The sequence below is a fragment of the Camelus dromedarius genome, chromosome 27 (genome assembly GCF_036321535.1).
Source record: "Camelus dromedarius isolate mCamDro1 chromosome 27, mCamDro1.pat, whole genome shotgun sequence".
Lineage (NCBI taxonomy): Eukaryota > Metazoa > Chordata > Mammalia > Artiodactyla > Camelidae > Camelus > Camelus dromedarius.
Window position 1 is genome coordinate 9318011 of NC_087462.1, and position 556581 is coordinate 9874591.

A 556581-nucleotide genomic window follows, 5' to 3' on the forward strand; every position below is an offset into this window, starting at 1 on the left:
TAACACAACATTGTAAATCAACTAAACTTCAATAAAAAATAAATTATTGATAGGTATGTAAAAATATATAAAATATTGCTGTTGTTTGTAAGGAGTTGCTTAGAAATCAGTATAGAATTCTAATGACCAAATAAATAGCCCATAATTTATTTACCCAATCTCCTATTGATGGACGTCCACATTGTTTCTCATTTTCTATATTATGATGCATGTTGGGCTGTGGAACCAGATGACCTGGGTTCAAATCCCATCTCTGCTGCTTCCTAGTTTGTTGTATTAGTTACTCATTGCTGTGTAACAAATGTCTCCCCCCCAAAACATAACAGTTTAAAACAACAAATGTTATCTTACAGTTTGGAGAGCAGAAATTGGAGAGCCTGGATGGGTGGTTTAGGCTTGGGGTATCTGATGAGGTTGCAGTTGGATGACAGCCGTGACTGCAGTCGTGGAATTAGCTGGGACTGGAGACTCCATCTCCAAACTGGCTCCCTCACATGGCTGTTTGCTGGAGGCCTCAGTTCCTCACCATGTGAGCTTTTCTATAGGTTGATTTTTTTTTTTAAACCATCACACTCAATCTGGGTAAGTTATTTTGCCTTCCTTGTCTCCATCTCTCCAGCTGAAAATGGAGATAAAACCTAGCACCTGAGTATTGAATAAGTTAGTAAGAGTGACAGCTCTAGGTTATCTGTCATCAGGCAAGCAATCAGGTAGTGACAGCTGTTATATGTGCCTGATAAGTGTCTTTTTTGCCTGTGGGTGTGTGTCTCTTTAGTAGCAATTATGCTGGTGGCTTAAGAATGGTTGAGTCTCAGAGTATTTGTTTGATTTTGAGCTTTTTAAAAATTGAAGTATAGTTGATTTACAGTGTTGTGTTAGTTTCAGGTGTACAGCAAAGTGATTCAGTTATACATATACATATATACATTCTTTTTCAGATTGTTTCCCGTTATAGGTTATTATAAGATACTGAATATAGTTCCCTGTGGTATACATTAGGACTGTGTTGTTTATCTATTTTATATATAGTAGTGTGTATATATTAATCGCAAACTCCTAATTTATCCCTCACCCCCTCTGTCCCCTTTGGTAACCATACATTTGTTTTCTATGTCTGACTTTGAGCTTAACCTGATCTTCATTGGTCCCTCTTGAATTGAATCCCTGAGACTGTAGCCAAAATTGTGTGCCCCTGTCATTTTTTAGAACAGGTACCAAAGCTTTTATTGAGGTGTGGTCTGTGACTCCCCAAAGCTTACAAATCACTGAGGAAAAAAAATAAGGCCGCCTGCTGATTTCCATTGGGCAGTCATTCTGGACTCTGCTAGGCTGGGTCCAGGGCTAAGTGCTAGACTTCCAGGCTGGGGCGCAGACCAGCTCCGGACACAGGCAGCTAAATGTAACTATCAGGAAGGGTTGGTGGCTTACAGACCACATAAAATGATTAATTAAAAATACAGATGATAGTGGACCTCAAATACAACCATCCCTCGATATCCGCAGGGGATGGGTTCCAGGACCACCACTGATATAAACAGCCACAGATGCTCAAGTCCCTTCTGTAAAATGGCGACGAATTTTGAATTCTTTGCCATTTCATTGTTGGTTGAATCTGCAGATGTGCAGCCACGAATGAAGAGGGCTGACTTGCTACTCCCACTGATACTAGCTGTGTGACCTCAACTTCCCAGTCTGTAAACTGGAAATGATCATGGTGGCCACACCCAGAGGGAGAGGGGAGCAGGGCCAGGGCTGGGGAGAGACATTCACCTCCAGGCAACACTTGGAGGGTTCAGAATGTGTCCCCAAAACAAAACAAAACAAAACAAAAGCTAGTGATCAAGATAAATATTTTTTCCTATTTAAATCTATTTTTTAAAATGGAGGTAAAATTCATATAACATAAAATCAATCATCTTAAAGTGTACAATTCAGTGCCATTTAGTACATTCACAATGTTGTACAACCAGCACCTCTGTTTAGTTGCAGAACATTTCCATCTCCCTTGAAGGGAAACCCGTCTCCATGAGCAGTCACTCCCCATCCCCTCATCCCAGCCCCTGGCAACACCAGTGTGCTTTCTGTCTGTATGGATTTGTCTGTTCTGGACATTTTATATAAACTGAATTGTACTGTATATGACCTTTTTAAAAAAATTTTGGGGGACATTTTCTTTTTTATATATATTTTAAAATATTTTTATTTATTATTGTATTACTTAGTTTATTTTGGCTCAGGGAGGTAATTAGACTTATTTATTTTTGGAGGAGATACTGGGGATTGAACCCAGGACCTCGTGCATGTTAAGTACGTGCTCTACCATTTGAGCTATACCCGCCCCCCCATATGTGATGTTTTAATATTGGGCTTCTTTCACTCAGCATAATGCTCCTGAGGTTCATCAACTTCGTATCATATCAGTGCTTCATTCCTTTCTATGGCTGAATAATCTAGCATATGGATTTGCCATCTTTTTTTTATGGATTCAGCTGTTGATGGACATTTGGGTTGTTTTCACCTTTTGGCTATTTTGACTAGTGCTGCTCTGAATAAGCATGTACAAGGACTTGTCTGAACACCTGTTGCAATCTCTTGGGTCTATACCTAGGAGTGGAATTGCCCCATCATATGGTCATTCTGTGTTTAAATTTTTAATGAACTGCCAAACTGTTCTCCACGTGTTCTCGACTACAGCATTTAACACTCCCACCAAGCAATTTCCCCACACCCTCCAATTTTCCCACAAGTTCACTAAAGCTTGTTCTTTTCTACCTTTTTGATGATAGCTGTCTCAGTGGGTGTGAGGTGGTATCTCATTGTGGTTTTGATTTGCAAATAAATAATCTTTTAAAGTAATATTTAAAAAATCAACATCAATGCCAGAAATGCATGATGAACAAAGTATCAAAATTTTTAATAAAAACAGGATTCAACCCTGTATTTGCATAGTCACCTCACTGTATTTAAAATTGTGATACTTAATTTGCTGCGGATTTTTCTGCATTGTTTTTGATTTTTTGAAAGATTTCATTAAAGCGTTATTTATCGTCTTATGACAATTAAAAGTGTAAAATTAGTTTTTATCTTTACCGCTGGATTGTTTTGGGGCGCCCCCCTCCAACGTTGCGCCCCAGGTCAGCCAGCACCTCTGCTGCCTCGCCCTCCCACCGCGTCCCTGGTTCAAGCCCCTTCTGCTCACTCACGCGGCAGACCCAGCCATGGCCTCCAGAGGGCGCTGCTTCCCTACTCATGGTACCCCCAGGCTCCTCCTTCCAGGCTAAGAATTGAATTGGGTTAATCCACATCTCTTCGGTAAGGTGAGCATGATAACGTTAGGCTTCGGAGAAGGCAGAGGAGGTTTGGAAATCCCTTGGCTTAGAACTTCGCTCCTTCTCAACACATAATGATAATTACGACTATTCCCTAAGAACACAGATGGAAGAATATTTTACAGTTTTACTACAGAGAATTTTAAACACTCACAAAAGTAGGCAGAGTGGTATAAGGAGCCTCCAGCCTCAGCCCTGACCACCATCACCCACCCCACCCCACCCCGCCAACCCCACTCCATCCATCTCACCATCTGGGATTATTATTTTGAAACAAATCCCAGTCATTTTATAAATCTTATCATTCTGTAAATATTTTATTCTGAGTCACTAAAAGTTAAAGACTTGGGGGGAAAAAAACTAACCACAATACCATTATCACGCTTTAAAAATTTTGCCAGGAATTCTTAAATACCCACAGATTCCAATGTGGCCAACAAATGGGGTTTGCCTCTTAGATCTGTCACTCCCTTGCCTAGAGAACTTGGACAAATTGTTGAATTTCCCTGAAGTTTATTTTCTTCATCAGGAAACCAAGGTGGCAAACTGAAGTCCCCAGGTGGCTGAGAATACAGGAGACAGTATGTATGTTAGCACCTGAAACTTCAGAGTACCTCGAAATATAAAAACATGATTATGGTAACGTGAATATGGTAACACGACAGAGCAGTGGTTCTCAACCAGGGGGAGGAGGTGGAAATTCTACTCCCCCCGACAGGGGACACTTGGCCACGTCAGAGACATTTTTGTTGTTGGTTGTCACGACTGGCATCTGATGTGTAGAGATCAGGGATGCTGCTGGACATACAAAGGTGCACAGGATGGCCCCCAGCAAAGAGTGATCTGTCCCCGAGTATCAGCAGAACCAAGGCTGAGAAAACTTGCTCTAGGGACTTAGATTTCATTCATTCATTCATTCATTCATTCATTCATTCATTCAATGTTTCACTTGCTGAAACAATGACATTGGAAGCTTTGATTCCTGACTCTGCCACTGGTTGAGTGAACCTGAAAAACAGTAACTAACTACAGCCAACATTTCATGGGTTCTTTTCACTCTCTTTGTAAATGCATTTCCTCCTCTCACCCACCCAGGAGGTGGTTAAGAAAACTTAAGCCCAGGGAGGCCAAGTGGCCCAGGTGGGGGTTTATCTTTCTGGACCTCATTTCCTTCCCTGGTGGGAGAGGATCGTGATGTCCGCCTCTCAAGGTTGTTGTGAGGACTGCCCTCCCCAAAGGGCATCTGGCTGGGATGAGCCTATTAACCAGGCACACAATGGTTAACCACCAAGTCTGGCTAAGTGCCCAGCTAAGTCGGGGGCCCAAGGGCCAAACAATTTCTTTCATTATCCCAGTTGCTGGGAGAATTGGCAGGGAGAGTCCTGTGAAGTACCAAGACAAAAGTTACTAGGATTATTGCCGGGAGCTTGCCTTCCGGGCAGCACCGGCCCAGAAAACTTCCTTCTCCAAACTACTTGCCCAGAATGTTCTATATTGTCCCATCCACCACCAGCAGGAGCCAGAGGGAGGCTGGAGCCCCCAGGGGAAACCCCTGTCCTTCCTGGGGAATCCAGTCTTGCTTAGTTGTCTGCGGTGACAAACAGGAGTCAAGAAAGATGGACGACTGTGGACGAGCTTGCTGATGTGATAATGATTTACTCAGCACCTGCTATGTGCCAAGCACACTGACCTTGGCGGACAAGGTCTTTGCCCTCATGGAAGTCACATTCTCGCAGGAGAGACAAGCAGTAAACAAGCAAAGAAGAAACATCAGCCGATGGTGAGTACAGTGCAGAGCATTAAAATAGGGTGGATGGTATTGGGAGTGATTTGGGAGGTCATTGAGTAACAGGGTGGTCAGGGAGAGCCTCTCAGGAGGTGGCATTTCAGCTGAAATGTGAATGACATGAAAGGACGCAGAATTGATAAAGAAAGAAAGAAAAGGAAAAAAAAAAAAACCAGAATGGAGAGTTCAGGTATAGCATGTGCAAAGGCTCTGAGACTGAAATAAATTGGCTGTGTTAGACCAAGGGTACTCAACCAGGCAAGATGCTGCCCCAACATGGGGACACTGACAATGTCTGGAGAGATTTTTTCACAACTTGGTGGGGGAGGGGCTGCTCCTGGCATCCAATGGGTCAAGGCCAGAATGCTCCTCAATAATAATAATGCACGGTATGGCCCCCACTGCAAAGAATGATCTGGTCCCAAATTTTAGCACTGCTGAGACTGGCAAACTCTGGGCTAGAGAATAGAAAGCAAGCCCAGTGTGAGCATCAAGATCAAAACCTTGGTAACCAAGGGAATGTGGGCATGCACTGGAGTCCCAGGGAAATGAGAGAAGAAAGGGAGATTTAGGGGGTGCAAATTCAAGGTCAGGAGACTGGTAAAGAGGTGCTAAGAGAAGGCCAGGGCCAAAGCTGTCTTCCAGAGCTGGGGCCTGGGTGAGATCAGCAGGGTGTGTCTGAACCAGCAGGTTCAGTGGATTGTGGGAAGATGGCTGGATCGCCAGGCTGGCTTTGGGGGCCCTTGGAAGACAGGGGACCAGACCAGCACTCACTTACAGACTCTGCCTTTCCAGGTTAGTGAGAAATTTCTCACTCTAAGCCTCAGTCTCTTCATCCATAAAATGGTGACAGTCAACTTGTTACGGAAATGACAGGCCAGCAAGAAACAAGCACCACTTGGAGAGTTGGAGTGCTCAGATTTATTACGCCGGCAGGCTCAGAGGGGCTTCTGCTCCGAAGCTCTGAGCACCTCCAAGACGTGCGCGTGAGGTTTTATAGGGTCAATTACAAGCTTGGGGTATTCGGCCAATAGGCATGGAACAGCTTTAGCAGCATCATTATCACAAAAGTAGAGGCAGGGAGGCAGCAAACCAACATTTCAAGGCCAGATATGTCTCTTTGAAAATCCAGCTGGCTAGCAAAAAAAACATGAACAGGGAATCAGCAAACCAACACTAATTAACTTAGATTTACGAGTTAGCCCAGCAGAACTCAGATCAGTAATCCGACACTTGTTACATTTAGATTTGTGAGTTAGCTTGTTAGCCCAGCCCGGCTTTTCCTTCTCAAACTCAGTGTCACAATATTTATCAGGTCTGTGCAGGAAAGGACTAACTCAACAGGCCTGAGTTGTCCACACTCTGAACATGAAAGTTTAGGCCCTTGCTCCTGAGAGGTGACCTCTAAGCCCTTGGAATGCCCTCCCTGATAAAAGTGTCTTGGTTTACCTGGGGCCCTTGGGATATGCCAGATAGTCTATGCTAACAATGTGCCTTACAGTTGGGGTCCTGGACCGTGTGGTATCAGATGGAACTCTGGAGGGACTGGAGACTGAGGTCAGCCACGTCTCTGTGACCAACGCCCAGTGAAAACCCTGGGCACCAAGGTTCAGGTGAGTTTCCCTTGTTGGCAGTACACCATGCATGTTGTTGCACATTGCTGCTGTAGAATTAAAGGCTGTCCATGTGACTCCGCTGGGAGGGGACAATCGGAAGCTCACGCAGGTTTCTCCTGGATACTGCCCCATGCACCGACTCTTCCCTTGGCTGTTCTAATCTGTATCTTTTAATTTTTTTTTTTTTTGGTGGCTTTCTCAAAAAGGCCCTCATAACTACCCAATCTCAAGTAGAACCTGCTTGTTAATCTTTTTCACGGAACGAATATTCTTACATTCACAGTCTCCTTTCAGCTCACTGTTTTAACAATAAAACATTTACAAAAGGGAGGGAGCATCAAAGATACCTTGAGTATAGCTGATTTCCTCTTACTTAGAAGAGACATTTTGGAGCTCTGAAAGAGCTCCAACCAGGACGTCCTACCGGGACAGCATCATTTCTGTTATTTACTGGCATTTAGTATGGAAAATGCAACATTTAAAATGGTCAATCTTAAGTTGTATAAAAACTTACATAATGAGTAAGTCCGTTTCCCTTCCAATCAAGGCCTCTAAACTCTTTGCCCAAAGGCAACCACTGTTAACCTGTGTCCTTTCACTGTAATGAACCACAACTGTGGGTAGGACAGCTTTTGTGAATTCTGCCAGGCCTTCTAGTGCATCCTTCAAATCTAGGGTGCTCATGGGGACCCCTGAACAGCAAAGTCTTTGCTGGGTGGGTAAGGCAGGGAAGGGAAGTTGAGGCAGAGAAGAAAAAGGGATGAAAAAGTTCAGACTGTTAGATGGAACTGTTCGTCGAGTGCACGTATATAAAGTGGGGACTTTACATAGCTTTCTCCCAAATGCTTTGTTCACATTTTGTTCATCATGGACATGTTGGCATTTTTTTTTTTTGGTTGTTAATTTGTTATGAAATTTTTTTTTAAATTATTTATTTATTTTTGCATTCTTTTTTATTGAAGTATAGTCAGTTTACAATGTGTCAATTTCTGGTGTGCAGCATGTTGCAGGCATACACGTACATACATATATTTGTTTTTATATTCTTGTTCATTATAGGTTACTACAAGATATTGAATATAGTTCCCTGTACTATACAGTATAAACCTGTTGTTTATTTTATATATAGTAGTTAGTATCTGCAAATCCTGAAATCTCAATTTATCCCTTATCACCCCATCTACCCCCAATAACCATAAGTTTGTTCTCTATGTCTGTGAACCTGTTTCTGTTTTGTAAATAAGTTCATTCATGTCTTTTTTTTGATTCCACATATAGGCGATATCATATGGTATTTTTCTTTCTCTTTCTGGCTTACTTCACCTAGAATGATGATCTCCAGGTCCATCCATGTTGCTGCAAATGGCATTATTTTATTCCTTTTGAGGCTGAGTAGTATTCCATTGTGTATATATACCACATCTTCTTTATCCAATCACCTGTCAAGGGATATTTAAATTGTTTCCACGTCTTGGCTATTGTAAATAGTGCTGCTGTGAACATTGGGGGACATGTGTCTTTTCAAAGTATAGTTTTCTCTGGATAGATGGCATTCGTTTTGATTTTCAGGCACACCATGCTTCCTTATGTGTTAATCCGGAGGTGAGTGCCTCTCTCTCCTCGCCCTAGCCCACCCCTGGTGATACTCACTCCCATTTCACAGATGATGCAGCTGACGTCCCAGGAGAAAGGCCTCTAGCTTAAGTCCTCCAGGAAGGCGGTGGAGGAGCTGGCATTCCAACCAGGCCCATGGACACCAAGGTATACACTCCTCCTCTCTGTGGTTTGTTAACATTGAGAGACGGGTGGGCAGGACTCAGATTGCCAAAGCATTTTCAATAAGGTAGAATTGTGAGAAAGTCTTTCCCTGGTCATATTTTTGATTATTTTCTCCCCAGCTTTATTGAGATATAGCTGACATATAACATTGTGTAAGTTTAAGTTATGTAACGTGTCCGTTTGATCCACTAATATATTGCAGAATGGTTCTCACCATAGCATTAGCTACCATGGCTCCATCATGTCACATAATTACCATTTCTTTTTTTGTGGTGAGAACATTTAACTCTCTTAGCAACTTTCAAGTATATAATACAGTTTTGTTAATATCTTCATGCTGTACGTTATATCCTCGGACTTACCTTATAACTGGAAGTTTGTACCCTTTGGCCAACATCTCCCCATTTCCCCCTCCCTCCGGTCCCTGGCAACCACCATTCTACTCTTGGTTTCCATGAGTTAAGCTTTTTTAGATTTTCTGTATAAATGAGATAATGCAGTATTTGTCTTCCATTGACTTATTTCACTTAGTATAATGCCATCAAGGTCCATCCACGTTGTTGCAAGTGGTACTTTTTGACTATGTCAAAGAGCACATCTCAGGATAGGATAGGTCTTTAACTGCTTGGTCCTTGATTGGATAGGTCCTTAACTGCTCCTCAGAAGACTGGCTAATCTCCATTCTTATCAGAGGCTCCACACCTCTGCAGGCGAGGAGATTCGACTAGGGTTAATTTAAAGTTGGTTTCTCAGCACTGCTGACACTTGGAGACAGATCATTCTCTGTGGTGGCACCATCCTGTGCATCGTGGGGTGTTAAGCAGCATCCCTGAGCTCCACCCAGTAGATGCCAGTAGCTCCCCCTCCCCCAGTCGTGACAACCAAAAATGTCTCCAGACATTGCAATGTCCCCTGGGGGGTAGGGGAGAAGAATGGCCCCCAGCTGAGAATTGCTGGCTTAACTAGTACACCTGGTGGCCAGAAGGTCATTGGAGGGGACAGTGAGCTCAAGATGGGGTAGGGGCTCCCATTAAGTGCTCATCCTTCAGGCCCAGAGCTGGGCATGGCTCCCAGCATCCCACTGCCTCCCTCTGCACACCTGGGCCCAGGCTCAACTTTCATGGAGCCCCTGGGGACGCAGGTGTTCGGGAGGCTGGCTGGTCCCCAATGCCGAGCGCCAGGAAACCACAGTTGCTGTGGTGAGCGCTGAGCTCCCGGAGCGAGGAGCTGTTGTTTGAGGGGTAAAAGGCTTTAGTGCCTGGAGGAGCCAACATCCAAGGGCCTTGGGTGGGTGGCCACTATCCAACATCCCCCTGCTGATGCTGGCAGACCAAGCAGATCAGCGGACAGCTGCTGGTTCAGCTCCCCAGGGGCACTGGAGGTGACAGGGGGCCTCAGAGGGTGAGACAGGTGCCCCACTCCAGATGGCCCTGCCCGACTGGCCTCTCAGGAAGGCCATCTGGCCGCTGGTGTGAGGTCTCTGAGGTCCAGGCCCGTTCCTGGGAAGGATTGTCCAGGTGGGCGGGCAGCATGATCATCAGCCCCCTCAGCCCGGGCACCCGCCGGCGGCTTCTCCAGGGTCAGGCAGGCCCCTTGCCGGCGCCTCCATCCAGCAGCGTGGCCATCTTCATCAGCTCTACGGTCTCAGGTAAGGGGCAGGGCCGGGCTGGGAGCTCAGGGAGTGCCAGGGTAACGGGAAGGGCTCGCAGGGTCTTCTAAGAGACCTGGATGTGAATGCAGCCTGATCAGTGACCCATGCTAGGGACTGGTGGAGAGCCTCCCTGACCCTCTGTTCCTCCTCGATAAGGCAGGTTCAGAGCCTGACTTGATAGAGTTGTTGGGAGTGGCAAACAATATTTCAACTATTATTAATGATGAGCATTCTATATGCTAGGCATAAAAATCCCAGAGTCTTCCTACAGCTGCAAAACTGCATGACTGGACCCTCCTCACTCCCCAACTTCACCTGGTGTGATTCTCACCTTGACCACGTGTTGTCATCATACTGGGCTCCAGCAGGTCCTGGAACTCATGAAGCCCCAGGCCCCATCAGCTGTAGTTATTCAGTTTAAGTGTTTATTTAATGCCTGAGTCCTCCAATCAGGCTGTAAGTTCCATGAAGAGAAAGAAGACATGATGTGTGCTGATAAATTTTTAATAATCTGTCCTCCAAAATTAAACAGAAAAAACCACCAAAACACCTGACTCATACTGTCTGCCAATTTCCGTGGTGTAAATTCTCCCACCATGGTCAATTTCCAGCTGCCAGTGTGGCTTTATAAACACAGAATCAGGGCAGAGATGTGTGGTAGCTCACCATTCTCTGAGATTTTCCAAACACGAAGTCCCTAGTTGTAAACAAACTCATGGTCAAACGTAGTAAAATAATGTAGAAGTGATGAGTTCTGAGTATTTGTGATTTCCACTTTTACTGTAATGTGTTCCATCCTAAGTTCAGGTGGTTTCATTTTTCTTAGTGGCGGTTTGAACAAAATTCCTGATGATTTAGCAATCAGCTCTCCCAGGCCAGCAGGGGCCCGGCTCTGATATACTGTGCTGTCCACGTAGGTCTTGTTTGCCATTGTGCCCTTGATACTGGGCAGTGTCTGGGCATAAAGTAACTTCCAAGTTGATATTTTATGGTCAAGTGTAACTTATCTGTGGAATTTATAAGACAGCCATGGGAAGAGGGTAGGAGACAGATCCAAAGATTGGCATCCAGATCAGGTCCTGTGCTGGGGACTGGGAAATTTCTTTGTACCAGTGGCTTTGGGAGCCCTTGCATGGACACTAAAGTGACTTTTCCCTGGCTACATGGAGAAAACAAATGCCTCTTGAGTACCTATGTTGCAGTAAATGCTTTTACTTGTAAGCCTCAGTGGTTCCACCAACATTTAGTGAGCACCTGTGTTGAGTGTGGAGAAATTAGCAATGACCTAGATGAGCAGAGGTTCTTGACTTTGGAGAGCTTGCAGACCTGCAAGGGCAGCACCCCATTTTACAGAGAAGGGAAACTGAGGCTAGCCTGACACTTGGCACAGTGAAGTCAGGGATGGGAAAAAGTCTTAAGAGTCCAGGTTTACCCTAAATAGGGACGCCAGATTTAGCAAAAATAAAAAAAAACATCACCATGCTATACACCAGAGGCTAACACAACACTGTAACTCGACTATACTTCAAAGAAAAAAAAATGAAAAAAAATCCAAACCCAAACAGCAACAACAAAACCAAGACACACAGTTCAATCTGCATTTGAGACATACAACGAGTAATCGTTTAGTATAAGTATATTCCAAACAAGGTGGGAGGGTATAGCTCAGTGGTAGAGCACGTGCTTAGCATGCATGAGGTCCTGGGTTCAAGCCCTAGTGCCTCCATTAAAAATAGATAAATAAAACTAATCACTGCCACCAAAAAAATTTTTTAAACTTTAAAAAAGCATATCCCAAACAGTGCGCAGAAAGGGACATACTTATGCTAACAAATGATTTGTTGTTTATCTCAAATGCAAAATGAACAGGGCTTATCAGAAATGCAAATTCTGGAATCCACGGAATGGGCTATACTTATGCTATCAGATCTTTCACTGTTTATCTGAAATGCAAATCAACTGGGAGTCCAGTATGTTATCTGGTAGCCCTAACCTAAAATGACCAACCGTCCTGGTTAGCTGGGTTTAAGGGGTTTCCTGGAATGTCGGTTTTAGCACTAACACCAGCAAAGTCCCTGGCGTGGTTGACCTCGTGCTTTTTGTATCTTTTGATTTGCCAGTGGAGGGGCGCAGCCTTGGTGGAAGCAAATGAAGCTAAAAATAGAGCTGTGGGCCAGGGAAGAGTTCTGGGTTCTTCCAATTCATCCTCCATGCTGTTCCTTGCAGACATGGATGCAGAGAGGGAAGCCCTACAGAGCTCTGCCTACCCCGAAGTGCAGACCTTCTGCCAGAAGCACGGCCTGATGTTCGAGGTAATTGCCTGCTGGCCCCTCACTGCCTCACTGTCAGGGAACAAGGGTGTCATACGGGAGGACCCTTTGCTCAGAGGGGCTCCGAGCTGGTGATGCACCACGGAGATGAAAGTCTCTGTAAAAGACAGGAGGAGGGATTGCCACATGGGCATCGTGGTCAGCAGGGGCGGTGTGACACAGTGCTAGGAGTGGATGCCTTGAGACCCTGCTCCGTGGACATGTCACTTTTGTTGTTTTATCCTGCACCCCCACTCTCCCTGCACTGGGGCATCTTCAGGGGGGCGTGTAAGAGGGCCCTGGGATGTTCTTGGGGTGGGGGGAAGAGGGACGTGGAGGTGAGACGCACCTTTTTTCTGGGACGCAAATGGTGTACCAGCTGAGCAGTCACCACTGGCCCCAGAGTCTCCTATGACTCGTGCACTGGTCCCAGGGTGGGAATGCCACTGCCTCCACGGCTCAAAGCCGAAACTGACAAACCATCTTTGGCATCTCGGCTTCAGCTGACGCTGCCTCTTTGCCATTTATGATGGTGATTCATCGCATCAACAGCTCCCACCATCATTTTTATGTTACTAAGAAAGCAGCAGGGCTGCGATGGGAATTCCACTCTGCCTGCCTCTGATCATGAGACATAGTTCAACGCAGAGGGACTAAAAAGGAAAACATAGGCGCTGAGAACAGATGAAATGCCCCATGCTCATTCCGTTAATATCCACCTGGTGCTGTGTGGCAAACACAGTAAACATCCTCAAGACAGTGGTGGGGAGAGACTAAGGTTCTTGGCTGAGGATGGTGGCTGACTTTTTCCCCTTCTCCCTTTCCTCCTCCAGCCACCTGCAGAATTGTAGTCCTTTTACCCCACGCTGTAGTTTATTAAGAATTTTATGTCTTTCCCTCTGGACCAAAGAATTTAAGGAGGCAGGGACCATTCTGAATCCCATCCCCCTCTCTTCAGCCCAGCTTTCCACGGGGTCAGCTTCACTACTTGAATTGGACCATTTTGCCTGGGTCCCCTCCAGCCAGCAGGCAAAATTGGACTGCAAGTGTGCGGTTGCCAAGGAGACTTTGCCACGTCTGATTTTAGCCAAACAAAAACACTCCTTTGCAAAGAAAGCTTTGCAAACAAGTGTGGACATGTCCTTGTTTAAAAAGGAACAGCTTGAAAATGCCCAAGTTTTTTTAAAAAATTTTTTTAATGTTTTTAAGAAAACTGGATTTTGGAGTTTAGTTTTGCAGAAAAGTTGCTTACATATGCCCCACTTTTCCCCCTATTGTGAACATCTTCCATTATCAGGGTATATTTGTCATAACTAAGAATGGACATCAGTGCATTACCAATAACCAACCTCCAGGTGATACTTGGCTATCACCAGGTCTAACATTCATGTCCTCGCTGGTTGAGGCCCCTGGCCAGGGAACCCTGTTGCATTTAGTTGTCAAGGCTTCCCAGTCTACACTGGTCTGAGACTGCTTCTCAGTTTTTTTCCTTTGCACTCCTGACCATCACAGTTTTGGAAAGGTCTCCTCAGGTGTCCTGTGGGATGTCCCCAGTCTGGATCTGTCTGATATTTTTCTCATGATTACATTGAGATTATGGGTGTCATTCAAGTTCTTTTAATCCAGACATCCTTCTTTGGGGAGAGGCTGTCAAAAATTATTAAAAGAAACATTGCCTTTGTCAAAGGGAATTGAAACAAACAAACCAACCCACCCATCCTGTCACCTTCCTGACAAACCCATGCTTGCAATTTCCAGGTGGTTGATCTGAGGTGGGGAATTAGGAACAGCGAGGCCACTGACCACATGACCACGGAACTCTGCTTGGAGGAGCTTGACCGGTGTCGGAAAACGTCCATAGGGCCAGCTTTTGTTGTGAGTCTCCTGGGAGGGATGGATTAGCTCTTCTTGTTCTAACACCAGGATATGGCCCCTACTTCTCAGCCAGACCTGTCAGTGGAGGGAAGTGGGTGGCATTTCTGCTATCATACCCGGTCTCCATAGCCTGCCTGTGGCAGGCATTGCTAATGGATCACAGAACTCATTTTTCTGCAGAGCTAGCTGGGATCCAAACATTAGCAGTCAAGTGGAAGCAGCAGGTAAGTTGGAGAGCAGAATGTTGAAGCCCAAAGGCATCTTAGAATTGCTCTGAACCTTTCCTCAGCTTTCCCACCTCCTCTACTTTGTCTGGGTAACTTTGACATCATAGAAAACTGTAGAGAAGGTGGAAATCTACAGGATATGGGCCCTATGGTTTTGGGAGCAGGCTCTGTGGCCCTATCTGGAGCCTACCTTGAGGGAAAACTTCCTCTGACCCCAGGCAAGGCCAATTTTTCCACGTTATGGGGTCTTCTCTCCTCCTCAGCTACCCTCCCTCTGACACCAGAACAATCCCCAGCTCACAGTGAACAGTCTGAGTTATGATCAGCAAATGATATTCCAGAGTTTTGATTTATTACACCGTCAAGTTCCAGATACACCAGGAACTATGGCATTTTGGCTCATAAATCCTAGAGCAAGGGTCAGCACACCATAGCCCATGGGGGCAAATCCAGCCCCCTACCTATTTTTGTAAATAAAGCTTCATTGGCACACAACCACACATGACATGAATATGTAAATATACATGAACATGTAAATATTTCATGAATATGTAGATACCACACAAATATATAAATAGTAAATATTCATTTACATATCACCCAAGGCTGCTTTCCAGCTACAATGGCAGAGCTGAGTAGTTGCTACAGAAACCTTCCAGCTTGCAAAGCTGAAAATACTGAGTTTGGCCCTTGATGGAAAAAGTTTGTCCACCCTTGTCCTAGAAAGTAAAGAGGGAAAAAGTCAAAGTATTCTCTGCTCAAACACACTTGCTTAGTCACCAAGAAGCTTTTAGCAAGTTCCCAATAAAAAGAAAAATCCTCTTGAACCTCTCCTGGAGATAAGAATGTGGGAAGTAGGCGAGAGTGGTCCCCATTATGAGAGCTGTTTTCTAGGGAATTAAAGACAAATAGGCGAAATCTGTTTGGCCTGAAAAATTGCACTGTCCCATGCGGTAGCCACGAACCACATGTGGTGATTTAAATTTAAATTAATGCAAATCAAGTAGAATTAAAATGTTCAATTCCTTGGTTGCACTGGCCACACTGCAGGGGGTCAGTAGCCGCACGTGTCAAGTGGCCACCGCACTGGACAGCACGGGTAAGATCGCTTCCGGCGTTGCCGAAGGTTTTAGCGCTGCCTTAGAGATTAGGTCTCCTTAAAAAATACTAAAACCTGGGCAGCAGACTTTCTTTCTTCACTCCGTATCAAGTTTCATCTGTACAATCGGGCTTGTGTTTTCATTCTTTCCTTCTACACTTTTCTTTCTTTATTGGTGTCACCTTTTCTTCTTTTTCCGATTTTATTGAGATATGATTGACATCCAGCACTGCCTGAGTTTAAAGTGTACAGCATGGTGACTTATGTACATTGTGAAATGATTATTAAGTATGTTTAGTTATCACCCATCAGCTCATATAGATTCAAAAGAAAAAAAAAGGGAAAAAAGGCTTTTGTCCCTTGTGATGACAACATTAGGGGTCTACTCTCTTAGCAGTTTTCAAATATACCCTACATATGACTCAGCTATAAAAAAGAAAGAAATAATGCCATTTGCAGGAACATGGATGGACCTAGAGGTTGTCATACTAAATGAAGTAAGCCAGACAGACAAAGACAAATATCACATGATATTACTTACATGTGGGATCTTAAAAAAATGACACATATGAACTTATTTACAAAACAGAAGCAAACTCACAGACATAGAAAACAAACTTATGGTTACCAAAGGGGAAGGAGGGAAAGGGATAAATTAGGAGTTTGAGATTCACAGACACTACTATATCTAAAAGAGATAAACAACAAGGTTTTAACTGTATAGCACAGGGAACTATATTCAATATCTTATAATAACCTATAAAGAAAAAGAATATGAAAAAGTATATATATATATATATATAACTGAATCACTATGCTGTACACCAGAAGCTAACACAGCATTGTAGATCAATTATACTTCAAATAAAAACCACCCAACCAAACAAAAACACCCAAATATACCCTACAGCAGTGTTAACTACAGTCATCATGTTGTGCATTACATCCCAGGACTGATTAATCTTGTAACTGGAAGTTTGCATCACTTTTTAAAAATTATTATTGCTTTAAAATACATCCTAATGTTTGAAAGGCTCTACCCTCTGGCTTGTGCATCAACTTCACAAAATTTTGTTTCCAGCCTGCTAATTTCATTTTTCAAATGAACCTGAGGATTGATCATTTCGTTGAATGTCAAAGGGAAAAAGAAAAGGAAAAAAAAAAACTGTAAAGAAAAAGAGGAGATGGGGAGAAAAAGAACTCCAGGAGGAATTTGATTTTGCAACCCAAATTGCAGGCGGCCAAAAGCACAACGCAGCTTCCTGGTGGCATGAGGGACAGGAGGGAGGATGATCTCTGAGCATCCGCCAGGCCCCACCGGCCCAGGGACTTTGCACATCCTTCCAGAAGGGTTCCTTGGGCTGCAGGCTGACCTCTACCCACTTCCTACTTTCCTCCTGAAGCAGACATCTCCCCTCTATCTCCCAAGAGTTATGGCATCATTCTCCTTTAGTGGCTCTGATTTGGGGTGCTTTCCACAAAAAATCAGAGATGTGGTGGAGCCCCTTGGAGAGGTATCTCTCCAGTAAATAAGTCATTAGGCAATGCAACAGGGGACAGCTCCCCATGGCACTTCCTTCTAGAGGCTCTGGGTCTCTCGGGCCACCTGCAACTCCAGCATCTCCAGAGAATTGCTCCTGGTGGCTCTGTTACCAAACTCAGGCTTCATTGCTCATTATTTAAGAATCCAATACTGAGAAACAAGTGGTGTGTAAAGGGAAAGATAGCTTCATTGAGGAAGTCTGGGGAGAAGGCAGACTCATGTCCCAAAGAACCAACACTCCCTGTTGCTCAGGGAGCAAGAGTTTTTAAAGGGGAGTTTCAGGGGCGCACAAGCCTGGGGGCTGGGGGAGGCTACTTGCAGAACAGCACAGTTAGCTCTGACAGTCATCTTGAAACTGGTCATGCAGTGGTCTGATCAGCGTCATCTTGACTGTTTTAAGTCTGGTTAATCTTCAACTCCAGGTCAATTTGTTCCCATTCCCTTGAGGCCACGTTTCTGAACTGTGCGAGGAGCAGCTTATGTCACCACTAGTCTGGTCATCACATAGATAACTTCTTCCACCTGGTGGGGGTTTCACTATCTGCAGAACAGCCCTTAAGATGTGGCTTAGAATATTATCCATAGCCCTTGAGGAGAAGCTAAATTCCTTGACTTTGCTTAAGGGCTGAACTGTTATTATTTTGTCTTGTTTGGCTATTTTCCTTTGCTTCTGCACTTTCTCATTTCTCTGATTAAATTTATTCTTTGGCTAAAGTACTTCTACAGACAAGAGGCAGGCAGAGGATGTCAGAGGTGGCGGGGGGGGGGGGGGGGCTCTGTCCCAGGAAAGCCCTGTAGGGTCCTGCTCAGTTACAGCTTCTTGATTTTCTCTCAAGTTCCTCCCATTCCCCTTGCTCTTGTCCCACATACAGGAGCACCTTGTACCATCTGTCTCCCCGAGATCTCTGGTTTGTGGCTGGCTGGCTAACTAAGCCTTTTTCAACTCCTTTTGCTCCTCTAAGGCTCTTCTTGCAGGAAAGGGCCCCTGGAGAGTAGCATCCTCTTCAACATCCCATCATCATAGATTCTATTTATCCAAGTTTCCTGGGTGCACACACCTTGAATATTCTGAAACAACCTAATGAAGAGGGGAGGGGTGATTGCTTCTGAGACAGGAGGGAAGGGGGCAGGACATAACCATTAAAAGAATGACACAGTCATTGAGGATAGACATAAATTGATTAGAACCAGTTAAGTCCAAGATGGTGGAAGATTTGACTTCCAGTAGACTTTGAGCCTTATTATATGCTCATTATAATACATTAGCATGCTAAATGACACACCCACAGGTGCCATGACAGTTCCAAGGCTGACCGTAAAAGGCCAAAAAGTGGGTGGTAGCCCAATTCCAGAAAATCCCCTCCACTTCCCCAGAATAATCCTCCCACTTGTTAGCAGGTGAAATTACCCAGCCCATAGACACTGACCACCCCGCACCCTGGGGCCCCTCTCCTTTTGAGATGGCTCACATTCTGCCTATGGAATGTGTATCTCCTAAGCTGCTCTCAACTTCCAAGACAACTCCATCTCCCGGGGCCTCTCTTGCTTTCTGAGACAGCCCACATTCTGTCTGTGGAGTGTGTATCTCCCCAAATAAACTTGCTTTCAACTTTATTATGGCTCGCTCTTGAATTCTTTCCTGCACGAAGCCAAGGACCCTCACTTGGTGAGGTGCATCCCGGGGACTCGCCTGAGACCTGGGACATGATTATCCTCTTGAGCCCCATTTTCCCGCAACACTTCCATTTTACATAATGAGGAAACTCAAGACTTTGAGCCCGAGGTCCTTGGCCTCCTCCAGCCTAATTCTCTGGTGTTCCAGTTTGCACCTTCTCCAAGCATGCTGGGGCAGAAAGAGAGCCTCCTAGTGTTCTCAGCAGTAAGATCAAAATCTTAAGTTCTCACCAAGCCCTACAAAATCTTCCCCGCAGATGGCCTTATCTCTCTTTACTGCCACCTCCTTGTCAGTGCTTAAGCTACCCCACTGGTCCTTTGCCACACTTCCTGCCCCAGGGTCTTTGTACGTGCTGTTCCCCTGCTTGCCAACTGCTCTGCCCAGGGCACTCCTTCTCATGTCTTATTCTGCAGCTTGATCCTCATGCCCTCAGGGGAATTTCTCTGACTCCACAGCCCACTTGTAACCCACCTTACCATCTCTTCCTAGTGCTCTGACAGCTGCAGTTTTGACACTGGTGCAACTCTTAGATTGATGCCAGCTTTTCCTGTTAAAGACTCCTTGGTCTAGGACCAAGACTGTCTTGGTCACTGATGTTCTGATGTCTGTTGAGCAGCTGTCATGGGCTTGGCTCAGTGTAGATCTGGGGGATGATTGTGCTGAGAACTCAGAGGTTCTATCCTCGGATCTAACCATCTCCCTTTCCTGGTTGACTCTTAAACCCACGACCTCGAACCACTTCCATTCTGCCATTATTCAGCCCCACAAAACCACAGGAGTTTTTCCAGCAAAATGTTCTGTGATACTTGGTGCTCCATCAGATTCAAAATTTACCTGTCCCATGTCCCATGCTCTCAGGTGCCTCTGTATGCAGGTCCTCTAAGGCTCTGCCTGCACTTCTTAATGTTATCTGAAACCTGGGCTCGCCTCTTGGTGGTGGTGACCCAAGGGGCACAACCAAGCCGAAGATCAGGAGAAGGATTTATTATTACTTGCAGCAAGTAAGGAGATCACTGGGGACCTTTCCCAAAGCACTGTCTCCCTGAACAGCAACATTGGGGAATTTTTAAGTGAAGGGGGTATGCATATTCATGAAGGGGCTTGAGTAGAATAGAATTCAGCATAGAATTGGGGCAAAGGTCGACAGAGTCCAAGCTTTAGTTGATTGAAGTCTGGGGGATCAACAGCATCATTCCATCCCCTACGTGGGTGTGGGGTCTTAATTCCTGCAGAACTCAAAGACAGATTATTATGTATATCACTTGAGGAGGAATTAGGATTGTGTTTTATTGCTGAACTATTGTTTCTTGACTGCTTTTCCTTTGTTCCTGCACTGCCTCACTTCCCTTAAGATCACTGATTACTGAGACCCGTTGAAGGGCCAGCACTGTGGCTGGGCTGAGATCACAAAATGGTTTAGGCCAAAATGGTTTCGCTTACATCAAGAAAGCCATTTCTGGTTCTCCTTCTCTGGGGACCTCCTAACCTATCTGCTTACATTACTATAATTATCTCCATGGCATGACTGGCAGGCCTGTTTTAGGGGCTCGGTGTGCCTCGCCCAGGGTCACAGAGCTGAGTGCCCAAGCCGAGATTTGAACTCATGCCCCTCCCCTCTCTGCCAGGCCCTCATAGGTGATCAGTACGGCCCCTGTCCCATCCCCGCCCTGATTGATGAGAAGGAGTGGGAGGCACTGAGGGCTCAGCTGACTGCCAGGCCACGTGACCTGGAGCTGGTGGCACGACACTTCCGGAAGGACGAGAATGCTGTGCCCCCTACCTACCTGCTGCAGTCCCTGGGCATCAGGGAGGCCCGTGGGCCCGAGGAGGCCACCCTGAACTCTGCACTGCGTTCCGGAGCCCAGGAGGCCTGGAGGCTGGGCCTCATCACCCAGGAGCAGTGGCGCCGCTACCACCGGTCAGGTGAGGCTGCCAGGACTCCCCCTGGGGTCCTCCCTAGCTCTTGTGGGTTCCTACCTAGGAGCAGAATTGCTAGGTCCTATGGTAACGCCATGTTAACTTTTTGAGTTTGGTGGCACTGTTTTATGACGGAGCTGCTGCTCACGCATGATCTCTATGTTGCCTACACCAGTTTCATTGATTAATCACAGCTAAATCAGTGCTATGCCAGTGTGGCTTCTGGAACGGCAGCCTCAGCATTGCCTGGGAATGTGCTGGAAATGCAAACCCAGGGGTCCCCATCCGGACGTGCGGGATTGGAACTTCTGGAGGCGGTGCCCAGTCATGTGGGTTTTGGTGAGCCCCCAGGAGACTCTGGCAAACTGCGGTCTTCAGGCCAAACCCGGCCCACGGCTTGTTTTTGTACATAAAGTTTTATTGGAACGCACTCGAGCGCATTCGTTTGCATGTTGTCTACGGTTATGCCAGGTAACTCTGGCACACGTTAAGCTTGAGAACCAATGTTCCCATCCCAGGAATGTGTCTCCTAAGTGTCCTTGTTCAAGCCAGCTGATGACGTAAAGCTGACCACACTCTCTTCCCATCTCTTCCACCTTTGCAGTCATTGAGTGGGAAATTGAACGGGGACTGCTGAGCTCGACAGACAGGGACCAGGGGGTGACCGTCTTCCTGAGAGAGATCCAAGACCTCAACAAACACATCCTGGAAGACTGTGCCCTCAAGATGGTGGACCGGCTCGCAGACGGTTGCCTGGACATGGACGCCCAGAACCTTCTCTGCAGCCTTAAGGGGCGCATCACCGACATGCAGCCTGGAGTTCTCAAGGCCCACCACCTGGCATGGAGTCGAGACCTGGTGAACCCCAAAAACAAGGCTCATGCCCGGTACCTGAAGGAGCTTGGGGAGCAGTTTGTGGCCAGAGCTAACCATCAGGTCCTCGAGTGCCTCCGGGAGCTAGAGGCGGGCAGGCAGGAGTTGGCGTGGCTCTACCAGGAGATCCGCCACCACCTGGGGCTGAGTGCCGAGGCCACCCGGACCTTCTGTGGGCGCCAGGAGCTCCTGGCCCAGCTGGGGCAGTGGCTCCGGGAGAGCAACAGCCATCCTCACCCGCCTCTGGTGATTTTTGGACCCCCAGGCATCGGAAAGACGGCTCTGATGTGCAAGTTGGCTGAGCAAATGCCGGTGCTGCTCGGGCGCAAGACGGTGACCATGCTGCGGCTTCTGGGGACGTCACAGATGAGCTCCAATGCCCGCGGCCTGCTTCAGAGCATCTGCTTCCAGGTGTGCCTGGCCTATGGGCTGCCCCTGCCCCCTGCCCAGGTCCTGGAGGCCCACACCAGGGTGGTCCAATTTTTCCACACCCTCCTCCACACCGTCTCCTGCCGAAACTTCGAGTCCCTTGTGATCCTGCTGGACTCAGTGGATGAGGTGGACTCTGTCCACCGTGCTCGGAGGGTCCCCTGGCTGCCTCCCAAGTGCCCCCCGAGGGTCCACCTCATCCTCTCAGCCTGCTCAGGACAGCGGGGGGTTTTAGACACGATGCGGCAGGTGCTTACGGACCCAGGGGCCTACTGGGAGGTGAGACCCCTCTCCGGAAACCAAGGGCAAGAGATGATCCAGCTCCTGCTGGCAGCCTCGAGGAGGACACTGAGCCCCATGCAGAGGGACCTGCTCTGGGCCAGCCTCCCAGAGTGTGGGCACCCGGGGCGGCTGAGGCTGGCCTTCGAGGAGGCCCGAAAATGGGCCTCCTTCACCGTGCCCGCCCCACTAGCCTCCACCGCTAAGGAAGCAATGCACCAACTGTGTGCCCGCCTGGAGCAGACACACGGGCAGCTCCTGGTGGCCCGTGTGCTGGGCTACATCATGTCTTCCCGGTGAGTCTCTGTTATTTTCACCTTTTGGTCATTGAGATAGAATGCATGCACTCTTCTCGAAGGGCTGTCATAACAAGCCACAAGCTGGGTGGTTTAGAACAATGGAAATTTATTCTCTTACAGTTCTGGAGGCCAAAGTCTGAAATCAAGTTGTCTGCAGAGCTATGCTCCTTCTGACAGCTCTAGAGGAGAATCCATTCTAGAATTTTCTCGTAGCTTCTGGTGTTGCCGGCCACCCTCCACATCCCTTGGCTTGTAGACACATCTCTCCAATTTCTGCCTCTATCATCTTGTGACCTTCTCTCTATCTGAATTTTCCTCTTCTTGGAAGGACATCACTCGTGGGATTAGGGCTCTGTTCCATCCAGTATGACCTCATCTTCACTTGACTACTTCCCCAAAGACTGCTTTCAAATAAGATCATATTCTCAGGTTTCCCATGGGCATGAATTTGGGGGAACACTATGCAACCCAGTACAATTCATATCATCAAGTTCTCTCTTTTAAAGTGGACAGTTCAGCATTTAGAACATCCACAGTGTGGCGCTACCACGAGCCATCTCCAGAACAATTCCTCACCCCACCAGGACACCCTTTCCCCTAACCATCACTCCCCCTCCCCCAGCCCTTGGCAATCACTAATCTGCTTTCTGTCTCTATGCATTTGTCTAGGATATTTGTTTGGCAAGCGTTTTACTTAGAAATGCTTTCAAGTGATAGACTAGAAGAACTCCCAGAGTGCAAAAATAACATGAAGAGCGCTTATATATCAGTTTCTTAGCCTTGGTGCTATTGACATTTGGGGCCAGGTCAGTTTTTGCAGTGGGCGGGGCCGTCTTGTGCACTGTAGGACGTTGATCAGAATCCCAGGCTTCTACCCACCAGATGCTCGTAGTAGCCCCGAGCTGGGACAACAAAAGTATCTCAGGATATTGCCAAGTGTCCCCTGCAGGCAGAATAGGTCCCAGTTGGGAAATACTGCCATACACCCTCCCCCTGAAATCACCAATTTGCCATATTAGCTTTCTCTTTTCCTCTCTCTCCATCTCTTTTCTCTCTCTCTCTTTCTTTTTTCCCATCTATCTATCATGTCTCTATGTACACACATGCACACACATGTAATTCTTCCCTGAACCATTTGAGAGTTGATCATAGGCACCACTCCACTTTACCCTTAAGTACTTCACATATATCCCAAGAACAAGGACAATCAGAACACCGCATCACCACAGGACAATGATACAACTCAGGAAATGTATCATAGATGCAATAATATTATTTAATACACAGTTTATAGTCAAAATTTGCCAATGGTCTCAAAAGTGTCCTTTATAACTGTCCCCCCTCCTTGGCCCCAATCAGGATCACATGTTGCATTGAGTTGTCAAGTCTCTTTGGCATCCTTTAATCTGGAACATTCTACCATCTGCCTTTGTCCCTTTGAAGAGTCCAAGCCAGCTGTTTTGGAGCTGAGCACTCCTTAACCCTCCATGGGTATGCACATCTCAGGTCTTGGTTTTGAATCAAGACTTTGATTCAGCAGGTCTGGGGTTGAAGCCTCAGGTCTTGTATTTCTCCCAAGCTCCCTGGCGGTGCTGATGCTTCTGGTCCAGGGACCACACTTGGGGTGGAGGGGAATTGGTACATTGTTGTTCCATCTGGGTTGGTCTGTCTCCTCGTGTTGACGTTCAGGTTAAACCTAGGTGATGTTTGGACATTCCTGGGCACGGATTTTTTTTCCTACTGTAAATTTGCAACGTTCCCCTTTGTAATTAATAAGCAAAGTGTGGGGAGATGTCAGAAAAATCGTTTTAAAGCAAATTTCTCTAAGGGGGAGGATATATCTCAGTGGTAGAATGCGTACTTAGCATGTATGAGGTCCTCGGTTCAATCCCCAGTACTTCCATTAAAAATAAATAAACCTAATTACCCCCCTGCAAAAAAATAAAAAGAAGTAAAGCAAATTTCTCTGAAGAATTGACCGCAAGCACGGGCCTACATTCAGTTCCAGGCTTTGTAGCATGAGATTCAGCAAAAAGTAAAGAGGAAAAATCCGATTCCAATGTGTTTATATAATTTAAAGGAATGAATATCTATTATTTTTATTTTTTCTTTGCTTTTTTATTGAAGTCTAGTCAGTTTACAATGTTGTGTCAATTTCTGGTGTACAGCATAATGTTTTAGTCATACATATACATACATACATTTGTTTTCATATTCTTTTTCATATAGCTTACACAAGATACTGAATATAGTTCCCTGCCTACAGAAGAAACTTGCTTGTTGATCTATTTTATATATAGTAGTTAGTATCTACAAACCTCAAACTCCCAATTTATCCCTTCCCACCCCCTTTCCCCTCTGGTAACCATAATTTTGTTTTCTCTGTGAGTGTGTTTCTGTTTTGTAAATAAATTCATTTGTGTAAAGGAATGAATATTTAAATGCAGTTGCTCCTCATAACTGAATCACCTTGCTGTACACCCGACATTAACATTGTACATCAACTACATTTCAATAAAAAACAAAATTAAAAAAAATAATAAATGTGGTTTCTCCAGCTCAGGGAAAGTCTCAGGGCTTCAAACTCCAATAAACCTGGGTCATGATGGTCAGAGATGCCAGGTGTGGAAGGTGAGTCAGAAATAATGAGCAGGAGAGAGGAGTGTGTTCATCAGACACACCCAGCATCCCCCAGGAGGGTGGGATGGAGCCAACTAGCAGGCACACCAAGCAACGAAGCTTTGCCTTAATGCAAATGGCTGTCAGAAGATACTCAAGCCCATCCTCAGAAATGCCAGACAATGCAGTTTTGCTTCTTCTTAGTTTAGGGGGCGGTTTTCTCTTTAAGACCTTTGTCTTTTGCCACAAAACAGTCAAAGAGGCAGCGATCAGCCCAGTGAGGGGGTCTTTTTGTTTGTCAAGAAAAGAAACCCACTTATGCTATCTTGTAAGGAATAAGGGTTTATGCCAAAACCATGGGGGAAGCCCAAGGAATGCAGGATGGGAGGACGAACACCTTAGCCAGCTCCAGAGGACATACCTCAGATGTCATGTTGCACCCCAGATTTTGTGACTGATGCCCCCAGAGTGGGGGACTGGCCTGGACTCTACAGGGAGCTCAAAGACAGACCGGGGAATGCTCCAGAATAAGAGAGTGGGCCATCAGGCCAAACTGATGAAGTCTACATGGAAAGTGGGGTTGCCATGGGAACTGGAAAGCTGCAGAATCAGGGGAGGTTTCTCATCCCCTGTCCTTCTGGGTCCTCTCTACACGTCATCTTCTGTTCCAGACTCTTCCTTTCTCCTCTGTAAGTGTAGCCTGCCTGCCATGAGCTTCTGCTGGCATCATGAGTTCCCATTTCGGAGATCTGGTACCATCGTGCTGGCTCCTTCTTGAGTCCTGGTTGCAAAATCTAGGGATATAGACATCAGTTGGCCTTCTTGGCTGCATGTCTGGTTCAGTTAGTAAAGCCAGGAGTCCCCTGGGGTGGAGAACCACTTGTCCTCCAGGGCTGGCAAGGGAGGTGATTTATGAAGGGTGAGTGATTTCGGTGCCTCTTCTTCCATGAAAATATGTTATGTTTACACATGGAGTTAGCCTAGAGTGATGCTTGAGCACCTGGCTCTCGGGGCAGATCTGAGTTCTTCTAGACCAGTGTTCTTACCCAGGGACATTCTGTGCCCCCCCAGGTGAACACTGAACAATGGAGACATTTTGATTGTCATGACTAGGGGATGGGGGGCTGCTGGGATCTAGTGGGTGGAGACCAGGGACCCTGCTCAACACCCTGCAGTGCACAAGATGCCCTCCCAGCCCCCGCCAGAGGATGATGCAGCCCCAAATGTCAGTGGCACTGAGGATGAGAAACCCTGCCGTAGCGTGACAGAGACCCCGTCTGGCTGTCTCTCTCTCTGTCTCCCTGTCTCTCTGTCATCTATCATAATATCTATTTATCCATCCATTCAGCTATTTATCTATCTACATTTACCTATAATCTGTCATATCTATCTATAATCTATTATATCTGTCTGTCCATCCACCCATCCACCTATCTACACCTATCTTTTTCCTGGGAGGGGGGCAGAGGACGAATTAAGTTTGTTTGTTTGTTTGTTTGTTTATTTATTTACTTATTTATTTATTTATTTATTTATTTATTTTAATGGAGGTGCTGAGGGTTGAACCCAGGACCTCATTCATGCTAAGCACATGCTCTACCACTGAGCTACACCCCCTACATCTGTCTATATACCATCATTTATCATATCTGTCTATCTGTCGTGTCCCTATCATGTTACTGACACCTAGTGAGTGGAGACCAGGGATGCTGCTATACATTCTACAAAGTACAGGACAGTCCTCATGACAAAGAGCCATCCCACCCTTATTGTCAACAGCGGGAGGCTGAGAAATGCTGTGCCAGGGACGCATTGTGGCCTCGCCAGTCCCCCTCTTTACAGAGGGAATGACTGGAAGAGCATCCGTTCTCTACGGCTGCTGGAAGCAGTAATGAGATCATGCTTGTGAAGGTACCTCACTGGCCATGATCCCTCAGCCAGGATCAAATGCAGGTCTGCAATACAGGCAAGGTGGGTCTTATGTGGTGAGCAGGTGAGGTGCCTCCTTTGGGTCCACATTGTTAAGGAGATGTCTTTGGGGGCAGAGAAAGGCTCTCAACTTAGTGGTTTGGCTGTGACTGTGGATACATCTTCCAGTCTCTCCAAAAGAGAGAATCTTCCAGTTCCATCCAATAGAACATTGACAGTGAGGACGATGCTCTGTGTTCGCTGTCCAACACAGTAACCATGAGTCACATGTGGCAATTGAACCCTTGAAAGGAGCTTATGCAACCCAGAAACTAGATTTTAAATTTTATTCATTTTAATGAGTTTAAGTGCCCATGTGTGGCTGGTGTCCACTGTATTGGACATCATAGATCTAGACTTGATGAGACACAAAATCTTCAAGAGCAGGGACGAAGTTGAATTCCTCTTCTCTTGGCCGTTCAGGGACATGAATATAGACACCCCAGTTTCCCCATCTGACAAATGGAGGAATGCTCTCTGCCCTGCCTCCCTCCAGCTGGGTTGGAGATTCAGCTGCAAACTTAGATGAGAAGGTGCAAAGAGGGGCAGGTTCTAAGATTGCAGTGAGCAGCTTTGGGGAGGACAGGAAAATGGCGCCACCCTTCCCCCAGGATTGTTCACAGGTCTTCACCTGCTCTTATGTCCCTTTTGGGTCTCCTGCCCCCTATTGTAGACTCCTGCTATTGAAGCCTGGACAGACTGGGTTGAGGCACGTGCCCAGGCAGGGTTGTCAGTGTTGAGCGCAGATGGTATGACATGATCCCACTTATGTGAAATGTCCAGAATTGGTAAACCCAAGGAGACAAAAAAGCAGGTTTGTAGTTGCCAGCACCTGAGAGGGCGCATTTCTCCCAAGCATGATGGTAGCATGTGTCTAGCAAAGGTTCTTGACCCCCAAACCTACTCCCATCCATGGTTTCCCGTTTAGTAATGTAATCACCTTCTGCATAACCAGGAATCATTCTCGTTTCCTCTCCTTCCACATCCCACCTCCCTCCATAGTCAGCAAGTCCTCTTGGCTCTGCCTCTAAAACACCCAGAACTAACCATTCTTTCCATTTCCACCTACCTCACCTTGTTCCAGGTCATCCCCCTCTCCACCTTAACAAGTGCCCCAGCCCCTGATGTGTCTCCATGCCTCTGTGTTCATCCCTCATCAAATTCCTTCTCCCAGGAGGCAAGAATGAGAATTTTTTTTAAATAAACCTTTATTTAGGAATAATTTTGGATTTACAGAGGCGATGCAAAGATCATACAGAGTTCTTCTAGATCCTTCCCCCAATTTTTCCCTCGGGTTAACATCCAACATAACCATAGCATTGCTGTCAAAACCAGGACTTTAACGTTGGTACGTGACTATGAACTTGACTCCAGACTTGACTTGGATTTCACCAATTTTTCCACCAATGTCATTTTTCTGGTCCTGGAGCCAATTCAGGATTCCTCATTGCATTTAGCAGAGTGAGATGATTTAACTGAGGTAAAATTAAAATGTTAACATGCTACAATCCAGTGGCATTAGTACATTCACAATGTGGTACCATGATCACCTCTATCTAGTTCCAGAACATTTCCATCGTTCCTGAAAGGAGACCCCATCCCCATTAGTAGTCACTCCCCATACCTCCTCCCCCCGCCCCTGGCAACCATGAATCTACTTTCTGTCTCTATGGATCCTGCTCTGGACAGTCATGTAAATGTGATCATACAATGTGGTCTTTTGTGCCTGGTTTCTTTCACCCAGCATGATGTTTTCAAGGTTTATCCACGTTGAAGTGGGTACCAGTACTTTGTTCCTTTTTATGGTCAAATAATATTCACTGTATGGCTACACCTCTGTCTAGTCCATGTGGGCTGCTATAACAAAAATGCCCTAAGACTGGTTGGATTTCTGAACAATCTACTCACAGTTCTGGAGGCTGGGAAGTCTAAGATTAAGGCACCAGCGTATTTGGTGCATGGTGAGAGCCTGCTTCCTGGTTCAAAGACAGTCATTTTCCACTGAAACCTCACATGGCAGAATGGACAAGGGAGCTCTCTCAGTCCAGCACCAAAACTTCAGTTGCTCATTCTATTTAAAGCTATTTCCTTTCTCAGGTAAGAAAACATGGGGTGGGCACTGTTGGTTTCTGTATTATTTCCCTAAGTTACCTCCCCTCTCCCTTCCTGTGCTGCCTGACTCATCCGAGATGCAGGAGGGGATGGTTCAGGGTTCTGTAGGTGTGTGTGAGAAGGAAAGACCAGGAAACATCTTACTTGATGGGTACGGTGGTAACCGGGTGTTGGTACCAGCTGGGCGTGGGCATTGTCCATATACCGATCCCCACTGTGAACCCTTTGGTGACCGATGTACAAGATGCCACAGAGCCTGCCATGTCTGTCCCTCCTTCAGCTTCTGCATCCTCCAAATCCAGGAGACACAGGTGTGTTCCAATGCCCATCCCTCCTCCCCTCAGGCACGGGCTCTCGGAGGCGGAGCTGAAGGATGTGCTGTCCTTGGATGATGAGGTCCTGCAGACTGTGTATCAGGACTGGACCCCGCCCAGCAAAGAGCTGCTGCGGTTCCCACCCCTGCTGTGGGTGAGGCTGCGTCGGGATCTGGGTAACTGCTTGGCCAGACGGCCGGTGGATGGCTTCACACTCCTGGCCATCGCCTACAGGTGGGTGGAGCAGGTTGATGATCCTGGGTGAGATGCAAGAGCAAGGACTCACTGCCTGGCCTTCTCTTTGCTCCAGATCCTTCTTTGCTCCCCATTCCCAGGGAATCAAGTCCAGCATTCAAGCGTCTCTACACCTCCCGCTCTAACACAGTTAACTTGTTTTCTTAAATTAAGGAGAAATTGACATAATATAAAATTCATCATTTGAAAGTGAACAATCACTGGCATTTAGCACATACACAGTGTTGTACAACCATCACCTCTATTTCCGGAGCGTTTCCATCACCCTAAGAGGAAACCCCAGCCCTGTTAGCTGTCACTCCCCATCCTCCCTCTCCCAGCCCCTGGCAACCACCAATCTGCTTTCTTTATGGATTTACCTGTTCCAGACATTTCAATATAAATGGAATCACGCACGATGTGATCTTTTGTGTCTGGCTTATTTCACTCAGCATAACGTTCTTGTGGTTCATCCACATTATGGGATGTATTAGTGCTTCACTCCTTTCTATGGGTGAATACTATTCTGCTGTAGGGATGGACCACATTTTATTCATCCGTGCATCCGCTGATGGACCCGTGGGTTGTTTCTACCTTTTGGTGGTTATGACGAGTGCTGCTGTGAATGTGCGAAGACAAGTTTTTGTTTGAACACCTATTTTTCAGTTATTCGGGGGTATGTGCCCAGGAGTGAAATTGCTGGCTCATACAGTAACTTATTTTATGTTTAAATTATTGAGGAACTCAAATATTTCTTAAAAACTTTTTTTAATTGAAGTATCATCAGTTTACAATGTGTTGATTTCTGGCATACAGCATGGTGATTCAGTTATACATATATATATATTCCTTTTCATATTCTTTTTCATTATAGGCTATTCCAAGGTATTGAATATAGTTCCCTGTGCTATACAGTAGGGCCTTGGTGTTTATCTATTTTATAAATAGTAGTTAGTGTCTTCAAATTCCAAACTCCCAATTTATCCTTCCCTACCCTCTTTCCCCCCTGGTAACTGTAAGTTTGTTCTCTATGTCTGTGAGTCTGTTTCTGTTTTGTAAATAAGTTCCAAGTGTCCCTTTTTAAAGTACATTTATTTAAGAAAAAAAAGAAAGATGGGCCAATTTAGGGAGAAATGGTAGGTAAAAAAATCGTACCTGTGGTCAGCTGAGCCAGCGAGCATCTGGAAGGTGATTTAGGATGGACTTGCATTTGGGAACCACCTCCTGGAAGGCCAGTGACCACCTCTGAGCTCATCTGGCGCCCCAGATCCATCAGCCAATGTCCCCTGTCTGCAGACAGCTGGCTGAGGTGGTCAGAGAGCGCTACCTGTCCGGGCCCGAGAAAGCCAAGTGTCATGGAGTTTTAGCCGACTTCTTCTCAGGGGCCTGGAGCCAGGGCACCAAGAAACTCATCACCCTGCCGCTCATGGAAAAGCCCCTGAACCTGGACCGCAAGGTGAGGTGTTCAAGACCCCTGGTCCCCACTCGCAGCCTCCACGCTGCTGGGCCCACAAGGCAGGGACGGCCTGGCTAGGACCACACGTCTCCTTCCTTCCCTCATTTCCACCCTAGACACCCTTCCGACCTTCTCTTCTCTTCCCATGGAGGGTGAGATGTCCCCTCAGCCCCTGAGAATTATTTGGGGTGTGGGGAGCTGCAGATGAGGGATATACAACTCCATCCCCTCCTCAACTTTCCAGAGAAAACAAAATCATGACATTCAGAAGCATATTCCCAAGGTCCCAGAGATTTTTTTAAAAATATTTTATTTATTGTTTGTTTGCTTTTATTTTGCGGGGGAGGTAATTTGGTTTATTTATTTATTCATTTTAATGGAGGTGCTGGGGATTGAACCCAGGACCGTGTACATGCTAAGCACGTGCTCTACCATCAAGCTATAACCTCGCACTTCCCATCAGAGTTTTAATTCATGCTCCCATTCCTCCTGACACACCAGTGTCCTCCCTCCGGGCCTTTGCACGTGGTGTTCTCTTGCTCTGAAATGCCATTGTTTCTGACACGTTTCACCAGACCAGGTCCTACTTATCCTGCGAGACCCAGCTTCAATGCCCCTTGGATTCCCTTGGCCCCAAGCTCCACCTTTCCAGCCTAGCCTGTTGGGGGGAGGCATCTCTATCTAGAATTGTATCCCTGTCCCCTCCAGCATCACCTGGTGCCTGGCCCATGTTAGTGGAGCAAATGAATAAGCTTGTGTCCTAGTGGCCTGGCTGCCAGCCCCCTCCTCCTCTGCAGGTGGCCCCTCAGCCCCTGTGGTTCTCAGACACGGTTGCAAACCTGCGGAAGCTGAAGGAGTTACCCTATCACCTGCTCCACTCGGGCCGCATAGAGGAGCTGAAGCAGGAGGTGCTGGGTAAGGGCCATCCCAGTCTTGGAGTGGGTTGAGCGGGTCCCTGACCCTCTGCCGTGCTCCCACCTTCCGGAGCCTGACAACGGGGAAGGTCGAAGGTCAAAATCCTCAGCTCTTTTTAAGGCACTGGTTCTCACCGAGGGCGGTTCTGCGCCACCATCACCCACCCCCACTCTGGGGGACACTTGGTGATATCTGGAGATATTTCGGTTGTCATGATTGGGGGAGAGGTGCTGCTGGACCGAGTGCTAGCAGATAGTACAGAGGGTGAGAAACTCTACCGTAGAATGAGAGAGACCCAGTGTCTGCCTATCTGTCAATCTATCATCTACCATCTCTCTCTGTTTACCTACTGTGTCTGTCTGTCTGTCTGTCTATCTCCCTATCTATCCACATCTATCTATGATCTATCATCTCTCTCTATATGTGTATATAAATATAAAAATCTCACCTATCATATTTATCACTTCTATTTACCATCTATCTTTCTTTCATTTTATATCTATCCATCCATCCATCCATTTGTCTATCAGTCTATAATCTCTCTCTGTTTATCTACCATTTCTATCTATCTATCTGTCTATCTATCTATCTATCTATCTATCTATCTATCTATCTACCTACCTATCTATCTCTCCATCCATCCATCCATCCATCTATTCCTGTGATTCTCAACCAGGGGTGATTCTGCTTCCCAAGGGACACTTGGCAATGTTTGTGTTTTTGATTATCCTGGCTGGGGGATGCCACTGGCATTGAGTGAGTGGAGGCCAGGGACACTGATCAACACCCTATAGTGCACAGATGCTCCCTCTCACCCCCCTCAGAGTATGATCCGGCCCCAAAAGTTAGCAGTGCCAAGAGTGAGAACCCCAGGGAGGAATGGGAGATGCGTGTTCCCCACAGCGCCCCCTTCTCCCCACAGGCAGCATGAACTGGATTTCCTGCCGAGGCATCTCCGGGGGCATTGAGGGCCTGTTGGATGACTTTGACCTGTGTGCCCCTCACATGGACTGTCCTGAGGTTGGCCTGGTCCGGGAAGCCCTCCAGCTGTGCCGCCCGGCCGTGGAGCTCCGAGGCATGGGTGAGTCCAACCGGCCTGGCAGGGGTGGTGGGGAGTGGTCCACTCTGCACCTTCTAGGAGGCCACTCTCCTCACTGAGGCGCCACCTGGATTTGCATTAACTCACACATCTTTCCTGTCTACACCTGAGGGATTTCCTCCAGCTCCAGATTCTAGAATTCTGAATTGAAGCTGGGAGCGCTTAGGAGTGAAAACTACCAAGGCAGTGCCCACCCTCGCCCCAGCTCAACATCTTATTCTAGAAGGGGTAGATGGCAGGTATTTCAGACAAAATCAAGGAAATTATGTCGCCACTTAATATAACCAGGAAGAAAACATGTTCCCACAGATCTCTTTTTTATTGATGAAATTCAAAATAGACTGCTAATAACTGAGCACAACTCTTTTGTAAGTTGGGTCGACTCATGAGAAAGAAGAAGGGAATTCTTGTTCTGGGGGATAACATTTTGCTCAGCTGGGGTTCAAAGTTATTTCCGGTCATCGCACCAATGACAAACATTGATTCAACCATTCTTAGTTCTCAGGGCAAGTCGTTGAGCTGGGTTTGACCCACCCTCTGCCCTAGAGCTAGAAGAGTCTCTGAGTCTTCCGTTAATACTCTGTCCAGGATGGTATTTGGTTTGCTTGTTTTTGTTTTTAAAAACTGGCAAAACACACGTAATATAAAATCAACTGTTTGAATTGCACAGTTCAAGGGCATTTAGTACATTCATGTTGTTGTGCGACCATCACCACATCCATCTCCAGATCTTTTTCGTCTTGTCAAACTGAAACTCTGTCCTCATTAAATTCTAATTCCTTATTCCCCCTCCCCCAGCCCCTGGCACCCACCATCTTTCTGTCTCTATGAATTTGTCTGCTCTAGGGACCTCATTGTAAGTGGAATCGTGCAGTATTTGTCCTTTTGTGGCTGGCTTATTTCACTCAGCATAATGTCCTCAACGTTCATCCATGTTGTCACCTGGGTCAGAGTCTCCTTCCTTTCTAAGACTGAATAGTATTCCATTGTGTGGATGAATCACATTTGGCTCATCCATTCACCAGTCAATAGACACTTGGGTTGTCTCTCCCTTTTGCTAATAAGGAATGATGCTGCTGTGAACGTGGGTATACACTGATTTTTTTGAGACCCTGCTTTCAGTTCTTTTGGATATATACCCAGATGTGGAATTGCTAAATCATTCGGTCATTCAGTGTTTAATTTGTGAAGAACTGCCAGACCATTTCCCATAATGGCTGCACCATTTTACATTCCCACTAACAGAGCACAAGGGTTCCAGTTTCTCTATATCCTTGCCAACACTTCTTATTTCCTGAATAAAAAAAGAATAATGGCCATCCTAATGAGTGTGAAGTGGTCAGGATGGTTTTTATCATGCATTTCCCAGCTGGTTATGATTTGAGGGTTTTTATGAAGGTGCTTAATTCCGAGATACCTTCCGCAGCTCTGTCAGAGCTGCCAAATGCTACTTTGTCAGAGAAGCCTATCTGGCCACCACTGAAGCTGGACAGCCCCGGCCGCCACCAGCCCCTGCACATCCCATCACTGCACGCTGCTTCCATCTAGCTTAACTCTTCATTATTATTTCTGCTGGCTTTCTTCTGCATCATTTGTCTGTTCCACTGAACTCTGAACTCCAGAAGGGGAGGGATGTCATCTACCTGCTCCTGGCCAAATGTTCACCCCTACCACATAAACCAGTCCATGAGCATGGACTTTAAGCCTCATCATGTTGGTTCAAACCTGGGCTCTGCCGTTTACCAGCAGTGTGACTTCTCAAGTCCCTTACCATCCCCACCCCTTCCCCACCCCCATCGCCACCTTACAGCCCTCAGTTCTCCCATCTGCAAAACAGGGCTGCTAGCTGACCCTCCTACCCAGGGCTGCTGGGAAAGATTTGCAAGTCAGTTCATGCACAGCCTGTCGCCATCCAAGGAACCTGTTACTGTCACGTGACAGCGCTGATGTTGTTGACAAGAACGGTGTTGGATGAGCCATTTCTGCACTGAGCCTTTGCTTCCCTCATCTGGAAATGTGGGACAGAGTTAAAGTGTGTCTAGGATCCCGCCCCAGTGAAAGATGGGGGTGCCTATGATCAGTTACACCTTCCTCGTGCATTCACGCTCCCCAGGAGTTTTAAAGCTCGAAGGGAGTGATTTCCCAGGAAAACAGTGTTGGGCACAACTGCCCAGTTTAAGGGAAGATGTAAACGTGCAAATCACAGTAGGTTCTTTGCTTTATCCCTTGATTGACAACCTAGGGCTGCCCAGCTCAAGGAGGAGGTGTAGGAATGAATGTTGCCGCCAGATGGCGGAGCGGAGCGGAGCAACCACGCACTCTCGCCTCATTCCAGCACTTTCAGCCAGCTCCTGAGAGCAGATCTGCATTCCTGATTTCTCCTGTTGCCTCAGGCTCCAGGATGCCTGGGCATGGTGCCATTTCAGACCTTGTTTTTGTTTAAAAGACTGACATTTTGTTCAAAATGGACTTGAGGGGCGTTCATTTTGATTTAAAAAAAATTACATTGTAAGATAGTATTTATCTTGACAGTTGAGTTTGTTGGCACCACCTTAAATTTTGCACCCGTGGTCAGTGGAGCACTTGCCCCTGGTCCTGGCCCTGCCCCATTCCACCCACCCACAAACCAAGGCACAGGGTGTTGTCACCGCTGCCCCAGGCACCACATTAGGACACTCCAACAACAGGGACAAAATGAACTGTCTCCCTCCAGTGTCCTTGCTCTTCACTGGCGATTGGAATCAAACTTTTGGGGTCAGATTCCTGCCTCTTAACTGGCTGTGTGACCTTGTGTAAGTTGCTTAACCTCTCCATGCCTCAATTTTCCCCTTTATACACTTGGGGTAATAATGAGAACACCTCTATGTGGGAGGCAGAAAAATTTGGCCCTCCCCCCCAAGATGTAGTCACCTCTTAATCCCTGGAACCTGTGACTGTTACCTCATAGGGGGAAAAAAAGTGATTAACTGGACCCAAAGTGTAATCACAAGTGCCCTTATAAGAGGGAAACAGAGGGAGACATGAACCAGAAAAGGAGCAAACGCAGAGAGGAGAAGGCCACGTGAAGACAGAGGCAGAGATTGGGGCCATGCCTGCTCGCACTGCTGGTGGGGATGTAAATTGATGCAGCCACTGTGGAAAGCAGTGCGGAGGTTTCCCAAAGAATTAAAGATAGAACGGCCATATGACCCAGTGACTCCATTCTTGGGTATTTACTCGAAAAAACAACAACACTCAGTTGAAAAGATACATGCACCCCAATGTTTATAGACGCACTGTTTACAATAGCCAAGATGTGGGAGCAACCTAACTGCCCATCAACCAATGACTGGATAAAGATGATGTGATAGATACACAATGGAATACTACTCAGTCATAAAAAGAATGAAATTTTGCCGCTTGCAGCAACATGGATGGACTTGGAGGGCATTATGCTAAGTGAACTAAGTCAGACAGAGGGAGACAAGTGCCGTGTGATATCACTTATATGTGGAATCTAAAAAATACAACAAACTAGTGAATATAACAAGAAAAGAAGCAGACTCTGGATATAGAGAATAAGCTCGTGGTTACCAGTGGGGAGAGGGAAGGAGGGAGAGGCAATATGGGGGGAGTGCAAGGTACAAACTATTGGGTGTAAAATAGGTTACAAGGATGTACCGTACAACACGGGGAATGTAGCCAGTATTTTGTAATAACTGTAAAGGGAGGTTTCATACCTTTTACAGTTGTATAAAAATTAAAAGTTAAAAAAAGAGAGGTCGGGGGGATGTGGCCACAAGCCAAGGATGCCTGGAGACCCCAGAAGCTGGAAGACGCGAGGAAGCATCCTTCCCTACAGCCTCTGGAGGGAGCACAGCCCTGCCTCCTGCCAGCACTTTGATTTCGGACATCTGGCCTCCAGAACTGCGCAAGAAAGTTCTGTTGTTTGAAGCCCCTCAGATTGTCTTGTTACAGCAGCCACAGGATGCTAACCCACTCCGTAACTATGACGGGCTGGGGAAATGATTGTTATTTCTCTAACAGACACTTGTAGGGTGTCAGGCACTCAGAACACAGCAATGAACAAGACCGGCATCACCCCTGTTTTCGGGAGACCCAAGGTCTAGCGCTTAGTGTGGAGGGGTTGGGGCAGGGAGAGGCTGAGCCATCAAATAAACCCATAAAGAAATGTCAAATTGTAACTGATCTGGGGGAGAGGAGGGAGGGGATCGGAGGGTTGGGCTGAAGGATGCTTTTTATGGAAGTCATCTTTGAGTTAAGATGAGGATGACGAGGTGATAGGCATGAGAAAAGGGGGAACAGCACGGGCAAAGGCCTAGAGGCTGGAAACCTGCACTTGAAGTAGGAGCCAGTGTGTCTGGAGAACAGAAAAAGGGGCAGGAGTGGACGACAGGACGGGGGCTTGATCCTGGGGAAGCAGTGCCCCTCCCCTTAACCGGCATCCCCTCTGTTGCAGAGAGAAGTGTCCTGTATACAGAACTCCTGGCCAGACTCCATTACTTCGCCACCTCACACCCAGCACTGGTGGGACAGCTATGCCAACAGGCGCAGAGCTGGTTCCGGGTGTGCCCACACCCCGTGCTGGTGCCCCTCGGAGGATTCCTCCAGCCCCCGGGAGGACCCCTCCGGGCCACCCTCACTGGCTGTCACAAAGGTGGGTCTCCCCAGCTTAGCAAAAATCCTGCCAGTCCTTGCCTGCCGAGGGCAAGTGGCTCGCAGGTGTTTCAGGCTGCTCTCTGGGGCTCCCCTCTGCCAGCCGGGAAGCCCCAGGGGTGCCATCAGGGCCTGCCCCTGCTGTCTTATGCTGACTCAGCTCCCTCTGCCCCCTAGGGACTTCAGATTACTTGTGTAAATACTGCTAATGAGCCCAGAGCGAGGGGATGCCTCTGGGGTCTTGGCTCCAAGAGCACCATGCCCATCTGACCGAGGGCTTCTGCAGTTTATAGGCTCCAGCTAGGAAGTCTGGAAGCCAGGGATTGGTGCCCCACTGGCCCCTCGGAAGCTGGTGGAACTTGTTGGTCCTCCCTGGGACACCAGATGTCAGAGGGACCAGAGGGTTTAGTTCTCTCCATCCACTTGTCACCCATCCATTCATCCATCCCTTCTTCCTCCCTTTCCTTCCTTCCTTCCTTCCTTCCATCTCTCTGTCCTTTCATCCACCTCCTTCCTTCCCTTCCATCCATCCGTCCACCCCTCAGTCATCCATACTTCCTTAGTCATCCTTCCTTCCACCCCTCTCTCCACACCACTTATCCTTACATTTCTCCCATCTTGCCATCTTCTATCCACTCACTTACCCGCCACCCATCCACACAACTCAGCCATTCATCAACTCGTCCACTCACCTATCAGATGATTTATCCACCTACCCATCTAATACCCATCCATCCACTCACGCACTCATCCAACCAGCCCTCTCTCTGTCCACTTATCCACCAGTCCACCTACATTTATCCATCCCTTTGTCTGCCCACCCACAATCTCTCACATTAATCCTGAGGCCATTGAATACAATCAGCTTGTGATTCAAATGCTAGTTCTTATGACTTAGGCCATTTCTGTGCCACGTGGCCTTGTAGGGAAAGCTACACTTCCAAGGCACAGTGCTGCCAAAATAGAAATTCTAAGGGCCGCTAAATACAATGCATGGAAGAGTTGATTTAGAGTCAGCTACTGGAATGCTGTGGTGAGGAGGATTCTGAGACTGTACCTGGTTTAATAGGAAAGAATGTGTATGGGTTATGAGACATGTTGTGATGCTGTAACAAAGGCCAAAGTAGCACTGGCTCAAATAAAACAGGAGTTCATTTCTCTCACACATAACTGTCCAGGCATAAGTAAAGGCCGTACGGTGTCTTTAGGGTGTCAGGGACCCAGGCTCTTTCAGTCTTGTGGCTCTGCTATTTTCAATGTGAGGCTTCCATTTAATGGCCCAAAATGGCTGCTCTAGCTCTGACCACCACAGTGGCATTCCATCCAGTGGGAAGTGGGAAGAAGTAGGTGGAAGACCTCTTCCCTTCAAGGGCATGGCCTAGAAGCAGAACTTGCTACTTCTGCTCATGTCTCCCTAGTGGGAACTTGGCCATTTTTGACTGTAAGGGAGCCTGGGAAATATGGCCTTTGTGTGAGTAACCACATACTCAGCTCAAATCTATGGGCTGTGCGTTTTACTGCTAGAGGAAGCATGATGGACTAGCTATGGCAGTGGAGGTAGGGGAAAGAGGGGCATGGACAAATCACAGATAGTATGGTGATTGATTAGTGATGTCTGCCGTAGTAGAGGCAAAGGCAGTTATATCTCAGAATGGAGTTTTTGGGTTTTGGTATCTCTGGGGCAGGGAGATGTTTTGTGTTTCAGACCCACTGTGCCACTTGTTTGAGCTCTAGTCATGCTGAAGTTGAGAAAGTTCTCACCCACTCTGGGCTTCAATTTCATTTTCAAAGTGAGAAGTTTGAGTTCACATTTCCAAGGTCACACAGTGAGTGAGTCACAAAAAAATGAAGGGGAAAAGATGGAAAGAAAAGAGAAGAAAAACGAAACTATCTCCTCATGCCCTGTCCCAATGAAGTGGAAACAAAATCCTGGATTCTCTGGACTGGCTCTGATTTCAACATCTCTCCCACCATTTCACATGTGGGGAAACTCAGCAGGAAAGGGACTGACTCGAGGGCATTGGGAAAGTCTGGTCTCCTGATATCTGGGCTGATGTTTTCTTCCGTGTAACTCGGTCCCTCTCTCTCCTCAGCAAGGGACTAATCAACAGAGAACCTTGGGCTGTGTTTGCTCAAACTATTGGCAAATATTTTCTCTTTGGGGCACCAGCTCTTATTTTTCCAGACCGACTGAACTCAAAGAGAAGTCAAAAGCAGGGTCCTCATTCTCAGCCAATATAATCCCCTTCCTGAGTCTTCTCCAAAGGTACCTGCAGCCATGCATGACTGACAATGGGGGCTGGACCATTCTGTCTGGTGGGGGCTGCCCTGGGCGCTGTAAGATGTTGAACAACATCCCTGGTCTCCACCCATCAGATGCCGTAGCACCTTGGTCCCCAGTTGTAACAACCAATAAAAAGTCTCCAAACACTTCCCAGGGTGCCCTGGGGAGCAGAATTGCCCCCGAGAAGGAACTGGTGAGCTAGCCACACTTATGACTGAGCAGTGGTTCAGTCCATTTTCCTACCACAGAGCAATGTAAACATTAGAGCCCAGCATCTGAATCTGGCCTCTGACAGCGCTGGCCTTGAAATCCTGGTCCTGCCCCTTCTAGATGTATGGCTTTAGACAAGGAACCCTCTCTATCTATGCTTCAATCTCTTTATCTGTGAAGTGGGGGCCCATGAGAGTACTTGTGGTTCAATACTCAGACCCAGGAGCTCTTGTCTCTGTGTGACTGCAGGTATCACTGCCATGGCGTGGAGCCTGGAAGAGAAACTGCTGGTGGTGGGCACGCAGGAGGGCATCGTGGCTGTGTGGGACATGGAAGAGCAGCAGGTGATCCACATGCTAACTGGACACACAGGTGAAGCTCGGGAAGCGAGGTTCATGACCAGCTTCCTCCTCGTGTCTCACAGTCATCAGTCAGTCCCCAGAGTCCCTTCAACACCAATTCACTTCTCTGTATCAAAACCCTGGTCTTTGTTCCTGCATCAGCTAGCTATAGCTGTGTAACAAAACACCCCAAACACAGTAGCTTCGAACAATAACTGTTTAAAAAACAAAACAAAACAAAAAGCAAAAAAAGTGCTGTGTCAAACCATACTCTACCTAGAGACAAAAGGGAAACTCAGTTATTTGGCACTTCCTTAAACTTTGCACCCAAGGCAGGTACCTCACTTGTCTTATACTAATCTTAGCCCCAAGTCAGGCCCATGTGTTTGGGAAGATAAGCCAGACAAAAATGTAGTCACAAATTGTGATAACTTAATGAGGAAGACAGGCTGTTGTTGCCAAAAAACCAGCCTCTGAATCCCAGTAGCCAAACTGAGACTCAGAGGCAGGGTTTTGGGAGAATTAGAAAAGGACAGCTTTATTGCTTTGCCAGGCAAAGGGGAGTTGCAGAGGCTAATGCCTCAAAGACTGTGAATCCATCTTGGGGTTGGTGTCCTGAGGTTTTATAGAAAAACTGGTTGGAACAGAAAGGCGACAACAATCGGGGTGTTTTCCAGGGGGCCATATACCTCTTAATCTTGATGAATCCACTTGGCATCATGGAGAAACTCCAGAGTCTGTTCATTCTTCTGAGGCTATCAGCCCATGAGCACTTTTCTGGAATACAGCTTCTGGGTTAAAGGATAAGCTATTCTGGGTAAAGAATGTATAGGGAGTGGAGAGTGTAATAGGAAGGTTGAGGACTGTTTAGCACAAATGCAGTTGAACAAGTGAAGCAGAGATGAGGTTTCGTCAGAGAAAAGAGGAAAACAGATTGCAAGAATTTTAAGTCACAGTGAATCAGCAAACAGCTTTAGCATTGGGGAAGCCATTCTGTTAGTTTCCTACTCTTTCAGTGTCGTGAGCTACAATAACCAAAGGGACCGACATAGGGCAGTTAGGGAAGGGATTTCCCTAAGCAGGGACATTCAGCCAAGATACAAAGGGTATGAAGGAATAAGCTTGCAAAGGGCAGGAGAGTGGGAAGAACATCCCAAGCATGGAAAACAGCCAGTGCAAAGGCCCTGAGGCAGGAAAAAGGCATATTTACCGAATAGCAAGGAAGCTGTGAGGCTGGGGCTTGGGACATGCTATCAAATGAAGCCAGTCACAAAAGACCACATGTATGGTTCATTTACATGAAAGATCCAGAACAGGTTAATCCGTAGAGACAGAAAGCAGATTAGTGGTTGCCAGAGGCCGGGGGCGGGGGTTGGGGTGGGCAGTAGGAGGAAGGGTGACTGCTGATAAGGGTGGGGCTTCCTTTTTAGATGATGAAAATGTTCTGGAATCAGACAGAGGTGATGTTTGCACAACATCATGGATGTACTAGATATTACTGATTATACACTTTAAGATGGTTTAAATGATAAGGAGAGGAAGGGGAGGGATTGACAGCTTTTTGAGGTTTTGAAAATATTCTAAACCTAGCCCGTGGTGATGGTTGCATAACTCTGGGAACATTAAAAGAAGAAAAAACAGTGTACATGAATAGGTGAATTTCATGCTTGTGAATTATATCTCAATAAAGATGTTAAAATATTTTCTCATGGCAATCTAAGCATGTACACTATTTCATTATTTGTTTCTCAACGTTGTGCCATAAACATTCATCTGTTTTCACTGAATCTTTTTTAACACAACTTTATGGAGGTATAATTTACATACCATACAAGTTATGTATGAAACGTACGATTCAGTAAATTTTTAGTAAATTTACCAAGTTGTACCACCATCACCATAATCCCGCTGTGGAACTTTCCATCAACACAGGGAGATTCCCTCCTGCTGCCTCTGCAGTCCATCCCCGCTTCCACCCCTAGCTCCATGGCAACCACTGATGTGGTTTTTGAGTCTACAAATTTTGCCTCTTTGGATATTTCATACGAAAGGAATTGTACACTAGGTGACCTTCTGCATCTGGTTTCGTTCACTCCACGTAATACATTGGCATTGTTACATTTGTTGAGAGTTTGTTCCTTTGCATTGCTGAGTTGTATTCCATTGTGTGGAAGGAAGAGAGCTTTTCATCCATTCATCCCTTGAAGGACAATTACAATTGGGGGCTGTTATGGATAATGCTGCTATGATCCATCGAATCTTCATCTTTGTAATATTTAAATGCAGCAAAAATATTTCATTTTCCTTGATAGATCATGTTCCAGAATTTATTAAGCTATTAGAAAAACATTTGGCTATTTAGGCTAATTCTAATTATCTGCTACTTGGATGACACTGGGATGAATCTGTTTTTACTCTGGCAGTATTTTTTTCATCTTGTTGACTATTTTCAGTGAGTGGCACCCTTGAATTGGAAGGTGCGATGATTCCTATGGGTTTCGTGAAGCATCATGTCATTGTTTTCAAACAGACTGTAGCAGATTAAAACACTCCCCAACCCCAAAGCTCCCAGCATTAGGTGTTTTCATTTGACTCTTTTTGTCTGAGGGGTCGGAGTGGGGTGAGTCCTGATAGACTATCTGTCAAATAAGATTCCCCACATTTCCCCACAGTGAATGTGATGTACTTTTAAGTCATGCAGTCTCTCAGAGGGAAAAAAACTCATGGCAACATTCAACTGAGAATAATTGGAATATGATGGCGTGGTCTTATAATAACAACACCTTAGTCTAAGCTGAGGACATTAACATCAGATTCAGAACGTTAAGAAAGGTATACTGCCCCTTCCAATGATAAATCGCTTAGAGAAATTTTTAGTTTATAAAAGTTTAGTGCTTGAGAACAGGATATAAATTCCCCTCTTGAGCTCTTTTTTTTTTTAAATTAATAGTATGCCTGAATAAAGTTCCTTTGGGAAAATAAACTTTACTTGTAATTTTAAAAAAAGATTCACTTTGTTTTATCATTATCCGGATGGCTGTTTTCCCAGAGGTCTAGTCAATCTCTATATCTGGGTGTGAGCCTTCTGTTCAATGCCTGAGCCCACCTACCGACGGTGACCTTGACTCATTTTTCAAAGTCCTGAAACTCTTATTATTTGTAATCAGAAAAACTCAGTACTCAACTTACTGAAAACACTGAACGTGCTATAAACCTATATAATATGAAAGGTTTCCAATCACGTGGTAGCGTGTTGGCGGTGGTTAGCACTGAGGTTTCAGAGCCAATTGGGAAATTTTCAGGAATTTGGTGAGGTGGTTGTCGATAGCCACAATGTCACACAGCTGTTATTCAGCCTTAAATTGTAGAAACATACAACTAAATCAATTCCATTTAAAAAAGTAATAAATACTCAAAGCTCATCACTTTCTAATTATTTTACCACACTCTACTCTTTTCTTCTTCCTTCTTTCCCTGAGTTTTAATTAATTAATGTAATCTTTATTGTGGTATGATTCCTATACAGTAAACTACACATATTTCAGATGTAAAATTTGATGAATTTTGATAGATGTATATACCCATGAAACCACTACCACAATCAAGATAGCTAACATTGCCACCACTCCCCAAGAGGTGTAAATTTCGAATTCCCAATTTATCCCTTCCGACCCCCTTTGCCCCCTGGTAACCGTAAGTTTGTTCTCTATGCCTGTGAGTCTGTTTCTGTTTTGTAGATGAGTTCATTTGTACCACATTCTTCTCTTTCTTCTTGGCTATTGTATCCGTGTGATGGAAGTGGTGTTCTCTGACCATCTCTTCCTAACTCCGTGTACATATATGGTTATATATAGTCATGTAAGCGTGTGTGACCTGTTTTTTTTTTTTTAGTTAACATCACATTTTGCCTCCTTGCATATCATATGTACGTATATATCTAATTCATTTTAACAATGATAGAGCATCCTGTGTATGGGGGTATATTACAAAGCATTACCATTTATAGAAATTTTGGTTAAAAAAATACCCAAATCGCAAGAAATAAAGATCACCCCCAATACTGCTGGTGTATGAATTCTAAAAAAGTAAAATTCCCTTCCTTTACTCTCCCCTAACCCTTCAGTCTTTCCCCTGGAAGTGATCAGTGCTCACAGTCTGTTATATGCTACTGGCGGCTTTCCCCTAGGCTTATGCAGACACAGCTCTGCACTTCGAGATTTTGCCAAAAATCACATCATGCTATTTCCTATACCGGGCTGCAACTTGCTTTTGTTACAATAGATTGTAACAAGGTGATGTAGTGGTTGAGAGCCTGGGCTCTAGGCTGAGATCCTGGCTCTATTACTTATTAACCATGTGGCTTTGGATAGTTACTATAGTCAGCTGTGCCTCAGTTTCTGCATCTATACAATGGGAGAATAGTAGTACCTCATAGAGTTGTTATGAGATTAAAGGAGGCTAATGCATGTCAACCACTTGCAACTATGCTTGGCACACAGAAAGCACTCAGTAAGTATTTGCTATTGTATTAATTATTATTATGATGATCAGGTCAATGTATATGTATGTACAACTGTCTTATTATTTTTAATGCCTGCATAATATTCTTTACATGGATGTAGCACATTTAACCAACTCCCTTTTCATAGACAGTAAGTTGTTTTCAGTTTTCATTTTATGCAGTGTTGCAGTTAAAGGCATTCTAGGGGGAAAGTATAGCTCAGTGGTAGAGTGCACACCTAGCATTCACGAGGTCCTGGATTCAGTCCCCAGGACCTCCATTAAAATAAATAAATAAATACCAAATTACCTCCCCCCTCAAAAAAATTAAGTCATTCTACATCTTCACACACTTACAGTATAATTTCTGTAAAACACATTCCTAGAAATGGGATTTCTGAGTCAAATTGTATACACATTTTTCATTTTCCCTCTTTTTCTTAGCTTTTTATTCTAAAGTAATTGTAGACTCAGAAGTTGCTAAAACCATGCAGAGAGTTCCCGTGTATCCTTCATCCACCTTTCCAGGATAACAATGTCTTGCCTAACTATAGCATATTGTCAAAACCCAGAGAGTACACATTTTAACTTTCAATAAATGTCACCAAATCACCCTTTTACAAATTTATATCAACTTCTATCCCATCAGCCGGATATGAAAGTAACTGATTTCTTGTATCTTTGCCAGTACTCCAGTAGTCAATCCATAAAGATTTTGTCAATATGATGGGTGATATGGTATTGGTGTTCCATGTTGGATTTTTGTGATTACTACTGAGATTGAGCATCTTTTTCAAATGCCTATTGTCCACTTGTACTATTGCTGTAAATTTCTTGTTTATATTCTTTGTCCAATTTGTGGGTAGGTTATTTAGATTTTTCTTGCCTGTTTGTAAGAACTCTTTGCTTAATAAGGAGGGACTCCATTCATCTGTTATACACTGCAAATATTTTCTCCCAATGTGTATCTTTCAAATACATTTTTATCCTCCTGACAATTTTCACTTTTATGTAATCCAATTGGTCGATCTTTCCCCTTTATGGCTTCTAAATTTCAAGTTTTGCTTAGAAAAAATATCTCTCCAAGATTATGACGTCTTCTCCTCTAACTTTACCTTGTTTTTTTGTTTGTTAACTTTAAATACTCCTTGGATGATGTTGAACTTTTGTACCTCTGAGTGATCTCTATTTATTACAATTCAACATTTGGTCAATTGATTTAATCCCAACCAATTGTTGCATTCAGTTTAGCTTTGCCACATTCCGTGAATTGTAATCTAGATATGTTCGAATCTATCCATCTTTTCTTTGGTAAACCAGGGAATTTCCAAGCCAATAGATGTTTTGGTAGTTGGAAGGTCAAAATGTTCCCAGCTAATATATTCTCCCTCACCCTGGCCTGCTGCAGGAGAGGTGAGATGTGTGAAAGTGTTTGCAAAAGGGATGCTCGCCATCTCTGCCTCGAAGGACCATACCCTGCGCTTGTGGAACTTACTCTCTGGCCAGGAGAAATTCACCATTTGGGATGGAGGCTCAAAAGATCCCACTGAACCACAGGTCTGGAGCCTTCATGTGGATGAAGCAAAGAAGGTTGTGTATTTGGCATCTAGCTCAAAGGTAACAAGCATTTGCCCTGTTTGCAAAGAAAAGCTGAGACCAGAGCATTCAAAGATGGCATAGAATGTTATAAAAGGGAGGCGCTCCCTCCTGCAGGGCAAGGGGCTGTAAAAAGAGGTACACAACCACTTGAGAGGGTGCTATAAGGAGCTTCAAACCTCATAGTTGGGTTAGATGATCTTGATAGTTCTTTCTGACCCTAAGATATGAGACCTTTCATCTTTTTTCGTACAGTCACTTTAGTGCTATAGATTTCTCTTGGAGTACTGCTTTACCTGCATCCCATAAACTTTGATATATTGTGTTATTTACATTTGGTTCAAAATACTTTCAGCACTTCCCTTTTGATTTCTTCTTTGATCCATGGGCTATTTAGAGGTGTGATGTTCATTTCCAAATGTTTGAGATGTTCCCAAATAACATTCTATTTTTTCCCCCTAATTTAATTCCATTTATAGGATGCGAATCCTTTCAAATGTGTTGAGACTTATTTTATGGTCTCTCTTGGTAAATGTTCTACATGCATCTGAAAACAATATGTGTTCTGCTGGGTTATTCCATTATGTCAATCATAACTTTGTAATTTGATCACTTTACAAATAGAGGCATGCAATAGAATAGTAGGTTAAAGCATAGTAACTAAGGCACAGGGAAAAATTTGTTTCTAACTCCCAGATGACATATTTGCAAACTGAGTGATCTTGATCATATCACTTCATGTCTCTGCCTCAATTCTTCATCGACCTCATGAGTAATGACTATAAAACACTTGGCATAGTGTTTGGTACATAGTAAACACCAAATAATCAATAGCTATTAATTATTCTGTTTTATTAATTATTGGTGTTTGTTAACATAACTAATATTGGTAGCTTATAAACTATGCTGTCCAGTATGGGGGACCACCAGCTGGATGTGGCTACTAAGCATTTAAATATGACTATTCTGAATTAAGATTTGCTGTAAGTACAAAACACACACTGGATTTCAAAGACTCAATATCATAAAAATAATATAAAATATTTCAGTAACAATTGCATATTGATTACATGTAGAAATGATAGCATTTGGATATATTGGGTTAAATACATTATATTATTGAAATTGATATCATTTGTTTCTTTTTACCTTTTTTAAGGTGGCTAATAAAAATTTAAGTCACATGTGGCTTGCATTATATATTTATTGGATAGCACGGGCTTAAATATTACAGAGGTGTTGGTTAATTTCAAAACTGATTACAAAAATCAGTTTTGTTATCAGCAAAAGTGTGGAGTACACAGTAAAGAAATAATATATAATATATAATTGCAAAGGTAACCATTATTAACATTTATATGATTTTGCTTTATGTGGTGTGTTTGTGCATGTGTGCATGAAACAAAATGAGGATAAAACTATATATAAGACCATAAATGCAGTTTTATAAACTATTTTCATTTGCCCACAACCTTAAACATTCTTCAAAAACAGCGTGTTTAGTGATTTTATAAAATTCCATTGCATGGCTCTGCTGTAGTTTATTTAACTAATCCCTCATTACTGGTCCAATAGGTTGTTTCCAGTTCTTTGCACTTGCAAATAGCTGAGGTAACTTTTCTTATGCATATATCTTTGTATCTCTCCTTATTTCTTTAGTGTAAATTCCACAAATAGAATTAATGGGAAATGTTTACCATTTAGATGGTTACTGCTGATAAAAAGATACGTTTGGAGGGATTAGATTAAAGATGAAACTTACTTTAATTATTAATCAGTAATTATTTGGAATGAACATATAAATGAATGCACATGGCATGGCTTTTTTTTTCTATTTTTTTAAACTTTTTACAAGGACCTACTGTATAGCACAGGGAACTCTACTCAATATCTTGTAATCATCTATAATGGTAAAGAATCTGAAAAAGAACATATATATATATATATGAATCACTTTGTTGTGCACCTCAAATTAACACAACATTGTAAATCAACTATACTTCAATAAAAACCTTTTTTACCTTTTTATTTTAGAGTAATTGCGGATTTATGGAAAAGTTACAAAGATACTAGAGAGATTTCTGGTATGCCCTTGATCCAGACTTCTCTAATGTCACCATCTCACATAACCAGAGTATATTTGTCAAACCCAAGATATTAATATTGATTATTACTATCAACTAAACTCCAGGCTTTATTTGGATTTTATCAATTTTTCCATGAATGTCCTTCTGCCATTCCAGGAGTCAATCCAGGATACCTTCCCCATCTTTTTTTGGACTGGCAATAAAATTCATGAAATATAAAAAGAACAGATCTTAATATAGCCTATACTTTGTAATAACTTTAAATGGAAAGCAACCTTTAAAAATTGCATACATTTTTTAAAAATTTGCAATGACAGAAAAATAAAAAAATAACAGGTCTTGCATTCGACTCTGGAAAACTTGCAGCCTAGGTCTACACTGACATGTCTCTTCCTTTTCGGCATTTCACTAGGTCAGTGCTTGGAATCTGGAAACTGCAGCGCTGATTTTCCGTATCCTGGGAGATGCCTCTGACCCCTGGATGTTCACAGCAGCGCTGACTTCCCAGGCCATGCTGCTGACCGTGTCCAGGGGTGACGTGGTCAGTCTGTGGAGCTCAGCCACAGGAAAACTGCAGAAGAATCAACATTTGTCCAGCGTCAAAGAAGAAACACTTACCTGTGGGGTCTCGGTTCAGAAACAAGGAAAGATGGTGATTGGGTTCAGCAAGGGCTCCATCTCTTTGGTAAGCAACTTGACTGAATGTGATGTCAACTTTAGCTCAGCCCCAAAGTGCTCAGATGTCCTAGAAGTTGGGAGAAACCATCTCATCTTTGATCTTTTAAATAAATGACACTTTGCTTCATAATTGTAGGGATTTGCAGTTCAGTGCCACCCAGGAAACATCTATTGGTGTTTCCTGGGGGCTGGCCAATGTGGATAATTGTTGATGCTCAGTCCTGCTGGGGATGCTCTGGGCAAAAGTGCAGACCATGCATCAGAGCTGTCCCCTATGAAGAGTCATGAGCTGGGGTTCTACCCACCACCTCCATTAGAGGATGGGTGAGGGCTGCTCCCAGGAGCATTAACACAGGGACCAAGTGTGCTGGAGGGATGGGGTCAGAAAAAACAACCCAATGCAGAGTTGCAGGGGTGCAGTAAGCAGCTTCAGGAACAGAGGATACATTGAAGAGATATGGATGGGGCACCAAGAGTGAGTTATACGGGAGTCTTAGATGAAGGAACACTGGCACCACGCCAGGCACTCAAGGCGCTGCAGAAGTACTAGTTCAACCACACCCTCAAGGAACTCAATCTAAGGAGGGAGCCAGGCTCCCCAATGAACTACAGCCACACTAAGAGGATCAGAGTGTTTTCAGTAAAAGTAGAAGTAGTGTGTTCTCGGTTGGGGGAAGAACAAACATTTCTGAAAGAGTCAACCTGGGAAGCCTCCCCTCAGGGAGGCAGCCTCAGAAGAAGGATTTCCAAGATGAATAAGGGAAGACCGAGGGAATGAGGGATATTGTGGTAGGGAGGTAGGAACTTGCCTGGAGTTATTGGGAACAGAGAGGTAGCATGGAAATCTCGTATGATCTGTTGAGTAGGTGAGAGTTGGCGGAAGGGAGGAATATGGCCACGAAAGAATCTTCCCAAAGCTCTACATTTCTGGACCTCATGCCTCGTAGCCTCCCTGAGCTGTCAAGGCACCAAAGACAATCATGAAAGACAACCCAAGTCTTTTCATCAGACCTCTCCGTTGCTTCCCTTTACTCCTTCATCCACTGATTGTCTTCAGTAATAGACTTCAGCCTCGTGAGGAACTTGGACTTCAGGGTCAGACGCACTTGAGTTTGAAAATACCAGTCCTGCCTTCACCTAATTGTATTCTTGGGCTACTCAGCCCTTCTTTGAGCCTCAGTTTCTCCATCTGTAAAGTGGAGGGAGTATGGCACCTCCATCTGGGACCACAAGAAAGGATGGACAGATGGCCACCTGTTCAGGCTTCCAAGCAGCAGGGGCAGGGTGGGGGTGTTAAGATAACACTGGAGTGAATTGGAAATATGGTGCTGGCTAAGCCCAGATTTCTCCTTATGTAACTTACCTTTGCTGACCCATCCCTAGCCCCTCAATCCTGAAGGCCAGTCTGTTGGTCCCAAGCCTACTGAATGCCTGTTGGTTAGGAATGCCTGTGGTGCTCACCTGGGCACACATCACTTGTAGGGGGCTCCACAGGCTTTTCTCCCACTGGAGCCCCTATTTATGGCTTGGGCATATCTTGTGGTTCTTTTTATGGTCAGAGGATGCTCTTCAGCAAGAAAGCAACAGGAACTTTGAGGAACAAGATTTATTACTTACAGGTCCTGGAGGGTAAACAGCATGCAGAGACTGAAAGAGGGAGTGAGTGAACATAGACTGGGGGCTGGGCCTTTGTTGGGATCTAGGGTGGGGTGCCTAGCACTTTGCAGATTTACTTTTAACTAGAAAATTTAAAACATATGAGGAGGAATTAGGGTGCAGGGAGGGGAAGGCAGGATCCCTCAAGTGGTTAGTTATCTAGGTTACCTAGGGTTTTCTGAAAGAGGGACCTTCGTGGGTGGGGCAGCCTGGTTCCTTATCTAGTTGTTTTGCTAGCAGCGGCCAGCATGTTTATTCAAGCTGGACGTCTTTTGAAATGGATGCCTCACTGTAAAAAGCTTGATGTCAGGCACTTGCATTACAGCTGCACACCTGTGACTCTCCACCTGGTTGGGTTTTTTTTTTTCCCTGACTCCCCTTCCCCTACCAATACACTTCGCCTTTGGGTCAGTGGTCCTGAGAGCAGCCTACACCCAACCTCTAATGGAGGTGGTGGATAAAAGCCCAGCTCCTGGGCCCTCCATGGGGGAGGCTCTGATGCACGCTGTGTACTCTCCCCCAGAGCATCCCCAGCAGGGCTGAGCTCCGTTTGCCCACATTGGTAACTGGCTTGACTAGCCATGTTATTGGCTGCCTTCCCTTCCCTGTCTCAATTCTCCATTCTCTGCCAGTGTTTCCTGGGATCAACTCCCAAATAAACTAGTTGTCCTCAAATACTATTCTCAGTGTCTGTTTCTGACAGAACTCAAACCAGATTCCTGGCAAGAATGTAAATTGGAGCAGAAAGCTACAGGCAGGACTGAACGATAATCCACAGTACCCCAAGAAACTGGTGCTCAGGCTGCAGAGACTGCAGTCCTGTTATTTGGAAACTGGTGGCTGGGCTGTAAGAAATAGGGGTCTCTAGAATCTCACCAGTGCTCAGATCCCAGCCCTACTGGGCGGAAAGACTTGATACCACCTTCAAAATATTTGAAGACAGTGGTAAAATCAGTTCAACTAAAGATGCGATCAAACCCAGGCCCACCTGAAGTACAAACTGAATTGACTCAGACTCCTCCACATTAGAGGCACAACAGAAGGAGCATCTCCTTTTCTAAGGGGAAATATTATTTAGGCTTTACTCTCCTTTTATATACAATATACATCATGTTACAAAAATTATGACATAGACAAAGAAGCAAAAACAGGACCACAATCAAGAACAAAAGCAACCAATAGAAGCAGATACACAAATGACTCAGATGTTTAAATAATCAGGCAAGAACTTTAAATTATTTAGGATAAATAATAGAAAAGGTGAATAACAAGTGTAAACAGATGGGAAATTTCAAAATTTCAAAATCAAAACTAGAAAAAAAGGAAAAATGGAAATGCTAGAAACAAAAAAATAGAATTTCAGAAATAAAGAATTCATCTGATGGACTTCAGAGAAGACTAGTCGCAGCAGAGAAAGATAGCGAATTAAAGATAAATGAATGGAAATTAGATATACAGAAAAAAAGCAATGATGGGGGAAAGAACAAAACACCTGAGAATTACGGAGCAATGCTAAATGATCTAACAAACAACTAGATGAATTTTTACAGATAATATGGTGATCAGTTATGCCAACAATTGGAGATATATGTCTGCAATACTAACCTCTGACATCTGACTTAAATAGTCTAAGGAATTCTGCGTGCTGAGAGAAATAAACATTGGTGTGCAGTTATTCTTAGGGTAACCCTCAAAACAACACTAAAATGTAGCTGCTGCCATTATTTGTATGTTACAGGTGAGTGAACTGAGGCACAGAGAGGTGAAGTCATTTGCCTAAGGTCACACAGCTGGGAAGTGTCACAGACAGGGTTCGAACTCAAGCAGTCTGGCTCTTGGATCTATGCTTCTAAGTGCTTGACATCCAGGGCCAAGTCCTTCTTTGCTGTGACGACTGTCCTGTGCATTGTAGGGTGTTTGGCAGCATCCCTGGCCTCCACCCACTAGATGCAGAGCATCTGCCATCATAACAAGCAACAGTGTCTCTAAGACATTGCCCAGTGTTCTCGGTGGCGAGGGGTGGGTGGTGGTGGAGGTGGAATCACCCCTGCCCCATTTGAGAACCACTGCCCCAGACACATTAAGTGAAAAAGCAAGAAACTTGCAGAACAATACCTATGATGGATGGTGGAGAAAAGGAGGCTTGTGTAAATGTTCATCTACACAAGTGGATTCTCAGCAAACAGACAACAGTTCCTTCCAGGGAGAAGGAGGAATGGCGAGGAAGGTGGGGAGATGCTCATGGCACACTCTGGATGTTTATTTTTTTAATTGTATACCGTATTACTGTTTAATACTTTAAAGCTTTAAAAGAATCACAATTTTTTAAAAAATTAGCAATAACAGCCATGTAGAAATTCATTTCCTCCTTCCCCTGCTTAAAACAAAAACAATAGCAAAAACAAAAAAATCCCTAAAAACCTTCCTCTTAGGTCTGAACAAAATCAGTTCCTTTCTGCAACTCAGGAATGGGGAGAACGGTATTGTCCTCCCCCAGCTCCAACCTATCTCTGGATCTTCTTTGAAATTCCAGCACCCCTGTAGGGGCAGAAAACTAGAACGCTGGGATGTTCTCTGGGCCCCTGAGTTGGTTAGGACAACAACAACAACAGTAATAATAGTAGCTGCCACTTTGGGAGGGCTGACCATGTGCTGGAGGGAATCATCCTATGCACTTTTTAGCCCACGATACCCTGGGAAGCAGTTCTGATATTATCACCCATCTAACAGATGAAGAAACTGAGGCAGCCAGGGGCTAAGGAATTTGCTTAGGATCACAGAGCTGCTGAGTGGCAGAGCCCTGCGTCAAATTCAAGCTCTTGACCCTGAACCCTTAACCCTGTGGAATGCTTGATGGGCATCCTTGATTCTGCACAGGTTTCCTCTGAAGGAGACAGCCTGCTGGAAAAGCTTCCAGAAGCTGTGGAGTTCCTGGTGGTCTCTGAAGATGAGTCCCTTCTCGCTGCAGGTAGAGTTTGGATCTCACTGGGAGTCATGAGGCGGCAACTCCGGATTAGGTTGGAAGTGGAGAGGGGCTTGGGGAAAGGGAGAAGTGGGTCAGTAAACTTTTTCTGCCAAAAGCCTCATGGTAAGCATCATTGCCAGTCTCTGTTGCAACTACCCAACCCTGCATTTGTGATGAGAAAGCCGTCATGGAGAGTATTTAAAGTGAGTATGGCTATGTGCCAATAAAACTTTCTTTGTGGATGCCGAATTTTAAATTTCATATCACTTTTATGGGTTATGAAGTAGTAATCTTATTTTGAGTTCTTCCAAGCATTTGAAAATGTAAAAACTATTCTTAGCTCACCTATAAAGATTGGTGATCAGCCAACTTTTGCCCCTGGGGCTGTAGCTTGCCAACCCCTGTTCTGCGTAAATCTCTTAACCTTTTGGGGCTTCTGATCCGTTTTCTTTGAAATGAGAGTAGTTATCCCTGCTGGATAGTCATAGGGATAGAGTGGGGCTCGGGGAGAGGATGGAGTACACTCAGCCCACACAAACCCTGCTTTTAGGAGCTTCCAGGCTAGCAAGAAAGATGGGCAAATAGGTAGCCCCAAGAAAGAGTGGTTGGTACTATGACAAGATAAGAATCAGGGGCTATAGGAGTATGTGACAGGGTTCCCTTCCTTAGTTTGAAGCAATCAGGGAAGGCTACCTGGTGGAGGTGACCCACAGATGCTTCAAATCCTGATTTTAAAAAAAATTTAGAGGAGTTTTAGATTCACAGCCAAACTGAACAGATGGTACAGAGAGTTCGATGTACCCCCTTGCTCCCACTCACACACAGCCACTCCCAGTATCAACATCCCCTACCAGAGTGGGGCATTTGTTGTAACTGATGTATCTGCATTGGACACAGCATCCTCACTCAAAGTCCATAGTTTACGTTATGGTTCACTCCTGATGTTGTACATTCTGTGGGTTTGGACAAATGTCTGATGATACGTATCCATCATTATAGCATCATACAGATTACTTTCACTGCCCTTAATCAGTCTGATTTTTACAAAGCCATTTCCAGGGGCCAAAGACACTCCAGACTAGAACTGTCCAGTAATGCAAACTACAAACGTGAGCCATGTTTATTAGTGTGAATGTTCTCATGACCCTATTTTAAAAGGTAATAAGAAATGGTGGCATTTGTTTAATAATATATCTTTTTTTTTATCCTAACACCACTGTGGCTTTTATATATACAGATAATTTGTCTATTTAATATCTATTTTCTTGTTTGAAATTTAAGCTCTTGCAACAGGAGTTTTGTTTATCCTTCTCACTGCCAAATTCCTAGCATCTAGAATAGTGTCTGATGTATAGGAGGACTAAGTAAAAAAAAAAAATGTGTTTTAATGGAGGTACTGGGCATTGAACCCAGGACCTCATGCATGCTAAGTGTGCACTCTACCACTGAGCTATGCACACCCCCCAACAATATATCTTCTTTAATCCAATAGGTCCCCAAAGCCAACATGAAATCAGTATGAAAAATTTAATTATATATTTCACATTATTTTTTTTTAATATTCTTGTGTGAAGTTTTTGATATCTGGCATGTATTTTATACTTACAGTTCATCTCAGTTTGGACCAGCCACGTTAATAGCCGCATATGGCTCACGGTGACCACACGGGAGAGTGCAGGTCCAGTAGAGTGCTTATGTTCCAAGATTGACTGATGGATGATTGAGTAATTTATACCCTCCATCCTGTTTCTGAAAGAATTTCAGGTGGCTTAAGTACGTGTAAAATAGAGCAGCACAGAAAACAGGAAGAAAAGACAAATGACAACGAGGATAGAAGCACAAAATAGAATCAGGACTGAGACGAAAGACATTGAGGATCTCAATGACCTAGAAACCTGTTACAGCTGATTTTAAAGGGTGGCTCTTTCCAGCAGCCAGTGAGAAAAAGGAGCCTCAGCAGTTTCCCCAACCAGTTTTGGGAACCAGCCTTTGCTTGGGAGCTGTACCTCGATCTTAACTTAGCTAAGATCAGGCAAGGATTTCACTGAAGTTTCATAAATAGAATTGCAGTTCGGGGGTCCCCAAGATCACTTTCAGGCTTGATGGTTTGTTAGGACTCACATAACTCAGGAAAGCCGTCCCATTCACAGTTAACAAAATCAAGGTGATGGTAGGACTGGTTCCCTCCAATGTCTCCAGAGAGGTTTTTTGGGGTTTTTTGCCTATTCCAGCTCCTGCCAGGATTCCTTGGCTTGTGGCCACATCTTTCCAGTCTCTGCCTCCGTCTTCACATTGCCTTCTCTGCTCTTTGTGTCTCTGTGGCCATTTTTTTAATGGCATCCAGTCCCTGACTTCATTGCCTTTATTACAATTGTAAATCACTTTCTTTTCCTCCCTCCCTCCCTCCCTTCTTTCCATCTTCAAAATACATTGACTCTGTGTCCAGCTTTACGCTAGGTTCTGGGGGACCATGAGCAACCCAGAGAGGCAGAAGCAGCCCTCTGGAAACTCACAGTCTTGTGATAATAAATAACTTGACTGTTTTCTGGGAGATCATTGATCACTGTTGCACCGCCCTCCCTGCCAACTGGAGGCTCTTTGAGGATGGGAGCCTTGTCTGTCTTATTCACCATTGTTTTCTTTCCACCTGCATATAGTAGGTGCTCAGAAAAAATCTTTGTTGATGGGATTGCATTATTCTCAAGGAATAAAAGGTATAATCCAAGTCCCTGCCATTTTAGGTTTTGGGAGATCCGTGCGGATATTCTTGGCAGACTCACAGGGGTTTCATCGATTCATGGCCACAGACCTTGAACATGAAGACACAGTGGAGACGGCTGTTTTTGGTCCTGAAAATAATCTGATTGTCACTGGGTCCCGGGATGCACTCATTCAGGTCAGGAGGAGATTCCCAGCCCATCAGCCTCACCTCCACCTCTGGAACAAAAAGTAGGAATCTTTAGGGATCTTCTGGCTTCAAAACACAGAATCCCTCAACAACTAGTGTAGGCAGAACAGGGCAGGTCATTGGGAGGATATTGGGGGAGGGATCCCCTGGGACCCAGAGACAGACCTGGGGGGAATTACCAACATAGTCAACAAAGGAGAATTCCCACTGAACCTCAAAAACTGGGAGGATTTTGGCCTTTAGTGTGGAGCAGGGTTTGGGAGAGGGAAGGAAAATTTCTGTTAAGCTCAAAGTTCCTGAGGCTGGGGAGAAAAGCACGTGAAAAAGTAGCAGTTTTCCAACCTTCTAGTCTTAGGACCTCTCTAGATTCTTAAAGATTATTGAAGACCCCAAGGAGCCTCTATTTATGGGGGTTATATCAATATGATTTGTATATTTTTAACAAATGATCTATTTTGGAATTGTTTTAGGATTTACAAGGGCTTTGCAAGGAGAGCCCCGAGTTCCCATGCATATATCCAGTCTTCACCCAGCTGCCCACCCCATTAACCTCTCACATCACCTCGATTCCATTATCAAAACCAAGAAATTACCATGGGGACAATATTAGTGACTCATCTACTGACTCAGATCCGATTTCACCAGTTTTCCCACAAATGTCCTTTTCCAGGATCCTGTATTGCATTTAGTCTCTGCTGATAATTGCCATATAAAAAGTTTTAAATGACAAGACCTCAAAATACTTCTCCATTAATTCGTTAATATAACATGTCAACAGAATAACACACTTTTATGAAAACAGCTACATTGTCTGAAACCAACAAACAGAAATAGTGATAAGAGTGTCATCGTTGCACATTTTGGCAAATCTTTTTCTTGTCTGGCTTAAAAGAAGACAATTGGATTCTCATATTCAATTCTGCACTATCCTATCTGTTGTGATAACGTGTTCCATAGCTTCTGGAAAACGCCACTGCTCACTTGTGAGAGTAGAAAAGGCAAATGACCTCTTAAATTATTACAAAAGTTATTTGCTTTTGTGGAACTCCCTGAAAACCCCCTTTTGCAGAACCACCTGGTGGGTACCCTCCAGGGATTCCCCAGAACACACTTTGAGAACTGCCATGGTAGCTGGATGGTGAGATGTGGGGAAGCTTGAGGGGGTAAGAGATGTGAAGGCCCTGGAACTGCAGCCTAAAAGATTACCTTAGGTGGACAGATGAGCTTAAGCCTATTTCCAGAAGAAGACAGCTCTGCCCCTCTGCTTCCATCCTCAGGTGTGGAGTCTGTCAGAGCAGGGGACTCTGCTAGACATCTTGGAAGGCGTTGGGGCCCCTGTGAGCCTGCTGGCCCAGGGTGGGGCCTTGGTGGCATCTGCTTCCCATCAGTCCTCATCTTTTAAAGTCTGGGATCTCACCTATACTCAGAAGCCGAGGGCCTCTACCCCATTTCTGGACCGCACAGGCCTCACTGCAGTGTCACACAATGGAAGCTACATTTACTTCCCTAAAATTGGGGACAAAAACAAAGTCATCATTTGGGACCTGGCAGAAGGTTTGTAAGATCTAAGCACAGTCATTTGTATGGGTAGGAATTGAAGCCCCTCTCTTGGTCTGTTTGGGCTGTTATAACAAGACACCATAGACAGGAGGTGGTGGGGAGATTAAACAAATGCATGTTTCTCATGGTTCTGGAGGCTGGAAAGTCTGAGATCAAGGTATTGGCAGATCGATGTCTGTGGAGAGCCCACTTTCTGGTTTGCAGTTGGCCACTTTCTCATTGTATCCACAAGTGTCAGAGGGCAGAGAAGGAAGCAAGCTCTCCTGTCTTTACTTACAAGGGCACTAATCCCATTCGTGGGGGCTCCACCCTCATGACCTAATCCCCTCCCAAAGGCCCCGCCTCCTAATACCATCACATTAAGAAGCAGGATTTCAACATGCCTTTTGGGGTAAGACACATTCAGTCTCTAACACCCCAACTCCGGTCATGTTGAAAGTGGCCAATAGAAAATAAGACCATCTGATTTTATTAATTTCCCGCAGATGGTAACTGACTGTCTGGTTGTCAATCCCTGTTTAGTTGAGGCTCCCCTGGAGGCAGGGTGTGTGATGAAGATACATGTACAAGTGGTGTGTAGACGGAGCCCCCAGGAGAAACCCAAGAGGGAGTAAGAGAAGCAGGCTGAGCAGGGGCAGGACTGTGCAAGGATGGAGGCTCAGCCTGGTCCCATGAGGAACCCTGGAGCGTGAATTGTACCTCAGGATTGTCCCATCTTGAAGCGAGGGGGTCAGCCTTTTTAACTCCCATATCAGGCAGTCACTGGCCTGGTGCCATCCTGGGTGGTGGGCACGCCCCCATCTCCCAGGCATTTCCAAATGAGGTGCTTCCTTCACTCAGTGGCTGTGGGAAGCCTTAGATCTGGTAAAGCTGGGTGGATGAAGGTGTAAAATTTCCTCATTAATGATAAAATAATATGAGAAAGAAATGCACGCCCAAGTTCATGCATCCAGGGATTTGGCAGACATTTGTTCAGTGCTAGCACCGGGCGGAGCTCTGGGAGTTGGCCGTGAGCAAGACAGAAGTGCCTGACTGCTAGTCCTGGGGCAAAGCAGGATCCTACGAAATAGAGCAATGTGGAGGCAATGAAGTAGGAGTCGCAAGCCAGGGCCAGTGAGCCACATCTGGACACACCCATTCATTTACATATTACTTGTGGCTGCTTGGGGGCTACAACAGCAGGGTCAAGTGGTTGTGGCAGAGAGCAGACAGCCTGCAAGACACAAATAATCGCCCTTCTGCCCTTTATAGAAGTCTGTATAGGAAGCGATTTGGAGGAGAGGTCACGTGAGGCCATGAAGCCCACTGAAAGGCACATACATCTGTTCTGGGGGCAGTGAGAAGTCTTCCCAGGGTGTTAGGCCTGGCAGCGAGATGCTGCAGTTTTCATTTTTTAAAGCTTGGATAATTGGAGGGCAGGAGGGGAAGCAGGGAAACTAACAGTCACCGAGTTGAAGAGTATGGGTGATGAAAGCATTTTTAAAAATCCTTAAAAACAGGAACCAGCCTTCCCATGATCTGTTCTTTTTGGGGGGGGGAGGGGATAAGGAGATAATTCGATTTACTTATTTATTTATTTGTTTGTTTGTTTGTATTTTTTTAATGCAGTTACTGGGGATTGAACCCAGGACCCTGTGCACGCTAAGCATGTGCTCTGCCTCTGAGTTACACCCTCCCCACCCTCCATGATCTGTTCTTGATGTGGTTTTCTCCCCATGACAGGTGAGGAGCAAGATGTCCTGGACACCTCCAATGAGGTCAGGTGCCTGGAGGTCGCGGAACAGGCCAATCTCCTTTTCACGGGCCTCGTTTCTGGGATCGTCCTGGTGTTCCCCCTGAATTCCAGACAGGATGTGATGTGCATCCCCCCTCCGGAGGCCCGGAAAGCCATCAACTGCATGGCTCTTAGTAAGGACGAAGGGCACCTGGCCATCGCCTATGACAGCATGGTCCTGGTGCTGGACATCAGCCCTGGGGACCCCTGTCCGGTCATTGACGGGCCAACATACACCTTCTATACCCAGCTGCCCGACACCATCGCCAGCGTGGCCGTTCTGGCTGACTACCGCGTGATCTACGGCATGACCAATGGGGACCTCTTCCTTTACGAGTGTGTGAATTCCAAGGTGTTCCCACTGGAGGCCCACGGGAGCCAAGTCACCTGCGTGGAGGTCAGCCACAAGGAGCAGCTAGCAGTCAGTGGGTCCGAAGAAGCCCTTCTGTGTCTCTGGGACCTGCAGGCGTGCAAGTGGAAATTCGAGATGAGCTACACGGTGCGTGGCCTGCCACACCACGTGCATGCTAGGCCCTGGCGTTAAGACACTGATGACAGGCATCATTTATTAAGTGCCCACCATGTCCCACTGACCAGGGTCAGGACTAGGGTGAGTCAAATGAGAGGTCCTCCCCTCCAGAGCAGAGTTTTAGGGGGTGCCAAAATACTCGTCAATCCAGAGAAATGATATTTTAGCGTGATGTTTTAAAAAATCAAAATAAATCCAAAAAACCTATGAAGAACAAAACATCAACCTTTAAAATAAAGGCAAGGTCCAAATCCTTCCGTGGCACAGCCTTGCCTCACTCTCCTCACCCTAATCCTGACTGGCCATTCTTTCACCCAAAGGTTTGGATGGTCCAACTTATGCCAGGCTTCTTTCTAGTGCTGAGGAAGCAGCTGTAAACAGGGTATCTCGCATCTCGGAGCCACGTTCTAGTGGAGGAGACACTGAGCTCCGTGAAGGCAGGATTTTTGTGGGTTTGTTCACTGAGATGGCCCCAGTCCCTAGGAGAGCCCCTGCCTGATAAATGTTTTGTGAAATAAAAACAAAGCAACAAATATATGATGAGTTGGGGTGCAACAAGTGTTTGAAGAAAAATAGGGTAAGACAGAGGGGGTAGAGAGTGGCAAGGGCTGCTATTTAAGAAGGCCAAGGAAGTCTGGTGGAACAGCATTGTAGGTAGAAGGAACAGCAGCTGTGAAGGTTCTGAAAAGGGAAACCGGTGACTCCTTTGCATACTAAGAGTTTGCACTATTCATCTCTTAAGGCGTTATTATAATTCTTGTATCATTGTGATTAAGAGCTATGTTATATATTTACATACTCACACTATATATTATGAAAAATAAACATATTAAAATATCATTCTATAATTTAATCCTCACAACAGTCTTGTAAAATTGATGCTATTATTCCAGTTTCTCAGAATCAAAACAAAGATCAGCATTTTAGGTTGCAAGACATAAAAATTGTTAATAAACTAAGGGAGACAATCTTGTAACTAAGTGAACAGAATATGTGTAGTTTGAGCTTAAAAAGCCTTCATCCCACCTGACTTACTCTTTTTTATGAAGCCACTATAAAGCTGAGAGGTAAGTAATCGTTTGCCTTTTTGAGATGAGAACTGTCACCACAGAAGTTAAACACATAGCTTAAAAAAAAAAAACTTAATTTTGGAACAATATTAGATTTACAGAAAAATTGCAAAGATAGTACAGAGGTTTCCACCTACTCGCCACTCACCAGGTCCCCCTGATGTTAACATCTTAGACTAGATATACTAACTGGAGTACGTCTGCTAAAACTAAGAACGTAACATGGGAACAGTATTGTTCACTATCAATTTTATTGGGATTGTACGCTTTTCAATGAAGTAACTTCTTCTGTCTAGGATCTAATCTAGGATCCCAAATTGCATTTAGCATCTAGCTTTTCATTAAACACAATTGGAGCTAATACTTGTATAACCGAGCTCATTGGTGAAATTAAATCCCGTAATTCCCACTCTCCAATGCAAAATGTCACTAACTCGCTCAATCCAATCTCTCTGACGATATGTTTTGGTCCTGGGAATATCAGTGCTACCCATCTCTCCAGATTTTAACTTCATCCATCTCCCCAAGGGGTGCTTACAAGTTTGGCTTCCTACACACACGCCTTGGGGCTGGACTCCTGGGAGTCTTTCCGTCTGAAATCAAGCTCACGTTGCCTTTTTCAACAGAATTCTTACTGCAGAGGAGTCCAATGTGCTTCCTTCTCCAAGGATGACAAGTATGTCTATGCAGGCTTGAAGGATCGCTCCATAATCGTCTGGAGTGTGCTGGATGGTGAGTCTTTTTGCTTTGAGGGTAGGACTGAACTTAGATCTGACAATGAAGGGCCCTGTTCTGGGTCCTGGCTGTTAGAGGGCCCTGCTCTGTCCTCCCCTAGCTGGGTCCCTCCTCTTAGGGAGGTATCTGCAGTCCCAGGAACAGGCCCAATTGGAGCTATACCTCCTCTTCTAGACCCATGCTCTGGGTACCCAGAACTCCAGAACACCCTCCCCATCTGGCTCAGAGCCCTCTTTCAGGTGTGTGTAGGCCTCTTCCCCAGATCTATCCTTCTGAAAGTGGGCTGTGTCCACAGTGTGCACACCCCCAAGCTCAGAGGGTGGGCAAAGAGTAGTGTGCGTGGAGTCTGGATGTGTGAGCTGGGTGGGGGTTCACACGTATGTATCTGAAGCCCCTAGGGGTGTACGATGGAGCTGGATGTGAAAGAGAAGGGGGCAAGCTACAAACAGCTAGGGGCTGGCTATCCCTCACCATTACATTCTGGTATGGAACCGAGGAGCCCAAGAATCCTCAACCCAAACTTGGTAACAAAGGTGCTGGCTAAAAGTCACAGATGGCTAAGAAGGTGAGGTCTGTGAACTGTGGCCGTGAAGCCCATCCTGGGCAGGTTCACAACCTCTCTTCCTGCTCCTCCTCCAATAACAATAATATTTACTCAGTTCACTCTAGGCTGAAACTGATACTTAGCACCTGACATGCATGATATCTTCAGATCTTCAGAATTCCCCTCAGCAGGGAGGTTAAATTATCGTTCCCATGTTGCAGATGGAGCAAGAGGGACTCTGAGAGGCTAGATATCATGCCTAAGCTAGTAAGGGGCGTAGCAGGGATTTGGCCCCAAGCAGCTAACTCTTGAATATGCGAGATTAGATATCTGTGGCCCCCTTTTTATCCTTTGTGCCTTCCCCTCCTCCCCCTCCCCCCACAGGCGCACTGCTGGCGGTCCAGTTTGTCCATGCCGTGGTGAACAGAATCATCCCAACCTCCAATGGCCTCATTGCCCCCAGCAGACATGGCTATCTCATCCGTGAACGTTTCCAGTGCCCTTCATCAAGAATCTCACAACAGGACCCTCTCAAGAACTTCAAGAAGGCAGTGTGGATGGTCAAATCTAGGCAGAGAGAAGAGCTGGCAGCTGCTGCAGGAGCACTCCAGGACTCGAGATCAGGGAGTGCCCAGGGAAACGAATCCAAATCAAACAAACGCTCACAAGTCTGCCTGCTAGTGTAGAAACCCCTCATGGGCTCCAGTGAGGTTCGCCCCATTCGATCTGGCTGAAGAAAAGGGAATGAATGTGTTGCTGTATATCTGGACCCAAAGCCTCCAATTATGTGACCCAGACCTTGCTTCCCACCATCATTCTACTCTTCTCTCCTCCTTGTCAGCTCCATTCACAGACCTTCCATCCCCAGGTTAACAACATGACAGCCAAGTTCAGTAGAAAAGAGAGTTTCCCTTACCCAACAGTTTGAACCAAAGTCCTGGCTGAGTCTGTTAGCTCCAGCTGGCTTACACACACATCCTGGAACACAAAGCTATCTCTGGGGAGAATGCAATACTCTGATTGGCGGGCCTGATCCAATTCCTGTTAGGGCTGAGGATGGAGTCAACACCGCCCAACTCTGTGGACTGAGAATGGGAGAGGCTATTCCCAGAGGGGAAACTGGAGTGCTGGTATCTGGAGGCCAAAGGGGGAAAGATGGATGTGAAACCAACCAAACCACAAACATGGACCACAGAGTTTTTCAGTTTATAAAGCGCCAGGTGCTATGGCCTGATCCTTCTCACAGCCCACACTTCAGGGAGGGCAGGAGTTTCTGTGTCCATTTTATAGACAAGGGAACTGAACGTTGCAGAGGTAGCTGTGATTTGCTCAAAGTCACGAGCCTGAGGTGCAAGAGCTCTGAGAAATAAGAGCCCAGAGCCTCCCTGTCCCGATCCTTGTTGGACCACCTCGCTCCGATTTTAGACTCAGAAGCATGACCATCTATTCCACGGGTACCACACTCAGATGCTCCTAGGGGCCAGTGAGTAATCTAGATGATTGCTGTGCACCTGGGTGGGCAGCAGAGAGTGATGGTGACAATAGGAACAGGGCACTGCTCTGTCTTGGGTGGACATGGGTATCCTGACTCTTCCTCAGATCTGCCACAGGGAAAGCATCCCAGTGCCAGAGCTTCCTGTTGTCGTAAGTAAAGCCAGAAATCCAGCCTTTTATGAGAAATGTTCCCCCACCACTTTTTTTTTTAAAGCTGGTGATTGGCTCAGATTTACATCTATAGGCACATTTGGCCTGTGTGTCTCTAGTTCATGAGCTGACTCATGACCCAGGCTGGCATTAAAACAGGAAACCTGTTATCATTCTTCCATCTCTACTCCCTGGCTCCCAAACTTGGAGGATCAAGATGCTTTTTATCTTAAAAACTGGAGGCTCTTGGAAGCAGATGGGAAGAGTTGCCGACATCTCTCTGCCATGCTTTTGGACCATCTCCACCTTGTGCAAATTCAACAGTCCAGCTGTTTCCGTTCTGCTTAAATGGCTCTTTCTTCTTTGCGTGCTGCCTTCTACAAGCACCGCTTGCTTCTGGGGCTTTTGCCCCAGAGAGTCCAAACCTTCAAGATGCTATTCCTTTTCCTCTTCATTGGAATTCCAGATAGAGTTTCAGAAAAAGCAACTTTAGAAATAGAGGCTTTTGAGCTGGATGTGACCCTACTGACGGTCTCATTCAGTCATTTTTCAAACTAGGGTTCCAAGGAGGGCTTTGGTAGTTCTGCAAATTTTAGCATCAAATTCCATTTTTAAAAATATTTTAAACTTTAAATTTAAAGTGCACATTGGGGGAGGGTGCCTAGATCAAGTGGCAGAGCGCAGGCTTAGCATGTACGAGGTCCTGGGTTCAATCCCCAGTACCTCCATTACACATAAAAATAATAAATAAATAAATAAACCTAATTACTTCCCCCTGACAAAAACAAAAGTAAATAAATAAATAAAAACAACAATTAAAAAAAAAATAAAGTGCACGCTGGGCAGCAGGTTTTAAGGTGTTGGAGATAACTAACGTAGGGTTCTCCTGCCATCTGCATTTAACTTAGATTGTGAGGGGAGCCCTTGACAAAAACAGCCACTCTGCCACCATGTCTCTGTGAATCAGGGAGTTACCCAACGCAGAAATAAAGTGGATGTGACTGAGTATGATTTCAGTTACAACTTCTGGCTTAAAATGTGTGTACAATTGCTTTGTACGTAAATACGAATTTGAACATAGGAGAGACATTTTTACTAATAAAAGTCTACTCTATACTGTTGCTTACGTTGGGTGGGGTTTTTGTAGTGAGTTTTCATTTGAGAAGGAGTTTGGTAGCTATGACTGTTTGACAAGCACCGTGCTTTGCTGTGGAGTGACTTGCCTGAGATCTCCCAGCCCTGACGGAGACAGGGTGAGAGCATGGTTATTGTGCTAACAGGACTGTACTGACATATACTGTCCAAACTGGGACATTTTTGAGAGTGAAAGGGAGAGCTCTTAACAATTATTCCGAGACAACTTCAATCAACTGGACTGTCCCAAGACAAGTGGAATATAGAGCCCCTCTAGCTACAGCAGGAATTCACTTATGTTAAATTCTTGAGACTCTTTAAATTGAGATATAAATGACGTATAACATATCAGTTTCAGGCATACAATATAATGATACAATATTTGTATGTATTGTGTAATGATCACAATAAGTCTGGTTGACATCCATCACTACACATGGTTACCATTTTTTTTCTTGTGATAAGAACTTTTAAGACCTATTCTCTTAGCAACTTTCAAATATACAGTACATATTATTAACTATGGTCACCATGTTGTACATTACATCTCCAGGACTTATTTATCTTACAACTTTTTTTGGGGGGGCGGGGGGAGAAATCAGCTTCTTTATTAGGTGAATACTTAAATAATAATAATACACATTCATGGTAAGCAAATCAAATAGAACAGAAGAATAAGGGCATAAAGGAAAAATCAGAAGTAGGGTGATCACAGTGACCCTGTGTACCAAGGACTAACCCAGTTAAAAGTGAGAATCCTATGTCCTGATAGTCCTTCTGTCACTGGCAAATCAGGACAGCTGGTCACCCAAACAGCTCTTACATTCCCCAGTCCCTCCCCCTAGGAATGTACCTTTTGACCAACTTCACCCATTTCACACACACACACACATACACACCCACATCCTGCCTCTGGCAATCACCATACTGTTTTCTGTATCTATGAGTTTGGGTTTTTTTTAACTTTAACTTTATTTTTAAATTCTAGAGATTTTTAAATTTGTTGACTTAAAAGCTTAAAAATATTCAAACCCACAGCAAAGTTACAATATTGAGGACAAAAAACACACAGTTACTCATTCTCGAGATTCCCCAATTGCCCTGTCACAGCCAATCTCCTGCTAAATCAGTTCAAGATCAGGGCTGGGACAAGGGTGAGAAGAGTGGGTCACTCAACTCAGACACAAAGTTTAAGAGGCGCCAAAAAAAAAACAAAAAAACAAACCCTCGACCTTCAAGATAAACATTGTATTACCATACTTTTTAAATCAAAATGAATAAAAATGCATGATGAACAAAATATCAACATTTTAAATAAAAGCGTGATCTGACCTTGCATTTGCACACTTTCCTCACTCACCCCTCCCTTATTGCAGTCCTGGAGATTTTAAGACCCTTCACCCCCTAAATAACTTCAGGAGGCATCTCTAAGGATTAAGGTCATTCTCCTATATAACCCCACACACTTACCAAAACTAACAGTCATTATTTAAAGCTTTCCATAGGCATCCCCAACTTTCCTAATTAGTGCTAAAACATTCCCAACTAGCTGTTTCTTTCAAACTAGGACCCAATCACGATTGGTTCACGCGTTGCACTACATTTGGTTGTTTTGTCTCTTCAGTCTTATATATTCTAGAGTAAGAGTCAGCAAACCACAGTCCATGCATCTGTTTTTATAGATAAAGTTTTATTGGAACCCGGCCATGCCTGTTCATTCACATATTGCCTATGGCTGTTTTCATGCTACAGTGACAGAGCATGTATGGCTCCAAAGCCAAAAATATTTACAATCTGGCCCTTTATATTTATTTATATTATATATACTTACATTTACACTATACATATTAATATTGCATATATTATATATTATATAGCAAACATGATGTATCTTTATATTACATATAACATTTATAATATTATTCTTATCTTTTATTATATCGTTATTTATTTGTTTAAAATATAAAATATTTACAATCTGCCAACCCTCATCTTAAAAGGCTTGATTAGATCTAGGGTAGTGGTTTTTTTTTCTTTTCTTTTTTTAGGGTAAATTTTTTAAAAATAGACTATTTTCAGGAGTGATTTTAGGTTCACAGTAAAATTGAGTGAAAGGTACAGAGATTTCTCTTATATCCCCTGCCCCTACACATGTGTCATTTCCTCCATTATCTGTTTATTCATTTTTTTTTTTTTAATGGAGGTACTGGGGATTGAACCCAGGACCCCATGCATGCTAAGCAGGCGCTCTACCACTGAGCTGTACCCTTGCCCCACCTGCATTGTCAACATACCCCACCAGAGTGGTACATTGGTTCCACTTGAAGAACCAGCATTGGCACCTCATCATCACAGGGTAAACGGCTGTAATAAGACTACTTCCTGGTAGTTAGTTATCAGTTTCTGCCCCACAAATTACCACAAATTTAGCAGCTGAGACTAACAGTCATTCATTCTCTCACTGTAGCTGTGGGTCAGGAGTCTGGGCACAGTGTGGCTGGGTTCTCTGTTCAGGGTCCCACAAGGTGTCAGCCAGGCTGAGATCTCACTGAGAGGCTCAGAGCCCTGGTCCATAAGCAGTTACAACGTGGCTGGTTCTTCCTTCAAGGCCAGCATCATCACACCTCTCTACTGCTTCAAGGCTCTGACCTCCAGGTTATCTTTTTTTTTTTAATTAATTAATTTGGGGAGGGGGAGGCAACTAGGTTTGTTTGTTTGTTAGTTTTAATGGAGGTATTGGAGATAGAACGCAGGACCCATGCATGCTAAGCGTGCGCTCTACCACTGAGCTATACCTTCCCCCCACAGATTATCTTTTAAAGGGTGCCACTGATTAGGTCAGGCCCATTAGGAATAATCTGCCTTCTGATTAATTCAAAATCAACTCACTTGGGACCTTAAATACACCTGCAAATTCCCTTCACCTTGGCCATGTAGCATCACCTAAATGTAGGCATGACATCCACTATGTTCCCAGGCCCACCCACACTCCAGGATGGGAGATAAGTCAAGTTGCTCATACCAGGGTGTGAGAATCTCTGGCAGCCTTAGAATTCTGCCACAACACTAGAGATTTTAGTCCTGAAGTTTGCCACCTGAGAAGACTTAGATTTATTCAAAATAGGATCATTTGATCTTGTCTTCTTAACCTTGCCAAAACACTACCTAACCCAAGACCTATCTAAGAATCTTATCTTAATGCCACTAAATTAGACAAATGGTAAGGAAATTTGTGTTCCAATTTTATCTGAACTGTCTATCTAAACAGTCAACATTAAGGTTTTCATTTTCTTCTTAAAAAAATGTTTAAGGATTTTTTAATTTTTATACAAACCATTTAAAATTTTTTATTGAAGTATAGTTAATTTACGATGTTGTATTAGTTTCTGGCCTACAGCAAAGTGAATTCATTTGTGTGTGTGTGTGTGTGTGTGTGTGTGTGTTTATTCTTTTTCAGATTCTTTTCCATTATAGGTTATTACAAGATGTTGAATATAGTTCCCTGTGCTATACAGTAGGTCCTTGTTGTTTATCTGTGAGGATTTCAATTTAATCTGTGTAGACGAGAATGGTAAAGAAAAAATCAGCTTAGCAACTTTTTATGCTTTATAAAAATAAAAATGAAAAGATGTACGTATACAATTGGCCACATGTTGAACACATGCACTCACACACACACATGCACTCACACACACGCATACCTGAATCCATGCATCCTTCAGAACTCATACATACCCGAGGTGGGATTGGATTGTGGTTGCCTGTTCGCCAAATGAGTGAGGATTTCCTCTGACTCTATGAGACCTATTAAAAGAATGGAATAGTGAAAGTGATGCTTGTGGGAGAGGAGCATTGTGTGAGGACTCCATGGCATATCAGAAGCCCACACATGCCGATTGTTGCCAGGAGGTGTTGTTGTGAAAAAGACTGCCCAGATTCTGGTGGCCTCAGAGTCTGGTTCAGACAGGAATACACTGAGACTGAACAGAATTCCCTTGTGGGCTGGGAGCCATGCATCCTTGATGCTTCTTTCCCCCTCATCCCTATATCCACCTGGCGCCACGCCCTCTTTACTGTACGTTCTGAATATCACTTCCTTCCACCCCTTTCTCTCCACCTCAACTGCTCCCATCCTGACCTAAGTCACCATCATCCTTGCCTGCCGAAACACTGAAACAGCCTCCCTGCATCTTCCCTGGCTCCCCTCCAATCACTTCTCTGCAGAGTAGTAGTCAGAACATTTGCTTCCAATTTCAAAGCTGCTCAAACAGCTCCTTGCATAGAACCCATACGCAGTTTCTACCAGTACTAAACGTCAAGACTGGAAGCCTTAAGTCATTCCTCATCCCATAAGAATAAGTGGTCTGTCCCTTCTGTCCTCTCCACTCTAATTCTGCACCTTCTCTCTCCCTCCAATTCCTCTGCAGTCCAAGAACACCGGTCTTTTTTTCTTTTTTTTAAGTTCTTCAAATGTGCCACACTCTTTCTCACCACGGGGCCTTTGCACAGCCAGTCCCTCTGACTTTCATAGTGAACGCCTACATGTACTTCAAAACTCAACTAGAATGCCACCTCCTCTTGGAAGACTTTCTCATCCCCTGCCAGACTGGGTTAAGTCCCTTGGGTGACAGAAGATATTGTCCAAAAATGGTCATAGCATTATTTCCTATCCCCCATGTTATTGCAGAATCTGGCTACTTCCCAGGTTCTGGGGGCTGTTTGTCTTTTCCTTGAATTTGGGAGGGACTTTTGAGTCTGTGTGACTTGCAAGGGTGGATCAGAAAAAGGCTACAAGGCTTCCACCTGGCTAACTTGCTCCTCTCAGGATGACTGGTCTTGGGACTCAGCTGCCATATTGTAAGGAATCTCAGGCTGCATAAGGAGGTCACATGTAGGTATTCTTGGCAACAGCCCTAGCACCAGCCTCAACCTACAGCCAGAAGCAACTGATGGACATGTGAGTAAATCTTCAGAGGATTCGAGCCTCGGCCTTCCAGCCACTCAGCTGACACTGAAGGGCCAGGGATGAGCTATCCTTGCCAAGCCTGCCCAAGTTACAGATTGGAGAGCAAAACAAATGTTCTTGTCATTGTAAACCTTAAAATCTTGAGATGGCTTCTTATACAGCCATAGTAACTGGAACAGAATAACTATTACACTTGTGCCTTCTATTTGAAGTATCTGTTACAGCTGAAACTTTATATTTCAATATGTGATTATTTACTTATTTTTAATGGAGATTACTGGGGATTGAACCCAGGACCTCCTGCATGCTAAGCATGCGCGCTACCACTGAGCTATACCCTCCCTCTGCGTGTGTGATTATTTGATTGGTATCCTTCTTGAAGGACTGATGGCTCTGGGAGAGAAAAGCCTTGTAGATTTTGTTCACCATTCTACTCCTGACCACTGGCAAATGATGCATTCATTGCCAATGTATTCTCAGCTTTCCTGCACCTCTTCACATATAAAAAGAGATACCAAACGAAGATGGTGTACAAGGGACTGTGAGATGGCAGAGAAGGGGTCTGCCTCTGGCAGAGGAGCGTAGCTTCTTGAAAGAAAGGACATCTGGGTTGTAGTTTGAAGGATGTGTAGGGTGTTTTCTGTGTAATGAAGAGATAGAGCAGGGCTTCTGGCAAAGGAAATGGTATGTGCCAATGCACGGGGCCAGTAAGCAGCCAGGCTAGGCAGGCACTGTCAGGAGGCGCTGTACAGATAGAGGACAGCTTGCCTGGGTGGAAAATTCTGCCTAGAAAAGGTTTGTAAGGGCCAAGTTCTTACTGCCTTCAATGCTGCAGGTAGGTGCTTGGATTCTACTTACCAAAAAAAGGAAGGCCTTGGGTTTGAAAACAGCTGTGGAATGATCTCAGTTCTTGATAGCCCTGGGACTGGAAAAACTGGTTAAGAGGCTCCTGAACTGATCCAGTGGGGGAACTGATGGGGTCAGGACTAGAGAAGTGAAGATAGGAGGAGCAGAACTAATCAAGAGCAATTTAGCAGAAGTTCACCGCAGGGCCCTACATTAGGGTGCTGTGTGGCCATACACAGTTGTCACATCAACCCTTTAAAGCTGGGGTCCACAACATTTTTCAGTAAATACATCAGACTGTGTAGATCTTAGCATCTGTCGCAGCTATTCACCGGCTGTGTAGTGCAAAAATAGCCATAGATGATAGATAAACAAGTAGGCGTGACTGCGTTCCAGTAAGACTTTATTTTACAAACACTGAAATTTGAATTTCATACATTTTTCACGTGTCGCGGAATAGTCTTGTTTCCTGGATTTTCCCCAACTTTTAAAATTGTAAAAATCACTCTGAGCTTGCTTGTGAGGTGGGACAAAAGCAGGTGGCAGGTCTTGGTTGGTTTATCCGTGGTATATAAAGCATTATTCACGTTTCAATTTTAGGAGTAAGAACCTAGAGTGAGTCCCTCAAGGAACCCCGCCTTCCCTGGAGCCGCCAGACCCCGCCCCCTAGGCGGAGCCCGCGCATGCGCGGCCAGCCCTCGGGCGGGGGCGGGGCGGGCCGCGGCTCCGACTTCCAACATGGCGCACGCTGGCGGCGGCAGCGGCGGCCCCGCGGGCAGGGGGCTGAGCGGCGCCCGCTGGGGTCGCTCGGGCTCTGCCGGCCACGAGAAACTGCCAGTGCACGTGAGTCGTGCCCCAGCCCTCCCTCGGGGACTCGGTTGTCCAGCCCCCACAGGCCGACGCCCCCAACCCGGGCCCCGCCCGGCCCCGGCCCCGCCTCGGCCTCCCCTATGCGCGGCCCGGGACCCCCGACTCCTCACCTACGCCCTTCGGGGGCCCGGCCCGTCCCTCTCCCGCCAGGGACCCCTGCCCCTTTCCCTCCTCGGTCGACCGTAGCCCACCGGGACCCTCCCCCTCCCCGCAGGTGGAGGACGCCCTCACCTACCTGGACCAGGTGAAGATCCGATTCGGTAGCGACCCAGCCACTTACAACGGCTTCCTGGAGATCATGAAGGAGTTCAAAAGCCAGAGGTACCTGTGGGGCCTCTACCCACCCCGGGGGGCCGCCGTGGGCCGCAGTCTGCCTGAAAAGAGTGGGAGTCCCCAGCCCCGGCTGCCCCTCAACAGGGTGACCTTGCGCAGGTCGTGGAACTTCTTAGAACCTCAGAAAATGGGACCCCTTGGTGAAGCTGTTGAGGGGCTTCTGGAACGACGGCAGGGATGGGGTGAGGTGAGGGAGGCAGTCTAGCAAGCACAGGGTCCCATCCTACCTTTACTCAAAATGTTGATTTTTAAATGAATTTCGTTCATTGAGGGTTTTTAAAAATTAATTTTGATTTTTTTCAAGCCCTGCACGAAAATGTTACTTATCTTGATTATTGAATGTTTTGACACTCTCTCCCCTTTAAATTCTTGTTCCCAAGGTGAGTGCCTTCCTGACCTCAACCGAGTCCCAGGCCTGCTTGGAAATAATGTGCATAAAATGTGCTTAGTAAGGAACCTAGCACTTAGAAGGCGTTTAAAACACATTAGCAGTTTGCATCCGCACAGAATCAAGAGAGTTAAGGTAGATCTGGGAACCCCACTATCATACACTGTTTGACAGTAGGCCCACTGAGGCTTAGAGTGGGCCAGGGGTTTGCCCAGACCCATAGTAGGAGCAGAGGTGGGACCAGAACTCCATACCTCTGACTTAGATTCTTGCATGTCACATCCCTACGGGGCTGCTTCCCCATCTGAGGAAACATGGCAGGGCCTGCCTGGTTTCCTTCCATAAGCAGGATGTTAAGGCTTTGGCCCTGAGTGCAGCCCTCAGGGGGACCCCCTCTCCCCCCTTGAATTCTTAATGCCACTTCTTTACTTGCAGGGCCTTTGGTTTTTAGGCATTACAGTCAGTTGCAGGGAACAACTCATTTGTCATAGTCAATCCTTAATTCATCCAGAATGAGGAATTTATCTCATGTTTAGAGGACTTTGACCTCCTCTCACTTCTTGGAACCCAGGACTCGCAGTTGGCCGTCTTGACATTTTCGGAACCGAGCGCACCTGCTTGCAGTGTTTCGGGAGCTGTGCTGTGCAGTGCACATATTCTCTGGTTTTTGCCAGGAAGGCACAGGGAACCCAGATGTGGCTGCCTCTGAAGTGGATCACCGTCATCAGCAGAATCATACCAGTCACGTTTTAGGGTGCTTTGTTGTCCATTGAGAAGCCCGTGATGCGGTGTGGTTAGGGGAGTCAGGAGTGGCTTTTGTTTGAATTTGCTCTGCAAGACACTCCTGCCCACTCTTCTTCTTCTTTGTTCCAGCATCGATACCCCTGGAGTCATCCGACGGGTGTCACAGCTCTTCCACGAACACCCTGACCTCATTGTTGGATTCAACGCTTTCCTTCCTCTCGGGTACAGAATAGACATTCCCAAGAATGGCAAGTTGAACATACAGTCGCCCCTGTCAAACCAGGTACGCCGCTGCAGTGGTTTGAGTGACCTGACCTTAGCGCAGCCCGCCCTGGTGCTCAGGTACTCAGGCTGGGCAGCGCGCCTTGTGGGTTTCATTGCTGGAAAGTTGGTGAAGATCCCATCTTTTTCTTCAAGTGCTTGTAGTCAAATCAAAGTAGATGGAAACACCTACACAGGCAGCCTCTGATCCCAAATTGATCCCTTTGGTGGATTTAAATCAAGAGTGGATGTGTTTGTGTATACGTGTGTGTGTGTGTGCGTGTATGCGTGCCAAGGAGGCATTCTCCTAACACAGTTTTATGTCCAGTCAAAATAATCACATCCGCAGTCACTGAGGTCTTGGCTTGAGGCTTTCCCACTGAGCACACTAAGCAGGCCACACTTGTACCTGGGCATGTGGTCCCTCTGATCACCCTCGGTGCCGCCCACACAGTAAAGCGGTGGAGATGCATGTGTGACTTGCTATTTTTATCGTTGCTGTGCCTCATTTACCTGCCGACGGGATCACTGACTCAGCTCAGGCTTGTGGCTTTGGTCTCTTCTTTCTCGTGGGACAGGTTTGTGCCTCTTCTGTCTCTGCAGTCTCTTCTTGTTTGAGCTCAGCAAAATCCCTGAGAAAAAGCCTGTTTGAGCTTTACTCTTATAAAGTAACCACTGTCTTTTTCTCTTCTCGGCCCTGTTGCCATTGAAGGCTTAACACTTAGTTACGGGGGGGCTCTCCAGGGCACTGTGGGGCGTTCAGCAGTGTCCCTGGCCTTCACCCACTGGGCCCTCACCCTGTCGAGCCAGCCAAAAATGTCTCCAGACAAAGCCCAGTGTCTCCTGGGGGCAAAAATCACAGCATTGAGAAGCTCTGGTGTGAGTGAACCAGCTCTTTGAACCTTCTCCATCTCTGCCCCAGGGGTTTTTGCAGGGAAGGTTACCAATAAAATCTACTCCAGAAGCATTTGGTAGGTTTCTCCTCTGAGGAAGGAGATTGCAGAGTGTCCTATCCATTAGGGCGTCAGGATTTGAAAAGAGAACAGTAAGAGGCAGTGTGGTGGTGGCTGGACCCTCTCCGAGGGGAGCTGGCACATACATTCTGCTCTCTCTCTACGCAAGGCAGACTGCACCATCAGCACAAAACTCAGCGCGCCTCAGTTTTAAAAAGGAACTTGGAAGCCCAGAGCTTCCATTTCATGTTTGCAAATGGAGCGCCAGGATGCAGAGGTAGCGCTCCTGCCTCCTGATGATAAAAGCCTTAGCAGGGATTAAAAAAGCAGAGTGCTCACGGCTGGGAGGAAAGCAGTCTCATTTGCAGCAGTGTGCGCGGAAGCGGTCTGCTGAATCCGGAGCGCTGCGTAATTGCTGGTGTCCTTGCCATCACTCATGAGGAGGGACTCCGAGACCTAAGCTGCACCTCATGTGTGGAATTCGCCTTTCTCAGCCCCTGTTGGAGTAACTGCTCTCGGGGCTGGATCTCCACATGAACCTCACCTTCCTTTAAATAGCCACGGGGCCGCTGCCGTCCCACACACAGCTTCCAGGACTGTTGGAGAGATAAGGAGACCTGACCAGTCTTGTCTGCTCCTGCCCTGGGCGGTTTGGTGACCGCAGGTCTATTAACTTGAAGAAAGGCTGGATGCGAACTTTCCCTTGAAACCTTGAGAGCTGCTTACCGGGGCCTCCCAGTCTTGCTGTGCCTGGAAGCAGCCACACGGAGGGCCCTTCCTCAGCTGGAGAGGTCCCCGTCCTTCATTCCCTTGGGGCACACGCCACCCACCTGCTTTCAGTCACATCCATGGACCTGCCAGTTTCCAGCCCTGCGTTACACCAGGTGTGAACAAGGTGTCCTCTCAGCTGCCAAGAGTCCTTTTCAAGTGCCCTGGGGCTTTATTTTTTTAAATTGGTTTTTCTGGTTTCACTGTTTTGAAGTACAGCTTTGTGTTTATGTGATTTTTCTTTTTTTTTCCTTTCATTTTTTTCACTTCATCATGAGTCCTGTCAACAGGGAGGGAGGAGTTCTTAGGTGCTGAGGAAGAGAAGTGAGTCTTAGCCTCGGGGGAGCCTTTTGTGCAGTGTATCTCAGCCTCAGCACTGTTGTCACTGGGGCCAGATCATTCCTTCTGGTGGGGTCCGTCCCGGGTAGTGTGGTGAACAGCATCCCTGGCCTCCATCCAGCTGATGTCAGTAGCACCCCCCCAACCCCAAGTATGACAACCCAGAATGTCTCTGGACATTGTGAAGTGTCCCCAGGGGGCAAAATCGCCTCAGCAGAGAACACTAGTCTAAGGGGAAGATAGACAAATATGTGCCGTGACGTGGGTGGAGGAGCCAGAGAGGGGCGGGGACCATGGCGGGAAGAATGTCCTTTTGCCGCAGCTGCGGCCTCCTGAGTCAGCATCATTTCAGATCTGGTTGGCCCCAGTTGTAACGTCAGCTCCTCAGAGAGCCCCCAACTCCCACCCAAGTCATTTTCATAGCACCCTGTTTTATGTATTTCAAGGTAGCATAGCTAAGCTAAGGAATTAAAAAATACACTGTTTCTTGTTGGTTTGCCTTTCCTGGCAGAATGAGTCCTCCAGATCAGGCAAGACCGCGTCTGTCTTGTTCACAACTGTGCCCCTGTTCTGGGACATTGGAGGAACAAGATACTGGATGTTGGTGGGAAAGTAACGCATCTTGGCTCCTGGGTTGCGTTCAGGACGGACCCTGCCTCTCAGGGGGCTGGCCCTTTTGTGCTTGGCTGGGACGACAGCTGCTTGGACAGAGGGAAAGAGATGAACCACCAGCTGCAGCTTGTAATACAGTGACCCCTGCACGTTCAGGGAGGGGTCTGCCATCCTCCCTCGGGGAGGGTCATTTGGAAGATCAGTCAGTTCCTGGCAGGTCACCTCCCGTGTTTGTGTCTTCATCCTCCACGGGGCAGGTGTAGACCCCCTCTTCTGTGCCAGGCCCTGGGGTTCGTTCAGAGTCCCAGCTCTCAGGGTGCTTGCATGGTCACGTATGGGCAGCTAGAAGTACAGGAGGGAGTTGAGTGCTGCGCGTGGAAGACAGCAGGGGCCGGGCTTGGGGGTGCTGTGGGCAGATGCTGAATGAGGGAGGCAGGGCCGGCCTGTGTCTTCGGGGGAGTCTTCCCAGTGGGGGCGTCAAGGCCTGAGGTAGGGATGAGTGACTGTGCCTGAGAAACAGCCAGGAAACTCGTGGAGTTGGGACCTGAGGCAGAAAGTGTGGGAGAGAGAGAGCCAGGAGCGTGGGAAGCCAGTGGAGAGTTCTGAAAAGGCTGCTCTGGCTGCTGTACTAGAAATGGACTGAGAGGGCAGGAGAGGATCTGGGAGACCAGGAGCGGGCTCCGTGTGATCCATTTGGAGTAGAGAGTGATGTGGACCAGGGTGGGGTGTCAGAGTGAGAAGTCCAGGATGATTCCAGGATGCCCGAGCCTTTGGGTGAAGGTGGCACCTGGCAAGATGAGCCAGGCTGGGGATTGGAGGGGTGGGGAGTTGGGAGTGGGGGCTGTTGTGTGACTGGAATGTCTGTTTGAAAGGTGTTAAGTAGGTGGGGCTGTGTGTGGACACCCAGGCAGCCATGTTGGCCACATAAGGCGGCTCGTCAGTGTCTAGAAGTCGTTTCTGACTGCCTGGTCCAGGACACCCAGTGCAGACAGAGAAGACAAAAGCCTGAATTGTTCTAGAAAGTTTAGACCTAGGGCTGGCAGACTATGGCCCATGGAACAAAGTCAGCTTATTTTTGTTTGGCCAGTGGTTTTTACATTTTTCAGATTACGTTAAAAAAATTTAATTGTGGTATTATTTACATAACATAGAATTCATCATTGTAACCATTTTAAAGTGTCCAATTCAGTGGCTTTTAGTATATTCACAACCCCGTGCAGCTGCTACTACAATTCCAGAACGTTTCTATTACCCCTAAAAGAAACTGTACCTCCCAGTTCTCCCCTGCCACCAGCCTCTGGCAGCCACGAATCCCCTTTCTGTCTGTAGATTTTCCTGTTCTGCATACTTCATGTAAATGGAATCATATACCATTATATCCTTCTTTGTCTGGTCTTCCTTCTCTCAACATGATGTTTTCCAGGTTCATCCACGTTGTACTAGAGCTTCATTCCTTTTTAAGGCTGAGTAATACTCCACTGTGTGGATGGAACACATGTTGTTCATCCATTCATCAGTTGATGGACATGTGGGTGGTTTCCACCTTTCGGCTGTTGCAAACACGGCTGCTGTGAACCTGCATGTCTGAGGGGTTGTTTGAAAGCCTGTGTTTGGTTCTTTGGGCGGATATCCAGGAGTAGAATTGCTCAGTCACGTGGTGGCCGTGTTTAACTTCCTGAAGAATCGCCAGCGTGTTTGCCACCGCGGTTGCACCATTATTGTCTGGCAGTTTTTGCCGAGCCCTGGTCCCCAGGGGTGGTTCTCCATCTCATCCCAGTGACTCACTCCAGGGAATTGGAAGAAGCATTCGGTGCTTGCAAATGCCTTCTCATAGTGGTGGGGAGCTCCCAGTGAGCACACAGCCTCCTCTGAAGCAAATCTTGGCTCCAAGGCTGCTCCCTCCCCGCCACCACCCCTGCCCAGCTCCTTCCACCACCAAGCCTATGTTCCCTGAAGGAACACAAGTGCAGACCTCTGAGCTTAAGCCGAGGCAGTCAGCAGGAACATCCCCAGTGTCCTAGGACAAATTCCAGTGCCAGGGAGAAATGGTCTTTAGAGTTGTGACTACTCTGGATCTTTTGTGTGTCTGTTTTCCTTGGCTCAGACTTTCTAGAGCTGCCTCTACACTCATTGTTAATGGGCTGAATTGTGGCCTGCCCCCCCAGTTCATATCTGGAAGTCCTAATCAGTATCTCAGAATGTGACTGTATTTGGAGATAGGGTCTTTACAGAGGTAATTTAGGTGAAATGAGGCCATTAGAATGGGCTTCAATCCAGTCTGACTGGTGTCCTTAAGGAGGAGGAAATTTGGTCACATGGAGAGACCCCAGGGATACGTGTGAAACAAAGGGACGACCATGCGAGGACACAGCAGGAAGACACCTGTTTGCTGGCCAGGAGGCCTCAGGAGATGCCAGCCCTGCTGACACCTTGATCATGAACTCCAGCCTCCAGAACTGGGAGATCAGTCTGTCATTGAAGCCGCCCAGTCTGTGGTACTTGTCATGGCAGCCCCAGCACAGTAGGAGACCTACTCATGACAGCAGGTGTGCCTGGCAGAGGTGTCTGTGGTGATGACAGCTCTGCAGCGGTGGGCGGCAGCGTGCCTGGGTTCCCTGGAGTCCCAGGGTCGGCTGTCGGTGCCAGATGCGGTGCCAGGTTCCACAGGATGGAGACAGTAGGCTCGATTTTTTCCTTCATCCGTCCTTCTGATCATCCCAATGTGGATGAAGCACAGTCTGTTCCAAGTACTGTTCCAGGCACCAGGGATACAGCAGTGACCAAAGTAGAATCCCTGCCCTCCTGGAGTTTGCCTTTTGATCAGGGTTGGACAGACGGGAAAATAAGTAAAATGTGTTATGTGTAGAAAGGTGATATGTGCCACGGAGAAAAATAGAGCAAGAAAGGGGCTCAGAGGACTGGGAGACGGGATCATTTTACTTTGGTGCAGGATGGTTCTGGAAGACTCACTGAGAAGGTGTTGAGTAAACAAAGACCTCAAGCTGAACTTGAGGGATCCCGACCTGCCGAGACCTGGGCGGGGACCTGCAAGATGCCAGGGTCTCTCCTGACAGCACAGCCGTGGGCAGTGGCAGAGGGAGGCCATCCTCACAACACACAAACAAAAATACCAGTTTAGGAGCATAAATATCACCTCCTTTGGGATGTGTCTCATTGTGAATTAGGGTGCCGACTTCCCGGGAGAGAGACTGTGTCTGTTTTCTGTTTATGTTGACAGAAAACCACATAAACGGAGGGAAAGCTCGATGCCTGCTCAGGGCACCTCTTTTTGTCACACGACTTGCTTGGCACCAAAAGTCCCGCAGCCCTGGACAGTGGGCCCTCCTCACTACGGGGTCCCCATTCCATACCTGCTGTGACAGCAGGTTAAAGTCTTGCTGAAATGGGCTGGCTGGCAAGAGGTGTGGGAAGACTTCTCTTATAAACAGCCCAAAGCTCTGCTCCAAAAAGAGTTAAACCACTCACTTTCTGTAAATTCCTCCCAAGTGCTCATTTTTGGAAGTGTAGAGTGTGTGTGTCAGTCACAGTTTCACGTTCTTTGAATCTACTAGAAGGATCAGGCAGAGGTGAGTTCATGAGACCCTCCCAGGAACGCACGGGAGCTCAGCATGCCGAGCAGGGGCTGTCTCCGTGTTCTGGGTGCCCCCACCCCGCTTCCCTCTCTCCAGGCCTCAAGAAGTCAGCTTTTTCTGCATCCAGTTGAAAAACTTGGCTCTGTGCTAAGTTTTGCCTGTCCCCATGCACAGTGGCTCAGTCTGGTGCTTCTCACTGTCTGTTCCCGGTGTTGGACCCGCCAGTAACTCACTGTGATGTTGTTGTCAGGAGAATTCACACAACCACAGCGACTGTGCCGAGAACTTCAAGCAGCAGATGCTGTATAAGGAGGACAAGCCGCAGGTGCCCTTGGAGTCAGATTCCGTGGAATTCAACAATGCCATCAGCTACGTGAACAAGATTAAGACCCGCTTTCTAGACCACCCAGAAATCTACAGGTCATTCCTGGAGATCCTGCACACTTACCAGGTAAGAAGTCTTAGGTCACACTTCCTTGTGGGTGTTTGTAGCATCATCCAATATTAGGTGTGTCAGAAACATTCAGATTTTCTCATCTGAATTCACGAAATCCTGTAAAATTCTGATTAGCTCTTTTTTTGCATTAAATTTTTTTCTGCTGTGGTAAAGTATATATAATATAAAATGTAACCATTTTAACCATTTTTAAGTGTACAGTTCAGGGGCACTTAGTACATTCACATTGTTGTGCAACCATCACCACCATCCACCTCCAGAACTTCTTTTACCTTGAGCCAAAACTGTCCCCATTGAACACTAACTCCTCGCCCCCTTCCCCAGGCCCTGGCAAGCTCCTTTCTACTGTCTGTCTATGAATCTGACTATTGTAGGGACTTCATATGAGTGGGATTGTACAGGATTTGTCCTTTGGTGACTGGCTTATTTCATTTGGCATAACGCCCTCAAGGTCTATACATGTTATAACAGGTGTCAGAATGTCCTTTTTTTTTTTAAGGCTGAATAATGTTCCACCATACAGATATGTCTCCTTCTGTTTATCCATTCAACCGTCACCAGACACTTGGGTTGCTTCCACATTCTGGCTGTTGTGAATAACGCTGCTGTGAACATGGGTGTACAGATGCCTGTTGGAGTTCTGTTTTGATTTTAATTTGCTCTTTGAGGCACCTCTGCACCCTCACTAGGGGAAACACATTAAAGGATTAAGAAAGAACTCAGGAAGTTTTCTTTTTGTAAGATGGCTTTGTTATTGTTTAGACAATAGAATTACCCTCCATCTATGCTGATTACAACTGGGCTTGGTGCCAGGCGCTGGGTGGACAGAGATGAATGGTTGCTGTTGCTCTTTAGTTCAGTTTAGGGGTGGAAGGAACTTAGAAATGATTAGGGAGGAAAAGAAGGGGCGTGTGTAGGAGAGGTGTGTCAGAGTTAATGGTTGCCAGCCTCATCAGACTCCAGGGGTCAGAGCCATCAGGTGAAAGGTGGACTCTTGGTGCCGGGATGGCCTGGGCAAAGGCCCAGGGGCTGGAGCAAGAAGCTGGCTTCAGGGAACTTGACAGGGAGTACAGGCAGGCCGGCAGCAAGGGTGTCTGTGCAGAGAGCTTGGACATCATCCTCACCCAGACGTACAGTGTCCGTGCCTTTTATGTTTCTAAGCAACGGAACCCACTTTTAAAAATGAAATCTTCTGTACAATCTGAATTTCTGTGTGAATTATCCTGATTTTAGATCATTGGCTCAGATTTTTAAAAGACTCTGAATAAACCTGGCTACAAATTACTGATGTTTTAAATCTCTGCCCCGCTCCCTTCTGAGCCCTTTTCCTCACCTTCCTGAACCTTGCGGTTCTAATCCATAGAATGGCTGTAATGCTAGTGGTGCCGACCCCAATTAAACGTGGTTAACTGAGGTCATTGATCTAAGCACAGTGCTTGCCTTGGGTCAGCCGTGGGCAGCCTTTCCCTTCTACAGCTTCATGCGTATGTCGTGCACCTGGATGAGCACAGCCAGTTCTGCCCTGATGTCCCTAAAAATGACCGCTCTCTGCAAATTCGCACCCATCACGGGACTTATGGGAAAATGGGGTCTGGGCACGACATTCAGAAACTATTGGCACCATATTAGAAAAAGATAGGCACCTGCTAAAGACCGGTAGCGCCGTTGTACACACAGCAAATGGCTGAGCGTGACGTGAATGCTGCAGTACCTCCGGCACTTGACCTTGGAGAAGACCTGAGGTTTGCTGTGGATGTGGGTTTGGGAAGGTTGCAGCCTGTGGGTCACCGTGAGGTACCAGGAGGAGGCTTCCTGAAATGAGACTGGATGTTGTCACCCCAGACAGTGGCGTGGCTCTTAACATCTGAGGGGGGGTGGGGGTGGGGGGTTTGTGTGTCTCGGCTCTGCCAAGTGCCCTTTTCCCCTGTCACCCCATGGTGCCCCGGACAGAATCCTGCATCAGCAAATGCAAAATCCACACCACGCTCAAATCATTCCCTAGTACATGTCTCAGATTTGTGTTCAAAACAGGTATTAGAGCATCTGACTGTCTCTGGGGAAACTCCTAGCAGGTATGTCCCTAGGTCAGAGCATGTGTGCCTGTGACAGCATCATAGATGGTGCCACACTTCACTCTGCCGATGGCACCGGCGTTTCTTTCTGCCTTGTCATGGGAGTGCCCAGTTCCTCACTCCCTCATCAGAAATCGACTGGCAGAGCCCTCATCCTCTTTGTCAGTCTGATGAGTAGAAATGTTGTGATGCTGTTTTAAATAATATTTCTTCAGGCATCACTCAGTCTGATCATTGTTTCATCTGTATAGAGATGATTTGTGTTTATTCTCTGAACTCAGTGGTCTTTGCCGATTTTTTCTTTGGCTCTCAAGTGTCCCAGTAACTTTGGGCGGATGAGGGTGGAGGCAGTTTTTTCTCCCTCCTAAATAGGTGCTCTGTGTGCCCGGATTAGAAATGAGCTTTCCGCAGGGTACCAGAAGGGGAGGGCACACCAAGGGCGCCTTGTCTCTTCCCCTTTGCAGCTGTGGGCGGGTGGTGTCGAAGCCCTGCCCTGCCCTGCCCCCTGGGAGGGCCCGACACCAACGCCTCTCTCTCCTCACATTCTTGGGTGTACAGTTGAGGGGGACTAACTTCCAAAGGGCAAGGCCGCTTCTTGCCCTCCGGACCTGAGTCCCCTCTGGTCCTCATCTTGTTGCTTTAGGCTCCAGAGCAGTCTGTCTTCCTTCCAGAGTCTTATTGACTCTGGGCAGACAGGTCCCTTGGCCTGTAAGTCTCTTGCCTTCCCTCTTCACCCTCTTCGCCTTCCAGACCCAATGCTAGCTCCTCGCTCTCCAACCCAGCAGAACCAGCCCTCTTGCCCTCGGGAGGACCGTGGGTTTGCCCCTGACCTCACACTTCCTCATCCTCTGCTCGAGGGGCGCACGGGCCGGGGCCAAGTCCTTCCATGACCGTGCCCATCCCACGTCCTCTCCACGCTCCCAGCACAGGCCCCATCCATGACCGGGGCTCAGGCTGAGTTGTGCCGTGGGGTGAAGACACAAGCACACAGGACTGTTCTCTAGAGCAGAGGGTGGGGGTGGGAGCTGGTGCGGGACACCCTGAGTTGTCAGCGGGGCAGCTGGCTGAGCCCCTCCTGGTGGCAGCAGTCATGGGGTCTGCCAGTCGATTCTTTTGTGAGTTGTCCCTCTGTCTCCTCCACAGTGGGATGCCTGAATGTCACAGCCTGGGGTGCCTCCTGGTTGCTTGGCTAATGACTCATTTTCCCTTTCCTGAAAATCGGCAGAAGGAGCAGCTGAGCACAAAGGGCCGTCCGTTCCGAGGCATGTCTGAGGAGGAGGTGTTCACCGAGGTGGCCAACCTCTTCCGGGGCCAGGAGGACCTGCTCTCCGAGTTTGGACAGTTCCTGCCCGAAGCCAAGCGCTCCCTGGTGAGTTCAGAGCACCTGCCCCAGTCCCAGGCCGCTTCCTCAGCAGTGCGGCTCCCAGGGCCGGGCCAGGTTTGTCCACTCCCCACGTGTGCCAGGTTCCTCCAGAAGCCACACAGGGCACAGACACCAACGGGACCCCAGGGCAGGCTCCACCTCCACGTTGAGCTGGAGCAGATCCTCAAAAGGGCTTCTCTGGACAGACAGCCGGGTGGTGAGGGCTGGCTTGGTGGTTTGGGAGGCAGAGAGTGTCCACCCTTGGAGACCTGCCTATAACCAGGGCCATGTGGGCAGGTGCAGGTCGGGGTCAGGCCCACCACCTCCCTCTCTGGAGGGTCCTGGTGGCAGGGGTGGGGTGGGGGCTGAGGCTTGGCAGTGAGAGCAGAGGGAGGGACCTGGGATGGGGAGTTGGGGGCACAGACTGCACCGTCATCAGCCTTTTTCCCTTTGCTGTGCCCAGAGGCCTGCTGGGCTGCCCTTTCCATTTCCTCTTTTTCTTTTTTTTATATGAACTTACAGTTTTTAAAATACTGAAGTAAAATTCACGTAACATAAAATTCACCATTTTTAGATATACAGTTCAGTAGCATTTAGCATATTCACAACATTGTGCAGCCATCACCTCTGTCTACTTGCAGAACATTCCCATCACCCCAAAAGGAAACCTCGTCCCCATGAGCAGTCACTCCCCATCCCTCCTCCCCTGGACCCTGGCGATCACCGCCTGCTTTCTGTCTCTATGGATTTGCCTGTTCTGGACATTTCACACGTAGATGGAATCATACAACATGTGTCCTTTGGTATCTGGCTTCTTTCACTCAGCAGAATGATTTTAAGGTTCATCCATGATGTAGCATTTGTCAGACCAGAACTTCATCCTTCCTGTGGCTGACCAGTAACCCCGCTGTGCTGATGAAGCACATTTGTTCATCCATTCCTCCACTGACGGACACTTGGGCTGTTGCCACCTTTTGGCGATTGTGAATGGTGCTGCTGTGCACATGGATATACGAGGGTTTGTTTGAGTCTCTGTTTTCAATTTTTCTGGGTCTATACCTAGGAGTGGAATTGCTGAATTATATGGTAGCTCTATGCTGAAGTTTTGAGTAATTGCCAAACTGCTTTCCACAAAAACAGTGTGCCCTAATTGCTGTGATGGAAATTCCAGCAGTATGGTGACTAGAAGTGGTGAGAGCAGGCTTCCTCATCTTCTTCCTGATCTCAGAGGAAAGGCTTTCCGTCTTTCACTGCTGAGCGTGATGTAAACTGTAAGGTTTTCATAGGCGCCTGCCTTTGCTTATGAAAAACCCCTTAAGGGCTTGAGGAAGGTCCTTCTATTCCTAGGTTGTTGGGTGCTCCATTTCCTCTTTTCATCCTTCTTTGCCCTTGATGACAACTTGGGATGTGAGCACACGAGTCCCCCCTCTCCCCACCTTCGTAAGTCACCACCACCTCTCCCAGGTCATGAAGATGCACTGGAGGCGCAGGCCACGGGGGCAGCAGGTCTTGAAGGAAGGGACACAGGGGGCGACAGCAGTTTGAGCTTGAGTGCCATTCAAGACTCTTGGTTAATCAAGCGGACCTCTGGTTGGGATTTGTCCCCGTATTACTGTCCCCAGGACACAGAGCACCATCCCTAAGAGGGGATTCCACCCAGAAGCACCTGATTCAGAGCCATGGAAGCTCTGTGCCCGTTGTGGGCTGACCTCAAGTCCGAGAGCTGAAACCAGTCTTTCCCACCCGCCCAGAGCCTTGGGTATCCTGGGGTCGGGGGCTGGGCAGAGCCCCGAGAGTGCACAGCCTGGGTCCCCTCAGGCGCTGGGCGCTGCAGGCAGGCTTGAGCTGGCTGTGTCACCTCCCGGACCTCATTTCCTCCCTGCTCGCATGGGACTGACCAGCCCTGCTCAGGTGGGGGTTCAGAGAACTGTTTTCCTTTAAATGCTTGTTGCGGGGCCCAGCTTGTTGCTCAGTAATCTGGGAAGAGCAGCTGCGGGTGTGCGGGAAAGCAGGCCTAGATTCAGGCTGCTGTCTCGTCCTCTCCTCCTAGGGCCTCCCTCTGCGTCTCCAGGGCCAGCCTGCTACCTGGCCTGCCGGACGCCCTTGGGGAGAACCTGAGGAGGGGTGATCGAAGCCCTTGTCTGGTGGTGGGTATGGCACGTGGAACAGGGGCTCGCGATTGCACACATGGTTCACATCTTGCTTTGTCCCCTCCCCACTGCAGGGGCCATTTCCCCAAACCTCGGCTCCCTCGTCTAGGAAGTGGTGATGAGGATGGCCCCCTAGGCTGATCGGAAGCTTCCTCAGCCGGCTTCCTGCCTTTGCTGAGTCGTGCACCTCTGTAGACGTCGGAACCGCTTTGGGGGCGGGTGGGGAGCCCCCTCTCCCCGCACCATGGGGACAGTGCACAGCAGACCTGTGGTAACTGGTAGTGCTGGCAGTCTGCGCTGCTCGCAGGGGCTCTGCAGCTTTGCACCAAGAGCAGCCTGAATTCATGAGTTACAGTCTGGGGTCAGGGTGGGGTTCCGGTACAGCCGCTTGTCCTCCAAGGGCTGTGGTAGCGTGCCCCCTGGTGGACATAACTCGGCATTTACGAAATTGGACCCTGGCAAAGCCCATCCTAGAAAAATGAGTATTTCTCTCAGAAAAGCACCTGCCCACACAGTTTCTTTAAATGATATTTGTTATCAATTCAGCAGTGTTTTTGTGTACATTGGGGGATTAGAGCTGTCGTGTACATTTTAAAAGATTGAATCAACTTTTAAAAATTAATAAAATGTCCGTATAGAAATCTGTCGTATAAAGTGATCTTTATATTAATTTGTAGATTTCTATTTAAACTGCAGGAAAAAGAAACTAAAGGTGAAATTTGGTATTCTCTTAATTAAACTGGACTGTTTGGCCTAGATCAGCATCAGCAGTTTTTCTAGAAAGGACCAGATAGTAAGTATCTTAGGTTTTGCGGAGCAGATAGTGTCCTTGGCCACAGGCCATGTGGTGGCGGATGGGTGTGGCTGTGTGCCAGTAAAACTTTATTTACAAATACAAGCTGAGCACGGCGAATTGCCAGCCCTTACCTGAATGATCTTTGAGGGATCTTTTCCCTTAGGCGTTTTTTGCACACTGGGACATTTAACTAAAACATAAGAACTGTCTGAGCTATTAGGGGAAGATCAGTGATGCTGCGCTTGCCTTCCAGCTGGGCGAGCTCGGCTGGGCAAGCGGTGGGCTCCCCCCTTCCCCTGGCCTCCCCTATCCCAGGTCCTACTCAGCAAGTATCGTCACCCACCCCCGCCTCCTTTAGGAATTGGTGTCTGCACCTGTTCTGGGATCTGTGATGAATACCAGTTGAGAATTTTTCCACTTTAGGTTCTTGGAGTAGCTTTGAGTCTTCGGATAACTGATTCTCTAAAGAAGTTTAATCCCCTAAGGGACAGGTTTTGCCTGTAGTTAAACAAAAGGTCTTTATTATTATGATTACTATTATAAAAATTGTACATATTCATGAAAAAAATCAAGCATTAGTAAGAGTACCCAGTATGAAAAGTAGACTTCCCTCCTTCCTTGCCTCAGTTTCCCATTCTCCTCAGAGTTAAGCACTTAAAAGTGTCTTATATTATGTATCTTTCCAAAAATGTCATCTGAATATGCAAACAAATGTTTATTCTTTTTTAAAAACAGTCCTATTTGTTCTGCCCCTAGGGTTTTGGGTTTTTTTTTTTTCCCTCATTTCACATAACAGTGTATCGGGTGTGCCTACCCTTAGCAGTGACGCAGGGGACACAGAGACACAGAGCTAAATAACACATCTGATGGTTGCCCCTGTTTTGTTTGGATGCACCATGTCTTGTTCATCCAGCCCATGCTTCAGGCCAACAGCATGTCCTTCGTGCAGTGTCTCTGCGTACAGGTCCCGTGATGGGGTGGGTGCAGGCAGGGTGGTGGGGCTGACTGCGGGGTGCCTCCCCAGCCCTGGGTGCCTCCCCAGCCCTGCCCACGTCCTGCAGAAAAGCTACAGTCTGTCCACCGTAGCTGCTCTGACTTTCATATGGATACAAATGCTGAATAGATCCTTTCAGAAGCATTCTTCATAAATATTGCCAACACTCGGACCTGTTACTCAATGCCTGGTGTAGAGAGCCTCACAGGACTAGCGACAAGCTCCCCACCAAGTGATGATACTGCCCCCAAGATGCATTTTCTCATTCATACAAAGTGATACAAATTTGGCTGCAAGGCCCCCCAAGTGACCTGGCGGCTATCAGCTGCTTTCTCTTGCTGCCAGGGCTTTGCATATGCGGGTCCTCTCACCTGAAATGCTTTCCCTTTCTGTGGTGCACTCGAACACACAGTCAGAGACCTTGTCAGTGGTCTGTTGGGTGAGCCCCCAACCCCGAGGCCCAACTTCAGTGTCTCCCCACTGAGTCCTCCTCACCTGGCAGGACCCTTGTCCATCGACACCTTTTGTGAGCCTTCTCCCAGCTTCCCTACGTTGGACTGTGATGATCTGGGTACGTGGGTCTTTCCTCCAGTAAACGTGAGCATCTTAAGGGCCATGATCACCTCACATTGAGACAGAGCCCCTGGCCTGTGGCAGACAGTGCTCCCTGGGGCCAGGGGCTGAGCCAAAGGTGGTTCCATGTGCTCAGATACAACGAGAACCAGCACTGACGGGTCCAGCTGTCTCCACCGCTGACCACCTCCTGTGTGTGTGTGTGTCCTTAGTTCACAGGAAACGGGCCGTGTGAAATGAACAGTGTCCAAAAGGGTGAGCACGAAAAGAATCTGGAACACAGCAAAAAGCGCTCTCGGCCCTCACTCCTCCGCCCTGTGTCTGCGCCAGCAAAGGTAACCGTCAGCCGTGTACTGAGACGTCTGCTTGTGTGGGCATCTGGCATCCTGGCCTTCTCTGACCTGGGGAGCAGCCCGCAGAGGCCCCGAGCAGCAGGCTTGAGGCAGGAGACTGAGTCCAGGCTCTGGTCTGGCTTGAAATCTGTTGGCTGTGGGACCTGGGGGGAGTCAGCTCACCTCTAAGGTGGCCGCTCACCTATTTCCCTGTTCACAAGGTTGTGTGAGAGGAGTGTTACCTTCTCCCTCAGAAACAGGATGTCCTGCTCAGTCTGCTCCTTTTCACCATCACAGCTCTTCCACGGCAGGGCCCCACGTACAGCTGTGCAGATTGGCACTGCACAGGGTGCCCCACTAAGGGGTGAGAGGCACTGAGATCCTATGATTTTCTAATTATTTCATTCTCTGTGCATTTAGTAATTGTCTTTCTACTATAAGGAAGAGCCTTTTCTTCATCTCAATTTATTTAATTATGTACATCAGTCTGGACTCCAGGTTATAATCCAGAACATTCAGTGTTTATCTAGATACCTAAACTGTCTTGGCTTTGGCCAATGAGGTCCCTTTGGGCTGGCTCTTGTGTCCTTTTGACACATCCCCATCATTCTTCAGACATTTGGGGGATGGTTTTGTAGCGTCCTCAATGCCTCAGGAGTGTGGCCAAGTTCAGGTCTCAGTCCAGCATAGAATCATAAGTTTTCACAGAGATTTAAAACCTGGGCTTCTGCAGGATCCTGGTTATGTTGTCCCCTTCCCGTCACCATCACAGCCCCCGAGACAAGACAGGCAGGGGAGGGGTTTCTAATATTGTGTCTAGGGGCACGTCTCCCTTACTCTTATTCTGTGACGCTTCTGCCTGTTATCAAAAGCCCTAAACTGCTGAGATTTAGAACTCGGATTGCTGGCAGGGTGCTTGTATGACCTTTATTCTTAATTAGGACATGGAGGCTAAAGTGGGTGGTCCTGAGAAGTGTATCCACAGGGGTCCCGGGCAGATCTCACCCCGCACCTGCCAGGCTCTCGTCGGGAGGGCTCAGTGTCGCCGATGTTGTAACTCTAACAGAGATGGACGCCGGGTGCGCAGAGCATCTATGGCGCAGCATTTCTCTCCACAGAAGAAAATGAAACTCCGTGGTACCAAAGACTTGTCCATCGCTGCTGTGGGGAAGTACGGGACCCTGCAGGAGTTCTCCTTCTTTGACAAGGTGAGCGGCAGGGCCGATGACCTCTGGGCCTGCTCCCGTCCAGGCTGGCCTCACCCAGCTCACATCTGAGCAGGTGGGGTGGGAGCAGGTGGCAGGTGGCCAGTGGCAGCCAGCAGGCGGGAGGTAGCAAACAGGTGGGAAAGGAAGAGCTCAAAGCCCATGCCAAGTTTGAGAATACGTCAGTCACTTGGAAGCTGTGTGGCTTTCCTAAAGCAGGGATGGTCCTGGGGGTCCTGCCCGGAGTCAGCGGGCAGAGCCAGCCAGATGGCCCTGTGCACGTGCTGAGCCGGGAATTGCCGCACCAAGAGCGGTCCCCTGCAGACCACAGCCGGTCCCTTTAGAGCATGCCTGTGTTGGTGGCTCTGTGCACCTAATTGAGCTGGCTCAGGAGTGGGGCTTGGGCCTGGCAGGGGCTCCCTGATTCGCTCACTGTCCCCGCAGGTGCGCAGGGTGCTGAAGAGCCAGGAGGTCTATGAGAACTTTCTCCGCTGCATCGCACTCTTCAACCAAGAACTCGTGTCTGGCTCCGAGCTCCTGCAGCTGGTCAGCCCGTTTCTAGGGTGAGTGACACTTCCCTGGGCTCCCCACGTGGGTTTTGTTTCTGTAAACTCCTTTCACCCTTCTTTTGCTATTGTTTTTGGAAAATGGTATATGTGGTTTTTCGATTTTATGTTTTAGTGGAAATTGTTATGGAGGTCACACAGGTTCTCCTGCAGTTGTAGGAAAGGACACAGAGAGGCCCTGGGAAGCGTCCCCCCCACAGTGACATGTGTGTAGTCAGCATCACAGCCAGGACATTGACATTCACACAACCCACCCATCTTCTCAGGTTTTCTGTTTTACTTGTGCATGTGTGTGTTTGTACAACTCTGTCACCTGTGAAGGCTCATATGTCCACCACAGTCCGGATACCGAGCAGCTTCAGAACCACAAGGATCTTTATGTTGGCCTTTGATATCCACACCCACATCCTTTTTGAGCCCCAAGCCCCTGGCAGCCACTAACCTGTGCTACATCTCTAAAGCACACAGAGCGAAAGGATTATGTAAATGGAATCATACAGTATGTCACCTTTCAGGGTCAGCTCTCTTCACCCAGCATAATTCCCTGGACATTCGTTATGGTTTTTAAAATTCTAACAATGAGAAATTGCCAGGAAGGGTGACATGAGCGCTCGGCATCCCTGCTGCTCGGGTGAAAGCCCCGTCAGCAGCTCAGCCGCCCGCTCCCAGCCTGGCCCGCCGCCCCGTGGGGGCCGCCCCCGGAGGTGGCGGTGCGTGCACAGCTCCCGCACCTGTTCTTTGGGAAGGCGAGTCTGCTGGCTTCCAGTATGCTTCCCACTCACCAGCTCTGTCACGCCGAGCAAGTTCCTTAGCCAGTCTGAGCCTCAGTTTCCATGCCATCAAACGGGGGTCATAAACATACCTACACAGGGTTTCAGAAAGCTCCAGGTGGGCTCTGTGTGCAAGACCCTTAAAATAACATCTCGAACATCATGAGCTCACTTTATTCATGACTGTGTGCGGCATCCTGTGTAGCCCCCAAGAAAACCCCAGAGGCAGGTGCTATCCGAGCCCCTTTCTATTAATTAAGAACACTTTTTAAACTTTTTTTTTTTAATGTAAAATAAAACACAGATCTGGGAAACCACATAACAGAAGAATGGCTTGGTGAGTCATTATTAGGCAAACCCCGCTGCACCCACCACCCAGGTCACAAATGGACCTTTGCCGGTCCCCAGGAGCCCCTCCACACGCCATCCCAGTCGCCCCTCCACGCGCCATCCCAGTCATGCTCCCTCCCTCAGCTAGGGAGCGACCTCCCTGCACCAGTTATGGTGTAGCCACCCAGGCGGACACCACCAGATACACAGCCCAGTCTCCCCTTGTCGTCTGGGCTTTGTTTTGTATTATATCTCTAAGTCCCTCTTCATCTCTGGGTTCCCCCTCTGAACTTACTCCTGACTGTTTCTGTGTTGGCGCCTCCCCAGTGAAGGAGCACTTTGCTGACTGCATCTCCACGGTCCCCCACATCCTTCTGTCCGTCAGGAGGCAATATTCTCTGAGTTCTTTGTGGCGCATTCATTTGTCTTCATCCACTGGGGGTTGCAGAAGAGCATCTCAGCAATATTTCTCACCTTTCAGTGGCCCAGGGTAGATGCTTGATTTCTCCCTTAATTACAGTGTCAGGGTAAAAAGTCGCTTTTTTGTCTCATCAGGACGAATTTTGGGGCATTGTATGAACTCATGGACTTAAGTACATTCGATGTGTCTCAGTACATTTTAAAGCTGAAAGATACTGAATGCCTCTCACTTTCCCCGGGATAAGTTCTCGTAAGACAGCTTTGCGTGGTAACGGGCAAGTTCATTTTTGGGGGGGAGGCTTTTATTTATTAATTTATAATGGAGATACTGGGGATTGAATCCAGGACCTCATGCATGCTAAGCACTCACTCTACCACTGAGCTACACCCTCCGCCGCTGACCCAGCATTTCTTAGACCCACGTGACCGTTTTTAGCGCCCGCACAGCACTGCCTGACTTGCGTGTAGCGCGGTTTTCTCAGCAGGCTCTGTAATGATGTTTGTCTCCAGTCTCTCCCTGTCATCACTGCTGAGCTCCTGCCCGTTGTGCTGGGATCGTCAGCGGTTGAGTCAGGGTCATCAGGAAGTGCTTCTTGGTGGTCCTGAGGGTGTACATGGGTCAGGGTGATCTTTTCACTTGGACTAACTTCCTGGGGCTGCTAAAAATCTGTAAACACTGAAAAATCACCCAGAGCAGGATGGCGGCATCACACAGTCTTGGCTAAAACGTGGCTGGCTTTTTACATGGATTTGGACACGAGCTCATATTGAAGTTTGTCTCTGGAGCTCAGAGTCTGGTGCTCCCTCTTTGCACATGTGTGTTTCTTTCTGGGTTTGCACACCTACGGGAGGCTTAGCACAGTGGCCCAGAGAGCTGCCACCTGGTGACGGCATGGCTGGAGTTGGGGCTGGAGAGGGACTGCAGGGTAAGCCTCCCCTTCAGAGTGTAACCTTGGGCGTCCTCTGCACTGATTTTGTTGATGGCTTCCCTCCCTGCATTTCTGTTGGCTTGTGAGTTTTCCTTGTGAGCTGGGTTGGCATGGGGTCCTTGCAGGCAGGCTGCAGCAGACAGCCACCTCGAGGGCATGTAGTTAATGAAGGCAGACTACCTGGCTTAGTCACGGCAAGATCACCACCGCAGCTGTCCAAACACCTGCCCCCTTTTCGTAGGATTGATATTTATTTAAATGTAAATCCAGGTGACGTTGGGGGTCAGTTGCATTAAAATCTTCCCGTCGACAGGCACAACCATTACACTATGACTCCTGAGAATTTGTCCACGGAGGATTTTCTGGGGAGGAGTCTCCCTCACGAGAGAGGAGGGCTCTGGAGCAGGGATGGCAGACTTTATCTGTCATGGCCAAGGGTCACTGCTACCCAGCTCCTGGTGTTGTGCACAGGTAGCCACAGGCAGTACCAAGTGTATGGGCGTGACTGTGCATCAATAAAACTTCATTTGCAGACAGATGTGTGTGTGTTGACCATAGCTTACTGACCCCTGGCCTAATGTCCAGCCTCTTTCAGTCAAGGAACATCACTACCCCAGCTTCTGCCAGTCTTGGTCATCTTCTCTGGCGTGTTTCAAGGACCTTCTGCAAGTGGTGGGGCCTGGTCATTGACAACGGGGTCAGGGCAGGTTCACACACATAGTGGCTTTACACACATCTGATGTTCGTTCTGCCTCTCCCTCCTCCTCCCCGATGTTGAATTCTGACCACCTTTAACCGGCTACATGAAGCCATTCTGAAATCTCTAGATGCTGACTTAACCATTTGTTTTTATTTCCAAAGGAAATTTCCAGAACTCTTTGCACAGTTCAAGTCCTTCCTGGGGGTGAAAGAGCTGTCCTTCGCGCCCCCCATGAGTGACAGATCCGGGGACGGAATAAGCCGGGAAATCGACTACGCCTCGTGCAAGCGCATCGGATCCAGCTACCGGGCACTCCCCAAAACCTACCAGCAGCCCAAGTGCAGCGGGAGGACAGCCATCTGCAAGGAGGTAGCGCTCCCCAGGGGCTCATGTCAGCTTATGTGGTGCGTGTGCCTCACCCCACGCCTCCCGCACCCAGTGTTCTGGATGGAAGACTGAATGTTGATCCCCCAGACATTGAATAATGGATAGTGTGGGGATGTGGCGAAACAAAATGCCTGACCAGAGGTGGTGGTTTCTTACTCTCCTGGTGGTTCCTGCCAGCCCCAGAGCACACGGCGCCAGCGTAGGAGTTGGCTCATTCCTCCATCGTGTAGACTTAGAGTTATTTCTGCCGTGGCTCGCTGCCCTCAGCAGTTTCTGTTAAGCTTGACCAGTGAACCCTTTTTCAAAGTTAGTAGATAGGCTGTTACTGCATTGCCAGAATTCAAGAGTGCCTGCTGGATTCTAGGATATGTCATCTAGGAGTCAGAAGACTATGGCCTATGAGCCAATCCGGCGCACTGCCTGTGTTTGTAAATAAAGTTTTATTGGCACGCAGACATGCCCATTCATTTACACACCGCCTGTGGCTGCTCTACCAGGACAAAAGCAGAGTTGAGTACAGGCGTACTTTGGAGATACCGTGGCTTCAGTTCCAAACCACTGCAAAAAAGCAGATATTACAGTAAAGCCAGCCACACATATTTTGGTTTCCCAGTGCACGTAAAAGTTACATTTACACTATACTGTAGTCTATTAAGTGTGCGATAGCATTATGTCTAAAAACACCTTGTATACCTACCTGAATTTAAAATACTGTAGTGCTGGGGGAGGGTGCTCAGAGGTAGAGCACATGCCTAGCATACACACGGTCCTGGATTCAATCCCCAGTACCTCTATTAAAGACTAAAAAAGAAAGAGAGAAAAAACTTAATTACCCCCCCCACAAAAAAATTTTAAATACTTTATTGCTGAGATATGCTGACCATAATCTGAGCCTTCAGCAAGTCACTGATCACAGATCCCTGTAACTAACAAAAATAATGAAAGAGTCTGAAATATTGTGAGAATTACCAAAATGTGCCACAGAGACAAAGTGAGCAAATGCTTTTGGAAAAATGGCACCTATAGTCTTGCTGCATGCAGAGTTGCCACAGACCTCCATGTTATTTTTTAAAAAGCCGAATCTGTGAAGCTGAATAAAATGAGGCATCCCTGTAGACCTGACAGACCAGATGACCTGCAAAGCCTAAAAGATTTATTACCTGGCCCTTTACGAAGAAAGTTTGCCGACTCTGAAATAGTATGATCTGTTCATTTGACCAAAGTCGTGTTTTCTCTTAAAACCACTTTAAACTTAATTTTATTTGTATGATAAGGTAACTTCCTGTAAAATTAGGGGTTGTTACTTATCCTCATATCTTCTACACGGGACCACCCTGTAAACCATCGTGGCTGCAGGGCCCTGGCACGCCGGTGACGGCGTTTCCTCTTGGCGCAGGTGCTGAACGACACCTGGGTGTCCTTCCCCTCCTGGTCAGAGGACTCCACCTTTGTCAGCTCCAAGAAGACGCCCTACGAGGAGCAGCTGCACCGCTGTGAGGACGAGCGTTTCGAGGTGCGTGTGTGGGTGCTGCGGGGCCCTCCCAGCCGGCCCCACTTCTGCACCCGGGGACGTATCCTGACGGTCCTTCACCCCTCTAGCCCCCTTCAGAGTATCGGGGATCCCAGTGCTCTCCAGCGGGGGCAGCTCCTGAGAGCGGCCCTTTCCCACCTCACCGGCCGCCGGGCTTTCTAGGTCACGCTGCTTTCTCTTTCTGCTTGTTCAGTATGTGTGAGTGTGTGTGTCTGTTTCGTTCATTAAAATTAGGTTCGCTTAAGTTAATTTTTTAATAAAAACTTGTACTAAGGTCATTGTAGATTCACATGCAGCGTGAAGAATAACAGCGATCCCAGTATCCCTTCCCCAGTGGTAACAGCTTGTGGATCTCTGGCCCGGTGTCACAGCCAGGAGGTTGACATTGACCCAGCCTGTAATATTCACATCTCCCCAGTTGGACTTGTACTCCTGGTGGAGGTGGGAGTATTGTGCATAAGTGTGTGCACGCGTATCCTTTGTGTATCCAGCACCACAGGCAAGACACTGAGTGAATAGTTTCCCCACTGCTAGGATCCCTTGTGCTGTCCCTTTACAGCCCTACTCTCCTGCCTCCCCAGTTCCCAGGAACCACTGACCTGTCCTCCACCTCGTTCATTTTGTCCTAAATGGAATCAGTCATGTGGGATGTAACTGGGGGATTGGCTCCCCTCAGCACGTATTCTGGAGAGTCACCCCAGGGGCCGTGTGTACCATGCGTCCCTTCTTTATTGCTGAGTGTAACGTGCTTTTGAAGCCTGTGAAGAGTGTCAGCCCAGGAAGTGTACCCCTCAGATGGGTCCACTAGTGACGAGCGGCCCATGGGTCTCAAGTCTGTGGGTGCCGAGTCCTGCGTCACCTCTACTGGCTGCGCCATTGCCCAGGTCCGGACCACACCCCTGGAACCAGCTGTGCTCGCTCTGGATCCCCGGACCCGCGTCAGGGCCACCACATCCTGATGTCCATCATCCTCTCCTCAGCTCTGTCTGCCCATGCCTTCTGCCGGCCCAGGCCTGTCCCCAGGGCCACACTGACCCCCTGACAGCTGACCCCTTTCTGCCTTCTTTTCCATAGTTAGACGTTGTCCTGGAGACCAACCTGGCCACTATCCGAGTGCTGGAAAGCGTGCAGAAGAAGCTGTCCCGGATGGCGCCGGAAGACCAGGAGAAGTTCCGGCTGGACGACTGTCTGGGGGGCACATCGGAGGTGATCCAACGCCGCGCCATCCACCGCATTTATGGCGACAAGGCTCCAGAGATCATCGAGAGCCTTAAGAAGAACCCTGTCACCGCTGTCCCTGTTGTCCTAAAAAGGTGTCCTCACGCTTCTGACCACCCTGCCCACCACAGGGAGCTCCCCAGGAGCTCCTTGGTGCTGTTTGTCACAGGTGTAATGTGAGGGGGTCCCGGGGGTCTCAGCCTGCTTTGCTGTGTATTCTAGTCTTCCTTCACCTCCCTGTTCCTTTCCCGAGAGGAAAGCGCAACTGTTACGATTGTTCGTGTCCTTCTAGAACTTTCTGCCATGCACATAACCATATCTAAACGTGAAAAGTAACCATTTTAAGGCACAAATGGGACCGTTCTATATCATGGTTTTATCTAATCATACATTTTGGGAACCTTACTGTGCTGGTTAACAGATACTAAGTGTCTGCCCTCGGCCAGGGGCTGTGCCCAGCCCTGGGGCTGCAGAGCTGAACAAGCCCAATGTAGTCCCTTTCCTCATGGGGTTCAAAAGTCGAGCAGGGAGCCCAGCGGTCTAGCCAACAGCTGCACGGAGTGCAGTCTGTGTTGTGGGCCAGGACAGGGAGGAGGTCCCAGGACAGCGCTATTTGAGAAGCTCTTAAACTGTCTGTGTGGGTTCTAAGGGCCCTTGCTCCCCTCCCTCCTTCAGCCAGCACAGAACCCTCTGCATAGGCCAGGAGCTGGCAGGCCCGAGTTTAGAACGCTTTCGGCGGGTCTGTGGGTGAAAGACAGGCTGGTGTGGGCAGGGATGAGTCGGGTGGGCGCCCGGGCTGTCCCTGTGCTGAGCCCCTCTGACCCTGCAGGCTCAAGGCCAAAGAGGAGGAGTGGCGGGAGGCCCAGCAGGGCTTCAACAAGATCTGGCGGGAGCAGTATGAGAAGGCATACCTCAAGTCCCTGGACCACCAGGCCGTGAACTTCAAGCAGAACGACACCAAGGCCCTTCGCTCCAAGAGCTTACTCAACGAGATAGAGAGCGTGTACGACGAGGTGAGGCTCCCCGCCTCGGGCAGACGGCCAGCCCTCTGTGTCTGTTGTCCTCGCAGGGCTGCGTGCGGGTGAGGATGGCTGCTTCTGTGGCACCCAGCCTCGGGCTGGCCAGGAGGGGGCTTAAAGCCACTCTGCCACTGTCAGCAGAGGGCTCTCCCCTCCTGCTCCCCCGCCCCATGGGCCTCAATGGACCAATACTAGCAGCTTTCCTTTCCTACCACTGACTGTGCACTGTGCACTGTTAGAACCCTCAGAAGGAATATCTCAACTAACCGTTGTTCAGAGACCTTATTATGTAGTACCGTTAGGGTCCCGATTTTAGCAATGCGGGGACTGTGGCACAAAACGTGGCCACTCCAACCCCTGGGGCGCTGCCTCCAGCTGCCACACTGCCTTCTTCCCAGCTTCGGCGTGATCTGGCTCATGGCCTGAACTGAGGCTGGCCAGGCTCTCGGGCTTGAGGATTTGGGCTTTAAAAAATGCATGCAGGGTTGTGGGAGACCAAGGTGGGAAGCCTGGCAGGGAGGCAGTGGCTGCTGGATGTGGCTGTCAGGGAAGGAGGGGTCACTACTTCCTGGGCAGAGCCCAGGTCACAGATGGGACAGCATCACTGACCACGTGCCCACCTGGTAGGGTCACTCATTACCCCCACTTCCTCCCAGAGCCCTGCACAGTCAGCAGTCGTGCCTCCTCTTACATTGAGGAAATTGGAGGAAGAGGAGCCAGGCCGCTGGCCAAGGCCTCCGGGCTCTGGGGCGACACAGCCGAGGGCCCGTCCTGCCCAGAGCTCGTGTTCCTCCACATGGCTGTGGAGACCACCTAAGGCGGCAGCCTCAAGACCCCCTTCCCTCCTGCCTCCCTCCCCCAGGCAGTGCCCACCTCTCAGCCCCAAGCTCCACTCCACGGTCTGGCCTCCTTGCTCTAGTCCTCCAGTGGGTCCTCGAGGCCTAAGACCCCCACGGAATCTGTGGTCAGCATCAACCCGCCACTGCCACCACTGAGTCCCGCAGGTCCTTCCCTGGGGTCTGAGGAAAAGGGGACAGTAGAGTGGCCTGGTGGCCTAGTGAGCTCTGCCTGCATGGTCCTTTATGCTCTGGGAAGTGAGACCCTCACTGTCGTGTGGTTAGCAGAGGACAGTCTGTGTTATGTGCACCAGAACTTGCCCCAAAAAAGGAGTTTTTGAAGGGTGTGAATGAGAAGGGGACTCAGGAAGCAGTAGGACTAAGGTCACACTGAAGAACCAGGAGCAGGGCTGAGCTGCAGCGTCCATGCCCCACCTCTCCCCGCCCGGACCCCCCAGACTCTGCCCTTCCCCGCCAGTGAGAAGGACAGATCTCTGGCTGCTGCAGATTCCACAGTTAATAAAGGAGCGTGACCTCTGATGGAAGGAAACATGAGTTACTGACCCCGGGAAGCCGAGGCCCTGGCCAGGCAGACAGCCTGGGAGGCCCTGGCCATTTCCCGCTGGTCACTCATTCTGTGGGTATCTGAGGCCCCTCGGTGTTGCACCCTGGGCTGGTCATTGAGAGCAACAAGGAGACCTGGTCCTGCCCTCGGGAGCTCCCTGCCTATAGGGACGGTGACCACACACTTCTCCCCAGGACCTGGGTGCGTCTGCCTCTGTGCCTGGTGCCGGGAGACCAGCAGAGAGCGCTGTGTGGGGCTGACATCGGCAGGCAGCTCAAGGCAGTCTGGAGGAAGTAGTATTTATCTTCAGGTTTGCAGGAAGAAGAGTCATTGGATAAAGATGGAGGGGAGGGGTGAGTCCAAGGATGCGGTTTTCCAGGGAGGAAAAGCAGATGGGCGCACGCAAGGGTCCTGTGCACAGCAGGACAAGCTCAGCACCCCCACAGCATCAGAGGAATGTAGGGTTGTGTGCCAGGGTCGAGGTCCTTCTCCCGCGCAGCCTGGGCAGGCCTGGAGGGGTGACTGGGGCTGACCGTGCTCCTGTGGGCCAAATGGCTCTGGGCTCAGGGAGTAGAGTGGTTGGAATGGGCTGGAGAACAAGAGCTGGCAGGTGGGAGACTTGTGCTGGCCCAAGTGGCAGTAGGACCATGGAGGGGCTGGAGGCAGGTGGGGATAGGACAGAGGCAGGGGACACTAGTGGGTGGTGATGTGTCAGGTGTGCAGATCTGGCAGGGAGGGGCTAAGTGTGAGCAGTCACAGGTCTTCTGGGGTCTGGCTGAGTGTCTGTAAGTGAATGATAGTGGGCAGAGGGGCCTGTGGTCCTCCCTAAGTCTTCCTCATCCTCAGGGAGAGCTTGGACTGGGCAGCCTGGGTCAGCTGGAATCGGTAATCGGGGTGCTGCTCCCTTTGTTTTCCCCAGCCTCGAGGCACTGCTGCAGGCCTTGGTAGTGAGATTGGCGCCATTCTGGTCCCAGAGCTGGGGTGGGCCGCAGACCAGGGTATGATGCCCTTAGAGTCCCATGGCCCTGGGCCCCCGACTTGGAGTTCTCCCAGCAGGTCGCTTCCCGCCTAACAGCCGCCCGTCTCCCCAGCACCAGGAGCAGCACTCGGAGGGCCGCAGCGCCCCCTCCAGCGAGCCGCACCTCATCTTCGTGTACGAGGACAGGCAGATCCTGGAGGATGCGGCCGCCCTCATCAGCTACTATGTGAAGCGGCAGCCAGCCATCCAGAAGGAGGACCAGGGCACCATCCACCAGCTGGTGCACCAGTTCGTGCCCAGCCTCTTCTTCTCCCAGCAGCTGGACCTGGGGGCATCCGAGGACTCCGCCGACGAGGGCCGGGGGAGCCCCCAGGGGCAGAGCACAGACCCCGGCGACCGGAAGAAGCCAGCTCCGGGGCCGCAGAGCAGCCCCCCAGAGGAGAAGGGGGCTGCGGGCGAAGCGCCGGCTACCGAGCAGCCACCGCCACAGCACAAGCCCCTGGACGATGTCTACAGCCTCTTCTTCGCCAACAACAACTGGTACTTCTTCCTGCGCCTCCATCAGACCCTGTGCTCCAGGCTCCTGAAGATCTACCGCCAGGCGCAGAAGCAGCTCCTGGAGTATCGGACAGAGAAGGAGAGGGAGAAGCTGCTCTGTGAAGGCCGCCGGGAGAAGGGCAATGACCCCGCCATGGAGCTGCGGCTGAAGCAGCCGAGTAAGCCCTGGGCCCCAGGGTGCCACCACCAGGCTCGCCTCTGGGAGCCGGGAGGGGAGATGGGCCAGGTGAGCCGTTAGGAAGCCTGTGGCGGGAGATGTGGACGTGTTCAGGGAAGACTCCAGGTCCTTCTGGGTGTGGGCTTGTGCGTGCTGGGCCCTCGGCGACCGCGGTCCCCACCCCTCCAGGTGAGGTGGAGCTGGAGGAGTACTACCCGGCCTTCCTGGACATGGTGCGGAGCCTCCTGGAGGGCAGCATCGACCCCACACAGTACGAGGACACCCTCCGAGAGATGTTCACCATCCACGCCTACGTGGGCTTCACCATGGACAAGCTGGTGCAGAGCATTGCCCGGCAGGTGAGTGGGCAAGGGGTGAGCGAGCAGGTGGCAGGAGGCTGGAACTATGGGCTGGGCGGGACCTCCCTGCAAGTCCCTGCCAGTCCCTGGGTTGTAAACCAGCCTTTCCTTCGCTCCTATGCCTGTGGTTGGCCCCATGGTTGGCACCTTTCCTTTTTTTTTTTCAATTAAGGTAAAGTTCATGTAGTGTGAAATTCACCACTTTAAAGTGAACAGTTCAGTGGAATTTAGTACATTTACAGTGTTGTGCAACCATCATCTCTGTCTAGTTCTAGAACATTTCCATCATCCCAAGAAGAAACCCCATCCCCATTAGCAGTCACTTCCCTATCCCTTTTCTGCCTCTGTGGACTTACCTGTTCTGGACATTTCACGTAGGTGGAATCATACAACACATGGACTTCGGTGGTTTCTCTCGCTCAGCATCATGTTTTCAGGATTCCTCCACATTGTAGCACATGTCAGTACGTCATTCCTTTTTTCGGCTAAATAATATTCCACTGTGTGGATAGACCGCACTTTGTTATTCCACTCATCCGCTGATGGACACTTGGGTTGCTTCCATCTTTTGGCGATAGCTAGTGCTGCTGTGGATGTTCGTGTGCAGGGATGTGCGTGTGGATGTGCGTGTTTGAGCTCCTGTTGACAAACCTTCCGTGAGGGTGATTGGGCAACATGTGAAGAGCCTCAGCCCACTTCTGGAGGGGGAGTATTGGTGACGTTCCTCAGCATCGCCCACAGCTGAAGGTCAGCAAGAGGAAGTTGGTCGTATAAACATAAACAGCAGAGCCCAGATAAGTCAGAGGTGGTTCCGGGACATGGGTCCCGCTTGATGACCACTGGAATTGTTGTTCAGTGTGAGTTTCATTTCTTGATTATCAAGTAAGGCTGCTCACTGTAAACTGGAAAAGACGCCAAGGAAAGAATAACGTCATTACTCTCCCAGCCAGATACGGTCACTGGAAACATTCTAAAAGTGGCATTTCCGTCCAGGTTTTAAAGATTTCTTATTGATGTCAATAAAACACATACAGAAGCGTGCTGAATGGTGAGCATGCAGCTCGGTGGGTCGTCACAGATGTCCCACCCGTGCCCCCTCCCAGCCACTCCCACTCATGGACACCCACGGCCAATTTCTGACGCTGAGAAAAGAGTCGTGGTTTTGAAGCTGTGTGTAAAGGCAGCATCTGGCTGCATCCAGGCAGCGTGATTCTGTGAGATTCCTCTCTGTTGTGATGCCCGTGGCTCCTTCATCATCTGCCTGGGAGTCCAGGGACGAGCTCCCGTTTGGGCCCTTGGAGCAGTGCTGTGCATCCACCGTGGGCCACCTGTGTGCATTTCCTCCTCTCCCCCAGGTTGGAGGGGTACTCAGGCTGGCACAGCCAGCTTTGGGGGCAGTTTCCAGGTTCTTCGCGCGTTCTGCATCTTGCCCTTCTTGCCCAGTAGGTGATCTCTCTCATCCGTCTCCTGGGCTGAGGGAGTCAGCCCCTCAGCAGGCCACCACCCAGGACAGAGGCTCCATCTGTAGCACCAGAGGGGTTGGACCAGATACTTTGATTCATGCAATTTTTTTTTAAAGAAAAGCTGCCTATCTTCACTAATGTCTCTTGTAAATACAAACCTGTTAAAAAGAGACAGTGATGGAAGTGGGTTTATGTAGCTGGAGCCACAGTGAGGGCTCCCAGGGCCCCTCCACGTGACGGCTCTCACCTGCAGGGTCGTGTCCACACTCCTTATGCCTTTTTGTGTATTTTTTTAATCAGCGTTTCTCATTTTCAGTAACAGCAGCTAGTGTTGACTGGAAACATGCTGTGTGCCAGGCACCGTATGAGGCCCACGTGTGTCCACGTCACGGCGTTCACTCAGCAAAGAGACCCACAGAGAAAAGCCCGAGGCCCTGAGTCTGTTGCAGCCTGTCGGGGCCACGGCTTGTGCACGGAGGGGCCGACTCCCACCAGCTCAGTCTAACCCTGCAGCCTCGGCTGTTTCCAATACCTGTCTCTTCCCAAACCTAAAGGTTTTAAATGTATTTTTAAAAATTAAAGAAATTAATTGTGTTTATAGCTGAACATTTAGGAGGAAATAACCATCTGCCATGGCACTGTTTTTAGGTTATTACCACCCCCATTTTGGTACATTTTCTTGTGTATTTTTTTTGGGTGTTTCTCACCCAGGCAAGGTTGCTGCTCTGCTCTGCTCTCATCTGGTCTGGTTTGGTCTGCTCTGGTCTGCTGTGGTCTGATACAGTTTGCTCTGGTTTGCCATAATCTGGTCTTCTTTGGTCTGGTCTGGCCTGGCCCACACCCAGCATGGAGGTTGGATCCTGGCCTCCACCCCCACTGTGTGGGGCTGGGGTATGTCTCACCCCTGCTGGGGGCACACACACCAGGCACCCACTGGCTCACCCTCCCCGGCAGCTGCACCACCTCGTGAGCGACGACGTCTGTCTGAAGGTGGTGGAGCTCTACCTGAATGAGAAGAAGCGGGGTGCCGCCGGCGGGAACCTGTCCTCCCGCTGTGTCCGCGCCGCCAGGGAGACCAGCTACCAGTGGAAAGCCGAGCGGTGCATGGCTGATGAGAACTGCTTCAAGGTGAGGCCAGGCCTGCGCAGCCCCCACACAAGGCTGGGGTGCACGGGGGCTTGCCCACGGCAGGGGAGGGCTGGCCAGTTCTGTGTGCTCCTTCCACTGGGCCTCTGGATGCTGGCCCCGGCCCCAGCAGGCGCCCCACCTGTGGTCCCTGGAGGAAAGATGGGGCTTGGAGGCTGGTGGAAGGGGGTCGTTGATGACCTTTAGACCTCGTCCTCTGTCAACCTGGGCTTCTCCTGGGGCTTCAACCTATCCATCCGCCTCCTTCCCCAGGTGATGTTCCTCCAGCGCAAAGGGCAGGTGATCATGACTATAGAGCTCCTGGACACCGAGGAGGCACAGACGGAGGACCCTGTGGAGGTCCAGGTGAGGACCGCAGCCCTGTGTGTGCGCCTTAAGGGCACCATCGCGGGCAGCATCGTGAGGCTCCCATCCCGGGAGCCCGTGCACACGCTGGCCAAGCACAGGCCACAGAATGTCCACCAGAGAAGCCTCTGTGTAGGCTGAATGCCCTCCTTGGAACCCCAGAAGGAGGTGAGAATTATAGGTGATCTTTCAGGAGCCAGTGTGTGTCCTAGGGCAGGAGGGCCCTGTGGAAGCCAGGCCAGCTTTCCCCACAAACCCTGGCCCTGCCACCTGCTGCCATCCTCATGGTGCCCATGACCAGCCCAATCACTCAGATTCAGAAGCTCAGAGCTCTGGATGCCCCAGGTACCAGGAGAAAACCTCCCTGGCCCAAACTCTGAGGTGCACATTCCATTTGGTGCCCACAAGCCACTGGGAGCAGGGCCCGTAAGTCCCAAGCCACCTTCACAGAGTGAGGGGCATCACCCACCACAGCCACGGGGGCTCCCCTCGCAGTGTTCTCCCCTGCCCACTTCACTGGAAGTGATTTCTAAGACAAACGAGGGTGGAGGCCTGCACACTCTGTCCTTTGCAGAAGTTTCCAGCAAATGTGGTTTTGTTAAGCTTGAGTCTGGAGGAGCCTCCTGCTCAAACAGGACAGTAAGTGGATGAAGGGTTGCTTGGATGGTATAAGCTATGCCCCTGGGTGGCCCCTTGGAGCCCCACCTTTTACTCACCCCCAACCCCTACCTGGCTTTCTCTCTTCCTACCCGCTGTTCATGTCCTGATGTCCATTCCTGTCTGTTCATGCCCTGGACCCCACTCCCCTCCCTGTCAGAAGCCTCCCATTCCCAGTGTGAACTTACAACGCGATGGATACAGAAGAATCGTCACATAGCAGGGATTTGTCCACCCAAGCACAAACTGGCATAGATAGTTGAAATCGTGGTCTGGATGTTCATGTCCTGCTCTGGCTGGGCCCTTCATAGGAAGCTGCAGTCTGCTGGTTTCCATCATACATCTGGGTCCTCAGTAGCTGCCGTCCTCCTAACACTTGGGGAGGAGTGGGGACCAAGTCCACAGGAACCCTTGATGACATGGGCCATGTCTCCCTGTCTCTCCAGCACCTGGCTCGATACGTGGAGCAGTACGTGGGGACCGAGGGCGCGTCCAGCTCGCCCACTGAGGGCTTCCTCCTGAAGCCTGTGTTCCTGCAGAGGTGAGAGGACCCACAGCGCAGTTCCTTCCTGTGGGCCCAGGGAGGTCTCCCCCACTGTTGCCAGCGCCCAGCATGACTGGGTTTTAGTTCTCCCTGGGTTGAAGGGGTTGGGTGGTGGTTTCCATTGCTTCAATTTGCATTTCTCTGACCCTGGGAAGTCAGGCATCTTCCCAGTGTTTCTGGGCCATGAGGACTCCTTAGTCTGCAAATCCTCCTCTCACCCCCAGGAACCTCAAGAAGTTCCGCAGGTGGCAGTGCGAGCAGGTGCGCGCCCTGCGCGGTGAGGCCAAGAGCTCCTGGAAGCGGCTGGTCGGGGTGGAGAGTGCCTGCAACGTGGACTGCCGCTTCAAGCTCAGCAGCCACAAGATGATGTTCATCGTCAACTCTGAGGACTACATGTACCGCCGCGGGACCCTCTGCCGGGCCAAGCAGGTGCCCCTCCCTGCCCGCAACCTGGGAACCTGGGCTCCGGCCCACAGCCATTTGGGGTGCTTGGGGCCCTGAGAGCCAGCCATGGCCACCTGGGGGGACTGGGCCACCCTGACTCCCCTCCCTACTCCCCCCTGCAGGTGCAGCCCCTGGTCCTGCTGCGCCACCACCAGCACTTTGAGGAGTGGCACAGCCGCTGGCTGGAGGACAATGTGACAGTGGAGGCAGCTGGCCTGGTGCAGGACTGGCTGATGGGCGAGGAGGACGAGGACATGGTGCCCTGCAAGACACTCTGCGAGACAGTGCACGTGCACGGCCTGCCAGTGACCCGCTACCGAGTGCAGTACAGCCGCCGCCCGGCCTCGCCCTGACGTGCCCGCACAGGCACCACCACACACAGCTTGGCGCGGTCGCTTCCTTGGCCTTTGTGTCCATTGGGCGTTCTCATGAACGTGAGGGGAGCAGAGCGTCCCCCAGCCTTGCTGCTACGGGCTGTGAGCTCCGGGGAAAGGCAGGTTGTGTTGGCTTGCAGCCCGATGCTGCCGTCCCTCTCGGCTTCCCCGCTTCCTTTGGGCCCATCCTGTGCCAAACCTGAACCCCCCTGCACTTGAACTCTGGGGGCTTAGTCCCCACTAGAGGGAGGGGCCAGCGCACCAGCCAGGGCACAGGTGATTGTATTCACACGCCTGCTGGGCCACTCCCGTCACGCGTGCCAAACCCCCAGGCAGGGGCACCGCTGGTCCTGAAGAGCTGCCCGAGGGCTCACTTTCGGGAGGGTGGTCAGCGTTTGGGAGACTCTGACATCAAAGGAGTTGGGCCCGGGTGGACCTGCTTGAAAAGCACGTCCTTTCCAGGCAGTTCTGAGAGCTTCTGGAAACACTTCCCAAGCTGGGTGACACCTACATCTGACGGTTCGGCATCAGCTTGACCCAGCCGGTGCCCGGGCTCCTTGGTCACTTTGAAAGTGAGAAGCGCCCTGTCACCCAAACGCTTTGACATCCAGACACGGGGTGGGCGGGCGGTACCGGAACTGCCGGGGAGACCCTGTTCTGGAAAAAGAGATGCCAAACCCCATGTTGATCCAGCAGCTGGACTCTAGGCCTGTGAGGGGAGGGGGTCCGGCCTGCCGCACCCACAGAGCTCGAGGGACCCCACCCTGGGAGGGCCCTGGGGTGCAGTTGTGTACCTAAGATGGACATTCTAGAAGTATGTATATGCACACATATTTATTCCTTTATGCTCTCTTAGTGGTTGTGACTTCCACAACGGCCAAGTCCCACGGCTTCTCTGGGGCTAAGAGCCCTCTTCACGGAATTCCACACACCTGCCCTGACGCCTCCATTTCTGTAGCCACCACCCGGGGCGGGGCTGGGTGTGAGGGGCAAAGGCTTTCTGTGCCAAGAATGCCAGGCTATTTGGGCTGGGGACCAGCTCTTTAAACTTCCTGCCCCATGAGAAGCTCTGGCCAGGCCCCTTGCGCCATCAGACTGAGAGTGGGCTCAACCGATAGGTGGACCTGGCAGAATCCCTTTGCCTCCGCCCAGCCGCAGCCCTCACCCTCCCGCAGCTGAGCTGTGCCAAACCCAAGGTTCTGGGAAATGGAAACATGTTTCTAGAAGTTACCTGTGGAACTCGAGGTTTGCAAAGCCTTTGACTCCAGGCCTGGGTGATTCCAAGGCCAGTGTGTCCGCCCGGGTGTCTCCTGGCCCATGTTTTCTCAAGTGTAATCCATGCACTTTGTACGCATCCTTGTTTTATAAGAAGGAAACTTACCAGAGTTCCTAAACCAGACCCTCCCGGCAGCCGTCCTTGGGAGCCCGCAGCCCCTTATGTGCCTCCACTGGGCCTGGGCTGCGGGCCAGACCCCACCAAGCCCCCACCCTGCATGCTTCTAGGGAGCATCTCTTCTGTTTTTGAAGAATTTCTGTTCTGGGGCTTGTACTTCCTTTGCAGCTGTTTTGAATGTAGTTTTCCTTTTCTATTTATTTGCACATTAAAGTTAAAAATTAAATAATTGACTTAGAGCTGTGAGGTTCAGTCAGTCATTTCTTGCGAGCCATCCGGAGGTGACCTCTTGCTGCCGGGCAACTTGGTGCCCAAAGGGAGTGTCTACGTGTGTGCACCTGGAAGTTCTCAAGCCCCACGTGGGTAACCACTCCTACTATGACTTCCCTGGGCCTGCGCAGCAGGGTAGCGGGGTCCTGTTTCCTCTAGGGTGTGGCCCCGCCCCCAGAGTGTTTTCTATGTTCATTACCAACTGAGTTTTTATATTCGGTAGAAATGAGAAGTATTCCTTGGAGTGCTGCACGTGCAAAACCTAATTTGAAGACTGTGGTGTTTGCTGTGAGCTTTATGCACCTGCCCACCTGCTTCTGACACCAGGTCCAAAAGCCTGCAGATGCCGCGGGACGTGGCATCTCTCCCTCCTCAGTCCCACAAAACCATCCTCCAGGCTCGCTGGTCCCCCCTCCCAGCTGCCCCCTGCTGCCACCCTTCCTCTCACCTGTGTCCCCTGAACACCTCCAGTACCCCCTCCTTCCAGCCCTGCACCTGCTTCCAGGTCAGTGGGAGCCCTCAGCTCTGCTTAGGGTTCTCTTAGCTTTTACCCCCTGAGGCTCCCACAGCACAACAGGCTGGCCCCTCTCCTCATCCCCACGCAGTGCCTGCCACCAGGCCTCACCCATTAGCCTGCCCTGGCCACCTGGCCAGTCCTCTCCCAGGAGTTGTCCCCGACTTCCCCAAGGGGCTGTTGGTGCATCCCAGGGACCCCCTCCACCCATGTGCACCCCGACACATGCCCCTGGCAGTGTTCAACTTCCCAGAGGGTCAGGGCTCCCGGAGAGGCTTGGTGCTACTCCAGATTCCTCCTGCCTCAAGCTTACGTCCAGGGGTGCCCAGGGCCCCCTCTGTGCCCCCAGACTGGATTTCCTCTGTTGGAAGCACTGGGCGGGGAGTCCTGGAGTGCAAGTGGTGGCGGCTGCAACTCCCAGGAGGGGCGCCCAGTCCCAGGAGACCTCTGTGGTGGGCAGAACTCTAAGGTGGCCCCAGGATTCCTGCCCCAGGGGACACCTGTGCTGGCCCTTGAGCAGGTGGGGCCTGTGCCTGGAATGAGGTTCCTGGATAAGAGACTAGAGGGAGGGCCTCCCTCTGGGCAGTGGGAGTTAAGTGGAACATTCATTCTGTGACTAGCGAGGTGTCTGTCTTGCTGGCTATTTGCAAAATAGAACTAGCACATTGTACCTGATGTCCTGGCGGAGGACGAGACTGTTCTAAAAAGCAAGCTGAGAACTAGCTGCTGGCTTAGGTCTGTTTGCCGTTTTTTCCACTGTTTGAATTTGTGGTAAAATACACATAACGTAGTTGACCATGTTGACCATACTTTTAGTGCCTAGTTCAGTGACATAAAGTACATTGACATGACTGTACAACCATCCCCAGCATCCGTCTCCGGGGCTTGTTCATCTTCCCAAACTGAAACTCTGTCCTCCTTAAACACTAGTTGCCCGTTCCCCGTCCCCTAGCCCCTGGCACCCACACTTCTACTTCTTTCTGTCACTATGAATTTGGCCACTCTAGGGACATCATGTCATCATGCAGTGTTTGTCCTTTTGTGACGGGCTTGTTTCACTTACAATGATATCCTCCAGGGTCATCCGCATTGTAGCCTGTGTCAGAATTTCCTTCCTTTTTAAAGCTATTATACTTTTTTTTAAACATGAGTTTTTATGGAAAGTGACACATGGTACAGAAAATTCCAACAGCACAAAAAAAGCACACAGAGAAAAGTAGGTGCCCAAGTCCCTCTCCCCAAACGCAGCTGCTCCCAGTGTCCCCTAGGAGGTGTCCCCACATGGCTTGCCTCCAGATTGGGACAGTGGCCTTGCACCTCCACGTGCTGTGTCTAGGGGGCGGCCTTCCTGCTGGCACAGGGCTGTTTCCATGGCAGGGACGGTGGGGCGGCGGTTGTTAGTGGGAATTTCCCTGTACAGATGTCTTCCTACACGAGGGTCTCTGGCATAAATTCCTAGACATGGAACTTCTGAGTCAAACCACCCTTCTTGGGCTCCAGTCCTCCCTGCCCCGAAAGCAAAGAGCAGCCAGCCCCAGCTTCCCCTGCACAGGTTTCCTGCTCTCTCCTGGAGAGCGGCAGGAGGTCTACATCCCGGTTTTCCTGTACACTGAGGCCATCATCTGTCACAGGAGCTGTGACACGTAGGCAGGGGCCTGAATCTGTCATTGATGCTGGTGGAAACTGCTCAGAAATGGATGAGAGGCTCCTGGCTGAGACCCCTGCCCCAGTTGGAGCTGTCCAGGCCTCAGTACCCCCAACTCTGGGACTGGGGGCAGGGATCTTAGCATCTCAGCCTCTAGCTGCACTGACTCTGTCCAGGGCTGCTTTGTCACTTCCTGGCTGGTCCCCATTTCCCAAGTGTGTGTCTAGATTAGGGCTTGCCACTCTAGGACACAGCTGCATCTGACCCCCTCCCCCACCCCTAGTTAACTTCTTCTTCCCTGCCCCCCTACTGCCCCCTCTGGGTCCTTCTGCTCCCAGACCTCCCCACTGTGGCCCAGCCCTGACCACACAGAGGCCAAGAACCCCCAGTGCGGGGACCTGCCAGGGTGGGGCGGTGAAGCCTCCCTGAAGAGAGGTATCGGGGGCATTGTGTGCAGATGAGACCCTCCCCTCTGGATGGGACATGGAGGGGTCAAAGGGGGAAGGAACCCCCTACAAGAAGGTGGCTCAGGGAACCCTCTGAGCTGGCCTGGCCTGGCCTCCCTCTGGCTCAGATATAGCTGTGACAGTCCCTTGCCCTGGTCACACCTGGGGTCCCAGGCTGACGGTGAGGCTAGGTCCAGAGCAGAAGAGGCTTTGAGAACCAGAAAGAGGCACCTCCCAGGACAGCACATGGTCAGCATCAGGGCTCTGGGTGAGGCCGCAATAAGGTGGGGCAGTCCCCACAGAGGGCCTCTGACCTCTGACCTGAGGAAGCAGGACTCTCCTCTGGTCTGTGGGGGTAGGGGGGAAGATTTCAGGAAGAGCCAAGAGCTCCTGATGGGGGCGTGGTGCGGAGGGCTGGGCTGTCATGAGGATGGAGCCGAGATGTGACTGGCCAGCAAGAAGTAGCCACTTGGCTCACAGAGGCTTCCTGGGCTGGACAGGGGTCAGGAGTGGGGGCTGCAGCCTGGCACCTCCTCCCCTATCTTGCTGGTCCAGCGCCTCAAGCCTGAGAGCCACCTCTGTGAAACAGAGTAACCCCAGCTGCCCTGCCTCCATCGGCCAGGCTATGGACCTCCCACGGGCTAGTGGGGGCAGGGGCTGGTTTATCTCACTGGGTCCTGTCCAATCCTCCGCCAGTGCTCAGGAAGCTGGGGGTGGGCGTCCAGCCAGGCAGGAAGCCTGAAGTCAGCCGGCCACAGCCCAGAGCAGCTGACCCCCAGCCCTGGCAGCATGTGGGTGCTCTTGCTGCTGTGGCCCCTGGTGCTGGGGCTCAGCCCAGAGGATGTCACTCTGACCCCTGCTGCCTACTACGAGGTGGAGTCCATGGGAGGAGGCGATGGTGAGTGACCTCGGGCCCTGTCTTGGGACTAGGGGGCCCTAGAGCCAGTGATGGGGGCACAGGGAACTGGAGAGGACCCTCCACCCCTACCCTGAGTCTACAGGACTGATGGAGTCTGTGTTCAGCTCTGTCCCACGAGCCTGGGAACTTGTGAGAGCTGGGGCCCAGACTGCACTTTCTCGGGGGTAGCACCATCCAGCGGGGTAGGGGGAAACGGCTGAGAGGCGGCATCGACACTTGGGCTCTCAGCGCCCCCTTCCCTCTAGGTCTCTCTCCCCCAGACGGCATCATAGGGCCCCGCCCACGCAGCTTCCCGGGCCAGCCCTCTGCCAATGACAGCAACACTCTGGAGCTCCTGGTCAGCTCTCGGGCACTGCTGCTGGGCTGGGTGCCCACGAGGCTGGTGCCCGCGCTCTACGGACTGGCCCTGGCGGTGGGGCTGCCCGCCAATGGCCTGGCACTGTGGGTGCTGGCCACTCGGGTGCCACGACTGCCCTCCACGGTGCTGCTGATGAACTTGGCGGCCGCTGACCTGCTGCTGGTCCTGGCTCTGCCGCCTCGCGTGGCCTACCACCTGCGGGGCCAGCGCTGGCCCTTTGGCGAGGCTGCCTGCCGCCTGGACACAGCCATGCTCTACGGCCACATGTACGGCTCTGTGCTGCTGCTGGCCGCCATCAGCCTGGACCGCTACCTGGCCGTGGTGCACCCGCTGCAGGCCCGTGCCCTGCGTGGCCAGGCCCTGGCCATCGGGCTCTGTGCTGCAGCCTGGCTGGTGGCGGCCACCCTGGCGCTGCCCCTGGCGCTGCAGCCGCAGACATTCCGACTGGCGCTTTCAGACCACGTGCTCTGCCATGACGCGCTGCCCGTCAGCGCCCAGACCTCCTACTGGCGTCCGGCCTTCATCTGCCTGGCCGTGCTCGGCTGCTTCCTGCCGCTGCTGGCCATGCTGCTGAGCTACGGGGCCACCCTGTGCACGCTGGCGGCCGGTGGCCGGCGCTACGGCCACGCGCTGAAGCTGACTGCCCTGGTGCTGGCCTCGGCCGTGGCCTTCTTCGTGCCCAGCAATGTGCTGCTGCTGCTGCATTACTCAAACCCAGGCCCAGACGCCTGGGGGAACCTGTACGCCGCCTACGTGCCCAGCCTGGCGCTCAGCACCCTCAACAGCTGCCTAGACCCCTTCATCTATTACTATGTGTCAGCTGAGTTCAGGGGCAAGGTGCAGGAGGGGCTGCTCTGCCGGACGCCTGGCAATGCGACAGCTTCCAAGGACGGGGGCAGCCCAGGGATGGGCACCCGGTCCTCCTCGCTGGTGTGAGACAGTCCCTCCACAGGCAGAGCAGACAGGAAGGGAGTTGGACTGGGTTGAATAGGGTCCCCTCCCAGCTCATGTCCACCGGGAACCTCCAAACATTGTTTGGGAATAATGTCTTTGCAGGTGTAAGTAAGATGAGGTCACATTAGAGTAGGGTGAGCCCTAAATCCCATGACTAGTGTCCTTATAAGAGGACACAGAGACACACACAGGGGAAGAAGGCCATGTGACCACGGAGGCAGAGATGGTGTGATGCGGCCACAAGCCAAAGGATGCCATAGGCTGCTGGCAGCCACCAGAAGAAGCTGGGAGAGCAGCCTGGGGCAGAGTTCTCTTCACAGCCCCTATAAGGAGCCAACCCCACCCATCCCTTGACCTCAGACTTCCAGCCTCCAGGACTGTTAGAGAATAAATGTCTGTTGTTTTAAGTCATGTAGTTTGTGGTACGTGGTTACAGCAGCCCCAGGAAACTAAGATGGGGTTAAATGCAGGTTCCTGGGCCCAGCCACTTCCCGTGTGTCCAAGGTCACACAAGAACATGAATTGGGGCCATATGAACAGTGAGCGAAGCCGTCATGTCAATAGCCTGGTGTGAGGATGCACTAGAGTTTCACAAGGAGTTACCACTGGGGGAAGCTGGGTGAAGGGTGCCTGGGACCTCTCTGTATTGGTCTAATTTCTTACAGATGCACAGGAATCTGATTATCTTGAGGTGCAGGTGTTCGAAAGCCTCTTCCCCACCCTGCTCTGAAAGGCTGGCTGTGGATGAAGGAATGGAGGTGAAGGGCCAGATGGGAGCTGGGCTCCAGGCCTTGGAGCTGCCCCCCAGGCTCCCCTGCCCGCAGGAGGCCCAAGCCTGTGTGTGACTCAATAGAAATGAGCTTTTATTACACCAGCAGCCTCTATGACAAGCGGGAAACAGGGCCTTGGCCGAGGGAACTGTACCTCATAGACTGGTGGTGGAGGGTGGGGGGATCAGGGGCTCAGAAAGTGGCTGGTGCTGCATGACGGGGACCCACAGGCTGGGCACCCCCCCAGGGTCTCCGTGCTGTCCCGAGATGAGCAGGGTTGGCTGAAATAAATACCACCGTGGAGGGAGAAGACAGGCGAATGCAAGAGGGGAAAGAGACAGCTGGAAGAGTCCAGAGATGGGGGCAGGCTTTGGTTGGCCCAGAGCTGGGATAACCTCCCAGGCGACTATGAGGGGGCCAATATTCCAGGTGGGGCGCTGGGAGATCAGGGGTTCAGGGGGCGAGGCCCGGAAGCAGAAAGGTGAAGGTGCATCTGCCTGGAGCCCAGAACTTTCCCCGCAGAGCCCGATGCTGTCAAGACCAGACATTCAGGGACCCTGGGGCGAGATGATTCTGGGACAACTGGGGGTTTGGGTCAGGGCCTCAGCAGCCTGGGTGGCCCAAAGAGAGGCCGGGACTTTTACATTTTCGAGAAAGGCTGCCCATTTCGCTTCACTGACGAGGGGGTGGACGCTAGGTCCTTGATTTGGCCAGTCATATCCTCTCAGAAACAAGCTTTTTGCCATGAGTTCTTCCCAGAAACATCCCTTCTCTGGGGAGCAGAAGGTCAGGCTGTCGGAGCTGCTCTGGTCGCCCAGTCCTAGGTTTGGGGGGTGGGGCACCTGGAGCTCCAGTTGCAGCCAGGGAGGTGGGGGGAAAGGGGGCTTCCAGCCACCCCGCTGGCCATCCTTCCTGTTGAAGCAGGGGCTGGGCCCCCAGGAAGCCCACCATCCGTTAGGACAAGTCTCTGCCGATCCATTTATCAGGTGCATTTGGAAGCAGGGGTCACCTGGGGTGGGGTCCGCCAGCCCCCGGTCAAGTCTCCCGTCAGTGGCCCCCTTCCGGCAGGGTGAAAAGGGATACACAGCCAGATGATGTCTTCCTGCTTGGAGCTTTAGGAAGAGAAGCCACTCTGACTGATGGGGAGAGAAGGGGGAAAATGCCTGTGGGCTGCCACGCCTTGGGGGCGGGGCTGTGTCCCCTCCCGGATCCTGCCTCCAAGTAGCTCAGCTTGGCTGCCTCTGCCTACTGAGGCAGGAGCACCCCTCTGGGGGCAGGGGTGTGTGGGGGGGAATGGTCCAGCCAGGCCCCTCAGGACCTGTGCCAGCCCTCGCTGGGCCACAGTGATGGGAGGGGGCTTCAGTTCTGGTAAGAACGGGCGCAGCTTGCACCGGGCCACCAACAAAATCAAAACCCTATCTGTGGAGCTCAGCCAGCTGTAAAAAGAAAGGAACTGCTGATACACACAGCACCACGGACGGACAGCGAGCGAGCTCTGCTGAATGGAAAGAAAAAGGAAAAAAAGGCAATCTCAGAAGGGCATGGACTCCACAATTCTGTTTACAAGGCATCCCTGAAATGACAAAATTGCAGAGTAGTGGAGACGGATGAATGGTTAGCAGGGGTGGAGGTGGGAGTTGGGGAAGGGGGTGGGTGTGGCTACAATACAGCAGCTCAAGGGATCCTTGAGACATTGGGCTACTCTGTGTCTCGATTGTGGTCATGACTACACAAATCTGCACGTTGGGGGAAACTGCGGACTCAGTTGCAAAAGAGTGCATGTAAAAGTAGCAAAATAGTAAGATGGGTAGGCTGTGCTGATGTCAATTTCCTGGTGTGACACGGTCCTTGAGTTCTGAGAGATGTGCCTACTGGGGGAACCGGGTGAAGGGCGCTTAAGATTTTTCTGTTATTTCTCACAATTGCATGTGAACCTATGGTTATCTCAAATTTAGAAGTCTGATTTTCAAAAAATCCTCCCCTCCAAAACAAAGACAAAAGTAGACTTCTCTCCGAAGGCACTAGAGACAGCTTAGCTGGCACATACTGGACAGGGTGGGCAACACTTGGGAGAGTTTAAAGCTATATACATGGTATTTATAGTGTGAGGGGTGGGAGAGGACAGCACATGGACATAAATGCCTTCAAAGTTGCTATGTTTTGGTGAAGTGGTACAATATTTCCACCAAGTAGACTGAAAAGTTTAAGGATGTTATCCCCAGAGCCACTGCTAAAAAAATAATACTAAAACGACAACAGTTGAATCAAAACAGAATTCTAAAGAACAGTCAATTAAGTCAAGAGGGCATGGAAGGAGAAACACCAGGGGGTGGGGGACAAAACAAACAAACAAAAAATCGCAACAGTAGCCCTGAACCCAGATCTATCAATAATTCTATTTCATGCATGTGGACTAAACCCCGTGCCTGGTGCCAGATGACGCACTGTTAAATCTCTGGGACTTTGGTGGGTGCTGGTGGAAAATCTCTCCTACTGGGTTTGCTGGGTGGGGATACAAACCAGTCTTTGGCACTTGCATGGGATAGAGAAACCCTCACCACCCAGGAAGGCAGGGCTCTGAGATCTAACATCACAGCCAGTCTCCAGAACCTGGCGCTTACCTTAGCTGATAGATCAACCTGTCATGAAAAGCCTTTGAGTTGAGTTTGCTCAGCCTGAAAGATCTGCCTCCTCCAGGAAGTCTCCCAGCCTTACCCCTGACCATTTCCTCCATCCTTCCCTCGGGGGGACAAAGATTCTCTCCCTGACCAAACACCACTCAAGCTCCTCTGAGCTCTTTTTCATCTTGGTCTCAAGTTTAAGGCTTCCACGTCCATCTCAGCACTGTCTGATTATGGCAAGAATCTTGCTAATATATCAATTTAGCCAGAATCCCCTATCCTCCTTACTGATCACTCTTGATATCTGATGGGGTTTCTCATTCTCCACCACTCCCCACCTCGTGTGGTCTTATCACCCTGGCCTGCCTTCAGCAACAATCAGTTTCGGTCGCTTTGGCTAAAATATCCCTCCTTCACCCCTGACATTTCCTCTTAGTAATTTTCCAACCACTGCCCCCCACTCCGCTCCTTGGATATAAATTCCCACTTTTATTTTTTTATGTTAGGAGTTGGGTATGACCTCTACCCCCACTGCAAGATTCCCTCTATCTTGATAGCACCCCCCCTTGAATAAAATATTTCTTGCATCATGAATAATTTCTTCTTTATCAGGGGTTGCAGGCCCCAGTGAGTCTCAGGGACAAGTCTGTCCTGAGGTCGAGTCCTTGGGAGGGTTCACTCAGCTCACCCTGCACATACAAGCTGCTCTTCGATGTGTGCTGGGTGAACAGGGGGGTGGGTTGAGGGAGAAGGGATCTTCCACCTCATCCCCCAAAACCCTGCAGGCTGACCCCTCCGTCACTCCCACTCCTGGCCAGGTTCCAGGGCCAGTGGATGGAGGTTGGGGGCGGGCCCAGCTCTCACCTGTCCTCTGCCTCCCCGTCCAAGTCCACTGCTTCATGGCTGACTGCCAGGTGCCCCACGTCCAGGGGGTCCAGGTCATAGTCATAGTTGTACAAGGCAGAGGCTGACGTCGGCTGCTCTGGAAGGAAGGAGGACTGAGTCGGTAGAGAAGGCACTGCAGGGAGAGGATCTGGAATACCAACAGCCCGGAGCGACAGACACTGAGGTCAGAGATGGGGAGAAGCAGAAAAGCACAAGGGTGGGATGGGTCTGGGGAGAGATTTAACAAGACTGAGGAGATGCAGAAGGACCCAGACTCAAAGAGGTGATGGAGAGGAGACAGCGTGTTGGAGAAGATGGGGCGATGCACTCCGAAGCGAGGTCGGGTCCCGGAGGCCAGGCACGGGTTGGGTCCTCACCAAGGGCGCAGCGGCCAGGGGGCGCGGGTTCCAATTTCACGCGTTCGCGGCAAGCGGCCTCCTGCAGGCGGCAGGCGCTGGCGTAGACGATGCCATTGGAACCGCACACCGGGTCCTCGCTGGTGCCGCAGTCGCGGGCGCAGCCACAGCGCGTGATTGTCGCTCCCTCCTCTGGGACGGCCACGAGACCTCGTTCGCCGGGGGACCAGCCTGGGGGGGGGGGCGAGGCGAAAAAGTCGGCAGCGCCGCGGGAACCCCACCCCACCACTTGACCCTTGCCTCCCACTGGGCCTCGGGTGGAGAAGTCCCTGAGGGCTGGGACCACGCCCCAACTGGAGACAGTTCCTGGGAAGCCCTGAGAGCTGACCTGTTGGAATTTCAGGCAAGAAATTGCCTAATATTTATGCAAACAATTTTAAAGAAAACTTTTAAGTTAAAAGCAATCTAAACCCATTTCAAGAAGTTTGGAAAATAAAGGAAAGGGCCCTGAGGGATCCCCAGCCCCTCCCTTCGCTGCAGTCACTCGGCGCTCATGGCTTGGACCCCGGTGTCCCCACACTCTCTGGCTTGTGGGACAGGGGAGGCTAGGGCACTCCTCTGGGCCTCCAACTTCTACAACGCGGCCCCCCTCCCACTCCGCTCGGCTCCGCCCCCTCCCCACTGCTCCCCCCCGCCCAGCTAAGCCCCGCCTCCTCCTCACGGCTTGCCTACTCTCTGCTCAGCCCCGCCCCTCCGCTCCGGCCGCGCGCCCTTGGCCGTGCCGGGTCCTCCCCGCCTCTAACACTTGGTACCGTTCTCGGCCTGGCGACTCCCCTCCAAGACAACCGCCTTCCCCCAAGCCCGCGGGTGGGGTCGGGGTGGCGGGTGGTCGGAAGGGGCAGCGGCCGCGCGCACTCACCGGGGCCCTGGGCCAGGGCGCGCTCCACCTCGTTGCAAGCAGGCCCTGCGCACAGCTCCCGGGCAAGAGGGCTGCGCGCGCTGACATTGTAGAAGCGCGTGGCCTCGAAGGCTGCGGGACGAGGGGAGAATGGTGACCAAGTGATGGGTGACAGGGTAAGGGACGGAGCTGGGGTAGCGGGCGGCGGGCGCGGGCTTACCAGGCTCGTAGTAGTCATACACGGAGATGGGCAGAGCGGACGTCCTGCCCACGACGTGCTCACGGATCGCCCGGAACCGCACGCACGTCAGACACCGGCTGGAGATCTGCGGGGGCAGCAGGCGGGCTCAAGCTTAGCTGGGGCCACTAGGGTCAGGGACTGAGCTCCCGCCTCTATGTTCTGTGACGCCCCAAAATGTAGGCCCAGAACTGGCAGATTTTGGGGTGCCCAGGAGGCATGAAACACAGAAACCTGATCCCATGTCAATTCTCTGGGTCCTGTCATCCCACCTGGGGAAAGGATCTCATCTGGCCTTTCACCCCTGACTCCCCCATGGCAGGTGCTCTCCCTTCCCTTTGCGTGTGTGTGTGTGTGTGTGTGTGTCACTGAGTACATTCACAGTCTTGTGCAACCACCATCTATCTGCAGAACATTTTCATCACCTCAAATGGAAACCCACCCCCATTAGCAGTCACTCCCCATCCCTCAACCTCTGGCAACCACCAGTCTACTTTCTGTCTCTGCATCTGCCTGTTCAGGACACTTCCCATGAATGGGCTCATGCACTATGCAGCCTTCTGTGTTTGGCTTCTTTCACTCAGCATGTCTTGGGAGGTTCAGTGCATCAGTGCTTCATTGCTTTTGATGCCTGAATACTATTCCCCACCCCTCCCAACTTTTTCCACCAAAGCCAGCTGGCTGGGGCACAGAGCCAGCAGCCGCGCCAACTCCTCCTGGATTTACTCTCCCAGTTTCTTTTTCTGGGTATGAGATCATTGCAGGAACCACACTGCGCCAAGATGGCCGTGCCCTCGCCAACGTAGCTGCTGTGGAGGCCTCCGCCCACTGCCCCTGGCCGGCAGTACCTCATCAAAGTAGAACAGCACTCTGCGTCCAGCCACCTCGTACCTCTTCAGTGTGATGTACTTGTCAAGGAGCAGCTGGAGAAGAAGCCAGAGGTCAAGACCCTCCCAGCCCCTCTGCCCCCAATGCGCTCTTCCTCCCTCATCTCCAAGGGCCCCAGGTGGGTTCTTGAGGGTTTGCTTACAGTCGTCCAGCAAGTCCCCATGGGCTGGGCCAGGGGCTGGCGGTCAGCACCCAGGAGAGGGCATTCAAGGCTGGTTACCACTGTCCCGAGCACCTGCCTCCCCTCTCCTCCCTGCAGTCTCCCCCAATCCCGCCCCAGCCCTAGGCCTCCCTGTGGCCCCCCAGGTGCCCAGCTGGCCCTGCCACCTGCTCCTGCCTCCCCTGCACCAGTCAACCACCCCCCCAGAAGAGCCCCCACTTTTATGCTCCATCCTCCCCACCCTGCAGACCTCCTTGGGCAAGGCAGCACCCCCTCTTTGTGACCCCCTTCCGAGCCTCTCCCCCCACCCCCACGAGAGTGGACTGGTCTCTCTTTAAGTTGAGGGTAGAGACCAGTATCTGGAGAACCTGGGCTGGGGGCACTCCCTGCCATCCCTACATCGTCCCCAGGGGGCATGCAGATTTGCGGAAGCCCTCTTCTGCCCCGTGGATAACAGCACAGGTGGTCCAGTGGGTGACACCTAGCAAGAGAGCCCCCACCCCTCCCCACCTGCCCCTTAGCAAGTGGCCAGCCCCAAAGCACCAACTTTGCCCAGAAAGGCAAAAACAAAAACAAAAACCCATTTAATGAAGAGCTGGGAATTTTCAACCTGGAATTTGCTGGCCCCGGCCCACCAGCACCACCTCACCTGCTCCAGACTCTCAACGTCCACCCGGAACCCTGACAGCAGGGGGACCTCCAGGACTGCCATGTTGGAGGACCCTGCATGCAGCCATCTTCCAATGAGAGGAGAGAGAGAAAGGTCCTTGAACTCAGGCCCCACAGTGGAATTCACGGCCCCCTCTGTCCCCACAACCCCCGAGCCTGATCCGGGCCTGGCTGGCAGCCCCTCTGCACAAAAAACCTTAGCTGGGTCATTGGTCAGCCCGTATCACAACTAAGACACCGAGACCATATGGAAGAGCCCTTGCCAAGGCTTCTGGGCTTGAGTCAGGTCTGTCAACTCTGGGCTATGTTTTGCTCCGAACCTCATGCTGTGACCCAAGTATGGAAAGTAGCTCCATGCGGTCCAGGGAGCCCAGGCCACTGGAGGAGACCCTGTCACTCGCCAGTGCCAGCCCTCCATCTCCCCTTCTGTGACATGCGGCAGGGAGCTGGAGGGTAAGTTGTCCCCTGAGGACTGCTACATGCCAGGCCCTCCATGTGCTGGGTGCTGGTGACAGAGAGGGAAGCTGATATTCAGAGAGGAACCTGCAGACTGTGGGCCCAAGGAGACAGGGTGGCCAGCGTCCTTGAGATGGGTGGAGGAGGCTTTCTGCCAGGGTAAGGCCTGAGAGAGCCCATATCCATGTGGCACAGGGTGGGTTCCCCCTAACACATCAAAGAGGGGAATAGAGATGTCTCCAGCAGGCCTGCTGGGGCCAGACAGTTGGGCCAGTCCACCTGCATCTTGCTCCCTCACCCGACAAGACAGTGGTCACGGCCATGCTGAGTGTCACCATCCTGAGTCTCACCGTGGAGCTGGAAACACAGCTGGAGGTTCAGGGAGCCCCTTGGCCCAGGAGGGGCTTGGGCCAAATTGAGCTTGTTTTTCCAAACTTCCTAAGATGGGGCCTTGGACATGAGAGGGCTGAAGGTCAAAGTTGAGAAAGATGCCCGGGCGGCTCCAATGGGCTTCAGGTACCATAGCTCCCACCCATCTTTGGGATCCCCCATGATTGTCATGGTGACAAGCATCTTTTAAGGGCAGCTGCATGCACCTGCCCTGAGGACCCTCTGTGGCCTGGTCTCAGGATCACCCTTTGGGAAACTGAGAGACCTGGAACTGGTGGGTCACATAGGGGCTTGTCACTGGGGTCTGTTGCATACAGTAAGAAGGACTTCCATTTCCCTCACTCATTTCAAAAGTCCTCTGTGGTGTAAGTGCCTGATGTTAAGCTTTTGATTGCAAAGGCATCCATTCCAAGACATCCAAGCTCCTAGATAATCAACCAGATAAGACACCAGGCTTCCCCGCCAGGAAGATCCCTCTTTTAGAAAGCCCTGGGCAACTAGATAACTGGCTGCGTGAGAACGGCCCTGCCTTTCCCTTTCCCGCGCCCTAATTCCTGCCATTACATTTGAAATTTGCCAATAAAAAGTGAATCTGCAAAACCCTAGGCACTCCACCCTCAGACCTCAATAAAGGCAGAAACTCAGGTTCGTGCCTTCTTTCTCTCTACCTGTGACCTCGCTGTGTGGCCCTTGGGAGGGTCACGCACCCTCCGGGACCCATGAGTAAGAAATCTTGCTCTTCAAAGTTCCCTTATGGTTGTTGCTGAGGTGCGTCTTATAATCATAATAAGAACCACAGGGGCTGGTCCAGCCACAGCTTTGACTCTGGCCAGGGGAATGTCTGTGGGGGCTCCCACAAGTTGTACAAGCCCCAGGCATTCCTAGCCTAGCATCACTATGGATTAGCTGTGACTGATACAGAACGCCGCCAGGGCGGGGGTGCCAGCCCGCGGGGCAGGAAGCCTTACCTGGTGCACACCTCCAGAGTCACCTGGTACTCCTGGTGATGCTGGTCAGCTGCTGGGTCGTCATCATCAGCAGAGGGGGCGGGCGCGGGAGGTCGCTGCTGCTCAGCCTCGGGCTCCTGGAGATTCACAAGCAGCTGGAAGGACGGCTTGGCCACCGGGTCTGGCACGTTATAGGTGACATCAATCTAGGAGTGGGTGGGTGTGGGAGGACAGAGGCTTAGGAGACATGGGGAAGAAAAGGGCAGGGGAAGGTGGGGACAGCTAGAACCATGATGACAGTGACATTGGCAACTGTTCCGGGGACTATGGGCATTCAATTTAGCCCTGATGGTGTAGGTACGACCATCATTCCATTTTTCCAAGTCTCAAGTCCAGGTCTGCGGCCACCAGGGCTTCCCCTCCTATCCACTGGGTTGTCTGGGCTCCAGTTTTCAAGATGGAGAAGCTGAGGCTGCAGGGGTCTCCAGGCAGACTTAGCCCTCTGACTGCTGGCCAGAGCCCACGAGGCCAGCCTGCCCCTGCCCAGAGAGTGACTATATCCTGAGCCTGGTGACCAAGGGGCTCCGGGAAGCACCAGGCTGAGTCCAGGCTGGGTGTCCCCATTCAGGCCCTGACAGGAAGAGTAACCTGGAGCCACTGGGCAAGTCCCACAGTGGGAGGACCAAGGGAGGTCTGATGGTCAGAGACCACAAGAATGAGGGTGAAACAGATTTCCCGGGGGGACCCTAAGCCCAAGGAGACACATTGGCATCTGCCCTTGGGCAGAGTGGGGGACACTTCAGGGGGCTGACAGTCTGCCCTGGGGTCTCTCTCACACACCATCCCACTCAGTCTGGTCGGACGCTCAGCTCCTCCACCCCGCCCCTCAAGGGGTCCCTCTGTGAGCGCCCCCTCCCCCCACAGCCTCACCTGCATCAGGCAGCAGCCTTCGCCCTTGGCGCTCACAAACAGCCCTGTGGGGAGGCTGGGGATCTGGGGAGAGAAGACGCCGTGGTTTCCCCCGCGGACACACACAGGCAGACAGGCAACAGAGAGGGGCCGCTGTTACTGCCCTCCCAGCCCTGGTCCCTGGAACACGCACCGCCGCCGTCTGCAGAAGCTTCTGGTTGGCCCTGTGCAGCTCGAAGGTCTCCTGGTAGTCCAAGTTGGTGGAGGCCAGGGAGACAGTGAGGTTGACACCGCCCGCATAGGACAAGATGGCATATTCTGCCAAGGCCTGCAGAGCCACGCAGGTATCCTGGGGACAGAGCGAGAGGCCGTGGTCAGCCCCAGGCATGGAATGGCCAGCCGTCCCTCTGCCCCATCCTGGGAGGTCCGGCTCAAATTGGGGGTATCACAGACCCTCTCTGGAGACCATGGACCCATGCAGCTGCAACGGAGAGCAGACACCCACAGAGCTGGGGGCCCCAGATAGCTGGGTGGGCAACTCCACGGGGGCAAGGGCTGGGTCCCTGTCCCAGAGGGGCTGCGGGCAAGGAGCCATCCTGAGACTTGAAGCACTCGATGGCTTCCTAGCTGGCTCTGTGCCCCTGCCCAGACCTGAGCCCCTCCCTTTAGCCTGCCTGGCTCACCTGAGTGGAGGAGAATCCCCCGAGAGCATTCCGCTGCTGGGACAGCCACTTCACCACGGGCAGGGCGGTGGCCACATCTCCCAGGAGGGTGTACGTCAGCAGGGCGTAGGCTGTCATTTCCACCTCGGCTGAGACCACTGCAACGGAAGAGGCCAGCTGGGGCCCTTTGGACGCTGGGACCCAGGACCCTGTGCCCAAAGCAGGCACTGGGGGTTGAGGTGGCCAGTACCTGACTGATAGACCCCATCACTGAAGCTCAGGAATGCATCCTTGTCCACATCCCGGGAACCTGTCAGGCTCCAGTGGGTGACCCCATCTGCAAGGCCAGCACAGGTCAGGGATCACAACTCCTCTCAGCACTCAGCCTGGTGACCTGTGCTGAGTGTCAGTGTATGTGGTCTCAAGAAAAGACATCAGGGGACTGGACCCCAATGGAAGAGGGCACCAGGGTTAGATGGCTGGGACAGGAAGGACCTTGGGGCTGTGTCTCAGATCTGCAACTAGAGCAACAAATCCAGCCCTGTCCTGCACCCCTGACAGACATCCCTAATCAATGGCTGCTTTTCTACACTCCTGGCAGACATCAATAATCAATGCTTTCCCTCCTAGCTAGGGCCCGAATGGAGGCCCCAGTTGTCCCCACTCAGGGCCCAGGAAACCACTCCCTACTTGCGAAGGCTCCAAGGATTCTGAGCTCATGTGAGGTATAAAAGGCCCTCAAATCATAGAGAACTCAGACCTCCCTGTCTCAGATCTTGAGCGTTTAGTCCTAAATGGACACCGTCATCCAATTAGGTTGTTTCAAAATTTTACTTTTAACGTTTTTTTTTTTCTTCTTAATCAGTGAAAGCAATTCTTCAGGTGACATCTTAAGCAGAGAGGTTGGATGGAATCCCAGAGCAGCTGCTGGGGAAGGCCCGGGTGGGAGGGATGGGGACTGAGTTTGGGGGCATTCTGAGAAGTCACAGCTCGGTGACTGGGGCCCCCCAAACACAGTGGGGAGTCATTAGGTGGATGGGGAGACTGACACCCCAAAGGTGGAAATGGCTTTCTAAGGCTCACTCAGCAATGGGGGCAGGATGGGGGCCGGCCACAGCCCTCCCAGCTTCCCAGCTCCCTGCCCGGGGATGGCTTCTAAGAAGCCTGGGGGATCCACTCCCTATGACCCCTGAGCGCTGCCCTCCCTCCCTGGCATCCTTTATTTCATAAGGAAAGAAAATGATGCTCAGGCTCAAGACACTTCATCAAATGAAGCCACTGGGAGATGCGATAATGAATGAATAATCTAATAAACAAAACAGAGTGAGCAAAGGACGCCTCCTTCGTTCCATGTATGTGTTCATGAGCTGTTCACTAGGGCCCGCGGTGAGCCAGCCCCACACTGCGTCAACTGGGGTGGCGGGCAGGGGACACCTACCCTGGGTGATGGCCAGGCTGCGGAGCTTTCGGAGCGCCGCGGGGGCTGTGGGGCTGCGGAGTAGGGTCAGCGCGTAGGCGATCAGGGCGCTGCTGTAGGGGTCTGCAGTCAGGGGTGCGCTGGACTCCAAGAAGTGCTTTGCTTTGGCAATGGCTCCCCTCTCCTCCTGCGGGGTGAGGTGGGAAGTGGAGGCTGCTCTGTCCTCACTCCACCCACCACCCTCCCAAAGGTTCTTGGAGCATGCCTGGGGAAAGCACTGGACAGCTCACATCCTTCAGGGGCCCCGTTGCCTGCAGCCCCAGCTTTCAAAATTCCATCCCCTTTCTTCTATGTTGGTGCCAATCTGTTTCAAATGAAGTTCGAGCACAACAGATCAACCCAGAGGTGATCTAGGGGAAGCAGACAGAAACCTGGTTGCCCGCTGCAACCCACCCCATCACCAGGCTGGCTTCTAAAACTGCCAGGTAAGGCCCTCCTCATCCTCTTAGCCTCGACTCAATTGTCGCCTCCTCCAGAAAGCCCACCAGTCCTGATCATGCTCCTGCCCCACAGTGTGAGTGGCTGGAGGACATAAACGAAGTCCACTGTCCAGTAATGGGCTTGGTTCAAAGAAGCTTGACCAATAATATTAGTTAAATGGAAAAATAAGTGATTCAAAGCATCAATGAATTTAGCAAATGAGCAACAGTGCTCCTGCGGGCGGGCCCCAGTGGAGCTATGGAGTTAAGCTACCTCTCCTTAGTGGTTGTTAAGATTACAAAAAGAATGCTCTCCCAAAGTTTTCCATCTTTAGATCAGGAAAAAGCACAGGAACCTCCCCTACAGCTTGTAGTCCAGATGTACCATCTCCCTCCTGGGGCATGTGCCAGGGATGACAGAGCAGATTACCCAGACCCCAAGCCTGGGCCACGCAAGCCCAGAGCCTGGGGTCAGGGTGGGAGTGGTTGCACACTATCGCAGAGGTAGGATTGGTGTCCTTACAAGAAGAGAGAACACAGAGACACAGAGAGAAGGCCATGTGAAGACAGGCAGAGGATGGAGTGATGTGGCCATAAGCCAACGGCACTGGAGCCCTCAGAAGCTGAAGGAGGCAATGAAGCATCCTCCCTTAGACCTTGAGAGGGAGCCACGGCCCTGCTGACACCTGACTTCAGACCTCTGGCCTCCAGAACTGGGAGGGAATAAACTCCAATAGTTTGAAGCCACTGCTTGTGGTATTTTATTACAACAGCCACAGGACACTAGCCCAGGGACCATTATTCAGCCAGGGGCCTTTACATTCTAGAGTTAATGAAGAAACACGTGGCTCAGTTCTAGAAAAGTATAATATGGTCAGAATGACCTAAATGTCAATTTAACCAAAACAAAAACCAGAACCAGAGGATGGAGGAGAGGCCCCACTGGACCTGCATCCTGGGAATCCCTCCATCCCAGGCCAACCAGAACAGCTGGTCACCCTGCAGGCGGGTGTCTGAGTCCGCTGGGGCTGTGTAACAAAGAACCATAAACCAGGTGGCTTAAAAAAATAGATATTTATCGTTGCATCGATCTGGAGGCCAGAAGTCCAAGATCAAGGTGTCAGCAGGGTTGATTCTTTCTGAGGGCCAAGAGAAAAGGCTCTGTTCGGGCCATACTCTTGGCTTGTAGCTAGCTGTCTTCTTCCTGTATCTTCACATCATATTCCCTCTTTCCCCGTCTCTGTATCCTAATTTCCCCCCTTTACAAGGATGCCAGTCATAATGGATTAGGACCTACCCCAATGGCCTCATTTTAACATGATTACCTCTTTAAAGGCCTTGTCTCCAAATACAATCACATTCTGCAGTCTTGGGGCTGTCTGTATCTCCCTGACAAATTCATGTGTTGAAGCCCTAATCCCTCAAAGTGATGGTTTTAAGGTGGGGGGGCCTTTGGGAGGTTATTAGGTTTAGATGAGGTGCAGAGGGTGGACTCCCTATAATCAATGAGGCTGCTTATAAGGAGACAAAGAGACACCACAGCTTTCTCTTTTTCTCCCCCGCCAACCCCACCCACCTCTCTCTGTGGTCACACTCCCAGGAAAGGCCATGTGAAGCCACAGAGAGAAGATGGCTGCCTACACGCCAGAAAGAGAGCCCTCGTTAAGAACTGACTCAACCAGAATCTTGACCGTAGATTTTCCAATCTCTAAAATGATGAGAAATAAATGTCTACTATTTAAGCCCCTAGTCTGCAGTATTTTGCCATGGCAGCCCGAGTTAACTAAGATGGGGGTTAGGATTTCAGGATATGAATTTGGGGGCAGACCCAATTCAGCCCTCAAACACAGAGCAAGCAAGGCGCCCTCTGGGCAAAGCATGCAGGATGTGGAGGGTCTGCGGTCATAGCCAACTCGAGACACAGCAGTTAGATGCGGATGGTGAGCCTGAAAATCCTGAGAAGCACCCAACTCACGATTCATTATCAGATGATTTGGAATTGTAAGAACGGCGGAGTCCCTCCCCTAAGGACTGAGATTCGTCTATCGTGGGAATTCTCACCATAGGGGGATATGCCGCTCCCACTTGGGACAGCCTCATAGCAGTGATGATGGCCCTGAGTTCCTTGGGACACCTAAGTCCTGTCTGGGTCCAGTAACTGTCCCTGAAAGTTCTAGACCCTCCAAAAGCAGTCATGAGTCCAATATTCTAAATAGAGTTCCCTGAGGCCAGCCCACGGGTCAGCGGCCAGGAACCTGAGCCCCAGATGATTCTCTGAATGGGGCCTGGGGGCTGCGGACAGTCCTGGGAGGGCTCATACTCTGGGTACACCCCCCCCAACACACCCATGCCCCCCACGATTACTACTGGGATGGATCTCTCACTCTTCTGATCGGGGATCGGGCCACAAGAAGTTGGATGTCCTATGACTGTTAAAAGCCTGAAAAAGCCTCATTAATGAGCACAAAGGGCAGAAAAACAGAGGCTGAAATTGGCCAGAAGAAGGGGCTAGCCTGGCTTGCAGGGGGCAAAGCGCCCGCTCGCTCCTCCACCCTGCGTCTTTCGGGCTCCCCCGTGCTCACCTCTGAGGCCGGGTCCATCTCCAGGAGCGCGGCCACCACGTAGGCTGTCAGTGGGACAGTGCCATGGATCCCACCCTGGAAGAGGACATGCAGGCCTCACCCGAAGCCAGAGGGGACAGCTCCCCAACTCCACCAGCCCCAGATGCCACCAGGGAGCAAGGTCAAGACCCCGGAAGGAGGCCTGTGAGGCTGCCGACCTGGATGTCCTTGTTCAGAATCCTGCCCACTGCCGGGAACGAACCGTCAGCCCGCTGCTGCTGGACAATCCAGCCCTTGGCAGCTGCCAGCTCCCGAGGGTCGATGAAGATGAAACTGCGAGCCTGAGCGAAGGACTTTAGGACAAAGGCTGTGAGCCTGAAATAGGAGGAGGTGGGGACTGGGAGGGCCGTCGGCTGGGGAGTTGCAAAACGGAGTCACCTCCCATGTGTCCCCCTGCCCCCACCGAGGGACTGTGGCTGGTTCCTCACATCACCCGAGATTCTGTGTTCTCCTCTGTGAGACAGGAGGGTCCAATCTGCCCCCGCAGCCTGTTGTGAGCACTCAGTGGAAGTCTGTGGGCATCCGACAGGGCCTGATGACAGAGCTCAGCCTCCCTGTTTGCTCCCTCTCACCCTGGAAGCATCCAGGTCTGCTCTTTGCCTGGCACTCAAGGCCCTTTTGTGAGCTGTTCCAGTCCCACCCAACCTCTGCCATGTGCAGAAGACCTTGCTTGTTGCCCCTCCATAACCACTCCCCAAGAGATCCTGTCTTGTTGAGAGATTCCAAGGGGAATGGGCAAAAAGGTACTTTGGATGTTTGGACCCCTCTGTAACCCTAGCCAGCCACAGTCATGGGCATTCCGGGCCCCAGGCCTGTAATAGCTTGGGAATGGGCACATGAAGTGATCATGGGAGCAGCTACAGCCATCTTGCCACCAAGAGGAGATCAGTTGTTGAGCTGAGGAAGTCCATAGGGACCAAGGGAAAGAACCATGGACCCCTATGCATTGTGGGGCTGCCAGACTGGCCAATTCTGGGGTCTCCCCAACCCGGTGGTGTGGGATGATGTTCAGAATTGCTTTTTCAGCCAGTTTTCTACTGCTTGAAGCTGAAAATATCCCACCAACCCACTAGTGACTCCTACCTCCCTTCTTTACAGGATGAAGAAGCTCTACTTGTCTCTCAATGTTCAGCCCCGAGGTCTCTCCCCAGAGGAAGCCTCCCAGACACCCCCACTCTGGGATGGAAATGCTGCCTCTGGACCCTCAGCAGCCCTGCTTCTGTGTCACTGTTGTCTGTCCATAGCTCTGCAGCCTGTCCCTTGTCCACACCATCCCCCAGCCCAACTGTTGCTAGAGTTACGGTGCACCCTGAGTGAGAGGTGGTGGGGCTGGGAATGAATGAACGAATGAACATTGAGGAGAACTACCGGATGGAAACCAGGGAACAAAGAGGGATGGGACGAACAGCAGAACTATTGGCAGGGGAGGCCCCAACTCAGGATGAGAGAGTAATCCATCCTCTTCAAAATCAAGTGGCTCCCCCACCTCACATCCATCAGGATGGCTACTAATTTAAAAAAAAATGAAAACAACAAGTGGTGAGAATGTGAAGAAAGTACAGCCCTTGTGCACAGCTAGTGAGAATGTAAAATGGTGCTGCCCTGTAGAAAACAACACGGCAGTTCCTAAAAAATTAAACACAGAATTATCACATGATCCAGCAAGTCTGCTTCTGCGTATATATCCCCAAAAGAAATGAAAGTGAGGTCTCAAAGAGTTTTTTGCACACCCATGTTTGTAGCAGCATTATTCACAATAGCCAAACCATGGAAGCAACCCAGTGTCCACTGACAGAGAAGAGGACAAGTCAGATGCAGTGTATCCACACAATGGAATATTATTTGGCCTTGAAAAGGAAGGAAATTCTGCAAAAGGCTACAACATGAATGAACCTTGAAGCTATTATAATTAGTGGAATAAGCCAGTCACACAAAGACAGACACTGTGCAATTCCACTTATATGAGGCATTTGGAGTAATCAGAATCACAGAGACAGAAAGTAGGAGGATGGTTGCCAGAGGCCGGGCGAGGGGAGAATGGGGAGTTAGTGTTTAATGGGCACAGTTTCAGATTTACCAGATGAAAAGAGTTATGGGGATGGATGGTGATGATGGCTGCTCAACAATACGATTGTATTTAATATCACTGAACTGTACACTAAAAATGGTTAGGTTGGTGGTGGAGGGTATAGCTCAGTGGCAGAGCGTGTGCTTAGCATGCATGAGGTCCTGGGTTCAATCCCCAGTATTGCCATTTAAATAAATAAATAAATTCATTTATTATTTATTTATTTATTTGTTAAACCAAAAAGAAAAAAAGTGGGTAAAGTTTATAGCATGAATACTTTCTTTTAATGGAGGTACTAGGAACTGAACCCAGGACCTTGTGCATGCTAAGCATGTGCTCTACCACTGAGCTGCACCCTCCTCCTCATCTGTATCATGTGTATTTCAACACAATTTTTAAAAAAATAAAAAAGATAGAAAGCAAAGAAAAGAAAATGGCTCCCAGCTGTTTATATGAATCCCCCAAACCTGAAACACTAACCTTAAAAGAGACCCAAAGCCCAGGATTCAGCTCGTGCTGGCCACTCTCCCACCCAGATACCTCAAATCCATCCTCCTCCCTTGACCCCCACGGCCCCTGCATCAGCCAGGCCACCCCACCGCTTCTGCCCCTGGGCCCGTCCCTGCCCCACAGCCCACTCTGCACGCAGCAGCCAGAGGGAAATTCCAAACACTGTGGACATGGGGCAAAGATAGAACTCAGCTGCCCGTGTGCACAGGAACCTACCTATAACAGATTCTAAGTTTCAAGACTGTCAGGCTGGATCCTGGACCTCCCAGCCAAGTATTTAAGGAGAGCTGCTAACAAAGCATCCATCCCAGTGGGTACCCAGCACTGCAGTGAGCATACCTGCGCCCTTATCCCACTGCCTCCTGAATCCCAGTCTTTAGAGAGATGTGTGGTGAGGAAAACAGGCTCAGAGAAGTTGAACATCTGGTCTAAGGCCACACAGCTCACACAAGATAGAGCCTGGGTTTGCCCAGCTCCAGGGTGGATGCTGTTGTCACCGGCCTGTGGTTCCTGCAGCTTTGTCCCATAGAGGGGTTTCACAAGGCAAAGATGCTGGGTGTCACATTTCCGCCACCACAGTGGAAATTGGTCTTTTCTTGCTCGTGCTGTGTGTGTGCACGTGCGTGCACCGTGGGAGGGTGTACAACAGGTCACAGCTCTCTAGTTCTGACTGGTGGAGACCTCTGGGAGTTGCTGGGACTTGGACAGCTTTCAGAGAGTGACTCAGTGGCTTTGGCCATCCCTGCGGGTGGGTGGGGGCCTCTGCTTGCTAGGGCGTGATGATGACCTTGCCTCATGGGCTGTCAGCAAGGCAGGGTCCTGGGACCAGGACTGGGGGCCAGGGTGCTGAACAGGTCACCAGGCTGGGCCTCTCTGGAGCCAAGGAAGTGACACCGGGGCTCACTCAGGCACATCCCTGTCCCCCAGCCCCAGCACTGCCGCTGTGCAGTGGACACTGCCGCCTGGAGGTCCGGGCACGTCCCATGCCCACAGCTGCTGCAGGTGCCATCAGGGTGCTGCTCTGAGAAGGAAGCCCCATTGGGGACAGGAGCTGGGGGCACCCCGTTTTCTCAGTAAGCCCCAAAGTGGACAAATCCCTGATGATGCCAAGAACTGCTATGGTCCAAGGATCCCAAGGAATGAGCAGATCCATCCAGGCCCTCCCTGCCCTAGTTGACCCCGAAAACCAGAGGGAGCCACTCACAAGGGAAACTGGACCCCAGAGCACCCAGGTCCCATTCCCAAGGGGCTGCAGAGCAGGGGTTTGGTTCCCGGCTGCTGCGGCAACAACAACAGCAGAAGGAGTAATAGTAACTGTCGCCGCCAGCCCCACCACACCCAGGCCAGGCAGAGTGCCCCCCACATCCAGTCATCTAAACCCAGGAGCTAGAACCACGCTGACTCCATTTCCCACGCAGGCTCCTAGTCGCCCTGGGGATTGGGCCCCATGTGTCCTGGCTACACTGTGCTGCACCTGAGGCTGTGGCCTTGGGTGGGGGACCTCAGTAGCCGCGCCTGGGACATGGGGACTCACCACATGCTTCCCGACGCGTCCCGCTCCCCAAATGCACTATAGGAGCCGTCCTGGTGCTTGTAGGTCAGCTGTCGCTGGTAGCCTGTGGTTCAAATAGAGGGGACAGCACCCTGGTGAATGACTAGCCTGACAACGTCATCCCCTGGGATCCCCAAACAATGCCACATCCACACTGGGGGTTCCTGAAACTGTCCCCACCCACATCTGGGGTCCGTGAAACTGCCCCACATCCACTTGGGGACCCTAAACTGACCCCCACCCACTCAGGGACCGTGAAACTGCCCCACATTCACATCTGAAGCCCTTGAAACTGCCTCTCACTGTAGTAGCAAAGAACAAATCTGACTCCATATTGAATCTATTTCTTTTACATTAACCTTTGTGTTCTATTGCTTTAGCTACAAGTTAATCACAAAAGGGATGTTGCCTATAAGCTTAAATTATACATAATGGCCCATCGCTGGGAACCTTGCCTCCCAGATAATGAGCGTTAAGCTAAAATACCTTCATTTAGCTCACAGAAAATATCCTAACCAGGCTCACCTGGGAATGACTGTAGGAAGGAAAAAATTAACACATCCCGTCTGGAACCAGGAAATGTTTGACTCCCCCCCGCCTTTTAGTATAAAAGAAGCCTGAATTCTAACTCAGGCAAGGTGGCTCCTTGGGCCACCATCTCCATCTGCTAGCTTTCCAAGTAAAGTCACTATTCCTTGCCCCGACAACTTGTCCCTTGATTTACTGGCCTGTCGTGTGGTGAGCAGTATGAACTTGGACTTGGTAACAACACCCCCTCTGGGTTCCTTGAAACTGCCCCACACCCACATTTGGGGTGACTGAAACCTCTACTTTATTCCCCCTCTTGTTTCTTGATATTGCCCCTACGTGACTCCTGGTCACACGCTGGCCCTCAGTAATCCCTAGGGGGTGGGGTGGGGGGGCCAATGAAATGTACCATCTCCAGGGAGTGCACTCTGCCCCCCCGGGGCTGGGGTTGGGAGGGGGTGTTGCTCCATCCGCTGGTGCCAGAGCTTGGTGTGCTCGGAACACAGAAGGTGCCAGAGTGGCTGGGGCAGGGGAGCAAGGAAGGGGACGAGAGGGAGGGAGGCCAGGTGGGCTACCAAGGCTGGATGGGGTGGTTGGTCTTCCAGTGAGGACAGAAGGAGGTATGAGTCAGGGGTGAGGGGAGCAGGGGAGGGGTGTGAGCGGACATATGTAGTGGATGGACTGTAGGGTCCAGAGAGGAAGCAGAGAAATTGGGGAGGTGGGGACAGTCTCAGTGAGCATGATGACAGGCTTGGACTGGGTGGCGGTGACCAGCGGGGAGGGGTTCTGCAGGCAGAGCTGCCTTATCCGAACAAGATGCAAAGGAAAGAAAGAAGGATGTAGAGGGCACCAAGGTTTGACACCCGATCCGCTGGAAGGACAGAGCTGCACCCGTGGAGGTGGGGAGAGGCAGGAACCGAACTGGGTAGACAGCGTCCTCCCAAATTCATGTCCACCTGGAACCTCAAAATGTGACCCTATTAGAGGCATGTGGGGATAGCTCAGTGGTAAAGCGTGTGCCTGGCATGCACAAGGTCCTGGGTTCAATCCCCAGTGCCTCCGTTAAAGGGAAAAATTAAAAAATAAGTAAACAAAATAAAAATACACATAAACATATATTTAAAAAAGAGAAACAAAATTTTAAATGTGACCTTATTGGGAGTCAGGGTTTTTGCAGATGGAATTATATTCCTGGGTTAGGCTGGCCCCTAAATCCAACGACTGGTGTCCTCAGAGAACAGAAGGGGAAACACACAGACACAAAACGGCTTTTGAAGATGGTGGCAGAGTGTGGTGATCTGTCCACAGCCAAAAACCCAAAAACAAACCAAAAAACCCACCCAGAGCCACCAGAATTCCACCAGGACAGATTCTGCTTCAGAGCCTCCAGACGGACTCAGCCATGCTGACATGTGACTTCGGAACTCCAGCCTCCGGAACAGTGAGGGGATGAATTCCTGCTGTTCTAAGCCACCCAGTTCATGGCACCTTGTTACAGCCCCAGGACACTAATGCCAGCAGGTTTGGCGGGAAACGAGGAGGTGAGGGTTGACTGGGGGCTTGTTGGGTGTGAAATGTCAACTGGCTGATGGACACGAGGTCTGGCTGTCAGGGAGTGGGGGCGGCTGCCGCTCACCAGTATACGTCATTACACTCTGGGTGGCATTTAAGGATCTGAACCCAGAGGGGTTCACCGAGGTGTGCCTGGCCCCGGACAACCCCGGACCCTCACAACACACCAACCTGAGTCCCACCCTGCCCCTACTCCTACCCCACCCCCACCATGTGAACTTGGGGTTCCCAGCAGTTGGTGGTCAGCCTTCCTGAAGCCAGATCTCCAGCCTGTGGCAACCCCTGACTTTCCATCTAAGCACTGTATGTTCCTTTTTTCGTTTTGTTTGTGTGCGTGTGTTTTTTTTTGTGGGGGGAGTAATTAGGTTCATTTATTTCTTTATTTAATGGAGGTACTGGGGATTGAACCCAGGACCTTGTGCGTGCTAGGCAGGCACTCTACCACTGAGCTATACCCTCCCCCTTCCCCACCTGAGAGTCATACATTCCTCATCATGAGTTTTACCCTTTTCCCATCCATGAGGATGGATGGTACTAGATCAGCAGGACTACCTCTGGAGCATATTAACTATAGGAACCTTAATGGGTCAGGGGGAAAGGACCCCACATTCCCCTCAGGAATCGAGGTGCTCATCTGCCTCAGTTTCCCCATCGGAGAGGGGCCCAGCATCATCTGAGCCAGGTACCTGCGGGTCCTTCTCAATGGCAGAAATCTCCAAGATCATCTCCCTCTGGCTGGGTTAAGTGCTCAGGCTGCCCCTCATGCTCCAACCCAGGGGACCCTGGGGTCTGAGATGCCCCCATCTCTTGCCCCTCTGTGGTCCTGGGCCTATTCACTCCTAGGAGCCTCACTTGCTCATCTGGGAGATGAGGACCATTAGTGTGGGGGCTGCTGGGACGGCCTTGGGAGAGCTGCACGTGCCTGGCATGAGGCTGATGCCAGCTTCAGAGCCAGGTCCTGCCCCCTCAATGCTTCCCTTTCACTTCAGCTCCGGCCCAAGGCTAGAAGGAGACCCCAGGAGACCCCAGGACCTTGAGATCGACCGACTTAATGCCCTTGTTACATAGATAGGAAACCAAGGTGCTGAGTAGAGCAGGCCCTACCCGGGGACACAGAGTGGGAATTGAGACAGAGATGAAGCTCCACCTCCAGCTTCCCCGCCTTTCCCCCTCCCTCTGGGGCCTAGATGTGCAGAAGGGGTGGGCCAGGGCACTCAGGGCTCTGTCCCCCAACACAGGGCTGTCTCCTACCCTAGGGACCTGATTCATGGCAACAGAAGATGTTCAGTGCTGTGTTATTTATTTCCAAAGATGTTCAGTACTGTGTTATTTATTTCTAAAGCTGTTCAGTGCTGCATTACTTAGGGAAAAGAGAACTAGAAACACCCCAAGACATCCAAGAGGAGAGTTCAATATGTTGTGCTCCATTGATGTGTATGATGGCCAGTGTGGCCCCAAAAGTGATTATGAACTGAATACCTCCTGAGACCCAGCAAATTCACCCCACAGAAATTTGGACGTTTTCACCAAGTACACAAACAAGACAATTAACGGCAACACCGTTCTAAAAGCCCTGAATTGAAACTGACCTAAAACCCATCAGCAGACACGCTGACTGTGGTCCCTCCACACAGCAATGGAGGTGAATGGACCACAGCTCCCTACAGCCCGGTGGACGCATCTTATACACACAGGGCATGCCATAGGATGCTATGCTGTTAGACACCAAGGATGGCAAAGCTAATCTGTGCTCTTGGAGGGCAGCAGAGGAAACCCAGAGCCAGCAATGACAGGGAACTTACCGGAAATTTTTTTCTTTTCGAAGTTTTTTTTTTTTTTTTTTTTTAAATAATGCTATTATATTGCTCTTGTCGTTCCAAAAAAAAAAAAATCTATGTTTTTAAAAGATGCTGTTCCTCTCTCCATGGCTGATTACCAGCACTCAGAGTGTTTTCCTAACAGGGACAGATGCCAGGCTCCTGCTGACAGTGACAGAACCACCCAGAGTGGCCTCTGTCACCCACTTCCTTCCTTCTTTCCCATCCACCACCTCTGGCACGTGGGCTGCCCCCAGCCCAGTCAAGGCTGCCTGTCTCCCCACATCCTCCACCCAGGCAGTTCCCCCCAGTACCTTGTACCAGGTAATCAGTGGTCTCTCTCTCCACTTCAGGGCTGAGCTGTCGGGTTTTCTGAAGATACTTCAGGACAAAGACGTTGGGTGCAAAGTGGATCATGTTTTGCTCTCCGCAACCAAAGGGCAGCCTCAGGAGGTTGCTGAGGTGGTTCAGGGTTGGCCCCATGACATCTCCTGGTGGGAAGGAAAAGAACCCTGGGCTGGGGGCTGGCCCTTTCCAGTGCCCTGGCTATCCTAGGGACAGCCTGCCTCGGAGGTGGGAGCCCACCTGTGGCCTAACACCAACCCATCGCCCTCTGACTGCTGGGTGCTGCCTTTGAGACTGGGCTGCACCCTTGCACCCCCAGCCTGCCTGATCTCCTGGCTTTGGTGGATACCTGCTGGCCCTCTCCTACAAGCCTCCCTCTGTGTTCTCTAGTTTTAACTCGGGTGTTCCTCCTCTATCTTTTCATTCTGTTAAATGCTTTTTCCTTTCTGGTTTTTTAAACAGGTGTGATTAAGGCTATTCATTTCCCCTCCTAGTACACCTTTGGCTGCATTCCACAAATGTTAAGATGTCAATCCAGCCATGTGGTTCCATTCTAAGTATTTTTTCTAACTTGCAATATGAAATGTGATTTTCTCTTTAACCATGAGTATTTAGATTTTTAATAAAAGTTTTCATAGATGTGTGGCATTGGTACCTTTTTTTAACTTCCTTTTTTTCCCCTCTTATTTCTGTTCTATTGTGCTCTCATCCCTTCAGAACTGTCTCCCTCTCCTTGGCTTCTCTGCCCCAACGGGCATTGCCAATGGGCCCTCTGGAATCCCTGTTGCTCCCTGATTGCCCCTCCCTTCCTTCCTTGGCCTTCCTCCTGCCCCACTGAGGCTGCCACTGCTCCTGAAGCTTCCTCCTGTGATGGGGCCTGACTGGCTACTTTCTCATCACCCTCCCCTGGGTTTTCCAGCTTCTCCACCCTTCCATCCCACTGTGCTGAAGGCATTGACTAGCACATGGGTCCCTGCCTGTACCTCCTCTCCATCTCCGTCCATCTGCCTTCTCCCCTATGCCCCTCACCTCCATTTGTGCCACTCGCCCCCAAGGCCACATTGGACTTGATCTCATTCCTCAGAAACCATAAACTCCAGCATCCTCTGATCTGGTCACCAACAACCTGACTAGGCCCCAGAGAGACCCAAGACCCCCTCATTCAGATCTGTCTGTCTCCCCCTGGCTTCTCACCCTCTCCCCATCCTCCCAATTCCCAGCACTAGATGGATCACACACTCCCCACTTTTCACTCCCACGTCTGGGCTGCAGAAGACAATCCACAGCCCACGAGAACCACGGTCACAGCCTCTTGCCTTTGCTTCTGCAAATGCTCTAAGTGCTGCCCCTCTCACCTGGACCCCCAAGACTCCCTCCCTCCACTCTATACCTAGCTAACTTCACCTGATCTTTCTGCCTTCATGCACATCACCCCAGACCCACTGCCCTCATAGAGTCCACCCCCACCCCTCAGGGTCGCCCCACATAAGGGCAAGGACCTGCCTTCTCAGCTGGACTAGGAGCCCCTCAAGGGCAAGTCTGAGGTCATCTGAGTCTGGCCCCAGCACCCAGCACAGAGAAGGACTAGAAGCTGCTTGTCAGGTGAGTAGATGTGTAGCTGGAGGCCCCAGCAGCACAGATCCCCAGCAAAGTCTGGAATGGACACTTGCTCCTCGGCCTGGGCTCTTGCTCCCATTCTCCCCAAGTTAGGCTGCGACGCAGACGCACCTATGATGGAAGCGGCCGCACGCTCAGACCCAGGAATGGCGCTGTGCGGGACACCCAGGGTGAAGGCTTCGCTGTAGCTCTCATCTGCCTCCACCTTCCTCCAGATACGGAACTCGCCCACAGAACCCCAGCCAGTGGAGAAACCGATGAATTGGACTTCTGGTGGCCTGGGGAGGGTCCAGGCCATGATGACAGACTCATTGGATGGCTCTGGACCATGGCCAACCTGGAGAAAGAGGCCAAGGTTGCTGGGCGCTGGCAGGAAGCATGAAGCTGTGCTCAGACATGATCGGAGGCCTTGGCTATGCTCATGGGATGGGGTGGGGTTCCCAGGGAGTCAGAGATGAGAGAAACTAGAGACCACACTGTTCATTAAACACCCAGCAGAGACACAAGCAGGGTATCTGTAGGCTCTAGTCTCTGGGCCCCATGAAACCTTTGGATATTTGCATGTGCAGTTCCCTCTGCCTGAAACATCCTCTGCTTCATTTTGCCTGAATGAATGTATGAACTCCTACTCCTACTTCAAAACCCCATTTGGCTGTGTCCTCCTCTGGGAAGCTGTGCCAGCTGCTTCTTTTCTGTCCCCTTTACTTGATTCAGAAAGTGTCCACAGCCCCCATTCTACCTGCTCATACCCAGTTTCTCCCGACCTCTCACCACCCTTCAGCTCCCGGATCCCTGGGCACTTCCTCTGCCACAGATCTTACTACTTTTTTTTTTTTTTAATGTGACTCTAAGCAGACTGTGAGCAAATTAAGGGGGGGGTTTATGTTTCCCCCTGTCCTCCCCACCCCCATCACATCACTGGCAGACACAGAGCAGGAAGCAGCAAATGCCAGAAGACCAGCAGGTTCCCGTGCCCACCCCAGGCCAGCCCAGCCATGCCTGGATGAGCCCGCTGTGCCAGCTGATCCAGAATGTTCTGAATTCATCCCAGGAGAGGATCTTGGCTGTGTGTGTGCTGGCCACGGGCTCACCCATCTTGCTGGTGGAGATCCAGGACCTGGTGTTCTGGTGCCCCCCCAGAACGATCTCGATCATGCCCGCCGTGTCCTGGGGCCCCGGGGACAAGGCCACGCGGGCGTCGTTGTGGGCTCGCACGGCCACGTCAAAACGGGTGAGGCGCAGTGGCCGCTGCACATACTGGAACTCGTACTTGTTGGGTGTGGAGATGTGGACTCTCTCTAGATGGAGGGAAGGAGAAGAGGTGTTGAGGGGACACTGAGGCATCCCACTTCACACTGCCCGTGCCCAGAGCTGAGCGTGAGATCTCAGGGGGCTGGTCTCACAGTAGCTCCGCATGCAGCTGCGGGAGGCATGGTGGGACAGAGCTGGCTTAATGACACCTTTGCCAACAGCATGCAAAAGATGACCCGCTCCCAGGGAAAAGTCCTGCAAAAGATCTGCAAGACCTATACTCTGGAAACTGCAAAACACTGCTGAAACTAAAGACTCCAATCAATGGAGAGTGAGACCGTGTTTGTGGGTCAGAAGACAGTATCGTAAAGATGTTCATTATGCCCCAAAGTGATCTATAGATTTGATGCTATTCCATTCAAAATCCCAGCAGGGTCTTTTGAAGAAACTGTAAAGCTGATTTACATAAAATCTCAAAGGACCTAGAAGAACCAAAACAACTTTGATAAAGAAAAACCAAGTTGAAGGACTCACACCATCTGACACTGAGACTTACTCTAAAGCTATAGCAATCATGAGAGTGTAGCATTGGTGCCAACATAGATAAATTGCTCAATGGAACAGAACAGGGAGTCCGGAAATGGACCTAGTTCAAATAGTATGAGCAACTGATTTTCAACAAAGGTGCAAAGGCAATTCGATAGGAAAAGGAAAGTCTTTTCAAAAATGGCAGGAACAACTGGGTCTCCAGGTGCAGAAAAAGGAGCTCTAATCCATACCTTGCATGGGCTTCAGGAATTAACTCAAAATGGATCATAGCCATTTCATAAATGTTAACCCTAAAACTATAAAACTTTGCAAAGAAAACATAGGGTGTGGCAAAGATTTCTGAGATATAACAACAAAAAATAATCCATAAAAGAAAAAGGTGATAAGCTGGGCTTCATTAAAATGAAAAACTTCTGCTCTTTGAAAGACACTATTAAGTGAATGACAAGACAAGCCACAGACTAGGAGAGATGCCTTTGCAAAGCATTTATCTGATAAAGGAATTGTATCCAGAATACAATTTTTTTAAACTCTCAAAACTCATTCCAAACAAACAACTTAATTTTTAAAAAGATTAAAAGATCAGACACTTCACCAAAAAGACATACTAATAAAAGATAAGCATATAAAAAGATGCCTAACATCATTAGTCGTGATGGAAATGCAAATTAAAACCACAATGAGATACCACTGGACGCCTACTAGGATGACTAAAATTAAACAGACAATACTAAGTGCTGGTAAGGCTGAGGCAGAACTGACTCTCATCCAGTGTTGGTGGGAATGCAAAATGGTACTACCACTTTGGGAAACAATTTGACAGTTTCTTAAAGAGTTAAACACATACCTCCTATATGAGTTAGCAATTCCATTCCTAGGGATTAACTCAAGAGAAAGGAAAACATATTACCCATACAAAGACTTGTGCACAAATATTCATAGAAAATTTATCTGAAATAACCCCAAATTGGAAATAACTCGAATGTCCATCGACAGGTGAATGGATAAACAAAGTGTGATACATCCATCCAGTGGAATCCTACTCAGCCCTTAAAATGACTAAGTTACTGATACACACAATATGGCTGAATCTCGTAATTATTATGCTGAGTGGAAGAAGCCAAAGAGAAAATATTCTGTATGATTCCATTTATACAAAATTCTAGAAAATGCAAAAATAATTTATAGAGACAGAAAGCAGATCAGCGGTTCCTTAGTGACAAAAGTGAACAAGGGTAAGGAATTTCAAAGGCATGTGACTGTAGGGTTAATGTCATCTCTATTATCTTAAATGTGGTGATGGCTTCACAGATGTACGCGTGTATCAATGCTTATCAAACTACACTTAAAATATGTCCAATTTATTGTATGTCAGTTGTATCTCAGTGATGTTATTGACCTCACTTTGAATACAAATTTATTCAGCCTACTCTTGACTATGATATAAAAAACGCAAACAACAAATAGATGTCTAATAATGTTTCAAAATGTTCCATAATAATCGAATTACGGAACAGTGATGTGATGGAACATACTGAAGCTATTTTTAAATGCAATTTGTAAAGACTTCACAATAACAAAGAAAAGTGCTCATGATGTGTTAAGTGAAAAAGGCAGGATATAAAATTATATAGCTCAGGAGTCACGGGTATGCTAAACAAACAATAATGAGTCCTACAAAAGCAAATACAGCACAATGTCAAAAGAGGTCATCTTTGGATAAGAACCAGAAGAGAAAGTTTTCTTCTTTCTATCCTTCTAAATTTTCTCTCATACATAGATATTCCCTTTTTCTCAATTTTTAAAATTGTGGTAAAATACACATAACACAAAATTTGCCCTCTTAGCCATCTTTAAGTGTACAGTTTGGTGGCATTAAATATATTCACATTGTGTAAATAAACATCACCACCATCCATCTCAGGAGCTATTTTCATCTTCTAGAACTGAAGTAAGTTTTATACCCATTAAATAATAAATCTCCATTGCCCCCTCTTCCCAGCACCTGACAATCACCATTCTACTTTCTGTCTCTATGATTCTGACTATTTTCTACATCTTCTTTGGTGAACTGTTTATTTCTTTTGCTCATTTTCTGACTGGATTGTTTTATTTACTGTTGAATTTTGAGAGCTCTTTATATATTCTAGATACCAGTCCCTTGTTAGAGCTGGATTCGGAAACATTTCCTCCCCTTAAGAGCATCTTTCACAAAGCAAACATTTTTTGTTTTGATGAGGTCCATTTATCAACGTCTCCTTCTATGGTTCGGTAAATACTTTTGGTATCATGTCTAAGAATTCTTTACTTAGCCCTAGACTCCAAAGATTTCTCCCATATTTTTTCCATAAAAGTTTTACAGTTTTACACATAAGTTCATGCTTGATGTTGAGTTAATTTTTGTATAAGGTGTGATCTTTAGGTCAAATTTCATGTTTTTGCCAATGGTTGTCCAATTGCTCCAGCATCATTTGCTGAAAAGGTTCTCTGTCCTCCACTGAACTGCTTGTGCACCGTCGTCAAAACTCATTTCAGCATATATGTGAGCTATTTACTGAAACAGGGGCAGGGGATGTCAAGAGGGAGCCTGAGTCACAGTGTGTGCTATGGGTCAGGGGACCTGCAATGCTGAATGCCTTGAGAACAGGGAGGTGGTACACCTGGGGGGGTCAACATCACCCTAGGACTCCAGCTCACATCTTCAGCTCTGCCTCTTGGCAAAACCTGCCACATGACTGCCCAATGCCAGGCACAGCCCAAGCTCCAAGCTGAAGGGTTCCTTGGGGAGGGGTTGGATAAGAGAGGGGCAGACCCTCCCACAGGCAGCTGAGGCTCGTGTTCCACCCAGCACTGCCCTGACCGCACCAAGTCAGAGGCATGGATGGGCCCTTATCTGACCACTCCTCCCACTGGGCACTCTCTGTACCCATTTCCTGTTCACAGATGATGAAGGTATAATGTTGATTTCAGGGGATCAAGATGGATCCCAGATCTCACACTTTCCAGAACCCACCTTAATTTCCCACATCCTCCTCTGCTGCCCCCAGGTTCTGGGTCATCCTCATTCCCACAGCTTTCCCCTGATATGACTCTAAGATCTCCCTTCCCCAGACCCTGGGCTCCTCACCTGGGGCCTGAAGGACAGCCCTACCCCTAACTACGGTTTCCTTTCTCATTGGCGCCTGTGGTCTACCATCATTTATGCTTACTTCCTGCAAATGCCCGGTCCTCACTCTGTCTTACGGTTGTCCCCAGCTGGGATATCTCAGCGCTTTGCTGCTGTGTCCTCAGCCCCCAGGGAAGGCGAGTGCTCATTTAGCAGCAAGAGAGCTTCAACAGTGCAAGGGTAAGGGCCAAAGTCTTCGGCAGGGCAGGCACAGGGACTCACCATTGGGACAGAAGAAAGCGCTGTATGTGTACGATCGGGGGGCTCCTTCAGGCTGAAACAGAGGAACGGGGAGAACCGAGTGCTGGGGGGGCAGACAGTGAGCACAAAAGGGTGGCCATCCTCCCACAGCAGCAGCTCTGAGTTTGGACCCTGCAAGGTGATGCCAAGAGCACAGGTACACAAAGATGGACCAGGTCACCTACGTCCTGAGCCCAGGGAGGGAAACAAAGGCTCATTCCCCTCCCCGGGGCTCTAGCCAAACTCACCAACTGCTCCTAAATTTATCATGCTTCCTACACCCCCATACTGCCCTCCTGGCTACCTCTTCCTCCCAGCTCCCAATCTGGCTTCTCCCTCTGGGCAGCAAACACCATGACGTGTCCAAGAACACTGAGAAGGGGGCACCAGTGTCTGCCAAGGATGGGGCCTGTGTCCCACTCTCTGACGCATCCCTCGTCTCCTGCCCATCATGCGCTTGCTTCTGCCCCTTCCACGACATCCTCCAAATAACAGAAGGTAGCTGGCTTGTTCTCTCAAAAGGGGGCACCCAGAATTTAACCCCATACGCCTTTTGGGGTTCATCTGAACAGCAAGCCCCTGTGGGGCTCTCGCTTTTCCAGGCCTCCTTTAGCAGCAGCAACAAACTGGTGAGCTGGGACTACCTGTCCTGAAGTAACACCCGAAAGGGTTAATGCCTGGTCCCAGCAGCCAGGCAGCCTCCTAGGGTCCCCACTTCCCCCACTGTGATGGTTCATTTTATCTGTAAAACATGAGTGAACCACTGGATGCCCAGATACCTGATCAAATGTTACTTCTGGGTGTGCCTGTGAGGGCATCTTCAACAGAGGTCAGCATTTGAACAGTGATGCAGGTGACCATCCCCAGTGTGGAAGGGTCCCATCCACTCCACTGAGGGCCTGAACAAAAGGTGGAGGAAGGCTGAATTCTCTCTCTGCCGGACTGTTTGAGCTGGGACACCAATCTTCTCTGCCCTCAGTGCTCCTGGCTCTTGGGCCTTCAAATGACACTGCCAGCTTTCCTGGGTTTCTAGTTTGCAAACAGCAGACTGCGGGACTTCTCAGCCTTCATGATCAAGGAAGCCAATTCCTTACAATACATCTCTTCCTAGAGACAGAGGTATGTCCTATTGGCTGTTTCTCTGGAGAATTCTGATGCGTACAGTCACCCTTTGCTGGATGATCCAGGGCCACTCACTTAACCTCTCTGGGCCTCTGTTCATCATCTCTAAGACGAGGGTGGTGAAGGCACCAACCTCTGGTATACTTCAGACAGGGCCTGGCGTCTTCTCAGTGCTACTGAACAGTCAGCTTTTGTTATATTTTCTCATCCCCTTTCTCCCATGCCCTCCAGCCCCCTTGTCCTCTGTTGAAGCTGCAAAGAAGGGCATTGTCCACCCTGGGTTCGTACTGATGAGTCCAAGAGGCACCTGTCTGGATCATGTCCACTTCCTGCTATCAATCCACTGCCCCGCCCGGGGGCCTGCACCAGGGTCCCGCCTCACGCACACAAGCCACCTGACACCCACACTGGGCACCTCACTGGCAGACCTTTAGCAAAATTGGCCATGATTGGCACCGAGAGGCCAAGCACACCCTTCCCGATGATACTGAGTTCCATCAGCCGTGATATCATCTCGTGCCCAGCAGGCCTGATGTGGAGCCCACAAGCCACTCGCTCAGCCACGGGCTCCAGGGTGAGTCCCCGAGGCTTTGCATGGGGCTCAGCACTGGCCCCCACTGACCTACCAGCTCAGCCCCTCTTTGGAAAAGGGTTTGGGTCATGGGCTAGGGCTTGACCACTGGAAGTCCATGGTGGCTTTTGATAGCTATCAATCATAAAAATGATTCATAACTCAGATATCTGTCAATGGATGAACAGACAAGCAAAATGTGGTACACCCAGATGATGGAGTATTACACAATCTCAAAAAAGAATGAAGCATTGATACATGCTACAACGTAAATGGACCCCCAAAACATCAGGCTACGTGAAAGAAGCCAGCCAGGAAAGGCCACACAGTGTATGATTGATTCCATTTATAAGAAATGTCCAGAGCAGGCAAATCCATAGAGACAGAATCTGAGCCCTCCTTCGGGCAGTAAGCAGGCCCCCTGGCTCTGACTGACCAATCAGGACCTCCTGGACACACCCCTAGCCTCAGCATGGCCTCCGAAGCAGCCAATGGGGCTGCTTGTGGCTGCTCAACCCTGTCTCCTCCTCAGGCTCAGTTTACAGGGGGCCCTAGTGCCAGCTCTCTCCTCCACGCTGCCCTGGGTTTTAGCTGATCCCAGGTTCTAACTCCTTCACCTCTGTGCTCAAGCTGGTTCCTGGCCAGGTCCCAGAACATGGTCCCTATGTGATGCCATTATTACTCCCTCAGCAAGGACTTTTCTGCAACCTCGTAGCCCATACCAGTGCTTCATTCCTGTCTGTTCTATGGATTTGCCTGTTCTGGACGTTTCGTATAAATGAGATCACGCAATGTGACCTTTTGAGTCTGGCTTCTTTCACTTAGCATGATGTTTTCAAGGTTCATCCAAGCTGTAGCGTGTGTCAGTGCTTCACTCCTTTTTAGGGCTGAGTAATATTCCACAGTACTAGGGAGCTGTATCCCCCTGTATCACATTTATCTATTCATCTGCTGGTGGACACTTCCTAAAATGGAAAGAGTATCCCTGGCTTATACCCAGGATCCCCCAGTTGACTGTTATAAATGCCTGGATGACCACAGGTCCCATTTTGTTAGCACTTTGGCCAGGCACTGAGGAGATGCCTTCCATGCACACTCTCATCTAACCATCCAGCAGTCCCTGTTTGAACCCAGGGCTCCAGAGCCCACCTCCAGCCAAGAAGCCAGACCTCCCCTCACTCTTGTGGTGCCCACCAGGCTCTTCTCACAGGTCTGAACTATGTTGGCCTCCTCCTCACTCCTGTGAAATTCACTGAGACACGCTGGGGTGATCGAAGGCTCTTAGCCTTCCAGTGGAAGTGCAGAAGGTCACAGCCCCCTGGGATAGCAGGTGAGCCAGATGGAATGGTGTTGATCTCTCCTCTGCCTGATACAGCACCCGCGATGGCTCACTGGTCACCTGCTTCCCTGCCAAGTGTCTCTCAGGAGTGGCTTTTCTGGTGTATTCAGCCTCCTGACCAGCAGGGGGCGTGCGGCGTCTCAGGAGGGTCCACGGAATAACTGATGGAGCGAGCAAACCACGCACCCAGAGTTCTGCAGCGGGACGAGGTGGGAGGAATGTTTGGCTGCTTTATCAAACCACACAACCAATGCCTCTTGTTCCATAAATCCATTTTTCTAATCCATGCTCCATTTTTCAGTATTGATATGTCAAGTCTTCTGATGCCTCAATCATACCACCTGTCTCCCAGAGCTGTCTGCACAAAGCTGGACCAGCGGGTGCTGCAGACGTAGGACACTGCGGAGCAGTGTGAACTAGAGGAAAGGCTTGGGGACAGGAGAATTCCTCTCTGCACATTTAGACATTCCTCCTGAAGAGGAAGGAGGCAGGAGCTCCAGGCCTCCCGACTGGGCTGACCGCTCCAGGGGCTTGCTGCCTCCTCCTCGGGCCAAGGGAGGGCAGGCTGTGGCCCAGGGAGTGTGCTCACGCTGAGCAAAGGGTCATCAGGGGTCTCTGCATTTCCTGTTGCGCATCCCATCCTGCTGGCTCACGGAGATCGCATGCCTCATTCGATGACACACTTGTCCCGGAGGACTCTATCACGTCATGTCAACAAAGCAGCAGCGATGACCCATACACCTCCAGGAGATCCACCCAGCGAGTGTGTGACTCCAGGCGCTGATGGAAACCATTTGTGTTCAGCAATGCCAGGACCACACTGGGAGCGAGCGCAGCTGTTTGCAGCTGGGCCGCTGGGGAGGGGCAGATGCTCAGAGCCACTGTGAGGAGATCACGGAGGGGGCTGCTGCGTGCTCTCCATGCAGCCCTGAACGGGAGTCTTACCAGAGCTCTGGGCTCAGATGCATCTGAGCAGCCCCAGAAAGAGAGGGCACCTTTGCTATTAAAAGCCCAGCACTGTGAGATGCCGTGTGTTCTCTGGTCCTCCCCACGTTGTGGGGTGAGCGTGAGAACCCCTGTCTTACGAACCAGGGTTGGAATAACAAGACACTCGCTGAGCCCCGTGCACGAATGGCAGACCCCAGATACACAGCACGGGGGTGGGGGCGGGGTGTGTGTGGTCTGGGCTTCTCTGCTGGAGGCTCTGCCAACTTCCTGCATAGGGACAACCTCCAAATGCTGGGTCACAGTCCCTACAATTGCCTATGACAAACGGGGACTCCAGAGACAGAGGAACGCCACTCTCCAAGGTGGTCAATCTGGGGGTCAGGAGGGCACTTCCCTGCAGCCCTTGCGAGTCCCAGGCCGCTCCATCAAAGCCTGCTCTGCTCCTGGGAGAGGTGCTGGATGTCACAGTCCTCCAAAGGGGAAGCCTCATCGCCTGCCCCAAGCCCCAGAGCAGGGCCCATGGGGGCTGCCCTGGTCCTGGCTTGGACAGGGACCACACACTCCAGCCCCCACTTCACCGCTGAGGGAGTCAGGCCCTGGCCAAGTGCCTCAGGTGAGGACACAGGCTTACCTCCACCACCACACTGCGCCGGACGTGATCCCTCCCAATGGGAATCCTTCTGTCGGTGTAATTCTCCTCTGGGGATCTGACGGACTTCCCATCCCGGCAGCAGCTTGTTTCTCTGTAAGCCAGGGCTTTGGCTGTGGAGATTTGAGTACTCAGTGCTGACTCTCAGAACAGGTTCCCCCAGCACTATTCTGTGTGCGTGCATGCATACGCGTGCACGTGTGCATGCATGTGTGTACAACACTGGTTTCGCACCTTAAGAGCCCAGTTTCCCCCAGATGAAGCCCCCTACCTCCTGATCATTCCCTCTCAACTGTTTCCCCAGTGGCTGTCCCATTCCTCAACCTCGCCTTCTGCCCCACTGACCCCTCACCTGTGCCTGGCTTCAGTGCCTGGAGCCCTGGGTGGCCTGGAGAGGGGAGATGCTGGAAGAAGCACGTGGCTCTCACCTGTGATGTTGCTGAGCCCCAGGTCGCTGAAAGACAGAACCACCCAGGTGGGCTCGGTCTCCCCAGGGGCCACACACGTCTTCTTAGTCAGATGGCGTTTGCCAGGATGGCCGACAAATCGGATGCCCTTGGGAACTGAGATCTTCGCGTACACCTGGGGAGGGTGGCAAGTGTCCACGATACCCCGGAATCTGTGCACCCTCCCAGCACACCCCACCGCCCGCTGCACTCCGCCCACCCTGGCAGCCTTCCCCCAAAGCCACACTCCTTGGGAGGCCCCCTTTCCATTTCTGATCAGCACAAACTACTCATTGTTGACCCGGGAACCCCTTCCTTCCCTCAGCCCACTGCATCCTCACAGGTACCCCTTGGGACCAAGGTTGATTCAAGGGCTATCTCTCCAGCCCTGTCTGGAATAGGAGGGACCACTCCACATGCAGGCCCCGCAGAGCACTTCCTCTGATCCTCTCCAACGACTGAGGTCCACCGTGTCACAACAGAGCTTTGTGTGCACATGTGTGTGCATGTGTGTCCTGTGCACACATGCATCTCTATGTGCACACCTATGTGCATCTGTGCAGGCACGGCATGTGCACATGTGTGAGCACAGCTGTGTACATGTGCGTGCACGTGCATGCTGTCTCCATGTGCGTGTGTGTGTGCAAGTGTGTTTTATACCCTTAATCTACAACAGGTTCTTTGCTCCACATTTTCATTTGTCCAACCCGCATATGAAGCACCTAATGTGTTCTGGTGCCCTGATAGGAGCTAAAGAAACAAATCTGAACAAGACATGAGTGATCCCTGGGCCTCACAGGGTCGACACACCTAAGTCAAACACACACATAGGTGTGTACAACGAAGACCTACAGTGGCAAGAGTGATGCAGTATCTGAATCCTGTCCAAGGGCAGGCCCAGCCAGACTCCAATGAGAATGGCTGGTGCAGGCTGCCTCCGGGGCTTCTCCATCCTCCTTAAGACAGCATTCTTCCAGAAAGTTCTTTCAGTGAGGAAAGAAGAAACTCAAGCGCTGTGTCAGTGAGACACATTTTCCAGGTCCTGAGTAGAACCAGCTGTCCACGTGGAGGGGTCTGGATAGGCCTGTTTTCCTGGAACCTTGGGATGGGCACATGGGGCAGAGATGTTCCTAAAACTGGTGTGTGGCCATCCCTAGACACACCTGCTCCCAAAATGGCTGCCTTCTTCTCACCCGAGAAGCCAGCCACCAGCGTGTGTTCAGAGCTGAAATGGGGACCTGGGGGTCCTGCCTGCAGATTCAGGAGGGACCCTCCCTCAGGGGCCATCCTGTGATTAGGGACCAGGTCTACACTTATTCTGGCTTTTTGAAAGTGGGATCCTATTGCTCCCAGTTTTATGAACTACACAAAATGGACGAATGATAAAGGTTCTGGGATTTGGGGCACTGCTCCTGGCTAATGTCCTGAGCTTGTCCCTCACATGTCCTCCTTGGCTCCCTCCAGGCTGCCCCGTGGCCACTGCCATAGTTCCCGCCACAGTGGCTCTCACTCAGACTACTGCACAAACCCTCTCCTATTCTCCAGCCTTCCCAGCCAGACCCTGAAGCCCAGCCAGATTGTGTTACAGGCAGTTCCTGGGACCGATCAAGCTGCCTCTTGGTTCTGTCACCTATGTGTGCTGTTCGCTCTCCAAGAACACCCTTCCAGGTCTAGTGCCCAGTTCAAACAACGCCTGAAGACTCAAGTTCAGAGAAGCTGCCCCCTTCCCAGGGTTCCTTGGCTCCCTGTAGACACCTAATTCTTTTTTTTTTTTCACCTTATTTTTTTTAATGGAGGCACTGGGGATTGCACCCAGGACCTGTGCATGCTAAGCATGTGCTCTACCACTGAGCTATACCTGCCCTTCATGCCCCCCTTACCCTACAGACATCTAATTCTAATGCAGGTCACTCACCCTGTATGGGACCTCAAACATATGACAATGCTTCTCTGAGTTTCCCATGCGGGACAATTCCATCACAGCCTCCCCTTCCTTGGCTCTTGTGGGCACTTGATAATGATGCAGGTAAAGTCATCAACCCAGCACTGGCCACAGGGACGTGTGCCCAAGAAAGCCGAGTTAGAAGCACTAGAGCAACAGGTTAAGCGCAGGCGGACTCCCCGTCCTGGGCACCAGCGTCTTCCCCAGGGAACGGGAAAGGCTGTATACGGAGGGCGGGTTCGGTACCTCGGCACAGGCGTCCATGTAGTTGTAGACGTTGAGCGGGATCTTGGCCTGCTCCCCGCGGACCACGTGGTGAGGCAGGGTGAAATCTACAAAGAAGGGCTTGAAGGTCTTCAGCAGAGTGGGCTCGGCGATGCCCAGGCCCCTCTCGGCGGACAGACCCACTGCTTCGCCCACCCAGCTGGTGATGGAGTCGGGGACCTGCACGCTGAGCGTCTCCTCGCCGGATGGGTCACTGCAGAAAAATGGATAAGCGTGGGCCCTTCCCCAGGGCCATACTGCAGCGGCCAGGTGGGGATGGAGGACATTGCCTTGGGGCCCAGAGAGATGCCCCCTCCACACACACAGCTTGGAAATAAGCATTTAAGGCACCGTACAGCGTGGGACAGGAGAAAGTCATCCCTTGGCCCTGACTTGCCATAATCAAAAATACGAGCATCTCTTAGGACCACTGTGAACACAGGACCATCCAAAACATGGGTTCAGAGAGGCAAATTTTGACAGTGTGTGCTCTGCCCAGGTCAGAGGAGAAAGACACTGAATTGAGGGGGCTGGTCACTGATGACTATGTCTCCAGAAAGGTATGTCCAAGTCCTAATGCCCGGTGACCCGTGAATGTGACCTTGTTTGGAAATAGGGTCTTTGCAGATGTAATTAGCTAAGATGAAATCATATTGGGGTAGTCCAATGACAGGTGTCCTCATAAGAAGAGGGAAATTCAGACACAGAGAGAAGAAGGCCAGGCGAAGATGGAGGCAGGGACTGGGGTGATGTGCCCACAAGCCCTGGAGCCCCCAGAAACTGAAGTAGGCGAGGAAGGTCCTCCTCTTTCTGTTGTTTTAAGCCCCCCCTACTTTATGGTCATGACTGCAGCCACTGGCAACTAATACAGTACCAATAAAATAAAATGTCTCATCAATATTTTTATATTGATCATGTATTGAAACAATAATATTCGGGATCTGTGTTTGGTTAAATAAAAAATCTGATTCAGATGAACTCCATCTGTTTCTCTGAAATGACATATGTGGCACACATTATATTTCTATGGGACAGTGCTGCTCAAGAAACACTCAAGAAGCGGGGAGGGTAGAGCTCAGTGGTAGAGCACATACTTAGCATGCACGAGGTCCTGGCTTCAGTCCTCACTCCCTCCATTTATTTATTTATTTATTTCTTGGTTGCGGGTTGGTAATTAGGTTCTTAAATTTATCTTTAATGGAGGTACTGGGGAAGAAAACACCAGGCTGTTTGAAAAACAGGATGTTTTCTCCTATCCTGCAGCTGGCTCCTTGGTTCCAAGGTCCTAGAACAGGATGTGTCGTGTCTGACAACCGTGGTGTCAATCCCAAGGACATACCCCAGTATCTCTTTCTTTGTTCTGTTTCTCCCACCGAAGTTTCTGTTTTAGGGCTGAGCTCCACGGGAGCAAAAAGCCCGTAAGAGAAGGTGACAGGCACCACTGGAATGGAGATAATGGCAGCAGAACCTTCCAATAAAAGACCCCTGGAGGGGGGAGGGTAGTTCAGTGGTAGAGCGCGTGCTTGGCATGCATGAGGTCCTGGGTTCAATCCCCAGTGCCTCCGTTAAGGAAGAAAAAAGAAAAGAAAAACTAGAAAAGTTGCCTTTGATATAAAATAAAATACATAAATTTCTAACAACAACCCAAAAAAAGACCCCTTGGCCCAATCGAGTGCAGGAGCTGTTCCAACCGGCTACCTGGTTGAAGGCTCCCCACTCAAGCGAGCGCTATGGGAATCTCTCTGTCCACAAACACTGTGACGTCTTGTGCCGAGTCCACCCACTGGCCCACCTGCTGGCCCCAGGGGTCTGAACTTTCATGCCTAACTGGTTTCCCAGGGCAGCCACCGCTACCTTCTACTAGTCCCCCTGGTGTTCTGACATCAAGCCTTGAAAGAAAAAAGCCAATTGCATCTGGCAAGAACTTGGCACAGAGCTGCTGCCTCAAGGCTAACTGAAAAGAGAAAACAATGTAGAAAGGAAATGTGCTGAGAAAAGCAGCCTGCTTTGCGGGCAGGAGCTCCAGGCCCCTGAGGAGCAAGGAGGAGGGTGGGTGGGTGGAACTGAGTTCATGTTCCAGGGAACTGTAATCGTTTTAATGAGCTCGTTATGTAAACAGACCAGATCGAGTTACCCCAAGAGAGAGTTGTAAGAGGCACAGAGCCCTTGAATTTCATATTTCATGGGCAGATGTCCGGGGCTGCAGTGGGATTTGAAGCTGACTTCATAGCTTTGAGTTTTATGCGTTAGAAAAGGATGCCCGAGGTCTTACTCAGATGTTGGTGTCAGATCTCCAGACAAACCCACTGGGAACAATCTGGACTTTCATGAGTACTGGTGAGTCAGCCCACAAAGGCAAGGAAGGAAAGAAATCTTACTGTACCTGATGTTGAGACAATGCCAAATCCATGTTTCAGGGAAAAAGGTCCTTTTCCTCTTCTCTGCTCTGCAAATGAAAGAAAGAAAGAAAGAAAGAAAGAAAGAAAGAAAGAAAGAAAGAAAGAAAGAAAGAAAGAAAGAAAGAAAGAAAGAAAGAAAGAAAGAAAGAAAGAAAGAAGGAAAGAAAGAAAGAAAAAGAAAGAAAGAAAGAAAGAAAGAAAGAAAGAAAGAAAGAAAGAAAGAAAGAAAGAAAGAAAGAAAGAAAGAAAAAGAGAGAAGGAAAGAAAGAGAGAGAGAAGGAAAGAGAGAAGGAAAGAAGGAAGGAAAGAGAAAGGAAGGAAGGAAGGAAGATAGAAAGAGAGAGAGAAAGAAAGAAAGAGAGAAAGAGAGAAAGAGAGAGAAAGAGAGAAGTGACTAAAGTTTCATGAATGTAACTTCTGTTACCAGGCAGGTTAACAGTCTACTTGATTAGGATATACGTGTTAATTCTCTTACATAGTAGGTTAACATTCTACACGTTTTAATTCTCTTACCTGGAAAGGTTAGCATTCTACTCGATTAGGACATAACGTATTAATTCTTTCACCTGGCAAGGTTAATATTCTACTTGATGAGAATTAGTAAAAGCGAGGCATCAAAGGCTTGGCAGAGTCTCCTTAAACTGACAGTGGTGCCTCAGATCCTGAATTTAGAAGGTAAGAGGGGGCCACAGGGACCACCCCATGTCCTCCCCTTTGTTAATTTCCCTCCCTGGGTTTGCCATGGTTTTCCACATCATCACATGACCTTTCCCCCAACCCCCTTCCTCTGTTTCTAAAGAGTGCCTTTCATTCTTGGTTCATCCTCAGAAGCCTCATAGCCCACCTTCCTCCAGGACTGTCCTATTCTTTAAAAAGAAAAAAAATTAAGCCCTACTTGAAATTTAGCAAAACTTCTCAAAATTAAAAATGCTCACACCCCTTGCACCCTGGAGATACCTCTCCTAGGAATGAACCCTGAAATTAACCACAGACACATGTGCAAAGACAGACAGAGGGCATGAGTCACCACAGCACCGTGAGAATTAATAAACAACCAAAATCTCCATCAATAGGGCATCAGGTTAATCAAATGACAGTACATTCACTCAGTGGAATATTACACATCAGTGAAAAAGAAGAGTAAGGTATGCATATACATACTGATATGAAATGGTCTCTAAGACTTATTGTTGACTTAAACAAGGAAGGTACAGAGCAATATTATAGTATTCCCCTGTTGTGTTCTTTTTTAAATCCCTGGGTATATAAAGAAAAATTTTAGAAGGATATCTAAGGAATTATTGACCATTACTGCCTCTGAAAAGGGAATAGAGGATCTTGAGGTGGGAGGGAAACTTCCACTTCATTATATACACTTTTATACTGTTTGAAAAAAAATTTTAACCACATGCCTATGGTTAAGAAAAATTTCTTGATTTCAGAAAAAGGATGCATTATCCAATTACAAAAAGGCATGAACACTTGCTTTTTAGGCTTTTATTCTGCCTTCCTGCATTGGGATTTCCAACTGCCTTTGTGGTATGGGGTTTAAGGGCTGCATACCTACTCCAGGCGAAACTCTCAGAAGGCATGAGCATGGGAGGAGCAGGGCTCCCAGGTTGGTGTCTGGCTGAGAGACAGGGGCCAGTATTCCACCTCCCTCACCCAACTACATCTTGGAAATGTCTTCATGTGCATCCAAAGTACCACAAAGGGAGCCTGGTGTGCCCATACCCTGATTTGGAGTTTGGAAACTAGGACCCATTTCTGCCAAATGTGTATCCCAGACGGATCCAGGTACCCAGAAACCACTGCAGAAAGGGCTGGGGGAATTGGGAAGTCTCCCAGTCTGGCAGGGAGGACTTGAAAGAAGAAGGTTTTCATGGACAGGCCCACTAGACAGGAGACCCTCTGGCTCAGAACAAGGGCTGAGAAGTCTGGGTGCCACCCTCAAGGTCTCCAGAGAGGCCCAGATGCTGAGGCACTGCTGACCACACTGACCTCGTCCCTGGCCCACTTGTTCTGTGCCTCCCACTGGACGATTTGGCAAGAGACCTTACATCCAATGCCTGCCTCTCCTTTCCCAGCCTATATAGCCCTAAACCCTGAGACAGTAAGGAGGCAAGATCTTCAAAACACCCTCCCCCTTCCCTGGTTGGCTAAGACCTGAAGTTGAGGAGCTAGTGGGAGAGGCAGAGAATGAAGGGGATGGGAAAGAAGAGAGGTGAGTGATGGGGGAGCAGACACAAAGGGACAAAGGAAGAGAGGAAGAAAAATTACCTCCTGTGAAACAAAGATTTCCTTGACTCCAGGGGACAAAGCTACAAATCTAAGAGAGATATGTGAACTCCTCTCTCTCTCATTAATTGAAAAGTTAGCAAACAAACAAGCAAAAACTAGCAAGAACATGGAGGGCAGGAGCACCACCATCAAAAGCCTTGACCAAAAGTACACACAGAGACTTCTATATCCAATGACGGGCACTGGGGCATTCTTTTCAAGTAGACATAAATATTTATAAAAACTGACCATATAGTCAGGCTCCAAAATAAAAACCAGACAATGGATATCATACAAACCACATCTGTTGCCTACTATGGATATCATACAGACCATGTTCATTGGCCACGATGCACATCTGACACAAATTTACAAAACACATTTTTTAAAATCATTTTAAAATAACTTGAAAATGTAAAACATGTCTGGGCAAGCCACAGCTCAAGAAGGTAATTGTTCCACAAGTCAGAACCTATTTGGGACTGAGCAATAATGGAAACACTTCACAGCACAACTTGGGTGCAGCCAAAGTAGCACTCTGAGGGAAATGCATAACCTTCAAAAGGCTTAAATGTTTGAGTTAAAATAAGAAAGACTGAAAAGTAGTTACTTGGTGTCTAACTCCAAAAGGTAAAGTGTTGGATAGACAGGGAGAAGAGAGAGGAAGAGAAGGAAAGAAAGAATGGTGGGAGGAAGGAGAAAGGGTAATAGAATTTTCTAGGCAGAGTCTCTGGGAGTGAGAAGATCAAGCTCCAGTTTCCCACCCCACTGCCAATTCCTCTGTCCCCAGGTAGATCTGCTCCCCTGATACACCCTCCTCTCTCTTCTGCACTCCCATCCCTGTGCATTTGGGTGGGGCCAAGAACTGGGGGGAGCAGGGCCAAAGTGCTCAGTGCCCCAGCCTAGTAGGCCAGTGGTGACTCTGGCCCCAAAGGGACACTGGGCAATGTCTGTAGACATTTTTGGTTGTCACAGCTGGGGGAAGGGGTCTTATTGGCATCTGGTTGGTGGAGACCAGGGATGCCACTCAACGCCCTACAAGGCATGGCATGGCCCAACTGCAGAAAATAATCCAGCTCCAAATGCCAACAGTATGGAGTTAAGACAAACTTCCTCAAGGCAGCAGCAATTACCTGGGGGGTTGTCTGGAGGGTGCCGCTGCCATCAGGCTCCCTGTGTGGGGCTGGAAGGCGGGGACAGCCTCATCGGTGTACAGGCCACCATCCTGCCGGTGGTTTAGGCTCACCAGGTCTGTCATCACCACCAGTCCTGTTTCCTAGGCAACAGACAACAACCAGACCCACAGTGGGGAAGTGGATGTGGTGGTCCCAGAGACAAATAGGAAGGAATAACAGTCCTTATCACCCTAAGGTCACTGGCCCAACACTGCTGCTGCGTAGGCCTTGGGGGATCAGTCCTCTGCTCCTGGCTTGGTGACGAAGGCTTAGGGGGTCAGGGGACCCAGTGCCCATCCAGGGCAGGCAGAGGGAGAGGCCAGTCCATTTGTGGTCTAGGCACAAAAGACTACATCTTGTATGATTCCATTTATATGAAATGTCCCAAATAGGCAAATCCACAGATACAGAAAGCAGATTAGTGGTTGCCAGGGGCTGGGGGAGGAGAATGGGGAGTGACTGCTAAAGGGAACAGGTTCTCCCTTTGGGGTGATGAGAATATTCTGGAACTAGATAGAGGTGCTGGTTTGCACAACACTGTGAATGTACTAAATGCCACTAAATTGTTCACTTTAAAATGGGTTAATTCTCTGTTATGTGACTCTCATCTCAATCAAAAAAAATCGGGGGCAGGGTATAGCTCAGTGGTAAAGCGCGTGCTTAGCATGCAGGAGGTCCTGGGTTCGATCCCCAGCACCTCCATCAAAAAAAAAAAAAACAGCAGTGCCTAATTCAGATCAAGGGCCAACGACTGTGAGCTGCAAATTATTACTGTTATTACATATATGCGTGTGTGTATAAATATTTGACACAGCAAAATGTTAATTGTGGGATCTAGGTGGTGGATCTACAGATGTTCACTAATTTGTTCAACTTTTCTGTATGTTTGAAAATATTCCATAATCAAAATGGGAGAAAAAGGATGCCTTTTAAATTATTTTGAATCTGAGATGAAAAGTGCCCTCAGAGGGGACATGCATCCGAGTGGAGACCACCAGCATGCTAATGTGGGCTAGAATGATGCTTGTGTATGTTGTCCCCACCCCCGGCGTCCCCCTGACCCCTGGAGCCAGGAAGGAAGGGGACAGATGTGAGCTATGTCAGCAAGGGTGAGGCTGCCACCTGAGAACACGGCCACCTACACCCAATATGGGGATTTTCCTTCCAGCAAAGCACCTTCAAAGTCATTGCTGCAGAAGTTCAAGTTATCAGTGGACACTCCTTCTGCTCTCCTCTGTTTTGCAACTCCAGAGGGTCCTCCATGAGCTTTCATTGGGGAGAACCGAAGAAGACTTCTGCAGCACTGAAGTTTGAAAACTTCCCCTCTGACCCATCTCTGTACCCCGAGACCCCTTGTTTCAAAATAAGAAATGCTCAGAAGGGCACAGCGGGGTCCAAGACCATCACTCCTTACGGCGAAGGCAAACCCGGAGTCCTTGGTGACGCCCCACGGCCATGGGAAGATGGAGGAGCGCCGGCGTCGTCGGGCTGTCAGCCCAGCCCACCAGAAGGGTCCATCTTCCCTGGACACCCCAAAGGCATCGGAAACATCATAATCCTCCAATTCTTGGAAAACCTACAGGCAAAGGGGAGCAGGGATGTTCAACTGAGGGTTTCTTTTCAACCCAAACTGGCCGTTGTGGATCTGGCATGCTCCCATCTCAACCTCCCTTCATGTCTATCATTTGGAGCCAATCTTAGGAGATGGGCATCAGGGGCATTAACTCATTTCAAAGATGGGCAGACTGGGGAAAGGAGAGGTGGGACCTGGACAACAACACCTTGCAAGGGTCTGATGGGTTTGATAACAAGAGATCTTTCAACTGCACCAAAGCAGCGACAGGATGGAGTTCACTGAGAATGAGCCCAATGGAGGGAGAGAATCTGCATTTACACAGGGCTTTTCCGTTATTGTAAAGGAAAAGGCCACCACATAGATGCCGGACCCCAGCGCCCAAGGGCCCTGCTCACCTGGGCGGGAGTCAGCCGAAAGCCAGATCTGAGCAGGTAGACGCTCTTGTCAACCGCAGCGACACACACGCAGCTGCCCCTTGCAGCCCTGACCCGCAGGTCGATGACTTCCCCAGGTTGGGTCTCATTTGCTGAATATGTCAGTGAAACCTGGACCCAAATATATAACAGAGAGATTGGGAGCCTGGCTAAATTCTCCAGACCCACCCACCCACCTCCCCGCCTTCCGATGAGAGTCTGTCCTCGCCAGCTCAGCTGGGACCCTGGCCTTGGTGTCCAGGTGAGGACAAGGGTGGGAGGCAAAGTAACAGGAAGTAGGCTGGTGCAACTGGAACACTCCATGCAGAAGATGGGAGGGGAGGGAGAGACGGGGAGACGGGTGGCAGCAGAGGACATGTTGCAGCCAGTTTTGGAGGGTGCAGGGGGAGGGTGTGGGAGGCTGAGCCCCACTTCTGGGGACATCAGCAGTGTCCCTTAGGTCTGGAGCCCAGCAAGGACAGAGAACAGCTGACTGCTTTCCCTGTGTGAGATGAATGCAATTCCCATTTGGGTGACTTCTAGAGGATCTCCAGTGAAGATGCAACTTAGGTTCCAATTATTCCTGAAGGTAGGGCGGCCCTTACAAGTCCTGCCTGTTACAGCATGTGGAGTCTGACTTACAGCTGTGCACAGCCCGTGCCAGCCTGGGCACCCTGGAGCCCCAAGCCTCAGTGGTGCTTGCCCGTCCCCCCTCCCTCCCGTGCTGGTTCCCGATGCGCTACCTTGTTTTCAAAGAAGGTCTCAACAGCAAACTGGAGGCTGTCAGCCACCCCTTCTCCATTCTCCCTGACGTAGAAGACCAGCAGGCGGCCGAGGGGGACCATGCTGGGGGTCACGGCCAGCCGGAGAGAGGTCACACACACACTGACCTCGGCTGCTGGGGCTGGAGGGGGCTCTAGGACAAGTCAAAGGTGGGGAAAGACATGAAAACTCCGCATCCCACATAGGGACCACCAATGCCCCAGGCCGCCCCGGGGGTTCATGGGATGTAGCATGAGGAGGTGCCAACCCGGGGCTGGCCCAAGGCAAGTGCTCCATGGATACTCACATCCTCTACTACTTCACCTGGAAGGAAAGATAAACCCAAGAGGACGTGGGTACACAATGATGTCCAAAGCACCATTCAGGTCAGTGGTCCTCAGTCAGGGCCATGCTGCTCCCCAGGGGACCCTGGATAATTTTGGTTGTCACAATGTGGGGGTGTTAACAGCATCTAATAGGTGGGGGCAGGGATGCTATTCAACACCCTACAGTGCACAATGGCAGAAAAATCCAGCCCAAACATGAGGAGTGCTGAGGGTGAGAAAGTGACTTAGAACAAGAAAGACCCTGTCTGGCTTCCTGTCTGCCTGCCTTCCCATCTATCATCTATCTATCCATCCATCCATGACTCTGTCCATTCACAGACAAATTTATCCATTGATGATTCGTCTATGAATCTATCCATCCATCCATCCATCTATATACTGATGATTCTATCTGTGAATTTATTTATCTATCAATCCATCCATTTGTGACTTTATCCATCCATCCACCCATCCACTGACCCATCCATCAGTTTATCTACTGATGAATCTATCTGTGAACCTATCTATCTATCCATCCATTCATGCCTCTATCAATCCATCACCTATCAATGTATCTATTAATGATTCCACGAATGTATCTATTTATTCATCTATTTCTCTGCCTATCTCAGTGATTCTCACCCAGGGGTCGCCTTTCTCCCTAGAGACACTGGCGATATCTGGAGACATTTCAGGTCATCATTCTGTGTGTGTGTGGGTGGCCCCTGACATCTAGTGGGTGGAGATCAGGGATGTTGCTCAGCACCCTACAGTGTACAGGACAGCCCCCACCACAAAGAATATCTTGCTCTCAAGTGTCCAGAGTCCTCACCTTCCTGCTTTAGGCAGGGGGGCTGTGAAGAGGAAGGGGCTGGAAAGACCCAGGGGAGGAGGTGGGTCTTGTGAGTAGCACGTGGAGTCAAGGAGAGGGAGGGGAAGGACTCCCAGCTGGGGAATCAGTCTGAGCAAAGGCAGAAAGCGGGGCTGGAAGATGGCAACATGGTACATTGTGGGCCCGTGTAGGGGCCTAGCCATGGCTGGACTGCTCCATCCTGTGCAGAGAGGCAGTGAGGAGGGTCTCAAGAGGAGCTGCCTCCAGGGATGGGAGGGTATCGCTCAGTGGTAGAGCGTGTGCTTGGTGTGCACAAGGTCCTGAATTCAATCCCCAGTACCTCCATTAAAATAAATAAATACCTAATGACCTCACCCTCCAAAAAATAAAAAATAAATATTTTAAAATAAACATTAAAGAAAAAGAGGGGCTGCCTCCAGCTGCTGCCCCTCCAGCTCACTGCCCACCCTCCTGGCCCTAGCCCCATCTTTTCTGGGATATGTGCCCTCCACCTGGAGGCAGTCTCCCCACCTGGCTGTGCCCTGCTCATCCCTCCCTGCTGAGATGCCCACCTCCAGCCTGTGGTCTGGCTCACCTGTCTCGGAAAGGTGCATTAAGCGAATAGGTTTCTCCGGGGCTGCCCGCTTGCTTCTCTGCTGGGTGATGTGGGCAGGTTGCTGGCCTGAGAGCACGATGTTGCCCCTCGCAGCCACCTCATAGTACAGAGTGAAGTTGCAGGGACAAGTGGACTTCACAGGGAAATGGGCGTCCTCCCCAACCTGTGAGAGATAGGCAGCATGGGGAGCCCTGCCTGGCACCCACAGCCCGGCACCAATACCACAGCCTATCCTGGGGAAAAGGCCACTCTGGGGCCACAGGGAAACCAGGACAGCTGAGGGACGAGCGCCGACCTCAGAGCAGAGTGCCCAGCATGTGGTCCCGGCTGTGGCCATATCCCCATGGCAGCCTCAGTTGATGCTCTGTAAATGGGGCTGTGATGTGGCTGAAATGTGATAAGGGTATGGAAACTCTCAGTGAGGTGTTGTAAAGAACTGAACTTCGTCCAAGGAGAGGTCTGGCCTTCTCCCCCTGCTCCTGGGAGGTGATCGCTAAAGCCTTGAAATGTCTTGCCTAATGAGTCTTTGTTTATCTGGGGTCTGGGGCCACACTAGATACTAACAGTATAATTTATGGTGGGGACTTGGGCCACACTGTGTCAGTTTGACTTCTGGAGGGGCTGAGACTGAGGTCAGCCAGGCAGGTGGTTAGCCATGTCTGTGACTGACCCTCAATAAAAACCGGAGAGACCCATTGGCAAGTGGTTTCTATTAGAAGCAATGCTGACATTGAGGCTCAGGTGAGCATCCCTGATTGGCAGTACACCATGTATGTAGTCATACATTGTTGCTGGCAAAGTAAAACTGTCCTTGACTATGTGAAAAAGAGGACAAGTCGCCTGGACCCTGCCTTATGATTCTCTTGCCTTGGCTGAATTTAATCTGTATCTTTCACTGTATTAAACTGTAACTGTGAGTATGACAGCTTCCAGCGATTCTGTGAATCCCTCTAGAGATGAAAGAAACTAAGAGTGGTTTGGTGACCCCCGAACTCTGCAACTGGTGTCAGGCTGGAAGATGGTCTTGGGGACTATTCCCTAACTTCGTAGATGCCAGTGCCAGCGGTGTGCTGGACTTTCTCATTGAATGTATAGTCAGTGAGTTGGGTTTTATCATAATCCCCAAGTTTTCAGAGGGAGAAACTGGGGCTTGGTCCCATCCCAACATCAGTGAGATGTGGGATCATCTACAAGACCACAGGCTTGGATTCTTGACAAAGGTCATGATTATGACAAGGAACAAGGACTGTTTCAGATCAAGAGCAATTACACACACAGAAGAGCCAAATGCAACTCAAAAATTGATTCCGAGTGAAACACGCACACATGCACACACAGGTGAGCACACACATATGCACATGCATAAACATGCATATGCAAGATATGCATACACATGCACACTCACACGTGTGCACATGACTGTGCAGGTGTGTACACACAATATACAAACTATCTTGAGGAGACCTTTGAAAATCTGAATATTGCCTGTGAGTTAAACAATATGATAGAGTGAATACAATTTTCTTAGATGTAACAATGACCTTGAGGTCATGTTGAAGAATGTCCTTATTTTTAAGACATATTATGCTCAAATATTTAAAAGTGAAGCATCATGGTATCTGTAACTTACTTTCAAATGTTGCAATCAAAAAAAATGGAGAGAAATGGATGGAAGAATAGGTGAGTGGATGAATGGATGGATGGGTGGGTAAGTGGATGGGTGGATGGGTGGGTGGAGGATGGGTGGATGGGTGGGTGGATAGGTAGATGGATGACTGGGTGGGTATAGAGATGAAGGCAGAATATTAATTCATAAATCTAGATGAAAGGCATGTGGTTATTTATCATACTATTTTCATTTCTCTCTAAATTTGTAAATATCCTCCTCATAACAACATCCAAACAAAAGTCCCCTTCTGTCTGAGATGTTGGAAGAAAGAAGGAAAGAGTACCAACCTTTTTCTTCTTCTCATGAACTACCTTGTAGCATTAGAGCAACCCTAAAAATTGGGGTGACAGCCTCCATTTACAGAGCAACTCCTCCCTTCATGTCTTTTGGTGCTGGAGGAAGAGGAGAAGGCCCCAACACAGAGCCTGGAGTAGACCAAGCCACTCTTGTCTCAATGCCCTGAGGTCACACCTTGGGCCCCTCGATGACAGTCTGGGGCAGGGGGTGGGGGAGCTGGAGCCTGCTGACCTGACTCAAGCAGGATGGAGGTGTCTCTCCGAGAGGAAAGTCTGAGTGGCCCAGCCAAGTCCTCACCTCCTGGGAACTGCAGCTGGCAGCTGGGACACAGGACTCCTTCCTGCTCCCATGGGAAGGCGGCCAACGCCAGCATCCCCACGCTGCACCACTGGTGAACAGCATTAAAACAAGAACAGCATGTTCAGCCAAGCTGGGCATGATCTCGGAGTTTCTCATTCACATAACCCCCACGGAGGGCCACTAAGACTCGGGGACAGGCAGCCTGGCGCCTCAGTTCCTCTGAGCTGCATCCCGGGGGCCCCTCGTGGCCTCGGGTCTGGGCAGCGCTCTCAGAGAGGGAGTATCTAAGATTTATGGGGCGGGTAGGGCCTGGGAGACCCCGGCAAGTGGTTTCCATTAGAAGCAATGCTGGCAAGCCTGTCACCACCCATGGCCGCCAGGCTCAACCCTCCGCACTGTCAATAAGGAGGGTTAATGGATTGCTTTTTATAAAACATACATATATATATATATATACTGTCCAACAGGCGAGCAAACAAACCACAGTTTCTCCAAAGCATCCAATGCAGTATTATTCACCACGAAAATGAAAGGAGCTCTCAAGTCATGAAAAGACACAGAGGAGAAATTCGACGCAAATTGCTAAGCGAAAGAAGTCAGTCTGAAAAGGCCACACACTGTATGACACTGACTCTATGATATTCTGGAAATGGCAAAAGTATAAAGATGGTGAAAAGCTCAGCGGTCACCAGGGGTTGGGGGTGGGTGGAGGGAGGAAAAGGTGGTGCACAGAGGATTTGGGGGGAAGTGACACTATTCTGGATGACAGTGCAATGGTGGGAACGTGACACTGTGCATCTGTCATAAAATGGGCACCACCAAGGTGAACCCTGATGAACACTGTGGACTTTAGTTCATAATCACGTGTTGATCGCGGCTCCTCAATTTTAACAGATGCTAATAACCAGGGAAACGGTGTGCAGGGGAGGTGAGTATGTGGGAACTCTCTGTACTTTCTGCGCAGCATTTACAGATCCATATTTCTACACACATCTCTGCGCATCTTACTTAAATCAGGATCATGGAGTAAAAGACTCGGGAGGAACTAAGAGGAGACCCGGCTCTCAGTTCATCTCATCTTTGCACCCAGGGTGTCTGCAAGTGTCTGGTGGGTGACTCTGGTGCCTTCGCATAAGAAGCTCGAAACAGTGGGGAACCAGGGCCAACAGCCGGGGTCCTATCTCAGGTGTGGGAGTGATGGCACCCTGAGGGCAGTTGTGATGTTTATCACATGGGCCAAGGCCTAAATGGTCATTGTAAATAAGTCATGGGCATTCAATCTGCGGAATACCCCCTTTGCTGGAGGGATGGGAGCCCAGCGTCCAGCATCAGCATCAGCCCCGCTGGGGCCCGTGCAGGTCTCCTGGCGGCACGTGCGTGCTGCTTGCTGCTTCCTGGACCCCATCCTGCCGAGGAAGGGCACACCTGGAAGTCTTACCTGCAGGGGGCGGGAGGGCGGCTGCAGCTGCAGGTAGCACTGGCTGGGGGAGTACCAGCTGCTGAGGGAGAGATAGCTGGGCAGGTACTGGCTCCCCACGGGCTTTCCGCTGAGGGCCGTCACCTTGGTCTGAAGAAGACAGAGAACCTGGTCAAGGCCTAGGCGCTTGGTGTAGGAAGGGGGTCTCTTGGGTGCTTCTGTCTGCCCTGCCCTGCAGCAAGACCCTCCCGTGCTCCAGTTTCCCTTTGTGGAACCCCCTCCCCAGTTCTCAGAGAATGGGGTCCAGTGTGACTAGTTCATTGCTCTCCAGCTCCACGGGAAGCAAGTGTCCAAGACTGGCCACAGAGAATTGGGGGTTGGCTCAGGCAGGGACAGGTGGCCCACATGGCCGCTGAAAAACAGTTCCATCACGAGCATGTTAGGTAACCCCATGTCTTGGGCTTGCCGGCAGCCCCGGTGGCTTCTGGGAGGGAACAACCTGCCTAGAATGTGAACTCAGAGGAGATGGCAGTCTGGAGAGGGAGTAGCTGTGCTGAACAGCATCCCTGAGGCTTTGGATGCAGCTCCACCTGGAACTCTCCAACCAACCCCTGCAACCCCTAGGGACTGGTGGTTATATTAATCTTACTCCTTTGGGAGTTTGAATCTGTTGCCTTCATTTGCTGCTGGAAAAGTGTGGTTAACACAAGGGAGACACCAAAAGCAGGGATGGGGTAGCTAAGACCTCTGTGTGATAAAGAATAAAGCAGCTGGCCCATGTTTGGTAGCCTGTAGACCCCTAGAATCTCCTGAGTGATGGGAATGGCTTTGCTATTCACAGTGGGTCCTGATAATATGTACTAACAAGATGATTCAGGATGGGGACAGCCATGCCAGAAAGACCAACCATGGGATTAGAGGGTTGGGGCTGTGAGGCCACGTGATGTGATAGCAACCTGACCTCAAGGGAGGGGAGGTGGCTGGAGACTGAGTTCTGTCAATGGGGCCAATGATTCATCAATCAAGCCTATGCAATGAAACTCCAATAAAAACTGGGGACCCCAAAGCATGAGTGAGCATCCCCACTGGCAGTTCTCTGTGTGTATTGTCAGGAGGGTGATGGGTCCCGACTCCTCAGAGACAGCACAGGAAGCTTCAGATTTGGGCCCCTCCCAGCTCTCACCCTATGTATGCATCTCTCTCTCTCTTTGGTTGGTTCCAATTTGCATTATTTTGCTATAATAAAACTGTAACTGCAAAAGATATAAACTTCCAGTTATAAACTCAGTCCTGGGGATGTCACGGTGCTACATGGTGACTATAGTTAACATTGTTGCATCGTACATTTGAGAAAGTTGCTAAGAGAATAGATCTTACAGGTTCTCATCACAAGAAACAAAAATGGTAACTATGGATGCTAACTGGACATCTTGTGGTGATCATTTCACAATATATACACTGACTCATCACACTAAACACCCAAAATGAATATAATGTTACATGTTAATTATATACATAAATTTAAAAATAAAGTTTAAAGTTGGTTCATCTTTAAAAAAAAATTAAAAACCTTTTTCTAAGCAGTATTTGGTAACTGAAATCGACTGTCTTTCCATCAAAGTGACATTTTTGGAAAATGCTGATTTTTAGTCAGCTATCTATGAAAGACAAAATTATTCAGCTAATTCTGGTAGTGGTAGTCATTTGGGGAGTTTGTTGTCACTAAAAGACCATGGAAATTAAGGGATGTCTTTCAATCATTAAAAAAAATCTTTAATTGTAAGGTAGTGGGGTAGTGGGAACCCTCAAATTTGTAGCCAGTTGATAAAAAGTCTGGGTGGCCTGGAGATCTCTGGTTATTAAAAATCTTTAAGGACATGTTGCCCACAGGGAGCACTGTGACCACAAGTGTCCTTGGTTGTGGACCTCCGGGTCTTTGCACATGCTGTTCCATTTTCCTGGAAGCAGCCTGGCTGAACCTCCCCCTCGTCAGGAGTCCACTTGGAAGATCCCTTTTGAGGAGCCAGATCCCCTCACCTCTTCTCAGCTCCCCTTCATTCTAGGATTGCTGGGTTATCTGATCCCCAATCAGCTTCCTCCATCAGACTGTGAACTCCCTATGGCAAGGGCGGGCCTGGGGGAGGCACCAAGTCCCCACCTGCTGGTTGAATCACAAGGGTCTAGGCGACTCACCCACCTCCAGCCACACGTGCTGAGCTGACATAGGGATGGAGGGGATTTCAAACCCCACCAGTCCACCCCGGGACACAGATTCAGTGGTGTAGATATTGTCCTTCGGCGTTAGCTCTGCCCTGATCTGGACTGTCACCCCCTCAGCCGGGCTGCCATCTGGGTAGGACAGCTCCACCTGGAAGGGGTCACCAAAGATTCAATGAGTTGAGGGTAGCAACACTCCCCAAACTGATCTACAGACCCAACCCAATGCCCCACGGGAATCCCAGCCACCTTCTTTGCAGCAATCAACAATCTGAGGCTAAAATTCAGAGGGAATTGTGAGGTGCCCTGAAAAGCCAATCCTGAGAAAGAAGAACCAAGAACCCATACATTCCAATTTCAAAACTTACTACAAAGGAACAGTAATCAAGACAGTGTGATATTGGCATAAGGATAGACACGGAGGCCAAGGGGATCAAATTGAGTCCAGAAATAAACCCACACATCTATAGTCAATTGATTTTTGACAAGGTTGCCAAGACCATTCAGTGGGGAAAAAATAATTCCTTCAACAAATGGTTCTGGGACAACTGGACCTCCACATGCCAAAGAATGAAGCAGGACCCCTACCTCACACCACATACCAAAATTAACTCAAAACAGATCAGAGACCTAAAGGTAATGGCTAGAACTATAAAACACTTGGAAGAAAACAGAGTGGGCAACTTTTATGACCTTAGACTTGGCCAAGAAGTCACAAGGTACAGATCACCAGATGCTGCCATTTGCCTGGTGCATCCTAGGGTAGGAATGGGGTGGGAAGTGTTAGAGATGGTTCCATGTGACTCTTAGACCTCACTTGCTCAGGCAGTAAGAAAAGTGGTCAGCGTGAGGGGTTCAGAAGATGTGGATGTTGTGAAAGAAATATGGTCAGTGGTTCCTTAAGAACCCTGGAGCACCCCTCAACTGTGCAGGTATTTGGGAATGGTGTGACCAGCTTCAGCTCCATTCTTCAACGCAGGTAGTGGATCATTTCTCAGCTGTAGGTGAAACACTCCCCTTTCACTGAATGGACAGCCTGGAGCCCCTCCTTCGTACATGTTCTGACACACGGAGCCTTAGCTGCTACTCAAACTGGGACCCTCAAAGCCAGGGGCACACAAGCTGTGTCTCTGTACATGGGACAGTGAGGGCAGTCCCACTGAGACCTCAGCACGGAGGAGAGAAGGGAAGTCCCAGGACACAGCATGAGGACAGACCACCAGGATCCTGTGGGTGACCCATGGAAGGCAAGTGGGCACAGGGTGTGGGTGCAGGGTGGAGGCAGGGGTCAGAGGGCATGGCCAGAGTCCCCCAGGGTGATAGTCGGCTCCACTGGCCTTGCACCCTACAATTTCAATTAAAACCCAGAGGCCCCAGTTTAGTAATTAAGATAAAGATCTCAGATTTCTGGTCAGCTCAAACTTTACTGTATACAAAAATGATGGGGTGAATGGGAGGGAAGCAGGGGCTTGTTCAAAATACTCCTCCCCAAGAAGGATCTGAATCAGTCTGTCTTAGAGACAGGGATCTGTTTCTAGGGACTTGGATGTTAGGTCATCCAGAGATAAATCAACCCAATTAAATGAGGCACTGTTTTCGAGGAACTGATTTAGTAAACGGATACAGAGCATCTTGGTTTAATGCTCTAGGTACCGGAATGTCTAACCATACGGAATAAAGTAAACCAGGCTTTTAGGTGGAGCAGAACGTTCGGTGCCTCTCACCCCGGGTAGCAGCTCTCACCACGCTCAGCAAAGCAGCCCCTTGGTGTCAAGAGGGCAAAAGTTATGCAGGCGCAAAGCACGCAGTCTGCAGCCGAGCCATGGCATGCACTGCAGTGGTTTCAGTGGTCCTCAGGCGGGAGCTGGGGTGGGAGGCAGTGATTTCAACAGTCCCCGCTGGGCATCAGGCCCCGGGCTTACCTTCCCCACATAGGACAGACCCGGCTTAAACTGCTTCCTGGTGTCCTTGGAGTATCGGACGTCCACCAGCTGCTTCTGGACAGGTGTGGAGTCGTCAAAGGCCACCTGTTGGCTCCCATCCGCACTGGTCACCATGGCCCAGATGCTGACTGTGCCCCGGAAGTGTTCGGGGACGTCGGCCGGGATCATGTCCTTCACGCAGATGTTGAAGTCCTGGGAGCCGTGGATCTGGGGGCAGGAAACACACGGTCGTGCCCACCCGGAGATGGAGTGGCTCTGAAGGACAGTCTCAAACACTGGGCTTGAGTAGGTGCCTCTCTGGCTGCTTAGAGGGCCAGGGGGACACTCAGTGACCCACCCGACCTACGCCATAGGTCACTGCTTTGGGACTGGATGGCTCGCTGGACATAGACCATGTCCTAGGAAGAGGAGGGGTGGCTCCTTGAGCAGAAGGTGAGGCAACCCCATGGGCCAGATAGTGAGGCCGGGATTTGAACTCTGGAGCACTGGCTCCCCTCCCGCGCCCGGGGCATGGAACCCTCCCATATATCCCCTATCTGCATAATTAGCAAATGATCCAAGTCCACAAACAGCTGTGAAGTGAATTATTCCATAAAGGAGAAAATTAAGACAAGGGCCACCAGGCATAGCCTCCAGGGAGAACGGCTGGGACACCAAGGACGCCAGCACCAGCCTCGGAAGAGGTGAGGGGCCAGGGTGTCCACTCCACAGAAGAGAAGTCGCGAGGACAGAGAGGAAGGACACATCCCAGGCAGCAAAGGGCTGAGGAAGCAGCTTCGGGTGGAGGCAGGAGGGAGGTGGTGCTGACAAGGTTCAGTGTTGGAGGCCCTACAGAGGCGCAGAATCTCCAGGACGCGTGTGCACACGTTACATCGTAGGCCACTCACAAGGTAACGTTAAGTTGAAGAAGAAAAACAAAAACCAGGTGATCAAACTTTACACGCACGGGAATGCAAAATCATGCAGCCGCTTTGGAAAATAATCTGTGAGTTCCTCAAACAACTCAACCCATGGTCACCACTGAGAGACTGAATACACAAACGGACAAGGGCCAGATAATACGGAAAAAGAGGATTCGGACCCGTCCACAGTCACCAGCAAAAGAAGCCAATGCGTACAGCTGGCCCTTCGTATCTGCGGGTTCCAATCCACGGGTTCCCTATCCACGGATTCAACCAACTGCAAATCGAATATTTGAATCTACAGAAGCGGAACCTGCAGACACGGAGGGCTGACTTTATCTACAACTCAGACTTGTAGGAAGTCATACCCCTATCTCTATAGCAACCAAACAGTAATCTCCATAACAACCAGCCCCAAATGGCCAGGACTTGATTAATAACTAACAGTTTCCCTGATTTTTGCGCCCACTTCCATCTTTGGACCAACTGGGAAAAGCCAAATATGCACCCTTCACCAATCACATTGGACGCCTGCTTCTAGTCACCCGCCCATGATAGCCCCACGCCAAAAGCGTCCCATCACAGCACACCTGGAGCCTTCCTTTTCTTTGACTATAAAGCTTTTCCACTTCTCCACCTGCCTCTGAGTCCCAGCCAAACACAAACGATGGCAGCTGACTCCCCTGCTACAGCAAGCTCTGAACACATGGCCTTTGCTCGTTCTTATTCTGGTGATTTTCATTTAAATGCACACCACATAACACAGGAATTCCATATCCAAGAGAAGTGAAGATATCTGGCCACACAAAAACTTGTACATGAATTTCATAGCATTATCCGTAACAGCCAAAAAGTAGAGGCAACTCAAATGTTCACCAGCTAATGAGTGGATAGACAAAATGTGGTCCATCCACACAATGGAACATTACTCAGTCGTAAAAAGAGAGGAAGCATTGATACATGCTACAAGGTGGACAAACATTGAGATCTTCATGCTGAGGGAAGGAAGCCAGACACAAAGGGCCACATGGTGCATGATTGCATTTATATGAAATGTCCAGAAATCCATAGAGGCGTAAGCTGTGTAAGTGGTTGCCAGGGGCTGGGGATGGAAACAAGGATTAATTTCAAAAGAAGATAAGAGATTTTGTGGAGACAGAGGAAATACTCTATAATTGGATGGTGGTGGTGGTGGTTGCACAACTTTGTGAATATTCTAAAAACTATTGAATCATACACTCAATATGGGTATTTGAATTGTATGGCATTTTTTTTAAACTTTACATGCAATGTGCTAGGAAGAAACACAGCAAAATATCAACAGAGGTTGTGTCTGCCTGTTGGAGGAGAAATCACTTTTATTTCTTCTTTTTTTATATTTTCTAAAGTCTCTAGGTTTGACCCGCAGGAATTTTATCATCGTTACAGAGCTGAAGGTGGGGGCAGGCCCTGTGGGAAGGGACCTACCAGGTGACAGCTTGGGTTCCTGCTCCTCACCTTGGTGGTCCTGAGGGCAGGGCGCCCCACCTCCTGGCTGTAGTACCCCACGCCATTTACAGTCATGTTGATCATTAAGGTCCCCGAGACAGGTTTCCCAAAGGTATACCTGGAACAAAAGGACAGAGGGGAGTAAGTTTCACAAGCAGGAGAGCCCCATGGGACAGCGGGGGAGGGGTCAGTCTCACAAAAGTCCCCTAGGATGTGGTCACTGGCAGAACGGCTAATACAGGAACACTTCCCATGCCACATTCCACCCTTACAGCCCTCCCTGCAGCCCTGAGAGAGGACAGATCATCCACCAAGCCTCATGCTGGACAGAAAAAGAGACCCAAGGACAGTCTCTTTTATAAATGGCACTGGGAAAACTAAAATGGGTGGCTGCATGTAAAAGACTGAAATTAGTACACTTTCTAACACCATCTACAAAAATGAAAAATCCATCTACTCAAAATGGATTAAAGACCTAAATGTAAGACTGGATACTCTGAAACTCCTAGAGCAAAGCATAGGCAGAACACTCTTGGACATAAATTGCAGCAATATCTTTTTGGATCCATCTCTGAGAGGAATGGAAATAAAAACAAAAATAAACACATGGGACCTAATTAAACTTTTGCACAGCAAAGGAAACGATAAACAAAAAGGCAACCCACAGAATGGGAGAAAATATTTGCAAACGATGCACCTGACAAGGACTTAATTCCCTAAATATACAAACAGCTCATACAGCTCAATATCAAAAAACAAACAACCCAATCAAAAAATGGGCAGAAGACCTAAATAAACATTTCTCCAAAGAAATACATATGGCCAACAGGTACATGAAAAGATGCTCAACATCACTAATTATTAGAGAAACGCAAATCAAAAGTACAATGAGGTATTACCTCACGCTGGTCAGAATGGCCACCATTAAAAAGTCTACAAATAATAAACACTGAAGAGGGTATGGAGAAAAAGGACCCCTCCTACACTGTTGAGGGGAATGTAAATTGGTGCAGCCACTATGGAAAACACTAAAGAGGCTCCTTAAAAAACTAAAAATAGAATTACCATATGATCCAGCAATCCCGCTCCTGGGCATACATCCAGAGGAAACTCTAATTGGAAGATACATGCACCCCAACGTTCATAGCAGCACTATTTACAACAGCCAAGACATGGAAGCAACCTAAATGTCCATAAACAGGTGACTAGATAAAGAAGACATGGTATATACATATACAAATGGAATGTTACTCAGCCATAAAAGGAATGAAATAATGCCATTTGCAACAACATGGATGGACCTAGAGATTATCATACTAAGTGAAGTAAGTTAGAAAGAGAAAGACAAATATCACATATATTGCTCATATGTGGAATCTGAAAAAAATGACACAAATGAACTTATCTGCAAAACAGAAATAAACTCACAGACATAGAAAACAAACTTATGGTTACCAAAGGGGAAAGGGAGGGAGAAATAAATTAGGAGTTTGAGATTAACAGATATACACTACTATATGTAAAATAGATTAAAAAACCAAGGGCCTACTACATAGCACAGGGAACTACAATCAATATCTTGTAATAACCTATAAGGGAAAAGAATCTGAAAAAGAACAGATTTATATGTGTGTGTGTGTGTGTATAACTGAATCGCTGTATTGAGCACCTGAAACTAACACAACATGATAAATCAACTATACTTCAATTTTTTTTTTTAAAAAGGAATCTTAAAAAGAAAGAAAGAAAAAGAGACCAAGGGTCAGAGAGGAACTCTGGATCCGAAACAGCAGGATATGTGAGACAACCACTGGGGCTGGCCACAGGATAGAGCAGGGCAGCACAAAGGATGGAGCAACTGTGGACACCAGGGAGGCCTGGAACTAAGTGCCCAGGGATTTCAACTTTGAACCAGGGATATGACTTCTCTGAGCCTCAGTTTCCTCACCCGGAGAATGGGACTAAAACCATGTTGGCGAAACTTAAATGTGTGTATGTCAGGCTTGATGCAGAGCGGACACCTCCTTACACCTGAGACACAGGAGCAAAATGGGAGACCACAGTGAATAAAACAATAATGGCTGGAATTTTGATAGTACTTTCTAGACTAACCCATGTGTGTATCCAGCACATCCTTGGATTTTAAAACACAGCTGGAGGAGACACCTGCTAGAGAACGTCTCCCCCAGAATCTGCGGCAGGTGGCAGAGCTGGAGGAGGGGAACTCGAGCCCCTTAGGGCTCTCCCAGGGGCCCCAGAAAGGGACAGCACCTCTTGGCACCCTCCGGTCGACCGTCATGTCGGGCTCAGTCAAGAGCCTGGTCATTAGGTGAGCAACTCCCTCAAGAAATCCCTCTCGGGTCAGCCCACTAACTGTGGGTGCAACCTGTGGCGGGAGTTGGGTGGAGCTGGGAGCCTGCCTGGAAGAGGCATGGCCTGGGGGTGTGTCCTAGGAGAGGGGCATGTCTTGGGGGGACATGTCCTAGGGAAGGGGCATAGCCTGGGAGGGGCATGTCCAGGGAGGGGCATCCCTGAGAGTGTGCCCTAGGGGAGGGGCATGCCCACGGAGGGTATGGAGGGCTCTCCCACAGTAGCCGCCTCTGTCTCACCTGGCCTGCACAGTGCCAGTCTCACATGTGTCCAGGTCCTGGATATACCGCGGTGGGTCAATAAGCAGCTCAAACCTTGGCAACACTGAAGGGAGAGAGCAGAGAAGAGGGAGGTGGGGTGACTTCCATCACTGGGGTGGCCTCAGAAGGTACCAGAGGTGTGGGAGGGAGGACCACAAAGTCAAGTCCAGGACCTCTGTGCTGCTGACACAATGAGAATCCACATCACCCTTTGCTGAGCACAGGCGGCTCTCTGGGGATTTTGCCCACCAGATCTGTTTCCTATCTTTGGGGGACCAGCACCCCGTTTTCCTCAGGGGGCCATGTCTCATCGTAGGCCACCTGCTTTGAGCGCAGCCAATTCCAGCCCATCCCAGGGGTGCACAAGTGGTCAGGTTCCTGGACCCTCTAGGGGCATTCTGAGGGTGCTGTGGCTGGAGGGGGTCACTCTCTGCTGTCCTGGGCGAGTCTAGCCATCTCGTCACCCTGCACAGCCCGGGATGGACACCAGGGAGCAGAATGGAGGAAACGTGAAGACTCTGGTCCTGAGCGCTTACAGCACGAGCCTATAAATCCCTTTCCTCTTGTCCGCTCAGTCTGCACCAGGCTTCCGGTGCTTGCAGCCCATAACCCTGACTTCTACGGCTTGTCCTTCCAGGGCCTTCCTCTTCAAAGAGGGAGAAACCCTTGACCCCATGAGGGAGAATTTCAGCACAGAAGCAGAGTACGTAGCTCTGGCCCAGGGTCACCCCCCAGCTCTTGTTACTTGAGCAATTTCCTTAACAGCTCTCTCAGCCTCAGTTTCCCCATCTGTAAAAGGAGATACTTCATCGGCTCAGGATGAGGATTAAAGAATAAAAAAATGACAGCCTTAAAAAGAAAGATCATTCTAACACTTGCTGCAACAGGGATGAATCTTGAAGACATTACACTCAGTGAAATAAGCTACTCACAAAAAGACAGAAGCTGTATGATTCTACTCATATAAGGTCATCTGTTTTATCACAATTTTTTTTTAAGGACATGACAAAAGCCCAGCCCTCCACAAGGTGCCTGGCCCTACTGAGCCCTCAGTGAATAAGGTGTCTGTCATTTCCCCCCGTGTCATCCGTGTCATCACTGAGGCTGTGGTCTGCCTCCATCTGAAAATCTAGAACCTGAGATTCTCCGACTTACCATACTTCTGAACTTCGAAGGACTTGTTGTACACATGGCCTTGCATTTCGACAAAAATGAACCATTCTCCCAGTACCGGCTGGTCGGACAAGGGGAAGGTCATGTTGGTGATGCCTGGGTGAAGAAAGACGCCCCACTCATCCTGGGGCAGGTGCATGTGCAGAGAGCCCGGCATTGGGCGGTGAGGTCAGGGCAGAGGTGCCCCGGGGACCCTGTGCCTCCCCCTGCCCTGTGCAGCCTCTCGGGGAAGCCAGAGACCACAGGCTGGTGGGGGTCTGCGCAGAAGCAGCACTCCCATAGGCTGAGGCGGGGAAGCTGGGAGAGACTGCACCTTGAGTTCCTGGGGGAGCCCTGAGGCCAAGGCCAGGTGCAGGTGGTGAGCTGGATGAGACAGGGAGACGGGCCACCCAGCTCATCCACTCTGCTCCCCAGCTAGTCATTCCCTCAGTGCTGGAGAATTGCACGAACCCTGATCCAGTTTGGCAGCCCTCCTCAGGGATCTCAGAATTGGGAAGAGGTAAGCGGACATGGGGAAGGATCAAGTCCAGGCCAGGGGACCCAGAGGCATGGGTGACACGGCACAATCCACCATGGCCCACGTATGGGCCAGAGACCCCCTACTTGGCCCCTGGTTCACAGAGGCATGCGGGGTCCAGGAGCCCCCAGGCAGGACTCAGGGTCTGTCATGTTTGTGCATTTCCCAGGTTGAGGGTGCACAGCTGTCCTCAGTCTCCCCAGATCGCCCCTATACCTCCCCTCTCATGGGGCTCCGCTTCCTTTAGGGCCAAAGCACAGAAGGATGTCAATTACACGGCCCTTACTGTCATAGAGATAGAAAAAAAGCCAGCTTCTCAGCCAAAGCAAAGCCTTCTGACTCCTCGCTGGAAAAGAAATGTCTCAGGCTGGGCGGAGGAGGAGGAAGTTCTGCAGTGGGAGGAAGGTCGGGGTGCCAACAAACAAAGTCCTGATATTCCAGAAAGGTCTTGAGTTACGGGAGAAGCCCCAGCTGGATCCTAGGCACAGAGAAACGTGGCAGAGAGTCCAAGGCTGCCGTGAAGGAGCTGCAGGTGCCCAGACAGCACGTGCAATTCTCCCAGGAAGTTTTTCGCATCTGCCACCCAAAGGTGCAGCCCTCAAAGCGCAGAAGGAATTAGGAGAAAGGACTGGAAAAGAGACTTACCGCAGCACAAGGGCTCTAAATGTCTCCACTCCATCATCCGTGAGCCCCTGGGATCCTGCAGCGGGACAGACCCACCGTAAACTCAGGGCAGCCCATGTGTGCCCCACGTGCATGGGGACCTTCCAAGCCCTCTCTCTAGGGCAGACCCCAAAATCAGCTATTTATACAGAGCAAACGGAAGCTCAGGGCGTAGAAGGGACTTGTCTGAGGACAAGGGGACAGAGGGGCAGACCTGCCTCCTGGTTTAGGGAGCTGTGTGCAAATCTACAAAGAGATGGACAGACATGTGTTCGGTCTGTCCCAGGGTTCAACCCAGTCGCAGACTTGTAGGGCGAAGGGGCCAGCAGGGATTAACCCAGAGAGTGGGTGGTGGGCAAAGACAGACCAGATCTTGCAGACAGCAAGCTAACTATCCCCGAGCCAAGGCTGTGGAGGGGGAGGCCACTCACCAGGACGTAGGCTTCCAGCTGCAACAGAGACAGAGGTGGTCAGCAAACCTTCCCATGAGTCCTGAGCCCTCCATGCGCACTGACTGTTCATCCCTTGGGACAGGTGCTGTCAGAGGTTGAACAGCGTCCCCCTCCTCCACAAATTCATATGTTGACATCCTCACCCTCAGTGCCTCAGAATGTGACCGTATAGAAGGGTCTTTATAGCAGTGATTAGTTAAAATAACTAGGTCACTAGCGTAGGTCCCAATCCAACAGGACTGGTGTCATGAGAAAGAGAAATTTGGACACAGACTCACACAGAAGGAAGAAGACGGCCAGTGACAAGCCAAGGAGGGAGACCTGGAGCAGATCCTCTACTCCTGGCTCATGTAAGGAACCAGCCCTGCCCAGACCTTGATCTTAGACCTCTGGCCTCCAGAACTGGGGGAGAACACATTTCTGTCCTTTAAATCAGCCAGCAAACTCATACAGTTGCCACTGACAATGAGGCTGGCTGAGTCCCACCTGGGGCCTCTGTGTTCCTTGCTCCCCATCACAGCCCTACCCTCCCTTCCAGACTCCCCCGCACCCCAACTAAGGACAACTCCTCCAGGCAGACCACCCAGGTTGCCACCGCATTGTTTCGGCAGGTGGCGCACGCCAGGTTCCAGGAGGCCTGGAACGCACCTGTTCCTCCCCAAACTCCCAGCACCTGCCTAGAGCCTGGCTTCTACCCAGTGAACATCAACAAAGTGAAGTGAAGAGTCAACACTGATTCCGAGATGCAGAACTCTCCAGTGGAGTCTACTTTGCACAACTGTGCCTCCTGATCCCAGCATTGTGCCCTCACGCACGGCTAACCCTGTACACATGGGATCCAACCCATCAGCTCAACGGTCCCTGTGCATCCAAGGGTGTCCATGCTGAGCCCAAAGGAAGCTCTGCACTTTAAATTCAGCATCCTGAGATTTAGCCTTCTTGGGCCCTCAACCAACCTCCAGAGGAAAATAAGCAGCTGCACATACAGATCCAGGTCCCTTTCCTCCCATCGTTTGCGTGAAGCCCTTTCTGGCAAAAATTGGACACTGGGCAGGGGGTGATGTCCAGTGACTGAGCCTCAACCCCCCCTCCCTGGGGAGGGCTGTGGGCAGGCAGCCCCCTCCAACATCCAGGCACCGTCCACTCAAAAACACACACATTCAGGACCTCAACACTGTCAGGGCCGTGGATCCCAGTATCCCACTCCTGGGGTCCAACTGAGCCTGAGGAAGGACAGGCCAGTGGAAAAGAAGGTTCGAGCATAAAGACAGTCAGGGCAGCATCCCTGACAATGGCCAAAACCTGGAAACAAGCAAACATCCACCAGGAGGGGGTGGCTGGGTACGAAGCATTCCTTGGACAGAAGGAAGATGGGCACCAAGGGGAGTTTGCAAGGATGCATCAAAAACACGGGCATTAAAATATGCAATGAAAAAGTAGCGCAGAAACTTGGGATGATAAAAGCGAGACAGTACCCATCGGAACTGTGCTCTAGGCTGGGACCCACCAGGGAACTTTGCAGGATTATTTTCCAGGATACGGGCCCTCTGGGGGTGGGGTCCGAGCCTGCTCTGCTCAGTCATGTTCCCCAAGTGCCAGAGCGTGCTCGTGTCTGGCACACGGTTAAGCACCGTACACGTGGCCCATCGCGGTTCCCTCAACTGAAGTCGTCCCAGACCACGCTCCCATCTTTGCTATGTACATGTATAGTTTACTTAAATCTCTTCCTTTACAGTCAACAACTTCTGAAAGCACCTCTTTGAAGCAGAATGCCAACTAATAAATACAGAAGAAGCCACAGAGTTGGAAAAATCACCACTTTGCAACCATCAGAGCAAGTTTTGATTCACGTAATTTTGGACTCATCTGTGGATGCTGAGAGTAGCAAATGAGCCCGTTGACTGGTAACAGGGTGCCCACAGTCTCGAGCGTCCCCCACAGATTACTCACTGATTACCAAGGGGAAACAATGACTTTTTGGGGAAGAAACAGGGAAGACTCCACCTGAACAGATCCTTGGGCCCCTTCCCCGAAGCTCCTGAATTAAAAATTCTGGGGAGACCCCAATAATCTGTGTGTGAACAAGCCCTGCAGGTGACTCTGCTGCCCCCTCCAGTTTAAGAACCACGGCTTCAGGTCAAGACTTGGCCAAGTATGGCCCTTGGGCTAAATCCAGCCCTCTGCCTGCTTGTGTAAATAAAGTTTTATTGGCACCTAGCCCAGCCTATTCATTCACGAATTGTCTGTAGCTGAGTAGTTTCAAGTTGCACCAGAATCCCTCTGGCCTGCAAGCCCGAATATATTTACTACCTGGACTTTGACAGGAAGTTTGCCGACCCCTGGACTCCATGAAGGGTCTACAGGAAGCTATCTGTACTGTTCCTCCAACTTTTCTGTACATTTGAAATTACTGCCAATTGAAGTAGTGATTATATAGTATCTTTCTAATAAACATTAAATAAATGCAAGGCTATTAGGATTTCAAATCAGGGGCCATGGCGGGGCACAGAGGGGCGCTGACCACTGGCAGGGGCCACTGGTACCCCTTGTGGAAGCACAACCACTCTTGCCTTTCTCTGTCACAAAGATGCCCCCCAACCTGGGTCCCCCCCAGGGAACATGGAGCCCCAGAAAGAAACTAGGAATAAAAGTAGAAATTGGAAGAGGCAGGGGAGAGAGGCCAGTTTCTGATGGTGGCCCTGGCCAGGCAGACCCAGGTGTGTGAGTTTCAGGCACCCAGTTTTAGAAGCTGATCTCACCTTCTCGTTGATGGGCCTCAGGTCTGGGGTGACGGTGAGGATGCTGATTAGCACTAGAAGAAAGGAGAGAGGCGTGTGGCAGCTCCAGGCCGTGACTGGCCCTCCCCCCGGCCCGCACCGGCCGCCCACCTCGGTGCTGGGGCCTGTACACCGGCTTGTCAGTCTGGATGAACACAGAGGCGCCCCGACTGTCCACGGTCACCGAAGTCTGGTTGTGGAAGAGGGGGCCCTCCTCTGCCCGCAGGCCGTGGCCCCACACCTTCAGGAGTGCCTGGCCCCGGAGGCCGGTAGGCACCTGCAGGCAGAGCACAGAGCTTTGGGAAGCAGGTGTCACCCTGGAAGGGACCCAGGGGGTGTGAAGGCAGCATGGAGGTCGAGGACAGGGGTGCACACCTGGGGGCGACTGCATCCCCCCACCAGGGGATACTTGGCAGTTTCTGGAAATGTTTTACGGTGTTATGGCTGCAGGGAGCAAGTGCTCCCAGCATCTGGTGGGTGGAGACCAGAGATGATGTTCAACACCTTGAGAGGCACAGGGCAGCCCCACAGCAAAGAATGATCTGGCCCCAAGTGTCAGCAACACCGAGACAGAGAAACCTGGTCTAGCCTAACATGACAGAGCCTGACACTGCAAGCTTGCAAAGATGTTCTCACCACTGCAGAGCTACGAGAACCATCTCCCGTCTTACCCAAATGCAGCCACAGCTGGGGAGCTGGCAGCGATGGAGACCCCAGCTCCTTCACATATATACAGACATATGAGTACGTGCATGTGTGTATACATCATACATAGATATACATGCCTCTGTGCTTTGTCCCCCTGTAAACACTGCATACACATTACACAATCCCACTTCTACAAAATGTCCAGAGCAGGCAAATCCTTAGAGACAGAAAGCAGGTTAGTGGTTGTGAGGGGCTGGAGGGGGATGGAGCATGGGGAGTGACCACTCACCGGGATGGGGTGATGAAAATATTCTGGAACTAAATAAGGGTAGTGGTTGCATAACATGGTGAAAGTACTAAACGCCACTGAATTGTCCACTTTAAAAATAGTTAAAGTAGTAAATTTTTTTTTTTTTTTTTTGCCACAGAGATGGAAAAAAACCAAAAAGAAACCCCACTGCAGTCTTAAGGATTCTCCCCAGAGTTCAGATGCTTCTAGGGCAAAGTTTCTGACATTCAGGAGATGGAAGCTCCCCTATATAATACCACCTTATTAGTTTTTCTTTTTTGAGGGGGGAGGGGGGCGACTAGCTTTATTTTATTTTATTTAATTTTTGATAGAGGTACTAAGAATCGAACCCAGGACCCTGTGCATTCTAAGCATGCTAAGCATGTGCTCTACCACTGAGCTATAACTTCCCCTCCTTTATTTATTTATTTTTTTTTAGGTGGTGAGCAGAACATCCGTGTGTGAGTCATAACCTACAGCAGCTCCTTTTGGGATTAAAGCAGACAAAACTCATAGCTCCCCAGATGTGAACACCTGCCACCAATGTGATGCTCGAGGTCATCCCTGGAAGCCTGGCAGGTGGACATTATGTGGTCGACAGTTCACATGGGAGCTACATGTGCCCCCAGCTCCTAAGACCATCCAAATGTGGGGTGTTCCTCTTCCAGTCGTCTGTCAGCATCCACCCATGCAGTTCCTCAAGAGGTGAAAAGGCCCTGGTCACCATCACAGTGAACAACCATGCTAAGTGTTCTGCTGACTTATCTGACCCGTCCTCACACCCACGTGCCCATTTTATGGATGAGGTTGGGGTGTGCCTGGACCCTCCATCCCTGTAGCGCCTCTCTCTGGTTGTCCCCTCCTGTCTGCTCTGAACAACATCAGAGAGACCCTGCCTGCCCCCTGCCACCCTCAGGATGGGACTTCTCAGGCCTGTGGGGTCCCTCCTAACTACAGTTAACCTTCAGGACCAACCGGAGGATAAACCCCTTACTCTGATAAAAAAAAAAAAAAAAAATCCTTATCTGCCCCTATTTTTGGAAACCTCTCAGCATCGGCCAAAGACCTTCATTCAAGGAGGAAAAAGTCTCAGGCCACTGAGAGGAAAGGGGCATGGGCAGGTAGGAGGGAGCTGGCGGGGGCCATGGGGGCCGTGTTCTGGGGGGCAGGGTGCTGGGGGACAAGAGGCTGCCCCTGAGAACCGGAAGGATCAGATGTGACCTTTGGGAACATGAAGTGACTTGCCCCAGGTCTGAAAAGCGGCGAAGCCGCCATTTCTAATCAAGTCTCCTTAGTGCAAAGTGGCAGTCCTACCCGGTCCTGCACCTGCCAGCTCCTACAGGTCTTTCCGGAATGTTCTAGCCTGAGCTGATCCCACCCCTACCCCCGATCACAGTGATTCATGTTCACTTCACTAGCACCAGTGACAGCCAAGGGCTCGGGGACCAAGATCCCTTGGGGAGATGACCCAGCAAAGTTGGCGTCTCTGGGAGCTCAGAGCAAAAGGTTGGGTGGGGGGGCCCAGCTAAAGCAAGAGGCTCCCTGGGGCCAGCTGCCCTCTGGGAAAGGCCGTGTGGTGGGGCCAGTGCCACCACAGGCCTGTCCACCACCCAGATGAACGCTCAGCACCCAGCCCCTCCAGGCCAGGAAGGCCCCTGGGGCTCTGGGTGTGGGTCCCAGACTACCGGACTCCGTGGGCATCCAAGTATACCCGAGAGAGGAGCCACCAGACTCACGGGACCTTCTGAGCTTCCAACACATTATTGTGCAGGTGGGTGATTGTGACCTTAAAGGCATGGTCTGCAACAGACACCCATGGATGGTGGGAATGGTATGATTTCTCTCAGAAATAGAGACCACCCAAAGCAGAGGAATTCAGGTGAGGGCTGACCCCACACCCTGGAACTCTCCCTCCCATCACTTATGATGGCTCCTGGCTGACTCCACTCCAGGCCACTGGCTGTCTCTTGTTGCCACTTTCCTATCACAGGAATTTTGCACTGGCTGTTCCCTCTGCCTAGAATGCCCTTCCGCCAGATCCCTGCATGTCTATTCCTCCTGGTTTCAGCTCAGAGGGGGCCCTCCTGCTATATAAAATGTGGCTCTACCTGCCCTCCTCAGCACTCGCTTTCTCCAACATATTTTAAAATAAAATAGAACACTTACTACTCTCTGAGGGGATCATATTCACATAATCGGGGGTTTATGGTCTGACCCACCCTTTGCCTGTCACCAGTAAGGCTGGTGGCTGAGAGCAGGGAACGTGTATGACTTCGTGCTTGGGACTTAATAGATGCTCAAGACATTTGTTACCAAGATGCACAGGTAAGTCTGAAAAAAATCTGAATAAAACAAACCCTGCGAGGTTTTAGTTAGGCTTTCTTGAAAGTCCCACCATGGGCCTCTACCCACCATCTTCGCTGCAGAGATAGTAAGGGCGAGGCACAGACTAGACGTGGACCGCCCGTGGCAGCCAACACTGGGTCCCCACGGCACGGGCCTCCAGAATGTGTACTCAGAAGTGCTCAGGTCCCCAAGGCAGGTAGGTCTGGGGAGTCAGGGGGAGGCAATGGGTTGGTGGGGGGGGGGGTCCGACATCCACAAGAGCAGCTTCTCGTCTGATGCCCACACCATGGTTCCACAAGCAGTTTCTCAACCTTGGCACGACTGATGTTAAACAGACTGGATCATCCTTTGCAGTGGTGGGGGAGGGGGGCGTCCTGTCACTGCAGGGTGCTGAGCAGCATCCCTGGCCTCCACCCACCAGACGCCAGTGGCACCCTCACCCCCAATCACAGCAATCAGAAATGTCTCCAGATCCTGCCAGTGGCCCCTGGGGGCAGGGGGTAGAATCCCTCCCCACCCCACCCCCAGCACTGAGATAGGCTTAACCAGAGCTATTCTAAACGCTGAGGATCCCAAGACCCTTTACAGAATCTCTAGTCTAGTGTTAAGATCCCCTGACCCCTCTCCCAGAGTTATACGGCCCCTCATTGGTTTCTTACACAAATCCACAGCATCTATCCTGTAGAGAGTTCCCCCTCATGTGCCGTGGCCCCAGATAGAGCATAATCTTAACTCCTGTCTGGGGCAGCCCTGCTTTCTGAGTCACAAGAAAACAGACTTGTTCATAGGAAGCCGGCAAGGGTGTCTCTAGCCTGTTTACCCCGGGTTTCCCAACTGTTGACATCTGGAGCTGGATGGGGAGGGGCCGTCCTGTGCACTGTAGGTGCATCTCTGGTTTCCATCCACCAGAAGCCAGTAGCAACCCCCACCCCCACCCTCCCAAGTTATGACAAACAAAAATGTCTCCAGACACAGTAAAAACCACCTCTGGGAGGGAGTTCTAGAGAAAGAATTCTAACATTGACAAGAGGGCAGGAAGACCGCCACCCTACAGCAATTAGCCACTAATGAAACATCCCATTTGGTGGAAGAGGAACCGCCTCAGACTTCAGTCTGATTACCAGGGTAGGACACATTATAATTTTAAATGATTGTCCATTTAGCCCATCATTGCAGGGACTCCTTTGCGCATCTGGTAAACGTTAAGGACTAGCTAACCCAGAAAATACAGACAATTTAAGGGCTTACGACAGCCTTGAAATCCAAGGATTCCAGTTTAAAAACCCATGTCATAGAATTACCTACATGCAGTCTGGGATGTAAAGTAATTTTCAAGTAATAATATTCAATGCCAACGAGGCTGTGGGAAATTTGGTTTCTAATGGACAGCCGGTGGTGCCATGCTGTGTCTTCTACGACAAAACAGGACCCAGCAAGAGGATTGGATCCTGACCTGGTAGTTCCTCTTTCAGGGTGTTCAGCCTGAGGCAGGTATCCAGAATGCTAATACAGCTTTACGCACAAAGATGCTGTCAACTTTTGGATTACATTATCAAAACCCTGAAAACAAAAATCTAATTGTGTACAAGTGATGTGTGTGTGGTGGGGTGGGAGGGTTGTTAGTAAATTTGTATATAAAAAAGATGCAGTAGGCTGCTTCTTACAATAAGATGCAAATTACAATATAGAGACTTGGACACATGGAAGTATATTTATGCAATGTGTTACGAGAAAATCCCAGGAAAGACCACAATATACTCATTAATTGCAACTAAGAAAGAAAATGTCTTTACGCAGACAAGGATTTATGGGAAACATGAAAAAGTGAAAATTATGAGCGATGAGATTATGGGTGAGTTTTCCCCTTTTCTAAAGTTTTTCTTCATTTTTTTTTACATCACCATTATTGATTTTTCTCGCAACACATGCAACTTCTCTTGTTCCATTCCAATTCAATTCTTTACTTCCAAGGTAGAGTTTCTGATTTTAAAAATTCATAGCTTACCTTGAGTTTAATTGTCCCTTTATCTAAAAAATGAAAACAAAACAAGAACAGTTAAATTAGGAGCTGTGTTTTCCTGCCTCCATGAGCTGCAGCCTTACTAATTGGGGCTTTCTTAAGCCAGAAGGATTTTCTGTGGACAAACACACACCCTAGGTTGTGCTGGTCTGGCCTGGGCTGGGTTGGGATTGGCAGAAGTGAGAGGTTTCCTCCAAGCTGGCCAGGACTGAAGACCAGAGAGGATGGACAAAGCCGAGCTATTCAGGGGAAAGTTGGCCAGCCTGCATACTTAATTCACTTCACCCCTGGCCCCTGTCCAAGGTAAGCTGTGAGGGGAGCAAAGAGAAAACTCCGGGGGTGAAGAACAAGGAGGAGGGTGGAGAGAAAGAAGAGGAGACTGAGGTCCCCAGTGGACCTCACTCCAGTGGATCTAACTCGTCTCCCATCAACCTTTTAGTCTACCCAAACTGAGTCATTTGTTGTTCCGACACCTGTCCGGGCTCTTTGGCCTCCAGGACTTGATTACGAATCCACTATTTTTGCCTCCCTGTGTCTATTCCCCATTTCCTGCTAACATAAGCCAATTTCCTTGGAGGAGCCACCTGCCCAGCTCCCAATTCATGAGTCTTGGTGGGGCTCTGCTCATCTCTCTTGGGACTCCGTGCAGACCTACACAGACCTTGCCCCTAGCCTTAGTGATTGGGTCAGAGTCAAGCACGTGATCCAAAATGGGCCAATCAGCACAGGCCTTCCCCTTGGTTACAGGGATTGGTTCAGGGTTGAGCACATGCCCCAACCGGGACCAATCAGAAGGAATCCTGGAACTTTCCCCAGAGGTCCCACAACTGCGACTCCCTCAGAGCTTTGAGGAGACAGAGGCCCACCCAGAAGTGGAGCTGGGAGACTCGGCCAGTTATGCCAGTCAAGTCTTCTAATTATGAGAGCCCATAAACTCTCTGTTGCTGAAGCCAAACTGATTTGGGTTTCAGGACTGGCCCGGGGAGTCGAGACTGCCTACACTCCTCCTGTACCTAAGTCGTTCTAGTTTCCCTTCAAGCTGGTCTCACCCACGTATCCCCAGGGGACAACGGCTGCCTTGTAAGCCTTGAAGGCCTGACATCTTCTCTCGGCACCTCTTGTGGCCACACCACACTCTGCACGAAGCATGATTTACCTGCCCTGCTAGATTACAGGCCCTGAGGCAGGGGCCTGCTCTTGGCACTTTTGTCCAGGAGGCCAGCGCTGTTGTTATCTGAAGTTTATGGAGGGGATGGGGAGAGGCTGGCTCAGCGCCTGACCTCAACTCAGTGGCAGGCTGGCGGTGAGCCCAGATCTGGGTCTAACACCACAGGAGTGCTAGAAGCTCAACGAAAGGTCTGGGAAGGTCACAAGATTCCCTCTGGGCCCCCTTCCCACCTCCAGCCAAAGCTGATGTGAAAGGGTGCCCAGATCTGCGCCCACTGAACCTGAGCTGCTAACAGTGCACTCTGATTTCCTAGACTGGGCAGGTGGCTGTCCCTCCTGGGCCTTACTCTCTCCACCAACAAAGTGGGGAGAATGCAACCCACCCTCTGACCCCTGCCAAGGTTCTGGATGTTGGGTGGGGAGGAAGCAAAGCAATTCCAACACTGCCTGAGCCTTAAAAACCACTTTGCAAAGGGAGAGGAAGCCCTGGTCAGGCACCCCAGGGACCTACCCAGGATGGCTCCCTGGGTCTGCGCCACCGCCTCGCCCTGGGCCACCAGCTGAGCCTGGACCATGACTTCCCTTGGGGAGTTAAAGATGGTCACACTGATGACTTCCTCCACTCCTGAGCGGAAGACAGAGGGTGCGGCGATCAAATAGCCCCTGCAAGAGAGGAGAACCACAGTGAAGGCCAAAGGCTGTCTGACCCACCCCTAGCCTCACTATCACCTGGCTGAATCAGGGTGCACCCTGGGTGGACTCCCACCTATGCCCAATCACACTGACAGCACTGCCACTTTGTGTGTCCTTGAGGCTGTTTACCTCGGAAGACCCCCATAAGAATCTGGCTTCTCTGGATCTACCCAACACCAAACCCCACTTCGATCTCTGTATTATGGCCTCTGGTCTCTTTTCTCAGCTCCTTCTGCCACAGGACCTTTGCACATGCCACACCCACAAACTAAAACACTCCCCTGTAGGCTGAGTAACTGATAGGATCCCCCTTCATCCTCAAAGACATCCTGTGAGAAAGGCTAACATCTCTCACTTATGAGTCAGAAAGGAAGCCCCAAAGAAGCCAAGTCATGTGTCTGAGTCAGTAAGAGACTAGGATATAAACCCAGGCAGCTAGACTCTGGAACCCAGTAGAAAGAAGCAAGGAGCTTCCTGCAGTATTAATTTTAAGACCAAGACCCTGAAAACAAACTAAATGGCTTGAAACAGGAAAAGCACCACGTACAATGGAATCAAAACAGCCCACTCTTTCTGAAAATCCTCAGCTTGACTGTGAAGACATTTCTGAAAGAGTGGTGTCATTATCCCACTTTCCAGGTGGGAAAGCTGACCTTGCAAAGGGAGAAGAAACATGCACCAGATGACACAACTAGGTATGAGAGGGCCCCGGGGTCCCCTTAAGGTACCTAACCTGGAGGCCTAGGTCCTCCCCACCTGACTTGCCTCCTGTTATTCTGCAGCCTCCAGTGGAAAATCACAAAGGTTCATCCAGAACCACGTGACCTGCTCACAATGCAATGGCAGATGCCAAGGGCCTGGCAGAAAAGGCAGCATGATTCCAACGGTGCAGAACTACAGGCCCCAGAAGGGAACAGGAGAAAGGGAAAACATGTGGGGACACCCATGCTTCATACATGATGTGCAGCACCAGCTCCAGCACTGATCAGAGGGGGCAACGCCCCTAGGGTCCTCTGTGCAGTGTCTAGCCTCAGCAGTGCACAGGGCGTGCAATGATCCTGGGTACGTAACTGTACTGTCCGGAGCACGCAACCACCCCAGGCACATGTTATGCACTATCTGACTCCAACGCTGCCCTGCACGGGCAATGACCCCAAGTTCCCGTGTGTCCTGTCCCACCACAGCACTGAAATATGGCCACCTTCAGGACAGAATCTTTCCATCTGGCTCCCAGCTGACCCTTAGGGCCTCCCACATAGCACCTGCTGAACGTGGAAGAACATTTGGAGGAAATACACTAAACTGGTTTGCCTTTTCCTTGGGCACTTTTAAAGCCCTTAACAGATCCGAGTCAGTGCGTCCACCCAAAGGCCCAGAGAACCTGACGGGACCAAATTAACTTTCCTTGCAGCTCAGGAACTGCAGCCGCTGGAGCGCTCACCAGCCGATCACTGTCTACCTGATGCACCCCCTGGCATCTGGGCTGACACTGGCTTCTCCTTTGGTCTTGGGAGGTCCCATCCTGGGAAAGATGGTGTTTGGTAAAGTGTAGGCAGTATTGGTCTTAAAACAGTATGCAAAAGCCACGGGACTTTCTGGCACCAGGGATTCCTCACATAAAAACCACATGGATCAGAGAAGTGGGTATGCAGGGCTATTCCTAAAACAGGATCCTACAGGCTGGTGGGCCACAGCTCTGGCTTAGAGGCCAGCTAATCTGGAACCCTGGGTTGATCATTGTGTGTCTCCCATCACTGGGGATTCTATTTCACTCAACAGTAGGTAAGATTCCAGGGCAACTTTAGTCAGAGACAAACATTCCTGAGAACTGCTTAAAACACTGCAACACAGGGACTCTGAACTTGGTCCTTATCAGGCATGGTCTCTCACTGCAGGCAGGATCATGCTTTGTGGTAAGGGGCCATCCTGGGCATGGCAGGATGTTTAACAGCATCCCTGACCTCCACCCAGTAGATTCCAGCAGCATTGCCTCCCTCTAGACATGACAACCAAAAATGCCTCCAAACGTTGCTGAATGACCCCAGGGAGACAAAAATCGCCCCTTGGCTTAGAACTGCTATTCTAACAGAATGCCAGCTTGGAAAGCATCAGGACAAAAATTGGCCATTTCAGTTTCACAAGGTCCAGGGAGGTAAATCCCATGGCTGGAATGGCAGCATGGTGTCCCAACTTTTCAAACTGCAATCCAAAGGAGCAGCGCTGGAGATGCCTCCGCCCACCTAGTCTTACTGCTGACCTGCTTTCTGGGAACTCCTATACAAGGGCTGCTTGAACAAGGCTCATATCGGCGGGGTTGGACCCAGCGGCTAAGCTGGGGAAGCCGGAGGCAGGGCTCCTGAGCCCCACAACCCCGAAGGGCTCACCCAAACTTGGCAGGTCTGGGAGTATTCCCTAGGAAGCCAACTCATGGGAAATTCTCCTTAGCAGCCAGTTAATTCACCTCCTCGCTGTGTCGACCCACCAGAAGCTGTGTAAGCAAACTTCAAGAAAAATGTGTAAGCAAAACAAGCATTCCCTCCCCCCTCCCCCCATCACCACCACGCCCTCTCAAGTTAAACGGAACGGTAGGTCTCTCCTTTCAGTTCTCAGCCAAGACACGCACCTCTTACCTTCATGCCACGGACAACTAGAAATTGCCACCCAAGAAGACAGCCTTGGGCGAGGTGGGGTGGGGTGGCCCCGCAGCCTTAGCGCTGAGGAGTCCCTGCACCTCAACGGGGCCACTTCTGAAGCCTCAGGATTCCCCCTTCCCAGTCTGACCCACAGGGATTGCGGGGTCAAGGCTCTAGCGCCGCTCAGCTCGGAGGCTGTGTGGCCTTGGACAGGTCGTTGAATCTCTCTGAGTCAGTCCCCGCGACCCCCACCCCGCGGAGGCAGCCAGCCTCTTCGGTCGCCCCGGGGCTACTCACGGGGCCTGGGGCTGCGCAGCGCGCACGCCGTCCCGCGGCGACAGCAGCAGCAGCAGCAGCAGGAGCCGGAGCAGCGGCCCGAGCAGGGCGCCCCACATTTTCCGGCTCTGGTGGGGCGCCGCGCCCCGGGAGGGGGCCGGGCCGGGGCCAAGCCAGGGCCGGGGTCCGAGCGCGGCCGTCGCCACTGCGCCGCCGGGGGCCCTTTGTTCGCAGCCCCCGCGCCGTGAGCCCGGCGCCATGCGCCCCGCTCCGCGCCCGGCCAGGCTGGGGCAGCCGGGGAGCAGCCCCCTCCCCGGACCCGCCTTGTCCCCGGGCCCGCCCCCGCCCGAACCCGCCCCGCTCACCCACTCCCGGCCGCGCCCTCCCCGGCCTCCTGCCCCGCCCCCTCTGCGGACCCTGCCCCGCCCCCGCTCCCTTCCCTGGACTCATTCCCTCCGCGGACTCTCCTCCACTCCCTCCTGGGACCCGCCCCGCCTTCTGCCTGGACGCATCCCGGGACCCGGCCCATCCCCCTCCGCCTCCTCCGACACAACCTGTACCCCTCTTCACCCCCACAATCTGACCCAGCGCTCTCTCTGAACCCGCCTCCTCCCTGGACTGCCCCTCTCCAACCGCCCTGCTTGGCCGCCTCCCCTCGCACTCCCTCCCTTCATGGACCAGCCCCGCCCGCCCCACCCTGGGCCGCGCTGTGTCTCCGCGCCGTCTTCACCCCACACCCGGCAGGGCGCCCCCGTCCCCACAACCGCTGCCCCAGCCTGGACCCAGCAACCTATACAGTGCACGTGGTTTGAGGAGCTGAGCCCTTTGGGGAAAATGAGGCTGGCCAGGAGGCGAAACTTCCAGACCCGCAGCTGCTCCCAGGCGCCTGACTGCCAGTCCTCACTTCCCTCTCCCTACCCTCGCCATCCACAGATCCCCTAGGCCAGGCCCCTCCATCTCTGAGCCTCCCTTTACCCTCTGGCAAATAGCAAGGGAGAGCTAGCTCCCTTCCTTCTCTGAGAGCGGGGTGCCTCCTCCTGCCCCTCCCAGGGTGCCCAACTCAGCGATGGCCCTGCTGCGGTAAGTCCCTCTGCAGGGGGTGAGACCTCTTTTTTATGTCATGTCCAAATCCTGTCCCTCTTCAAAATTCCTTCCCAGCTGGCCCAGGTGGTCCCTCTAGTGAGGAGACCCACCCCCAGGTACCAGGGCCTAACATCTAAAACTGTAGAGTGGACCACCCAGTCCTCCTGTCTCAAATCCTGACGGCTCTCTGTTTTTCGAGATTAAGTCCAAACTTGGGCTGCCCTGATGGCTCCTGCCTCCCCCTAATTCCTAGATGCTCTGTGCCAACCCCTACTGCCTGCCGTTGCTCAAACTCTGCCCTCCTCTTTTGCCTGCTGAACTGCTCCTTCCAGAAACTTCCCTTGCACCCTCCCTGCTCCCAGATACCATGAGTCCTCCAGGCAACATATTCCATCAGCCCTCTCCACAGAGTTTGGGCCAAGCCCTGGCCAGTCCGTGAGTGCTAAGCCCTGGGCAGGCAGTGGGGACTTCAGGACAGACAGGGCCTGCTGTAGCAGATGGTTGAGGGGGCTGTGCAGGGGCTGGCATGGACTGGGGGTGAGCAGGGGCAGCATTCACCTTCCCCAACAACAAGCAAAATAGTGTGTGTGTGTGTGTGTGTGTGTACACATGTACATGTCATATACAAATTCCTGGTCTGGCAGAGGTGTGGGCAGAAGAGCACCTAATAAATGACTAGAAACTGGGTGGCTTAAGCTACAAGAATTTAGACCACAAAACTTTAGAATGGGAGAAAATATTTGCAAATCATATATCTGATGAGGGATTAATATCCAGAATATATAAAGAGCACCTATAGCTCAACAACAAAAAGCAAATAACCTAATTCAAAAAAAGGCAAAGAATCTAAACAGATATTTCTCCAAAGAAGATATACAAATGGCCAAGTGCATGAAAAGATGCTCAGTGTCACTAATCAATAGGGAAATGCAAACCAAAACCATAGTGAGATACCACTTCACACCTGTGATAGTACAGTGATATTATCCTGGGTTCAATCCCCAGTACTTCAAGGTTTTGTTTCTTTTTATGGCTGAGTAATATTCCACTGTATGGATATGCTGCAGTTTGTTTATCCATTCACTGGTTACTGGATATTTTGGGTTGTTTCCACCTTTTGGTAACTGTGAATGTTCATTGTTTGGTTATGAACACTCCTGTGCAAGTTTTTTTTGAATGCCCATTTTCGATCCTTTAGGTCTATACCTAGGAGTGGAATTCCTGGGTCATGGGGTAATTCTGTTTCACTTTTTGAGAAACTACCAAACTGTTTTCCACAGCAGCTGCACCAAATTACATTCCTGCCAACAGTGCATAAGGATTCCGATTTCCCCATTTCCCTACCAACACTTGTTGATGTCTAACTTTTTGATTCTGGCCATCCTGGTAGATGTGAAGAGGTATCTCATTGTGCTGTTGATTTGCATTTCCCTGATAACTAGTGATGTTGAGCCTCTTTTCAGATGGAGGAGTGGGATTTTATCTAAAGAGGGATGAGGAGGTAAGGGGAGTGGCAAGCAGGGATGTGATCATCTGGTTGTGGTTTTAAGAGACTCTTGTGGCTCAGAAAAGAGGAAGAACCTTTGAGAATCAAGAGAGAGAGCAGAGAGACCAACCAACACAGGACTGTGCAGCATTCTACATCTCTCCAAATGCACCTGGAGTCCGGCCAGGCTTTGGTGGGACATTCAGGAAGCCAGGGAGAAGGACAAGCCTGATCTGTCTGGACTTCCTGCCACTCACCAGCTGGGTGACCAGAGGGGCAAGTTCCTGGGCCATCCTAGAGGTCAGATTCCATGCCTGACCTCACATAGTTTGTTGAGGAGATTGGATGAGACAACACAGTGTGACAATGTCCAGCCCACAGTTGGTGGGCAACCCATTGTTAGAAGATGGCTTCGGTGGCAAGCCACCTGCTCCTTCAAAGCCAGCAAAGGATGGAGAGCTGGCTCCTGAGGAGAACAGTGGTCCAGGCACAGCATCTCAGTGCTGGTCAACAAACTCTTCAGCGCTCCCACTCAGACTCACAAGAGAATAGATCTAATCGTAGGAAACCAGTAAGGACAGCTTTAAGACTTTGTTCCAGAGTTTCTCTGCCCCAGCACTGCTGACATTTGGGGCCAGGTCATTCTTTGCCGTGGGCGGGGAAAGGGGTTGCTGTCTGTGCTTTGCGGGATGCTGAGCAGACCCAGTAGTAGCCAGTAAAATCACCCCCGGTTGAGAACCACTGGTTTAGAGGATCCCAACCTTTTCACTTTGCAAACCAAATCCTTGGATTTTTTGCACTCAATCCCCACCCCACAAGAAAGCCATGTTTAGAAAGATGCCATCACACCATGGGTTCTAGCAAGTAATGAGTCACAGCCCATTTTTATTGGCTGTCAGTCACTAGGAGAGCCAACAATATAGAATATCAACAAATAAACAGAGACATGGGAATAAAGAAGTGCCCTTTGTCAGCGCCCACAGAGGCGGCTGGTTCAGGCTGGATCGTGATAGATTCTAAGGCTGATGATGGAAGGGATGGAAGGAACAGATGACTGGTGTCGATACAAAGGATCTGCTTGCAAAATACCTACCAGTGACAAAAGGGAAATCAGAGCCTCATGATGAAGACCCTGGTGTCAAGGAGTGAAATGGAGGCACAAGACGGCCCTTACTTCTGACACTGAGTACAAGTTTAGGAGTCCAAAGAGCACCCTCAGGTTCAATTTTTTAGAAGGACTCACAGAACTCACTGAAAATTGTTATACTTACAGTCACAGTTTATGACAGTGAAAGGATACAGATTAAAATCAGCCAAAAGAAGAGGCGCATGGGGCAGAGTCTAGAAGAAATCCAGGCATGGGCTTCCAGAAGTCCCCCCACACCAGTGCAGTCAGGAAAGTTACTTTGCTGGCAGTGATGTGTGACAACACACATGGTGTACTGCCAGCCAGGGACACTCACCCAAGACTCAACATCCAGCGTGTTTTCTGGGAGTCTCCATAGTCAACTGCCCGTGTAGCTGACCTTTAGTCTCCAGACCTTCTGGAAGTCAAGCTGAGACCACATGGCCTGAGGCCCCCATCATAAATTAGACTGTTCGGTGTGGCCCAAGGCTCCAGGTAAAATAAACAAAGACACTCTTCTCAGGACTAAATTTCAAATTTAATTTTACCTTTAAAAAATGCAAAGGACTTGAATAGACATTTCTCCAAAGAAGATGTACAAATGGCAGATGAACATATGAGCAGTTGTTCAATACCATTAGTCAGCAGGGAAATGCAAATCAGAACCACAGTGAGATACCACCTCTCACCCAGCAGGATGGCTACTATCAAAACTACAGAAACTAACAAGTGTTGGTGAAGATGTGGAGAAACTGGAACCTTTGTGCACTGCTGGTGGGGATGTAAGATGGTGTGGTCACTGTGGAAAACAGTACAGCAATTCCTCAATACAATAAACATAGCAACACCATACGATCCTGCAATTCGACCCATAGGCATATGCGTGAGAGATTTGCAAACAGAGACTCAAACATATCCTTGCACACGCACGTCCACAGCAGCACTAGTCACAATCGCCAAAAGGTGGAAACAACCCAAATGTCTGTCCATGGATGAATGGATAAACAAAAGGTGGTCCATCCATATGACAGAATATTACTCAATCATACAAAGGAATGAAGCACTGACACACGCTATTACGTGATGAACTCTAAAAACATCAGGCTGAGAGAAAGAAGCCAGACACACACAGACAGACAGTGTGTGATTCCATTTATATGAAATATCAAGAACAGACACGTCCACAGAGACAGAAAGTAGATTAGTGGTTGCTAGGGACTGGGGGAAGGAATGCAGGGTGACTGCTCATGGGGATGGGTTTCTTTCTGAGGTGATGGAAATGTTCTAAAATGGACTGTGATGGAGGTTGCCCAACTCTGGGGATATACTAAAAACCACTTGGGCACTTTAAAATGGGTGGGAGGAAGGTATAGCTCAGTGGCAGAGTGTGTGCTTAGCATGCTATGGGGTCCTGGGTTCAATCCCCAGTACTACCACTAAAAGCAAACAAATTACTCCCCCCATAAATAAATAAACCAGGAATAAAGAATAAATTTTAAAAAAGAATTTTTAAAAATCACAGAGAAGTAAAATAAAGTGGGGGGGGGCTGTATGATATGAAAAATATCTCACTAAAGCTGTTTTTCAAGAAAAAGAAGCCCCAGGCATGGCTCTTGGGCAGTCTGGTACTGCTGGCCACGCCCAGGCTCTACGTGCCTCTTGGGCAGCAACCTGAAGCCCAAAAGGGAGCTGGTGAATTTGCTTTGGAAATTTGGATCTAGCAAGTCCGTCCTGGCATCGGGTCCCTGTGCTTGGAAGCGCTCCCCCAACTCCCAGAACTCCGCCCCCGTCCCCGCCCCCCCAGAATGCCAAGGTTTTCCTCAGTCAGGCTGTTCCAGGAGTGACAGGCTCTGCTTGGCTGGGAAATGTGCTGAGATGTTCAGCATCATAGGAACCTGGACAGGCTACAGGGGACGGTGCTGGTCTGTGCAGAGCAGGAGAGCTGGCTCCCAGCCAGTGCGGCCCCGCAGACACCCTGGACCTCTCGGAAGTGGAAACCCCAGGGCAGGAGCTGAGATTTCCTCTTTATCTGGGATCATTCATGGAGCAGGAGCTGGGAGACCTCCACTTAAAGAGCCTGGTCACCTTTTCCCACCCCAACCGAGGGACACCCTGCCAGCATTGGCAGGGACACCTTGGTCTTTGCAACAGGGACAGATACAGGGGGGTCAGATTGGAAAATTTGACCGCTGGCTGCTTTCTGGATTCAAGGGGAATAACTGCTAATGGGTACAGGGTTTCTCTTGGGAGATGAAAAAATGTTGTAGAACTAAACAGAGGTGATAGTTGCACAACAACTTGAATATACTAAATGCCACTGAACTGTTTTTTGCTTTCAAATGGTTACTTTCATGGTATGTGAATTCACCTCAAGAAAAGAAAAAGGAAAAAAAAGAAAAAGAAAAAATGCTTCTTGCTGCTAAGGAACCCAGCACACCCAGGGTGGCTGGGATCTCAGAGGGACCCCAGCACAGGGCAGCCGTCCAGGGGTCCAGGGGAGCAAGTGAATTTTGGAGCCAGACATAAGTTCAAATTCTGATTCTCGCCTTTCCCAGCTATGTGACCTGTGAAAAGTGGAATCTTTTGAGGGGAGGAGAGGGATAAATTGAGAGTTTGAGATTAACAGATTCACACTACTATATATAAAATAGATAAATAACAAAGACCTCCTGTATAGCACAAGGAACTATATTCAATTTCTGGCATCCCACGTGGGTACAGTCTTATGGCACTGAGGGCTTCACTTTCGGGGTTTGCGTTAACTCTGGGAAGTTAGTGTCAGAATTACTTGGTATGAAAACCCACACATTTGGTGTCAGAAGTGCTGTGAGTAGCGTACAGCAAACAGTTTTCTTTCAGGTCCCGAGGGACTTGGAGGGGGTGATGGTTGTGTCCACTATCTTGATTGTGGTGATGGTTTCCCAGGAGGGTCCATGTGTCAAAACTTAGCTAGCTGAATACTTCACATCTGTGCAGTGTATTTTATGTCAGCTATACCTCAAAAATTTGTTTATAAAAACAGAAACATACATTTTTAAAAAACAGAAATTCATATCTCTTATATGTGGAATTTAAAAAAGAAAAGACATAAATGAACTTATTTACAAAACAGAACAGACTCACATACATAGAGGACAAACTCATGGTTACTAGGAGGTAAAGGGGGTGGGAAGGGATAAATCGGGAGTTTGAGATTTGCAGATATTACTATATATAAAATAGATAAACAACAAGGTTCTTCTGTAGAGCACAGGGAACTATATTCAATATCTTGTAGTAACCTATAATGAAAAAAGAATATGAAAAGGAACATCTGTATTATATATGTATGACTGAAGCATTATGCTGTACACCAGAAATTGACTCAGCATTGTAAACTGACTAGACTTCATTTAAAAAAATATAAAAGCAGAGATGCAGGAAAATGGGATATAGGCCAAGACTTTCTAAGGAGGGGGAGGCAGCTGAGAGCTCTGCTGGGTGGGACAAATGGGTCTGAGGCCAGCTCTTGGACTCTGCCTGCCCTGGGTTTGGGAGAAGCTGTCCCCTGATGCTACTTTGAGAACATCCCGCCCTGACAGGAGGAGCTCATGCCTGCTCTCAGTGGCATGGGGAAGCAGAGAGGGTCAAGTCCAGCTGCTGTGGGCATCTTGGGGTGAGGGGTACCCAGAGATCAAGCCAAGCTCCTCTCCTGGCCCACTGAGACCATCTGGTATCCTTGGGGCTGTGAGTGCACACAGGCCCAGCGAAGGCAGTGATAGGCAGGCGGTCCCCAGGTGGGTCGTGTCCAGACTGTCATTTCTCAGGTCAGCTGTGGACCCTGGGGCAGCATCAGGGTGGCCTTGGGGCCCTGCAGGGGCCCTGCCTGTGCTTCTGAGAACATGCACCAGCCTCACTCTTCCAGACTTGACAACGGAAACATCTGCTCGGATATCCTCAAAATCACATCCTTAAAACCGCAGTTTGCCAGATTTTCACCTTAAGGGCAAAAGACGCACCCTCCGTGATCATCAGACCCCAAATGGACTGTCAGCCTGCCTCCCTTGGGGACCCGATGCAGCCACATCATCACGGGGCAGACCCCTGACATGCCTCCGCAGGTCACCCTCGAGTGGCCACTCTCTGATATGCCCTCTGTACCCGCGTGGCTCCTTCTCAGGCTTAAGGTCCTGTCCAGGTGCTACATCGTCGTGAAGCCCCTCCTGGGAGGCTCCCTTAGCTGGGTGACTGTGCCTCCAGTGAGTCTCCGTAATGTGTGCTGTCTGCACCTCTTCCCCCGGGGGCTGTCTACACCTCACCTGAGGCCATGCACCTCCTGGAAGAGTACCATGCCGTGGCATGTGCATCTGTCCTGGGAGGAGTTGAGGATACCAACACCAGAGCCCTCAGCATGACTCAGAGTCAGACCCCTCCAGGCACTGGCGTCTGGTGGGATGGCACCTTTGTCTGCCCCTTGGGCCTTGATCCGGGCCCAACCATTTGTTCTTAGGGGCTCCCGAGAGGTGAGAGCAGGAACCAGCCTCAGATGGCATGCCATCTCTGAGGTTTGATGGAGGAGAAAACTGAGGGCCAGACAATTCAGCCCCAAATGGGCATCCTGGCTGGTTCTACTTTCTGGGCAAACAGGCTGGAAAGAAAAGTGCCACAGTGAGTGCTCCGGCTCCGGCGGTCAGGCTGTTTCTGTCCTGGGGAAGATGCCAGCTCAGTGCCAGGAATGTTCTGGACACACCCTGGGCCAGGAGGGAACTAAAGAGTCACCAGGCCACCAGCAGCTCCATGCACCCTCTGCTCCTGTGGATAGACTCACCAGGCTCTGCAGGAGACTAGGTCTGGAGTGGGAGAGCCTGAGATGGCCACTGGGCCAACAGCATGTCTGACCCATGGGCCCCTGGGTGAGGTGAGCAGGTGTAGACAGGTACAGAGAGTCCCCAGGTGACCTGGGCAGGTGTAGACAGCCCCCAGATGAGGTGACTGCTTCTTCCCCTTCTTTCTTTCTCTCATCAACCCTATGGACACTGCCCACCAAGCCAGTGAACCAGGTGCCCAAAGACGGACCAGGCTGAAGACATGGAAACAACCTAAATGTCCATTGACAGATGACTGGATAAAGAAGCTGTGGCATATTTATACAATGGAATACTACTCGGCCATAAAAAAAACGAATAAAATAATGCCATTTGCTGCAACGTGGATGGACCTGGAGATCGTCATTCTAAGTGAAGTAAGCCAGAAAGAGAAAGAAAAATACCATATAATATCACTCATATGTGAAATCTAAAAAACACACACACACACACACAAATAAACTTATTTACAAAACAGAAACCAACTCACAGACATAGAAAACAAACGTATGGTTACTAGAGAGGAAGTGGGTGTGAAGGGATAAATTGGGAGTTAGAGATTTGAAGATACTAACTACCATGTATAAAATAGATAAATAACATGGTCCTACTGTATAGCACAGGGAATTATATTCAATACCTTCTAGTATCCTATAATAAAAAAGAGTATGAAAACAAATATATGTATGTATATGTATGACTGAAACATTATGCTATACACCAGAAATTGATACATTGTAAACTGAATGCGCTTCTATTAAAAATAAAGTTTACCTCTCTATTCCAGGGACACCATGTCATTTCACAAGTCATTTTGCATAGTGTATCTTCAGAACTCTTCAAGACATGTCTTATTCTGCTTTGTGATTGCAGAATAACTGCAAATGGCTTTGGCTCAGCCACTGCCTGGGGCCCCCTTGGAACGCCCTAGGTCGGCCCCCCACCCTGACCATCCCTGACGCCAAATCTGTGGACGCTGATTCTAAAGACCTCATGTTCCCGGGCCTCTCAAGGCAGCTCTGGGAGGCTGGTGCAGACACCGCTGGGTGACTGCACAAATTGCTGGCCTGCAGCCAGGTCAGTTCTGGACTGGGAGGCCAGAAGCTTCTCAGTCTCTGGGGGAGAGTATGGTGCCGACAGGAAAACATTTGTTTGGTTTGTAAGTTGAGCTAATCCACTGTGGAAGTGATTGAAGGTCTAATAAGGATGGAAAGCCTTGTGGTCACGATGTGGTCAAGGCTCCCGACTCGGCTTTGATGGGCATCGCCGCGGGCGTGGTCCTAGGGGGCTCTGCAGAGAGTTGACGGACATGACCCACGATCCTTTCACTTTCTGAAATCATCAAACATCTGCTGAGTGAGCTGTTTGGGAACTGGTCCCAGGCCAAGGTCGTGGAGGGAGCGGAGTGTGGGGTGGGGGTGGTGGGTGGGGGCGGCAGATAATCTCCAGGGCCCTTTTCATCAGGAACACACATGAGTCATTTTTAATCAGTCAAGAAGAGGAAAAGAGACCAAATGCAGTTAATGAATGCTCGCGTACCACGCTGTGATGAAACTTTCAGAAGTCGGACAGGCAACAGCAAGACCTTGGAGGCGACTTAAATGTCCATCAGGAGAGAGAACGGCTAAGTAAAGAAGGTCACCTCGGCCCAATGAGATAGCAGGGAGCTGATAAAAAGAAGAAGAGAGCTATGTATGCGCAAGTGGAAGATCTATGACATATTGTTCAATGAGAGGACAACCTATAAAACAATCTGTATTTGTTACCTACGGCTGCTATAACAAGTGACAACCAGCCTGCTACAAATGACTGTATACAGAATAGATAAACAACAAGGTCCTACTGTGTAGCACAGGGAACTATATTCAACAGCTGGTAGTAACCTAAAATGGAAAATTATTTATATGTATCATACGGTAGGTCTACTGTTAGTTTTTTGAGGAATCTCCATATTATTTTCTGCAATAGCTGCACCAAACTACAGTCCCACCAACGACATAGGAAGGTTCCCTTTTCTCCACAGCCTCTCCAGCATTTATCATTTGTGGACTTTTTTAATGATGGCCGTTCTGACTGGTGCGAGGTGCTACCTCTATTTGGAGGGAACTCTAATTCGAAAAGATACATGCACCCCAATGTTCACAGCAGCACTATTTACAATAGATAAGACATGGAAACAACCTAAATATCCATTGACAGATGACTGGATAAAGAAGCTGTGGTATATTTACACAATGGAATACTACTCAGCCATAAAAAGAATAAAATAATGCCATTTGCAGCAACATGGATGGACCTGGAGATTGTCATTCTAAGTGAAATAAGTCAGAAAGAGAAAGAAAAATACTATATGATATCACTCATATGTGGAATCTAAAAAAAAAGACACAAATGAACTTATTTACAAAATCAAAGACTCACAGACATTGAAAACAAACTTATGGTTACCAGAGGGGAAAGAGGGTGGGAAGGGATAAATTGGAAGTTTGAGATTTGCAGATACTAACTACTGTATATAAAAATAGATAAACAAGTTTCTTCTGTATAGCACAGGGAAATACATTCAATATCTTGTAGTAACCTATAAAAACAAAGAATATGAAAACGAATGTATGTAGGTATACATATGACTGAAACATTATACTGTACATCAGAAACTAACACAACATTGTAAACCAACTACACTTCAATTAAAAAAATTTTTTTTTAATTATTAAAACCCCACAAACTTATTCTCTTATAGTTCTGGAAGCCAGAAGTCTTAAGCCAGGGTCACCAGGTCAAATCAAGGTGTTGGCAGGGTAGGTTCCTTCTGGAGGCTCAAGGGAAAAATCCTTGTCCCTGACTTTCTGGTCATCTAAGGCTGCCTCCTAATCACGTGACCCTCCCTGGACCACTCCAACCTCATGCCTCTGTCACCACATCTCCTGTTTCTGTATGAACTGCCCTTTGCTTCCCTCTCATAAGGGACACTCCCTTGTGATCATATTTAGGACACACCTACAAATGCAGAATAATTTTGTCATCATGTCAAGATCCTTAACATAATCACATCTGCAAAGCCCCTTTTGTCATAAACTTAATATTTACAGGTTCTGAGGAATAGGACAAATAGCTTTCGAAGGTGGGGGGATATTATTCAGCCAACCACATTCCTTCTTGAGGGTGGCTGAAATTGTGTCTGTTTTTTTACGGTGTAACAATTTTTTTGTGTCATAACCGTGTATCAGTCAGGGATCAAGGTGGTAAACAGAAGCCACTTGCGCTCTTTTCACAGAAAGGGGTTTCATACAGGATATTCACAACAACTCAGTTCTGCCATTGGAGAATCAAAGTAGCTATGGACAATATGTAAATGAATGAGCATGGCGAGGACAAATTAAACTTTATTTATAAAAACAGGCTGTAGGCTGGATTTGGCTGCCAGGGCTGTAGTTTGCCAACTCTGGGTCATATCACACCAAACAATGCAAACAAATGTCAGAGTGCTCACTTGTGCTCCAAACCCCCTGAAAGCTCTCAGTCTGGCCAGGGCACTCTTGGCCCAGGGCCTTCGCACTGGCTGTTCCCTCTGCTTGTAACACACTTCACCCAGATACTCTCATGGCAAAACTCACTACCTCCTCACTAAGACATGCAACTGCTGTTCTGACACCTCAATCTCCTCACCCTCTTACCCTTCCCAGTTTTTTCTCCTTTTTCGTAATAGAGTCGGTCCTCTGCATCTGAGGATGCAGAACCCACCAATTCTTAATATACTATGCCATTTTATATAAGAGACTTGAGCATCTGCAGATTTTGGTATCTGCAGGGGGGTCCTGGAACCAATCCCCTGTGGACACTGAGGAACAATTGTGTAAGCATACATCATTTTATTGTGTTTCAAAGATATTGCATTTTTAACAAATTGAAGGTCTCTGGCAGCTCTGCATCGAGCCAGTCTATGGGTGCCATTTTTCCAACAGTGCTTGCTCACTTCATGTCTCTGTCACATGTTGGTAATTCTTGCAATATTTCAAACTTTGCCAGAGTCGGGGTTGCACCCCCAGATAGGAGGGGGCTGCACAGAGGGACATAAAAGTTCAGCTACTTCAGGTGCACTCGGCTTTTACCTGCTGGATGAGTGTCCTGGGGTTGCCATAGCAAAAGACCACAAACTGGTGGCATTAAACAGGAATTTCTCCTCTTATGGTTCTGGAGGCCTGAAGTCTGAAATCAAATGTGGGCAGGGCTGCACTCCCTCAAGAGGCTGTAGGGGAAGATCCTTCCTTGCTTCTTCCGGCTTCAGTGGGCTCCAGGTGTCCTTGGCTTGTGGCCGCATCACTCCAATATCTGCCTCCATCTTCAGACGGCTTCCCTCTTCCATATCTTCACAGTCTTCCCTCTATGCCTGTCTCTATGTCCAAAATTTCCCTTCTCATAAGGACACCAGTCATGTTAGATTAGGGCCCAGCCTAATGACCTCATCTTAACCTGCTTAACTCTGCAAAGACCCTATTTCCAAAAAAGGCTACATTGCAAAGTACTGGGACTTACGATTCCAACATGCCATTTTTTTAGGGGACATGATTCAACCCGTAACAGATACCGTGTCCTCTTCACAGGGCAGCAAGGGGTGATAGGTGTCTGTCTGTCTGTCGGGCCTGCCACGTGGACTCTCATCCTGTCGCCGCGGATGCTGGGGAGATGCTCAGCTCTCTTCCCTACCTCCCAGCAGCCTCTGGCCAGGTGAGCTAACCCGCTGGAGTCAGGAGACATCACAGGCTCCCGCTGTGAATAAACTGTTTCCTGGAGTAACATGCCCGCCACCTGCTCATCAGAAGAGTGCCTGCGATGCCTACAGGGAGATTCCTGGAGGGAGAAGACAGCGTTCTTGAAGAGTCTTATTTCTAAAACGTTAAAAGTGAGAGGAAAATTAAATGAATCTCTCCCACGATATGAATCCAAACATTCCAACTCAGCACAGGGAGAAGGAAAGCAAACCCCAAAGGAAGAGGAGGGATGAACACCGGCCTGGGTTCCCTGTGATGGGGATTAACTGGACGCTGGGATTCGCTGAGCACAAGCCAAACCCAACCTGGGCGTCCTGGCCTGAATTCTGGGTCCACAGCGGCCGTGCTCACAGTCCCAGCAAATGCTCTAATTGCTCAGGGTCGGCGGTTCACTGAGCTAATCCTCAGGACATCAGGGGTCTTTGCAGTCGCTGAGGGGGCGCTTCCGGAACTGCCTGGAACCCAGTCAGTTCCAATTAACCAAAAAGGCAGGAATGTGGGCTGTGGATGGAGCCGGGGTGAAAGGGCTTCTCGGCAGGAGAGGAGGCCTGGTCCAGGGGCTACCTCGTGAAAACAGGCACAGTCATCAGCCCCATCCAGAGGACGAAGGGAAGGAACCCAGGCATTGTGGTCAGTGGGGTCTCCCTGTTTGGCAGGGGGCTGCCAGGCCACAGGATCTGGCAACACCACCCTTTAGAGTTAATAGTTAATTTGATCATTAAGAAGCTGCATTTCAGTAAGCCAGACAGAGAAGGACAAATACTGCAGGATTCCACTTAGATCAGGTTCCCAGAACAGGCAAATCCGTAGAGACAGAAAGTAGAATAGAGATTACCAGGGCCCCGGGGGCAGGGTGGGGTGGGGTGGGGTGGGAGCGGAAGGCAAAGGGAGTTAGTGTTTAACGAGCAGAGAGTTTATACCGTGGCTGATGAAAAAACTTTTGGGTGTAGATAGTGACGGTCACACAACCTGGTGAATGCATTTAATGCCATAATTGCACACTTACAAACAGCAAAAATGATAAATACTGTGTTATGTGTAGAGTCTAAAACACTGCATTCATTAAAGTCAAAGGAAACCAAAACTAAACTGGGAGCTCCTACATAGAACCCAACTTCCTCAGAAGCAGCTGTCACTGTCCCTTTGTTGGGGGGGGGGGTAGTCTGTAGTTTGCCAATCCTGGTCTAGATTTTTGCCAAAATTTGTGCTAATTCTCAGCCCAGTCGTGGTTGAGAAGCAGTCACACAGAACTGCCTTCTAGATTTTTCTTCTGCAATGAATGAATGAGGTCAATGAATGAAACAGAAAGATGGTATGGCTGACAGAAGGGTGGGCACAGGGAATGGGCCTGTCGCATCATAGAGGTTATCACACAGAGCAGTTCCCACCCTCAGGGTCACTGGGCAATGTCCAGACAGATTTTTGGTTGGGGGAGTGCTACTGCCATCTGGTGGGTGGAGGTCAGGGGTGCTGCTCAGCATCCCTCAATGTGCAGGATGGCCCCTACTGCAGAGAAAGATCTGGCTCCAAGCATCAACAGGGCTGCGGTTGAGGCACCGCAGCGTAAGCAGAAGCACGACAATTTAGAAAGCCTGTTTCCTTGAGTTCTGTTGCATGAATTTCTTGTGGAAATGTGATCCATACGATGAAATGCTTGACCGAAATGTTAAAGGAATGCAAAAATGCAACAAACAAGCATTCCTCCAACCTCGGGGTCCCCAGTGCCCCCACCCTGGATATAGCTTCTCTCAACACATCTTTGTGTATCTTTCCAAGTTTTTCAAAATTTTAACACAAATTGTTCCTCACCTTACACATTATTTGGGTCCTTCTCTTTTCATTAAAAAATTCATGGCGATCTTTCCATGTGATTCGTTTTCACAGCGCCTAGTTGTTCCTTAAATAGTTTTCAGTTTAGTTCCCAACAGGACAGAGTATATTTTACATACCGTCTGTTCATTCTGCAGTCCTCTGGAGCCCTCGCTTAACTGAAGCATGCGGTACACCACTGCCTGTTTTAGACGGTGGGTGGCATCATTTCACAATTGTTAATAGAGGCCAAAAGATGAAGGGAACTACAGAGAAGACGGATAGTCTAAAAGCTGAGAAAGAAGGAAAAAGAGCAGAGGGGAAAACAAGCATACGGTGGACTATCGGACTCATCCTGAACACAGGGCAACAGGAGGGTTTGGGCTGAGTGCTAGAGGTTCGGATTGTTGTTGGTGGGGATGGGGAAGGCGGCAGAAGGGGTGGGTTGTGTGTGTGTGTGGGTGTGTGCTTACCTTTGTTAAGTGTACCATTCAGTGGTGTACTGATCCTTTGGGCTGTCATAACAAATTAACACAAACTGGGAGGCTTAAAACAACAGAAATTGATTCTCACCATTCTAGGGGCCAGAAAACTAAAATCAAGGCGTTGGCAGGGTTGCTTCCTTCTCAAGGTCAGAGGAAGAATCCTTTCCAGGCCTCTCTTCTGGCTTCAAGTGGCTACTGGTCATCCTTGGCCTTCTTTGGCTTGTGGCTCCATCGCTCCAACCTCTGCCTCTGTCATCTCATCCTTTCTCTGTGCCTTGTGTCTGTTTCCCCTGATCTTTTCTTATAAGGTCACCTGTTACTGGATTTGGGACCCACTGCCAATCCAAGATGACCTCACCTTGAAATCCTTGTGTTAATTACATCTGCAAAGATCCTTATTCCAGATTAGATCTCATTCTGAAATTCCAGATGGATGTATCTTCTGAGGAGGAGCACAGTTTGACCCACTACAAGTAGTTTTTAGTATCTTCACAGAGTTGTCCAACACTCACCTCTATCTAGCTCCAGAATATTTCATCACCTCACAGGAAATCCCATGCCAATGAGCAGTCACTCCCATTCCCCTCTCCTCCCAGCCCCTGGCAACCATTAATCTGCTTTCTTTCTCTATGGATTTACCTAGTCAGGACATTTCACATAAATCAAATCATACAATACATGGCCTTTTATGACTGGCTTCTTTCACTCAGCATAACGATTTCCGAGTTCGTCCACATGGTAGATGTATCACAGTTTCAGTCCTTTTTATGAATGTGTAATATTCCACTGCATGGATACACCACATTCTGTTCATTCATTCACCCACTGATGGACATTTGGGTTGTTTCCACCTTTTGGCAATTGTGAATAGTGCTGCTATATGAATTGGTACCGAAATATCTATTTGAGTCTCTTTTCAATTCTTTGGTGTCCATACCCTAGTAGTGGAATAGCTGAGTCACGTGGTAATTCTGTTTAACTTTTTGAGGAACTATCACATTGTTTTCCAAAGAGTTAGGACCATTACCCTTGCTTCTGACACCTGTTGCAAGTTACAGTATTCCTCAAATCATCTCAGGTTCAATAATCCACTAGAAGGACACACAGAACTCACTGGAAGCTGTTATACTCACGGTTACAGTTTATTACAGTGAAAAGATACAGATTAAAACCAACCCAAGGAAAAGTTGCATGGGGCAAGATCCAGGAGGGGTCCAAACATGGGGCCTCCAGTTGCCTTCTCCTTGGAGACTCACAGACGTCACTTACTCCTCCCAGCCATTGTGTGACAACACGCACCAATATTGCTAACTAGGGAATCTCACCCAAGCCTGAGTGCTCAGTTTTCGCTGGGGTGCGGTCATATACAGCCACAAGGCTCACCTTTATTCTTCAGTCTCTTCCAGAGACAGTACTCAAGCCCTGAGGCCCAAAAGCCCTCATGCACACAAGCACTCCTATGGGGCAGAACATTCTAGGAGCCTAGAGGTCACCTCATAAGAGTTGAGAGCAAAGGTCCAATTTCTCTTGGGCAAGGTTCACTCTCTACTATACACATGTCTTGAAGAGTTCTCCTACTATTGTTTTCTCTCCTATCTTCCTGGAGTGTAAATAATTACTCTCCCTCCATTGTTTGAATTTTTATTGTGCTCAAGAAACCTGTATCATTTACCATGTTAATCATTTCTAAGCCTACAGCTCGCTGGTGTTAAGTACATTCACACTGGTGTGCAGCCATCTTCACAGTTCAGCTACTGGCTTTTGCATCTTGCAAAACTGAGATTCTGTCCCCATTAAATACTGAGTCAGAAAACACCGTAAGACCAAGGTCAGAGATAGAATGGCCCTGGCTCATGGAAACATGGGCTGGGAAGAGAAAGGATGAAAGTGTGGCGGATGAGGAACCTTTGCTTCTTGGGTGCACGGCAGCCAGCTGCCATCAGTTAAAGATGAAATTTACCAAGGAAATTTACAGCTGGATCCAACTCCACTGAGGGAAATGCAAACAAGAAAAAAGGAAGTGAAGTCTCTAATCTCTGGCTGTTGTCCTGAGTAACAGCCAGAATGAACGTAAAGAGGCTGGGTCACATCTCTGCCAGAGCACGGTCAGGTTCTTGTCAGTCTGAGCTTTGGCCACCAGCCTCAGAGCTTCCCCCGAAAGGGTAAGTTTTGCTGGGACAACAGAGTACCTTTTAGGCCTTGGGTTACCAGAAAGGTCACCCACAGGACATGGGGTAGGGCAAACCAACAAACTACTGATGGGGGGTGTATAGTGTCAAAAATTGTGTTTTCTGCATTTGTATCATCAACTTCCTGCAGAAACTTTAATAATTGTGAGAATGAATTTGGGGGGCAGAATTTTTGGTTTAGATACTTCAGAGTAGAAGAGCATGTTTGGGTCAACACAGGACCCACAGGTCCCTGTGTCGCAGATGATTACGTGTGATGCATACACAGGAGGTTATTCCCGAGAGCCGCCAGCTGGGTGGGCCACATCAAAACCACTGTAAGGTCTATTTATCCAGACTCCCCCCACTAAGTGCCGAGTGGGACACCCTAGATGAGTCAGCTAATACGCTTCATGAGCAAGCCATGTGGAGCTGGCTTTACAATGACTGAGATACTCGCCCACTGAATATGCCCGTTTCGCACATCATGGTAAAAGGTGTGTATCAGGGGCCCTTTTGCATGGGTACCCCATGAGCCTTACTGCTGCAGAATCACCCCACAGCACCAGAAGCCTGATGGATTTGCCTCTCATCTTTCCCTAAGGGTCTTACAGATGGTAAAACAGTAGATGAAGTAACGAGCAAATGGGAGGGTAGACATCTTTAGATGCTTGTTTTAAAAATGGGATGATCTTGACCAGGTTGAAGCCAAGGTCTCAATACAGCACTCTGGGAGGGTGGGTTGGTGAAGGGACCCACTCAAGGGGGTCCCATACAAGTCTGCTGTTTTTACCCCAGTTTTGGAGCAATTTTAAAAGATAGAAGGCAAAGATTATAATGAGAAACCTGATCTGGAATCACTTGGGGCAGTAATTGGGCTGGTCCTGAAGCTAATGGCTGACCACAGGACCAGGGTTCTGAGATGTCCCTTCTGTGGACTCAAAGCTCTTCGCACACAAATGGGGGAGAACATAGGTCGGGGGTGGAGAAGAGAAGTTTCTGGGACTCTGATACAGGAGCTCCACAGGAATCCCTGATGAGGGTTTCCAATGGGCTTGGAGAATACAGAAATGGGAGGGCTGGGAGTGTGGATGGAAATGAGAAAGTTTAAACCATCTTGCCGGGAAGAGGTTGTGTCTCCTTGATGTGTGTATTTTGTAGGAATGGCTGCTACATCTGACTGGGGACACCTGTACCCCTGCCTACAATTGTAAATCCACACCCTGCTGATGAGTCCCTGGGGGGCCCCGGTGAGAAACGGAAGTGTTGATGGGATGAAGATGAAAGTCAGCTAAAAGCATGGCTGTTGGCACAGGCTTTGGGTAAAATGGCCACATCTCTTTTACCTGAAGGCATTATGAGGATGGATACAGAATCTCAAAGGGAAGTCTCCCCCTCCCTAGTCTCCCAACACAGAAGGCCTGTAGATGGGAACTGGTAAATGTGAACAGAGCCACACTACATGGGAACCAGGAAGCCTGCCAGAGCCCACGTGGTGATGGATGCTGGAGCGCTGGCTGGACCAGTGCTCTGTGCCATGGCCCCATGTGCGGTGTAGACCACAACTATTGCAAAACCCTGTAGGTGCTCCCCAGGGACAGCGACTGGGACTCTGGACCAGATGGAGCATTTCCATTTGAGGGCCAACTCCTAACTTGCTGTCAGTCATTAAACAGAACTGCTCCTGTGACTGAAGGACACAAATCATCTTGAAAGTGAAACCCAGTTGACCCTTGAGTAACTTGGGGTTAGGGGTCCTGACCATCTGTGCAGTTGAAAATCTGCATAAAACTTACAGTCCGCCCTCTGTATCCACAATTCCGAATGGTGGATTCAACCAACCGCAGGTCGTGTGTTCACTTTACTGTTGAAAAAGATCCACGTATAAGTGGACCCACAGTTCAAAGCCACGTTGTTTAAAACTCAACCACGCATAATGTCTTGAAGGTCCCGAGGCTCAGGACCAGCTGTTTGGAATAAATTAGGACAACACATGCCTTCTATTGCCCCCCTCATGCAGAAACCAAGGTTCAATTGCAAAACAGTTTTATTTTTTTTAATATCAAACAAGGTAATCATACAAAAATAGTTCTACTGCTAGACTAAGTGTATAAAGTGCTTAAGTTTCCAGAACCTCACGTGGGGGTCACTGCAGATCTCCCCCCAAACAAGGGGCACCGACATGTTTTCAGCCTGACGGCTTGCAGGAAGGCCTCCATGTGGGTTTGGGACACCATATGCGCATGGATTCACGGCTGGTCGTCTCCCCGGAAGAGTCGGCTCCAGAGTTCTCCCCGAGTTTCCCTACAAGTAGCCTCTTCTGGATTGAAATACCACCGGCTGGGGGCCTCAGCACCCTGGGCCTCTTCCCAGACCTCCTGGTTGACTAAGGCTGCCTCTTTACTTGCCTCGGCGGAGAGTTCCAGAACAAGGGCAAAGCTCCTGTGGAAACGACAGGACAATGACATCTTTTCACCCTCTGTGCCCGAGTGCCTTGGCCTTCACGGCTGCCACGTTGGGGAAGACAGGTTCGGGGCAACCCTCCTCGGGCCCGTAGGGAAGCAGCGGTAAATAAGCTTTATCTGGGGCGCAGAGCTCAGTGGTAGAGCGTGTGCTTGGTATGCGCGAGGTCCTGGGTTCAATTCCCAGTGCCTCAATTAAGGGAAAAACAAAAATGCTTCATCTAAATAAAACTAAAGCACGGAAGCCCCAAGAAGAGGACCAGGCAGATGGGAAAGAAAAGAGTTTACTCTGCAAATATCTAGGGAGCATCAACATCATGCTGGGAACCATCCTAAGAGTGGAGACAGAGCCGTGAACTGGGACCTGCCCCTGATGCTCATGCAATGTCAACGGCAGCGAGGAAATCAGCACAAAACGAGCATGTTTACCCATTCGCAGCCGTGACCCTGGTGATCTAGAACCCTTCGGTGGGTCCTGTTCGTCCCGGGCATACAGACATGAAGGAAATGCCACAGCAGGTCGTGTTTACCGTGAGTACCATTCAAACTTTTGGGCACCTCGGGAATTATGTTTGGCATTGTGAAGGAGAAAAAACTAGATTCTTTTTTTTTGGAAGATAGGGAGGCTTCGCTACCCCACAGTTAGAAACATCCTGGAGGAGAATGAGAGAAGCGGGCTGGGAGGCTTCCGGGAGCTGGCTGTCGGACCTGGGCGCTGTTGACACGAGGGCGCCCAGTCATGAAAGCACTCAAGCTGTGCCGATACGATCTGCACCTTTTCTACATGTATTTATTTATATATTGGTAAGAATTTCCAAAATCTCCCAAAGTCCCTACCCTGAAAAATATTTAAAGCATAAACAGACCAGTCCAAAGTCCCAGATCTGCTGTGTTACTCTGAGGGCCGACACTCTCGCCCCTGTCTTTCTAATTTGATTGCTCAAGAACACACCCGGGGGTTCTGGTTGGGTTGAAGGCATCTTGCCCACTTCCCTCCCTCTGCTTTCCTGGACTTTCGTACGCTGCAAACGCCAGGGCTGCCCACCCTCCAGAGCCCAGCGCACCCTCCAGGGTGGCCGCCAACAGCCTGTCTCTGCCTGATGGGGGGTGTAGGGCTAGCTTTTTCTTAAAACTATTTCCTGCAATACCTTCGGAGCTCCAGATCCTTCCTTTGGGTCATTTCCCTGAGTTCACTCAGCAGGTCCAACGCTTTCTCGTTTTCTTCCGAGTTGCCAATGCCAAGTTCCCCCAGCAGATGGCAGGTGGTCGTCAATTCCCGCTGCAACTCATCTGGAAGGGAAGAGGGCTCTTCAGCTGTGGGTTTCAAGGTGTCCCCAAGCAATAGACGCGTAAGCTGGGTGGCTGACTATATTCTTCTCTTTTTGCTAGAATGCTCTTGTCATATGCTGGAATCGTGAAGAGCTCAAAGGCAGAAAGGTCGGGAAGGAAGGCACTCGTGCCCGGGGACCGCCTCTGTGCCCCTTTGCCTGAGATCACAGGAGTGTGAGATGGTGGGTCAGGTGCCTCTGTCGTCCAGGCAGTCATTGGAACACACCTGGAGTCCCACACCCGCATCCTCAACAGGGACAAATCCAAAAGGCAGAGACGATCTGTGCTAGGAGTAACTTAAAAACAAACCCGTGGTTCCCACTCCCTGTTCCTAGCACTGCCTCCCGACTCCCCCAAGCAGAGAGCCACGTGCACCTGCCCTGGGTCCCACCTGCTCTAAGAAAACCAGCATCTCTCCACCTTGGGTACACATGCATCTGTACCCATCAAACTGTACATATAACATCAGGGGGACCTTATAAGGGTTCCTACAGACACACATCTCCTTTGCTAGGGAACTGAATCATGCCCTCCCAAAAAGACATGTTCAGGTTCTAATCTCAAATACCTGTGAATGTGACCTTCCTGGAAATGAGGTCTTTATAGAGGTAACTGAGTTAGAATGAGGGCACTAGGGCGGGGCCTAACGTAGTAACTGATGTCCTTCTAATAAGAGGGAAGTTTAGATACAGAGGCGCTCAGGGAAACATGAGATGCCTGGGACACACTCTCCCCTAGAGCCTCCGGAAGGATCCAGCTCTGCTGACACTTTGATTTCAGACTTCTGGTCCCCTGAACTGCAAGGGAATAAATTTGCTGTTTTAAGCCACCTCGTTTGTGGTACTTTGCTTTACAAGCACAAGGAAACTCAGAGGGTCCCCTTTCCCAACTCCTGGCGACTACCTAAGGGATTTATCAGAGATGGAGACCAAGAGTCACAGGTGCGGAGCTGACTGCTACAACTATAAAACTGGCAACTCAGACACAGATGATGGTTTAATAAGGCTCATTTTTCAAGGTCCCATGTCATACGTAAACTATTTCACATTGGAAGAGGTCTGATTTTACATCAGCTTCAAGCAAAACGTATTTAGATGGCTTGTGAGAGCTCTGCTGAGAAATAACCAAACTTTAGGGCAGCTGCAAACTTGCTCTGGGAAGATACTTGTTCTAAAGAGAATTTTAGGATCAAGGATAGGCACTCTTCACACTTGCCAACTTCAAGTGGGAACGCTATATAGGAAAGATACCGTCTCAGTTCTGCCTAGAAGGCAGGATGGGGTGGGGGTTGGGAGGGTCGCAGCACTGTTGTTCGCCAGCCACAGAAGCACCTCTGTAGGGCTCCCCAGGAATGCCCTTCAGCAGGACCAGAAATCACTGGGGAGTCCCAGGGACCTGGGTTCAAATCCCAGCATGGTCCTTACTCAGGGCATGACCCTGGACAAACCACAGCCTTGCCGAACCCTGAGTCCTCTGCCATTTGATGGGGGACGCGCCATCTACCTGGGAGGGGACCTGTGACATGACACAAAGGAATTAAGGTGCCCGACAAACAGGAGATGCCCACATGCACTGGGTGGTTCATCCTACCCCTCGCCCGGTAGCCTCCCTGTTTCCTACCTAAGAACTGCTGCCCATCTCCGTCCAGGTGGACCGATCTCACTGGCAGCTCATGCCTCGTGGTGTCCAAGGCTGTCGCAAACGTCTTGTACTGCTCCTTAAAGCGGCCAGCCACAGCCTCGTACGGGCTGAGCATCTCGATCTGCAGGAAGGAGGAGGAGGGGCCTGTGAGATGAGGCCCTGCACTCACCACCTCAGAAGTTTCATGGACGGCACACGCATGGCTGGGAGTATGTCTCCGTGTCACTGGGCACAAGTCTTGGGTGCCTGAATACTTGCCCATGTCTGTTGAAGGGACAGGGCCCTCCTGCTGGTTGGTTCTCACATTACAGCCTCATCCTCTGATAAACTGTCACATTCCAATACCCAGTGGTGCCAAAAGCCTAGCAGAGGGTTAGAGCCAGGTGAGGGGCAACACCTACTATCAAGGCTCCCTCCAAACCCCTAGATGGGACAATGCTGCCGAGATGTGCAGCCCGGAGACCGTGGTCACCGCTGACCTGTGTGTCGAGGACTTCCGCCAGCTCCCGCTTCTTCTGACCAAGGAGAAGTTTGCACTTCAGCTCATGCGCCTTTTTCTGCAGCGTCTCCTTCTCTTGGCACATTATTAATAAATTCCTTTCTGCCTTTTCTTCAAACGCAGCGAGACCGTTCTCCATCTGTTAAGTGCAAAACAAAAGCTCAGACCCGAGGGGACCTCACCTCCACGGGACAGAGGCTGCCCTCTGCCAACGTCACATGTGAAAGAGGCTCCATCCTCACCTTCGTGGTCAGCAGAGTCAAGAGGAGCGTCTGGGATTCCATCATTTCCATCGCTTCGGAGAGATCCTCAAGGACAAGAAAAAGACACTCCTGGTTCCCCGTGAACTGGTATAAATCCAGCTGTCTCCCCCAGAAGGGGCACGATCCTAACCTATGTGTACTTTCTTTCAATCAGTAATTCAGTAACTCTCGACTGTGTATTGATGTGCTGTTTCTGTTTTCTCAGTCTCTCGGGCCCTCTGTGAAAAGGATGAGGATGGCCTGGCCCCTCTTCCTGGTGGCTGGGCAGTCAAGCATCAGCTGGAGGCCCCACCGGAACCTAGTGACCCACCAGAACCAGGACTTGGGGTTTCCACCCAGGTGAGATCACAGCCCGGCCATCCTCCCTGCTGGGGACAGGGCTTGACAGAGCACCGTCCCTAGCGTGCCGCCGGCAAACAGGGCCCCAGTCTCATTTGTCACATGCTCCTGCATTTATACCTCCTCCTGCGTGAGTACTGGGGGAAATGGAAACTATAAATCCTGCAAGAACACGTGCGGTTTTTGTCCTAAAAACCACGGCTGGCTTGTTTGCTCTTGGAGCCCTGGGGCACCTTGCGGGGCACCTGGCACAGGACAGGAGCTAAATCAGATTTGTCCAGCTCACTATAGCGTCCGCCCTCTTGCTTTAAGACACTTACGGGGCTCTTTTTCGTACAGGCAGAAAATGACGAAGACTCAGCTTTCTTGGACATTGTTTTTTCTAATTGTGGAGTCTTTCGGACCACACTTTTGTCTAAGATCAAGAAAAGCATGTTTAAGGTGAGAAGAGCAGATTTGGGAAGCCCTCAGAGACACACCGCGACCCCCCAGCCAGGGGAAGGATGAGTAAAGTGAGTGATGTACCATTGATGGCCGAGAGATCCAGGTCAGGCGGGGCGGTGCCGTGCCCTTCCAGCAAGGTGGACTGCAGGTCGCCTTTGCCGACTCCACTGCTATCTGTGGGCCCAATGAGAATCCCTGGAAGTCAGCACAGTCAGCAAGATGCGCTACACGTAAACTGCGGAAGAGGCAACTCTTCTGCACATCTACTTCCGAAAACTCAGCTTCTTGTGAGGTAGCAGCAGATAAGGCTGGAAAACCTTTGGAAATTCCTAGCTATCAGCTTGAATTCATTTTACTTTATTTCACTTTATTTTATTTTATTTGGTAGGGGGGAGGTGATGAGGTTGGTTTGTTTATTTATTCTTATTTTTAAGTGGAGGTACTGGGGGTTGAACCCAGGACCTAATGCATGCTAAGCACCTGCTCTATCACTAAGCTTATACCTTCTTCCACAACTTGAATATATTTTAAAGTAATACAGAAAGGGAAGGGATTCTTAATAACCAAAAGAGATGAATAAGCCTTCCTGCTTCGTTTAAATAAAAGACGCTGTGTTCAGGGTGTGAGAGTCTGACAACATGCCGTGCACTTGTCCTGCCCTCTGCTCTTTTCCCTTCTTTCTCCTGTAGCCTCTGACTGTTCATCTTCCCTGGGAGTTCTCTTCATGCTTTAGCCCCTATTTAAAAATGTGTGCCAGGGGGGCAGGTATAGCTCAGTGGTACAGCACATGCTTAGCATGCATGAGGTCCTGGGTTCAATCCCCAGTCCCCCCATTAAAATAACTAACTAAATGAGTAAACCTAATTACCACCTCCCAAGACAAACAAAAAACAAAACAAAACAAAAAAGGCCCCACAAACAAAACTGTGTGCCACAAAAAGAGAGAAAAAACCAAAACAAAATAAAAAATAAAAATACAAATGTGTGGCGGTCACAGAAACAGACTCACAGATACAGAAAACAAATGGTTCTCTGGGGCCACGTAGGAAGGAAGTGGCTCCCTCCCCCCATCCCGCTGTCATCCCCCTTCACCTCTCCACCTGCCCCAAATCTGCCTGTGCACTGAAACTCTCTGCCTAGTTCCTTTTCCTCATGCTTCCCAGAAAGGAAAGGGAATTTTAACCTATAACATCTGTATAAATAAACATACAAATAAATAAATAGATGTATGGAACATCTGAAAAACAAAACAAAATTTACCTTCAGAGCTGTTTCACACCCTCCTTCCATCTGTACGCACCTTTGCTTTTCTGGAGTGGGTTGGGCTTCCGTCCACCTTCCGGCATCTTCCCACTGGTCTTTAATGCATCTGTTGCAGGAGCCTGTTAGGGGAATACGTGACAGTCAGGGAACAAGGCACCTTCCTTTCACGAGAAAGGGCCGCTCTGCAGTCTGCAAAGCCTGCATCTGCTCTTACTTTGAGGCAGGGGATAGACTTAAGGAGTTCTGACATTTAATTGCATATATACAGAACGAACTAATTTTGTCAAAAAGGATACCTTCATAGGAAACCAGCAAAATGTTTGCCAGTGATGACCTCTGACATGGCAGATTACAGATGATGATTTTTCTGTATACATTTTAGTATTGGCCAGTTTTTTAGAGAGAACATATTACTTTGGTCATCAGACAAAACAAAGTTTTTGTACAGATAATAATCTTTAAAACTTACCAAAAAGCAAGCACCGCATGGAGCTAACAAGCCATTATAATATAATAATAATAATAATAATAAACAACAATAATAATATAAAGCAGAAAAAAACCTTGTTAGGAGTGAAAATGATGTTCCATTATCACGCCAGACATAAAAACTAATTCAGAATGGATTACAGACCTAAACGTAAAACCTAAAACTACAAAACTCATGCAAGAAAACCTGGGAGAAAATCTTTGTGATCTTCGGTTAGGCAAATATTTCTTAGATATGACACCAAAAACACATTCCATAACAGCAGAAATTGATAAACTGGATTTCATCAAAATCAAGAACTTCTGCAGCTCCCAAGATATTTAAGAGAATGGAAAGCCAAGTCACACACTGGGAGAAAATAACTGCAAATCACCAATAAAGGATCGGGACCCAGAATATAGAACAAGCTCTCCAAACTCAATAATGAGAAAACAAATAACCCATTTTTTTTAATGGGCAAAAGATTTGAAAGGACAAATCACTAAAGTTATAGGAATGGCCAAAGCACGTGAAAAAATGCTTAATATCATCAGTTGTTATGGAAATGCAATTTAAAACCACGAGAATGGTGTTAATCTTAAAGTACTGACCAGAATTCTCTTCTGTGGCTCATGGGAATGTAAAAAAGTGCAGACACTTTGGATAACAGTTGGGCAGTTTCTTACAAAGTCAAACATATATTTACCCTACAATTAATTCTCTTCCTGGGAGAAATGAGGACACATCTTAATGGAATCCTGCACTGGAATGTTTAAGGTGGCTTTCTCCCTAATTGCCAAAACCAGGAAATAAACCAAATGTCCTTTGCCGGGGAATGGCTGAGCACACTGTGGTCCATCCGTACAGCGGAATATTCTTCAGCCATCCGAAGGAACCCACATTAAGTATAACAGGCAACGACAGGGAGGGACCTTTATGTGAAAGAAGGCATAATGCAAGAAGCTGCGTCCTATGTGGTACCGTTTAAATGACCTTGTGGAAAGGAAAAGCTACAGGGACAGAACACAGATTATGGTTGCCTGGGGCGTAGAGTACAAGGGGATTGGGGAGGGGGGCGGTGACAGACTGTTCTCTACTTTGTGGTGTGTCTATGACCAGATCTGTTTGTTAAAACTCACAGAACTGGTAAGTGTGCTGAAAAGAGTGACACTTACTCTATGTAAATTACACCGTAATTTAAAAGATGTGGGCTGTATAGCTCAGTGGTAGAGCGCATGCTTAGCATGCACAACGTCCTGGGTTCAACCCCCCACACCTCCATTAAAAAAGAAAAAAAAAGATGAAATAAAAGAAAACGGAGAAGCTCTTAAAGATCTACAATACTATAGCATGCAGACACATGGGGGTGCTGTAACCAAGTTTGTCAGGCAACATGAAAATTATGAAGTGTGGACTGTTATCCTTTGTTGAAAAATCACTTCAATACTGTAAGCCATGGACTCTGGGTGAGGATGTGTCAATGTAGGTTCATCGATTATGCCCCACCCTGGTGCAGGATGTTGACAACAGGAAAGCCATGGCATGTAGGGGACAGGGGGTCAGGTATGTGGGAAATCTCTGTATCTTCCATTCAGTTTTGCTTTGAACCTAAAATTGCTATAAAAAAAATTAAGTCCATTAAAAAAACAAACAAACAAACAAAAAACAGTCCAAGAAGCCTATTGGTTTGCGTAAAGGTATCTTTTTTCTTCAAGCCAGATCTTAAGTCACATTACTCTACCAGAGTAAGAGACAGGTAGCAAAAATGAATATTTAACTAAACTTTATCATAAACAAAGATTTGGAAAATGGGATAACTCACCCTTCACCACACCATCAGTACGCACACACTGAAACACAAGATGTAAGTGGCTAATCTTATGATTGTTTTCATTTAACATCACACAAGGCAGGTTCTCAAGTCGCTGAGTGTTTCAAAACGTCATTTTCAATTGTTTCATCATGTTCATGGTGTGGCTAGAGGCAGTTCACTAAACTCTTCCTCTAACGCTGGGCGATTCTGGCACGTGTTTTTTCCCCATTGTCTTTCTCTAAAACCCTACAGGTATTTTTAAAATACCAGCCAAAGTCAGGGACCACGTGCCAGGCATTAGACAGAATTGCTTCAGGACAAGACTCCAGAAAGGAATTACTGAGTTGAGAGGCAGGAATAATTTTATGATTCACTAGAGATCATGGCTGTTCAAAAGGGATTCTCAAAGTATTCTGCTATTCATGACAGAGTCATGCCTTGGCAGGAAGGGCAAGACACTCAACTGGGCAAAGTCCCCAAAATGCTTCCGTCAGGACCAGGCTGGGCCCGGCTTTTGTGACTTGTCTCAGAATTTCGAGTTCGCCACGACTGTTCAGAACCGTTTCAAACAGATGATGTGCATTACCTTTTTGGTGGTTTTCTTCTCATACTGTAAATACCGGGACTCAACCACTCTTCCACCTGTGGGGGACACCCTTGGTTTAGAATAAAACTATGACAGTGGAGTGTAAGGACCCCCTCACCCCAAGAGCTGGGTGTTATCAGTCCTCCCTGCTCATCCTTGAGCATATATGGGACACCTACTGTATGTAAGAACATTTATGGGACATCTACTGTATCCAAGAATATGTATGAGAATATACTATATGCAAGAACAAGTAGGGGACACCTGCTGTATACAAGCACCTGGCCAGAGGCAGAGCAATAGCCAGCCACAGGAGCTATGCTCAAGGATGATCAGGAATACGTGCCTAAGGTCAACTCAGAAAGTGGACTCAAGGGCAGGGCAGAGGAAGGAAAAAAGATCTTCCACAGATGGCCACCTGCTTGCCTCCTCCTCCTCCCACAACTCGTTCCCTGTGGTTATGACCCCAACCGCACTTCTCTCTCCCCCAGGTCTGTCTGTGACCCACTCATGGTACTGCTTTTCACATCCCTCAACCCCCTTAACCTAGCTCAGGACCGCTCCCCTGACACACGCTTGGCATCACGGCCTTTCTCAGACACAGCTGGATCCCTTGGTGACAGCCCAGTCCCAGATCCCCTTCCCTGCCTGTCCTTGGGGCACTGAAGGCGGATGCAAGAAATCCACCTGTCCCCCTAATCTCCAGGGGCTCTGTTGCAGCCCCGTGATCACCTGCAGTCCTCTGTTGTGATCCTCCACCCTCTCTCACCTCCTACACCAGGCCCATCCCTCTGGTCGGCTGGTGTCCTGTTTCCTATTTCACTGGGAAGATACATTCAGCCGCAGGAGACCATCCCGCCTGGGCATCTGGCTGCCTTCCAACGTCAGGGCCATTATCCTATTCACGTGCAGGGACCTCTGTGCCTTGGGGTAAAGCAAACCTCCAACTGGGTGCTAAAGCCCTGGCCTCACCCTGTTAGGAAACTGCCTGGCAACCCCTCTCCCCTCACCTCACCCTGCACCCCTCCACTTCCTCTCTCCAGTGGTCACAATGTTCATTCTTCATTCTCCCCTCACCCATCCCTTCTGCCCCTCCTTCTCTGCTCCCCTTTACAATGCTTGCTCTTCTTCCTCTCCAGCCTCCTTTCCTCGAATCTCCCCCACTTCCCAGCCTGGCTCTCCTGGTCACCACAGCACTACATGCCCCAAACTTCTTTTGGCCAGACCACCAAGATGCCCCGGCTCCGAAGCCCACCAGACCATCCTCAGTCCTCGTCCTGAGCCAGCAGTGGCACCAGTCACCATGCTCCCTTGCACCCTCCTCCTTGAAACAGTGTCCTCTAGGCTGGCTGCCCCTTGGGCAGCTGCAACAGGCCATCTTGCGGGCCCATTAGCTGGTGGAGCTGAGTGCTTCCAGGCACAGTGCAGGTCCTGCATCACCTGATCCTTCAGCCAGTGGGCACAGGCCGCCCCTGCTGCCTTCACGGCTCTGCTGGGTCCAGCCCCTCCCTTGGATCAGAAACTAGCCCCATCCTGCTGTTTTATCCATAGCAACCATCATTGTCCAGCACACCCTGTGTCTTCTTACACCTCCATTTGCTGGACTGCCCATGTCCTGGGACAGCGAACCACCCTGAGGGCAGGAACTCCCGTCTGTTTTGCTTGCTTCTCCGTTGCACCACCCCACAGGGAGCAGGTGCTCAGCAAGACATCAAATGCATGATTCTGCACTTTTCCTAGGTGCCTCCAGAGCTTAGGGGTCTCCCTTTTTACCAGGGAGAGTGATGTGGTCAACGTCACATAGGTCGACAGTTCAGCTGAGCGAGACTGGGATTTCAACCGTACTTCTTGCCAGGATCCACAAGCTTCAGTGGAAAGGAGGCACAATCACAGTGAACGGGGAGCCTGGAGCTAGACGTGGAGCCAGTGGTCGCCCCGGGCATGCCCCGGGTAGGGAAGAGTGGGCTGCCGGGAGAGTGGGCTCAGGTAATCGAGCAGGAGGCACCTAAAGGCCAGGACCAGGCAGGGTCCAGGGGAGAGAATCAAGCCACAGTGAGGGTCCACCACTGGACATCCAGTAAGGGATTGGGGCGAAGGATATCCCCAAGCGGGGGGAGAGCATCCTGCGTTGGGTCTTTCTAATACTGTCAACACAGGATTTTCCTCATCAAGGGAGGATCCGAGGCTCTGGGTTCCTCGCACAGTTGAAATGCAGTTTCAAGCTTCCGGAAAACCGGAATGCACCTGTTTGTTTAAACAGTGGTGGCTTTTCCACAGAAGCAATGTTACCAGGAAGGATATAACTTGTGTCCCAGGTCTAGACCACGGGTAAATATGACAGATGTTACAGACAAGATCATCAAGCCATGCTGTAATGTATAAATCTCCTGTCTTTCAGAACTAGAATTCTGCTGGGACTTGAGATGTGCACTGGCCCACAGCCTAAGAAAACAGTTCATTGTAACAGAGGTGGGAGTTCCATTGTGGGAGATCCTTGAGTCTACCACCCAAACTGGTCACTGCCAAGAGTCAAGGAGGGGCTGTGGACCATGACCCTGGACTCACAGGTGGATATTGGACATGTGGGTACCTGTGAGGGACTGACGTGTTACTGAGAAGAAGCAGACTTTGATATCTGATAACGATTTCACTTACTCTCCTCACCCACACTTCCAAGTGACGAGTCCTGAGAATGACCCTCGACCCTCGTGGCCAGAAGGGTCCACTGCCCTAAGTGACCCCCACCAGCTCCTGCTGCACCCCTGGCTGCAGGGCTGGGTGACCAGACTTGGGGTCCCCAGAGGTGTGACTAGAAGTAAAGCCCCAGCTTCCCTCCCCTGGCCTGTTTTTATTTCCCTTCCTCAAAAGCACTTACTGAGTGGAGGGAATGAAATCACTTTTTATTTCACTGGATGGTGGGATAGATTCCAATTTTGCTTACCTTGTATTCTTCTTCCTTTTATCTTAGCACCACTAGGAGTACTGGGACCCCCTGATGAAGGCTTCCTGAAAGAGGGAGATGGGGGTCTTGTTAATTGAGTTGGATAAAATGCTCAAGGAAGCCAGCAAGGAGCTCAGGGTTCCTTGGGATGGCCCAGTCCCAGCACCTCCTGGCCCCCCGTCAATGTCAATCTCTGCCAGGTTAGGGCCACCTCCATAGGAAGGGGGACATGGAGGCCCAGCCCTGTCACCTGGGGGCAACACAGTGCAGCCCGCCACCTGAGTGGAGAAGGGCCCAGAGTGAGGAGTGCCAGGATTTTTGCCAAGCCTCAAAGATCTCAACGTAAGTTACGGATTCGTTCATTCATCGGGCGTTTGTGTGCCTACTGTGTGCCGATGGGGATACGCAGTGAATGAGAGTCGGACCTCCTTTCCAGAGAGGGATGACTAGCATCTTGCAATCAGGCAAGCATGAAGGGGGAGCATTCCAGACAGGAAAAGGAGTGGGGGCTGGGGGATGAGTGACCAAGCACACTGGCTCAGGTATGTGAGGAACGACATTCTCAGAGAGGGATCAACAAGGCCAAGGGCACGCGGGCAGAGAAGAATGATGCAGAAATTGGAACTGATCAGCCCTGGGGCTTAGCTAGAGAAGACCAACAGGGAGCTGGGATCTGGGAGGACAGAACACTGCGCCAGGCTGACAGAGTTCTGAATTCACTTGAGGGCTCGGACTGTTCCCAGAGCCCAGGGGTTGGTAATCCCTCTCTGTAAAGGGCTAGACAGTAAGTATTTTCATCTCTGTAGGCCATAGGCTTAAATTTACAGCTACTCCACCTTTCCATCCCAGCATGGAGCAGCCATGGATGATGCATGAGATGGGTGTGCTCACATTCCAGTTAAACTTTATTCGCAGTGACATGGGAATTTCCTACAATTTTCAAGTGTCATGAAATAGTCTTCATCTTTTGATTTTTTTTGAATAACCATTTAAAAATGTATACACCATTCTTAGCTAGCTGAGTCATGCAAAAAGGGGGCATCTGGGTCTTGTTGATGGAGCCCTGCGACAGGTGGGAGGAGATGGACCCTGTGAGAGTCATATTTCATGAAGACCAAGGCGGTCAGGAGGAAGACAGCCTCTAAGGTTCTAGAAGGACAGGGTCCAGGTCTGCTCCTCCCTGTTCCCTAGCACCTGTGGATTCATCTGCTTGCGCTGCCACTGCAAATCGTGAGAATGGACGGCTTAAACAACAGACATTAATTTCTCATGGCTCTGGAGGCTGGAGTCCAAGATGAAGGTGCAGGAAAGGCAGGTGGTCGCCTTCTCACTGTGTACTAGGGTGACATCTTTGTATCCGAGAGGAGAGAGCCAGCGTGGAAGCCCTCCAGACTCTCTTCTCATCTGGACGCCAGTCCTATCGGATGAGGGCCCCACTTTACGACCTCATTTGACCTTAACTTCCTTAGAGGTCACATTTACCAATACAGCCACGCAGGGGGTTAGGGCTATGAGTTTGAGGAAGGCGTGAGGGATGACGCAAACATTCAGTCCCTAATTGCCTAGCGACAGATCACATTTAGGGGCCAGGCACAGTTCTAAACGCTTTTAAGCCTCACACGAGGCCTACAAGGTTGAGTGGCGGCAGCGTCACCTCGGTCTTGCGGCGGGGAAAATCGAGGCACGGAGAGATTAAGCCACTTGCTAAGATCGCCCAGAACTGAAATGGTAGACTAAGGCCTTGAACTCTACTTCTGGTCCTGCGCCCACGCTCATGAGCATGCGCAGAGGCTGAATCCCACCTCCCACCTCCGTGATTCTTGGGTCAGATCCGGACTCACCCCGAGGGCCCTCGCTCCCCAGCTTTGCGCCCTTCAGTCCCCAGCCCTCGGCCGTGGCCGTCCAGCTGGCACCTACAAATTCAGACCCGAGGAGCTCCAACTCACCCAGCACCGCGCCCCGAAGTATCCGCCATTTTCCCGCCTTCAACTCAAAGGCAGGCGCTTCAAGTCCCCGCACCCCGCCCTCGCCCCGACCAGGCCATATTGCGGCGGCGCAGGAGGGGTGGCCGTGGGCTATGGAGAGCGTGGATGTGGTGGAGCGGGCGACTCCTGCGCGCGCGCCTTTCTGTCCTCCCCTCACACTTGGTTTCGCCCACCAGCGGCGGGGGGCGGTGGCCGGGGCCGAGAAGGAAAGGCGGGCGGGGCTTCGTGGTGCTCCGCCCCCCTGGCGCGCTGGCGTCACGCCCCTGGACCCGCCCCTCCGGAACCCGGAAGCGGGAGCGCGCGGGGGAGCCGCGGGCGCGGCGGGGCGGAGCGGCCGGACTAGCAGCGGGCTGGAGGCCGGGCGGGGACCCGGGCCGGGACCGGCGGCGCGCGGTGGCCGAGGCCCAGGTGAGTGTCGGGCGGTCGCAGGTTGGGTGTTCGATCTCGAAGCTCGTATCGGTGGGTTGCTTTGTAGGGGAACGGAGTTGAGGGATAGTGAGGGGGTGGGTGGCGCGAAGGCAGGGGTCGAGGGGGCGGGAACGAGTTTGGGGGTCTTGGAGGGTTTGCAGGAGGCGGAGTGGGAACTGGACGATGAAGAAGAAAGTTGATGTGATGGGCCCAGTGAGGGAGTTTTCGGGAGGGTGTGGAGGCAGGTCTTGCGGCTTTGAGCAGTTTCTCCGAGGAAGACGTGGCTTAAGTGGTAGTTGAGGGGTCGCAGGAAACGAGGCTGGGAGGGGGAGAAGCAAGGAGGCGGGGTTGAGAGGCCCAGGCTGAGGGTTGAGAGGAGCAAGACTGGTGGGGGAACAGCCAAGGTGCGATTCGGGGGAAGGGGTGCAGGACGGCCTGGGGGCTTCTGCGTACGGGTAAAGAGGCAGAGGAATGGTACCTGAGGGAGGGCAGCGCCTGGGACTCGATGCGTCCTCAATAAATGTGGAGCACCCTGAACCCACTGGTGGCGGCGGCGGGCCGAATTGTTAAGAGGGGAAATGGGGGATGGGAGGGGAGGCAGAAAGCGGGTAGAGACCATGGCAAGAACTGAAATCTGGTCCAGGGAGAGCCTGGGGAGGATGGGAAGAAAAGAAGGGGTTAGAGTGGCCCCGTTCCTACGCTGGGGTGCATCCTATGGAAATTGGGGCCCACCTTCTCCTCTTGATTCATCTTATTCCTGACTTCAGCCCCAACTGCTGTGTGACCCAGGCTAGTCCCAGCGCCTTCTGGGTGATATTCAGCACTTGAAAGAAAACCCAACACTCTTCTAAGACAGGGCAGGCTGAAGCCTGGGGGTTCTAGGGAGCAAGGAAGGAGCTCTTGTGCCCCTACTATGGGGCCGGAACTGGGTTTTAGAAGGAGGGGGTGGGTGTGCACACACCCACATGTGCTAGGCTGTCACCACCTCCTCTGAGTTGCATCCTTGGACTTAAATGGGTAAAACGACATACAGGAAATCTGTCCCCCGGCGGGTGTGAGCTCAGCCTGGGAGAGACACGGCAGCCAGTGGGCACCCTGTAGGCCAGGGGTCTTTAAGGGAAAGCCTTTCCCATACCTCTTTGTCTAAAGTGGGAGCTGGTGGGGACATTGTGCCTTACAGTTGGAGGGTACCAGCACCTGCCTTCCTGAGGTGTGTTCTGGTCTTGGTGGCTCCAGACTCTTAAGGAGCAGTGGGAGTTGACATGGGCAGCTGTAAAGTTGTTGTCTGATGGGCCTGGCTCTGCCAGGGGACTTGCACCGCGCAGTTTTGATCAGCATTAATTTCTCTTCTCCCCGACCCTGGGGATCCTTGTCTGGGATCTGCTAAAGGGCCATAGAGCCTGGGTTTACAGCACATTCAGAGCATGAATCTGGGTAACTTGAATGTAAAGAGGGTCACAGAAAGATAAACACCCCCTTCACTTCCAGAATGTTCTGGCCCTTATGGAAGGTGGCTCTCAGCCTCACTTGCCCCAGAACATGATTAGAGCCCACAGTCATTCCTCTTACAGGTTTTGAGTGTGGGCTTGCCCTGGCGAGTACACTCCCTGCTCCCCACTCCCCGCCATGAACAAGACCAGAATCTTCTGGTTCCAGAGCCCTGCTCTTGTCTCCTCCCTATACCAGGAACGTGGCCAGGCATGCTCCCGTGGAGCGTCGTTTATTGGGGGTCATAACTTCGGTCAGGTCTCTTTGTTTCTTCACCAGCAAAATGAATGGATTGGCCTCAATCAGTGTTTCTCAGTTTTGAAACCCAACTACCCTTCTTGATAGTCTTAGCATCTCCAGCACACAGCCCCCTCTCATTCTGTGCAGCTGCTGACAGGTGAATCCCCACTGCAGTGATCCCGTTTTTGTTTGGCTTTGCATTCTACAGTTGAATCCAAAAGTGATTATCTTACTGCCTCCTTATCTTCCACATAGAAAATTGCGATGCCGAACATGCTTTCTTTCACGCATTGGACCTGTTTCCAAAGTTTCGGCTGTATCCTTCTGGTTCCTTCCAGTTGGAAATCCCTGGGTGAGACCCTCCCTTGGGTCCAAGATTGTAATTGGAGAGGCAAGTGGGGACTTGGGAATCTCCCCTTTCTGTTTCACCGTAGGATTCATTTTCTGTCCCCAAGGGGGGCTTGTTAACTTGCCGCTTCCCTTTCCTCGTCTCCCTGTGTCTTGGGTGAGCCCAGAGTTCAGTAAAGCAAGGCCTGATGGTGCCAGGGGCTAGGGGCTGGGTCCTGGGGACAGAGATATGCCCTCAAGGAAGGACATTCTATGGGCCACCCTCCCCCACAGGGATAATGGAGTCCAGAGTGGTGGGTCAGTGCAGCAGCAGAGGTGACACAAGCAGTTGTGGGGACAGAATTAGGAACGATCACTACAAGCTTCAGGGCCTGGGGGATTCCGGCAAGTTTCCTCGGAAGAGGTAGCTGGCCCCAAGCCAAGGCCTGAAGGATCCGGAGGTGTGAAACCAAGCTGGAAAGGGGAACCACATAAGCACGTCCCTATGCAGCTCTGCCTTTTATTGAGTTTTACCTGTGATAGGTTTTTATACCCAATTCTTTTATTCTGCCAGCCAGCAGCAAGGGAGTCCTCATTCCTATTTTCTCGATACGGAAACTGAGGCTCAGGCAGGTGACGACTTCAGAGAGGGCTCCCTGCGCTTTCTAGAAACACAAAGGATCGTTAGTAACCTCAGTTTGGTAAAGACCAAGTTGCTAGAGCAGTTTCTCAATTGCGGCATCACCAACATCTGGGACCAGGTCGTTCTTTGCTGCAGGGGCCACCCTGATCATCAGAGGATGTCGAGCAGCATCCCTGGCCTTCACACACGAGATGCCAATAGTAGACACTCACCCCAGGTGGTGACAACCAAAGGCATCTCCATACATGGCTGTGCATCTCCTGGGGGACAGGAACCACTGCTCTGTAGTAAAATTTGGTTCCTAGCCGGGCCGACCATTGCCTCTTTGGTGTTTGTTGAGTCTTTGGTGTTTGTTGAGTTCCCAGCTAACCACTGCCAAGGGCGGGCGTGGGGAAGACAGGCCAGCAACTGAATTCTGCCATGCGCTCAGTTCTTAATCTGGAATCCTGATAAAAAGGAGACACCACTGGGAACGGACGGAGGGGGAGTTAGGCAGCGGCCCCGAGAACATTCAGCGGAGGAGGAGTAGGAGGTGACCTGGGGCTGTCATCACTCGCGTCACTCGCTGGCACAGCAGAAGCCATTGTCTTTCTCTTCTTTTGTCTTACGGCTGACCTGGATTTCTGCGGGCACCGTCCTTGTCTCGGGACAAATTGTTGCTTTTCTTCCGAGATTAGAGGTATTAGATCTTCTGAAGAGCTACTGTGGAGGTAGCCCCAGATCAGGGCAGCTCTTGAAGCTGCGTTATCTTCTCCCACTTGCCTGCTTGGCTTCAGATGCCGGCCCACCCTACAGCATGGACCATCTAACTTTTGCTCTTCACACATCCTCCTCTGCTTGTTTCCTGACCGTGACATTGGTGCTTTAACTCCAGGGGAAGAAACGGCACGTTCTGGGGCCGTCCAACCCTCTCCTGGATGCTGCCCTCCCCACTAGTCTCCATCCACCGGCCCTTTGTGCACCCAGCGTCCCCAACCAACTGTGCCAGGCAGCCCCTGCTCGGCCTCCCCGCGGAGCAAGACAGGCCCTTCTCTTTGCCTTCGTCCCAGAGACCGAGGGACAAAACAAAGAGCTCTGTCTGAGCGCCGCCGGGCCCCCAGTGAGCCAGCCCGCTGCCGGCCACCATGCAGAGCCCCTCTCTTCACCTCTCTTTAGTTTTCATTCCAGCCCAGAAAGGGCCTCAGAGATGAGGCATGTCTCAGAAACGCAGCCGATGAGTTCGGGTTCTACTCATTTCCTCATCGAGACTCTGAGCCTGAGCCCGATGATAAATAAAGTAGTGATTCAAGGGTTCAGCCTGTGGGTTAGTCGGAGCAATGAATAAGCTGTCGTTGTGTGACTCATTCGTTTACATCCCAGCTTGGTCCTGTTTCTCGGGGTTGTGTGTGTGAGAGGGAACCCAGCTACAAGCATTTCATGACTGTCACCACCGGGTGTGCAAGTTTCCTGGAACCACTATGGCATAGTACCACAGGCTGCATGGCTTAAGCAGTGAAAATGTATTGTCTCATGGATCTGGGGGCCAGACGTCCAAATCAGGGTGTGGACAGGTTGGTTCCTTCTGAGGGCCACCACAAGGGAAAGATGTGTTCAGGCCTCTTTCCTTGGCTTGTCAACTGCCACTTTCTCCCTGTGTCTTCACCTCGTCTTTCTTCTATGTGGGGTCCGTGTCCAATTGTCCTCTTGGATCAGGGCCCAGCCTAATGACCTCATTTTAACTTAATCACCTCTTTAAAGGCCCCATCTCCAAATATTCTCACATCCTGAGGTCCCTGGAAGTTGGACTTAGATATAATGAATTGTAGAGGGTGACACAATTCAGGCCATAAAACTGGGTAAGAGACAGATTTCATTTTTCTTTAATGAGGGAATTTTGGATAAATAATTGTACTGATAGAGAGTAAGTTTGTTTCATTTTGTCACATTCATTTAAAAAAACATTTTAGGGAAGGTGGGCAGGTTGGCCACGTCAGCTTTGGAAGTGCCCTGTTAGGGAATTTTCCAGATCTCACACATGTCCTTACACTTGGGGTGACTATAGAGAGGCAAGAACATGACTCAGGTGGGAGCAGATCTCGTGGGACTTTACAAGGGGTGTATTTAGAGCCAGGCCTGGGAGGCCATGTGTGCCCGCCCAGGGGCCAGTCAAGTTTTATCACGGGCATTCGAGGGTCCCTGTCCTCAGTATTGTCAGGGTCAGGAGGAGGAGGGGGGCCCAAAACAACTCCATTCACGGAAAAAAGTGACTTTGGAACTGGCTGCTGCCACAGGGGATAAGACGAAAGAAGTTCCTGGAAGATCTGAAAATCATTCTGCAAAAAGTGTTAAGAAGCCAGGTGTAGAGTTGGCTCTCAGGGATACTGAGGGAGCAGAAATAGCCCTCGTCTCTGCCCGGAGCACAGGTGTCCTGCCAATGGTCACACCCGTGGAAGTCAGATCACCAGCCCGGTGAGGGCCGTGAAGTGCCCGGCACCACGGCAGCCTGGGCCGGGGTTGAGATGGCTGATGGAGGAAGAGGAAGGCCTGAGAGCCCTGGTGTGGTCACCGCCCTCCCAGGCTGCTGCCGCTGCTTCCTCACAACTGAAATCAGAACAGCGTCAGCATCAGGACCATATGGGGCTTTGCCAGAATCTTCCAGCTCATCTCTCAGAGCCTCTCCATCCCATTCTAAGGCAGGCAGAACCCGGGAAGCTGAGGGGCAGACTTTGAGATTTTGCTTCTCCAGTCCTCGGGACGCACCTGGGGCTTTCATTTCCTGGCAAGTGTACCAGGGTCCCAGGCCACTGCCCTGGGAAGATCGCCAGAGTCCTCGGCCATCATGTGCTGTCTATCTGAACAGGTGACACAAAGAAAGTGTAGTAGAGTAGCTTGGCCCATCAACCCTCAGCGAGCTGGTCCCTTGCCTCCTGGTCCCGAGGGTGTCTGGAGGGGGGAAAGTGGCCTGAATGGAGGCAGGTGTCTTTAGGCCCGTGCAGCAGGGGCAGTCACCCCGCAAGGCTGGTTTCCTCCATCGCTCCCTCGTTCTAAACATTGTATAGTCAGATGGACATGGACTTGGAATCATATTAACATCTCATGAGCCTCTGAGGCCCTCGGGAGACCCTGAAGTGTGCAAACGTTGTTTTTCCTTATGTATTTAAAGCATGGTTTCTCAGCCTTGGCATTGGTGACGTCTGGAACTGCATGGTGCTCTGTGGGCAGAGGGGGGGCGTCCTGTCACTGCAGGGTGCTGAGCAGCATCCCTGGCCCCCACCCCCCAGGTGCCAGTAGCTTCCACTCACCCCCTCCCCCAAGTTGTGATAACCAAGAATGTTGCCGGGTGTCCCCTGGGAGAAGAGTCACCCTCAGGCCCCATGACCGGCCTGGTGCAGAGGCTCCCATAGCCCTACCTGGGGTCCACAAGGATCTGAACTGCTTTTCAAAGTAGAGTGGGGTTCCCTTGTTCTCCGAGGACTGCTCAGTCTAGTCTCAAGCAGGACTTCTGTGTGTTGTCACTGTGGCTCTGCCCACATTAGGTTCTCTGGGTAGACTTCCACCTGGACATGGTGACAGGTGGACTGTGTGATTGGGGGTGCTCTCAAAGGGTTCTCCTCTGACCACCCAGACCCGCTTCCCAGGTGGCTTTCCATGTCTTTATGTGCCTGCTAATCAACCGGGAAGGATCCAAAGCCCAGCCCCACACGGAGCCTTGCAGGTCTGCCTTCCCCTTGTAAGCAGAACCCACCTGTGTCCCATGAGCCCGACCCAAGCCACCATCAGGCCCCCTGACACACTCCTGCAGAAACCACTGAGTACCATCTGTCCCTCCCCCGAATCTGCCTGGCATGCTAGGCCTGGCTGATGTGTTCCTAAGGGCACTCATGTCTTGGTACTCCCTGTCTCCAGCCAGCCAGGGCTCCCCATCAGACTTGCATGAAAATCCAGACTCCTTCCCACATTCACAAGGCCCTGTGGGATCTGACCTTCCTGACCTCGGCCCCTCCCCCCTCCCGCCTCAGCCCTGCCAGCCACACTGGGCCCCTTGTTCCGAGGCCAGCCCCGGCTGCCCCTGCCCTTGGCGCTTACCGCCCTCGCCTGGGCCGCCATCACCAGGCTCAGCCCATCCATCCCCTCTCACTGCACAGCCTCAGCAACTATCTCCTCTGAGCACTTCCCTGCCTCCCAGGTTATCCAAAAGGACTGCCCTGCTCCGGTCAGTTTCTGACCCCACGGCGGCACCGCTAACGTCCGGAGCCAGGTCATTCTCTGCTAGGGGCCATCCTGCGCATTGTAAGGTGTTGAGCAGCCTCCTTGGCCTCCACCCACCAGATACCAGAAGTACCTCCCCCCCCGCCAGTGGTGACAACCAAAAATGTCTCCAGCCGTTGCCAAGTGTCCCCTGGGGTGTAGCGGCATCACTCCCAGACTTGGGAGCTGCTGCTCTAACACACTGCACTTTTCCTTTCCCAAGCACTGTTGCTGTTGGAAATGCCTCTTTGCTGGTGGGTTGATTTGTCAAGTTCCCTGAAGGCCAGAGACCTCCACACTCTCACTGTCTATTTTTCTGGCCACTGGCCTGGCCAGACCTGGGGTAGGCAGTGGAGAAACATTTGTTGACTGGACGGACGGACGTTGAAAGAAGACAGCCTTGTTGGGGATGTGGCCACAGACTCCAGGGAGAAGGGTCAGCCTCAGGGGCAGATGAAGGGACTGAGCTGTCTGAGCACATGCCTGGAGGAGGGGCTTTCTCCAGGGCTCAGACCGGTTGGGCCAGACTAGAAGGCCTAGGGGGACTAATGAGGGTGTTGGGGATGGGCTTCTCTGGGGATATTTAAAAATAAAGCAGAAGAGAGGTAATGGTCCTTCCTGGCGACGGCCTCACTTGGAGCACCCAGTATCTTCTGCATTGGACACTGGATTTGAGTGCTGGGGCTGCTGTAAATTGGTACCACAAACTGAGCAGCTTAAACAATAGAAATTGATTCCCTCGCAGCACTGGAGGCCGAAGTCCAAAACCAAGGCATCTGTAGAGCCGTGACTCTCCCCAAAGGCTCCAGGGAGACCCTTCCTTGTCCAGGTTCTGGGGGCTCCGGGCATTTCATGGCCTGGGGCCGCATCCCGCCAACCCTAAATTGTCCTCCAGCTCTGAGCTACCATGACTGTTGTAGCTGTTTCTCAGCCTGTCCGTCTTTTCCAATCATTTCATACGATCATGTCTTCTTAAAAGATCCCAGAGGGCTCCAGGAAACATGCATGGAAAAGTGGACCCACGCTGACTTCTAAATGATGTTTACTAACCGATTCTGCTGTAACGCCGGCCTTCTCCTTTTAGTTTGAGGATGATTTCATCCAATAAACATGTGGCTTCAAATTATGGCCTTATATAAACGAAGCAGCTATGCTACACTTTCTGGAGGCCCCCGTCCGCCTAATTTTCCAGTCAATTGCGAATCATTTGCCAAGCTGATAGGCAGAACCTGACCTTTTCATGCATGAGGCCTTGGTTGTGCCTTGGCAGCAGCTCGTTCACATTTGTCCACTCGCCCCCAGGGTCAAATTTTGGGTTGCCTCATCTCCCCTGTGCCTCCTTTCCCTGAGAGCATGAGAGAAAGGCCCTGAAATGAGGTTCACGTGTCCTCAGAGTGCAGAAAGGACACCACTGTGGCGCTGGCAAAAGCCTTTTAATTTATCACCATTCAGGTTTTGCATCTGCAGTTCTTTTTATTGTGCACAGAAGATTTGCCATTAGTGACACTGCGTAGATTCGCAATATTGTGCCACTGCCACCTCTATCCAAAGCATTTCCATCAACCCAAAAGGAAACCCCATCCCCATTAACAGTCACTCCCCACCCCATCCCCTGCCCCTGGTAACCCCTAATCTGCCTTCTGTCACTATGGATTTGCCTATTTTGGACATTTCACATAGATGGCATCATACTTTGTGTCTGGAATGATTTCAATCAGCATGGTATTTTTGGAGATTCATCCACATTGTAGCATGTGTCAGGGCTTTCTTCCTTTTTATGGCCGAGTAATATTCCACTGGGTGGATGGACCACATTTTATTTATTTCAGCCTTTGATGGGCACTTCACTTCCACCTTTTTGGCTCTTTTATCCAGGAATTTTACAGTCCTCCAGTTTGATTTCCATTTAGTGATGAGGGCATGGTTCTCAGACAAGTTCTGGGTAAACAAACCCTATCAGTTTAAGGAGGGCTTTTGCTTTGTGTTCACATTGTGTATGCTTCCAGGGCATTAATCAGAAGACAGAACAGGCATTTTTAACTTTGGAGCATTTAGAGGGGCAGTTTGGCTCAAGGATGGACACACAGGTTTTCAGGAAGCACTGCCCCTGACACACGGCCTCAGCCTACAGTTACTATTTCATGGGGATCCGAGGCCCTGGTTCCTCAGCCCCAGACCTGCTTCCTTTCATTCCAGGCACAGACTGGGGATTCTTGGGGTGTGGGTTTCACATCCACTTGTGGCCACAACATGACTGGCTTCCGGTCTCAGGCTCGGTGAGGAAGGCAAGTTTGGAAGCCAGAGGAAACAGCTGAGCCCCTCCAAGAGAGCTGCCACCGTTTAAGGGCATCCCCTGAAGTTGTGATCATCAAAACAACTTGGCGCCATGCAGGTGTCAATGACCCAGAGGCAGACCCATGTGTGTAACAGAACTTAATGTATGCTCTTTATCAAAGGAGGCTCCCTGGTCTAGGGAGAGACGGATTCCTTAATAGAAGGCATTAAAGCAATTGCTCCACTCTTTGGAGTCCAGCTGGATCCTCCTTTGACTTCCCACACTGTACTGGGTTGACTAATGTCCCCTGAAATTCATGTCCACCCAGCACCTCCAAACGTGACCTTGATTGGAAATGAGGTCTTTGCAGATGTAATTAAAGACCTCAAGGTGACGTCATCCTGAATCCAGTACCTGGTGCGTTTTATAAGAAGAGGTGAGAACATGGAGACAGAGAAGGCTACCACGTGATGTTGCAGAAGAAAATCAGCATGATGAACCTACGAGCCAAGGGGCAGCAAGGGTCACCGGAAGCCAGGAGAGCCATGGGAATGACAGTTTTTCCCTCGGAGCCTCCTGAAGGAGCCAGCCCTGCCCACCCCTTGATTTTGGACTCATCCCAAAGCACGAGACAGTACATTTCTCTTTTTTAAGCCACCTGGTTTACAGTGCTTTATCACAGCAGCCCTAGGAAACTCTTAACAACCCTCCAAAATAACTATCAGATAGATAAAGGCTTAAATGTAAAGAGTAAATCCAGGGAAGGAGAGGAATACAGAGTGTAGTTCCACGTTCATCTGATCTGGGAGAGGAATGGACAACAGACATCATGAAAGAAATGACCCATGGCTCTGACTGCCTGGGAAGTGCAGTGTCTGTATCCAGAAACTCCATACGTAAAACTGAATTGGTATGAATTCAGTTCACCATCAGACATGGCCAAGAGTTAATACCCTTCCTATACAAAGAGTTCCTCTGAAACAATAAGCTAAGTGCTTTGGTGGGGAAAAACGGGCAACTGGCATAGACAACTTCCAGAAACAGAAAAAAAAGTTATGGAATACACTTAACTTTCAAAAAACCCTGACTGGCAACCAGAGGATTATAAGTGAGCAAATGCTCTTTTGTGCCCACTGATGGCCATGGATTGAGAAAAATATTATGATCTTCAGAGCCAGTGAAGATGCTTTGAGGCAGCATCCTCCAGGCGGACCTCTCACTTGGGTCGGCCTCTCCAGAAGTCACTTTGGCAGAACTGGTCAGGGGCTTCCATAGTGAGGGTGTGGAGGGGGTCAGATTGGCCCGGTGTCTAGGTTCAAATGGTGCCACCTGTGAACTGAAGAGACTCTGGGTCTGATGGTCTGTCCTGAGGTTTTGCAGAGGGGTTCAAGGGGCATTCCAGGCTGAGGACAAGGACAGGGGCCAGCATCTGGAAGGAGGCAGCAGGGTGGGGCCGGCCCCCATCTGAGATGCAGGGGAGGGCAGAGTGCCTGGCCTGTGGGGATGGCCTGGTTAGTGGGGATGCAGCCCAGGTGGGAGGAACCAGACTTCCCACTGTGAGTTGGGGACTTTGGGCAGCTTCTCCGTGATTGGGCTGGAGGAGTCCTGCAAGATCTGGCATGCAAGCCTGGGCCTGGCTGGGTGGGGAGCAGCCAGAGTGTATTCAAGATATGCTTGGTAGGCAGCAGGTCTACCAAGGTGGGGGCTGTGCTGAATGGGGCTTGACGGCCAGGGCCTGAGCGCTGGCTGGGGTGGGAGAGCCTGAGAGGCTCTGAGCTGGGACACCCACATCTAGACCAGTGCTTCCAGGTGCTCCTCTGCTGTGGCCCAGAGGATAGAGGCAGGGGTCTATCAGGGGCCCTCCTGACCTGGTGAGAAGAAAAGTCTGTTTGGGGACACGATGACAGCAGACAGGATGTGGTCAGTGGGAGGAGCAGGGAACGAACACCCTGAATGCTTGGGGCTGGAGGTGGGGTGGGTGTCCTTGAGCATGAGCTTGGCCCTTGAGGGGGTGCAGCAGAGTGGACTGGCTCCAGGGCAGAGCCTGGGGATCAGGGTAGGAGGGGTCCCTAGACAGAGACAGGTCGAGGCCATGCCGTGGTCCTCGGGGCTGCAGAGCAAGAGGCCACTGGTCAGCAGGTGTGACTGGCAGGAGCTTGGTGGCATCTGCGGGGAAGGGAGCAGTGGGGAGGGGCAGTGCTCCGAGTGGCAGATTGGAGCAGGAAGGGCAGGCTCCAGGCTGCATGAAAGTAAGGAGGGAACACTATCCTGGGCTGGAGAAGGCTTTGCTAGTGTCTCTGGTTTTAAGGCATTTGAGCTATTTCAATAGGAAGGTCCTCCCCCTGGGAAGGAGAGGAAGGGAGCCCTTGCTCAGGGAGGAAACGGCGGGCTCCCTGGGAAGCAGGGCCAGGTGAGGCTGACTGGGCAGGGAGGGCCCCACAGGCAGGTCCAGAGTGGAAGAGTTTCCCAGGTTGCAGCTGTGGTGGGTCTGGGTGAGCCGCAATGGTTGGAGGGACAGTGGCCACAGGACAGGGCAAGTGGGCCCTACAGGGACTCCTCCAAGGGGTCCCAGCTGGTGTCTTCCCTGCCCCACCCCTTCTCTTTGGCCAGACCCCTTCCTGCAGCCCCAGCGATCAGCAGGGGCCTTGAGCAAGCCTTATCTACTTCCTCCTGGCCTGGGAGCGGGGCCGGCATTGCCTGGACCTGTGACCGCCCCCAGGGCCCCTAGTCTCTGAGGGTGGGGTCTCCTGCCCCTCCCACCAAGGGACCCAGAGCTATAAAAGACCCCCTTGGGGCTCCGAGGGTGCCTTATGAACTGTTGGCCCTGGAGGATGTGGGGTGTCATGGAGTTGGCCAGACCCTGGGAGTAAGCACAAGATCACATGGTTGGGCCCTGATGACCTCTCTCTCGGCTTGGTGTCTGCCAGGAGGACAAAGCAGGCACATCCATGTGACCTGTGACCTTCTTGCCACTTGCATCCGGGCAGCTTTGGCATGAGACAGTCTAAAGCCCCCGGTCCTTGAGCTGAATTGCAGTTGTGGTGCAAGTCAGCAGTCTCCCCACAAGAGCACGTCCCAGAGGGGTGGGCTCTGCCTGAAGCCCTGGGTCTGCACATGTGTGTACATGTGTGTTCGTATGCAGGGGCTGTGCACGCAATGTGTCCCTGCTTGTCTGTGCTTGTGAAGACATATGTGTCTGCACGTGATTATGTTCACGTGAAACTGTATTCACGCATGTGTGTCCATTTGTGCACATGTGTGAGCATGGTTGTATGAGAAAATGTGTTTGTGCACGTCTGTCCTTGTCTGCACATGTTATGTGCTCACACCTTTGTGGGTGTTGTAGTCTCACAAGCACGCTTGTGCATTCATGTGGCTGTGATTAAGTGCAGATCTACAATTTGGGCTCCTGGCTCAGAAACACATAAACAATCCATCTTCCATGGCCGTGTGTGCTGCCTGTGAATGTCCCATGATTAGCTCTCAGTGGGTCAGGGGATGTGTCAGGTGGGTGGTGCCACCTGGCATCTCTGAACACAGACACGCTCACAGGTTCCCAGCCACTTCCTTGCGGTGACATCAGAGGAACTCAGTGACAGAACTTAAAGATTGGATATTTTGAAAAGAAGGCAAGAAGTTTTAAAAAGTTGCACTCCTGGGGGAGGGTAGAGCTCAGTGGTAGAGCATGTGCTTAGCAAACACAAGGTCCTGGGTTCAATCCCCAGTACCTCCATTTAAAAAGAAAAAATTTTTTTAATCTTTAAAAAGTTGCCCTCCTGGGGAACTGGGTCCTTTCATAATCTATATACTTTTTAAAACAGCTTGAGTGTCGTTGATACACTATAAACTGCACTTCTTTGAAGTGCGTCATCAGATGAGTTGTGACACACAAACACCTGTGAGCCCATGACCACGATCGTGATAGTGGACACATCAATCACTGGAAAAGTCGCCCCGGCTCCTTTGTCCTCCAGCCCCACCCTCCTCCCCAGGGCAGCCAGTGATCAGCTTTCTGTCTATAGATTAGCTTGCATTTGCTAGAAATATATTCAGTTGACCCTTGAACGACCACAACTCTTAATAATTTGGGAGGAAAGTTTAAAAAATGTGGTATTCACATCTCCCCCCCAGCCTTCCTACCTGTTGCCACTCCCTAGCTCACCGGTCCCCCACCCTCCTAACACTGTTATAGGCTTCCGTTTCCCAGAGCCCAGATCATCTCAGCCTCTGGTGGCCCCTCACGCCCACCGGGCTGAGTCATGCATCTGTCCAGGGCAGCAGAGGTTGGCATACTGTTTCTATAAAGACTGGAAAATAAGTACATTCAATTTTCCAGGCCTCAAGGTTTCTGTCCCAACTCTTCAGTTATGTTCATGTAACAAAGGCAGCCATGGACAATATGGGCATGAATGGGCACAGCTTCAGTCCAGTGAAACCTTGTTTACAAAAACAAGCCGTGAGCCACCACACTCTCCTCCTTCCTTTTGCCTTCTTGTTAAACAAACTCCTCTTCCCTTCAGAGCCCCCTTAGGTGTTGCCACTCCCCGAAAGCCTTCTCTGGCTCTCGGGGGCAATAGCTTCTCACGCTCATGGTTGATATATTCTCTCACATGTGTTTGCATATCAGCTTCTCCCACTGGGCTTTGAGCCAAGGTCTGGTTCATCTTTGTATCTTTGGCCATACTTGGGTGGCAGCCGGCGCGTGACCCACACTGCATTTAAGCCTCTTACTCCAAGGCACAGTTGCCAGCATTGGCTATGTTTTCTCTCTTTCTTGAAGCAAAAGTGTCTTCAGAAGTAAATGCAGTTTTTAAAATAAACTACTACTTTTTTTTTAATTTTTATTTTTTATTAAAGTGTAGTCAGTTTACAGTGTTAGTTTCAGGTGTACAGCAAAGTGATATATATATATATACACACACACACACACACTTACACACACATATACTTTTTTTTTTCAGTTTATTTTCCTTTACAGTTTATTACAAGAAATTGAATGTAGTTTTCTGTGCTATATAGTAGGTCTTTGTAAAGTAAGCTGCTTCTGCCGGAGTCATTTTAGATTTACAGAAAAGTGGCAGAGACCTAACAGGGAGTCCCCTATACCCCTCACCCACATTCCCCAAATGTGAACATCTTACGTTATCAGGGCGCATTTGTACCACTAAGAAATCCAGATGAATGCACTGCTGTTAACTAACCACCTGACGATATTCGGATGTCACCAGGTCTCCCACTGTGTCCTCTCTCTGGTTGAGGACCCCATCCAGGAAACCCTGTTACATTAAGTCACTGCGTCTCCCCAGACTCCTCTGGCTGGGACGGCTCCTTGGTCTTTCCTTGTTGCTCAGGACCTTTACAGTCTTGGGGAAGACTGCTGGGCGTCCTGCAGGATACCCTCCACCTGGGTCTGTTTGATGTTCTTTTCATGGTTAGAATGGGGTTGTGGGTTCTAGAAGTAAATGCACTCTAAGCAGTTCTCTCAAGCGAGTTTTTGGGAGGCTCTCCCTGACTTTGTCCTTCTTGGTGAGGTTTCTGCTTCCCTGGGGTTTCAGGGTCCCTGAGTTTCAGGGCAGGTTTGGTCTTGGTTGTCCCAACACACTTCTCTCTGTCCCTCATGTGTTTTGGAGGATGTAACCAAGGCCCATGGGGCCGAGTCTTTGTCCACTTAGGGAGCTGCCACGGGAGGTTTTGTCAGAGAGGAGATGCCAGGAAGGACTGAGCTGAGATGGTTGTGGCCATTGGACTTGAGGGTAACAGGCTGACTCTGGGAGGGGAGGAACAGGGCTTGGGGTGGAGCAGACTCCAGGGGAAGGGTTTGATTTTGGGGGAGGGACCTGGTGATGTCGCTTTGCCATAGCCGCAGACCCTAGCTGAGGATCACATTGAAGGGCAGGTGAGGCCCTTCTGCCTTTCTGGCTTTACAGGAGAGCCCGCAGATTCAGGTCATGGGTCTGAAGCTGTCTCTCTGGGGGTGGACATCAGTGTGCCCCCACCACTCTGACCCCCTCCACCACTCTAATCATGCCACCTCCTCCCTTCCAGCTCCAGGAGGCGCGCCCTGAGCCCGGGAGGCATGCTGAGGCCAGGCCGCAGGCAGGATGAGTGTGAACGAGGCAGGCAGCTCCGGCCGCCTGGGGCAGGCGGCCTACCACCTGCACATCTACCCGCAGCTGGCCACCAGCGAGAACCAGGCCTCCTGCCAGGCCTCGTGCCGCGTGACAGCCACCAAGGACAGCACCACGTCCGATGTCATCCAGGACGCCATCGCCAGCCTGCGGCTGGACGGCACCAAGCGCTACGTGCTGGTGGAGGTCAAGGAGACGGGCGGGGAGGAGTGGGTGCTGGACGCCAACGACTCGCCCGTGCACCGCGTGCTGCTGTGGCCACGGCGGGCGCAGGACGAGCACCCCCAAGAGGACGGCTACTACTTCCTGCTGCAGGAGCGCAACGCAGATGGGACCATCAAGTACGTTCACATGCAGCTGGTGTCCCAGGCCACGGCCGCCCGTCGCCTGGTGGAGCGCGGCCTCCTGCCCCGGCCGCAGGCAGACTTTGACGATCTGTGCAACCTACCCGAGCTGACCGAGGAGAACCTCCTGAAGAACCTCAAGCACCGCTTCCTGCAGCAGAAGATCTACACGTATGCCGGGAGCATCCTCGTGGCCGTCAACCCCTTCAAATTCCTCCCCATCTACAACCCCAAGTACGTGAAGATGTACGAGAACCAGCAGCTGGGCAAGCTGGAGCCGCACGTGTTCGCACTGGCCGACGTCGCCTACTACGCCATGCTCCGCAAGCACGTCAACCAGTGCATTGTCATCTCGGGCGAAAGCGGCTCCGGCAAGACGCAGAGCACCAACTTCCTGATCCACTGCCTCACCGCCCTGAGCCAGAAGGGCTACGCCAGCGGCGTCGAGAGGACCATCCTCGGCGCTGGCCCAGTGCTGGAGGTGAGTGGGGGCTAGTCGGTGGGAGGGGCTTTAATGTGTGTTTTTGGTTATTGTTCAGATATGGGGAGGCGCCGGCCATCAAGAAGACAGATTTACAGTCCCCTAGAAACAGGAGGCGCAGCATGCCATGCAGGGCCACATGGGGAGGCCAGGGTCCGTCAGGAGGCAGCAAGTGCTGGGGAGTTTGGACAAGAGTCTCTGTCGTGGGTTTCATAGGATGGGTCGGAGAAGGCAGGATAAGTGGGCTTAGGGTTGGCTAGTTTGAATAATTTCAGAGCCCTGGGGCGTAAGGGCTGTCCTGGTTGTCTGGTACGTGGGCCTGGAGTGATCAGGCCAGGGGGAAAGTAGTCCTGAGTGTGAGGCCGTGGTAACAGAGGTGGTGGGGGTGTGGACTCTGGAATGGTTGGTTTGTATTTGGAAGGTGTCCTCGCAGGAGAATCGTTTTCTATGGGGCAGTCCCTCCAGGGTCGTCCAGGCCCCGAATGTCAGAGCATCAGGATGTAGAAAATAACCAGGCGTGATTAAAGTGCTCTTAACGTCCAGAGGGGCGGCATTCTGCACTCTGGGTCCCAGAAAGAAAAAGTTGGCATGTCCAAACTGAATAGTTCGTGGCAGGGTGTTTCTGGCAGGGGTGGCTGTGGGGCAGAGGGAAGCCAGCAAGGTGTGGTACAGGCCTGGGGGCTGGGGACAGTGAGATGAGAGGAGGGGACCGCCTGGTAGCATCAAAGGCAGCAGGGAAGGAAATGCCCCAGCCTCCTGTGCCCTCTCTAGTGTTCCCATGATGTGTCGCTGTGGGTGAGCCTTCAGGACACTGGAGCAGTGGAAGTGATCACTCTCAGGGTCTTAGGACAAGAAGTGTCCACATCTCAGCTTAACTGTCGTCCCCTGGTGAGGACGGGGCAGCAGATACACCCAGGGGTCTGCGCCTCTGGGTTTCAGATCAAAGATTCTGCTTTCTTTCTGTTTTTAATAACATTTACAAGGATTAAATAATTTTGAGTAAGTAATTTTAATAGTCTTAAATAGTTAAATTTTATTCACTATAATGACATAAATGATTCTGTTTCTTAGAGCAGCTTTAGGTTTATGGAAATACTGAGCAGATAATACAGAGTTCCCATATCCTCCCCCACCCCCTTCACTTTCCCGTCATTAACCTGTTGTCTTAGCGTGGTGCCTTTCTTAACAATTGATGAGCCAATATTGACACATTATTAGTAAGTAAAGTCTCCAGTTTACATTCAGATTCACCTTTAGTGTTGTACATTCTGCAGGTTTGAACAAATGAAAAGCGTCACCTATTCACCACGAGTATCGCACAGAATAGTTCCACTGCCCTAAAAATCTCCTGTGTTCTGCTTGTTCCTCCCTCCCTCCCTCCCTCGAGTCCCTGGCAACCACTCATCCTTTCACTGTCTCCGTAATTTTGCCTTTTCCAGGATGCCATGTAGCTGGAATCACACCGTCTGTAGCCTTATCAGATGGGCTTTTTCCCTTAGTAATATGCATATAAGCTTCCTCCGTGTCTTTTCTCAGCTTGAGACCTCGTATCTTCACATTGCTGAGTGTCACTCCCTGGATGTGCCGCCGTCTGTCCAGCCACAGGACCCCAGCCCTTCCCTCCTGAGGAGTGGCGGGCCGGGGAGGGAAGTCCAGGGGTCCCACCCACCCTGGAACATTGACCTTGGGCTTTTTACTGATTCCTCCAAGCTACCTAATGCAGCCACCTCAGAGGGCTGCTTGTGAATTCACTGAAATCCCATCCCGGCTGTGCCTGCTGAATATACTCTTCCTCCCTGATGATCTCTGAGATCATCAGCAAGAAATTAGTTAGGACTGTACAGCCTGGCCCCGAGCCAGCACGCACGGCCAATTTCTGTCTTTTCCTCCGCGCGTAACATAAAGGTTGTCATTTTTTGTACAGATGTTTTTAAAACCAACTCAGTGATCTGGCCACAGAGCGGACATTTTCTCTTTAATGCTGCGTATCCCGCATGCATTCCCTCCTCTGACGTAACCATACATTCATTCTGCAAATATTCCATGTGCAGACACAGCTCTAGGCACTGGGCTAAGCAGTGGCCGAAAGACACAAAGGCCTGTCCCCGGGAAGTTGCCGCCCAGTGACAAGGGAGCAGGCAGCAAGATAAAACAGCGAGCCTCTCAGACAAGCTAGGAGCCAGTAAGAATGGCAAGCAGGCTTGAGGAAGGGGTGAGGGGGCAAGAGGTGAGAAGGTGATGCCAGGCTGGGCCCTGGAGGGGGTGGGATGAGCAGTGCAGTGTCTGGGAGGAAGGCATGGCCAGTGCAAAGGCCAGGAGGCTGGACCACGCATAGCATGTTGGAGGAAAGCCAGGGCCCTGGAGAGTGCGGGAAAGGGCTTGAGTGGGGCGAACAAGGAGCAGAGCAGGAGGCAGTGGGGACAGAAATGTGACAGGCAAATCATTCAGGTCCTCGTGGGCCAAGGGGTGGGTCCTGTGTGATGGAGCTCCGGAGGGTGCCCCCATTTCCATCTGGCTCCATCCCAGCTGTGGAACTCAGCTGCCTCAAAGCCACCAATGGCCCCACTGTCCTCCCAGCCATAGCTAAGGGCCACCATAGGCACTCCAGGCCAAAGCACTGGAGCCTGGCACGCAGTTCAAGGTAAAATGGTGCAGGCAGTTGATGACTTTAGAAATTAAGGATGTGAACAAGTGGGGGGCCGAGCATTTACAGAGTCGGGTGTGGGCCGCTCACCCCTCAAAGACCCAGGCAGGCGGGTGGATGTGCCATCCTTAGTGAGCGCACCAAGCCCCAAGGTCTCAACTCGATGCAGTGAGGAGGCAGGATCGGCACCATGCGGCTTCCTTTTCTAGCCGAGGACCCTCCAGGGCAACTGCATGAGGTCCCTGGGGCTGCCAGAAGAAAGTACCCACAGAAGAGGGTGCATAAAACAACAGGAGTTTACTCTCTCACGGTTCCAGAGGCCTGAAGTCTGAGATCCAGGTTGGGGCAGGGCCATGCTCCCTCCGAGTGCTCTCGGGGAGGATGCTTCTCGCCTCTTCCAGCTCCTGGGGCTCCAGGCACTCCTGGGCTCGTAGCCGCATCTGTCCAATTCCTGCCTCTGTTATCACATCATCTTCTCGTCTCATAAAGACACTAGTCATCAGATTCAGGGCCCGCCCTAATCCAGGGTGACCTCATTGTAACTAATTACGTCAACAACGACCGGTTTCCAAATAAGGCCACGTTCACGGGTTCCAGTGCCAGGACAATGTAGACGAGCCTTTTGGGCGGTGGAGGGGGACACAAGTCAGCCCACAGCAGCCCCCGCCAAGTGACAGCTGGCAGTGACTTCTTCCCCAGGATTTCTGCCAGGGCTCAGCAGTGATCCTGGAGGACCCCATCGTTCCTCCTGTTGGCCTCCACGCTCCTCCCCTGCAGTTGCCTTGAGGGATTCTGGCGCTTTCTTCGAGGGCCGTTAGTCACCCTCCACGGCGGGTGTCTGCACCCCGTGAGTCACATGCCTCTGACCTGGCCTGGCTGCCTCCCTCGCGCCTTGGCCGTGTGAGCCGGCAAGGCCGAGTTTCCCCAGGGGTGGGAGCTGCCGGCAGGCGGGGCCCATGCCAGCTTCCAAACCAGGCTTGAGCCAGATCCACGTCACGACCGTAAATGTGCTTCCTGAGGCCACCGTTTGGAAAGGGAGAAGGTTGTGTTAGTTTAGAGCTGGGCCCTTCAGCCAGAGCACCACTGACGTCCGGGACGGACATCCTCTGTGTGGGGGTCTGTCCTGTGTGCTGCGGGACCCCCATGCCAGTAGCATCTCCTCCCCACCAATAGTGACAACCAAAATATGTCCCCAGACACAACCGAGTGTCCCCCGGGAGCAGAATTTCCCCTGGGTGAGAACAGCTGCCTTAGTCAACAGCTTGCGATCCCACGAGACCCAATCACCATTTCTTTCCGGTGCTTATGGTTTAGAAATTGTCTGTAAGTTCCAACCATTCTGAGCTAACCTGAGAGTCACTTTCTAATAACAGGAATGATTAGTTATTGTGCCTTTGGGCCCACTGGGTGTCTGGCTTCGAGTGCCCAAGTTTTCACCTGTCGTCCCTCTGAGGACTCACAACAGCTCTGCTCATTTTAAAGATGAGTGAGGAAACAGCCTTGGAGAGGTGCCCTGTGTGCAAGTGTCCTGGAGCAGCCATCTCAAAGTGCTATAAGCGGGAGAGGGTGGAAGCAGGGGACTTAAAGCAACAGGAATTTATTCTCTCGCAGTTCTGGAGGCCAGAAGTCTGAAATCAAGGTGTGGGCAGGGTTGGCTCCTTCTGGAGGCCCTGAGGAAGAGTCCTCCCCAGTCTCTCTCCTGGTTTCTGGTGGCTGCCGTATGGCATTCCTTGGCTTGTGCCTGCTTCACTCCAGGCTCTGTCTCCATATGGCCTTCTCTCCATCTGTCTCTGTCTCTGTGATCTTCTTTCTCTTGTCAAGACACCATCATTGGATTTGGGGCAGTGGTCTCACCTCAAGATCCTTACCTTAGTTGCATCTATAAAGACCCTATTTCCAAGTAAGGTCCCATTCACAGGTTCCAGGAATCAGGACTTGGACATATCTTTTTAAGGGACACAAGTTAACCCACTACGGTCTGAGTTCCCTGGGACACGCTGCAGGCAGCCACAGCCAGAACCCAGCCTAGGCCTGAGTTCACAGTATTCCCTCTTCGTGTTCGTGGAAGATTTCCTCTCTCAGCTCTGCTGGGGCCTCAGAAAGCCGATCGGGACTTTTTCTCAGCTCCTCAAAAGGAGAAGTTGAGATGTTTTGAGGTTTGGGTGTCACTGGGCGCCCCCCCCCGGGTGCGGGTTGCAGCCTTGCTGTGCAATTCTGACCAGAAAACAGGAAGGGGGCACTGTGGAAAGCCGGTTCCAATCAGCTGATCTGCCCGCCTGCTGCAAGTTACCTGTTACTGTCACCGTTTCACACGATGTTGCTGGGCTGTACACTGCAGCTGGCCTTCTGAACCGCCCCCAGAAACCTGTCTTTTGTGGAGGACTGTTGTCTTAGCTCAGAAATACTGAAGGTGCAGAAGGCAGGCTCACCAGGGCATGGAGCGGCCACAGGTCCTCCTCCCTGTTCTCTGAGATCCACTGTGCCTTCTGGGCCTCCTCAGAGAACCTGGCGACTCCATGATGCAGCAGCCCTGGCATCGGCCACCCGGCTGGCCACAAAGCCACCCAGCACATCCTCCTCTCCCTCAGCATCAGGGCTGAGGGTGGGGGGCGCTGAAGGCAGGGGTCCTCTTTGTCCTTCCTAAACTGTAACAGATGCCACTGACATTCACCAACACTCATGGGGTTTTAATTTCGAAAGCAGAAATGAAACGAGGATCCTTGCCTTGCTGCACCATTTTCCCAAGTGGCCAGAGGCTGGGGTTTCGGGGCCTTGGTGTCGCCACGGCAGCCTGGCCCACACAGAGAGAGAAGACTGGGAGACCTGATGCCCGAGCCGCTGGGCACACCCACGGGAGGTGGGTGACCAGGACAGCGAGGCATGGGACCGAGAGGATCCTAGAGCTCCCTGCCTGTCCCTGACCCACCTTTGGGGGCCCCAAAGGAGCCTGGGATTGGGATCTGTACTAGCCTCAGTCCCGAGCACCAGCACCCTCTTAGGGTCCCCCAGACCCAGTCTCACATGACCCCAGACTCCCCAAGCTCCCCTTCACCCATCAGACCCAGCTAGGTCTGTTCCCACTACCTTCCGTCAGCACCGGCCGGCCTGCCCGGTCAGGTCACCCTGAACATGGCATCATCTGCCTTGGCCTTTACCCGCAGGGACACCTGCCCAGACCATGTCCTTCCCTCCCACAGGGCAAGCATGGGGAACACACAGGCAGAGCCTGAGTGACAGAAGTGACAGAAGGTTCCAGAACCAGGCGCCTGCCTCTGAAGTTTGGGTTTCTGTTAAAGAGCTTTATTGAGATGTAATTTACCTACTTCAAGTGAACAATTCATTATTTTTTAGCAGATTCACAGTATTGTGCAACCTTCACCTCTATGTAGTGCCAGAACATTTTCATAACCCCCAAAGGAAACCCCATGAGCAGTCACTTCCCCCCACAGCTCCACCTCCCAGCCCCTGACAACCACCGATCTGCTTTCTGCCTCTAGATTTGCTGGTTCTGGACATTTCATGGGATCATACAAGACATGGCCTTTTGTATCTTCCACTCAGCCTTGTTTTTTCAAAGTTCGTCCATGCCGTAGTGTGTGTTGGTGCTTTATTCCTTCTTCTGGCTAAGGAATAGTCCGCTGTATGGATAAGACCACATTTTGTGTATCTTTCACCAGTGATTTCAGCACTAAATGCATGGCTGAGTCTCTGGTTGAGTTTCCTCCTGCATTCTGGCCCCCTCCCTGCCCAGCCAGGCCAGAATTACCCCCATCAGTGTCCCCCTCCAGCCATAACAGGAGAGTCGAGAGTGCCTGGAAGACATGGAAGTGATCTCACTGGAGACTATCAGGGTTGACTGAGCGGAGCCAGGCAGGAGAGCAGAGCCCTGGCCCGCAGCCTGCTCCAGGTGTGCGGGCCCGCCCTGGCCCGCCAGGCGCTGGGCGGGGCAGGCAGACACACCTAGGTTCGTCTGTCTGTGCCACCCATCTGCAGGTGCCTGCCACACTTGCTAAGAGGCTGGTGGCCAGTAGGCGTCTGGAGTTCAGGAGTAGCGGGCAGTGGGGCAAGCCACCTGGGGCCTCAAAAAGCAGACCAAGCTCCCCGAGCCAAGGTATCAGGTCAAAGCAGAGAGTCCAAGGGAAGGGGGAGGCAGGATCAGAGATGGCTGCAGGCACCTGCTCCTGGGACGCTGGTGTGGACTGTGGTCTGCAGTGCTTCATCGAAGGGGCAGGTGAGTGCCAGTAGCACAGAGACCCCCTGGACCCCTGCACTTGTTAGGCTTTAGAGGTTGTCCAGGGGCCAAGCAGCATGCTGGGACACCTCCCAGCCTTGCTTGTTAGATACAGGAGGAGGTGTATTTGCCAGGAGGAGCAAATGTTGAGAAAGGGGCATGTGGCCATGGGCAGGCCTCTGGGGACCATTTTCAGGGCGTGGGCCATAGCAGGGAGGTGGCTTAGGATGGGGACGGGAGGAGGGAAGTCACTGGTGTTGCCCACCCACAAAAGAGGGCCAGGGCATTCGCAGCAAGACGGATGTCTGGGCTGGGAGCCTTTATCTGATGCCTGTCTGTCTCCCGAGTCCTAAGGCCCCAGAGGCCTGGGTTGTGTCTACTTTATGTGAATGCAAAGACATTTGGGGGTGAGAATCCCTGAACCAGCTTGTTTCCCTAATCTGTTGATAGGAAAGTCAGATGTCAATAGGCAGCTGACGGGAGGTGAGGGGTAGGGGTGGGAATTAGGCTTGGGAGAGTCTGGGGCAGCAACGGGGGTGCTCCAGAGAGCGATGCCTCAACCCCCAGCCAGTGGTCCAGGCTCTGCTGGCCTTAGGCTGTCCTCTAGGCCGGGTGGCTGGCAGGTCAAAGGTGTGAACATTGGGGTCAACAATCTACATGGGAGAAGGAAGGGAGAGTCAGGATGCACTCCTGGGGGAATGGGTGTTATAGGAAGACAGGCAAGAGTGGAGGAGTGGATGCCGTGGGGCCTGGAGGCAAAGCCTGTGAGGGAGGCCCACCCGGGCAGCTGCAAGGAGCGGGGAATAGAATCTCTGGCTGCTTCTGTCCCTGATGTGGCTTCCCCAGGATGTTTGGGGAAGTAGTTGGGGGGCCCCGGGTTGACAGAGCAGCCCGAGGGAAGGTAGGAGCTGAGGCCAGAACCCAGAGTGGGAGGGGGACAGCAGTAGGGCAGGTCTCAGAGGATGAGAGGGCAAATAAGCCCCCACATGGGGTTAGCTTCAGACCTTGCAGACAGAAGCACACGAGGACCGAGGCTATGCTCCTGCACCACTGGCATCTGAGACCAGATCCTTCTCCGGGGTGGGGGGCCATCCCATGCATTGTAAGGTGCTGAGCAGCATCCTTGGCCTCCGCCCACCAGGTGACAGTAGCACCTCCTACCCCATCAGGACAATCAAAAATGTCCCCAGATGTCACCTGGTGTCTCCTGAGGGGCAGAATCACCCCAGTTGAGAAGAAGTTTCAAGCCGACTGCAGGCAAAGAGTGATTTCAATGCTACAGATGTTCTATGCCTAAATAGTTTCAGATTTTTTTTTTGGTAACATCGTGCTGTTGTAGTTACGCATCAAGCCAGCTGTATTCAGTTCTGTCTCATAGTCTGTCTCGTCGTCTCAACGAGGGGTGGCTGGCCAGCGGGGATGCCGTTTCTGGCTGGCGATCTGATTCATTCCCAGGAATCAGTGGCTGGTGCCGCTGCTTCCCGCCCCGCGGCCAGCCAGAGCCAAGAGAACTGTCAGTGCCCACCCAGCACCAGAAATCTCTGAACGTCTTTGTCACCAATGACAAAGCACCCTCAGCTGCAAGGGTTGGATTTTCCACCCAAGTTTGGTCTTCCAGACACACTTTGAGCTAAGTCTTAAAATGTTATTTTAAAAGCTGCTTGTCAATGCAAAAAAAATGCAGTCACCCATTTGGTGACACTCCACACTGAGCTGAGAAGTCACACGCTCCCTGCAGGTTTCCTTGCAGGCAAACATAATGAAAGAGCTTTAGCTGTCCTCTGATGCAGTTAGTGCTGGATCCTCTGCACAGAATTTTGTCACCCTCCACCTTGTCCTCCTGGGGGCATGACTGGTGACTTTCTGAACCTAACTCCAGATGTTGACTGTGGTTCAACTTTTCTCTCTTCTCCTTTAAGTGTCTCCCCAACAGGAAACAAACCAGGGCTGCCGTGGTAATTTTTACTGCCGGGGAGCATGCGTGGTTATCCACCCCACTCTGGCAAAATTGTGACGCATTTTATTGTAGCTTTGCATTTTTTCATATACTGCTTCTTTTTTTTTTAATCTTTTTTAAAAAGATCTTTTTCCTTATTTGAGGTATAATTCTTTTCTGTGTGTACCAGGGATCAGCAGACTACAGCAGACTACTGGCTTGTTTCTATACATAAAGTTTTATTGGCACACAGCCAAGCCTGCTCATTTGCATACCATCTGTAGTGGCTTTCACACTACTAAGCAGAGTGGGGCAGTTGTGACAGAGACACCATATGGCCCACAGGGCCAAAAAAATATTTAACACCTGGCCCTGGATAGGAAAGGTTTGCTTGACCCCTTGACCTTTGTGTGCATGTAGAACATTCCAGAACATTCCAGTTACTTCCCTTGTGCACACTTCTGACTTCTGCTCTGCTCTCTCCTCCCAAACATAAGGAAACCAGGTCCCCTTATTTGTCCAAATGACTCCTATCACCAACTCAAATCTTTCTGCATTGGTCTGTGCCATATGTATTTATATATTCATAAACATACATTTACCCACAGGGGTGTCTTAAATCAGTCTCGTGGGGGAGGGGTCAGTAAAGAAGGACTTGGACGTGGATGTCCCAGAGGTTCGTCTCATAAGTTCACTTTGCTGCTCTCGCTTTCCTGATCACGCGCTCTGTGTCCCACAGGTAACTGGGAGCGCTTGTGCGGCAAGGGTGTGTGAGCTCTGGCTGAGGGTGGTAGGGGCTTTGTAGGGCCCCCTCCTGGTATTGCATTTCACAGAGGGGCCTCAGAGGGTTCCCAGCATCCCAGGCCCTGAGGACACCAAGCAAGACCCCCAGTGCCTCCCAGACCCACCCTCCCCCCAACAACCCCTGGATCCCCCTCAAGCTGCCAGGAAAGGCAGCATGAACTCCCTGGGGCTGATGGGGCCAGGCCAGAGGTGCATACTCAGGGCCACAGCACCCCTGGAGGAAGCTCGCATCTGGGGTGCCAGATGTGTGCCCAGGAGGATGCACTGGAGCTCACGGCAAGGGGACAGTTCAGCTAGAGGGATGAGCATAAGGATGAGCTGCTCGTGGCCCGGGGTTGGGGTGGCTGTGTTCCCAGCCCTGGTGCTAGGTTCAGACTAGCAGGCATGGGAGTTCCCAGCTCACCACGGGGACGTCACATAATGGAGAAAATGGAGGGATCAGCTGCAAGTAGCCACCCGGATCAGAAAGATGGAACGGAGGCAGAGTGACCGACAACCCAGAGACTACCCAGCTGAGATGTGGGGCCCCACCAGAGCAAGAGAGGGATACAGAAAGGTGAGAGATTGTCTTTGGGGGTATGGAGAGGATCAGGGTGCCCTACAGCCGTGAATGCCTAGGCCTCTGATCAAGGGGCCCCTGGAAGCATTAGGAAGGGGCTGGCCACCTGGAAGGTATGGCCCATGACCCCATGACACTTTCTGCCCCTCCCGTGCCCTGCAGACGTGCGAGGGTGCCTTTCTGGCCTGCTGCCTAGAAGTACAGAGCCCTGACGCATTGCAGTAATCTCAGGCTATTTTAGACAAAAGTGGAAGTTATATTTTTGGGAACACTGTGTCTAAGGGAAGAGTGAAATTATGGGTGTATTTTAAGCACCCAGAAAGGCTTCCTTGGAATTGGTAGAGAGAGTTGATTAAAAGGCAAAGCTTAGCTCCAGGCCCGGGACACCCCTGTCACGGCCGCCGCCCTTTCCACATGCTCTGGGCACTTTGCTGCTCCAGGGCTGGGTGGGGGGTGGGGCTGTCCATCAGCACATCTGCCTAGGCTGGGATGCGGCTGGGCATCAAGTAACCACAGGGCCTGGCAGCAGATTTATTTCTTAGCGATTATCTAGGATGGAGCGGCTTTGGGGCCCTGTCCCCAACATCACTGGGGAGCCGCCCTCTGAGTTGCTTAGCCACCACTGGCCACAGCCAGCTCCCAAGGCCAGGCCTGATGAGAATTCAGTTACCTGACCCTTGGAAGTGACCTGCCTTTTGGAAAGGCCAGGGGGTCTAGCCCAAGGCTCTCGGTTGGCTACCTAGCCGCTGACCAGCCCTGTGATCCCAGCTCAAGGCTGCTGACAAGCTCTTCCTGAGTGGAGGGAGAAATGGCACCTCCTGGCAGTGGTCAGGGGCCTGGGCCCAAAGCCTTCTGTGGTGTGAGGTGTCAGGAAATGCTGGATCGTATCATCTCCCCTTGAAGGAAGAGTAATACACAGCAACCTGTGAGAATTTACGCAGTTCCACTTGGGTCTTCCTGAGAACCCAGGGATCTCCAGGGCAGCCAATTTTTTAACTAAGACTCAGTTCTCAGGGGGTAATTCTGCCCCCTAGGGACATTTGACAATGTCTGAAGATGTTTTTTGGTTGGCCAGGGCTGATGCTCAGCATCCTTCAGTGCACAGAACAGCCCCCTCTGCAAAGACTATGCGACCGACCCCAAATGCCAGTAGCGCTGAGACCAGGAATCCCACTCTGGTTTAGGGGCCTCTAAGGATGTGCAGTTAAAAATCAGGCCTGGGGCTCTGGACAGAGTCTGCAGGGATCCACATGGATCTAGGAGCGCCCGCCTGGACAGAGCTGCTGGTTGGAGGTGTGACTATTGATGAGATTGTGGGGAGGGGGAGAGAGAAGATGGCAAGGATGTGCAGCTCCTGAGGGAACTTCTCCAGTTCTGCCAGAATGCCTGGACCAGTTCTCTCCCCTCAAGGCATGTGACTGCACCCTTCCCCTTGGAATTTACCACCTCCAGCTCTTCAGGGCCAAGAGGTGTCTCTGCCAGGAAGCCCAGCTCCGCTGTGCAATCTACAGCAGGTCGACCTCTCCATTCCACCTCCTGATCACTCCTGCCCCAGGGCCTTTGCACATGCTGTATCCTCCTGCACCATCACCTAGCTAAGTGCACCCTGAGGCCTGCAGGGAGAGATGGAGGAGAGATCCAGAAGGTCAGGGGGACAGCAGAGTCCTAGGACAGAGCCAGCACTGTGGGGCTCCCTGGCCCACACCCTGAGGCTCTGAGGGACCTTTTGGTGTTCAGGGCCCATTTGTTTCCCACAGCAGCTAATCTAGCTCAGCAGCCCCAGGTTTCAGCTGTGGAAGAGCAGGGAGTGAGGGAGCACTGGGATGAGGTCACAGCGATGCTGAGCTCAGGGACAAATCTCATGGGGAGGCTAGGGCAGCCCTTCGGTGCGTGGGCTGCCTTCTGCACCTGTTCCAGAGCTGCCCCATAAGGAAGAGGGGCCCCTAAGAGAGAAGTGAAGGCTGGAGCAGCCTGTGATGGGAGGTCAAAAGGGACGCTCGCTTCCACCTGAAAAAAGAGGTGGCTGGAAGCTCGTTACACCCGAGCATTGAGGGTGTCTAATGGCCTTTGGATCCGGTGGTCAGCACCAGCCATGGCTTCCCCAGACCCAAGGAAGATGGAGCCACCCACCAAGGCAGGCCTGGCTGCTGCTCTTATGGCCCCTTTTCAAAGCTGAGTAAATACAACAGAGATTACTCAGCCAGGATAAGGAATGACACCCAAGACAGTGTGGGTGAACCTCAAAAACTTCAAGCCAAGTGAAAGAAGCCAGACACAAAAGGCCACATACTTATGATCCCATCTACATGAAATGTCCAGAACGCGCAGATCCAGGGAGACAGGAAGCAGATTAGTGGTTGCCAGGGGCTGGGACCAGGGGGATGGGGAGTGACTGCTCATGGGTACAGGGTTTCCTTTTGGGGTGATGAAATGTTCTGGAACTTGATAGAGCTGATAGTTGCATGACGTAGTGAACATGCCGCATGCCACTGAATTGTACGTTAAAGTGGTTAAAACGGTGTATTTTGTTACATGAATTTAATTTTATTTATTTTTAATTGAAGTATAGTTGATTTACAATGTGTTAATTACTAGTGTACAGCATAGTGATTCAGTTATACATTTTTTATATTCTTTTTCATCATAGATTATTACCAGTTATCGAATATAGTTCCCTGTGCTGTGCAGTGGAACCTTGTTTATTGAATTTTAGCACAATTAATAAAACAAATGCAGAGCGGGCTTTACCCATCCGGAATGCTCCCTGTCAGGTCCTGCCCCACCCACCTCTCAGATTCCTTCCCATCTTAAAATAGCTGTCCTAGAGCTGGTTTTGTCGGCTCTGACCTCTTTGGTGGCTCCAGGTGCGCCTGAGCTCCGTCTCCTGGGGCCCCACATGAGCCCCTGATCCAGCAGCTGGGTATGGGACTGGCTTGAGGTCAGACCTGAGTCCCTGTCCCTAAGGAACAGGCCCCTTGGGTGGAAATTCTCAAACAAGTGTGGAAAGTGCCTCAAAAATGTCTTGAGAATCACCACTTATCATCCATAGAAGTCCACTTCGAACATTCATTATGCTAATTGATCAAACTCCCCTGGTGTTGAGTGATGATAAAATTGGCCAGAGCGGGTTTGCGGTGGCTGCTCCTGTGGAGTGTATCCTGGATTAAACTACCCTGACATAGTAGTTTATGCCAGGGATCTGCACCCTGTTTCTGTAAAAGGGCCATGTAATTAGCATTTCCAGATTTGGGGGCCACGCAGTACTCACTCCACGTGGTAGAGCAAAAGTAGCCAGACAATCAGGAAATGAATGAGTGGGGCCATTTGCCAATAAAACAAAACACAGGCCGTGGGAGAGAAGCATCAGATAGACCCGAATTGAAGGAAATTATACAAGGTATTGAGCCAGCCCACCTTAAAACTGTCAAGGTCTCAAAAGCAAGGAAAGGCTGAGAAACTTGGCATGGAAATGCCAAGGAGATGTGCCAACTCCATATAATGTGGGATCCTGGGACAGAAAAGGGACATGGCCAGGGTTGGGGGGGTATGGGAAATGAGGACATCCGAATGAAATGCAAACTCAGTTAATAATAATGTATCAGTCAGTATTGGTTCATTTGTTGTGGTGAACCTACCACCATCATGTTAACAGTAGGGGAAGTTGAGCGTGCGGCACTTGGGAATTCTCTGTAATAGTCTTAGAATTTTCCTGTAAATCTAAAACTATTCTAAAATTAAAAGGGTATTAAGGGGAAAAAAGGCTTATCAAGCCAGATGTGGCCTGGGGACTAGTCTGTAGACCCTGAGCTGCCCCCACCCCCCTCACGCAGACAAGCTCCCACCAGGTGTGAGACGGGCAAAGCAAATCTCAGGTCAGGGCATGGCAGACTGAACTTCGACCTCCCGCATCTCCGCCCTCTCCCACTTCCTCATTTCAGTCGCCTGCACCATCACCATTGGTCTTGGGTGCTTTCCTCCATTGCCTGCGCGCTCGCTGTCACCATATCCTGTCATCTCTTCCTCTGAAATGTTTCCCACCACTACCTGAGCTTCAGCCATGATGGCCCCACTGGTGTGGGTAGGTGACAGTGTCCAGCAGCCGGGTTGGTGTGCAGAGTACCGGCTTCCCAGCCGGACCTGCATCAGGACAAAGCAGAGCCCCTTGCCAGGACTTGGGCCAAGCCACCAAACTCAGTTTCCCAGATGATCCCTTGCCTCTCAGGGCTATAAGGAAGCAAAGCTGGGAGGTGGCTCTCAACAATGATTTCTTCTCCTGTGCTTATTCCAACATCGCCACAGGGACCTAGTTTCTCCTCCATGCCCCCTCCAGCTTGCTGGGCCTGGCTGAACAAGGCCATCGAGTGGCAGGCAGGATGGGAATAGGACCCACCTAGGGGTGGGGTGCAAGCGGGTAGTGGCTGATCTCCGTGAAACCCTGAGTATGAAAGTTTCCAGTCTCTTGGCGCTAAGCATTAGGAGAGCGGTCTGATTAAACTAGGTGTACCCAGCACAAAGTTCTTTCCCTGTCCCGCTCTTGACTATCTAGATCCCTATTCCAAATGTTCAAGAAAGAGGGAGGGGTATAAGTAGACATCCTCTTGCTTTATTTCTTCCTAGAGATACTTCATTCCCATAATAAACCCTAGAGCAGCAGTTCTAACCCTTCCAGGAATCAGAAGAACACCCTTGGGCTCTGGTTTAAGAATTTAGATTCCTTAGCCTTTCCAGAAATTTTGCAAGTCTGGGATGGGGCCCGAGACTCTGTGTCTTTAACAGACCCCCACAGCCCATATTTGGATGCTCAGCCTTTTCTCTCCCTCCCCCCAAGCTACCAGAGCAGTAAGGTAGTGGTGACTCACGGGGCAGGTGGGGATTGGGGTTGAGAACTGAAATCTTGACAGCTCTGACTCTCCATCCTCACTGCTATAACCAGGGGAGCCCCTGGATGACAGGTTTCCTCTCCCTGGGTATGGAGGGTGGGCCCAAGGGGAGCCTGGAGCCCCAAGGGGCAGCCCCATTTGAGGGTGTAGAGACAGGCTCAAGCGTCTGCAGGGAGAGTAGAGGGATGATCTGGAGACCACCGACGCTCCCTCCAGCCCACCCTTGGGAGCGCACCTTTCCCCACAAGTGCAAATGCTTAGTTTTGCTGCAAAGAAAGTATCAGAAGTCCTTGCAGTTCTTGTCATCAACAGCTTGCAGTTTGAAAGTTGTATAGGGAAGCAAAGTCATCCCAAGATGAACCCTTCCATAGTGAGCCACCCGCTTACAGAACAAGCCCTCCGCTCGTACTCCCCACTCGGCTCAGCCTAAATATGACTCCATCCAGTCCACTAGGCCTGGTGGCTCCTTTCCCCAGATGCATCCCACCACACAAATTAAAAACAGATCAGTTGCAAAGTGAGGCTGGAAAATCTTTACAAAAGGTGCAGGATTTCAGGAAGTCATCAGAAGTGAGTTGGAGAATTGTTCTGACCTCTAGTCACTCAGCCACACCCACAAGCAGCAGATGGGAGGAGAGCTAATGAGGGGATGAGTGCATCATGCTGCTAAATTTAAATGGGCGCAATCTACCTAAAGGGAGAGAGTTTTCAGCTTGCCTCACAAAGCAAATTTCAAATCCATGTTTTATGAATAAGACACACCTAACCCAAAGTGGTTCGGGAAGCTAAAAATAAAAGGATAGGCACAAATGTGGCAGGCAGAAACAGGATAGAACACAGCCGCAATTCCAGTGTGTAAAAGGTAGAGCTCAGGCCCCTGAACATTATATGTGATGAAGAAAATTCATCATAATGCCAAAATCCTCAATTTACCATCAGGGTATAATAGTTAAGTATCTATGCACCCCACAACACAACAGCTGCTTTTGCAAAGTAGAAATTATAAAAGTCCTAGGAGAAATAGATACAAACACATAACACAAGACTAGTTGAGTGAACAGCAAACACCAAGGATGTAAGATGCCCAAAGTACACATTTAGACAGATTGTGGCCATATTGCAAACCCTTCACTCCAATATGAGAATAAATCTTAAGTATTCATGGAACGTTCACAAAACTCATCCATATATTAGGTCACCAAGAAAGCATCTAGAATTTCCAAAAGTAGAAATATTATGGTCAACACTCTTAATGCAGTAAAACGAGAAATTGATTCTTTTAAATGCCCTTCCATATGGAATTTTTTTTTAAAAGAAAAGCTAACCTTCTGTTAACTCTTGGATGAAGAGGTATCTATAAACCAAAATTACAGACTTTTTAAAAATCAGTGATCAAAACTGTATATTATCAGAACCCATGGTATACATTTAAGGCAGTAATGAGAGGACAACTCGTAGCCATGAATGAATATGAAAAAATGAAAGCAAGTGCGTTAATTTCCCAACTCAAAAACCTGAGAAAAAGAACGAAGTAAAACCCCAAAGAGAATGATTTGGGAATCAAATGGGTAAAACGACCCCTCAGGGATCTTGATGAATTCCTCAAATATTTTTGGTGCAGGAAGAAGCAAGCCAGACCCTCCCCCATCAAAGCTTAATCTGTTCTTTATTCTTTCTGTGATCTAGCACGTGGTTTCATTTATAACCTAAACCAAAATGTAGTGAAATAGGAGATACAATAACTTGTTTCATACTTGGCTTCTTTTTCTTTTTTTCCCTAAGATTCCATCTTCCACCCCCAACTCCCCACCACCCTCTCCCCAGCACAGTTCGCCCTTGGTAGGAATCTGTTTCAAAAAGCCTCATCCTGGCCCCAGGAGCCCGTGCTGTGTTTTCAGTGTTTCTTTCCACATCTGTGGCTGACAGTCAGTGCTGTTATGGATAAGAGGGCCAGAGCCTGGGCAGAAGGGTATAGCTCTAGCGATAGAGTGCATGCTTAGCATGTACGAGGTCCTGGGTTCAATTCCCAGTACCTCCTCTAAAAATAAATAAATAAATCTAATTACCTCCCCCTGCCAAAAAAAAATTAAAGACTAGACATAATAACTAGATACAAGTTTGAGATCATAGACCAGGAAGGACAGAGCCTGTTATGAATGGGGGTCATGGAGAGGGGGTGAGTGTCACGTCCTGTCAGCACTTGGCTCTCTGTACGTGCCTCCATCCGCCTGTCCGTCTATCCATCCAGCAGCTGGCTAGAGAGAGCCTGCTGGGTGTCCCAAGCCCCGTGGGCAACAGGAAGAGAACAGAACCCGGGCCGAGGCTGGGTGTCAGCTGGGCCCTGGAAAGACCACTTCCTCATCTGTGACTTGGGGAGCCATGAAGTTGGGGGTAATTTGTTCACTTCCTGCACTGTACCCACAAGCCCAGTGAGCCCTCAGCGGTCACCTGCATGGGCTGGCAGGGGAGTGGGGGTCTAATCTTCCACCCCACAGCTACTGCCCCTCACTGCCATCATTGCCACCCCATTCCCATTGTCCTCATCCTCCCCACATCCAGCCACCCTCTGCCAGCCTTGGCTGCCCCCATCCGTTCCCTGCGCAGCAGCTCTGTGGAAACCGCATCAGCCGGGCTTCTCCCTTCCCCAGCTCCAGGGAAGCAGGCTTCTCTGTCTCTCCACTCAGCCCCTCTGGGCCTGTGAATATGCTGGCCCATTCTGCCCTCCATGCTTCCTGGTCCTGCTTCTCTGTGTCCCTGCTGTGCCTTGGGCAGAGACCACAGTCAGCCCAGGCAACACTCAATGCCCTCTGTTGCTCACACATTGCACGTCTGAGTATCAGAGTCTTCTCCCCGTCCCAGCACTGCCCTGGTCCCATTTGGGAGAAGGGGACATGTAACTGAGAGCCCCTAGAATGGTAGCCGGCACACCTTTCCTGTGAAGGGCCGGAGGGTTGGTATTTTCAGCTTTGTTGGGCAAAACTCCATCACCACAACTCAGCCCCGCCATGGTCCAAAAGCAGACACAGACCATCCATAAACAGACATGGCCATGCGCCAACAAAACTATTCGTGGACACTGAAAGTTGAAGTTCATATCACTTTTGTGTGTGGTGAAATACTCTTTTGATTTCTTTTCAAGTACTTGGAAATGTGACAGCTGTTCTTAGCTCACAGACCATACAGAAACAGGTGGCTGGCCATAATTTACTGACCCCGGCAGAGGTCAGTGTCTAAGCCTTCCTCTCCCCACCATGTCCTCCCACCCCCATCCCCCCACCCACCACCACCCCCTGCCCTCCCCAGGCATTGGGAAGGTGTCCTCCCCATGGCCACGTCCCTTCACGTACAGGTCATCTGTGCCTGCTTCACGCTCTCACAGCAGAACTGAGTCGTCGCAACAGAACCCAGAATATTACCTGGCCGTTCACAGGGTAAGCCTGCTGGCCCCTGGTCCACACAAGCAGTCTCGTTTCATTCTCATACAACCTGAGAAGGCAGGGGTTTGCCCCCTCATTTTACAGGAGAGGAACTTGAAACCCAAGAGCAGCCAACTCATTTGCCCCGATTGGCACAGCCCCCCTCCGTGGGCCACAGGGACCCACTGGAAACCCCTGCGGAAGCAGAGCTGTTCTCCTGGGCACCTCACCAGAAATAGCCCCCCACCCCGTGCACCCCCTCGGGGTTATTTTCCCCGGCATTTCCACACAGGAAAGTCCCAGCTTGACTGCACATCCCCGGGGCTGTTTGCTCAGCAGACACAGCAGAGCAGGGCTCCTGGGCTCCAGGGGCCATGGCGTGCCTCACAGGCCAACCCCTGTGGTGCCAGCAGTCACCTCTGTCCCCAGATAGACACAGCCTGGGCTGAGTACTGTTTCACATTGAAAGATATGCCTGGAACTTGGAGAACACTTGGCTCAAAAAATAACTCAAATAAGAGGGCTCCTGCTGGCTAGCGAGTGGGACACAGTCTCCCTTTCCGCCCTGTCTTTCAGCTTCACCGTGGCCTCGTGTTTGCTAGTGTTCTTTTACAAGTTGCAGTCTCTCCTGGAAACACCAGTCACTCCTCTGTCCTAGTTCGCAGCCTTGAATGGATATGAGAGATTTGGAAGTCCTGGATGTGTGGCTCATGGTCTCTGGGTGGGGGGCAGAGGCTCTACCCAGACGTGGCATTGCAGGGGGAAGGGCGGTGTCAAGATCATGAGTGGCAGCAGGCAACCCACAGTGCCTGGGAGGGTTGGGGAGACTTCGGAGGTAGTGACATTGGAGCCACAGCCAAGTTGGACCTGTGGGGGGTGCCCATCAGGGAGGGGGCTCTCTGAGGCTAGAACAGTGCCAGGCACACAGCAGTAAATTGTTGTTAAGTGAATGAATGAAACCACATGTACAAAAGCACCATGAACACTTGGGAAGGGAGGTCCCTGTGGCTAGATCCGGAAAACAGAGAAGGCCAACCCCCCGATCAAGACCAAGCCACGACAGCAACCTAGAACTTGTCTCAGAGGAAGGATGGCCGCAGGTGTATCTGGGCACGATGGAGTTAGATCCTGGTTCAGGCCACCTCTGCCTGGCCGGAAGGACTACCACCCTGCAAGGTGAGGCTGGGGGACTTCTCTCCAGGGGAACCCCGAGTTGGGGCTCACCTGTCAACACAGGAGATGGGCAAATGCTCTTGCCTTTGTGAGTTCATTCCATGGGACTTTTGGGTTTTGAAATCTGAAAGCAAAACAGTTTGCTTAACGCAGTCCCTCTCGGGGCTTATCTGTTTTTCACGTGGAATACCCAAGAGGCCAGGTGTGAACTCAGGGCTCGGGAATCTGCCTGCTCGGCTGCCAGGCCCTGGGTGAGCTGCCTCCAGCCAGGGCAGGAAGACACCCCGAGAAGTCCCAGACCCGCTTGCCTGGCTCCAGGTGCTGAGGACCAGTCTGGCCCAGGGATTGAGGGGCGATGGAAGGGACGTGGGCTGGGAGTAGGGGCACTGGGTTCCAACCCAGGGCTGTGTCAACCACCCACTCTCAGCTTCAGAGAGATCAGCTGACCTCTCTGAGCCTCAGTTCCCTCATCTGAAATGGGGAAGGCCAATTTGTCCCTTAGAGAAGTTCGACAAGAGTCAGAAGCCCATAGCACACCTGGCGTGGGGCTGGCACACACCACAGGTTATGCTTTGATGTCATATCACTGTCTTTCCTAGAATGTTTACCGTGCATTCCAACAGAGTAAAGAGCCGTCCTGTTTAGATAGAAAATGCACCTTCTGGAAATTTCTGGCTAAGTAGGCTGCTCAACGCTGGATGTCTTTGATTTAAAAAGCCTTTTTCAAGCTCCCAAAAGAAGAACCTCGAAGACAAAGGCAGTTGGAAGACGGCTGGACACCCCCCAGCTCTCAGCATCCCTGGCAGGGTTGGGGCCACCTGATGTGCGCTGCCTCTTTGTTCATTTTACCTAGCAACTGACAGGGAGTGAGGTTGAATTATAGACTCATCACTTTATGGGCTTTTTTTCTCTTTTGTTGGATAAATTTTCAGCAAGGTTCTGTATGTTTTTTTCAAAGCGTACAACTTATATTAGAAACATGTCTTTGATATTCTAAAAAAGGGGGAAAAAAAGCATTCCTAAGAAAGTAGAGGCCTTTCCCTAGAAGCATTTTGCCAGGGCTGTGGATTTTCTGGCCCAGTGGGAAGACAGCAGGAGCGCATGGCCTCCCTGACCCCAGTGCCAGAGTACATCGCATCAGAGCCGGCACCCGTCCCTCCTCCTTTCTCCCGTCCATCCCCAGCCCCACACCATCCACCCGGTACACCAGCCACCCTTGTGCTTGGAGACCACGCACACCCCTGGCCAGCCCCGGAACAGCTACACAATAGCTCCCCTCGCTTCGAGTGCCAGGCTAGTATTTCCTCCTCCTCCGACGGGACGTATAATAGCACCAACCGGATATTTTTAGATCAGCTCTGAAAAGTCGCAGTGTGTTGAGACCGCATACCAGACACATGAGGTCACCGGGCCCCCGCGCTGGTAATCGCAGAACCAGAGAGCTGGTGGGCCCTCACATCCCGAAGACATTCCCTCCTGTCCCCAGGACGCCGGGCCTGGCTGTTTCCTTAGAAATCGCCGCAGAGACTTGTCCCGAGTTCAGAAGGGACCGCTGTGGCTCTTCCGGATGTGAATGTGCATCTCAAGGGGGACTGTGGCAGGCCCTGAAACCAGGCACTGCGGGGACCCAGGACTGGCCCTGGGAGGGAGCCCATGCGGGATTCAAGTGCCCCTTCACCATCTGTTCGTAGTTGGGACAGGCAGGACTTCGTGTGCTTGCTTGTGGGAGCTCATTTTCTCACAGAGCCGGCCTGTCCCCAGCTCAGACACCACCCCGCAGGGTCTGGAAGTAAAGGAGGAGACAGATCTGCTGTCTGCTTTTCCCAGAGCGGTGGCTCAGGAGCCTGTGGGCTTTACCCTCAAATGAAGGTTGAACTTGGAGGAGATGAAACCTGGAAAGAGAGTTTTCTTCCCTAGAGGACCCATCAGGGCCTGCAGCCCACATGGGGCCCTTATTACAGGAGGAGCTTCGACGACCCTGCCCTGCAAACCCCTCTTCCCTCCCTCGGTACCTAGCAGTGCTTCTCAGCCCGAGCAATTCGGCTTTCTCTGGGGACATGTTTGGTGGTCCTAGGTGCTACTGGCTGCCCAGCACCCTACAGTGCGCATAATGGCCTCCCCCTGCAGAGAATGGTCCAGCCCCCAAGTCTCAGCTGTGCCGAGAGTGGGGACCCTGCACTGGGTTCTGTAAATATGCAGGAGAGCAGGGTCGACTGAGGCCCGGCCCCCAGCAGCTGGCCAGTAGCTCAGGCATATACGTCAAGACCTTGTAAAGAAGAGGAGAGGGTGGGCTCTGTGGCCGCTGTCTGACTCCGGAAGGCGCCTCCTCAGGCTGTGCTCCTCCTCTGCAAGGCCATGTGGAGACTGCTCCCCAATGAAGTGCCCAGCCCCTGTTCCCACCCTGAAGGTACCCCCGATTTTGCAGTCGGGGCCGGGGTGCCTCTCCAGGGCCGTTTCCTCCACTCTTACTCCCCGGCTTGGCAGCTTGGCGGTTGGTTCAGGCTTTACAGCGAGGCCTGTTTCAGGTCTGGAGCCCCTGGGGCATCAGGGCAGGAAGTCACTCATACTGTGACCCGACCAGCCAGGAGAGTGACCGGCACATGGGCCCAAGCGGGGCCCTGATCTTAAGCTCTGCTGAATGAGCCATTTTCCAAGGAAGTATCCCAGGCTTTCCAGTCGACACTTTTTTATGGGGCTCCTGGCTTCAGGCGGTCACACCAGAAGCTCTGATCAATGATCAACTGCATCCATCTGCCCTGCAGCATGAGGGCTTCAAGAAAATCACATCTCCTCTTGGTGTCTCCCTGTTCCTGACTCCCCTGGAGGGCCTGGCCACCTCTCTCCACCCTGCCCTTGTCCCCCACCCTACTAGACCTGCAGACATAGACACACCCCGCAGCAGACCTTGGCAGTGGCCTTGCCACCTCCTCACAGCTGTGGCCTCCCTACCTCCCACCCTTCCCGCACGGCCAGCCTCCTCAAATGGGAACGTTGGAAACAGCGCGAGCCTGACAGCATTTTTGCTGCTGCCAAGCTTCCCTTTCTGCATGTGACTTTGGGATGTCACAGCTCCCCCATGCCATCCTCTCTCCCCTCTTCGGCCCAGCCTCACTGTCCCCACTTCTACTGGCCTCTCATTCCCTGAAACAAGGAACCCCACTCCCCAGGCATCTTCCCTGCCCTGATTTCCCCCAAGGCTCCATCACACCTTCTCCCTGTCTGTTCTCCCTGTTTGGGTACTGCATAGGAAACAGGTACCCCAGGAGCCTGGCTGAGGGACAGAGGGTGTTCTCTGTCGTAATCTGGATGGTGGTCATATGGGAGACCCTAGGGGGGACCCCACCAAGCCGCAGGCTCTGTACTCTGTGCCCACTTTCCTCTGCATATTGGGAATGAAGCCCTGATTCATACCACATGGATGAACCCTGAAAACATGCTGAGTAAAAGAAGCCAGACACAAAAAGCCACCATAGTGCATGACCCCATTTACATGAAATGTCCAGCACAGGCAAATTCATAAAGACAGAAAACAGATTCGTGGTTGCCAGGGGCTGGGGGAGGGAGAATGGGGAGAGACTGCTCATGGGGATGGATTTCCTTTTGGGGTGATGGGAAAGTTCTAGAACTAGATAGAGGTGATGGTTGCACAATATTGTGACTATACTAAATGCCACTGAATTGTTCACTTTAAAATACTTAGTTTTGGGGGGTGGGGGTAGAGCTCAGTGGTTACTTAGCATGCACGAGGTCCTGGGTTCAATCCCCAGTACCTCCATAAAACAATTTTAAAAAATTAAAATAAAACACTCAGTTTTATGTTATGCCAATTTTACCCCAATTTTTAAAAAACTTACTGTGAACCTGCTTGCCTGCCATCCCAGAGAATTGCAGGACCCCTCCAGGATGGGACCTGTCCGCACTTCTGCTCCCTCACACCCAGGCTGGTGCTCAGCCTACAACCTGAAGCCCATATCAGCCCATGGCCTAGCAAACTCCTTTTGGAAAGTAAATATTCTGGATAGTAAATATTTTTGGCTTTGAAGGCCAGATGGTCTCTGTTGCAGCTCCCCTGTGGTCACAACACAAAAGCAGTTGTGGACAATCAGTAAATGAACAGGCCTGGCCGTGGGCCAACACACTTCATTTTATGGACCCTGAGACGTGAATAGAATTTTCACATGGCAGGAAATATTACTCTTCTTGGGGTTGTTTTTCTTTTTCTTTCTTTTTTTAAACCATTTACAAATGTAAAAACCACCCCTGGCTTCACAGGCAGTACAAAAAACAGGCAGTGGACTGGGTCTGGCCCACAGTGAACAATTTTGCTACGTGAACAATTATTACGGAAAAAGAATTCCGACAATTGGCATTTCTAACATCCGGGACTTAAAACTTGAGCCCCTCCCGCAACCCAGACATAGAGATAAAGTGGAAGCCCTTAGGATGCCCTAGGGCCACCTACCCTCGTGTTTTCCAGATCTCACCTGGAGTCACTGAGTGACCTCCAGCGAGCCAGGGTCCACAGCACACAGAGGGAGCTCCCAGGCTCCCAGGCTGCAGCCTGTAGAAAGTTTGTGCTCACAACCTAAAAACCTGCTTTTGTTTTCCTTGCAGGCTTTTGGGAATGCTAAAACAGCCCACAACAACAATTCCAGCCGATTTGGGAAATTCATCCAGGTCAACTACCTGGAGAGTGGCATCGTGAGAGGGTGAGTTGGCAGCTGCCCACGCTGTGCACTCCAGCCTGGGTCTGGGGTCCTGGGCTTCCCTGCAGTGGAGAGCCAGGCCTGAGCCAGCAGGGAGCTGGGTGCTGAAATGCTGGCCTTCCAGGCACTTGTGAATTGTACAGGGAAGCAAGCATGATTTTAAGTCACCGATGTGAAAGTCTGAGCAGTGGGTCGAGGTGGGAGGCATAGGTGGGGGAGGGGTGGCACCATAACCAATCCTGCCATCCCCGGATCATCCTCTGGGGTGTCAAGCATGGGCCTAGGCTCCCATGGAGTAAGTACAATGAGCTGGAGGTCCTAGTGTGATGGGGTTTGCCAAGAACTGGCAAGGGCACACCAATCTATTTCCTGGTCTTGATGTGTCTAGTTTAGTGGGTCTAGGGATGCCACAGAGAGTTGACGTAGACTCTGACACTTGCCAGACATGCCCCTTTAGCCAAAAAGAGACATGGTGCTAGGTAGCAAAGTGAGGCAGCTGTTCAAGGAAGGAGTGGGTAGAATGCAGGGATGGAGGGTAGATTGATGGATGGATGTATTCATGGGTGGATGGATGGATAGTTGGATTCATTGATGGATGGATTGATGGATGGATGGAGAGATTCATGGATGGATGGATTCATGGGTGGATAAATGGATGGATGGATGATGGTTGATGGATGGATTCAAGGATGAATGGGTACAGGGGGTGGGAAGGGACTGGGATTTCAAAATGTAGAATAGATAAACAAGATTGTACTGTGTAGCACAGAGAAATATATACAGGATCTTGTGGTGGCTCACAGCGAAAGAGAATGTGACAATGAATGTACGTATGTTCATGTATAACTGAAAAGTTGTGCTCTACACTGGAATTTGGCACAACATTGTAAAATGACTATAACTCAATAAAAAACATTTATATATAAAAAAACAACAACAAAAGGATGGATGGGTACATTTAAGGATGGTTTGATGGGAGATTTATGGATGGACGAATGGATAGATGGGTGGATTCATGGATGGGTGGATGGATGGATGGATTCGTGGATTCTTTGGTAGATGTTAGATTTATGAGAGGATGGGTGGGTAGATTGATGAATTTAGATAGATACATGGATGAATAGGTGGGTGAGTCTATACGTGGTAACTGGATTGTGAAGTTGGCTGCCTGGTGAAAGTTAAAACAGATCAACATTTTGTGCCAGAAATGTGAGTTCTTTAGGTGGTGGCACAGTTACTTCCAACTAAACGTGTAGCGTTGAAATTGTGTTCACTTGCACTCTGTGCAATAGTTATGCTAATGAAGATGTCTGGCAGCTTTATACAATGAATTAATGTTACAAGGAATTATCTGTTTAAGTCATAAAGTCATTTCAGAATTCAGTTCTGTAGGACTTTTTTTCTTTAAAAAATGTATATTTTGAGTAGTTTCAATTAGTTAAAAAAATGTAGTTGTGATTTAATACTGCTTAATGTTTTGGATTTTTTTTTTTTTCAGTATGTAGAAGTCTCATGAGCCAATAAAACTATTTCGAAGTTGTGGGGAGAAAAGGCATTTTGGCGCAGTCCATTGCCTAGTTGCTCCAAGGCACCCTCCTTCCTCCACATTCTGGTATGAGGGTCTGCAGTGGCAGTGGGATTTGCAAAGGCCCCAGGTGATGGTCTGAGCAGCAGGGTGAGAAGCCCTAAAGTGGGGAGACCTGAGCAACAGGCCCCTGGAGGCTGCGAGAAGGCACTGGTGTTGCAGGAAGGGAGAGGTCCTCTAGGGGATTGATTTTAAAGTTTCCAGGTTTTTCGGTCCGTCTAAACCTGATTGGTCCATCTAGACCTGATGATCGTTTGACTTGATGATGCACATTCAAGACATGAACAGGAATGTTGTTTTCCTGAATCCTTCAGCCTCTGGCTTCCTTCCTTTTTCCTGCTACCCAGGCTTGGACAGGCAGTGGTGTGGGAGAGACTCTTGATAACTGCTGCGCCTGCTCTTTAGCTCTCAGGGACACTTGGAAGCGGACAGTTCTCTCCATGGCCTCGGCGCCACCATGGGCCATCAGGTGGTGCCTTCCTGAGTCCTCCTGGGCCCAGAGCCACCCGCCTGACCCCACCTGCCCCGCAGGTCTCAGCCTTTTCTCCACAAAGACCCTCTCTCCTTAATTTAAATGTGTTTTTCTCCCACAGGTCCATATTTTACACATGGTGTCTGCCACGTTGCAAAGCCTCCGTCCAGCAGGCAATGCCCAGAGTATGTTACCAGGCAGACACACAAAAATAAACTGTTGCTGTAATTCAGAAACAGGGGCTCCTTTGGCAGGAGCAGAGACACCAAAAGGCTGCCTTTTGTTTCCCTGAGTCCCACGCTGGCCCTGCAGACCTCAGGCCAGAAGCCAGAGCTTTTGCTACCAGCAGGCCCTGTTTCCCCCAGACACCTTTGCCTAGCTCTGTCCTTCACATGGTCTCTGTTTCATGTCCTATGGCTGCTGAAGCAAGGTACCACAAACCAACTGGCTCCAAACAATGGGAGCTTATTCCTCTACAGTTCTGGAGGCCAGAAGTCCAAGATCGAGGTATGGGCAGGGCTGCGCTCCCTCCAGAGGCTCCAAGGGAGGATCCCTCCTGGTCTCTTCCAGCTTCTGGTGGCCCCAGGCATCCTTGATTGTGGACGCTTCACCCAGTCTCTGCCTCTGTCTTCACATGGCCTTCTCCCCTGTGTCTCTCTGTGATCATCTCTTCTGTCTTTTAGGACATGTGTCCTTGGATTTAGGGCCTGTCTGGATCATGAAGGAGGTTCTCATCTCCAGATCCTTCACTTTATTGGATCTGCAAAGACCTTTTTTCACAATCACAGTCATGGGTCCCAGGTGGACATTTCTGGGGGCCACCGTTCACCCCAGCTCACCAGCAGGACTGGCTCTAAGCTAAGTGTCTGGCCTGCCCTATCTGCCTTGGCTCCCATCAGGCTCAGGACCAGAGGCCCCGGGTGGCTGGATCTCACAGACCAGCTTCTAAGAGTTGTATCGGTGGCCTTGGCGTCAGGAAAGGAAGTCCTGCTTTGGCCCTTGACTCTGACCTGCCCACACTCCAAAGAGGAGGGTGCACTTCCTGTCCAGGCAGTGGCTGCAGCCAGCTCGCCAGGAGTAGGCCTAGACTCGGTTCTGCTTTGGGGCAGGTGACACTTCTCGCTGCCGCTTTTCCGCTGAGGCCAAGGGTCAGGGGCAGTCCAGGCCTTCCCCCAGTTCCCCAATTTGCAAAGCTTCGTCTTCCTGTGGGCTCAGGGTTCAGTGCCAGGGAATTCCTGGCTTCCAACAAGACCCCTGTAGGCTTCCAGAATGATCAGCAAAGGGAAAGGTCTGTGGCCGGTCAAATGCCAGCTCAGTGCCCACGGGGTCTCTGTCCTTGCCCATGGGCCAACACAGCACAGGGAATCAGCTAGATTGAGACTGAAACATGAGTCTAGAACCAGATTCCACCTCCCTTCCCAGGAAAACAAACTGCTTATAACTCCAAGTTACTGGCTGGGGGAAGGAATGGAAGAAAATATGGGTTTCGAAGAGACAACACAGGCTGAACCCTTGGGAACCCCTGCATGCAGGTTGTGTGTGCAGGCATCTGAGAAGGCTGCAGACAGAAGACTGCCTTCCTAGAGAGAGAGGCAGGCAGCATCCAGCAAGTCCTGCACCAGGAGCCAACCCTACCACCCGCAGGCACCGGCTACCCCTTCTGTATAATAGGATGGGTTCGGATGAGGGTGGCCTGCAGACCCGTACATCTCACATCCTTGGTGATAGTGGGTCCTCGCCAGGCAACCTTCCCTCTGTGGGGCAGCATGTGGCCCCTCCCAATTTTTAGCACCTCATCCATCTATGGGAACCGTCATGCCCATCCCAGGGGACATTTAAATCCATGGCATTAAATTAAAGCTGTGCCCAGAGACTCATAGATCTCCGAGGAATGTGTGATGTCTCTGTTAGCATGGAGGGTGTGGCTGCCCAGGTGCCCTGTCCCTGGCCCAGCCCCCACACAGCCTCATGGACTCATGTCCGTCAGCTGTCGATCAACTGATGAGTGAATAAACAAAATGTGGTGTGTCTATATGTGTAGAATATTATTCAGCCATGAAAAAGAATGAAGGTCTGATACATGCTACAAGGCAGCTGAATCTCAGCATTGGGCTGAGTGAAAGAAGGCAGATACAATATCCATTTGACCCATGAACAACACGGGAGTTAGTTGAAAGTCCAAGTATAACTTATAGTCAGCCCCGTGTATCTGTGGTTCCTCCACATCCACAATTCCTACATATCTGTGGTTCCACATCCATGGATTCAACGAACCTCAGATCACGTAGGAAAAAAATCCAAAGGGGGTATAGCTCAGTGGTAGAGCACATGCTTGGCATGCACAAGGTCCTGGGTTCAATCCCCAGTACCTCCATTTAAACAAATAAATAAAAACCTAATTACTGCCACCCCCCCTAGAAAAAAGAAAACTAAAAAAAAAGATCTGAATATAAGTAGACCCACAGTTCAAATCCACATTGTTCAAGGGTCAGCTGTACGTACTAAATGATTCTTTTTTATTATTTTTTTTAATTCTAGAAAATCCAATCTAATCTTTAGTGGGGTTGGTCAGTGGCTGCTCGGGGGTGGGTGGCAGGGAGGCAAAGGGCCCAAGGAGACTTTTCAGGCTGATGGATGTGTTCACTGTCTTGTTCATGGTGGTGGATCACAGGTGTTTGCATGTGTCACGAATCATCCAGTCACACATTTTAAGTTTATTGTACATCAATTATACCTAATGAAGCCGTTATTGAAAATTGCATAGATTCTAAAGGACACCATCAAAACTTATCTCGTTTTGCACTTTTGAGCACACACAGTGTATCGTATATTAATAATTAACAAAGCTATTCTAAAAAGAATAGAAAAGTGAATCCAGTATCTTACATTTAGATTTTTAATTGGAGAAAGAGTTAATCACCAGAGACATAGTGGGAGCAGGGTTGGACCCCTCCGGTGTTATTTGTGAACACGTGGGTACAAGTGCTTCAGTTCCCACCACCTTGGAGGGTTGGGGCAGGGGTCCTACATGATGCCAGGTTGGGCTTCCATACAGCCGTCAGCCCGAATCCAATCCGGGGAGCAGAAGCGGCCAACCCAGGTTCCTTATTTTATAGATGGTAGTAGCAGGGCAAGGCACCTTTAGGGTGACTGCTTTTCCCTTTAGGGTGAGATGATACTTACAACACTTAAGGTGATTGCCTTTAGGTACCTGTGTTTACCTCGAGTCCAAGGAAGTTAATTCACAGCTGGCTTCGCCACAGTTAACAAATCACTCCTCTTCTCCGAGGAAACAGTATTAATTTGTTAATTAATTTGTTCTTCTTTGTCCTCTTAATGACAGAGCTGTTGTTGAAAAATACCTGCTTGAAAAGTCTCGCCTGGTCTCTCAGGAGAAGGATGAGAGGTAGGAGGAGATTTCCTTGGTGAGCCACCACATCTGCCTCCTTCCCGACAAAGGGAAGAAGCAGATGTCCCGAGGTTGCGGAAATCTGCTGGAGGCCAGGGCAGATCTCCTAGGAGCATGAGCTTTGCCACCTTCTCATGCTTATTTTTCTGCCTGCCCAAGGCTTTTTACCTGGAGTAGGTGTTCAGATACCTGCCAAAAGGTGGGTAAATTAGAAGCATCTCTGCTCCACCAGTGAGCGAGACAGGCCCACCCCTTGAGGCATCTACTCACTGGAGAAACTCATGGCTTGGGTTTTGGTTTATTTTTTTGTTTTGTTTTGTTTTGACATAATAAGAATCAACTTACTGTCTCAAATTTGTACATACTCGAGGTGCTTTTTCCTCCCTGGTGTGATCTCCAAAGCAATATTAGTAGCAGTTTGAAGAGTAGCTGTTGCTCAGCTTCCAAAAACAACTTTTTTCTCCTAATTTTGACCTACAGGAACTACCACGTGTTTTATTATTTGTTACTTGGCGTCAGCGAGGAAGAGCGTCAGGAATTTCAGCTCAAGCAGCCTGAAGATTATTTCTACCTCAACCAGGTAAACAGCCCCGAGCCTCGGCCACAAACACAGCCTCTGTTCCCCACGGGCTGTTTACGCACTGCCGGGAGGTCAGAGGCCATCCGCCTTGGCCCTCTCCGGCCCCCTAACCGGCTCCAAGGAGGCCCAGAGTGGGGCAGCATAAAGGAGCCCATTCATTCCCCATGTCCTGGGCCCTGCCCCATCGGTTCCAGCCAAAATCATTCCCGCACGCCACCCTCACCAGCCCTGAAATACCCAGAGCGCCGCCGACGTTGTTTTTCAGCATAACTTGAAGATCGAAGATGGGGAGGACCTGAAGCACGACTTTGAAAGACTCAAGCAGGCCATGGAGATGGTGGGCTTCCTCCCTGCCACCAAGAAGCAGTAAGTGGGTGGGCCCAGCTGTCCGCCCCCCCTCCTGCATGGGTGCCCCCGGGCTTACCAGTCACTCTGAGATCTGACCCACACCCTCCTTGAGGCCTCACCAAGGAGAGTAGCCCAGTGACAGTGAGCACACGGAAGGGGGCTCTTGTCATTAGCCACAGGGAAATGCTAATTAAAACTGCAGGCCTTTTGGGGCAGGAAGGCGTAGCTCAGCGGTAGAGTGCGTGTTTAGCGTGCACGAGGCCCTGAGTTCAATCCCCAGTACCTCTGTTAAAAAATTAATATAAATAACCAAACCTAATTACCTCCCCCCACAAAATAAAATATAATCTCAACATTATGTTTGGGGGGGAGGGTATAGCTCAGTGGTAGAGTGTGTGTTTAACATGCACAAAGACCTGGGTTCAATCCCTAGTACCTCCATTAAATAAACAAACAAACAGACAAACCTGATTACCTCCCCCTCTCATAAATAAATACATTAAAAAAAAAATACTCACAGGGCTTTTGCCCAGCAATGTGGATGTACTTCATACCACTGAGCTATACACTTAAAAATGGTCAAGAAGGCAAATTTTACATGATGTGTATTCTACCACAATTAAATATTTTTTCAATTCTTTGAAACCACACAGGGTATTCTCCACACCTGCCCAGGCATCTAGGATACCCAGAGGGAACACTGCCCAGCACGCTGCTGGGAGGGCACAAATGGGGCCAACCACTGCAGAAAACTGTCGGCGGTTTCCCCTGCAGATGTGTGACAACCAAAAGCATACGTTTGCTCACCCAGAGACACACACACACACACGCAAGCAGCAGCCTCATTTTATAACAGCCCCCAGCCCGGGAAACCCCCTCCAAATGCCCACCCAAAGAAGATTAAATGAATAAACACATTGCGATATATCCACACAGGGGTCGGCAAACTCTCTGGAGAGGGGCAGATAATACGTATTTTAAGCTTCAAGGGCAAAGCAGTCTCTGTTACCTGTTCTTTCTGTTTGGTTTTGTTTCTTAATGACCCTTTGAAAACTTAAGAACCGGGGGAGATTATAGCTCAGTGGTAGAGCACACGTTTAGCCTGCATGAGGTCCAGGGTTCAATCCCCAGTACCTCCACTAAAAATAAACAAATAAATAAGTAAACCTAATTTGGGGGGGAACCCCCCAAAAAATTAAAAAAAATAAAAAAGAACCGTTCTCAGCTCGTAGGCTGTGCAAAAACAGACCCTAGTTTGCTGACCCCTGGACTACTCCATGCACAGCAGTGGTTCTCACTGGGGGCCCAGTTCTGCTCGCAGGAGCCACTTGGCCTTGTCTAGAGACATTCTGAGTGTCACACTGCACAGGGGCTGGGTGTCAGCAGTGCCGAGGCTGAGAAGTGCTGGTCAGCAGCATTAAGAATGAACAATGCTATGAAAAACATGGAAATTATTTTCTAACCGGATTGTGCCCTAGAAGTAAATTTGAGCTTATTATTTAAAAGAAAAGAAAAAAAAAGAACAAACGATGCTTCATGCAGTAACGTGCATGGCACCTCCACCTCACACTTTTTCAGTGACAGGCCAGGTACAAGTACATGTGATTTCATAGATGTCAAATTCACAGACGATGTTAGATGCCAGGACTGCAGGTTCTTCTCCGGGGGCCAGTTAGGGTGGTTCCAGGGCCTAGAATGTTCTGTTCCCTGGTCTGAGTGCTAGTTACAGGTCTGTACATTTTGTGACATTTCATCAAACTACACTTGGGAAATTGTATACTTTATTTTGTGTGCATGTTACGCCTCCATAAAAAAAAATTTTAAGCCCCCACCAACTCCATCACCACCATTACTGCCAAAAACAGTAGAGATAGATGCACCCAAAGTCCCATTCCACAGAGTCCCTCACAGAGGACTGGACGTTTTTCAGACTTGGCTTTACGAATTTAGCCCAGTTCACGGGAAGCTTCAGCCCAGTTGCCTGGAAGCCTCTGTGGTCTTATTCTTGGGGAATCTGCCCCAACCTAGGCTCCTCTTCCCCCACAGGATTTTTTCCATCCTCTCGGCCATCCTGTATCTGGGCAACGTCACTTACAAGAAGAGAGCCACGGGCCGAGACGAAGGCCTGGAGGTTGGGCCCCCCGAGGTGCTGGACACGCTGTCGCAGCTCCTGAAGGTACTGCTCCCTGTCCCCAGCCACGGTGGCCGCTGAGACCCAGAACCTCCTGCAATGGCTGCACTTCTGTAAAGTGAGGCCTGTCTGCCTGCTTCCTCCCGCGCCATCTCTGCAGTGTCCCTTCCTCATTTCTTTCTTTCTTCTTCTTTTTTTTTTTTTTTTTTTTTTTTTTTTTTGGTACACATTGTTCACACCTGTATTTCAAGTTTGGAAATGCATGTTTGCAAGCAGCAAAAGAAATACAAAAGTATTCATAAAGGAGAGGGGAGGGTATAGCTCAGTGGTAGAGTGCATGCTTATCATGCACAAGGTCCTGGGTTCAATCCCTGGTACCTATATTGAGATGATAATAATAATAACAATAACAATAAAAAGAACAATAATACCTAATTACCTCCCTCAAAAAATTTTTTTAAAATTTTTTAAGTATTCAGAAAGAATGCATAATCTCTGAAAATGATGAAAACATCCCAGCTGACTATCATAGTTGCCTCCATGTAGCGAGAGATCTTTTTAAATGGAAGTGTAACTGATACACAACATTTGTTTAGTTTCAGCTGTACAGTATAATGATTTGGTAGTTGTATACGTTGCAAAATGATCATTACAATAAGTCTAGTTAACATTTGTCAACATACATAGCTACAGAATTGTTTTCTCTTGTGATGAGGACTTTTCAGATCTATTCTCTTAGTGGTTTTCAATTATGCAATACTGTGTTATTAATGATCCTCACTGCGCAGTGCACTGCATCCCCATGACTTATGTTGTAACTGGAAGTTTATGCCTCTTGACCCCTTCACACATTTTGCCCACCCACTACCTCTGGCAACTACTAATCTGTTCTCTATACTGATGAGCTTAGGGGGGTTGGGGTTTTTTGTTTTTTAAGATTCCACATGTAAGTGAGATCATACAGTATTTGTCTTCCTCTGTCTGACTCATTTCACTTAGCGTAGCAGCTTCAACATCCACCCTGTCCTCATTTCTGAAGGACTCCCTTCTGGGAAGGGCCACTTCCCACCTCAGCCCCTCACTTGAAAGGCTCTTTAGTATCATCGTTTATATATATTATATATAACTGAACCAGTTTACTGTATACCTGAAATTAACACAATATTGTAAATTTACTGTACTTTAATTTTAAAAAAATCATTTGATTTATGAGGTCATTTTCTCATTGGACCATCCATCCATCCATCCTCTTATCCACTGGTCCTCAACCCTGGAAGCATAGGGCCATGTCTGGAATCTTTTTGGGCAGGGGTACTACTGTCATCTGGTGGATGGAGGCCAGGAATGCTGTTTGACATGATGTAATGCACAGGACAGTCGCCCACAGCAAAGACTGACCTATTCCCAAATGCCTGTGGTGCCAGGGCTGTTTTCTAAGCATGCATGCCATCTGTGGCTCTTTAAGAAGGTGTGCCTGGCTGGGGAGGGTATAGCTTAGTGGTAGAGTACCTCTATTAAATAAACAAACAAACAACCAAACCGAATCCTCCCCCCTCCCCAATGGTGTGCCTGCATGTAGAAGCCCCAGCTCCTGTCGTATTCCTGGGGGTGATTGAGCATGTCTGCCAGCAGATTGGGACAGCCCTCCCCTTCACATCCACCCCATCTCTTGACTGCCACCCACTCATGGACAGGGTTTGGCAGTCAGGGAGGGCTCAGCCCCTCACTCAGCCCCCACACCCATGCCAGGAACCCGCCTCCAACAGCAACAGCTGTAAACGCAGGTCGCCAGGCAGCACCTGAGCCCAAGGCCTGCAGTGACACCCAGGCCCGTGTGACCACACTCTCAGGGCCATTGAGCAAGCCTGTGGGTGTGATCATTCTGCGACACGCTGAGTGCAGCACACACTGTGGGTTGGTAGCCCTGAGGGTGAGCTCTGGGCCCACTTCCCGGCCTGGCTGCTGGGGTCCTTCTCCCACCCTCCTCAGGCCTTGCCTCAGTGGCAGAAGGATCCAGTCAACAAGCTCTCCAACTCCTCTCCCCTTCCCTTTTTAAAAAAATTTTTTTATTTTTTTTTAATTGAAGTATTGTTGGTTTACAACATTGTGTTAGTTTCAGGTGTACAGCACAGTGATTCAGTTACATACATATTCTTTTTCAGATTCTTTTCTATTATTATAAGTTATTACAAGATATTGAATATAGTTCCCTGTGCTATACAGTAGGACCTTGTTGTTTATCTGTTTTGTATATATAGTGTGTGTCTGTTAACCCCAGATCTAATTTATCTCTCCCCGCCTCTCTTTCTCCTTGACCTTGAAACAGGTGAAACGAGAAATCTTGGTGGAAGTTCTGACCAAAAGAAAAACAGTGACCTCCAACGACAAGCTCATCCTTCCCTATAGTCTCAGTGAGGTGAGCGCTGCTCTGGGCTCTCGTTGGGTGCCAGCCCCCCAAAGTATGAGTGCAGGACGAAGGGGTGGTCCTCCAGGAACAGCTAGTATGGGTGGTCTTTTGCCTGCCCCTAAAGTGATGGAGGAGAACCCTGCAGCCACCTATGGTTCTCATGTAAGGTCAGGTGGGGTACAAACCAGCTCAGACAGCTCGAGGGCCAGAGCTAGGGCCATGTATGTTGGTCTCTGTGTTTCTAGCTGCTTGGTGGGCACGCGGGGCCAGACCTGGCCCACCACTTGCTTCTGTCAATAAAGCTTTATTGGCATGTGGCCACACCCATTCATTGACACGCTGCTCTCCTGCCGCAGTGACAGAGCTGAGTAGTTCAACAGAGGCTGACTGGCCCTTGCCAGAAAAAGTTTGTCAACCCCAGGGCTTGAGTATGACCTTTAGAAGCATCGCATGGGCCCCTCAGTCTTGATAAGGTACCTCTCTATGGCCTTTGCCCAAGCCTGGATGTTTTCTCTGGGGCGAGTTTTTCTTGCGTTTTTACACCTCAAGAGCAATGTGACTTTGCAGCGTGGAGAGCAGCAGGAAAGTACCTAGCCACGGGGGTGGGGAGGTTTTTAGCTGATGGTGGAAGCTGTTTGGGCAGGCAGAGCTCGAGTGGGTAAAGGCACCCAGCCGTGGTACAAGAAAGTGGCTGCAGGTCACCTGAGACCGCAGCACGGCTGCCCCCCAGAGGTGTTGAGCTGAACGGAAAAACTTCAGGCACTGGGGCTGCGTCCCTCCTGACCCCATTTCCTGAAAACCAGAGGGACTTGTTCTAGATCTTGATAGCAGCCGAAGAAGTCTTGTCACAACTTAGATCTGAGAACATACAAAAAAGGAATTTCTTATGTGTAAATTTGACCTCAAACAAGCCTTTTTAAAAAAAACTGTAAAAGCCATCACTGCTTTTAGGCCCCCAGAGGCGGCCTCATGGGCCTCCCAGAACTGCAGGGGGCCTGGCTTTGAACCTAGCTCAGCCTCATGGTTAGTTCTCCCACGGCGCCTTCCTTGAGCCGGCGTTCCCACCTCAGCTCCGAGGAGGGAGAGAGACTTAGGAGTTCCAAGGAGAGAGAAAGACTTGGCCAAACCACAGGCCGCTGGGTCAGGGCTTCACGCTTCACTCGTGGGTGTGCAAGGGCGTCCAAGCTGACGGGATGGCATGTAAGGTGAGAGGGGGTGCGTTGGATGAGCTGAGTGTGGAAGGTCACCACCTCCATCTCCCAACGTGTGCAGACCTTGGGGCCCTCTCTGCAAAGGTGTGACTCCCCCTCTGTGCCCCACAGGCCATCACCGCCCGTGACTCCATGGCCAAGTCACTGTACAGCGCCCTATTCGACTGGATCGTGCTACGGATCAACCACGCCCTCCTTAACAAGAAGGACATGGAAGAGTCCGTCTCAGTGAGTGCCACACACCCTCCGCCGGAGACTGGTGACATCGGGAGCCAAGGCGGCCACACTCAGCATCATCGGGCGAGAGGCAGATTCCTCCCAGGGAACGGGATGGGATGCAATTCTTGGGGCCCAGCTCAGAATGAGAACACAGGGCTCCTTGTTTCGTATTATGGGGTCCTAGGCAGCAACAGCAGAGCAGGCCCTCACCACCAAACAGATTGCTCCCACAGGAGGATCTACCAGTAATAACCGCTTCCTCCGCCTCCCCCAGTGCTTGTCCATCGGGGTCCTCGACATCTTTGGGTTTGAAGACTTCGAGAGGAACAGTTTTGAGCAATTCTGCATCAACTACGCCAACGAGCAGCTCCAGTATTACTTCAACCAGCACATTTTTAAACTGGAGCAGGTAAGGAAATACCAGCTCCTGGGCCATCCAGCCCAAGGGGGAGCGGAATGAGCCAGAACCGGGATCTCCCTTGGGGCCTGGTTTGTCAGCAAAACTGCCCCAGAATTCTTCTCTGCAAAAAAGGGAGAGTCCGGGAAAAATCCTGCTCCCTTCCCCAACCCCCCAGCCCAGGATGAGGCAAATGTCAGGGATATTTGGGGCCAATTTTGTACCTTTTCTCTGCTCAAACGTTAAAGTCCTTTCAGTGGGAGAGAAACTGAGTTGCGCTGTAAGGATTTGCTTTTATCAGCGAAATAATAGCCTTTCTTACATGTCTTTTCACTGCTAAATAGCCAGCCGTCTTTACCCAAGTATCATCCTCCACATGATTGATTCCGACACGGAAAGAAAACTGATTGATTTATATAGATAGTTGGCTAATTTTACTATCATGCCTTCTGGCCAAAACTCAACGTTTCTCACTTGAAACATGGCTGGTCCAAATGGATTTGTGCAAGAAGAGCAAAATACACAGTGTATTGCAAAGACGTAGTGTGGGATTCAGAGTGGGAGGAGAATGTAAAATGTCTCATCGATAATTTTTTATATCAGTTACATGTTGACATAATCATACACCTTTGATGTGTTGGATTAAGTTAAGTCTGTTGTTAAACGTTAGCCTCACCTGTTTCTTTTTACATTTTTTAATGTGGCTGTTAGAAAATTTGAAGTGATACAGGGCACTCACATTATACGGCTATTGGACATTGTGATTCCAGAGCCGGGCAGGTGAAAGGTACCGGCATGTGGCCACGCCCATTTGTTCACGTAGCCTCTGTGGCCGCTCTCTGGCTACAACAGCAAAGCCGAGTAATCATGCAGACACCCCCGAGCTCGTGAAGCCTAATATATTTACCGTCTGGTCCTTTACAAAGGAAGTTTGCCGACCCCTGAGTGATTTTAAGTGGAATTCTAAGCACTTTGCTGTGATAGATCTTAGAAAATGTATGTTCTATTTCCTGTAGGTAATTGTTAATTTATCTAATAATTTTACATATTAATGTATTCCTATTGGCATTTTAATACACATTCTATGTTATTCACACATATTTATATGCTTATTAACTTATTAAATATATTTAACATATATTAAATACATTTTATTTTTTACATTAAATGTATTTAATATATATTAACTATATGTTATATTACAGTTAATATATATTAATTTAATATGGAAATAACTACATTAAATATAAATGTTATGTTTTATATAAACATGTGCGTGCATACGTAAATACACTTTGTTTACATACGGCGTGTGCTCCGTCAGTATTAATGTGTCTGTGAACTGATGAGCTAACCGGATGCCCCTCGGACCCCACAGGAGGAGTACCAGAGCGAAGGGATCTCGTGGCACAACATCGACTACACAGACAATGTTGGCTGCATCCATCTTATCAGCAAGAAGCCCACCGGCCTCTTCTATCTGCTGGACGAAGAGAGCAAGTAAGTATCCACCGCCCCGTGTGTCCGCAGATCTGGGCACTCAGTCCTGTTCCACAACCCCAGAGCCTCACCCTGAGTCCACACCATCCTGAGAACGGCTGAGTTGCTCATACTCACATGACCAGAAATCGTGATCTCATGTTTGCAGAATATTTCACCACAGAACTATTAACGCTCTCAATCACTGTGAACTCAGAAACACACCCACCTGGGAGTTCTCGGGGGAAGATCATGGAACCTGAATCTAGACGCTGAGCACAGGGTCGGTGCCTCCTTGCAAACAAAGGGCAATGCATAGAATCAGGGGCCCAGATGCCAGACTCTCCCCTGAGGACACAATGTAGCCTGGACAGGGTATCTTTAAGGTGCTTCGTGCTCAGTCACCCAGCCGGAGTTCCTGAAATCACAGTCACTAAAATTCACTTGCTGAACTTACTTCCTGTGGCTGCTATAGAAAATGGCCACAGAGCAGACAGCCTAAAACAACAGATCTATTCTCTGGCAGTTCTGGAGACTAGAAGTCCAGAATCAGTAGTGATGGGCCAAAGTCAAGATGTGAACAGGGCCATGCTCCCTCCCAAGGCTCTAGGGGAGGATCCTTCTTTGCATCTTCCAGCCTCCGGGGCTCCAGGTGTTCTTGGCTTGTGGCTGCATCACTCTAGTCTCTGCCTTACTAGCCACAGCACCTTCTCTCCATCTCATCTCCTCTTATAGAGACTCCAGTGGTATTGAATTACTGCCCACCCTAATGACCTCATCTTAAGTTGATTATATCTGCAAAGACCTGTTTCGCAACAGGGTCACATACACAGGTTCTGAGGGGTCAGGACGAGGACACGTCTTTTTATCAACAACCTTATCAGGCCCCTCAGGGCTGGGGTAAATCAGGCTCACCTCCTGCCTCAGACCAAGTCCCACCCGGGACAGGAGAGACACACCCATTCTAGGCCGGGATCTGGGGAGAGAATGTTCAGCTTGGGGTCAAGGTGCTAGAATGGGCTGAGTCGTCACTCCCAGGAAATTCCCAGAGACGGATCTGGGGAAGGCATGTGAGGCAGGGCCCAGCTGAGCAGGGTCAGATCTGTCTTTGTTTAAAATCTTGCTATTTCAGTCCATCATGGATTTTTTTTTTTGTATGTGTGCATTGAATGGGATTTCCTAAAATAGTATGTTGAAATGTTACTTATTTCCACAACTGAGTGAACGGGTGTCTCTCTCTCCACACCCTGGCGCTGGAAAAGATGTGCCTCATAGCTAAAGAATCTCACCCGTGCCCCCCATGAAGTCATGAAGCTGGGCATTGGGGATTTGGAGGCACATTCTGCTGCCTGTGTTTGTGGTGAGGCCAGGCACAGGCAGGGCATTACCAAAGCCAACAGTGGCATTTTCTTCCTGGGAGGCCGAAACAGCCAGGTACAACGGCTCCCTTATTCTGCCCCCGGCCCCTCCCTCTAATAAGGGAGCACAGGCAAGACCCACTCTAAGCATCCAGGTACAGACCCACCTGCAACCAGAAGTCACCCAGGCCCGGGATAATTCCAGGAGCTGCACCATGATGGGCCCAGGTCGCAGTCTTGCCTGGAACCGAACGTTCTCATGGGCCACCCGCCCTGGGCACTGGGCTGCTCTACCAGTTCCAAGTTCGCTCCACAGCCCTGAGTGCATCCCTTTGCCCTGGGCCTCTGCAAACCAAGCAGAGGTTCCCCACCCTCGGCCACGTGCTCAACCCAGAGCAGCTTGAGCACCTGCCCACCTCATCCGTGGAGGGTCCACAACCTGGATTGCAGAGCGGGTGCCCAGCCGCTGTCCCTGCCATTAAAGGTCTCCAATCTTCTTCCCAGCTTTCCCCACGCCACGAGCCAGACCCTGCTGGCCAAGTTCAAACAGCAGCACGAGGACAACAGGTATTTCCTCGGCACGCCCGTCATGGAGCCGGCGTTCATCATCCAGCACTTCGCAGGGAAGGTGAAATATCAGATCAAGGTAGGCATCTGTCTGTCTCCATTGTCAGTCAAGTCACGCTCTGTCTGGGAGGCGGGAAGGGGACCATGTGGGTGCCCTGGGGGCCCCTTCCCTCCGGCACTTGCTCCGTCCCTCTTCTTGATCGGTTTTGCTGGCCGAGGTTCCAGGGCGCTCAGACCCAGCGTCAAACCTCGGGCTCTACTGTCCAGGGCCTCACAGGCAGGAACTGCCTCTCTCTCGTTGAGATGGGCCCCGCCCCACTGCCAGCCCTTCCTCCCGTGCTGGCCCCTGGGGCCTCGGCCAGCACTGGCAAATGACTACCCGCGAACGTTCCCCCTCCAGGACTTCCGGGAGAAGAACATGGACTACATGCGGCCGGACATCGTGGCCCTCCTGCGGGGCAGCGACAGCTCCTACGTGCGGGAGCTCATCGGCATGGACCCGGTAGCCGTGTTCCGCTGGGCGGTGCTCCGGGCCGCCATCCAGGCCATGGCTGTGCTCCGGGAGGCTGGGCGCCTTCGGGCTGAGAGGGCCGAGAAGGCTGCAGGTAGGAGGGGTCCCCACTCATGTCACTGTCGAGAGGGGGACGTTCATAGTCCTTTTTTTTTTTTTTTTTTTTTTTTTTTGTCTTTTTTTTTGTTAGTGGAGGTATTAGGGATTGAATGCAGGACCTCAAGCATGCTAAGCACATGCTCTACCACTGAGCTATACCCCCAACCCCTGCTCATAGTCCATTTTAAAGTGTAAATTTTCGTGGCATTTACCATGTTCCCAACGTTGTACTACTAGCACCTCTATCTAGCTCCCAAATTCTTTTCTCATGCCAACGGGAAATTCTGTAGCAGGGTGTATAATTTAACCTCCTTGTCATCACAAGGCATCAAGGTGTGTATCATAATTTTTCTGTAAGGACAGCCTGAGACCCAGAAGGGCTGAGTGGCTCTCTCGGGGTGACTCAGCTCCAGATACCAGCCACAGCCAGCGTTCCGTTTTAGGAAAGGTGTCGATTAAAAGGAAGACCAAAAGGTTAAAGCCTTTCTGAGTAGAAAATAGATGCGGTACTGTTTTGGGGGGGAATGGAATGCTTCTTGGTTCCCTGTTCTGCCCAGGTTTAAGTGTCAGGCTTTTTTTTTTTTTTTTTTAACGGATTTAAGTCAGGATCACAGTCTCCATGGAAAAGTTCCAAAGCCCTTCAGGCCCCAGGTGACCCCACCACCACCCAACAAACTCCATACACTCTGTGTCCCCAGCAGGTCTGGGCAGCTCTGGTGCCCGAAGTCACCTGGGAGAGCTGCACAGAGGAGCCAGCACCCCGTCAGAAAAACTGTACCGGTGAGCGAGCCCTTGATTTGTCCCATCCTTAGCCGGTAGACAGCAGCATTGTTTAAAACAGCGCCAGAAATCCGACACTCTGAAACGCAGGTCTAGGTTGACCTGAATAAGGAACCCAGAGGCCACTTGAACCAGAAAGACTCAGAAGTAATGGCATCTGGTTGCTGCGTTTCTGCGCACAGAGGCAGGCCTCGTGCATCATCCGCTCTGGGGAGGTGTGGGCAGCTCAGTTTACAAAGGATCCTTTTCATGACTGGTCATGACCATTGGCGGGTGGGGCCAAAGGGCTGTGGTCTCTTAAATTAAGAGTATTTCCTCCCTTAGCCTGACCGGGGTGTCCCGAAAGCAGATTTGCTAAGTTACTTCACTCTCAGTCAGAAACACAGACTCATCATTGCACGTGAGATGACACGGGGTGTCTTTTGACCACCTAGCAAAGACCAGGGGTCCTCCATGTACCCCAGTTAGTACTGAGTGTAAAAGTGAGTGGGCCTGTGCTTCCAGGAAGGTGGGGCGGAAAAAGCCACACTGGACAGTCACCTGAGGCCATGACAAAGCCAGAGGAGGGAAGCCTCTGGCAGCCTGAGGGAGCCAGGCAGGCTGCATTGAGAAGGGGCCAGTTGGGCCAGACAAAGCAGGCAGGGTGTGCAAAAGCCCTGGGGCAGCTGAGTCCCCAACTTCTTCCTCAAGACTCACGGATTCCCAAGGAGCAAGTCACTAAATTTTCAGACCCGAAAGAGTCATTTTATTTTTGAGTACTTTGTAATAAAAACTGCTCCAAGAGATTCATAAAGGCACATGTGTGGAGGTAGAACTAGCACCTCGGTAAGCGACCATGCGCCATTTGTCTGAAAGCGCAATGTCATTTTCCTGCTTTTAAAAAGGTGCGCTTTTAAATCAGCCAAAAGGAGAGAAGAGGAAAAACAAAAACAAAAAACCACTTTCCCCTATTTGAAAGTGGCCCCTGACCTACCTGGTCTCCCTAGGGCCTGGCCCCTGGGGCTGCGAGTCCCACCCCAAGAGGGCATTTAGTTTATACAGATTCTCCCTTTCAGCTGTTCAATGCTAGATTTCTCATTTGACGGCTCTGAGGAGTTCGATATTAACGCTTTTGAGGACATCATTGCTTTCTATGAAAGCAAGAAGTAAGTAGAAACAAGGGACTTCGAACCTGAGACCAGGGAGGCATGCCAAGAGGAGCTATTGTCCTGAGGTGCTCAGCTCAGCATCCAGAGCCAAAAGAGAGGGCATCGACACGCTGGGGGCCACTCTCGCCAGATTTGGCCTGGTCAGGGGGGTGTGGGCTGAAGCCATGGGCCTTGGTGGGTGCTCTGGCTGCTGCACTGACCGCTCAAGGGGCAGAGGTGAAATGTGACCCCTCTGTTGTCTTTGCTCTGTGCCTCCCTGGAGGGCAAGGGAGCAGAGGTAAGTGCAGCCATCCGGACCCAGGGCATGGTGCATGGAACACAGACAAGGGGCTGCTGATCGGGGTCTTCCCAGGCCAACTGCCCGGAGCTTAAACATGTATTTAAAATAACTGAAATGAGGAATTAAAAAAGATAAAAGCAAAAAACAAAAAACCTTCCGGCTCATCCTGTAGTCATTGCTACCTCATTTCCAGAAGTACTTACTGTCCAAAACATTTATGATCTAGACATTTTTCACGACCGTCCATTTTTCAGAGCATTCCGTTTTCTCAAAGCCATTCTTATTCTCACACCCAAGATGTATGCTCAGCCCTGAACTCATGGAGATCAAATGAAATAAAGCTGATAAGGTTGAATTCAACTAAGGTTTCTCACCCTCGGCCCTCTGCGGGGTCACTCTGGTGGGATGTCCTGTGCATTGTAGGGAACTGAGCAGCATCCCTGGCCCTCTCCCAGCAGGTGCTAGTAGGGCCCCCTCTCCCAGTTGGGACAACCAAGCATCCCCTGGGGGAGGTGGCAGGGGAAGGGCCAGCATCGCCCCATTCGATAACCCCTGTGTGAATTCCAATTCATTCCTCCCAAGGCATTTCTTAGAGGCTGACATGTGGCCACAGAAATGCCAAGAGAAACTGAAGTGCTGCCTCCCACAGAGACCTCCCGATCTTCTGTTTTCAGTAGCCCCTTGATGCTTTTTTACGGTCTGCAAACGGCTGTTAAACATGAAGCCTTTTCCAACAATCCGAGATGCCATGTTGCAATCTCTGTTTAGCTCAAAGTGGCCTAGCCACACTTCGCACCCCACTACAGAGGAGGAAGGAGCCTTCTGGATGTGGGCAGCCACTCCTGTCCGAACCTCCCTTCTTTGTGGAGGAGGGAGTGGCAGCAGCGTGCAGGCTCCGGGCTGCATGTTTTGGCTCCAGTGGCCTAGGGACGGTCCCGACTGCGCCAGGGACCCCCAGGTGGCGGGCCGCTGCTCTAACTCAGTCTTCTCTCTGTCACTGCACCCCCCTCCCCCCACCCCCCAGCGATTTGCATGACCAAATCATCAAGACCATCAAAGGATTGCCCTGGCAGGGTGAGGATCCCCGTAGGCTTCTCCAGTCCCTCAGTCGGCTCCAGAAACCCCGCACCTTCATCCAGTGAGTCCCCCCAGGCTGCGGGCACCCCCTTCTCCCACAAGTGCAACGACTGCCTCCCCGCTCCCTGTTCCTGTAACGCTGAGTCAGCCGCTTTAAATGCTGTGCTGCTTTGTGGTTCCGTTCTCACGCCAGGCGCCGCTAAGTGGTCCTCGTAATCCTCCCGCCCCTGTGTCTGCGCTGTGACCCATATCCTTGCCAGCTCCCCATTGCCCAGCATAGCTTCACAGGAACACTCCTCCCATGAAGCATCTGATTTTCTGCCCCCAAAACGTGCAGAGCAAGGCTTGCTTCCCCTCCCACCCCCACCACCTTTGCCACTGCAAGTTTACACAGCAGCCGTCAGTAGCAGGGTGTGCAATTTTGCGGCCCATGACCCTGCATCGTGGGCATGACGTGGTAGTAAGGGCCAGAAACCACGCAGATAGGGTTTGGACCTCCCGCTAACTCACTGCGTGACCTGAGTGCTCTGAGCATTTGGCCCGTGTCTACAAAGCAGGAGTGATGATTTTCATACCAGGCAGGCGGCCACGCAGGGCTCAGGCCGGCCGAGAGTGAAGCTCGTGCCTGCAGTGGGGCCCGTTTGCAAAGTCATTTTTATTATGCCTTATTCCACCCCACGGGGTTTAAGATGAAACCTGACACACAAAGAACTCCCGGCTGAGCGTCTCGCAGGTCTGTGGGGCACCATTTCCTCAGCGGGTCTTTAAAACAGGCCAAGCTGCAGCTTTTTAAAAAACCTTTCTCTTCCCACAAGATTCCTAAAGTATCTGAGAATATGGGGGTCGTCCCCCCTCCCTTGGCCAGAAGATCAGCTTTCATTTTTAACCTTCCACTAGTTCAAGTCCAGAAGGCACCCCTATCCAGGCCCCATCTCAGATCTCTAGGAGGTAGACCCTTGCCCTGCTTCGGGGGGGTCTAGAAGGGTTGCTGTGGGCCTGCTTGGCGTTTGCCAACATACAGCAAATAGAGCTGGGACACCCATAGGCGTCAGGGCCACGCGGGATCCCTCGAAGCCCCGTTTGGGGCATCCCACCATCCCTTTGTGATTTCCGTCAGCTCTCCCAGAGCGGCCCTGCGCAGATGCACGCTGTGCCCTGTTAGCAGCCAGCCCCCACGCCAGGTGCTCCTGCCACCCCGGGGCAGCCGCTGGCCCAGCAAGGCCACTGCGCACAGTCACAGGAGCACCCCCTACACGCACAGGGAGCCCACCAGGTCCTTGGCGAGGCGGCGGCCTCGTTGCACTTGTGCCCCTAGAGTCCCTACTCTCTCTCTTCTGGCTCCATCTAACCCGCAAGGCGTGGCTTGCTGAACTAACCCAGATCCAGACTGCGTGTCCCTTGTGTTCACAAAACCGTTTTTAATATTTTGACAGGAAAAGTAAAGGTATCAAACAAAAGCAGATCATTCCAAAGGTAAACACGCGCGTCACCGTCTAACACTGCCTTGCGGGCACCTGGCTCGTCTTTTTTTTTTTTTTTAACCCTTTTGGAAAACAGGGTGGGGGGGAGGCTTTTAACTTCTCTGGCTTCTTTTGTTCCTTCTCTTTCTCACCATCTCCCCCTTCCTCTCTTAAAAAAATGTGTCTCCTATTGAAATGATTTGGAAGTCTCTTTGGGTTTCCTAGAAAGCAGGGCTGTGATGGGGAACTTGGCACAAGTGGTGTGTAGTGGGGAGCTCCCAGGAGAAACCTGAGACAGGGTTGAGGGGAGGTGGGCTCAGCCTGATTCCCCACGGATCCCAGGAGTGTTAACTGCACCACAGAGCTTATCTTGTCAAGAGGCAATGGGACCCTGTCATACCCCTACATAGGAGATCTTTAGCTGCGAACCACCTCCAGAGGGCGGGATGGGATGCAGCACCTTCTGGGCATCCAGGGAGAGGTGGCCCTTCAGCCAGGGTGGTTCTGCCAGAAAGGGGACAGCTGGGCATCACTGGCAGCCAAGACCCCAGCTGCCAGCCTTGGGTCAAGTGCACCCAGACACTGGCTAGTCTCCATGTACAGCGTGCAGACGGATTATAAAGTTAGCAAAAGCGTAAGGGCAACCCCTCCGTCTGGCCAACAGATGAGACAGCCCTAGTCCCGCTCATCAGCGATAGTAAGGGTTGGCGCATGTGGGAGGATGGGCCGGATGAGTGCGTGTGGAAACACGGGGCTCTTGGCACCCCTTGAGCTGTGTGGAATGAAGGCAGCACTCTGTAGCTCTCGGCTTCTGGGCACTCAGACCACAAGAGGCTGTAATCAGCCCTCCTGGAAGCAGCACCATCCACAGGTCACAGCCCAGCTCAGTCCTCCAGTTACCCTGGCTGCCCCCCAGACCCACCTGCCCCTACCTCCTCTCTGACAGCACAGTCCCAAGACTGATCCTAAGAGCTGCCACCGCGGGGGGCCTTGTCCTGGCTCTGGGGATGTCTGCAATGTCTCCCGGTGCCCTCTGGGGCTTTGGGAGGGCAGGCCAGACCCTGAGTGTCTGTTCTAGAACCTGCTGGACTCCAAATCCCTGAAGCTCATCATCAGTATGACCCTGCACGACCGCACCACTAAGTCCCTGCTGCACCTGCACAAGAAGAAGAAACCACCCAGCATCAGCGCCCAGTTCCAGGTAGGCGGTCCAGCAGGGGCAGGAGGCGGCACTTAACCCAGCCTGACGCTCGCGTGGCTCAGCCAAAACAAACCCAGCACCGGGGTTCCTGACCTTGGCACTGCTTGACATTTGGGGTTGGGTTATCCTCCATGGTGGGGGCCTTCCTATGTGTTGTGGGGTGTTGAACAGCATCCCTGGCCTTCACCTACGAGATGCCAGTAGCATTCTCCAGTGGTGACAACCAAAAAGTCTCCAGACATTGCCAAATGCCCCTGGGGGAACAGAATCGCCCTTGGTTGAGAACCACCATGTTAAAAGAAACTCGAGTTAAGCATGTGAGTTAATGTGACCACTGAACTGTGTCCTTAGGTCGTATTTCCCCTTTTACCCTGGTTGCCAGGAAGCTCAGGGACACTTTTTTCCTACTTTTTCAGGGGGGGTCCGATGGCTGCTGATCCTCACCATTTTTTCTTTTTTGTTCTTTCCCATTTTCCTCAATCTGCGTCTTCTGTTTCCACTTCAGCTTTTTTGTCATTACCTCATGTAGGAACTCCCACAGATCCTTTTTGGAAACAGCAGGCCAAAGACCAAAATCATTGATTCTGTGGCCCCTTCTGAGGCTGACACATGTTTTAAGTCCCTAGAAAGAATTTATCTGGTTCCACCACCTTCTCCTCACCTTTCACTTAAAACAGAAAGGAGAGCTGGGTGACCTGGGAGGATGGCAGCTCTCAGCCACAGGGACCCTGGGGTGACACAGCCTCTGGTCGGAAGGTCCAGTTGCAACCTCCCATGTCCCACATCGACATAGACGCCCCCACCGCCGATGCAGGCGGATGACCTGGGTCCCGTCCCACTGAGGGGTGTGCCCCTGGGGGTCCCAGCTCAGCACCTTCCCTCTCTTTCCCCAGACATCCCTTAATAAGCTCCTGGAGGCACTGGGGAAGGCGGAGCCCTTCTTCATCCGCTGCATCCGCTCCAACGCTGAGAAGGTGAGAGGCTCCCACATCTCCTGAGGGGTGAACACCAAGCTGGGATCTGGTGACTTAGTGCTGGGTGTTCCTGTGTGTCTTAGTGCAAAGGGGGGAGGGTTGGTCAGGAGAGTCCTCAAGGAGCCAAATATTCACACAGGTTTCGGGAACTAAACATCTGTTGCTAGCTAGGAGTGGAGGAGGGTCAATAGGAGGCAGCAAGGGTGGCCTGGTGACCAGCCAAGGGCAGGGACATCATCTGGAACATGGAGAGGCCCCAGAGAAAGTTTGCTCAAGGAAGAGCAGGTCAGGGATGCTCTTTAGATACATCTCAGAAGCAGCCAGTGCAGAGAGAGGACTGGAAGGAAGAGGCTGACATCGGGCAACAAGAGCACAGAGCCTGCTGCTCATCCTTAAGTTTCTGGAAAGACTCATGGACCCCCAGTGGGGGCCCCCAGCGCCTCTCAGCCCTTACTGCCAGGCTTGCTTCACCCCAGGGGTCCACCAGCCATTCCATCTCCTCCGGGACTTTGTTGGGGGCCATTTGGAATCTGGGCTCCCTCCTGGGCAAAAGTGGATCTCTAGGCACGAGCCTCCTGGAGACGCTGTTCACTCACGCTCTGTCTCTACTCTTCCTGTTTCCCTGGCTTGTCCCTGCTCCCAGGACACACTGCTAACATGCCAAGCCCGGCTCGTCCCTGCCAGGTTCATGGCTTCCGTCCTCCCGGGTGAGGACCTGGACTTGTGCTATCTCCTCCTCTCCCTTCCCGTTCCTGGTCCCCCCAGCGGTGTCTCAGAGAAGGTGTCTGTCATCCCGCACCTTCCTCCCACAGCAGAATCAGGCCCCCTTCTCCCGTTAGGATTCTTACTTCAGCTTTGGGCAGCTCAAGAACACTCCATCGACACCTGCTTTGAGCAGGGGCCACGCCTGCAGATCGTTCTTTGCTCTGGGGAGGCTGTCCTATGCTTTTTAGAGTATCGAGTAGCATCCTTGGTCTCCAAGAGCCCACCAGATGCCAGAAGCATCCCACCCCGCCCCATCGTGACAACCCTTCCCTCATGCCATTCCCTCCCCTCCATCCACTTAAAATAACAGCTGCCAGTGTGGAGTCCAGGCTCCTGAGCTCTGGACTCGAAGCCTTGAGTCAGCCTCATTTCAGCCCCTCCTCCCCCTTGCCCCTACGCCTCCAGCAGCAAGCATCTCCCTGCGTCCCTGCCCACCCCTCAGCTTCCCCTTCCCTCTTCTGGGCATTCACTTGGCTGCTCCCCACCCTCCTCCCCTTGCCAGCCTCTCCTCAGCCCTCAGATCTAGTCCAGGGTCCCCTCTCCTGTGACCCCTCCCACGGCGGCCTGGTAGTATGTTCTCTCTGCTGAATCCCTAGTACTTACTCTGATAACCTGGTGCAGAGCGTGAGTTCAGCACAGGTTTGGGTCGGAGCCTTTAGAAGATAAGTCTTTGCAGCATATTATCCTAAGTTAGGTAGTAGGAAGTGGCATCTGTCTTCTGGGCACCAGGGAATAGAGCAGATCAGACACCAAGTTTTCTTGAAGAGATTAATGCCTTAGGCATGACTGCTGAGTGGCCCCACCTTTCTTCCAAAAAGAATGTCTGGAGCAAGGGGAAAAAAACCAGATCCTCCAGGTGCCCATGGCTGCCATGCTGGCGACCCATGCTGGGATGTTCCCAGAAAAGCCCGGGGCCCCCGTGTGTGCCCTGACTGCCTCCATACCTGGAATCCCAAGGGACCGCAGTCACTTGGGAATCAGTACCTCCCGCCAGGGCTCCCCATCCCCAGCCACCTGCAGGCATCTGCCCTGATCGTTCAATCCTGTTTCAGAAAGAGCTGTGCTTCAATGACGAGCTGGTGCTGCAGCAGCTGCGCTACACAGGCATGCTGGAGACCGTGCGGATCCGGAGGTCGGGCTACAGTGCCAAGTACACGTTCCAGGTAGGATGCACTCATGCACACTCATGGCTGCTCGGGATGCTGACCACCTCCAGAGAGAGCATCTCTCTGGAGCATGAGCCCAGCAGGTTACTTTCCGCCAGGGTTTCTCCATCCTGGCACTGTTGGCGTTTGCACCAGATCATTCTTTCTCATGGTGGGGGGCCTGATTCCTCTTAAGACGTGTGTGACACCAAGCAGGGAAGAGGGAACTGCACAAGCCAATCCCTGTGCCTCTCTGCCCTTTATCGCACATCTTCTTTAGTAGACGCTTTTATACCCAGCTCTTTTATTCTACCAACCAGTAGCAGGGGGGCCCTGGTTCCTATTTTCCCAGTGTGGAAACTGAGGCCCAAGGAGGTGATGACCTCAGAGATGGCTCCCTGGGCTTTCTAGAAACACAGAGGACCATTCATAACCTCAAATTGGTAAAGACCAAATTACAGCAGTTACCGTTGACACTTGAGACTGGGTCATTCTCTGTGGTGAGGGCCGCCCTACACACCATGGGGTGTTGAGCAGCATCCCCAGCCTCCACCCACAAGATGCCAGGGACACTGTTTCCCCGAGTTATGACAACCCAAGATGTCTCCACGTATCACCAAACGTCCCCAGGGATCAGCACGGCCCAGGTCAAGAACCCCTGGCTTGTGCCAGGAGCTGGCCCCAGCCGTGTGGTGCTCAAGTGAGCACTGGGCCTGAGCCCAGAGGTGGCAGCACCTGGTCCCCATTCAGGCTTTACCCACATGGCCTCAGGGCCATGGCTTCATTGTGGCATGCTTCCCTTTTCTCATCCCCAGAATGGAAATACCACCTTTCTGATCCTGTGTAAATAGGAAAGGCAAATGACCGAAAAGGGGGAAATACTGGTCCATTTCACTAATGTTTGGCTCTTAAAAATCTGCATAATTCTTTACTTAAAAATGGCGTGCCTCCAGCTGTGGTTCAGCCCTCTGACAGTTCACAGCCCCTGGCCCCCAAGAGCATCTCCATCTCCTGGCTGCACCCCAGCAACACCAGCACCCAGCAGGCCCTCGATGGTCACTCCCTGACTGACTAAAAGATCTAGAACTCTGTGTCTGCGACAGTCTTTCTTAAGCTTTAGACTGTTTCAGAAAGTCCAGGATTTGTCAGTACCATTCCCAGCAAACGAAGTTTTGGCTTTAGAAACAGCTTGACCAGGGAGTTGCTAGAGCCCCGTCTCCTTGTTGGTGGCAGAAACACTCACTCGGATTCTCCTTTCTCGGCCAAAATCACCCAGGATTTCACAGAGCAGTTCCAGGTGCTGCTGCCCAAGAACGCCCAGCCCTGCAGGGAGGTCATCTCTGCCCTGCTGGAGAAGATGGACATAGACAAGAGGAGCTACCAGATCGGCAAGACCAAGGTCAGCACTCGGGCCCCTCAGGGTGGCTGCCAACTTGGACCCCACCTTCCACTGCACCCATGGCCCAAGCCACTCGCTGAAAAATAAGTGGTTCTGCTGGGGAATTGCCTTTCCTGGGGCATGTTCTTTCTTCCTGGAAGGCAGAGGAGCACACCTGAGGTGTGAGGGGCTCGGGCATCAGGCCTGTTTCTCGTTTTCTCGCATGTAGAAGGGACGATCACACCATAGCACGGGGTGTTCAGGGGCCAGTCAGTAACCATTGCAGTCTTTGGAGCTCCGCACCAGGGCTTTACCTGATAGGAAAAGTCCCCTCACAGCCCCTCAACAAGTTAATCATGAGTTACCATGTGACCTAGCAATTCCACGCCTAGGTATCGCCCCAAAAGAACTTTGAAAACAGGTGCAAACATGTACATTCATAGCGGCACTAGTCACAATTGCCAAAAGGTAGAAACCACCCACGTATCCGTCAGCAGATGACGGATAAACAAAATGTGGGCCATTCACATGATGGAACATTACTCAGCCCTGATACATGTTTATGTGGATGAACCTTGAAAACATTACGCTGAGTGAAAGAAGCCAGACCCAAAGGGCACCTAGTGTGTGATCCCATCTAAATGAAATGTCCAGAGCGGGGAAATCCATAGAGACAGAAAGCAGATTAGGGGTTGCCAGGGGTTGGGAGATGGGGATTAGGAAGTGACTGCTAGTAGATTCAGAGTTTCCCTTGGAGTGATGAAAACGTACCAGAGCTAGGTAGAGGTAATGGTTTCACAATGTTGTGACTGCACTAAATGCCACTGAATTGTTCACTTTAAACGGTTAATTTTAGGTTATGGGAATTATATCTAAATATATATATATTTAAAAAAAAAAAAAAAAGCTCCCCTTGGTCAGGCCAGTCAGCACGCCAGCTTGGCCTCACTCGTGCCCAGGGCGGGCTGGGCAGACCTCCTGAGTACAGGGGTCCTGGGGCCATGCTGACCTGCCTGCACGCTGCCACCAGGTTTTCCTGAAGGAGACAGAGCGGCAGGCCCTGCAGGAGACACTGCACCGGGAGGTAGTGCGCAAGATCCTGCTCCTGCAGAGCTGGTTCCGGATGGTGCTGGAGCGCAGGCACTTCCTGCAGATGAGGCGGGCAGCTGTCACCATCCAGGTACAGGGAGGGCCCCAAGGGGCCAGGGCTGGAGGTGGCTAGGGTCACACGTGCCCGGCCCCTGAATGCCCGCTCCACTCTCAGGCCTGCTGGCGGTCCTACCGCGTCCGCCGGGCACTGGAGAGGACGCAGGCGGCAGTGTACCTCCAGGCTGCGTGGAGGGGCTACCAGCAGCGAGTAGCCTACCGGCGCCAGAGACAGAGCATCATCCGCCTGCAGAGCCTCTGCCGGGGTCACCTGCAGCGCAAGAGGTGAGCAGAACAGGGCTGAACTCCCTGCCCCCCAGAACACTGCCCCCACCTGAGAGCTGCCCGAGATACCATCCAGCCAGTGGAGCTGTCAGGATGTCACTCTGGACGCAGGGAGGCTGAGCAGGGGCCGGCAGACATCTCACCATCTGGGTGCATGGGACCCTAGAAAGACGATCAGGGCCAGTAGGCGGCACCTACTGCCAAAACCCCAAGTCGCCATCGGTGTCACTCAGTCTTTGCCAGGGACATTACCACCCCCTGCCGCCCCACTACACCTGCCCACCCTGGGCCAGTTGGTGGAGCACCTGGATTCAGAGCTGGAGGACTCTGGCCAATGGGACCAGCCCTCAGCGGGCTCCCCTCACCCCACACTCACACATGAAGCTCAGGCAACCACCATACAAGGAACCCCAAAGGAATTCAGGGGTTTCTTAACAGATCCCTCCCACAACAGACCCAATAAACCAGCCCGGCAGAGGTGGCTCTGACAACAGGAGGCCCCTCCCTGTATCCCCCTGCCCTGGCTGAGGAGGTGTCGCCTTTCCAGAAGCATCTCTGAGGGCTGGGGTCTCGCCTCTTGGCAGAGGTGGAGCCTTCCCTCACCCCCGCCCCCCGCAGATGGCACAGGGGTCCCCAACACCCTAGGTGGATTCTGGCGGAGGCGCGCACTTTTGTTCCTGAACCCACCCCTTCTGCTTTCCTTATGCCAGCTTCAGCCAGATGGTGGCGGAGAAGCAGAAGGCTGCAGAGAAGGAGAGGGAGACCCAGCAAGCCGCAGCGAGGGAGAAGACCGCCGAGGCCGGGCTGGGCCAGGCAGTCAGGCAGGAGCCCGCGCAGGGCCCAGAACTGTCGGAGGACCGTGAGCCGGTGGCGCAGGGCCCAGAACTGTCAGAGGACCGCGAGCTGGTGGCGCAGGGCCCAGAAATGTCGGAGGACCGCAAGCCGGTGGTGCCGGAGCCCGAGGCATGGCCCAGCGATGGGACCCTGGGGGAGAGCTTCCAATCCGAGAAGATCCCGAGCCCGGAGAAGGAGGCCCCAAGCTCGGAGAAGGAGGTCCCGAGCCCAGAGAAGCCGCTTCCACCCCAGAGGAGCGCAGCCGAAAGTCACGAGAAAGTGCCCAGCAGCCGGGAAAAGCGCGAGTCGAGGCGTCAGAGGGGGCTGGAGCACGTTAAGCTCCAGAACAAACACGTCCAGTCCTACAAGGAAGAGCACGCCCTCCGAGAACCTTCCAGGAGGGCTGCCCCAGAGCACGAGGAGAGCCACCCAGAAAACAGAAAGGAGAGCAGAGAAGATGAAACCCCTCCAGAAGCAGGGACGGAGACTGAGATCGCTTCTCCTAAAAAGCAGCCCACAGGGCCCCCACAAGCCATGCCAGGCAGCCAGGTCTTGGAGGAAGCCCAGGGCAGGAGCCCCGGGCCCGGCCACCTGGAACGGCCCACCAGCCTGGCTCTGGACAGCAGGGTCAGCATGCTGGTCCCCAGTGCCACCCCAGAGACTCCCAAGGACAAAGGCAAGCTGGGGGTCAGCCCGAGAGCCCAGGACAGGCCTGAGAGCCCTGGAGGTGCCACCCAGATCCAGCGGTACCGAGACTCAGATGCCGAGCGGCTGGCCAACGCCGTGGAGCTGTGGCGGGGCAAGAAACTGATGACCGCTGGCCCTAGCGCCATGCTGAGCCAGTCCCTGGACCTCAGTGAGCGGCACCGGGCCATCGGGCCTGCCCTCACACCCACAGAGTAAGCCCCACACGCGACTTTGTCTGAGGGCTGGGGTGGGCGGACAGGTTGCAGGGACGCACAGCCAAAGACTGGCAGCAGGACCAGGGCAGCACCATGCATCCCGTAAGCACCTAAGTAGCTCGGTGCCTGAGAGCTGACCACAGGTGTGCGGGAGCCCCAAAGAAGGAAGACAGGAGGTGGGGTAGGGGGAGGTTTTGGGGAAGGTGAGGCCAAAACAAGCCCTGTTCACACAAAAAGCCTCCAGCCTGGTGGGAGGTGGGCCCTCAGGTTGAGGCCCTCCCCTCCCCAGCCTGCCTGGGCCTCAGTTTCCTCATCAGTAAGTTGGGGTGACAGCACTCACCCAGGTTGAAGTAGCAGCTCTCGACACACTTTGCCGAAGCCCTAGTTAGCTAAATATCAGTGACTCTGAATCCCTAGCCCCTTATCTGTCCCAGGGGCCTGCTTGTCCAAAGGAAAGAAGAATTGGAAAAGATGCAGGCCTTCTGCTAGGGCAGGCTTTCTCAGCCTCAGCACGGCAGACCCGCGGGGCCGGCTTATCCTCTGTGGTGGAGGCCGTCCTGGGCTCTGTGGGGTGCAGAGCAGCATCCCTGATTTCCTCCCACCAGATGCCCATAGCACCTCCCTCCCCCAAGTGCAGTCCCGACAACCCAAAATGTCTCCTACCACCCTCATCAGTAAAAGCCACATTTCTGTGATCTCGCAGGGAGAGGCGCATTTCCTTATCCACGAGTGACGTCTCCAAGCTCCTCCAGTCCCCATCCCAGACCAAGACTCAGGTAAACGTTCAGGCTGCAGCGCTCACCCCTGAAGGTCCAAGTCCACTTCCGCCTCCACTGCCCTGGTGCCACCAGAAGGGAACAGTGGATAGAATACACAGTGGCACCGGGACCCCCGCTTTCCCTCTAGTGAGGCCACCTGCCCTTGCTCACCCAGCCCTGCTCTCCTACAGCCTTCAGCCGAAACCGTGGATGGGGAGCCAGGCACCAAGAAGCCAGCCATCCAGAAGAAGAAGTCAGGCGATGCATCCTCCGGCCCAGATGCAGGGCTGTCCCCAGTCTCTGCTGACTCTAAGTAGGTGTGGGCTTTGTGGTTGGGCTTGGGCCTCCAGAGGACACCCAGGGTGTCCAGGTCCTCCAGTCCCAGAACAGTCTGATCTCCTAAGCCAATGGCATTTACCAAGCTCAGTCGGGCAGGCATTTGCTCAACAGTTCCGTGAAGAGAAACCCAGAGCCCGGGTTGTGGCCGCATCAGGGTGAAATGATTCCCACTGAAGCCTTGAGACAGCCTGGGTCACCTCCTCTCAGTCCACAGACCTGGGAACCCCTCCTGGGTCCTTACGTAGCAAAATCTGTGCCAAGGCTCTGTCCCCAGAAAGCCCCTGCCAAAGTGCTCTGGACGGTTCACAGAGCAGAGAGGTGAGGCCATGGGACAGGGGAGCTGTGACTCAAACATGGGACAGCAGCCTGAGGAATGTGATGAACAGGCTGTGGTGAGAGGCAAACGAGGTGGCTTCAAACAATATAGATTGACTCTCACAGTTCTGGAGGCCAGCGGTGTGAGATCAAGGTATAGGCAGGGCCGTGTCTCCCTCTAGAGGCTCTTGGAGGTTCCAGGTGTTCCTTGGCATGTGGCCACATCCTCCCAGTCTCAGCCTCTGTCTTCACATGGCGTTCTTCTCTTCTCTGTGTCTTCTCTTTTTCTGTCTCTTATAAAGACACTTGTCATTGGACTTAGAGCCCATCCAGGATGATTGAGAATCTTGAGATCCTTCACTCAGTGTCTTAGTCCATTCAAGCTGCTGTAACACAATACCACCGACTGAACTAGAGGCTGGAAGTCCAAGATCAAGTTGCCAGCAGATGAGGTGTCTGGTTCATAGACACCTTCTTGCTGTGTCCTCACATGGTGGAAGGGGCGAGAGAACCCTCTGGGGTCTCTTTTTATAAGGGCACCAATCCCATCCCTGGGGGCTCCACCCCCATGACCTAATCACCTCCCCAAAGCCCCACATCCTGATACCATCACGTTGGGGGTTAGGCTTCAGCATACCAATTTGGGGCAGACACACACATTCAGTCCGTAGCATTTAGTCATATCTCCAAAGACCCTTTTCCCAAATAAGATCACGCTCATAGGCCCTGAGGCTCAACACAGACATCTCTTCTGGGGGACCACCATGCACCCCACTACATACCCAGTATCCACAGCACACGATTTGGTGTTTATTCTTCCTGGGTTTTTTCCCCTAACCTTGTGCCCATAAAAACATCTCGCGGGGAGCGGGGTGGCGGGTATAGCTTAGTGGTAGAGCACATGCTCGATGTGCATGAAGTCCTGGGTTCAATCCCCAGTTCCTCTGTTAAGGGGGGAAAACTTTGGGGGGGGGCAGGGAGTAATTTTTTTAGATATATGAGAATGGGGTTCTGCCTGACATCTGCCCAGCCTCTTGCCCCTTCATGTGACTCCAGCTCCACCTTCTTTGCAGTAGCACCCTATCCCGATAACCAACAAAGGGGCCATTTCTCTTTACAGTAAGTTGACACCCTTCCTTTGGCCTCACGTCTGCTTTCATTTCCTGAGGCTTAAGGCTTACTTTCTCCTACAGATCCACATTTAAGAGACTTTTCCTGCATAAGAACAAGGATAAGAAATACAGCCTGGAGGGCGCAGAGGAGATGGAGAACACAGCACCTGCGCACGTCGTGCTGGAAGCCACCACCATGAAGAAGAACCTAGAAGGTGGGTCGCCCGCAGCCTCAGGGACAGACAGCAGAGCCACCGGGGCCCCTGAGGACCATCCCCAGATGCAGCCTTAAGTCAGTAGCTGTGGGCCCAGCCCCAGTCACAGGCTTCAGGGCTGGTCCCCACCCCCAGAGGTACTTTCTGGCCACTGATCTCTATGTGTGGCGGGGCCCAGCCCACGCCCCAGAGGCCAACCCACATCCTCCCCAGGAACCAGCTCTTACCAGCTCTCCTTCCCCTCAACAGCCCCCTCCGGCTACCAGCACCGCCACACCTTGGGCGAGAAGCACACCAAGGAGCCAGGAGGCAAAGGGAAGAAGAACCGAAACCTCAAGATCGGTAAAATCACGGTGTCAGAGAAGTGGCGGGAGTCGGTGTTCCGCCAGATCACCAACGCCAACGAGCTCAAGTACCTCGACGAGTTCCTGCTCAACAAGGTGGGCCGCCCGGGCCGGGCCTGGGTGCTGGGGGGGCAGGGCTCAGGCAGAGCAGCCCCGAGGCCCTCCCAGAGGGCCATCACAACCTGGCAGGGCTTTCCCAACCGTCACACCAAAATCCTTACCTGGCGGGAACAGAAAGTCCAGGTCCACAGTTGGCACATGTGGCAAGTTCTGGGAATATCGAGATGCTGGTTCCTAAGTTTGGCATCAGCTGGCTTTCTGCAAAACCCGGCCAGGGTTCATGATCACTTGTAGCCGACATTAATCTTGCTTGGTGAGGATACTTCTATTTCACTGCAGAATGTGTGTCTTATCACGGGGGCTGCACAGAACATGTGAGACTGTCCCAGCCGAAGTTGGGACTCGCCCCATCGGACTTGTCTAGCGCATGCCAGCAAGTCACACGTGGGTTGGGCGCCCAGCAGACGCATTTTTTAGAGGTTTTTGCTTTATTTATTTTAACTTTTTTTATTGTTCTTTTTTTTTTTTTGAATGGAGGTACACTGGGGATGGGGATTGAACCCAGGACCTCGTGCATGCTAAGCACACACTCTACCACTGAGCTACACTCTCCTCGCAGCAGAAGCATTTTATCCGGCGGTTCCTTCCCAGGAAGTTTGAGTTGTGCTGTTGAACGCACTCAGTGTGCCGTCTCTCAGCACCCCTCTGGGCGGCTGCTCACTTTCTCCACATGAGGAAACACTGGCATCCAGAATAACCCTCCCAGCAGGGCGCCGGACACACCCGCCTGCCCCCAGGCTGCCCCTCAGCCATGGCTGACCCAAAACAAATTCTTTTATTTAGAATACACTTTTACAGGATACATTCTGTTCAAGGCAGTGATGGAGCACTTAACTGCAGCTGTGGCCTGCACTCAGGGTATTCGCAGTCCTGGCGGCAGGCAGCCCCACAGCAAACAGAGCGGCATTTGAGAGCTTCGGAGGGGGACAGTGGCAGGCTGACAGGGACAGTAAGGGTTAGGACACCCTTCAGAGGGTAGAAATGTGACGAAATGATCAGGCCATTTGAGGCAGCCCCAGTCCTGGGGTGCAGCCAGGTGTCGAGCACCTGTGAGGGACAGCAGGAAGGGCCCCAGTTAAACCAGTGGTTCTCAACGATGGGTGAGCCTGCCCCCAGGGGACACTTGGCAACATCTGCAGACTTTTTGGAGCGCCACCAGCATCTGGTGTGTGGAGGTCAGGGGTGCTGCTCAGCACCCACAGTAAGTGACGCAGAGAGACCAGGGTTGGCAAGGGAGCCCAAATGTTTCCCTGCAGGCCCAGGACAGCCAGGGAGGGACTCGGGACAGGGCAGAGCGGTGACCACCCAGATGCCCAGCCCAAGGCAATATGGGGTCAGCGCCTCTCCCTCCCTTTCCAGATAAACGACCTGCGTTCCCAGAAGTCTGCCATCGAGAGCTTGTTCATCGAAGCCACCGAGAAGTTCAGGAGCAACCTCAAGACCATGTACTCCGTCCCTGTACGTGGAGCCCCCAGCCACAGGGAGGGTCTCCACGGCGACCCCCATGCCCTCCCCTGGGCACCTCCCCCGCGCTTCTGTCTGTCCCTTGGGGGTCACACCCTGCCTTCCTACAGAATGGGAAGATCCATGTCGGCTACAAGGACCTGATGGAGAACTACCAGATCGTCGTGAGCAACCTGGCGGCCGAGCGCGGTGAGAAGGACCCCAACCTGGTCCTCAACCTCTTCCAGTCGCTGCTGGACGAGTTCACCCGCGGGCACACCAAGAACGACTTCGAGCCTCCCAAGGTAGGTGTTGCCACTCCAGGCAAGGGTCCTAGCACCAGGGCGTTGCTGGGGTGGGGGCGTTCCTAGGGGCCCGCACAGACCTGGCGTTTTTGCTCCCTCACAGCAGAGCAAAGCGCAGAAGAAGAAACGAAAGCAGGAACGCGCTGTGAGTATGTGTGCGCACATGTGTGTGCACACAGGTATGAGCGTGTGTGTGTGTGTGTGCACGTGCATGTGGGTGAGCGTGTTTTCCTGCCCAGCCTGTCATGAGTGAGTGGCCCCTGGTCCTGAGATGCCGCAGGCCCTGAGTGGCCCCTGGGCCACCCCACTGGGGGTCCACCTTCCCCACTTGGCTCCCTCCTCCACTGCTCCAGGTCCAGCAGCACAATGGGCATGTGTTTGCCAGCTACCAGGTGAGCATCCCGCAGTCGTGCGAGCAGTGTCTCTCCTACATCTGGCTCATGGACAAGGCCCTGCTGTGCAGTGGTGAGTGCCCCTCCCCGACCCCTGATCACCCACCATGCCCCCGATCTCCCCACCCCCCGAGCCTTCAGCAACGCCTCCACTCCCTACTGTGACTTCTGATCTTCCACCAAACCTAACCCACCATGCCCCCAACTCCCCACTGCACTCTCTGATCCCTCCTACCCCCAGCCCTGACTCCCACCCCACACTCCCTGACCCCCCACCATGTCCCCAGCTCCTCATCATGCACTGGGGCCTTCACCCCAGCTAAGGGCAGATCTTTCCAGAATACTGCCCTACTCACTCAAATCTCGCACAGTCATCTTGGGGCAGGGCTGGGTTTTCAACTAACCCTGAGGCCCTCACCCAACTCTGCAGCCTCCGTTCTACATGCATCCCTGGGAAGGTCACCCTGTGTCCTACGTCCCAGCCTTTGTTCACACTGCTCCTGCAACCTGAACTGCCGGCCCCTGCCCCATGTGCCAGGCAAGGCCAGTCAGTCCCCACAGGGACCTCAAGAGGCAGGTGCAGCCCATGATGACCCAACTGGCCCACAGTCAGGCAGCCAGGAGGTGGCCAAACTCAGATGGGAACCAGCAGCCCCCAGAGGCCCAGGCTGGGTCAAGCAGGCCTCTGGCCCATCTGTTTTCCTGCCAGGACCAGTCAGGGCTGACTCTTTTTTTTATCAGGCCAGAGTAACCTCCTCTCCCCTTGGCGGGCTGTGAGGAGCAGCCCGCCATGTCACATCCATCATAACTACCCAGGCAGTTGTCACTGTCCTGAGACAGAGGGACAGGCAGCCACTGGAACCTGGGGTCCCTGATGTGCTGCTGGTGACCACCCTCTTCCCCTCTCAACCGTGATTTCCTAGTGTGCAAGATGACCTGCCACAAGAAGTGTGTGCACAAGATTCAGACCTACTGCTCTTACACAAGTGGGAAGAAGGTGAGCCCGCTGAGGCTAGGAACTTTCCAGAACCCCTGGGGGAGGCCATTCTGAGAGACTTGGAAGAGAGTGTGCTGGGTACAAAGCCAAAGCTAGGTGTCAGGTGGGAACAGGGAGCTGGCAGGAGGGACTGGTCCCGCAGCAGAGCATACCCCCATCCTGTTGGAGCTCTAAGAGGCCCCCCAGGGCAGGGGCCAGGCTTGTGTGTGCACCTCAGACCCTGGCCCTGCTCCTCCCTCCTCCAAGTGGAGGGAAGCCCCCCAACCCTGCACATCAGGGAAGTGGGGTTCTGAGTGCACAGGCTGCAGCATGAGCCGGGTTTCGCTGCTCCAAGGGAGCTGTGGGTCTTCACGTAGGGACCCACTGCCAGTGGCCATCAAGCAACCTCCACAGCTTGGCACCCCTGGCAGCTGTGCCAGAGAGGGACAGAGGCCACAGAGGAGGCCTGGGGGGTGACAGGGAGGACAGCCAGCCCAGGCCTGACCCCTACCTGGATCCCCGTCATTGCAGATCGAGCCAGGCACTGAGCCAGGCCACTTTGGCGTCTGCGTGGATAGCCTGACCAGCGACAAAGTCTCGGTGCCCATCGTGCTGGAGAAGCTCCTAGAACACGTGGAGATGCACGGCTTGTACACTGAGGGCCTCTACCGCAAGTCAGGGGCCGCCAACCGCACGAGGGAGCTCCGGCAGGCGCTGCAGACGGGTGGGTGCTGTGGGACATAGGGGCTGTGAACGGGTAGGTGCAAAGGGCCAGTGGACACCGCGTAGGGCTCAAAGCTCAGCCCTCCTGCCTTCACTGTGCTCACTGGGCCCCCGCCCTCCCGACAGACCCCACAGCAGTCAAACTGGAGAACTTTCCCATCCACGCCATCACCGGGGTGCTCAAGCAGTGGCTGCGGGAGCTGCCCGAGCCCCTCATGACCTTTGCCCAGTACGGAGACTTCCTCCGCGCTGTTGGTGAGTCCCACAGCTGTGGCAAGGGTGGCGTGAGGCAGCGGTTGGGGATCAGAGCCTCATGCATTTGCTGTGGCCAGTCGGGGAGGAGGGATCCTGGTCACAGCTGAGAAATTGAGCCCCGGGCTGGGGCCAGGACCCCTCTGTGGCCTTGCATTCTTGCCCCACACCATGGGAGGTTCCTCAGTGCCCTGAGGCCCGTCGAGGTGGGGCCTGCGGGGAGCTGACACCCTGGGCCCTCCTAGAGCTGCCAGAGAAGCAGGAGCAGCTGGCCGCCATCTACGCTGTCCTGGAGCACCTGCCAGAGGCCAACCATAACTCCCTGGAACGGCTCATCTTCCACCTGGTCAAGCAAGTGCCTGCCCCGCTGCTGCCTACTCTCTGTGGGGGGCTGGCGTCCCAGAGGGAGCCCCACCACCACATTCTCTAGGCTGGTGTTCTCTGGTGGCTCCACACCAGGGCATGAGTCCGTTTTGGGGGGTTCCAGGAGGGGGCCCCAGCTTCTTTGTGGCACCTCTCCGTCCTGCAGAAGCGAGCATTTCTTACCTCCCGGCTACAGTAACCCCTGGGCTCTGGACTCTGGTCTTGGGGCTCCCTTTTCACCCCCTGACTAACACCTGCTGCACAGGGTGGCCCTGCTCGAGGACGTGAACCGCATGTCACCCAGTGCACTAGCCATCATCTTCGCACCCTGCCTCCTGCGCTGCCCTGACAACTCGGACCCCCTGACCAGCATGAAGGACGTCCTCAAGATCACCACGTGAGTACCAGGACCAGTGGGCCCCCCGCCCCCACCATGTGCTCAGGGCAGCCCCGCCAGGGACCCCACAACTAAACAGGAGAGCCTGCTCCAGAATCCTAGGACGGCTTAGCCTCAGTAGTGTGTCAGTGTGCCTGCAGACAAAAGTCTGGAAGAACAAACCAGGTCACAACGGCCCGAGCAGGTGTCCTGAGCACTGGGGTCCTAAGTGGACTTCATTTGGTCTCTCTAGTTTTCTTTTCTAATGAGCATCGTGACTTTTGTACTAAAACAGAACTTCTAGCAAAGTCCAGAGTCCCAGCGGCAAGCGGGACTCTTCTGACAGATGAGGGACAAGAGGCAGCCCAGCCTTATGGCCGCATCGTGGGGCACACGCACCCAGACCCAGGTGGAGACATGTCAGCATCTCTCCTCAGGCAGCAAGAATGTTACTTCCCAGTTCTTTTGAGGGTGAGGAGCAGACAGTGAAGCCAGCAGCCAACAGAAGCAATTGTCTCAAGGTGCTTTTTCCCCGTAAACGATCTTCAAAAGTTCTTCAAAAGAACTGAGGAGGAGGTCATCAGACATCAGTCACTAAGGCGGCATTGTTCAGGCTGCGATTTATAAAAATAAAACGTGTCGCCCTAGGTGGTTTCACGAGGGAAACACGGGAAGGCCTGAGAGCTATGCCTGACAACAGGACAGCATGCCATGTACCCCAGACCATGCCCTTCGAGATTCACAAACAGCAGCTGTCAGGCAGAAAGGAGAGGAGCCCAGTGTGGCCCCCACACTACCTGGGAAGTGAGGTGGTGGGGACAGATTTGCTTCCAGTCTCTTCCAGTACTTCTTTGGTCCTTTTTTTCTTATGTGGTCATATGAAACCTGAACCAGACGGCCTCTCCATCCAGGCTGAGTCCGTCCTGTCCCACTACACCCTCCCCACCCCGGACTGACCATTCCTGGTTGAGTCCCACTCCTGGCTGGGTCCTCCTGGGTACTGACCACTCCAGGCTGAGTCTTCCCCAGTACTGACTACTCAGGCTGGCCCTGACCACTGAGCAGGTGTGCCTGGGTCCCAGCACACTTCCAGAGCCCTTGGGGCCAGCTGCCTGCAGCCCCTGGGACAAATCTCCCAGCCTCCCAGCACCTTGTACTGTGTGAGGTGGGGCAAGCCCCACCCTGCAGGGCTCCTGAGGGGTCAGTTCACTGTGATCCATGGTACTGTGCTTCCTCCTTCAAACAAGGAGGCTTGTTATTAAGAGAGGGACTCAGGCGCAGAGAGGTGGAGTGAACTGCACGAGGTCACACAGTGAGTGAGCTGGGGCTGCAGTGGGAGCCACCGCCTTGTCCGTAGCCCTGCCTGGTCTCTGGGTCTCTTGGCTCAGCCATCAAGCCCCAGTCTTTGGCCAGCACATCCCTAGGCGCCAGGCCCCCCACGCGGGCCCTCCCCGGGGCAGTAGCTGAGTCGCCTTCTCCACAGGTGCGTAGAGATGCTCATCAAAGAACAGATGAGGAAGTACAAGGTGAAGATGGAGGAGATCAACCAGCTGGAGGCTGCTGAGAGCATCGCCTTCCGAAGGCTCTCTCTCCTGCGACAAAACGCTGTGAGCAACGCAGGGCGGGGCATCGGTGGGAGTGGCCAGTGGGCGGGGCTTGGGTGTTGGGCGTGGTCTCGCTTCTCCGCCCAGTGCATACTCCCAGCACACGCTTGGCCACAGGCAGCCTGAACTGGGGCCGATTCCTCACCTTGGGCAAATGACCACCGTCCTAGTTCGCCTGAGGCCAGCTGCCCCTCTCAGGAGTGGGGGGTCTGTCACCCACTTGGTGGTGGTTCTGGCCATCCTCCAGCCACGTCCCTTGCTGACTTGGGTCCCGCCCACAAGGAAATGTTCCCACACCAGAAGAGGCCTCACACTTGGGGGTGGAGGCATAAGGAGCCAGTCCTGGGCTCCTGTAGGAGGACCCTGTCCTTGTCCCTGCAATCAGATGTGGCTCTGTGCCCATGACTAGTGCCTATGTCCTGGTCATGGCCCTGTGGTCACCCTCTCTTCATCTCTCCCCCAGCCATGGCCTCTCAAACTGGGGTTTTCGTCTCCCTATGAGGGGGTCCTGGTATGTACATGTATGGGGGTCTTCCTCACATGTCTCCCAGTGCAGTGCATGCTGAGGTTCCCCTCAGGCCCCCTAGGGTCCTTGTAGGATAGACCAAGCATGTCCTAACCTTCCGGAAGTGCATGCTGGGGGAGGCCCGTTGCCTGCTGACTGCCTGTGCTGAGAATGACTAATCAGCCAAGTGCCAGCCACCCGGTCCCTGCATGATCCCCGGAGAGCCTCACTAAGCCTAGCTGTCCACGTCAGAACTAACCTTCCCAGAGCTGCTCCGACCACCCTCTCTTCCTGTGAGCACCGACCCACACCCACCAGAGGGGCTGGCCAGACCTGCCGCTTCTCTTTGCAGATCAAGAGCCCTAAGACCCGAGGGAGCAGCAGTGGTGGCCTGGAGGAGCTGGGGGTGCTGCCGGAGGAGGAAGTGGCTGGTGGTGATGAGGATCGGGAGAAGGAGATCCTCATCGAGCGGATCCAATCCATCAAGGAGGAGAAGCAAGTGTCTCTCTGACCCCTTGCCACCCTTGGCCGCCGTGTCTGGCCCTTCCACTATTGGGTATCTGGCTGTTAGGAGGCTGACAGACTAGACTCAGTCCCATGGTCCAGTGCCCACCTCATGGGGTGCTGCTGTCCTAAAACACAGCCTAGGGCTCTGTTTAAAACCCCTGCTTGACCACAGGGAACCATGGTGGCCCATAGGGAGAGAAGGGCAATGGAGAGGTGATGCCTGAACTTTGTCTTAAAGTTGGCCTTAGATAGGGCAACCCCCTACTTTGTTGTCTGGTCAAGATGGAAGTATGAAGGAAGATGCTGTTAAAAAATTATGCCAGGAGAACAGGTGTAATTCGGGCCACCTGGGCATCCAAGTCTTAGGACTAGAGTAGGGTATTTCAGGCAGAGGGAGTGACATGTGCAAAGGTCGTGAGGCAAGAGCTCTTCACTAGCTCAGTACTAGGCCAGGTGCCTGGCTTCCCTTGGCAGCCTGACACCTTCCTCACATGAGCTGAGGGCATTTGGGGCCCAGTGTGCTTTTGGGTTCAGGTTTGGGGTCCCATCCAGGACCAGGATGATCTACTCTGTCCCCTACTGGCCTGGCACTTTTCCATGGGGTGATCATTCATTATGGGAACAGCCTTGGACATTGTGACACCCCCCCCCCCATCCCCAGGGAGGACATCACATACCGGCTGCCAGAGCTGGACCCTCGGGGCTCCGATGAGGAGAATCTGGACTCAGAGACATCAGCCAGCACCGAGAGCCTGTTGGAAGATCGGGCCGGGCGGGGGGCCTCGGAAGGTCAGTATTAAGGTAGCGTCAGCTTTTTTCCTTCCCGTATCCACACCCAGAAGGCCCCAGGGCGAGGGTCCATCTGCTGGCCCTGAGGCTGCAGTAACCCTGCCATCTGTCTCTCAAAAGGGCCCCCCGCGCCTGCTCTCCCCTGCCCTGGCGCGCCCACCCCGAGCCCCCTCCCTGAGGCGGCCACCCCTCCTCGACGAAGGCCGTCGTCCTTCTTGACGGTCAGAGTGAAGACCCCCCGGCGGACCCCCATCATGCCCACGACCAACATCAAGCTCCCGCCCGGCCTGCCCTCCTATCTCCCTGGCCGGGTGCCGGGTGCCCAGGAAGCTGCTGCCCTAGTGAGGCGCCGAGAGCCGCCTGCCCGCCGCCCGGACCAGGTACACTCTGTGTATATCACACCCAGTGCTCACCTGCCCGCTCAGGGCACTCAGGAGCCTCTGGACAAGGATGACCGGCCACCTGGGGCCAAGCGGAGGTACTCAGACCCCCCGACCTACTGCCTGCCCCCAGCCTCGGGCCAAGCCAATGGCTGAGGGCCCACAGCTGCTGGAGTCCACACGTCCAAGGATGGCCTGGTGCCAGAGCTAGGCACCAGCGCTCCAGAGTCAGCATTCAGTGGTCTGAGAAGGATCCGGAATGAAAAGCTCCAAGAGCGATGCGAGGTGGGCACTGGCTCCAAGTGAGTCCAGGCAGGGAAAGGCTGGCGGAAGCCCAGCCACCCTTGCTGAGCCCCCATGTCGCACAGAGGCGCCCGCCCAGAGCACTGAATCATGGCGGGCAGCCTGGCATCTCCCAACTCCCCTTTTGTATGTTTTTACGGTAACTTTTTCTTTGTGCGTGGTTTACATAACGTTAAACTGTAACAGCCTTAACAGAAGACCAAATTGTTTTTTTATATGTGTACGTACAAACTTTTTATTAATGCCCTGCATCTCCTTTATAACCTGGACATGAGTCTTCAGAGCAAAGCCCACACAGCCATCAAGCTTCATAAGCTCAGACCCACGCTGAGGGATAGCTTGGAGGGCAGTCTGAGGGCCAGGACTCTGCATGAATTGTTTGGACACTTGGGGCACCTTACTACCCCAAGTCTGTCTTGGACTCGTACTCTGGTCCAGCCAGTGGCCACCTGGCCAATGTGCATTCAAGGGAGCAGTGGAGCCTTCCGTGATGATGACTGTTGGCTGGAGCCAGGACCTGAGGTGGTAGGCAGCCTCCGTCCAGGTACCATAGACCTCACATCCTAGGGAGACTCGACTCGAATCGAATGTGGCCATCACTCCTCTGTCTACTGTGACCTGGACCCAGGAAGCCAGAGGAGGCCGCCCTTGGCACTGTCCGCCCAGTGTGGCAGAACAGGAGCCCGAAGTTCAGGACCACTCATGGGTGGGGAGGGCAAGGCCTGGGGTTGTACGTCCCTACAAGTCAACAATGACAGCCTAGGCCTCTGGCATCTCTGGAGTGGGGCTCCCCTCTGAGGCTCAGCCCACTCTCCAGACACCTGAACACATGGCCACAGGTCTGGGACCAGAGGCACCCAGAGGCCACATGAAATAAAGAAAAAGTGCCTGAGAGGTGTCTGCCTGCAGTTCCTACTCAGATCGGCTCTGGGTGGGAATAGCGGGTGGGGGTCAGCCCCATCATGGCCTCAGCCAAGCGGGGTGCAGGCAGGGGATTGGGTTCCTTGCCTAGGAGGACCTCCCTTGTTCCTCCAGCAGACTTTGCTGTTGGAATTTCACACATACTCTTCACACACGGGAGGTGGGCTTTGCTATAAGGGCTTGTTTATTGATCCTGGGAGCTGCCTCCTGTCACACCTAGCCTCTCCCCAGCAGGGGCTTAAATGTCAGCTGATGAAGCCATCTGCGGGGAAGAGGGGTGGGTAGTCAGTTCCTGGTGGACCTACTAGAATCAGAACCACTACTACCACCACCCCCAGCAGAGGAGCTCCCAGGTTGCAGTCAGATGGGCAGTTGTGGGAACTGGCTGGCAGGTGGAGCCCTTGGGGGCAGGAGAGTTGGAGACTCCAAAAAAACCTGAGTTTAGATGGCACATGCTGAGGAGTTGGCAGGCTTGTCCAAGGCCACACAGCTGGGATGGGGCAGGGCTGGGATTCAGACCCTGCCCTATCTTGGCCTCTAGAGTCCCCCTTTATCAATACTCTTGAGTTTAGTCTCCTCCGTGGTACTTTACGGGTACCAGGCCCACCAGTGTGATCCTGACACACAGATGGGAAGATGGTTGAGGGCTGCATGCTAGACTTCAGTCTCTGTGAAATCCCCGTCCTCACCCTGTCCACTCCAGGACGGGGGGCTCGTACAAGGGGCCTTGGCTTCCTGGGGACCCACGTGGGGTTCTGTCCACAGGGTCCTGGGCATTAGGGGTGACCCGGCCCCACCTCTTGCTCCCAGGGCTAGCCCGTGTCACTGCCACACTGCCTGTTTCCCAAGGGAGGAAACAGACCCAGAAAATGTTAAACTCGCCTAAGTCCACAGTGGGAGGTGGAGTCAGTCAAGGCTGGGAGCGGAAATCATAGTTGCAGAAGTTTGCAGTGGCTTCTAAGTCTTAGATTCCGAAGTCCCAAATCAGGGCCTCTCCTCCGGGAGAATCCAGGGAAGAGTGCCTGGATACGTAAGAGTTCGGTGTGGGAAGAACCCAGGCTGGACCGGGGAGAATTTTGAGCAGGGGGAAAGTAATAAGCATGTCCTGCGTTGCACGTGGGCCTGACACCGAAGGACTCGGTCCTTTCAATCCGGAAGATGTTCGTGAGGATGAGCGAGCGACTCAGCCCTGAGTAAATAAGGACGGAATGGCGCCTCTCTTTAAAACAAGACATTACTTCCGCCGCCCCAAACAAGGATGGAACAGCAAACGAGCAGTGCACTTCCGCCCGGAAGGAGGCCAACAGAAGGCACTTCCGCCACCTCTTAAGATGGCGCCGGCGGAAGGGGCGGAGTACCTCTGGGTGGTGATGGCAGCGTCGCGGTTGGAGCTGAACCTGGTGCGGCTGCTGTGCCGGTGCGAGGCGATGGCAGCGGAGAGGCGGGACCCGGACGAGTGGCGTCTGGAAAAGGTGAGGGAAGCCCGCCCTTCCGCGTAGAGCCGGCATCCCGGACGGCGATGCCCGAATCTAGCCGCCATCAGGCCCTACTCCCCACGGCTTACCACCGTGGCCACGCCCCTTCCGGTTAGCTCAACCACGTCCACCTGACGCTCCCCCGCCTCCTCCTTGGGGCTCAGCTGGTCCCGCCTCCTTGACACTTGACTCCTCCCATTTCCAGCCCTGTCCTAGTCATGGCCCCGCCCCTTGTTGGCTCTGACCTATCTGAGTGGGACCGGCGTGGGAAGGGTGTGGACTAGGGTAACACCCCACTTTTCATCCCCAGTACGTGGGAGCCCTCGAGGATATGTTGCAGGCCCTGAAAGCCCAGGCGAGGTGAGTGCCAGCGGCCACAGGTGGTTCAAATCTGGGGCAGAGAAGTAGAGTCCAGGCAGCCAGCATCCCTTGGGGTATCCCTGGTCTCCGTTCCCTGCTAAGACCCTTCCCTGAACTGGGGACAGTGGGCAGGTTTTCCTTTTCCTCTTCTCCCCTTCCAGCAAACCGGCCTCAGAGGTGATCAATGAATATTCTCGCAAGGTAGATTTTCTGAAGGGGATGTTGCAGGCAGAGAAGCTGGTAAGCAGGGGCACCTCTGCCTCCTCAGCCTTCATCAGGCTCACCTGGGATCTGACCCTCAGGTGACCCCTCTACCCTCCTTTGCAGACCTCCTCCTCAGAGAAGGCACTAGCCAACCAGTTCCTGGCCCCTGGCCGTGTGCCAACCACAGCCAAGGAGCGGGTGCCTGCCACAAAGACATTGCATCTACAGTCACGGGCACGGTACACCAGTGAGATGCGGAGTGAGCTGCTAGGCACGGTAGGGCTCCCTCCCTGGTCCCTGGGATGCTTCGATCAGGGACAGGCACTCAGAGCCTGGGGTAGTTAGAACAACAAATTCTGTCAGGTGCAGGGATCCTATGGGGCCCAACAGCCTCTTCCCTGGACCATCTTACAAGGCTTCCCAACAGAGAGGACTTGTGGCCAAGGCTTTGCTAGATAAATAAGAGCTTGGTATGGGACAAAAATGTCACATCTCCAGTTAAGCTCCAGAGCTGACCTAGAGCAAAGTTTGGCTCCTGCCTTGTCACATGTAGATTTTCATCGGTAAAAACAGGATGACAAATACCTTTATCAGCACTTTATGTGGCTCAGCTAAATCCTTCAAAATGTGAGCTGTTGTTAGCAGTTTATAGATTAGGAAACTGAGTCCCAGAGATCACGAGACTTGCCCAGGGCCCTGACTGAGGATGGGGAGTTTCTGAGAGCAGAAAGGACAGGTCTGGGGGCATGGCAAGGTAGGTGACTTCGTGCTTCTCCCTTTTTTCCCACAGGACTCTACTGGAGGTGAGTCAGCCTGAGCCAAACAGGACTCCAGGCCCGGTACAGACATGTGTCCTTTTAGCCCCACCTCCCTCATGCCTAACCTAACTCCCCCAGGGTCTTCCACAGCCCAAGGAAGAGTGTCCCAGGGGCATTACCGAGTTAGGCCTGGGCGGGGGTGGGGGGTTGTGCCAGGACAGAGGAGGGTTCCCCCAGAGGAAACCAAGCTGGACACTCCCAGCCCAAGGGGCCAAGTCTGGCTAGAGGGAAGGACCTGGGGCCTAGGGGTGCCCAGATGAGGAACATTTCCTAGAAAAGAATGCTTTGAAGTATGATCAGGAGCCCACCGGGCAGCAGACAAGATGGGAAACGGCATTCTGAGTAACAGACACATCACAGGCAATAGTCAGGAAGCTGGAAAACAGCAAACGCAACTCTCTCCTTCTTCCTGCTTGGCCTGTTTTGCTTCCAGAGCCTGAACTGGACGTGAGGAAGAGAACGTGAGTATCTTCAGGCTGGGGCAGCATTAGAGAGCAGGGGGCTAGACAAATCTTGGGCCACTGAGGTGCCACCACAAGCATCTAAACCACCAATCAAAAGCCATTTCTGAGGATGTGCTTCCCAGAAGCCAAAGCAAAAAAGGGGAAATAGCCCCAAACAGGGCAGTGGCTGGAACCATAACCTCTGGTTTCCTGGAGAACATGTCAGTCTCTTCCTTCCTCCTCCCCATCTCATACCCTGCTGTCCACCCATCTGTGGGGTCAGTGGGGTGGCAGGGCCCAGGCCAGGGGATGAGAAGCAGTCAGCAGCCGAGCTAGACCTCGTCCTGCAGCGACACCAGAACCTCCAGGAGAAGCTGGCGGAGGAGATGCTAGGCCTGGCCCGGAGCCTCAAGACCAACACACTGGCTGCCCAGAGTGTCATCAAGAAGGACAACCAGGTATGAGGACTATGGGAACACTAAAGCCTCTGCCCTGGGGCATCAGAGAAGGCTTCCCAGCAGAAGGGCATTATGGCTGGCGCTTAGCAAGATGAGTAGGAGTCTGGTAGAAGGCAAAAATGGCATTCCCAGCAAGGGCCAAGAGGTGTAGATTTGCCCCCAGGGCAGTAGGGAGAAGCCACACTTGGACCTGGTCCTATTGACACTCTCCCCACCTCACCCATAGACCCTGTCACACTCACTCAAGATGGCTGACCAGAACCTGGAGAAGCTGAAGACAGAATCTGAGAGGTTGGAGCAACATACACAGAAGTCAGTCAACTGGCTGCTCTGGGCCATGCTTATTATTGTCTGCTTCATATTCATCAGCATGATCCTCTTCATCCGTATCATGCCCAAACTCAAATAAAGACCTGGCCTGATCCATCTCACCTGTCCCCTCTCTGCCCTCCACCCTGTCTGGGGGTACCCTTTGGAGTGGGCAACAAGATGGAAAGGCCCTTGGAGCCCCTGGAGAGCCACAGAGAGTACATGAGCAAGGGAGGAAGGAGGTCAGCCTGAGGAGGCAGAGAGTGGGCAGGGGTAGGGGCAGTAAGTCAGCAAACCTGTCTCCCATTCCCCCGATACCCACCCCACACTGGACAAGGCAGGGCTCCTAGAGGCCGTAGGAGCTCCTAAAGTGATACAGTCACAGCCAAACACATTACTGTGGAGCCAGGGTAAGGCCTGGAGGGTGGAGGAGGAGGAGGGCCAGGCCTGGAGGTCAGCCTGGAGGAAGGGTGTCATTGGTGGGCCTTTCTTGAGACTGAAGGTGATAATTCAGGGACAGGACTTAGCCTAGCCACCACCACAGCCTAAGACCTCAGGACATTGTAGATGCTTCATACAGTCATTCAGCAAACACATGAGAATCATGGAGACCCTTCCCTGCCCACATCATAGTCTGATCATTTCAGGTAAGAACTGGGTTGGCATTGGAGTTGGGACCCTGGAAGTGATCATGGAGTAGGAGTCCAAGGGGATTGTAGGTCCTGAGTTCTGCTTGCCCCCACTCCCAGAACTGTGGGACATGCATAGAGTTGCCCACGTGGACTGCACCACCCCCCCATCAGTATGGGTGTGAAACACCAGGTAGAGCTTTTTAAAACTCCAGTGGCAGCTTTTAAAACCTTTTGAAAATCTAGTGGCAACTTTTAAAATATAGATCATAAGGAGGCTCATCATGCTTGTGACTCAGGGATGGCTGAGTATTAGGAAGCCTTTTAATAGCCACATTAATGCAGCAGGAAACAAAATCATAGGGTTAAACGGTACCTTGTACTGTTCACAGCATCAGTTACTCATAGCCTCTTAATTAGAAATAAGTAATTGATGGATATTTTCCTCACTTAACTGAAAAAAATCCCAAGCCAAAGGCAATATTGAGTTTAATAGGCAAATAATGGAAGCTCTACCATCAAAGTGAAGAAAGTGAGGTGGGGTGGATGCCCATAGTACACCCACCTCCTCCAATAACTTAATATTGTCCGGAGGTGCTAGTCAACACAACTAGACAAGAAAAAGAAATGAGACTGAAAGGTGAGAAAAAAGGTAAAATTACTTTTAGACGATACAACTGTCTGTATAAAAGACCCAAGGAATGTAACTAAAAAGCTATTTCAATTAGAGAATTTAGTAAACCAGCAAGGGACTTAATGAATATTAGTTTCCTATGTGCCAAAAACAAAAAGCTGCAAAATATATTAGAAGATCCCATTTATGACAGTAACAGAAAACATAACTGCCTGGTTAAACTAACATCCTTGATATATGGAAAGCTCCTAAAAATCAACAAGAAAAAAGAATATTTGCAGGAAATAAACAGGAAAAGAAATACAAATGGTTTCTGAATTTTTTCACTTACCAGATTAGGCAAGATTTAAAACTTTGAAAATACACTTTCAAGAAACGATACATTGAGGTTGCAAAGGTTGTGGGGAAACCAGCTAATTAGAGCATCAGTGGCACAACCTCACTGAAGGACAGCCTGGCAGAATCTTTTCCAAATTAAAATACACAGATCCCTTTGCCCGGGCAATTCTGGGCAATTACACTTATAGGGATTTATCCTACCATAATCCTCCACAATTGGCCAATGCGCACTTGAATGTTCTTTCTCTAGTATTGTCTGTAGTGAGGAAACTGTCACTGAAGTAGAATATCTCCGGAAGGAGACACAATTAAGCTGTCTCTTGGGGACAAGGGTGAGTGAGAAATTCACTTTGCCCTAAAACTCTTTTCTATTTGGATTCTCTAAACATGCCTCCAGTGATTAAAGAAATATTTCAAAAATATAACCGACGAGAAAATGGATACATGCAAGTTCTCCAAAACCACTAGTTTTTCAGACAAACTGAGGGTCAGAGAGGGTAAGTCAGCGGCCCCAAATACAGCCCAGGCAGCGGTCCCTGCTGGACTCTGCGCTTCAAGGGTGTGGGTCCACTTCCGGTTCGCCAGGCCCCGCCCCCTCACCGTCAACCCCGCCCCATACCGCCAGGCCCTGCCGGCGCCCTGCGGAGCGACCCAGCCAGTAGATTCCAGCCTGTAGTTAATGCACAACACGGGCTCAAGCGCCTTTTCGGGAGCGGACCCAGAATCGGAGCCCCGGACGCTGGGACAGGTGACGCCGGGCTGGAGTGGTTCGTGCGGCCCGCTGCCAGGCCGGAGATCCTGGGGGTCTTCTCGGGGGCAGTGTCCTTCAGAGCCACACACCCCTGCGGGACAGGTTGTGGCAGCGCGGGGGTTAACATGAGCCAATCCTGGACTGCGCGGTGACGTAACGGGTTATTTGCATAGCGCTCTTCCGGGTTACGCACTCGGCGGCGGGGTCTGGGGTTCTTTGAAGGCCAATGGCGTACGTCTAGGCAAATAAGGGCGGAGCTGGAAAACCCTCCCGCGGGTGGAGAGCTGGCCGCTCCGCGATCCGCCTCCCTGCGTCTTCGCACTATACCCGCCTCCATGCGCGTCCTCCTCCCGTGTCCATAGGCCGCCCGTCGACCTCCCCCGCCACGCGCGGGCCACGACTCCCCCCGCAGGACCCGCCCACCGGCCCGGGGACGCCCGAGCGGCGCCGCCCCGAAGCCAATGCCCACCCGGGAGCCGCGCCAGACGCGCGGCTCCCGGGGGGACCTACAGGCCCGCCCACCTGGCCCTGGTCCCCCGGTGAGTCTGAGTGCTGTCAGGCCAAGCCTGGGCAAAGGATTCATTCCCCCCGTTTAAGGGGTCCCGCCTTTCCGATACCCTTGTTAACTCCAAAGCATGATTCCTGCGGCTTCTGCAGCGACTGGTGCCTCGAGGCCTCACGTCCAGCGCGCCCCGCCCACTGTGCCAGGCCCAGTCCGGAGCGCACAGGGCAAGGCCCAAGAAGATTGTATTTGAGGACGAGCTTCCCTCCCTGCCTCTGCTGGGCACCAAGAAGTCTATTGGAGCCGACCCTGGGGGGCATATCCCTAGGCCCCATCCCCATACCGTGCCTGACTATGAACTGTGAGTGTCTTTCGTGTGGTTCTTGATGCCTGGGAACAGGGGAGGGGCACTGAGGCTGGGACTTTGACAAGTGACAAGTGAGTAAGAGTTTACCAAATAGTAAAAAGAGAAAAGGGGCATTTTGGGCAAGGAGCCCAACATGGACAAAAAAAAAAAAAAAAAAAAAAAAAAAAAAACCAAATTACACTGATTGGGGGAGAGAGAGGGATCCTTCACACTCATACTCCGACCCTCTTTCAACCCGGTAGTAAGTACCCAACAGTGAACAGTGAGAAGGATCGGAGCCGCTATGCTGCAGTGTTCCAGGACCAGTACACGGAGTTCTTGGAGCTCCAGCAGGAGGTGGGCTCTGCACAGGCAAAGCTCCAGCAGCTGGAGGCCTTGCTGAACTCACTACCCCCACCCCGAAGCCAGGTCAGCACCCAGGTGGAAACCCCCACCCTACAGCCTGTCCAGGTGGCCCAACCCCAGCCCTCCCACTGGGTCCAGATCCTGTGCCTCTTCCTCCTCCAGGCTGGGCGGGCACCACAGCACATAGGCCAAGGTCAGCCCTTGAAATCCACTTTGTCTATCTCAGCTTCGGTTTTCCCATCCCTCCTTGGGTTCTGTGCTCCCTGAACACCCACTTCCTTTCCCCCTACAGAAGGAGGCCCATGTTGCCGCCCGTGTCTGGAGGGAATTTGAGAAGAAGCAGATGGTAAGTCATGCCTCCTGAGTCCTACAGCCTGGCCTTTGCACCACATTACGAGCGCACATGTGCGCGCACACACACACTCCCATGAGGCTGGGACGCTTGTGCCCAGATTCAAGGAAGGAAAACTGAGGCTTGGAGAGAAAAAAGCAAAGTGTCAAGCAGCCTGAGAGCCGTAAATCAGACTGCTACAGGACTTCCCTGACTCTCGCCCTGCTCAGGACCCCAGCTTCCTGGATAAGCAGGCTCGCTGCCACTACCTGAAGGGCAAACTAAGGCACCTCAAGACACAGATCCAGAAGTTCGATGACCAAGGAGACAGCGAGAGCTCTGTGTACTTCTGAGTATCCTGACACAGGCAGGGGGAAACATCGAGGTGGGAGGTCCCACCCTGCCCACACTCCTCTTCTTACCTCGTGGTGTTAGCTCTTCCCGCTCCCCTACCTGGGGTAGCCTTCCCTGATTTCAAATGCCTCCGCCTTTGAGGCCCAGATCTGATGGCCCTCCTCAAGGAAGGCTTTCCAGAACCTCTTCTGGGACCCCATGGGGACCCAAGATCTCAGCCCACCCACTGGAAGCAGGTCCTGCTTCCATCTCAGCAGAATAAACACTTATTAAATACCTACTGTGTACAGCTGCTTAAAACTCCTGGTTTCACCTGTAATCACGAAAAAGTTGTTCTTCCATCTTCCAGAGTTAAAAAAAATGAAGGTTCCAAGAGAGGGATTTGTCCAGGGCCTCTGAGCAGGCTGTGAACCCTAGTCTGTCCAGGGGGCTTCCTCTCCTCCAAGAGCCTTATGTGGCCTTCCAGTGGGAAGCTCAGGGGCAGACACCCAGCATCACCTTCTTGGCCAGGCTTGAGACAGGGGAGCCCCAGGGGTCAAGGGTTTCCACAGCTTGGGTAATGGAGGCAAGACCAGCCCAGGACCCTAGGGGCAGTGTCCTGGAGAATTCATGTGGTGCAATGCTGCCAACCGCCTGAAGGGGGCGGACGCAGCCCAGGAGTCCTGCAGGAGGCACAACATTGACCCAGATAAATAATGGGTCCCTTCATTCTCCACTTCTCCCCAAGCACTGCAGGCTGAACAGTGATTGACACCGGGCTCTGTGTGAGTACATTTCATGCACCTAGTCCTGGGGGAGGGTCCTCTGATGTCCCTCACCGTCAGGCCCTGGGTAGAGTGAGTGGGGCACAGGTAAGACCAGGCTTCCGCTGGGGCCCTGTGATTGTGGCCCAGCAGCTACTTTCTTTGCCTCTTGGCCTCCCAGGGAAACCACAGGGGACAGGAACAGTCAGGCAGAGTGCAGGCAGGGAAGGCTGGGCCAGCCCAGTGGTCACAGAGGCCTCAGTCCTAGGATCAGTTCTCAAGGAACCCCCGTCCTCAGGGAAAAGAGCCCCGTGGGGTAGAGCAATAACGGAAAGCTGGACAGCAGTCTTAACAACTAGGGAGGCTCAATGTGTCTTCCTGCAGGAGAGGCCATGAGTAGGGTTTTGTGGGAGAAGTGGGAGTCAACAGTTAGGCCTGGACAGGCATCCAAGTCACTGGCCGTTTGGAAGCAGGGCAGGCACCATGGTCTTGCTCGGTCTTCAGATGTCCTATGAATCTGAGAAATGGGGCATTGCTGTCCAGCCTAACTAGGGTGGACGTACATTCACATGCCCAGGACATCTCATCTCAGAAAACGCCAACCTAGGGCAGAAACCAGCCCAGCCGCCAGTGGGAAAGCCCGGTAGCCTCTCCATCCCATTCCCATCCCAATTCCCTCTCGGGGACAGGGCATACATAAGAGATCCTCATTCATTCCTCCCCATCTTTCCAGACCTCTGAGACAGACATGGGGGAGACTGGGGTGCTAATGGGGAGCATTTTGGAGGATTGGGACTGCCTTAGGGCTGAACACTGGCCCAATCTGCAGCATGAGACCTGAGTTCTTCCCTCATTGTTTTCAAAGGGCATCTTTGATAAAGGGCTTGTTTCTGCCTGATAAGATCTTAGTCAGGGCTTAGGTGCCACCCACCACAATCATCTGGGCCCTTTCTACCCACCCTCTAGAGCCACAGTCCTGGCACTAAATTCCATAGGTGCCTTTTCCACCACTGAGCTGGGCCACAAACTTCTGAGGCCAGGATGGCAAACTCCCTGGTACCCTGCATCACCCTACCCTACATCAACTCAATTAAGTCCACATTTCAAAGTCTGCCCTGAGAGGTCCCCACCTTCCAAATGCCAATCTCCAAAACAGGAGTTTTTTTGTTTGTTTGTTTTTTGTTTTGTTTTTAAGTTACATGTGAGAAGAAACCAAACTCAAACTGGTTCAGGCACAGAAGGGGAATTCTGGGCTCATGGAACTGAAACACTCAAGGGTTTCAGGTATTGCTTGATCCAGGGGCTCCAAAAGCATCCTAGGAAATTTGATCTTCTTTTGGCTCTGCTTTGCTTTATACCCTTCTAGTGCCAAATCCTGTCATTGACTCTCATTGATCAGCTCTGGGCCATGTGCCCTCCCTAAAGCAATCTCTGTGGCCAGGGGAATGGAGGGCTCTGCCTAGGCTGAGATCATGTGAACTAGCCCCAGATCTTTCTCCCGAGGACACTGGGGCTCAGACATCATGATTAAGAGCTAATTAAAGAAAACAATAAAGTGTTTGGTCCAGGGCTTGTCCATCTGCTGGGCTCACCTCCTGCAGACTCACCAGCTATCCTCTGTACCCCCTCAGCCTCCTCCCATCTCCTCCTGCTCCCAGCCTCAGTTTCCCCACAGAACTGTCCAACAGAAATAGCAAGTAGGGCTATTTTTAGGTTATGGGTGTTTCAGATGGCTGGGAGTGGGTAGGGGACCCTCCATCCCACCCTCCCCTCACAAAGATGATGGCAGCTGTGCAGGTAGGAAACTTCTTTATTATTGGCCTTGATTCATTCATCATGTAGTGTCCAACGTGGATTACGTGTCCAGAGGATATGCCTGGCACTCGCTACCCCTGCCCGGCTGCGGCTGCCCCTCCAGTCCAGACGCCAGGACTTTGTCCATCACACCAGAGAAGCCAACCCCACCATGAGTTCATGCCTGGGGCACTGAGGGACAAGGCTGTCCTGGGATTGGACCCTCAGTCCTGCCCCTCATCTTGACCAAGGGTTCTGGGGAAGACTTGGCTGGAGCCTAGACAATCAGTCTCTTTTTGGTTTTATGATCATTTAGAAAACAGAAAAGACAAACATTTCACAGTCTTTAAAAAATAGGAGTCTGAGGAGGGAAGCCAGGGTCCTTTGCCCAGGGCCCCCTACTGGAGGCCTGAGCATCTGTGTCCCTTGAGGTCTGCAGACCCGGCCCTGTCCAGTCACTGGCCTGAGCCGTAGGGCCAGTTGAAGGTACTTCCTGACAGCAGCATGTCTCGGATCAATGTCTCGATGGGCGTCTTGCCCACCAGGCGCATGAAGAACAGCTGGGAGATGAGGGAGGCGGGGACGGCACGCAGGGCAGGGAGCCGCAGCAGCAGGCGCCCAAAGCGCTGGGGCTGGGATGGGTACTGGGCCCGCACGTACTCAGTGAGGGCCACCTGTGCCTTCTCCTGCAGGCTCTCCACATGTGCTGGGTCTGAGAGGCCACAGGCATCTGGGGGGACAAGGGAAAGGTCAGAAGAGGAGGTGGTGAGAGGACACAAGAGCCCAGGGCTGACTGGGGGGCACCACTCAGGGCTGTTGGTACAGAAGGAGGGCACTCAGGAGGTGGGAGGTGGGGGCCCAGGACACAAATGGGGCTATGTAAGGCAGTGCTAATCCTGGAGAGAGATTAAGGCAGCCTCATCCGAAGATGATGACACAGGGGCACAGACAATGATGTTTCAAGGCTTGAAGGGCCCCAACTAAGGGAGTTAGCAGGGAGGCAAGTTCTAATCAAGCTCAAGGGGAAGAGGGGGCTGGGGGCTGGGGAGGGGACTTGGGGAGGAAAGCAAAGCCTAGAGTGGGTATTCAGACACCCCAGAGAAGCCAGCAACTTGAGTGAATGTGAAAGCATCTGAATGGAGGCCCATGAATGTGGGGGTGCAGCGAAAGTCTGCGGAAATAAGGAGGGCAAAGCCATATTTATTGGATGAAAGCCACCTCCCAGAGTAGCCTGGGTCTGGTTCCTGCATATCTGGCCCCAGGAGACACCTAGTGGGACCTGGAGCCTTCCAGAGTCTAGAGCCAGCTACTCCACCAGTCTCTTGAATAAAGTAGGGCTTTGGATGTTGGATGGTTACTAACAGCAAGGAAGAAATTCGAGCGGCCCCGCCCCAAGTCCCGCCTCTCGGTGGGAGGAACCTCCGAGCCACACTCAAGCCCAATCCAGCTCATCTGGAGGGGCGGGGCATGCCATGGGGGCTGTCCAGGGGGCAGAGTGGGAGTCTGATCAGGTCTGGGTGCCCAGCAGAGTGGAGAGCCCAGGGAAGCCCAGAACCAGGTGGCAGAGCACCCTGCCTGGCAGCTCTCCATAAGTGGTCAGTAACAGAAAGAGCACCTTAATTTGGCAGAAGAGGGTCAGAGGGTCTAAGGAGGACAGATCAGAGAGTGAGGACCAGAACCAGGTGGGGGACCTCCCCTCCCGCATCCCCCCACCTGTCGTTCTGCTGTCAGTGCCCATGAGCATGAAGAGCATCTTGATGAGGGGTGAATGGTGGGGGTCTCAGGGAGCCTGGGAATCAGGAAGAGTGGCCGTGGGGACCTGAGTCACAGGTCCAGACCTGGATCAAAAAGTTCTTGAGGAGACCTAGGATCAGGGGGTGGGGCCATCAAGGTGTCACACTGCCTGCATCACCTCCTCCACTGTCCCCCATCAGCACTCAAGGCACGTGCAGTCTGGCTAACTGTGGGTCAAGGAGTGGAGAGCTAAGGGGGCCAGGTCAAGATGTAGGTCACTCCCTCCTCCCCAAGGCCGCAGAACCGTCCCACTCCCCCATGCAGCACATCTCACCGGGCGTGAAGAGCGCGATGGCCTTGAGGCAACCGTATTCGGCCGAGTCGACCTGCAGGCGGCCCAGCTTGTCCACCTGCTCCTGGAAGGCACGCACCTGGTCCATGAAGGCCACGGCGCGCTCGGCGGCCATGGGCGCGGCGTGCAGGCCGGCGGCGGCCAGCAGTGGCGCCGTGTGCAGGGGCAGCGCCGCCTGCGCCGCGTTCAGCACGAAGAGCTCGCTCCAGCTGAGGCGCAGCAGCGCCACCTGGTCGGCCACCGGCAGCTCGGGGAAGAAGGGCGCGTGGCGCGCCCACTCCACAGTACTGAAGAGCAGCCGCGCCGCCAGCTCGCACACGTTGTCGATGCCCAGCACCGCGCCCGCCGCGCCGCTCCCTGTGCCGAATGCTCCCGCCGCGCCCGCGCCGAAGCGCCCGGCCGCCGCCGGGTAGGGCTCGGCGCGCAGTAGCTGCACGATCAGTTCCGACACAGGCTGTCCCGGGAAGAGGTCTCCGCCGGCCGCCACCAGCGCCGAGCCCGGGGGGCTGCCAGAGGAGGCTGCCACGGTGCCAGGCAGCGAGTGCGGGATGCGGCCGCGCTGCACCGCTGCGAGGGGAAGATGCATATGGGGGTGGGGGGTAAGGGAGGTAGTCACCCCCAGCGGGAAATGGGGACGGGGAGGAGGAGGGGAGGGGATGGAGGAGGGGTGAGGGGATGAGGGGAGTCAGGAAATGGGAGAGAGGGAATGATGAAAATGGGACAAGGGGATTGAGGAACATGAGGCGACCAGAGAGGGGAGAATGGGGTGTGAGGAAGAGGGAGGAAGGAATGAGGGGGAAAGTGGGTACCCAGAGAGAGTCATGGGGGGTGCGTAGGGAGGAATAAAGGGAGGAGATAAAGTTATCAGAGGGTCATTCAGCCCCCTCTCCTCCAAGCCCCCCACCCCCACCTCATGGGTGCAAAGCTTGTTGGGAGGACAGAGGCCAAGGTCTTGCAGGCCCCACCCTGCTCTGCCCTGTGCCCTCAACCTGAGTGCATGTCCTGCTACCACCTGACTCTTACTTCCTGCAGAGAAGGGGGTTTGGGGGGACCTTCCCAGGTGGGAATGGGACCACTAGGTGAGGGCTAATTTGATTCACACCTGGACCCCTCCTACTGGACTGAGTGAGCTCCCCTGGCAGCTAGGGAGGCAGTCATGCCCTCATCTGTCAATCACAGGGGTTCAAGAACTGAGCATGAGACCAGGGAGGGAGCACCTTCCTGGGACTCCAGGCCCACGGCCAGCCTACCTCTAAAACATGTGATCACTGCGGGCTGCGCACTGAGCTTTCTATGGAGGTGCGATACTTCTCTACCTCCCAGCCCCAGCCTGCAGGTCCCAGTTCCCAAAAGCAGGTCTCATCTTGGTCTCTGCAGTGACCCCAGCGCTTGGAGTAGAGTTCTGGCCAGTAGTAGGTGCTCAATAAACACATGATTCCATCAGCAGCCTTGCGTATGAGTGGAAGTAGGGCCAATTACTCGCCCTGGCTAGTGTCCCCTGTGATGAGGCAGGTGGGAAGAGGGAAGCTGAGGCACCAAGAGGAAGAGGGCTGGCCTTATGCCAGCCTGGCCTGTGCCACAGTAGGCGGGGTAGAGGGGCTGACTGGGCTGGGTGCCAGACAGAGACTAATTAATGAGCTTTAATGAGGCAGTGTGCCCTGTCTCATCACCTCCATGAACTCCCGGTCAAACCACCATGAAGCAGATGAGGAGGGGGGTGCAAGTGGGAGCCAGGGGCCAGTGGAGCTAATCGGGGAACCAGGGGCTTGGGTTCAAGCCTTGCTCCACGTGACTTCCAAGTCTCAGGATCAGCTATCAAATGGGTGTAGCTGGATGAGGCCCAAGAATGAATCCCACCAGTCAACCCCTGACCCATTTAGTTCTAAACCCTACCCTCACCATTCCTCCATCACCAAGTCAGGTTTCCACCTCAGGGCCTTCGCACTTGCTGTTCTTGCTTTCTGAGAGCCCCATCCCCAGCTCTTCTGCCTCATTCAGCCCAGACTGCCTGGGTTCAAATTCCCAACCACCATTCTACTGCCCTCTGACACTGGCAAATGGTCTCACCTCTCTGGTCTCTACTCAGTTTCCCCAACTATAAAATGCAGTTGATAATAATGATGATGAAACCAACCACTGAGTTAAATGAGCATGTATCTAACTGGGTTAGAAATGCACTTGGCACATAAGAGCTAAATGGACAGTAATTCAAGCTAAGAAACATTTATTAAGGCCCTTCTGTGTTCCGGGACCTGATCTGAGCACTGGAGATATGTCAGACAGAAGTCTCTGACCTTGAGGAGCAGATATCCTGATGGAGGAGTAGGTAAGTTATACAGCAAGACAGATGGCAAGAAATAAAGGGGCGAAAGTGAAGAGTAATCAGGAGGGCTTCTCTGAGGAGGTGTTGTTTGAGCAAATCTTAAAGGAGGTGAGGGAGGAAGCCATGCAGGTTATCTGGGGGAAGAGCATTCCAGGCAGAGGGAACAGCCTGTGCAAAGACCCTGAGATAGGGCTGTGCTTGGGGCATGAGCTGAGATTATTATTTCCACCCAGATATTATGGAGAGCTGTGACCCTGATTTGACATACATCAGGATTTTCAAATCAACAAGTGGAGGCAAAATGCAGGTTGCGGGGTGGGAAAGAATCACCCCCAAACTTAAAATTGCTAAAGGGAGTGATCAGACAATCTTAAGAGAAAGACTCTGAGCATCTATTCCCAGATTCTTCCAGTGACCCAGCAGAGAAGAAACCAACTTTAGAGCAGAAGAGATTCAGGGTAGATGCAGGGAAGAACTGCCAGCCTGGCCCATGAGAGTCCAGGCATGAAGTCTAGCACGGGCTCATTCAGTGGGCCACATTCTGCTCTCAACGGCTCTGTGTGGAAGTCTCTGGGTCCTACTTGAATTCTAGAGTGTTTGGTGTAGTTCTAGACTCAGCTGCCCCACATGTGTCCACCCAAGTCCCTGGGGCAGGGACAAGAAGCTGGGCCTCCCTCTGGCTCCCCGTGACCCAGGTCAGGCAGAAGGGTAAGCTGCCCTTTGCCTTAATCGGGTGAGTTCCTGCCTTGGGCAAACATAAGGCAGGGGGTGGAGGGGGGAGGGTGGAGGAAAAGCAAATCAAATAAAAACCTACATCCTTGTTCAGAAAAAGTGGTGTCCAGGCTAGAGGGCAGGGGTTCACCGGGGTGTCAGGGCCACCCCAGTCCAAGTGGCTTGGGGAGGAACTGGGGCGGGGCAGGGAGGAGAACAGTTCTAATGTGGGGTGGAGTCAGGGAGTCTCTTACATTCCCAGCTCTGCCACAGCCACCAGGCAGCCGTGGATAATTGGATTCCTCCAGCCCAGGGTCAGACCCAGGCCCAGGCCCACGGGATGTCAAGATCGGTGGTAATGAGGTTAGCAGGCGCCAGAGCCCGCCCTCCACAGCTCCCAGACCCCGAGAGGGAGTGGAGGGCAGGTCGTTTGTTCACTGCCTGCCCACTCCACCCCCCGCATGTACTCACCCTCCTTCCTCATGCCCACCCGGAAGCACTTCTTGAGGCGGCAGTATTGGCACTGGTTCCGGTGGTGCTGGTCGATCTGGCAGTCACGGTTGGACCTGCAGGCATGCAGAGGCCACCATAAGGTGACACCCACATCCTGCTCCTGGAGCCACCTTGTAAGCTCTCTTTAAAGGCTGCACCTGAGGACCACCAATGCCCCACCCAACCCACACTCAGCAGGTGGCTCCAAAGTGGCAAGTGTGCAAAGAGGAAAAGACAACTTGGGTGAACGGTGACAGATGAAGAGCAGTCTGTGGCAAAGTAGATTAGCAACAAAACCAGGGAGGGTAGGCTGGAACTGGGTTTTGAAGGATGAATAGAAGTTCCCCAGGTGAATGGAGAGGCAGTTCCAGGCAGAGAGTGTAATGACAACAAAAGGTTGGAAATGCCAAAATATGGAGGCCTAGATGGGCTCATTTGACTTGGTCATTGTCAGGCCAAGGGACAGGGTCTTTGTCCCAAGGGCAATGTGAGAGTAGAGAAAGAATGTGGTCAGGGAGCAGGGCTTTGTGAGCTAAGGGGCCAGGCCAGGGCCAGTCCTCTGTGGGGACCCAGCATTATCACCCTGCACATGGCCACTGCCAATGAATGAATAAATGAATGAATGAATGAAATCCTGTATCCCCCTTTAAGATCCCAAACCCCTCCTCTGGAAAGAACTTCCAACTCCTAATTGAGCCCAGGAAGCTTCCTCTGGGCAGCCCTTGGGGATTGTTGTTGCTTCTTCCAGGGTTGGGACAGGTGGCCCCACCCTGTGAGGCAGTGAGCTCACGTCCAAGGTCAGTCCCAAGCAGGAAGGTTCAGGCCCTTGTTCTTCAAATGTCCCCAGCACCTTTCCCCTTGGCCCCTGCTCCCTCTCTCTTTCCACCCTGGGCCCCAGGCCTTTTGAGGCCCAGGCCAGGGGTAGACAGCCTAGAGTCCCAGCCAGGTACCAAGAGGGTACCCAGAGACAGTCACAGAGTAAAATGAACACTTGAAGTTAAAAATCAAACATATCTGACTTCTACAGTGAGCCTTGGTTTCCTCATCTGGAAATGGGAGGCCAGAGACCACCTCCATATGGGATGCACTCATTCTAGAGAAATAAGGAGAGAGGAGGAGAGGAGAGGATGTCAAGACCCAGGCCTCAGCTGGCAGGTCCTAATGGCAGGTTTAGGAGAGCTGAGGCTCTGGAGGGCCTCTGAGTGCCTGTGTCCCACAGCGCCAGCCTCTGAGCCCAGGCCTCTGCCCACCACCCAGCCCAAGCCCCCAGGAAGAGGCCCTGCTAAGGCAGAGGGAGCTCAGGCAGAACCAGAACAAAGCTCAGCAGGCAGGCAGTGGGAGGGTCCTGGGCAGCCGGGTGGAAACGGCCAGGCCTGAGGCAGCCAGGCAGCCAGGCAGAGGCTGGACTCAGAATCCTCTGACCTCAGGGGAGGCCCTAAATCTTCTGCCTCAACTTCCCCAGTTGCAGGGTCAGGACAGATCCTCTGTCCCTCCAGATGAGGAAACAGTAAGTCCTACCTGTTATCCCACCTAAAGAGCACATGCTTGGCCCAACCACACAGCTCAGCTTGGCCTTCTTTCAGGGTTTCTGGTTTCTGGTCCAATTTGATCTTAGCCCTTCCTTGCTCCCACACCAGCCATGGCTCACCATCACCCTCAGTCCAGCATTTCAGGCCCACTCAGCTCTAACTTCTCCCAAGCCTGGGTGGTCTCATCTAACAACACTGCTCCCCAAACCTGAGTGTTTGCTAAAGCAACACTCTGCAAGACAGCCCTTTGCCTCTTCTACCTGCCAAACCCCTCAAGCTTCAAGGCCTAACTCCCGTGGCCTTCCACCAGGCAGCCCTCTCTGACCCTCAGACAGAGTTCCTTGCTCCTTCCTGGGAACCCAGATCATCCCTCCCTCTGGCCCAGCCCAGACCCCACAGGCTACGGACATCTGTGTCTCACTGTGTCTCCTTCAAACTGGATGAAGGCTGGGCTTGGTGCTGGGGTCTCTCCAGGGGGCCAGCCTCAAACCACCCAGGCTCAGCCCTGAGAGGACTTTGCTGAATTAATCTGAAGCTCAGAGAGAAGCGGTGACTTCACTAGGTCCCACAGCACAGACCTTCTGAAAAGCCTGCCAGCCCCAAACAATGTCCCCCTCCCCATGCCCCACCTCTCCTAGTGCTCCCTGCCCCCGCTCTCAGGGAGCCTCTGGGACCCCCAGACGACCTAAGCCCCTCCCCTGCCCTCCCTGAAGACCTGGTCAGAGAGCAGGCAGTTATTCTAGCAGCAAGAATGAGGCCAAAGTCTGATGGCCCAGTTAGCAGTGCAGGAGGGAGTAAGCCAGCTCCCCTCCACACACAGCCACCCCAGACAGGCCCTGACGCTGGACCTGGGGCCAAACTCCTGCCTCAGGTGCCCAGGGCCCCGCCCAGTGGCCTTGTCAACAAGCACTCCATCAGCAGCTCTCCCTGGAAACATCCTGACCCAGACTCAAAGGCACCCTCCTTCCCAACCACACAGTTCCCCTAGCTAAATCCCAAATGGGGCTAGGTCTCTTTCTAGGTGACCCAGAGCAGGCACCAGGACCTTTCTAGACCTCAGTTTTGCCTTTCTGGAAAATGGGACTCTCCCTACTGGTTCTGCAGAGCCCACGCAGGTTCATCCGGAATGGGAAGTAGGGGCTTGTCAATGGAACGAAAGGATGCTCATCAAAGAGTGGTGGGAAAGGGGGCCCTGGGCTGGAAACCCAAGGCCAGCGCCTTCTCCCCCAGACTCAATGCCCCAGCACCAACCAGAGAAGCTAATAAGGCCACGCCCTGTCAGTGGGGACTCCAACCTAGGACAGCCCAGGGCTCTTTCTTGGAAACATTCACCCCCACCCTGCCTCACAGCCGACGAAAGTTTCAGGGATTTTCCAGGAGCCCAGGTCCGCACCCACTCCTGGCTGGGAGGAGGGGTGGAGCTGCCAAGATGCGGTCCCATCCAGCCACCCTCCCGGACCTCGAGCAGCAGTTTCCGGTGACCCAAGGCCCAGCTTGAGCTCAGGAGGGGTTCCCCCCATGGGCAGGCCCAACTACTCCCACAGCAGGGGCACCCATGAGAAGGCCGCCGTGTGCCACCCCAGTTTCGCTCCCGCGGCCGCCTCAGTGGCCAGAGCGACTTTGGAAGTGATATTTGACCCCAAGGGCGCGCCGTATCGATCCGCGCGGCCGCAGACAATGGCCCCTGGACGCCGTGAGCTCCACAGTCCAAGTTCCACGTTCGATTCCCGCGGGGTCCCCCGCACGCCGAGATTCCGAAGAGAAGGAATGCCCTGGAGTTAGGGTCCCACCCTTGACAGAACCCCGACCTCTCCCTCCGCGGAGTTGACCCCTCTCCAGGGAAAAGGGAGGGAGGAGAAGCAAGTAACTGGGACGGAAGCCACAAGGGACCACCTGATGGGGGGGACCTGCATCGATACAGCGCCGACTGTATACACAATCCAGGAATGGAATGCAATGGAAAGGGGGAAGAGGGGGCTGTGCCCCTATCTCAGAGGGGGAGTAGAGACCCGGGGGAGTAGAGACCCAGGGAAGGTCAGCGCCAGGCCCAAGGTGACCGAGGCGGTCAGAGGCCCGGCCCAGGCCGGGGCCGGATGCCCGGCGGCCCTGAGCTGATAGGGGGCTCACCGGCAGGTGTAGCTGAGGTTGCGGCGGATGCTCCGCTTGAAGAAGCTCTTGCAGCCTTCGCAGGTGAAGACGCCGTAGTGCTTGCCGCTCGACTTGTCCCCGCACACCACGCAGTCCACCTGCAGCCCCGGCCGCTCCTCGTCGCCAGGCTCAGCGTCGCTGGCGGCGCCGGGTGGTGAGGCCGAGTCTTCTTCCGCGGCACGCGGGTAGCCGCCTGCCTTGTCCACGCCGTTCGTGTCGCCGCCGCCGCCAGAGCCGCCCCAGCCGCCGGTCACCATGGCCATAGCCCCAGGGCAGCGGGGCCGGGGCGCCCCCTCCGTGCTCTTCCCTCGGGGCACCCCTCTCGGCCCGGGGGACCCTACCCGGCGCGCATCAGGCCCCGGTGCGCGGGGGGCACCCGGCTGCACCCCCCAAAAAAGTTTTGCAGCAACTTCCTGCGGCCGGTCCGCGCGCCCGGGCGGAACTGGTCGGGCCGGTTCCAGGCCAACTTTCCCACGCGTGCGCGGGGCCGGGCCCGGGGCCAGGGGGGCGCGCTAGAGGTGCGGGCCGGGGGCCCTGGGGACTCGCGTCCCGCCGCCCTGGGGCCCCGGCGGGGGAGCATGGGCCATGGCCCGGCCCAGGCTGCGCTAGGGGCGCCCTCTGGCCTGGCCGCCGCTCCGCCGAGGGCTGCGGCCAACTTAGCGGGTTGCCATCCGAGCGCGGGAGGCCGGGGGGAAAGTTTGGCCGCAAGTTGCGCGGCCGCCCGCGGCGGGGGGGAGGGGCAGCGGGCGCGCGCCGGGGCTGGTCACCGCGCCCCCCGAGTCCCCCGGGCCCCCGGCGGCCGCTCCGGCCTGGGCCTGCGCCTGGGCCCGAGCCTCGTTCTCGCCGCTGCCGCCGACCCCGCGCGCCGGCCTCGCGCTGCGGCCGGTTTGACACACAACGTTCCATTCGCGGGGCGGGCGGGGGGCGGGGGCGGGGGCAGGGGCGCGCGCCGCGGGCTGGGGGCGGGCGCTCGTTGCCCCGGCGACGGCCGCCCTTATAAGGACATGGGTGGCCGTGCGCGGCGCCCGGCGCCCGGGCCGGCGGGAGGGGCGAGGGCGGAGCGCGGGGCCGCTAGCCCTGACCCTCCCTCTTTCCCCTCCCCCTTCCCCCACCCTCCCACCCCCGCCCTCGGCCCGCTCCAGCCTTAACCCCTGCCGGGCCGCGGCGGGAGCCTGGGCCACTGCTGCCCTCTGCCCTTCCGCAGCCTCGCCAAGATGTCTCTCTAAGGCCCTCCCCTCCACCTCCGGCCTTGGACGTTGTGTCGTTCAACCGCCCTCGAGGCGCCCCTCGGCACCACCCCTTGCATTCCCGGCAGAAGCAATAATGGGGGGCCAGTTGCAACGGGGGGCACGCCCCTGCGCAACACACACACACACACACACACACACACACACACACGCACACCCTGGGGCATTTCTTTGCACAGTTGCATGATGGATTGTGTTTGCTTCCTCTTCCAGAAAGTCGCTGCGTCCGACCCCCACCCCACCTATTCTCTGCTTAGGCTAACACCTGGTGCTCGGAATCTCCGGGGGGAAGGGATGTTGTGGTCTGTGGCCGGCGGGGGCGCGAGGTCAGGGGGCCCCTCGCCAGAATTTCAGGCCTCTGGGGGCAGGGCGCCCACCCGCCCAGCCAGGCTGGAGGCGACAGGAATGCCCACCACCCCTGCTGGGGCCTGCCCCCATTCCCCTTTAATTTCCTTTTCTTTCTGTGCTTTACAGAAAGGGCTTGGCCTGGCGGCCGTCCGGACTACAGATGTCTCTTCCAGGCTCCCCCAGAGACTCCCAGCTGCCAAGTCACCCCCAAGACCCTGGGCCTCACCCCCAAGAGCCTGGGCAGGGGCGGCCAGTGTTTATTAAGCACCCTTTGCATGCCCCCTAGCCGCCCTGAGCAAGGAAACCTTAGCCTCTGTTTCTGAGCCTGTTAACTTTTAACCCGCTGGAAAAGCCCTTCCTGCAGTGACCTTTCACCTTGGAGTCCTGCAGGGCCAGGCACCCTGCCTTATCTCCCACCCTGCCCTGGGTTAAGCTGGACATGAGGACACGTGCCTGGGCCTTTGAGGGCTGCCTGAAGAGGAGCAGTGCCCTCTGCCCCCATGGGCTCCTACACCTTCTTTTCTCAGGGAGCATCCTTGGGAAAAGGCATTCCCTTTCTAGAAGACATCTGAGGGGGAACCCTCCTTGGTGAGGGCAGGAGATTCTTGGAGATCATGCAGCACTTGAGGATATCAAGGTTCTAGAGAAGCCAGTCAATGCACGCCCAGCCCTGGGGCCTCTGGCTCTCGCAGGGAAGGTCTGGCTGGGTATGAAGTAGGGGAGGTTTTAGCAAGTATGGAAAGCAAGAAGGACTAGGGTTAGACATAAGCACGGGCTTTCCATGGGTCTGACTATAGTTCTCTGGCCTGTAAGCCACTCTGGGGGGAAAGGGCCTGGATGGTTAGAGAGAGCCCTTTGTTTCTGGGGCTGCCTGGGAATATGGGGGCGTTAGCTGGATATTTAGGGTGAGGACAGGAGCCATAGGTCTCTGGTCTGGACTTTCCAGGATCCTTGGTTGGGGGATTTGGGGGGGGGGGGTCTCAGAGAAGAGATGACAGGGAGACTTGTAGAGGAGAGAAGGCTCGGGGGATGGAGTCAGAGGGAGGCTGGAGAAGGAAGAGGGCAGGGAACTGAGGTTTGAGGGACACAAGTCTGAGGGAGGAGGGCTCCTAAACAGTGATCTGGGGAGAAGGTCTGCCGTAGATTCCAGAACCTTGGATTGATCCAACCCCTCAGCGGCCGCCCCGCCCCCTCCCAGTAACTCCACCGTCGCCGCATCCCCTGGGGCCCTGGTGGGGCGGTCGAGGTCCGGCCCCGCCCTCCTGACCCCTGCCCGCGGCCCCGAGGTGACTTTTGACCTTGCAGCGGCCGCGGACCGGGGACAAAGAGGCCTGGGCCCATCTGCCGCGGGAGCACCCGTGGGAACCGCAAGACCCAGCTCCCGGCGGCCTGGGAACCGGCGCCCGCTCCCCAACAGCGGCCTCAGCTCCCGCCCCCACCTCCAGCGCGAACTCCTTCTCCACCTTCCAACAGGTGACCTTGTCTCCTCTTGGGCCCCCGCCTCCTCCACGGGGAGCCTGAGGGGACTCGCGGCTAAGGTCACTCTTGGATCCCTGGGGCAGAAGAGGGACCAAAGGTGGGCAAAGTCGGCTCTTCTGCTCCACCCCGGGCGACCTTGCCCGCCTGACTTTTCCTGCTTTCTTCAAAGCCAGCCTCGGTGCTGTTCGAAGGTCACCAGCCCCAGCGCTTCCCGAGGCGTCTATGGGTCAGGAGGACCAGGCTGACTCTGGGCGGCTGACTAGCGCCGACCTCAGGCCAGCCTTGCCCTCCGCTGCGAGAGGCAGCAGCGCCACACACACCTGCACAGGTGCCGCCTGGAAACACCACCACCGCCGCCGCCACCAGGCTGGGAATGAAAATCTTTTCTAATCCCCGTCTTGGGTTTCAGCTACCGCCCAGGAGGGGACAGCTGGCCACTAATCCGGGGTGACTGGATCGTGCCCAGCCCCCCTTTCCAACCCTGCCAGACCCGAGTGGAAGGGTGAGGGGTGTGGCATATGCAAATGACATGCTAATCAGCTGCCTGCTGTTAATCTGATATTAACACCTCCCATAGCTCCCATCTCTGGCAGGTGAAAGCAAATTCTCAGCCTAGCCAGGGGCCATCCAGGCCCTCGAGGGCCGCAGCGTGCCTCCTTGCCCACCATTAGCACCTCTCTGAGTTCCTGCTTGTTGGGTTTTTTTCCCTTTGCTATGATCGCCACCCAGGAGCCCTTTATCTTAAGTCCACATTCTTAGAATGCAAGTTCCAAAGCCACCTCTGATTCCTCCTCCCCCACCTCCACTGAGGGAGTGATGCTCTTCCAGCTAATGTTCCACACCCTGAACCGTTCAGGCCTCAGTCTTCCTTCTGGGTAATGGGTATCTTCCTCTTGGGAGCATCTGCCATGCCAAACCCAGCATCTCCCTGGGAAGGTGCTGGGCAGGGAAGATGTGCCCTACCCCAGAGGACTCTGCCCTGGGCTTCTGAAGACAGATGAGGGCTGGAATTTCAGCTCTGGCTAGTCACCTCACTGAACCCTGAATTCCCCCAGCCAGCCCTGGGGATCCTGTCCCCACAGCCCAAGCACTTCCAGCATGACCCTGCTGACATGTCTTCACATGCCACATGGTGTCAGGCCAAAGATACCAAGTCTTTCTCAAATGCCTGGCTAGCCCCCATCAGGCCCCAGACACCCAGGCACACCAGCCCCCATCACACTGAACACATCTCAACATGCAAAGTCACGCCATATAACATAACATTACTCCAGGACAGTTTATGACATGACCTGCCAGAGCTATCTGGCATGTCCAGACACGGCCAGAGCAGGGCCTACAGAAAGGTCTCCCCTGGCCGGGGAGGTCGGCAGGGCAGTCTGGGCCTCCCCAGGGCCCTTGCTGTGGCTTCTAGCACTGCCAGCTCCTCTGCCTGTCGGGCTTCCATTAGTGCCACCTGCTGCTCCATCTTCCGCCGTTGCTCTTCCTGCTTCCGGTGGGCACCTCGGAATGCCATGACCAGGGCACTGGGTGGGTAAGAGGTTGAGCCAGAAAATAGCCACCCCCCATTCTGCCCAAGACAGGGCCTATGTACTCCCAGTCCCAGATGGGAGCTCTTTGAGATTGGGTTTTCCTGGGATCCCAGCATCACTCAGCAGGGGCTGATACACATCAGGCAACAGGGGAGGTGTGAAATGGATTGAACCTGTCACACACAGGGGCTCAGAGAGAGCCAGAGATTCTTCTGAGGTTACATGGGGACCCACCTGTGAGCTCTGCATAAATCACTGTTCAGTTCAGTACTCTGAGCACGTCTGGCTCGCCCCTTCTGAGCCACCTCTTCTAGTTCTTCCCGCAGAGACTGCAGCTGCTCCCGCAGGCTCAGAGCCCTGGTACAGGGATGGAGAGGGGCTCACAGGCAGAGCAAATCCTGTCTTCATTCCCTCCTCTCACCCACCTGCCCAAGATGCTCCTATGTGAACGCAACTGTACACAAGTGTACACCCAGCCCTCCACTGTATAAAACACACCCGCAGGCTCTCACCTATTCCCCTTACCCAGGCTGCATATCTCCCAGCCCAGGACTCTGACACATACCGGGTGAGTGACGCTGATAGTTCCTGGGCCAGGTCCCCTGGGTCCTGCACTTTTCCCCCTTGGCTTCCATCAGTACCCCTGCTGCCACCAGGGACAGCAGGAGGGCCCTGTGGGAGGCAGAAGGGATGGTAGTGACATTGATCTAGGTTGTGTGTGTGCTCAGCCCAAGCTGGACATTGAAATCACCTGGACTGTAGTAGCCACAGCCCCTGCCCTCACAGAGCTGCCAGTCTGGTGAGATACCCCAATAGGGGTACAATTACTCCCTAAAAAGGAAAGTAAATAATAGAGGATCTCATTTTAAGGCAGTCCAGGAGGACTTCCCAGAAGAGGTGACATCTGAGCTTCGACCTACAGGATGTCAAGGACTTAGGTAGAAGAGATGATTCAAAATAGGGTTCCAGAAGCTGCTAAGGCTTTAAGCTGAGTATAGATATTATTAGACACTAAGTGGCAAAAAGGAGAGCCTCAGGGAGGAAGCTGGAGCCAAAATTTGGGAAGAGATGAAGTGTGGATGAATGCTGTTGAAGGGAGAGAGGGGAGTATGAATAAGCCTGGGGGTGGGAAGAAGGAGGCACAGGTTTGAGTGGAAGACATGAAATCCCTTGGGACTTACTGGGCTCAATCCCCTCAAGGAAGAAAAGCCCAAAGTACAGGCGTGAACTCTGACAAGCAACTTAAACATTCAACTCTGTTCTTTGTGCAAAAAAAAATGGAAACTGAGGCTCCAGGGAGGCTATGATTAACCAGGACCACATCACCAGTAGTATACTGCTATCCCTACCAGATCCAGGCAGAGCCACTCACCTGGGACCACTCCTCCTCGTCCCCACTGCTCCCACCTCCACTGCTGTCTCCGCCACTGCTGTTGGCCCCACCAGTCTGGAGCTGTGCCTTCTCCCACTGCAGCTGCTCCAGCAGGAGCACATGGGCTGGACCCTGGGCTCGGAGGGCAGCCTCCCGCAGCTCCAGAGCCCGCTTTTCTCGCCGCACCAGCTGTAGCCGCAGCATCAGGTCTGCCAGGGTCTCCTGAGAGATTAAGAAGCGGGCAGAGAATTTGTGCCTCTCGGGTCAACTGCTGGGGAAACTGAGGCTCTAGGAAGCACCCCCAGAGGGCTGGTCAGGCAAGAATGCAAACCCTCACTATGATCTAGCTTGATGGGAAATACTCTCTCATAAAAACAACAACTGTAGAAATGGCAGTTCAGAGAGAGCAAGTATCTTAGACAAGGTCAAGTAGCAGCTCAGGGGGAGTGTCTGGAGTTTCTCCAAATTCAGAACCTCAGCTCTTTCATGCCAGGCTACATACCCTAGATTATGGCCCTGCCCCTATCTCTTTTCCATAGGAGAGGCATTTTGGAAAGCCAGATTTGGAGTCTTACAAGAAACTGAATTCCAGAGGACAAATTCCTATTCATCCCTCAGAACCATGGCTCCCATTTGCCTCCCTTCAGGAAGCTTGCCTGCAGACAAGCAAAACTCTCCCTTACACTTGGTCCTGCAATCACATCTCTCTCAGACTCAACAAATGGCTTGGTCCCACCAGGAAAGACTGGCACATTGACCACAGCCCATGTGTACCCGTGTGGCCGCCAGGTCCTGCTGGATCTGCATCTTCTCCAGCCGGGGCAGGGCTGGGCCAGGCTGGGTCCCCAGAATGGCCTGCACCATGGCTTCCGCATGGGGCACAGTGGATATAGGTGCCAATGGGGGACCAGGCTCTGGGGTAATCTTCACTAGAGCACGGCGCTCCTGGAGACGCTGGACATAGCCCTGGAGCTGGGCAGCTACCTCCTGTGGTGTGGGCCTATCCACGCTGCTGCCCTCGGGGCTATGGGAAACAGAAGAGGGGCCTATGTCAACACGGGCAGGCCTGGTTGTGCTACCTCCATGCCAGACCTGGTGGGCTCCATCCTCTTCTGTCTTATTGACCATGATGCGTCCTTCCTATGCCATCTATGGTGGGCACAGTCAAAACAACATGGGGGGCACCATAATGTAAACCCTAATGGGCAACATCACCCAAAAGTGATGAATAATGCCAATGCACACCATCACTTATGCCATCATGGTGGGTGCCATCACGCCAACCCAATGGGCACCATCACTCAACTTGCCAACACTGTTAGGCAGCATCATGCCAACCCCCTTAATCAGTGGGCACCATTGTCCATCTTCATGCCAACCCTGCTGGATCTTACACCAAGCCCAATGGCTGTCACCACCATGCCAATTTTGTTGAGTAGCAACCAGCCAACACCAGCAGGCCTCATGCCAACTACAGGAGCCATGCCAACCCCTAACATGGGACCAGTTCTGAGAGCCCAATCTCCAATCAGAGCCCCACTCACTGGCCCTCCCAGTTCCCAGGGTTCCCAGGGGTACCTTGGATGTGGATCCTGCAGTGTCCCTCCGTCCATGGCAGCCTTCTCTTGCACTAGCAGCCTCTGAGCTTCCTTCTCAGCCACCTCCAAGTCACCCATGAAGGCATCTTCTCCTGCTCTTGAGTCTGCCTCCCGCAGAGTGAGGAGGGCCCCATATGCCTCCTCACAGTGTTCACTGTGGGACAGCAGTCCTGAGCACTCCAGGACACCCATCTTGCTGGGGAGGTGACATCCCCACTTGTTCCAGGGCCCCTCACTTCTCCCCTCACCTCCACCACAGGGTGTTTGTAAACTCCTTCAGTGCTTTTCGACTAAAATTGCTTTAAGTCAGTTTCCATGGTGAGGGAAAGCACTTTCCTGCAAGGGCCCTGTCTCCCTCTGCAGACTGGGGCCATCCTCTGAGGATGCTTCCCAGTCAGTGATATTATCATGGGCGAAGTGCACTGACCTATACTGCAAGGCCAGACGCAGAGCAGTGGCCTCAGCCTCCCGCTGGCCCAGCTGCATGCTGAGGCCCTCACATCGGCCCTTGTATTCCTGGAGCACAGCCGACAGCAGACGGTTGAAGCATTTGAGCTTCTCAATGTTCCTGCCTCCGGAGGTGGGAAAGAGGGAGTGTGCGAGGCCTTGAAGGGCAGTTAGGACTCAATTGATTTCCACCCTCCCCCACCCCCAACCCACTCCAGTTCCAGACTCCTGCCTTTCTATCCCAGCTGGGAGGCACCAGTGCCCTTATGAGCTCAGCATTTGTGGCTCTTACCCCCGGAGCTGCCCCATCTGGGTTTCTATGATGTGCATCTCAGGAGCAAGGGGCTGGGTGGGGAGAGGCCCGAGTATCTGGGTGCTGGAATCACTCTGGAGGCGCCGGAGTAGGGGGTGAGCCAGGGAGAAGGGATCCTGCCAGAAGGAGGCGAACTGATTCACCCAGATTGTCACTGAGAGCCCAGCATCATGGGTGTAGGCCTTTTCTGACCCAGAAGCTATTGGATCACATGATCAGTGATTTGAGTCTTACTTCCCCAAACCGTAAGGATCTTAAGATCAGGGTTTTTAGCTTTCCACACTCACCTGAGTGCCCCAGGTCTCTCCGTCCACCCCAGAGCTGCTGGAACCACTGCCTGAGCCGCGTGCTTGGTCACAGGAGGGAGAAGGGAAGGGCTCCAGCCTCATCAGGGAATCCTGAAGCTCCTGGACCTGTGGGGGAATATGGGGTCTAGGGGCTCCAACCATCTTTCCCTAGGACTTATCCTGGGGCAGTGGCAAGAGCCTCAGCTTGAAGGCTGGACCCTGAGATATGCATCCTGCCAAATCCCTCACCATACAACCTTGGGCAAGTCACTCAGCCACTCAGAGATTTCTCTTTCCTTAAACATACAGATGGCCAACAGGTACATGAAAAGATGCTCAACATCACTAGTCATCAGGGAAACATAACTCAAAACCACAATGAGATACTACCTTACATCACTTAGAATGGTCAGCATCCAAAAGACAAGAGGTAACAAGTGTTATTGAGGGTGTGGAGAAAAGTGAACCCTCGTGCACTGTTGGTGGGATTGTAAATGGGTGCAGACACTACGGAAAGCAGTATGGTGGTTTCTCAAAAAATGAGAAAGAGAACTACCATAAGATCCAGCAATTCCATTTCTGGAACCACTGCCTGAGCAGTGTGCCTGGTCACAGGAGGGAGCAGGGAAGGGCTCTAGCTTCATCAGGGAATCCCAAAGATTCCATTTATCTGAAGGAAACCAAAATACTAACTTGAAAAGACTTCTGCACTGCCACGTTCATTGCAGCAGTATTTACAATAGCCAAGACATGGAAGCAACCAAGTGTCCCTTGATGGATTGGTGGATCCATCCATATATATAAATATATGTATATATTCATGAATGGATATATATATAATGAAATATTATTCAGCCATAACAAATAAGGGATCTTGCCATTTGTGACAACATAGATGGTCCTTGAAGGCACTATGCTAAGTGAAATAAATCAGCCAGATAAAGACAAATACTATATAGTATCACTTATATATAGAGTCTAAAATAAAACAAAATTTAAAAATTGAACTCACAGATACAGGGAACAGATTGGTGGTTGCCAGAGGCATGGGGTATTGGATGTGTTTAAAAAAAAAAAGACTTAATCTTTCCCGGCCAGGAAATGGGCCCCAATCCTTGTGCTGGGCTCCTATAGCCCCAAGTCTCACCACTTGTGTCCTTCTCACCCTGACATCCCTGAGCTCTGGACTTAGACATAGAACTGTCCCTTTAGTGGCCCCAATGTGGATGGCTCAGGGCATCTCGAGCTCATCAGGGTCCAAAGAGCTCTGGTTTCCCCTTCACCAAACATGCCCCTCCCGCAGCTTCCCGATATCTTTCTCCTGGTCTCCCAGGTTCCCAACTCATCTTCAGCCCCCCTCTAGTTTCCACACCCACACCTGCCAGCTCTACCTTCAACATCACCCAGAATCTGCCCACTTCTCTCTACCTCCACAACTTTCACTACTACATCTCTGGACCAGTGCCTCCACCCTCTTCCTCCACTAGCTGTTCCTTTCATAGCCACCAGAGGGCGCTTGCATCAAGTCTGTACCCTTGCTTGCTCAGAACCCTCTGTGGCTCCCACTTCACTCAGTGCAAAAGCTCAAATCCTCCCTGCGGCCACAAGGCCCTGCCACCTCCATAACCATGTCTCCTCCCACTCAGCTCCACACTGGCCTCCCCACTCTTCTCTTAACACACCAATCACACTCGAACCTCAGATTCATTACACATGCTGTTCCCTTTCCCTGGAACTTTCTTCCTGCAGATCCTTGCATGGCTCCTCCCTTGCCTTCTGTGGTCTTCATTCAAGTGGGCCTCCCTGATCACTTTAACTAAGGCTGCAAGGAACCTTCGTTTGGGGTTTAGCAGCCAAGGCTCCATAAAGTTTTACAAATGAACAAATGATTGAATGTGTCCTATGCCAGGCCTGCCTCCTTCCTCACTCAGGGATCCCTGGGAGGCAGGCCTGCACCACTCACCTCTCTCTGCAGCATCTTCTTCTCAGCCTGAATGACCTTCAGTGAAGACTGTGTGCGGTTCAGCTCGTCCTCCCGGCTGCCCAGGGCCAAACGCAGCCAGGCATTCCTTTCAGCCAACCGGGCTGCCTCCCGCTGGCAACCCCCAGCCCCCTCCTTCTCCAAGCAGGGCCTCGGTTCCCCCTCACTTCTGTCCTTTGCCTCCGTTGGCCTAGGACAGCTTGGGGGCCGGCGGCGCCAGGCAGCAGCAGCTGCCTCCAGGGAGCTCAGAGCCTGCTGGAGAGTCTGAAACACATCGGGGGCTCCAAATCCAGAGAGAAGAGTCTCCCCATCTCGTGGGGCTGCCCCTGGGGCCTGGTGGGCTTCCTCAACAGGCTCATGGGGCCCCTCGGGGGCTAGGGCTGGTCCCCTGCTAGAGTCCCCATCAACTTCTTTGTCAGTCCTGTGAAGAGGTGAGAGATGGAAAGTTCTGGAAATGGGGTCATCTAGGGGTGGCTGGCATCCAGGGGCTTTGTAATGAGGATAGGACTGCATTATGCAGGGTCTTAAAAGTCAGGCTTAGGGCAGTGGGACCCATGGGAGGGTCATAAAAGATCTATAGGTCGGAAAGATGTGCCCGGTCCGTAGTGGGGGAAATGGACCAATCAGACCTTACCTGCTCTCCAGGCTCTGCCCTTTGGCCTCTGCCTCAGGGCCCAGCAACTCTGGATTGCAGCTATCCTGAGATGGCACTGGGCCCAGCTCAGAACTCCTGCTGGCTGCCTCAGCCTCCTCTGAACTCTCTGCCACAGGGTCCAGCTCACCCTGCAAATAATCCCTAGGACTGAGCTCTGAGCCTGGCAGGTCTGGGTCCTGGGGTCTCTCAGAGCTAGATGTGGCAGGGAGAGGGGACACTTACGGGCAGAGCGTGCCTCCCTCGCCGGCTTCTGGGCCTTGTGGCCCTGGCACTCATTATCCAGAAATCGGTGTCCTCTGACTCCTTCTCCTTCCTCACCCACCAAAACCACAGCCTGATCTCAGCTTAAAGCAAATTACAGCCTCAATTTCCTCTTCTGTGAAATGGGCATTGATTTCCCTTCTCCAAAAGGATCCGGAATTATCAATGTGGATTTGGCACATTTGAATGCCTCCCTTGACAGGCAGCTCACTACTTCTCAAGGTTGCCCTGACCGCTTCCTTCTCCTCTGCCTCCTTTATTTTTCACTACCTCTTTGCTCCCCTCCCTCTCCTATCTGGGCTTGGGACCAAGAGTTTAACAGTCCCCTCTCCTCTCCAGGGCTCTCCTGAGCCAGAGTTCCCAATCCTGGGGTTTTGTCCCCTCAGCGCATTCAACTGCTCTGTTCTTCTGGGGGCATCTTGGTCAGAGGACCGAGTCCCTGGACACTCTTGGGGTCACTCTGGCCACTGCCCGCTCAGGCCTTGGGCTGGCCAAGGCCAGCCTGGGAGGGGCCGGGAAACAGGAAGCCCCCTCCCCTGGCCATGTGACTTGTTATTGTGCATGCAGTTTCCTCTTCAAGGACAGCGGCTTCCTCCAGCCCCAGCAGGAGGACACATGTCCAGCTCTTGAGATGTCAGTCCCTCCTCACCTCTGCTTCCAAGCAACCCCATGGCTCCTCCAACTCTGACCCTTGGATTTTATTTCTCAAAAGCCAGAATGTTCCCCTGGGCCGATGCTCTTCATCTGACACCCTTGTGAACTTCTTTTCTCTGCTCATACCTTCAGTGTCAGGGTCAGAGTTCTCATTCTGTTTCAGTCACAGATAGATTTGGGGTTGGTAACCTTGAGCAAGTGATGGTCTATGATGAGCCTCAATTTTCTTATCTTCCTACCCAGGGTCATGGAGTTTTAACAAGCAATTTGCACATGCCCGGCACCAATCCGGGAACTGAATCATAATGCACCCTTCTTGTTCCCTATGACCTCTCTGACTGCCCCATCTCTGCTTCCTCTGCCAGCTGCTGTTTCTCCTCCATCAATGCTGGATTCCTCAGAGCCCAGATGGTCCCTACATCCTGCTCATTTTTCCTGCATCCTCCTCTAAAGGGCCTCCTCCTTGTCTCTATTGATAGTTCCAGCCCAAGCCTCTCCCCACTAACCTGGATGCCAGCCCAGCTCCCTCTCTGGGCTCCCCAGCCACCCTTCCACTCCCTGCCCCACCCAGACCTCAGAGGCAGAGATCTCATTGTTCACCTCCCCTGCTCATACACCCTGCATGGCTCCCCATTGCCCTTGGGAAACATTTTAAGCTCTTTAACCTGGCATTCAAGGTCGTTAAAAAAAAAAATGATGCCTGCTGCTGGCACCAATGTGTACTCCATGCTCTAGTCACAATGACTTCCTCAATGAACAGCTGAAGGTTCTCATTTCTCTCACACCCTGGGGCCTTTGGCCATGCTGTAACCTCTGCCCTAAACACCCTTTCCTTCCTTTTGCACTTGGCTTAAACAGTGTAGAGCCCGGCGTGAATCTTCCTGGTCCCACTGACAGACAGACCCTATGAAGCCATATCGTCTCGCTTCTATGTCCGCAGAGGTAGTAGAGAGAGAAATTGCAATTCTCTGACTTTGAGGTACCCAGAGGCATGGAAATTCTCTTAGCTTGTGCTCCAGCCATGTTAACCTGTGAGAGGCTCCACCACTCCAAAGCTCTTCAAAGCCTCCAGAACATTGCCCAGTGGTTCCTTCTGCCAGGAATGAGCTTCCCCCTCTCGTTTTTTCTAGCAAATTCTCCATCCTTCCAGGCTCATTTTACACAACTCCTCCGGGCCGTGACCGAACCTGAGCCTGCCTGATGTGGGTAGGCTTAATTGACTCTTTTACAAATAAAGAAGCTAAGGGTCAGTTTTTAAATGGTTATGGGGCTGAAAGGAGACGTGTGCATGAAGAAAGAAGGGTGGTTTGAAAGAGTTCTGGTTTAGTATTTTTAAATTTTTGCAAATATATGTAAAAGAAGGAGCAGAATTAAATAGCTGGGCGGGACCTTGGAACCTGGTCGACTCTACCAATCACCAATCAGCCCCGCCTCTTCTAAATCCCGCCCAACTAAGTCCCACTCCGGCCATCACAAGGCAGACTAGGCCTTCTCCATTCTTCTGAGCCTATTCCATTAAAAGCCTCACTCTACTCAGCCGTTCCCCAGCCTAAGACGGTAGAAGCGATGACCAGCGCAGTGTGAATCGGCCTGAAACAGAAAAGCTATGCCTTAATCTCACTTTAGCCAATCACATTCCAGATCCCGCCCCACTTAACTCCACTCCAGTCTGACACAATCCAAACCCCGCCTTCTAGCACAGTCCCAGCCTATCAGGTTCCAAGGCTCTCCAGCCTCGTCCCATTCATCTCTTACGGCCTGTCGAACTGCATTTCCCAGGGGGCGTGGCGGCCGCGCCGCACCACTTCCGGCTGCTAAAGATGGCGGCTTCCTAGGGGTTCGGCAGCCGAGTTGGAGGGAGGCTCAGTCTACGGTGAGCAGTTGGGTGGTGAAAGCGCGCGGGATCCGTTCCTAGAGGCCCAGCTTCCCTTACCCTAAAAATTCAGTCCCTCGCCTGCCCTAGGGTTTCCGCCTTCAGCTCTGGTTTCTCCTGCAGTCTAGCCTCCATCCCTCTTGCTACAGCTAAGCCTTGTTTTCCTTGGAGGTTATGGGAGATGCAAGGCGCTCAGAGACCACCCCCGACAGCCCCAGATAGGCGAACTGTTCCACTGGCGTCCTGGTCTTTCTCAAAGGAACTTGTAGCACTCAGATCTGCTCCCCTCCCTTGTGCAGACACCCACTCGGCAGCCAGCGCCCACTGGGGAGAATCCTAGAAGTTATTATTCCTCTCTTTACCAAGACATTTTCAGTTTCAGGTAACAGAAAACCCAACTCAGTCTGGCTTCAGTAGGAAAGGGAAGTTAGGCACTGCTGGATCCAGGGGCTCTGACGTCTTATCTGCTGTTTTCTGGGGGAGCATCACTTCAGGCAGGCTGTCTTTCCCCTCTTGGAGGCAAAGAGGCTCCTAGTAGCTCTCGACTTGTAACCTCCCAGCTCTGCGATTCTAAAGAGTCACTCTTCTCTAACAGAACTATTCGAAGTCCCAGAGCTACCCCTCACTGGCCTGTGTTGAGTCATGTCCCCATCTCTGAGCCATTCACAGTGGCCAGATGTGCTCACTAGCTAAGAGGGAAAGGAATAGAGTTAGCCCTACAGAAAAAAATGGGAGACTGTTACCTTAAGTCAGAGTGGATGCTGGGCTGATAAGTGTAAAAGGCACCTATTCTACAGATGAAGAAACTGAGTTCCTGAGAGGAGCAACTCTTACAGTCAGTAAGAGGCTCATGCCTGTTCTGCCCAATAACCAAATGCTTTTAAAACCCCTAAGGAAAAGATCCTGGCTTCCTCCGTTCCTGCTCCATCCTGCCACTCAGGAGCCATGGAGGTGGCAGAGCCCAGCAGTCCCACAGAGGAGGAGGAGGAAGAGGAGGAAGAGGAACAGTCAACGGAGCCCAGGCCCCGCACCCGCTCCAACCCTGAGGGGGCTGAGGACCGGGCGGTGGGGGCCCAGGCCAGTGTGGGCAGCCGTAGCGAGGGTGAGGGTGAAGCTGCCAGTGCTGAGGACGGGACCCCCAACCCTCCAGGAGCTGGCCCCAAGCCATGGCAGGTGCCTCCGCCAGCCCCAGAGGTCCAAGTGCGGACGCCAAGGGTCAACTGTCCAGAGAAAGTGGTAAGTGATGGCTTGGTCTGTGGCCTTGAGGCGTTAGGGAACCTTGGGTTAAACATTCTCATCTTTCAGGATTCACTTATAAACAGTCCTTTAGTGTTAGACTCTTAAGGCTGTCACGAAATATGACTGCAAATTAAGTGACTTAAAACAACAGAAATGTATTCTCTCACAGTTCTAGAGGCCAGAAGTCTAAAATCAAGATGTCATTTCCCTCTGGAGGCCCCAGGGGAGGAGCCTTCTGGGGACTCCAGTTGTTCCTTGGCTTGTGGCCGCATCACTGCCATCTCTGTCTCTGCACCTAGCCTTCCCCTTTATGTCTCCAAGTCTCCTCTTTTCTTTTATAAGGACACTTCTCACTAAATCAGCATGATCTTATATCAAGATCTTTCCCTTGGTTGCATCTGCAAAGATCTTAATTCCAAGTAAATTCACATTCTGATGCTTTTGGTAGATCTATCTTTTGGAGGGCCATGGTTCAACCCACTCTGTTTTCTTCTTTCTGTGTTAAATGTTCTCTGGGTTATTTATTCACTCATCAACCAGGACTCCTAGTCCAGTGCTCTGTTCCCTGAGCTACCTCCTACCAAAGTGGATGGCTTGGTTGGGGATTGGAGGTCATCATACAGCCTTTTTAGATGGGGCTGCCTGGAGAGGGCCAGCAGGATGGTGTGGGGGCCAGTGTTAATGTCCAGTCTCCAGGTGCTGCTGGACACAGCCCTCACCACACTCCAACTTCATGACAGATCATCTGCCTGGACCTGTCGGAGGAAATGTCGCTGCCAAAGCTGGAGTCATTCAATGGGTGAGAGGGCCGCTGGGTACTTAAATGTGCAGCCATGGCTGGGAGGGGCCCAGCCCCCAAAACTCAGGGCTCTCTCTCTCTGAGACACCCCTAAATGGCCTGCTCTGGGGCCTGGCGATGTCGGCAAGTAGCAGTGAGAACGGGTAATGATACGACTGTGGCCCACTGGGGCTCTGTTCCAAGAGCTGTCACATGCTGTGTATCACAGCAATGAATGAAAACTCTGAGAAACAAAGTGACTGGGCCCAGGCCTCACAGCCAGTGGGCAGAGCCAAACTCAGACCAAGGTCTGGCTGACCCCAAAGCCCTTGCCCTGAGCAGCAAGGTCTCTTTGGGGTCAGGCAGCAGGGCCTGGAAGCAGCCTAAGGAGCTCTGGGAGATGCTGAGGATGAGCCCCCCTTCCCCTCCTTGGCACTCCTGATGACCCATGGCTGAACCAAGGTGGGGGTTCTCCCAAGGATCAGATGTGAGACCCAGGCTGGCCCCAGGGACCCATGAGGAGAGGGTCAGCTGGGATGGGTTTGCACCAGGGCTCTGCCACCCTCCTGCTGCATTACCTGGGGCTTAAGCACCCCCTCACTCTCTGGCCACCCCCAGCTCCAAAACCAATGCCCTCAACGTCTCCCAGAAAATGATCGAGATGTTCGTGCGGACAAAACACAAGATCGACAAGAGCCATGAGTTCGCGCTGGTGGTGGTGAACGACGACACCGCCTGGGTGAGGCTGGGGCACGGCTGGGTTCCCTGGGGTCCCCTGGGGATCAAGGGCACCCCTCGCTGAGTCTCGTGCTTCCTGGCAGCTGTCCGGCCTGACCTCTGACCCCCGAGAGCTTTGCAGCTGCCTCTACGACCTGGAGACGGCTTCCTGCTCCACCTTCAGTATCCTTCCATGCAGAGGGCTCCAGGAGCAGCGGTGGCGGGTGGGGGGCCTGGCTCCCCCAGCTCAGGTCCCGATCCCAGTTCTGCCACATCAGGCTTGAGCCAGTCACCCTTCTAAGCCTCAGTTTCTTCATCTGTAAAATGGGAGGCCTGAACCCCCTACCCCACAGGGTCACTGGGAAGATAAAGTCAGAGTACAGAAGCAAAAACTGCTGATTTGGATTCCAGAGATCAACAGTGCATCCATACAGGGAATAGTTCAGGAAGGGCCAAGTACACAATCGGTGCACAATAAATGGCCATATGTGACTGAAAAGTCGCAATCACTGCTTCTGCCCCTTTAACCTGAATATTAAAGGCTCACTGCAGCCCAGAACTTCGATATAATATGATTCCAGTGAGTTACAAAGAAAACAATGTGTTGGGAAGAAGGGGACAGGGACACCCATGGCTCTTTCATGAGAGGAGGATGGCTCCAGCCCCGTGGGAAAGGGGGCTTTCAGTCACTAAGGGTCTTCAGGACATTTGATGCTGGCCCTCTAGTTCATGTTCTGTATTGAGGGAATAACAGGCTCAGAGAGGGCAAGCAACCAGGCCAGGGTTACACAGCATGTCTCCTGGCAATAGGCTCAGGCATCTGCGCTCTCCTGGCATCAGGAGGAGGAAAGCCCCCTCTCCCTGCTCACCCGCGCATTGCTGCCACCGGTCTTCTCCTTAGCGTTCCCACCAGATCTGGAAGGTCTCTTCAGCCTCATGTAAGTCCCCCCGGGGGAACTTATTGTTCATCACCCCTTCTGGGTAAAAGCTCCAGACAGCCCAGAAATAGACCTTTAGGGAGGTCTGAAGTCTTCCTTTCCCACCCTTTCTTCTGGGAACAACTGCTCACTTACCTGTCTGGAAGCAGTTTTGCAAAAGAGGTTCTTTCTCAAGTCTTGCCCTCCTTTACTCTGTAACGGCCCAGTGGTTCTCCGGCGGCAGCAGCAGCAAACTTTTTCTTTAAAGGGCCAGACAGTAAATATTTTTGGCTTTGTTGGCCACATGGTCTCTGTTGTAGCAACTAGACTCTGTAATCTAAAAGTAACCACAGACCAGATGCCTGCAAGTGGGTGTGGCTATAAGCCAATAAAACTTTATTCACAGACACAAATTTGAATTTCACATCATTTCTACATGTGGCAAAATAGTCTCCCTTTGAGTTTCTTTCTTCCCAACAGTTTAAAAATGAAAAAAAAAAAAAAAAATCTCAGCTTGTGGGCCCAAGGAGTCCAAGCCCTGTTTTTGTCAGCCCCCTGATGGTGGTTGTGGAGTGTGTTTTGCCTTGTTTGCCATGATTATCCTGGTACAACCATCTCGGCAGAGTTTGCAAGTGAATCTATGGGATAAATTCCCAATGAAAGACATGCAAAAACAAGGCGGTGTGTGTGTTTTTAATTTTGCTAGACTTTGCCAAAGTACTTTCCCAGGAAATTAACCCTGTTTATCTCCCCCAACACCAGGGTTGACCACACTGCTGAATGTTCTGCCCATCTGATAGGTGGGAAGAGGCCACATCTTGCTTTGCTGTGCTTTTCTTTTCACTCATTTTAAAGCCATTCATTATTCTTTCAGTAATTTGTCTATTCGTCCCCTTTACCTATTTTTCTAGGAGGCTGTTGGCTTTGTTTTTGTTGATCAGATTTGCTTTTTACATATTAAGGGTATTAGCCCTTTGTCTGCCTAGTGTCCTCTGCTCAACATGAGATCCACCTGTGGCTGAGTGGGGAACTGTGTGCTGACTTAACATATAAGATGTGGTCCCATGCAGGGATAAAAAAAAAATAAGATGTGGTCCCTACCTAAGAGTCTCCTGGCCTGGTAGGGCAGGTCCAACTCAACGCAGTGATGGGGGATGCTCAGGGTGCTGAGGATAGCCGGAGCAGGCTCTAGCTTTGGGGTCAACAAAGCCTCTAATGGAGCAGGAGAGGCCAGGCAGAAAGGCCAAGCTAGGGAGGTGCTGGGGCACAGGGAACAGCATGTGGGAAAGCTCAGAGGCAACAGTGAACTTGGGAGGGGTCAGGTGGGGCCTCCAAGGGTGATGAGAGGAGTGGGCTATCAAAGTGTGCTCTGACCCGTCCTCCCTCCTTCCCCCTGTGTAGCCAACAGAAGACTGAGCTGCCAGTCACGGAGAATGTGCAGACAATTCCACCACCATACGTGGTCCGCACCATCCTTGTCTATAGCCGTCCACCCTGCCAGCCTCAGTTCTCCCTGACAGAACCCATGAAGGTGAGCAAGGCCTGGGAGAGGGAGGGATGCCTACAGCCAGCAGGATGGTGGTTAGATCCCAGGAGGGACTTCCTGATCATAGGAGCTGGGGTGCCTTGAGACCAGTTCCCAGAGCCTAAGGCAGAAGCTGGGGAATTGTGGTCTTGGGGGCCTGGAGTGCCCCAAGTCCCAAAGGCTGGCTTTCCTCCCCCTGCAGAAAATGTTCCAGTGCCCTTATTTCTTCTTTGATGTTGTTTACATCCACAATGGCACCGATGAGAAGGAGGAGGAGATGAGCTGGAAGGTGAGAGACTGCTGTGAGTGTGGGTGGCAAGAGGGTATAGGTGTAGATGGGATGTCTCAGAATCCACCTGCCCTAGTGTAGGGGGTGGGGGGCACATCTCCATTTTGCAGCCCTGGCCCTGCTGGATCATGGTCACTCAGCAACCATTCCCCACATTTCTGCAGTGAATTAATGGGGCTGTTGGGACAGTGGCCCAGGAGCATGTAGGGTCCTGTCCACTTCCTCACTGCTTCCCTCTCTTGTTGCTATTACTTTCTCTGTGCCTGCTGCCTTCTTGCCTTGTGAGGTTCTGCTGGTTCTTTACATCCCAGCCCTGAACTAACTGTGGTACATGGAGTCAGGCACTTATCTCTTTGAGCATCAGTTTACCCAGCTGTGAGCCAGAGGAGTTGAGCCCAGCTCCTATTTATACTTCAATACCCAAATTAGAAGTCCCTACTCTGGGAAGCCTTCCCTGCTCCTCAAGGAAGATCAGCATGGGGGCTGGAGATCATTGTATCCAGCCATGCCTCTCCAGACCAGGGGCTCCAGCACTGAGACCTTTTGGGGTTCTAGCACTAGGTGGGTGGCATGAAATGTTTGCTGAATAAGGGAATGTTTTCTGTCTGGCAAATTCCTCTTTACCCTTCAGAACCCATCCCTGAGGCCCCTCCTGGGAAGCCCTCCGGACAGGGAGGGCCTGTCAGGGGAACCTCTGTCTGAACAGCCCTTCATTGACCCCACAGGACATGTTTGCCTTCATGGGCAGCCTGGACACCAAGGGGACCAGCTATAAGTATGAAGTGGCACTGGCTGGGCCAGCCCTTGAGCTTCACAACTGTATGGCCAAGCTGTTGGCTCATCCACTGCAGCGGCCCTGCCAAAGCCATGCCTCCTACAGCCTGCTGGAGGAGGACGATGAAGCCACCGAGGTTGAGGCCACTGTCTGAACCATCCCTGTACATCCAACCTTCTTGTGCAAAGAAACCTGTGGCCTAGAATACTGGTTCTCAAACTGGGCTCTGTAGGACCCCCAGAGTAGGTCACAGGAGGCACCCCAGGCACCTGGGGAACCCTGGAAAGAAACCCAGGGTTCCGGGAAGCATCCCAAGGACTCTAGGCAGCCATTCCCCATGTTTTCCAGCCCACATCCCACTCCCAGTTTTTCAGTTGTAATTTTTGTTGTTACCTGTGTGATTTTTGTCATCAAAATAAAAATCGGAGACTCCCTAACCCAGGTCCACAACAATCAACTTGTGTTAATTGGGATCTTTTTGGTTCCAAGTGACAGAAGACCCATCCCCTGAGCAGAAAGGAGAATGGCTTGGTTCTTGTGGATAGGAAGCCTTAGGCAGCTTCAGGCATGGCTGTATCCAAGTGCACTGATGTTGCCACTGGGGAAGGGTGAAATACCCTGAATGGTTGGTATTCAGTGTGCCCTGTTTTCTTCCCAACCCGTGGAAAGGGGTGAGATGGCTGTGACCACTCCCCAAATCCCAACCCAGATGATGTGAGGGCTCTCCCAGCTCGCCCATATGACTGGCCTTGCCTGGGTCATATAACCTTGCTTTGGGCCAGTCATGGGCCATAGCTGTGGAATGCTCTGATTGGCCAGGTCTCTGTCAAGCCTCTCTGGGAAGGGAGGTTTATAGTTCCATTAGGAAATAGTGTGGGTGCTCCCCAGAGGAAGGGAGAAAGGAGACACTTATAACAGGTCCACTATTCAATTGTCTTCCTGGATAATGAGAAATTGTGAAAAAAGTTTACCAGCTAGATTTTCTCAGTTCCATAAAAAAATAGTTTTATGGGGAAACAGCTTTTCTTTCCCATGAGCATTTATTGGGCATCTGTGTGCCAGGCCCCTCGATCAACTTCAAAGCCGCCTGGGGTTATTCTCCCATTTTGCATATGGGGAAACTAAAGCCCTAAGAGTCCCAGATCTCCTAAGTAATGGGCTCCCGACCCTGCAGGACTGAAAACGGGAGACGCATAGCTTCTGCAGGCGGGAGCTATTAACTGAAGACTTATATACCATTAGGGATGTGTGTGCTAATGGAGGCCGCCTGAGCAGAGGATTCCGGGAGACTTAATGCCCTGAGACTTAGTGCCCGGATCGTAGCTCCACCCCCTCCAGCAGGGTGCGTTCGTGTTTACACCATTTTGAGAGATAATGGCACAGACGGCGACCTCCACCCTTCCAGGCCCTTATCTGCAGCCCCAAGCCCTGTCTGGACGCCACTTGGTGTCGCGGGGTCGGGCCAGCGCTAAAGCTTCCGAACCTCGATGTGGACGACAATGCGGCGTGGGTCTGCCTGGTTGGAGACCCTGCACTGCGCTTCCGCGCGGGGAACCCAGCCGGTGGGCGGGACGGCGCGTGCGCACAAGGGCGCCTCGGGAAGTTGGAAATCAGCCCGCCTGGCCGCGGGCCTGGGCGGCCCCCGGGGCATGGGCGCTGCGGCTGGCTTGGCTCGGCGGCTGCGGGTGGCCTTGCGGGAGGAGGAGTTGCGGTGAGGGCGGGGCCCGGGGGGGCGGGGCGGGGGTGGGGGGCGTGTGTCGCGGTCCACTCTGACCCTTTGACCGTAGGGTCGTGGAGGAGCTGCTCCGCCGCGGTGCCGACCCCAACCTGGTATTGGAGGATGGCGCGGCGGCCATGCACCTGGCGGCCAGAGCCCGGCACCCGCGGAGTCTGAGTTGCCTTGAGGCCCTGCTTCGCCGTGGCGGAGACCCCAACGCACGGTGAGAGGAGGTCTAGGCTTGGGGCAGGTATGCCGCGCAGAGGAGGTGTCTCCCGAGTCCGAGGGTGAGACCTGGGAGCCTTGGAGAGGGCGTCCCAAGATCCAAGGATGGGGACCCTGGGGCGGAACTTGGGGAACCTGGGAAGGGATCTTGAGGGTTCAAGGGCGGCAGAGGCTAGGGTACTAGACCTATAGTGGGGCATGAGGTTTCGCTGGGGCCAAAGTGAGGAATCAAAGTTTCGCATCTGATGGTTTCTAGAGTCAGAGAGCAGAGGTTTGAATTCCAGCCCGAGGGCGCAGGATCTAGATTCCAAGGGTGGTATCTCAGGCTAGAGAACGGAGATAGGGGGCTGAGAGCCAAGGCTCCGGGACCCGGGGCGGAGATCGAGTTCTCTCCTCCACTGATCCCCTCCTTCGCCTCTGCCCCAGATCGGCCGAGGCGCTGACGCCGCTGCACGTGGCTGCTGCCTGGGGCTGTCGCCGCGGCCTGGAGCTGCTGCTGAGCCAGGGAGCGGACCCCGCGCTGCGCGACCAGGTGGGGTCCCCTGCGTTGGCTGTAGCAGGGCCAACCCTGAGGGAGGGAGGGAGGGAGGGAGGGAGGAGAGGGCCTCGGGCGCCCCCTGCTGACCGAGCCGCTGCAGGATGGACTCCGGCCGCTGGACTTGGCGGAGCAGCAGGGGCATCAGAACTGTGTGTGTATCCTGCGGGAGCTGGAGACCCAGACCAGGACCCCGACCCGGACCCGGGCAGTCACCCAGGACCCAGAGCCCCAGCCTGGTGGTGAGTGGAGCCTGCGCGGCTGGGGATGCTTAGCATCTGATCTAGCTTTGCGAATCTCTGTCTCTGATGTCCACTCTCTCCCCCTGTTTGAGTTTTATGTCCAGGATCTCCAGTCAGTCTCTCTGCCTCCGACTCGCTCCCTTCTCCTCGTGATTGCAGCCGCTTCTTTCTGTCTGATCTGACTTCCGTCTTTGTCTCTTACTTCCTCCTCCCTCCTCTCTGACACTCACTCTTATCCCCTGCTCCAGGCCCAGGCCTTTGGGAAAAGGGGCTGGATATCAGCCCCCCTGGACCTCCCAATGTGATGCTGGACTCCACAGCACTGGACAGAGGTGACAGCAAGGACATGAACCTGAAGGCTAGCCCTGGACCCCCCAGCCTTCTTGCCCACCCTAACATTGCTGACACAGATGGCATCTCGGGGTCCCCCCTAGGGCGCTGGGACTGCAGCTCAGTTGCCTCCTTTGTCACCGCGGTTGAGGCCTCTGGAGCTGAGGATCCATGCCCCGACACATACCCCTGGACTGGTGTCCAACCCTCCCAGAGGGTGCCAAGATCTTCGGGTACCCCACAGCTGGAGCATCAAGCCCTCATGGAGAGCAGAGAGACAGAACTAAATGCCCGCCTGCAAGCCCTGACTCTGACCTTGCCAGATGCTTCCCCCTCCCCTAAGTCCTTCCCAGACAGGAGCCCAGCCAATAGGCCCCCTTGGGAACCACCGTCTGGACCCTGTGAATTCCACTTCCAGAAAGATGACCAGTCCCTTGACAGTGATGTGGCTGCCCTCTGGCTGACAGAGGATGAGGCGAGCTCCATGGGGAGCAGAGACCCCGTCCCCTCTTGCCAATGCCCACTGGACCCCACCATATCTGACCTGGAGCTGCTGCAAGCACTCCGGGCGCTTGGTGAGAGCCCTGGCCCCATCACGCCCTTCAGCCGGCCACACTACCTCCGACGGCTGGAAGAAGCCCAGGCTGCTCCAGGTTAGTCCCTTCTGGGCATCCAGAGTACAAGGAACCTCCAGGAGTCCCTGGAGACCCCCTGGCTCTCAGTGCAACCTACTTCTCCCTCCATCTCTGGGAACCACCCCTTCCTTTGTCTCTCTTGACCCAGTTTCCCCTCCCAGGCCCAGAATTTTCAGGGCACAGCCCAGAGCTGGCCGAGGCCCTGCGGACAGGCCGCATCCCAGATGCCCAGGCAGATGAGGATGTTCTTGCCCAGCAGTTTAAGCGGCCGGATCCCTCCAGAAGGTGGCGGGAGGGAGTTGTGAAGTCCAGCTTCACTTATCTACTCCTGGACCCCAGGTACTTGGAGCAGAAGTCACCTGGAAGTGGGACCCGGAAATTCTGGGATTGGTTCTTATATTCTGTGTGTCCTTAAGAAGGAAACTGGCCTTCTCTGGTCATCAGCTTCTTTATTTACAAAAGGCAATTGGTGTGATATATATATAATTATATATATATAATTGTGACATATGTCTTATATATAATTGATGTATACACACACACAATGGACTACTACTCAGCCATAAAAAGAATGAAAGTTTGCCATGTGCAGCAACATGGATGGACTTGGAGGGCATTATGCTAAGTGAAAGAAGTCAGAAAGAGACAAATACTGTACAATATCACTTATATGTGGAATCTTAAAAATACAACAAACTAGTGAATAAAACAAAAAAGGAGCAGACTCACAGATATAGAAAACAAACTAGTGATTACTAGTGTGGAGAGGGGATGGGGGAGGGGCGATATAGGAGAATTTAAAAAGTTATTTTTGGATTATATGAAATCATGTGTGTGAAACTTTTGAAAACTGTGAAGCACTGTAGAATTTAAAGAATCTTTCATTCAATTTTTAAAAAAAAATTTATTAAAAGAAAAAAAGACAGTTGGATCCAATTGAAGCTGCTGAGTGTCCTTGGGGGAACAGTTCCCACCCCCGCCACTGCCTTTTACGTAACGGGAGTCACTGGATGTGGGTTCAGTTTGCTCTGTGACTTCAGAGACTGTCTCTGGGGTGACTCTCATCACTTTTTTTTCTCTGAGCCGTCTGCTTCATCTAGGGAGACTCAGGACCTGCCAACCCGGGCCTTCTCACTGACCCTGGCTGAATGCCTTCGGATTTTTGTACATGCCATCTTCTATGTGGGCAAGGGAACACGGGCCCGGCCAGATGTCCACCTCTGGGAGGCCCTCAGTCACCGTGGGCGGCCAGGAAAACAGGTGTGAGGATAAGGACAAGGGTCATGGCAGCAGCAGCCCAGCTGCAGGCAGGCAGAAGAAGGAGGGAATTGGGGGGCGGACTCCTAACCCCTTGCCTTGGCCCCCCTCCCTAGGCCTGTCCCAAGGTGCGCCAGATCTTGGACATTTGGGCCAGTGGTCGCGGAGTTGTCTCCCTACATTGCTTCCAGCATGTGGTTGCCGTGGAGGCTTACACTCGAGAGGCATGTCTTGTGGATGCTCTAGGTGGGTGCCTGGCTTGTGTGTGTGTTGGTGGTGGGGGTTGTCACATGAAGGGCACTAGATCTGCTGATTTCCTCACCCCTTCCTCCATCAGGGCTGTTCATTTGTTCAGTGAGCAGTTATTGAGCACCAATTGTGTATCTGCACATGTACATATTTTGCTCCATTGGTTTACTCCTGCTCGAGGGCAATACCCAGTGCATTCACTGGCATATACTTCTGCCAGGGGTTCCTGGAGGCTGCCTTTGTGACCTAACCCCCAATCTCCTCAGGGATCCAGACCTTGACCAACCAGAAGCAAGGACACTGCTATGGAGTGGTGGCAGGCTGGCCACTGCACCGGCGCCGCCGCTTAGGGGTACATCTGCTGCACCGTGCCCTCCTTGTCTTCCTGGCTGAGGGTGAGCGAGAGCTGCGGCCCCAGGACATCCAGGCCCGTGGCTGAACCCTGGGGAGTTGGCCATTCAGCTTAGGTAGAGAGCAGAGTGTTTGAATGTTCCAGCTGCCCTGTGAGAGCAGCCCCGCATCTCTAGCTCCAGAGGGCTAGTTGGGGAACAGCCAGGCAGGTCTCCCTTGTAGACTGAGGGAGGACTTTATTACAGATGGAACTGCTGGAGAGGTAGTGAGCTCCCTGTCATGGGAGGAGACTAAGGGGATGTGAGAGGAGAACAAGTAGACCAGATGGGTCTTTGGAACATTCTGGTGCTTTGAAACATGCCAATGCTTTGGCAGTTTGGTCCTGTCTGTGCAAAGAATCCATTTTTTATCTCCCAGACACAGAAGACCCACAGTGTGGGCTGGGCCAGGGGCTTCCAATCCGTTACACGAAGGGAATCTGCCCAGCTCAAGTACGGGGTTATGCTGCTTCCAGCTATGGGACCTCGGAGCAGTAATTTCTCTCTGAGCCTGGGGAAAGTGCGAGGTGCTACCTCAGGGGGTCATTGTGGGGATCAGATTAAATGAAGTCATGGGATAGTGTTTGCTTAGAGCCCTACTGAGCCAGAGGCAGCTCTGCAGCCCAGGTGGAAAGTCTCTGGGGGAAGGGGGGAGGGTTCTGGAATGTTCTCGAGGGGCCGATTGTGTGTGGTGAGGGGTGGGCAGGGCTGGGGAGATCTTCCCGGTGCTAGTGTGAGACAGCAGCACTCCTAGGGATCCCTGTGTGACTGGAGCCTCGTGGCGTTGCTTCTCTGAACCTGTTCCTTCCACTGTAAAATGAGATCAGTAACCCCGACTTTATGCAAAGAGCTTCAGTAAATGCCAAGCCACTATTGGGATAGTGTTGATGGGATCATTTAAATTTTCCATAAGTTGTTTCTTCAAAACAGTCTAGAGGGTTTCTGGACTTGGTGAGATCTGCTGCCTCATTGGATTCAACACCTGTCCGTCTTGCGGCTCAGCAAACCAGGGCTTGCAGGGGGCAGGCCAAGGTGCTACCGGCCTCCATTCCTCCACTGCCTCCACTGCTAAGCCCCTGAGTACTCTGTGGATAATTAGGGTCCCTGCCCATGGAGGGTGCCTGGGTGCTACCATTTTAACTGAGCTGAAGAAACTACTCTCCGAGCTTCTGTTTGCTCATTTGTAAGACACGGAATTCTCCCAGACACCAAGTAGTTGCTTGATAAAGCGATAACAATCGAAACTGCGTGCCATCTCCCAAGAATACGCAAATAGAAAGAATCCAGACGCCCCCCACCCCAAAAGGCCCAGAAGAGATGGTATTTGTCTAACAGGGTTTCCCCACCTCTGCCTTACTGACTTTGAGGTCAGGTTACTCCTTGCGGTGGGGGCTGTCCTGTGTATTGTAGGGTGTCAGGCAGCATTCCTGGGCCCCACCTACCAGACGCCAGGAGCACTTCCCTCACCACCCCCACCCCCGCCACTCCCAGTTGTGGCAATCAAAAATGTCTCCTGAATTTGCCAAAGTACGACAGTGTCCTTGTATGAACCCCTGCTTTAAATTAAAGGTGGGGTCACAAACCAGCGGGGAAAGGACCAAAGGTGCAGCAGCTGAGGAGACCAATCTCTCCTCCCACCGTCCACACAAACCACAGATAAATCTAGATATATATACATTAGAATACAATAGAGAGGGGTGGAGGGTATAGCTCAGTGATAGAATGTGTGCTTAGCATGCACAGGGTCCTGGGTTCAATCCCCAGTACCTCCATTAAAAATGAGCAAATAAAATAATTACCTCCCGTCTTAAAAGTTTTTTTTCCTTAAAAAGAAAAAAGATACAGAGGCCACTGAGCAGGGAAATCCTTCCACCAGGCAAAAAAAGATTCAAAATAAAAACCATCTTTATGACAAAAGTGATCAAGTTGTAAGATAAAAACAGGACAGTAAGAGGTACCAGTTTGCTGTGTAGTGTGCATTGACGAACCTCTGGGTTTAAGATACCCAGCACAGGGCCTTGCATGGAGCTGGCATCAATTATGGCTACTCTAATTAGATGCAACAGCCGCTGATCCTCACCTCAACTTCAGCATTGACCTCAGTTGGTCTTCCTCCTCCCCTCCAGGGACCGGGAGCTCGGCCCCATACAGCCTTCTGCTCCAGGAATACTGCCCAAGTAGCCCCTGCTTTTTGGGGGGGGGGGGAACTCAGGAAGCAAGCCTGGACTGACCATATCCTCAAGTCTCTGCGGGCCAGCCCCGAGTGGGAGGCACCATAAGTCCAGCCCGCACATGGGAAAACAAGCTCAGGGCGACCCCGTCCTGAAGTCATCCAGCACTGGTCCGGAGACTTGGATTGTCACTTTTTATTGAGTTACAAGTTGAGATGTGCAGGTTCGGTGGCGCTAGCCCCCTCCCAAACCCTCCCCACCTTGGGCAACAATAGCTCCCAGCGCCGAGGAATGGGGTGGGGGTGGTAAGGGGTCTCGGGCATTGGGGAGGGGCCCCGAGGGTCCCTGGGGGCTCGTGAGTCCCAGGATCAAGCATGGCTGACACGGAAGACAGAGAGCGGGTGGGGGCCTGCCTCGGCCCTGGCGTTGTGGAGGAGAGGGCTTCTGTACAAGGTCATCCTCTGCGGGGGGCCCGGCTATGGACCCGAAACACCGATGGTCACCGCAGGACTGAAGCAGAGAGCACTGTGCGCACCTGGCTCCCACGAATGCCACGTCCTGCCCAGCCGGCCTGGGGGCGTCTCCTTGACCTGATCCCGCCCACCGGAGCGGAGGGCCCGCCCAGGTGATCCACGCTGCAGACCCGACCCGGCTCCTGCCTCCTCCTCTTGCTCCTGCGCTCACTAAGTGATACCCGGCCAGCTCAGTCGCTACTTCTTCTCCTCTGGGGGCGCAGGCAGGGGCTCGGGCAGGGCCTTGGGCGAGGGCTCTGGCTCCCAGAGCAGAAATTCGTGGAGCAGCGTGTTTACCGTCTCCGGGCACTCCAGCATCACCATGTGGCTGCCTTCGTCGATGAGCTTCAGGAAGGCCAGGAGCAGGATCTGCGGAGGACGCAGGCTCAAGATGGGTAGAGGCAGGATGGCGGACCTCGGGGCCAGGCTGTCCTGAGACTCCCTAGCTATCTATCAGGATGTCTCTCTTGCAGTCTATCCTATATTCCCCCATTTCCACCCAAGGGGGAGCTGGAGGGTGACCTGTCACCTTGCTGGAGCCCAACTCGGTATTCACTCATTCCACATTTATTAAGTGCCTACAGTATGTCCAGAGCATGATTTCTCAACCTGGGCACTAGTGACATTTGGGGCAGGATCATACTCTGGGATGGGGACTGTTCATGCACTGTATGATACTCAGCCGCATCCCTGGCCTCGAGCATCACTAGATGCCAGTAATCGCATCCCACTCCCTGCCACCCCCACAGTGTGACAATTTAAAATGTCTCCAGACATTGCCAAATGTCTTTAGGGGGCAATGTCTCTAGGGGGCAAAGTCACCTGGGTGAGAAATCACTGAGAGACGCAGACAAGGTCTCTCACACTAAGGTAGGGTATCTCAGTCTCCACTCTACTGAGACTTTTGGAGCCGGATCTTTTTCTGCAGTGAGGCCTGCTCATTCTAGGGTGTTGGGCAGCGCAGCATCCCTGGTCTCCACACACCAGAAGCCACCAGTAGCACCTCCCTCTTGCACAGTCGTAACAACCAAAAAGTCTGCAGACACTTCCACATGTCCCCTGGAGGACAGAATTATCCCTGGTTAAGAACCACTGATCCAGAGCTAGTCTAAGCACTAAAGATCTCAAGACCCTTTCTAATTTAAAGATCTCTGACTCTAATTTAAAGACCCTTTCTAATTTAAAGCCCTCTCTCAGAATTATGTAACCCATCACAAATCCCAGCTGTGAAGAGTGCCTTTTTATGTGCAGTGGGGCAGCACAAACATCCCACCACCTGTCCAAGGAGCCCCACTTCCTGGATTCCACCTTTGACTTTTGATCTAAGCTCTGACTTCCTTGGGGCTGGAGCACTTGTGTCAGGGTCCCCTTAGGCTGTGCAAGGGGGGTGTGGTGGGGTGTGGTGGCCGGGGTGTCATGCCCCTACCTCGGCCATGCGCTGGTCTTCCTCCACCGGCACAAACTTGTCATGCATGCCGTGGACAAGCAGGACAGGCACGGTGAGCTCGGCATGGTAGACCTCATCGCCCTCGGGCCAATACTGGCCACTCATCATGGCCCGAAGCACGAAGGACGACACGTTGAACGCATTGCCCTCCTTCAGCAGCTGCTTCTCTTTGGCTCCTTGGTGGGCGAAGCCGGCCCTGGGGTTTGGGAGGCACCGCTGGAGCCCTTGTGCCAGCTCGCCCACCAGGGGTGTCCCCCATTCCAGCCCCAGCATTACAACCTCCCCTCCCATCCGATTCGGGGAGATGCCAGGGCAGGGCCAGGGTCACTCACTTGAGGAAGCTCCAAGCCAGGCAGGGTGACAGGCAGTGCAGGACACACGTGGGCATGTTGAAGATGGAGCAGAAGCTGGGCTCCAGTGCTGTGGGGCCCCCTCCGTTGATCATGATCACCTTGTGCACCAGGTCTGGGTACTCGTGCGCCAGGAACGTGCAGAAGGAGACCCTGCCCCATAGGTGGATGGTGGGGAGGGTTGAAGGGCAGTGGTCAGCAGGATACAAGCAGGGAGGGGGTTAATGCCCTCCCCTCACCCAGAGGCAGGTCCTTGAAGGCCAAGATTCTTCCCCTGGGATCCATGGACACCAGATGGGGGGGGGGTGAGGGATGGGTGGGGCACCTCAAATGCCCTGGTATTGTGAGATTGTGTGTCTGTGTGTGTGTGTGTTGAACATGGATTTTTGTTTTCTTTTGGAGAGGATCCAAATCCAGACCTTTCATCAAATCCTCAAAGTCACAATGACCCCCAAAGAGGTAAGAATTATTAATTTCCAAGTATCAGGAAAACTATTTGATTGAACAAACCCTTTGGCTTCTCAGAGAAGGTGACTGTTTCCTGCATATCCCTTCCCTTTCAGGATCTTCTCTCATCGGCCTCTGGGCATCGCACATCTGCCGGCCTTATGCAAGGTGGAAGGGTGCAGCCTGAGGAGCCCCCACAGTCCAGGCCTCATTCCCCCTAAAGCAGGGTTCATTTGGCAAACTATGGCCTGTGGGCTAGCTACTTGTTTTTGTCAACTAAGTTTACAATTTTGTAAATATGTCAGATATTTTGTAAATAAAGATTTATTGGAACAAAGCCATGCCCATGTGTTTACAATTATGACTGTTTTCCTGGAGTAGTCTTGTGAAGTTCCAACAGAGACCAACAGTATGGCTTGTGAATCTAAAATATGTAATATTTGGCCCTTCAAGAAAAAATTTGCCAACTCCTGCTGAAAAGAGGGACAGGATACAAGCAGAAGTTGGGTGGACTTGACTGTGCCAGTGACTCACTGGTGCACTTGGGCAAACTGCTTAACCTCTCTGAACTTCCATCTCCAAATCTGTCACATAGTAACTGTGCTGACTTCATAGCAGTTAAGGGGTAAGAGGTATTTCCACAGATGGGTGGTCATTTAACTGGAGGAATTATTTAGCATAACCATCCATTTTGGGGGATGTTTTCATATAAACAAATAGGAGCTAGGTTACTTTCCAGTCTGTCTTCCTTTCTTTTGGAAACTTATATAACATTTCGTTTTCTTGGCTAATTGCATGGGCTGCAACTGCTGAAACAGTGGTTCTCAACCTGGCTGGCTGATCAGATCCTGCCTTTCTTCCTGAGTAAAGGACCAAATGGTACCACTTGGCAGTGATCAGTCACCCCAACCCAGAGCCTTCCATAGAGTGGACTCTAATTTAAATGCTAGATGGAGTGGGGAGGTTATAGCTCAGTGGTAAGAGTGAGTGCTTAGCATACATAAGGTGCCGGGTTCAATCCCCAGTACCTCCATTAGATAAACAAACAAACAAACAAACAAACAATTAAACCTAATTACCTCCCCCCCCATCAAAAGAAAGGTGGTATTATCCATCACTCATTTAAGGGATAGTGAATTACAGCAACCTGAGCCCTTATAAACCAAATGTATGGAATTCCAATTAGTCCTTCCTTGGAGCCCTTGGGGTCTTCAGAGCAACCAATTTTTGAACTTCGTCAAAGACAGTGCGTCTCAGCCAGGGGTGATTCTGCCCACCAGAGGACCTCTGGCAACATCTGAAGGCATTTCTGATTGCCATGATCATCACTAGACCATTGCACTAGTGGCATCTAATGCGCAGAGGTCAGGGATGCTGCTAAACATCCTACGGTGCACAGGAAAGCCCCTCACAGAAAAGAATTACTTGATCTAAAATGTCAATAATTTGGAGGTTGAGACACTGCTTTAGAACAATGTGAAACAATAGCATTGGTGGCAGGAATCCCTGTTCTGTGGCAGATGTTAATGGGATTTTTTCAAGAAGGGAAATTAGCATTTTGTATGTGGGTGTCCAGTTCCTGCCAGCCCCCACCCCTTACCCTCATCCCCACCCCAGCATTGGCTCACCCATAGGAATGCCCAATGAGCACGTTTCGCTTCTTGGCATAGCGCTTGAAGATGGCGCGCATGTCCTCTGCCAGCGCATAGAAGGTGTAGGCTGCAGCCACCTGGGGGGCTGAGCTGGCCCCGTGGCCAGCCAGGTCGGGTGCCACCACCTCATAGCCCAGGCGCACAAAGAAGTCCAGCTGCTCCTTCCAGATGGCCAGGGAGCCGCCGACACCGTGGATGAAAAAGAGCACCACGTCGGCCTGGGCGCCCTTGCAGCTGGTGATACGCTTCTCACAGTCAATGTGGATGGTCCGCTTGGGGCGTCGGGCTCGCCGCCGTCGCCCACCACTGCCAGCACTGCCCGGGCCTGAGCGGCCATCACTGCCCGCTGGGTCCACCAGCTCTACCTCTAGGGCGGCTGGTGGCTCCCCAGAGCCATTCTGCCCATGCAAGAGGTCAGCTCGCGGTGCCTGGCCCAGGTTCTCCACCAGTAACCGCCCATTGCGGTACACGGTGATTCTGCGCTGGCAGTGGACCAAGCCGGACTGGTCCCCATGGGCGGTATCCGGCAGTGGTGGAGGTGGGGTTGGGGCCGGAGCTGGTCCAGCATGCTTCACCCGCAGCACACGACCAGGCTTGACCTCCACAAAGGTGTAGCCATCACTGGACTCGACGCTTTCCAGCGGCCCCACGGCATTGGGTGGTGCACCCAGCAGACAACAGAAGATCCCATCGGTCACCCCGGTCAGCATGGTGTGTCCTGTGACTGGGGGAGACAGCCAGCTCAAAGGCCGTTTAAACAGGGATTCCTCCACTCCCACAGCACCCACTCCCCACACCCGTGTCAGATGTGTTGCACTGGGAGGCCCCATCTAGGCTCCAGTTTGGGGAGGGCCAAAGCCAACCAAGCACTAAGATGTTTTGTCTGGTCAGTACCTGCATGAGGTTGGCCACCTTCCTGGCCCAGCATAGTCTATCCTAGAGCGAAGGACATGGCTATGGGTGACACTAAAAGGCATCCATAGAGAAGGTGGTGGAATCAGGGCAGGCTTCCCAGAGGAGAGGACATTGTGGCAAATATGGCCCAACCCCCGAGGACCCTCCAGCTCAGATTTATTGTAGTCACGTCTTACTAAACCCATTCAACCATCCATCCATCCATTCATTCATGCACTGTTTCATTAACTCACTTTCACTAAACCAGCACATTCTGAGGGCTCCAAAGGCACCTAAACAGCCCAGATCCCAATGAGCCCTGATACCAGGTGTCTACACCTGGCTCCTGAAAAGCAAGGCTCTGGGAGAGGGATTTCAAAATTGAGCTCCAGAAGGCCTTGCCCAACTCCCCAAGACCACAGTGCAGTGGGTCTGTTTCACAGACCAACAAGCTGAGGCCCAGACACTCTGGGAGAAACTGTTCTGTTCCCACTGATCAGTACTCTGGGTTCTGAGGACCTGACACAGACTCCAGTGGTGAAGATGAGGATGGAGAACCTGGGGGCCTCCAGGCCTCCATCCTGCTCTCTGGGCACCCCCCCAACCGTGTCCATGGCAACCGCAGGCAGTTACATAACTCGAAGGGGATACTCGTGCAGTGCACCCCCATTGTTTAAGCCCTGGGGATGGGACCAACCCCTCGCCGTCCCTATCCTGGGCTCCACGGGGATAAATGAATGCCAAAGGCCGCGCCTGCGGTGGCCCGTACTTACTGATGGAGGAAGGGGAGCAGGCCGCGCCCCCCACCTCCGGCAGGGTTCCAGCCCGGGATTGCGGAGGGGGGCGCAGATGCGCCATGCCAGCTCCCCTCCACAGAGCCAGTCTCCCGCCTCCCGGGTGCCCTACAGCCTTGCGGCGGGGTCGAGGCCACAGGGGCTCCGCGGCTTCCTAAGAGCTCTAGCATGGGCTTTGTGGACACCCCACTCCAAAGTGGAAGACCCGGGGGCCTCGATGTCCCTCTCACAGGGCCCCCTCCCTGCTTACCTCATTGAGGGCCCCGAGGCCCGGGGCAGGGCAGAGGGGTCCCAGGCGGTGAAGCCAGCGTCCGTCTGCGGGCGCCGTTTACATGGTGGCGCGGGGTCGGACCGGGCGCATCCACATGGGTGGGCACGGGCCCGGGGCGGTCAGCGCGGGGACATCCCGCTGCCGCGGAGCGGGCCAGCCCTGTAAGTCTCTCCCCGGGGGAGGCGGGACCGCGCGCCGACGGACTGGCGCCTTGGCCAATAGCAACTGCGGAATGACCTGGCCTAGTTAGACTACCAATCAGGGGCGGAAGCTTCGGGGTGGGGGCGGGATCTGGGTGCAACGGCCCCGCCTCCCTTAGGGTCTTACAGAGGTGGAGGGAGAGATTGGGCCTAGTCCAGGGCAGAGAAGGGGTCTCAACCTGAGGTCGGCGGGGCTCCTGTGAGGCGGCAGCTGAATCCTCCTCACCGCAAATAGGATCTCCTTGGCCAGCCTCTGCCTCCGAACTGCCCTGTCCCTCCAAACTGAGCCCCTATGTCCCTCTCTCTGTGCTGACCTTTCTGTTCTACAGTCTCCCAGATCTTTGTAATTTCAGGCAGGGGAAACTGAGGCTCATAAAGGGCCTCCAAGCAAACTGAGGAGGGGCGGGGGAGGCACAGAGATGGGACTTGGAACCACGATTGTGTGATTGCAAGTCCCAGAAATTGTTGTTTAACCAGTAAACGGACGTCTTGGAGCTATGGGTAATTAGGGATTTAGAGTTTCACAGATAGATAGAGTTTAACCATTGGCCAATTTAAATGGTGACTCTGTGGTCTCAGCTGGAGTCAGAGAGCCCAGGGTTCAAATTCAGTCTCTGCCCTTTGCTGATATGTGACCTTGAGCAAGTCTCTGTCCAGAGACTTCATTTATTTCCCTATGAAGTAATTCCCTCATGAATTTGCCATGCAGGTAAAACACTCAGCAGGGAAAGTATTCGATACATTATTGGCATTATTGTACCGATGTAGTATTGTAGTGGTTTGCTAAATGATGATGCAGGTAGGACAGGCTTCAGAGGACAAGGGGTTAACCATTTCTTGCCCACTCCCATCCCCTGGAATTTGCTGCCAGAGCTGGATTAGGTCCAGTCACCCACTCTTGCCCACTCAGGGTGCTCCCAGGAGACTACAGTTTATTCATGCAGAAAAATCTCCCTCCCTCCCCAAACTGGGAGATGCTGGGGTGCCTGCAGGGACTCAGCTGCAAGCCTGGCCCTTGACGGCCCCCTGGGCTTCAGGAGAGTCTGGGGAGAGCAGTGATGGGCCAGAGGACTGGTGGAAGGGAGAGCATCTGAGGAGGATTTTTAAAAGATGAATAGGGGTGTACCAGGCAAAGGAGGGTGTAGCTGAAATTTAGGGTGTGTGCGTATGTTAAGAGTGGGTTTCAAATGCCTGCCAGAGGAGCTGGATATTTTCCTTGGGGCAATAGGGAGCCATAGAGGGTGTGTGAGAAGGGAAAGGGCTCAGATAGGAGAATTAGAAAAATTCTTCTAGGGCCTGAATGGAGGCACTGCCAAGGACAAGCCTGCAAACCTTGAGTTTTACAGACTGAGAAATTGAATGACCACCCCAAGGACATCCAGCCAACTCGAACTCAGACCTCCTGGGCTCCCAGCCAAGGGGCGGAGACTTGGCTGGGGCCAAAGGATAGCTGCCAGCCAGCTGTGTGCCATCTGCCCGACTCCCGCTGGGCGTGGGAGATTCAACCAGCCGTTTCCTGAGACTGCCACCAGCTGCGCCACCGTTACCCCAGGGCGCCCTCTGCAGGTCTGCAGGAGAAAGAACTACAACTCCCAGCAGACCCCAGGATATAAGAGCTAGTATGCACGCGCATGCGGAGGAGGTGCCCTTCGCCTACCACTTGCTGGTCCACACACCCCTGTGGGCACAGACGCTCTCGTCTGAAGTATACAGTGCAGACGTAGAACTACAACTTCCGGAGGCCCCCGCGGCATGCGTGCTCCGCTGTAGGAGAAACTACGTTGCCCAGAAGTCCTCATTCCGCACTGCGGAACCTACCGGCTTTGGAAAAGTGGCCGCGGGACAACGTGACACGCAGTTGGACATGGCTTTCTTTGTCAGATCTGTGGGTCGCCTGTTGGGCCCCGTCAGTAGGTCAGCGGCGCTACTGGGTGACAGGTGAGTCCTCAGGGGGACCCATTCCCAAATCTGGGAGTAAGGGCGGTGTCGGGGGCTGGCGCCAGCTGTTTACTGACTACATGACCTGCCAATGCCTTGCGAACTCCTGAAGCGTGTTTTGTTGCCAGGCTCTGTCCGGGCACAGCACGAATCGGGAAGCCGAAGCTCGAAGAGGTTGAGCTCCACGCAGAAGTAACACAGCGCCCCCTCTGACCTTTCTCGCCGTCTCTCTACCCCTGCAGGTGGCTCCAGCCCCAGGCCTGGCTGGGTCTTCCCGACGCCTGGGGACACCCCGCCATGCAGCAGACCCGGGGCAAGGCGCGCGGGAACGAGTATCAGCCGAGTAACATCAAACGCAAGCACAAGCACGGTTGGATACGGCGTTTGAGCACGCCAGCTGGCGTCCAGGTCATTCTTCGCCGCATGCACAAGGGCCGCAAATCATTGAGCCATTGAGGAGCGCGACGCTGCCGGCGGGGATCCCCCCCCCCCCCCCGCCACTATTAAAGCATTTTCCTCGCTTAGCCTACCACCGTTTTTGTTGGGAGCTGGAGAGCAGCGACGAGTCGGACTCGGACGGACATGAATCCTCCTCAAATTTCTGGTGGCCCAGGGGGAGAAATCTTGGATTGGTCTGGAAGGCGGAATGGGAACTCAGACCTTGCCAAGTGCCTTTTTACGCTTTTGAATTAGGAAGAATTTCTAACATAAGCAACAGTCCACAGAATGGTACAGTGAACGCCCGTGTGACCTTGTACACCTCTCTGACCACCAATACCTGCAACACATCCTGCCCTCTCCTGAGATGCAAATCTCAGGCATCAGGTTATTTCTTCTGTAAATACTTCAGAACGCATCTCTCCAAGATAAAGACCCTTTAATACATATTCGCAAAACTTTTCAGAGCTTAAAAAAATGGTCAATAATTCCTAATGTCATTAAAAGTCTAATAAATATTTAAATTTCTACTTGTCTTATAAATGTCATAATTCTCAGTTCCAGAAAGGCTTGTAGTGAGGTGGGAAGGGTTTGAATTCATCACCTATCCCTTGGAAATGGGCTGTGTGATCTTGAGCAAGACCTTAGCTCTTTGAGGTGCATTTGGTTCCTATAAAATGAGGTGCTCTTTTCTCTTTCACTGCTTTGTCATATTGAGTACTTCCTCAATAAGTCCTTGTTCTCTCCAGGCTGTAAGGCTGGTGAGGGGGTGGGAAGCTTGATCGTACCCAGGAAGTTTGGACACAGTGGAGTCAGGGCTGGGCGGAGGATTGTGAGGGCTCTGGAGCCTAGAGGAGGCACCTGATTTAGTCTTGGGAAGAACGCAGCCAGGAAAGGTTTCCTGGAGGAGGTGGTAAGATCTGGGACGGCCACAGGGAGGAGGGATTGGACAGGGATAGGGATAAAAGGTGGTCGAGGGTGGCCGGAGAGGTCCAGATTTTGGGGCCGAGGAGGTGGAACTGGATCTCTGGAGTACTAGGGAGCTACAGGAAGTGTTTGAACAAGAGTCTGAGCTGTCAGTTCAAAGATACTCAAGAAGCTAGTGAGGGAGCAGCTTAGATACACTGAAACCTAAGGTTGGAACTCCAGGGAGGAGGCTGGGAGTATTGTTACGGTGAGTCCGCATTATTCCGGGGTTGCCGTGAGAATCCCATAAGCTACCATATGAAAAAGGGTAGCAAACGCTAGAAACAGACCTACAGGACCTCCGAGAGTTGTGGACTACAAATCCCAAGAGGCTTTGGGGGCGGGGCCCCCGCCCACTTCCGGATTTTACTCCTCACCGCTTGCAAGTCCCGGGCGGGGTTTTGCTCTCTCAACCGAACTTGACCACGAAGGGTGGAGGCGTGACGACCAATGGGCGCGTGACTTAGCCGGATTTGGCCAATGGGAGCGCGCAAATACCGCATAACCTGGAGGCGGGGCTAGAGGGCGGGCCAATGACGGAAGGGCGGCCGCACCATCAGTGTGGGCTGTGCCGTGGCTGGAAGTTACTGTGCGGCGGCGGCTAAGGCGGCTGCGGTGGCGGTGGCGGCGGCTGAGGCGGTGGCTGAGGCGGCGACGGAGAAAACAAAAGATGGTAAGGGCGGCCGCCAGGCCCATATTCCCCCTCCGCTCGACAAAATGGCGTCGCGGGCCCACCCACCTCCAGTAATTTCCGAGGCCCCTCACATCCCTGCCCGGCCCCCTAGGGCTCGGCCCCGCCTATCGCTCTGACCTGTGACTTTCGACCCCCGGACCCTGCTGTGAGCTTCTTGCTTACCCCACCCTGACTCTATCTCCGACCCCTGACCCCATCTAGGCTTCCCGGCCTTGACAATTCATTCATTTCCGGGTCGCGGCTCCCCCGGAAATCGCCTGGGGGTGGGAATGGAGTCCCCCGAGACCCCTAACTCAGACCTCATCCTCGGCGGGCCTGGCCTGGGCCTTTCCAGTTCAGAAGGGTTTGGGAGGCGGGCCTGAGCGTCGGGGCGGGGAGGGGGCTTCACATCGTGACATGTGGGGCTTTGTCACCAGAGGAAGTGCGACATCGCAAATTGCCCTGCTGCCCTAGAGCCCAGACCCCACCTCCGACATTACGGCCCCGACCACCTCTAAGAGGGAGCAACTTCATCTCTCCGATTCCCAGGCCTTTTTCGTGTTAAACGGGGGTATCAGTAGTCCAGACCTCAAAGGATTGTGATAATTTAAGGAACTGACGTCGTGAAGGGCTTGGAACAGGGAACGCTCAACAGATGAACTGGGTGACTCTGGGCTGGTGACATCCCCTCCCAGCTGCCTCCTCATCTCGCAGAGGGGATAATGCCAACTGATTGTTGGGAGGTTAAAATCCCCCTTGGACCACTCATTCATCCTGGGATTTGGGTCTTATGGTTCTTGAAGTTCAGTCTCCCAACTTGTGAAGTAGGACAGCCTCAGTTGGGCTGAAGCCCCTTCCATCCTCTACTATTTGGCATCCCCAAGGCTGATAGGGGTGATGGAAGCTTTAGTCAGGGTAAGTCAAACGCCATTGTCCCCACACCCAGGGTCTCAGCCCCCAATCCGTAGTCCTTGGGATGTGGTGGGGATTGGGCAAAAGACCTCTTGTCAGGAAGAATATGGGAAAGTGGTGAGTTCCTAGTATGTGGGTCCCCAAGCCTGGGTATTGTCCTTCATTCCTGGCTGCAACCTCATCACCCATGCCCAGTCCATTTGAGGATTCTATTGGCTGTGTCTCCAGAATGGATTCTGAATCCATCCATGCCTCCCACCCTGGTCCAGGCACTGCCATCTCCCATCTGAACACCTACTCCAGCCTTCTCCCGGGTCTTCTTGACTTCATCTCACCCCACTGGCAGCCTGTAATTCACCCAAAACCAGAGGGAGCCTTTAAAGATGTAAATTGGGTTATATCACTTTCTAACTTACAAAACACTCAGGGACTTCCTTTTGTAACCCCAATGCAACCCCAGCTCCTTGGCCTCCATGGTCCTTGCCTCCCTCTGACCTCAGCTCCTCACCTCTTCACCCCTCCTTCCACAAGCTCCGGCCACAGTGGCCTTGTTTTCACATCTTCACACTCCAAGTCCCTGCCTCCCCAGGGCCTTTGCACCTGTTACTCTGTGCCTGGAGTGCTCTTCCTCCTCTGAACATCACCTCCCTTCTCAGAGGGCCCCTCCTGACTGCAGGAGGCCCCCCTGTCTCTCCTCACTCTGCATACCATTTCATCTTGTTGTGGTTGGGTCACTGGCAGGCTGCCTGCACAGGGACTGGCACACAGATATTCAGTGTTTGCTGAGGCAAAGGATGGCTTCTGGGCCCAGCTGTAGCTAGGATTTGTCTGGCTGAGGTGAAGATTTCCCCCTGTACCTGAGGCCTTGTTTTCCTGTTTGGCTGATAGGAAGTACTGGCCGTACCCTGTCTTCATTCATTTATTCAGCACAGATGCATTGATGCTAACAGGTGCCCTCAAGGGAGCTCTGTGAAAAGCTTTTTCCCTTTGTTGTCTTACTGAGACTCAGAACAACCCTCGGAGGGAGTCCCTGCTGCTGCTGTAACCCCCAGTTCACAGAGGGGGTGGCCAGCCTGGGAGATCACTGGCTCCCGGCCACACAGCCAGGAAGGGGCCCTTCCAGGATTGAGTGCAGGTCTGAGGTTCCCACACTTCTCATCACTCTCCCACCAGCCCCATGTAAGCCCTGCCAGGGGCCCCGGGTTGAGCCAGCCCTGCCCTGTCCTCTGCCTCAGGGAGGGGGCAGCCCAGTGAGGGAAGTGGACGTGTAAACAGATGATCTCGTTGGGGTGTGAGCAGGGCTCTGGCAGAGGCTCCTGAGGTGTGGGGAGAGGGAAGGGGCAGGGGGCATTTTGAGCTGGCTGGAGAGACGGGTGTTTCCCACATGGAGAAAGGAGGGGCATTCCTGGAGGGTGGCACTGGCTGAAGAGGTGTGGCAGGAGGCCAGAGTGGGCCAGGTTGAGCCAGGAGGGGTTTGACAAGGACTGGGACCTCTCCTCTCCCTACAAGTCTCAGGCCTGCATCAGTGCATCTGGGCAGTCCTTCCCAATCCCCCAGACCAGCCAGCGTTCCCTGCCCCCACCTCCTGCCATAACGGGCCTCACATGGCACTTTGTGGCACCCTGGCCTCATGGCCACTGTACATTCACTGAATGGCTCTTTGAGCCACACCTGTGTCCCCTGTGCAGGCTGCTCCCAGGGCCCGGACTAGGTCTTCTCTGGGTCCTCATGGTGCCCTGGTGCCTGGCATGGGTTCTGCCACGTAGTCAGGTCCTGAGAAGACCTTGCTGGGTGGATGAAGCTGGCTCCGTAGTCTGGGGCTGAGCTGAAGCAAGGGTCCTGGGACAGGGAGGCAGGTTTGAGGGGCTCTGAGCTGGCTCCAGGGCATGACCCCCAGGTGTGAGGGCCACGTCCTGGGTGGGAGCAGGAGGCCCATACATAATCTAGCTCCCCTGGCTGGCCCACCCCATCGAGGTCTTGCTGGGGCCTTGCAGAGGAGGGGTAGGTCCCATGGAGGGTGGTTGGGGATCCCCTGAACAGCAGCATCCCCGATGGTGTAACGCTGGGCTCAGGCATGACGAGGGACCACCTGAGGGAGGGTTTATGTAACCTGCAGGGGCTCTGAGCCCTCTGTTTTCACAGGGGGTAAGTCACAGGAGCTTGGCCTCTGGGTTCAGTCAGCTTCCTTGTTTTCTCGTTGGGGGCTAGGTGACCTCTGACAAGTGTTATATGACCTTTCTGCCTGTTTCCTCATCTGGATGATGGGGTGACTCCAGCTTGGGAAGCCCCTGGTCCACATGGGGAGCCCCTCCCCAGCTGTCTCGCTCCAGGCTCCAGGCCTGTCACAGCGTTGCCCTCCTGCTCTTCTGGGAAGTCGCTTCTTGCCCCTAGCTGTCAGTCTCGTCCCTCCTCAGCACCCCAGAGTCTCTTGTGCTTCAGTTTCCCGAGGTAGACTCAGTTCCCGTTGGCTTTTATTCCCCCCATCTTGTGGCAGAGACCTGCCCCCCACCCAGAGTTAGGGTCCTACCCTTCCAGAGCCCTTGCCCTTCCTTGCCGAGCTGATGCCAGAGTGTCTGGGAAAAAGGACTTTCTAAGAGTCAGGGCTGTGAATGAATTCTGTCCCTGGCTCCCTGGCATCTTGTGGGCTTGAAACCTCTAGCACCCAAGCCACTATCCCAGGCAGCAGGTGGCAGGGAGGAGCCAGCCTGCTCCCTTCAGGCTTCTGGTCCTCTCCTCGGGAGGCATTCCCCCCTTTCAGGGCAGCCTTTGGGTGTGGGGACCCCAGGAGCTGCCCTCAAGCTGACCCTGGTCCATACAGCGTTTTATAGAGCTCAGCCAGTTTTGGAAGACTGACACTGACACATTGGAACTTGGATTTCCGAATTTTCTTGGAACTCATTGCTCGGTTGACCCTGGACTCCTGGTCCTATGTCCTGGCAGCCCCTGTATCCCAGCTGCTCTTTCCCCTTCACCCAGACTCCTGCTCCCCCAGCCCCATTTATTGTCACATGGGTCCTTGGGGTTTCTTAGGGTGGACAAGTCTTTCTCCATCCCTGGTTGCTATTGCAGGGCATAAATAGAGGCGAGACCGGGAATTTGATTAATCAACAGCACAGAGGGCAGGTCCACAGTCAGATGGGCCCGGCTCCGACTCCCCACCCGACTGCTTGCTTTTGACTTTAAACAAGTGACCTGTCCTCTCCAAGCCTCAGTTTCCTCACTTCTCACCCAGTGACATGACTGTTGTGACAACCCCGTGGGAGAACATACCCTCACCCAAAGATTGGTTTGGTCATGACAGTGTGCACATCAGGCAGCCAGCTCAAGCGTGCATTCTCAAGGGAACAGAAGAAGGAAACCAGAAGTTGCCTGGTGGCCCGCCCCTCCAGGTGCTCCAGGGGTGGCCCAGCCTGCTGCCTGGTTTCTCAATTCCTGTTTTCCCTGTCTTCTAGGCAGATTTTTTGAAAGGACTGCCTGTCTACAACAAAAGCAATTTTAGTCGATTTCATGCCGACTCTGTATGCAAAGCCTCGGTGAGTATGGAGGCCATGAGCTGCCTGGGGGTGAGGGGCTGGGGTGATGTGTATCCCCAGATTGGAATGTCCCCAGGGACAAAGGCTGAGCTTCAAGCACAGCCCCATTTACTCTCCTTGCATGTCTTTTGATCTGCCTTGGAGGGTGGGTGCCGAGTTGAGGGGTGAGGGGACCCCAGGCTGACCCATCTGCTCTCCTAACCCGCGCCTTCCCGACCCTCCCACAGAACCGACGTCCCTCAGTCTACTTGCCCACTCGGGAGTACCCATCCGAACAGAGTAAGTGGCCTCTGTCATCCCATCCTGGCTGCCCAGGGGATGGGCTAGAGGGTGGTGCAGTAGGGACCTGTGGGAAGCTGGTCAGCTCCCAGACCCTGGGAACAGCGGGAAGCCCAGCTTTCCCTGGGACCCTCCCACTCTCCACACTGGCATCCATATCTGGCCCTGCAGGGTCCTGAGCTGACCCTTGTCTGCTGCTCTCTGGCCCTCTCCCCTCCACCTCCCATCACATTAGGCATCCCCAGCTGGTTCCACGTCGTAGATCCCCAGACTTGTACTGTGGGGTGGGGGACCCAGCCCATCCCTGGGTGGGCAGCTGGAGGAGGGGGCGTCTCAATGGAGGACCTGCAGGGAATGGGCTGGAGCCTGCAGAGCACAGCAACCTCAAGGTGGTTTTGTCGTGGTCGTGATATTTCATTTTACCCATGAGAACGAATCCACCTGGACCCTGCAGGGCGCGTTCTGTGGTCACTGGGTCACAGCCGTATAGGTCTGTGCTCCTTGTTTGCTTGGGAAAACACCCCCATGAGCTGTTGTGCTGGGGCTCAGTCCCTGCCTGAGAGTGGAATCTACACTCGGTTTAAGAATCAGCCTCTCCCTGAGCAGCAGGGACCCCATCAGAGCAGCCGGCTTGGGCCCCGGTCAGTGGCATGTGCTCAGGAGGGAAAGTGCTTGGCTTCCTGAAATCTCCTCCTGGGTTGAGGGTGGCGACTTGAGTCCCAGAAGGGCCACTCAGGGTAGACACAGCCCAGAGGCCAGGAAAGGGTAAGCTCGTCCAGGGAGGACAGTGCAGGCCGGGATGGGGGCTGCGATGCCTACAGCCAGCTTCCCTGCAGCCTCTTCCTGCAACTTTGTTTGTCTTTCCTTCTCAGTCATTGTGACAGAAAAAACAAATATTCTTTTGCGCTACCTACATCAGCAATGGGACAAAAAGGTAAGGCAGGCAGGGGTTCGGGTGCTGGGACTCAGGGGGGAACATGGTGCCCAGCATGGGGCTCTGACTAGGGGAAGGACATGGGTGGCTGGGAGACTGGGTATTCAAGTGGGGACTTCAGGGGTGAATAGGAGTTTGCCAGGCAATCCAGGAGAGGGAAGAATGTTCTAGAGAAAGGAATGGCTGTGCAGGGGCCACAGGGCTCTGGTGCTTAGGGATGAGCAGGGACTTGGTAAGCTGTACTGAGGCCCAGACCTGGGAGCAGGTAGACCTCAGTGTTGTTTCTTGGAATCTTTGTTCAGTGGTGAAATGTACATACGATTAAAGATCCAGGCACTACAAGGCTGTGTAGCTGCAGTGAAAAGTAGCCACCCCTGTCATCCCCCCAAGAGGCTGCCTTTCTGACAGTTAGATATTTTTTCTTTTTCTTTACTGAAGATCTCCATGTGTAGTTTGGCAGCTTGGCCAGTTCGTATTTCCCCTAAGGTTGAACACTGGACAGCGACCTGCTGTGAGTGAGGTTGGAGCGGGACCCCGTGATGATGTGACTGCTCAGAAAACCTAAGCTCCTGGCCTAGTACCACCCGCCTCCACCCCACCAGCCTTGATTCCCACCAGTGAGGAAAGGAGATTTTCCCCAACCAGCGAGCTTTCCTATTCTGTGGTTAATTCCTGGGCTTCCCCAGGTGGCTCATGAGTGCCCTTTGCCCTCTGGGTATCTGAGAAATGGGCCGTGTGTGAATTGTTGAGAGTCCTGGTGACTCCTTGAAGTGCCCATCACAGGCTGGTGTCTCCAGGGGATCGTGGCTTAGTGGGGCAGGTCTAGGTGGCAGAAGGGGCCGCCCAGCCAGGGGCCCTAGGTCAGTGCCCCACTCCAGGCCCAGCTCTGTGATGCATCAGAGCCCCAAGGCCAGGAGCAGATTTCAGGAGCTCCCTTAAAGGAAGACTCACTGCCCCCATTCCTTCCCCTCTACCCCTAGAATGCCGCCAAGAAGAGAGACCAGGAGCAAGTGGACCTCGAAGGCGAGAGCTCGGCACCCCCCCGCAAGGTCGCCCGGACCGACAGCCCAGACATGCACGAGGACACTTAAGACTCCCGCTCCCCCACAGGCGCCTCCTGTCTTGTCTGCTCCTCGCCCGCCCGCCTTGTGTAAGCGCCCCCACCCACTCCTGCCGCCGGCCCACCCATGCCCCACAGTCCACACCACTTCCAACCTCATAGGAGCCGATGTATTTATTTTCCCTGAGTTTTTATTTATGCTGTAAAATGTACCAAGCGATGGTTAAAGGGGACGTCAGACCCAGTAGTAGTGTGATGTTGGTAGATGCTTTTTAAAAAAACAACCTGTTACTCACCTCTCCACCTCCAGTCCCCCTCCTCTTGCTCCCCAGTTCTCCTCTGGAAAACTGGAGTGAGTCTGCGAGGGTCTAGAGCCAGGGCCCTGCTGTGGCCTGGTGGCGGGGGTGGAAGCAGGCCTTACTCCCGGCTCCCACCTGCCGGTCTGGGCCTTAAAGACTTTGCCTTGTCTCGAGCTCCACCGGGACCTATTCGGTGCCCAGACCTTGCTCTGAGCATGCGTAAGGGGGAGAAGTCAGCCCTTCTGGATCTTTCTCTTAAGTCATTTTATCATGGACTAGTGCGTGCTCCGTGTCCACCCCAATAAAAGGATCTTTCCTACCCGATCTCGCGTTTTTGCTCGGCGTGCCTCAGCCCCAGAGGACGGAGCCACTGAGAGTCATCCCATCATCACCAAGAGGAGCCAAGGGGGGCCCCCCAGGCACTGGGGCCCCAGGACCAGCTGGATTCTCTCGTGGGCCTGCTGTGGCCGTCTCGCTCAGAGCCAAGACCTGCCTGGACCCGCCCCTCTGCCTCACCTGTCAAGGTGTCCCTGAGGACCAAGGCACCCCCAGAGAGATGGTCCATGCTGCCGAGGATGGAGTTGTGGTGGACCCCACGCTCAGGACCCTGGCGAGCAGAGTGGCATGCCCACCAGCCACTGTGGACACCACACAGGTGGCCCGGCCTCATGCACCCCTGGCTCAGAGAGGAGGCACCCGGAGCGCCGCGGAATGCCCACCGTTGGTCCACGGGTTCTACAGCCACTCATGGGCCGCCAGCTGGGCTGGGTTTGCGGCTGAGCCCAGACACATAGGGGTCATTTGGGCTCTGGGCAGAAGGTTCAAGGCCTGAGTGCAAGCCAGAGTTTTGGAGCTGAGTGCTGGGGTGTTGGGGGTGGTGAGGGGTTGGGCCATGGGGCAGGCCCCGCCTCAGCTGCCCAGCACCTCCCAGGTGGAAGGTTCCATGGTCGGCCACCCAGCCATGCTGGGGGTGCTCAGCTCTGGGCATGTCTACACCATTCATTTCTTATGGTCCCAAGGCAGGTCCTCAGGAAAGGCAAGCTTGACCGTGGTTGTGCCTGGGAGGGCTAAGTCCCTAGAGGCTCGCAGACTGGCTTGGAATCCCCCAGTCACAGGGCTTGGCCTGACCCTGGGCAGGCATGTGGCATCACCATTTGTTGGTGGCTGAGTTGAGGGCAGGACTTCAGCTTCAAAGGCCATGGGGCTGAGTGGGAGCCAGCTGTAGCCTGTCCTTCCTGGAGACTCACTCACACCTCCCTGGCTCCAGTTCCCCCTTTGAGGGGCTGGGTTCTGTCTCTTGCCAGTGCCATCCACAATGTAGGCAGGGGTCCCACAGCCTCCCTGTGGCCTCCTAGCACAGGGCCGTCAAACGGCCTCCACCCACCCCTCTGTCTCTGGGGCCCCCCTTACTCTGCTCCCCCAGTCACCAAACTGCCTTCCCACACCTCTGTGCCTTTGCACAGGCTGCTGTCCTGCCTCCAGTGAACCCTGACTTCTTTCACAGCACCCCCTCAAAGTGCCCCTTCCTCACACTGGCCCCCCCCAGGCTCCCCGCCCTGGGGTGGGGCCCATCAGGCTCTAGCCTTTGGATGTGGATATGCCTAAGAGCGGAAAAGGCCACATCTATCCCTGATCACACAGTGAAGAGTCCCAGTGACTTGGGTCTGACAGCTGTCCCACAGTGGGGCATCCAGCAGTTCCCCAGTGCCACCACCAAACATGACATCCCCTCAACACCATGACTCAGGCACCAGGTGCCTTCTGATTTCCACACCCCAGCTTTTCCATACCACCCCTGACTCTTAAGATGGCGACCTGGGAAGTAGATGTGCCAGAAAGTGCAGCCCTGCAGGACTGAGGCCCAAACTGCTGAGTCCTGTCAACACTTTAAGATTTCTTCCTTTCTCTCGGAGGTTGAAGACAGGGCCTGAGGCTCTATAGCTCCTCCCAGGGGCCCCTGGGCCTGGAATTGGCCCTCAAATCTGGGCCGTTTCAGAGGCAGCACAGTCTGGAGTTTTCCATCCATGGCCTGGAGACCTAGTTCTTAGGAGGAGCTCCTCAAGGGTCACAGGACAGACAGGAGGGGAGCCCACCCTGGGCCTGCCAGGCCCCCAGAGAGCTGGCACCAACCTCAAGTCATTAGGCCCTTGAGTCCCCTTTCCACTGCTACATCCTTGGGCACTGTCGAAATATACTTTTTATTGCATTTCTGCCGTTTTACAAAAATATGACAAAATAAATTAAAAACAAATAAATAATCGCCTATTCTGTGTGTTTTCTGTTGTGTTTTTGGGATTTCCTTTCATTTCCCCCATCCTGGTAGAAAGGGAAACGGCAGATAGAGGGGCCCCTGGAGGGGCTGTCCCAGGAGGGGACAGCCAATACTGGGGTACATCTGGCTGGGCGGAAGCGTTTTCTGGAAGGCAGCCGCCGCCCGGGTCCGTGGTTGATATTGCATATGAAAACAGGAAGGCAGGGTGGGTGGAGCTAATGCCAGCCGCTGGGCCAGCACACGGCCTGGGGGCTGGGGCTGGGGCTGGGCGAAGGCGCCGGGGGCTCTGAGGGCTCGGAGGAGGGAGGCGGCGGCGGTGGGAGGCTGTAGAAGCTGGCGTCCCCCGGCAGGGGCTGGGGGGCGGGCGGGGGCCCGGCGAGGGCGCAGGGCGGGCACTCGGCGGTGGCCGGAGCCTGGCGGGGGGCGGTGCCCTCGCCCCCGCAGCCCCACGGCCCGTCCCACTGCCAGCAGCCGGCGGGTGGCGTCGGGGGCCGGGGCAGCGGTGTTGGCGGCGGCTGTGGCGGCGGCGCAGGGCTCCGGCTGCGGCGGGTGCGGAGGGCGGGGGCGCCCATGGGGGCCAGCGCTGTCCCTGCGGAGGCGAGAGGGGCCGTTCCGGGGAGTTGCCGCCCCCGCCGCTGGGGACCCTGCCCGCGCTCCCTCCCGGGCTTTCAGGCACATCGAGGGCCTTATTGCTTCTGATCAGACAAGGGATAGGCTTCTTCGGGTGCATTCCCCGCCTCTGGGCACTGGTCGCCTCCCCCTCACGGAGAGAGGAGTCTGAGGAAGTCCCTCTGACTTCAGACCTATGTCCCTGGTGCTACAGCTGCCACCTCTTGGGCTCCCTGGGATGGGCTGCTGGACCCCAGGCTGGGATGAGGTGGGAGGGGTGTCAGCAAGGCCTGTGGCTCTGCTCAGCACACATATGGGTGCAGCCTGTGGCTGAGTGCCCTGAACTCCCTGGGTGAGCAGCCCTAGCCCCACCTTCAAGGAAGGCCTCCTCCAACAGCTGGGCTGCAGGTTGGGGACTTGCATAGAGGCCTGGGGGGTCCAGTCCCCCCAGAATGAGCTGGCTGTGGGATCTCATGGGGGCAGGAGAGGCAGGGCCAGATGGTGAAGGGGTCTCCCTCATCTCTCCTGGCACCAGAGCATGGCAGGCAGGCGCCCTGGGACGGACACTGGGACAGGGGACTTTGGCATCCCTCCCTGGAGATGAGGAGGGTCAGGCACAGGGCTCCAGGCTCTCAGGGGTCCCGGAAAGAGAGTAGGCTTTGACCGAGACACTCCAGGTGCCACATACCCAGGTCCTCAACTGGTACTGGAGACTGGGCCTCCTCTCTTCCCTTTAGCCCCTCTCCCCAGGCCTGGACACCCCACCCCTACCCCCAAAGCCTGGCCTGGAATCCCCACCCCCGAGTTAAAGCTTGTGACCTGAGCCTTCCTCTTCGGGCCGGGGTGTGTCCGGCTCCTCAGCTGTAGCCTCGTCCGCCGGCCCACTCCGCTGGGCCCGGCCACTGCCACCGCCGGGGGTCCCGTCCTGCCGGGCCTGCCCGCCCGCCCCGTTGGACCCGGCCTCAGCCCGGGCCCCGCCGAAGGGGAAGAGCTTGCCGGCGTGGAAGGCCTTGGGTGGCGAGTGGCTACGCTCAGGGTCCCGCCGGGTCTCAGGTGACTTGAGGAATTTGAAGCTGAGGAAAGCTGGCAGGCGGGTGTCGCTACCCGTGGGCGACTGGGCAGGGGGCGGCCGGGCGGTGAGGCCAGCCCCCACGCTAGCCAGTGAGGACGCGGCCCCGGATGACAGGAACTTGCTCTGCAGTGGGATGATCTGCTTCAGCTTCATGACGTTGTTAGGTGCCAGCAGGGACCCTGGGCGCTTGGGCCGCTCTGGCCCATGACTGCCTGCCCCACTGCCCTTGGCCTTGGCTGAGGCCTTCTCAGGGGCAGCCGGGTCCTGCCCGGAGCCCTCAGCCCGAGCCTCCTCCCGTCCACTGGTGTCGCGCTCCCTCCGGGCGTGATGCTCCGCGTGGCGCTGGCGCTCCTCCTCCTCCCGCCTCCGCCGCTGCTGCTGCTGATAGCGGTGCTGGGCCTGGCGCTCATGTCTCTGCGGGCAGAACAGAGCCATTATGGAGACTGGGAAGAGGGGGTATGTGAGTGGGTGCCCACCCAGGCCCAGGCCCATGCCAGTGCTCTCTACCAAAGTGGGGAGAAATCCAAACACTCACTGGGTGATTGCTGCATCCCTAGACCCACCCTGGGGCTCTGTAGAAGTGCTGAGAGATCTAAACACTTATTGGGCACCAACTGCATCCCTGGACCCATGCCAGTACTTTCTGAGAATCAAGAAGAGAATGAACATTTACTGGCCACCAACTCTGTCCCTGGTCACATGCCAGACACTGTTTTAGGAATTGGGAGAGTATAAACAAATATTGGGCTTCAACGATTCCCTGCTTTCTGGAGAACTGGTGAGACAGAGCTGTGACTGGGTCAGAACAGGGTCCACACTGGCCAGTCCAATGGCCGCACGTGCCTTTGTCAATGTCAATTAAAATCATTCAAAGACAAGACAAGACAAGACAAGACAAGACAAGAAAAGAAAAGAAAAGAAAAGTAAAGAAAAAAATTCTGTTTCTCAGTTGCACCAGCCCCATTTCAAGCACTCATTGGCCATCTGTAATGAGGGGCTACATGGGCAGGGCAGATCTAGAACACTTCCATCATCGTGGATAGCTCCGCTGGTCAGTGCCAACGAGCTCCTTGGCCCGCCCTGCAGCTTTCTGAGGAATGCGGCAGAGGCTGGGCTTCTAGGAAGCATCAGCTGTGTCCCTGGCCCCAAACAGGGCAATGCTGGGTGAGCTGGCAGATGACAGTTCATGAGCACCAGTCTGGTGCTGGACTGGATACCACCAGGATTCCGAAAGGGACCGGGCCCCTTCGGAATGCCAATTACTACACTGAGCTCTGCTCATCTGCCCTCCTGCTAAGGACTTGGCTGCCAGCCAGGTGGGGTGGAGAAGCCCCACTTAGCAGAGAAGGAAAGCATTTCCCAGCCCCTGTACCTTAAATGCCTCCCGGCGCTGGTACTCCAGCTTGGCCATCTCCTCAGCCACCCAGCCTGGGATGTCGGGGATGGCCACGTGGATGAGGTACTTGAGGAGCAGAGCGAAGTGCTGAGGTGACAGAGAAGGAGGCTGCAGGCGCGGGGATGCCTACCCACCACCTGGCTCCCCCGCCCGGCCGCCAGGCCCACCTCAAGCACCACCACAGACACGATGGCCGCCTCGGGGCTGAGCCAGGGGAAGAGGCGCTGCAGCTGCCCACACTGGCCAATGAGATAGCAGTTGACCACGATTGCTAGGACACCCATGACCTCCATCACCTTCTGCAGGAGGAACACTGGGGCTCAGGTGGGGTCCAGCCACCCTCCCCAGCCCATTCTCCTCCTCAGTGGACCCCCGCTCCAAGCCCTCGGCCCAACTTCCCACCTGCCACTGGCCAATGCTCTCCACCCGCTGCCCAAAGGGCCGCTGCAGCCCCGTGCACAGCTTGAGGGCGTCGCTGCGGATCTCGATGAGGTTGTTGACCAGAGCGCAGAGGGCGGCCAGCGGGAAGGCAGACGAGAAGAGCACGACGTAGCCAAACTGCACAAACATCTCCTGGTAGTCCTGGAACGTGTCCTGTGGACGGGCACCTGGGCGTGGCCTAGGGCTCTCCCTCCGACCAGGCCACGTCTTCCCTCAGACCTTCTTCCTCTTATCAAGCCCACTTCCCTCACATTATCCTGCATGGACCCAGAGCTCCCCCTTTGGCAGGTTGCTGACCACAACAAGGGTCCCCTGACTCCTTCCCGTCACCCCAACCCCACCCCCACCCTCAGACTGTGTGCTGCGCCCCTCTGAGGGCCCTGCTTCCACCCTCAGGTGCCCTCCACACCTCATATTTCTTCATACAGCTCTCCAGCTCGGCCTGGGTGAGCTGGGGTGAGTGTTCCTCCTCTGGTGGGTCGATCCAAGATGACCTGTTCTGCCGACGCTGCCTCCGAGCTGAGTCACCCGAACCTGGCTCTGGGTCCGGGCCCCCATCAGGCCCCTGATCTCGGCCCTCGCCTCCGGCCCGGCGAAGCAGAACAGCCGGGGGTTCCCGCTCAGGGCTGCTGGGAGTCCCTTCGGCCTCATCATCTTCCTCAGCCAATGTGAACACACTTGGTTCCAGCCCCTTCTCCACCATGGTAGGGCTCCCCTCCTCCAGGAGGGCCTCTGGGCTTGGGCCAGGTCGACGCCGCCCAGACCCTCGCTCAGCAAAGCTGACCTTCTTCAGTCGGAGCCCGCAGTCCAGGAGGCCGTCTTCTTCACCTTCGTCCTCATCCTCATCCTCCTCTTCCTCATCCTCATCCTCGTCCTCCTCCTCCTCCTCCTTGCCCCCCCGAGGCCCATCCCCTATTTCCCCACCTTCCCCCGCGGGCCGCCGCTCCATTGTGGCTTCCTCCTCCTCCTCAGGAGCCCCACAGCCCCCGCTGAGACACCTGCGCCCCCCACCACTGCTGCTGCCACCACCACCCTCTTCAGCCTGGGGTTCGAGGTGGTGGAGTGCAGGGCGCCGGAGGCTCAGCAGGCCAAGTAGGGCACGGGCCAGCTCCCAAGCGGCCCGCAGGCCAAGCTCGCCACGGCCCAGTCGCCGGTACAGATGGGGCTGCAGCACCTCCCGAACATTCTGGAGGAACTGGCGGGTGATCAGCAGGGTGGCCAGCATCTGGGGGCAGGAAGGGGATGGAGAAAGGCCACGTGGGGGGCAGGCGGTGCCCCAGGCACTTGGACAGGCTGTGCGGAGACAGGCCACCCTCCTGGAGCATACGGTTGCACACACGCCCTGAACCCAATTTGGATGACCCTGGACAGGGAGGCAACCCCAAACCACAGCCCAGCAGGCCACAGCGCTCCTAGCCAAACTCCTAGGAAGCCTCAGGCCTCCATGCTTGCATCACCACCTGGGAGCTTAGCTGGTCCCCGGGGCCTGGAGGGGCCCCCGCCACTTGCACCTCATCAGCTGAGCCCCGTCCCCTCAGAGCATGCACCCTCAGCTCGGCGTGAGGCCTCCAGCACAGCCACACTGCCCACCCTGGCGAGGCCCCGAGGGCTCGCCATCTGCCCGTACTTTGGCCCGGGCCACGAGCAGGAGACCCTGGAGGGAGAGGAGGAACAGGCGGAACCGCAGGGCCACGAGCGGGACCAGCACCGCCCAAAGCTGCCGCTCGAGGCTCTGGGACAGGGACAGGACGATCAGGAGCTGTGGAGGGATGGATGGACAGGTGGACGGACAGATGGAGGGAGCAACAGGCAGAGAGGACACACAGACGGATGGACAGAGAGGAGAAAAGGATGGAGGAGGAGGGGAGGGGCTGGAGAGCCCGTGGACCCCTTGGGCCAGGTCTGGCCCACTAGGGTGCCACAGAGGGCGCTGCCTCCAGCCAGGGTCTCACCTCTTTCAGGCGCTCCATGTCTTTGAGGTAGAAGCCAATATAGAATAGGCTCAGGTATGAGTTGACGAATTGGAACTGTTGAAAGCAGGCAGGTGGGTGGTCACTCTGAGGCCGCGACCCTAGAAGCCCCCACACGCCTCCTGCAGAGCCCCCGCCTGCCTGCTGACCACCACTCACCAGGACAACCTTGATAATGAGGTGCTTCTCGTAGGCGCTCTCCAGCCGGTAATTCTCTAGGGGCCAAGGAGGTGAGTGAGGGGGTGGCCCAGACTGCCTTGGGCACCTGGGACCCCATAGGGCAGTGGGGCCCTTCCTCCTGGGGGGTGGGCAGTGGGACGTACCCATGTCATTGAGCCAGACAGCCAGCTTCTTGTAGCCCTCTGCGCTTGCACTGACCAGCAGGGCTAGCATGACTTTTGGCAGGAAGCGGGCGAGACGGGGCAGTCCCTTCACGCTCAGCACCAGCTCCTGCAGGGATATGGGGTTCATGGATCACCCCAGCAGCTGGGCTGGGCTTGGGGTACACCTGGATAGGTGGTCGCCAGGGTGGGCCAAGGCCAGGGCTAGGGGCCAGAGGTCACCTGCAGCTGGAAGCAGCCGAGCATGAGCAGGAACACGCAGGCCAGGCAGGTGAGGCACAGGGGGAGACTCACGAGCAGCTGGAAGAGCAGCCGCTTCCAGGGAGGGTAGTAGAATTCTTCAGCCCGAGTCACGGGGCTGATGCGTCGCACGCCCTGCCAGAGGGTGGAGCCCAGGCCTAACATGAGATCAGAGGGGCTGCCTCTGCCTCATACCCTTCCCAGTCCTTCGAACTCAGCGTCCCTGTCTCTCCCCACCTAGTGCACCCTTCCCAGTCCCTCAAACCCAATTTCCCACCCCTCTCCCTCTGAGCATGTGGAGTCCCCACTTGGCATACCCTCTTGGATGCTGCAGCCCTATTTCATACGTCCCTTTGTTCCCGTAGGGACCCCCACCCCCCGACCAGTGTGCTTTCTCCCCTTCACCCAATTTTGGACGTTCTCAGACCCTCCCCAACTGACCCTGAACTGGGGTCGTGGCTCCTCCACGGCTTCCCCAGGTGAGTCCAACGTTCCCCACTTATAGGCCAGCTCCGCCCCCCTCCGTTTCCACTCCTCCAGGAACAGCGTTGACCAGACCACGTTGAAGAGGGCAAAGACCACACAGGATACATCCCGGCTTGTCTGAGGGTAGCAGAAGAGGGCTGAAATGTCTGGCGCAAGTAGGGGAGTATCTTGGGTGCCCCAATCCCTGTCCAGTCCACACACGGCACCTGATCAGCCTCCGTGAATGTGTACAGGACAGAGCCAAAGACAGCTGGGTACACCATTGCTGATGTGTAGAAACCCAGCCAGGCGAAGTACATGGCAATCTTGACTCCAAAGTAGTCGCAGATCTCATCTGCCAGGGATAGAGGGGTCCCAGTTAGCCCTGCCTGCCTCCTGGGACCCCTCACCCATCCCCCAGCCTGGGCCACACCTAGAGGCTGGTTTTCACACACAGCCTGCACCCATGACTTCATGAGGCGGTTCAGGATGCGCTGCTCGTGGACTGGAAACACCTGTTGGATGATCCCTCGGGCCGCCAGTTCAGGGACTGTTGGGGGACAAGAATGGGTGACCCCACCCTTCTGCCTGTGCTGGGTTTGGCCAGCCCCTCCTTGGCTGAAACCCAAGTCACAGCTTTTTGTCTGCTCTTAAACTTGTAGAGCCTCTTCCCAGGGGAGTTCTGAATGGAAGGAATATTTGGTTCTCCTTGGAAATTTGGGAGGTGCAGGGGCTGGGGGTAAGTGTGCAGGAAACCTGGAAGAGTGGGGCCCTAGTGGGGAACCATGTTTTTAAATAGATATTTGCTCAAAATGTCTGAGGAATGGTGCAAAGCTGGCTTTAGAAAGTGAGCTTGCAGTGGCTGGTTTCCTGGAGGGGAAACTGAGGCTCGGCAGCACCTCACAATACACCTAGTGCTGTCCATGGTCCTGCCCCTACCTTATCCCAGACCCAAAAAAGAATTTCTCTGGGACCTGCTTCTGAGGGGACAAGCCCCACCCCTTTGCTAAGGCCACATCCCATCAGTTCATTGATCTATCTCCAGGTGCCCCCCCCCAACTCTTCAGTAGCCCTTGATTGGTTGCATATAGGCCCCGCCTTCCAGCCCTTCCTACTTTGATACCTCCTCTTAGGATCCCAGCCGACACCCCACATATGATTGGAAGGTTGGCCCCGCCTCACTCACTGATTGGCTGGTCTTCCAGAAAGCGCACGTTGTGCAGTGCCTCGCCCTGCTTGGCACGTAGGTTCTGCAGCCAGAAGCGGATGATGCTCTGGCGCTCCTGCAGGGGATAGGGCGTGAGCACAGGGAGCAGCTGCCCACGGGCTAGGAATGTGCGCTGGGGGCCAGAGCCGGCCGCACCTGGGAGGTGAAGAAGCGCAGCTCACTCTCCACATTCTCGTAGATGAAGTCCTCCTCGCAGGAGAATCCGCGGGTGCCCCCGCCAAACTCAGCCTTCACTGCTTTGCGCAGACCCAGCTCGTCGGCCCCTCTGAGTAGGCTGCGGGAAGGGCAGGGGAGGTGGGATCACGGGGAGACCCTGGCTCACCATCCTGGAACTAGGGATGGTGTACCTGGTGGCCGCCTGGGACAAATGCAGGGTGGCTGGACCTCGCAGTTGGCGCTTGGAAGGGCGGGGAGCTGAGGAGCAGGGTCAGCGAGAGGCCAGGGACAGGGACTCGCCTCTCATACGTGGCGGTGACGAAGAAGGCGTAGGCACGCGTGTGGCGGTGGTGGCGGACTTGCACGATGAGCTCGGGGATGCCCACGCGGATGTGGTTCAGCAGCCATAGCAGAGTGTGATCATCGGTCGTGTCTGCCAAGGGGCACAGGGACCGATGGCTCTTGCCATTAATGGTCCCAGGCCTCCTACAGACTCAGGGGAGCCCTGCTTAGGGGAGCTCAGTCTGGGTCCTGGGCGGGTGGCACAGGTACCTGGGAAGGTCATCAATACGTCGCAATTCTCTGTGGGCACCGTCTTCATCCATGCCTTGTGGGACACCAGATACCGACCCACCTGCAGGAGCCGCTTCCCAAAAAGCTTATCTGGGAAGCAGGCAGGGCAGGCTGGGGTCAGGCCATTCCCGGATCAGGACCCTGGTCTTCAGTCTTGGTCCCTCCAGCCCTCACACCTGATCTCACAATCGCCAGGGTTCCTCGGCACTCATTCTGGCATTTAAGTCCCTGTGAGCTCTGGGTTTGGCTTGTTTCCTTCCCTTCACGTCCTTGCACCAGCCAGGCCCTTCTCTAGGAATGCCCTTCCCCCAGGTCCTCCCTTACAAATCTTACTCATTCTTGAGGCCCAGCTCCGCCTCCAAAACCACAATCGATAGGACGCTCACTAGCAGCTCTGTGCACCTCACCACATTATGTCAGCTCGTCCTCATAGTTGGGTGCGGTTCTTACCCCCATTTCACAGGTGAGGCAACTGAGGCCCAGAGCATTTAAGTCACGCGCCCAAGGTCACACAGTTGAGCAGGATTCGAACCCAATACTGTATGATTCTTTATCCTCTGCGGAGAGGCTCTCTCAAGTGCATCACTGCCCGGCCTCGATCCGGTAGCCCAAGGGGTGACTGGGTTCAGTCCCTGGCCGGGGCTCTAGGAGGGGCGTGTCCGGGTCTCTGCGCTGGGACCCACCACCCGCTGCACCGTCCCGGCCGCGCCCGCCCGGCTGCAGCCGCAGTGCCAAGGAGCGGGCCCTTCGACTGGACTCCAGGCCCGGGACTGCTGACTTCAATCCCCTTCCCTGTACAGCCGCCGCGAACACCCCATGCACCTGCAACCCTGTCAGATTCAGATGCCGCACACATACCCAGAACTCCAGACGCCGGGGCTGCAGGCTCGCCCTCCGGCGGGGGCCTCTTGCCACGCTCGCCCTCCAGGGACGTTCCCCCGGCGCCAGAGGCGGCTTCGGTCATGGCGAGGGCAGGTCAGGTCAGGGGCTGCGGGCGGCCCAGGCTCCGGGGGGCCACGGGCTCATGGGGCCGGTACAGCGGCGGAGCGCGCCAGAGGAGGAGACAAAGGCCGCGCCCGCCCGCGCCAGCCGCCGTCCTCGCGTGCCCGAGCGCTGCTTCTCGTCCCCGCCCGCGCCGAACCTCGATTCTCCTTCTCGGCCCCGCGCACGTCGTTCTCTGGTTCTCGACTCCGCCTGTGTTGTTTTCTGGGTTTCGTTCTCGCCCGCCCACCTCGCAATCTGGTGTTCGTCCCCGCCCGCACCGAACGTGCATTCTCCTCCTGGTCCCCGCCCTTGCTGTATTCTGGGTCTCGTCCCCGCCCGCCCTGGGCCTGGATTCTCCGCCTTGGAGACGGTTTCCCCAACTGTTTGGAATCTGAGATGGGCGTGGGACCGGGAAGGCCTGGGCGCAGGAGATTCCTGGTAACAATAACTTCAACCACCACAGCAGGGATGAGAATAACTATATCAGGTCCTGCCTTAGGGCCTTAGCACATGCTGCTCAGCTGCCTAGGACAGTTTTTACACCTTCTGTGTCTAGTTAACCCCTGCATCCTTCAGGATGTAACGTCCTCAGAGAGGACCCGATAGAACTACCAAGTTTAGCAAATAGAAATACAGTCCTCCTAGTTGAGTGTGAATTTTAGATAAACGAATATATTTTTAGTATGTCTCAAATATTACACGGGACATAGCTATACTAAAACGTTGCTCATTGTTTATCTGAAATTCACATTTAAATGGGCGTCCTGTATTTTGCCTGTCACCCGGACTCCCTGACCATCCTGAGTAAACTTCTCTGTTAGACTGGGCCCAGCAAGGGTAGGGACCCAGACTGATTCTCGTTGCTCTCACAGTAGGCGCTTGATGTATAATTTTAACAGATGGAACAACTCGGAGAATGCGAATGTCATCTTTCATCCCTCTTTTACAAATGAAGAACAAACAAAACAAAACAAAACACAAAACCGAGCAGGGTGAGGCGCAGAGTTGATTAAAAGAATGTTCGATTCTTCCCAAAGTATAGGCCCGCCGCCCGCCCGCCCTGTTCAAGAACCAGAGAATTTTCCGTGCGAAAGCGTCCCCGGAGATCCCGCCCATCCAGCGCCTGGAATTCCTCCATCAGCGCTTTATTCTGCGAGCCAGCGCTGTCCTGGGTTAACCTGAAAGTAATCTCTCAGATTCCCCTTTCCGGCTTTCGGGGAGCCAGAGACAGCCCGGACACTCAACTCTGCAGGAGCAGACGTGGGCCAGAGTAGTCGAGAAGGGAGAGAGGGCTGTTCTGCGTGTTCCAGGAAGGCTTCTTTGCGAAGGGGACCTTGGAGCTAGGCACTGAAGATGAGTTTGTCAGTTGAGGAAGGGTATCCGAGGCCGAGGGAACGGCGGGAGGGAAAGCTGGGGAGGGGCGAGAAATTGTAGAGTTCCAGGAAAACAAGTAGGAGTCTTCCCAGATGTTTGGACAAGATTTTCTCAGGGCCAGTGCATGGGTTCCCCGGAAATCATCCCTCCCATCTACTGAGATGCTCTTGCTTCCCCTAAGGCTATGTAATGGCCAGATGAAAAATACGGGACTCAAGCCCTCGCCCCTCTATAATTCCCACGGCCCCGTGCCAAGCCCAGCCCTTCCTTCTACCCTTCATTTCCAACGACTAGGATCTCCGTCTCTCTAGGATCTGAAAATCCTGTCTATTGTTGCCGGAGGAACATCATTTCGCTGCACCCTGGCGAGCAGCCCCTTTGCCTCTTTCCCTGGCCTCAGCCAATAGAAGAGGAGAGCTTCAGAGGGTAGGCAGTACCATCTTCTAAGGGGCCCAATAGTAATCGAGAGTTGTTGAGCACTGTAAGAATCACGCCGCGGAGTGGGCGGGGCCTTTTGCCCAGTCTGGCCGACTCTCCAGACAGGGCAGGCGGGCAGGTCGCTGCTTGTAAATCCATGTGGCGGGGTCTGTGGACTCTGATAGCCCGCGCGGCACGTGGGCCTCGCAGGTGGGGCGACCTAGGGAGGGGGTGTGACAGCGTAGGGCGCTACTTGGGCCCCAAACCCTCTCCCTAGGACCTGGGGACCCAGTTCCCTGCGGTAGAACCACCTTTCGCCTTCCTCTAAACCCCAGTCTGTCCATCCCTCTGCCGCAGAACCGACATCTGGGGCAACTTCTGCTCTCAGAGACCTCAATCCAGCCATCTTCTGGCCTCAGACCCTCCAATCTATACATCCTTTAGCTGCAGAACTTCTACTTGGGGCATCTTCCGGCCATCGAACCCTCGATCCACCTGCCAATCTGGCGGCAGAGCTCAGATGCACTGACTCTTCTCCTCTCCAGTCCTAGATCGTGCACGCGCCAGGGCAGCGGCGCCCCGGCCCCCAGTTCCGGGTCCACTATCTTCGCTCTGAGCTCTGGCCAAGGCCGCTGCGGCATTGCGGTGATCCGAACCAGCGGCCCCTCCAGCGCTCACGCCCTCCGGAGCCTCACGGCGCCCCAGGACTTACCCCCGGCCCGCAGAGCCTGTCTGCGCCAGCTCAGCGACCCCTGCTCTGGGGAGCCTTTGGATCGCGCGCTGGTGCTTTGGTTCCCAGGTGAGGGGCGTAGCTCCTGTAACCCAGCTTCCTCCTTCCGCTTTTACCCAGGCTGTATCCTCCTCCTGACACATCTCCTCACCACACTAGGTCCCCAGAGTTTCACGGGTGAGGATTGCGCAGAGTTCCACGTGCATGGAGGCCCGGCCGTGGTGAGTGGCGTCCTGCAGGCCTTGGGTGAGTCTGCAGCCTTGGGTTTAAGGTATGGCTATGCTGGTGGGCCTGGGTAAGGGCCAAGGTCTCAGGATTCCTAGACCTTCCCGCAGGCAGTGTACCAGGGTTACGGCCGGCAGAGGCAGGGGAGTTCACCAGGAGGGCATTCGCCCATGGGAAGCTGAGCCTGACCGAGGTGGAAGGGCTGGCAGATCTGATCCATGCAGAAACTGAGGCGCAGCGGCGGCAGGCCCTGAGGCAGCTGGATGGGGAGTTGGGCCACCTCTGCCATGGCTGGGCCGAGATTCTTACTAAGGCAAGTACACGGTTCACTCATATCTTGCCTCAGAGACCCTACCTAACCGTCCCCTGCATGAGAGCTTCCTGTCTATGAGCCTTCTATCTGGCCCCGTAGGTCAGGCTGGACTTGGGCACATTGGGGAATGGGTTTCTGGGTGATCACACTACCTCCCCCCAACCCAGGCTCTGGCCCACGTGGAGGCCTATATCGATTTTGGTGAGGATGACAACCTGGAGGAGGGCGTCCTAGATCAAGGTGGGTCTCCCTGAGGGTGGGAGATGGGGATATATCTTGTCTCAGCCTCCAGAGGCCCTCTTACTCCCTCTTCTCTGCTTCCCTTTATCCATAGCTATGAGAGAAGTGCGGGAGCTGGAGGTGGCACTGGGAGCACATCTTCGAGATGCCAGGCGCGGGCAGAGGCTCCGCTCAGGGGCGCATGTAGTGATTGCTGGACCTCCCAACGCTGGCAAGAGCAGCCTGATGAACCTGCTCAGTGAGTGGGCAGGGGGCGGGGCCCGGGCAGGGAGATGGGCTAAGAGCTAGGATACTGAGCTTTCACAAGTGGGGAAGGGGGCGGGGAGGTAGAAATCTTGGTCCAGCCGAGGGCTGGAGCCTGAGGGAGGGACTCCTTCGCCTCTCTCCCCACCCCCCTGCCCCTCCTTCTGACCCCACCCTCCACCTCAAGGCCGGAAGCCTGTGTCCATCGTGTCCCCGGAGCCAGGGACAACCCGAGACGTGCTGGAGACCCCCGTGGACCTGGCCGGGTTCCCCACGCTGCTGAGCGACACGGCGGGGTTACGGGAGGGCGTGGGGCCTGTGGAGCAAGAGGGCGTGCGGCGTGCCCAAAACAGGTGGGAAGCAGGGCAGAGGGAGTGGGAAATGGGGCCCTTCCTCTGTAGTTTCTCCCTGTTGCATTTATTTTTCATTCTTCCTTAATGAGGAAAGGCTGCTAAGTGTCCGTTAAGTGGGGACTCAGCTATTTGCGGAGGGCAGCCTTTTAAGTTTGGCTCACTCTCCGCCCCCACCGAGGGCCCTTAATTGCTCAACTCTGGGGTCACTGCTGTGTTTTCCCATTCCCCCAGGCTGGAGCAGGCTGACCTCATTCTGGCTGTGCTAGATGCTTCTGACCTGGCCTCTCCGTCCAGCTGCAACTTCCTGGATGCCGTTGTCATCCCCACGGGAGCCAGGAGCCCCAGTCCGAGTGGCCAGCGTCTCCTGCTGGTGCTGAATAAGTCAGACCTGCTGCCCTCCAACGGCCCAGACCCCAATCCTGACCTGCCCCCCCACCTACTGCTGTCCTGCCTGACCGGCCAGGGGCTAGACGACCTCCTGGAAGCGCTGAAGAAGGAACTGGCTATATTGTGAGCAAGCCCCCCCACCCACTTTGCCCAGTGCACAGCCTCCCTCTATCCAAAGGTCAGGGGCAGAGCCACTGGCTTTGGTCACAAACCTGCTCTGCTGGCTCAGTTTCGTATCGAAAAAATGGGTCTGACCATCCCTACTTTGAATGTTCAGAGACCCCATCCTTTGTCCCTTCCAGGTGTGGGGACCCATCCACAGGCCCACCACTTCTGACACGGGCGAGGCACCAGCACCATCTCCAGGGCTGCCTGGATGCCCTTGGCCACTACAAGCAGGCGAAAGACCTAGCCCTGGCAGCCGAGGCACTGCGGGTTGCCCGAGGGCACCTGGCCCGCCTCACCGGTGGAGGGGGCACGGAGGAGGTCCTGGACATCATCTTCCGGGACTTCTGCGTGGGCAAGTGAAGGGGCAGCCAAAGCTCGGACGCAGGCAGAGTGGACACCAGGAAGCCTTGAAGCATCTGGGAACAGCTTAGGCCAAGTAAAAATCTCATCCCTTCAAGGAAGAACTTGAACCCAAAGCAGTGGTGCCTCTGATGCTGGTGGTGACCAAGCTACAGCCAACTGGATTCCCTAGCAGGGACTTCTGGGGGTTCAGGCCCTGGAGTGGGGCTGAATGGAGGTCCCTTTGGGCACCTGGTGCTGGGGGAGTAAGAGTAAAGGATTGGGATGGAAGTTGGAGGATCTCAGGGTTCTTTGTTTCATAGTTTTTCATTTATTTTGCAAATACCAAAGGAATGTAAAAAACTCAGGTGATACAGAAACATTTAAACAGCCCCATTCCCTGGGGTCACGGCTTAACTGGTGTCCTTCCAGAATTTTCTCTGCATGTTTGCACACTTGAGGATGCACCTCTAACATATGTTTTTCTTGTATTTTGTACACAAATTGGTGTTTATTGCTCCGCAAGCTGACACTTGTTTTTCGGATTCATCTTGAAACGTTGCCTCTTGTGTCTTAAAAGTGACTTGCAAAACCCCAAGCCCTCCTTCCTCTCTAAGTTTAGTCATTCATGCATTGATTCATTCACTCACTCAGTGAACATTGATCAATCACCTACCAGATACTAGAATCATGCACATCATTTGATTGGACCTTCATCACAGCACAACGCTGTGGGTATTTTGTTACAGTTTTACAGATAAAGAAAACGGGGCTCAGAGAAGTAGTTAGTTACTGGAGGTCCCCAGCTTTGGGATTTGCACACAGGTCTGTTTGACTGTGGGCTTTCTATGCAAAAGCCAAGTGGAGGGTGCTGGGAACACAAGAGGAGAACAAGCAGGTATCCCTTACAGTGAGGTCTGATGGTTGCTGGACAAACTTTCGATGAGACCTGACCTGGTCAGGGACTTGAAGGCAGGCTTCCCTGCAGAGGTGATGTTTGGGTAGACATCTGAATGGTGAGAAGGAAACCAGGTGGAAGAGGCTGTTGAGAGCATCCCAGGCAGAGGGCACAGTACATGCAAAGGCTCTGAGGTGGAAGCCTCATGATACATTCAAGGAACAGCGAGCGAGGTGGCCAGTGTGGCTGGAGTAGAGTGAGTGAGGGCTGGAGAGGAAGGAAATGAGGTCCAGGAGGAGAGGAAGGGCCTGATTCTGGGCCTTTGATTTTGACTTACTGCAGACCTGCTGTGGTTATGATGAACCAGCAGAGGGCGCTTTGCTCTAACAAAGAAGGTGCCTTACAGTCCTCCAGCCAAGCTCCGGCCCTGTAAGGTCCCAGGGATCCCAGCTTCCACACCCACCTGGCAGCATATAAATGGTGAAGTCCCCTTGCCAGAGGCGGTAACTGAGTCTCTTGTGGGGTCAGGCTCTTTTCCAGAATCAGAAAAAGATCTCCAGCTCCAGTAGTTGAAGATACAAACTCTCCATTTCCAGGGGACACATGAGCAGAGGCTGGGAGGTATCCAAGACCCACAGAGAAGCAGGGCTTCAGGAGGCGCCCACCACCCAATTAAAGGGAACCTCTGACCCTGTTTCTTCACGACTTCATTGCAATGTGTCACTAATTGTTGATTTATTTCCTTCTTCAACATCTGGGGGTTCCCCTTGAATGGGGGGCCGGGCTCCTGGAGGGAAAGGGTCACTCCGTGAGTTTAGTCCATGGCTATTACTATTATGTCCATTTTGCAGAAAGACGAAAAGAAGCAGCAGCAATAATGGGCTAGACGGGGTGGGTGGCCAGATGTCCTCTGAGTGGGGAAGGTCTGGAGGGCTCCCAGGAGGGGTGATTTGGGCCTACATGGGGAGGGAGACACTCTTGGGGAAGGATGCTTGGGCTCTGCCTGCCTACCCTGGTCCCTGGCACATGGCTGGACCGAGGTCCTTGGCTACAGTCCCTTTTTTCCAAGAAAGGAGAGGTGGCTTATGGGAAGCGGCCATGGGGATTATTTATAGAGGTCACAGGAAATCCCCAGAGATAGAACCTCACTCAGCAGCTGGATCACAGGGTCAGGGAGGGAGCCTGCCAACTGCTCCTTGACTGGTACTCAGTCCCCACCTGGCCCCCAGGGGGCCACCAGCCTGGGGAAGCCAGAGCTACAAGATCAGGGCTAGAAAGAGGGCGGGATGGGGCCAAAGAGGTACCTAGAGGGATCTTGAACTATAACTGGGGCATCCAGGAGGGCTGCCTGGAGGAGGGATCTGTAAGGCTGGGCCTTGGGGGAAGAAGAATCTGCAGGCAAGAAAAAGGCATTCTAGTCTGAGGGCACAGCACAAGGTAAGAGCCAATGAGTCAAAGAATCAAATGTCCAGGACAGTTGGAGGCAAAGACTGCCTTGTTCGGGGAGGCAGGGCACAAGAGAGCCCAGGAACTGGGCCTTGTTCCCAAGGTAATGAGGAGCCATGGAAGGTGTATGAGCAGGAGAGATACACAGTCAGATCCCACGATGAGAAGATCCTCTATATCTGGGGGCCATATTGGAGGCAGAGGCTGAGGTCCAGGTGTTGGAGGACTGAGATGGCGCCAGGCAGGGAATGCTCTGAATGGGAGACACCAAACAAAGGTCAGAGGCCTGTGTCCATGGGTCCAGAGAGTTTAGAATGATTATTATTACACTAACTTGTAGGTGAGAAAATGTTGACTGAGCCAGAATTCGAAACCAAGAATGTCAGGCTCTGGAACCCAAATTCAGGTGTCCTGTGGCTCCTGGGACTGGGAGGTATCTGCATCCTCTCCAGGACTCCAGGCTGCTCAGGCGTAGGCTCAGGGTCAGGGACGTCCCTGTGTCCCTGGGGCCTCCAGACTGGCCCGTCTAGGTGGCCCGGCCTGGCTGACCCTTCTGCCCCGGCTTGGCGGGGCCCCAGCCGAGTGTTTCCTGCAGCGGCCTGTCTCTCGCCCGGGGTTTCCGTATCCAGGAAATATCGCTCCTTTGTCCCTCTTGACTAGCCTGCCCTAAGCGTGGCGTTGCCAGCCCTGGCTCCTCATGACTCATCCCCTCCCTGTCCAAGGTCCCAGGGGATAGGCTGGGAGGGAATCAAGGCAGCGAGGACAGATAAGCTGAGATTCTAGACCACACATTTTAGGACTTCTTTCTACAGGTGGGCATTTGCTTTGTTTCCTAGAGTTTTCACTTCTCAGGGATAAAGTCCCAGGAATGGGGTTGCTGAGTCAAAAATATGTCTGTCTTTACTTTTATTGAATATGTCCAGAAGGGCCATGATGAGATGTGCATTTCTACCAGTCCTGCAGAAAAATGCCCTTTTCTCTACATCTTTACCAGCAGTAGGTATTATAGCTTTTAAGCATTTTTTTCCAGTCCATTGGGAGCCATGTGATTTCCCTGTATTCCTCTAATGTGCAAAATTCCCCTGGCTTCCTGCTACTTTAATGATTGGTGAGTTGAATTGCTCCCAAACTGGACACTGGTGCCTTTTCTAACATCCTGTCTCACCACAAAAAAAACCCAAAACAAAACAAATGGCTGAGACTTTCGTGATACTGTTCTGGAGTCATCTTGGCGAGGAGGAGTTCCTGCAGTTCACGACAAGCTTTGGTACCTTAGCAAATGCTGTCTGTACTTGGGGGGATCTTTGCAAACATAGTTGCTTTTTAAGAAACTGTTTTTTATTTGTACGTGTGAGCTTATTTATGTTTTATTTATTTTATTTGTATGTATGTATTTATGAATAATATATAAATATTTATTTGTTTTTATTGTATTTGTGTGTATTTGTATTATTTAATTTGTATGTGTGTATTTATTTGTTTTAAGAAATTGCTTTTAAAATATCTGCTATTTTAAAGAAACATTAAACTGACAATAATATTGTCCCAATGTAGGGGTTTCTAGCCATTTCATGAAACCCTTATTGACTATGATTTTGCCATTTCTCTTCACATATGGAGATGCCTATGCCTTGGGGTGTGTCTGCCCACGTTTGTTCCAGGTTTAAGGGTCTTCTGACCTGGGGATGTTGGGGAAGGTGTTCTCTAGCTTTCCTTTTATTTCTAGTTCTTTTCTCATTCATAGCCAGGTGGTAACTTTTCAAAGCAGAAATCATGACTCGGAGTCTTTGAAGGGATTTGATAACATTTATTTCGTGCCATTAACAATTATACAGGCCACAGACAAGGCTGAGTGTGGAGGGGGAGGGAGTGAAAATGAAGCTGCCCTCCTGGGGCGCGGAGGGGGCCAATGGGCCATACTCACCCCTTGACCAGATGCTCCCTCTTGAGGAGGGCCTGGAAACTGTCAGGGGAGGATGAAGGTAACCATCTTGCTGGGAGCGCCTTGGTCCATGAGCATGGAGGGGCATGACTTTGGCCGAGGGTTGGGCAGAAAGTGTGTGTGTGTGTGATTTCACCATGCATCTGTGTGATGTCATTGCCTTGTCTTGGTGTGATGTCACCACCATGCCTGTGTGATGTCACTGCATCCGTCTGTGATGTCATCATGGTGCCTGTGGGTAAGGGGTTGTGTGGTGCAGGTGTGGACCTGTGAGAGAGTATTGGGGGGTGTGGGTGTGGGGTGGGGGAGGATGAGCAGAGGGCGCAGGTCAAGGGTGCCCACTGTGGTGTGTGGACTGAAGATCATATGACTTGGTCCTGTGCCGTGGGCATCTCGCTGCACCTTGTCTCCAGACAGATGAGTCAGGGCCACCCCTCTGTCCTCAGGGCCTGGAGCCTCCTCAGCCACTGGGGCAGGAAGGAGGTGGGAATACAACAGTCGGTCAGACAAATGGAAGGACAAACTCCCTACCCCAGACCCCTTCTTGCTCCCAAGACCTTAAGGCCTCTTCAGGTTTCAGCCTCCCCTTAGACTGCTACTTGTTGAACCTCTGTGGGAGGAGTCTGTGGGACGGTGGACTGTGATGTGTGCTTCTCCACTATACAGATGAAAAGACGAGGTTCAGAGAGGCCACCTCCTCCTGTGCTCCAGGCCTCTGCTGCAGTCTGTCTGACTCTCCCTTTTGCTCCCTAAAGTTCTGGGGATGCTAGGAGTTTGCCCAAAGCCTCTGGCCCCCCTACCTCCAGCCAGAGCCTCAGTTTCCCTCTTTTGTCTACAAAGAACTGACTTAGAACTAGCCCCTCACTCATTCCCAGGAGGGTTTTTCTTTTCCAGGTTTTTTTTTTTTCCTTATTTATATTTGTGAGCTGGACTTTTTGTTTATTTTGTTTGCTTGTTTTGGGAGGAAGATAATTAGGTTTATTTATATATAGTGGAAGTTCTGGGGATTGAACCCAGGACCTCGTGGATGCTAAGCAGGCACTCTACCACGGAGCTATACCCTGCCCCCCAGGAGGGTTTTTCTAATGAACCTGCCCCTACTCTTGCACTTCTTTGGCTCCCCAGTGCCCTCAGGACAAAGCCAGACCTATATCTGGCATTCAAGGCTCCACTCACTCAGCCCCTAATCCGGCCTCCCCATCAGGGAATCAAAACCTGCCAAAGTACCCCCCAAACTAATCAGAGCCTTTCCTTGACTTCTACCCCTCCCCCTTGCCTTTGCAGGAGCCACCCCTCTGTCTGGAATGCCCTTCCCCCTTCTTGGCCTGGCAAAAGTTCTCCCCAGGGGTCAGGGGTTGGCGCAGAGGCTGTTTCCTGGTGGGGGAGGTGGGGGCCTCAGCCAAGTCCCGCTTCCGCTGGCCCCCTCCCTTCCTTCCCTGGCTCTTCCCTGGGCCCCCACCCCACCCCCCGCAGCCTCACGTTCCTTGGCTGGCTCTGGTCCCCCTTTCTCAGCTCCAGCCTCTGTCTTCTACCAGGATTCACCAGCTCCAAGTGAGACATTCTTTACCCTCTCCTGCCTGCCAGCCTGCAAGGGACGGTGTTCCCTGGCCATTTTCAGAGACTGAGGCTCCTAAGTCCCATCACTTACCTGGACCAAGGCAGTTGCCTTCAGCCTGGTCCCAGGTTCCCAACTTCACCCCCCCCCCCCCATAGCAGCGATCAGAATGAGCCTGTGACTATACCTGAGTTAGGTCCATCCTCTGCTGTTTATAGCCCTCCCCGGGCTCCCAAACTCCTCACACAGCCACCAGGCTGTGCCCGATCTGCCCCTGTCATCTCCCCGACCTCACCTCCTCCCACTCCCCTCCATCACTCTGTTCCAGCCACACTAGCCTCCTCACTCCAACTTACCAGGCACAGACAGCCCTGCCACAGGGCCTTTGCAGGCTGTGCTCGCTGTCTGGTGCACCTTTCCCGGAATCCCCTCACCTCCTTTAGGATTCTGCCCAAATGACACCTCCTTGGTAAAGCCTGCCCTGGCCCTCCCCCCAACCCCATGGAATATTCCCATCTCCTCAAGCTTCCTCATTCCTGTCTCACCCATCACCAAGGGGCCCTGTAGTAGCTCATTTATCTGATTTATTATCCATCTCCCTCACTAGACTGTGAGCCGCACAAGGGGAAGGATTTGGATTGCTGTGCCTTATTCTTCCCTGTGTCCTCAGCACCCAGCAGCTGCTCAAGAAACATGGGTTGAATGAAAAAACAAATCAGTGAACCTGAATTGACACTCGCTGTGTACCCAGCTCAGAGCCGGGGCTGAAAGCTCATCTTCAACCTTCCACGTTGTGACTTTGGCCGCCTCAAGCCACATAGCCCCTAAACCAATATTCACTTAATATTTGTCGTGTCCATGACTTTTTTTTTTTTTTGACTTAAATAAGCTGATCTCCAAAGGACAGTCTTACCAAGTAAAGGAAAGCTGGTGCACTTGCCATGAATAAAGAACAACTTATAAACGTTCAATTAAAAAGCAAGACCTTGTGAGGGGAGGGTATAGCTCAGCAGTAGAGCACGTGCTTAGCATGCACAAGGTCCTGGATTCAAGCCCCAGTACCTCCATTAAAAAGCTACCCCTGCCAAAAAAAAAAAATAAAACAACACCTTGTACTTGTGCAGGCCCTGGGTCTGCCCTCCCTCTGCGGACACGGGAGAGCTGCAGGGGTCTGGGAGGTGTTAGGGTGAGTTAGCACCAGTGGAAACTTTCTCGAAGCCCAGAAGGAAAAAGAGTGGGGGAAAAAAATCAACCATTCCTCCAACGGGTGAATGATTTGATGCTGGGATGCTGGGCCTCCTATCTGGTCCCCTACCGGGTGCCTCTAAAATTCGCATGTTATGATTTAGTCGTTCTCTGGCTGCCCAGTGTGTGACTGGCCGAGCTGGGACTCATCCAGAGCTGAAGACCCCAGCCTGTTCATCCCAGCCCCTTTCTCAGGGGAAGACGAATCAAGGTTGGAGCCCGCAGGCCAGAGGCCCTTCCTGTGACCCTGCAGAGAGGAGCAGGAGGGGCTCTGGGCTTAAGCACTCATTGTTTCCTCCACAGGGGGATGTCACTTGGGGTAAACAATGTCAAGAGCTTCCCCGGTTCTCAGCTGGGATCTGGACAGGCCTGGGCTGGGCGCCTGGCTCTGATTCTGACCTGCTGACGCATGACCCTGGGCTGATCACTTCCCTGGGGCCTCAGTTTCCTCCTCTGAGAAATGGGGATAATAATAGAACCTCCTTCCTTGCCTTGCTGGCTTTAGGCCAAGATGGAGTGAGGAAAACTATGTTTGCTTGCAGCAGGGTCTTTTCTCTACCCACTTGCTTCCCTCTCTGGGGGCTGCCTGAGGCTAAGGGATTTCTCCCAGGCCAAGCCATCCAGAGTGCAGGGACCAGTTCTGTAAGGGGGTGAGCTCCCTGTCAGAGGGGGTATGTAAGAAGAGGCATAGTGAAGACAGAACTGAGTGGAGAACACCGGGGAGTTGGTGATAGACCTCTGGAAGGTTTTTTGCCCCCAAGGACTTTTTTGAGCTCCCTCAGGCTGAAACAGACCCAGGTTTTGACAATAGCTTGGTGGCAAAACCTTGGATGGTACAGGGTTTGGGGTCAAAGGGATCTGAAAAAAATCCCAGATGCCTCCTTGAGCCTCAGGTCCTAATCCACAAACAGGAGGGCCAATCCGGGACTCCTATGTCAGCAGTGTGGTCCCGAAAGGGCCCTGGAGGGAGCACAGGGTGTTCTTGTGGCCGTGGCCTGAGTCACCTTCCCCGTGACGCACAGGGTGTTGTCCAGCGGATGACTGGGTTCCAGGAGGCGGTGAGGGGGACAAAGGCATCGAGCTATGACCTGAACGTGTGCCAGCCACCCTTGATGCTCCTGCAGAGACCCCAGGTCCCTTGCTCTGGCCATTTGTGGAAAGCACTTTACAGTTGGCACAGCATTTCATGCCCTTGATTTCAGAGACCCCCTTTTTGTAGAGGTGGAAAGTGAGGCTCAGGGGGAGGGTATAGCTCAGTTTAGAGTGTGTGTTTAGCATTCACGAGGTCCTGGGTTCGATCCCCAGTACTTCCATTAAATAAGTAAATAAATAAACCTAATTACCTCCCCAGTCAAAATTAAAAAAAAAAAAAAGAAGAAAAACAAAACAAGTAAGACTCAGAAGGGTGGAATGAGAGGCCCAGGGTCACTCCCCGACTCTGCTCTCCCTTCTCTCCTGCCTTGGCTCCTGTCACCTTCTGCCACTCTAGTCTGGCCCCAAGACCTTTGTTCTGGCTGTTAATGGCACTCCGAGTGCTGTTCCCTCAGCCTTTCTCCAGGTTGGCTCCTGTCCAACCTCCAGCTCAAGGGCCCCTTCCTCTTTGAGGCCCTCCTTTGGCTGTCTGGAGTCAGCACCTGAGTTTATGTCTCAGCTCTGCCACTTCCTGACTGTGTGACCTGGGGCACAATGCTTACCCTCTCTGGGCCTCATTTGCTTCATCCAGAAAGTGGGGATAACAGTAGCTCTCCCACTGATTTGAATTCTGAAGATTTTTTTTGGGGGGGTGGGGGAGTTATTAGGTTTATTTGTTAATTTTGATGGAGGTACTAGGGATTGAACCCAGGACTTTGTGCATGCTAAGCACACACTCTACCACTGAGCTACACCCTCCCTCCAGATTTCTGAAGATTTAATGAGTTAGTCGGGCAGGGTGCTTAGGACAGTGCCAGGATCACAGTAAGCGCCCAATAACAGTAGACTCTTGGACACCCTTCTTATCCTACCTCCTTCAGTGTCTCTCTGGCCCAGTATTCAGGGAGTTTCATGAACAGAACTGTGTGTGTCTTGGTCACTGCTGTGTCCCCTGGGCCCAGCATAGGGCCTAGTATACAGCAGGTGCTCAATTAAGGAAGCAACAAGTGTGAGACGAGTATTGCTCCACCCTCGTCCTGTACGCAGACTCATCCAAAGCCCTAAGACGGAACTGTCTCAGCCTGCCCAGGAGCCTCACCTGGATGAGGCTATGGAGCTACCGGCAGAGGGCCGCTGGGACTCCAGGATCCTCCTCTTGAATTCCTCCAGGCCAGCTGGGTCTGCCGAAAGAGAGAGGGGTCAGCTCCGACCTAATGCCTTAGTAGCTCCAGCTCCTGGGCTAGAGATGGGCTGGCAACCCAGGATTCAAGGTGGAATCTGCCCCTCTTTTCTGGTTCTGCCCTCTGTCACTCACCGATGGGCGGGGGGTTGGGGACAGGGACCACAGGTCTTGGCAAGGGTATCGGCTGCGACTGTGGAAAGAAGGGTGAAAGGAGGTTGGTGGAGGCCCCTCAACATGCGTCCCAGGGAGGCTCCTGCCCCTCCATGCCCTTGGAGACCTGGGTCTGAGTTCCCTCCAGGGCAGAGAAACAGACAGATACCCACGGAGAAGGACACATGTGATATCACCTGTAGCCACCTTCCTCAAATGACTGGGGACTCCAGGGACTGGCTTCCCTCAGCTGTGCCTCAGGGACTCCTCTCTGCAGGGGTCCTGCCTTGGTCTCCATTACAGCCTCTGGGCCAATCTGACTCCAATCCATGACCCCAGCTGAGTACATTCACCCATACCAGCTCCCCTCTGGACTGATGCTAACCTGTTCTGTAAACCAACCTGACCTCCATCCTCAATGCCATCCTTGAACAACCCTGAACTAAACCCCCTAAGCCTGAAATCCAAGGCCAGTTCTGAACTCAGTCAGCTAAAATCTGTTCCCAACATGAAAACAGAACCTTCCTCAGAATCAAACCCTGACCTAAATCTGGTCCCAATGACAAACCTGACTTGGCCATAACTTTCATCTTTCTTTCATCTAACTCACCCCCGAGACCCGGCCACTATGAAAAATCTATTCCCAATCCCGTTCCCCCAGCCCCACTATGGGCCACCCACAAATACCTTCCCAACACCATGCTCAAGGCCAGCTCAGCCTTAGAACTCAGCCTCTACCTGAGCCGGAACCCCAACCCAGCTCCAGCCCAAGATTACCAACCACACAGCTTCTACTCTACACCCAGTCTTGACCTTTATGTGAACCCCAGTATATCCCTCTCCTAACTCAGGGTCAGCTAATCCTTCACCTAAAATATATCCCAAAGCTAGCCCAACTCAACCCCCAACCAGACCACCCTAAGCCCAATCCAATCTCAACTCCTAACACATAGTCAATGCCAATCCCAACCCTAATGCCCATGAAATCCTGAATCTACTCTTGGCCCCAAACTTTCAAGCATCTCTAGACCCACCAGCCACCTACACTCATCTGAGCCTCAACTTAACACAATCCCAAAGCCACTGAAACTTTGGATTCCTTTCTCACCCGACCCTAGACCCAAAGGCTACCTTGCAAGCGACCCCCGACCCAACTATTAGCTTTTCCTCATAATACAAACTCCAAACTCAACCCAGTTCTAAGACTAATGAAATCTTAGATGGAACCCCTAATCTTAACGCAAACCAACTCTAGATATAGGAGTCGCCAAGAATTCAAGTCCACCCAGTTCTAAACACAAATTTGGCACCTGCTTCGAGTCTTTCTCTAGATCTGCCTTAACCTTTACCCTAACCCCAATGTCACTCCCAACTCTAACCCAGAGCCCCTCGATGCTTCAGCTCAACTCAAACGCATCCCAACCCTAAAACCAGCCCTTGATGAATCTCTAATTCAAATCCTAAGCCAATTTTGAGGCTCACCAGTCATCTGTGTTTGATTCTAGCATCTATTCTAAATCCACATTCAGTGCCTTAACTCACCGCACTCCCAAAGTAACTGCAATTTTATTCACCCGTCACTCAACCCTGGACCCAACGGCCACCCTACCTTCAACTCTAGTCATAACCCCACACCCTTTCTCAGTGTTGATCCCCACTCTCAACTCCTCCCCAATCTTAATGTCAGTGAAAGTCTCGAGCGAGTCCTAACTTACACGACCTAGACTGGGAAGCCGACCTCAAAACCAAGTTAAAAAAAAGCAACAAACACTCCCCACTAAATTCAAACCCAAGTCCAACATCACCACCAACCCAACTTGGCCTCTAGACACCTCCCCCTCAGTGCAACCTGAATCCAGGGCCCGCCAGCCCACCTTGGCCTTGATGCAGGTGTCCAGGGCCGAGTTGCTGACGGCCAATTGCATCTTGAGATGCTCAGCCTCTCGTTTCTTCTCCTCTAGCTCTTTGGCCAGGTTGTCCCGCTCCTTCCGCAGTGTCGCCTTCTCCTCCAGGGCCAGCTGGGTCTGCCGGGCACATTCGGCCTGGAGCTTGGCCTCCCGGGCCTGGGCCTCCTTCTCCACCTTCTCCTTGGCCTCCTGACTGGCTCGCAGGGCCTGCTCGACCTCCAGCTTCTGGCGCTGGAGGTCCGAGTTTTCTCGGGCCACGCGATCAATGCCAGCCCGCAAGCTCCGGGCCAGCTCCTCCACCTTGGTGCTCATGAGGGCGGGCATCTGGTCACAGGTTCTCCGGATGGAGGCCACTTCTGAGCCGATGGGATGGAATATGCCGTAGCCCAGGTTATCAAGGGAGCGTGGGATGATGGAGTCCCTCCAGAGTCTGTACAGCTCTGCCTCCAACTTCTCCTTATCCAGAGGGAGGCAGAGGGTCTGCACCCGCTGCAGCTGGTTCTCGGCCAGCTGTCGCTGCTGCCGCTGCTGGTCCTGGGCTTTGCTGCACTCGGCCAGCTGCTCCTCCACCACTCGCTTGCCCAGTGCCAGGCCATCCTTGTCTTTAGTGCATATCGCCTTCTCCTTTGCCAGCTCCATCTCCAGTGTCTTGGCTTTCTGGTTCAGCATGAGGGTCAAAGCTATGGGTATAGGACGATAAGACTCAGGAAGGCTGCGGGAGTTGCCAAGAGACTGGGCAGGGTGTCTGCTATCCCGCTCTCTGCTGCCCACAGCACTCACCTTCACAGGACTTGTTAGTCTCCTTGAAATGTTCTTGGCATTGTTTCTCACTCAAGATGATGGCGGCCATGTACCGCTGGTTGTTCATGTAGATCACCTGCCCAGATGGGACACAGGACAGAGCTCAGTGCCCAGCACCTGCAGGACCTCCTGCCTCCCTGGGCTGCCCAGACCCTTAGGGCTGGGGCCCCAAATCTGGTACCCGGGTGGTCTGTGTTGGCATAGTTTACAAGAACATGGCTTCTTTGCAGGGGATGGTGGGCCAATCTTCAAAAGTTGTTACGATGAATACTATTTGGCCATAAAAAGGAACAAAGCTACATGCTACAACCTGAATGAACCTTGAAAACATTCACATTGACAGCCAATCAAAAACTGACTTTTGACAAGGATGCAGATATGGGCTGAATTGTGTCCCCCACCTCAAATTCCTGTGTGGAAGCCCTAACCCTCAGGACCTCAGAAAGTAAATGTATTTGGAGACAGAGTCTTTAAAGGGGTGGTTAAGATGAGGTCCTTAGGGTGGGCCCTAATCCAGTATGACTGGTGTCTTTATAAGAAGATGTCTGGACACCCAGACATGCACAGAGGGAAGATGATGTAAAGACACGAGGAAAATACAGCCCTCTACAAGCCAAGGAGAGAGGCCTGGAACAGATCCTTCCCTGATGGCCCCAGGAACAAAACAATTCTGCCAACATCTTGATCTCGTGTATGGGCAAAAATAAATTTCTGTTATTTAAGCCACCTGATTTGTGGTACTTTGTGAAGGCAGCTCTAGCAAACATACACAGGTGCCAAGATCATTTCATGGGAGGGAAGAGTCTTTTGGACAAATGATGCCGGCATAGCGGATAGCCACGTACTAAGGAATGAATTTGGACCTCTACCTCATGCCGTATACAAAAATTAGCTCTAAATGGATCTAAGACCTAAATGTAAAGGCTAAAACTATATTAACTCCTTAGAAGAAAACATAAGTGTTCAGTCTGCATGGCCTTGGATTTGGCAATGGTTTCTTAGATATGACACCAAAAACACAAGCAACAAAAGACAAAAAAACGGATAAATTGGACTTCATGAAAATTAAAAACTTCTGTGCTTCAAAGGATAACGTCAAGAAAGGGAAAAAACAACCCATAGATGGGAAAAACCTCACATAGCTCATGTTTGCAACTCATGTATCTGATGATGAGACTAGTAACCAGAATATATAAAAGCAAACTCTTTCAAATCAATAAGAAAATGACAATCCCATTGAAAAATGGACAAACACGTTTGACGAGACACTTCTCCCGAGAACATATACAGAAGGTCCAGAAGCGCATCAAAAGATGTTTAGTCGTCAGGAAATGCAAATGAAAACCATGAGATACTACCTCACGATCTTTAGGATGGCTATAAATAAAACAAAAAATAAGAATAAAAGGATTTGTTATCAAAAGCAAAAAAAAAAAAAAAAAAAAAAACCCAACAACCAAAACCTAAGTTAAAAAAAAATTTACTGATTTTTTGGAGTGGGTACAGCTCAGTGATAGAGCACATGCTTAGCATGCATGAGGTCCTGGGTTCAATTTCCAGTACCTCCACTGAAAAAAAATTTTTTCTAAATTTTTAAAAGATTGGTTATCAAAAAATAAGAATAGATAGTAAAAGTATCGGTGAAAGATGTGGAGAAACAGAATTCTCAGGCATTACTGACAGGAATGTAATGGTGGGACCACTTGGGAAAACAGTCTGGCAGTTTTTCAAAAAGCTGAACATAAAATGACAATATGACCCAGCAATTCCACTCCTAGGTGTAGACCCAGGAGCAACAGAAGTGTATGTTCCCGCAAAAACTTGCACACAAACATGCAGAGCAGCACGAGTCACCAGAGCCAACAGGTAGAAACACTCCAAGTGTTTCATCAGCAGATGAATGGATAAAACAGTCCATAGAGTGGACTACTGTTCAGCCACAAAAAGGAATGAAACCCTGATGCACAGGACAACGTGGATGAACCTTGAAAACAACATGCTGAGTCCGAGAATCCAGACCCAAAGATCACAGAACGTATGATTCCGTTTAGACTCAATATCTAGAATAAGCAAATCTGTAGAAACAGAAAGCAGATTAGTGGTTGTCAGGGACCGGGGGCGGGGAGGATAGGAAATGGCTAGTAACGGGCACAGGGTTTCTTTTTGGGGTGATGGAAAGGTTCTAAAATTAACTGTGATGGTGGTTGCACAACTCTGTTAATGTACTAAAAATCATTTTTATGTCCACTTGAAATGGGCCAATTGTATGGCATGTGAATGGCATTTTTATAAGTTTTATTAGGTTTTTACAAACAAAGGTTGTGCCTTTCAAACTTTGGAACAGAACCCGCTGCAGAAGTATAACAAGTCAAGATGTGATTTCCAGCAACATAGATGGACTTAGAGATGATCATATTGAGTGAAGTCAGACAGAGAAAGACAAATGTATGATATCACTTATATGTGGAATCTAAAAAAAAAATACAAATTCTGTTTATAAACCGAAAACAGACTCATGAACATTGAGAACAAACTATGGTTATGAAAGGGGAAAGGGCGGGGAGGATAAGTTAGGGGTTGGGGATTAACAGACATACATTACATATATAAAATAAACAAAGAGAATTATATTCAATTTCTTGTAATAACATATAATGAAAAAAATCTGAAAAGAAAAAAAAAAGTATGTATGTGTATAACTGAATCACTTTGCTTTCCACCTGAAACTAACATTGTAAATCAACTACATTTCAATTAAAAAAAAATGCGCAAGTCAAGGTGTGAAGAGCCTAGAGGGTTTGCCTTTCTGTTGCTTCTCGTCCTGATTTCTTCGGAAGCTGGCCCTGTGCTAACCACTGGGTGTTGGGAGAAGATAGAATTAGCTCTGAAAATTTCAGTGACTTCTGCTCTCAAAAGCCTTAACTACAGAAGGGAAAGATCTGCAGGTGTGAGTTGGATCCAAAGATGGGCAAGAAAGAAGTTCTCTTCCAGTGAGAGGAAGTGACAAAAAGTGGCCCCCAAATGCTGCTTCGCTCTCCTGTATGCAACCCCAGGTTGGGGTGCTGGCGCCTTGACACAGGCAGGGGTGGGACATACCCTAAAAAAAACCCCACTGAGTTAATCTTCCCTTTCTCTTCCAGGGCCTCAGGGCCAGAAATGACGTTGCATTTGTAGAGAACTTAAAAATCCTGTTTCATAACAACACCAGGACTGGAGAAAGACCAAGATTCGTACTTGCTACCATCAGACGCCAGGGGCTGCCTGGGGCAGGGGTGGCAGGGGTGGCAGGGGTCGGGGCTATTTCCCAGCACCAGCACCCCCTTCCTGGGGGTTCCTGAAGAAAACCCTGAGGGATTCCAGGCCAGAGGAATTTGTCAACTTGAGAGGGGGAAAAAAACCCCTATAATTTTCAAATTATAAAGTTGTAAAGACCCAGATTCTTAGATTTCTAATATTCTAAGATGGGGGAGTCCAGGATTCCAAGACGCATGGGAGTGTCTCAAACTTTATGATCCTAGCATTCCTCATGGCTCCTGGACCGGAAGGCCGTGCGTGTCGTGAAAACTCCAAATGGGCCAATTCCCAGAAACTGAGAAGTTTGAGCCCCCCTACTCCAGCCTTGGGGGATTTGAGGGGGTACATGGCCTTCTACCCTGAGGATCTGAGGGGGGACCTGCCTCCTTTGGGGGGGTTGGATGGGGACTCACCTCATTCTGAGGATCTAAGGGGGACTTGCCCTTCCCTGAGGATCTGAGCAGGGGACTCACCCCATTCTAGGGGTCTGAGAGGGAAGTGCCCCACCCTGGGGGTCTAAGAGCAGGAGACACAATCCTTCCCTTCCCTGGGCAGGTCTGAGGGGACGCTTGCACACCCTTCCTGCCAGGTGGCGGGGGCTGGGTGGTCTGAAGCCCCAGAAAATGCCTTTCCTTACCACTGCCCCCTCCCCAACCGGCCAGATGCCTCCTGTGGGCAAAACCGAGACTGCCCCCATCCAAACTTCCCTTTCCTTGCCCTCTCCGTCCTTCACCCTGTTACAGCCAAGGCCTGAGGAGGGGCCCCTCTCCTCAGTGTCTCCCAGCAGCAGGACCTCCCAAAGGAATTGCGTGTGTGAGAACATGGGGACAGTGTTGAGTGAGTCTGACGGGATCTGCGGGTGGATAGGACAGCAGTCTCTACCAGACCCAAGGCCACTGGTGTCTGCCCTCCCACTCCCCTCGAAAGCCTCCTCTCTCAGGTCTCCATCTCCCCGTCCACAGAAGGGTTTAGAGACTCTCCCTACCTCTTAGGATTCAGTGAAGTGATAACATTTCCAAAGCAGACTCCCAGCATCAGGCAAATCTAAGCCATTCATACTTGTTATTACAGAGTAAGAACCAAATGCTCTGAGTGTTTATTAAGCCAGTTTTTACTTGTAGCTGGTGTGTGCTGGCACATTCTGGGTGTTTTATGCCTACTAAGTCATGAACCCAGGCCTGTGAACAGACCAGATGCCCAGTTAAACTTGAATTCCAGGTAGACAACAAATTACTTTTTTGAGTCTAAGTATGTCCCAAATATTGCATGGGATATACTTACACAAACAAAATATGCATTGCTTAGTGATGTGGGCTTCTCATGCAAACTGTAGAGTTCGTGACTGTCCCTGTCTCATGGATGAGTAAAGTGAAGCTCAGAGAGGTGAGGTGACCACCCAGGGTCCCCAGGGCGAGTGTTCAGCCCTTACCCGGTCCGCCTGGCACTGGCGGAAGCTGGCGTTGATTCGGTCCTGGTCTCGCCGGGCGTTCAGAAGCATCTGCATGATGGCATCCTTGGCTCTGGCAGTGAGGTTGAGCTCCTTGGACAGGTTGGCCTGGGAGGCCGTGAGCCCCATCACTTGGCCGTACAGGCCGTCCGCCCGGCGCTCGGTGGCCTGGAGGTTGGACTCCGTGCCCACATGCACGTTGCCGTAGACCATGAAGAGGACGAGGCCCAGGATGATGAGGAACTGGATGAGCGAGACAAAGAGGAAAAAGTAGCGGAGATAATACCAGCATCCCCTGGGGCTGCTCCCGGCCCGTGAATAGGGCCCCCCATGCTCCATCGCCAAGCCCATCTCTTCCCGGCGTCTGCCGCCCGCCGCCCGGTGCACAGCACTGCTCCGCTGGCTGGTCTGCTCTGGGTGGCGGCTGCTGCCCCTTCTAGACCTTGCCCCGGCGGGGGGGCGGGGGGAGTGTTTATATTACTCCTCTTAATACTTCCTCTGCCTGGCTCCTTCCTGGCCAGGAGGAAACGGGGGCTGTGGGTTATCACAACACTCCCACCCGGGCTGTGAAGGGAAGGAGGAGGGGGGCACCAAAGCACAGCTGGGCCTCTCTGATTAACACTGGGTGGGGCGCCAGCTAAGTGACTGGGCTGCCTTGGCCTTGCTGAGCCTCAGTTTCCTCACCTGCCCTTGCTCTGTGCCCAGCGCTATTCTCTGCTGCGGATTATCCCCGTAGTGCGGAGGAGGACACTGAGGCACGGGCAGTAGAAGGGACCGCCTCCAGGTCTCACTCTGTCGGTTCACAGAGCTGGACTTAGCTCCTGGCGGGCTGGCTACAGCCCACCTCAGGGGACAGGGCCGATTACTGGAGCTGAATTGGGAGGAGCGCTTGGCCAAGGGCCAGCACACAGTAGGTGCTCGGTAACCGGCACGTGAAGGCCTCGCGGAGGTTCTGATCTGAGGATGGTGCAGTTTCTCCGAGCAGTCATCCCACCTGATGCCCGGCTCACGTAGGCGCTTAGCAAGTGCTCCCGGGGCAGCAGCGCAAGCAGCAGTGACCTTGGGGCCGGTGTTAGCTGGAAGGAGGGGCTTCTCCTACCTGGGTCTCAGTTTCCCCCTCTGTGAGATGAGGTGCCCAGGTCCGGGAGCAGGAGGGGGCTGGGAGAAAGGATTTGCCGTTGCTGTTATCACTACTATTTCCTGCTGGAAACCTCATTTTCGGGCTTCGAGAGAGGGGGAATGGGAAGAACCAGATAATGGGGGTCAAGTTTCACTGTGGGTCACCCCCAGGTGGGCATGGAGGGGATTTGGGGACCAAGGAGCAAAGGATTCTGGGTATGCCCTTCTGCCCAGCCCCTCAGAATCAGGAGCTCCAGGGAAATCCTCTATGTTGGGTGATGCCAAAGCCCCCTGTAAAAGTCACAAGCCTGGCCATGTGGGGTCCTCAGTCTTGGAGAGTCAGAATGGGACACAGCCCCTGACCTCACAAGGTCAAGGAGAGCAGGAGGGTGGGAAAGGGGCAGAGGGGAAGAGGGTGAAGAAATGGAAAGTAGGCTGGACCATGGGTGTGGGACAATAAAATTGCTGTCCACTGCCTGTGGGGGACATATCAGGGTGATAGTGCTGGCATAGGGACCCAGCCCCCTAACAGCCAGGGTAATGGAGCCCGGGTAAGTTGAGCGGGGAGGGGTCCTCCAGGGTGGCGTTCATCCAGGAGGCGGGAGTTGGGTCGGGAAGGAGGAAGTTCCCAGGGGTGGGCAGGAAACCCCTGTCTGACCTTTGGCCTTTGCTGCTACCCAGTAATTCCTGATTCCGGACCCTTCCCAGCCACTACTGGGAGGGAGGAGGGCTGGGGGCTGCAAGTAGTGCCCAACCAGCTATTTCTCTAGGTTGGTCAGGCCCCCCCCAAGAGTCCCCTGAGCAGGGAGGGCATCTTCCATCTTCATCAGCGGGGGGCCATGTGGGCAGAGTGGATATATGGTTTCAATTTAGGGCCTCTGGAGTGAACGTCTGGCTGTGTCACTAACTGCTGTGTAACCTGGGACAAGTGACTTCTCCTTGAGCCCCAGATTTTTTTCTGTCTAAAGTGGAGGCAACATAGCCAGTTGTGAAACATTTGTCACAGTGCCTGGCACACACTCAGCCTTAATAAATGGTGGTATTTTTTTAAGGTGGGAGCGGCTGGATCATGCCCAGCTTCTGAAGTTGGGCTGAAGAACTGAGACACAGGGGAGGGGCACTGCCCAGGTGCTGTTGCCTTGGGCCCGTGGGCTCACCAGGGGAAAGGGGGTATGATAGGGGAAGAGCCTGGGTGACAGGGGTCCAGTTGAGGAGCTCAGGCTAGGGGGCAGTGCCTGGATCAATGCCAAGAGGTGTGACAGTCTTGGTGTGGACTTAAGATCCTTCATGATATATTGAAGGTGTGGCATATGCGTATGTATGAACATAATGTCTGTTGTCCAGGGAAAAGAAAGGCAACCATAAACTCCCAGAAACCAAAAAAGCCACTCTAAACCTGATGATGTGGATGTGCTACAGTTTTGAGCAATTGTCATAGTATAAGAACAAGAGTTTTAAATATACACACTAATGTCTTTTATATCAAGCTCAAAAATAACATTCCCTTTCTATTTGGCAATTTGATCTCACAACTTTGATTTGTGATGTTTCTTTTTCCAATAACTTGTTTTAAAAGCTAGATTTTTTTTTAATGGAAAAGATAATGATAATGACGGAACTTCCTCTTTTGCTCTACATTATGACGCTGAGATTTGTTGATTCTTTTTGACTGTTGTTTAGGTTTTTCACCACATACATTATCAATGGGCATTCAGACCGTTTCTAAATTTGTTGTTTCAGTGAACAAAATAAGACTTGATATCAAATCTCCACAAATGAAATTGCTGGGTCCTAAAGCAGTAACATTTTATATTTGGGCAGCTGTCACCAATTTGTCCTCCAAAGAGGTTGTTTCCATTAACACCCCTGCCAGTAGTGTCTAAAATTTCTAAAAACAGACTTTCTGAATACGTTCTGCCTGCATCCCTGGCCAAAAAATTCCAGAGGGAGGAGGTGAGCAACTGGTCCTCAGATTCACATGAGGTCAAATGCATCAAATGATGTGAGCATTTGGTTTTTTCCTGAAAACAATTTGTCATAGTCACAGGAAATTCTGTGGATGAATCTTTCTGTATTCCCTTGGAGGGTTATCATAAAATCTGGCTTCAATTTTAAACTTTTTTTTAAAAATTAAAAACAATCACGTTGGTTTCATTTGATCGTTTGGGCATAAAAAGGAAAACTGCCATGGGGAAGTATACTTGGTGTCATTCTGAAAGCTGACACTGAAGTTCTCAAGGAGACACAGGGTTTTTAAAACTCTCACGGAACTTCAGGAAGATTTTTGAGGAAGTGATATTTCTGGCAAAGAAAAATTTCAGCAAAGTTCAGAAAACCCTCCACCTTTATGCCAATGTGTTCGGTTTTTGGTTAAATGCAAAGGAAATTAAGTTTTCTGCTTTTGGAGTTGACAGAAGAGACAGAGAGAGCCCTTTGGAGGGGAAGAGCCTGTCCTCCCTGGGGGTTCGTGTTCCTGGCTGAAAAAAGGTGACCCACTTTCTTACTTGGGACTGGAGACCAACAAGGTCAGATTGTGGCTGTCCCCAATGCCCTCCACCCAGCTTGTGCCACAATTCCTGTTTCCACCCCTCCCCCACTCCTGTTTCTACAGCCCCAGAGGGACTCCAGGGTGACCATGAATGGGGAGGCCAGGGGAGGGACCTGGGAGAGTGTGCTGGGGACAAGGTGGAGGCACAGAGGTAAAGGCGCAGAGACAGAGGCTTTGAGTGGTAATGAGACAGGTGGAGACAGGGAGGCAGAATAAAGCAAGGGCAGGCCAGGGGCTGGCCCTGTGGGGTGGGAGGGAGGTGCAGTCTGAGAGGCTGGGCAGCTAGGGGATTCTCAGTCTCAGCCAGGGATTGAGAGCTGTTCTCCTGAAATTGCTCCAAATTCTCACCCATTCCCTGCCATACAACCTCCCCTCAGGATTCAGTCACCCCCACACCCTTCCCTCTCTTCGCCTGATACCAGATCTGATCGTACTCTTCCTGCTCACACACCTGCCATGGCTCCCCATTTCCCCCAGGGCTGATTTTCAGGAACCTGGCAGGTATGTCTAAGGTGAAGCCAGCAGAGTAAGTGAATAATAATGATATTTTAGGTCCCATTTGCAGCCCTGAGCCCAGCCCTTTATGTGTATACTCTCTCCCTCTTTTTTCTTTCTTTCTTTTTTTTTTTTTTTTCGGTTGTTTTTTTTTTTTCTGGGGGGGGGATTAGGTTTCTTTATCTTTTAAAAAAATAGGTGAGGTTTTATTTTTAACAGAGGGACTGAGGATTGAACCCACGAACTCATACAGGATAAGCACTCTACCACTGAGCTCTACCCTCCCCATAGTCTTTTACGTTGTTCAGCCCTAAATCCCACAACTGCACAGTGAGATGTCTCAAGTCCCTGGGGCACCAGACAAGGCGAGACCAATCTCCAGCTCTAGCTGACTCCAGAAGGAGAAGCCGTTTCCTGCTCACTTCCGGATTTACGCCGGAGTTGGGGCGCGGGGGTGGGGGTGAGGGTGTTGGTGGTGGGGGAGGGTAAGTCTCAGACCCATTCTCCCATACTCTGAAGCTCTGGGCCTTCAGCCCCTAGCAACCGGGTCTGCAGACTGGGGCGACCCCTGGTGGCCGGCAGTGGAACTAGAGGCTGGACTCTTCCCTCCCTTCAGCCTCACTGCCTCCGTTGTTGGTTCGGGGGAAGTCCTCCAGTTCTCCTTCCAGGTGGACCCTCTCCCAATAAAGGCCCTGACCAGACACCTCCAAGCCACCTCCAAGGTGGGTGGGGGGATAATGAGCAGGACTGGCTGAGGCAGGATCACAGTTTCAAAGGGCTCCTCTTTCCCTCTTTACACCAGCCTCTTCAGAATTTTTTCAAAACAAATTTTAATTATTTTAGAGGTAATACATGCACATGATTTTTAAAATGCAAGCTTTACAAAAAGGTATACAGAGAAACATAAGACTCCCTCCCCTGCCAATCCCCAGATCTCTGATTCCTTTTCCAGAGGCCACAGCTGCGTCCAGTTTCTTTCAGAGATACTTGGATAAAAGTTTTCCCCAGTGCCAGATTTTAAAAGATGTACACAAATTATTGCTCTCCTGCTTTTTACATTAATGAGTCTCAGAGAAGATCTGTCTTGGTCTTTTTAACAGGTGTATAATATTCCATGGTGTGGATGGACAGACACTCGTTTAAATAGTTCCCAACTGGTGGAAATTGAGATTGTGCCCCATTTTTTTTTTGCAATTACCAAGAATTCCCTCATTCTCTCCCCTAATCCTGTCTCCTTTTTTAAAGTAAACTTTTTATTTTGGAATAAGTTTAGATTTACAGAAAATTTGCAGAGATAATACAGAGAGCCTCTGAATACCTCTCACCCAGTTACTTTCATTGTTAACATCTTGTATAGCATGGTTCATTTGTCAAAACTAAGAAATTAATCTTAGTATATTACTATGGACTAAACTCTAGACTTTATTTAATTTCCTCACGAAGTGTTTTTCTGTTCCAGGATCCAACCCAGGATTCGCCGTTGCATTTAGTCCATCATTTTGTATGCATTTAAATATGACTGTAGAAAAATTCTTGAAGAGGAATTGATAGGGCAAACAGTAGATGCACTTTTAATTTGAGACATTCTAGAAAATTGCCCTCCTAAGTGGTTGTACCCATGAGCAGTCCCACCAGCACGGTGTGGGATTGCTTGCTTCCCCACAGCAGTGCCAACACAGTGTATTCACAAACTTTTAATTGGTTTTTATTTTCATCTTTGCCCTGTGAATGGGTAGGAAGTGGTACCATATAGTTTCAGTCCGCATTGCTTCTTGAGGAACGAGACTAGGCACATTTTTGTGTGTCTCTTTGAACTGGCTGCCGATGTTCTTTGCCTATTTTCTACTGAGTTATTTTTTGAGAAATTAATTTAGAAGAGATCCTTACATACTAAGGAAAGTAGTTTATTCCTGGATATTAAAAAAACTATCTGAAATGGATCTTTCTTTTCTTCCAAAAGATTTTCTACAGAGTTGTTAAGATATAGGAGAGTTTCCACTAATTCTCTTGGGTTTTCTATATATAGTCATACCAACAGCAGATAATATCATTAGGTTGAATCATCACAAAAACCCAAACTCAGACACGGCAAAATAACCAGCCTGGGCTTTTAAACGCCAACATCATGAAAGGCAAAGACAGACTGAGGAATATTCCAGATTAATACAATGTGTAAACCAGGACTCCTTGTTATAACTTCTTTGTTAAAAAGGACATTATCAGAACAGTTGGCAAAATCAGATTAAGGTTGAGAGATTAGAACCTAAGTGTCCAGCAAGTGGATAAAGATGTAGCATACATATACAACGGAATATTACTAAGCCACAAAAAAGTCTTGCCATTCTCAACAACATGGTTGCTTCTGAAGGGTATTATGTTAACTGAAATAAGTCAGAGAAAGACAAATACTGTATAATTTCACATGAAATTGTTGCTATTATGATAAATTCTTCAGAATTTTTCTCATTTGATCCATCAGTATGGTGAACTTTCTGAACAGACTTCCAAATACTGAACCATCTCTGCATCTCAGGCACATGTCTTTATGTTAAGGTGTATTTTAAAAATGTGTTACATGATTCTCTGCTAAAATTCCATTTGGAATTGTACCCTCCTCAAAGGGAGAGGGGTCTATAGTTTTCCTGTTGTGCCATCTTTCTCAGCTTTTGGTGTCCAGGATCTGCTGGCTCTCATGATTCCGACAATTACAGACAAGGTAAACTGAGGACCAGAGAGAAGTGATTCTTTCAGCCTACTCCTGGGCCAGGGTGGACCCTAAGTCCTTATATCTGTGGGATGTGGACAAAACTTTCCTTAGAGGGGACTTAGGCCCTGGCTCTGCACTGTCTCACCTTGTGACCAAATGGACCTCAGTTTTTCCGTCTGTAGAACAAGCACTAGATGGTCAGGGAGAGAGGGTCGGGTCTTCTTTCTGAACACTTTCCGTTCAGGGCGGCAGCTGGGTCAAAAGCTGAGCGCTGCTGGGTGTAGACTGGGTATCTCATCCAGCGTGGGCACCTCTATATGTGTCCCTGCGGGGCCCCCAGTGTCCGTCCTCCTGGCCTGGAGCCCCAGTCTTGCTGGGGGCTGACTCACCCTCGTGCGCGCCGCGCTGGTCGCCGGCAGCTTCCCGATGTTCCCGGGCGAGAGCGAGAGCGGGGGCTTGGCCGGGGTCGGGACCCCGAGCGGGTCCGTGGGTGTGGCAGTCTGCGCTGGGGGCCCATCTGGGCTTCCAGGGCGTTACTGCCGGGAAGGGGGAAGGGACCTGTCAGCACCTGGAGACTCTCCAGCATTCTTTCTTCCTTCCTGGGAACCCCACTCCTCAGAGATCCCATGCTCCACCCCTGGCCATTTCCAGGACCCCTCTCCAGGGACTCCCAAACTTTTTCCCAGAAGCTCCGCCTCCAGGCCCCAAGCCCCTCCCTCGATATTCGCTTTTCTTGCACCCTCACTTCACTCCTCGCCCTCCCCGGAGCCCCCACGATGCCCCCAACTCCAGGAAACCAAGCCTCCAGAGTGCCCTCCTCAACCAGGGCTTCCCGCCCCCAAAGAGCCCACCTTGCGTCACCACCCCCAGGTTCTACTCCAGCACCTTAACTTCGCCCCTCCCAAGGCCCCGCCCACACGGCCCAGTCCCCCACCCCTTCCGGCCCCGGCCTCACTCACACGCGTTCGCGCAGCGCCGCCTCCCGGGCTGCGCAGGCTTCACCCTCGGCCACGGCCGCGCGCGCGCGCCGCTGTGCCTCGTCCAGCCGTTGCGCAGACTCGGTGGCCGCCGCCTCCCAGCGCGCCAGGGCTTCTGCGGGAGCAGGGAACCCGGTGAGGTTGGAGACCAGGCTCTCGCCCCGCGCACACCCGCTCCGAGTTTATAGTCTGCCAACTATTTGCGTAATTTGTTTTATTTGATTTAAGCTTGTGTGCTGTTTGCATGACCTTCACGTGCCATTTGCATAGCTTTTCATAGGTTTACATTGCTTTGGGGAGTCCTTACATGGCGTGTGCGTATTTTGTTGCATTTGCATTGTTTTGTGACATTTGCAGAACCTTTGCATATTATGTGCATTTCTTTCACAAGTTTCCGTGTTCATTTGCTTTACGTTTGCACCTGTGCGATTGCACCTGTGCAAGTCATTTGCGTAGGTAGGAACCTTCTAGGCTCCTCTCACCTCTAACCCTGCCCATTCCTTTGCACCCCAACACACCTGTCAGCGCCCCGTTCTCAGCCCCCATCTGGGTCCCCTGTGCCTTGGCCTCGTCCATCTCAGTCTTCAGTGTCATCAGTTGGGTCTGAAGCCGACTCTGCAGAGTGGAGAGGAAATGAGGCGGGTAGGGGGAATGGGAGAAGGAGTGAATTGGCCCCGCCCTTTCTAGGGGAGACTGAGACGACACTAATGTTCCTTAAGCTTTATTTGCAATGTCCTTGAGCGTCCTGTAATTGTAAAACACGGAAGTGGTCTCTGAAGTCTGGGGTACGAAGTGGTGACTGGTGCCTGACTGGAAGGAGATCTCTGCCCAGGTCCACCAATCCCCACTCCAGATCAACGGGGTGTAGAAAAGGTTTAGCTCTGCCTACAGACACTGGTTCCAATCCTAGCTGTAGACTTGCCGATGGATTTTAAACGAACACAAGCCAATTTGGTGTTTAACAATGTTGGGTTTCTGGGGTATCCTTAGTCACTTCTGTGAGACATTCTGCAAAGCAACTGGCCTGACTTCCTCAGAGAATCTTCAATAGAGGGGCAGAGCCAGAATTTGAACCCAGGGCAGATTGCCTTTAACTTGGCTGCCCCAAGTCCTTCACTTAGGCAGGCAGGAGAGGCAAGTTTCAGTTTCTAAAATTCACACACTGCCCAGCCACTACTGGGCGGGGTACGCAGAGGTATGCAGTAGTTACTCAATAAATGTGAATGGTTGGGACTTTGAGGATGGTTTTTCTGTGAGGCCCAGGGCTGGGAAGGGTTAAGAAAGAGTCTGAAGGAGGTGGCAAGAGGAAAAGGGAGGACCTGGCTGGTACCTCCCCCAAGAGGCCAACTTTAGCCTCTTAATTACAGGTGACTTGAATGTCCCTATCTTGAAATAGGGCTGCTGGACACTGGCAGGGCTGGGGGAGTGGAGGGTTGGGGAGGAGTGTTGAGTGGGTGTCTGGGGGGAGGGTTAGCACAGGGCCTCCCCAGGTGGGCTCAGGGGTCTGGGGCTTCCCTAGCTACCGACCATTGACCTGGCAAATAGCAGAGAAGAGTGGAGGCTTCTTGGTCAGAAGGTAGACTCAAGGATGAACTGGCAATGTAGGAGTTGGAAGGAATTACCGTGCTATTCTCATTTGCCTCCCTCAGTTGAAGAACTGAGGAAACCAAGGCCCAGGGGAGGGACCCTGGGGATGTATGTAAGCCCTTTTCCCCCAAAGCCTGAATTTCCCAGCACCCCACCCTACCCACGTACCTGGCGGCCCTCACAGGCCCTTAGGGCCTCCTCCAGCTGCCCACGGACACTCTCGGCCTGGTTCAGCTGCCTGGTCAGGGCCTCCTCGCGCTGGGCCGCCTCTGCCAGCCGCCGCCGCAGCTCCTCGACTTCGGGCGCCGGGTCCCCAGGCGGCGCCGTGGTGTTAGTCCCTGGTTCTGGGCAGAGAGGCTTCCGGGAGGCCGAGGCGGCCAGATTCCAGGCCAGTAGGGCTGCTCCGGCGGCCACCGCTGCCAGAAATACAGCAGCCCCGCAGAGGGCGAACACCCGCCATGCGCGTCCCGGCTCCGGCCCCTGCTCGGCCATGCCGCCGTCCACAGCTCTAACCCCAGACGGCCACGAGCATTTAATTGGCACCTTGGGGAGCCAGGGACACCCACGGTTCCGCCCCGCCCGGCGGTGGCTTCTAGTTTGTTGGGAGGGGCTGGACCTGCGCCAGGGGCAAGTCCAGGCTACTCGAGCCCAGGACGGGACTTGGGGGTCCTGGGTTCCAGTCTCGCTTCTGCATCCCATGTGCTGTCCTCTGAGACTCAGTTTCCCTCTCTGTGAAGTTAAGACAACAGCAGCTCCTGCCCTACTGGGTTTATTGGGAATCACATGAGCACATCTGCACATAGCACTCACTTCCACAGGAGGATGCTCTGCGAAGGTCTAGGTGTATATTGTCCCCACTCTGTTCATGAAGAAACCGAGGCTACATGAGCAACTGAAGTTAGCCTGGCTCCAGCTGCCACACTTTTTGTGACCTGCTGTGAGGGCCAGAGGGTAGATGCAAGGATGGACAGTCCCCATCTCCCTGACTGTTCTCCACTAGGCCACCAGGGGGCAAACTTACAACATGAATCTAGGCCAACTTATCCCCTTCCCCTAGCTTCCCTCCCCTGTGGCAAATCAAATCCTCCTCTTCCCCTTGGGCCCTCATCCCCCTTCTCCTCCTGGCCCTCCTCCATTGCCATCTCCCTTCCTCCTCCTCTTCGCTCACCCTACTTTCCCCCTTGTCTCCCCACCATCTTCCCATTTTCCCTCTACCCTTCCCCATATCTTAATCCTTCCCCCTTCTCTTCCTCCTTCCCCTGCAAGGCCCCTAGCAAGTATTTGATGTCATTTCCTCCTGCCGACTCCCTCCAGCCTTCAACAGTCTTCAGGCAAGTGCATTCCTACCCCAGGGCCTTTGCATTGGTTGTTCCCTCTGCCTGAGGGCCCTATCCTCTCTCTTTGCCCAGCTAACTCTTCCTTACCAGCTCTCCCCTGTCTACCAGAGTACCTCCTCCTCCAGAACCCTCCCCCTTCCCCATTAAGTCAGGCTGCTTTGGATCAGTTTCCTCAGCTCTGCTGTAGTTTTATGTCTTATGTGTTTGGTTCCTGGCTGCCTCCCCCATCAGACTGGGTGAGCCCCTAAAAGGCAAAGCCCGCAAAGCCTCCTTCCCTCTGCCATGGCATGGACCTGGAGCACAGCAGTTATGTAATAAATGTGAACTAGAATCTGTGTCCCTCCCTGCCTCCCACGTCACATAAAGAAACTGCCCAGAGAGGCCAAGTCTCAGGCCAGGGACACACAGCAGCTGCTGGTCCCTGCCAGATTCCCATTGGAGCTGGACCACCCCCTACCCCCCAGACCTGTAGCACCCCTTAGTCCTGACTTCTCAACCCCTGGCTGGGTCACAGCCAGCCAGGGAAGAGGGGCACTTTTTGGAAAGAGAGAAGTTTATACCCCGGCCCTTGTGTGGGGGTTTGGAGGGAGAAACTGAGCAGGTTGAACCCATGATCTTTGGCAAACCTGTCTCCCTCCATCAGCGAGACACAGCTCAGATGTGGTGGGGCAGTGCTGTTTGGGGACATTCCAGTAGCCCAAGTTGGGAGTTGGGGTGGAGGATGTTGGGTGTGGGTGGGAATGGACTGAGGTCATGTGAGAATGGCTTGCTTACTGGCAATTGAGAGAACCTGCTGGAAGCAGAGGATTCCATAGTCTGAGCAGCTGAGAAACCCTGAACAAGTCCAATCACTTCTCTGGACCTCAGTTTCCTCATTTGTTAGGTGGGGCTATTGAAGGGAATGTGAAGTGACTCAGTCATTGTAAAGGGATTCTGTGAGGGCTCCGACAGAAGTGAGGGGGACCCAAGACTTGCCCTCTATAGCTGACGTTTTCACTGGAATTGATTCTGCTCCCACCTCCCCAGGGAAAAGGAGAACTTGATAATGTCTGGAGGCATTTTTTGTTGTTGTTGCCACATCCTGGGGGTAAGGTGTTACGGGCATCTAGAGGGTGGGGGCCAGGGATGCTGCTAACATCCTACAGTGCACAGGACGGCCCCCCAACGCAGAGAACGATCCGACCCCAAATGTCAAGGATGCTGAGGCTGAGAAACCTTGCCCTCGAACTTCAGAGTGAAGAGTGGGTGTCCCTAGCAGCAGGAGCTGCTCACTAGTCAAGGCTGTGGGGCAGGAAGGAACTTGACAAAGTTCCAGAGAAATGATTGGGGCAGGGGGAGGGGGGTTGGAGCAAGGGGAAGTTAGGGGACAAGGGGGTCAGAGGGCCTGTGGCAGGGATGGTGTTTGGGGGTCCCTAGGAGGACAGCAGAAGCCATAGAGGGGGAATCTACCAACCATCTGAGTGGGGACCAGGGGACCTGAGGGCAGTGCAGAATTCTGGGAATTCTGGGTAGATGCAAGCATCCACCCCCAGTGCCACATACAGGAAGCTGCCTGGACAATAGTTGGGATTCCAGGAGAACTTAGAGGAAGGAAGAGGAGGGAACTGTGGGGCATGGGAGGATGCAAGAAAGTGGGTTAAAGGGTCTGTCAGACCGTAGCCCTCAATTCTGAGAAGCAGAGAGGCTCTCTGGAGGAGGGGCTCCCAGAGCTTGGTACTGCAGGATGAATAAGGGTTTGGGGGATGTAGAAGAGGGGGGCATTGTGACACAGGCATGGTCTGTATGTGTCTGCAGATCCAGATTTGAATCCGAGCCCTGCACTTTCTGTGGGAAGGGATTGGGAACCAGGACAAAGTGTCTCTTTCACAGCCTCAGTTTCCTCCTGGAACCACTGTTATTAGGAGAAGATCCGGTGAGGAGATGGGAGTAGACCACTCTGCAGGCATGTTGCTGAAAGATCAGCTCCGTCCCTGACGAGCCAAATAACTCAGAGACCAGGTCTTAGGGTTTAGAAGAAAAGAGGTATTTTTATTGCTTTGCCAGGCAAAGGGGCCTCACAGCAGGCTAGTGCCTTCAAAACTGTGAGCCCGTTTTAGGGCTGGGGCTTAGTGATTATACAGTGAACAAATTGGGGTGTAAAAGGGGACATTAATTAACAAAAGTCTCTGTTAAATCTTCCTCCTGGAAGCAGAGGATTCCATAGTCTGAATCTTGGTGTGTCTGCCCATGACCTTCTTTATCTGATCAGATTCATCAGGCACCAGGAGGAACTTCTAGGGGTCTGGTCATTTTCCTAGGATTATTGTCCCATGACTCCCTTCCTGGGGGAATGACTCAAATTCCAAACATGATTGTAAACTTCAATTGCCAGAGTAAGGTAAAATAAACAAGGAGGTTAATAACTCTAACTCTAACTCTAACAATGGGCCTGGGGCTGGGGCCAGTGTCCGGTCAATCAGATTTGCTGACCATTTTAAATCAAACGGCAAGTATAGGGCCAGGAATTAGCCTAAGTGTGGCCATTTTGTTATTTCTCCTTCAGGCAGGGAGCACTGACCTGGGTGTAGAGTCCTTTAAGATAATCCCAGCAGAGGAAAGGGTTGGGGAGGCCCTGGAGTGGTGCTGGCTGGAACCCCAGGGATTCCTGGGGACATTCTAGAACAGGGAAGGCTGGGTGTAGATGTCAATAGGTGTCCACCCTTGCCCACAGGGCAGGTCCTAGATGCTTGGGGTGGCACAATAATACTCCAAAAACTTTAGAGTAAGGTTTTTTCCCCCCTCAATGGGGCCCAAAGACCCCAGAAGGAAGTGACCTTCTAGAAACCGTAACAGCAAGAAGCACTCTGCATGCCCTCCCCAGCTCTAGGGCAGCCTTGGGCCCACTCCACTACTTCTCCATTCCCAAGGCATCCCTCGGGAGCTGCCCCATGGACCCCCTGCTGCCACCCCATTCCCCACCCCCCCAACCATGTTGCCATGTGGTCCCCTGAGAAAGCTGAGTGGGAACCGGACCAGTCCAGGTTGTGGCCTAAAAGACATCAAAATAGGGACTCAGAGGTGGACAGAACAGGGGCTCCGCCCCCTCTGAAGCCCCGCCCGGCTCCAGGGCCCCTTCCCTCCTCAGGGAGCTCTCTGTCCCGCTCCAAGATCCTTCTCCTCTGTGCCCAGCCCTCTACCTCCGCAGACAGGTCACCTCCCCAGGCCCTGACCCATCCCTGACTCCCGGCCCTTCTCAGCTTCTCCCCCTGGCTACTCCCCTCCTTACCGGCCGGCTTCCTGGGACCTCAGCCCTGCCAAGACTCGAGGCATAGGATCAACATGTTCAGAGTGATCAGGAAGCCCAGGATGCTCCAGCAGCTGGAAGAGCTGTTAGCTGCTGAGGCCTCACTTCTTTTTCTGGAGTAGAGAAAGGGACAACTCTGGCAGCTGCTGGATGGCTCCAGCAGCTCTAGGCTTCTCCCCTAAGAATCTCCACTCCTCCACCCACCACCAAGTCACTGGGGGGGAGAGTGGGCACTGGCCAACCCATGGCTGTGTGACACAAGGGACAAGGCTGGGGCTTTTAAACTTTGCTCCCTGAGCAACGATGAGTTTCTCCGATCCAAAGGGGTCCAGAGTCTTGGGGGTGGGGTGAAAGGGGCGTGGCCTGAGGGGCGTCATCTCGGACCTTTGTCGCTCTGCCTCCTCCAAAGTGTTCAGCTTCTGTTTCAATGTCAGGACCTCATCTGGTGGAGAGAGGCGGGGAGACAGAATCAGGGGCCCTGTCAACACGGTGGCCACACCCCTTGCCTGACCCCACCCCCTCCAACCCTGCCCTCCTCCAGCCCCAGCTTGGAAAGCTGGCCCACTCCCTTCCCCACCCCTCCAACTGGATTCTGGCCCGGGACCTCTCTCCTGACCCCAACCCTGGGACCTTCCCTCCCCAGTCCTTTTCAATACCTGGCCCACCCCTCTGAGCCCCCTCCGTGGGACCCTGGACTTGTGCTTTGCTCACCCTGAAGCTCCTCTGCACGTGCCAGCTGCTCCCGACCCAGAGCCTTCTCCTTCTCCAGGGAATCCCTCAGGGTCTCCTGGGATGGGGGGGGGTAAGGAACCGGGCTTCTGTCCCTGGGTCCTGGATCCCTCCCTAGGTCCTGGGGTCAGAGGAGCTCAGGTCCAACACCTTCTTCAGTTTCCTCTCCAACCCTCCCTGCACCTCAATCTCCCACCTTGAAGAATGGCCACAAATTCCCATCTTCCCAGGGCCACCCATAAGACTGTGATCCTCAAAATGGGAGTTTTGAGGCCCCCCACAAGAGACTTTGGAGGCTCCCCATGCCTAAACTCTAGGAGAAATTTCCAGATCCCCTGGGCTATTGCCCAGGGAGCTTGAGAGGTTCTCCCCAAACCAGAACCCAGGGGGACTTTGGAGCCAAAGTTACATGTCCAATGGGAGTGTCAAGGTCCCCTGTACCAGGACGCAAGTGAAGGTTTCAAAATCTGTCTAGACGCAGTGGAAGTATCAAGAGCCCTTTCTTTCTCTGGGACCTGGTGAAGTCCCCATCCCAATCCCTTGAGGGGGCTTCCTCTCCCCAACACTGGGGCCTGAGGGCAGTTTCTAGCTCCCCCAAATCAGTGCCCTGGAAATTGGAGAGTCCCCCCACATCCTAGCAGGGTTGCTGAAATCCCCGATTGGGGTGCTCTGGAGACTTTTAAGGCCCCCTGACACCAGCACCCTGAAGAATTTAGAGGTTCCCAAACTGTGGTGTGGATATCCAGGGGCAGTTTCAAAGTCTATCTTGATGGATCTCCACGTAGGCCCTGTGAGAGCGCCCCGAGCACAGGGCGCTCTAGTGGGTGCAGTGGCTTACCACAGATTGGATGCAGATGGTGGCCTGGGCTTTGGTCTCCTGTAAGACTTCCTCGGTCTGGGTTAGCTGCCGCTGCAGGAGGTTGGTGGAGTTCTGACACTCCTGCTCTGCTTGGAGGCCATCCTTGCAGCTCTTGCTGTTGGCCCTGATAGTGAAGATGATCAGGGGCACAAGCAGAGCCACCACCACCAACACCATCAGAAACAGCAGAAACCACAGCCATCCCGGCAGCTTGCGGCCCCGCTGCATCAACTTCCTACAGCAGTCGAGCATGGGCATAGGGCTGTAGTGATAAAAAGTGGGTGCCAACCAGATCTGCCGGTAGGGAGTTTGGATGGGAGTTAGAGAAGGGCGCTGGAACCTTCTGTGGACTGGGGCTGCCCCCTTATAAGCATAGGAGCTGTGCTGACCAATGATGAGTTCTGGGAGGGTCCTCTGACTTGGAGGTGTTGAACACGAAATCTGCAGGCAGAGGACAGCCCAGGCTTTAGGTTTCGGTTTCCTTTTCATTTTCCCAAGAAAAAAGGTGAGTTGTTTCTGCCAAATTATAGCCTTGGGGATTTCTGGGCTGGATGCTGGCCAGTGAGATCCTTTGGAGGGGCAGCTAGGACTGCCTGCGACACCCCATCTCAAGTCCCTGCCCTTCTCTTAAAAGTTTCTTTCTTTGCGGGGGGAGGGGGTAATTAGGTTTATTTATTTATTTATTTTAACGGAGATACTGGGGATTGAACCCAGGCTCTCTACCACTGAGCTATACACCCTCTCCTATGTGTTTCTGAGAGTGACAACTGCAGTTACTGAGCGCCTAGTGTATGCCAGCTTTGTCTCCATCTGTCCCATGACCTGAAGAGGTGAAGGACATTTTTGTTCCAGTCCCCAGCTGAGGAAAATGAGGTTGAGAGGTGAGTGGTGGACAGGGGGCCAGGTCTGGATCTGACCAAAGAGGCTGGGTTTTGAGTTCACGGGTCTCCGTGGTGACCTAGACCTAGCAGGGGTTCACTTAGCATCCCTGACCAAGCAAAGGGGACCACAGAGAGCCATAGAGGGTGTCAGAGGCAGGATCATAGCCTGGCGGAAGGAGGGGGGCCATCTGGATGGACACCCCCACGCCCTGTGACCAAGACTGCAGTTGCCCCATTTGGCCACCAGAGGCCGCCCCAGCCAACGAACAAGGTCGCCCAGGTACTGGTCTGGCTCCAGCCAGAAACAGCCTCCTCCTCCCAGAATCTGCCCCTGCCACTCCAGGGTGTGATGTAAACCCTTTAAACCTCAGTTTCCTTATCTGTAAAATGGGACAATAACAGGAGCAGCCTCATTAGGAGGGCCAATGAGGAGTTCTGAGTAAAGTGCTTTGGCATCTAGCAGGCTCTCAATGGGTGTATGGCTGGTCCTGTGGCACAGGGCAGGAGAGGTGGATAATGTGAAAACAAGGCCACAGAGTGAGAAGCACATTTTGAGGAAAGACAATCAGGTCCATTTGGGACATGCTGACCCCACAGGGCTCGGGGGGGCTGTCTGGGGAGAGGCCCCTAAAAGGGGTTGGACCGTGGAGGGAGGTTTGAGGAAACTTAGGCCATACTGACCTTTCCTCCATGTGACCAAGGGAGCTGGAGCTTGCTGCTGGAAATCAGCCTGATTACAGTCTACCAGCTGCCGGCTGTGACCTCTGGAAGGCAGCTGTGTGCTTTTTCCGGTGGCTTCTTTTAGTCGCAGCCTGACCACAACCCAGATTCTCTTGGGTCAGCCATTTCTAGTGTTTGCAGTTAGCTGGGTCAGATGGTGGGCAGGGCCAAGGCCAGAAGCCCTGGCCTTGAAGCCCCACCCCCCCACCCCTTAAAGCCACTCAGCAGCCAAATGACATGGGATCAGAGACAATCTTGTGGAGGAGGCCCAGGGGGAGCTTGTGTGCCCCACTCCTGCCGAAGATTAAGTTCTTGTCTCCTTGCAGTGTTAGAGTAGGCAGATAGCTAGATAGGACCAGAAAAAGAAGGGGCCCGGGCCAAATGGCAGGAAACCATACATCTTGTGAACAATGGGGGTCCTTGGGCAGAGAGAAAAAAGCAGGAACCTCCGACCTGATAAGAGATCACATATTTTGGGGTGACAAGTGTCCTAGAGGCAGGCAAATAAAGCTGGGAAAAAGCAGGAATCTCCTGTGTCTGAATGTAACCATTTGCTCATTATGCCTCATTACAATAATATTAGCCTTGCAGATTAGAAGTATCTGTCATGCACCGACACCATGACACTTCCGATCCATACTAAGGACAGAAATCCTTCCTCCCCTGGGGAAGGTGGAGCTCGGATGGAAATCAGGGAATACGATCCCAAACCCTTCCCTCCCCAATGAATATTCCGCCCATTCATTTTTACACTCTGTAACCAACTTGCCAAAGAAGCTCAGTGCAGCTGCTCACCCGAGCCTGCCCGCTCTTCCCTTGAGAGTGTACTATCCATCCCTTAATAAATCCTCACTTTGCTTTCTTAACCTCCGCATGTCGTCTCCGAATTCTTCCAGGGATGAGACAAGAACTTAATTGTCAGCAACACCATAAGCAGGGTCCTCCCTCCCAGGCCAGGACTCCAGGTGCACAACGCTTGGCAAAGCTGACTTATGGGAGCCCCACTGTGCTAGTTTCAAACCTGAGAGTCAGCTCGGGACCACAATTTCCGGTAGAGGCTAATATTGTGTGTGAGCAGCCCTGCCTCTCTGTGAGACTGTGGGCAAGCGATTTCCTCTCTGTCTCAGTTTCCATAGCTCTAAGATGGAGATAACAATAATAGAACTGTTAGGTGCCCCTTGCCCCATATTTTGCAACCAAAGCAAGTACCTTATTCATCTCACTCTAGTCCTAGCTCTGCAAACAGAAAGTTTGTGATTTTTTTCTCTCTAAAATTCCAAATAGAAATAGTTGTGCTACCATTCCTCAGCTTTTAGCTTTGTTATTTTTAATTTTTTTGTTTTTTTTTTTATTTTTGGGGGGGAGGTAATTATGTTTGTTTATTTTTTTTAATTTAATTACTTATTTTTAATGGAGGGACTGGGGATCGAACTCTGGACCTTGTGCATGCTAAAGCACACACTCTACCGTTGATCTATAACCTCCCCCCAGATTTGTTATTTTTTTTAAAGAAGCATTTTATTTTGGAATAGCTTTTGATTTGCAGAAAAATAGCAAAGATAGTACAAAAATGTTGCCTATACCCTACACCTCATTTCTCCTATTTTTACCATTTTACATCTGTATGGGACGTGTGTTAAAATTAATGAACCAGTACTGACTGAGAACATTATTGCTAACTGGAGTCCATGCATTATTCAGATCTCCTCATGTTCCCTAATGTCTGTCCTGGGATCCCCAGGTTACATTAAGTTGTCATGTCTCTTTAGGCTCCCCTGGGCTGGAATCCTTTCTGAGACTTTCTTGGTTTTGATGATCTTGACAGTTTTGAGGTGTTTTGAAGGATGACCCTCAGCTAGGATTTGTCTGGTGTTTTTCTCATGATTGAACTGGGGTGATGGGTTTAGGGAGGACCACAGAGGCAAAGCCCCCTTCTCATCACACCGTGTCCAGGGCATATGCCACCAATATAACGTATCACTGTGATGTTGAAGTCACCTGGCTGAAGTGTCTGCCAGGTGTCTCCACTGTTGAGTTACTCTCTTCCCCTCTTTCTGTGCTGTACCCTCTGGAAGGAAGTCACTATATACAGCCCAAACCTAAGGGATGAGGAGTCACCCTCCACCTCCTTGAGGGCAGAGCATCTGCATAAATTATTCGGGATTCTTCTGCCTGGGAGATGTCTCTTCTCCCCCATTTATTTATTTATTCAATCATTTATTTAAATCAGTGTGGACTCGGGGATATTTCTTTTACACTTTCCATTGTTTATTTTGTCATTCAAATAGTTCCAGCTTTGACTCTTTGTTTTAACAAACTTAGTTCCAAGGAAGTGTTCTGGAATATTCCTCGTAGGCAAGTAGAAACCAAATGTTTATAAGGGGCTCATTTAAGGGAAGGTCAAGGGGAAAGAAAAATACCATATGATATCGCTCATATGAGAAATCTAAAAAAAGAAAAAGTAAGACATTAATGAACTTACCTACAAAACAGAAACAGACTCACAGACATAGTAAACAATCTTATGGTTACCAGGGGTAAAGGGGATAGGAAGGGACAAATTGGGAATTCAAGATTTGGAAATATTAACTACTATATATAAAAAAGATAAAAAACAAATTTCTTCTGTAATAGCATAGGGAACTATATTCTGTATCTTGTAGTAACCTATAATAATAAAGCATATGAAAACAAATATATGTATGTATGTGCATGACTGAAACATGATGCTGTACACCAGAAACTGACACATTGTAACTGACTATACTTCTCAGAAAAAAAAAAAAAAAGAGAGAAGGTTGGGGTAGGCAGGGAAGTGACATGATTCTAGGAGCAGAGAGCATGCACAAAGGTTTTTCTTTTCATGGTTAATATTAAGATGATAACGTAGAGACATTAAAGAAAAAAGTCCGTAAAGGACGCAAAGATCCAATCATCCTGCTTCCCTCCGTCAACTATTTTCTTTCTTTTTTTGTTGTTTTTTAGGTTTTTTTTTTTTTTCATTTTCTGGGTGTGTTCTTTTATGTGTAGCTCTCATCACCTTCTTTTCTTTAATTCTTATTTTTTATTAACATGTAGTCAATTTACAATGTTAGTTTTAGGTCTACAACAAAGTGATTCAGTTATGCACATAATTACATACATATATATTTTTTCAGTTTCTTTTCCATTACAGCTCATTACAAGAAATTGAATCTAGTTCCCTTTGCTATACAGTAGGTCCTTGTTGTTTATCTATTTTACGTGCAGTAACGTGTATCTGTTCAACTGTTTTATTTCTGTTCATTAAACTACACATACATTTCATTGCATTGACAGAATGCCTTACTTTGGGACATTGAAGTGTTTTTAGTTGTGCGTAGCCCCGTGTGGGCGACAGAGGGACATCTCCATGCTTGTAGAAAGCCGCTGGCCCAGGGGCAATTCTGCCCCCAGGGGGACATTTGACAATGGCTAGAGACAGTTTTGGTTGTCACAGCTGCAGGAGGAAGGGCGCTGGCCTCTAGCGAGTGGAGGCGGGGCTTATGCTCAACTTCCCACAGTGCACAGGACGGTGGTCCCACCGCCACAGAGAATGCTCCATCTCAGGAGTGCGGAGGGTGAGAAGCACTGCCCTGGAGGGTCTTAGGTGCAGCTTAGGAATCAGACCTCCCCTCAAATTCCATCTTGGCTCTGGACCAGCTACTTCATCCTGCTGACACTGTGGTTTCTTTCATTAGTTTTACTTATTTATTTATTTAGTGCTTTCTTATAGAATGGGTGTGATATCAGCTACATCCCAAGTCATTATGAGAATTAAATACATCAATATATCAAAAATGTTTGGCTCAATGCCTAGTGCATTCTTACTACCCTGTGAGACTTCATCCTTATCATCAGTTGATAAGTTTTGGATTTGATTGAATCCTTTCCTTAGATGGAGCTCCCCAAAATGGGGTTCCTGGGTCCCAGCAGAATGTGTGTCTCCCTGGCTCTTGCTTTCCCTAAAGAGGAATCTAGAATTTAATCCATTGCCTGCCCCTGGGTGGATTCTTATCTCTCCAATCGTGTCACAGTTGTTCTTGTTTTCATTCCAGCTCCTTCCCTGGTCCCCATTCCAGCAGCCCCTCCCTCTCCTATAAAACACACCAGCTCCAGAGTGCCCTCGACCCACATTGGACATTTCCCTGGGTCTGCAGTTCAATCAGCACCCCTTTCTCAGTCCTGGGCCTCTGAAGCAGCCCCAGGACTGAGTGTGGGCATCCAAACCATGTTTTCTTGTTGGAAGAGGTTGTTGAGAGGATGTGATGACCAGTTGACCTGAGAGCTGGACGGGGCAATTAGAGGCTCCTTATCTCTTCCTCTATCCTTTTCCACCCCCCTTCCTCTATACTGGAATATATGTTCTGCCCACTTTTCTCACTTCAAGCCACTTTAAGCCACAACCTTGAGAGAATAATGCATTTTTGAAGCCATCTGGTTGATACATCTGACTGAACCCCATTAAGATCTCTGTATAAACTTGTAAGATCATGGTGGGTGAGGGCTGAGACCTACTCATCTTGCAGGCGCCCAAGACAAGCCTTTTAAGTAAGTTTCCTTGCTTATTAAACCCGCCACCAACAATTATGGAGTGTTCTGCCTCCTTCTTCCGTCACTCCTTACCCTCTGTCTACAGGGGCCAGTTTCAGATTTCACTCAGGGAATACCAGCTCGCGTTGGTTCTGGAGGTTGGGAGCCAACAATTGGTGAGCCAGCCAGGAGACTGAAGGAATGGGCCTTGGGAAAGAGGCATCTGAGGGGGAAATTACTGGATGGCCATCGACCTCTGTGTGAGGAAGAGTGTCCTGTATGTTAGATGCTTGTGGACCTCCACATGAATACAGAGATGCCCTGAAAACATTAGCTGGTCTAATGTACTGTTTGAGGAACTGTGCAGAGTGCAGTTCAGCAAAGAAGGGAGATGAATGACTGTCACAGGGAGCTGGACACCCATGCCAATTAGAGGCTGAAGCTCGAGTTAGCAAATTGGAGGAAAAGTTGAGGTTAGAGAAAGATGTGGTTGTTCACTACTCTGATAGCTTTGGGGCTAGTGGAGAAGGTGGGAAAGCAGGATATTAAGTTGGAGAACTGAGTGTGCTGTTTTGCAAAGCTAGGAGGGTGCAAGCCGCCTCAGATTAAGGTTGGAGCACCTGGAATAAAGCCACTAAGAGGTGGGACCCCTGGGAAAGTGAGGAGACTGAAGGGGAGGATGTTGTGGTGATTAACGGTGAAATGGATGAAGCACCTTGTGCTGTCAGACCCCTAATACCAAGGACAGCAGAAGCACAGCAACCACAAACCCAGCCGGTGGGGCAGCCCCCAGTTCAGGAAGTGTTCCTGATGAGAGAATACATACCTGCTGAGCTTACTGACCTGGGAAAACAAACAAACAAACCTGACTCTCGATCAGCTTTCAGAGAAAGATTTTGATCAAAATGGGGAAACGTGAAAACGAATAAACAGAAACCTCATTTAAAATGGGGTGGGGAGGCCAGAAGGGTGAGCTCCTATGACCTACCTCTCAGTGTCAATTCTGCAACAGACAGAGGTGGTACTTTTGCACCTCCAACAGGAAGAAGATGACTACTTTGCTACTCAGCAGGAGGGAGGAAGGAAGGATTTCTCCCTGCCTGGCAACAGACCAGCCAATTAGAGACTGTCACAACTCAGCCAATGAAAAGCCACTACACTTTGAACTCCCAGTTTCCTCCAGTGGACTCTTTGTTTATAATAGCCCCTCTCAACTCCCCCTTCTCCTCTATAAGAGAACACTTCTCTCCTACATTCTCCAGGCTTGTCTGTGGTTCACTATAATTTGCATATCCCAAATTGCAATTGTTTTCCCGAGTACCCCCGCCCCCTGCTTCTTCTTCTTCTTCTTCTTCTTCTTTTTTTTTTTTTTTTTTGGTAAAATAACTGATTGTTTAATTGTTTTAGGTAAATTTTACTTGATGTCTGAGAAGTGGGGTCCAGAAAGGACCCCTAATAAGACTGAGGCTGGTAAGCAAACAGGTGCTGGTACCCACAGAGCCCACTGAGCCCAGTCCTTTCTTCCCAAGTTTGAGGGTAAATTTTCTCCTGGATTTAAAATCTGCTTTTTTTGCATTTTTAAAGTCTCCAGACTTTATTGAGGACTTGCTTTTTTTTTTTTTTTTTTTTTTTTTTTTTTAAGGCTTTGTCCTTTCTGTGATTACCCATTTGGCCTGACTTTTGAAACCAGGCTGTTTCTACTGAAACTGTACTAGTCCTCAGTCTGGTTCCTTTTGGAACCTGGGTGTTTCTATGGGAACTATGCTGTTTAAGATTTTTTTTCCTTTGCTCTAAAGAAAAACCTCTAAGAAATGGGATTACAGTCATCTAAATGTTTTGAGGGTTCCCCTCCACTCCCCTTTAGGGATCCCAGTCAACTTTATGTTTAAAAATCACAATCCTGGGGAGGGTGTAGCTCAAGTTGTAGAGCATATGCTTAGCATATTCATGGTCCTGGGTTCAATTCAAAGTATCTCCTCTAAAAACAAACAAACAAACAAACAAACCAAATTACCCCCCACTCCCCAATCAGTCTCTACTCATGCCCATTTCTAACTAAATGGACTGACTTAACCCCAAAATAATTTAGAACACTGATGGCCATTTTGGGGAACTTTTGAACTCCCTAAACTTAATTTTCTTAATATTGGACAGCAATGGCTCTAAAATTGTCCAAATTGAATGGGATGCCTATTTTGATTGATATTTTGAGGCTTCCAAACATTATCAGGAGTCAAAAATGGCCTCTCTGCAAAACACAATTTTTAAGTTAACTGAAGCAAACAAAGAGAGACAACATGGCCCTGAGGCTCTCTTTCCTCTCCTTCAACTTTTCTGTGTTGCAGCACCCGTCTTGTGCTAAGGCTCCACATCTGTTGCCATCTTCCTCTTTCTCTTTGCACTGCCTCCACTTCCTCTGTACCCTTTGCTTCCCCATCCTAATTCTCTGGCCAAACTTACCTTTTTCCCTAAATCTCTCTCACCCCCTCACCCCAAACCAATCAGAATCTGCCCTTTTAAAGTGAAATCTTCTAAGGACCCAAATAAAACACAAGTTTCTTAGGTTCCCTGGACTGAGGCTGAATTGCAAACCATATGAATTGCAAGAGTTCCCTAAAGTAACTGAGGGCTCCGATAGGTTTGCTGGAGAATTTCACATAGGAGTTCAACCTATTACAGACCCAGGTTCTCAGAATTTTTAATCAATAGAAATTGATAAAAGGCTGGATAAAAAATTCAGGCATGGGAGGCAGGTTATAGCTCAGTGGTAGAGTGAATGCTTAGTAAGCACAAGGTCCGGGGTTTAACCCCCAGTACTTCCATTAAAAAGGTAAATAAATAAATAAATGAACATAATTACCCTCTCCCCCACAATCAATCAATCAATCAATTAATTTAAAAAGAATATTATTAAAAAATAAAGAAATTCAAGCATGACTTTACTGGGACTGCTGCAGCAGGAGGAAGTGAAAATAAGAAACAGATGCCCTTAATCACTCCCTGAGCTGAGTGGAGGAGGAAACAAGCTCGGTCCTTAAACAGGGAGAGGGTGGGGGCAGATCAGTGGTTTGGGTAGGAGGCATAGCTTAGGTGTTCTGCACATGCCCATGGAGGTGCTGTGTGATGGGATCATGCCCAGTACCTTGCTTTTGCTGGCACTTCCGAAATGGCAGCTGGTTTGTGGCCTTTTTGTATCTTATTGTTCATAGTTGCCCCAACTGAACATGTGTTGTAGATATTTTTAGTGCCTTGTAATTTCTTTGTACTCTGTTGCTCGAGGAGCCATTTGTCTGGGTGCAGGCACTCCTGGTAAAGAGTGCCAGGTCCCAGCCTATCTCAAAACAAGCCTGGCTGTCTAGATTTATCTCAGTTAGTCCACATGCTTGTTGGTAAGGATCAAACCAAGTATTGGATGAAACTAGCTAACCCAATGGGAACATCCTCTGAAAAGGATTTAGGAAAAACAAACCCCTAACTTTTGTCAAGAGCCTAGAACACTCACTAGAGTCCTCCACAGATCAATTGCAGTAGCTTTTTCTACACTCAATGACCAGAACAAAATTTAGGCTTGCACACAAAAATCTGATGTACCTGTTCATAACTACTATAATCAACTTCAGATTGTTTTCAAAGAAAATTCTGGTCTTTTTCAGATGTTGAATCCACTGGGTAGCCTTTAACTCTATGTTTATTAATGGGCTGAACTGGGATCTTTCTCTTTTAGTTAAAAGGACCAGGGTGGAATGGGAAATTATGTCCACTCCAGATGTAGTTAATTCGGCAAATCAGCTTGCTTGCACCCTAGATGAGTCACCTAAAAGAAAGAACACCAAAAGTCTTAATTTTTAACTATAGCAAATGAAGGTCTTTAAAAACCAAAAACCTAATTTCTCTATTTTTGCAAAAAGCCAGGACACTAGAAATGAGACTGTTATAAAGTTAAGCTTCCAGGCATCTTCAGTCCCCTTCCAGGCTTTCCAATGTCCTTCTAATTCCCAGGAATTACAGCGGCTCTTTCCAATATTCTGTCTTAATCTGCTCAGAGAAACAACTCTCCAGATTGGGAATGAACCTGTGTCTGTCCCTTATTGACACTGGAGACACACTCTGGATGTTCAACTCCTCTGCTCTAAAGCAGCCCCTGCCTCACAGTACTGGAACAGTTCTAATATTGGGAGTCTCTAATGAACCTCAAGAATGAACCTATTCCCTTTTGTTTAGGCCCCTTGAGAGAGACACACCCTTTTCTCATTAGTTCCTCAGCCCTTATTTATTTATCAGGCTGAAACATCTTAGAAAAGTATTATGCCAGAATTTCTTTCTCCAGAAAGGGGGAAATAATTCTAGAATTTGAGAGTAGCAATCAAAATAGCCAATACGGTTAATTAAATAATCCTTCAGCATTTTTTATTTGCCCCATCTCTGATGATACTGGAGCTGACTCTGGAGACAATGATCATTTGTCCCTATTGATTCAGCTACCACCCTCCTTATGGGCAAAATCTCCAACTGATGTTGGCAAAATCCACAGTGCATCTTCCATTGAGATCCAAACAGACCTCTCAAAACCTCTCCCTAGAATTAATCAATACTCTGTAAGTAAAGAAGCCCTTCAAGCTATAAAGCTTCTAATAGAAGATTGCAAGTCATTATAATGGGCTTCATTAACCTTTATGCTAGTTCCTGTAACACTTTTATTCTACTTTTGAGAAAACCCAAGGGTTGAGGAGGTAGGTTTGTCTAGGTCCCTCAAGCAATGAGCAACATTGTTATTTTTTTGTCACCCTGTTGTTTCTAACTTATCAATACTACTAACATTCATCCCCACTGAAAGCAAAAGATTCACCATAACTGATCTATGCAGTGCATTCTTCAGTATTCCAGTTTACAAGGCAGGCCAATATCTTTTTGCCTTCACATGGGAAGGACAGCAATACACCTCGACAGTAGTGCCCCAGGACTTCACAGAAAGTCCCTCTTAATTTTCACAAATCTTAAAATCTGATTTGGATGATGTAAAATTTTCTTCAGGCTCTACTTTTTTTTCCCAAAATATATGACTGATTTGCTTCTATGTTGCCATTCTCAAACCTCTTCACAGGAAGATAGCACCCACCTGTCAAAACTTTTGGTCTTGTAAAGTCTCCAAAGAAAAATTGCAGTTTGCTCAAATTCAGGTTCAATATTTAGGGCACCTGATCTCAGAACAAGGACTACATTTAGATCCAGGTAGGCTTCAGGGGATCCTGAACTTCCCCAAACCTAAAACTAAGCACCAACTATGAGGTTTTCTCAGGCTAGCTGGCTACTGTCAAAACTGGACTCCAAAATTCTTTCTTTAAGGCCCAGCCCCTATACACTTCATTAAAAAACAGCAAACTTTGCCCCATTGTTTGGGGAGGTCAGGATGACATAGTTTTTGAAGCCTTAAAGAAGGGCTTAATGAGACCCCCGCCCTTGGACATCCTAATTATCAGATTCCTTCTCTCCTCTCTATTTGAGAAGGAAGGAAATGTCCTTGGAGGACTCACCTGAAAACATGGGGACCATCATTGACCCATAGGGTATCATAGCCAACATCTGGACCCTGTGGCACTGGAATACCCTCCTTGCCTCAGAACCACTCCTGTGACTGCCCTTCTGGTTAAGAAGAAATCACCAAAGAAATCATCATGGGATTCCCCATTAACCACCTTTGTACCCCCTGCAGTAGAAGCCCTCCTGAATTTCCATCACACTCAACACTTTTCAGGCAGTTGCCTCACCTCCTGTGAAATCCTTTTGCTGATTGCTCTTCACATAACTCTTTCAGGTCATAATAACCTCAGCCCTGCTTTTTTTCTCCTCTCCTTCGCTGACGAACTCCCTCATGACTGTCCAACACTGACAGATCACCTTTTGACTCCCTTTGATAATCTGCGGGAGACTCCTCTAACCATTGTAGACTTCTCATGGTTTACTGATGGTTCATAATTAAAGGATGGCCATGGTAAACATCATGCTCGGCATGCTATCACACCTCTCAAAGTCGCTGAGACAGCACCCTTACCTTTGGCTACTTCAACCCAACAGGCTGAATCACGCACTCTCACTCAGGCTTGTACTTCAGCCAAAGGCAAAACTTCAAACATTTATACCAATATCCATTATGCAACTGGGCTAGCCCATGACTTTGAGATGTTATGAAAACAGTGAGGTTTTCTTACCTCTAGTGGGGAAAATATTAAAAATGGCTCTATTATCCAAAATTCATCAGATGCCATACTCTTGCCAGCCGCATTGGCATTAAGATCCCTGGCATTCCTAGCTTGACTCTCTAGAGGCTAAAGGAAATCCATTCACTGATATTTCTGCCAAAAATGCTGCTTTCAAAGGAACCAGTGGCCAAACCTCTGTCATAGTCCAAAGGGGTGCTCCTCAAAATGACAGTCTAGAAAATTGACTAGAAATGGCCAACAGTTGTCCCCAGGAAGGGAAAATCAATATTGGAAATCTAGTAACTGTTGGTTTGATAAAAAGGGAAAATTCTGGTTTGGTCAAATAACAAATGTGTCCGACCAGATATTCTAAGATTTGCAATTCTTACATTAAGCCATTATATTATAATATATAATCATATATATAAAATAGTGGCTTGTATTATTATTACATTATGTTTATTTTATATTATATATAATAATACAAACCATTATTATATATATAAGAGCCCCACTTCTTACATTAAACCAATGCATTAAACCATTGGTCCACTGACAAAAATGATAGCACGCATTAATCAATATTGGTGGGGAAATATTAATAAAGCTGCAAAAAGTGCTTACCTTGCTTGTCCCATTTGTCCAAAGTACAATGCAGGGAAACCTGTTCGCGCTGCTCCAGGATGTTTTGAATTGCCTAACAGCCCATTGGAGGTTTGAGAAATGGACTTCATGCAGCTTCATGCCCCCATCTCATGGATATAAACAGAGCTGTATGTTTTCTCACTGGACTGAAGCTTTCCCTTGTAGACAGGCCATTGTTTCTGCGGCTAAAATTTTGCTAGAAAAGATTATCCCTACCTGGGGACCCCCTCTGGAACTTTATAGTAATAGGGGAACCCATTTTACAGGTCAGGTACTTCAACAAGTCTGTGCTATTTGGCCAGTTGATAACACTTTTATTGTGTTTATCATCCTCAAGTCCTCCAGGTTAGTCGAACTCACCAACAGCACTATGAAGACTCAACATTTGTGAATACCCTCCAAATACCTTGGCCAAAAGCATTGCCATTGGTTCTTCTAAATCTCAGATGCACCCCCTTTGGAACTCATAAACTCTCGCTCTTTGAGATAGTTATAGGATGTTCAATGCACCTAGCCCCCACTTCTTTTTATCTGCAGCTAATAAAAGTAGATATGCTTCAATATTGTAAGGCCTAATTGCTTCTATTAAAAATTACCACGCTTTGGTAGAGCGATCTTTGCACAGTGTGCTCCAGGGCAATGAAGACCTTAAGCATCACACCTTGCAACCTGGAAATTTTGTCTATCAGAAAATACACCTCTAGAAGGATTCTTTCTTCAACCTTGCTGGAAAGGCCCTTACCACATTCTGTCAACCAGCCCTTGTGGCACCACACTTAAGAGAATAGATTCTTAGATTCATGTGACATATTTAGAGAAAGCACCAAACCCTGACTGGACTTTCACACCATCTGGTGACCGGAAGGTAAAGATTTCCCAGAGCTGAAGTGGATGACATCTGATGAGACAGCTTTCTCAAGATGTCTGGACTCAAAGGCTTAGAATTTACAGAAGTCTCTCTTTCATCTGGACTATTAACTGACTGTGGATTCTTATCCAAATCCATGGTCCCTGAATTTTCAAAATACAGGCTATCAATGTATTATTGATAAAACTTTTGATTCCAAACATTTCTTTTAAGATAGTAATATTTTTTTTTAATGTTTGAAGTTCTGCTATTTTTGTGAAAAGTCCATTAACTATTGTCTCCTGTTTACTCCTGCACTGTGTCTTCTGAAAGCACTCGTTTAATTCTTCCAGTTTCAATGTGCTTTCCTGTATTCACTATTCTAAGACATAGACTTCAGACGGGAAATGCCTGAGAGGTCTCCCCCCATCCTTGTCCCCAGAGCTGTGATTGACAAGGGGCAAGCCTATCAACCCCTAATAATGTGAAAAAGGTACAAGCCTTTGTAGGGATTTGGGGGTTTCAGAGGACTTTTATTCCCCACCTGGCGCAGTGCCTCCATCCTTTATACCACCTTTAAGCAAAGAAAGGGCATGTGTGGGACTGGGGATTAGAGCAGCAAGCCAAAAATACTTGAGAAGGCAAAAATACTAGTGAAGCAGATTAAAGCTCTGGGCATCTCCCAAGCAGGGTTACCATGAGAGTTAGATGTATCTGTGACTCTGGACGGTACGGATTGCGCACCGTGGCAGAGACAGCAGGAGAGAGTATCCCTCAGATTTTGGTTCCAGCTCCGGAAGGGGGCAGAAACCCAATATACCCCCATAAAGCAAAAGCTCTAGCAGAATACATCACGCCCCTCCAAGTAGAGCCTCTAGCGAAAACCAGCATACCATGGAAATAACGTCAGTTCTTATCAAGGGGTGTGTTAAGAGTATGTTCCATCGACACCCCTCTGCCACGGCTCAAACCCCCACAGTCACTGAGTGACGTCCTATATGCGGCACAGGAGCCCCCTGTTGGCCAGCCCACTGTCTCTAGAAACGCGGGTACTGCTGGATCTTGCAGAGTATGTAGAGCCTCCAAATGCCCCACCCCTCTTCCTGTGGTTGCCCTCGCAGCGTGTAGAGAGGAAGTGGGGGAAATTTCTGCTGATGGCTGCAGTTGAGCTGAATCTGGTTGGGCAGCAGGTCATTGGATTACAGTCACTATTCAGCCCAACACTGCCACCATCTGGATGGCAAACAAACTGCAGCAGCCAGTGGGCTGAACTCCTGGCGATCACTCAAGACCCCCGGGTGTTTGTTAACCCTTTGCATTAATAGTTGGGCTGTTTTCAAGGCATTAACCCTATGGTTTGGACAATGGGAAGCCAAGGAGTGGATGATCATGAATAAGCCCTTGCAGGGTGAAGATATGTGAAAAGACATTTGGGTTCACCTCCAGTAACCAGAGGCGATCCTCACTGTTTTCCATGTCCCTGGCAATCGGAGAGCTGATGCTCTAACCCAGTAGAAGCCCTAATGGGCTCTTAAGTAGATACAGCAGATTGGGCTTATAGGACGAGCAGCCATCGTAGTGGGATGGCATATTGCCAAGGATGCTAAATTGCCCTCGAAATACAGTGACTTGGTTAATGCAGTGACAGTTGGTCCTGTGTGTTCTAAACAATGCCCCAGGCAGCTGCCAGTGGAATCTGGGGCCATCCACTGGAATTCCCAACCAGTGAGGGATTGGCAAGTGAGGGTTCTAATTGTCTTGGTTTGGGTGGATACCACATCTAGCCTAACCCAAGGTTTCCCCTGTCACTGTCCACCACTAGGGGATTAGAGGAACTGAGTACAGATATTCTCATCGAATAGACAGTGACCGGGGGTTACATTTTAAGGGTCATGATGTGCAAGATTGGGCCAAAGCACGTGACACTGAGCAGAAGTTCCATCTCCACCCCTCCCCCATCCTCCAACCCAAAGCTGCAGGCAGCAGGGTTGGTAGAAAGAGAGAACGGAATTTTAAAGCAGCAGATTAAATGACTAAGAGGAAAAACCACCCGCTAGGCGGACTAAAGTACTGCCCCAGGCTTTAATACATTTAAATAATCAACCAGGAAGGCCTGTTGCCCCATATGCCAGACTGAGGAGCCCTGCCCAGACACCCAACACTGTAAAGGTGCGGAAGTGGTGGGAGAGAGCCCCTGCCCCGACTCTCAGTGTGGATCGATGTGTGGTGCTGCCTAGAACACCAAGCCCTGTCACACCAGCAGTGGAGTTCGCTGTGGGATGTCCCACCAGGATGAGTGAGTTACACCCCTGGGTGAGGGGGACCTGCTTAGTCTCTACTGGGACCCTGCTGTCCTGCTATAAGCTGGACAGTCACCATTGAAAGACAGGAGAAGGTGGGGGTCCTGGTCTGGGAGGAGAAGGTGGGGGTCCTGTTCTGGGAGGAGAAGGTAGGGGTCCTGCTCTGGTCTCTCCTTCCCCGAGTCCACCTTCTCACTCCTGACAGTGCTGCTCTTTCTGCCGACATGTCTGATATGCACAACGAGGTCAAGTTCATAAAACTGCAGCCACATTAACATCTAAGGATCAGGTCATAAGTGTGAAGGGGAAGACCTCCCCTGCAAGTTCCTACTAAGGATCTGTCTTTTTGACCTTAGACTCCTGCTGCTTCTGTGCTGTCCAGTCACAGGGTGGGCACCAAAGGGACCCACACACATGCCCAGCAAAGGAATCACTCCAGCTGTTGGATATGTGAAAAACTGCTCCTCTCTAATTCATCAGGATTGCTGTGGTGGGCACTAACACTCCAGTGAGGGAATTAGAAGGCACTAACGCAGTATATTACATTACAGAAAAACAAACCTGGATGAAAGCTCTTTTTTTTTCTTTTCTAGTGGGGAGAAGGTAATTAGGTATGTATTTATTTTGATTTTTTTTAAATGGAGGTACTGGGGACCTCATGCGTGCTAAGCATGCACTCTACCACTGAGCTATACCCTCCCCCTTAGATTAGTGCCTTTAATTCATCTGATATTACCAATACTGATCCAAAAACCAGGCACACACTATCAGTAACACTGAGCAGGGGATATTCTTTTTCTGTTAGTCATCACCGACAGCCCAGCAAACTGCTGACCAATAAAAGTACCACCATCAGAGACACAGGTGGTTATGCTTACATCCGAAATGGGTACATTTGGTTAACCCCAGGTTAGGGATATTTGAGTACCTGGGGACCTCTATTTTGGGAACAGAAAAAACATTCTCAACAGAACCAACTCAGTTGGAATATGAGGAATATGAGAAGTACATCATTGGAAACTGTGCCAGCATTCTGTCCTATTAAAGGATAGCGACTGGTTTGGCACTGGTCATGCAGCCCAGGTATTTATTGGGTAATCCTTAATGAGACCCAGTGGATGTGGGGCAAAAATATTTGGCCATCGCTTCCACCTGGATGGTTGGGCTGCTGCATCCTGGGTGCAGAGAGAATCCACCCCGCAGTCACAAAAGTTGTGAACCTCCCTCTCCTCCAGTCCAGATGGGCACATTCTGTTTTCCACTGGTACAATCATTTGACCACTGTCTTTTTCCCCTTTATTGGCCTGGAGCACTCATAGAAGCCCTTACTCAATTCACCCAGCAAGTCTTAAGTGATAGTTGACAAAGTCTGCACTTCCTGAACAGTGACATGTCTGCAATGAGAAAAGCTATCCTTCAAAACAGGATGACCTCGGACATCATTACTGCCTCGCAAGGAGGCACCTGTGTCATTATTCAAGTAGAATGTTGTGTGTTCATGCCTGATGCGTCTGCTAACGTATCGTCTTTATTAAAGCACATGAGGACACAAGTGAAGGCCTTGAGTGACTCCCAGCCTCAGGGACTTAATAAATCAGTATTCAAATCATGAGGCTCTTGGTGGGAAAAAAAATTGTTACTTATTTTGAGAATTGTTATCTTAATCCATGTTTCTTTTTTTTTGGGAGGGGCAGGTAATTAGGTTTATTTATTTATTTATTTAAATGGTGCGACTGGGGATTGAACCTAGGACCTCTTGAATGCTCTACCATTGAGCTATACCCTCCCACCCCAATCCCTGCTTCGTTTTGCGTGTGCCTATGTTGTTGTTGTGCTATCTGCCTCCATTGCAGCTGGAGAGCCACCCAACATGCCCCCTCCATGCTAATGATACTCCTGGCTGACCATTCATCACATGTGGTAGAAGAGGGGGCCATGTCAGATTGTACAAGCCAGTCACGAGGGGTGGAGTGTTGGAGGAGGTCATTGATAGAACATGACTGTCAGTTGACCCTCGAGGTGGCTCGTGGCAATCAGAGGCCCCTTACCCCTGCTCCCCATCTTTGGAATGTATGTTCCACCCACTATTCCCACAATGGGAGCCATTTTCAAAGACTCAGCTTTGAGAGAGTAAAGTGTTGTTGAGGCCACCTGAACAGTATATGTGACTGAATCCAGTTAAGGTCTCTATGTAAACATTTAAGATTCTGGTGAGCAGTGTGGAGATCTACTGGTCTTGTGGTTGCCTCCCAGAAAGCCTCATAAATAAGTTCCTTTGCTGATTAAAGCAACCACTTACCAACCTGGAATGGTCTACCTCTTTCTTTTGTTTTTCCTTGCCTTCTATGTATGGGGACCAGTTTCAGATTTCATCGGGAGAACTCCTGAGGTTGGGAACCACTATTCCTCCAAAGTGGTGGGAATAATGGGGTACTTCAAGGGGACCCATAGTTTCTTCACTTCTGTATCTTTAGTGGGTTATCTTTTCCAGGATGTTTGTTTCCTCATGGGCATTGAGTTTTGAATTTCATATAATTTTCATATGTCATTAAATATTCTTCTTTTGATTTTTCTTCCATTTACAAATATCAACAAAATTTAATCAATAGTCTAAGAAAGATTTAGAGAATTTTATTTGAGTCAATCTGCAATTATAACCCAAGAGAGAGTCTTTCAGAAAGTTCTGAGAATTGTTCCGACAGTTAGAAGTCAAAGCCCAGTTGCATAGTTTTCAAGACAGGGTTCTGACAATTTACAGAGGCCAGGTCTGCACATATTATGTGAGTAGTGGGCCATTGTGACCCGTTACAGGATTTAGGAAGGAATATTATCTCATAAAGAGTTCCCTTGCTGGCACTAGAAGAAAATTGCTTTTCTGTTGAGCAGGCATTCCTGTGTTAAGGAGATCTAGTTAATATATAATGCAGATGTGTTACCAAACCAAACTTGGGTCAGTTTGCCTGTGCACCAATCTATTGCCACTGGATTGTAGTGAATTAAAGCCAATCTATTGGCACTGGATTGTCGTGAAGGAAAGTGTAGCATTTATTGCAGGGCGCCTAGCAAGGAGTCCAGGCAGCTACTGTCCAAAAGATCTGAACTCCTTGATGGCTTTCAGGGAAAGGTTTTTAAAGACAGGGCGAGGGAGGGTGGGAGTTGTGGGATACATGATCAGCTTGTGGACATTCTTCTGATTGGTTGGTGGTGAGGTAATCAAGAGTCAACATCATCAACCTTCTGGTTCCAACCCATCGGGCTCTACATGTTTGTGGGCAACATACAGTTAACTTCTTCCACCTGGTGGTGGTTTCAGTATTTGCAAAACAGCTCAAAGAACATGGCTCATAATATTATCTATAGCCCTTGAGGAGGAACTAAAGGTCCTTGACTTTGTTTAATGGCTAAACTATTACTGTTTTGTCTTGCTTGACTCTTTTCCTTTGCTTCTGCATTTTCCCACTTCTCTGATTAAATTTATTCTTTAGAACTCAGGGAAGGCCTATGAGGCTAAAGTTTTTCTACAAATAAGAGGCAGGTGGAGAACATGGGATGGGGTTGGGGGGGACAGACCTATCCCAGGAAGGCCCCATAGGGTCCTGCTCAGTTACAGATGCACAATACACACTAAAGGGGAGTGAGTAGTGGCCCAAACAGCAGAGAAAATTTTATGGTAAAAATTTTCTTGACCCACCTTAAGAACAATTTTATTTCATCACTAATATAAAAATCATTCTTAGCTTACAGGTGGAAACACAGCCTCTGTACCCTGCTTACTGAATTGTGACTCAAAGACAGAGTTTTGGATGAAGTTGAAAAGGCAGCTTTATTTCTTTGCCAGGCAAAGGAGGTAATAGTGGGCTAATGCCTCTAAGACTGTAAGCCTGCTGGGGAGAGAAGGCAGGGGGATTTATAGCAAAAGTTCAAGAGTTCAAGGGGTGGAGCTAGTTTCCATAGAGATCATACACAGGGTAACAAATTATTGCAAAGTTTTTCTTGTTTTTGCATATACAATGGTCCCCTTCCTTCTGCTGGGTATGAAGTTTACCTCTGGCTTTGGGACTTTCTCAATATTCTTGTTCCTAGAACAAAAGGTGCACAGAAAGAGGCTCTGTGGAAAAGAGCTCTAGAGAAAAATTTGTGCAGCTTAAAGTCAGGCTGATAAATGCTTTTAGCCTTTTAAGCAGGCTGAGGGCTGCAGCTCGAAAAACAGGATACAAGGAAACCACAGGGATCAACAACAACTATGAATAACAAGATGCACAAAACACTCCACTGCCCCTTCTGAGGTGTCAGGGTTATGAGGAGGGCACTGGGGGCAAAAGCAGGGCACTGAGCATGATCCCCTCACACAGCACCACCAGGGTTTGGGTGGACCACCCATGCCTCCCTCCTCTCCAGCCTAACCCTGGTCAGTAAGAGCATGAGAAAAACTCTTTAAACCATTATACAGTTGAGGTAGTTACAAACACCACTGTAGATATCAGATGGTCACTGATAACAATAGGGTCGTGCTCTGTTTCAGTGGTACAAAAACCAGGCGGTGGGCTAACCCATGATATTGTAGAAAATTGTAAAACATGCAAAAGTAGATAATATTCTGTTCCCTAGCTTTCCATATCTTCCACCTGAGGGTGTAAAAGGAAGCAGCCATACTAAATACTTTCATATCACATTAAAAAAAAAAAACTTATTGTATCTGTGAGCAAGTCCTCAAGTTACACCAAGATTTCATGGCTCAAATTGGTCCCTATTTTTAGTTAAACTAATCACTGCATAATCCATAAAAGTTTTCCTTGGGAGGACTTTCTAGAACTAGAATTGCGGGTTTTTCATACTTGTCTCCCCAATTTCCCGGAAACACCCACTGTGTTTCTGGAAGACAGGCTAATACCGCAAGGAATTCTGGGGAGCGTAGTTCTGGTTTGCAGCTAGCGAATCCCTAAGCGCTGAGCCCGGACATTTCCGGCGGAAGTTACTGGGCCTGAGAAGAAAGCGAGACAGTTTTCCGCAAACGTCGCTCACGGGTGCACTTGCGGGATGGGCGGGGGGCGTGGCTTCTTGTCTCCATGCCATTGGCGGGTCGCTTTCCCAGCACGCGCATACGGCGCTTCCGGCCCCGACCTCACAAAGTCTTCTGGGAGTTGTAGTTCAGATATTTGCCCGAACTCTCCTCGGGCAGCGGCTCGGAGGTCCGAGGCGGTCTACCGCCTTCCGCGCTTGTTTCACGGGATGGATCCAGGGCCGGGGACCGACGCGTCTCCGCTGGCTGGGCTGGCCTGGTCGTCGGCCTCCGCGCCTCCGCCGCGGGGATTCAGTGCGGTGAGCGACGTCGGGGGACGCGGGACAAGTAAAGGGAGATGCGGCGGCACCAGGGCGGGGGCTTTAATGGGGACAGAGGCGGCTGCGGTCGGGTAGGAGCTTGGCGCTGACCCGCGTCCGCGCCTTAGATCTCCTGCACCGTGGAGGGGGCTCCTGCTAGCTTCGGCAAGACCTTCGGGCAGAAATCTGGCTACTTCCTGTGCCTCAATCCTTTGGGCAGCCTAGAGGTAAGTGGCGCCTGCCTTCAGAATCCCCGGGATCCTCCCACTCGCGCAGTCCATTCTCGGGGCGCGCCGTCTCTGCTGCTGGGTGACTCGCTGTGTGTCTCCCCCTCCACCCTAGAATCCACAGGAGAATGTGGTGGTCGATATCCAGGTCCTGGTGGACAAGAGTCCCCTCCCGCCAGGATTCTCCCCAGTCTGTGACCCCCTGGACTCCAGTGAGTCTCGCGTCGACAATGTAGCGGGGTGGGATGGGGTGGAGTCGGGGAGTACGTTCGCGTCCCTGAGAGGAGGACCTGGAAGGGAATGGACTGACCACAGGTGCGCGAATTTTGAGTCTTGGCCGCCCTTTCGGTGCACTGGGTGATGACATTGTTGGCTGAGGACTAAAGAGCCCTGATCTAGGGCGGGACGATGTGCCCTGCCCTGGGTAAAAATGTGGGGTTGGTACAGTCTCTTTCCTAGAGTAAGAGTCCAGTCAATGCAACCAGTTTTGTTACTGTTACTACTCCATCTCCTAACACTGTAGCCAAGCTGAACCACACGCAGTTCTATTTTTCATTTCCAGGCTTTTGCACACGGGCTTCGGTTGCCCTAGTGTTGCCCTCCCGGCCGTGACTGCTCTGCTTTCTAACTATCAGGCTCTCCCTGCCTCCCGTGCATGCCCCCACCATGTCTTGTCATTTATATTTAACTCTTAGCATATATCTATTGATACAGGACTTGGCAAACTTTTTCTGTAAAAGGCCAGGTAGTAAATATATTAGGCTTTGCAGGCCAGGTGGTATCTGTTACATATATGTATGGATGTAAAGACCATTCTTAGCTCATGAGCCATAGAGGAAGAGACTTTGGACCGGATTTGGCTCACAGGCTGCAGTTTGCTGACCCCTGGATTAGAGGGCTGAGAGAAAGTGAGTTTGGAGGGGGCCAGGCTGGGTACCCTGTTCTGTCTGATCCCACAGCTATCCACCCTCGCTGTGGTACCCAGGGCCACCCCATGGATGCTCCTCCATGTCACTAAAGATGAGCCTGCCCCAATGGCTCCTAAAAGCTGCATGGAGTCCCCTCCTCTTGCCTTACCATTCATGATTTAGCCACTGTCCTAACACCATTCAAGTGACTGCCTTAAACAGCACCCTGGCGAGCATCATCCTGGAGCCATCTTTGGGCCCCTGCCCTGTTTCTTCTTCCCTTTTCTCATTCCCCTCCTTGCCTCCCACTCCCAGAGGCCTCTGTGTCAAAGAAGAAACGCATGTGTGTGAAGCTGGTGCCCTTGGGGGTCGCAGACACGGCTGTATTTGACGTCCGGCTGAGTGGGAAGACCAAGACGGTGCCTGGTTACCTGCGAGTAGGGTAGGGCTGCCCCCTCGGTCTCTGGCCTCCTTCCTCACCCCGCCCCCCCCAAGTCTCATCTCCCCCTCTGATCCTCAAGGATTCCCATGAGTCCTTCCCTTCTGCCACCTCCCTGGGCCTCAGTTTCCACATGTTAAAATGGGGACAGTTGTACCAATCTTGTAGGGTGGTCATGAGGAGTAAAGGCGCTGATGTGTCTAAAGTGCCTAGTATGGTGACTGAACCCGGCAACATTGGTTAGTATGTTGCTGACAGTGTTGGCTGAGATGTGAGGTCACCCAGAAGCCTACCTCCCCTGCCAGCTGTTTTCAGCCCTGGCTGCATCTTAGACCAGAGCCCCTCCTCTCTCCTCCTCCTCTAGGGACATGGGTGGCTTTGCCATCTGGTGCAAGAAGGCCAAGGCCCCACGTCCAGTGCCCAAGCCCCGAGCTCTCAGCCGAGATATGAGGGACCTCTCCCTGGACCCGCCTGGACAGCCCAGGTGAGTCCTTGGGCTCAGGGATGGGAGCAGCCATGGAAGGGGAATGGCATCAGGCCTGACCTGGGCTGTCCTGCTTCCACCAGCAAGGGTGGCTTCCTGGAGCGGACGCTGTCAAGGCTGGGCTCCCGGGCGTCTACCCTGCGGAGAAGCGACTCCATCTATGAGGCCTCCAACCTCTATGGCATGTCAGGTAAGCACAGAACAGGGAAACTGAGGCACAGGGGTGGGGGCGGGGTGAGACTGGCCGGAGGTTGTACAGTCCAGAAGGGGCAGGGGCAAGGTTGGACCATCCCTAGGCCTCCCCGATTCTGTAAAGACTGGGAAGAGCTGAGACCTTTGGGATGGGTGTCTTGGGTTGGGATGGGCAGCAGGCAGGCTGCCTCAGTTCCTTCCTCCCACCTGCTTTCTTCAGCCATGGATGGGGTTCCCTTCACACTGCACCCCCGATTTGAGGGCAAGAGCTGTGGCCCCCTGGTGAGTTAGGGTCATGGGGAATCTGGGTCAGCCCCTGCCCACTGCCTTGCTAGGCACCAGAACGCCGGGAGCATCATCCGTGACTCATGGAGGGGAGTTCCTGGGTTGGAGGAGGCTGGAGACCAAGGGGTGGGGGCTGGAGGGTCTCCCGGAATGAGGGAGTCCAGAAGGGCGGCTGGATGCTGGTGCTAGAGGTATGGCTGGTTGGGGGAGAGGACGGTTGGGCAAATATTGAGGAGGCTCTCCTTAAAGATGAGGGAATGGGGGTTCCAGGTTGGGGCCTGACCTGCTCCTGCCTGCCAGGCCTTCTCTGCCTTTGCTGATCTGACTATCAAGTCGCTGGCGGACATCGAGGAGGAGGTAGGTGCAGAGCTGGGGAGGGGGTGGGGTTGGGGGCTGCAGGCCACCTCAGTCTCCCTCTGGCCCCCATGATCCCAGCTACATCCCACCTCGAGGGCTCAAGATCCCTCCGTTCCTAAGTGCTTCCCCACCTCTCACCATTCCTCAGGCACTGGCCCCTCCCCCCCCCACTCCCCTACCCCTTCATCACTGTGCTCTCCCCTCACCCTACCTCAGTACAACTATGGCTTCGTGGTGGAGAAGACCGCGGCTGCCCGCCTGCCCCCCAGCGTCTCTTAGCCCCAAACCAGCTCCAGGGAAGAGCCCCCTGCCTGACACTCCTTGACCGACAGCTGTCCACCCCATTCTATTTTGGGAACCTTGGCAGTGCAAGGCATTCCGGACCCTCGGCCACCCAGTGGAGCTGCAGCCCTGGAAGAGGGGGTGGGACTGGGTCTGTTTGGTGATGGGGCCCCCTGCCCAGTGGGCAGGGGTTGGGGCTGGACGGAAACCAGTGCCTTCAAGTCACTTGTGTCAAAACTCTGATGCCTGGAGGCCATGCAGGCATCCTCCTGGTAATAAACACTACGCTGTCTGTGCCATCTGTAGTCTCCATCCTGGCTGTGTGTCCTTTGTGGCTCGTAATCTTCAACACACATGGAGCACGAGCTGGGGCAGATGCACACCCAGCAAGTAGGTGAAATCAGCGAGGGGAGGGGGGCACTGCTGCCACTCCCATTCTATGGAGGGAGAAACTGAGACTTGGGATTCTGGATCACAGAGAAGACTAGGTCCCGCCCCTCCATCGTTGCACATGACAGTAATAATAGTAACATCTACAGTTTATACTGTGTGTACCACATCCCAGCACCTGATAGGCAGTATATGATTTAGTCCTTCCCAGCCCCAGTGGGAAGACCTGGTTTTGGGGCCATTTCAAAGATAAGGAAACCAAGGCTAGGGGTGGCTAAATTCACAGCTGGGATTTGAACCCAGAGCCTGCTGTCTTAACCACCAAGCCATCAGTTCTATACATCCCCTTTCTTCCGCTGTGTGGTGGATGCAAACGGTGGATTCTCGTGAATGACAGCAGTTACTTCCTATAAGGTCTTGGGGAAACTGAATTAGGAAATAAGGGATTCCTCGGGGAGATCTGGGTACATTCCTGTAAACCTCTGGTCAGATTTCTGTCAAGTGATCAATATGTAACCTTACTTTCTGTGTGTTTCAAAACACCTTGTTTAATATATGCTGCTGGTTTGTTATCATTGAACTCAGAGCCAACAGCAGCATAACCTCATGCTTGAACAAAGCTCATCAAACAATATTTCCTCCAGAGGCACATTCTGGCCTTCTTCCTCCTGGGGACACTAGATAGCTCTTCAACAGTACACTTGGGGGCCTTTTCAAATGGCAAAATCACCAATAAAAAAGGATGGGGCCGGGGGCGGGGGTATAGGTCAGTGGTAGAGTGCGTCCTTAGCATGCGTGAGGTCCTGGGTTCAATCCCCAGTACATCCATTGAAAGGAATAGACAGACAGACAGACAGACAGAACTAATTACTCCCCTCCCCTCCAAAAAAACCCCAAAATGAAAAACGTGCCACTAGCTAGATCTCAGAAAGAATACCTGTCTACAGTCAGAGAGCTGGAACAGGAAGGCAGAGCATCACCTCATCCCACCTCAACTGGGAACATGTACCTCTGGTGGCTCAAATTTCTGTGAATATCCACCAACCACCACAAAAGCACTGTGAGTCTTGATTTGGGGGTGGTCACAAATAAATTTTAGTCAGTAGAATTGATGAATACAGACTCCACCAATGGTGAAGTTCAACTGTGTATGTTAAATGAACCACCCCAGTCTCATGCCGTCTTTCTCACACATGGGCTTTCTTTTCTGCTTTCTTTCCTGGGTCCCATAGCAGGGTGGCCCAGCTTCTGCTGCAGTCAAGAACATCCCCAGATCTCTGCAGCTTAAGGTGAAGGCTTATTTTTCAGTCACACCATGTACCCAGGGCAACCGGCTGCTGGTTGTAGTCATGTGGAAATACACCTGAAGGAGTGGCCAGCATCCCTCCAAGATAGTGGGGATGGACTCAGAAAGGTCTCATGTTGTCAGTTAAATACTCTGGCCTGCAAGTGTCTTGTCAAATTTCTGCTTACAGTTCATTGGCCAGAAAGGGTCACATGGGGCCTCGCCAGGATATGCCACCCACCTAGAATCTTGTATCTAACCGCACTGCCCTGGGGACCTGCAGGGGCAGACGTTGCCCTGAACAGGGGTCCAAGAGAAGAGAGTCCCTTGCCCTGGGGTCTGAGGGAGGAGGCAAAGTCCTGCTCTGCGGTCCGATGGGTGAGGTATAGCCCCGCCTTGCGAGTCTGAGGGTGGAGACAGTGAACGATGCTGGAGAGGTGGATGAGGGGAGACTGCAAAATATACCCTCTCCCACACGTATTTCAGCTGCTTTGAAAAAACTAGAACTCAGGTGCTAAGATACCTTCCCAAATCTCTCCCTCTGGGCACAGCCAGCACCTACCAGGCCCAGTCCAGGCTGCTCCGGCGCCGGCCTTGGAATTTGATCCAGCCGGGAAGCAAAGGCTGTTTGTTCTCCCTGATTGTGATCTCAGCCACCCCGAAACCAGCCCCAGATCACTTTCCAGGGCATCTGTGTGTAACCAGGGGCCCTTGGATGAACCAAGCTGACTTTGGGTCCGACTGGACCAACTGTCATTGCCAGGTCACTGACTGCAAAATCCTAACCGTTTGAGCCTCCCAGGGCCTGGGAACAGCCTCACAAAGGGGCCAGTAAGTCCCATTGGGGCCTGTGCCCCTAACCCCCAACTCCTAACTTGGGCCACATCAATCCTAAGAGCTCTAGCCAAGCTTACGTCATCTTGGGCTACAGTCAAGGGAGAGGAAGACTTATCCTGCCATTTGCTCACTCCTGGGCACTGAGCCAGGCATTCTGGGGACTAAGAGGGACATTTCTGGAGAGATGTAGCTCAAATGCTTACCAGACCCTGAGTACCTCAGTTTTTCCACCTTTACAATGGGAATCTCAACAGCCCTCCCTTCATAGGTAGTTCTGAGGGATAACTCATGTGGGGCTGTTTCTCTCAGCTGCCCCTGCTGACTGTTGCATCAATGCTTCCTGGCTCTGAAAATCCTCAGCTGGAAGGTTTCTGCAGCCCAAAGTCCAAGCAGAGTGGATGGAGGATGCAAGTCCAAGCGGCCTCTGCTAGTGGCAAGCTCCACGCTTCTTGTATTCAAATGTAGAGCTCAGCTGTGGCCCTTACTGCTCTCTCTACCCCCAGATCAGAGTGCTGATCTGTGGCAGCCTTGAGCATCCCCTTGGGCCCCCTCCCAGCCAAACCATCAAAGCTTCTGGCTTCTACCCCATCATTCATTCAGCCTGTTCTTGAACTTGACCTAAGGGCAAGGCCCCAACAATTCCTCTTTCCTGAGCCTGGCTAATTAGGTTCACTGTTATGTCTGTGACATTTATCTGGGGGTATTGTCTGTATCACCAATTCCTTCTTGTTCATTGCTGAGTAGTATTCCATTGTGTGAACATACCACAATCTGTTCACCTGTCCATGGACATTCGGATTGTTCCCAGTTCTTGGCCATTGAGTGAAACTGCTCTGAGCACTCTTGTACATGTCTTTTGGTGAATATACACTTGTTCCTGTTGGGTAAATACCCTGAGTGGAAGTTCTGGGTGGTAGGGGAGGCCTAGCTTCAGCTTTAGCAGATATGGCCAAGCAGACTTCCAAGGCTATTGTATCAATTTACCCTCCCACCTGAAGCAAATTTCAGTGTCTCCATGTCTTCAAACACTTGGCATTGTCAATTTCATTAATTTTGGCCATTTGTCTCACCAGCTGGAATTTCTTAGCTATCCTGTGCTCTCTTGCCAGCTTAGAAATCCGAACTGAAAATAGCTGACTCATGCTGTATAGAAAACCCCGCTTTCTCATCTTCCTTATTCATCTGTCGTTTTAGTTTGTCTTTGGGCAGAGAATTCACAAGACATTACGTAGCTACTGAGATGGTCCCCTTGGGGGACTTTTGGCCTTTGTGTCTTGATATCCAGGCCTGGTAATCCAATCTTCCCCTTAAGGGTAGGCTGAATCTAGTGTAGGCTCACTTCTTTTGGGGGAAGTAATGAGGTTTATTTATTTATTTAATGAAGGTACTGTGGATTGAACCCAGGACCTCATGCATGCCAAGCTTGTGCTCTACCACTGAGCTATTTCCCTCCCTGACAAAGAGTTTTTTTTAAAAAGTGTTTTAATAAAGTGTTCTCTGGGGGAAATGGGCCCTTTGTTGCTCTGAGCAGTCTCCCTCAAGGTAGCATCTGGCCTTCTGTTCTAAATGTCATCAGCACAGAGGACCCCCAACTACATCTGCCACTTTCAGAAGTTTTCAGGTGCAGAGGTAAAGGAGAGAGACCAGTTGTACTGGGGCAACAATGTTGATACCTGTGTGAGTTAGGCAGGGTCCTTGGTACATGGCAAGCATTCCAAAATCAACAGCTCTTCTCAACCACAAAATAGCACGGTCAGGTGCTTTCAATATCCTCCTTAGGCCTGCTGTTGTGAAAATGCCATGAAGCTGGAACAGATGTTATGTGCCTTTCTCCCGTCCACAGACATCTCTATGTGATGAAGATAACTCACAGCAAATACCTGTGCCTCGGCCTTGGCCTGGGGCCTCCTGCGGCCTCCTGGGGGCCACAGGAACGTGTCTGATCGGTGCATAGAAAAGGCCAAAATTGTGAGGGGTCGATCCCAACGGGAGCCACTCTCAGCTAATGCCTGATGGTGATAAGAGGATCAATACCACAGCCCCCTCGCCCCTGGTGGGGGACCAAGTTATGTGTGCTCTATGCCATCTCCCCAAGGTCCTTAGTGGGATGGAGTCCGGGTTACTCGCGGCACTGTCTGCTCTTTGGCGCCCCCCTGCAGGACGCCGGGGCTTCCTGGGTTCACCTCCCAGATAAACGGACCACATCTCTGCAATCATCTCAGGCTTTGGTTCTAATGACGCCAAGCTTAAAATGCCAACAGCTGCTAGTGTTGGTGAGACTTGCGGAGTTCACGGAGTCATTGATGCTTTTTCTGATTTGGTCCTCGCAGTTTTGCTATGGTGGGGTGGGAGTGGGGACCAGCCCTCTTTTATAAGAATAGAAACTGAGGTGCAGGTCGCACGTCTGCTCCCCGAGCCAGGTCTGTCCTGGCTGGCTCCTAGAATGCCAAACCTTCATCAGGTGCCCAGGACACGGAGCAACCAGAGTATTTGGCTCCAGGCCCAGAACCAGCCTCTTCCCTCCTCGGAGGAATTCTGCCAAGATATTAAGGTGCTTGGCGTCCCTTCCGGAGCGGTGCCGACCAGGGCGGCAGGTTTCAGCAGGGACTGTGGGCAGTGCTTCCTGCCAGTCTCCCATATTGCAGTTTCCAGGGCTCTGGGTCTCAGGAGGATGGGCAGGGATCAGACTGGGTTGGGGCTAGCTAGCACGCAGGGCGCAACATTTAAGGAGGTGGTCATTTCAAGCTCAGGGGTCCTTCTGTACCTGAAGGAGCCTGAGAATGGGCACCTCCTTAATTTTTTGTGTGGTTTTTTTTTAAGTTGAGGTGAAATTCACCTAATAAGGAATACACCATTTTTTAAATGTTCAATTCAGTAGCATTTGGTGCATGAAGGATGTACAACCATCATCTCTGTCTAGTTCCAAAACTTTCCCATCATCCCAAAGGAGACCTCTTCCCTGTTGGCCGTTACTCCCCATTGCCCTTCCCCCAGCCCCTGGCAACCACTTATCTACTTTATATCTCTACAGATTTGCCTGTTCTGGACATTTCATATAAATGGGATCAGATACTATGTGGCCTTTTGTGTCTGGCTTCTTTCAGTCAGCCTGATGTTTTTGAGCTTTATCCATGCTGTAGTGTGTGTCAGGGCTTCATTCCTCTTTATGGCTGAGTAATATTCCATTTATGGCTGGATCACATTTTGTTCATCTATTGATGGATATCTGTGTTGTTTTCTGCCTTTTGGTGATGGTGACTAGTGCTGCTGTGAACATGTATGTCCAAAGATTTGTTTGAACACTTGTTTTCAATTCTTTTGGGCCTCTTACAATTTTGCATCCCCATCCTAGTCCTGGCCCTGGGGATGGGGCCTGGAGATCCAGTTCCTAATTCCCCAGACCAGTTCAGGAGAAGAGGCACTCCTCGCCCACAGCATGCCAGGGTCCTTCTCCTCAGTTCTCTTGCCCACCCTCAGAGTTCCCAGGGCCTCTCCTATTCCAGAGAGTTCTCAGAAATGGGAGTCTCCAGTGTTTCCCAGGCACCTGCTCTGTCCTGGAGTCCTAAGTGACAGGGTTATGGGGTTCCATCCATCACCACTGCCATGTGCTCTCACAGGAATGTTCTTGCTTCTTGAGCCTCAGTTTCCCCATCTGTGAGTGGGGGTTGTCCTAAGGATTAACTAAGGCCAGAAATTGCCTGTCAGGTGCCTGCAGTACCAGTCATGTGATAAAGACGTGCCTTTCATTCTTTTTTATCCTCTTCGTTGATAATGCTCACCAAGAACCTATGCTTCCTGGACACCCCTATGACAGGTGCCACGTGGAGGGGGCGGTCTGTGCAGCCTCCTGGCCCAGGAAGGAAGTGGCCCAGGCCAGTGGGCATCCGGGTCTGTGTGTGTCTGGTCATCAGGATCCCTGCCCAAGGTCAGGCTTGGGGACCAGCCTCCCTGCTGGGTGCTGTCACTTCCCTGCCCGTTGGGACAGGTCCTGGGGAGCTTCAAGCCACTATGTGGCTGAGTCTCCTCTGCTCCTGAGTCCCCATGTGGCCCAGGAAGGGGCAGGCTGGGAGATATCTGGGGACATTGGTCCACTTGGGGTGGGGGTAGGGGCCAGGCCATCCCCACACCCAGTGAAACTGATATGCACGAAGATCTGTGGGACACAGGTCCCAGACTGCAGTCTCCCAAGGGGCACATTCTCTGCCTCCAACTCCTGCCTTTCCTACCCCAGCTCCTGTCACTCCACCCCTCATCCTGGGCCTGGACTTGGCTACACAGCACTTTTGGATATGGCTCACATGACATGGAGAGAGTGAGATGGAGTTTATTTTCAGGTTGTACAGGATGGGGGGGCAGGAGACCCCTGGGGCTCTGAGTTATCCACTCCAAGCCCCTTCAGTTCCATTGTTGCGGAAAAATGTGTTACAGATCGGTATTACAGCTCAGTGTTACAGCTCAGTTGTGACAGCAACCTGGATCCCGGCAAGAGACCAAGCAGCACTTGGAGAGTTGGAGAACTCAGGTTTATTACGCCAGCGGGCCCAGAGGAGTTAACACGCCAAGCTCTAGACCCCTTCTGTAGGTTTACACAGGCCTTTATAGGCTGCCAGTTTACACTTTGCAACATCATAAGCAAATAAAGTATAGCAGAAGTTGACCAACCAGGAACAAGCTTTGTAGGAATAGCCCAAATAGTAGTGAGAGAAATAACCAATCAGGAGTGAAGGAAACAACCAATCAGAAGTGAGCTCAGGGAACCAATAGAATTTTAGGCGTAAGTAAGCTGTTTCAGAGGCAAAAAGTGGGATAGAGCCTCGCCAGGGAACCGGATGGTGCCGGCACAAGAGTGGGGGCCCTGCTGTCCCCCCTGGTGCTGGTTTTTTTGTTTTTGTTTTTGTTTTTAACATTTTTTATTGATTTATAATCATTTTACAATGTTGTGTCAAATTCCAGTGCAGAGCACAATTTTTCAATTATACATGAACATATATATATTCATTGTCACATTTCTTTCTCTGTGAGATACCATAAGATCTTGTATATATTTCCCTGTGCTATGCAGTATAATCTTGTTTATCTGTTCTACAATTTTGAAATCCCAGTCTATTTCTTCCCACTCCCCACCCCCTTGGCAACCACAAGTCTGTATTCTATGTCTATGAATCTATTTCTGTTCTGTATTTATGCTTTGTTTGTTTGTTTTGTTGTTGTTGTTGTTTTGGGTTTTTTTAGATTCCACATATGAGCGATCTCATATGGTATTTTTCTTTCTCTTTCTGGCTTACTTCACTTAGAATGACATTCTCCAGGAGCATCCATGTTGCTGCAAATGGCATTATGTTGTCGGTTTTTATGGCTGAGTAGTATTCCATTGTATAAATATACCACAGTTTCTTTATCCAGTCACCTGTTGATGGACGTTTAAGCTGTTTCCATGTCTTCCCTGCTGGGTTTTTTATGGGGCTTCCTGCCTCACCATGAGTTCCAGAAACTGGCCTTCATCCCACCTTTTCCTGCCACTAGGCACCCCGAGACAGAAGCACAGGTTGACATGCATTGAGGACCTCCTGTTTACAGGTCCCTGGAATGGCTCACATGGAATCTCACGAGAGCCCTCGGAGGAGGAATGGCTTCTGTTCCCATTTTACAGACCAAGAAACCGAGACACAGAGCAGTGAAGCCTTCAGCCACAGGCCCACAGCCAGGAGTCTGGGTCCAGGCCTCCAGGTGTGTCTGTGGTCCTGGGCTGCTCTGAGCTCGGCATACACAGGTTTCAAACACTCACGGCTGGGAAGGATTCGCAGAGTCTGAGACCGGCACTATTGGCAGCATGGAGGTTACACGACTCAGGTTCGAATCCTGGACCTGATGCTCAGTACTGACCTTGGGACCCTTGGTGAGTCACTGCCCCTCTCTGGGCCTCGGTTTCCTCATCTGTAAAATGGATGGAGATATTTAGAGAACTGCTGCCTAAGCCTTCCCCTCCCCTCCTGCCTATAACAGAATTTTATTCATTCTGGACAGCTACATTTCCTAGTCTCCCTGTGGTCTCCATGGGCCATATGACTCTGTTCTGTCCAGTGAGCTATAGGCAGAGATGTTCCAAGGCCTCCCAGGAAGACTTTCAAAAGCTCCTGAGCCAGCCCTGGCCTCTACTTTTCCCTGAGTGAGGAGGTGAAGGCTGGAGCCCTGGAAGCCATTTTGTACCAAGAGGTAACCTTGAGGACTAAAGTCAGGGATGCTGTGAACTGAGAAAAAAATCAATATGTGCTGCTACTGGACCTATCTCTACTAAGAGTCCTTTTCCTGCTGCCTGACAGCAGGAAGGACACCAGGTCTCTATCCCTGACCCTTGGGCTCACACCAGGGTGGAGTCCTTCCCTGAGTTCCCTGGCCTGTGGCTTAGGATGCTGCGCATCTCATGTGTGACCTCCTCCCAGTGCCCCTCACTGTCAGACAGTTTCTGGTGCATGCGGGATGCAGGCAGATTGCTCTCCTGGCCTCGCTCCATGGCTGCAGGTGCTGTGGCAGTGACCGTGGGCCTGAGGGAGGTCTCAGACTTTGGGTAGGATGAGTAGGGGGTCCAGTGATGGGTACCCTGCTGGGGCTGAGCCCCTGGGCTGGCCTTGGAGACTTCAGCAGGGCGGATGGGGTCATCTTCAGACTGTGGCAGGGACAGCTCACAGGGGCCACGGCGGGTGGCCCGGGTGGCCCGGAGCAGAGTGTAGGTCAGCGCCGCCACCAGGACCAGAGCACCCAAGCCAAGGATGGAGGCAGCAGCTGCACCTATCTCAATCTCGAAGAGCAGCAGGGTGTAGATGGACAGTGCTGGGGAAGAAAACAGCTCTCATTCAGTCAACAAATATTTGCCCCCGCCAAGCCCTGGGAGGGCTCCCCCAAATGGAGGGCAGTCAAAGAAAATCGTACATTATGACAGGCACACAGACTAACTCATCTAATCCTCCCCCACCCCACAAACACATCATCATCATATCTATTTTGCCATAAAATGGTAAATTGTATGTTATGTGTACTTTGCCACAGTTAAAACAACCCAGATCTCAGGCTTTCTGAATCCCTGTGATTGACCTTGAATGAATCACAGTCCCTCTCTGGCCTCAGTTTGCTGATCTGAACAACAAGATGTTTGGTGACCTGACCTTGAGGACCTGTACTGGTTCTCTGTTGCCCTGTCCAATGTCCATTTAACACCATTCCTTTTTGGTGGGGACTATCCTGTCCATTGTAGGACATTTAGCAGCTTCTACCCACCAGATACCAGTAGCCCCCTCCCCCTGCTCTGCCATGATGACAACCAAAATGTCTCTAGGTATCTCCCATTGGGAAGTGCTGCCCAGTCCATACCCCTACCACAGCCACTGGTCTAGAAGCACTAACCCCTCTCTGGCATCAGTGATGAGTACGGTACTAGGCTTGGCCAATCAGAGCATTGCTTCCCCTGGTTGTAGTGATTGGTGCACAGCTATCATATGACCCAGGGTCAGCCAATCAGAGTCAGCCGTGGGACTTTTGCTTGAGTTATGGGAACGGGACAATTTTCTTACTGCAGCAGTTAGGCAATTGATAGGAGAGAAATCTAGAGCTGACGGAGGACTTCTTGGCACTTTATGGACTGTTTTTATGCTTTCTCCAGCTCTGCAGTCTTGCTTTTGAAGATGCCACACTGCATCAAGTCTGACATATTAAAGTGAGGCCAAGGAATTTTTTTCTCTAAACATTTTTGAAAAGGTCTTTATAATTATTATTTTGGCTCTGGCTAGCAACAAATGGATGATTGGCTCGATGTGCTTGGGAATTCTTGCTGAGTGAGGTCACCTCACCTCAAAAAGCATCTAAATGGGAGCTAAACAAATTCTTGTTTTAACACTTAATGAGGTTGACATAGTTACCTTTTTCCCCCCCCTTTGTGAGTTTTCTTGTATTTCAGAATGAGGATAAAAATATTCTCCAAGTCTCCAGCATTTTTGTCGGCCCATGAAAAGGCTTGAGGTCATAGGTATTATGCTGAAAGCAGTTACAGATACAGGCATCTTTTTCAGATAGGAAAGGTGAAGATATGAAGAGGTGAATTAAGAGGCATTTCTGATGACCTCATTTGAATGCCTGGATCCAGCCACATCTGAGGCCAATAACTCCTGATCTTTTCAGATACTTGAGTCACTCCATCCACTCTCCTTTCTAAAAAACCAGTACCTGGAGCATGTTATTAAGTCAAATGACAAAGGTTATGTGGAGTTCCCTGCCCTGTAACATACAAATTCTCCCAATGAAACCTCAGCTCATATCTCATAAGTAAATATTTTAAATATACCTTCTAAAGTTCTATTTCTCTATGGTGGTGCTAAGGAAAAAAAACAGTAATAGCAAATCGTTTGTTTTTCAGTTAGCTGAGTATTTGTTCTTCTAGTACAACAGGTTGTTTATAGGGCTGCCAAAGATGTCTGTATGGTGCATCGCTGAGTCTGCAGGTCCAGCAACACATTTTTCAAGATTAGAACGAAATATAAGGTGTTAGACGTTTCTTTAAAGAAACTTGATTGGGAGGGGAGGGTACAGCTCAGTGGCAGAGCACACGCTTAGCATGCACGAGGTCCTGGGTTCAATCCCCAGTACCTGCATTAAAAAAAATGAAATTATAAATAAATAAAACAAATAAACCTAATTACCTCCCTTTCCCCACCCAAAAAAAGAAACTTGATGATTTGATTCCTTCACCAGCATGCATGGGTGAGAGAACACTGATGTAAGAAAAGTTAAGTCAGGGAAGGGAAGATGATGTGGTGTGTCTTTCTGGTACCCAGGTTATTCATTTTCACTCTGATTCAGGTTTTGGGGGTTAAAATTGCATTTCTGGCTTATAAAGCATTTTTTTCCTTAAGCCATTCTTGAGCTGGAGGTTCTGATATTTGTGACCAAAACAGTTTTTGCTAAGGCCAACCTGAGAAACACTCTCTGCAGAAACCACCAAGGATTTGGAAATTTTCATTCAAATCAAATGTAAAACACCAATGAGTTAGGTTCTGAAGACAACCACCATTTATGGGACCCCCCCTAGTGGGACCATATGCCATCCATGGGCTTTTATGGGGATTAATTCAGAATCCTCTCAGCAATCCTATAAGGAATGGGCAGTTATTAACCCCACTGTCCTAGTGAGGACACGGAGGCACAGAGGGAATTTGCCCAAGGCATCAGAGTGAGAAAGTGTCAGAGCCAAGAGTGACACAGACAGGCTAGCTCAGGATCTGACCCCGGCTATGGGGCCATTATCCCTGACCACCCCAACCCAGGGCCCTACACCATGTTCTGTCCCCAGCACGCACCTGCTAAGTACACGGATACCCCACAACAGAAGAGGCCGAGGGCCACATGTCTGAGGAGGCGGCAGTCGTAGAGAAACCAGTCAGACCTGGGAGGGAGGGAGGCAGGAAAAAATTGGGCTCAGGAGGTCAAGCTGGTGGAAGAGGATTGGGGAGGAGAGGGAGGGAGAGTGGCCCAGCTTTGGGGAACTGTATATCTATGTGATGACCCGAACATCCTTTCACCCCCCCACCCCCAACTCATTCATCCTTCCAGGTAAACATCCACCACCACTTACCATCCATCCACATCAATGATTCAACCATACAGCCATGCTTTATTAATCCATCTACCCATTTATTTAAACAGCCACTATCATCCATTCATCCATTTGTCATTCACCACTTATCCATCCATTGACCCATTCATTCCCACTCACCCATCCATCCATCACCAATCTTCCAGTCACCATCCATTGAGCCAGCCAACCATCCATCTGTCCATCCAGCCATCAATCACCACCCATTCCATTCCCCTCCTCCATAACCCATCCATATACATCAATCCATTCAAACATCCAATCTGCACAAAGCAGCTATTATGTATGACACTTGCTAGACACCTGACCATAAGCTTATTTGAGGGTGAGGAAATTGTGGTTAACTCGTTATCAGTGATGATAGACATAGAAGTTCTCAAGAGCTGACACGGATTGAGGACTTAGTCTTGAGCCTAGCAGCGGGTATACTCTCTCTCCCTGCTCCAGTTCTGTGAGATCAGGAAACGGAGGCTCTGAAATCTTCCATCATCACTCACCTCCTACCAATACAATGGAAATGGCTTTCTCCCTGGTCTCCCTGCCAGCTCCCCTCCTAGCCCCTTTTCTGCACAGTGGCCAGAGTGGGTAATTCCAAACTTAAGTCAGATCATGTACTCCCTCGCTCACAACTCTTTGAGGTGGAGTAAAACACAAAGTCTTCACCACAGCACAAGAGGCCTTATATAGTTCAGTACCTTTCACTTCCCTGACCCCATCTCCCTGATCTCCCCCTCCACCCACACCAATCACCTCTATCTCCCTCTACCTCCCCAAGCTGATTCCTGCTCCAGGGCTTTTGCATATGCTGTTCCCTCTGCTTGGATCACACACAGTCCCACAGATCTTCTGTCTCCTTTCGTCCTTCAAGTCTCAGCTCAGGCCTCCCCTGATGGTCCCATCTCTCCCTCTGCCCTGTCCTCCTCCACCCCATCACCCCATTTTCCAGCATTCATCACCATTTGACATTATTGATCTGTTTTGTTTCTTTATTATCTGTGTCCCCATGAAGGTGGGTCCAGGTCCACCTGGTTCCTGCTGTGTCCCCAGCATTCAGTTCTGGGCTCAGCCCCCTGCAGGTGCCCAACATATATTTGTCAACTGACAGAACACATGCATTTCAGCACCCTTTGAACTATCAGATGGGTGATGCACAATTTGGATGGGATCCAATGGTGGAAGTTCCCATCCGCTCAAATCCGTGGAACCCTGGACCAGGATCCCTGCTCCCCTTCCTCAGCATCCTGGAGGGAAACACTCGCATATGGGACAGCCAAGTCCTTGGTTCAAGGAAAGTTCCTCACTTCAAATTCACCGCTCCCCCTTCCAGTGCCCATGTCCCTGCACTCAGGTGACTAACAAGGAACCCCCAAAACTCTCTACCAGATTCAAGTTCAAATCCAGCCCACCCTCTTCCAATCTTGGCAACCTAGAGAGAGCAGCCTCGCCTGTCCAAGACGCAATTTAAAAGGGGGATAATAACAGCACCAGCAGCCCAGGGGGCTTCACTGAGCGAATCCACATGAAGTGGGAGGTTCCATAAATGACAAAGGCCATCAACACTGGGGCTAGCTGACCCCAGGACCTCTCTGAGCCTCAGTTTCCACATCTGTGAAAGGGGGTCACAGCTGTAGTTGTACCTGCTGTAAATTTTCAACAAATATAGGATGGAGGGAGAGATGGATGGAGAGAAGGAGAAAGAGGGGAAGGGAGGGAGGGAAGAAAGGAGGAAGGGAAAGTGAGTGGAGGAAGTGAGGGAGGAAACTCTCCCCCAACCGGAGGCCCAGAGAGGGGCAGCGGCTCGCCCGGGCTCGACCAGCCACGATCCTGGCCAAGGGGCCCGTCCTCCTACCTGCTGGGACCAGGTCCCGGCGCCATCTCAGCACCCAGGTGGCCGCAGAGCGCAGCAAGCAACAGGCAGGTGAGACCCAGCACGAGCGCGAGAGCGGCGAGGACGGCGGCCAGCGGCAGCAGCGCCAAGACCGCGTTCTCCGGCAGCCCCGGACCGGGGGCCAGTTCCCGGCCTAGCAGGTCGGATCGCAGTCCCCGAAGGTCCGAGCGGCCTGCCTGCAGCTGGAACAGCAGCTGCGCGCCCAGCGCCGCCAGCACCGCCGCGGGGATGCACAACAGAATCATCGCGGCCAGCACCCGGCCCCCATACGACCTAGCCATGGAGGGGTCCTGCGGGCCTGAGGGATAGTCGAGGAGTCAAAGAGATTTTAGGGGGCAGGAGAGTTGGGAGACGTCTGAAGGCCCCCGGGGATCCCCAAGGGTGCGGGGCTGCAGGGGGTGTCTGAAAGTTGAGGGGACTCAGAGGACTCGAGGTGTTTGTTGGTCGTGGTGTGAACACCAAAACTCCGGGACAACTTGAGACAAAAATCTTCTCTCTCTGGTGACCCTGCGGGCGCCCCTTCCGGGCCTCCAGGTTCTGGAGGGGCGGGGCCGGCGAGAGGCGGGGCAAATTAGGGGCAGAAACGGCCCCGCGTGGGAGAAGGGCTGGGTGGCTGTATCCAGGGAGCCTCACAGGTCCCTAAACGCATTAAAGTGACCCTCTTTCCCCTCCCGCTGTCCTAAACGCCTATCTTATTTATTTATTTTTTTAAGAAAAGAAACTTGAGTGGGGAGGATATAGCTCAGTGGTAGAGTGCCTGCTTAGCATGCATGAGGTCCTGGGTTCAATTCTCAGTACCTCTATTAACAATAAGTACATAAATCTAATTACCTACCCCCTCCAAAAAAAAAAAAAAGTTGAACGAATATTTAAATAATTCATTTTGGTACTTGGTCTCTGCCCACGGACCTGGCAACTGCCTGTGATATCCCCTCCTCTCACCTTCCTTCAAGGCTTTGCAGAAATGTCGCCTCCTCCGCGAGGCCCTCCTGGATCCCCTCCCCATTCCGCACACCTGTCCTTCGCTGTTAGGCTTTGTTGTTCCCACGGCACATTTTTGGGAGGGTTATTATTTATTTATTTTTAAGTTTTAAAAATTGAGGTGAAATTTACACAACATAAAAGTAACCATTTTAAAGTGAACAGTTCAGTGGCATTTAGTACATACGTAATGTTGTGAAACCATCACCTCTGTCTAGTTCTGGAATTTCCATAATCCCCAGGCAAGATCCCATTTCCATTAGCAGTCACTCCCCATTCTCTTCCCCCAGCCCCTAGCAACCGCTGATCAACTTTCTGTGCCTATGGATTTATCTCTTCTGGACATTTCACATATAGGAAAGCAGATAATATGTGGCTTTTGGTGCTTGGACTTTTTCACTCAGCATGATGTTTTCAAGGTTCATGCAAGTTATCAGTGCTTCATTCCTCTTTATGGCTGAACAGCATTCCGTTGTGTGCATGGACCAAATTTTGTTTATCCATTTGTCTGTTGATGGGCCTTTTGATTGTTTCCACCTTTGGGAGATAGTGACTAGTGCTGCTGTGCACGTGCACAGACAGTTTGCTTGAGTCGCTGTTTTCATTTCTTTTGGGTCTATACCTAGGAGTAGGATGGCTGAGTCATATGGTAACTCTGTATTTGACTTATTGAGGAACTGCGGGTTTTCCACAGCGGCTGCACAATTTTAAATTCTCATCAATAGCATAGCGCACCAGGGCTTTAATTGCTTTAATTTCATCATTTCTTTGACAACCTTGTTATTTTCTGTTTTTAAAAAATTATTATAGCTGTCCTACAGGGTGTGAAGTGGTATTTCATTGCAGTTTTGATTTACATTTCCATCATAATCACTGATATTGATTGTCTTTTCATACACTTGTTGGCCATTTGTGTATCTTCTTTGGAGAGATGTCTGTTCACAATCTCGACTTATTTTCCAGTGGGTTGTTTGTCTTCTTGCTTTCCTGAAGAATTTGTATCTCCACATGCAGTGTGTGTGGTTTCCTGCTGTCTGCGACCCCCTTCAGGGTCGGTGGGGGGTGTGGGGATGCTGCTCCAGGACCCCAAAACATCACCTGCTGTGTCCGCTTCCTGTCTGAGACTGCACCCAGCACACAGGAGGCCCTCAATAAATGCTTGCTGCACACATGAGTGAATGACTCGCCTTGTACTCCTGCTCTGGAATTCTTGCAATATAGAAAATATCAAATCTGAAAATGATTCCAAAGACAACACATTCCTGCTAGATCTAAAATATAAGAGTCAATGAGGTTGACATGGCCTCCTGCAAGCAGAGTCCTGTTGTAATGCATTCAGGTCTGAAAGCATAGTCATTACCTAGGCTTTGCAGATAAGGAAACTAAAGCTCAGGAAGGGTCAGTGACTCCCTAGGTGACATAGCAAGCATAGGCAGCCCAGCTCCCACCCACTGCTTTATATTACTTCACAGAAATGTTATAGATCCCACTGGTTTTGAACTTCTGGGTCTCTTTTCCGACTTTGGAGTCATTTTATTTTCAGGTTTCAAAATTTTGGAGGTCTTCTGGGAAAAGTTTGTGGGCCCTGAGCCCTCATCCCAGTACCTGCTGGGGAAAATGACCCTGGGGAAGAGTATGGAGTGACCCTTCAGCCCCAGGTGGCTTCCTCCTTTGCTGTGTGGCTTTGGGCAAGTCCCTTAACTTCTCTGGGCTTCCCCATCTATAACAGGAATCAGTTCACTTACTCGTCTATTCACTAGGCATTGACCCAACACACCCAGGCTTTTTTCATCATCACCAAAGTTAAAGTGAATTTTCTGTTTTACAGGTAAGAAAAAGTCTCAACTTGGAATTACCTCAATTTCCTCACTTGGAGATTGGGGATTAGGGGTAAACATGATATGAGGCACTTGTCCAATTCTTTCGCTTCTAGAGCCTCCCAAACCCCCGAGACTCGTCGCCCTCTTAGCACCCTTTGCGGGAGCTGGAGGAATGGATTGCATCTTATTTGCATGTTTGGCCCCTCCCCAAGGACACGCCTCTCCATCCTGCTGCCACGCGGCGCCAGAGCCAAAGCGAAGAGGTTCGTGAGCAGAGCCAGCTCCAGCTCTGGCTCCAAGGCTGGACTGCTAGGTAGGATATTGCCTTGCCATTTTCCAGAGGAAAGTTAGGAGACTTAGTAACGGGGTCGGGGGGCTGTCCTAGAGTCACACAGCCGGGAAATGGCTACAGACCGGAGTTTTTGATTTATGTATTCAGCTGTCTCTCCCGAGAATCCCTGGGGTTCACCAGGGACAGGGAGACTCTTAGCCCTCGCTGGAGGTCCGGAACCCAGCGCACATCGCACCAAATATTGAAATTCATCCCGTGTAAATCGGCTGAGAGTTCTCAGCACGATCGTTCGCTTTTAGTTTGCATTTTCCCATTTTGGAACAATTAACCGCCCCACCTCCCCCAGTTTTAGGAATACTTCTAGATACCCTTGAAAAGCTCTCCCTGCTTCACCACCCTGACCCAGAAGGCTCAGATACGCCGCTGGAGAACCAGTACCGCCCTGGGCCCGCCGGATCCTGGGGTGGGGGGTCTCACAAAGAAACCTCGGCCACCGACCCCGCCCTAGGTCCAATCCTCCATCTGCGGGAGGATCAGAACAAACGCCCCCAGGTCCTGCCATGCTTCTCCCTACCCCGATCTTATTACAGCCCCTGCTCCAGCCCCATCCGGGGTTGGGGGGTGGGGCTCAGAGGACCCTCCCTACTCCCCACCTCTGAGCCTCAGAAGAGCCGGGGTCCGTCCCGGCCCCGCCCTCGCGCTTCTGCTGGGGTTTTCTTCGCGGAAACCCCAGTCTAGTCTACCCCTCCAGGGGTCAGAACAGCCCTTCTGCCCCACCCTCTGCCCCGCCCTCCTGCCCGGGGCCGCCCCGTCTCTCCCGGCCACGCGCGCCTAGCGCAGCCGGGTCCACGCGGTACTTGCGACGGCGCAGTGGCTCAGTGAGGCTCCGCGGAGCTGGATCGTCCAGGTCCTCTGGCTGCAGGAAGTTGCGGTCCAGCACCTCAGCCGCCTCCTGCCAGTTGGCGAAGCAGGCAGGGCCCAGGCGCCGGATCTCGTCCGCTGCGTCGAGCGTGAGCACATCCCCACCCGGCTTGAGCACGACGACCGCAGGCAGGCGCTCCACGAAGAACTGGCGACTGAGGTCCCTGCGGGACAGGTAGGTCAGTCCAGTAGGACCCTCGTCCGTGACCTCAAGCGAAGGAGCACCACACCCTTCCTCTCAGTACTTACTGAGCGCCTCCTGTGTCCACTGTCCCGTGCCGGCCTCTGAAGACGCCCAGGAACCAGGACAGGCCCGGTCACACTAGCCTCCGCACTGTGCCTCCAATACCCAAGACATGCTTCCACCTCAGGGCCTTTGCACTGACCATGCCCTCTGCGTGGAGCACTCTCCCCAGACATCTGCGGATTAAGACCCTGTAAGCTGCAGATACCCAACCTCAAATCACAACGTCTCTCTCTCTGCTAATGCTTGGCTCTCAGCATCCAACACACTGCATAGTTTATTTCTCCTGTTTTTGCCACTTTCTCCCACAATAGAATGTAGCTTTGGGAGGGCACAGTCTTCATTCACTGGTGTCCCTGCTGCCTGAAACAGTGTCGAGCACAGAGTAGATGCTCAGGGAATATATGTGAGATGAATAAATAAATACTGATAAATTCCATGAAGAAATATTAAGCTGAGTAAAGGACTCATGGTCAGAGAGGGCCTCTTTAAGGAGGTAATCCTGGAGCTGAGATCTCCAGAATGAGGCAGGTGGGGGAGGGGATGGTGAACTGGGGAATTGTTTCCCAGGCAGAGGGGACAGCTGGTGCAAAGGCCCTAGGATGGGAGAGAGATTGGAGTACAGCCTTGATCACGGTAAGGAGTTTTTTATTTTGTTTCCTGTATGAGAGGAAGCCAGTGAGAAGCCCTCCACAGCCCCAGGGGTCCCCAGAGCAAATCTCCCATCTTGGCCAGAATCCCACAGTCATCGTGGAATGAAGCAGCCTGCCAGACTGGGCCGATAGCCCACAGTTCTTAATTTCCACCCACTGGGATCTTGGGTGGTCCTTTTCCAGGCCTCCACTCAGACAACACATAGTACTTTCCCAGTCCCACAGGAGTAGGTTGCTGGACTTGGCAAACAGAAATGCAGGGGGAAAGGTATAGCTCCGTAGTAGAGCACCAGCTTATAGCATACAAGGTCCTGGGTTCAGTCCCCAGTCCCTCCATTAAAAAATAAATAATTAACCCTAATGACATCCTCCACAGAAAATTAAAAAAATACAGGACACATTGTATAAATTAACTTAAATTTCATATAAACATAATATTTTATAAGTATGTCCCTGAAATATGTGGGACATAACTAAGACTAAAAATTATTCCTTGTTTACGTGAAATTTACATCTAACTGGTTATCCTGTTAAATATAAAGCTGGCAACCTTTGTTTGGGGAGTGGGTAGAGGGTGGGAACTTGCTCACTCTCTATTCAGGTACTTGCCTGGGTAAATGTTTTGTTGAAAGGACCGTACCTAAGACAAGGTCAGTGTTTGGCTCTGATGCCCTTGCAGCTGGCTTTTCTGCCCCAGGGAGGGACATATTGCCAGTTTAGGGGAAAAAAACCCAAAAACCTCCTGCTTCAGAGGTCACAGTGGGAGTTGAACAAGTGTCTGAACTTTGATAATGGATGGAAATGAAGGTGTCCAAGATCAGAAACTTGGCACTTGTGTAATGAAATTGATGAAATCAGTAACATGTCACAAAGTCTGCAACTGACTTTGACTTATAAATGGTTCCACTTGAACGCCCCACTAGTGGAGATACAGCAAATGGCAAAATGTGAACAAGGACCAAGGGTTTCCTTGTCTGCTTCTCCTAACTACTTGGTATCTTTGAAATTTTTCATAGTAAAAAGTTGGGATTTGGGGGGAGAGTATAGCTCAGTTGTAGAGCACTTGCTTAGCATGCATGAGGTCCTGGGTTCAATCCCCAGTACCTCTATTAAAATAAATAAGTAAATAAACCTAATTACCACCCCCAAAACAAAACAAAAAACAGAAACAAAACAAAACAAAATTTAATTTTTTTTAAAGTTGGGGTTTAAAAAGAATTCAATTCTTAATGCAGAAAAGAGAGAAAGTTTGAAAATAGCCACAAACTCTCACACTGTTTATTGGGCAGCTCATTGGAAAGTTTAAACCCAACCACGTCTCTCTCAGCTCCAGGACTCTCCATGGCTCCCAGCTACTCTGAGGATGACATCCGCACTCATTAAGTGGCATTTAGGGGGCTGCCGCACATGATCCCTGCTGACTTTGCACTCCTAGAATTACTTACTGTTCCCTGAATTGGCTGTTCTTTCTCTGAAGCCCTCAGAGACTTTGTGCTGTGTCCTCTGACTGGAAACCCTTCCTTTCCCTTACCCTTCACTCTCCAATCCTCCATGTCCTTGGAGGGGGTCCCTCTTTAAAGCCACTTCCTGGAGGAAGCTTCCCCTGACCCCCATATCTCAGCAAGGTCTCCTTGTTATATTTCCACATGACATCCTTCCTTTGTCCTCCAAAAGGAAGTCAAACTTGGGCAGTTTGTTATTATGTATTTATTTGAGAATTTGAGTCTTTGTTTCAGGTTTATCTCCCCTACTAGGTTGTAAACTTCCAAGCTGGACAGGAATTGTGCACCTAAACCACCCCCCTGCCCCATACCCCTCTAGTTCTCAGTCCTGATTGGCACACAGAGGGTGCTCATCAACTTCAGATGGAACAGACACATTAATAAACAAATACTCACTTTCAGCAGAAACAGCCCCTCCTCCAGGAAGCCCTCCCTGACCCCTCCTCCTGCCTCACCTCCTCAGGGCATCCTCGAAGGGCAAGAAGAGCCACTTCTCGGGCATGTCCCTGAGGAACAGATCCTGCTCCTCCTCCGTCGGGTCTTGGGATACATACACCAGGGCCAGCTGGGCTGCTCGCAGCACGTAGAACTCATCTGTGAGCCGCACAAAGAAGTCCCGGAGGATGGGTGCAAAGGCTTGGCACTTCGGACATGACCCAGCACCAAAGAATAGGAGCACCAGTCGGTTCTCCAGCCTGCGGCTGAGCTCAGCCTCCGTGTCCAGCTCATCCTGGTCACTGTTGTTTCGGATCAGGACGCGGCCAGAGAACAGGGAAGCCATGGCAACCCTGGCTGTGTGCTGGGAACAGGGCAGAAGGACCTCCAGTGACCCTGAGCCTACCGGCTGGCTGCTGTCCCAGGATTAGGAATCTTTAGGAGACCAGTTTAGGACTTCACTAATCTGCCTAAACCTTGACCTGATTCTTTGCTGCCTTTGAGTGCAGGGCACCAGCTGCCCATGGGTCCTTCTCAGGAGAAGGCTGCAAATGCATAAAAAAACAAACAAACCAGTTAGACTGACATACTGGTGTGAAAATATTTCATTAAATTGTTATGTAAAAAAATCTGTGCTGCTTCACGAATGCAGTCAGTAATCCTAAATCACAAGGACTCTACAAATTACTCTAATTACTGTGATTTCTAAGTCGAGATGAGCAGAAATGATATTTCAAGATATCTGCCTGCAGTGACTGGGATGTGCTGTGAAATTATCTTTGATTTACATAGGTGACAAAGTCACAGGGCCAATAACTTGCTTTGACAGGCCCTGAGAAAAACATGCTAAATTCCAATGGGAAGTTAATAAGAATAAACTTTTTTTCTCCACCCTCCTGAATTCTGTGTCTGCACAGCCCACCTTAAGATCCCGTGGTGTGTAAGTGAAAATCATGGTCACAATATTTTGCAGCCCCCTCCCATCAAGAGCTGGAAACTGGTTCCCCTCTCCTTGAAGCCAGGCTGGCTCCTAACTTGCCTTGACTGATAGAATGTGCTGGAAGGTGTGAGTTCCTTATTCTGCAGGATAAGCCTTATGTTAGCCTTCCACTTTCACTCTTTTGGAATGCTGCCTCCATATGCGCCATGGAAGGAAACCGATCTAGCTCACAGGCTGGCAAACCTTTTATGTAAAGGGCCAGGGAGTAGGTATGTTCGAATTTGTGGGCCATACGGTCTCTGTTGCATCTTCCAATCCTCTCATTGTGCAAAAGCAGCTCTAGACAATATGTAAATAAATTTCTGTATCTGGGTTCTGATCAAACTTTATTTACAGACACTGAAATTTGAATTTCATAGGATTTTCAGGTGTCATGCAATATTAATCTTTTGACTTTTGTGCACCCATTCTTAGCCCCTAGTTAGCAGGATTGGCCTGTGACCCCTGCTCTAGCCTATTGGTTGACAGGCCACAGGGAAGACAGCTAGATGCCCAGCACCAACTGCCATACATGTGACCTTCCAGCCCAGCCACTGGCGGAATGTAGCAGAGGGACTGGACCAGGTGAGACTGAGAGAGGTGATGAGGCAGGCTTGCTGACCCTGGCTGGTTAACACAATAAGGGAAAGAAAGTGCCAGGCTGTTGAAAAACAGGATGCTGCTTTTATCCCACAGTTGGCTCCTTGGTTCTAAGGACATAGCCCTACAACAAGACATTTTATCTTCTACAACTGCTGCATCAACCCCAAGACCATATCTCAGTACCTCTTTTTTTGGTTCTCTTTCCCATCAAAGTTTCTGTTTTAGGGCTGCTATCCACGGGAGGAAAGAGCCCATAATAGATGGTGATTGGCATCGCCAGAATGAAGATAATGATGACAGAGCCTTTCAATAAAAGACCCCATGGCCTGATCAGAAGCTGGAGCTCTCTCGTCTGGCCACCTTAGTTGACAACTCCCTGCTCAAGCACTTTCTTTCCTTTTCCTCTTTGGAGCAATAAAAACAGCCTTTCTCTTTGTCTCTCTGCCTCTGCTGAGAATGTGCTGAGAGTTCTTTCTCACCCCGCGAGCAAAGACCCACACATTTGGTGGGCTTTCCAGCTTGGGGGGTAGTCTCTCTATCCATTAACAAGACCAGCAGAGGGACCACCTCGGCAACCCCCAGGATCCTGAGAAATAGTTGATTGCTCTTGTATGAAGCCACTCAGTTTGGGTGATTTGTTATGCAGCAGTAGCTAACTGGAACACCGGGTCTTGAGGACTTTTCTGGACATAGGAAAATGTGATGGACTCTAAGAGAAACTCACTATTGACTTTAAACAATAAAAAAGGAAACTGCAAAATCCTTTCTCAAGAGTTTAATTTACATTCTCAAGCACTGTGAACTGACCCATTCCTGATGTGTCCCCATTTCATTCTGTTTAGAAACAATTTCCTGGTCAAATTTTCCTTATACTGCCAGAACCCTGGGAAGTCCCAGCCTGTTGTGAATTCAAGAGGTTCCTGAGAGCAAAATGATCTCAACAATGGAGAACTCTTCTATGATGTTTACCAGTTGCAAAAATAAAGGGAAACCTCACCAAAATGGTGTTGAGAGGCCAGAAGGGGGAGCTCTCATGCAGGACCACTCAAGGTCAATTTCAGGAAGAATTGTCAATTACAGGCCCCAACAGAATCATCAACAGGAAAAAAGCATCAATTACAGGCACCAATAAGAAAAAATGTACATCACATCTTTTATAAGAAATTGACTAACCCAGGAACTCAGTCAGTGAGAAACTGTCATCACCCTGAATGCTCACTTTTCTCCAATGGATTTTCCTTCAAAATAATGCCTCCCAACTTCCTTCTTTTTCTCTACAAAATAATGTTCCTCTCCCCACAACTTTTTTTTGTTGTTGTTGAACCTGCCTATGGTTTTTGCTGTAGCTTACTTGCCCTGAGTTGCAATTCTCTGCTATTCCCCAACAAACACATTTTTGCTGGTAAAATAACTTCTATTTTTAAGGTCAACAGAGGTGCCAGGTTTGTGTTCTCAAAACAGCTCTACAAGGCCTATGTGATTTTCTCCCATTTCACAGCTGAAGCACAGAGCCTGGGGGAAGCTGATTTGTGCAGCCAAGCTGCCCACTGAATGATGAGCAGAGCTCATTTCAACTTGACCAGACCTTTCAGCTATCTCAGAATTGCCAAACTGTAGCACCCTTGCCATTTGGGGCCAGATCGTTCTTTGTGATGTGGAAGCTGTCCTGAACATGGCGGGACGTTTAGTAGCATCCCTGGCTTCAACTCACTAGAAGCCAGTAGTACCTCCTCTTTGTAACAACTAAAAATGTCTCCAGGTGTAATCAAGTGTCCATAGAGGGCAGAATCATCCCCCAGTTGAGAACCACTGTTCCAGCTGGTTACCCTGCTGTTATTGGGTTGACTGGTGGCCCTTAAAGAGATATATCAAAGTCCTAACCCCCCAGAACCAGTGACTGTAAGCATATGTGGAAAAAGGGTCTTCGCAGATGTAATTAAATTAAGGGTTTCAAGATGAGATCATCTTGGATTATCTAGGCAGGTCCTGACTCCAATGACATGTGTCCGTATAAGAGACAGAAGAGAGGACACAGACACAGGGTGAAGGCAATACGAACATGGAGGCAGAGATTGGAGCAGCGTGGCCACCAGTCAAGGACTGCCTGGAGACCCCAGAAGCCAGAAGAGGTAAGGAAGCATCCCTGGAACTTCCAGAGGGAAACTTTTATTTCTGACCTCTGGCTTCAGGAAGAACTGTGAAAGAATACACTTCTGTTATTTTAAGCTACCCACTTTCTGGTACTTTGTTATGCAACCCAGTAAACCAACACCCCTACTGTGGTGGGCACTCAAACATGGCTGGGAGAAATTGCTCACTCCCACATGGTGCTCATGTCCCCGGTGCTGTGATCTTCCCGTAATTTTATTTCAATGTATGCTTCATTTTTCTTGTTCTTCCAGAAATTTCTAATGGAAGTTCCAAGAACTCCCTTGGCTATGGCCTTCACAGCCCTGTGGTCATGTTACCCAGTCCAAACTCTCCGCTTGCTGCATGACAGGTCAATAAATTGGAAGACGAGGTATTGGGGCAAGGAATAATGACTTTATTCAGAAAGCCAACAGATGAAGAAGATGGGGGGCTAATGTCCTAGAGAACCATCTCCCCCAAATCAGAATTCAGGCTCCTTTTATATTAAAAATGGGAGGGGGTGTGGTTGGTTGTTGCAAACTTCTTGGTATCGGAATCCTTTGTTCTTGCAGCTGTCCCCATAGATCAGGTCATAATGTTCCTGTAAACCTCCAACAAGACAAGTGTTATTCTCTGTTCTGCAACTTTTTATATCTGTATGAATGGAAAAGTGTTACACCTTCACAGGTCAGAGCCTTGAGAATGGGTTACCCTGTATATTTCAGGCTATAGGCCGCATTCTTTTACAAAAAGTGCAGACCCAGCATGACTAAGCACCAGAAACAGAGCACACGGTTGGAGCTAAAGGAACAGATCTAATATGGAGTCAGATTTGTTCCTCCCTATTACAGTCACCTGGGGAAGGGAGACACCTATCAGTCTGTGCCTGTTCATTCTCCAGATGAGAAGCCCCTTTGTGCACAGCGTCCCGGGAGGTGGATGATAGCCCCCAGAGAGCAACCAAGGAGCAGAGGGGAGAGGTGACCCTACCCTGTGAAAGAGGCTCAGATCCTGGTTTGACCTTAAAACCTGAGTTCTGTCCCTCTGTCCCCTTATCCCAGCCTCAGTTGCCCCTTCTGTGAAATGGGGATAGGACTATTTTTTCATCAGTCATCCAGAATCCCTGGTGATAGTTATGTTTTGGAATTGGACACTTTTCAGATCTTAGGAAGGTAACTGAGGGTGAAAGCTACCATGTATTGCAAGATGTCCCTGGGGGTGTGGGAAAGCCCTTATGTAAAGGGATAAAGGCTAAAAAGGGATGATTGAATCACTGAAAACAGCCTGGCTTGGTGCTGGAGAAGTGGTCTGTCCACTGGAGTTCTGGCACTATCCTAAGAAAAAGTTGGGTTTCCAGAGCCTTCTGGATTTGGGGACTACTGAAGACCCAGAAGAGTATCTCCAGGAGCAGTGGGGAGAGGTGGAAGAGACTGTAACGTGCACTATTTAGTCAGGGCTCAGTAAACTTGGTAAAATGGAGGGAGGAGAGGGAAGAAAGGTGGAGGGGGGAGAAGGGGAGGAGAAGAAGAAAGAGGAAGAGGAAGAACCCGCAGGGGACAGGGGAGAGAGAAGGGGAAGGGGAGTGGTGGGGAGGAGGGAGGGGAGAGAGAGGGGGAAAGTGGAGGAGGAGTGGGTGGAGGAGGGGAGAGAAGTAGGGGAAAGGTGAGCAAAGGGGGAAGTGGAGGAAAGTGAGGAGGGGAGGGAGAAACTTGAAGGGGGATGAAGAATGGGGGAGAAGAAGGGAGGAAATGGGGGAAGTAGAAGGAATTAGGGCCAGAGGGAGAAGAGGGAAAAGTTTAAGGAAGATTGAAAGGGGAGGAGGAGGGGGAGGAAGGAGAGCAAGCTTTCAGCCGGCATCTATGAATGAATGAATCTCAACTCCAGCTAATGACAACTCCAGCCCTCAGTTTCTTTACCTGTAAAATGGGGGGGGGGGGGATCACAACAGTGCTACCTGGCAGGATAAGAGTGCGGTGTTGTTACAGGGCATTGCTGACTCTGCTAACTCCTGGCTGAGAAAGTAGGGGACCAATGGCTGGCTCTGGGCCTGTCCTCTGGATCTGCCTCCTCGTCCCCATTTCACCCACCCTAGGCAGCCCGCAGCGACCAATGGGCAGCATCGAGGAAGGTGGGGGTGGGGGCAGTGAGCGCCTGCCCAGTCCTGTCCTCCAAATAGTGCTGGAAGCACGCCCTGGCCACCTCCCAAGGAGAGTGCTGAGAAGGTCGGCCAAGAATGGCAGAGAACAAGCAGGGGTGGGGTGGGCAGGGGGTGCAGAGGAGGGGGAGCTTGGAGAGGGGGATCCAAGGCAGAAGCCCACATGGGCACAAAGCCGTCAGAGCAGGTCCCAGGACTCTTCAGAAACAGAGGCCCCGAGGGGCCCACCTGCTCAGGCTAGGTGTGGCGTCCTGTGTCTTGGCCTGGCTGTCCCTGGCCGTCTACTGCCTGAGCTTCTGGGAGCCCGCGAGGGAGCAGCTAAAGACTGAGGGTGTGGTCTGTAAGTGGCTCCAGGTCAGCCAGGGAACAGGGTGGTGGGTAGCCAGGCCAGCACCGGCAGCGCCTGACCAGAAGGAAGTCTTTGGGGTCTCTAGCTGAGCATTTAGGACCCTGGAATGCAAATAAAGGACTCTGTGGAGCTTCCTGTGGAAGGGTGGGGACCTGGTATGTGGATTTTATCCTCCCTGGGCTCCTGGGATGTTACATTGAGACTTAACTGACAAGATTTGGGGATATAGATTTGGGATTAGCTTGGTTCTTAAAGTACATCTCTAAGACTGAGGTGAGGGTTAGATCTTTTGGGGCCCATAGCCTGTGAGTTTAGGACTCTCCGGGTCCCTGGAATGTGTTTAAAACTGAAAAGGCTTTGGGGATTGGATTTAGAACAAGATGGGGCAAGAATCCAGCACAGGTAGGCCCTGAGTGTGAACTGGGACTTCCTAGTCCCCCGGGGTAGGGATCTTGGTTGCAGTAATGCTAGGGAAGGTGCACCAAGGAGCGCCCGGGAGCCACGCCTCTGGAAAGGGATGCACGTGTTTTCTAATCGCCAGGCAGAGAGGGGAGGAGGGAGAGGGGGCGTGGTGAAATTTAGTTGTCATGGAGACAGCGGCTGTCTTCGCCAGAGCGTTCTAGCCCCTGCGTCTCGTTGGCCGTCGCTCTGACTAGGGGGCCTTCTCTATGTTCATGGCCTCCGGAACGGGGGCCTCGGCTATACGGCCGAAGGACTCTAAGCCAGATCGGTCGGAGGAGAACCTTCTTGGTAGGGCAGGTGAGGCGGGGTCTAGGGTGCTAGGTGGACCAGAGTGAAGCCGGAGGGTTGTCGCTGGGCCAAAGCCTGAGGGCGGGGCCGGTGGCTGGGGTGGAACTTGGGCCTGGGAATGCGGGTTAGGCCCAGGACTTGGGGCGAGACTTGAGTTCCTGGGGGCGGGGCCTGATCCAGGGTGGGCGGGGCGTGTGCTTGTGGGCGGGGCCATAGGCCTAACCTAGGGGCTGAACCTGTTTCAGAGAGGGCGAGGCTCTGGACTGGGAACTTATGTATATGGGCGGGACCGAGGTGGGGGGGCCTAAACTGGGGGCGGGGCCAAATGAGTGGCGGATGCGGGTAGAGGTGGGATCTGGAGGAAAGCCCAGGACCAGAAAGCTGGATAGGCTTGAGGATAGGAAGTGGGGGTGGATCCAGGGAACCAAGGACAACAGCTTAGTCATAGCATGGGGGCAGGTCCTAGTCAACTGATTGGGAAGGGCCTGGGTCTGTGGTGGGGCCAAGGTGGGCACTAGGCTTGGCGGCCAAGTCGTTAGGGTGGAGCTTGGGCCCAGAGTATAGCCGCTAGGTCGAGGCACGGGGCAGGGCTTGACGGTGACTGACGGGATGGAAGAGCACTATCTTGGGGCGCGGCCTGTACTCGTGATTGGCAGAAAAGCCTGGGCCGGGTTAGGAGCAAGGCGGCCTGTGTCCGATTTGGGATGGGAAGGAGCCCTAGCCCGGGGGCGGAGTCTGTCCGAGACATGCCCAATACTAGACATGGGGCGGAGCCTGGCCCGAAGCGGGAGCGGAGCTTGTCCTGGGGGCGGGGCTGTTCTGTCCGTGGGGCGGGGCCTCGGCTGCCCGCGGCCTCAGCGCTCTCCGCCTCCCCAGGATGCGGACTCCGGGTGCAGGTTCGGCTTCCATGGCCTCGCTGGTGCTGCTATGGTTGCTCGGGCTGCCGTGGACCTGGAGCACAGCGGCGGCGCTCGGCGTGTACGTTGGCGGCGGCGGCTGGCGTTTCCTGCGCATCGTCTGCAAAACCGCGAGGCGGGACCTCTTGTGAGTGCAGCCCAGGCCTGGTCCCAGGGCTGGAGCGGGTCGGAGGCGGGCTGCACGTCCTGAGGGCGAACACTGGCGAGCTGCAAGGGCGGCTTGGGGATCCCTGAGGGCTTGGGGTGGGGAGAGAGTTTGGTGACTGGGGGTGGGGTTTGGATTGGGGCGGGTCTAGGGGCGGGGCCGGGATCTGAAAGAGTGAGGGGTTGGGGCACTCTGAGGGTGCCTGCAGGGGACAGCTTGAGGGTTTCTGGAGGGAGTTGAGTAGTGGCTGCTTGGGTGACCTCAGGAAGCTGGAGGGCAACTTGGGGGTCTTTGGGCCGTGGGTAGGACTTCCAAAGAGCTGAGGCTGACTGGGAGGCCGTGCGTGATTAGGGGGTCTCAATGGGGCCTTGGTGACTGTGGGAGGACTCTAGGAGCTCTTCAAGGACTCCGGTAGGTCCCTAGGCGTTCTCAGGGGGCTTTCTCGGGAAAGATGAAAGGGTTACCTTGAAAGGGCTTTTTAGGGTCTTTGAAGAGTGTTTTGTCTCAAGGCCATTTATAGGTTTCTCTGTGTTCGGGGTGCCCTGCGAGAATTTGAGGTCTGGGTGTGACTTTGGAGGTTGTTCAGGGTCTCTGGAGAGGTTGCTGTGTATTCCAAGACTTGCTTAGGAGTCCCTGGTGACTGGGAGTCCCTGGGGAGGGGATTCTGGGGTTGTTTGCAGGCCTCCTGGGAAGGTCTCTGGGATGTCTCCGAGGAGCTTGCTCAAAGAAGTTGTTTGGGAGTCCTGGGGTGAAATAAGTTTCTGAGCATTCTCATCAGAGCACATCTCAGGAACAGCCTCCTTGTGGGAGCCCACGAGTACCTGCTGTGAATCTCCCAGGTTTGGTGCCCTCAGGAAGTTGGAGGGCTAACCCATTGTAAGGGTGAAGAAACGGAGGCTCCATGAGTGGCAGGATGGTGTGGAGCTGGGAAAAGTGCCACTGCAAATTGACTGGTTGGAACCTTCTAGAACCTGTCCTGTTCCTTCCATGCCCTGGCTCCTGCCCCTGCCCTTGGTCTTCATCCATGCAGATCTGACTGTGTCTTCTGCTCAGACACCTTCCACGATCTCCATCCTCTGCAGTAGAAAAGACTCAGTCTCCAGCTGGGCACTTGAGCTCCTGCCAACCTATCCCCTGCCCTCTTGCCACTCCCCACCTCTGTAGGTTCACCTCTGTAGGTTCACCCCCGAATCAACTTGCCTTGTCAAGTTCAGGTTGCTACTTCTGTCTAGAACACACTGGGCCTCCTTATGCCTGGTGACGCCTTATGATGTTGCCTCCCTTGGGGACCCTTTGCTGAATTTTTCTGCTCAGAACCTCCCATGGCTTCTTGTTGCCCTTAGAATCTAGACCACATGAGCTTTCTGACTGTATCCCCAACCTCCTTTCCTTTGTCACTTTTCCAGCTACAATGGCTTCCTTGCTGTTCTTAAACACACTCATATTTGTTCTGGCCCCAGGGCATTTGCACTTGCTTTCCCCTCTGCCCAGATCAGTCTTCCCCCGCTATTCATTTTCATCATGCCATGGCTTAGATGTCACCTTCTCAGACAGCCCTCCCCTGACCCTGTGTCTCTGTAGACCCTCCCACCTAGTTGCTCTCTGGGGGAATGGCCAACATTTACACAGTGCTCCTTCTGTATGTGGCACCATGCTAAGCCTGACTTCTTCAGGCCCTCCCAACAACCTGGTGAGGTGAGTACTCTCTGGTCTCATCTTACAGAGGAGCTGCAAACTAAGGCACAGCATGGTTTTGTGACTTGCCCAAGGTCACACAGCTGGCAAGTAGTAGGGGCAAGATTTGAACCCAGGCAGCATGGCCCCAGAGCTTGACTTGTAACCATGAGCAGCACTTGTCATTTGTAATGATCTTATGTGTCTGCTTTTTTGCCTTTTACTTTTTGGGTCTCTTCTTCCCCCCTGCATTCCCCCTCCCCAAACTGTGAGCCCTGTGGGGACCCAGATAGAGATTGTGTTGGTCTTTGTGCCCCTGTGGCCCTGGTCTCCCATCAGGGTGGCACACAGCAGGAGGACGGGATATATCTTTTGGCTGGGAAGCCTTCCCTCCTTCCTTGGGCTTGCCCAGGCCCCAGCTCTGCTCCATGGGACAGGGGACATCTGTGTTCGCTCTGCCTCCCCCAGCACAGGGCAGGGGCTGGGTCCACTCCAAGTCCCCAACACAGAGCGTAACACGCTTTCTGTAGGAGGCAGCCTCAAAGATGGCCCACTTCCTGGTCTTCATGCCCTTGTACTTCCCTTTGAGTGTAGGCTGGACTTAGTGACTTATTTCTAAGAATAGAATACAGCAAATGTAATAGGATATTACTTCTGAGATTAGGTAATAAAAAAGACTGTGGCTTCCATCTTGGGTGCTCTCTCGGGTCACTGCCTTGGCAGAAGAAGCCAGCTGCCATGATGTGAGACAGCTCTGTGGACAGTCTCAAGTGAGTGAACTTGGAAGTGAATTCTCTCTTGGTGAAACTTTGAGATGACCACAGCCCCAGCCAACATCTTGATTACAGCCTCAAAAGAGACCCTGAGCCAGAACCACCTGGCTAAGCTGCTTCTGGATTCCTGACCCCCAGAAACTGTGAGATAGTAGATGTTTGCCGTTTCCAGTTGGTAATTTGAGGGATAATTTGTTACACAGCAATAGGTAACTAATGTGACTTGTATAGCACACCCCTCTCTGCCAATACCAGGCCTTGTTCTAATGCTCTCACAGTCCCGTAAGGAAGGAATGCTTATTAACCCCATCTTACACTTGGTGAACCAAAGCACAGAGAGGTGAGGTCATTTGCTCAATAACACACAGCCAGGCAGGGGCAGGGCTCCAGAGTCTGTGTTCTTAGCTGCTCTGTTGTACTGGGCTGGGGGCTGCATTTAGACCCTAGGATCAGAAAATATTTAAGCACCCCAAGCCAGTTCTTCCAACTTGTCCTTGTATTTACGTCATGACATCTGATCACATTCAGCCTTGTTTGTTTCTTCCTGCCCTGGTTCCCTGGAGCTCAGGGTGAAAACAGGAGGGGGCAGAAGGAGCAGAGGGACAAGAAGAGGCCTCAGGAAGGGCCCAAAGGCAAACAGTGGCCTCTTTGTCCCCAGGGAGGGGGTGGTTTGTGCTGTTGCCAGGCAGGGCGGCCCAGGCCTGTGGCCGGAACTGAGCATTGGAGTCCACTGCCCCGGCCATGTGGGTGGACTCCAGAGAGGTTGGGGGCGAGGGCAGTTGGGACAGGGCATCAAGGCTGGGCCTGGCTAGGAATGTTCAAGTGATCTGAGCAAGACCAGCTGCAGCCTCAGTTTGTGTTTCTTGCTGTGTTGCCTATGGGCAGAGAGCATCCTTGTGGGGGCCGCTTCCTGTGGTTCCCACCCTTGCTGGTGGCCCTCTCCCCGTGGCTTTGACACTAGTACCCCTTCATGGGGTTCTTGGGGTTCTCAATCCAGTTGACCCACAGGAAGCTCTTAGAGGAGAGCTGAGGAAACAGTAGGTGCTCAGACATGTTGATGCTGACTGCCATCAGCCGGCAGTGGACAGATGTTCCCAACATGTGCCGTCTCCTCCCACTCTCTGCTGCACTCATGTCTCTCCAGCCTGCTGGCCTTTGCTGTCCTTTAAATGTGCCAGTCTCCCTCCTGCTCCCAGGCCCTTGCACTCGTGGTGCCCTCCACCTGGAATACTTTCCCTTAAGCTTTACCCACGTCTGGCTCCTTCTCATCCTTCAAAACTTGGTGTAAATGTTGCTTCCTCAGACAAGGCTCCCCTGCCCAACCTTGGATAAAATCTGTCCTGGTTATGCCTGATCACATCATCCTGTTTCTTTCCTTCTTAGGAAATTTATCATAAAACTGTCACTGTTTTTGTTTGCTTTATTATTATTATTATTATTATTATTATTATTATTATTATTATTATTATTATTATTATTATTGTCTCCCTCTCCCTATATTGTAAAGCTATAGGGGTGGGACCACACCTACCTTGGTCACCTGTGCATCCCCATTCTTGTCATGATGTCCAGCATTTGGTGGCACTTTGTGGAGGTGTGCTGTCCTATCTATTTATCGTCAGTATGTCTGCCCCCTGCCCCCTGCCCCAGGCTCCCACTGATCTGACTTCTCATACCAGATCAGGTTCGCTTGTACACAGTAGGTGCTCACTGTTTAGGGGATGAACAAAGGAAACTGCCAGGAAGGGGCAGGATGCTGGGCTCTGGGTTCAGGGGCGTGAATATGATCATCCCACCTCTATTTACTGAGCACCTACTACGTGTCAAGCCACTGGTCGGTTTCAGGGTGTCACTTCCCTGGGCGCTCTCACCGGGTTGCTGCAGACGGAGGCTTTGATGAGGGGAACTCTCCAATTGGAGATGTTCACTGACAAGAACCCCTCCAGCCGCTGAGATAAAGCAGGAACCCAGAGGGACGAGGTGGGTGGGAACCTACCCAGGACCCCTTGTCTTTCTCTTCACATCTGTCCCCATTTCTGGCCCCTAAACTGAGAGACTCTGCCCTGAGACCCTGCTCAATTGTGGCTGTCCTGCCCTTGCCAAGGATCTGGCCAGGGCTGGGGCAGCTGTTCCCTCTGGCTGCAGGGTTCAGGCCTGGCCTGGGAGCCCCAGATGCCTCTCTCCCTCCAAGTCTGTCCTGTGGGATTGTTTGTGGCAGGTTCACTGCACTCCAGGAGGGTGGGGCCTTGGTGTGTCTCCTCCACAGCTGTCTCTCCAGGGTCTAGAAGGAAACAGAGGCCAAGTCCTGTCCACCCAGAGCAGGGAGAGACAGCCTAGGGGCAAATGGTAATGGGTAACCAAGTCAACTGCATATGGCATTTGAAGACCTTGAATCCCTGTTAAAAAAACAAAGAGGGGGTGAGGGGAATGGAGAGGGTATAGCTCAGTGGTGGAGCGTATGCCTAACATGCACAAGGTCTTGGGCTCAATCCCCAGTATCTCTATATAAATGAATGAATGAATGAGTGAATGCATAAACCTAATTACCCCTCTCCAAAAAAAAAAAAAAACCCTTAAAACAAAGCAAGGGCTAGAGAAGGGAGGGAGTGATGCAGCAACATGTAGGGCAACATGAGCCAAGACCTTATGGAGGTCGGGGAGGAGCCATGTGGATGTTGGGAGAAGGTAGTCCAGGCAGAGGGCACAGCCTGTGCAAAGGCCCAGAGGCAGAAGCATGCCGGGTGTATTCAAGGAACTGTGAGGAGGCATGAGTGAGTGAGTGAGTGAAAGGGAATGTTTGGGGAGGAGGGAAAAGGGGAGGGAGTAGAGGAAGATGGAGGAGAAGGAGGGTCTGTCTCCATCACTGCTGGGTCTTGCCCAGCATGGGCTCGGCCTGGCACATAGTAGGTTCTCACTATTTGGGGGATAAATAAAGCGTCTGTGCCCCTGCGCTGGCTGCTCGAGAGGGAAGGCACACCAGGTTTTGTGTTCAGGCAGGAACACAGTTATCTGGCCTCTGTATACTGAGCACCCATTACGCTCTAGGCTCCTTGGCCAGTGCGGATGTAACTTCCCTGGACGCTCACAACCCTGGAGGGCATGGACTCGTGACTGGGTGGCTTCACACAGGGGTTTTGAAGGGGGTACATAGCCGGGCAGGGAGGGCTCTTGAGGTGGACAAGAGAACATTCCCTGAGCCCAGCCAGTGCCCAACCCAGTCTGGCCCCATTTGGGGGAATCTACACTGTGATGGGGAGCAGTGGGCACAGTGCAGGGGCCGAGCCCTGTAAGACTTCCTAGGGGAGGTGGTGAGGATGCCGGGAGGAGCCCAGTTATGTGTAGGGTTGTGCACAGCTCAGTGTGCTGGAAGGTGGCATGTGTTTGGGTGCTACAGTTGAGCCAGGTCACAAAGGCCACAGAATCCTGGTCCCTCCCCAGGGTAAGCAGGAAGGGCCTTCCAGGGACTCCCAGGGTAAGCAGTCTGAGACCCAAGCAGGAAGAGCCATAAATCTCATCAGAACCCTGACTCCTGTTTTTAAAAAACTGCAGATGCAGGTGATTGTGTGGACCCCATCCATCCTCTCTCTAACAGACCACCCTCCCACCACCCACCCAGGACCTTGTCTTCCTCCGTTCCCAGGCCCATTCCCACACCAGGGCCTTTGCACTGGCCGTGCCCCTGGCGTTACACCCAAGGCTACTCCTTTTCACCTTTGAGAGACCTGCTCAGACTTCACCCACCTGCCTCTCTCCAGGGCCGCCACCGCCCCCATTCTGTCCCATGTCACTCTGACTGCATCACCCGTCATGGCCTTGTCATCATCCAGCACTTTTCTCATGCTCATTCATGTATGTGGAGGGGGGTTGCTCCCCTGGGAAGACTGAGCTTCTGGTCATCTCTGAGCTAGGAATAGTGCCCAGCATGCAGTAGGTGCTGGTACAAAAAAAACCCAAAACACCCACACACATACAAAAACTGAAAAATAAAGCCAATTAAATCTTCCAATTAAAATACAAATGAAGTTGATTAAATCTTCAAATTGGAAAAGAAAAAAAAACCAGTAGGCCTGGTACACATCAGCTGCCTGCATGAATGAAGGAGGGAGGGAATGAATGAATGAGTATCAGTGCTGAGATCTGCTATGGACCAGTTGAGTCCATGGGTGTGAGGAAGCTATTGCAGGGAATCGAGGACACACAGAGGAAGCAGCAGGGGTAGAAAGGATGGATTTGATAACTGATTTGATGCTAAAGCTGGTGGGACACAGTAGCAAGATGTAGCCTAAAAAGGGGGTGGAGTTGAGATGACCTGTATCTGTCAGGGCAGAGAAAGCTGCTGTAACAAACAGGCCCCCAGCTTATCAGTGGCTGAACCCAGCTCTAGGTTACCTCTCACAGCCAGGGGCTCAGAGTGGCAGGGAAGGGAGCCAGATAAAGCCAGGAGACCACTTGCTTCTTGAGCTCCCACACTGAGAAATTCTGGATTTCTTGGTTCTGTGCTATAAAGCAAGCAAGTCCATTTCTCACTCATCTGACAGCCTGGCATCAGTGGTAGCTGCTCATCTCCAGGTGGTCATTCAGTGACCTGGCTCCATCTACTGGGGTTCAGCTTTCCCCAGGGGCTCCTTTCCCCTCGTATCTATTAGCAAGAAGGGCCAGGGGAGCAGGGCCTCGTGCTAGTCCGTCTTTGGGCCCCACCTGGGGCAGAGGCAGCTCCTCCCCCGGGTGGAGGCAAATGTGCTAGATGGCTCAGCCCTCCGTGCCTAGTGCCATTGAGTGACTTGGGAGTGGACGGACCCCAGGGCCTGGTAGGGGCAGGCGGAGCACAAAGAGTCCACGCTGGAGGCAGTGAGGGGGCAGCATGGTGCCCTTGGGACGTCCCAGGAGGGAGAAAGGAAAGACTGGGCCCCAGCTCCCTCAGGGTCACCGAACAAATTGTGGTGGAGGAGGACAGGGTGACTCTGATTGACACTGCGTGGCCTGGCCAGTTTTGCGAATCTACCTACTTCTGGGCTGGTTCGTAAATGGTTCTTTGCCCTCAGTTCCCCGAGAGAGCCAGCAACCCAAGGGTCCTCACTGAATCCTCACCACCTTTGGGGGTACAGGGACTTTTAACTCTGCTTTCTCCTCATGGGGATGCTGAGGTTTGGGGAGGTCTCCTGGAGGCTGGGCAGGGCACCTAGTAACACTGTCCCTTCATCTCCACCCCCAGCGGCCTCTCTGTGCTGATCCGTGTGCGCCTGGAGCTGCGGCGACACCAGCGTGCCCACCACACCATCCCGCAAATCTTCCAGGCGGTGGCCCGGCAGCAGCCCGAGCACCTGGCGCTGGTGGATGCGGGCAGCGGTGTGTGCTGGACCTTTGCACAGCTGGATACCTACTCTAACGCTGTGGCCAACCTCTTCTGCCAGCTGGGCTTCACACCGGGCGACGTGGTGGCCCTCTTCCTGGAGGGCCGGCCAGAGTTCGTGGGGCTGTGGCTGGGCCTGGCCAAGGCGGGTGTGGAGGCCGCGCTGCTTAATGTTAACCTGCGGCGGGAGCCCCTGGCCTTCTGTCTGGGCACCTCAGGCGCCAAGGCCCTGGTCTTCGGAGTGGAGCTGGCAGCAGGTGAGGCTGGGTGTGGGCATCATTTCGGGGGTAGGGGGGATCTGGGGCTGCCCTGGGTGGGGAGATGGTGCCTCTAGGGCCTTGGGAGGGGGCCTGTCCATCCTTGACCGTGACATATATTTCGGGCCGCAGCGGTGGCCGAGGTGAGCGGACAGCTGGGCAAGAGTCTGGTCAAATTCTGTTCTGGAGACTTGGGGCCTGAGGGCATGTTGCCGGACACCCAGCTTCTGGACCCACTGTTGAAAGAGGCCTCCACAGCCCCCCTGGCACAGCCCCCTGGCAAGGGCATGGATGGTGAGTGCAGGTGGGATCCCCCTGCCGATGCCCACCCTGTCCCCTTGTCCCTCCCACCCATCCCAGCCTCCAGTCCCCAACACCTGCGTCTCTCTCAGATCGACTCTTCTACATCTACACGTCGGGGACCACGGGGCTGCCCAAGGCTGCCATCGTTGTGCACAGCAGGTGAGGGGCCCGTGGGCATCGCCCTCAGCGCTGAGTGACTCCAGGTTGTCTCTACAGCCGAATCCCCCCAACCCCAGCTCCTGTTGGGGTCTCGTGGGCATCTTCATCCCAACCCGCTAAAACCCACAGCCCATCACAAGACACAATGCTGCCCTCTGCCTCTCCTTGACCTCCTCCTGCCCCAGCTCCTGCCCCCAACAACTCTCCTTTCCTCCACTGGCATAAGAGGGTTTAAAATCCTAAATCAGACCTCTGGTGCCAAACCTCCCTGTCCCCACCTTGGCCCTCAGAATAAAAGCCACAATCACGTTGTGCGGCAACTGCTACTTCTCTGATGCTCACTCGCTTCTCGGCCCCTCACACTTGCTCAAACCTACCCAGCTCCTTCTGGCCTCAAGGCCTTTGCATGTGCTCTGCCCTCTATCCGGGTGCCCTTCCCTAGCTCTCCCCACAGTTGCCTCCCGCCAGGTCTCAGCTCATGTGTCACCTCCCCAGACAGGACACTTCAGCCTCCCTGGCTGGGTCCCCTGCAGCCTCTCTCTGTCCCTTTGCCCTATTTTATCGCTCGTGGCACCTAGCACCATGGACAGTTATTTTCATATTTGTTGCATGTTCTTTTTCCACGGTTCTGTAAGGCCCCTGTGACCTGGGCTGGCTCTGCCTGGGTCCCTGCAGTGTCCCCGGCACCCAGCACACTCCCCCTACTCCCGTGCTTTTTCTGAGAGGTAGGTCCCAGCCCCTGCACTCCCTGCGCCCTGCAGGTACTACCGCATCGCGGCATTTGGCCACCACGCCTACAGCATGCAGGCGTCAGACGTCCTCTACGACTGTCTGCCCCTGTACCACTCTGCAGGTACTGTGGGGCAACTTGGGTGGTGGAGTGGGCGGGGGACTGGGTACTGGGGACCCCTCACCGAGTCTACTCTCTGCAGGGAACATAATGGGCGTGGGTCAGTGTCTCATCTATGGGCTAACTGTGGTCCTCCGCAAGAAGTTTTCAGCCAGCCGCTTCTGGGATGACTGCGTCAAGTACAACTGCACGGTCAGGCCCCGCCCCCTCTCGCACCTGCCCCCACCATGATGGCGCTAAATGGCTGCCTTCCAGGGACGTGGGAGCCGGGGAGGGGGGGCGGCTGCGGGAAGTCAGGCTTCGTGCTCTATATCCAGCCCGAGGCTAAACCTTCAACATATAAACTCATTGGATCCTCATAACTGCGAGCATCATCACACTCATTTTGCAGGTGGGGAAACTGAGGCTTCTAAGGCAGCTGGGATTGGATGCAGACTGGACTGCCTGAGCTCCTTAAGGCACTGCCTTCCCCATGCCCTGTGCCGCAAAGGTCTTCCCTGCTGCTGGCCATAGGGGAATGGGTACAGTCACTGTCCTGGGCTGATTAAGGCCACAAAGCCCAGGGCTTCCAGGCGGGGTAAGCACGAGGCAGAGGTGGAGGGCATCTGCTCTCTTTAGAGCAGCCTTGGGGGAGAGGGGTAAGACAATTCCCTCTTCCCTCTGCAGTGAGAAGAAACCAGTCCCGGGGGTTCTGTGCTGTGATGAGGGTGGAAATACAAGTGTCAGTACCTTCCTCCAGGAGGAAGAAGGGGTGAGGAGGGGAGAGAAGGGGGTGTGTCCAGGGACTGGCAAACTGGCAGGTGCTGACCCCACCTTGAACAGGTGGGGCTCAGAGAGGTTCAGCCACTTGCCTGGATCACACACAGCTAGGCAGGATGGAGGCTCTGGTCTGGTCATCCGGAGGACCCCCAGGGTGATGACTATGCCCAGCTCTGCTGTTGAGGATTTTGCCTTCTGCTTCTGGGGGTGGCAGGGGAAGAGTCTTAGGGAAAGTTACTAATCTGAATCTTGAAATATAAAACTGTCCATTTTATTAACTTAACTATTGAGAGTTACAAGTATACATAAATGTGGACAGAAAAGTTTAGGGGATTCCCAGGTACCCATCACTTGGCCCCAGAGGCCGTCAAATACCCAGTTCTGCCCCCTCCACTCCCACCCACATCCCTCCTCCTGGGTTGTTGTGAAGCAGCCCCAGACAGCAGCCTGTTTCCTGCATAGGTGTTTCAGTAAAACTTTTGAAAGATGAGGACTATTTTTGTATTGAGGTGAAATTCACATAAGATTAGCCATTTCAAAGTGGACAGTTTGGTGGCATTTAGTACATTCACAGCACTGTGCAGCCAACACCTGTGTCTAGTTCCAGAACATTCCATCGCCCCAAAAGGAAACCCTGTCCCCATTGGCAGTCACTCCTCATTCCCCCTCCCCCAGCATCTGGCTTCTCTGGATAAATCTGCTTTCTGTCTCTATGGATTTGCCTATTCTGGACATTTCTTATAAATGGGATCTCTGTGTGGCCTTCTGTGTTTGATGAGGGCTGTTTTTAAAACAAAAGATCTGAAAGCAGGGTCTCAAAGAGATATTTGTACATCCACATGTCCATCGACACATGAATGGATAAGCAAAATGTGGTCCATCCATACAATGGAATATTATTCAGCCTTGAAAAGGAAGGAAATTCTGACACCTGTTACAACATGGATGAACATTGAGGATATTAGTTAAATGAAATAAGCCAATCAAAAAAAGGCAAATACAGCATGATTCTACTTATCTTAGGTTCTTACAGTAGCCAATATCATAGACAGAAAGTAGGCTGGTGGTTGCTAGGGGTTGGGGGAGGGGAGAATGGAGAGTTAGTGTTTGTTGGGTAGAGAGTTTCAGATTTATAAGATGAAAAGAGTTGTGGGGATGGATGGTGGTGATGGCTGCTCAACAATGTGAATGTATTTAATACCACTGAACTGTACACTAAAGATGGCTAAGATGGGGGGAGGAGGGTATAGCTCAGTGGTAGAGTGTGTGGAGTGTCAGGAAGATTAAACAGATGAGCTCCAGGCTTGGTGGGTAGTGAGTGCTCAGTACACTTATAGTCATCAGGTATTTATCAAGTCCTGGTCAAGAGATACCTCTCAGCCGTGGTGACCTTTGACGTGAGACCTGAGGACCCTGATGCATCTGAGGGGAGAGTGCTCTAGGCAGAGGGCACAGTATGTGCAAAGGCTCTGCAGAGGAGACCTATGTGGCAGAGACGAGTGAGAGTCGAAGGGAGAGGAGGCGGTGAGGGCAGTGGGGCCAGACAGAGTTGATCACAGGCAGAATTTTGTACTTCATTTTGTGTGTGAGAGAGGAGTTGTGAGTAACGATTGCCATGGTGGTTAATTCTGAACATGTAACATTTCTTACAGACTGTGGAGCCAGGGGGCCCAGATTCAAATCACATTTTACCATGTTATCAGCCTTGGTGGTTACTTACTGTCTGTGAGCCTCAGTTTCTCCATCTATGAAATGGGAAGGATAATCATTCAGAAGCTGACCTGGAAATGAAGTCTCAAGGGCACCTGGGGTAACCAGGAGATGATCCTGGGGGGGTGAAGCCACAAGACAGGGAGGGAAGGAACTCCTTAGGGGGGTCGGCCAGTGAGCAGGTGACTCCATGGGCAACTGGGGCTGGGTCCTCGCTGTGACTTCAGAGAGGCAGTGAAGAGCATGTGCTTGAGAGTGGTCCCACCCCAGGGTCGGTCGAGGCTGTGGGCAGCCTGATCTGAGATGGTTGGGGCTCTGGAGGACAGTAATGGCTCTGGGCTGTGGAGTGCCAACACTGAGGCTCACTTTCCTGCCTGCCTGCGCCACACGTGGTGTTCCCAGGAAGTAGCACAGGGGATACAGGGACCTTGGAGGGGCCTGGGGGAGCGACGCATCCACTCAGAAGGCGTGTCAGGGACTGAGGGAGTGGATAGGTGTAAATGGCCTGGGCTGTTTCCTTGCTATCCTCACCCTTAAGGCCATTTTGGTCCTAGCGGCCAGGTTGGAGAGGGGGAGGTTTCTGGGTCTGGGAGTCTTGGGCCCTCTGCAGCCTCCACCACAAGCAGGTTCCCCTCTGGCCCAGCGCAGGCGCCCACCGCTCACTCCCCACCCCCAGGTGGTCCAGTACATTGGGGAGATCTGCCGCTACCTGCTGAAGCAGCCAGTGCGTGAGGCAGAAGGGCGGCACCATGTGCGCCTGGCGGTGGGCAACGGACTGCGGCCAGCCATCTGGGAGGAGTTTACGGAGCGCTTCGGCGTGCGTCAGATTGGCGAGTTCTATGGGGCCACGGAATGTAACTGCAGCATCGCCAATGTGGACGGGAAGGTGGGTGCATGCGGGGCCACCCAGGCGGGTCTCAGGGTTCAGGGATTGCTGCCACCTCTGCCTTGTTGGCCCATGTTCCCACAGAACAGCCTGGATTGTGGCAGAAGCTTGGCCAGGGGACCTTCCTCTGGGCGTGCACAGTCACATGACTGTCACTCCTGAGTTCAAGTTCACAGAGTGGCTGTGTGCTCTGGGCAAGTGCCTCAGCCTTTCTGAGGCTCAGTTTTTAGCAGTGGAGGTGGCAGGGGAGAGCAGGGGCCTGGGGGGGATCCAGGGCCAGGAATGGGGTGCTGATCTCCGACTAGGCAAGTCACTCAGGCTCCTTGGGTCTTGGTTTCCTTATCAGTAAATGGGAATACCAGCTCATTACGTTTGTTCTAATCACCCAACATCATAAGCTCAGCACAGCACCCTCCCCCATGCGGTAGGTTCTCTGCAAACAGATGCTTTTATGATTAGCAATGATTATTTCCATTCTGCCCTTGCAGGACCCTCCTGCTCCCTAGTCAGGTCCTTCTCACTCACAGCCAGGAACAGAAAATGAGAAGTAGAATAAAGCAAGTGCCCTTGGGGCAAGGATTCTTTTCTGTCTCTCACTGCTGGGTCCCCAGCACCTGAGAAAAAGGCACAGGCCCCACCATGCACATCTGTTGAATGAACAGCCCAGGAGGACACTCCAGCTGTGCTAGCACAGGTCGCTGCTGTAACAAACATACCCAGCTGCTTTCAGCAGCACAGATTCATTAGACAGGCATTTCTGCCCGTAGAACTGAGCCAGGCAAGGTGACATGCAGTGGGCAGCAGGCAGAAGCTCTGCCAGTGTCCCCCAAGTTGGCTACTTCCTGCCAGCATGGAGAGTTTTAAGGACCAGGAAGTGGCAGCCTGCCAGCAAGTCTCTTCACACAACCGCAAGGGAGGCTGGAAAAGTGCGAAAGGGGTGTGAGTTCTGGGAGGATGCTGCACATAATACTCTCCTCTTTCAGATCGGCCAGGGTGACAGAGTTGGGGTGACACTAGGGGTCACTAGTGCTAATTCCAGGCCCTGGGGCAGGAGAGGCAAGGTATCTGGGGCAAGGACACTGTGTCACCCGGATCTCCTTGCTGACTGGGTTTGCCCCATCCCAGGTTGGCTCCTGTGGCTTCAACAGCCGCATCCTGCCCCATGTGTACCCCATCCGGCTGGTGAAGGTCAATGAGGACACCATGGAACTACTGCGGGATGCCCAGGGTCTCTGCATCCCATGCCAGACCGGTGAGCGGGGTCCCACCCAGTCCCCTGGGGAGCTGGGGCCCCCACCTTCTGCCTGCCCAGCGCAGCCTGAGTGCTGCCTCCTCCCCAGGGGAGCCCGGCCTCCTCGTGGGCCAGATCAACCAGCAGGACCCGCTGCGTCGCTTTGATGGCTACATCAGCGAGAGCGCCACCAACAAGAAGATCGCCCACAGCGTTTTCCACAAGGGTGACAGTGCCTACCTCTCAGGTGTGCAGACCCGACCCTGGGGACTGGCTATGGGGACGGCTAGTCGCCATCTTACCTTACCCCTTCCTCTCTGCCAGGTGACGTGTTGGTGATGGATGAACTGGGCTACATGTACTTCCGGGACCGCAGCGGGGACACCTTCCGCTGGCGTGGGGAGAATGTCTCTACCACTGAGGTGGAAGGCGTGCTGAGTCGTCTGCTGGGCCAGACAGATGTGGCCGTGTATGGGGTGGCTGTGCCAGGCAAGCCAGGGCTGTGGGGGTGGTCCAAGGGTACGACAGCCCCAGAGGAGCCCAACCAGGAGGAGCTTGGAGGCACAGGTGCCCTTGTAGGCAGGACCTAAGGCAGTGCACAACCTGGGCAACTGCATATGGCAGCCTGGGTGGGAGCCAAGATCTGGAATTACTCCTTATGTCTGATGTTGGGCCTCGGTTTTCTCATCCAGAAAATGGGATCACGAAATCCACTGTGGCTCAGGGCTGCAGGGAGTGCTGCAGGAGCTCAACAAAATGTTCACTGCTTTGGCGAGCATTAGTCCAGGTGGAAGGGACTGGAGACAGGAGGCCAGAGACCACCATTGGAGGGTGTATCTGGTCCCAGTGACAGGTGGTGTTCTCAGCCTGACCTCTGTCTCCAGGAGTAGAGGGCAAAGCAGGCATGGCGGCCATCGCAGATCCCCATGGCCAGCTGAGCCCCAATGCGCTGTACCAGGAGCTGCAGAAAGTGCTGGCCCCCTACGCCAGGCCGATGTTCCTGCGCCTCCTGCCCCAGGTGGACACCACAGGTGCGGCCCCCTACCTCTCTGTCCTCCCGTGTGTCTGTGGATTCCTCAACTATTTACTTATTTGTCCTGGTTCAGCCCCTGTGCCCAGTCTGACATAATGGTTCTCGGCCAGCCAGCCCTGTGGGCTCAGACGGGGCCCTTCTCTTGTTTCATTTACGTACTTATCTCTTTCCACCCCTCACTCCTGCTCCCACTGGGCATTCTACAATGTTTGGTGCATTTCTTCATTTTCTGCCTTTTTCTGATGAGTAGGAAATTTGAGCAAATCATCTCATAGTTCTGAGGTTTCCTCTTCTGTAAATCACCTGCTCATATATTTCACTCATCTTTGTCTTGCCTCACTCTTCCTTTGTGATTTACGGGAGTTCCCCGTAAGAGTCTAGATGTTCATTCCTTAGCAGTTGCCGACATTCTAAATCTCATCTGTTTTTTTGGTGAGGAGGTAATTAGGTTGGTTGGTTGGTTGGTTGGTTTTAATGGAGGTGCTGGGGATTGAACTCAGGACCTCGTGCCTTGTGCATGCTAAGCACACACTCCATCATTCAGTCATACTATACCCCCCTCTAAATCTCATCTATTTTGGAGTCCAACTATTAACTTGGTCCACAGTGCCCTTTGTTGAAAAAGAAGCCCCTACTTTAAAAAAATTTTTTTAACAATTTTTTTAACCTTTATATATTTATTTATTTTTAGTGGGGAGGTAATTAGATTTATTTACTTATTTTGGGTGGAGCTACTGGGGATTGAGCCCAGGACCTTGTGCATGTTAAGCATACGCTCTACCACTGAGCTGTACACTCCCCTAAATCCCTACTTTTAATACAAACTTAACCCCCTTCCCTTTTTTAATCTTACCGTTTGTGCTTTTGAAGTTGTATTTGTTTTAAACCTTCCCAACTCTAGAGCATACAGGTATTTCTCCCTTGATTTCTTTTTTTTTTTGTTCTACTAACCCTAACCCTTAGCCTGTCTTTCACAAAACCCTGCTTTAATTGTCCAGGGCAGGGAGTGCATGCTTTTTCTTAAAGAACCAGACAATAAATATTTTCCGTTTTTCGGGGACACAGCCTCTGCAGCAATAATTCAGTTCTGCAGCTGTGATGCAAAAACAGCCGTGAACAGTGTGTACCTGGAGGGGTGGGGCTTCTGATAGTGGGCGGGATTTGGCCCCTGGGCCGGGACACAGACCTGTAAGTTGCTGACTCCTGAACTACTGCGTGACAGACCCAGCCCTGCCACCTTCTTGGTCTTTTGGGGGGTGGACACGTGACCAGGCAGGGTGTACACAAGAGTTTCAGGCCATGATGAGGGTGGTCAGGGAGGCCTCCAAAGAACAAGGGGAAGTCAGGCAGACAAAATGGGGAAGAAGATTCCTGGTGGAGGGTATGGCTGATCAGAGGCCTAAAGGTGGAGAGGATGATGAGTTGAGGGGAGCACCTGGAAACCCCCTGACAAGTCCCCACCCTACCCCTACCCCAACAGGCACCTTCAAGATTCAGAAGACGCGGCTGCAGCGGGAGGGCTTCGACCCATGCCAGACCTCAGACCGGCTCTTCTTCCTGGACCTAAAGCAGGGTCACTACCTGCCTCTGGATCAGGGTGTCTACACCCGCATCTGCTCGGGTGCCTTCGCCCTCTGACGTTCCTCCTCTGCCCGCCAGAGACTCCATGCCAGGCCCAGCAAGGGAGGCTGGCTTGAGCCAGACAGCCCTGCCCTGTCCTGGGGCAGAGAATCTAGATCCAAGGAGGAGCCTGTGTCTCCTGCCTTCACCCACCTCTCCCCTTCCCGGGGCCCCGCCTGCCTTTCATCAGGCTCCTGTGTCTGTGTGTGTGTCTCTTCTCCCTGCTTCCTGGCTTCCCCACTGTTCCCGACTATCCTCCCCTTTCTCCTCCATTTCTCCTCCTCTCTTCTCCCTTGCCCTTTCCTGCCAAAAGCAGAACAGACATTTCCTATGCAGTGGGGCCTCTCCACTTTGTCTCAGCTGTGCCTTAATGAGCCCCACCCAGTCTAGGCCTCCCTAGGCAGCTGGATTCCAGGACGTTGTAGCCCTGTGTGAGCTCCAGGCAGGCCCTGCACCTCCTTGCTGAACTAACGAGCTGGGAGGCAGTCTGTCTGGCCAACCCGGGGGCAGGGGGCCCTCAGCAAGGGACCTCTAGGTCAGCAGGAAATCTCCCCCCAGGCCGGGCCAATTGCACTGCCTATCCCTGGTGGGTCTCCCTTGCCTTGCCTGCCTTGCCTGATGCCCCAGAAACTTCCAGAACTGACTTCCAGAACAGAAACTCCTACCCAGATGTCCCTATTCAGGTCATCTCCATAGAGCTCCTCCCGGAGGGGCCCTGAAGATGGCTCTGGGTGGCTGCTTGGCCCACTGCTCAGATGCTCACCCCGGTGGAGGCCTCTTGGGGCCCTGCTGGGTGTGGCTGCTGCTGGGAGTGGCATCAGCTGGGTTGGGGGATGTCTCCAGTCAGGGGTGGCATCTGAGATAGCCTCTTGGGCCTGAGGAGTTCCAGCCTGTTGAATGTCTCTGCTGGTCTTGCTAGTGACAGCTTGGACCCTGTGTTGGTGACATCCTGAGACAACGCTGCCAGGACAACTCAAACATCGCCATTGGCTTTGGTGGTGACTCTTCCCAGACACCCACTGTTGATGCCAGCAACCCAGACTGTCCCTCTGTCTCTCCCTGTAGCAGCACCGTCCGGCCCTTAGAACAGCAAGGCCAGTAACAAGTGACCCCGTGCTGTTTCACATGGGCCTTTCCAAGCACCAAGGTATTGCTTCCTAGTTAAGTTTAAGAAATAAACCTTCAGAGTGTCTGGTGCCTGGTGGGGGCTCAGTCACACACCGTTTGTCCCCATGTGGCTTAGAGCCCTTTCTGGGCTTTAGAAGGCAGAACCCTCACCGGGGAACACACAGTGGCCAGACATGAGCAAAACACGCTTGTCTTTTTTTTTTTTTTTTTTTTTTATTTTTTAAAATAGTTCCTGTGGCCTGTTCTCCCACCGGCGAGGCCCCAGGGGTCTGGGGACAGGGGGCACATGGTTGGTGTTTCACCACCTCCCTGCAGTCTCTGGGGCCTCACATTGCCCTCTGCTAGCCTCAGTGGTCCCAGGAGACTGCCAGCCGATCTGCCTATGGGTTCTGTCAGGTGCACAGGGTGGCCCAGGACAGAGGGTGTGTCCTGGTATGTCTGGCTGCCCCAGGAAGGGTGCCGCTCAGTGTGCAGGGCCAGCAGGTGTGGCCATAGCTCTGGGTGAGAGCCCACTGGGCCTGCGAGTATCGCCATCTTAGCTGGATTTTAAACCTGGGACATTGAGCTCCAGAGTGTATACTTTCAGCCCCCAACTTCTGCTGTCCCCCCTCCAGAATTACAATGTCTTTCTCATCTTGTCTCCACTTCAGAGACTGAGGAAGAAAGTCTTAAGATGATGGAGTATTTGCTGGGTGGGGGTACCCAGGGGACAACCTTTGGCCAGCTCAAAGATGGATCATTGATGGATGGGGCTGGTCCTTGAATGTCCACAGTGCAAGAGAGGGATGCAAGGTATAGCCTTCGAGAAGCCCAGTGAGGATGAGAGAAGGATCTGTTGCCACTGGGAATGGAGCATTGGTGGTGTGTTGATAAGCAAGTGCATTCTGGGTAACATCCCTTTAGATACCCTGACCACCTCCAAAGGTGTCATTATGGTCCCTGTTGTCCAGCTGAAGAAACTGAGGCTTAAGGAAGGGAATGAAGTCTTTGTCAGGGGCTCTTGATGAGAAAGTGGTCCAGTGGGGACCTTTCTCATTGCAAAGCCTGCAACTCTAGCTGCAGCGTAAGAAGTTCCCTCCAAATTGGCAAGAAAATCATCCTGATGACTCTTAGGATCAGGCTCTGTTTTGCTTTTTAAAATGAATTAACATTTTATTAGGGCAGTTTTAGGTTTACAGAAAAGTAAGCAGAAAGTACAGAGATTTTCCATATACCCTCGCACCCCTGCACCACTATTTCCCCTATAATTAACATCTGGCATTAGTGTGTGACATTTTTTTATACTTGAGCTAATTTTGAAACATTATTATTAACACAAGCCCACAGTTTACATTAGGATTCACTCTGTGTTGTACATTCTGTGGGTTTCAACAAATGCGTAAGACATACATCCACTGTTAACAGTGTCACAAAGAATCAGATGGGCTGCTTTCACTGAGCAAGATGCATTTGAGGGTCCTCTGTGCTGTCTTGTGACTTGAGAGCTCTGTATTTTTTATGCCTAATAAAAAGCTCTGTGACTTGCCCCAGGGACCCTCGGTAAATCAGGAAGAAAGCTGGGATCGGAAGGTCCTCTGCCCCAAAACTTTCCTTTTTGGAGGGACCCTGGAAGGATACACAGAGAGGTGACGTCTGTACTTGCGATGGGGGAAGAGAAACCCCAGCTTGGTGTCAGCAAGTGTGCTGTGAGAGGCAGGGGCTGAGCGGTTTGTGATGGACGACGCAGGAGAAACAGCTGCCCAGGAGGGCATATGGAGGAGGGAGAGTTGGAGCTACAAGAGCTTCCCACGAACAGGTGGCTGCAGGCTGGGTCCCTGCCCCACACCTTTCAAGGGTCTCCATCACTCTGGGGAAGTTTTCAGGCTCTTTGGCTAGCACTGCCATCCTGCAGGCTCTTTTCCTTGCACCACGGATGGTCGTTTCCAATCTGTCTGGCTTCCATGCTTTGCTCCTGCTGTCTCTTGTGCTCGAACCACTGTTCTGCCTTCCTGTGCCTGGCCAACTCCAACTGATTTATTGCTTGATTGAGCTATTATTCATATATCATAAAATTCACCCTTTAAAATTGTGCAATTCAGCGACTTTCATTATACCCACAAGGTTATGCAACCATCCCACCTGTCTAGTTCAGAACAGAAACCTTATGTTCATTAGAAATCACTCCCCATGCCCTGCTCCCTAGCCTCTGGCAACTACCTTCTGTCTCTACAGATGTACCTGTTGTAGACATTTGCTAGAAGTGGAATCATATAATACGTGGCCTTTGGGTGTCTGGTTTCTTTCACTCACATGTTTTTAAGATTCATCCAGGTTGTAGTTCATTCCTTTTTATGGCCAAATAGTATTCCATTGTATGGATAGACTACATTTTGTTTAACCATTCACCAGTTGATGGGCATTGAGTTACTTCCAATGTTGGAATGAGTAATGCTGCTGTGAACATTCATGTAATTAGGTTTATTTACTTATTTTTAATGGAGGTACTGGGGATTGAACCCAGGACCTTGTGCATGCTAAGCACTCACACTACACTGAGCTATACCCCACTCCCCTAAACATTTATGTAAAAGGTTTTGTGTATGTCCATCCTTAATTCTCTTAGGCATAATCTTAGGTGTGGAAATGCTAGGTCACACAGTAGCTCTATGTTTAATCTTTTGAGGAACTGCCAGACTGTTTTCCAAAGTGACTGCACCATTTTATATTCACACCAGCAGTAGTATGTAAGTTCCAATTTCCCACATCCTCGTCAGCACCTCTTATTTTCTTTTTAATTATAGTCATTTTAGTGGGTGTAAAGTGTTACTTCATTGTAGGTTTTCTTTAACTTAAAAAATTCATTTTATATGTTTATGCATTTATTTTTAGCTCATTGTACTTTTGATTTGCATTTCCTTTTCATGTGCTTATTGGCCATTTGTATATCTTCTTTGGAGAAATCTATTCAGATCATTTGCCCTTCTTAAAATTGGGTTGGCTTTTTTTTAAACAAATTTAAAAAATTGCAGGTGTGGGGGGAGTAATTAGGTTTGTTTGTTTGTTTGTTTGTTTATTTATTTATTTATTTATGTTTAATGGAGGTACTGGGGATTGAACCCAGGGCCTTGTGCTTGCTAAGCACCTGCTCTACCACTGAGCTATACCCTCTCCCTCCCTGGGTTGTCTTTTTATTGAGCTGTCAGCATTCTTAATATATTCTGTATACTAAACCCTTATGAGGTATATGATTTGCAAAGTTCTCCCACTCTGTGGGTTGTCTTTTCACTTTCTTGGTGGTACCCTTTGAAACACAAAAGTTTTTCACCTTGAAGTCCCGTTTATTTACTTGTCTTTATTGCTCATGCTTTTGGTGTCATTGTCTAAACCAAGGTCATAAAGATTTACCCATTTGTTTCCTTCTAAGAGTTTTCTAGTTTTAGCTCCGACGTTTAGGTCGATCCATTTTAATTTTTGTATATGGTGTGAAGTGGGGATCTGTATCAGTTTTCTAGTGCTGCTGTAACAAATCACCACAAACTAAGCGGCTTAAAATAACACCAACTAGCTTACAGATCTGAAGGTGAGAAGTCAGAAATGGATCTTACTTGGCTAAAATCAAGGTTTGGCAGGACTGCATTCCTTACAGAGCTTCTCAGAGAATCCATTTCCTTGCCTTTTCCAGCATTTAGATACTGCCCACATTCCTTGGCTCACAGCCTCTTCCTCCCTCTTCAAAGCCAGCAACAGTGGGCTGAGTCTTTTTCATGGCATGATTTCTCTGGTTCTCCTTCTTCTGCCTCCTCCTTCCATTTTTAGTGACCCTTGTGATTACATTGGGCTCACCCAGGAAACTCTTTTAAGGACAGCTGATTAGCAACCTAATTCCACCTGCAACCTTAATTCCCCCTTGCCAAGTAACCTAAAATATTCACAGGTTTTGGAAATGAGGGTATGGACACCTTTTTGGGGGGCCCCTCATTCTGCCTATTACAGGGTTCAATTTCCTTCTTTTGCATATGACTGTCTAGTTGTCCCAGCACCATTTATTGAAAAGACTATCCTTTTCCCATTGAATGGTCCTGGCACACTTGTTGAAGATCCATTGACTATAGACCTATGGTTTGTTGTTGTTTTCATCTCAGTTCTATTCCATTGATACATATGTCTATCCTTATGCCAGTACCAGAGTGTTTGATTACTGAAGCTTTGTAGTAAGTTTGAAATCAAGACGTGTGAGTCCTCCAATTTTGTTCTTTTCAAGATTGGTTTGGCTATTTGGGGGCCTCTTGCAATTCCACATGAATTTGAGGATCAGCTTGTCAATTTCTACAAAAAAAATCAGTCAGAATTTTGATAGAAATTGTGCTAGATCTGTAGACCAATTTGAGGAGTATCACTATCTTAACAACATGAAATCTTCCAATCCGTGAACATGGGATGTTTCTCCATTTATTTAGATCATCTTCAAATTTTTTCCAAAATGTTTTAGTTTTCAGTGTACAAGTCTTGGACTCCTTTTGTTAAATTAAGTACTTCATTCTCTTTGATGCAATTGTAAATGAAACTGTTTTCTTAATTGGCTACTGGTTTTAAAGATGCACTACCTGTGCAAATCCCATTGCACTTACTACACTCTGCTAAACTCTGGTTCTGAGATGTGGTCCAGTTGCCCAGGCTCACCAGGCCTCCTCCCCTTTCCAGCTCTCCCTGCCCATGCTATTCCCTGAATGTTCCGTCATATCAGCCAAGGATCACTTGCCTCAGTCTGGGAACTTCCCCAGGCAAGAGCCAGGGTAGAGGACGCAATAGGTCCTCATGGAGATACAGGTTTCCAAGGAGAATGTGCAGAAGAAATTCAACAAGCACATTTTCAGCCCCTACACTCTGCCATAGGTCAGGGGGCTTTCGAGGACTCAGTGAACAAAACAAATATCCTTGCCCTCATCAAGCTTATACTTAGAAGGTTCAGGAATTTCAAAGTCCATCAAAATGCGCCCTCCTCCAGGAAACCTCCTATCTCCTACCTCCACCTCACCACACCCCACGTCCCCTACTTCGGGTATCGAAACTCTAAGCTTCCCTCTCTGGCCCTGCCCTGATACCCGGAGGTTCAGCGCAACTGCACGGGCTCTGCCTGTCCGAACCCAAGAAAGAGCTCGATGAGGACGCAAAGAATCAATGAGCACGGCCAGACCTACTGCCCGGCCCCGCTGGGACTTCACTCGTGGGACTGCGCATGTGTCAAAGGCGCCGAACGCTGTGCGGCCGGAGCAGCCTTTACGCAGGCGCACTAGCGGCCGCCGGGAAGGCTTCCGCCTCCCTGCCGCCGCTGTCGCCATGGCCGCGCCGGCCCCCGGCCTTATCTCAGTCTTCTCGAGCCCGCAGGAGCTGGGCGCGTCGCTAGCGCAACTGGTGGTGCAGCGGGCAGCATGCTGCCTGGCGGGGGCCCGCGCCCGCTTCGCGCTCGGCCTGTCGGGCGGCAGCCTCGTCTCGATGCTGGCCCGCGAGCTACCTGCCGCCGCTGCTCCCGCCGGGTCCGCCAGCCTCGCGCGCTGGACGCTGGGCTTCTGCGACGAGCGCCTGGTGCCCTTCGAGCACGCCGAGAGCACGTACGGCCTCTACCGGGTGAGAGCTACGGGGGCCGCTGGGGGCCAGGCCCAGCGGGCCCCACCCATTGCCTGAACCCGGCTACGGGGGCCAACGGGGGTCATTTCGAGAAGGCCGCGCCCGCCGCCTGAACCTGGCTATGGGGATCATGCAGGGTCACACCATGCTCTCTGCCTCTATCTGGACTGGAACTGGGAATGGTCGCTGGGTTCCCTGAGGTCCCATCTAGGCTACACCTCCGGGTGGACCAGTGGGGCTTTGTAGCTCCTCTTGATCCTTTATCCGGTAGCCAGGAAGAGGGAGTGGCATTGGCCAAGACGTGGATTTGAAACGGAGTGGCCCATTCCAGGTCCTAGAGAAGTTCAGGCGCCACAGCCTCTTCGCATGAAAAGGCAGAGTTAGGGAAGAGCCAGGCACGAGGGATCAGGTGTGGAAACGGCTTCAGTTTCCCCATTCCAACCTGGACGAGTTCTCAGTTGTCTCCATGCAGCTTGCGGCGCTGATGACTTGGAGGCTGGTTATCTTTGGCCTGGGGCCCAGACTCCTATAGAATCAGAGAAACACTCCCCATTTTACAAAAAGGGAAACTGAAGTTTGGAGGAGATGTGGCCTGCCTTGACACCCCCGCCCCCGCCGTCTCCTCCCCCCTGGGCTGCATCTGAATCAGCTCTTCCTACCCCAAGGAGGAAAACCCACCCAGGGATGTGTGGGAGGGGTAGGTTTGGCCAGCAGCCTCAGCTCACTCAGGTCCTGGGTGTGCTGAATTCTCTTGAGCGGATAATTTTCTGTTGTTGTGGGGGGTTTTTTGTTTGATTTTGTAATAAGCAGGAAGATTTACTGATTACCAAGTGCTTTATTCATATCATCTCATGAAACTACACAATAGCCTATGAGGTGGGGGTTGTTAGTAACTCCATTTCATAGACAGAAAAACTGAGGCCATAGTATCTCCATCTCCATAGATGGAGAAGAGGAGAGTCACCCAGTGACCAGTGAGGGAGCTGGGGTGTGAGCCTCCTGGCCCAAGCCTCCCCAGACAGCACCTGGGACACAGCTCAGGAAAGGGGCCCTGTTAAAGTGTGTTTTCCTGTGTATATTCCTCCAGAGCTTAATTAAAAAGTGAGTTCTTGTTTCTTTTTACTTTGCATGACTTTGAAAGACTTTTGATTTGTTTTAATTAGGAAAACTATTTTTGCTCAAGTAACAAAATTCTAATGAAACAGTAAAAGAGAAAGTACAGATATTCATTGTGTCCAATTTCCAGCACTAGGGACAGTTCACTCCCAGGACTCATTGCGGGGCAGGAGGCAGGGGCACCAACACACAGGGCAGTAAATAAGGGAAATCCACTCAGAGCCATAACATAATGCAGCGCGGACAGAAGAGAATAGTATAAGATGGTAGTAAGTGCCAAGGAAGAGGTAGTGGGCATCCATCAGCCTGGGTGGTGGGCAGCGAGGGGCTCTGAGGTGACGTTTGAGCTGAGCCCTGGAGGATGTGACAAGCTGATCATAGGTGAGCTGGGGTAGAGGGGAAGGAAAAAGATGGTGGGAACCACTGAGGGGTGAGGATTTACTCCTGCCAGTTCCCCCATGAGGAGAACCATCTTAGTTCCCTGGGGTTGCCATAACAAAGTACCACAAACTGGGGGCTTAAAACAACAGAAATTGATTCTCTCACGGTTCTGGAGGCCAGAAGTCTGAAATCAAGATGTCAGCAGGACTGTGTACTCACCCTCCAAAGGCTCAGTGGGAGGATGCTTCCTTGCTCCTTCCAGCTTCTGGTGGTTCCAGGTGTTTCTTGGCTTGCGGCCACATCACCACAATCTCTGCCTCCATCTCTATGTCACCTTCTCTGATTCTCTCTTTGTGTCCTCTGTTCTTATAAGGATGCCAGTCATTGGATTTAGGGCACATCTTAAAGCACAGTGACCTCATCTTAAGCTATGACATCTGCAAAGACCCTCTTTCTAAATAAGGTCACATTCAGAGGTTCCGGGTAGAAATGAATTTGGGGGGCCACTAAGCAACCTAGTAAGGGATGCAAAGGCGTTCCCTTTCGTGAGGGTGGACCCTGTGCACCCTGGGGGTCTCTAAACCTGAATGGTTCAACCTGCGCCATGGGCCTTCTGCTGTCCAGGCTAGAAGGGTTAGCTGGGGCTACCTTTCTGGGGATGTTTACCATGAACTTGCCTGATCAGCCAGCAGTTTCACTTCTAGGAACCTGCCCAACTGATGACACCCAGCCTTGGGCACCCTGGAAGCCCATCCTGAGGAAGAGGGAAAAGCTCTGAGCCTGCAGGGGAAGGGCAGCTAAGGTGGGGCGTCAGGTGACAGAAACGGGGCACTGATGCTCCCTCCTGGCTTTGTGGTACAGTCCTCAAGGGTGTGTGTAGATGGAAACTTTGGTCAGAGCAGATCTTTCCAACAATGGATCTGATCCTCTCCAGCTCACACACCCACCTTGGCTCCCCATCGCCCTCAATCCAGAACCCACACTCCTCAGGCCAGCAATTGGTGGGGGCTCAGCCCCATGAGATCTGGTGGGTTAGCCCATGTTCATGCCACCTCTCCTCTCTGCTCCAAACACACTATTTTTGCTGTTTCCCTGCTTTCACTTTGCGGATCAGCTCAGCATTGCCTTTGCAAAGCTAGTTCCTGTCTCAGAAGAGGTACCAAGGTGAAGGTTGCCAGCGTCTATCCCAGAGCAGATCAGAGGCCCTGGGGCTCATCACTGTGGGAGAGGGCTAGAGCCCTCTGCCTTGCAGGAGGCCTGACTCCTAGTGTTTCTGCATTAACCCCGCTGATCGGAGGCTGGGGCGCTGGCTATGTGCTGGGCAGGCTCACCCTGTAGAGGCAACCCAGAAGAGAAATCGGTGCTTATCACAGTTACATGCAGGATACACAGTTACCAAGCAGGAGCATAAGGGAGGCATAGGCAGGGGTGGCTGCTTAGAGGAGGCACCCTGAGGGATGTGTAGGAGTTTCCCAGGCAAGGGCAGCAGCTTGTGACCTGGTTGGGGCAGGAAGGTCAGCGGGGCTTTGTGGAGGGCAGAGAGGGGTCAGGTTTTATTCTGAAGGCGCAGAGGACCCTGGGGGTTTAGAAACAGGGCAGTGGTGTGGCCAGACAGGTGCAGGCTGGGGCCAGGAGTCTCCCAATCACGATGGACTTCAGAGACCCCTGGCGGAATGCCACTGAGAGCCACCAGGATCCCAACTCATACAGGAAATGGGTGTGATGACAGTCATGTCTTCATGTGGAGGATCTGGGTGGTCATGTGCATGCCCCCTGCCTGCCATAAACTGTTTCTGTTGGTGACCATGTGCCTCTGTCTGCCATAGACCCACCTGCTCTCCAGGCTGCCTATCCCCGACAGCCAGGTAATCACCATTAACCCCGAGCTGCCCGTGGAGGAGGCAGCTGAGGATTATGCCAAAAAGCTGAGACAGGTGAGTCCCTGGAAGCAGCTTCAGGGAGACCTCATCTACCCAATGGCCACTCGCAGGGGGGCAGAGCAGCCTGCCAGTGGCACTGAGTGATTGTTGCTGGCAGAAACTACCCCTAGGGACAAATGGCAGACCTCTTGGAGGATTCCCCCCTCTAAGAAGCCACAGCCCTACCCTGGGGGGCCCCAGGTGCAGCCTGGCCTCTGACACCCTGCTAGTGGGCCTAGGTCTTCATATCTTGGCAACAACTGGGGACAACATCTCAGGACTGTCTTCTTTCCCCAATCAGGCCTTTCAAGGGGATTCCATCCCAGTTTTTGACCTGCTGATTCTGGGTGTGGGTCCCGATGGCCACACTTGCTCACTCTTCCCAGACCACCCTCTCCTGCAGGTAAGCACACCCATGAGGGCCCTGCTTGTGCCCAAGCCTCAACCTCTATCATCTGGGGCTTCAGGAGGGCTGGAGTGTTGGCAGAGTCAGCCTCTGCCAACAGGCAGACCTGCTGGGCTTAACTCTTCTGAGCCTCAGTTCACCCATCTTAAAACATGGGCCTTAAATCAGATACCACAAGATTAGCAGGGTGGCATGGAATGATGGATGGACAGTGCCTGGCATGTGTGAATACTCAAGAAGTCAAGTGATGTCCTCCTGTCTCCATCTTGGGCCTCCCTCCCCCAGGAGCAAGAGAAGATTGTGGCCCCCATCAGTGACTCCCCAAAGCCCCCTCCTCAGCGCGTGACCCTCACACTTCCTGTGCTGAACGCAGCTCGAACTGTCATCTTTGTAGCAACTGGAGAAGGAAAGGCAGCTATTCTGAAGGTAACAGCTGAGGGCCGCCTTCCCAAAAAGGTTGTGGGCATAGAATATGGCCTCAGACACTATTGTGCTGAAAACACCAGATCCCAAGATACTTCAGTAATTCTTGGGTTGAAGGGAAGATGAAAACTGCTGACTAGTTAAGTGTTAACAATTATGAGATGAAATTGAGATGAGGCCAAAGCTGTGTTCAGAGGTAAGTTCAAAGCACTTAATGTGCACATGTGTGTGCACGTGCACATATACTTAATTATTAAATAGGAAAGAATTGAAATAAACAAATCAAGCACTTAAGAATTAGAAAAAGGAACAATAACATAAGTCTAAGAAGAATCAGCAGAAGGAATAAGTGAAATTCAAATCAGAAGTCGATGAATTGGTTAATATTCTTAAGAGCTTAATGGTAAATAGGTCCAAAACATAGATAGACCTCTGGCATCAGGCAGAATTCAGATTTCAGTGTCCATGAGTAAAGATTAGTTGGGACCCAGACACACCCATTTGCTAATGAGTCATCTGCTGCTGCTTTTGACCTGTAACAGCAGATCTGAGTAGCTGGGACAGATGAGGTGTGATCGGCAGAGCCGAAATAGTGACCCTGGTCTTTGCAGAGAAGGCATGCTGACCCCAGTATGAAGCAGTCACAGGTGACAGAAAGAAAAGGACCCCATCCCTGCTGATTGCTGGATGCTAGGACATGTGGGAAGGGCTACATCACCTCTTGTGGGGTATGAGATCTCCGAGGGGCGCCGAAGGTGCAGGACCCCATGCTTCTGCCCTTTCCATACAGCGCATCTTGGAGGACAAGGAGAAGAACCCGCTCCCGGCTGCCCTGGTCCAGCCCAGCACGGGAAAACTTTGCTGGTTCCTGGATGAGGCAGCGGCCCGACTCCTGACTGTGCCCTTTGAGAAACATTCCACTTTGTAGCCGGCACCAGAGATGTTACAGCTGGGACCACACGCAGCTTAAGTGGGCTGTGACCTTCCGGGGCTGGGCCCCGCTGCCAACATGCTCCGGGCTTCATTTTAGAAAAGCCAGGCGGTGCCACTGGAAGCCGACGGGATCTGCCACCAGCCCTGCCCCGGGGGCTTGGCCCGTGAGCAGTGGCTCTGGCCGACTCAGTTATTAAAAGGAATATTTGTTTGAAAAATTCTCCACTGTCTCATGGTCCTTGGTGGGCAGCGAGACCCTGGGTACCCGGGTGGAGCGCCTGACCTGCATCCCTCATCCCAGCACGTGGAGGGCAGGGGCGGGCACCCCAGATGCGTTTTCTGAGGCTGCCACAGCAAAGCACCACAAACCGGGTAGCTTAAAACAACTGAAATTTATCTCACAGTTCACGAGACCAAAAGTCTGAAATCAAGGTGTTGACAGGGTTGGATTCTTCTGGACTCTGCAAGAGAATCTGTCCCAGGCTCCTCTCCCAGCCTCTGGTAGGCCGACAATTCTTGGCCTTTCTTGGCTGGTAGACACATCACTCCAATCTCTGCCTCTGTTGTCACATGGCCTTCCCCCTGCATGTGTCTCTCTGGGTCCTTTCCTATTCTAATAAGGACACCTGTCATTGGATATAGAACCACCCTAAATCCAGGATGAGCTCATCTCAGGATCCTTAACTAATTATGTCTGTAAAGACGCTTATTCCAAATCAACTCACATTCTGAAGTTCCAAGGGTTAGGATGTGGACGTATCCTTTTTTTAAAAAAAGTGTTAAAATACACATAACTTAAAATTTACCTTCTTAACCATTTTTAAGTATACAGTTCAGTGGTAACTCAATACATTCACATTTTTAAGCAGCCGTCACCACCATCCATCCCCATAACTCTTTTCATCTTGTAAATCTGAAATTCTGTATCTATTAAACACAACTCCCCGTTCTCCCGTCCTCCTGGCCCTGGCAACCACCATTCTGTCTTTATGAATCTGACTCCTCTGAAGTGCTTCGTATAATTGGATCATAGGGTATTTGGCTTTTTGAGACGGGCTTGTTTCACTCAATGTGTTGCTCTCAAGGTTCATCCATGGTGCAGCAGGTGTGAATTTCCTTCCTCTTTAACATAAGCAGATACCACATTGTGTTTTTCCATTCATCGATCAATGGACACTTGGGTTGCTTCTATGTTCTAGCTCTTGTGAACAATGCTGCTGTGAACACGTGTACAAATAACTCTTTGAGAGCCTGTTTCAGTTCTTTTGGATTTACATACAGAAGGGGAATTGCTGGGTCATATGCATATGGTAATTCTATTTTTAATTTCTGGAGGCACCTCCACGCTGTTCTCCACAGCAGTTGTATCATTTTACATTCCCACCAACCCAACAGCGCACAAGGGTTCCAATGTCTCCACATCCTCACTCACACTTGTTGTTTTCTGTTTTTTGGAGTGGCCTGTTTACGTACCCTTTGGCGGGACACAGTTCAACCCCTCACACTCACTTGGCCGAGCTCCCGCTGCACACACAGGGCCAGTCCTGACCTCTACATTTGGCCGTGCTGCAGGCCTGCTCAGAGCCTTGAATGCCCCAAGATGCTGCTTCTTTGTGTCAAAGCTGCAGCCTTTGCCCAGAGCATGTCTGCTCGTGGCCCACCTGTTAACTTTGCCTGGCTCCAGGGACCTTGGTGGGGGAGGCTGGTGGGCGAGGGAGGTGGGAATTGAAACCTCAAAGCCGAAACAACAGAAAGGGAAGTTTCCTTCAACATCTTGTCCGGGTTGATTACCCAGATGTGAGAGGGAGGAAGTGGTATAGGACCTGAGTGGAAACAGACTGAGAAAAGCAGAGGAGAGGGTTGGAAGGAAATCAGCCCAGGCTGGGCAGCAGCAGGTGGCTGTGACCCCAAAGCCACTGGCTGAGGCCAAGGCAGGGGGGCTGAGAAGTGAAGGGTAAGTGATAAGATAGGTACAGGTACCCCGTGTTGGGGGCCCTGCCTGGGCTACCCTTGAACCTAACGTTTGCTCCTCATCCACTCCCCTCCAATCCACCTGCCTGTGCTCTTCCTGGAATCCACCAACCCCATTCCCACCCCAGGGCCTTTGTATATGCTGTGCCTACTGCCCAGTATTCTCTTTCTTCCAGCTTTTTGCATGGCTTGGCCCTTTCTTCCTTCAGGTCTTGGTGCAACATAATCTCCCTGATCCCTCCTCACCCCTTGTATTTTCTATTTCTTCTTATTCCATTTTTCTCCCTTTCCCTTATTATCTGACAGTTTTGTTATTGTGCTCGCCAGTGGTGCATGGGAGCTGGACTGTGGTCTGTTTTGCCTACATCTGCATCCCCAGTGCTTAGCTCAGGGCTGGCACATGGCATGGTATGGAGACTTGTTGAAAGCAGAAATGAATCCTGGTGCATTGGTGAGGATTACAGTCAGATGTTCCTGGTGGTTTAAACAGAATGGAGGTCTAGCTCTTTCTCTGGAGGGAGGCCCCCCAGAACTGGTGAAGCAATGTCATGAGATCTTTGGGGAACCCCTCAAGTGACATCATAGTTGATTCATTGTCAAGTGAGTTTTACCTCATGCTCCAAAGTGACTGCTTGTGCTCCAGCCATTATGTCCATGTTCTGCCCACTTGAACTCGACACTCCCCTCATCTGAAAGCCTGTGAAACATTTGATCACATTTCAGCCTGAAGTGAAGACCAACCTTCTTCCCTTCCTGCCTGCCTTCCCTCCTGATTTCCTGCCTTCCTGCCTTCCCACTCTCCCTCGCTTCCTTCTTTCCTTTGCCAAACACTGATGGCTGCTTTGTGCCAAACACTGGAAAAACAGGTGAAGAGGTAGGGAGACCCAACTAATCAGACCCAGTCCAGTGCTATATGTGCTGTTAGAGGACAGACTGGTAAAAGCAGAAACAGAAGGGACATGCCCCAGCAGTCCAGGGCACAGCAAAGGCTCCCCACCAGCTCCCCCTGCCCCAGCACTGAACCCTGGGACCAGGTTTGTCTGTCTAGTTCTATCTTCCCAACCTGGGGCTGGCCCAGGGCTGGATTGGCTTAGGACCCAGAATTGCCCAGCATGGAGTGGGTACAGTGAGGGTGGGGGTAGGTACATCCCTGTCCACTCTGCCCCCACACACTAACAACTACTCGCAGGTCCTGCCAGGTATCTGCCCTGTATCCCGCCTCCAAAGCCAGCTAGGACTTTTGTCTTCTACCTCCACTCCCGGGACAGCCCCTACAGAAACCACCAGCTCTGGGGGACTTGGCCCCAGGGGAACTGGGAGGACACAGGTGCAGGGTGGGTGGAGCAGGGCAGGGCGAGAAGCAGGCATCCCACACCCACACCAGGACCAGGCTCTGGCTTCTGACCCCAGACAGCTGGCCTCCACAGCATTCAGGTCCCTCACAGGCCACCCTGCTCCAGGGTGCCCCTGAGCTGAGGAACCTTAAGGGGTTGTGTGGAGGGGAGGGGTGTTTGCTTCACTCTCAAGGGAGTGCAGGAGACGGCAGCAGAATGGGCGGGCAGCCCTCCAGCCCCCTGGACAAGCGGCAGCAGCAGCACCTGAGGGGTGAGTGGAGTGGGAAGGGACTGGAATTTGGCAGGTGAGGTTCAGGGCTGGGTTGTCAGGTACACAGGATGCCCTATTAATGTGAATTTCAGATAAGCAATGAATATTTTTAGTATAAGTGTGTCCCAAATTTTGCATGAGGGCATACTTATGCTAAAAAAAGTATTCCTTATTTACCTGAAATTCAAATTTCATTGGTGTTGTGTACCTTTATTTGGTAAATCTGGTAATCCTACTCAGGGCATGGGTTTGGGGTGGAGGGCATGGGGCCAGGTAGGAAGTGCCCCAAGCCCAGCCAGATCTTCCCAGGTGGGCAGGGACCAATAGGCCCCTCCGTGTGAACCCCCGGGATCAAGTCACAATTCCTGATTTGAGTCAAAGAAGAGCCAGTGTCCTCCATCCTCCGTATACACAGTTGAGCACTTACTGTGTTCTGGGCACTAAGGATATGGTGGGCTCATGACCTAGACCAGGAAACAAGGTCAAGTTATCATTATACAAATAGATTCAATAAGAAACTGCAAAGTGTTGAATTATTTTTCCTGTAGTGGCTTAAACAAGATAAAGACGTATTGCTCTCCTATAGAGGGGTACAGTGGCAGGCAGGCTGATAAAAGTGAGGCAACCCACTTCCTTCCATCTTATGGTTTCTACCATGCATGGCTTCTGTGCCTGAGGTCACTTCATGACAGAATGACTGCTGGAGTTCCAGTCATCGGGTCCACATTCTAAGCAGCAAGATAGATATATATTAACATATAGGCAAGTGCACACATCTTCGGGGAACAACCTGAAGAACTTAAACACTTGTGTAATCACCTAGATCAGGATACAGAGCACTTCCATCACCTCAGAAAGTTCCTTTGTGCCGAGCGAAGCTTTTAAAAGATTTTGAAAATCAACCCAGGTAAGGGCCACAAGGAAACTTTTGACTGTAATGGATCTGTTCTTTTTCTTGATTGTGTTGATGATTTTATGGGTGTGTGCATGTGTCAGACTTATTAAATTCTATGCTTTATACGATTAAGGTGTGCTGGACATCTGTTATAAATTAAACCTGAGTCCTTTACCTTCAGGGACCCCCAACCACTATGTGGATGGAAACAGGCTGTGGAGGATTAAGGGTGAATGGAATTGGAGCATGTCTTTTTTGGGCAGTTTTGGGGTGCAGGTAGGAGCCCACAAGTGGCTTCCCTGCTTGTTCTGCCCTCACCCTCTGGCAGGTTGGGAAAGCCTGATACAGCCATCTCCCCATTCTTTTGTCCTTGCAGGCCAAGTGGACATCCTGCTGAGGAACTTCCTGCCCTGCTACCGCGGGCAGCTGGCAGCCTCTGTCCTGCGGAAGATCTCGATAGAGCTGGGCCCTCAGGAGCCTGTGGGATGTCAGCTGCTGCAGAGCAAAGTGGGTGCTGCGATGGGGGAGGGGGTGCTGAGCGGGTGAGTCTGGGGAGGCCGTGTGTTCGTTCAAGGGGCCCTCCTCTCACATTTGCCCTCACTGATGCCACGACCTGGGGTGACTATTAAAAAATCGTTCTTTGAACAGACATTAGCTGGGCATCTACTGCGTGCCATATCGTGGGGCAGGATGCTGGGGACACAGTAGTGACTGAGACAGATCCTTCTCTGCCCTGCAGGGCTCACTGTCTAATTGGAGGAAATGACTAACCAGTATGATGTTAACATATCATGATGCAGGATAACTTCTGAGAATTGCTAGGAAGACAGGAGGAAGGGCGGTGTTGGGGAGGAGCCTGATCTGGAGCTCAGAATGGGAGGGCATTCTAGGCAGAGGGCACAGCCAACGTGAAAGCCCTGGAGTTGGGAAAAACGTGGCCTGACAGAGTGCAGCATCCAAGAGCACAACATGTGCATTGGACCCCCAAGCCTTTTCATGCGCCACCCTCCCCCTTCCTCCTCATGCTTTGGCTGCTACTTCTTCCAAGAAGCCTACCTTGATTACCACTGCTCCCGCCTGAGTCAGGCACCTCCTCTGGAACCCCCATCCATTGCTTCTCCAGCTCAGACCTGGGTCACACATTCGCCACTCCCATCTGTCTGCTTTGGGAGGACCGGGACCAGACCTTGTCTCCCCCTCCCCCTGACCCCTTGTGTCTACATGGTGCCTGCACTTAGTAGAGGCTCAGAAAGTGTTTGTCATGACACAAAAGAGGCTGGAACTGCCAGGCCCCTGTTCCAAATGTCTCCTGAGCTGGCATATGGTGCCCAGGATCTCCCCACGTCCTGTACAACTTAGTCCTCACCAGCTCGGGTGATGGATTTTTGACCAGAGAGGAAACCAATATACAGAGAAGTGAAGTGACCTGACTGCAGTCACACTGCCAGCAATGGGCAGAGGCCTGATTTGAACCCAGAGCCCACACTCCTTATGACACTGGGTCCCCTGCCCCAATCAGGGCTCTGAGATTTTTCCTACTTCTCTCAGATGCCGCTTCTCCCATCTGTGCCTGCCCTGGGGTGGGGGCTCCCTGATACAGAGCCCCTCCCACCTGGGACTCCCCTTGTCCCACTTGGGGCATCATGGGGCCTGAGGGTCGCCCCCGCCTGTGCCTTTAGCCACCTGCTGGTCCCAACCACTTGGGCCTGGGCACAGCTGACATTGAGGTTTAAGCAGCATGGAGAGATTTCCCCTCGCTTCAGTTGGAACATTTTCTTTAATATTTATTTTATTATTTTTACTTTTATTTTGTTTTTCTTTGGTGGTGAGGTAATTAAGGTTTTATTTGCTTATTTATTTAATGCAGGTACTGGGGATTGAACCCAGGACCTCTCATGCACACTAAGCACACACTCTACCACTAAGCTATACCCTCTCCCCATACTTATTTTAGATATTTGCATTAGGTATATAATTTGTATAATAATGTTTTAACAATATTACAGTGAAAAATCTCAGATCTAGGAAGAAGGATGGAGAATCAGTTAAGAAACATCTGAGTTCTCAGTCTGTGCCGAAGAATCAAAACATCACAACTGCTGTTCATTTAGTCATCAAATATTTAATGAGCACCAGCTATGTGCCAGATGCTACTCTGGAACCCAGTGGTGAAAGAAATGCATGCAATTCAGGTGGCCAGGTAGACAGAAGAGGGACAAAGAAAACCAAACAAGGTGATGTCCCACCCTGCTTGAGCTAAGGGTCTATGGAAGGAGGCCTGACTGTTTCTCATAAAGTTAAACTACACTGGCTCCACGACCCCACAATCCCACTTGTATCAGTTAGCTATGCTGTGTAACAATATACCACACAATCAATGCCTAAAATTATGCACGGTTATCGTCTCACAGTTGCTGTGGGTCAGGAATCTAAACAGGGCTTTGCTGGGTCCTTTCTTTCAGAGTCTCTCACAGGCTGCGATCAAGATATTGGCCAGGGCTGGGGTCTCATCTGAGGCTAAAATGGGGAAGGGCCCCCTTGCAAGTAAATTTGGGGAACTGAACAAATTCAGTTTATATTTCAAGGGGCTGCTAACAAGTGCAGGCTGTAAGCGTGCTTGATAAAGAATAACAACACTATACCAGCGGAGCCCAAGCACCCTATACTTGGTGGTGCCCTGGTCACGGCAGGAGCTGTCTGGGTGGTCTGGATACCTGGATACTGGCCCATGTCCCTGACACCTGCCTGCCCCTCCTCTCACAGAAGCTGCCCCGAGTCCGTGAGCACCGAGGGCCCCTGACCCAGCTACAGGGCCACCCACCCCAGTGGCAGCCAATCTTCTGTGTCCTGCGTGGGGATGGCCGGCTGGAGTGGTTCAGCCACAGGGAGGTGAGTGAGTAGGCCGCACCCCTTAACCTTTGGCCTCTCCATCCCCCAACCCCAGGATGGATTTCAGGTCTAGGTCTCAGTTTACCCCATCTTTTTCTTCAGTCATTGACTATGAACGGAGGTCACCTGTGTGCTTGACCCGGGGGTGGGCAACCATCTCCTGTTGTGCCTGGTGGGTAAACTGAGTCCCAGGCTGGGAGTAGGGATTCATTCACGATTGTCAACAGAACTGGGGTTGAAACCATGTGACACTTTTGCATATCAGGCCCGTGTCCTGCTTCCCAGCTGCAGAATTAAGGCAGGTCACTAGTCTCCTTGGGACTCAGTTTCCTCTTCTGTGAAATGGGATGATGATGGTCCATGCCTTACGGGGTATGAGGATTTAATGAAATAATCCTCAGACAGCACTTGGGTACTGGCCTTGCACACAGTGGGTGCTGGCTGCTCAGCTATGGGGGAGGGAGGGAGGAGGTGAGGAAGGGCCGGGCAGAGGAGGGAGGGGTGGAGGCAAGGAGGTGGGGTGGAAGACTTCCCCAGCTAAACCAAAACCTTCCCTTGATCCCACGTGCGGATATAGAAGCCACAGTTTAGACCTGTTCCAAGCCAGTTCTTTGGATGCCTTTTGTAGGAATATGAAAATGGTGACCGTCCTCTGGGCTCTACGGCACTGACAGGGTACACAGTCCTGACTTCCCAGCGTGAATATCTCCGCCTCTTGGATGCTCTCTGCCCAGACTCCTCAGGTAAGGGTCCCAGGGACCTCAAAAGCAGGTTTCTTCACTTTAGCACTGTTGACACTGGGGCCAGATCATTCTCTGCAGTGGGGGCTGCCCTGTGCTTCACACAGTATCCTTGGTCTCCAACTACATGCCAGTAGCACCCTACACCCCAAGTATGACAACCAAATATATCTCCAGACATGGCCCAGTGTCCCAAGGAGCAGCATTGCCTGTGGGGGAGCACCCCAGCTCTAAAAAGAAACACCTATTCTTGTCAGGATGAGAGGTCACCAGAGCAGAATCAAAGTGGCAAATGGTAAGGGAGGGGGAGGGTATACTCAAATGGTAGAGCTCATGCTTGGCATACACAAGGTCCTGGGTTCAATCCCCAGTACCTCCTCTAAAAATAAATAAATAAATAAGTAAACCTGATTACTTCCCCTACAAAAACATAACAAAGTAACAAAGGGTAAAAACAATAAAATCTGATGTCAGCAAACATATGGGGAGAAGGAAACTGGTAGGAGGAGAATCACACAGACTTGTTAAAGGGTTTATTTGTTCAGTCCAGTGTTTCCAGGAGGGTTCTCCTTCTCTCCCTCCCTCCATCCCTCTCCTCCCTCTCCACCCCCTGCTTTTTTCTTCTCCCCTGCCCTTTTTCTTCTCCCCTGCCCCCCTCCTCCTCTGTCTGAATAGGTAAGGTGCAGCGTAACTGGGCTGTCATGCACCCTATGAGGACCTGCATCATCTCATCACTAACTACCCTGTTTCACAGATGAGAACATTGATGCCAAGGACTGTCACACAGTTAGTCGGGGACAGACCAGAATTGCACCCTTTGCTTCACTGAGAGGCTACTGCCTGCCTAAGGATGCGAAGATGTAGCATCAAGAGTCTTCAGAAATGTTGATGATGTTGAAAACATCAGAATCCACCCAAATACCCATTCTTTGGGGTTGATTGAATAAATTATGGCCTGGCCCTTAGAAAGCATGTTGTCCCAGTCAGAAGCAGGAGCCAAAAGGCCAGTTATAGACCAGAAACGTCCACCTTGTTTTAAAAAATGCACCCCACACAGCTCTGTGCAGATTTAAAAATCTGGAGTAATATCCCCCAGATGGTTCATAGCTATTATTATCTCTGAGGACTGAGGTGGAAGGGCTGGATGACCAGGACCAGGAATCATCCACCTTCTGGATTATTGTCTTACTGCCGTCTCTATGTATGACTCTGGAATTCAGAACAGAACACCAAGGATGTAGGAGACCCCAATTAAATTCGTCAAAATTAAATCCACTCAGTTTTGTCCTCCCAACAGCTCTAGGTCATCGGTATGACTTTTTAGCCCATTTTACAGGTAGGAAAACTGAGGTTCAGGGAGATGCAAAACTGTGCCAAGAGCTAGAAAATGACCTGGCCGGACTCAAGCCTGGGCCAAGCTGACTCCAGCACCCCACGGGAAGCAGGGCTCAGATCACATGCCAACTCTGACAGATCGCTGGCCCAGGCTGCAGTGTTAAGGAGGGTGCTGAGGCTGGGAAGCAATGCTGGGATGGATTGCTGATGTCTGCCCTGGGCACACCTCCCCCTGAGACAGAGCTAAAATAAGGATAGAGCAACTATAATAGCCTGGCTCACACTTATTGAGAAACTGATGGAGTCTGGAGCTCCTCTAAGTATTTCATGGTTATTTTCTCCCAGTGAATGAATGATTGTAGAGTGGATGAATGAATGAGGATGTGACCTCCTGTCTTCTTTCAGGAGACCATGCACAGGAAGAGCCTGATACCCTCTTGGAGATGCCTGTGAGCTTCCCCTTGTTCCTGCAGCATCCCTTCCGCCGGCATCTCTGTTTCTCTGCGGCCACAGGGGAGATGCAGCGTGCCTGGAGGCTAGCCCTGCAGGGCGGCATCCGGCTTCGTGGCACAGGTGGGTCCTGGGAAAGGGCAGGAGCTCAGAGTCTGGGTTCAGATGGCTCTGCTCCTGCTGGCTGTGAGATCCTCTGCAAGCCTCAATTTCCTTATCTATAAAATGGACTGTGGGAGAAGACAGAGATACAACCCTGTGGGAGCTTAGCTGGGGGAATCAGGGAGGGCTTCTCAGAGGAGGGGATGTCATAGCTGGGGTCTGAAAAAGATAAGAGGCCAGCTAGGTCAGGTAAAGAAGAGGAACAGTAAACAACAAGGACTTACTGTATAGCACAGGGAACTATATTCAGTATCTTATAATAACCTATAATGAAAAAGAATATGAAAAATAATATATAACTGAATCACTATGTTGTACACCAGAAAATAACACAATATTGTAAATTGACTGTATTTCTATAATCAACTATACTTATAAAAAAAGATACATTCATCTCAATGTTTAAAGCAGCACTATTTACAATTGTCAAGATATGGAAGAAACCTAAGCGTCCATCAACAGATTAACAAAGAAGATGTGGTGTCTATCTACAAGGGAATACTACTCACCCATAAAAGAATGGAATCTTGCCCTTTGCAGCAACATGGGTGGACTTGGAGGGCATTATGCTAAATGAAATAAGATAGAGAAAGACAAATATTTTTACGTATATGTATTCCCACTTATACGTGGAATCTAAAAATACAACAAACTAGTGAATAAAACAAAAAAGAAGCAGACTCAGATATAGAGAACAAACTAGTGGTTAACAGTGGGAAGAGGGAAGGGGGAGGGGCAATATAGGGGTAAGGAATTAAGAGGTACAAATTATTGGCATAAAATAAGCTATAAGGATATATTGTACAACACAGGGAATATAACCAACATTTTATCATAACTATAAATGGAGTATAATCTTTAAAAATTATGAATCAGTATATTGTACACTTGTAATTTGTGTATATAAAAACGTGTGAATCACTATATTGTGCACCTGTAACTTATATAATATTGTATAGAACACAACAAAACAAAACAACAACCCTGGCAACTGGAGACTGCAGTGGGACCTGGGCTGTGACTGCCCACAGGGAATGCCTTTTCCTAAGTGGTATAAATGCCCCACATGGGCTGGTGATGGGCTTAAGGGAGCATGTTCCTGGCTGAGGGCACTTCTTGGGCAAAGTCTGGAAGTGGGTGAGACTTGGCTGTTGGGACCTGGCGAGGAGGTGGAAGGCTTCCTCCTCAGGCGATGGGGAGCCAGGTAGATATGAGAACAGGGGAGGGATGGGCGGGCACTGAGGAGCCGCCACCCTCAGTTCTGCAGCGAAGTCAAGCCCCCGCAGCCCGTGCCTTTCTGGACGCTATACGGGTCTACCGGCAGCAGCAAGGCCACTTTGGCGACGACAACGTGACTCTGGGCTCGGACGCCGAGGTCAGTGCCCGCGCAAGGCCTCACCCGGGACCCCTAGGACCCCTCTCGGTCCACCGTGGCAACCATGGTCTCCACTCCCGCAGGTGCTGACCGCGGTACTGATGCAGGAGCTACAACCAGCGTTGCGAGCCCAGACCTTGCCCAGCCTGCGCGGAGCCCCCCGAGCCCGGGCCTGGGCCTGGACGAAGGTAGGCGCGGGGTCGCGGAGGTGGGGCAGGGACACGCAGGAGACCGCGGAGAGGGACAGAAACCGGACCTTGGTGCCCAGCTTCGCCCTCCCTGCGACTGTCGCCCAACCTCTCTCCCCATCTCTCTGCGTCTCTGTCTCTGTCTCTGTCTCTCTGTCCCCTCACCCCCGCCCCATCTCGGGCTTCTACCGCGCCCCTGGCGGTGTGGGGTCCCTTCCGGCCGTCTGGGCAGCTACTAGACGCCGTCCACGCCGCCGTCCTAGCCGGGGCCTCCGCGGGGCTCCGCGCCTTCCAGCCAGAAAAGGACGAGCTGCTTGTGGGCCTAGAGAAGACGATCCGTCCAGACGCGGACCAGATGCTGAGGCTGCGGGCGCGCGTGGCTGGGAGGCTGCGAGGTGAGGTCTGGGGGCGTGGCCTGTAGGGGCGTGGCCTGAGTGGGAAGGGTGGGGCCGAGAGCCTGAGAAGAAGGGGTATGAGCTGCGGGGCCTTTGGTTTGGGACCCAGCAGAGGCCGACCAGAAAGGAAAGGGCGGGGCCTAAGTAGGAGAATGGGCGCGACCTTGAGATAGTCTCGAGGGGGCGAGACGGGGCGGGGTTAAGAGGGAGGGCGGAGCCCCGGGAAGGGGGTGGGCCAGGAATAGAGTGGGTGAGACCCGAGACCGGGTTGGGAGAGGCGCGGAGGCGTTGGCGGTAAGCAGGCCTGACCCGGGTTGTGGGTTGTCCGGTCAGAGGTCAGACGGCGGAGATGGCTCCCATTCAGCTCAGTAACAAAGAGACCCGGGTTGGAATCCCGACTGTACCTTCCAGAGTGAGCCTTTGAGCCGATCCCCATCGCACTTGAAGCCTCCGTTTTCTCATCTGTAAAACGGAGTAGAAGAGGTTGCTCAGAGTCTGCACTCCCGACCACCTAGCCCTCTTGAGCTCAGGGCCGCACTCCCTCCCCGCTACCACCCATTTGCGGAGTACCTAGAGAAGACGATCCAGGCCAGTGTCTTCCACTCACAGCTGCAGTCCAGGGCCCCCTTGATTCGTGCCTGCACAGGAAGGTGGACGCGCAGCTGCCCCGGCTCACTCAGACACTGCTGAGCACCGTGGAAGCCGAACTCGCAGCCGTGCAGACCCTCCTAACCCAGGGCATGGGCCGTCTGTCCCGCCACCTGCGTGGGAGCCCCTCGGGCACCCAACTGCGGAAGGAGGTGAGCTCTAGTGGATGGGGGTTCATCGGGCCTATGGACAGAATATTAACTTTATAGAAGAGTTGCGTGAACATTGCATCTTGATTGAAAAATCTCTGAACTTTGCTCTAGGCTACTTTTTACTTACGGTGGACTGCCATGATATGGTCACTGTGGCACAGATTATAACATGGGAGAAAGGAGTAAGATGACATGATTAGCATTTTAGTAAGATCAGTCTGGAGTTACCTTCCTGGCAAACTCTTCCTCCTCCCGTTCTCCTGTTTGGTCACAGCCCACCCCATCTCCTGAGCCAAAGTTCTGCTCCACGCAGGTCAGCTCAGTTCTACTGATGTTAAATGAGAGCCTACCAGGTATCAGGAAGCCTTCAACTTGTTAAACCTCTGTTGACCTTTAAAATAAAATAGCCAGTTATTTTACCAGCAAAATGTTTTTTGGGGGACTAGCAGAGGAATTGCAATCTGGGACATGCAGGCTACAGCAAAATCACAAGCAAGCTCAGCAAAGGAGAGGAACAATACTTTGTAGAGAAAAAGGAGGATGTTAGGAGGGGCTGCTTTGAAGGTAAGTCCACTGGAGAAAAGCAAGAGTGCAGGGTGGTGACAGCTTCTCATTGGCTAAATGGTGGTAGTTTCTCATTGGTTGGGGCTGTTGCTGGGAATGAGAAAATCTTCCCCTGCTAGAGTGGTAAAGTAGTAACCTTCTTCTTGTTGGAGATGCAAGGTGTGCTTCTTCCTGCCTGGGATCTGCAGAGGGCAAGGAGTGGCAGTGCATGAGCACTCCCCCTTCAGGGCTTTGAGATTTCATTTTAAGTGAAGTTTCCCTTTACCGATTTTCACATCTCCATTTCATAATCACCTCCTCTAGAAACTTCCCCTGGTCCTTTCTGCATCTGCTGCTGCCTGTGCTTCCCTCCTCCCAGAATTGTTTTCACACCGCTGTAGTTGTTTGTCTATCCTCTGTCTCCCTGAACTTTTTTCCGTGAGCAGGTTGAGAGCAAACAGTATGTTGGATTATTCCATTTTTGCAACCATAGGACCCAGCACAAAGAGAGCATCAGGCAATGGGCATAGATGCAACAAGGATCTGAGTTGCCCATTTCGCCTCAGTCATGGCAGCACCACATGTTATTTTTTTCACATTTTACCATTTTATGCCCATCACCCATACCACATTGTAACTTTTATTATGCATTTTTTTGGTGATAACTGAAGTGGGATGTGTTTTCATTTGCATTTCTCTTTCAATGGATTGGCTGTGAGGTCCTTGGCCCCACCTTTCCATTGGCTGGTGGTGTTTTTCTCACCCGACGGCCATTGAAACATAGGTTTACTCATTTGGGGAGATGCCATGGGACCCAGAGTTGATGCAGATCTGCTACCGTGAGGCTGAGCAGAGCCAGGGACGCCTGGGGCAGCTGGCAGCACCATTTGGCTTCTTCGGAACACAAAGCCTGGTATTTGGAGCCCAGGATCTGGCACAGCAGGTGAGGATGAGTGGGAGACTGGGAGGCACAGATGGCAGCCTCCACTGAGCAGGTGCCATGTGTGTGCCGGGGAGCCCACGATGACCGACACAGACCTGGCCTTCCTTTGGGCCCTCCCAGGCTCCCAGTGTCATGAAGACATGAGCTCATGACCAGGCAGTGACTATGCATGGTGGACAGGGTTTTGGTGGGGACACGCAAAGGTGCTATGGGAAACCTAAGGAGACACCCGATCCATCTCCAAGGTTGGGAGGGCTTCCAAGAGGAAAGGACCGCTAGGCTGGGGCAGCAAGGGGGAAGAATGGGAATGGGGCATGCCCTAGGTAGTGTGGATAGTCCCTGGGAGGTGAGAGAGCTTGTTTGCATTTGGGGAAAGTGAAGCAATTTAGAGACACTGGGCTGTAGGTTTGAGGAGGGCAAAAATGTGGGAGATGTGCCAAGTGAGGTGGCAGTGGGGGACTGGATCAGGGCCTTGAGTGTGGGGCTAAGAGGGCTGGGCTCTGTCTGAGGGCAATGGGAGCCACAGCAGGTATGTGAGCAGGGCAGGGCCATGACCAGATTCAAAGTTTTTTAGAAAGCCATGCCTGCTATGGGGAGCAGTGGCTGTCAGGGGCAGGAGTGGAGGAGGCATGGAGAAGGTCTGAACCAGATTGGGTTGGTGGAGAGAAGCAGGATTGTTTTTTAAAGGTGAAGGGGATGGGACTTGCTAATAGACATGGTGAGTGAAAGAGACAGGAATTCAGAAGGCCCAGCGCTGCCTGGCGAGGTTGTTCAGTTTGTGTACTGCACAAGAGTGCTCAGCCAAGGAGGCTGAACTCTGGGCAGCACTCTGCTCCCCAGGTTGGGCACCCTGGCACCATCCTCCAGAGGTTTTCTGCCACTTTGCACATAGGTCCCCACTGATTGGATGAGCCCCAGGTCCTGAGAGGAGGAGGAGGGTACTGTTTCTTGAGACAAGAGGAAGATTGGGGGAAAGAGCTGGTCAGGGCAGGCTGGATGCTGAGAAGGTTTCAGCCAGGCAGGCATGGGCTCCAGAAACAGCATGGGTGCCTGGGGCTCATTCCAGCATCTCTTCTCACAGCTCATGGCTGACGCCGTGGCCACCTTCCTGCAGCTGGCCGACCAGTGTCTGACTACAGCCCTGGACCGTGACCAGGCCGCTCAGCAGCTGGAGAAAGTCAGGGGGCGTGTGTTAAAGGTGAGGTCCACGGGGAGGCCATGGCAGTGGCCCTGGGTGCTCAGATGTTTACTGGACCAGCTGCCCTGTGTGTCATGCAGAAATTCCAGTCGGATAGTGGCTCAGCGAGGAGGCAGTTCATCCACGGGTGGCTGCTCGGCATCTTCTTGCCCTTTGTGTTGAGCCAGCTGGAGCCAAGCTGCAAAGCGGTGAGCTGATGGAGGACAGGTCCTTTAGAGCAATCAAGTGCCTGTATCTTTCTGTAAGGTGGGAAGAGTGTTCTCTTCGTCACAGAGCCACTGTGACAATTAGAGACTTTTGTTCCCTGAGCCCTGGGGCTAAATTGGATAGCTCTTCTGGGCTCCCACAATACCCTCTGCTTCTCCCATGACAATGTTCAGTGTTTGCCACTTGAGAGCTGGGATGGGGTCCCATGCGTCGCATATCAGCAGGTGACACAGGCTTCAGGGAAGGGAGTGGGGAGAGGAGGAGTGTACGTGTGTGGGGGGGGTGCTGAGTGGTTAGGGAGGCTCTCCCTGAGATGACACTTAAGAAGCAGTGAACTGAAGCCATGAGCCATGTCCCAGGGAAGGGTGTTCCAGGCAGAGAGTCTAGCATGTGCAAAGGTCCTGAGGTAGGTCTATGCCTTGTGTGTTGGAGAAACAGTGAGGAGGCAAGTGTGGAGCTTGCTGAACAAGGGGGTAGGAAGGAGATGAGGACAGAGGTCTCAGGGGCCTGGCTACACAAGGCTTCAGGGCACCAGGAAGTGGTCCACATCAGGGGTCAGGCAGGAAGTGTCTGTAAGGTGTCCTAGCAGAGACACCTGTACTATTCCTATTGAGGGGTGATGCGCTTTGTTTTGTAAATTCTCCACAACAATCTGAGGGAATAACGAATCAAGGAGTTCATTTTAAAGATGAGGAAACTGAATTCTAAGGATCCCTAGCTAAGCAAGGTCAGAGCTGGGGCGTGAACCCATGTCCCACATAGCCCACCCCTCCAGCCCAGCCCCTAAACTGCCTTGCTTCCAGGAGCTGTCTGAGTTTGAAGGGGAAGTCCTTGCTGTGGGCAGCCCTGCTCTGACCATCGAGGGCATCTATGAGGAAGTTGTCCGGGGAGTCCTGCTGCAGAGGATCAATGGAGGTGAGCCCCGCCCCCTGCAGCTCAAGGGAGCCTGGTGAACCCTGGCTGTGTATTCTGAGTCCTACCCGGGTCCCAGTTGCCTCTCACTTCCTGTGAACACTAGCCCTTTGACTGAGGGCTGGGATTAGGACAGAAGGGGTCTGGGGTGGGTGAGCCTAGAGGGGCCATGTTGGAGCCTCCCTGAAGGAGGGGACATTGGAGTAAGTTTTGCAGGGTGTGTGTAGGAGTTCTTAAGATGAGAGAAGGGAGGCAAAATTTTAAAAACTGGGGATTGACATCTACTTTAAAAAAATTATTTTGGAAGAAGTAATTAGGTTTATTTGTTTATTTTAATGGAAGTACTGGGGATTGAAGCCAGGATCTCGTGCACGCTAAGCATGTGCTCTGCCACTGAGCTATACCCTTCCCGTAGACATTTACATTTATTCATTCAACAACCTCTCCCTGCTTTATTCTGGGCTGGCATTGAGGCCCCAAGAGTACTTGGATTCAACTGAAGGTCAGCCTCTCAGGATTTCCTGGGCTAAGAAGAGCTTCCTGAACCCCCTTTTCTCCCTTTCACCTCATCTCTTCCTTCATGACCCAATGTCTGGGACCATGGAGACATGGAGAGACTTGTGTACCAGCAGGGGGATGAACAATTTGTATGGTGATTCAGGGAGTGTCACAGCATCCACGTGGCTGACACAGGAGGAAGGAGAGGAGGCTGGAGGCTGCTGGGGTAGCCATGCAGGACCTTGAATGACAGGCAGAGGAGTTTAGACATTTGGCAGCAGGCAATCAGGAGCCATGGAGGGTGTGTGAGCAGAGAACAACAGTGGCCAGGCTGGAAGCTAGGGAGGATGCTGAGGGTGTGGTCTTGGAGGCAAAGGATGGACTTGAGCAGGGGTAGCAACCAAGGGGATGAAGCCCAGGCCTGAGGAGGAGGCAGAAGCCAGAGGCTGTTGTTGGCCTGGGGTGTCACTGAGTGCATAGGAGGGACCACAAACCTGAGGATGGTGCAGAAATAAAGGAGAGGAGCCCAAAAAGCCTGATTTGAAGGACACAAAGAGGAAGAAAGGATGCAGAAGGAGCAATTGGAGAGATGGGAGAAACCCAGACATAGCAGCGTTCTGGGAGCCAGGAAATAAAGGTGACAAGTGTCCTTGGTCTGTGGGTGGCCAAGCAAAAAGAACCTGGTTCCCTTACATTTTAAATGGAAAAAGGCTATTCTCTGATTGGAAAAAAAATTTTTTCAGAAACAAGTTTCTATTCCTAGAGGTTTTACATGTCCTTGAGGGGAGCTGGGGGTTGGAGGGGGGTGTCTGTCTTCAATTGATTTGTGATGGCTGTTTGGAACACTGTGTAGGAAGGTGGAGCAGGTAGCATCCAGGCTCAGGGAAAGTGTGGGGATCGGCTAGCAATGTCTGCCATGGGCAGAGGCATGGAGAGAGGCTCATGTGGGCCACTAGTTTAGGGGTCCTGGTTGAGACATCTCCTCCATCCTTTGCCCTCTGTGACCTCTCTGGGAAAATTCATGAAAACCCTGGAATGCTGGGGTTTATACAGGTGGGCCAAGGAGTTTATCTCTTTTGTTTTTGTTTTTTGTTTGTTTGAGGGGAGGGGATTAGGTTTATTTATTTATTTATTTTAATGGAGGTACTGGGAATTGAGCCCAGGAACTTAGCTGTACCCTCCTCCCCATCTTTTATTTTAGAATTGACAAAAGCCCTTGGTGCCAGCAACATGTCCTGCACTCTGGATGGCTGCTCGGAGGCTCCATGGGACCAGGCAGGTGCAGGTGAGGACCTCACAGGTTCTTACCCCAAGCCAGTGAATTGCTGGCGGGTGGGGGGGGGGCAGTGTTGGGTATACAAGATGGCTATGAGCATGGATTCCTGGATGGAATAGCATGCACCTTGTCTCCTGACCTTGGCCAAGTTTGTGGTGAACTAGGGCAATGGGGAGCCACACAGTATGCCCGAGCTACAGAGGTACCCTCTGACGTGCATTTGAATTTGTGTCCCATCTCTTCTTGCCAGCACTCTGTGGAGACTCTCCCTGTGGCTACTGGTTCCCAACACTGGTGGGAGAGGTTGTGGTGATGGGAGCCTTGGGTTTACCTCGAGAAAGCTCTCTAGTAAGATGAGTGCAGGGAGCTGTGCTTAGGGGCACAGCTTCCTACAGTGAGCTGCTTGTTGGAGCAGTAAATGCATCTAGGGCAGAGGCTGGCACTGGTCGTGGTGAAGGGATCCTGAACTCCAGCCCTAAGATGGAAATATTTCATGAGGACGTCCCTGAAATGGGGCAGGAAACAACTGGGCCAACTAGAAGAGGACCAGTGGGCAGGCGGCTTAAAATGTGGATGTTCAGAACCCAGGGCAGATGAAGGGATTCTAGAGCAGCTCACAGCTCAACCCCCTCGAATATCACTGCTTGGAGAGCCTTGTGAGCCCACCCAGTTAAGCAGCTCCCACATTCTTCACCCACAGAAACTCTGAGATAATAAATGTATATAGTTTTCAGTGGCTAACTTCTGGTGTCATTTGTTATGCCACAATAGCTAACTAATACACTCCCTAGCTGATTTGGGGCAGCAGCTCATAGTCCGTTGCTGCAGATAAACTGATGAATATTTACACTCATGGGGATAAATGAAGATTAAACAGACTTCTGAGGGTGGGGTGGAGGAATAGCTCAGTGGTAGAGCACGTGCTCAATGCACAAGGTCCTGGGTTCAATCTCCAGTACCTCCAATAAAAAATAATTAAATAAAATATGACACAAATGAAGTTATTTACAAAACAGACACAGACTCACAGATATAGAAACAAAAAACAACAACAAAATAGACTTCTGGGTGTCAGAATCTCTGGAGATTTGCAACTTGAGGATGAGAGATTGTTGATGGGCTGCTTAATCTATTTAACCAGAACCTAACTGATGATGGGGTTTTGCTTCTAGTCTTTTGCACTAACAGCTAACACCACAGTGAATGACCTTGTATATATTTCTCCTGCAAGTGCATGTCCTTGGGTAAATCCCCCAAGGTGAAATCTCACAGTTTACAGCATGCATGTTTGTCATTTCAATGGCAGTCTCTAGAGTGCTGTTCATCAGGGTGGTCCCATCTGGTGCCTGTCATCTATGTATAGGTGGCCCATCTCCCCACAGGCTGAGCTGATTTGGGATTTCTCAGATCTTCTGGGTGAAAAATGATGTCTTGGCATCATTTTAATGGTAGATCTTATTGGGGATGAGGTGGAGAATCTTATCATGTGTTTAGGAGCTTCTCTGTGAACCTCCATTTCTCTCTGTGACCTATTTATCTGCTGGGTACTTGTACATTTCTATTACTTTTTTGGGGGTGGGAGTATTAGATTTATTTATTTATGTATTTTCAAAGGAGTTTCCTAGGACTGAACCCAGGACCTCATGCATGGTAAGCATACATTCTACCATTGAGCTATACCCTCCCCACCCAATTTTTTTTTTTAATAGAAGTACTGGGGATTGACCCCAGGACCTCACACATGCTAAGCATGCATTCTACCACTGAGCTAAACTCCACCCCCTCTATTAAGTTTTTATTGTTAAGCCTTCATTTACTGGGTATGTATTATGTGCCAGGTATTTGATGTGTCCAGATATTTTGGCATCCTATGATACTTCCCATTTTACAGATGTGGAAACTGAGGCTCAGAGAGGGACTTGCTCCAGGCAACCAGGCTCCAGCACCGAGATCCGGCCACTCTGCCCACTGCCTCCTCCAGGGACACTCCAGAGCTGAATCACTGTCCACATTCATTGTTGTTTCCAATGGATAAATGTCTACTAGTGGAATTTCTGAGTCAAAGCATATGTACCATTTCAAGGCTTTTATAACCTCCCACACACCTCCACCTGACTCCTCTCCAGAAAGGATATGCCTTATTTACTCCCACCAGCAAACTTTGTGCATATTCTCCATATCCTTTCCAAATACTAGAAATGTTCATAAAAGAAAAAACTGACAATTTGATAGAATACAAATTTCATTGTTTCATTTGGAATTTCTTTCATGACTAAATTGAACCTAAAAATATGTTTATTAACCATTTATATATTTGTGTGTTTATACGTTTTGTTTTAGTGAATTTCCTCTTCATGGCTTTTACCTACTTTTGTCTTCAGGAGATTTTATCTTTTGCTTATTGATCTTTAATAACTCGTTGCATATTAAGGATATTAACACTTTGTTCTGCAGGCTATAGATTTTTTTTTTCTCAGATTCCTGTGGGCCTTTTGGGTTTGTCTATTTGCTCTAAATCTTAATTTGGTATCAAGTTTCCCAGCTGAGAATAGAGCTTTTATTGGCTTCCTTCTGCTTGCCAGAAAAGTCATCTGTCCACTGGAGGTTGGCAGCTTCTCCACATCACAAGTCTTCCAGCTGCTCTGGAGTAGGTTCCGGAGGGATTTCCCCAGTGTTTTTCTCAGTTCAGCTTTCAGAGAGGGAAATGCACACTCCATGGTTTCCTCTCATTCTGCCTGGGAATTTTCATCCTTCCCTGAGAGAATGAGACTTTCGTCACTTTTCCTGACTTTTGCCCTACTGTCCTTTGCCCACATTGAGGACACACTATCTGTGCCCTGAATTTTACTTAACAATATTGAGCCTCTCCCCCACCACTCACGTGAATATAGATTTGAGCATCATTCTTAAAACTTCATTTTTAAGAATGCCACGAAAATGATCAATTAGAAAATAGATTATTGGGTAACAATCTTCTTGTAGCATTTCTATGGGAACGCCCACTTGCCTCTGGAGCAAGTGCTCAGCACGTTCCATCTTCACATCAACTTTGCGGGGTCGTTATTTTACAGATAGACAAACTGAGGCCCACACAGCAAGCCCACGCGGGGGCTGGATTTGAAGCCAGGTCTGGGGACACAAGGGCCCGTGCGCTTAGTACCCAACAACCCCTGAGAACATCCCAGGGAGACTGAGAACTATCAGGTTGAAAACGAAAACTCATGCTGCAGCAGAGGAAACTGAGGCTCAGATCTTTCGAGTCCCAAACCAGATAGTAACTATTCAGGTGCGCCTGGTGACACAGCCAAGGTCTTAATGCAAATGTAAGTTGGACGGAAAATCAGTTGAGGAGTTGAGGGTCCCGGGAGCACTCGCCAAGAGGCAGGGCAGATTCTGAGCTCTGACACTTTCACAGCACAGACCAATGTTCCGAGCGCTCCGCGTCTAGATGGAGGGAGTCGGGACCGGGCGTAATGGGCTGGCCAGCAGACTGACATTGCACTGGGCGGGTGGCTGCTGAGGGCTGGATGCACTTTGTGTCTTTAAGACCATTGGGAGGCGGGCCCAGACAGCTGACTCACGCCGGGAGCTCTCCTCCCCTTTAAGGCGCGCAGCAGGGGCGGGGCACCCCCGACGGCCCCTTTAAGGCGCTGTCCGCGTCTGCCGGCAGAAAAGCGGCTTAAAGGCGACGCGTGGCGCGATGGCGGAGGCCCCACGCGCGTGCTGGTGGCACTGGAGGCTGCTCTCGGCGCTGCTGCCGCTGCTGCTGTGGGCGCTGTCGGCTCCGTGGGGCCCGCCGGGCGCTGTCGCCTACTTCCCCGAAGAGCGCTGGAACCCCGAGTCGCCGCTGCAGGCGCCGCGCGTGCTCATCGCACTGCTGGCGCGCAACGCGGCCCACGCGCTGCCCGCCACGCTGGGCGCGCTGGAGCGGCTGCGGCACCCGCGGGAGCGCACGGCACTCTGGTGAGCGCGGCGCCCACCGGCTCCGCATCCGGCCTGCTGCCCCCATCCCGGCGGGTCCGTGCCGCGCCCTGCCTGCTGTGTTGCCACCAGGCAGGGCCGGCCAGACCCACGCGTGCCCGCTGCCTGTTGTCCCCATCGGGCGGGCCAGACCCGCGGGCGTCTTCCTTCTTGCTTTCCCGCAGCCCCATTAGGACCGACCGGAACCGCGCTTTTGCCCGCTGTCCCCTTTAGGGTGGGTGGGGCCGCTGCCCTGCTTTCTGGCCCGCCATTAGCATATCGGCGACCATGCGTGCCGCTCTGTCTGGAACTAACCCCCAACCCACTAGGGAGCACACACAGCTTCAAAAAAGGGAAGCCTGAGGGCCTCCCCCTTCCACCCCGCCCTGGAGCGTTGCCGTGGCCCACATCACACTTACACTAACTGAAAGTCTTTCCGCTCCTGCTGCTGTATGGATCCCCGACCCCCGCCTGAATCAGAACCCCTGCCTTCTGACTGGAGTTGGGGTCGGGACTGTACAGGACGGGTGACAGAGAAGGGAAAGTAGATCCTTCCTGGAAGCCGAATGGGGCAGGGCCATGAACAAATCTGACTGGTGACTTCTTGCCTCCTGCTTCACTTTCCGCAACTGGAAAATGGGGTTATTAATATAATTCTGGTTGGATTTGTCTCTTAAGATGAACCAGTTAATGAGTGTGAAGCCCTTGTGCCTGGCATCAGTGACCAGAGCTGTAGTTATTATTATCATTATTGTTGTTAATTATTGTTATGACTACTATCCTGGTTGTTGACTCAACAATTCATTTGGGAGAATAGCTCTCGGCTGCGTAGTCAAACTAGATTCCTAAATATTCCCCTTTCCTCAATCCTGGATAATCCAAGCACACAGGTGGTGCTTAAGAAATGTTTGTTGAATGAATGAATGACCACAGCCCACTCTGAGGTGGTTTAGCTCATAGGAGAGAATCATGGAAGGCAGGGCAGGGCTGTATGACATATATTTTTATTAAATCACACATATTTAGTACCAAACATTGTTATAAGATCCTAGATGCTCCCTAGTACCATATCATCTAAATGTGTTTTTACAAAATTAGCTCACTTAATCCCCTCTATAGCCCAGTGAAGTGGGCTGTGTCCTCACCCTGTGTTACAGATGGGAAAACTGGGGCATGGAGCAGGGAAGCATCTGTCTTATCCCGGGCTATGCAGCTGAGACGTGGGATCCCTTGTGGTCTCCCTGCCGCCTGTCTTGCCTCCGTCTCCCTAACTTCACTGACAGTCCCGCTCCATTTGCAGGGTGGCCACGGACCACAACTCAGACAAAACATCAGCAGTGCTTCGGGAATGGCTGGTGGCCGTGAAGAGTTTGTACCACTCTGTAGAGTGGCGGCCAGCCGAGGAACCCAGGTGAGCATCAGGCCTTGCCCTGACCCCCGCCCCCAGTTGGGCTCGACTATACCCCTGCTCACGCACTCTCCATGTCTCCCCATCATCCTGGGACAGACCCCATCCCCCAGCCCCTGATGTTCCAGCCCCACTCTGCAGCCTTAAGCCCGGGCTCTGACGACTCTGACCCCACCTCATCTTCACCAATGGGCCGTAATCCTCACTCCGGACCTTTGCCCCCACCGTTGGCTCCACTGGGAATTCCTTCACTCCCTGGTCTTTCTGGTGGACGCCCACTGCTTTGTTCCCTGTCTCACTCAGCCCCAGCACCAGCTCTGCTGCTTAGCTACCCCATGAGCCCCAGGCAATGTGGACTCTTGTTTCCTTTCACTCTTTCAGAATTTATTTCTGTTCCCACCCACTGCCCAGATCAGGTTAGGAGTCTGGGAGGACAAGCTTTAAGTTTTCTTCTGCTCTGTATCTTCTTTCCCAGTGGCTCCCCCTCGCCCTTGGGGATGTCCTTGCAAGGCAGTAGAGGCCCCTTCCCCCTTCTCCAAACTTTCTTCCTCTCTGGGCTTTTGCACATGCCTTGCCCCCTACTGGGAACAGACCTCCCTCCTCCTGTTTTCTCCTTGCTTCCCAGCCTTCAGATCCAGCTTATACCTCCCCTCCTCCAGGAAGCCCTCTCTGACTAACTCACATGCAGCCAGCTTGGGCCCTCTCTGGGCTCCCACAGTGCCCTGGGCTTCCCACATCATAGCTGCCTCTCCACAGGTCCTACCCAGACGAGGAGGGCCCCAAACACTGGTCTGACTCACGCTATGAGCACGTCATGAAGTTGCGCCAGGCAGCCCTGAAATCAGCCAGGGACATGTGGGCCGATTACATTCTGGTGAGTTTCTCAGCCAGCCAGCCCATGGATCCCAGCGGAACGTCTGGGGTGTCCAAGGGAAGGCGGAGCAGTGGGATATGGAGACCAGCCTTAACCCCATTTTCCAGTGGGGAAAACTAAAGCTCTGAGAGAGGGAGTGAGTTGTCAGAGGTGACACAACTGGTTAGTAGAGGAGCTGGGATTTGATCCCGGGTCACCTGGGCTCTTAATCATCAAGAGGAAACGGGCTTTTGTGTCCCAAGCCAACCCCTGTGGTTGGACACTTGGGTCACCTCCACTTTGATCACCACCACCAGTGATGCAAGATCTCAGCGCGGGTCACCCTGAGAAGCAGGAGGATTGAGGCAGGGGCATGGGGATGTTAGCGACACTGAGATGCTGAGCCCTGACTTTCACTTCCTCCTCCTGGGCCCCTGGGGAGAAGGGGCCGGTTGAGGTTTGGAAACAATAATTTTGGGATACGTGCCCACAGGTCATGAGTCTTCTGTGGGCTCCATCAACAAGTCCCCTTGACCTGGGCGTGGGGAGGGCATTGACAGCTGGGCGTGGCTTCAGGTGGGCCTGGCTCACCATGGAGGTCGAAAGCCTGCCACCTCTGCCTTTGTGGTCCAGTTGTCATTGTCACTTCTCTTTATAAGATCATCAGTTGTTGGATATAGGGCCTGCCCTAATCTAGTGTGACCCCGGGTTAATTTACATCTTAATTACATCAGTAAAGACCCTATTTCTAAATAAGGTCAGTCACAGGCACCAGGGGTTAGGATTTCAACATGTCTTTTGTGGGCAGGACTACCATTCGGCCCACAACAGATGGCATCACCAGGGGAAGGGAACGAGTGAGCCAGGGTCGGAGCTGCCCTTAGGAGGAGGCCCTAACAGAGATCAGAAGGAGCGAAGGAGCTAGCCTTACTAGGGGCTGGGGACCAGTGTCAGAGGCAGAGGGAAAAGATCAGGGAGCCAGCTTGGGGCATTCAAGGACTAGCGAGGAGGCCAGCATAGCCAGAGTGGAGCAATGGAGGGGGAGATGCTGAAGTGGTGGGTGGGGACCAGACTCTGCAGGCTGAGGGAGGGATGTGGCTTTTACTCCGAGGGTAATGGGGAGCCATGGAGGGTGTGTGAGCCTGGAAGGACTCAGTTCTGATTCTGGATTTTCAGAAGCTCCTGTTGCTGCTGTGGGGCGCAGGGCCTGTCAGGGGCAGCAGGAGGCCAGGGTGGGAGTCTGGATGGAGCTGTGGGTTCCAGATGCATTCTGAGGCCAAGAGGACAGGCCCTGCTGGATGTGTGGGTACCAGAAGGACCTCATACCCTGGCCTGAGCCCTGTGGGGAGGACAGAGCCATTTCCTGGGAGGAGGAAGGATGGAACAGGCTCCTCCTGGGAATCCTGTTGGTGCCTTCTCAGAGCGTTTTCTAGATGGTAAAGTGGAGACTTAGAGAGGAAACTGACAGCCTATTGGGTGAGGGCTCAGAACCGGTGAAGCACAGAGGTGGGTCTAGAACCTCCCAGAACCATCCGGCCCAGGGCCACCTTGTCTGCCTCCTTGGGTTTTGCTTTCATGGTTGGAGATTGGCTGGTTTTCACTTTCTTCCCTCAGCAAACCTGGGTGGAACTCTAGGGTTTGGTTCACAACTCAAAGCAGCTTTTGACACACTGATCTATTTTTGTAACCGGGGACTTTGGAAATCCATATTGGAATGCGAAATTGTCTGGTGTTTTAAAATTATGATTAAGAAGACCTCTTTTTTTCTCTTTTTATGAACGCGGTGGGTGTTACTTGTAAGAAAATAGATGAGAAACAATAAGAAGCTTAGAAAAGGGAAAAAAAAGAGAAAACGACCCAAACCTTGTAATCTTACCTCTCAGAGAGACTCAGGCTTTGGCTGTGCTTTTTAATTGAGGTACAACTCACATAACATAAAATTAGCCGTTTCAAAGTGTACAGTTCAGCGACACTTAGTATGTTCATTGTGTTTTACAACCACTTCTATCTGGTTCCAAAACTAATTTCCATCAGCCTGAAAGGACACCCAGTGCCCATGAGCAGTGACTCCCTGTTCCCCTCCCCAACCCCTGACAACCACCAATCTGCTTTCTTTCCCTGTGGATTTGCCTATTCTGGACCTTTTACCTAAACAGGATCGTACACTGTGTGGTCTGACTTCTTTCACTCAGCCTGATGTTTTCAGAGTTCATCTGTGTAATAGCGTGTGTCAGGGCGTCACTCCTCTTTATGGCTGAATAGTACTCCATTGTGTGGTTGGACCTACATTTTGTTTTTCCATTCATCTGTTGGTGGCCACTTAGGTTGTTTCCACCACTTGGCTTCTGTGGATAATGCTGCTTTAAACATGATGGTCGAGTCTCTGATTCCAGTTCTCATGGTCGGTACCTGGGGTGGAATTGCTGTAATTCAGTGTTTCACTTTCTGAGGAACTGCCAGCCTGTTCTGGCTGTTTTCACTGCATGTATATTCCTAGGTCACAAATTGAAATGTCCACAGGGACGGGGCGGGGATCATAACATGACTGCAGAGCTTGTCCCAAGGGGCAGCCACCTCCCGCCTCCAGCTGGGGCTTGCAGGATGAGAAAGCCATTCCCCTGGAGAAGGCTGGAATTCTAGCTTTTGCTATTGTTTATGGCAAGTGATTCAAACGTTTCTCAAAACCCTGCATGGGTAGCAGAAAGCCTATCTATGGGCCAGACGCATTAAAAAAAAAAAGAACCCGCCTCCTGATAGTTCTGTGATATATCTTGCCCCATGTGTTTTCACATCCCAGTAGACAGGAACATCCTTACTTAGTGGTTTGCTGTGGCACTATTTTCAGTTGTTGCGGCTCATCCTGCAGCAGGACAGGGCGAGAATTTCTCTGGCTAATTCTCCACTGCTAGATTCCAGGGTCATTCCTCATTTGTATGATGAATAGCCCAGCTGTGAATATCCTGGGGTGGCCTTTCTAGAAGGTGTTGGTGACACACAGTTTGAAGGGACCAGCAGGCATCTCCCACCATGATGACCTGGTTCATGGGTTGGGGAATTTCTTTCCAGGCTGCAGCAAACAAGTTATCTTTTTTTAACCCTAACATTCAAGGTATTAAAGAGAGAGAGGGGAAAAAAGCCTTATTAAAGAGCCCATCTTTATGAATTTTTATTGGCAGTTAACTCACATAGGAAAAGGTGTGTTCCTCCTGGTCCCTCCCCGCAGAGGTAGATTCCGCCCCAGCCATCCTCCTCACTCAACCAGCACTGCCCGTCTTAAAAGTTCCCACAAATGGAGCCACACATGGTGCGTCTGGTGTCATTTCTGGTGCCTCACCAGCGCTCTGTCTGTGGGATTGAGGAACCCACGTGTATTGCTGTGTGGTCCGTCCCTTCTCTTGCCATGCAGTGTATTTCATTGTGTGAATGTAACCCCACCGGTTACTAAGGGCAGAGCTGTCCGTTGAGGAGCCAGGTGGCATCCTGGGTCGCATGTGCTATTCCAGGTTCCCCAGAGCCCCAGGACTCTTGCCTCTGCCCCAGCTGTTCCAAGCTGTGGCCTAGCCCGGTTTACTCCGGTGGTGGCCCATGCTGACCGTGTGTTGGGTGTTTTGCAGTTTGTAGACGCGGACAACCTGATCCTCAACCCTGACATGCTGACCCTGCTCATCGCTGAAAACAAGACGGTGGTGGCCCCCATGCTGGATTCCCGGGCTGCGTACTCCAACTTCTGGTGTGGGATGACTTCCCAGGTCAGGGGGCTGCCAGGGTAGGGCAGGGGCCTGAGGGTGGTGGGGGCTGAGCCGAGCAGGTCAGGGCTGGGGCTGGAGTCTAACTTCTCATCTCACTGCCTCCTTGTGAACATTAAATAAACACCATTGTGCTAATCCTTAAAGAGCCCCTAGAGATGGGATCTCCATTGTGTGCTCTTCCTTCCTAATCCCTCCCATCTTCACCCCTGTTACTGAGGCAGAAACACAGAGAGGAAGGGACTTCCCTAAGCAAACATAGGTAGGGGTGGTGGTACCAGGACGGGGCTTCAGACATGGCTTTAGGCAGATGTGCAAACAACATTCCTCTTCTATGCCTTGGAAGGCTTCACTTTCAGACTCCTGGGGAATGATCCCAGTAGCATTCAGCCAAAGTCCACTCTGATTGAGCCTTGTCCAGTCTCCTCCTACTCCTGAACCAATTACTGAAGCCAGGAAAATGCCAGGCTCTGATTATCCCACCCCAGGGTTGAGGGTGGGGTTGCAGGCAAAGCCAAGGGGAGTGACGGGTGAGTGCTGGAGCGGGGCTGTGCCAGGGGAAGGGGGCTGGGTGGCTAGAGCCTGGACGCTGACCCAATCTGTCTCTTCTTATCTTTTTGTTTTGAATTGATGTGTAATTCACAAAATATAAAATTCACCATTTTAAAGTGAATAATTCAGTGGTTTCTATATTTTTAGTTTTGTCATCTTATATGCTAAAAATTCCAATTTGTAAAGGCTATGAGAAAGAGAGAGGACAACTCTAGATTGTTCCAGAAGCTTTTAAAACCTGTCTTCTAAAAGACCCCCCCCCACACTTATTGGAAGTCACGCTTCTGATGTTTAATTTTTAAAATCAAAAAATCTCAAATGTCCAGTCCCTTTTTCAGCTTTTTAATTTCTTTTCTCAAATGCTGCCTTTCTGATCAGAAGTGTTGAGCTGGGTCCGCGAGTTACTTTCCCTGTGTTTCTCTGCCATTGCACAGCGACTGAGGCTCTAGGGTTGGAGACTGGCCTTGCCCAGGGCCCCGTGCTCAGGGAATGCCCACTGCACCCAGAAGCTGGCACTCAGGCCTTACTCTCCAGGTGTTCCATGCCTCCCATTGACCCGGGCCTCCAGCTTCACTTTTGGGAACCCCCATGCAGAACTCCGCCCCTCTCCCCACAGGGCTACTACAAGCGCACACCCGCCTACATCCCCATCCGCAAGCGGGACCGCCGGGGCTGCTTTGCAGTTCCCATGGTGCACTCAACCTTCCTGATTGACCTGCGGAAGGCGGCATCCAGGAACTTGGCATTCTACCCTCCCCATCCCGACTACACCTGGTCCTTCGATGACATCATTGTTTTTGCCTTCTCCTGCAAACAGGCAGGTGAGCCCACGGGATTTGCCATCACGGGATGTCTGTCTGGTTGTTTGGGACCAGTGCTGGGCCCACAGAAACTTCATAGTACCAGAACTGCAGGCTGCAGGGATGACTTCAGGTGTAGCTGTATCCAGGTGTTCAAATGATGTCCCCAGGACCCATTGTCTCTCCAGCCGTGGCTTTGCTGGGTGGCTTCACTCCCCAGGTCTTTAAGATCTACTTATTGAAGATTATTTCCATCTTGATATTTTCCTGTATTCTCCCAATTATCTGTAGTTGAGCATAATTGTTTCCTAATTGTATAATTAGAGGGAAAAAACTTTAAAGAGAAAGAAAATAATAGCCATATATTGAACTGTCATTTATTTTAAACCACAGGTCAACAAACTATGGCCTATGGGCCAAATCTGGCTCACCATCTGTTTTCATACGGCCATGAGCTAAGAATGTCTTTTGGGTTCCTGGACCCAGTTCCTGTCTCTGTGTTCTTGGCAGGTTGGGGGTGGGGGAGGGTGTTCCCCATACCAGCAAGCAATTCTCAGACACCAGCAGGGTATCTGAGAATTCGCCTCAATTCTAACTCCGTTCTGACTCTTATCTGCTAGGAGATAGCATCAGATTCCACAAATTAAAGGCTCAGTCCTACAAAACTGCCCCCTCCTCCCAACTTCAGATGCCGATGCCGGTCACAGGTCCAGGTTCTCATCTGTGATTCTGAGCAAATGGCTGTAAGTCAGAAGTTTCCGTGACTCCTTCCTTGGGTTCTGCTAAATTGCTAGAGCAGCTCACAGAACTCAGGAAACCCATTTACTCACTAGATGACTGTTTATTATAAAAGGATATAACTCAGGAACAACCCGAAGGAAGAGATGCACAGGGCAAGATGTGTGGGAAGGGGTACGGAGCTTCTGTGCCCTCCGTGGGCATGTTGTTAAGCTCCCAGCACTTCCACATGGTTACCAACCCAGAAATTCTCCAAATCCCATCCTTTTGGGTATTTATGGAGGCTTTGTGACATAGGCACAGTTGATCAACTCATTGGCCATTGGTGATTGATCAGCCTCCAGCCCTCTCCCCTCCCCAGAGGTCAGGGGTGTGGGACTGAAAGTTTCAACCCTCTAATCTCCTGGTTGATTCTCCTGACAACCAACCCCCGTCTTTAGTGTGTTCCAAAAGTCACCTTACTAACATAAGAAGCACCGTTCAGCTCTCATCACTTAGGAAATTCCAAGGATTTTGGGAGCTGTGAGCCAAGAACTGTGGATAAAGACCAAATATATATGAGAAATAAGCTACAATATCACAGAATGGTTTTCCCAGTTTTAAATGGTTAGAAAAAAATGAAAAGAAGAACAGTATCTTGTGATACCTGAAAATTACATGAAATTCAAATTTCAGTGCCCGTAGATGAAGTTTTATTGGTACTCAGCTATGCCTACTAATTTAAGTATCATTTATGGCTGTGTTCACATTCCCAAGGCAGAACTGAGTCATTGAGACAGAACTGTTTGGCCCACAAGCCTAAATATTTACCAGCTGGCCCTTTCATGAAAATTATTTTCATTGAGTTTTTCACTTGGAAAAAAGATCCACACTCATAAAAATTGAAGCCATTTGGAAAAGGGCACACACAGACAGAGGTAACGTTACTAACTTTTTGTCCAGCTGCATCTCCTTTTTGTGCATAAATGTGTATCTTTAAAAAAATTAATTTCTTCTAATTGAAGTATAGTTGATTTACAATGTTGTGTTAGTTTCAGATGTACAGCAAAGTGATTCATATATATATATGTATGTATATTCTTTTTCAGATTCTTTTCCATTGTAGGTTATTATAGGATATTTAATATAGTTCCCTGTGCTACACAATAGGTTCTTGTTGTTTGTCTCTATTATATACAGTAATGTGTAAATGATAAACATGCATCTTTGCCATTCACCTGCTGTTTTGAGATTTGCTTTTTCATGGAATCCTGCAGGGACTGAGTCAGTACCAGTGCCAGACATTTGTTAACAGTTATGGAGTTTTTTTTATCATCCTGCCTGGCACTGTGAACCCCTGTTCTGGCTCCAGTTCCCAGGTGAAACACTGAGGGATCTCTGCCGGTTGCTGGGAACAGCTGGACCCATTTATGCTCCGGCCCCACACTGGGATGTGAGACTCATGCTGCTTTTTGGAGGTTGCCTCTGCTTCCTTATTGCTCTGTTTGTAATTTCAATTGTTGTTTCCTTGGCCCCAGAGGTCCAGATGTACGTCTGCAACAAAGAGGTGTACGGCTTCCTGCCGGTGCCGCTGCGGGCACACAGCACCCTCCAGGACGAGGCCGAGAGCTTCATGCACGTGCAGCTGGAAGTCATGGGTGAGACTGCCTGTTCCACCCTGGGAGGGCTGGGTCGCCTCCCTTTTCCTGCTGTCTTGCATCTATCAATGAACCGTGACTGAGTGCCTGCTGGGTGCCAGTCTCTTTGCCGGGAACTGGAAACCTGGCCTGAACAGGTGGACAGTTGTCCCTGCTCTGACAGAGTTCTGGCTTGCAAGCAACTGTGCACAGTATGCTTGGGGAAGTCAGGGTGGGCTTTCCAGCAGATGTGGTGTTAAGATGTAGGCTGAATAGAAGTTCACCAGAAGAATGATTGCAGCCAGAGGGAGCAGCACGTGCAAAACCCAGGAGGCTGGAGGGGCTGTGAACTCAGGAGACAGGCGAGGTCAGCATGGCAGAAGTGGGGCTGCTGAGTGGGCAGGGCTGGTAGGCAGAGCCAGGGCAGGGGCCTCAGACACTGGGCTGAGGAGCGGGCCTTTTCCCCAGAGCCAGTCACAGCCAGAGTGGGTGTGGGAGCAGGGAGGACCTCAAGTGTCACTGATGCCACTTCATGTGCATGGCAGCCTCTGGGACACAGCCACTTCGGCCCTTTTCCTTATCCATGCCGTGCCAAACCCCAGCCCCACAATTGTTTGTTTAATATTCAGCTTAAAAGGACACTTTTTTCACTTGAATACTTTTATGCTATTCTGTTCTGTTCTATTCTATTCGTTTTATTCTGTTTTATTTTATTTAAATGGAGGTACTGGGGATTGAACCCAGGACCCTGTGCATGCTAAGCATGTGCTCTACCGCTGAGCTATACCCTGCCCCCCTCCATTTATTTTAAAAAGGAAACTACATATTTTTTTTTTTACTAAAGTTGCAAGCTCATGTCTTCCTAATACATATACAAATAAATCCATAAACTATTAAACTAGCAGCTGTCCCTGTGATGGTCCCTGAGATGGACTGAGTGCACAGGGCTCAGCTGCCATTAAGGTTGTCTGAAGAGGGGGCTTCTCCTGCCCTGGGTGAGGGTCTCTGGAGCAACCGGATGGTGGTACAGCGTCCTCTTCTTTGGGGGCCTGGCCCTGGGCTGACCACCCACATCCCTGTGAAGGCCTGTGAAGCAGCATGGCCATCCCTCCCACTGCACAAACAAGAGAAGCTTGGAGACCCAGGCTTCTGCCCTGGGGCTCAGTTTCCCACTCTTCTCTGTTTCTAGAGGGCTCTGCCTATGGCTCCCCCTTGTGGCTGAAGATAAAATGACACCCTTCCCTCTTGGTTTTGAGGGGGCTTTGGGGGCCTTTTGAGGTGACATTTGGAAACTGCAAGGCCACCAGGGTGAAGACCCCCCCATGACACCCACGTGTCTGTTGCATGTAGATGCCCGGGCCCAGCCCAGCAACCCCACCAGGCCATAGTCACAAGAGGTGGGTTTCTGCTTGTTGCCAACTCCCACGGGCGACTGGACCCTGAGAGGCCTCTCCATGGTTGTTGTGGTTTTCTCCTCATTTAAATTTTCACGTGTATTTCAGTTGTTATTTCTGGTCAGGAAGCCATGCTGCTGTTATAAACTCAAACACACAGGCATGAATATTTTCCCGTTTCTCAAGGGCCAGAGCAAAGCCCATAACACAGACAGAAGGAGGGTCTGGAGGTTCCAGATATCTGTGTAGATCCTTCCTTTACACTCCAAGAGCAAACCGCCTTTCCTCTCCACCTGCATGTCGGTTCCTGGTCCCCAGCAGTGCATGTGATTTTTCATGCGTTCAAAACCCTTTCATATGATGAAATCTCAAACTTACCAAAAAACTCAGAGCGATGCCCTCCGCGTATGGGGAATCCAGCAACTTGCTCCCTTCCCTACCTGCTCACGACCTGTGGGGTGTCTTTCCCAGTCAGCCCTGTAAACCCAGCTGAGGATTTATCTTCTTCTTTGAGTTTCAGCACTCACAGTAGTGACAGGTCATGTGTGTGCAACCTGCTGATTGTTTGTATTTTTTGTGTATTATTTTTTGAAATTGGAGTATTGTGGATTTACAATTAGTTTCAGGTGTACAGCATAGTGACTCAATTACATATATATATAATATATATATATAATTATATTATATAATATATATAAGTCACTATATTATATTATATATATATATACACACACACACACACACACACACATACTTTTTCATTATAGGTCATTACAAGATAGTGAATATAGTTCCCTACGCTGTACAGTAGGGCCTTGTTGTTTGTCTTGATTGTTTGTAAATCCTTGTCTCCAGACACAGGCCAGACCCTGGCCCTCCCCGGGGCCCCCCACTGCCCTGATTCCACCAGCTGACGGGTCGTTCCCGTCTTGCGCTTCACGTCCCTGGCATCGCACAGCGTGCTGCTCTAGTGCAGGGTCTTCCGCTCAGCATCCCCGTCTGCGCTGTGCTGCTGTGTGTGACTGTGGCTTGTCCCCTTGTCTTGCTGCATGATATTCTGCGTAGATGTTCAGCCATAGATTTATTCACTCTTAGCTGTGTCATATGTCACTTTACCGGTCTTCTCCTGTGGGGCATGGAGGGCACTTCCTGTTTTTCTCAGCATTGCCTTGAGTTTCCCATGCACTCTTGTGAGAGAGTTCTAGACCTGCGTCAGTGGGTGCAAAGTTAGGAAATATCCACAAGATTTCCCGTACTTCTTAAGACCAGTTGCAAAATCATGGGTCTCTAAGACCATGCTCAGGTTTGATGATTTACTAGAAGGACTCAGAACTCACTGGAAGCTGTTATATTCACAGTTACAGTTTATCATAGCAAAAGGATTCAAATTAAAATCAAAGGGTAAAGGTGCCTGGGGCAGCATCCAGGAGAGTTTCAAGCAAAGAGCTTCCAGTTGTCCCTTCCCGGTGGAGTCACGTGGACAAGTGCTTGCTTCTCCCAGTACGAGTGTGTGACAACACACATGGTGTACTGCCAACCAGGGATGCTCCCTGAGCCTCTACGTCCAGGGTTTTCACTGGGACTCACACATGCAGACACAGCGGACTGCCGCGTGGCTGACCTCCATCTCCAGCCCTTGCAGCTGATACCAAGTAGCCCAAGACCCCCACTCTAAATCATACTGCTGGCATAGATACCCAGTGTGGCCCAAGGCCTGAGATAAACAAAGACACTTTCCAGGTAGGACATTCCAAGGGCTTCAACGTCCCTGGAGCTAGAAGCAAAAGCCAGACCCCTCTCTCTTTTTTTCAGTTGAAGTTTAGTTGATGTACAATGTTGTATTACTTTCTGATGTACAGCATAGTGATTCAGTTTTTTTTATATATATCTATCTCTATGTATATATGTATATGTATATATATTCTTTTTTCATTATGGGTTGTTACAAGATATTGAATATAGTTCCCTGTGCTATACATTAGGACCTTGTTGTTTATCTATTTATATATAGTAATATATATCTGTTAATCCCAGACTCTTAATTTATTCCTCCCCCATCTTTCCCCTTTGGTAACCGTAAGTTTGTTTTCTACGTCTGTGAGTCTGTTTCTGTTTTGTAAATAAGTTCATTTGTGTCATTTTTTAAGATTACATATATAAGTGATATATGATACTTGTCTTTCTCTATCTGACTTACTTCACTTAGTATGCTAATTTCTAGATCCACTCATGTTGCTACAAATTATTTCATTATTTTTTATAGCTGAGTAGTATTCCATTGTATAAATATGTCAATCATCTTTACCCAGTCATCTGTCGGTGGACATTTAGGTTGCTTCCATGTCTTGGCTATTGTAAATGGTGCTGCTGTGAACATTGGGGTGCATGTATCTTTTTGAATTAGAATTTTCTCTGGATATATGCCCAGGAGTGGGATTGCTGGATCATAGGGTAACTCTATTTTTAGTTTTTTAAGGAATCTCCATACTGTTTTCCACAGTGGCTGCACCAAATTACATTCCCACCAACAGTCTAGGAGGGTTCCCTTTACTCCACCTTCTCTGGCATTTATCATTTGTGGATGTTTTAATGATGGCCATTCTGACTGGTGTGAGGTGATACCTCAGTGTAATTTTGATTTTCATTTTTCTGATAATTAGCAATATTAAACATCTTTTCATGTGCCGGTTAGGCCAGACCTCTCTTGGGTCAAGTTCAATTCTTCACCTGACGGTGGGTCTAGGGGAGTTACATTTTTAGAATCGTTGTGCCATGGCTCTCTGGAGAGGCTGCACTGTGTTGCTCCTTCTGGACCCTAATATGCTCCATTTTCCCAGAACTGGTAAGAAAGGGTGACAAGACCCCCAGCCTGCACAAGCAGGTCCTTTCACCCTCCACACCCCAAGGGGGCAGGCAGAGACTGAGAGAGAGAGGGAAAGGGCATCTGGGATTTGAACCTGGGGCCTCAGCTCTCAAAGCCTTGCTCTTGGGTCCCAGGCTCCCCTGAGGAGGGAAGGGGGTGGTCAGGAGCTGTGAAGGGCCCTGGATAGGAGGAAAGCCCCAGTGACAGCGTCCCTGGGGAAGGCCCAGGTGGCGAGGTGGGAGGGGCCAGGTTGGCTCTGGGCCTCACCCAGGCCTCTCCCAGACAGAGGGGCCTGTGTCTGTTCTGCTAGCTCACACGGGGCCTTTGTTCTTGGGGAGACGGATGCCACACTCACCATCATGCTGGGCTTTTCTGGGCCAGCCTGGCAGACAGCCTGGAGCCTCACCAGGTCATAGCCCCCTGTGGATCTGATCCTTCTGTGGGAAGCCATCAGAGAAGTGCCCAGACAGGGCCCGGGGATGTGGTCTGAGCACTGTGCACAGCATCTAAAAGGGGAGCAGTCACGACCACCCTGAAATTCCTGGCGTACCTTGGCTGGTAGACATGTCCCTCCGGGCACGTGGCCATCTTCTCCCTGTGTGTCTTCACACCGTCTTACTTCTTTGTGTGTCTCTGTATCCAAATGACCCATTTTTATAAGGGCCCCGGTCATATTGATTAGGGCCCACCCTACACTGACCTCATTTGAATTTGATCACCTCTGTGAAGGTCCTATTTCTAAATAAAGGCACATTCTCAGGCACTGGGAGTCAGGACGCCAACATAGCTTTTCGGGGAGGACACAGTTTAACCCATAACAATGTGTGATTTCATCTTTTCATGAAATAAACGGTGTTTATTAGCCTATTTTACAAACGAGGAAAGTCACTTCTTTGCTCATTCTGTGAGCGTGTACCCAGCTCTGTGTCTGGTGCTGCGGAGCCAGTGTGAGTGGACAGACCCGGTATCCATTCAAGCTCATGGGAGATGGTCAGGGAGCCGGAGAGTTAGGAGAGCAGGGTGAGGCTTTGATGGAAGCCCAGGCGCTGTGGGGGCCCAGAGGAGCTAACTGACTCAGCCTGGGGAGGTCAGGAGACTTCTCTGCCCTCCCCACCCCAAGAAGGCAACTTAGCTAAGAACTCAGGCAGGAGGAGGACGGCAGAAGGAAGGGTGTTTCAGCAAAGGTCCGGCGTGTGCAAAGGTCCGGAGGTAGGAATGGGTGATGGGGTGAGTCCAGAGTAGGGCCGACAGACAGAGTGAGTAGGAAGTGGAGGAGAGAGACTAACACTGACATTGTGGGTGGGGCTGGATCAGACAGGGTCTCCAGCACAGGCTAAGAAGTGACAGGGTGACAGGAAACCATGCTGGGGCTGGGGAGGCGACATTGGGAAGAGGCTGGAGCCTCCCACCCAGTGACCCCAGTGACCCCTTGGCATCTCTCTGCCCGGCAGTGAAGCACCCACCGGTGGAGCCCTCGCAGTTCATCTCGGTGCCCACCAAGACCCCCGACAAGATGGGCTTTGATGAGGTGGGCCGGGCTTTCCTGGGAGGTGAGGATGGGGGCAGGGGCCAGCCCAGAGGGTCCAACCGAGGCTCTGGGCCACAGGTCTTCATGATCAACCTGAAGCGGCGGCAGGACCGGCGGGAACGCATGCTGCGGGCGCTGCAGGAGCAGGAGATCGAGTGCCGGCTGGTGGAGGCTGTGGATGGCAAGTGAGTCTGGGCCCGGTGGGGGAGGGGCGGCTCCGTGTGTGGGTGTAGACCACGCTGGTGGGGGTGCTGGAGGGACTGGGAGTCTGACCCTGCCAGGGGTGCTGGCAGGTCTGCGCATGCGCGTAATCCACGCCCTGGCAGGCCTGGCCATGTTGGGTCCCTGCGGGGGTGCCAGTGGTGAAAGAGGGAGGGGAGCACTAATGGTGGAATCCCAGGCAGAAAGCATCTTCCACTGACCCCCTCCTTCCTCGTGCAGAGCCATGAACACCAGCCAGGTGGAGGCACTGGGCATCCAGATGCTGCCCGGTTACCGGGACCCCTATCACGGGCGGCCCCTCACCAAGGGCGAGCTGGGCTGCTTCCTCAGCCACTATAACATCTGGAAGGAGGTGGGTCCTGCAAGGGGGCAGGGCCCTCCTCCGCCTACTTAACAGCTCGTGTGAGGGAATCGCCGGCATCCCAGGCAGGCTTCCAGAAATGCAGCAGGACACAGGGCCTGACTTCAGTGAATGCATCACCTGAAGCCTGGAGGGGGCAGCTGCTGTCCTTCCCCTGTGCAGATGTGGAGACCGAGTCTGGGGAGCCATGAACCTGGCTTTCAAAAGAGGTGGGGTCCAAGGCTGCTTCAGGCCCGGCCACTGTCAAATACCTAGAGCCTGGGCTCCATGCTCAAAGCTTACTAGTAGGAATAACAGCCATGTTGACGTTAACTAATGCAGACCCCACCTGGTTGTACCTCATTAGCCCCAGAGGCTCATCAGATACCTTTGGAGGGAGAGACTGTGATGGGCAAGGATGCCAGGCTGGGATTTGAACCTGGGACTATCAGGCGTGAGGCTAGATGGGGAATTTGGCATTTGAGGTGACAGGTGCCCAGCCAGGTTGCCCTCCTTTTCTGAGACTCATCATGGAGGGTGTGGGGCAGAGGTTGTGGTGTCCAGGTGGCCCTGGAGCCAGGGGGTACTTCGGTTCAAGTCTAGCCCTGCCTCTGAGAGGGGTGAGCTCTGTGAACAAGGAAGTCACTTCCCAATCTGAGCCTGTTTCCCCAGATGATGGAGTCACAGCTTCACGGTCAGTTGTGAAGATGCTCAGGTTAATTCATCCAGGGAATATTTGCCAAGCACTTAATTTGAGCCTTGCCTGGTGCTGGTGCTGGTGCTGGGGACACACAACAGCCACCCAGACAGACCCAGCCCCCACAGGGGGCCCACAGTCCTGGGAAGTAGGGAGTCTGATGATAAACCACAAAGAAATGAACAATGAAATAAGTGAGAGACACCTACTTGAGAGGCCCCAGGGTTATGAATTACCCTTAACTAGCAGCTTTGGCTGATGGTCATGGAGGACCTCTTGGGTGGGTGACATTTGAGTTGAGGCCTGAAGGGTGAGAGGGAGTCTGCCCGCTACTGTCTGGGGGGAGGGTGCTCTGTGTCAAAGGCACAGCACAGGCTCAGGCCCTGGGGTGGGAAGGAGCAGCCGGGCTGAGGCTGCCAGGCGGCAGGGAGGAGGCTTTGGCCGGGAGATAGATCCGAACTTGGAGGGGGCAGTGTTTGCTTTTCTTCTGGTGCCCCAGAGCTTTTTAGCAGAACTGACTTCAGGGTCACGCCTGGCCTTGGTTTCTCTAAGATCTCAGTGGGTCCTCTCCTGTCAGGTTGTGGACCGTGGGCTGCAGAAATCACTCGTGTTTGAGGACGATTTGCGCTTCGAGATCTTCTTCAAGAGGCGCCTGATGAACCTTATGCGGGATGTGGAGCGGGAGGATCTGGACTGGGACCTCATGTGAGTGGGGCCTGGGTGGGGCCAGAACTCAGCGGTGTGGCCTAGAGCCTCTAGGTCTGAGGGCCTTTGCAGGTTAATAGGGAGCTTGGCAGGAGGACTTATTCTTGCCTTGGAAGTCTAGGGACCTGGCAAAAGCTGCAGGCTCCTTCAGGCTTGGAGCCTGTAGGGGTGGAAAGTATGGCTGAGATTTGACCAGGAATCCTGTGGGCGTGGCTAAGGAATTTGGGGGCGTGGTCTGGGGTGGGTGTGTTCGTGGCTTGGGAGTGAGGCCAGAAGCCTTGGGGCTTGATGAAGCTCAGACTCAGGACTGTGCTAGTAATATGAATAGTCACTGCACCCCTTCCTTCCTGACCACTCGCCATATCCCCTCACCTTCCTGCCTGCCCCCCAGCTCTCAACCCACAGCAGCTTCCCTCTCAGCCCTGGTCTCCTGCCTGTGGCCCAGCCTCAGAGAATGTCCAGGCATCCTGCCCTCCCCAGCTGCAGGATCCTGCCCACATCCTCCTGAGGGCCCTCAAAAAACCCACTCTCCTCCCTGCAGGCCCCCGACCCCTGTGGTCCTACTGTTCCCTGGTCTAGTCACACCAGCCTCCTCATTGCTCCAGATCCCCGCGCGACCCCCCAACCAGGGCCTGACGGGCTCACTCCATCCCTGACTTTCTGGGTTAGCATTCTTGGGCGGGCGGGCAAGCGGAAGGAAGGTGACGGACCCTCCATCCTGCACCCCAGCTACGTGGGCCGGAAGCGGATGCAGGTGGAGCACCCCGAGAAGGCTGTGCCCCACGTGAGGAACCTGGTAGAGGCCGACTACTCGTACTGGACACTGGCCTACGTGATCTCCCTGCAAGGCGCCCGCAAGCTGCTGGCTGCTGGGCCGCTCTCCAAGATGCTGCCTGTAGACGAGTTCCTGCCGGTCATGTTCGACAAGCACCCAGTGTGAGCGGGGCTCGCGGGGGCAGGCGGGCTGGACTCTGGCTGTGTAGATGTCCTGGGAGGAGGCGAGAGGCTCGCGGCTCCCGGGGAGGTGTCTTTTCCTCTGCTCGCTTCTTCCTTCATGTGTCCCGCTGCCGCCCACTGCTGTCTCCATCTGTCCCTCCGCCGCCCACTTCTCCCTCCATCTGGCCCTTCCCCTGACCCACTGCTGCCCCCGCGCCCTCCTCCCCTGCAGGTCCGAGTACAAGGCCCACTTCTCTCCCCGCGACCTGCGTGCCTTCTCCGTGGAGCCCCTGCTCATCTACCCGACGCACTACACGGGGGACGATGGATACGTGAGCGACACGGAGACCTCGGTCGTGTGGAACAACGAGCATGTCAAGACCGACTGGGACCGGGCCAAATCGCAGAAGATGCGGGAGCAGCAGGCCCTGAGCCGCGAGGCCAAGAACTCAGATGTGCTCCAGTCCCCGCTGGACAGCGCTGCCCGGGACGAGCTCTGAGAGCTCTGAGGGGCGGTGGCCCAGAAGCCAAAGCAGCCATCACAGGCTGGCCGGGGACAGCGGGGCCCTTGTGGATCCCCGGCAGGCCGCAGAGGACTCCCCTCACAGCGCGGTATCCAGCCGGCTCTTGCTCAGCAGTCACCTGCACGCAGGCAGCATTAATGGAGCTCCTACTGTATGCCAGGAACAGGTGGATTGGGTGGGAACAATTCATCTCCTTGCATGCCCTTCATGTGTTCCGGCAGTGAATGAGGCATAATTATTCCCTCCATCAGTGATTGATCCAGTCATCACGCATTATTGATCCCCCATCAAGAATCAGGCATTAGCGATCCCCATTCACTGTTTGAATTCATTTGAGTATTTATTGAGTTCCTGCTGTATGCTGGGCACCATCCTGGGCTCTGGGAACATTGAGATCAAGTTTCTTCCATTTCTCCAAATACATATTGAGTACCCACTGTGCCTGGTACTCAAGACACAAAAGTTATTATTGACTCGGTGCACCTATGGAGTGCCTGCTGTGTGCTGGGAGCTGAGCTTGGTGCTAGAGATGAAGATAAACAAGGTGCTTTTCACTCTTTAATTGGTTTCTCCCCACACACATCCAGAGAGCACCTCCTGTGTGCCAGGCCCTTGGGACACAAAACAGGATGACAGCTGTTCCATCAGCGTGTGATCACCCACAGGTGTGCTGGGCCACAGAGATGAACTAGATGAGTCCTTTCACTTCTTCACGCAGTAAGCATTTATTGGGTACCTACTGTGTGCCTGACCTCACAGACTCCCGGTGGGGTTGTCAGAATTGGATTCCTCATCCCCTGCCCCTTTCACACAAGCTGTGTGCAGACAACATCCCCAGAGGTGGCTCTTTCCTCCCCAGGGGCAGCCATGAGTTCCAGCAACCACATGTCCTCGTGTAAGCCCCCCTAGATCCAGCCCCCCTGGAGGGGGCGAGGGGTGAAGCTTCGGGCGGGGTCTCCCACGCTCACCTCTGGTCCCAGTTGCTTGACCGCCCTGCCCTGCATCTCAGGTGTGGTTTCTGCCTGCTTGATGGCTTTCCTCTGTCCAAGCTTCTGGTGGGATCATGTGTTTGGGGCTTGGTGTGGGCTGAGCTGCACTGGGGCACTACCCCCAGCCTGGGCAGGACATCCCTTAGAACAGGCTGGAGGACTCACTGTGCCTTCAGCCTGAAACGAATGTCGGAGCTGGCCAGCAGTGCTTCACTCTCTGAAGGATAACTGCTGTCCAGGTCTGGTCCTGGATAACTTGCTTATTTTTGTATTAAATGTTCCTGGTTGGTTTTCACGTACATCCGTGTTGTCTTCTTGGTCTGATGCTCTGCGCACTACCTGTGCCCTGCCTACACGCCCCTGCCTCCCCGCCCCATTCAGGCCAAGATGTGCAAGGAAACCAGGTGCTGGAGAGAAGCCAGCTGGTGGAGGGAGTGTGGGGTGAGGATGGAGTGACAGCCCAGTGTCCCAGCCTGCCCCAGAAAACATCCCCAAAATAGCCCAGGGACGACAGATGGTCAGCCTCTATCCTGCGGGGTCAATTGCAGGATTGTCTCAGATGACAGAATGAGGAAAGGGGCTATCATAGTTTGGAGTCCCCAGAAAACAGACCTCACGATGAGTGCTTCAGTGATCCAAGAAGCAACTCCAGGAAGCTCGGATGGGGGCTGGCCCATGAGGCAGAGGAAAGCCGCCCTGCAGGGGGCGCCAGTGAGCAATTAATGGCAACACTTGGGGACCTCCAGGGACAGCCTAGAGCACACACTTCTGAGTGGTCCCACCTCAGGGGTGAGGGAGAGGGGCATTTATCTACTATGCCCAACAGCATTTGAATTTCCTGGGTCAAATACCTAAGGATTCTCAGGATTCTTAAACCCTTAGGGTAAAATCCGAGGCTTTTACAAAATAACAGATGGTGTGTGATCCTTATGAAGAAATGAGAACAAACAGCTAAGCAAACCGAAAAAGCAAATTTAAATCCCACATACTCAGAGACAACAACTCTTAACATTTTGGAAAAATCTTTCAGTCTGACCCATTTGCATGGTACAAATACATATACGTGTTTTTAAAAGCAGATTCATGTTGCATAAACTCAGCTACAACATGCTTTTTTTTTCTTCCACATAACACATTTAAATTTCATAAACGGATCAATATTGTACCTGTTTTTCCAGCAATTTTCTTTTTAAATTTAACACCGTATTGTGGACATCCTAATCCACGCAGATGGCTACCAGCTCTTTTTGGATCGTTACACACAATGTACCGTAGTCAGGGTGGACTAGCGTTTACTTGACATTCCTGATTTAAGACTATCACAACCTGGCAGTGAACAACAGCATTATATATCTTTCCTACTGGAAGTTTTTATTTCAGTTGATTCAGTTGCTACGGGTGGGATCACTGGGCTAACAGAAAGGCGCACTTGAAGTTTCGGTAGAGGCTGCCATATTTACTCTTCTTGTTAAACCCTAACTATTGATCATGTCTCTACCAGGGTGGATGATCTGAGTTTATTAACCAGTCCCCTCTCATAGAACATTGCAGTGCTTTCTCATGTGTCACAATTACATGTGATGTTTCCAAATCTTATTTTAACCTAGTGGATCTCAACTGGGGATGATTTTGTCCCTCCGGGACATTTGGCCATATCTGGAGACATTTCTGATTGTCATGAGGGAGTGGGAGCTACTGGCATCTAGTGGACAGACGCTAAACACCCTGCAGTGCACAGGGTGTCCCCGTAACGAAGAATGATCTGACCCCAAAAGTCCACAGTGCCGAGGTGGAAAATCCCTACACCCAATTCTCTAGAAGGGTCTTCTTCGTGGCATAAGGTGAAGTTTCCTTTGCTACGAAATGTTTCTGATTAAAACATAGATTCTCAGGCTCTACCTCCAGACAGAAGATGTCAGAAGCTTGGAGGTGGTACCCAGGGATCTGAGTTTTATTTCGATGCCCCCACCCAGTTATCTAACTCTGAGATCTCCTTTGTTCTCCGAATCTCTGGGAGGACCACTTCCTTCGTTCTAGAACATTCCTAGTGGAATGACTCCACAGAACAGAACTGGTGAGAATAGGGTGCTGCCTTTGCCTCCGTCACTCCAACTGCTTTTTTTTTCCCTTGGTGGGGGGAGGTAATTAGGTTTATTTATTTTTAATTATTTTCTTTTAAATAATTAAAAACCCAGGACCTCATGCATGCTAAGCATGCGCTCTACCACTTAAGCTATACCCCCCACCACCACCACAATTGCTTTTCAGTGCCCTCCAACCTTGTGACTGAACAAGGGAATTTGGCTTCCAAGATTTCCGATGCTTCCATGCCTGGCTACTGGCAGACTTAAAAGGAAGCAAAACCAAGACAGCTCCAGTTCCTTCTGCCTTCCAAACTCCCCCGGGGCTCCCCAGGGCACCTCTGGCCGGTGGACCCGAGCACATGTGCAGCTGCAGGGACGTCTCAGAGCATGGTTGCCACTTTGCAGCCTCCGTCCAGAAAGGGGTTGGGTAGGGGCAGGGCCAGACGTCAACCCACCACTCCCCTTCATTAATGACTCTACGTTGTGGTGTTGGTGAGAATGAGTGTGTAATTTCAGGGTGCATAATCACAGAAACCAGTCTGTGTAATTGCAGGGTTAGGAGCAGAGTAATTATAATGCAATGTAACAAATTATGTAATGAAATGTGATCTTACAGAGATCATGAATCACGTAATTGTGTTACACCCTCCAGGAACTACGTGTGCATCTTGTTGGTGTTCTCTGGGTGATCCTGCCTTGCGGCAGGTGTCGAGATGAAGAGGCCTGGGTAAATGCAGGGTGGTATTATAGCAGTTGAAGGCAGGATGGGGTAAAAGCTGGGCTGGAGGATTCAAGGGAGAATGGAGGATGGGATGGGCATACGGATGGTGCTAGAATTTTGCCCAAGGTTGGGAGAAGTTGGGAGAAACAGGAGGGGAAATTGAAAGCAACTCCTTTGCCCTTTGCCTGTTTGCTATTTCTGTTCCCTTCTATCCTTGAAAGAACCTAATTATAGGAACGAGATCACTAGGCAAGTCAACCTAACTCCTGACTTATGTTCCCCTGAATGCACACTATTCAGGTTCCTAACCCATTGGTTCTTTCCCTAGATTAAAAGAAGTAAAAATGAAGAATTAAATAGTTAAAGGATGACTAGCTCTCTAGCCCCAACAGCCCTCTTAGCAATACGGCAGGCAGATCACACGGGCAAGATAACATCTGAAGAGAGAGTCGGCCAGTTTGCATGCAATGGAGAATGATGCAGAGACCAACATCTTGCCTTGATGATTCATTGAGATTCTTCCCCGCTTTTTCCCTTTTAAAAACTGTCATGGCTGCACAGAATCTTTGGAAATGGTCTCAGGATATGAGTCCACTTTCTACCCAGATTGCCAACTTTTCTGATTAAAGTATCTTTCCTTTCTATTGACACTTGCCTCTCAATTATTGGCTTTTGAGAGGTGAGCAGCTGAACTTGAGTTTGCTAACACTACCTTGTTGTCTTCCTGTCAAAATTTTTAAAACTGAAGTATAGTTGATTTACAATGTTGTATTAGTTTCAGGTGTACAGCCAAGTGATTCAGTTTGCTGAATATATATATACACACATACTTTTTCAGATTCTTTTCCATTGTAGGTTATTGCAAGATATTGAATATAGTTCCCTCTGCTACCCAGTAAGTCCTGATTGTTTATCTATTTTATCTATAGTAGCATGTATCTGTTAATCCCAAACCCCTAACTGACCCTTCTCCACCCCCTTTCATCTTATTTCTGATCTCAGATTGTGCTATATTATCATTCAGTCCCAATGCATTTGTTTCAGCAGAAAAAGCAGACAAAAATGCTATAGGCTCAAAACCCAAAGCCTCATCATAAGCCTCAGGGTCAGGGCAGCAATTTGAAACCACAGGGAGTATGACCATATTTACGGAACCTCCAAAATGGTGCCCAATCTTCTCTGCCTGGTCTTCAAGCCCCTGTGTAGTCTCTTCCCCTTGATGTGGGCTGTACATAATGACTCCCTTCTACCCAATAGATTATGGCAAAAATAATCAGAAACCACTTCCAAGATTAGGCTACAAAAGATTGGGACCTCTGTCTTCCTCTTTCTGATGAAACCAGCTGCCATGCTGTGAGCTGCCCTGTGGAGAAACTGAGGACAGCCCCCAGCTGACAGCCAGTGAAGAGAGCCATTCTGCCAACAACCACATGAGTGAACTGGGAGGCAGCTCCTCCCACAATTAAGCTTTTGCAGCTTTGGCCAACATCTTGATTGCAGCCAGCATGAGACTTTGAGGCAGAGCATGAGATGATAAATATTTGTTGTCCTAAATTGCTATGTTTGGGCAATTTGTTGCACAGCAATAGGTAACTAATACAGTAGCCATTCCAGTGTGGAGCAAGGACAATGAACATAGGTGACGCTGGGGACTGTTTACCCAGGAGCCACCATTTTGCTTCATGGGCTGGGTAGCCTGGTGGGAGATGGGAACCAGCCCTAAAGGTGAGCCTTGATTGGTCTACACAGACTATGGTGACCCATCTCCCTTCTCAGTGATTGGTTTAGGTGTTGGCATGTGACCAAGTTTTGGCCCATGATTTGCAAAAGGGGACTTCTGGAAAACTTCACCTGATAAGAAGAAATGTAGATGGATGGAGTTTTGGAGCTTTGGCAGCCTTCCTGGGACTGAGAAAAAGGCCAGTAGAGACAGAGAAAAGACAGTAAGCTCTGTCCAAACTTGGGCCTGCCTAGCTAGCCCTCCTTTTAAAGGTATGATTTGGTTTTGTTCATGTGGCTTCTGCGTACATCCTATTGGCTAGAGATTGTCACATGACTGCATGTATGCAAGGGAGGCTGGAAATGTAGCCTTTGGTTGGCTAGCTATGCCCACAAATAAAGCTCCTATTGTTATACTAAGGAAGGATGAAAAAAGTGTTGAGGGGGAATTTTAACCAGCTGAGTGGTAACTAGCTGCCTTTATCACAAAAATATATATTGTGCATTATCAAATAAAGTTTAAGGTCACTGCCCACGGAAGCACCAGCTCTTCATCATCATCACACACACTTACCCTACTCCCTGCTCCCACCTCCCCTGCTTTGCCCACTCCCCAAGGCAACCACTGCCCTTGGTTTTGTGTTTCTCTTTTTTTCAATCCTCAATTTTTAAAATTGCATTAGATTACACATAACCTAAAATTTACCATCTTAACCATTTTTTAGTGTACATTTCAGTGGCATTAAATGTGTTCACATTTGTTGCCACCATCACCACCATCCGTCCCCATAACTCTTTCATTTGTAAAACTGAAATTCTGTACCTATTAAATACTAACTCCCCCTTCCTCCCTCTCCCCAGCCCCTTAAAAACACCATTATACTTTCTGTCTGTATGATTTTGATTATTCTTGAGTACTTCATATAAAATGCAATCATACACTATTGGCCTTTTTGTGACTGACCAATTTCACTCAGTATAATGTCCTCAAGTTTCAGCCAACTGTAGCATATTGCAGAGTTTCTTTCCTTTTTAAGGCTAAGTAATATTCCATTGAATGGACGGAGCACATTTTGCTTACCCATTCTTCTGTTGAACACTCGGTTTTCTTTCATGTTTTGGCTATTATGAATAATATTGCTATGAACATGGGTATACACATATCTTTTTGAGGCCCTGATTTCATTTCTTTGTGGCATATATCCAGTAGTGAAATTGCTGGATCATTTGGTCATTCTATTTTTAATTTTTGGAGGCACCTCCATATTGTTTTCCACAGCAGCCATACCATTTTACATTCCCACAAGTGATGCACAGGGGCTCCAATTTCTCCACATCTTCGCCAACACTTGTTTTCTGTTCTTTTAATAGTAGCCTGATGTGTGTGAGGTAGAATCTTTGAGTTTTTAATCCTTAATTTTGTGCTTTTTAAGAAATTAATCACACTTATATATCCTTACATGAAATCTCTGTGGGTGTATCTTGTATGACTTTTGAGCTTTATAAATATGGTGTTTTGCTCTTTGCAGCTTTCTGGGACTTTTTTTTTTTTTTTCTTCCTTCACTCAACATCATACTTTATTCATGACATCTGTCAGAGTGAAGGACCTCACTTCATAGAGCACAGCAGAAGCCAGCCTGTCTCTAGTCTGTAGGTGTGGAGTTCACTGTGGGACTCAGTGGATCAGAGCAAGATGGTTTATTTCTTGCAGTGCAGCAAGCAGCATGAGCCTCAGTTCCTACGGTGCATGGGTGACACCCCGGACCCCAAATGCTGAGGGACACAGGGCCAAGGGCTGAGCACCTTTTGTAGAAAGCAGCAAACACATCAGTTTCCCTCTGTTGGGGATCAGTTACACAGAAGTCATGCTGTGCAGCCTATGTGCTTAGCTCTGGAAACTGCTCGGTCTCAGAAGAAAGACAGGTCTGCAGCCTGGCACAGTCAGTAAGGATGTGCAGGGGTGCTCAGGGCCCCTGGTGGGCTGCCTCTTCTCAGTCATGCAGACGCCTGTGGTTTATCCATTCTACAGCTGTAGAACAGTCCCCCCATGTGAAGATACCTTGACACTGAGGCTGCTTCCAGCCTTGCCCACGTGTGAGAGTCTCCTGAGGGCAGAGTTGCTGAGTTATAGGTTACCCCTGTGGTTTGCCCACTTTTTCTTCTAATTTTAACTCTTTTGGCTGTTACTTGCAGCCCAAAGCACTCATCTAATTCACTTCCTGTGGGGGATCCCACTGCCCCTGCCCTGGCCACTCAAGTGTAGAAACAACTTCAGATCTTAGGTGGTGTAACACTGAGTTTTTACTGAGGAATGAAGCTGAGTGAGATTTCATTTCTTCTCCCTGGTGGGATGGGGGCTCAAAAGAGAAGTCAGCTTCAGCTGGAGAAAAATGGAGCTTCATTCTTTGCACAGCCAAAATGATGAAATGAGACTTTCACCTGCCACATCAAAAACACGAAACAAAACCCCCAGACAAATATCGGGGTGGGGGTTGAATCTGAGAGTGGGTCCCTGGCAGTTGTGTCCTAACTTGCTTGAACTAAGAGCAATAGCTACCCAGTATCCTGGGTTCGGATCTCGGCCCTGCCTCTTCCGAAATATTTCACCTCTCTGAGCCTGTTTTCCTTCTCTGTAAAATGGGAGCATGGTAGTTGTGAAGGAGTTGCACTCCTGGGTGGGAGGGATGTTCAACCAGCGGCTGCTCATAGCAGAGAGTTTTTTGTTTTTCCAATATGGGAACGCAAGGAGGCCACTGTGCTTCCAAGGCTATGTACTTTTTCTTTTTCTTTTTTTTTTTTTAATGTCTGCTGTTAATAAAATATTTTTACAGAGACCAAAAAGTCAGAATAGTGCAAAACATCTCAACACCATGCATTCATGACCACTTCTCGTTGGTTTTAAACATTTGTTCCAAGTCACATATTTACAGAGAAATGGGGGCATCTGCAGATGCCAGACTGACGGGATGGAATTAAAACAAACAAACAAACAAACAGCATTTTGTTTTCACATTTGCAGTCACATGCTAAGAGAAGGTGTATGGAGGAAGAACCTCCCTGAACTGTGTGGCCAGATTTGGGGTCTCATGGGGCAGGGGCCAAAGGTGGGGTCTGAATCCCCTTGGCTGTGTGGCCAGGGAGGGATGGGGACCCTCCGCCCATGACCTGTGCCTCGAGAGTCACTATGGCTAGGCAGGGGTCGGGGGCAGGGGAATGGAGGGGAGTCTTACTTGACACCATCAACTTGATTTGTCTCTTTAAAAAAATAAAAGGCAAAGAAAAAAGCAATGTGTGTCAGCAAAAACGACTTTGGTCCTTGACAATTCTTAGGAAAAGATGTTCAGGTGACAGCAGGGGTCACGATGTGGACCAGCTCCCCCCAGCCAGGGGTGCTCCCCTCCCTGTCTACCTGAGCAGCAGAGGTGGGGTGACTCCTGGCTGTCTCCACTCTGCCCCGTGCCTCAGTGTCCCCATCTGCAAGGTGGACAGTGCAGGGAGTTCGGGCTGGAAAGGTCTCTGAGGTCTCAGCCGAGAGAGGTCCCAAGGATTTCTGGTTAGGTGTTTTTTTTGCATCTCTGATGGGGGCACGGTGAGGTTACAGGCTGTGTTGCCTAAGAGTCAGAGGGATTGGGGGACGCGGCTGGGCACCTCCTCATTTTAGGTAAATCCTTTGAGGATAGACTGATGGGAGCCAGACAGAACAGAGTGGGGTGTCCTTCTTCCTTCTAGATCCCCATTTTTGCTTTTTCTTCCGTGTCTCTGCATCTCTCCATCTCTGAGTCTCTCCATGTCAAAATTCTGGCTGTCTCAATCTGGGCGTGATTTTACCCTCTTAATTACCTTCCTTGTGTGTGTGTCTCTCTCCTTCCCTCTCTCCTCTTCTTTCTTTGCATCCTTACTCTGTCTCTGTCCCTCTCAAGAGGGGGATTGGCTCTGTCCAAGACGTTCTTCAGTGTCACCCTACCACATCCCACTATGGGCCTCTTTTGTCCTTTCCCTGATCCATGGAAATCTGGGGCAAGCTCCTGGCATGAAGTGAGGTCCAAATGCAACCCACAGACTTCACCTAGGCTCAGAACCCCAGGCACCCCAGGTGAAGTGGTGAAACCCAAATGTACCATCCAATGCTGAGTGGCCTTGGAGAAAGCCCTGCTCATCTCTGAGCCTAGTTGTTCCAATACAGGAACATATCGATTTCAACACCTCCAGTCCCCTCTCACCCTCTCATCACTCTGTGTCCTGTGGCTCAGCCACAGTCTGGCTTAAACACCTCCTCTGTGCCCAGATCTGTATGGGAGGGGAAGGTATGGACAGACACACATGTGGACACACATAGAGCCCACCACACCACCAATCCAAGACATAATTCAACTAGGCAAACCCTCCCTGCCATTCCCCTGTACTCAGCCTGTGCTGGATGAACTCAGGGCT

At 51.4% G+C, this 556581-nt stretch overlaps 27 protein-coding genes and 4 non-coding genes across 66 annotated transcripts; 20 read left to right on the top strand and 11 right to left on the bottom strand.

Moving 5' to 3' along the window:
- Positions 1–4747: 4747 nt before the first annotated feature.
- On the top strand, positions 4748–66266 carry NWD1 (NACHT and WD repeat domain containing 1). Of its 3 annotated transcripts, XM_010995072.3 has the most exons (21): positions 4750–5109; positions 6617–6728; positions 8395–8492; positions 12388–12473; positions 14229–14345; positions 20515–20812; positions 21411–22683; positions 29730–29933; positions 31230–31389; positions 32187–32304; positions 33227–33385; positions 37863–38060; positions 40803–40925; positions 46803–47011; positions 49490–49762; positions 54289–54379; positions 57118–57272; positions 58562–58838; positions 60567–61117; positions 62844–62949; positions 63881–66266. In XM_010995072.3, exons 4-21 carry the CDS (start codon positions 12390–12392, stop codon positions 64180–64182), a joined length of 4698 nt encoding a protein of 1565 aa, XP_010993374.3. In that variant the 5' UTR covers positions 4750–5109; positions 6617–6728; positions 8395–8492; positions 12388–12389; the 3' UTR covers positions 64183–66266. The 3 variants fall into 3 exon arrangements, with proteins under 3 accessions (XP_064336032.1, XP_010993374.3, XP_064336031.1); XM_064479962.1 differs by lacking the exon at positions 8395–8492 and having other exon boundaries at positions 4748–5109; XM_064479961.1 differs by lacking the exons at positions 4750–5109; positions 6617–6728; positions 8395–8492 and having other exon boundaries at positions 8502–12473.
- Positions 66267–72797: 6531 nt separating this feature from the next.
- On the top strand, positions 72798–108818 carry SIN3B (SIN3 transcription regulator family member B). Of its 2 annotated transcripts, XM_031437538.2 has the most exons (19): positions 72798–72929; positions 73171–73277; positions 74551–74704; positions 81198–81398; positions 84702–84845; positions 89565–89687; positions 90803–90892; positions 91334–91452; positions 94766–94973; positions 96388–96504; positions 97597–97835; positions 98570–98753; positions 101252–101855; positions 102044–102213; positions 104631–104804; positions 105075–105167; positions 106271–106365; positions 106593–106797; positions 106935–108818. In XM_031437538.2, exons 1-19 carry the CDS (start codon positions 72825–72827, stop codon positions 107163–107165), a joined length of 3363 nt encoding a protein of 1120 aa, XP_031293398.1. In that variant the 5' UTR covers positions 72798–72824; the 3' UTR covers positions 107166–108818. The 2 variants fall into 2 exon arrangements, with proteins under 2 accessions (XP_031293398.1, XP_064336033.1); XM_064479963.1 differs by lacking the exons at positions 72798–72929; positions 73171–73277; positions 74551–74704; positions 81198–81398; positions 84702–84845 and having other exon boundaries at positions 89564–89687; positions 90772–90892.
- A 3360-nt stretch (positions 108819–112178) lies between these two features.
- F2RL3 (F2R like thrombin or trypsin receptor 3) lies at positions 112179–114092 on the top strand. Its single transcript, XM_031437539.2, has 2 exons — positions 112179–112352; positions 112619–114092. Exons 1-2 carry the CDS (start codon positions 112244–112246, stop codon positions 113665–113667), a joined length of 1158 nt encoding a protein of 385 aa, XP_031293399.1. The 5' UTR covers positions 112179–112243; the 3' UTR covers positions 113668–114092.
- Positions 114093–114540: 448 nt separating this feature from the next.
- Positions 114541–190562, bottom strand: CPAMD8 (C3 and PZP like alpha-2-macroglobulin domain containing 8). 2 transcript variants are annotated; one of them, XM_064479965.1, is made up of 42 exons: positions 190465–190562; positions 187353–187504; positions 185660–185682; positions 180483–180648; positions 180354–180406; positions 177574–177591; positions 177125–177179; positions 175945–176058; positions 174769–174853; positions 172169–172277; positions 169749–169976; positions 167807–167977; positions 165631–165759; positions 161906–162089; positions 160134–160306; positions 159373–159522; positions 158816–158977; positions 157360–157502; positions 153931–153993; positions 151530–151761; positions 149324–149477; positions 148878–149008; positions 144249–144300; positions 140060–140358; positions 139172–139397; positions 137413–137589; positions 133164–133245; positions 129210–129366; positions 129013–129087; positions 125973–126138; positions 124785–124871; positions 124556–124692; positions 124066–124221; positions 123894–123956; positions 122985–123169; positions 121151–121238; positions 120302–120376; positions 119436–119541; positions 119237–119347; positions 118339–118548; positions 117941–118058; positions 114541–115591 (listed from the first exon to the last, which is right to left on the bottom strand). In XM_064479965.1, the coding sequence occupies exons 1-42, from the start codon at positions 190560–190562 to the stop codon at positions 115570–115572; spliced, it is 5385 nt and encodes a 1794-aa protein (XP_064336035.1). In that variant the 3' UTR covers positions 114541–115569. The 2 variants fall into 2 exon arrangements, with proteins under 2 accessions (XP_064336035.1, XP_064336034.1); XM_064479964.1 differs by lacking the exon at positions 114541–115591 and adding an exon at positions 116520–117795.
- Positions 134700–134771, top strand: TRNAA-GGC (transfer RNA alanine (anticodon GGC)). Its single transcript has one exon. It is a non-coding gene; the product is annotated as a tRNA-Ala (tRNA).
- On the top strand, positions 161583–161655 carry TRNAT-GGU (transfer RNA threonine (anticodon GGU)). The gene has a single exon. It is a non-coding gene; the product is annotated as a tRNA-Thr (tRNA).
- A 19683-nt stretch (positions 190563–210245) lies between the features above and the next one.
- Positions 210246–224421, bottom strand: HAUS8 (HAUS augmin like complex subunit 8). Its single transcript, XM_010995155.3, has 11 exons — positions 224212–224421; positions 222266–222330; positions 219325–219380; positions 216494–216575; positions 215275–215367; positions 215070–215164; positions 214390–214455; positions 214128–214286; positions 213628–213769; positions 211827–211968; positions 210246–210658 (listed from the first exon to the last, which is right to left on the bottom strand). The coding sequence occupies exons 1-11, from the start codon at positions 224238–224240 to the stop codon at positions 210466–210468; spliced, it is 1122 nt and encodes a 373-aa protein (XP_010993457.2). The 5' UTR covers positions 224241–224421; the 3' UTR covers positions 210246–210465.
- Positions 210800–210873, top strand: TRNAT-GGU (transfer RNA threonine (anticodon GGU)). The gene has a single exon. It is a non-coding gene; the product is annotated as a tRNA-Thr (tRNA).
- Positions 224422–224560: 139 nt separating the features above from the next.
- MYO9B (myosin IXB) lies at positions 224561–308321 on the top strand. Of its 10 annotated transcripts, none has more exons than XM_064479966.1 (41): positions 224561–224658; positions 239904–240811; positions 265069–265163; positions 270561–270623; positions 271107–271206; positions 271472–271572; positions 273601–273730; positions 276012–276101; positions 277415–277531; positions 277797–277931; positions 279298–279419; positions 281261–281402; positions 281724–281928; positions 282632–282713; positions 283769–283858; positions 285166–285279; positions 286652–286691; positions 287757–287879; positions 288773–288853; positions 290671–290781; positions 292040–292162; positions 293172–293321; positions 293406–293572; positions 294283–295305; positions 296012–296084; positions 296258–296379; positions 297914–298047; positions 298297–298487; positions 299871–299969; positions 300086–300259; positions 300363–300404; positions 300613–300724; positions 301575–301648; positions 302159–302351; positions 302477–302605; positions 302848–302953; positions 303231–303362; positions 304825–304948; positions 305803–305949; positions 306623–306746; positions 306867–308321. In XM_064479966.1, exons 2-41 carry the CDS (start codon positions 239960–239962, stop codon positions 307280–307282), a joined length of 6648 nt encoding a protein of 2215 aa, XP_064336036.1. In that variant the 5' UTR covers positions 224561–224658; positions 239904–239959; the 3' UTR covers positions 307283–308321. The 10 variants fall into 10 exon arrangements, with proteins under 10 accessions (XP_064336036.1, XP_064336039.1, XP_064336037.1 ...); XM_064479969.1 differs by having other exon boundaries at positions 300366–300404; XM_064479967.1 differs by having other exon boundaries at positions 282635–282713.
- Positions 269520–269591, top strand: TRNAA-GGC (transfer RNA alanine (anticodon GGC)). Its single transcript has one exon. It is a non-coding gene; the product is annotated as a tRNA-Ala (tRNA).
- A 130-nt stretch (positions 308322–308451) lies between the features above and the next one.
- On the top strand, positions 308452–312536 carry USE1 (unconventional SNARE in the ER 1). Its single transcript, XM_010995076.3, has 8 exons — positions 308452–309822; positions 310136–310185; positions 310347–310425; positions 310513–310665; positions 311180–311192; positions 311641–311668; positions 311934–312108; positions 312335–312536. The coding sequence occupies exons 1-8, from the start codon at positions 309559–309561 to the stop codon at positions 312515–312517; spliced, it is 945 nt and encodes a 314-aa protein (XP_010993378.1). The 5' UTR covers positions 308452–309558; the 3' UTR covers positions 312518–312536.
- Positions 312537–314623: 2087 nt separating this feature from the next.
- On the top strand, positions 314624–316945 carry OCEL1 (occludin/ELL domain containing 1). Its single transcript, XM_031437562.2, has 6 exons — positions 314624–314767; positions 315133–315309; positions 315428–315633; positions 315882–316047; positions 316277–316330; positions 316546–316945. The coding sequence occupies exons 1-6, from the start codon at positions 314699–314701 to the stop codon at positions 316666–316668; spliced, it is 795 nt and encodes a 264-aa protein (XP_031293422.1). The 5' UTR covers positions 314624–314698; the 3' UTR covers positions 316669–316945.
- A 2259-nt stretch (positions 316946–319204) lies between these two features.
- On the bottom strand, positions 319205–329278 carry NR2F6 (nuclear receptor subfamily 2 group F member 6). 2 transcript variants are annotated; one of them, XR_004131928.2, is made up of 5 exons: positions 328475–329278; positions 324798–324892; positions 321275–321859; positions 320920–321044; positions 319920–319936 (listed from the first exon to the last, which is right to left on the bottom strand). XR_004131928.2 is itself a non-coding variant. In XM_031437556.2 (4 exons), the coding sequence occupies exons 1-4, from the start codon at positions 328756–328758 to the stop codon at positions 319662–319664; spliced, it is 1239 nt and encodes a 412-aa protein (XP_031293416.2). In that variant the 5' UTR covers positions 328759–329262; the 3' UTR covers positions 319205–319661. The 2 variants fall into 2 exon arrangements, 1 of the variants encoding a protein (XP_031293416.2); XM_031437556.2 differs by lacking the exon at positions 320920–321044 and having other exon boundaries at positions 319205–319936; positions 328475–329262.
- A 3546-nt stretch (positions 329279–332824) lies between these two features.
- Positions 332825–341183, bottom strand: USHBP1 (USH1 protein network component harmonin binding protein 1). Of its 2 annotated transcripts, XM_031437555.2 has the most exons (12): positions 339977–341183; positions 339734–339882; positions 339082–339520; positions 337119–337244; positions 336811–336947; positions 336499–336639; positions 336052–336225; positions 335248–335497; positions 334474–334695; positions 333667–333773; positions 333336–333458; positions 332825–333095 (listed from the first exon to the last, which is right to left on the bottom strand). In XM_031437555.2, exons 1-12 carry the CDS (start codon positions 340028–340030, stop codon positions 332906–332908), a joined length of 2112 nt encoding a protein of 703 aa, XP_031293415.1. In that variant the 5' UTR covers positions 340031–341183; the 3' UTR covers positions 332825–332905. The 2 variants fall into 2 exon arrangements, with proteins under 2 accessions (XP_031293415.1, XP_064336047.1); XM_064479977.1 differs by lacking the exon at positions 336499–336639.
- Positions 341184–342403: 1220 nt separating this feature from the next.
- BABAM1 (BRISC and BRCA1 A complex member 1) lies at positions 342404–349235 on the top strand. The gene is made up of 9 exons (XM_010995080.3): positions 342404–342542; positions 343437–343778; positions 344522–344580; positions 345178–345298; positions 345381–345459; positions 346190–346214; positions 347595–347724; positions 347921–348007; positions 348733–349235. The coding sequence occupies exons 2-9, from the start codon at positions 343488–343490 to the stop codon at positions 348934–348936; spliced, it is 996 nt and encodes a 331-aa protein (XP_010993382.1). The 5' UTR covers positions 342404–342542; positions 343437–343487; the 3' UTR covers positions 348937–349235.
- An 872-nt stretch (positions 349236–350107) lies between these two features.
- ANKLE1 (ankyrin repeat and LEM domain containing 1) lies at positions 350108–359869 on the top strand. 4 transcript variants are annotated; one of them, XM_064479979.1, is made up of 11 exons: positions 350108–350493; positions 350570–350722; positions 351151–351256; positions 351363–351501; positions 351750–352484; positions 352628–352805; positions 353567–353726; positions 353840–353969; positions 354239–354367; positions 359246–359300; positions 359405–359869. In XM_064479979.1, the coding sequence occupies exons 1-10, from the start codon at positions 350270–350272 to the stop codon at positions 359287–359289; spliced, it is 1998 nt and encodes a 665-aa protein (XP_064336049.1). In that variant the 5' UTR covers positions 350108–350269; the 3' UTR covers positions 359290–359300; positions 359405–359869. The 4 variants fall into 4 exon arrangements, with proteins under 4 accessions (XP_064336049.1, XP_064336048.1, XP_064336050.1 ...); XM_064479978.1 differs by having other exon boundaries at positions 359246–359869; XM_064479980.1 differs by lacking the exons at positions 359246–359300; positions 359405–359869 and adding an exon at positions 355292–356159 and having other exon boundaries at positions 350109–350493.
- Positions 356716–363078, bottom strand: ABHD8 (abhydrolase domain containing 8). Of its 2 annotated transcripts, none has more exons than XM_031437567.2 (5): positions 362879–363078; positions 360917–361664; positions 358824–358994; positions 358471–358687; positions 356716–357413 (listed from the first exon to the last, which is right to left on the bottom strand). In XM_031437567.2, exons 2-5 carry the CDS (start codon positions 361648–361650, stop codon positions 357243–357245), a joined length of 1293 nt encoding a protein of 430 aa, XP_031293427.1. In that variant the 5' UTR covers positions 361651–361664; positions 362879–363078; the 3' UTR covers positions 356716–357242. The 2 variants fall into 2 exon arrangements, with proteins under 2 accessions (XP_031293427.1, XP_031293424.1); XM_031437564.2 differs by lacking the exon at positions 356716–357413 and adding an exon at positions 357598–358103.
- Positions 363079–364754: 1676 nt separating this feature from the next.
- Positions 364755–366005, top strand: MRPL34 (mitochondrial ribosomal protein L34). The gene is made up of 2 exons (XM_010995084.3): positions 364755–365037; positions 365280–366005. The coding sequence occupies exons 1-2, from the start codon at positions 364964–364966 to the stop codon at positions 365491–365493; spliced, it is 288 nt and encodes a 95-aa protein (XP_010993386.3). The 5' UTR covers positions 364755–364963; the 3' UTR covers positions 365494–366005.
- Positions 366006–366966: 961 nt separating this feature from the next.
- On the top strand, positions 366967–376403 carry DDA1 (DET1 and DDB1 associated 1). Of its 2 annotated transcripts, XR_010378090.1 has the most exons (6): positions 366967–367114; positions 371479–371559; positions 371787–371838; positions 372711–372772; positions 373753–373922; positions 374484–376403. XR_010378090.1 is itself a non-coding variant. In XM_010995085.3 (5 exons), exons 1-5 carry the CDS (start codon positions 367112–367114, stop codon positions 373861–373863), a joined length of 309 nt encoding a protein of 102 aa, XP_010993387.1. In that variant the 5' UTR covers positions 366967–367111; the 3' UTR covers positions 373864–374450. The 2 variants fall into 2 exon arrangements, 1 of the variants encoding a protein (XP_010993387.1); XM_010995085.3 differs by lacking the exon at positions 374484–376403 and having other exon boundaries at positions 373753–374450.
- ANO8 (anoctamin 8) lies at positions 376311–387769 on the bottom strand. 3 transcript variants are annotated; one of them, XM_031437568.2, is made up of 18 exons: positions 385753–387769; positions 384874–384984; positions 384622–384754; positions 384301–384439; positions 384124–384220; positions 383371–383487; positions 383165–383292; positions 382914–383075; positions 382455–382607; positions 382215–382341; positions 382051–382106; positions 381874–381948; positions 380331–381146; positions 379883–380074; positions 379648–379779; positions 379457–379567; positions 377832–378498; positions 376311–376992 (listed from the first exon to the last, which is right to left on the bottom strand). In XM_031437568.2, exons 1-18 carry the CDS (start codon positions 385856–385858, stop codon positions 376619–376621), a joined length of 3696 nt encoding a protein of 1231 aa, XP_031293428.2. In that variant the 5' UTR covers positions 385859–387769; the 3' UTR covers positions 376311–376618. The 3 variants fall into 3 exon arrangements, with proteins under 3 accessions (XP_031293428.2, XP_064336051.1, XP_064336052.1); XM_064479981.1 differs by having other exon boundaries at positions 383165–383487; XM_064479982.1 differs by lacking the exons at positions 384301–384439; positions 384622–384754; positions 384874–384984; positions 385753–387769 and having other exon boundaries at positions 383393–383487.
- Positions 387761–390958, top strand: GTPBP3 (GTP binding protein 3, mitochondrial). Of its 3 annotated transcripts, none has more exons than XM_010995087.3 (9): positions 387761–387879; positions 388215–388468; positions 388559–388645; positions 388735–388937; positions 389105–389177; positions 389272–389415; positions 389608–389773; positions 390005–390283; positions 390463–390958. In XM_010995087.3, the coding sequence occupies exons 1-9, from the start codon at positions 387827–387829 to the stop codon at positions 390686–390688; spliced, it is 1485 nt and encodes a 494-aa protein (XP_010993389.1). In that variant the 5' UTR covers positions 387761–387826; the 3' UTR covers positions 390689–390958. The 3 variants fall into 3 exon arrangements, with proteins under 3 accessions (XP_010993389.1, XP_064336053.1, XP_064336054.1); XM_064479983.1 differs by having other exon boundaries at positions 388849–388937; XM_064479984.1 differs by lacking the exon at positions 388735–388937 and having other exon boundaries at positions 388559–388620.
- Positions 390959–394797: 3839 nt separating this feature from the next.
- Positions 394798–408119, bottom strand: PLVAP (plasmalemma vesicle associated protein). Its single transcript, XM_010995089.3, has 6 exons — positions 407649–408119; positions 402905–403001; positions 402092–402804; positions 400200–400257; positions 399984–400065; positions 394798–395420 (listed from the first exon to the last, which is right to left on the bottom strand). The coding sequence occupies exons 1-6, from the start codon at positions 408015–408017 to the stop codon at positions 395414–395416; spliced, it is 1326 nt and encodes a 441-aa protein (XP_010993391.2). The 5' UTR covers positions 408018–408119; the 3' UTR covers positions 394798–395413.
- Positions 408120–412675: 4556 nt separating this feature from the next.
- Positions 412676–418043, bottom strand: CCDC194 (coiled-coil domain containing 194). Of its 2 annotated transcripts, XM_031438253.2 has the most exons (4): positions 417268–418043; positions 416031–416127; positions 415495–415627; positions 412676–415071 (listed from the first exon to the last, which is right to left on the bottom strand). In XM_031438253.2, the coding sequence occupies exons 1-4, from the start codon at positions 417898–417900 to the stop codon at positions 414921–414923; spliced, it is 1014 nt and encodes a 337-aa protein (XP_031294113.2). In that variant the 5' UTR covers positions 417901–418043; the 3' UTR covers positions 412676–414920. The 2 variants fall into 2 exon arrangements, 1 of the variants encoding a protein (XP_031294113.2); XR_004131929.2 differs by lacking the exons at positions 415495–415627; positions 416031–416127; positions 417268–418043 and adding an exon at positions 415387–415438 and having other exon boundaries at positions 414938–415071.
- A 2394-nt stretch (positions 418044–420437) lies between these two features.
- On the bottom strand, positions 420438–423811 carry BST2 (bone marrow stromal cell antigen 2). Of its 2 annotated transcripts, none has more exons than XM_031437571.1 (5): positions 423287–423811; positions 422431–422506; positions 422104–422161; positions 421702–421832; positions 420438–421464 (listed from the first exon to the last, which is right to left on the bottom strand). In XM_031437571.1, the coding sequence occupies exons 1-4, from the start codon at positions 423794–423796 to the stop codon at positions 421721–421723; spliced, it is 756 nt and encodes a 251-aa protein (XP_031293431.1). In that variant the 5' UTR covers positions 423797–423811; the 3' UTR covers positions 420438–421464; positions 421702–421720. The 2 variants fall into 2 exon arrangements, with proteins under 2 accessions (XP_031293431.1, XP_064336056.1); XM_064479986.1 differs by having other exon boundaries at positions 422431–422569; positions 423287–423705.
- A 20775-nt stretch (positions 423812–444586) lies between these two features.
- MVB12A (multivesicular body subunit 12A) lies at positions 444587–448240 on the top strand. Of its 2 annotated transcripts, none has more exons than XM_010995090.3 (9): positions 444587–444767; positions 444896–444994; positions 445110–445206; positions 446218–446344; positions 446706–446825; positions 446909–447015; positions 447238–447299; positions 447603–447659; positions 447876–448240. In XM_010995090.3, the coding sequence occupies exons 1-9, from the start codon at positions 444678–444680 to the stop codon at positions 447936–447938; spliced, it is 822 nt and encodes a 273-aa protein (XP_010993392.2). In that variant the 5' UTR covers positions 444587–444677; the 3' UTR covers positions 447939–448240. The 2 variants fall into 2 exon arrangements, 1 of the variants encoding a protein (XP_010993392.2); XR_838323.3 differs by having other exon boundaries at positions 444589–444767; positions 447573–447659.
- A 6756-nt stretch (positions 448241–454996) lies between these two features.
- TMEM221 (transmembrane protein 221) lies at positions 454997–462527 on the bottom strand. The gene is made up of 3 exons (XM_010995091.3): positions 461943–462527; positions 459798–459883; positions 454997–457281 (listed from the first exon to the last, which is right to left on the bottom strand). The coding sequence occupies exons 1-3, from the start codon at positions 462260–462262 to the stop codon at positions 456812–456814; spliced, it is 876 nt and encodes a 291-aa protein (XP_010993393.3). The 5' UTR covers positions 462263–462527; the 3' UTR covers positions 454997–456811.
- A 3301-nt stretch (positions 462528–465828) lies between these two features.
- NXNL1 (nucleoredoxin like 1) lies at positions 465829–469175 on the bottom strand. The gene is made up of 2 exons (XM_031437572.2): positions 468850–469175; positions 465829–466159 (listed from the first exon to the last, which is right to left on the bottom strand). The coding sequence occupies exons 1-2, from the start codon at positions 469173–469175 to the stop codon at positions 465829–465831; spliced, it is 657 nt and encodes a 218-aa protein (XP_031293432.2).
- A 5681-nt stretch (positions 469176–474856) lies between these two features.
- Positions 474857–496658, top strand: SLC27A1 (solute carrier family 27 member 1). 4 transcript variants are annotated; one of them, XM_031437575.2, is made up of 13 exons: positions 474857–475050; positions 476672–476839; positions 484517–484911; positions 485044–485205; positions 485304–485373; positions 486135–486226; positions 486306–486415; positions 489369–489578; positions 490704–490830; positions 490919–491056; positions 491134–491298; positions 491694–491840; positions 493323–496658. In XM_031437575.2, the coding sequence occupies exons 2-13, from the start codon at positions 476673–476675 to the stop codon at positions 493478–493480; spliced, it is 1941 nt and encodes a 646-aa protein (XP_031293435.1). In that variant the 5' UTR covers positions 474857–475050; position 476672; the 3' UTR covers positions 493481–496658. The 4 variants fall into 4 exon arrangements, with proteins under 4 accessions (XP_031293435.1, XP_031293433.1, XP_010993394.1 ...); XM_031437573.2 differs by having other exon boundaries at positions 474857–475036; XM_010995092.3 differs by lacking the exon at positions 474857–475050 and adding an exon at positions 475657–475804.
- Positions 496659–499853: 3195 nt separating this feature from the next.
- On the top strand, positions 499854–505593 carry PGLS (6-phosphogluconolactonase). Its single transcript, XM_010995093.3, has 5 exons — positions 499854–500194; positions 503518–503625; positions 503912–504013; positions 504302–504442; positions 505230–505593. Exons 1-5 carry the CDS (start codon positions 499907–499909, stop codon positions 505365–505367), a joined length of 777 nt encoding a protein of 258 aa, XP_010993395.1. The 5' UTR covers positions 499854–499906; the 3' UTR covers positions 505368–505593.
- A 3116-nt stretch (positions 505594–508709) lies between these two features.
- NIBAN3 (niban apoptosis regulator 3) lies at positions 508710–526066 on the top strand. Of its 6 annotated transcripts, none has more exons than XM_064479988.1 (15): positions 508747–508948; positions 510220–510350; positions 512607–512732; positions 513361–513475; positions 515213–515380; positions 516679–516794; positions 516878–516982; positions 517215–517377; positions 517987–518177; positions 519523–519663; positions 520745–520861; positions 520942–521049; positions 521872–521983; positions 523680–523763; positions 525646–526066. In XM_064479988.1, exons 1-15 carry the CDS (start codon positions 508894–508896, stop codon positions 525750–525752), a joined length of 1839 nt encoding a protein of 612 aa, XP_064336058.1. In that variant the 5' UTR covers positions 508747–508893; the 3' UTR covers positions 525753–526066. The 6 variants fall into 6 exon arrangements, with proteins under 6 accessions (XP_031293439.2, XP_064336058.1, XP_010993396.3 ...); XM_010995094.3 differs by having other exon boundaries at positions 519505–519663; positions 525646–526064; XM_064479989.1 differs by lacking the exon at positions 525646–526066 and adding an exon at positions 525369–525627 and having other exon boundaries at positions 519505–519663.
- Positions 526067–527414: 1348 nt separating this feature from the next.
- COLGALT1 (collagen beta(1-O)galactosyltransferase 1) lies at positions 527415–547924 on the top strand. Its single transcript, XM_031437577.2, has 12 exons — positions 527415–527717; positions 529015–529125; positions 529879–529996; positions 533590–533724; positions 534890–535094; positions 537329–537448; positions 543136–543212; positions 543291–543397; positions 543654–543786; positions 545049–545176; positions 545906–546112; positions 546345–547924. The coding sequence occupies exons 1-12, from the start codon at positions 527455–527457 to the stop codon at positions 546610–546612; spliced, it is 1872 nt and encodes a 623-aa protein (XP_031293437.1). The 5' UTR covers positions 527415–527454; the 3' UTR covers positions 546613–547924.
- The last annotated feature ends 8657 nt before the right edge of the window (positions 547925–556581 follow it).

Coding starts and splice junctions, on each gene's coding strand:
- NWD1 (XM_064479961.1), top strand. CDS start 12,204: ATGTCGGTTTTAGCACTAACACCAGCAAAGTCCCTGGCGTGGTTGACC. Junction 29,934..31,229: donor CTCCTGGCCATCGCCTACAG/GTGGGTGGAGCA, acceptor CCCTGTCTGCAG/ACAGCTGGCTGAGGTGGTCA. Junction 57,273..58,561: donor CCCGGGATGCACTCATTCAG/GTCAGGAGGAGA, acceptor TTCCATCCTCAG/GTGTGGAGTCTGTCAGAGCA.
- SIN3B (XM_031437538.2), top strand. CDS start 72,825: ATGGCGCACGCTGGCGGCGGCAGCGGCGGCCCCGCGGGCAGGGGGCTG. Junction 91,453..94,765: donor CTGGTCAGCCCGTTTCTAGG/GTGAGTGACACT, acceptor TTATTTCCAAAG/GAAATTTCCAGAACTCTTTG. Junction 104,805..105,074: donor CTGATGAGAACTGCTTCAAG/GTGAGGCCAGGC, acceptor CTCCTTCCCCAG/GTGATGTTCCTCCAGCGCAA.
- F2RL3 (XM_031437539.2), top strand. CDS start 112,244: ATGTGGGTGCTCTTGCTGCTGTGGCCCCTGGTGCTGGGGCTCAGCCCA. Junction 112,353..112,618: donor GTCCATGGGAGGAGGCGATG/GTGAGTGACCTC, acceptor CCTTCCCTCTAG/GTCTCTCTCCCCCAGACGGC.
- CPAMD8 (XM_064479964.1), bottom strand. CDS start 190,562: ATGTGGGGCGCCCTGCTCGGGCCGCTGCTCCGGCTCCTGCTGCTGCTG. Junction 176,059..177,124: donor TTTAGAGCCCTTGTGCTGCG/GTAAGTCTCTTT, acceptor TTCTTCACCCAG/GCATCACCAACATGACCTTC. Junction 137,590..139,171: donor TGCGGCCGCTTCCATCATAG/GTGCGTCTGCGT, acceptor CCTTCCCACCAG/GAGATGTCATGGGGCCAACC.
- HAUS8 (XM_010995155.3), bottom strand. CDS start 224,240: ATGGCGGATACTTCGGGGCGCGGTGCTGG. Junction 215,368..216,493: donor CCCACTCCAGAAAAGCAAAG/GTGCGTACAGAT, acceptor TTGGGCCCACAG/ATAGCAGTGGAGTCGGCAAA. Junction 213,770..214,127: donor CGGAAGTCCTCGACACACAG/GTCAGCGGTGAC, acceptor TCCTTCCTGCAG/ATCGAGATGCTCAGCCCGTA.
- MYO9B (XM_064479966.1), top strand. CDS start 239,960: ATGAGTGTGAACGAGGCAGGCAGCTCCGGCCGCCTGGGGCAGGCGGCC. Junction 300,725..301,574: donor CAAGGCCCTGCTGTGCAGTG/GTGAGTGCCCCT, acceptor GTGATTTCCTAG/TGTGCAAGATGACCTGCCAC. Junction 301,649..302,158: donor CTTACACAAGTGGGAAGAAG/GTGAGCCCGCTG, acceptor CCGTCATTGCAG/ATCGAGCCAGGCACTGAGCC.
- USE1 (XM_010995076.3), top strand. CDS start 309,559: ATGGCGCCTCTCTTTAAAACAAGACATTACTTCCGCCGCCCCAAACAA. Junction 310,186..310,346: donor GCCCTGAAAGCCCAGGCGAG/GTGAGTGCCAGC, acceptor CTCCCCTTCCAG/CAAACCGGCCTCAGAGGTGA. Junction 311,669..311,933: donor CTGGACGTGAGGAAGAGAAC/GTGAGTATCTTC, acceptor CTGTGGGGTCAG/TGGGGTGGCAGGGCCCAGGC.
- OCEL1 (XM_031437562.2), top strand. CDS start 314,699: ATGCACAACACGGGCTCAAGCGCCTTTTCGGGAGCGGACCCAGAATCG. Junction 315,310..315,427: donor CACCTGGCCCTGGTCCCCCG/GTGAGTCTGAGT, acceptor CGGCTTCTGCAG/CGACTGGTGCCTCGAGGCCT. Junction 315,634..315,881: donor ACCGTGCCTGACTATGAACT/GTGAGTGTCTTT, acceptor TCAACCCGGTAG/TAAGTACCCAACAGTGAACA.
- NR2F6 (XM_031437556.2), bottom strand. CDS start 328,758: ATGGCCATGGTGACCGGCGGCTGGGGCGGCTCTGGCGGCGGCGGCGAC. Junction 324,893..328,474: donor AACCTCAGCTACACCTGCCG/GTGAGCCCCCTA, acceptor GCATGCCTGCAG/GTCCAACCGTGACTGCCAGA. Junction 321,860..324,797: donor GGTGGGCATGAGGAAGGAGG/GTGAGTACATGC, acceptor TTCCCCTCGCAG/CGGTGCAGCGCGGCCGCATC.
- USHBP1 (XM_031437555.2), bottom strand. CDS start 340,030: ATGAGTGCCAGGGCCACAAGGCCCAGAAGCCGGCGAGGGAGGCACGCT. Junction 336,226..336,498: donor CGTCTGGCCTTGCAGTATAG/GTCAGTGCACTT, acceptor GCTGTCCCACAG/TGAACACTGTGAGGAGGCAT. Junction 333,459..333,666: donor CTATCAGCGTCACTCACCCG/GTATGTGTCAGA, acceptor TCCCTGTACCAG/GGCTCTGAGCCTGCGGGAGC.
- BABAM1 (XM_010995080.3), top strand. CDS start 343,488: ATGGAGGTGGCAGAGCCCAGCAGTCCCACAGAGGAGGAGGAGGAAGAG. Junction 345,460..346,189: donor GGCTTCCTGCTCCACCTTCA/GTATCCTTCCAT, acceptor CGTTCCCACCAG/ATCTGGAAGGTCTCTTCAGC. Junction 348,008..348,732: donor AGGAGGAGATGAGCTGGAAG/GTGAGAGACTGC, acceptor TTGACCCCACAG/GACATGTTTGCCTTCATGGG.
- ANKLE1 (XM_064479978.1), top strand. CDS start 350,270: ATGTGGACGACAATGCGGCGTGGGTCTGCCTGGTTGGAGACCCTGCAC. Junction 352,485..352,627: donor AGAAGCCCAGGCTGCTCCAG/GTTAGTCCCTTC, acceptor TTCCCCTCCCAG/GCCCAGAATTTTCAGGGCAC. Junction 354,368..359,245: donor CCTTGTCTTCCTGGCTGAGG/GTGAGCGAGAGC, acceptor TCTTTTGGAGAG/GATCCAAATCCAGACCTTTC.
- ABHD8 (XM_031437564.2), bottom strand. CDS start 361,650: ATGCTGACCGGGGTGACCGATGGGATCTTCTGTTGTCTGCTGGGTGCA. Junction 358,688..358,823: donor CTGGCTTGGAGCTTCCTCAA/GTGAGTGACCCT, acceptor CCCAAACCCCAG/GGCCGGCTTCGCCCACCAAG. Junction 358,104..358,470: donor AAGACCAGCGCATGGCCGAG/GTAGGGGCATGA, acceptor TCTGTCCTCCAG/GGGACATGTGGAAGTGTCTG.
- MRPL34 (XM_010995084.3), top strand. CDS start 364,964: ATGGCTTTCTTTGTCAGATCTGTGGGTCGCCTGTTGGGCCCCGTCAGT. Junction 365,038..365,279: donor GCGGCGCTACTGGGTGACAG/GTGAGTCCTCAG, acceptor CTACCCCTGCAG/GTGGCTCCAGCCCCAGGCCT.
- DDA1 (XM_010995085.3), top strand. Junction 371,560..371,786: donor ACTCTGTATGCAAAGCCTCG/GTGAGTATGGAG, acceptor ACCCTCCCACAG/AACCGACGTCCCTCAGTCTA. Junction 371,839..372,710: donor GGAGTACCCATCCGAACAGA/GTAAGTGGCCTC, acceptor TTTCCTTCTCAG/TCATTGTGACAGAAAAAACA.
- ANO8 (XM_064479981.1), bottom strand. CDS start 385,858: ATGACCGAAGCCGCCTCTGGCGCCGGGGGAACGTCCCTGGAGGGCGAG. Junction 382,608..382,913: donor AGCCACGACCCCAGTTCAGG/GTCAGTTGGGGA, acceptor ACCCTCTGGCAG/GGCGTGCGACGCATCAGCCC. Junction 379,568..379,647: donor TGTCTGTGGTGGTGCTTGAG/GTGGGCCTGGCG, acceptor CTGTCACCTCAG/CACTTCGCTCTGCTCCTCAA.
- GTPBP3 (XM_010995087.3), top strand. CDS start 387,827: ATGTGGCGGGGTCTGTGGACTCTGATAGCCCGCGCGGCACGTGGGCCT. Junction 387,880..388,214: donor GCGGCACGTGGGCCTCGCAG/GTGGGGCGACCT, acceptor TCTCCTCTCCAG/TCCTAGATCGTGCACGCGCC. Junction 389,416..389,607: donor CAGCCTGATGAACCTGCTCA/GTGAGTGGGCAG, acceptor CTCCACCTCAAG/GCCGGAAGCCTGTGTCCATC.
- PLVAP (XM_010995089.3), bottom strand. CDS start 408,017: ATGGGCTTGGCGATGGAGCATGGGGGGCCCTATTCACGGGCCGGGAGC. Junction 402,805..402,904: donor GACTAACAAGTCCTGTGAAG/GTGAGTGCTGTG, acceptor CTATACCCATAG/CTTTGACCCTCATGCTGAAC. Junction 400,066..400,199: donor CCCCAACCCCCCGCCCATCG/GTGAGTGACAGA, acceptor CTCTTTCGGCAG/ACCCAGCTGGCCTGGAGGAA.
- CCDC194 (XM_031438253.2), bottom strand. CDS start 417,900: ATGTGCAGATGTGCTCATGTGATTCCCAATAAACCCAGTAGGGCAGGA. Junction 415,628..416,030: donor TGAGAACGGGGCGCTGACAG/GTGTGTTGGGGT, acceptor CTGCTCCCGCAG/AAGCCCTGGCGCGCTGGGAG. Junction 415,072..415,494: donor GCGGCGCTGCGCGAACGCGT/GTGAGTGAGGCC, acceptor CCTTCCCGGCAG/TAACGCCCTGGAAGCCCAGA.
- BST2 (XM_031437571.1), bottom strand. CDS start 423,796: ATGAAAAGGAAACCGAAACCTAAAGCCTGGGCTGTCCTCTGCCTGCAG. Junction 422,507..423,286: donor CCATCTGCATCCAATCTGTG/GTAAGCCACTGC, acceptor CCCCCATCCCAG/GAGACCCTGAGGGATTCCCT. Junction 421,833..422,103: donor GAGGAGGCAGAGCGACAAAG/GTCCGAGATGAC, acceptor TCTCTACTCCAG/AAAAAGAAGTGAGGCCTCAG.
- MVB12A (XM_010995090.3), top strand. CDS start 444,678: ATGGATCCAGGGCCGGGGACCGACGCGTCTCCGCTGGCTGGGCTGGCC. Junction 444,995..445,109: donor ATCCTTTGGGCAGCCTAGAG/GTAAGTGGCGCC, acceptor CCTCCACCCTAG/AATCCACAGGAGAATGTGGT. Junction 446,345..446,705: donor CCTGGTTACCTGCGAGTAGG/GTAGGGCTGCCC, acceptor CTCCTCCTCTAG/GGACATGGGTGGCTTTGCCA.
- TMEM221 (XM_010995091.3), bottom strand. CDS start 462,262: ATGGCTAGGTCGTATGGGGGCCGGGTGCTGGCCGCGATGATTCTGTTG. Junction 459,884..461,942: donor CCGGGACCTGGTCCCAGCAG/GTAGGAGGACGG, acceptor CCTCCCTCCCAG/GTCTGACTGGTTTCTCTACG. Junction 457,282..459,797: donor GGTATCCGTGTACTTAGCAG/GTGCGTGCTGGG, acceptor TTTCTTCCCCAG/CACTGTCCATCTACACCCTG.
- NXNL1 (XM_031437572.2), bottom strand. CDS start 469,175: ATGGCTTCCCTGTTCTCTGGCCGCGTCCTGATCCGAAACAACAGTGAC. Junction 466,160..468,849: donor TTCGAGGATGCCCTGAGGAG/GTGAGGCAGGAG, acceptor CCTGTCCCGCAG/GGACCTCAGTCGCCAGTTCT.
- SLC27A1 (XM_031437575.2), top strand. CDS start 476,673: ATGCGGACTCCGGGTGCAGGTTCGGCTTCCATGGCCTCGCTGGTGCTG. Junction 485,374..486,134: donor GCCATCGTTGTGCACAGCAG/GTGAGGGGCCCG, acceptor TGCGCCCTGCAG/GTACTACCGCATCGCGGCAT. Junction 491,841..493,322: donor GCCCCAGGTGGACACCACAG/GTGCGGCCCCCT, acceptor CTACCCCAACAG/GCACCTTCAAGATTCAGAAG.
- PGLS (XM_010995093.3), top strand. CDS start 499,907: ATGGCCGCGCCGGCCCCCGGCCTTATCTCAGTCTTCTCGAGCCCGCAG. Junction 500,195..503,517: donor GCACGTACGGCCTCTACCGG/GTGAGAGCTACG, acceptor TGTCTGCCATAG/ACCCACCTGCTCTCCAGGCT. Junction 503,626..503,911: donor ATGCCAAAAAGCTGAGACAG/GTGAGTCCCTGG, acceptor TTCCCCAATCAG/GCCTTTCAAGGGGATTCCAT.
- NIBAN3 (XM_010995094.3), top strand. CDS start 508,894: ATGGGCGGGCAGCCCTCCAGCCCCCTGGACAAGCGGCAGCAGCAGCAC. Junction 510,351..512,606: donor GTCAGCTGCTGCAGAGCAAA/GTGGGTGCTGCG, acceptor CTCCTCTCACAG/AAGCTGCCCCGAGTCCGTGA. Junction 516,983..517,214: donor GGGCCTGGGCCTGGACGAAG/GTAGGCGCGGGG, acceptor CCGTCTGGGCAG/CTACTAGACGCCGTCCACGC.
- COLGALT1 (XM_031437577.2), top strand. CDS start 527,455: ATGGCGGAGGCCCCACGCGCGTGCTGGTGGCACTGGAGGCTGCTCTCG. Junction 529,997..533,589: donor TGTGGGCCGATTACATTCTG/GTGAGTTTCTCA, acceptor GGTGTTTTGCAG/TTTGTAGACGCGGACAACCT. Junction 545,177..545,905: donor GATCTGGACTGGGACCTCAT/GTGAGTGGGGCC, acceptor CCTGCACCCCAG/CTACGTGGGCCGGAAGCGGA.